The sequence below is a fragment of the Capra hircus genome, chromosome 17, assembly GCF_001704415.2.
Source record: "Capra hircus breed San Clemente chromosome 17, ASM170441v1, whole genome shotgun sequence".
NCBI lineage: Eukaryota > Metazoa > Chordata > Mammalia > Artiodactyla > Bovidae > Capra > Capra hircus.
The window spans coordinates 19,751,154-20,319,682 of NC_030824.1; the positions used below are offsets into that span (position 1 = coordinate 19,751,154).

Sequence of the window (568,529 nt, forward strand, 5' to 3'; positions counted from 1 at the left end):
CCCACACGCCATATCCACTGCAAAGAACTGCAGCCTCTCTGAAGCGCTGGCTCCACTCCTGAAGGAACAGGGCGGTCTTGACAGCACAGCCCTTGAGACCCGTTCAACCAAAACCGCAAGTCGCTAATCGGCACGTGTCTTAAGACTTGAGCTGGGAGGGCTGTTCCCTCTTCTGCCGCATGTTCAAAGCCAAGGATCTGTCTGTTTTCTAACGAGGTGTAGGTGGAATAATTTTTAAAGTATTTATTTATGTGGCTATGCCGCAGCTTAGACGGGGCGCACGGGATCTTCACTGCTGCGCACAGGCATAGTTGCCCCGCAGCACGTGGGATCTTAGTTCCCCGACCAGGGATCAAGCCCCTGCCCACTGTGCCACAAGGTGGATTCTTACCCACCGGACCACCAGCCAAGTCCCAGAACAAAAATGTTTAAGGTATTTAACAGTTCAGAGTTGATGATGGCCGTCTCGGACACTGTCAGCATGGGTGTGAATTTCCGAGACCCTCCTCGTGGGTGAAAATTCAGTACTCCCACCATGGGTGTGATGGTTCAATGTCCGCACACCGACGTTCTTACGGTTGGTATAAATACTCGGCTGCAGAGGAGCCGACTCACTGGAAAAAAAACCCTGATGCTGGGAAAGACAGCAGGCAGGAGGAGAAGGGGACACAAAGGATGAGATGGTTGGATGGCATTCCTGACTCAAGGGACATGAGTTTGCTCTGAGAGATAGTAAAGGACAGAGAAGCCTGGCTTGCTGCAGTCCATGGGGCTGCAAAGAGTCGGACACGACTGAGCAACTGAACAACAACATTCACCTGCAGATGAGTCAGGGGACGTGTCCTTGTCCCCCGCAGGGTTACACTCCCACCGTCCCGTTTTGTGTTGCCCACTCTGGGTTGCGGGTCCGAGATAGAGAAGGAGCCTCTGTAACTCGAGTATAATTTGCTTTTTAATGAGAAGAACGTGTGTAAATGACAGGACGCCACCGCCGTGCGCAGATGGCGGTCACAGAATACCCATCAAATTCATTCTGCCCAAGGAAGGGAGGAAGGGAGGACGCAGGGGGGCTTGGGGGCTGGCAGCCTCCACCCCCCCTTGGTCCTATGGACGATGGGGTCACCGACTGTCGGCCTGCGCACGCCTCTTGAACGGTAAGCAGAGATCGAAAGCACAGCAGCAATAATACTGGGTAAGTCCTTCCTTGCTTAAAACATCTGAATTATTTCATTGAAGGTATCAAAAATATACCCTGTAAACCAATATATCATTTACACCTGCCTTTCCTTCCCGCCACTGCGGCAATGCTGCGTGAACGAAACAGTCCAGTTCCTCGGAGCAGCCGCTCGCCCCAGGCCGCACCTGGCCCTGTCACCTGCCCACCTGGCCTGATTCGGTTTCCCACGGTCTCGTCGGCTGGGGCAGCCCCTGGGGTCCGGGGACAAGAGTGCTGGGGCCTGGACAGGGCCCGTGTCCGTCTGTCCAGAGTGCTAAGCGAGAGGTGGGTTGGGGGCAGACGGGGCTGGGGGTGCGGGGGCTGCGAGCTCAGTTTAGACTTTGGTTCCAAATGCGTTAAGGGGGGAGGCAGTGGCGTGGGAGGTGGGTGGTCGTCCTGCTTTGGGTCCCTGGCCGCCCCGGCTGTACGCGTGTGGCCGCCACACACGCCTGCTGCGCCCCCTGCCCGGCCCGGCCCCTCCCCTCCCGAGCACCAGGTAAACATCCCCTGAGTAAGGTCACTGCGCGGGCCAGCCGGGGCGGGAGTCATAGTTAAGGCTTTAGACAGGCAAGGATGCCGGCTCTGGACGGACGGACGGACGGACGGACGGATGGGCGCACAGGCAGACTCAGGGGCTCCTTCCTCAGTGCGGGGAGTCGGCGGCCGCCCACTCCTCGACCCGCTGCTCCAGCTGCTCGCTGCCCCCTCCCCACTCTGACCGTCACTCGCTGTCGGACAGCGTCTCGTACTGTGAGCAGAGCAGCGGCTTGGGCTCCTCGTCCCAGGCATGATGGGGACCGGCCAGGGGCCCACTGCCCGCGGGGAGCCCGGGCGGGGGTGGGGAGGCCATGACCCCCGCCTGCAGCCGCATGATCAGGGGGTTGTAGGGGAACGGGGTGGACCCTGCCGGAGAGACCGGGAGAGACAACTCGGTGAGCCAGGCAGTCCCTGTGGGCCCCACCCACCTGCCACCCTGGGGCCCTCACCCTCCTGCCTCTGCTGCCCCTTCTATCTCCTGAATGTTCTCAAACTGCCCGCCTGGACTCCCTGCCACCACTCCCATCCCATCCATGCCCAGCAGCCTATCTTCCAGCCCTGCAGGAGCCTCCTAGCTGCTCCTGCCCTTGTCCCCGGGGCCTGTTCTGCAGCCAAGGGATCTCCTGAACCTCCGCCAGGGACCTCCTCGCACTCACAAAGAAATCGGGGGTGGGCAGCTCTCTTGCAACCCCCCTGCAAACCCATGGGACTGGTCCCTGCCCACAAGCTTCTCTCTTCACTTCCAGAATCCTTCATCCTCTCTAACTGCACCCTTGCCCTCCAGCTGGGCCCGTACAGGAAGTGTCCTGACCCTGTGTGAGCCTGAGTTTAGCTGGGCAGGGCCCTGAGGGGTTTTCTCAGAACAGGCCTGGCCACACGCTCTGTGCACAGCAGGTGCTCAAGCAGCTGGCCTGGCCCCCTCGCCCAGCCCAGGCGCCCACCTGCAGACGAGGGCCGGTCCTCCCACACGCGGTTGGTGAGCGGAGTCCGGCGGTTGCAGTCTCCTTCCGAGTGCACCGAGGAGACGGAGGGTGGCCGGTCCCCAGATGCCAGGCCTGGGGCTGGGGACTTGGCTTTTCGGCTGCTGGGTCTGCCGGAGACTTTGGCCTTCCCGCCACCACCTGCAGGGAGACACACGGAAGGGGTCACGTTGGACTGTGAGGACAGGTCTCATGCTGCGGGGACTGGAGGATGGGTGAGGCCCTGACCCCTGCTTCCTGGGCCCCCTGGGGAGGGGGAACAGTAGCTCGGGTCCCTGGGAAGCCAAAGAGGTCAACCAGATGTCCAGACCCAGCCATGCGCCTGGATGTGCAGGGGTTTCTACTAGGGCAGTGGACAGAACTATGTGCAAAGCCCCCTCAGGTTGCCCCGAGGCCCATCTGCCCACTATGGGCTAATACTCCAAGCACAAAGCCTCAGGCCTCTGGCTTGACCCTGACCGCCCTAGGACTGTGCTGGGGCCTGGCGGGCTGCAGGCCCTCTGCAGGGAAGCCGGGGGCCCTGAGGCCAGGCCTGGGCTTGCCTTAAGTCCAAAAACTTCCTGGGGCCACAGTGTCCAGGTTAGAAAAATGGTTCAAGTGCTCTCCTTGTCCAGCCCTTGCTCTGATATGTGGAGTGTTGATTCAGGACCCAGGGCTGAGGGCGAGCTGGCCCGTGTGGTTTCCCTAACTCATCTGAGTTTAGGTCTGGCACACAGACCCTGGTCTCTTCCCCATCAGGCCCGAGGGCCAGCCATGGACACGCATGGTGGCCATCTCAGGCACAGAGCCCGCCGGCCTGGCTGCCCATGAGCCCAGGGGTCCCCTCGATCCACACAGAGAAGGTAAGGTCCTCATTCCAGCCCAATCGCCCCCAAGGAGACACAAGAGGGGCCGGGACGCAGGCATCCAGAGACCTGTGTCCGGCAGGGTTCGAGGAAGGCAGGCCAGGGCTCGGGCAGCGGCATGAGTGGTTTTAGAAAAGCGGCAGCTCCTTCATGCCCAGTGGGCAAGGGCAGACCCGGGGCAACTTGGACACCTAGGGGTGCCCGCCCAGCATGGGGTTAGCCAACTCCAGGACCACATCAAACACGCACAAAAAAGTCAAGTCACAAGCTCCAAAGCTGGGGGTGGGGGGCGGGAGGGGGGGCCTTGGTCAGAGGACCGTGGAGGAGGAGGAGGAGGAGGAGGAGGAGGAGGAGGCGGCGGCGGGAGGATTAATGACACCAGGGTGGGGAAAGACGGGGCGGGCGGGTGGGGCTGGAGGGCCGAGGCGGGAGGAGGCCTGCAGACCTGGCGAGGTGAGTGCGTGTTCGCTCCGTCCGTCAGCAGCGGTTATGGGCATAGCAGCAGCGGGCAGGCTGGCACTGGCATTCAGAGGGTTAAAAGCATTGGCGCTGAGCGGGTGCTCTTCCCACTGATCATATTTACCCATGAGCGCCTTTCTAATAATAGCCTCCAGCCCCATGTTGGTGCTGGCATGCTCCTGCACCGCCTGGCTTCTGCAGGTCATGAGGCCTGGGAGAGAGACACACACACAGAGGGGCCAGGAGGGGGCCAGAGGGGGGTGGAGAGAGAAGCACAGAGGGAGAGAGGGAGGAGAAGAGAGAATACACAGTGAGCACATTTCGGCAAAGCGACGATTCTCGGTTTCCCTGTCTACCCCGCCCGCCCTGGTTTTCCCTATGGGGCAATGGGGCGGGAAGCCTCCCTCTGACTTGGTCACTGGAGACTCTTAGGGATTCCCGGTGCGGGTGAGGGGGAGAGGTGGGCTTTGGGGAAGTTACATGCTCATCACCCCCCACCAAGCCTCACTTCTACTCTGCTCTCTGGGGAATCGGAAGCCCCTTCTGGCTCCCTAACCCCAGCTGGGGCTGTGTCATTATGTTAAATCCAAGTGGTCTTAAAAACAGGGAGTGGGGTGGAGGGCAGGATCAGAGGTCCTCTTATTGAGGGGAAAGGGCTGCAGGGAAACTAAGCCCAGCCTGAGTGCAGTGCTGGGCATGGGGGAGTCCTTCCTTGGTTCCCAGGGTTGCGGAGAGGGACGGGGGGAAGGTGACCAGACAGTCCTCCGCTGCCCCCACCTGGGGGTGCCCAGCCCCCTGCCTGTCCCCCACCGCCCCGCAGCTGGGGCCTAACTCTCCTCCCACGCCTTCTGCCCGCCCAGGGAGCCACGAGGAGAGAGAGGTGCAGAGACGGACGGGGGGGTGGGGAGGGTGGCAGCCATGCAGTTATGGTGCGTGCGAGGGTCAGGGCAGAGCTGGAGACGGTGGCCTGGCCGCGCCCACCCGGCCACCCCGGCCCACAGTGGCCCGATCGACGGTTGCCCCCCATGGGTCCTTCCAGACACCCACTGCGAAGTCAAGCCAGTTACTCCTTTCTTTCTGTTTAACAGGTTTTCTGACCCTCTCGTGTTTCCTAGGGACTGATTTTGCAAACCCCGGGGAATGTGCCTCTTTGGGGCATTTTTGTTGTTGTTAAAACAGACTTCGCTTTCAAAAACCACCGACAAAGCTCTCTGCCTGCCACCAGGCAGACTTTTTCATGAATTTTAAAACTTTTGCTCCGAGCCAACGGTATGATTAGCAAGTCTGGCTGACCCCTGACTCATCTGTAAACTGGACTGCTGACTTCGTGACACGGCAGCTTCTAAAATCACATTTCTAAAGCAACTATCTGCTGTCTACGTTTTCTTTTTCTCTTCTTCTTTTTACTTTCAAACTCATTCACAGCCACAAGACCCCTTGACTTTTTTTAAGCTGGGTCTTGGCCATGTTTCATCAGCACTTCAAATAAAAAAAGCCATGTCCATCAAGAAAAAGCAAATTTTCCAACAGGGGTGATGGATGGGTAGAGGGGCGGTCCACCCATTTATGATCCTACAAACTAAAACACTGGGAAGTGGAAACCTGGTCATGATGGTTCCTCAGTAGGTTAGCATCCTACAATCACAGATGAGCCCGACACCAAGGTCATGGATACGTGGTCTGACTGGTACTTAGTCAGGAAGCTGACCCACCGCCAGTCCTGAAGCAGGAGCTAAAGTAGCAGAGACTGAGGTCTGGGGGAAATTCTTTTGTTTGGATTACATTGCTTTGGAAAAAAAGTTGAATCTAATTTATATACAAGTTTTCACATAAATCTTCGTTGTTGCACGTGAATCTCTACATACACATGCACCTGCGTGTCTCAGCGTCTCAGTCAAGGTTTGAAACATTCTGAAAACATCCATTTCTGACCATCTTGTTGTTTCGACCAGATTGCCTCTTCCCTGTTGCCTAAGGCTCAGCATTTAGAGGCTCTGTGGCCCCCTGATAAAATCCAAGAGTTGTCTTTTGCTCAGCTGTTCCTGGAGCTGTGATGGCCCCAGAGAAGCTATGTGCCCCTGTGTTCCTCCCGAAGATGCTCCCTCTCTGGCAGAGGGTCAGCCCCATCTGCTCTGGGCTCAGTCGTTTCATACCAGACACAAGGCCATTCCCCACCCAGCCCTACAGGGGCAGCAGAAATGCACAGTGTGGCCCCTACTGGAGGCTGGGGGATCCAAGCCCAGGGGCCTCCAATGCATCATAAAAGGCTTAAGTCTCAGCTTAAAAACACGTGTGGATTTTACACTCCTCTCAGAATACATCTACAGTGTTCCCCTGGCCCCCTGGCTAGCATTTTCAAGTAAAACCGATGCTCTGTCTATATAAAATGCCCACCTGGACCACAAGGGCAGGCTGTATGTGAGCACACAGGCTCACTACCCATCCACAGACTTGAGTCTCCATCTGAGACCCCAACAAACAAGCCGGGTAAGTTTCTGGACAGCTGTGTGTGATTCTAACACTGTCCTAAATGCACCAGGAGGCCTTGAAATTGAACTCCATTAGAGACTCATTGCAGGCCTCCCCTCTCCCTCGCCTCCAGCCTTTTATGTGCATCTGTATCCCCACTGCAACGTTTGTTTAGACCAGAGGAGGGGACACGCTCGAACTGAGAAAGGCTGCTTTTCACCATGGCTACAGCCGATGTGGGGCTCAGAGACCTCCATGACCTCATTCCCAAGTCTCCTCCTGGGTCCAGACACCCAGTGTGGCCTCCCCAGGGGGCATAGTGATGGGGGTGGGGTGGGGGGACAGGCACAGGGCTGGTGGCCCCCGGGATGGATGGTTACCTGCTCCGGTGATGGCGGGCATGTTGAAGATCTCTGTCCCCGGTTGGCCGATATCTGGAGGGGAATGATAAGAAGGGTGAGGGCGATGGGCCCATGGATCCCGGAAATCACCTGCCTCGTCCCCCGCACCCCATGTCCCCGCCACCCGCCCCGCTTTCCTGTCTGGTCTAGGCAAGGTGCACCAGCCGGGAGCTTGTGCAAGGCAGCAGGGCTAGTCTCGGTCCACGGGATTCTCCTGGCAACAGTACTAGAGAGGGTTGCCATGCCCTCCTCCAAGTCTTCCCGACCCAGGGATCGAACTCGTGTCTCTTGACATCTACCTGCATTGGCAGGTGCGTTCTTTACCACCAGCACCACCTGGGGCAGCACTTGAGAGTCTGTATTTTTTTTTTAAAAAGGCAGCCTGCCATACACAACGCCTCACTTGGCTGTCTTGAGTCTTGGAAGCTTGACTACCCTGTGTGTGTGCCAAGTTGCTCAGTCGTGTCTGACTCTTTGCAACCCCATGGACTGCAGCCCTTCAGGCTCCTCTGTCCATAGGATTCTCCTACAAATGGACCCTGAGCGCTCGTGTGGAGGTTCTAGCACAGCTAGAGGGGAGCATAGAGCTACTCATACACCCTTGACCAAAGAGGGGAAGGTCATCCTCTTCAACTGAGCACACAGCTCTCGGAGGCACACGCGTGGAGCAGTGAGGGAGGAAGGGGATGCCCGCCAGCCAGCCAGGTCAGCCAAATCAATCCTGGTGATCAATGGGGTAACAGAGGTCACAGCCAGATGGCCCTGACATCTGAGATTTTGCGTTCTGAGTCAGCTCTCGGGGGCTGCTCACCCGCTGGCCAGCGCACGGCACTTGACAAGGTTCTGGACTTAATAGCCTGGGCCAGGGACTGTCTTCAAGGTTGCAATGCCAGCCCCAGAAAAAGAAAAGGCTCTGCAAGGCCCTCGAGCTCTCCCCAGCTAAAGAGCTCTTTGAAGCTGGGGATATGAGGACCCTTCATTCATTGGTTTACCGGCTCAGAGGGTCTCCTGAGCATCTGTTATGGGACAGGCGCTGTGCTATTAGGGGTGGGGAGCTGAGCTAGGACTGACATCCAGGAACCATACAAACGGGAAAATCACAAAAGTGAGGCACACTGTGAATGGGAGACACGCGTGACCCCCATCTCTGGTGCCCAGCGTGAACTGGCCCATTCATGCAAATATTCCCTGAGAGCCCCCTGTGCGCTGGGCACCATTCTGGGCACTGCATTCTGTGCCACCAGGTACCCAGAGCAAAAAGAGAGACCACCTTGGGCTCCTTGAACATGAGGTGACGGGCGAGCAGGAGAGGTGGTCGGCAAGTCCACCTGGCCGTGCTGGTCCCCAATCTCGCCCCCTTGTCATCCTTCTCCCGGGGAGGGGGTGGGCCGCTTACTGTATTCTGGCTCGTTCCGGTTGTGGGTGTTCAGCTTCTTATTGATCTCCTGTTTCTTAGATTTGACCATGGCCGAGTTGCTCTCGGTCAGCTTGCTGAAAAACGCCGGCGGCTGGCTGGTGTTGCCTGGAGACTTGGAGCCCATCCTATTGCAAGGTTCAGACACCACAGGTCAGTTCACTTGGTGCTGAGCTTGCACACCCTTAATGATGGGGCGCTCACCACCTGATATGCCTTAGAAATTCAGAATCATGCTTTTCCCACCCCCGAGCCTGCTTCCTCAGTCTCTCAGGGACCATGTCTTCTGAAATCCCCTATCCTTGGGCTCCAGTATCTCTGGAGAACCCCAGCTGTCCTGGTGGGCCATATCTGTCTGCCTGCCACAGTCAGATGCCCAGAAAAGGGCCCCAAATGGGCTCAGATCACACCTTCCCCTGAGATGAGGGGGCTTTTTTCTCTGCTTCCCTCCCAACCCTGGGCTCTGGCTTGGTCCAGAACATGTAGCTCTTCAAATCTCAGATACTCAAGTGTTGGCAACAGGGGCCCAGCCTGAGCTGAGAGACCCCAGCCCAAGACCCTGGAAGTTGCCATGGAGGTCTCCCAAGTTCCGACCTTGTTTAGTAGGTCTGAGGTCCTCAGTTGCACCCTGAAGCCCTTGTCAAGCCCCCAATTGCACAGCAGTGGACCGAGGCCACAGGTGGGCAAGGGCTGTATTCCTGAGCACCCCAGGAAGGGGAGGGGCCACTGAGAAGATACCTGGGCTCCGCCTGTTCCCCGTCCCGGTACAGCAGTGGGTACATGGTGCCCCGCAGATGCCCAGGCTCCACCATGCCCTCCGGCGGGGACACAGGTTCGATACCATCCTCACCGCTGCCCGGGGCTGACGTCTTGCTTGGCTCTGGAGACCTGGGTGGAGAGAGGGTCCCAGCGGTGGTCAGAGCTCTGAGCTCTCCCTCTTGAAGGGGGCGCACCCCTCCCTCCACTCCCCTGCAAGCCCTGCCTCACTCTAAACCAGCGCTTAGCACACTTTTCCTATAAGGAGCCAAATAGTAAATATTTCAGGAGTGATGGGCCAGTTGTGGTCTTGACTCTATTTTTCTTCATTTAAAAAGAATAATCCTTTAAAAATGTAAAACCGTCTTCAGCTCACGGACTGTGCAAGAACAGGCTATGGCAGGATTTGGCCTGTGGGGGGCACTTTGTTGAACCCCTGCTGCTTCCCCACACCAGGGACCCCACTGCTCCCCCAAAGACATCCTGCCATCTCCTTTCCTCTGTGTGCCACCCGGAGTGGCTCCCTCATCCTAGTGGAGGGCCCTCAGGAGGGTCCTCCTCTCTCCTCTCTGACCGGGGGCCCCTAGGGGTAACCAGGAGTGTGAAGTGCATGTGCGCCTGCTGGGAGGCTACTCTCACATCACACAGCTCTGCTTCGAATCCCAGCTCCGCCACTTACTGGCTGCGTCCCGTGGGCAAGTGAGTTCACTGCTCCATGCCTCAGTTTCTTCATCTGTGAAATGGGGTAACACTGCCTATACTTCCTGAGGCTGTGGTGAGGATCCTGGTTGGCGTGTGTGAAGGGTTTAGCTTGGTGTCTGGAACACCCCAAGTGTGGTGTACGTGTCAGCTAGGGGTCCAGCTGCTCTGTGACCTTGAGCCAACTCCCCGCCCTCCCTGAGCTTCACCCTTCCCGCAGCAGACACCTAACAAAGCTCCTCGGTGGGGACTGGCAAGGGGTACCCTGTCTCCTACCCCTGCTCACCTCTTGCCCCCTTCACTGTGGGGTGAGCCACGGGCCTGGGTCCCGTGGTCTGGGGGTGGGAGGTAGAGGTCGCTGGGCGGGCGGCGAAGGTCCAGGACAGGGCAGCTGGCTCCGGGGAAGGAGTAGAGGGGGGCAGGGAGGGGCGCGCTGAGCTGCTGCGGGTGGTGCCGCGTGTAGTCCTGCGTGATGACCTCCTGCAGGCCAAGGGTCAGGGGAGACATGAAGGGTCAGGTGCCAGCCAGCTGCCAGAACCTTCCAGATGGGGTGAGGGCTGAGCTGAGCTTTGGGGGCAGAACCCTAGGGCGTGGGCCTCGGCTCCCCAGGAGCTTTGAGCCTGTCTGTAGCAGCTCAATGCCCCCAGGTGCATGGGGTGAGGCCAGAAGTCCCCAGCTGGGCCCCGAGATGGGTCAGATTCAACTGGCCAGCGTGTGTGAGGTATGGATCGTGGATGGGCTTATGCACCTGACGCCCCATCGGTGGAGGAGGAGGGGGGACAGCTACTGCACCTGAGTTGGAGACGACTCTGGGACGCCCGGCATGACGTGCCCTTGCCAACCCCCAGATCCCTGGTTCGCCCCCCACCCCTACCCAGGACTCAGTTAACCCATTAGAGGACATGTGGACCCTCCTCCCCTCCCTTTCTCAGGACCTAGTCCTGCCCCAGGTGCAAAGGCAATGACGAGGCGGGGTAGTTACACTGATGTGCTGTGCCAGGGTGACCACCCGCTGGTGACCTTTGACCCCCGGGGTGGTCTGGAGCAGTGGGCTGGATGAGGGCTGGCTCTCGGGCAGCGGCCGCAGGTGTGGGAGGTGTGCCGCCTCGCCGCTGAGCTTCCCAGGGCCTGCGGGCAGAGCAGGGCAGGTCAGGGCGTGGCCAGTGGCCCCCTGGGGCTGCCGTCCTCAGATCCCAGCTCCGCCCTTTGAGCTGAGACACGGGGCCAACTCCACCACCTCTGAGTGCCTCAGCTTCCCCGTCTGTGGGGGCAGGACCCCACCTGGCTGCTTGTGCCGCAGGTCTCCCTCCAGGTGGCTCTTGTCGAGCTCCTCCAGCTGCTTGGGGAGCCCCTTGTCGTGGGTCAGGCTGGGCGAGCTCACGGGGCTCACGGGCTCCACACCGTCGGGGCTGTAGCTGCCGCCGTGATAACCTGCAGCCGGGCGAGGCCCTGAGTCAGGCCAAAGCCAGGGCCAGGGCTGCCCTTCCAAGCCCACCCCTCCACGATGGATGGGTTCCCCCGGGCCAGAGGCGGGGAAGATTTGGGCGGACGGAGAGCGGGAGTGAGCCAGCGTGAGGGCTGCTGGCCAGCCAGGGGTGGGGACATGTCGGGAAAGGACGGTGAGACAGCACTGCAAAGAGAGGTGGACGGAGAAGAAAAGCCGAGAACGAGACACACAGGCAGACAGGTCGGGAGAGATGGAGAGAGACCCAGAGAGAGAGACGGACAGCAACAAGGTGGGCAAGGGGGACGGGAGACAGACCCGGCTGGTGGGGGCCGGGGTGCGGCCGGAGATGGGGCAGGATGGGTTTCGGGAAGGGAGTGTAGAGGCAGCGGACGGGTGGCGAGGGTGTGAGGCCAGTGCGGTGGTGAGTGACACTCAGATCCCAGGGTCGTCCTCCCCACATCCCCCTCTCCAGCACAGAGGAGCCCTGAGCTGGGGCTGGAGGTGGGAGACAGGCACAGAAGATTCCCCTCTTCCCCAGGGAAGCTGGCTGGTGGGTCGGCAAGGGAGACACGGGGCCAGAGCATCCCCAAGACCCCCCTCACAACCTGGGCAGAGGACGCAGGGACCAGGTTCCCAGCTCCTACTGGAAGTGGGAAGGTGCTTCTCTTTCCTCCCCGACTTCCTCCCCACTGTACACCCTGGGGGCAGTGGGGCGGGGTGGGGGAGGCGGCCTCCAAACCACACACAGCAGCAGGCAAAGGCGTGGGCCTGCGCCCCTCTGCAGCCCCGCTCCCCAGACAAAGGTGCAAAGGGGAAGATGGGAGGCGCAGCTGGAATCAAAATCACAGATCCATTCATTAAAGGAAAAAAAAGCGAAAATCCAAAAGAAAAAAGAAAAATCATGATAAAAACGATGTGCAAATGATGAAGTGCTCCCCGCTCCGATCAGAGGGTGGGTAGGCGCAGCTTGAGGAATCATCAGAGCGTGCAATCGACGAAGACGAGTTTCAAAACAAAATACCAAAACCAATGAAAAATGGGGGGAGGGGAAAAATAAAAAGCAGAGATCTGAAAATATCTTTAGGCCACAAGACGGGGTGGGTGGGCGGCGGGGCCGGAAGTCTTACCATCGCGAGGGGAGTCGTTGGCCAGCGAACCTCCTTCTCGCGGCCCTTTATCGTGAGCAATTTGACGCATGATTATCGCGTCTATGAAGGTGGCCGCTGTCAGGGTGGTCTTACCCAGAGAACGGAGTTCCAATTCCTGGATGGAAAAGGGTTTACTTTGAGTCTTTTCCCGGTGCAGGTCCGCAGCTGAGGCGGGGGGCGCCGGCTGGTCTGGGCTGGCGTGGTGGGATGCGAGGCTCTTCGCTGGGGCGCGGGCGATGGCCGCGTGGCTGGAGCCGGGGGGCGCCAGGGGTCGAGGCTCGGAGCCCTTGCCGGGGGAGGAAGCGGGCTCCAGCCCGGCGCGGGCCGGAGGCTTGGCGAGGAACGTGTGGCCAGCGTCCGCGCGGGGCCGCTCAGGCCGGGCAACCCGAGGGGCCTCCTTAGGCAGCAAGACAGGCTCCATGAGTGGGGGGTAAACCCCATCAAGGGTGCCGCCCAGCGGGCAGTGGGTGGCGGGTGGGAATGTGGCAGCTGGGCGGACAGGCGAGGAGGTGGAGGTGGACCTGGGGGAGGAGAGAGGGAGGGTCAGCAGCTGCAGGAGCCACAGCTGTGGCCCTTAAGGCTGAGGCAGGGTCACTCCCTCACTTTGACACCTTGAGGGGTCGCCACTGCCCGGAATAGCTCCCACATTCCCCAGAATAAACCCTCCCAACTGTGGCCTGCGAGACCCCATGCCATAGGGACTCACCTACCCCATCCATCCATCCATCTACCCATCCATCCATCCATCCATCCATCTACCCATCCACCCATCCACCCATCCATCCAACCATCTACCCATCCATCCATCCATCCATCCATCCATCTACCCATCCACCCATCCACCCATCCATCCAACCATCTACCCATCTATCCAACCATCTACCCATCCATCCATCCATCCATCAACCCATCCATCCATTCATCCAGCCACCCATCCATCCATCCATCCATCATCCCATTAACCCTTACTGAGCACCTACTATGTCAGGCACTGTTCTAGACATCAGGGATATGAAGGTGCACAAAACAGACAAAAGTGCCTTATGTTCTAGGCGAGGAGACACACTACACACAGGCTGATATGATAACATGATAAATTAAACTCCTATTATTGTGGCAGTTGCTTGAAGGTAACGATTCTGGGTGGAAAACAAGCAAACAGCAAGGGAGCTCTCAGGCATGAGTGGGGTGGGGTGTCTCCCTGAGGGGCTGGCATATGAGCTGAAGAGGAAGTGAGCGAGCCCCGTGAAGAATCAGAACCCCAAGGGCAAAGGCCCTGAGGGTGGGCCAGGGTGGGAGGTTAGAGGAAAGGGCAGGGTCGCCCAGTTCTTTCACCTCAGCCACCAGGGGCCAACCAGGGCTCCTTGCTGTCTTCTCTGCCCAGAGTGCTCGCCTCACTCCAATTGGGCTGGAGCTGGCTACTCAAGAGTCCCATGCCTCTTTCTTCAGGCAGCCTTCCCTGATTGCTGCCTTGGTCTAAACCATAAGCCCTAAGAGGGCAGGGCTTGCATCACCGTGTCCCCCATACCCAGCACAAGGCAGGAGACCCACTGCAAGCCCACCAGGAGGAAGAAATGCACAAATGCACTCCCTCTGACCTTCACAGGCTAGTGTAATTATCCCCACGCTGCAGACGAGGAAATAGGCTTGGACATGAGCTGGCCCCACTATCTCTCGTTGGTCTCTCTCTCTAGCCCAGTGTTTCCATGAGGAAGTCTTTCACTAACCCTCACCCTCAAGGGTCTTCCTCAGCTGCTACTGGGGAAGGCTTTGATGTTCCTGCTCCAGCTTCTCACCAGCTGTCGCTGGTGGGAGCTCATGTCTGGGCACCCTCCTCTTAAGAGTCAGATGCTCCTGTTCTGTGTAACTGCTGGGAACTGACTCGGAGGACACCAAGATGAGGCTTCTGGTAAATGACATTGTTGTTTTTTTGTAATTGGAATTGTGGTGGGGAGGGCATGATTTATAGCAGCCAAGTGTGGGGAGACTTGCATGAAGGGATGCTTCATTTTGGAAGAAGCAGCTGCCTCCACACAAGTCCCTGGGCAGAGAAGGGCCCTGGGGAAACTCCTGTCCCCAGTCAGGCAGCTCAGCCCACAGGCCTTGGGCAGTGGTAGGAGGTGGGTCACCAGCAGGGACTCAGGCCTGTTGTGACAGGAAGTGGACTCCGGGGACGGGACACATCCGGGCCCTCTGCAGGTTCTCCAGTATCCAGGGAACCTCTGGCCTTGATCCAGACAAGAGGCACCTGATCTCGTCCTCCCTGTGGGGCTCTGCTGAATCCCTGGAGGAGCAGGAGAGCCTCTCTTCACAGCCCTCGCCCTGACTCTTCCTCTCTGCTCCACAGACTCCATTCCTGAACTCCACAACCTACCCAGCTGCTCACCTATCCACCCACCCAACTCCCCATCCACCTACTCATCCATCTATCGACCCAACCCCCATCCACCTACCCAGCTCATCACCTATGCACCTTCCCATCTACCCACCCACCCACCTACCACCTAACCCAACTATACACTCCTCTACTTACCCAACCCATCATCTGCCTATTCACCTATCTACCCTCCATCCACCTATCTAACCATCTAACCATCCAATTAGCCTCCCATCAATTCATCCACCTATACACCTAGCTCTAACCATCAGTCCATTTGTCCACCCACTATCATCTGTCTGTCCACCCACCTATCCATTCATCTAGTCTGCCATCCCTCCATCTACCACTGACCCACCTATGCGCCTACCTACTCACCTGTCATCCATCCACTTATCCATCCACATAAGTGGATATCCACTTATCCATCCACATAAATGGATAATATCCACTTATCCAAATCTATTACAATCCATCCATCTAACCAAATCATCCATCAATTTACCTCCTCACCCAACTCTCTGCCCACCCATTGCTCACCCTCCCGTTTATCCCGGGGCCCATTGGTACCAGTGCACATCCCTCCACCTGTATCCAGTGACCAGCCCCCCACTTCTTGCCCCCCCCACCACCATGGGCCGGTCTCCACCCCTGTGCCAACCTGGCCCACCTCAGGACCGTCGGCGTGCTGGGCTCCACGGAGGTGATGATGCTCTTCATGCCCGTGTTGTGCAGCACGCTGGGCCTCTGCTGGATGGCGTCCTGGGTCCGCGGTGAGATGGGCGAGTGCTGGTGGGCGTGGGAGTGGGAGGCGGGGCGGCTGCTGCTGCTGCCCCCACCTCCACCGCTGCCGCCGGCGCCGCCGCCGCCGCTCTGCTCCGTACCTGGGGGAGGCAAGCAGTGCTATCAGACCCGTGGTGCGGCTGCGAAGACCCCACCCCCGCCCCCGGGGCGCGGGCTGGGGGCTCGGCCGTCCTACCGGGTCTCCAGATGGGTGCGTGCTCTACGGTGGTGGTGGAGGTGAGGATGGACTTCTCCCGCTCGCGCTCGCGCTCACGCTCACGCTCCCTTTCCCGCTCCCTCTCGGTCGAGGACGTGGCGGTGGGTTTTGTCAAGTGAGTGGGGCCTCCTGGAAGCCCAAAGGCCTGCGGCTCAGCCCCAAGGACAGGAAGCTCCCCCCGCACCCCGACTCATGTTCCGGGATGGAACAGAGAGGCCAAGGCATCTGCCCAAGGACGCCCAGCAATGGGGTGGAGGCATCACCTGGGGAGAGCGGGGAGCTGCTGAGCCGGCTACTGAAGTGCTGGGGTGCAGTGGGGAGGTAGGCGAGGCGGTCCATGGCGGTGGCTGGCGTGCCTGGTGTTGGGGGCACCAGCACAGGCAGATGTGGCACTTGAGACAAGTCGATGATGCCTGTAAGAGAGGAGGTGGGGCTGGGGACTGCAGCCACTGGGGAGGAGAGGAGCCAGGCTGCCTGCTCGCTGGACCGCACCACCCGCTGGAGCACCGCACCACCCGCTGGAGCACCACGCACCCTCTGAGAAGCAGCACTGCCCCGTGCTCCCTCCTTGAAGCACACCCTAGGTCTGAATGCCAGCTGCTCACAGCCCCTCCTCCCTTTGCTCCCAAGCCCTGAAGTAGAGGTAGCTTGCAGGTGGCGCCACTGCATACACTGCTGTGCCCCTTTTGCCTGTGACCCTAGGCCATCAGTTGCTTGTATTCAATCCCCACTGTTTGAAATACCTAGTGTGACCAGTTTTAACAACTGGACCCTAACAAGGACTTGGCTGTTCCGAAAGGAACATTCCAGAAGTGTTTCTAGAGAGTGTAATATTCATGTGCAAAGCAACCACAGGCTGGGTGCTCATCAAGGGAACAAGAAGTTCAAACAGCCTTACATTTCCAAGTTGTTTTTTAAAGGACCACATACATCAACAGGACACACAAGCACATGCACAGCCCATGTGCCATCCAGGATGCAGCCACACACAACTCTAAACCACTGGCGGTGTGGTGGTTAAGACGTGGGCTTTCACTGCCATGGACCTGGGTTTGATCCCTGGTCAGGGAACTAAGATCCCACAAGCTGCGAGGTGCAGCCAAAATATATTAGTAAGTTAAAATAAACCACCCGCTGGGTCTGTGTGTGCTCTCAGCAAGGTGACATCACTCGGGACTCTACGGTGACCACTCTCGTCAAGGACAGGTGTACAGGCACGGGCACATACGTGTCCTGTGCTTTCAGGAACCTGGGCAGACCAGGAATAAGGCCGATTCTGGGCAGAGGGTCCTGCCCAGCCGTGTGCCTGGCAGCACCCCGCCCCACCCACCTCGCGGGCCGGTGGCGTAGTTGAGGGCCAGCGAGGACTCTCGGGGCGACAGGCCCCTCAGCATGTCGGCTCGCTGGGCCATGGCGGTGGCCGCGTTGTGGTGCATCTGCTGCGAGGTGATGTAGTCGTTGATGATTGTCTGGCGGTTCTCCAGCGCCGCCGTGTCGGGGTAGCCGCGGATGAGGTATGGTGGGTACAGGTGTGGGTAGGTGGGGTTGGGGGCCAGGTGCCGGGGCAGGTAATAGGCAGCGGCTGCCAGGAGAAGGGGAGTTAAGTTCAGGCCGGCCCACACCTCGGCTGGGAATGCCCCTCTGCCAGTCTTAATGCCCCCACAGCTTCTCCCAAACACTCCCACAAAACAGAATTAAGAGCCTCAAAGTAGAAAAACTCTTGCTCTCCAACATACCCGAGGGTGCCTCTTACTGATAATATTCTTGGGATCAAAATTCACCCAAATACGGGGCCTCCGAAATGTGGATCACAGGGTATCCGAAATGTGGATCACAAAAATACCTAAGGGCTGTGTCCTTTTACACAGATTTTCAGATCATGTCTGTTTGGGGACTGCACACCCTTGAGCCCTCTTTTGATACATTTGCAATTTTCAAGGCGCTGATAAGTCTCACAGGAAAAGAAAACCATTGAAAAAATGTTTAACCCAGCATGACCCTGAGACCCCCCCAAGAGAAATTCTTTCTCACCTCAACTGCTGACATGACTGCATTGTTGGGGCTCTCCCTCTCCCTGCCCTGCATGCCTCAGTTTCCCCTTCTAGTGGAGCTTAGTTGATGCCTGAGGAGCCCTTGGGCTGACACTGATGCTACAGGGTTCCTTGGGTCTGGAACAATCACCTGCATCCAGAGGGATTCCTCGGGGTATGGAGGTGGGGTCGAAGGCCAGTGGGATGTGGCCGCGGTACAGGTCCACGCCGCTCACCCCTCGGAGCAGGTGCTCATAGGGCGAGATGGGGTGGGGGTGGTGCTCAGGCACGCTGCTGTGTGGGGACTTGGCAATCTCCCGGGGCGTGGATGTCAGCTTTCGGTCCTGGGATGCCTTGCTGGACGAGAGACTGCCTGTGGGGATGAGCCAAGTGCGGATGGCATCGGACCTCAGACACGGGTGTCCCACCCCCTGCATGGGGGCTGCTGAAGCTAGTGCTTATGGGAAATCGTTTGAGAGTGGGGTCTCTGGGGTCCCAGAAACCAGGCCTCTTGGTCCAGCCATTTGCCTCTAGTTCATTTTTCCTTTTATTTACTCATTCACTCATTTGCTTCTGCTTTTTATTCTTTTAAAAAGCTCATCCATTCTTCTGTTCCCTTTTCTGCTCATTCATTCAATCAGCCAAAAATAGTTATCATGTGTCTACGATATGCCTAGTACTTTCTAAGAGCTGGGGCTCCCTCACCAAACCAAACAGGAAAACCCTGGCCCCCATGGGGCTGACATTCAATGTAGGAGGCAGATGACCAACTAGTCATCAAAAAAGAATTTCAAAGTAATAAATGTTCTGAAGAAAAATTTAAACTGTGATAGAATGTGACCAGAACAGTGAAGGGGGAGGGTGACCATAACTAACCTCCCTGACAATGTGACATTTGAACAGAGTCCTGAAGGGCAAAAAGAAACCAGTTAGGTAAAGATCTGAAGGGGGGAGGGTGCATTTCAGGCATAGGGAAACTGCACGTGCAAAGGTCCTGAGCAAAGAAAGCTGAGTGTGGTCAAGTAACAGAGATAAAGCTGTGAGATGGAAAGACGGGTAGAGCCGGATCCTGCATGGCCATGGCAGAAAAACGGTGATTTTATTTTTCCCCCTAAGAGCAGTGAGAAGTCAACAGAAAGATTTAAGCAGAACAGTGGCTTTACTCATGTAAGTATTTCAAAAAAGTATTCTGGCTGCCGTTTTGGGAAGCAGATTATAGCAGCACAAGAGAGTAGTCAGGGAAGCCAGGTGGACTGGAGGCGGCAGGGAGATGCAGAGGATTCTGAGGATGGTTTGGAGGCAGAACAAACAGGTTTGGCAGGTGGGCTGGCTGTGGTGGCCCTGAGGATGTTCCTGAGCTAAGGGGTGGACGGCAAGGCAGTTTTCGGAGACTAGAGCCCACGGCGGCCCCGCCCCCGCCCCGCCCTCACCCCACCCCCGCGCCCCGCCCTCGCCCCACCCCACGCCCCGCCCAGCCTCGGGCTCTGGCTCACGCACCCTCCTGCAGGCGCGGGGTGGGCTCCCGTGTGGTCACTGGTGATCCGCGGGGTAGGTGGCCGGCGAAGGGCGCCGCGTGGTCCTCGTAGGTCAGGGGGCTCTGTCGCGGCTTTCCCAGCTCAGGCACGATGACCGGGGCCCCCCGGGTGATGGAGCCCCCCGAGCTGCTGACGGCACCCGTCCGGCTCTTCAGGCTCTCCTCGTAGCAGACACGCTCCAGCGCCCGGGTGTCGGCCATCACGTCCAGCGGGTGCACAGCCGGGAACGTCCGGCCCGGACTGCCAATGATGGAGCGCACGTCGTGCTTTTTGGAGCCGGTGGAGGACGTGCTGGTGTCATACTTGAGCGGGGTGCCCTGGGGGGGACGGGGTTGCGGAGGGAAAGGGGGACGTGACCACCAGTGGCACAACCTCTCTGAGCCTCAGTTTCTCTGCTAGGAAATGGGAGAGACATCTCATGCTCCAGGGGCAGGGGTGAAGGGCTTTGCTAAACCTAAGATGAGCCCACCTGCCCTTGCCCTGCCCACCCCTGGCCCCCAGAGCCACCCTGGGGGCTGCAGAAGGGGGCACAAAGTGCAGAGGTCAGCCCTTCCTGAAGCAAGTGGGGGACCCTCCTTGGCCCTTGGGATTTGCTGGAAAGAAACTTAACAACCCCATGAGGGTAAATGCCTTCTTCCCATCAGTCTGGGACCCTCCTTGACCCACCCAAAGCCAAGCCAGAAAATCCAGCCGTAAAATCCAGTTCCACCACCCTGAGGTTCAAGTCTCAGAGGTCAGGGCTGAGGTTATGTCTGCTCTTGGGCCAGAAAGGGCAACTGAAGGAACAGGGATCATGATGAGACTGTAACCCGGCTGTCTGGGAGAAGACTCCACCCTGTCTAAGCAGGCCTGGGAAACCCAGGGTACAGTGGGCTCTGTGTCTTTGCAAGTAAGACGACTCTGCTTTTATTCACAAATGTTTTACTTACTTTCTTAAGAAGGGGAAATGCCCTCATTTTAGAAAGAATATTCTAGAATCAGACTGGCTTCCCTTTTGGATCTATGATGGACTCTTGCCAGTGGCCCACAACTGCCTGTAGGCTGAGCGCCAAACCTGACCCCTGGCCTTCGACAGCCTTCCCACCGCTCCTGCCTTCTCCCTAGGTGCTTCTGAGCCTTGACTCAACTCTGAGGCCCCCTGGACACCTCCCTACCACCTCTCAGCCATGCAGTCCCCCATGGATCTCATTCTCCTTCCTGTTCACATCTCTGACCCTGTGAAGAGATAGTGGTCCTTAGGTCCTCAAAAGGACCAGCTCCTCACAGAGTCAGAGTTCGTCTTCCCCTTCCAGGCTGGGGCTTCTGGGGGCCCAGTGCCACAGACAGTGGATAGGCGCAGGGGTGGGGTGGGGATGCAACCTGCCGGAGGAGGCCAAGATACAAAGATGCTACAGATGTAAGGACATCTGGATTTGAGATTCACAATGGCCATTTACTTGCTGTGTGACCCCGGACAAGTTGTTTAACCTCTCTGAACCTGTTACCTCACCACTAAAATGAGGACACCTCACAACACTGTTGTGAGGGTTACATAAGTCATGATGCCAAGTTCTCAGGCAGCGAGCGCCTGGCTCACACTTAGGGTGCAATCAAGCTTTATTATACCTAGCTCTGGGCTCTCAGCAAGCTTCTTGACCTCTCTGGGCCTCAGTTTTTCCATCCGAAGAATGGGGGTAATGGGTATGACTTCATGCTCAGATGCTTCAGTCGTGTCTGACTCTTTGCAACCCCATGGACTATAGCCTGCAAGGCTCCTCTGTCCATGGGATTCTCCAGGCAAGAATACTGGAGTGGGCTGCCATGCCCTTCTCCAGGCGATCTTCCCAGTCCAGGGATCAAACCCTTGTTTCCCGTGTTTCCTGCATTGCAGGCAGATTCTTTACCCACTGAGCCACCTGGGAAGCCTGGTTATGACTCTCCTGGGCTGTAAATACAACTGAATGAGGTCATGCGTATAATATAAAGCCCCTGCTATGGACCCTGGAATGGATTTAATGACAACTCAGTAGTGAGCAGCTGTGTGACCTTGGGTGTGGCACTCAACAAGTCCAGGCCTCAGTTCCCCCATTTACAAGGGCCAGAGCCCTGCCTATTGGTATCCTCTGCCCCGACCTTGGCCCCCGTACCTGCGTGATGGAGCCCTCCTTGAGCGGCCGGGGAGCCAGGGGCAGCTCGGGCGTGCGCCGCAGCTCCTCCCGTGGAATCTCGTGGATGGAGCGGCCGGCCTCCTTCACCGTCGCCACCAGGCCCTCGTGGGCTGGCTTCAGCTTCAAGGGACCCAGGGCCTCCAAGGGCCGGGCCTTGTAGGCCTCAGCCAGGTCCCGAGGGGGCGGAGGCGGCGGTGGCGGCGTGCCCTCGCGCTTCAGGAGCTTGGCCTCCCGGCGCTGGTAGTCTTCCTGGGCCTCCACGTAGGACCGTGGGATCCCTGCCAGGGAGGAGGGGGCGCTGACCCGTGTGTACTTGCCTCCCACCTTGCTCATCCTAACCTGGGGGAGATTCTGAAGCCTGACTACCTGGGTTTAAGTCCTCACTTGCTGTGTGACATGACTTGACCTCTCTGAGCCTCAACTTCTTCATATATAGAATGGGAGTATTAACTGAAGCACCTCACCAAGTCATTCACATTCAGTGGGATGATACAGATACAAAGCATGTTAAAAAGTACCTGGCTTGCCACTGACCAGCCAGGAGAATGTGGGTGTCTTCCTTTCGGAGGCTGTTCCATAAGATGATGAACAGAGAGCACTTGGGGTAGCACCCAGCACAGAGCACAGGAGATGCTCAGTAAATGAGAGTGAAGGGTGATGGGCAGTAGTTTGCTTTCAAGTTTGGTTTTCATGCCTTGCTCTGCCTTTCAACCTGCACTCATACCTGTCATGTACACGTGTGTTATACGCCTTCCCTGGGTGCCCACGGCACTCTGGCATGCCTCCCCTCCCCTGCCCATCTTGACTGTAAACCCGAGGGCTTGTTGCAGCTGCCACAAGGGTGCGGTGGCTGGGCACGCTGGGAGCAGAGGGCAGCGTACCTTGCGTGATGGAGCCTCGGATATGGTGCTGCTCTTTGAGGTGGTGGGGGCTGTGTCGCTCGGGCGGGATGGCGCGGCCCATGAGACCTGGAGGGGGCGGGCGACAGCATCGTCCCACGGCTCCCTGACCCGGCCTTGGGCAGTGACTGGCCAGGGTCTACAGCCCCTGCCTCCCTCCAGCGGGTCCCTCCAGCCACCCAGTCCCCGAGCTGATGCTGATGGTGGTGGCGATAGAGGGCCCAGCTGGCAAGTGGCCCGCTTTCTGGGCCCTGTGCCACCTCTGGACGGAGCCTCAGAAACACCCAGCTTTCCTATCTGTAAAGTCGGGATAATATTCCCGCACTCCGCCCAGGGGGGAGCTGATGTAACCCAGCAAGTGGGGAAGCCCCCAGGGCAGGTCCTACGGCCCCTGCTCCACCCCCAGAGTCGGGAGCCGGGCAGGGTACACACCTTCGATGCTGGCTGAGGAGATGGCCCGGCTGACACGGCCCTCCATCATGTCGTAGGTGCGCTTGGGGGCGGCTGTCTCGTGGGGAGGGCCTGAGCTGCTCCTGCCGTCCTCCTTGGAGCACTGGGATACGGACATGCCACCTGGAAACCAGACCACGCTCACGATGCAGGGCAGCCCCGGGAGGCTGTGTGCACCGAGCCCAGGGCCAGCAACCTGGAGGGCCGGAGGGCGACAGCGGCTCAAACGGACCCCCGTCACGAGGGCCCGTCAGCCACGCGGCTGAAGCCGGGCCCAGCTGGGCCTTCCCGCAGGAATCCCCAGCCGGCAGTCCAGCCCAGGGCCTGCTCTGCTGGTTGGTGGGTCTGTACCTTTGACTGTCCACAGGCATGTGAGTGTGCACAGACGAACACTTGTGGGAGCGGACGTGTGACGTGAACGTGCAGAACCATGTGCATGTGAGCAAAGATGCACCAGCTGCGTGTGAACACGCAGGGTTGGCACAACCATCCCTGTGTGTCAATGTGGTCTATGTGTGTGCAACGTGTGACACTGTGTGTGTGTCCCCACTGTGAACAACGTGAGGCCACATGCAAAAAACCATGTGCATCTGTGTCCACGTGGGGAGAGTGTGTGTCTGGTTGGACGTGGGAGGGACAAGGAGGGTCCACAGCACGGGTGGCCTCATCCAGCCAGACTGAGCCCAGAGGGCGGGCACATCAGGCTGGGCACATGGGTGCTCGACTGGCCATGCGTCTGAGCAGCCAGGAGGGGGGCCCCCGAGGAGGCCATGGTTCGGTCTTGCCAATTGGGCTGGGGGATCCTGAGACGGCCTCTCCTTCCAGGGGTGGCGGAGTCTATGGGTATCAGAAGCAAGTCCTGCACGCCCCAGGCTGGCCCCTTAGAATAAAGGGTACCCTGGCTCTCACGGATTTCCATCACGACCCCGAGGGATCCTCAGAGCAGGAGCTCCTCCATGGGGTTACAAACTAGTGGCTGGCGGATAGACGGTATCACTGGTCCTAATTTTTCTCAAAATTGATTGCTGATGTTTAAACACCAGGAGATGTCAGATAAAAATGGAGAGATCAGAAGTCTGGCTGGCGAGCTTGCACTTGTTACAGGGTGACAATCAGCTGCCGGAGAACAGAGGCAGGGGCCCCTGTAGAGATGGCCATCACTCCCAGGGTTGCCATAGTCTCCTCCCCGCCATCTACTGCCTGCCACTGGCATCACTAGTCCCCAGGCCCCAGGAAGCACGAGAGAAATGAAAAGCCTTGACAGACACCCATTCTGCGGATGCTAAGCCTAAGGCCTGCAGGGGCTCAAGAACTGATCTGGAGGCCTGAGCTGAGATGCCACCCAGGGCTCCCCGCTCACAACACCCTGACTGCCTCTCTGTCCGCCCTTCTCAGGGCCCCTGGCCATCCCCCAGGGCACTCAGCCAGGTACTGAGGCTGGCACAGAACGCAACTGACAGCCAGTCCCCAAGGCTGTCTCCACCACTTGGTAGCAGAGAAAGGCAAGTGCCTAAGCCCTACGGTACCACCTCCGCTTCCCAGGACCTGGGGGGCCATGGGGGCTGGGCGCTGGGCCGGTGGAGGCGGATAGTGAAGAAAAAGCACCCGCCCATTGGAGGAGAAGCAATTTGCGGCCCTACGGCTGCCAGCGGCTGAGAGGGGCGCCCATTAGCGGCTTTTATCTCTGCACCCCTGGGTGCCCAAGGCTGCCAGGAAATTGACATCTCAGCCCTTGATTCCCTTAATTCCTTCCAGGCAGGGCTCCCGGGTGGGGAAGCGGAACCCAGGGGGGGCGAATGGAGTGAGGAGCGCTGAAGTGGGGGGCCTAGGGCGTAAGGGGGCGGCGTGTCACTGGTTACTGCCCCTGCCTGCCACCCTTGTGCCATCAATCAGAGAGTGCAGCCTTTGCCAGGGCCAGAGGCCTAGGGGTGTGAGCTTGGGGCTTCTGCTCCCTGGGCCTGTTCCCCCACTCGCAAGGCTGGCTGTAAGTCTGCTTCCTAAACTGTAAAGAACTAAGGAGAGGTGGGAGGCAGCTAAGGCCGATCTTCACCTGCTCTGACTTATATACCTACCTGACTTACATACCTACAGGGACGGGGAGGTCACCACCTCTCTGATTGTGCTTCCTGGTGTCACCCCAGCCCTGCCTCGTGAGGAACCCCCCTCAATGGACCAAAGACTTCCCCTACCCCCGTCCCAGGGATCCTGTTCTCTGAGGGGCCACTGGACACCACTGTACCTCAGCTCCCACACCTGGAAAATGGGAACACACTCCTTCTCCTCGGCTCTCAACCACACACAGCTGACAGGAGGGCAACACACTCCCCCAGACTTGTTTTCTGAAGACATCTGGCTGCCCTTTAACCCCAACCATATTTTCTGGAAACTTTTCTCTTGACCAGCTCCAGAAACACCAAAGACTGGGGTTTGGTGAATAAGCCACAGTGGATACAGACAGGTTTAATGACAAGATTAACAAGGTGACTTTCCATTTGTACCTGGGGAGGGGGGGTTGTCCTGAGAGCCTTCTGAGGGGGCTTCATCTGCTGGACCCCCAGCCCCTGGCATATGGGTGGCCCCTAGTAAACATCAAGTGACCAGATGAACAACCACCTGCAGGTCCCCATTGGTCCTCTTCCTCAGGAGTCCTTGCCGGACATCAAAGAGCCCTGAACGGGACGGCCTGGCCAGCCCCTGCCAGCCCACCAGCTTCTCATAGCCATGGCGGCATCACTCACCCTCGTAGGATAGCACATGGCCCTTCTTGCCCTCATAGATGACATGGCCCTTGGGCAGCCCATCCTCCCGGCTGCGGTCCAGGCGGCTTGGGCTGTCCTCACCGATGATCCTGGTGATGGTTCCCTTGTACAGGACATCGGCCGGCGTGCCCTGGGGGTGTGGAGGCGGGTGATCACCTGCAGGCTCTGGCCAGGGACCGCACCCACCCCCAACTCGCCAGACATGACCAGGACGTGTGCACGTGTGCCTTCCAAATCCACACAGGCACACATGTGTATATCACTGCATACGTGTTCATACACATGCGGCTTCAAAAGAGAAGGCAGAGGGAATTCCCTGGCGGTCCAGCGGTTAGGACTCCATGCTTTCACTGCCGGCACCGAGGTTCAATTCCTGGTTGAGGAACTAAGATACCGCAAGCTGCCGTGTGGCCAAGAGAAAAAAGAAACAAATGGGGGAGGCAGAGCCCTCCAGAACACAACCACACGGAACAAACATCAGCGATATTATTAATCATAAGCTCTGAAACCTGTACAGGTATCGACTCATTTAATCCTGGAAACAGCCCTCAGTCAGGTTCTACTGAGCCTATTTCAGATGAGGAAACCGAGGCACCAAGACACCAGGTAGCTTCGCCCAGGGTCACCTGGCTAAACGAGGGCAGAGCCAGGCTGGGAAGCCAGGCAGCCTGGTCCCGGGCCTGAGCTTCTACTTGTACTATGTGACTTATACTTTCTCAGAGCCTGGATGCTGGGATGTCAGTCCACGTGCCTGTGACCACGTGTCGCTCCCCAAACGAGAATGGGGACTCACATCAGAGCGGGACACCAGAAATCTGAGCTCTGACACAGGGTTTCTCAGTCTTGGCACTGTGACCTGTGGGGCCAGATGCTTCTCTGTGGTGGGGGCCACCCTGGACACTGTAGGACGCTTAGCAGCGCCCCTACCCTGGCACCCTGGGCTCTACCCACTAGATGCCATGTGATTCCCTCAACCTGCCCCTCCAGATGTGACGATCAAAGACGTCCCCAGACACTGCCCAGTGTCCCCTGGAGGTAAAATTGCCCCCATCAGGAACTACGGCCTTAGAGGGAGTGTGCTTCCTATGAGGGGTGTATTCAGCCAGACAGAAGATGGCCCCATGGGGTAGCATCCTGCCTTGGGTGACTTCCAAGAACATGAGTGTGAGGGTCAGAATATCAGTCTGGAGCCAGACTGCTGGATGGCAAACAGCAGCTTTACCAGCGAGTTGCTGTGTGACCTTTGTCAGGTCACTTTGCCTCTCTGAGCCTCAGTCTGTACATCTGCAAAACAGACGCAATCTCTGTCTACGACTCTTGAAGGCACCTGGCACAGACAAGCTGTCCCCAGATCAAGACGTCTCTCTTCTCTTTCTATGAATCCAAGAGCCGATTCAGAGATGTGAGTCTGACCGTGTGCCAAGCCCGGGACTGGTGCCCTTCGAGTCTCCCCATGGGAGCATCTCTGCCAAGAAACATCCTTCTGTGGGGTAAGGGCAACAACTGGCACCCCCTGGGCTTTTATCCCAAATCCTGGTCTTCAAGGAGGAGAAAAACAAAATGCCCTAACAGGTCTCTGGACAGGTCTCCCCAGACGTCTCAAAGCAGACACCCTAGACAGGATCCCCTGGTCACACTTTAGAAGACTTGTGCACAAACAGCATAGAATAAATGGGCTTCAGTTTGGGTGATGGTCCAGTGGTGGGCAGTCACCTCTCTCCTCAAAAGGGCACAGGGCAGAGGAGCCAACTGCATGTCATCAGGAAAGGCCTCCCCAGGGGCAGCTGACATAAGCACACCCATTATAAGTCTACGTGTGCACGAGTTTGTGTGTGTGTTTGTGTACGTGTGAGTCTGTGTGTTTGTGTTGCCTGCACAAATTTCATCACCACCTGGTCAAGAGGCTGTGGGAAACTCTGACCCGCACACATCTGGCAGCTGCCACCCTCTGCCAACAACTATCACAGGGGTGTGAATGACCGACATGGCTCGGGTCACGGCCACCTGGAAAGCAGAGGCCGACGGATGCCCAGGCACTTCAGATGGCGACCTTTAATCCCAAACCACTCTATGAGAATGACTCAGCAGGACTTCCCTGGCTATCTGGTGGTTAAGACTCTGCACTTCACATGCAAGGGGTGCGGGTTCAATCCCTGGTTGGGAAGTTAAGATCCCACATGCCAAAAAAAAGTGATTTAAGAATCCCTACTCTGTATGAGTACTGATAACTGAAGCTCCAATAGTTTGGCCACCTGATGCAAAAAGCCGACTCATTGAAAAAGACACTGATGCTGGGAAAGATTCAAGGCAAAAGGAGAAGAGGGTGACAGGATGAGATGGTTAAATGGCATCACTGATTCAATGAATATGAACTTGGGCAAACTCTGGGAGATAGTGAGGGACAGGGAGGCCTGGTGTGCACGCTGCAGTCCATGGGGTTGCAAAAAGTCAGACAAAATTGAACGACTCAACTCAATATGAGAATGACTCAGCGAGAGACAATTTTACCAAAAGGGTTTCGAAACTGAGTCGGGGGCGTCGGTCCCCTGCCCGGGTGAGAGTGCGGCCTGCCTTTGGCCCTAGGTACCTGGCAGCTGCCTTCATAAGTTGGTGATTTCAAAACCGACAGGTCTTAGAGAAACCTGAAGCATGAGGGGCCCCCTCCGTGGTGGGATCTGAGGCCTCTGGGGTGCAAAGACACCTCACAGAGCCTGCAGCCTCAAGTTTCATCATTCAGACACGTATGGGAGGGAGTGCTCTTCCCCGGGCCCAGAATGCTGTTCCCTGAGGTTCCTAAAGGGGTCACAGCTCTGAGAGGTCTCCCCCAGCTCCCCTGTCTATGTGGCCTCGGCAGCATTGGATGCTCTCAATCGCAGTGTTTGACTCAAAGTCTGAAATCACCGCTCAGTTTTCACCGGTCTGCCTCCCTCCACTACCCTGCCAGCTCCTCGGGGGGCCTCGAGGTTTTTGTTCAGCACATTAAATGCCTGGCTCCCAGGAGAGATGGATGCTCACAGAACAAGCGGGTATCCCCAGGAAGCCACCCCATCCACTGGGGCGGGGGCCGCACAGGGATGCTGGCGGGGAGTGGGTGGGCTGCCCACTGCTTTGTCCACAATCGGGGCCATGTCCAGAATGCTGCCTGCGAGTCCCACCCTGGTCCCGCATGCTGTGGCCCCGGACACCTACGTGGGTGATAGAGCCGCGGTACGTGATGGGGCTCTCGGAGGGGACCCGCGTGCTGGGGGTGCCCTTGGTGATGCTTCCGCCTGGAACCGAGCCCAGAGACGTCCCTGGAAGACATGAGACACAGGGCTTAAGAGCCGGACCCAGGGCCACCCCAACTGTGCTCCTGGTGACCTGCAAGTTCCACCCCCTCCACTCGTGGTGTCTCAATGCAGAGTCCCCCCGCCCCTAAATGGAGAGACAGACACTTGGGAAGAGAAGCTGTCAAACCCCCTGGGAGCTGACACTTCTCAGACAGGGTTTGGATAAGGGGTCTCATTCCTGCCTCGACCCTCCCTGGGATGGAGGAGCAGCCACAGGGATGAGGGCAAGACACCGTGCCTCATGCCCAGCTCCCACGCCCTCACCTCTCAGGACGGATGTCTCCTGGGCCGTAGGCACCCCCAGGCTCTCAGGGGGTCCTGCCTGGCCCCGTGGGGATAGCTGCTCCTGCTTCACTCCGCTGAACGGTGCTGGGGATGGGCGAGAGCGGTGAGCAGAGCCACAGGGCAGGGATTTGGAGGCATGGCCCCCCTCCCCGCCCTACCCAGGGGCTAGGGGTCCTTCCCCCCATGCTCAGGCCAGAGTCCCAAAGGCCAAATTGCCCTCCCTCACCCCTTGACACAAAGGGTGGCAGATGAGCCTCGGCCGTCAAGGTTGGGGGGTCTGGATCCTTACCCAGCTTCTTGGGGTCCATGGCGAGGGGCAGCCCCATGGCGATGGGGCCCACAGGGGCCTTGGCATGCTCTGAGTATGGGACGTGGAGCTGCACCGACATTCCCTGTGGGGGCAGAGGTCATGGGTCCCAGAGGCTTCAACCAGGGCTTCCTGACACCCGCTTTCATGAGAGTGCAAGAGGAGGGGAACCTCGGGACCACACACGGGTCAGAGAGGCCTAGGGCTCAAGTCCCGGCCCCGCTGCTCCTCTGAGTGACTGTGGACAAGTCACTGCCTCTCCTGAGCCTCAGGGCCCTCACCTGTGTGGTGGCCATCATGACCTGGTTTAAAGGAAATGGTGCCCACGAGCATCTGGGCAAAGTGGAAGCCTTGCCCCTGCCCTGCAACCCACGGTGGCAGGTCAGGGAGATGAAGGGGCAGGCAGACCAAGGCTTTGCACATGCTGATGCTGGGTGTCTAGTGAGCGTGCTCTTCCGTTTCACAGGGAGGTGCAGAAAGGTTAAGTAACTTGCCGAAGGCCACACAGTCTGGATGCAGTGCCCCCACTCTTGGATGCCCCATGGGGTGACCTCCCAAGGTCCTGAAGCCTGGGGCAGGCTGCAGCCAGCTTGGACCTAGCCACTTGGGTGCCTGGCCCGCACCCAGACACCATTGATCCCAGCGACCCCTCCCCCAACTGTACAGATGGAAAGGCCAAACCCTTGAAAGAGGAAGGGGCTATTCTCTGGGCACCAGCTGGCACAGGTATTTCTGGGGGGCTGGCCCTCCCACCTCACCTGGGAGATGGCCCCCATTTGCCTCTCGAGGACGCTGGGGTGCTTGGTGGAGGAGATGAGGGGCGGTGGGTTGGAGATGGTGGGTGGCCGTGGCAGGACGGGCCGGGCGCTGTCGTGGAGGCCCAGGGGCAGCGGGTGACCTGCAGGGCACATGTCTGTCCTTCATGGGGCTCCAGAGCAGTCAGAGATACAGCCCCCGGGGCCTCTCCCCACCGTGTCCCTGTCCTGTCCAGGGGAGTGCCTGTCCACACATGCCCGCCTACTGCTCCTCTCCCAACTCTGCCCTGGGGACCTGTCTGCATCCTTGGTTCAGACACCACTATTTCCATCCACCCCACCTCCCTCCACCCACCCCACCTCCGGGTCCTGGACCAGGTCCCTCCACTCTCCCTAGACTCCTTAACTGGCCTCCCCACCCCTCCTTTACCCTCCAATAGTTCATTCCGCTCACAGGAACCAAAAGGGTCTTTTCCAAAGCCTGCTGGCTCACCTGCCCCCCACCCCCCGCCTCCCCTGCCGACCCTTCTGTGGCTCCCCACTGCCTCCAGGGCAAGACGTCAGCCTGTGACACAGCTTTCAGGTTCACCTGACCTTGCGGGTGTGGTCTCCCCAGGCTCACTGGGCACTGCGCTTCCACCATGGCAGTCTGATTCAGTGTCTCAACCTTCGCCGGCTCTTTCCTGCCTCCAGACCTTTGCACATGCTGTTCCCACTGCCTGGCATACCCGTCCCTGTTTTTCTGGCTCTTTTGGCTCATAAGTCCTGCAGGATCAGCTCTGCTGAGGATGACCTTTGCTAATTAAAGTCCTCATCCACCTCTAGCCTTGCCCCTTCTATGGCTGGTAGGGCCGAGCAGGACTGGGAACCTCAAGAAAGATCTAAATCCAGCCTGACTATATTTGTAAGCCAAAGCTGTCTCCTCCCCTACTTACACCTTTCTCTCGACCTGCTCATTCTCCAGCTCTAAGTCACTGGTGGGAGCTGGTGCTCCCACTCCAAACCTGCCTCTCTCATCATCAGCTCAAGCACCTCCCACGGCTCCCTAGTACCAGTGCTTCCGTTGTCATGCTGGAGATTCCTCAAACCTCAGCGGAGCCCCCTTTCCCTTCATTGACCAGCCATCCCTCCCATTAGGACCCGTCAGATTCTAAGACCCTTCTGCATGCAGTTCCAAGCAGTGCCCAGTGGTTGGTGGGTGACTGGTGGTACCCAGTGATTGCCTGCTGGCTGACTCGCGGAGGAGGCCAGGCTGGGGTGAACTACTCACCAGGTGGGGCATAGGAGAAGGCCAGGGGGTCAGGGGCATGCGGAGAGGCCTTGATCACCTCGCGAGGGGGCACGGGGAAGGGCAGGCCTGATGTCCAGCACGAGGGGTCCGCAGGCAGCTTCTGGCCCTCAGCTGCAAAGGCCGGGAAGAACACAGGCTTCTCTGCTGAGGGGTGAGGCAGGGCAGGTAGTCAGCCACGCTCAGCCAGCCCTCAGGCCCCCAGCCCTGGCTGCCCTCCTCAAATGAGCGCCCCTCCCCTTGCCTGCAGCGCCAGCCTCGGCCAGAGGAGGGTCCCAACCAACAGTGATGGGGAGGTGGGGGGCTCCTAGGGTGGAGCTCCCCCAAGTCTGTAGACCAGGCACCACTCTGACTCTAATGTCCTCCTGAGCACGAGTGTGCCTCGGGAGTGGGCTGGGGGCCTCTCTGCGACCCTTGATTTCAGCCCTGGAAAGACACAGGCGCTGGCCCAGCCCCAGGTGAGCGAGGGGCCGGGACAAACCTCCCAACCAGGGGATGGAGGTAGCAGCAAGGGGCCCACCCATCACCTGATTTTGCGTGTACACTTGTACCGGAACGTGGTCACGTCTACCCACTTATTTATCATCTACGGCAGAGCTGAGGAGTTGCGACAGAGACTGGCCCGCAAAGCCTGAAATATTTACTATCTGGCCCTTTCCGGAAGAGGCTTGCTGATCTCTTTAGATGATGAAGGCGGTCGGAACAGTTTGCTGAGACCCGTGTACGTGTGCCCTGGCAGGTGCGGCTAGGAGCCCACATGCTTGGGACGACAGCATGTGCAGGTCAGCCTGTATACTAGCGAGTTCCACATCCGGGCACTGGGCCGGGTGTTTTGAAAGCACGAACTCAACGAGCCTCCTTGCAGACTTGGGAGGAAGAGAGCACCCAGGCCTGGCGCTGTGGAATGGGAGCTGAGTACGGACACGTTGATGGACTTATCTAGGGTTGCCAGCAAACATTTGGCCAAGTCAGGATTTGACCCCTTGACCTCACGGCCGCTGCAGCAGCAGGTAACAGAATAGCTCTCCTATGGGGGCTCCAACTAAGAGCACTGTGTGGACTGACTTGTTTATCCTCCTAACACCCTTCCAGGAACTGATGAGGATTATCCCCATTTTGCAGATGGGAACACAGAGGCTCGGAGAGGCGAAGTCACCAGGTTAAAGGCTCAAAGCCAGCGAGCAGGAGCCCTGAGCCCAGGTAGATGGACTGCAGGCTGTGACCTTAACCTTCGCCTCACACCCTGAGCACCAGAAGAGGAGCAATGATTGACCCTAGATTCTCAGGCCTGAGAACTGCCTGCAGACACAGCCAAAGACCAGGCTGTCTTCACAGTGTTCTCCTGTGGCCTCTCGCTGCTGAAATCAGTCCTAAGCACCAAACCTCTCCCTTGAGACTTGGTATCAGGCTGGAAGACCCATGGGAGCTGAGGGGTGGGGTGGGGGGACCGGGGAGTAAGCAGCTGCTAACAACTTGGGAACGCTGGGCCTGGGATGGGAACAGCAGGCAGGTGTCCTCCCTCGGGCCACCTCCAGATGACAAAGGGGTGAGGTTCTGAAGACCTAGCCGGGTGAGCGGGAGTGTGTTGGCAGCGATGAGAGGTGCCCGCTGTGGGCCCAGCAGGAGGGATGGAGGCTGTGTATGCTGTACACCGCCCCCATCTCTCCTGGGAGAGACAGAGCTCCTGCTGGACCTATGTGCCTGCTGGTGGGGGTAGCCCGCAGGAGAGGGGGTCACACATGCGGGCAGTAACCCAGGTAGGGGTTCTTACACTCAATCTCCTCTAATGGAGCACCTCTCTAGGGCCTGCACTGGGCCCAGAAAAATCCCCAAATACCCTGGATGGCGCTCATCCAGCGACCCGACCCTGTGCGCACCCGGGCTGCTCTCTCCAGCTCAGCCGCAGCTGCGGTGGGAGGGGGCAGGAGGCCTCCGGTGCTGGAAGGGAAACTTGGGCCCTGGCCAGGCTGGGCGGGTGGCCGAGAGCCTGGAGAGACAACCTGTTCCTCCAGCTGGGCCCGGGGAGCCCGAGGGGGTGGGCGGAGCCAGGGGGCAGGGGAGCGGGAGAGACCAGAGAGAGGTCGAGCTGGGTGTCAAGTTCATGCATGTGCCTAAGGGTGCTAGCCGCAGGGCAGGCCACCATACCCGATGGCAGGTGCGCCATCTCTGGTGCTGCCGAGCGATTCCAGGAAACGGCGCGGCCCTCCGCCCGTGCCAACCGGCCAAACGCCAGACTCAGAAACCAGGGGGGAGGTGGCTCACCTTCTCCCGGGACAGGGCCTGTGACCCGTCCCAGCAGGCTCTGCCTGGCCCTGTGCAGTGTCCAGCCACCCAAGCGCAGCCTGACCTGGCTCAGATCTGGTGCTGGCCGAGGCTGTGTGGGCCCCTGACGTTGCCATGCAGCTACCCTGCCCTGGGCTAGTGCCCTGGCCCTCGAATGTCCTTCCAGACCAGACCCCATGTCTCACACTACACTCTTGCCCAGCAAACCGCACCCCACCCATGGGGAGTCCCGGGCCCAGCGTGGGTGACCGGCAGGGTCCCAGGAGGCAGTTGACACCCTGCTTTGAACCCCCTACTTAGGTTCCTCAGCAGGTTCCACTGGCTTTGCCTCTGAAACAAAATTCCAAGGCACCCCCACCTTCCTTCCATCTCCACGGTCACCCATATAGTCCAGACTGCCACCACTGCTGGCCGGGAACAGCACTGTGCCCTCCTCCATCTGCCCACAGCTCCCTGTAGCCCTTTCTTCCCAACAATGGTCAGAGAAAAAGAGATCTTTTCAAAATAGAAATCGGACAGCCTGACCTCTCCTCAGTCCCCAACAAACACATACACCCTGAAAGTCCCTCTTGCAAAGGCTTTCTTTTCCTGCACCCGAGACCAAAGGTCCATAGCACCATAGCCTACAAGGCCCTACACAATCTGGTCCCCATCCCCCATCCTCCCCTCCCCTCTCCCCAGCCACCATGACCTCTTGGGAGCTCCACTGACAGACCAAGCTTGTTCCTACCCCAGGGCCTTTGCACATGCTGTTCCTGGTGCCTGGAATGCCCTTCCCCCAGATCTCCCCACCACTGCCTTATCCTGGTCTCGGAGACCCCTTCCCTGAGCCCCTCGTCACTCACCCCATTTTGTCTCGTTCGTTTCATGAACTACCCTGAGGTCATCTTGCTTCCTTATGCGTTCCCCTGCTTAACATACTCTCATTCACAAGAAGGGTGGCTGCCCGGAGGAGGAAGTTCATCCTGCTCACTGCCAGACCCACACTACCCAGGGGTAGTGCTTGGCAATGGTGGGTGTTCAACACATGTCCTGATCCCCTGGCCACACGCTGGATGGATGCATGCCCGTCCACGTGGGTGGCATCTGAGACTTCCTATGGCAGGTGAAGGTAGCCGCAGGGAGATAGGTGGGGGTGGGCCGATTAGCCAGGAGGTGTCTGGCAGACCCCTGTCACTTGTGACGTGTGGAGCTGGCCTCCTTTAGGGACAGCCCTGCTTTTGTCCTCAGACACACAGCACCGCCCTCAGGGAGGTCCATGGCCAAGGGCCAGCCTGACTCTAGAGACGGCAAGATGCCGTACCAGAAGTTGCTCGAGGTGATGGCGCATATGGCCCTGGCCACCGAGTCTGTCCCTGGCTGTGTTGGACAGTGACAGTGCCTGGGGTCCTGCTGCCCTCGGACCCCTAGAGCAGCCCTCAGGAGCCTGGGCTAGCACAGCATGGGGGGAGCCTTTGGAGGGAGGGGGTCAGCCCCCATTGCTTGCGCTGTGACAGGCTGATCTGGGAGGGGTGTCCCTTAGGGATACAGGCTTGAGACTTCTTGGGGCCGGTGGGGAGTGGGGCAGAGATAGAAGATCCAGAGAACAAGAAACCAGACCCCACCTGTCTCCTGACCTTGAACTTCACGTGGTGACAGTAAAGCACGCCCCGGGCAGTTGCTGCAACACAGCTGCTCGGGGAATCACTCACTGGCTCCCCAGTGAACCCAGTGACCTCGGCCTGGAATAAGGTCAGGGTGAAAGCTGGAGAGGGCAGTGCTTCCTGCCCAGGCCCAGAGTTGTTGCCAGCTGGTGCTGAGCCTCATGGTTCTAGAAGCTCACGTGTGGACTGAATCACATGGAACCAGAAACAGCCATAGACGTGTTTTCGTATACGCACAAAGCTTGTGGAAAATTTGAGAAGTTGCCAATGTTGAGAAACTCTTAAGATTTCACATGAAAAGATGGATTTCTAGCTTCTCTGAAAGAACAACCCACAACCCCAGGCCTGAATTGCCACGTGGTAACTCTTGGCTGAGGCCAACGTGAGCCCACTTCAGAAAGAGCGTAAGTTCTCCATGCTGCAGTCCCTACCACCCCCTACTGCCTCACTCCCACGTGTTTCACTCATTAACTTGGCCTGTCCCACCAGCACAGCCATGGAGCTGGGAACAGCTGCTCGGCATACACAAAAGGCCCCTTATGCCCGCCCATCAGCCCCCTCTCCGACTCCCTCAGCCACTGACAAACACTTACCCTCCTTCTCGGCAGGAGGCACAGGACTCCTGCTTTTGCCTCGAGGGCTGCTGCTGGGCGGCTGGGGGGTGTCACTCTCCGGCTGCAGGTGCTGCGACGGTGGGGGGGCGGGGGGAGCTGGCTTAGAGGGAGCTGCTTCCTCCCGGGGCGACTCATGGACTTTGGTGACCTGCTGGGGGAAAGCCAGGAGGAGAAAGCGTCTTTACAGGCTGTCTGCAGGTCCCAGAGATTAGGGAAAGCCTTCCAGGCCCCCTGCGAGTGACCAGCCTCAAAGCTGAGGCCCAGGAGAGGTAACAACACGCACAAGGGCACACGGCTTGAGGGCCAGGAAGGGAGGGCTTTGTGCAAAGTGTAGGGGGTATGCCCAGCCATCCCGGGTGCCTGGCTGTGGATTGGGAGCCCTCATTATCCTGCCCCTTGCCCCTTCCCCCTTCCCCAAATTTCTCGGGGTCTCAGAGAGATCAGAGCTGACAAATGGGACAGTGCCCGGCTGTGGGGAGCAGGCAGCACAGACTGGCACTCCTTGTGCCCCTCACTCAAAAAGCCCTGGTCAGCTCAGAGTCTTTCAGCCCCCAGCCCCCAGGTGCACGGGAAGGCCAGGCTCATGTCCTGGGAGAGGGCAATGACTATGTGAGTGTGCTAAGTCGCTTCAGTCGTGTCCAACTCTTGGCCACCCTATGGACTGTAGCCCGCCAGGCTCCTCTGTCCATGGGATTTCCCAGGCAAGAATACTGGAGTGGGTTGCCATGCCCTCCTCCAGGGGGATCTTCCCAACCCAGGGATCGAACCCGCATCTCTTACGTCTCCTGCATTGGCAGGCGGGTTCTTTACCACTAGTACCACCAATGACTGAGCCGTTACAATTACGGCACCTCTGAGGATCCTCCTGCTTGGCCTGGAGAATCTTCTGGACAACCCCCCAACCCCTGCAGAGGGTCTCAAGTTAACTGGTGGGGCCCCGCCCTCCGCTTTGAGGTGTTGTGACAGTGGGGGGCTTCCTGCCTAGTCTGGGGGGCTCCGGAGAACACTCGGCAGGCAGAGGTGGCACGGTGAGAGCTGCCAGGCTGGGAAGCCAGAGGGAGGAGACCTGCAGGCCAGGAACTTTGGGGGCCCCCCAGCCCCCCTACTGTTCCTGCCTGTCTCCATGAGGATTTCTATAGGAAACAGGAGGTGGTGGGAAGGGAGGGGCTGCAGGTGCCGGGCCTCCACCTCCCTGGCCTGCGATCAGCCTGATTTATTGTCTCCCCAACAGGAAGTAAAGGTCACAGGGGCTCTGCGGGTCCTGGCTGGGTGGGGGTCCTGGGTCATGGGAGGTGGGCCCGGGACTCACAATAGGGGGGATGGCGGCTGCCCGCTGCTTCAGCTGTTTCAGGTCCAGCGGCTTCTGGGGTGAGGCGTTGGTCCTGGTGTCACTGGTCGGGGTGAGGAGGCTGGGCCGTGGTGACAGGAGCCTGGTGGCAGGGGGGACGGCAGGGGGGATGGGGAAACCAGTGTCAGGTCCATGGGCTCACAGCCTCTCCTGGCTCCTGCCTGGATGATGTGGCTGGGGGTGCCACCAGAGGGAGGCGAACGTCCAGCACCGGGGAGACCTGGGGTCAGGGTGGGGGCTCCTCTCTCCCTCCTCTGCTCCATTCAGGCCCCACAAGGGACCAAGACCCCTCCCACCCCAGCCCAGAGGATCAAACGCTCCCGAGATGGCCCAGGACAAGGGAAGTCCCAGAGAAGCCCACACTCAGGGCCCGTACCACGACTGGCCCTTGGGAAGCTGCTGGGAAACCCAAGAATCAACGTGATTAAGGCTTGGGAGGCTTAAGAGATTCAGGGAGATGACTCATCACCCAAGTATGAGAGGCTCAGGCCCCAGGGTAGGGGCCTGAGGTATGGTGCTGAGTGGGCCCTGCTTACTGGAGACGAGGACTGGAGCACCCTCCCACTCAACCAGAATGCGTGGCTAACCGGAATCTTGGCTAACCAGGCGCAAGCTCTGCGGGCGGGGGGTCAGCGTGTACACCGCCCGCCCTGCAGCCATAAGTGCTGGGCTGGGCCTGCAGGTGGCTTGTCCTTTAAAGCAAGGTCACGTCTATCTGCTGCTGACATGCAGAACAGGGCAGCAACCTGCTAAGGGTGCACGGTGTGTGTGTGTGTTTGTGTGTGTGTGTGTGTGTGTGTGTGTGTGCGCCGTGTCTGCACATGGGTGCACAGAGGCGGGCAGGAAGGGCAGGGGGCTAAAACATGGTGGGATGCCAGGGCTGGGGTCACCCCAGGGAAGAGCTACAGTGTCTCGGGTGCCCGGGGTAGAGGCTGCCCTGGGACGTAGCTCCAGAGCTGCTCACCGGTGTCCCCTCCTTGAAAGGTCTTCAGGGATTTCCAGGACACAACAGCCCTGGCCCGGTGCCATGCCACAAGCCCCGTCTGGTTCACCAGCTGGCACGAGGTCTCAAGGGCAGAAGCTCAGAGCCCCAGCCTCAGAGCCCCTCACCCCTGCACCGGGACTGCCGGGTTCTTGCCCAGCTCTCGAGTCCCACCTGGGACCACCATTCCCTGAAGACACAGCAGGTCTGAGGGAATCAGTGTGCACGCCAGGAGGATTCAGCCAGGAGGGAGAATCACAAGACAGGTCAGCGTAGCCTGAGGGTCCTGTGGGCACAGCCCCTAGTGTGTGCCGTGACCATCCTGGCTGATGCCACGTGCAGACTGTCAGTACAGCCCCTGCCTTCCAGGTGAGATCCGTGATAGCCAGGGTGCAGCTCACGCCACCCAGAGCTGGCTGCCGGATGCCAAGAGCGGATCATGTAGTGTAGGACAGACGCATGACGTGCAGCCGAGGGGGACCCCCGCTCTCTGCGGTGATGGGACCGTGGCCCGTGACAAGCCAGTCCCTCAGGTGCTGACCCCCTGCCCACATCTGCCACATGCTCAGCTAAGCAGAGACAGTCTTGGCGACACCCCTGGGGCTGCCCACGGCATGCAAGTGGCGCCAGGCTCCGAGGTCAGACTGACTTCATGCTCAGCTGGGCTTCACAGTCCTCCTGACCAGCTCACCCTCCCTGCCGTCCTCATCTCTCTCGACCTCTCCGGATCCTGCTCAGGCTCCCAGGACCACCGGAGGCCTCTCCTCTGGTGGCTGCCCATCCTCACTCCCCCGGAGACCCAGGCCCAGCCTCGTTTGGCTCTCTACCCTTGGGCCAAAGCCCCCTGACCAGGTCCAAGAACCGATGCTCTCACTTGTCTGTACCCCTCACCATCGGCTTCAAATGTCACCAGCCCAGCCTTGCTCCCCTCCTCTTGCAACTAATTATCACTCTGCTTAAATCAACTTGTATTTGTAACCTTAAGAGTGAATACACTGTAGCCCTTCTGGAAAATGCTCTGGCATTTCCTCAGGAAGTGCATTAGAGTCAATCCAGGGCCCAGCATTTGCACTGCTGGGCATACCCTCGTGAGAATAGACACACACACACCTACACACCAACCGTTCACAGAAGATCATAGCAGCCACAATCTGCAAAAGCCAAAAGATGGAAGCAACCCTCACGTCCAAAACCAGGTGAAATGGATAAACAAAATGTGGTATGTCCATACAGCGGAATATTACTCAGCCAAAAAGAATGACTCCAGGCTACAACTTGGATGAACCTCAGAAACACGATGCTGAGCGCAAGAAGCCAGTTGCAAAAGGCCACGTACTGCGTGATTCCAATTACATGAAATTCCTCCAAGAGGCAAATCCATAGACACAGAAGATAAGATGAGCGGGTGCCGGGGGTGGGGGATAAGGACTGAAAGCTAATGGCCTGGGGTTTCTTTCTGGGGTAGTTGACAATATCCTGGAATTAAACAGTGCTGATGATTACATAACTCTGTGAATGTACTAAAAAAAAAATCACACTTCAATGGCTGAATTGTATGGCTTGTGAATTATGTCTCAGTAAAGCTGTTATAAGGAAAAGATAAAGAATATACTCCTTGCTGACCACAAAATCAAGGGTTTGATATATTAAGTATATTGTTTCCATGAACAATAAAGTAATAATGCTATACTATTATCTATTGTATAAAATATTTGAAAATGCAAATTTTAAGGTTAAAATATAAACTTTTATATCTGTGTAAATATAATTTTATAGGGACACAAAATATGCTTTTATGATACAAATAAGAAGCCAAGTGTCTGTGTCTCACTCTGATTGTCAGCAAACTAGGGCTTTGCCCTGCCCTGGTTCCCCTGTGGTTCCTTGTCCAGGCAGGGGGCAGGCAGATTGGAGGGGAGCAGGGATCATCCTCAAATGCCCTCAGCAGTCACCAGCTGGGGGTGTGCATGGAGGCCCAGACCCCTCTCTCTTGAGTCCCCCTGACCCCACCCAGGGAGGCAAGAGCTCAGTGGGGGCTGCAGCCATGGGCATAGTACTTCACAGCTGACAAGATGACAGTAGCCTGACCGCTCACTGTAAAGAGGGCAGCATCCAAGAGCAAGGGCCTGGATCCTGATCTTTAACAAGCCTGAGGGGCCTGAGCCTCCCCACCACCCCGAGGGGCGGGAAGATGCCTGGCACTCATGTGGCCCCCAAACTGCCTCATCCCACCTCCACAGCGGCAGGAGCCACCACCTCCAGGAGCTCTCCTCACAGTCTCACCCTCCCTCTGTTCTCTTTCCTTTGTTTTCTTGGAAGACAGGGCATTTATTTTCCTCCTCAGAGACCAGAGCAGGGTAGGGGCTCTCGGAGCCTGGCACTGTGCACGTGACCTGGGCAGGGAGGGGCAGGGGCGGGGGTTGGGGGGAAGCTGGGTGGCGGGGGAAGCCGGCAACTCGGCTGGGAGCAGCTGGGGCCTTGCCCCCCAACCCTGAAGTTCAAGACTCCACCTCCTAGTTCAAATCCCACCACTGGGCAGGTGACTTGACCAACTGTGCCTGACTCGGTTTCCTCACCTGTAAAATGGGTATGAGAACAGTTGCTCCCTACAGTGACTGTCCTGTGGGCAGGATACGGGGAGGCACAGGAAGCCGTGCCAACAACGCCTAGTGCTGAGCGGCCTGGGCGTCTCCTCGTCCCTGCGGGTTTGCTTCCCGCCCCGGAAGACCAGGGCTGGGGAGGGGGCAGGGGCCCAGGGGATGCTGGGTCTGCAACAGCATGTCCCTTCTCTGCTGAGCCCCCTCCCCAGATTCCTCATTATCGCTGGGCTGGGATAATCCCGGCTGCCAGGCTGGGGCTGGGAAGGCAGGATCGTGCAGATTCACAACGGCATGGTCATGCTGGTTTCCCACGCCCCCAAGATAAAACCCCACTCCTCGCTTCAACCCCCGGGGCCCTGTGGGGCCAGGTAGAGCCAGGACTCTGCCCACCTCTGTGACCTCCTCTCGTGCCCTCTCCCCCTTCCCTCACTCGCTCTGCTCTCTGCCACAGGCCTCTTTGCCATCTACCGAACACAAGCTCGTGAGGCCATAGGATCTTTGCAGTGATTTTCCCTCCCTGTCTCATACTCTGTGTTTCCATCATCTTTCAATGTCACCTCCTCAGGCAAGTCACACTCTCTCCATGACCAATCTCTCCCTCATTCACTTATCACACGAGCATTCCCTTTATTCCACTGCTGTTCCAATTCCGTACTAATCGCTCCCAGTGAAATGTAAGCTCCCTGGAGCCAGGACCTCATTTGTTGCTGCTCGCCTTGAGCTCAGGATGGTACCTGGCACACCCTGGTGCCTAGTTAATCATTTACAGAATAGAGAAATAAAGGAGAAATTGCTGTTACATTCTTTTGAAATTCCAGGGGCTCAGCGGAAGCAACTACATTCCAACCTCCTCATGGAGTGAACTTTGGGGGCTCCTGAAGCAGTTCCAAAGGAAGGGAGCAACTCTTTTCATTGAGCATCTTACTGGGGGCTCGGAACTCCATTATTCTCTCAAGCAGCCCGTAAGTGGGGATACCCACACCCATCTTGTGGATGAAAAAACTGAGGTCCAGGGCAAGGCACTTATGAAGGCCCAGCCCTGCCAGAAAGTGCCCAGCACCGTCTCTGGGAAATGGAACAGGCGGAGGCAGGCAAGCTCAAGGCTCTGCAATCAAAGCCACTATCTCTGGCCGCTGGCCAAGAAAACTCCCAGGCGGAGCTGTCTGGCAGAAAGCAATGGAGAGTAAAAAGCAGGATATGATTTTCTCTCCCAAAGCTGTACAGGCATGGGCCAGAACGCAATGCATCTTCTGTCTTGTCCAGGGACGCCCAGTGCACTGCACTGAGACTGCCAGGCGGGAGGCAGGGCTGTGGGCAGGAGGCCAGGACCTGGGGTCGCCCACCGATCTCTCTGGGGTGGTAGAGGGGGGTGGTGCTGGCTGCCAGGGCGCACTCTGACGCATCTCGCCTGCGTCCTCCGGCGCCCGCCTGGCCCCGTGCGGCCGCGGCCGGGGCAGGAGGGAGGGGTGGCGGACTGCCAGCCAGGAAGAGGTCAGGAGGCTGGCCTGAGTCCAGCCTCACCCTGAGGGTGGGGGACTGGCCTCGGTCACAGAGGGCGTGACAAACCAGGTGTCCTGACTCCCAGCCCAGGGTTCCTGCTCCCGAGGGACCAAAGGCTGGACGCTCAGGCAGGAAGAGTGGACAGGAGCCAGACCCAGCTGGGGGATAGAAAGACACGTCCCTGGGTGGGGCTGAGGCTGTTGGGGGGAGAGGCTGAAAGCAGGCTGTGGGGCTTCAGGCCTGGCCCGAGGGGTCCAGGGGGAAGCTGTTGGGACCCAGGCCAACCCTCTGAGGTGTCCAGCCCAGGCAGGCCATGCGTACCCAAAACACAGACTCCAGGAGGCCGCTTATCAGCGTGGCTGTCCCATGAGCTCAACGCTCTTCCCGCTAAGAGCAGAAACCTGTGTTTCCATGACTGTCTCTGTGGCCAGCGGGAGTAGGGTGGGGAGCCGCCCACCCTGACCCCATTACCCAGGCACAAAGAGCGAGACTCTGGCCCAGGGCCTTCCCCGGCAGATCAGGCCGCCGTGAACTCTTGTTTTCCAAGCTGTGCCCACTGGGCAGGAAACTTAGGACCTCCAGGCCCCTAGAAACCTGCTGGCCAGACCTCTGCTTATCCAAGAGCCATACAAGTGGGCTGAGGGTCCTGCCAGGAACCAGAGGTAGCTCACCGAACACATGGGGACCCAGCGAGCTCTGACCAAGTCCGGTTTTCACATGAAACGTTCTAGAATTTGCCATCTCCGCATGCCCCAAGGTGAATCACAGAGCAGAGGAAACGGCTCCCAGTGAACCGGTCGGATTTGAAAGTCAGATTTTCCTCCCTCTCGCGCTGCCCAGAACTTTTCCGAGAGACGTGAGAGGAGCGAAAACAGACTGCACTGTTTTCAGTCAAAATAAAAATGACCGGCCCGCCTCATTAGAAAACAATTCCTTAAGCCGCCCAGATGCAAGAGGGCGTGGATCTCCGCAGCCCTGCCCTTTGCTGCCCACACTGGGCCCTGAGTGGGGCCTGCCGGCTTCCGCTCTGGCCGGGGTCTCGGGGACCCTCAGGGACCCTCAGCAGGCAGAACATGAACCGGCCAGGATCCCGGGCATCTGCCACTTGCCCCCATGTCCACCACCACCAGCCTCACCAGGACATCCCCAAGGTCGCCTCACAAGGCGCACCCCTCTGCCCCTCTGGCCCTCATTAAATCTCCCCCCTCACACAGCAGGCAAGTTTCAGAGCCTGCAACACACCCCAAGTCACAGGCACAAGCTGCAGAGGTCTCACTGTCCTGAGAACAAAGTGCAGCCACCCACCCAGCCCGGAGGCCCCGCAAGGCGGGCTGGTTTGCTGAATCGTGCAGGCTTAGTCCCCACCCCCGGCCTCTGCACTTGCTGGTCCCACCATGTTGAGGGTAAAACTTTGTCTCTCCAAGTCTGTTCAAGTCCTAAGAGCCAAATACCTATGAATGTGAACTTCTTTGGAAATAGGCTCTTTGCAGATGCGATGCAGTTAAGAGGAGGTCCTGAGGGTGGACCCTCATCCAAAGACTGACGTCCTTACAGCAAAAGGGAAATGCGGGCACAGGGACACATGCAGAGAATGTCACGGGACCACAGAGTGACGCGTCTACAAGCTGAGGGTGGCCCGCACCACCGGAGGCTGGAGGCGGCGGGAAGGAGCCTTCGGGGGAGTGGCCCTGCCGATGCCTTGACTCTGGGGTGGCTCTTGGTGGCGGCAGCTCTGGAAGCTAATCCACGCTCCTTGTCACCCTACTCCTCCCCGCCCAGGCTCAGCTCAGAGGCCACTGCTAATGGGGGCCCACCCCATTGATGCTGCCCTGTCCCAACATCGGAATTCCTGCCAGATGGACACTTAGTGGCAGCCCCCTCTCCCTCCGAGGGCAGGCGTGGAATCGGCCTCGTGTGCCGTTGTCTCGGTACACAGGTGATGCTCAGTAAGCGCTTACAGAATGAGACGACAAAGCCAGCGCACTCACCTGTTCTTGTCACCGCCCTCGGGCTCATCCACCTCGTCGGCGCTGCAGGTGGCACTGGAGTCACTGTCCTGGGGGGCGCCTGAGCCCTTGGCCGCGGGGCCTTTGGCCCCAGAGCCGCTGGCCTCCTTCTTCTCCACCTTGAGTGCCCCCTCAGGCGGAGCCTCCACTGCGGCCTCCTGGCCCGCCTTCACCTTGTCAGGCCCCTCTCCGGCAGCCTCCTCCTCGCATTCACTCTTGACAGGCTCCACGGGGTGCGACTCGCCTGGCTCCTCCATCTTGGCCTTGCCCACATCGGCCGCCAGCTCTGGGGCTACAGGGGGCTTCGGCTCTTCCCCCTCCTCGGTTGAGGGGGCGGCTGCGGCCTCTTCCTCCTTCTCCTCCTTGGGGACCACAGGAGGGGGCGTGGCAGGCGACTGGGTTGCTGGTGGGGGTGTGGGCGGGCTGGTGGCTTCGGGGGCCGGGGTGGGCTCGGTGGGGGCCGGGGTGTCCTCGGGCGGCGGGGTGGGCGGCTCGGGAGGTGGTGCATCCGTGCCCGGGGCAGGCGGTGGCTTGGGCCCATTCTGCCCCATGTCCTTGGCGGCCTCGGTGCGGGGTGAGGGGACACTCTCGGTGTCGGAGCTGTTGTTGACGGCGGCTGCGGGGAGAGAGCAAAGATGGGGTGAGCAGTGCCGGGGGGCGCTCAGGCTCGAGACAGGCAGGGCCCTGCCCACGCTCCTCTCACCACCCGATGACCCTGACTGTGTAGCCTGGTTCTGGGTAGGAGTTCAGGGGGCTGCGGTCCCATCCCTGGACACCAAACAGCCCCGAGGCTCCTACACGCCTGGGCAGCCCGCCTGGCCCCTCCCAGACCTCTGTCCTCCTCTGGCTGCCCTCTCCACCTGCTGACCCTGGAGGAACCCAGGACCTGTTAACTTCCGATCCCCGGAGTGGCTGGGTGGGTGGCCAGCACCCTACGGAGCCAGGCTAGGGGCAGCCAGGGGTGCAGGCTTTCGTTCTGGGGTCGCCTTATTCTCATCGGAGCTGCAGCCCTGGCTCTGCCCCTGCTGACACAGTGGCCTCCCGGCCTCGCTTTCCCCATCTATAGAGTGGGGAGAACAGTTCCCACCTCACAGGGGTTGCGGCACACAGGGTGACACCTCCTAACTGTCTGCTGCTGTGTCATGAAGATCGTCCTCATAAAAGCGGCCAGTGAGCCTGGAGGGGCTCAGGGGGAGAGGGTCCACACCAACTACAGCCCCTGGCCGCTGTCCACAGGGCTGGTTTGCAGCAGCTGCACAGTAAGTGCTGATCGAGTGACAATGTGCACAGACGAAGGGAAAGGGGCCCTCAGCTCCAGGCCTGGCTCCTTAGCCTTAACCACGACTCCTCTCCCTTCTTTGGGTTTCAATTTTCCTCACTTTCTACAAAATGGGGACATTTGAAACCTCCCTCCCTCACACTTGCTGTAGGGGAAACGTAAGTGGGTTAAGAGTCACAGGTGGACACACTAGTAAGAAATCAACAGAACAGTCAAGTCGAGTGCACTGATCCACTTGGTGTGAGCCAGGGAACAGCATGGGGAACAGACACTACGCTGAGAAGGGGGAACAGAGGCAGCGGTGGCACCAGCAGTGGCGCTCACAGACAGAGGTGTGCTCCCAGAGGTGGGGCCCTCGTAGACAACCCCCACCCCGGCCTGGCCCTACCCCCACCCCACCCCCAGGCCAGCTGGCCACATTCGTACCTGGGCCACTGCATTCCCCTCTGGGGACCTCGTTCCCAGAGGCGTGTAAGGCTGGAAGGAAGTGAGAGAAGGGTTAGAAGCGAGGTGACATGAGCAGCAGGTGGGGAGGGAGGAGGATTTGGGGCCAGGCAGGCAGGGAGGACCTACAACCTGGTCCCGAAAGCCCGCAGCCCAGAACACTCCTGGGTGTCCTTGGACAAGTCACTGGGCTTCTCTGGTTCCCGGCTCCAGGCTCCTAGGGGTGGGGTGCTGGCCTCAGAGAGGGGCAGGGCTGGAGGGAGAGGCCTTTGGGGCTGCCTGGCCCTGTCTCACCCCTCAGACGCAGAGCCAGGCCAGCAGGGGCTGCCAGTGCCCTACAAAAACACTTCTTTCAGCCTTTACTGCCCCCAGACTCCCACCTCTCCTGTCTCTTGCCTCCCTTCAAGGCCCAGAGCAAAGGCTACTCCTCCCAGAAATGACCATCCCAACAACAGCAACACAGGCTTGCTCTGCTGGTGTTGGGCTCTGGGCAAAGTGCTTCACACTCACAACTCGCTCCCAATAACCTCTAAGTTAGAGACGATCATCACCCCTCTGCTTTGCAGATGAGGAAACAGAGAGGTTGAGTCACTTGTCCCAGGCCACACTGCATGGGGGCAGCAGAGGGTTGACCCCAGCATCCTGCATCCCTCACCATGGGGTTCCTGACCCTATCTTCTGACTTCAGCAATGTCACTCCCTCTTTTCACATTGTCAGACCACAGGACGAAGGGGGCCAGCACTGAGGTCCTCTGGACAAATGGCTTAGCCCCAGAGCCTGTGTTCATCTACAAAATGAGTGGTTTACGCCTGGCTCTCTCCCTTACTCAGCAGCTTATCTCTGTCAGGGATTCTCAGGCATAAGCGTGCCTGAGGGTCGTGAAGACTCAGATGTCTGGGCCTACTCCTAAAACATTTCTCACTCAGTTGGTAAAGGCGGGGCCCAAGAATCAGTACTTCTGACAAGTTTAAATCCTGGTCCCCAAACAGGCCAACTGGCTTCCTTGGATAACTTTCCTGTGTCTCAGAGTCCTTGTCTATTAAATGGGGTGATGACAGCACCTGTTGGGCTGTTGTGATGATTAAAGGGAATAATTCAAGGCTGATGCTCTTATTACAACCACAGTCTTTACTGGAGAAACTACAGGGTCAAATGGATCGTTCCCCCCTCCCCTGGACTCATCTCCAGCCTGGATACAAGGCCCTTGCTGCCTACCCTCTGGAGGGGTCTGTGGTGCTGTTGGGATATTCTAGATGGTTCCACTGGAGAGACCTCAGGCCCTAACCCGGGACCTACCTCTCCTCCCCTATCCTGGTCACAAGGGACAGGTTTACACAGCAAATTCCAGTCGGATTGGCAGATTCCAAGTCTACCAGCTATGTGACACCTTATGTGAGTAATTCTCCTTTCCCTCCCCACATGAGGCCTCGGTTTCCTCATCTGTAAGATGGGGCTGTCACCTGGTGCCTTTGGGCAGAATCTTCTTAACTGCCTCCCGTGATGCGCTCCGGGCCACCAGGTGGTCACAGAAGCCCTGGGTCACCAGCCAAGAATGCCCATCTCCCATCTTTGATAGGGAGTGTGAACCATCAGGGGACAGGGAACTCACTACCTCAAAATTCTCTAACTGGGCAGCATCTGTTCTGCTTTTAATGCTGAGCCAAAGTCTGGCTTCCTTTAACTTTCCCACCAAGCCTGCATCCTGCCCACACACAGCCAGGAAGATATTTAAAGAGGAGAGTGGGTTCCTGCTCCCCAGGTTCCCTTTTCCTGGTTATAGACCCAGGACTCACAATTCAATGACCTGAGGGATTTGGAGCCTTTCATCAGAAACTGGTCAGGCCTCTAGCCAGCCTGGCCTGGAGAGACCCAGCGCTGGTGAGGAGGCCAGACTCAGCACCCCAGGTCACCCCCAAAGTAAGACCACAACAACCAAATGGGCCGATTCTTCATTTTCAACCTGGAAGTAGGATTCGGGCTGGTGAATGCCCTGCAGCCTGGCATAACTTGGATTTATTTGCATGTCTTGCTTATAGAGCCAGGGGTGATTTACACCTTCCTTGCAAATGCTGGCAGAAGTTTGGGAGTTTAAATGCAGGGGCAGGCAGACAGGAGCGACAGGAGGGAAACCTGGGCAGGAGACGGGACGGGAGGAGAGGGTCCCTTCACTAAGAACCTGAGGCCCCGCTGGGGAGTTCTGGCTGGCAGGATGGTAGGAGAAGCAGACACATTTAGTGAAGCAGGGGGTGGGGGCCTTCAGAGGTGTTGTGTGTGGGGGTCGCTCTCAACAGGAAAGACGAGAGGAACTCCAGGGTCGTGCCACCATTCCAACAGTCCCCCAAATGTCTCAGTCCATTCCAGAGGGACTGATGTAGAGCAAGTAAAAGGGAGGGGACTGGGGGCCAAAGGCAGAGTAATCAGTGACCAGGGATGCAAGCCTGCCCTTGGGCAGCCTCGTGTGACTTCCACATCTATAAATGCTATTTGCATAGTGGAGCCGGGTGTTACATGGGGGCCAGGCTCCAAAGCTGAGTGACTATCTTGTGCAGTTGAAATTCTTTTGAGAAGTGGGCAGAACTGAGAGCAATATTTAAATATTAATTCTCACTCTCTCTTTAGCGGCCCTCACCAGGTGGCAGAATTCATCTAAGATCCAGGCCGACGACGCAACTCTGGGGTGCCTGGTGCAACTGCCCCCAGCCTCAGTGCCCCAGGCAGAAAGCTGGGGGCTGTGCAGTTTATCATTCAAATTCGGACACTTGGGAGCAAAATGAAGCATAATTACATTTCTTTTGAATACTTATCAACCAGCGGTATTCGTTCTGCTTACACTGGTCAAGTTGAACAATTTTTTTTCCTAAAATGTGACACCAGATATGCTGGCAAGATAATAGGTGTCACCAGAACTGGATATGTCCTGGATGTGTAGGGTCACCAAGCACAAGACTGAACTCACAGGGGGCAGAAGGATAGAATGAACAAGTGTCCTGCGAGTGCAGAGAGGCTGATTACCATGATTATTGTTGCCACTGTCACCACCATTGTCACCATCACCATCATGATCACCACCACCGTCACCATCACCACCACCGTCACCATCACCATCATCACCACCGTCACCATCACCATCATGATCACCATCATCACCACCGTCACCATCATCACCACCATCACCATCACCATCATGATCACCACCATCACCATCGTCACCATCACCACCACTGTCACCATCACCACCACTGTCACCATCACCACCACCGTCACCATCACCATCATGATCACCATCATCACCACTGTCACCATCACCATCATGACCATCCCCATCACCACCATCACCATCGTCACCATCACCACCACCGTCATGATCACCACCATAACCACCATCATCACCATCACCACCATCGTAATCATCATGATCATCACCATCACCACCACCGTCACCATCACCACCACCACCACCATCACGATCACCACCATAACCACCATCATCACCATCACCACCATCGTAATCATCATGATCATCACCATCACCACCACCGTCACCATCACCACCACCATCACCATCACCACCACCACCACCATCACCACCATCGTAATCATCACGATCACCACCATAACCACCATCATCACCATCACCACCATCGTCACCATCACCACCACCGTCACCATCACCACCACCATCACCGTCACCATCACAATCACCACCATAACTACCACCACTATCACCATCATCACCATGATCATTACCACCACCACCATCATAATCATCACCACCGCCGTCACCATCACCATCATGATCACCACCACCACCACCATCATAACCATCACCACCGTCATCACCACCACCACCATCACCACCATTGTCACCATCACCATCATGATCATCACCACCACCACCATCATCACCATCACCACCATGATCGTCACCATGATGATCGGCCTCTCCCCTTGGGGCAGTCCAGGCCCCTTCTCAGCAGGACCCAGGCATTTCTGGAAGAGGCCAGCTCCCACGGCCCACCCTCACCTTCCGCCTCCTCCGCCATCTCCTCTTCATTTCCGCTCACGCCCGACGCCTCCATCTCCTCGTCCTCCACTACGGGTGGGAAGGCGGCCTCCTCACTGGCAGCGGCCGGGGCTTTCTTCTTCTTCCTCCGTGCATTCCTCTCCTTCTCCTAGGGCACAGGGATAGTGGCAGGTCAGGGCCAGCACCAGGGCCAGGACCTGGGCTGCCAGTCCGGGGGCTCCCGGAGCCAGAAGCCTGCCATAGCTGCCAGGGACAGTGATCCCGGCCACTGTCCCAAGGGCGCTCTTCCCCGCTTGCGCTCCAGCTCCATGGCCAGACATGCCAGTGGCTATTTTTACCCAGAGCTTCATTCTTCCATCGTGTCCCAGGTACACCAGGGTGCAGCGTGGCCTAGGGGCTGCCCCGACATCCTTCCAGAACGGGTGAGGAAGGGCTGCCTCTGCCTGGAGGCCCCCCCCCGGATTGCTCCAGCCCTGCGGGCTGTCCGAGCCAGAGCGACGACCACACCCCCTGGAGGGTACACTGCCAGGCGGCGCAGTCAGTGCACTGGAGAGAATGAATGAATGAGGTGTCCCCGTGTGGCCCACCTGCCCCCAGGCTAGCTTGGGTGGCGTGTCATTTATAGTACGCCAGGGGACAAGAAAGCACAAAGAATGATGTAGACAGGGTCTCTGCCCCTCCACAGGCCAGCTAGTCAGGGAGACAACAATCAACACATCAATTAAAAAGAAGACTCAGAGGTGGAAGCACGGCAGCCCATGGGGACAGACAGGGCGGGGCGAGACTGCAGCGGGGTGGGGCTCAGGAAAGACTTCTCGGAAGAGGTGACATCTGAGCTGAGTCCTGAGAAGAAGCTGGCCAGACAAGGCTCTGGACGAGAGCGGCCCAGGTGGAAGGAACTGCAAGTACGGAGGCCGGAGGTGGAGCCAGCTGGGTGGTTCGAGGAACAGAAAGAAGGCCCTCGGTTGGCAGTCTTTCACTTCCCTCCACCGCCCCCGTCTGGTCCCCAGAAGCCCTGCTCCCCACTCTGGGAGCCAGGGGCCCACCCCCAGCCTTGGCACAACTCTTCCTTGACGGCTCCTGTCTTTGCACCTCACTGTGCCAGGTGCCCCAGGAGGATGTCTCTTTACCCCCAGGCTGAGCCAGGCAGAGGTTCAGAAAGCGTTTGTTGATTGACTTACTGAGTGAATGGGCAGCATCGAGGCCTGAACACACAGTTGGCAGAGTTAGGGCACGTGTGGAAGCAGCGTGTGCTGGGGATCCGAAGTGACCAGGGACTCCCAGGGGGGTGGACTGGCCCCTAAGAGGGGACCCACCCAAATATTGCCAGTGTGATGGGAGGGGTCGCAGCCTGAACCCTTTGGGTTCCCAAGGAAGGAGATGGAACCTAAATGCTCCTAGACGTGTCAACAGCTCCCAGCAAAGCCCCTTACCCTAGGTTCCTCCCAGAATAAATGTCCCTGGTGGCTCAGAGGTTAAAGCATCTGCCTCCAATGCGGGAGACCTGGGTTCGATCCCTGGGTCGGGAAGATCCCCTGGAGAAGGAAATGGTAACCCACTCCAGTATTCCTGCCTGGAGAATCCCATGGACAGAGGACCCCAGCAGGCTACAGTCCATGGGGTTGCAAAGACTTGGACACGACTGAGCCACTTTACTTTCACTTTCACTTTGAACCCTAGAATGGGATCTTACTCAGAAATGAGCTCTTTGCAGATGTAATTAGGTGAAATGAGGTCTTATTAGGTGAGAAGAAGAAGAAGGTTGCTCAGTTGTATCCGACTCTTTGCAACCCCATGGACTATACAGTCCATGGAATTCTCCAGGCCAGAATACTGGAGTGGGTAGCCATTTCTTTCTCCAGGAGATCTTCCCAACCCAGGGATCAAACCCAGGTCTCCTGCATTGCAGCCAGGTTCTTTACCAACTGAACTATTAGGGAAGCCCACCTGCACTATGAGGGAGGACCCTAAATCCAATATGACTGGTGTCCTTAGAAGAAGAGGGAATCTCGAACACAGAGGCACCCAGAGCCACCAGCCGAGGAATGTTCGGGACTGTGGGCCGGCCCCAGAAGCTGGGAGAGCAGGGCGGGGGGCCCTCCCCTGGAGCCTTCGGAAGGAGCAGGACCCTGCCGACACCTTGATTTCAGACTTCTAGCCTCTAGGATTGCAAGATAGCAAGTTTCCGTACCAGTTTGTGGTAAGCTATTACAGGGAAAAGGGCACTAATGCACCTCCCCTCTGCCAGTTCCCCGGCCCCATGCAGCCCAACTCACTCTCGGACAAATGCCCCATCACCTCCAGGTGCCAGCAGGCCCTGCCCAGCCTGGCCGCTTACCATGCAGGGCCTTGAGCAGGCCTCAGGGGTCCCCGAGCCCCAGCCCCTGCCCAGGAGTCAGATCACTTCCTGTCCTGTCTCCTTCCTGAGCAAACGGGGCTCCTTGGAGTACAGCCGCTCAGAGTATAGGGAGGAAGAGGGAAAAGTCCATTTGCCCGTTAGTCACGGTTTCCGTCACCAGCACTCGGCCAGGGCTGCAGCCCCACCCTGCCGAATGTCCACCGGGCCCCTGGGCACGCCCGGCTCCACCGCCATCTGCCCGCCTCCAGGGGCTGGTGCAGCCCAGCCCCAAATCCCGAGCTTCTCTAGGGAGGGTCCCCCAGCTAGAGCTTGCGAGGACACGAGAAAGTTCTGTGGCATGTGGGTTCTGTGGGTGCAGCTGAGGGTTCCCGCTTCTTCCCCAATCTATTTTTAGCAGATGGGGACCCACTCGCGTGTTTGGGGCTGGGTGAGGGAGAGCGATCAGCTGCCCGGGGGGCAGGGTCGGGGATAACACTAGGAGCCTCACAGGGAACAGGGGCTTCCTGTGGGCCAGGTGGGGAGGCACTCCCTGGGGAAACTGAGGTCCCTTGGACCCGCAGCCCAGGCCACGTTGTCCCAAGTGGGGTGAGGATGATGTCAAGACCGGAATCTCCCCAACACCGGGTCTGAGAGGTTGGTGGACTTCGTGTCCCGGCAACCATACCAAATTCTCCTACACGTGGCCCCAAACCCCAGAATTGAGAGTTGTGTATGGAACAGGAGATGCTGGCGATACTAGTGTTAGTGATCACAGCTGATGTTTATTAAGCACCTACTATGCGTCAAGCCTTCCCTACGTACAAATTTCCCGTATCTGGACATCTACTCTGCAAGTCAGAGAATTCTGCTCCCTGCTTTAAACTCTCCAGCCATTCCCGAGAACCCACAATATAAAAACTCAAGTCCTCCCCACTCCATACAGTCTAGTGTGATTTAGATCTAGACCCCACTCAGCTCTCTAACTGGTTTACCTTCCAGGTCTTCTACAAACACTGCCCTTCTTATGCAGATGTGCTCACAATGCCCTGGCCACAGGACCTTTGCACTGGTCATTCATCTGGCTGAACATCCTTCTCTCAGACACCCACAATGCCTGCCTCCATCAGGGTTTCACTCGTACATCACCTCCCCAGAGAGGTCTTCCCTGATTACTCTGTCAAAATGAGCTAATCTCACTCCCCATCAATCACTTTCTATTACTATCCCTCATCATACCATCTTCAGACCACAATCAGAAATTATCTGTGTGTTAATGTTAATTTGTCTCTCCAGCTAGAACTAACTTTTTGAGGGCTGGCACCTTTGTTCTCAGCTGAATTCCCAGCACACCTAGACCAGAGCCTGGTGCAGAATAGGCACTCTGTAACTACTTCTTTAGATGCATGAAACTGATAGACAAAGACACTAGCTCAGAGAGGCAAAGACACCTGCCCAAGATCACACAGCTTATGGGGTCAAGAAGCCCAGACTTCACGGCAGGTCAGGTTCAAGTATTTCCCTGCCTGACCATCTCTCTCTCTTCAGGCCTGTGCAGCTTCAGATGGAAGAGGCAACAGAGGAAAACAAGGCGGGGGATGGGTTGAGACAGACAGAGACGGAGAGACACGGAAGCTGAGCCCCAGGGCCTGGATTCACAGATGGGAGGAAAGGGTAACCTTTGGCCATTAGCAGGGGGAGGGAAAACCTCGGAGAAGTCACCAGTGCCAGATGTTACATAACTCTGGGACGTGCTCCGCCTGCCCACCCGACCCTGCTTCCTGCTGACGTTGTCGGTGGCCACACTCAGGCCAGATCTGGCGCAAGGCAGGAGGGGACACCCCCTGACCCCCTGCTTCCCCCACTGCTTCCTCCGTTGGCAGAGGGTGACATGTCTTCCTGAGCTCCAGACAGGGCCTGGCCGGCAGCCAGAGGTGGCTGCCCCTGCTTCAGGAATCATAAGGACCTGTCTCCCTCCCGGGATTTGGAGGGTGTGGGGCAGCATCTTGTGAGGCCTGCCTGCATTCTCCAGTGACGGGAAACTCACTCCTGCACCCCGGGTGGCCACTGTCAGGATGGATGGACCCAGGGCTGATGGGTCCCCAGATCCCTCAGTGCACTTTCTCCACAGGCTTCGATGTAAGTCCACTCCTTCGCAGTCAGCAGGGAAGGAGAGCCAACTCCACTCTCCCAAACAGCCCTTTCTCATCCGTCTGCTGGCCTCAGAACATGGCCTGCTGGCCCCCACCTTCTGGGCCATTGCTTCCCACCAAGACCACCTCTGCTGAGTTCCGTGGGAGTCCTGGAACACAGGGAGGGGTCCAGAAAGGGAGGCCAGGGGCACCTATAGATGTGAGTTCAAACCCTCTCTGTGGCCTCACCAGGCCGCTCTCCCATCTGACCTCAGCATCTCCACCTGAGGATGGGGTCAATGGTGATGACCTCAGGGGTCTGGGGAGGGGCCCAAGATGGTGCTCAGGGTCCCCCTGCTGCTCACACCCCCTCCTCCTCCTCAGCCCACCAGTGATGCCACCTGTCCTCCAGCAAGTTCAGGGTCAGAGAACAAGGAGGACGACCGTCTCTATCAACTTTGGCTGTGCTTTGCTGGGACCCGCACAATCTACCTCAAGCCCAGCCCCCGCTGGGTGGCCTCTCAGCTCACAAACCTTCGATGGTTCCCACTGTCCATTAAAGAAAGACTCAGCTCCTCAGCCCAGCAGGAAACCCCACCACATGTATATGGATGGCACCTGCCATTTCTTCCCTGGCACACAGTAGGTACTCAGTAAAGCCATGCTGAGTGTGCAGTGGGGGTCCAATACTTATTAAGCACTGATCAAGGACCACGCCTGGCCCTTTACAAGTAGGAAAGCCTCTGCAGCTCATAGCAACCCCATGATGGGGGCCGGTCTTACCTCCTTTAAAGTGAGGCTGAGTGCCACGGGCACCACCAGTCAGGAGGCAGCAGAACTCTGTGTGCCCTTTACCCAGGGCCCCACTCTGTACCATCTGGCTAGACTGCCTCTTTGGATGAGTGAATGAATGAATGAACCAATCGATTAATGAACCAATTCCTCAGGCAATCCAGGAGTGGACATACTCTATACCCAATGAACAACCAAGAGAGATGCGACACCCCACCTCTCAGTGCACTTTTCTCCGCAGCCTTCAGTGTAAGTCCACTCCTTCGCAGTCAGCAGGGAAGGAGTGCATTTACACTGTCCGGTCATCCAAGCCACCAGGCACCAGGTGGCCACGGGCAATTCACTACTGAACCCGCCAACACTGCCGCCGCCACGTGGCTCTCCGCGAGGGACGCTCACAACGTGCCAGGAACACTTCTAAGCACCCCACACCCATTTCACTCAAACCGTTCCCACAGCAGCCCTTTGAGGTGGACATGTACGTGCGCTCAGTCGTGCCTGACTCTTTGTGACCCCATGGACTACAGCCTGCCAGGCTCCTCTGTCCATGGGGATTCTCCAGGCAAGAATACTGGTCCCCATCCAGGGATCGAACTCATGTCTCTTGTGTCTCCTGGCAGGTAGATTCTTTACCAACTACGCCACCTGGGAAGCCCACCTTGAGGTGGGAATTATCCCCATTTCATAAGTGGGGAAACTAAGGCCCAGAGAAGACAAACCACTCACCCAAGGTTGCATAGCTAGAAAGCATCAGAATCTGCATTTGAATCTGGGTGTCTGGGGCAAGTCCCTACCATGACTGTTCCTGCAGATATTATTCAAGAGAGCACCTCAAACACCCCTGAGAAGAAAAGGGGGAGGCAGTGGCTTTAAAATAAAAATGATGCTGGTACTACTACTAGTAGTTAGGGCAGCCTGAGTTCTAGGAGTAAGGGTTGTCATTATCATTTACAGATGAGGAAACTGAGGCTCGTGGGGTGAAGCCGCTACCCAAGGTCACAGGTGTCAATTCATGAAGCCAGGGCTTGATTTCACTTTCTCCCAGAGGACGAGCCACACCACCTATCCAGCTAGTAGCTCTGGTTCCCCAACCCACGCTCTCAAGTTCTGGGGTCTTGGGGGGTGCAGCAGGGCCGTGCCCCAGTGAAACCTGGAAAGTGAGGCCGTGGGCCAGCAGGCTCTGAGAGGAGACTCCTGTAACCCAATAGCCTGAGGAAAGCACGCTGGTGTGTGGGCACTGGGCTGGGCTGAGCAGGGAATGGGAGGGGGAGGGGAGAGGCAGGGAGGACTGACAGGTCAGAGGGAGAAGGGGAGGAAGCAGGAAAAAGACATTTCTGTCCCTGGGGGATGTCAGGGCCAGCCCCTGCCCCTGGTGTGTACAGGTGACCTGCCACCCGCCTCCAGCCACCACCACCACCTTGTGCTACGGGATCTTAGCCAGCGTTGTGTTACAGACCAGGTGCCCCTCAGCCTCAGCCCTCACCATCTTCCTCCCTGCAGAAACCAGAGTCCTGGAAAATCTAGAAGACCAGCAGAGCTCCTTGTGTTCGAGCGAGCCCTGCCTGAAGCTTGAGGAGGAACAGAGGAGCACCGGGAAACAACTGCAGAGGAAGCAGGGGAGGGGCAGGGGGCACAGCCTGACTGGACACAATGGGGACGGGGTGCAGGCAGAGGCCTGACCCAATGAAGCCTGCAGGTGGGCCTCAGCCCTGACCACAGGGCCATGCAATAGCATCCTCCTCCAACCAAGAATACTCAGGGGGCTGGGGAGTGGGTGGGCTAAGTCGTTCAGTCCTGTCAGACTCTTTGTGACCCCATGGACTGTGGCCAGGCTCCCCTGTCCGTGGGATTCTCCAGGCAAGAATACTAGGGTGGGCTGCAATTTCCTCCTCCAGGGGATCTTCGTGACCCAAAGATTGAACCCATGTCTCTTATGTCTCCTGCATTGGCAGGCAGGTCCTTTACCAACTGCACCACCTGGGAAGCTCAGGGGCTGGGGAGTGATGTCCCCAAATTTAGCACAGCACTCCAGGAGCATTCAAAGAGGGAGATTTTGCTCGCTGATCCACCTGCCATGCTGTGTGACCCCGGCAGCCTGCTTGCCCTCTCTGGACCACGGTGGGCTGCATGAGGAGCAATTCAATCCCCACCTCCCAGACAGGCTGCACATATTTCAAACCCAGCAGAAGCCGCCCGATCGTGGGGAACTGGGGGGTGGAGAGCTGTGTGTGCCCCTCCTGTGCCCTCACATCTGCAAGGATCTACGCAGCCCGCCGACCAAGAGATGAGTCTTCAGGTCACATAGCTGTGGGTTCACCCCCAAGTCAGCTGTTTACGAGCCTGGCTGAGTCTCAGTTTCCCCAGATCTGAAATGATGACCGTGCTTGAAATGTCACAAGTGTGCCCAAAAAGGGAAGAGAGAGGAATGGAGGGAGGGAGAGAGAGAGGAGGAAGACAGGGAGGCAGAGAGAGAGAGGGAAAAGAAAAGGGAAAAAAAAAAGAGAGAAGAAAAGATGCCGCCCCCAAATGGCCCTGTAACAGCTTCCCAGTAACAGCTGCGGAGGAAGTGTGCAGACCATTCATAAGAGCAGTGAGGCGAGCCCGCCCCTTCTGTGCTCCTGGGGGAGGGGGAGGTCTGAGCTGCTTCTCCAGTCCCCTGGAGGACAGGGCTCAGCCGGCTGCTCCTCGGGGTGGCCCTGAGACTGTGAGTTCAAATGGGGGTAGGGGGTGATGCTGACTTAGGGTTCATCTGCCCCGGGTCTTCATTCCAATGTGCTGACAGCCCCAAGTCCCTGGTGAGTCAGTGCCCTGACCCACCACGCTCCTTCCTTCCTCCCTGCCCGGAGCTCAAGGCCCTCAGAGGGGTCTGACCGGGGAGTGCTAGTGAGAAGGGGGCGGGGGTGTGGTGGTGGAGCCGGGGAGGTGGGAGGGTGGGCCTGTCCATCGAAGTACCCAGGAGGGATGCTGACGGCATGGAATCAATCCCAGCAGCATTCCAGGGGGACCACTGAGCAAGAAACGGGAGGGGCTGAATCCTGAGCGAGACCTGGTGTTAAGACTCCTCCCTGCCCAGGGCTCTGAGGCTGCAGTGACCACACGGGACCACGGTGTGACCCCAGCAGGGGAGGAGGGGAGAGGAGGTTGGTGGGGGACTCACCATCTTCAGCTTGTGCTGCTGTAGAATCTCATCCAGGTTCTGCCTCTTCTTGTAGTTGAAGTAGAAGTTCTTACACTGGGACACCGTCTTGGAGCCCACCATCCGGGCGATGGCCGACCAGTTCCGGCCGTGTTCCAGGAGACCTGTAGGAGGAGGACGGCACGTGAGGGGTGTCAGGGGGCTGGAAGGGCAGAGAGGGCCTGTGTCTGTGGCATGGAGAGCAGAGCCCCGGGCCAAAAACAGCCCTGATCCCAGGCCTCAGGCTCACTGCACCAGTCCAGGGTTTCTGGAAAGAGACACACACGGGGATTGGGCTGGTGGGGGAGGGTACAAGAAGGAGGGGACTGGGCCCCCTGAGAGAGGCCTGGGCTCCAGGAACTGGAAGGGCAGGTGGGAAAAGCCAGGGTGCACCCCCGTTGAGGTCACCATCAAGGGTTCTGGGGCTGAGGTCAGGGGCACAGATCCCGCCCGGGGCCCCACCTCTCCTCCTCCCCTGCTGGTTGTGACCCGGCACTGACACTCGCTCGCAGCTGCAGACGAGGAGGCCTCGGGAGACAGGGCTGTTTTCCGGACGCACCGGGCCAGGGAAAGGAAGGACCGTGTGAGCAGGGGTGGGAGGGTGGAGTTCGGGTGGGGGCGAATCGGGCCAGGAGCCTCCGTGCCCAGGTTAACCGGGGCAACCCCAAGCTCCCCTAGGACACCTAAAGGCCCACCCTGGACTCGTGCCCCACCAGGTTTGTTCAGGATCTGGGGTGGACTTGCCTCCACAAATCACAGCCACCCTCATCTCCATGAGCTTCTCACACAGACTCACAGACTTCTGATGTGGGGAGAAACCCCTAGGAATTGGCAGGCGCCACCCTAGACTCACCTAGGGCAGAGAAAGCTCCCTCCATGCCCACAGACTCGGGCCAGAGCTGCACCTCCAGCCCCTATTCCATTTTCAACACCGTAAATGCCAGGCTCAGCAGAAATGCAGTCCCTCCCGACGCACCCCCCCACCCGCCTCCAGCCGGCCCTGAGTCTCAGCCCATCTGCCCGCCATGCTCCCAATACATGGGCTCGCCTCACATCAGCCGGTACCTCTATGTTTTTATGTCTCATATCCCCTGGTGAGCAGCACGCCTTGTGTGCCCAGGTCAGCCCAAGCAGGTAGGGCCTGCCCCCCTCCTGACAGCTGCAGGAGGGGCTGAGGGGAGGTTCCAGCCTCCAGGGGCTGCGGGGCAGGACTGGGCCCCCAGAGGGCAGCAGGAACGAAGCCTGAGTCACGTTGCTGGGAACAGAGCGGCCTCTGAGCCCCAGAGCTAGACTCCTAATGACTAGTGAAAGATTTCCCTCCCATAACGAAGTTTGAGGTCGTTTTCCTTGAATCAAATCAAGCTGCAAGCCAGGAGGGCTATATTTTGCAGGGGTGGGAGCCTGAGGGGCTGACATTCTGCCTGTCGGTATTTTCTGTCTTTCATTCATTCATCCATCCATCCCTCCCTCCATCTACCCATTCATCCAAACATGTGCCGGCGGCTTGCTACATACAAGGCTCACACAGAAATAAAACAGCATCAAAAACAACATCAACAAACCACCGTGTCACATGGCCGAGCAACCTGGAGTTTGCAAAGCCCTTCAAAGACTTGGTTCCCTCTTATCCTTGCTGTCGAGGCCACGGCCGTTTTCACATCCCCTGGACGGGAGGGAAACCGATGCTCCGGAGATCAGAGCAACTCGCAAGCTCACGGGGTGGGCCACGGGGCCGAGTGGACATGGGGTCCGAGGCTGTCCGCTCTCCCGCCTATAGGCCCAGTGGGGTGGGGGAGGGGGTGCTGGACTGACAGGCCACCTGCTCCCCTGTGGAGGCCACCAGGCCACGTGGCTCCACGGCCGCTGCTCAGGGTTCCTCAAGGACAGGCACGGGGCGGGGGGTTGGGGGGGGTGGGTTGGCGGGGGGAGTCAGGGTGTGGGATCAAGTGTAACCCAGCCCCCTGACCTTTCCCGCCGCCTGTGCCAGCAGCAGCTGCCACTTCCAGAGAACCTGGCCGAGGACGACGGGGACGCGTTTATTTATATTTCCCCAACCGGGGCCAAGAGAGCCCAGGCAAACACGTTGGGCCGGAACCCCAGGAGGGAGAGGGCGGGTCTCCCATCTGGGCCTGCTGGGGGGGTAGGTATGTGGGGGGTAGGGAGGGGCGGTGGACAAGGACCCAGGGGGTGGCTGGACCCCAGGGAGGTTGACATTTACAAACTGGACACATAAATAAGGAGATGGCATGGAGTTGGCTGAGAGGCTGAGGTTCTAATTAACTCCACTCGTGGCAGCAGCAGGGGCTTGGGGGGCCGGTGGGGGGGTGTCGCCCAGCCCTGCCTGAACGCTGCCTGGGAAGGACCGCTGGACTGAGCCACCCTGAAGCCCTGCCCAGACTTGCTGTGTGTGGTCCCCGCCATTCCCTCTGCTCTCTGGGCCTCAGTTTCTTTAAGTGCTGTGCAAAGAGCTGGGGTGAGTGTCCTAATATTACCGGCCAGGACACCTGGGGTGGGGGTGGATGGGTATGGGCTGTCTTCTGGTTCTGAGAACCCAGACCAAGGGTGCTGGGCACAGGGAGATGCCCTGTAGACCTCACCATGCTTCGGGGACAACCTGAACCTGATGAGGCGTAAAGTCCCCCACCCCTCGACCTGGAGAGAGCACCTCTGAGCACACTGTCCAGGACCCCTCCCGGATCGCCTCAACACAGACCTCCTTCCCAGGGAGCCCCCACCCAACAGCCAGAGAGGCTGGGAAGGGGCCCTAGAAGAAAGTGAGGTGGGACCCCACGGTAGAGAAACCCCGAGTCCCCCCCCCCAGCCTGAGGTCCTTGTCACCCCTGGGGTCCCCGTCACCGTGTCCCAAGAGCCCCCCCAATCCCCAGTCCCCTCCCCGGAGCCACTCACTCACATCCTCTCATCTGCGTCTCCCCCTCGGCCAAGTTTTCCGGAAACATACGGCTTGGAGGATGCTCCAGGGATCGGAGCTGGGAGCAGCGGGCTGGGAGGCGGGAGGCTGGGCGGCCCTGGTGCCGGCTCCGCAAGGCTTCTGGCTGGCGTCTGCTGGCGGCTCAGCTCAGCCTCACATCCTTCTCGTCCAACGGCGGCGCGAGGGAGGAGGGAGGGAGGAGGGGAGGAGGGAGGAGGGAGGGGCCGGGCGGTGGGAGGGGCCGGGCGATGGAGGGCGGCAGGCGGAGGCTGGCTCCGGGGAGGGCGGGGAAGCAGCTCTGTGCTGCGCGCGCCGGCCCGCCGGCCCGCCCGCCCGTGGTGGCCCAGGGCTCCTCCGGCAGCGCTGCCACCCCTGAGCCGTAACCACCCCCCGCCCCCCGCAGCTGCGGGCATGCGAGGTGCCCTTCGCCTGATGGGGGAGGGCGGCGGGAAGTTGTCGGCTGTGTGCTCGGTGCCCCGTGCCAGGCGTCACCAGGGAGCACCGCGTCCGCGCCTCCTCCGGGCACCGACGTGCCCAGCGTGGGCGCTCAGCCCCCGGACCCCTGACGCCGCCACCGGGCAGAAACCAAAGACCCCACCCCCACCTCGACCCCCACCGCCTGTCCGGCAGCCTCGCCGCGGCGCGCGGAGGACTCGGCGATCTTCCTGCTGCCTGACCCAGCGAGACGCGTCAGGGCTGAATGTGACCTCCAGACGGAGGCTCCCGGGAGCGGGCGGGCGGGGGAGCGTGGCAGAAGCCCAGGTTCAGAAGGGGGCGGGCCAACTTGGCACTGGCCTCCCCCTCCCTCTCTCCCCATCCGTGGCGGTGGCGGCGTCAGCAGCGGTAAGAACAGATGAGGGTTCAGAAAAACAGAGCTTCTCCACCCCGGCAAGCAGCCGGGGAGCAAACAGCTTCTTCCGCCGTCATTCCCCTGTGCGCTGGTTCCACCTGTGGTCTGCCCCCCTTCCCGCCTGACTGCTGCCAGGGTGGCCTGGCCCATCGTGGGGGACTCTAGAAGTCTGGATGGGCTGGAAGGGGGCGGTGGGTGGGCAGGGCTAGGTTCGCCTTCTAGGAGAAAGCTTAGAATCTGAGGGGATTCTTCCAAATGCAAGTGAGACCTCCAACCCCTGAGGATGGGAGGGGGAGGGTCTGGAGTCCTTAGGGAGCTCTCTGCTCCCCGAGGGTCTTGGGGCCATGGCTACTTTTTTCTTCCCTCTCTGAGACGCCCAGGTCAGCCTGTGCCCCATAAAAAACACCTGCTACAGATGCCCCAGGCAGCTCCCAGGGAGTTGAAAGTTAACTGAGTTGAACTTTGGAGCAAGATCCAGGTCACAAACGATTTCTTCAACTCCCAGGTCATTGACCTGCTCATCCTTTCTGCCTTCAAGCCTCTCCATCCTGCCCATGAAACCCAAGGAACAACGGTCCACCCCTGTCCCACCGCCTTGCCCCCAGTCTTCGCCGTGAGCCCTGGGTCTCACCCCCAGGGAGGACAACAGAGCCCAACCATGCTGGGGAGCCGGACGTCCCACCTGAGTCCCACGATCCTTTCTCTGCAAGGGAGGCCCAAGGGGGCTTCTAAGGATGCCAATCCAATCGGGTCACTCCTCTGCTTCAGATTTGCCAGTGATGACCCAATGCTCTTGGAATAACACCCAAAGGCCTTGGTGTGGTGCGTGAGGCCCCACAGACTCGCCCTGCCCCCATTGTCCAACCCGATTCCTACCCCTCTCCTTGCTCCAGCCACCCACCAGGACCTTTCCTGCCCAGCCTCTAGGTGTGCCCCAGGACATCCGTACTCACTGTCCCTGCTGCCTGCGTGGCTTTTTCACAGACCTCCTTCTGCCTTCCTTCACTTCTCAGCTTCAAGGGACAGCTCCTCAGAGAAGCCTGCTGTGACCACTCTTTCCAAAGCTCTCCTCCCGGCCACCCTGCCGTTACGGGGTTTTGGTATCTCCAGAGCACTGATCGCTGCTCCCTGAAATTAGCTCCTTGGTTCCGCTGCTCACTGAGGGCAGTGTCTCTGCACCCACAACTGCTAGGTGGGCAGGAGGCACCCGGCAAATGAATAAAGCTCCAGATACCTTAGGCATGTGGGTTTGGGGGCTCACTGGGCATCCCCCAGGCACCTCTGCTACCTTGCTGGGGCCCCCAGCTTCAAAGAGAGTAGTGGGCTGAGCGTTTATCCCCATGGGGGGTCCTGAACCTTCCCCAGAAGAGAAGGGAGGGAGTGCCCCCCTCTCACACCAGGGGCCCGCCCTCACGCACTCTGTGCCCCCAGACAGCAGATTCTGCCAACATCCCCTGTGGTTTGGATTCCCCGACCTCACTTCTAATTTCTAAGGAAGGAGTTTCGTTCTGAAGTGTCGGGGAGACAGAACTAGGAAGTGAAATTGACCAAGACAGGAAGCCAAGCCAGGAGGTCTGAGTCATGGAGCACAGAAAGAGGCGAAGGAGCAGGGGGTGATGGTGAGGGGGGGTTCCCTGTAAGGGGGCTTGGCCTGGCCGCTCTGGCTGCTCTGGCTACCCTCAGCAGGGAGCTTCTCATACACTGTCTGGGGGCCTGAGATGAACTGTTCTCACGGGAGCAGTGTCTAAACCCCCATCAATTCAAGTACACAGGCCCCCAGAAAGACCTTGTCCCTGTCATGACCCTCCCCAAGGTGCTACCCTCTCAGGGTCCCCACTGCAGGCAGCTCTCATCTCTGGGGTCTGCAAACCTGCACCAATTACACCCCCCAACCCCACCATGGGCAAGTTCTGATAACCTGAGGGTGGAGGAATCTTTCCAGCACCCTCGGGCAGTACCACACTGCCATCCGTCTGCGTCCTGGGAATTTCACAGCTGCAGTCCCCCCCCCCCCCAAAACTCGCATCCCTCCCCCCGGGAGACACTTGTTTCCCACCACCCCAGCCAGCCCCAGCCAGCCCTGAAGTTTTCTATTCCCTCTGTGAAGCAGAACAGGCCACTTGCAAGAAGGACGTGTCTACAGCCCTCCCACCAACCACCGCTTTCCAAGAGAAACTCTGGTTTGCAAAACAAGATTTTCTGCCTAAAACACTATCAAAAGAGCGGGGGAAAAGAAAAGAAAGAAAGAAAAACCAGCCGATTTAGTCCTGAGTCATGCCACTTCCTTATTTCGGAAACTCCAAGCCCTGGGCGGGTTTGACTTGGACTCAGCACAGGGTTGGCGACCTTGCTGGAAACCTACTGTGTATCTGAGCTTCCAACACACCTCCCGCCAGTCCCCCAGGGGATTCGGCTAGACAACCTCACACCTGAACTTGGACTTACCTTTCTACTCTTTCCAAAGTAAGCCTCAGTGCCTACATTAGCCTCAGCTTCAGCTATTATATCTGCAAATCTTAGGGACAATGTGATCTCCCAACACATGATCAAAGACATTAAGATGAAAAAAATATCACCTGTGTGCAACCTGGCATCCTACCATTTTGGGAAATTATGCGTTCAATGTCAAGTTTTCCAATAGAGCACAGCCAAGTGGTTAATTCTGGGGCCAAGCAACTCCAGGTTATTTGTTGTACAAGCCCCAGCTCATCACTTGGCCCCTTGGGGCCTCAGTTTTCCCATCTGCAAAGCAGAAGGTGTGTCTGTGTGCATGTGTGAGTGTGTGTGCACACACATGTGTGTCCTCAAATATGGAGAGGCTGCCTTGAGGGTCCCTTGGAGGATTAAGTAAGATCATTCAGGCAAAATTCAGGGACCAGTCAGCACCGGCCACATGCTAACAGGGATTGTCATTACTGTGTAACCTGCTTTGGGCCTCTTTCGCTGAGGAAGCACCAACTTGAATGCCCATGCGTGGATTTTGCTCCTGGAATTTCGAGTGGGCTGGGAGATGCTTGACTTTACTTTCAAGGCTGCTGACAAGCAACAAGAGAAGGGTCAGGAGCTTACCCTGGTATCTGGCTGGGTCCCCCAAGTTCAGGCAGAAACCTCAACTCTCTCCTCCTTCTGAACACCAGAAGAATCCAGGTTTGGGGAACAGTGCACCCAAGATGAAGTTCAGCTCCAGCTGGAGGTGGTGACAGCTCCCCACTGATGCCAGCCCCAGGATGCTGCAGTCTCTCTTCTAATGATCTTCGAGGTCACCCCACCCCGTTCATCAACTGTCCTCAGTCCCCACTCAGCATGCTGGTCCTGTTTCCTGCTGACCCTTGCTTACTCAGAAGTGACCCAGCATCCCGAACCCAGGTGCATCCATCAGCTGCCAACCCTGTGCGCTGACCGTGGTGTCACGCTGCCCACTGTAAGCCCCAGCGAGCATGTGCATGGCTGTCCAGGCCAAGCACACCCACCGTTGCTCTCCCGTGGTCCCTGCAGGAAGGACGGCAGGAGGCTTTGATGACAGACGTGTGGAAGTGGAGGCCTGAGCTCCCAGGCTGGGGACTCGCACCTCCCCTCCCCAAGCCCTGACTCTTCATCCGCAAAAACTAATTAAACCAGCCAGTGTGCACAGCAAGCACTTTGGAGGTACAAAGCAATTAGTGGCTTCTCCCTCACTCCCCATGAAAGGAGGCGAGTCCTGTGGGCAGAGTGGGCCTGGAGTTACTGGGGGAAGAGCTCTGGGGCCCACCTGGGCTCCACCCAGGCTGATGGGCTTGGCTTGGGGCCACCAGGGCCTGGTCTCTGCAGGGCCCTCCCCTGGGCCCAGGCACCTTGCCCTCACCCTCCTCACCAGGCAGGCCACTTGAGGCCAGGGAGGGGCTGGCAGTGCAGAGCTGGGCCAGTGCCTATTTCTGGTCTTGGGAATGGTGTGCCCGAGGCCTTCCCCAACCCCCTCCACAGCTGGCGCCCTGTCCACCCGAGAAGGGGGCTGGGGACCAGGAGGGGGTGCCAGCCGAGCCCAGGGCCTCCCACTTAGCTGGGTCAAGACTGCAAGCCAGGCCAGGCTGACCTTTCCCAGGGGAACCAGAGCTTCACATCCCAGCCCAGTGCCTGCCCAGCATGGCGCTGGGCCCGGGGGCAGGCGGCCAGCTCCCCGGGGCTGCCCTGCACTTGCTGGGTCCCCACCTGGTGTGAGCCCCAGGGCAGGCAGCCCTGACTCCATGTACAAAGGAAGGGCAGATGCTCACCAGCTACCTGGAACCCTGCAGCTCTCCTGTCCCTGGGCCACGGCTCCCCACATTATGGCCTCCCCTGCTCTAGAGCAACCACCGAACTCCTGCCCACAGCTGGTCGGGCCAGCAAGGGTGGGATGGGGCAGCCTCCCAACGGCTTCTCCATCCCTTGCCTCTCTTTCCCTTGCTCTCTGGATTTTTTTGGTTGTTTTTATTTAACTTTTGGCCACACCCTGCAGCAGGTGGGATCTTAGTTCCCTGAGCAGGGATCGAACCTGTACTCCTTGAACTGGAACGTGGAGTCTTAACCACTGGACCATCAGCAAAGTCCTGCTTGCTGGGTTTTAACAGCCTGTTGCTTGACTTCATTGCCCTTGCCCTAGGGCCTTGGCACATGCTATTCCTTTACTGGGATGCGCTCCCCCCACTTCATCATCAGATTAATAGTAGCCAGGCCCATGGACTCATTTATTGAAACCTCACACCAGCCCCATTCTGTAACTAGGGTGTCTGGGTTTGAATTCCAGCTATACCAATTAACAGCTGTGTGACCTTGGGCAGGTCACTTAACTTCTCTGGGTCTCAGTTTTATCATTTTGGATAAAGAAACAAGAAACAGCATCTGCCTCATAAGGGTGGTGGGGATGAAGTGATTTAACACACAGATCACCTTTAGCAGTACCTGCTACAAGGAAGTACTGACAAATACTTAATAGTATTACTTATTATCCTGTGCTTTGGGTGTCAGCCCAGGGCCCTTTCCCAGTGCCATGAAACCACCTCCAAATGTCATCTTATATCACCAACCCCCTTCCCTGCACAGCAGGGAAGGGGCCGAAGCCCCCAGAAGTGCAGGTACTGTTCAGCGTCACCCACAAGGGACAGAGCCAGGACTCAAATGCAGAGTCTGTGTGCTGAACTGCAGGCCTGCCACTTCTGAGAACCTACTGTATACCAAGGACTGCACAAATAAGGCTCAGTGATGGCATCCCCGTCTCATTTTGGAGGACAAGGGAAAACGAGGCTAAGACAGGGATGGGCCAGGTCAGGGTCACAAGGCTAAGGGGCTGGTTATCGTTCCAAATGGTTGACGGCGAACTCAGCGTGTCTAAGTCACCACCCTCCTAAGCGTTTCTGCTTTCTTTTACCAAATCCCTACAAAGGGGCTTCCCTGGTGGCTCAGTGGTAAAGAATCTGCCAATGCAGGAGACGTGAGTTTGATCTCTGATAGCAGAAAATCTCACGTGGTTGCGGAGCAGCTAAGCCCAAGGACTGCAACCGCTGAGCCCTTGTGCCACAACTCCTGAAGCCTGCACACTTAGACCCTGTGTTCCACAGCAAGAGAAGCCACCGCAGTGAGAAGCCTGGGCACCACAGTTAGAGAGTGGCCCCTGCTTGCCGCAACTAGAGAAAAGCCCACGCAGCAAATGAAGACCCAGTACAGCCAGAAATAAAATAATTTTTTTTTAAAAAGTAGTCGTACTGGATTAGTGTCCCCCGCCCCTCGCCAATTTCATGTCCACCCACCTGTAACCTGCGAATGTGACCTTATTTGGAAAAAGTCTTTATAGATGCGATCAAGTTGAGATGAGGTCATGCTGGATTAGGGTGGGTCCTTATAAGAAGAGGAAAATCTGGACAGAGACATGCAGAGGGAAGGCAGCCATGGAAGATGGAGGCAGGGATTGGAATGTCTACAAGCTGAGGAACGCCGACGACTGCCAGCAACAGCAGAGGCTGGAAGAGAAGAGGCAGGATCCTCCCCCAGGGCCCTCGGAGGGAGCCCAGCCCTGCCGACACCTTGACTTCGGACTCATGGCCTCCAGAACTGTGAGAGAACACGTCTCTGTTGTTTTTAAGCCACCTAAGTTTGTGCTTTGTTATGGCAGCCCCAGGAAACTAATACAAGGGGTGAACCTTGAGTTTCCATTGTACAGATGAGGAAACCAAGGCACGGAGAAGTTGACGGGTTTGCCTGATATCACAGAGCTAAAAGATCCTGAGGCTGAGGTCCAGTGTCTCTCTGGGGATGATGGACCGTCTGCAGATTATCCTACAAGGCCTGGCTACTGGAAGTCCCCCAGGATGCTCGGAGCAGGCTCAGTGGTCCCAAGACCTCGGGGACACCTGAATGCTCACTTCCTGGGTCCCCGAGGGAAGGACCAGAGCTGGCTCATCTCTGATACCCTTGCCCTGCACAGGGTAAAGCACTGGGCTGATGTGGGTGACGGGCAGGAGGATGGGTGGATATCACCTGCCTCGGACACAGCGGGGTTTGTGGTATTTTGCTGGGTTTCTGAGAGCTGGGGGCCTTGGAACTGCCCCCTCCCCCACATCCCCACTGGAGTCCTGGGGGCTGCCAGCACCTACCTCTCCGCCCCGACCCCCTCCTGCCGCCTGGAACACGCTGCCTTTAGCAGCCACCCTGAGCGGTAATTGTGCAGATTGCTGTAATTCACAGAGGACGAGCGCACTGGTGCTCGTCACATTAACACAAATGTCACTGAGCAGGGCCTCGGCATGCACCATCCCCCGGTGGGGGGAGCGTGCACCACTGTCTCTGTGGGCTGGGACTCAGGGTGAGATCACTGCCGTCCCTGAGGACCCAACCTTCAGACGGTGGGGTGCACTCCCGGCTCAGCCGATGAGTCATCCCCAGCCGTCCTCCCAGCCCCTGGGTCTGCCCTTCCCAAAGGGAGAGAGAGGGCTGCGCAGCCAACTCCCTGTTCCCGGGCAACAGGGGGGGAGCCAGGGATGGGGTTGCCATGACGACAGAAAACGCAACTCAGGCTGGCAGCCCTGGGATGTGCACGTGGAGCCCCTCACAGCTCTGGTGGTGGTGGAGGGGTCCCCTGGGGCAATATCACTGCCAATGGCTGAGATCTCAGAGTCTGACATGTGGTTTAAAAAAACCATGCGATGCTACACAAATGTTCACAGCAACACTAGGCACAAGAACTCATAGGTGGAAACAACCCAAGCATCCATTAACCAGCGGACAAATGGATAAACAGAATGTGGCATGTCCATACAGAGGACTACAACTCAGTCATAAAAGGGGATGAAGTGCTGACACAGGCTAGGACACGGATGAACCTCGACAGCTGGATGCTGAGAGGAAGAACTCAGATACAAAAGGGCATTCATTGTACAACTCAATTCATGGAAAAGTCCCAAACAGGCAAATCCACAGTGACAGCAAGTGGACTGGTGGACGCTGGAGGTTGGCAGGGCTTGGGGGTGGGGGGGGAGTGGGGAGTGGCTGATAACAGGCATGGGGTTCCCGTATGGGGTGATAAAAAGTTCTAGAGTAATGGTCGCACCATACTGGGAATGTACTTAATGCCACTGAATCGTACACGTTAAGATGGTTAAAACGGTAGATCTGATGTTATGTGTGTTTCACCAAAATTAAAGGCAGGGGAGAAAAATCACTCATTTTTCAAATAAAGTCTTTGTTACGCCACACGGTGAAATCCATACCAGAAACCACAGAATAAACACGGAAGACAGAGGAAAGGATGACATGGCCCCCCTGGGGGGCTGACAGCACCCGCTGTGCCCTGGCAGCTAGAGAGCATGCCCACGGGCCCCCACTAGTGCTCCTCTAAGATGCTGAAAGCAGGCCCTCCCCATGACAGGAAGCATGAGTGCTCCTCCTCCTACCCACGATGCCGAGGGCCAGCTGGGCCCGTCCTCCTGCTCCGCCTCACCTGAGGGCTGGGAGCTTGGAGGAGGGAGGTCCGGAGCCTCCAAGGAGGGGAGGGGTCGGGTCCCAGGTGGAGGGCCTGACCAAGTCTGGTCAGTTTCTCTTTCTTTTAATTTTTACTGGACTAAATAAAGCCCCTTACAGGAGTTTCCTTCGTGGCTCAGTTGGTCAAGAATCCGCCTGCAATGCAGGAGACCCAGGTTACATCCCTGGGTCGGGAAGCTCCCCTGGAGGAGGGCGTGGCAACCCACTCCAGTACCCTTGCCTGGGAAATCCCACGGACAGAGGAGCCTGGTGGGCTACAGTCCACGGGGTCGCAAAGAGCCGGACACGACTGAGCGACAAACCACACCACCACACTGCTGCTTTACAACGCTGTGTCAGTTTCTGCACACCCGTGTTCAGTCGCTTCAGTCGTGTTCGACTCTTTGGGACCCTATGGACTGTAGCCCTCCAGGCTGCTTGGGCCACGGGGTTTCCCAGGCAAGAATACTGGAACGCGCTGCCATGCCCTCCAGGGGATCATCCCGACCCAGGGATTGAACCCGGTCTCCTGAAATGCAGGCCAATTCTTTACCACTGAGCCCCTGGAGAAGCAATCGGGGTTAGATTCTGCTGTACAGCAAAGGGAATCAGCTGTGCGTATACATATATCCCCCCTTTTTTGGATTTCCTTCCCATTTAAGTCTCCACAGAGCACAGAGTAGAGCCTGAGCTATACAATAGGTTCTCATTAGTCATCTATTTTATACATAGTATCAATGGTGGTGTATATATATATCAATCCAAATCTCCCAATTTCATTCCACCACCCTCTTTCCCCACCCCTGGTGTCCATATGCTTGTTCTCTACATCTGAGTCTCTATCTGATCAGCTTCTGAAACACCAGGACCAGACGCTCAGGCCCCTCAGCACCCCTACCTAGGGCCGAGGGCAGGAGCAGGGCACTCAGCCCACAGTCCAAGGTCTCAGCCCCCAGGCCTGGGTGTCCTCACACACGACCGCCCTTGTGCAACTGGGTCCCCCATTAGAAAGGCCGTTTGTTCCCTCCCTGAGCCACGACCTGGAGCTCTGGGCACAAAGAAGCTGCATGTCAGCAGTGGGGCCTCAGAAGGACCTCTGGGACAAGAGCTGGGGGGGCGGCCAGCTCACCAACTCAGGATCCCAGCCATCCCCAGCCTCTGCTCCTCCCTTCCACGGCCACAATATGGCCAAAAACAAGACCACCCTTCAGGGCTGGGGTCAAGATGAATGACAGCAAGCCTGCGAATGGGGCTCAGACACCCCCCCCGCCGACCCCGCCAGCCTCAGCCTTCCTGTTGGTACAACGCTAGTCTGATGGCACCCGAACATCTCCCAGAGATGGGGGCCGGGGGATCAATACCAACACAGCCCCGACAGTGCCTGTTATCTCTGGCTTCTCTGGGCCCATCTGGACACCTCTCCCATCTCACAGATGGGGAAACTGAGGCTCAGAGACAGTCCACTGAGCAGGGGAGGCAAGGGCCCAGCCATTCAGGCTCTAATGAACAATGGGGACATGCTGATGGCTTCCACAGAGAATGTGGGGTCGGCATCGCAGCGCAGGGAGACAGTGCAGCTGATGGGGGAACAGGCTGACACCATGACCCCACAGCAGTGGATGCCAGCAGGCCCTGCCCCTCCCCTCAAGGCGCCTAGGAGCGCTGCTACCACTCTGTCTATAAGGCCATGATGTGCTGGCCCCAGAGGCCACGGACGCTGTCCCCCAACAACATGGTCACACAGACCCATTTTCTGGAGGACAAAACTGAGGCTCTGAAGAGACGAGGCCAGTCTGAGAACACCCAGAAGCGGAGCCTGTCCCCTGCACACCACACCACAGCCCCGATAAGGGCATGTGTCAACCTCCTCCCCACCACACAAGCTGCAGGGCCTGCACACACATCGAGGGCAATCAGAGTGGCCAGAAACCACTCACCTTTCTTGGCTGTCTCCATCTCTTCTTCCGTCCAGCGAGAACTCTCGTTCATCTCCATGGAAGCTGAAAAGGAACACAACAGGTGTGTTGGCAGCAGTCTGCAGAGGGGCGGTTTCTCTGCCTCTGGCAGCTTGGGGCACTTGCTGGGATGGGGGAGTGTATGTGCAATCACCCCATTTCACAGATGGGGAAGCTGAGGCAGTCCAGGGCCTCTGCATACACCTGACAGAGCTTGGTGACTGTGTTAGGGCGGGGAGATGAGGAGGGACATGAGCTTCGGATGGGCAGGGACCTCATCTGAGCGTGGACTCACCAGGGCTGGATGAGTCTCTGTGGTGGGGGCTGCCCAGGTGTTGCAGGGGCTTGAGCAGCAGCTCTGGCTTCTACCCAGCAGGGGCCAGGAGCCCCGACTCCAGCTGGGACAATCCAAAATGCGCCTAGACATGGCCCCCTGTCCCCTGCTGGGGAACCCTGTCCTACAGGGTGATTATTAGACTCTGCTCCGACCTGTAGAGCACATGGAGGCGGCTCGTGTTCTTGAGAAGTAAGGCAGCTGCCTTCAGGGAGCTGGCCAAGGGTCTGCCGTGGCTGTTTCTGAGCCTCTCCTCCGAGATCCCCTACGCGTGAGCCCCGGTCCTTCCCTGAAAGTCACTTAAGACGTCGTGAGAGGGGTGAGCATGAGGGACGTCAGCTTCATGGACTTGGTGCCTGGAACAGCACCAGGCACAGAGTATGCACTCGGTAAAGGCCGCTGACCCCCGGGGGAAAGTTTGGACAGCTTCCCCAGCTCTCTGTTGCCACGGCCAACTTCCCCTTCCCCCACCTACAGGACCCCCAGAGGGAGGCTCTGGAAGCTGGAGCCCGGAATGGGGAGCCCGTCAGAGAGACCAGGCTTGTGTTTTCCACCCCATCACCCAGCCCCAACATTAGCTTGAGGTCCAGAAGAATGACCCTAGAAGTCAGGTGCACCAACACCCTTCTGAAAAGAGCCCTCCTGCCCCGTGCCTCTGGGCACGCTGGCCCCAAGGGGCAGCCGGCAAGAGCTTACAGGAGCCGAATGGGATTTGTGGCCAATGGGCTGGGTTTGAATCCCAACTGACTCCATGACTTTACGGAGGCAATGTTCCTTCTCTCAGGCTCAAATAACCCATCTATGAAATGGGTACAAATGATCTCTCGCAGGGAGAAGGGAGAGGAGCCTGGCATAAACCTCGGGTGTGGACAAGGAGGGCATCTGTGAGACAGAAACCATCCCTTCCATCAACTCCCACCCTAGGAAGACATCCAGGTGGTTGGGGCCTCAGCCTGAGCACTCAGGCCTCGGGTGGGAGTTCCCGCAGACACAAGAGGGCAGGCTACAAACAGCCAAAATGGTATAGACAAGCACACACCGGCTGCCCCCCTGTGGCCAAACTTGGGAATTGCTATGTAATTCTTTTTTCCCTGACCTTAGGTTCAGAGCACCTAGGGGCGGGCATCTGTTGAGCAGGAGAAACTGAGGCCCACAGAGGTGACAAACCCAGATGCCTCCCAGGGCTGGAAGGGATAGCAGCACTCAGGCCCTCTTGAAAAGGGGTGGGTTTTTGGCCATGCTGTGTGGCTTGCGGGATTCTAGATCCCTGACCAGGAATTGAACCCAGGCCGCCGGCAGTGAAAGCCTTGGGAAGACCCGAGGGCAGATCTTCTGATTGAAAAACAAAACCAAACTGGTGCTCTGGATTTGTAGGTGAATTCTCCAGTTCTGGAAGGATCACAGCTGAAGGCCAGAGAACCTGCCCCAGGCATTGTTCTAGGCTCTTCCTACACGCAGTCACTGAAATGCTCAACCCCACAAGTTATAAGCATTACTTACAACCCTGGTGCTGATGAAGCCATCAGGACACAGAGAGGTCAAATAGCAAGTTTGCAACAAATGCTGGGATTCTGAGCCCGCTGGGCCTCAGCGCCCCTTCCCCAGCCCAAGACTCACCCAGCTCAGCGCTCTGCTGTGGGGTGACAGCCTCCTCGCTGTTGGCCTCGTTGGCCATCGAGCGGGTGATGCGGCCTTTGCGTCTCCCCTGGCTGTTGGCAGTTTTTCGGCCTTTGGAGGTTACTGCCTCCTTCTCATCGTTGTCTTCCCCAGAGGTGTCGTCCGTCTTCTCCCTAAAGGCCAGAGAGGGGAGGCAAGGATGGTTTCACCTGGGCCAGGAACCTAAACGGCAGTTTCAAGACACCCACTTTTCTTTAGCAAGATGAGCGCTGGCTGCCAGCGATTTTCTACTAGCCCAAGGGAGTGGAAAAAAGGGGGAAAGCTCGGGGTAATGCGGTAGCAATCTGCAAGGCTCCTTTATTCACCAGATTGAGGGAATGAGGCTGGTAGAGGTCTGCAATGCCATCTTATTTATCAAAAGGGAGGTGAGAGCTGGTAGCTGTCATCTGCTTTATTCTCCAACAGGGATGTGGGCTGGTAGGTAACTGATTGCCTTATTTTATTCATCCAATGTGGGTATGGGCTGGTGGCTATCTGCAAACCCATTTTTCTTAAGTTATTTATTTGGCCGGGGTAGGTAGGTCTTCATTTCTCCAAGGGCTTTTCTCTAGTTGTGGAGAGTGGGGTTCTCAGGCTTCTCATTGCAGTGGCTTCTATTGTTGCAGAGCTCTAGCTCTAGGGCACATGGGCTTTCAGGAGTTGTGGCTCCCGGGCTCCAGGCTCGTAGGCTCAGTAGCTGTAGCACACGGGCTTAGTTACTCCAAGGCATGTGGGATCTTCCCGGACCAGGGATCGAACCTGTGTCTCCTGCATTGGCAGGTGGATTCTTTACCACTGAGCCACCAGGGAAGCCCTGCAAGCCCATTTTATACATCAACTAGAGATGCTCTCTGCTATCCATTTGCAAGCTTACTGGATTAAATGCATAGGGGTGCAGGCTGGTACACCCTTCAGGCCACTTTACTCCCCACAGAGGAGATGTCCCCCTCCCTACAAACAATGCTAACTCTGCCTTCTGTGTTATCACGGGCCACTGGGGCTTGCAGAAAACGCGAGAGGAGAGTACTCCGCCGGCCTGATGCGGGCCGAGTCAGGTGTGTGGGGAGCATGTGACCTCAATAGCTGGGGCTGGGACTCTTCTCAGAAGCCGACTCAGGGGAGTTTACTGCAGGGCCGCTCAGATTTATCACCACCACCTTCCATTCCTCTTCTTGAAGGCCCTCGCAGGAGCGTCTGGGAGACAGGGGGTAATGAAGCCAGATGTTCTCAGAAGCCACATTCCTGAGCTCGCTCCAGGTACCTGGCGCTAAGCTGTGCCCGCCCCCCCCTTCACCCCTTGCTCGGAGTGAATCTCCAGCTGGCGGTGCTCCACCCCTGGCAGGCACGGGAGGCCGTCAGGGGCCCCGAGGCGAGGCTGTGCCTTGATCTGCAAGAACTCACACTGACAGCAATAATTCTAAAGGTGAGGGCTGCCGCCTGCGTGTACCTCGTCCTCTCAGATCTCCCCCCCTCCCGCTCTCAGCATCTCAGGAGACTCAGCGGAGGAAAGGGGAGAAGATGGGGAGGTGGGGCAGGGGGGTGAGGCAAAGAGTTCCAAAGTCATTGCCTGGATTTATTAGCTCAGGAGTAGAGCTCAAATGAGCCATCAGTCTCTAAGGTCTCCAGAGGCTTCAAGAGAAAGGCGGGCAGGCGGAGGAAAGAGAGAGGAACAGGCTTCCGGAAGGGAGGAGGAGGGGGGTGCGTGCTGCCAGGGGACCGGCAAAGGAGAAAGCGCTTCCCTTCTCAGCAGGAGATCTGCTGTAGATAGACAGCAAATGCTCACACGCCTTTACGGAGGGTGGAGGGCGGGTGGCCTGCAGGCTGAGTACCAACCATGGCCCCCCTGCTAGCCTGCCCGCCCGCCTGCCACCTGGGGGTTGTGGCCGGGCCCCCCGCAGGACCGCCGGGCTGGCCTTACTTGATCAGCTCCTCCTTGTCATTCTCCACATCAGGCTTCTCCTCCTCCTTCTCCACCTCCTTCTCCTTCTCCTTCTCATCTTTCTCCTCCTGGCTGCTGCGGGGCATCTGCTGCTGCTGCTGTTGCTGCTGCTGCTGCTGCTGCCAGGCCCCAGGGGAAGGCAGGGGGCGGTGGGGGAGAGAAGGACACAGTCAGGCAGGCAAGGCTCTGCACCTGGACTGAGAGCTGGAGGGGAGGGGGAGTCCGCGGGAGCCCCCTTCTCCAACACCTACACTGTGAGCTGGGCAGAAAGCCCCACAATCTGGGGCACTGGGAGGCAGGAGTCAAAGGGCAAGGTATAGAAAGTGCTCGTGTCAGACCCCTGGCCTCTGGTGACTGCGTGACCTTGGATGAGAGTCTTAAGCTCTCTGTGCTCCGATTCTTCCCTTTGAAAGCATGCCTACCCCTCAGCCAGGCATGGGGAGGCCAAAACGAGAGAATGCTTACAGAGTTGGCATCTGGCACCAGGATTTAAGCATGGTGGGAGCCCCAAGGCAGGAGGGTGGGGCCCTGGTCAGCTTCAGGCAAGAGCAGGGTGAACACAGGGAAAACTGGGTCACAGCCTGAGGCCCCTGCCTGCCTGCCTGCCTGCCTGACTGACCCAGACAAAAGCTCAGGCCAGCTCTCCAGGCCTCAGTCTCCACGTCTGTAAAATGGGTAGACGGAAGGGCTGTCCCCAGGCCCATTTCAGGATGGCTGCTACCATGATGAGGGCCTGCTTTTGCTGCCGTGGGCCTGGTCTTCCTCTCCAGTGAGTCAGCCCTTGAAGGGGAAGACAGCAGGCCTGCTGGACAGGAGAGATCAAAGGGGCTTACAACAAAACCAGCCCCCTTCCTGCAGGTCTGTTCCTTTCATCTCCTTCCCGAGTGAGTGAAGCCGGCACTGGCCAACCTGCCCCAGTCAGCCAGGCTGCTGACCCTGCCCTCACCAAGACAGGGAGGGCAGGCGAGCTCCTCCCCACACTGCCACCCGACTTCCTTTCTGTCCTGCCTGATTTCTTTTAAGCCACACACTGATTCTCTTAGCCATCCCCAAAGTGCTCCTTGCGAGCAGCTGCCAAAGCAGACCATCTTTCCAACCCCAGGAGTCAATGAAATTTAAAAAAACGAAATGCAAAGCCTTTCAATGTGTGCTGACGGGTGTGGTCACACCAACATTTAAACCAAGGAGAAAGAAACCCAAGCAGATGGAGAAGGTGAGGGCATAGGGCAGGGGGCTCCCTTTCTCCCCACCTTTCCTCCATACCAGGAACACATGCTGATCCCCAGCGCAGGCTGCCTTGGCCTGAGACCCCACCTCCCCTAATCCCCCGCCCTTCTCTGTAGTTTTAATTTATGATTCACGATGTGGCTGAGCACAGGGGTCAGCTACAGGCGATCTGCACAGAGCGGGGGTCTGGGTATTCATGGGAACCATCGGCTTTCTGAGACTGCAGCAATGTGAACCCAGGAAGCTCCTGGCTCAGGTCTGCCCCCTTCCCCAAGAACCTTCCTCTGATCTCCAAGAAGAGGGGCAAGGAGGCAGAAAAGCCTCCCTCTGCCCCCTGTTATGTCGCTGTCAGTCCCCAATGGGCGTCCCAATGTCTCTGAACTGTCCCTCACCACCACCCCAAACCCTGAAACACTAAACTTCCAACCTCTGGGGAAGATGGAAGGGGGGGCGGCGGGGACCAGGATCCAGAGCGAGGGGACATGGCATGGCCGACTGGGGAGGGACCCTTGCCCCGTGGGCTGCTTGGCATGCCTGCTGTCTTCACCTGTGAGACCTGCCCGGCTTCTGCACATTCAGGAACCTGACGCCTACGGCCTGGAAGGGCAGGGCCGGGGCTTTCCAACCTCAAGGGGCTTGATGTCTCCTGAAACACCATCGTTGGACTTTGTGCCAAGAATGCCCAACTGGGCTGCAGCTTCACTCCGAAGCTTTATCTGCTGTCCCTCCCAGTGGTTGACTCCAGGAGCACCTGTCATTGTCCCCTGGGTGTAGGTTGGGGGCGGTGTCTTCAGCCCCCACCAGAATCTCACCCTTGGGCCACAAAGCAGGCCACCATCTGACCCCAGCACAGCCAGCAGAGGCAGCTCTCAAATTGCTGACCCAGGCGGCAGCATGCCACAGACCCCAGCCCTGCACTAACACAGCACGACTGACCGGGGCTGCTCCCAGGAAGTCTGCACCTGTGCCCTCCTGCCCAGGGCCCTCCTGACTCAGCCCTCCCCACATCCTCCAAAAGCCCCACTGAGGAAGAGGCCAGCACTTTCCGAGAGCTCACTACCCGCCCCGACGCTGTGCTGTGCAGTCTATTGATCAGTTCCTGGCCCCTCTGAAGTCCTGAGGATAAAGATCATGAAAAACCAACAGTAATGGTGACCTGGGGTTCATCCACTGTGGCCGCTCCTTCCCTGGACCATGCCGCCCTAGCCTACCTCCGTCGGGAAAGGACAGGGACCACTGTTCCCATTCTGCAGAAGAGGCAACTGAGGTTCAGACAGGCAAAGCCTCACCATCTCAGAGGGAAGGAAAAGGGGGCTCTCAGAGGCGGGGAGGAGGCCTGATCCTGTTGTCCCTAAAGCCCCTCTGAGGGTTTCACCTGACTCTACATACTGGTTGGCATCACAGGCTCAGGTAGGGCGTCTATGGGCATCCTTGCCCCTTTCCATCAAGGCTACCTTGTCCCTCTTGCAAGATTCCTCGAGCCCCTGCCTGGGCCTGGGCCAGCCCATAAGGACCCATTCCCCTGTATAACCATCAACATCACAGCATTAATAATAAAAGTAGCTCCCAGTGCCCCGCACCCGGCATGTTTTATGTACTTCCTCATCTCCTTTATCAACCCCCATCACACTCCCATGTTACAGAAGACGACACTGAGGCACAGTGAGGGTGACTGACAAAGCTGGGCAATAGCAGTGGCAGGATTCAAACCCAGAGGCTGAGTTGACCCCGGGCACAACCAAGCCCCTCTCCTGTCATCTCTACCACGCCACCCCGCCCCTGACTGCCCCAATCCTGCCAGTCTTATGGGGAAGCTCTGAAATCCTGATCCGCACCAGAGCCTGGTCATTATTGCTGCTGCCTCCCACCCAGGTGTGCAATCCCAATGCCAGACCCCGTGGCCTCCAACTTGACACTCTTTTCAAGCCCCCCAGGGCAGGGGTGGGTGACTCCCACATCTCATCCTCCGGGAGAAGTGACTTCAGGGTCACTCTGGAGCCAGGGCACAGAGCCCCATGGATGGGCTCCCAGTTTCCTGGGGCCTGAACTCCATCTTCCTCTGAGGAGATGTCCCTGCACCCCAAGCTGAGTGATGCGAGTGGAGGGGATAAAAGAGAGAAATCCCAGGTCAGTCTTGGCCTGAAACCTGGTTTCCACTGGGAGGGACAGTCAGGCACAATAGTAACCAGCTGCCTGGGACATGTAGGAGGTCAGTGGGTTGGCGTCCACTCGCTCTGGGAGACTGATGGAGCCAGAGGGAGGCCCCAACTCCCAGGTCCCCATCAACCAGCTCAGTCCCTGAAAGCCTTCGAGGACAGCAAACATGGTGACAGCTAACTCTGAGACGATTCACACCTATTAGAGCTCCGCTTCCAATCTTAGGCCCATCATTGATCGAAACTGCACTTGCTGGGTTACATGGGCAATTTAGAGCCACTGTTCTCACAGCTGCACACTCAGGTCACCTGGGGAGCTCTGGGAAGTCCCGACGCCCAGGCTCCACCCACACCAGTCATATCAGGACCTCAGGGTGACAGTCTGGCAGCAGCGTGTTTAAATTCCCAGGGTATTCCAATGGGCAGCTAGGTTTGACGATCAGCAAACTTCTTCTGTAAGAGCCAGATGGTAAACACTTTAGGGCCATCGGTCCATCAGTCTCTTTCGCAACTACTGACTCTGCTGTTTATAGTGTGAAAACAGCCAAAATGTAAACAAGTAAGTGTGGCTATGTGCCAATAAAGTTTTATTTACAAAAACAGGTAGGGGGCCAGATTTGGCCTGCGGGCCATAGTTTGACCACCCCCCGTCACTGACAAGCACTGTTCAAACGGAAATGCACATACAAAGCACCTGGGAATATTGGAGAAATGCAGATGCTCACTCAGCATGCCTAGAGCAGGCCTGAGAGTCTGCATTTCTAAGTAGCTCCCGGGGTCCCCCCAATGCTGCTGGTTCCCGGACCACACTCTGAGGAACCAGGCTTCTGGGGTGGGGTAGGGTGGGGGTCCTTGTTTCACAAAGCACACCCAGGACCCTGGCCACTAGCAGCTGGTGATGCCTGTGGACCCGGGAAAAGACCGGAAGCCATACTCCACCATCTCAAACGATTCTGGAGCCCACGGTGAAGTCCACCTTTGCTTTCCAGACACACCATCGGTCATGCTGACAGTGGGCTTCGTGCCCAGTGCTTGGGCGTGAACACCACCTCCCAAACCACAGCACAGCTCTGCGGAAAACCTGACCGGATCTAGGGCTAGCCAGAGCCCTCAGTTCAGATCCCTGAGAGACCCCTGCTTACCGAGCGCTGAGTGCGGGACAAGCAGCCCGTCACTGAGCCTGCGCTATGCTAAAGTCCCAGACCGGAAGCAGTACAGAAAAATTATGAATAAAAACAACAAATGCTGACGAAGCACAACGAACGTGTGACGAGGCCTTCTCTTCGGTTCATACCTGTAGTTAGTAACAGCCTCCCAACAGTCTGTTTTACAGACGAGCACACAAAGACACAGAGAGGTGAAGTAGCTCGCCAAAGGTCACACCGCATTTTCCTAGCAAGATCCCACAGACAGGCGCTCAGCCTCTCACCCTGGACTGGGGGAATCACAGGCTCCTCTCACTCCCACTTAGGCCAAAGTGTGCCTACTCCCCTTGTTTATTCCCTCCACAAATACACTGTGAGCCCCCATGCTGCTAAGTCACTTCAGTCGTGTCCGACTCTGTGAGACCCCATAGACGGCAGCTCACCAGACTCCCCCATCTCTGGGATTCTCCAGGCAAGAACACTAGAGTGGGCTGCCATCTCCTTCTCCAATGCATGAGAGTGAAAAGTGAAAGGGAAGTCGCTCAGTGGTGTCAGACTCTTCGCAACCCCATGGACTGCAGCCTACCAGGCTCCTCCGTCCATGGGATTCTCCAGGCAAGAGTACTGGAGTGGGGTGCCATCGCCTTCTCTGTGAGCCCCCATGGGGAGTACCAAATTATAGAAAATTCCGTCCCCAACATTATGGAGCTAGCACTTCAGTTGACAAAGACTAGGAACTATGACAGGACGCATGGAAGCTGCAATGTTAAGAAAATTTTTAAAGGTCCAGTACCTTGCAGGGGCAACAGCGATTTACCCTGATGAACAGGCAGGAGGGAGGAGGCCTCTGAGCTGAGCCTCCAAAGGCTTTTGGTAAAGAAAGGGGAGAAATGTTTCAGGGAGGGGGCCCGCTTGAGCAAAAGCAGGCTGAGAAAACGCCCACTGTCCTTACCGAACGGTATACTGGACGTGGCGGCAGAGTCTGGCCAGCTTGAACACCCTAGCTCAGAAATATGGAAGGCAGTTACTTCCCTGGTGGTCCAGTGGTTAAGAATTCGCCTTGCAATGCAGGGGACGAGGTTTCAATCCCTGGTTGGAGAACTAAGATCTCACATGCCCTGGAGTAACTAAGAGCCTGCGTGCCTCAAGTACTGAACCCGCAGGACACCATGAAGATCCCGTGTGCTACAAATCAGCCCCGACACAGCGAAATAAAAATAAATAAACAAACATTTTAAAAAGAAGAAAAAGAAAAGGAAATACAGGAGGGGCCCTGACGACAATCACTGAGGCCTTTTTCAGAAAGTGGAGGCGGGGAGGGAATGTCGTGTTCCACCCCATGTTGTGGCTGATGCGGCAGCTCGTCAAGGGAGGAGTGGCTGTCAGTTTGAGGAATGAGAGGAGAGTTCAGCGAAGAGGTGGTAGCGACGTCCAGGGAGGAGTTGGTGAGATTTAGTTCTCAGATGACAGGTCCTCCCAAAATCTGATGAGAATTTCCCAACACCCAGCAACAGTGACTGCAGCACAATCTCACCCATTCATTCAACAAACACTCTGCTGAGCATGAACTATGTGCCAGCGAGCAAATCCGGGAGGGGTCTGCCCTTGAGATATCCTATCTCTTGCAGAGTGAAGGGACATCCCAGGAGTCCAGGGCTTGGTGGGAGGAGTGAGGTCAGGGGTCAAGACCAAGACACAACAGAGTTTTCTGTGGCTGGCAGGCCCTCCCTGACATTCGGCCCCCACCCTTCTAATCCAGCCTACGTGTCTTCCTGAAAATAAAACTCAGGCTGGGGATGCCTTGTTGGCCGGTGAGGAGCATCCTTTACAAGACACACAGCTACAGGTGTGCTGGGTCGGCTTGTACCAGCTCACAAGTGCAGACTTCAGTTTCCAGGAATTTTGCAGGTTAGCTGTCAGAGACAGCCATTCTTAAAACTGGAAACACATAACTTTATAGTGAAAGAAATTATAGTAAAAACAAAGGTAGTAAGTACTCAAAAAATGCACCCCTTTCTCATTACTTGACACCACTGGCTGTGGTCTGTGCTCTTGTACGCAGCTGTGCCTACACGGTGCAGGTAGGATAGGATCGCGTCCCACCAGGTGTCAGGCACGTCCCTTTCCAACTCCACATTCAGCTGGTAGCCTGGAATCAGCGGGGGAGGAGTATTTCCACCATGGCAATCAGTGCGTGCTACAATCAGGGCTTTGCGCCCGGAAAGCTGGTTGTCAGACACTCACCAGCACTCCATCGCACACTGATGCATTCGCATAACCAGAGCAACATCCAACACCCACACCCGTCACGTCTGTTCTGCCCGTGAGGAGACACCTGCTTGAGGCGGCCAAGCCTCTGCTTTAACTGTCAATCAATCTTGTCCAGCCACTTGGGATAAAGTCAGTGGTCCACGCCTCAAGGCCGGGTGATCTAGCTCCTCCCATCCACACACACCCCTCCTGGAAGATGTCACACTGGTTCCTGCCTCCTGCCTCAGGGCCTTTGCACTCAGGGTGCCCTCTGCCTGGGAGACTCCCCCTCCTACTCTGTCTGACCGGTTCCTTCTTATCGCTCAGGTCTGACCCCAAAGGATACCTCCTCTGAGAAACCTTCAGGATCCTCTCCCTCAAAGCTGCCTTCTCTCCTATGTCAGCTGCCTCCTGACACGTCATTTACCTGTGCACCGTCGATCTCCCCCGGGGGGCGTGACAGCTCCGGGGACCTGGTTTGTCTTGTTCACTATCACCCAGAAGGGTGACACTGTGAAGGAAGGACAAAACGGACTGGAGCTTGGCCACTGTCTCCCCTGACACCCTCTCCACGGGGACCCCTCCTGTGGTGACCTGAGCTGGCGCAGGCCCACACGAATGCTGCTCTGCTGGTACCTCTTTCCTGATTCCTGGCAGCCAAGTTTGAAATGCCCGGATGTGAGGTCTGTCAGCCCCCACCTCTCACCCCCCGGGGGGTCAGACTGATCCCTGATCACATTTGCTGTGTCTTCCTGTCTCTTCGGTGCGGCCTGCCTCAGACAGTGCAGAGGGGAAGCCGGGTCTCCCCTGCCTCTGTGTCACGGCTGCTGAGAAGTCAGTGTCTCTCTTCCCCAAACGGCAGCCCAGCTTGCTGGGTCCCTGGGGCCTGGCCACTCCAGCCACTTTCCTGGGAACCGTGTGCCCTGGGCGGGGATGTATCTGGGAGACCGTGGGCCTGGACAAGCTGTCCATAGGACTCTGCCCACAAAACCAGGGACATCTGCTTGCTGGAGCCCTAAACCTGGACATGATCCCGCCCAGCCCAGCCTGCCCCCAGCAGAGCGGAAGTGGCCACCTCCTGCAGGCCTGGGCGGCCGAGGAGAGTCAGACTGACCCCCAAGCTGGAGGCCCATCTGGCCGGGGTGGCGGTCTGGGACCGGCCCCCTCATGCTCACCCAGCGGGCAGGGAACAGCACAGCCCAACCTGGAGGCAATGTGGCCGAGACTGGCGGGCCACACGTCCCCTCTGCACTTCACCAGGCTGAGCCATCCGGTGATATCATCCGCCTGGGGCAGGGCGGGGCGGGCAGCCAGGGTCTGGGAACCAGCACTGACTGCGTGCTGGCCGCCCCCTCCCTCCGGGGACGGCCGCTTGGCTGGCCCTGCCCTGGAATGCCTTCCGGTCACGCTGTCCCCCATGCGAGTTGCCCGCGGCGTGGGAGTCTCTGGAGTGCAGAGCAGAGCAACTGGGAACAAGGTCACCTGTCCCCCAGCAGGGAGCTGGGTAAGGAGGTGGGGGAAGGGAAGGAGGGTGAAGGAAGATGAGGGATACAGGGGAAAGGGCAGGTGTTGGGGAGACAGACACACAGAGAGAGGAGAGATGGGGGAACGGGACTGCAGGCCAGAGAGAGGAGGAAGTGGCGCCCCCACCCCCGACCCCGGACGTGCTCTCTCAGCTCCCAGGAGCAGAAGGCTGGGCGCCCTGTCCCTGTGCCCGTCTACAAGGGAAGAAAAGACAGACCATGTGGCCTCGAGACCACGACCAGCCCCGCTCCCAGCTGCCGAGTGGCCCTGAGGGGTCAAAGTGGGGGGGGGCACACACCCTTGGGGACAGGCCTCCTCCGTGGCATGCTCCCCCATCGCCAGGAGTCCCCCCTGCAGAGTTGGGCCACTGGTCTCAATCTTAGCTCCCCGACAGTTCGCACAGTTAAGTCACGGAGAGACTTCTGACCACAGCATTCCTGGGCTCCAGCACCGCATTTAGCTGGGATAATGCAGCCCCTCCGTCCATGAATCATGAACTATAAACCACAGTGCCGTCACTGGTGCTCCGAGCTGGTCCCTGCCTTGGCCGGTGACTCACCTCGAGGAGAGGACACGGGGGGCCTGGCCACAAGCTCACTAGCCACTCATGGCTAGATCTTGGGGACTGGGGTCCAGGGGGTTAGGGTTCCTTGCCAAAGCTCAGGTCTGTGGGGTTGGCAGGGGATGGGTGTGAAAGGGTTGGAATTCCTGAGCCTCCCTCTGTCAGGATAGGGGAAAGCTTCTGGAAAGTGGATGGCACCCTCTCTCTCTGGTTTTTGTTTGTTTTTGTTTTTGTTTTTTGTTGCGCTGTGCAGCATGTTGGATCCAGTTCCCCAACCAGGGATCAAATCTGGCCTCCTACATTGGAAGCGTGAAGTCGTAACCACTGGACCAGCAGGTAAGTCCCCAGGATGGCACCTTCTCTGACATTCCAAATGGCCAACAGGTGTCCCTGCCTCCAGCCGCTGCAGGGCCAGGGCCACTGCAGTGGATGCCAGGGCAGCCTTGCGTTCTCGGGTCACTGAAGGTCTGAGCTCAGAGACATCTGTTGGTCAATGCTTTTCATGCAGGAATTTTATATCTGCTTTTGTAATCATCCCCGCTTTTGAATGGCAACCACCACCATGACGAACCAGGGGCCCGGCACTGGGTGTGGAGAGGGTGTCTACAGGGGGGGTGTCACCTGAACACATGAGGCGACATCTTGCTGCCCACTCTGTGGTTAAGCATCCAGGCAGGTCAGCACCACCATGGAGCGTAGTTTGCAAATACGCAGACATGCGGGATTTGTCCCCAGGATGGAATGACCAGGTCCCTTCCTAGAAGAAGCTTGCTGCCCCAGCTGCTATGAGTGCATTCAGCCTTTATGGCCTCTGGGCTAAGACCTGGCCCTCTCTGCCCACCTGGGGAACCTGGGAAAGTGTTAGCCCACCAGAGAATCTTCTGTCCATGGCATTCTCCAGGCAAGAATACTGGAGTGGGTGGCCATTCTCTTCTCCAGGGGATCTTCCTGACCCAGGGATCAAACCCGCATCTCCTGCATTGGCAGGTGGATTCTTTACCATGAAACACCAGGGAAGCCGGGTGACCACACAGTGTCATACATCCAGCACCTCAGTGGAGGTGGGCGCCGGGGGTGGACTTTGGAGAAATGGAAGCAGGCGGGCCCGCCCACCTGAGGGACATCTGTGGGCGGACAAATTGAGCGGCCCCTAGTGGCCGTCCTTAGCTATGGCGTGGCCAGAGCCACAGGAAACACACCAGGACCGTAGCCTGTGCCAAGGTTCTGAGCTGCTGGAGTGGGCCAAGTGTTGGTCAGACACAAGGATGGGACAGCCGAGCTGTCACCTGAGCACCTGCTGTGCCTCTGACAGACGGTGACAGCTCCCTAGCCCTCAGTGAATCACCCTCCAGGCTCATTCCCACCTGGCACTTCCGGCTGTACAGAGCAGAGGGTCTCTGCCTGCCTTACCACTCCTCAACCACCCCCCCCACCCCATCTGCTCACAGTATTAACCCATGGGGGTCGACCACCAAGGGCACCCATCCGTCCATCCACATGTAGGCACCCAAACAGATACACCTGCCCACAATCCATGCCAGACTGGGGCACCTCCACCCACCTCCTGAGAGATTTATCAGCAGGATCACAGGTTTTATAAAATCATGGAGAGAGAAAGCAGCTGAGGTTCACTCCAGTAAGTGCATCCTGAATTAAGAAGAGGGGCTGCGGGGCCTGTGTCTGCCTTTTATTTCGCTGTCACGGGGCCAAGAGATGAGTTATGGCCACAAAGTCAACACCTGGGGTGACCCATTTATCCCGTATTTATGAACAGGGCTGGCGGATGGTGGTGAGGACAGTGGATCTGCCTGGCACAGGAGCCCTTCCGGGGTTTGTGTGTAAATCTCTGTCCCTGGCAAGGCCGGGACCACACCACGCCTCCTTGCAGCCCTCACTAATCAGAGGGAGGGAAGAGACCCGAAGGAGGTGGAGGCCTCCTGCCCTGCCTTCTCTCTTTCTGCATCCCTGTTCTACCTTGGGAGCCCCAGCCTGAGATACCAGCTTGGGCAGAGGGTAAAACCTCACCGGACCCCATGACCGCAGCATCACAGCCACAGCTGATCCAGAACAACTCAGATGAAAAGAGGAAGCAAACATTTCTTCTATAGCCATAAAGCACTCCAGGGCCCCCAGTGCCCTGATCCTGGCCTCTGTCGCAAGTCACACACACTCTCTATACCTCCTCCCTGAGCCTTATCACACTCTAGCCCACAGGTCCTGTGGGCTGAGAACAGATTTCAAGAGCAAATATGAGTTGTCTGGCCTAGACAGCATATTGTTGTCATTGTTTCATACGTGATCTGAGACTTAAAAATCAGACAGTTTCATGTAATTCCAGATTTCCAGGTCATCATTATATATTAAAAAAAAAAAAAATCAGATCTGGGCTTCCCTGGTGGTCCAGTGATTAAGAATCCTCCTGCCAATGCAGGGAATATGGGTACGATTCCTGGCTCTGGAAGATTCCACATGCTCGGGGGCACCAACTGTGTGCTGTCTACCACAAGCACTGGGCCCACACACTTTACAGCCTGTGCTCCGCAACGAGAGAAGCCACAGCAAGGATAAGTCCTCGCACTGCAACCAGAGAGCAGCCCCCGCTTACTGCAACTAGAGGAGGCCCAAGGGCAGCAATGAAAAACTATTCATCCCAACCAATAATTAACAAATAAATACCACTTTAAAAAGATAAATTAGATAAAATAAAAAAAAAATCAGATCTGACAATACGGGGCCAAGTACTCAGCTGGAGCTGATGAGGTACAAGCTAGCTAGTTAACCCCAGGCCTCACCATTCCCTATTGTCTCCCATGGATTCTCCATCTCTTCACTCTAAGACCCTGGAAGGTACTCGGACTCCTGCTCCAAAGACTCTCAGGGCACTGTGCACTCTCTCGTGACCTGGTGCTCTTGCACCTGCTGTTCCCTGTGCCCAGTTCACCCTTACCTCTGTCCTCATCTCCAGGGGGCTGATCCTCAACCTCATCTTTGGGGGCCCTTACTCGATGGAACCTCTCAGGCAGACCACTGGCATACTAACGTGGAACCACCCCTGTATGCCTGCTCTAGATGACTGGGCATGGAGCCACCTGCATCAGCACACAAGCGTCCAGTGGACAGATGAGTCAGCAAGCAAGGCATAAACACCACAAAGTGAAAAGCATGGCAGCCAGGACCGGGGCGTCAGGCCCCCCACCTCCCAGGACTCCTCTGGAGATACCCCCTCCCTAAGGTGACGCCAACACACAGCCTTTCTTTGCCTCCCTCCATGCAAACGTGGCTTTCTGCATAAGGTGAGGAGAATGGCCCTGTCTCTCCCCATCTGACTCAGAACACTTTCCCCTCCTGAGCACCCAGCCCAGCCACAAGAAAGGGCTTCATGAGCCCACTCACAAGGTCCCTACAAAGGTAGGGGAGCAGGGGTTCTGCTACACAGGAGATGCTCAAAAAATACCTGACGATGTTTTTAAAATCAATCTAGAGGCCTTATTTCCCCCTTTGTTTAGCCACAGTCCATGCCATGCCCTATTGCCTCTTATGCCAGCATACTTAGGCTCTCTGCCTGGCATTTATTTGAGTTCTTGCCTCTCAGTCTAGAAAAGTTCCTAAAGGCACTTCAATTTCTAACACGCGGCAGCTAGGTCTTTAGAACTGACTCGCTCCAAGCTAATACACCTCAGTTTTACGCATCTGTAAGATGGGCGAGCAGGCTGGCCAATTGCGGCCGTGCTAAACCTAGAAGAAAACCCTATCCTCAAACCAATCGCAGCCACCCTTCAACGACTGGGCCCACAACAACCAATGCTCTGTCTCAATCATTTTGGCCTGATGTTCAGGATGCAGTAAGGGGTTGTCTATTGCCCCCTGCCAACAGACTTGCTTCCCTAATTATACGTGGCTTAGCCAACAGGGGAATGGACTCACAGTCCTAAAGCACAGTTTCCAGAAAGCAAGAAAGGAAACAGGGGATGTGTAGACCAACCCCTCAAAGGCTGTGGGCCTTGATCACAGAGTAGCTGCTTCACAGTGGACACTGGAACCCCAGGGGAGTTGGCTGGACTTGACACCCTCAAGGTCCTGTCCCTGCTGCTCTCGGAAAGGAAAAATGCCAATGTCAGGGAGCACTCACCTACCAGAACCTCTGAGTCTTGCTCTTCTGTCCTGCTAATTCTGACCTTCGTCCCTTTCCCTTGTGTGATCTCCCAGGCCAGAGGCCCCAGAGAAGGATATGCATCAACTAGTTCCAGTCCAGCATGTAGCAGCAGTGTCCAGCGCCTTCTGCAGGGTCCCGCCTACAACCCCCTGCCTGTAGCACAAGTCCACTCTACTATCTCCCTGCCTTAACCCCGACCCCCAACCTCAGTACTCCCAGCATCGGCTCAGGGCTGATTCTCATTAGCCCCAAAGCAAGACTAATCCATCCCCATCCCTCTGTCTCCCCGACACCAAACACTCATGAGCCCCCTTAAAAATGTGCGCCACTGACCCCCTTCATCTTTAACATATTTACTAATTTTTTAAAAAATGAATAGCCTTTTCCTCTAAGTCAGTGGTCAGCAGACTTTTTCTACAAAGGACCAGATGGTGAATATGTCAAGCTTTGCAGTTTGTCATGACTATTCAACTCTGCTGTTGTAACAGAAAAGCTGCCACGGTAATTCCTCAACAGGTGTGTGTAGCCCCGTGTCAATAAAACTTTATTCACAAAACAAGTGGCTGGCCTGACTCACCCAAGAGCCTTAGTTTGCCAAGTCCTGCTCTAACTTAAATCATCTCTCAGTCATATACAGTGATGTTTGAAATACGGCAATTTCAAGTACTGGCTACTCTTTTCCTTCAAAAATACGTTACACCAAAAACTATTAAAAATTTTTAGATGTTAAGTCTGTGAGCCAGTCCAAGTCATCCCGGAAGCCCAGGCCTTGCTCTGGGAATGTGACCTTATTCATCCCAGAGCCTATGGGTCACCAAGTCAGCTCTTCTAGAATTTTCCAGGCTGAAGATGGAAATGGCCATTTCTCCCAGCTCTCTTCCACACTGTTGGGGTACGACATATACCCCCAGAGAGGGTCTCCCAGCTGCCACTGAGAGGACCCAAAATGAGGGACCCACTGCTGAGACATATGTGGAAACATCACCGCGAGCAGCAGTCAGGGCTGCCAGCTGCCAAGCATGCTGGGAGTTGGCCGCAGAGCATGCTGGGAACCCATCCCAACACTGCCCCCTTCTCACCTGGCTTTTGCCTCGGCGCCGGTAGCTCCGCCTCACCAGGCTCTTATAGTTCTCATTCTTCTTGGTCAGGTAGTAATAGAGGACACACTCAGCCACTGTCTGCAGGACAGAGAGAGAGAAAAGACTTCTGAGGAGTGTGCAGTGTGGGCAGTTGGAGCAGGAAGCCTGGGTTCAAATCCCACTTCCTCCACACACTGGCTGGGCGACCCTGGCTATTTTACTGAACTTCTCTGGGCTTTGGTTTCCTCACCTGTGTCATGGGAGTACTTTACCACACACTTCATAGGTTTGTCATGAAGACCGAGTAAGTTAATATACGTACGTGTAAAGGACTTAGGACCACAGAGCACGCACTGCAAATGTGTGACCTCTCCGTATGGTGGGCGCTGCTACTATCAGCAGTCGCGCCGATAAAGCCGTCACCTGCCATCCACTTGGGAACAAGGCTTCCAGCTCCCCAGCTGGGGTCTGGGGTCTCCTTTCTCTCACGCCAGTTTCCTCCCCCCTAATACTTGAGGCCCCGAGTAACCTCTTCCAAGCTTCGTGCATCCAGCCTGACTAATGTCCCCATATGACTCTTCATCTCTTGGGACCTTTCTGTCTTTTCTCTGTCGTGGTCTTTTCCATGTGGACCTGACACCTCTGCTTGCTGAGTAAGTGGCTGTTTCTCTCTGAACTCCACCACCTCCTCCTTGTCCAAATGAGATCAGTAAGAAGGCATTATCCACAGAGAGCAACTGGAGGACAGAATGCGATGATGCCACCACCTGGGCCCACTCCAGGTGACAGCTCGCTTATGCCGGCAGCCATTACTGACATGATGTAAAATGTTTCTGTGATGCTCGGAGCTGGTGCCAAGCCAGGAACTCGCCTCTGAGGGGCAATCCATGAGGGCTGCTGGGTGCAGAGGCGGGCTGGGCCTCAAACCCCTGTGTCCTCATCTACTTCCTGGAACGGACTGTGAACAGAGGTGGCTCCCAGGCTAAACCTGACCACACACACGGCCCGCAAAATAGTTCGGAATAACATTTTATAATCAGATGCCAATATCTGCACACTGGGGGATGTGGGTGTCTGACTTCCCCTTGAACAATTCACGAAGAGTGCCTTCCTGCATTGGATAACCAATGGGCTGGCCCTGTAGGTGGGCACGAGCTGGCCAGTCCACTGGGCTCCCACCCTGCTACTGGCCTCACTCACTGTCAGGACACACCAGTCCCCAGAGGCACAGCAGGAGGCTCCAGCTTAGACCCTTCTAGAAGCTCTATTTGAGTCTTAGCTTGGGCTGCCTCTTAGCCAAAGAACACCATAAAGTTTATTCTCCAGCATAGAGACCTCTGATTTCCTCATTCAAACAGCGCTGCTCAATTACCAACGTCTGAAATCCCTCCTTGAATCTCCGGGGAGCCCCAACCTAGAGTCTCCTGCACTGTCCACACCCCTAGTAAGAAGCTGTCACTACCTCAGGGGAGAGGCTATTTATGGGCTTGCTTCTCTACACTGGTTTTTCAGGCCGGGAGAGATTTCGCTTCCCGACGCTGCCCCATCTCCCTCCTTCTATGGGTATCAGTTCATTAAGGGCAGATGCTGGGAACAACTGTTACCCTTTAAAACACCCGCCTGGATTCTGCTCCAACTGCCCTCCCAAAATTAGGAAGCATGAGGCCTCCACTAGCAGGGTGTTTGCAAAGCTAGGGGTGGGCAGACACCCCCACACTGAGAAACAAGATTCGGGGAAATGCTGCTTTAAACACCCAGACAAGCAGCTCCAGAAAGTAAACCTTTGCAGGAAGCTTGTCTGGCTCCACCCCGATGATGCTAGGGCCCAATGGCAGACTCTGACCTAGGGCCGCGTTCAGCCCAGCCTCGTGGGTGCACAAAAGGGGGCGTTACCATTCCCTAGGACGTTCTGTGTCCACCTGCCAATAGGGAGCTGGAGCAGAGAAGGGCACCACCCCTGTGAAGCTCGAGTGTCAGTTCTCCATCCGGTTTTATCCAAAGGGGATGAGGACTTTGCCAGCCACACGCCTGGCTTGGCATAAGGTGTGTCAGCATAGAGGCCATCAGAGGGACCTAGAAAGGTCATTCCATCCAGTGCCCTGGAAGACCAGCACTCTTGCCCATAAGCCTTAATTAGGATGCCAGGCACAGCACAGCTTCTAGAACCCAGGCCCAATCTGCCAGGATGCTCGCTGCCACGTCGGAGGAGGAGCTGGTGCCCACAACTCTCCTGGGGTTTCCCAGCCTGGAGCTCCGCCCCCGAGGGCCCGGGAGGCTGGGGCGGGGCCTGTGGCTGCTCCCAGGAGGGAGGCAGGAGGAAAGCGCTGTCAGACACAGCAAGGAGAGCAAGGGGCCGGCAGGCAGAGGCCTCGTGGGTGGGGAGGGAGGGTCCTTCACCAGCAGCCCAAGCGGCTACCCGCAGGAGTGGACGCCAGAGGGGAACGGGGAGGGGCGGGCGGCGCTGCACTCCTGGGCAGACTCACCTTCCTCTCCAGGAATGATGCGATCAGGCCGAAGTTCTTGGGGTGCTGCATGAATCTGCGAGGAGAGAAGGGCGGGCCTGAGACCAGGCCGAGGGGGGCTGCCCGGCTGGGCGGCCGCCGAGCTCCCGGGCGCCTGCCATCTCCGCGGGCCCGGCTGGACGGGCGCCGCCCCACTCGGAGCAATTAAGCCCAGGGGGGTGTGGGAAGGGCCGCGGCGGGCGGGACCGAGGGGTAAGAGAGGGCGTTTCTTGGAGTGAGTCACTAGTTTTAGCGCCTTTGAAAATACATTTGTTTGTCCTGCTAAAGGCGGGTTCCAGGAAAAATGAGGACATTACATGCAGCCCTGTGGTGGGGTTCCCCCCCTTTAAAAAATCTGCTTTTGTTTCTATCTCCGGCTGGGCCTGGGAAGCTGGGCCTCGCCCGGCCCACACGGGGCCCCCACGGGCGAGGTGACGGCGCAGAATCTCGAGGCTGCCGGGCCTCCCCGGGAGAGATGGGAGCAGAGGCTCCGAGTGCCCGCGGGGAGGCGAGCAGGAGGCAAGCCAGCCCAGGAGGCGGCAAGAAGGGACCGAAGTTGGAGGGGTGGCGGGGAACTGGCGCCCCACCAACTGGCTTCCTGCGAAGCCGAGAGACAATCACTGGGAAAGAGCTCGGCCAGGCTGAAATGTCAGGGCCACAGGAGCAGGCGGACGGCGGGGGTGGAGATGTGGGTCACGGCTGCTGGGGCCCCGGGGATGCTGGGCGGGGCCTTGGCTGCTCCCCCCGCCCCCCCCCCCCCGCCACGACACACCACCACCCCGCAGCCTCCCTGGGGAGGGAAGAGGCTGCTGGGGAGGCAGGGGCCCCGGGTCCCCCACCCCCACCCCCAGGGAGTCCGGGCCAGGGCTGGCGATCATCCTGCCCAGCCCTCCAGATGGCTGGGCTGGAGGCCAGCCGGCCCCTCCCCGGCTCCCCAACCAGACACTGGAGAATCCGGAACAGCCTCTCTGTCTTCCCAGAGGAAGCCGCGAGTCAGGCAGGCTTCCCGGCCTGCAAGCCCGCCTCAGGCAGCTTGCAGAGCTGGAGGCGGCCTAACGCCCTGATTTTCCAGACAGACAGAATCTTCCCTTTCTCTCCCTGCCCCTGTGACACTTCCTTCCCCACCCCCCCAAAATATCCCTTCCTCGGGGTTTCCCCAAGCAGAGATGGAGCCGTCAGGAGACCAAGAAGCAAACTCAGAGGATTCCCTTAGGTCAACTGTTCACCTCCCTCCAACTTACACCTGTATCCTCTGGGGATGTTTACTGAGAATTTACTCTGACATGGGGCACCTCGACAGCCACACAAGGAAGCACTGAGGCTACACCCATTTTACAGATATGGAAACTGAGGCTCAGGGAGGAGAAGTGGCTGTTCGAAATCACAAGGCCACTAAGTGAGCTCTACAGCACTAACACACAATTTTCAAAGGCCCTGAGTGCTATAACTTCCACTGAAAAGGAGCGATCACCTGGGACCCTGAAAGACACAAGCTGCCAACTTGGGTCTCAGCCCACATCAGCCCAGCCTGGGTCCCCCATTCTTAAGCTACTGTATTAACAGTATACAATCATTAGGTCAGAACAGGAAAACTCCAGAAAGGCCAAAACACAGAAAGCACCTCCAGAAACATCTTTAAAAAAAAAAAAAAAAGCATAAATAAAAATAGGAAACATGTTAGGGGGATTTAAATATCTAATGCAACAGTAATTCTTGGAATCCATGACCATACTATAATTGGTTCTTACAGTGTAAAACATCTAATAGAGAGAACTTGATTCAATGGCAGGGCAAGCACATCTGTGAGCATGAGGACCTAGAAAGGAGCCACTAAGTACCTGGGTTTCCTGTCTCTGAGCAGTAGTCCCTGAACACATGGGGAAATCGCTCCCAAAGCCCTCTTTCCTGTGGAAGACTGCTGAATCTGTGTTAGGTGCTCAAGGGGGCATTATACCATCCCTCTATTTTTATGTATGTTTTAGAATTTCCATAATCAAAAGCCATTTAAAAAACAACAACAAAAACACAATACTTTCCATACGAGAGCCTCTTCAGTCGCTTTTCCTGCATTTCCAAGTCCTGGTGACTGCACTAGCTGACGCACCCCAGCCCTGGGGTGACCCAGAAGCATCCCCATCTCGGGAGCCTAGTTTGGCATTTTGGGGTCACTTGACCCTGCGAAGGGCAGAGAGAGCCCCAGCCCCTATGGCCTGGAACCACAGCGGGTAGCTGGAGAAGTTAAGTTAATGACCCATGCAGGTCATCTTTTTTGAGGAAACTCTCTTGGTGATGAAAGAGGTGGTAGGCGTGGACATCCAGCAGCTAAGCCCCCAACACCCTCCTGGTTGAGCACTAAGGTCTCCACCTGTCCCTCAGTTTCCCACCCTTTTGCTTCAGAGGGTCCTCAGTGCTGTGAAGGTGCAATGTGCTCAGGATGGGCTTCCCTGGGACACACCTTTTGAATCTAGTTGGGGAAAGGAGGGCTTTCTCCATCTGGCCCTTCACTCATCTCCCCAAAACAGTCATTCTGCTCTTCCATTTCAGAAGCCCCAGCTTCACCTCTGAGCATCTAGATCCTGCCTCTGCTTCCCAAAGCGCTCCCTACTCCCTGGTTCCATCTTCCCTCTCCCCCGACAAGCCTCCCAGTTGCAGCTGAGCCCCTGACCTGAAGCTGGGGGATTCTGAATCCTGCCTCCACCCTTTGCAAGCTGTGTGACCTTTGTTAAGTGTCTAAACTTCTCTGAGCCTCTGCTTCCTCCTCTGTGTAATGGGGATGGGTAATGCTGTTATGGGGGATAAGCGGGACAAATGCACAATCCCCAGAAGACATCTGTTTAGCGTCTGTGATGAAGGAGGTGCTCAACCAATAGCCACTTTCCAGATAAAACGAAAACCAAAGCTACCAGCCAGCCACATGCCCCTGCCCCAGCCTTCAGCCCAGCCTCGAAGGTCTTCCTGCCTTGTTCTTCTAATACTCACTGACTCATTTCACATAAAGCTTCCCTGACACCCTACTGGTCCGAATAGTGTCCCCCCAAATATCTTGTCCTCCCAGAACCTCAGAATGTGGCCTTATTTGGCGATGAGATCTTTGTGGATATAATTAGTTAAGATGAGGTCATACTAGAGTAGGTTGGGCCCTGAATCCAATGTGACTGGTGAATTTATAGGAAAAGGAGAAGACACAGAGAGACACACGGGAAACAAGACCACGTGAAGACAGCTGAGACGGAGGGATCCATCTGCAAGCAGAGGGGTGACAGAGATCTCCAGCCACCGCTGGCAACCAGGCTGGAAGGGACCCTCCCTCGGAGCCTCTAGAAGGAACCACCCCGCCCGCACCTTGATCTTAGACTGCCGGCCTCCAGAACTGTGGGAGAATACATTCCAGCTGTTGTGAGCCACACAGTTGGTGGTCACTTGTCGTCACAGCCCTGGGAAGCCAGGGCAAACCTCAACAGGACAGGCTTCCCAGGGTAGGGGAGGGTGGCCTTGGCCAGGGCCCCCCCCACCCCACCAACAGGGGACTCACTTCTCCCGGAAGGTCTCCTTCTCCTGCTCGCTCCACATGTTCATGACCTGGCGGTCTTTGTACACCTTCATGGGGTCATCCATGAGCCCATTCATGTTGATGAACTTGATCCGCTGCTGGTCGGCATCGTACAGCATGGGCGGGATTACGGCCAGCTGACGCATCTGCTTCTCCAGGTTCTGGAAGGAAAATGGAGATGACGGAGGGCACCTCCCTGGTCGGAAAATGCAAGACGACAAGGGGCTGGGGACTGGGCGGGGGAGGGGACGGGGTGCTCCCGCCAGCACAGAGGAACCCAAGTGAATGAGCAGAGGGTAGGGATGCTCCAAGTCAGAATGGGAAAACACAAAACCAGAGAGAAAGCGCATGATGGGTTAAAAAATAAGAACAGGCCCGTGCAGGGGGAAGGGAGAATGTAAAGGCAGCCCCAGACAGGTTTATGGTGGGCAGGGCTGTAAATTCAACAGAGAGCAGCAGTCACCTTATCTGCAGTAAGAGGGGAGTGATGAATCTTCCCTTTAGAAATGCAAGTGCCATAAAACACTGCAAGGAAGATGTGCAACCTGGCTGGCTCAGGGACGGGGCTGCCCACCCCCACCCTGGGTTCAGAGGGCATGTGGGGTGGGGCGAGGGGCTGCCTTGCTCTGGGAGGGCCCAGCGAGGCTGCAGAACCATTTCCTCACCAGCCATCCACCTCCAGCCCCGGATCCCGCTCCTTCAAGTGTGCCCACTGGGGACCAAGCTTGCCCAGCCCTGTGCATGGCAGGAGTCAGGCGGGCTCGCTCCTAATGCATCGGGGCAGCTATTAAGAGGCTCAGAGCCGCCACTCAGCTGGACTCATTTCCCCAAATCTCTGCAGCCAGCCCATTACTGGCGATTAATTACCAATCTCCGGAGGCAGGCGAGGGCCCCAGCCCAGCCAAGGTCAGCCGGTTCAAAGGATCCGCTGCCCAGCCTCCCACATCTAAGCACTCCATTCAGTGCTGGGGATTCCCAACAGAAGCAGGGGAGCGCAATGGGGGCACAGCCCTGACCTTGGCTGAGAGGAGGACTCCCAGGGAGGCCTGAGCCTCCCCAGCACTTGAGCAGCCCTCCAATACCATCACCTTCTTATCTCCCTCGCCTGCACGAGACACATAGTCCTGGCAGATCCAAGCCGGGTTCCTCTTGGCAGGAACCCCCACCCTACTCCATGGTTCCATCCACAGTGGGCTCACATCCTGACTACTGCAAGCTCCCCCAAAATTGCGAGCATCTCTTTTCCTGTCCAGTCCCCTCCTTGCCACCCTCCCAGGGAACCTCAGGTCAGCCTGGACTGGGTGAACAGTTGCTGCCCTGAATTCCCTTTCTGACCATCACCCTTAAACACTGTCCCCTCAACCTCCCCAAGGACCCTGGTGGCTGCACTCTCATGTGGCCAGGAGCTGGGGAAGTGGTCTTCTGGGATGGGGGTGGTGCCGGACACTGAATCAGCTGAGATGCCATGCACCCTGCATCAAGCAGGGAGCCTGCAGGAAAGGGTCACCCTCTTCCTGCTTCCACGTGCCAATGTGGGTTGTGTACTTGGCCACCATCGGCGGGACAGGAGCCGGAGCAAACCCACAGGTGTGGACAAAGGCATTCCGAGTTCTGCTTTCTGCAGACTAGATGGTGTTCAAAACAGGGCCACATCATGTGAGGTTTTAAGACAAAGGCTTGGACTTCGGCTCCCCTAGTAGCTCAGATGGTAAAGAATCTGCATGCAATGCAGGAGACCAGGTTCAATCCCTGGGTCGGGAAGATCCCCTGGAGGAGGGCATGGCAACCCACTCCAGTATTCTTGCCCAGAGAATCTCATGGACAGAGGAGCCTGGCGGGCTACAGTCCATGGGGTCATAAAGAGTCGGACATGACTGAACAACTGACACTTTGGCTTTCACACTTTTCCCTGGCGGTCTAGTGGTTAAGACTCCTCCTTCCAATGCAGGGGGCAGAGGTTCGATCCCTGGTTGGGGATCTAAGATCTGTCATGTTGCCAGGCGCGGACAAGAAAAAAATTATTTTTTTAATTAAAATTTATAAAAATAAAATGAAGGCTCTTTTTTTTTAAATAGCCAGAGAGTCCGAACTACCTGTGTCAAACTTGCATGAACAGCCTGGTGAAAATGCAGAGTTCTGAGTTCTGCCACCCTAGACTGGCTAAATCAGAACCGCTGGGGGTGCAGGCCTGGGAAATCACAATTCAAGCTGGACGTCCCCTCCCCAGGACTCTTAAGTCTGTCCCATATGAGACTCAGTGGCCTAGGCCAGCACCGCCCAATAGAATGTTCTGCAGCGATGCAGGTTTTATGGTCTGCTCTGTGCAGCACGGGCCCACTAACCACACGTGGCTTCTAAGCACTTGCAATGTGTCTGGTGACACCGGAGGAACTGAGTTTTTTATTTTATTTCGTTTCTGGTCATTTCCATTTAAATAGCCACATGCAGCTTGTGAGCGGTGACTGCACTGATCTGGAGTTGTAATACCTCCCAGCTGGACAAAAGCTCTCCCTGGACACAAGGCCCGGGGGAGGAAGAATGTGCTCCCCTCCTTTTGCGAGGCCCCCTCCTTTCCCCTGTGATGTTGAGAACATGGAGGGGGGGATGGGGAACTGACACATGAAATGCTTGTAAGACTTGGGAGGGGACAGGCCTGTACCAGCCCTGCCCCAGGAGCAAATGCCTCCTCCCTCTGCTCCCTGGCCACCTCTGGGCTCCAGTGACCAGAGCCAGGGTCACCTGGCTGATAGGTCACCTGGAAACTCTTGATAGAAGGTCCCCAGCTTGGTGAACAGCTGGTGAGCTGGGAAACCCCCCTCTGACCCTGGTTCTGGACAACTGGGAGGCTGACCTACAAACCGCCACCCTCGGGCTCCTGTGCCCTCTGGCTTCGGGTCGGGTTCAGCCAATGGGAAGCACTGAAAGCAGCCAGAGAGTGGGGGAGGAGCGAGAGGCCAGGCTACTTACTCTGCCATGGTGTCACGACGGGGCCCCGGCTGTGACCCTTCCTGGCCACGTCCTGCCAGGTGGCCCCTCCTGCATGGCCCAGGAAGGCCTCTCTCCCCGCTCAGCCTGCAGGCCCGGGGACAGCCAATGGCTACTCCCCTGGGGCCTCCCCATCCCTCCTCGGTTCCACCCCACATTCAGTATCAAGCCCTTGATCTCAACCATCTGGAATTCTGATGAATTCTGTTTCCTGCCGGACCCTCTCCCTGGACAGGGCACACAGTGGGTGGAGCTGAGGTTGGGGTCAAGGACTTACCTCCTGCTCCGAGAGGCCATCGATGATCTCGGACACCTCGTGCTCGCTGCGGGCGGCCGACATGGAGAGCCCGCTGCCCCGCTGACCCACCCTGCTGGAGATCGAAGGCACACACTCAGGACCGGCCCCTCGCAGCCGGTGCAGCGGCACAGCCCCGAGCCCACAACTTCCCCAGAGGCAGCGTGTGGGCAGCGGGGAGGAGCCAGGCCTCCCACACCCACACGGATGGCCCCAAGCTGAGGGGTCTGGGGGAGGGATGGAGCATCCCCACTCTCACCCAGAAAATGCCAGAACGCTTTTTCTCTCCTAAGATGCCCCTCACAAAAGACCAGCTACACAGATCCATGTACAAAGTCCAGCCCTGCCTCTTCACAGCCTCTGGCTCCATGTCCTCCCATGTAACCTGGGGATAAGGTGGTGCCTGGCTCCCAGGACTGGGAGCAGGCATTCAGTGAGACATGGGATGTGAGCATCCAGTAAAGAGTGAGATCCAGAGACTTCCCTGGCGGTCCAGCGGTTAAGACTCTGAGCTTCCACTGTGGTGGGGGACATGGGTTCGATCCCTGGTCAGGGAACTAAGATCCTACATGACATGTGGTGTGGCCAAAAAACACAAAAAGACCCATGGCAAATAATCAAGGGCTTTAATGGAAAGAGGAGACAACATGCAGGAATAACTTAAAACTAAGAATCATACAATAATAAATTTTCATCTATTTGTTTAAAAAAAGAAAGAGTGAAGTCCATCATCCCTGCTCACAGCCCATTGCCTTATCTGTGTGACAATAGAAACTGCACTCACATGCCACCAAGCACCTTCTGTGTGCTGGGCACTCCGACACAGGATTGCACCCAGTCCTTATGCCCGCCACGTGTGACCAGCATCCTTTCCCTTTGACTTACACCAGGGATCTCACACTCGGGGGCCACGTAAATGAACAAAGCTGGGGTGGGTACCAGCCCATGGCATACCGGAAGGAGAGCTCACTCCATCAAAATGGATTTAAGTTTCTTTCCAAGAAGTGTTAAGGCCAGGCAGGTGCTGAGTGACACACCCGAGGCCTTAACTCGGCCCTTGGGGTGCAATTCGAGACCTGCCGTGGTTTCCTTTTCATGCCAGCCAGGGGTCCTCTGCGGACAGTGCCGCAAGCGGCCCCAGGTCCTGGGAGGCAGGGAAGGAGGCGGTGGCGGGTGGGGGTGGTGTGGAGAGGAGGAGGGTGAGGGGCGCGAGTGGGCCCGGCCCTCAGCTCACCTCTGCATGCGTTCCTGCAGCTCCCGCTGCTTGCGGATCTCAGGGAACTGCTTCTCGTAGTACTCGCGCACCTTGCTCTCCTTGGCCCGCCGCCGGGGATTGTTCTCGATGCGCTCCACCTTCTTCTCCCAGGCCTCCATGAGCTGGTCATAGCGCTGGCAGAACTTCTGTTCCTGGGGAGACGCGGGGGAGCCCTGTGGCAGCTGCTCCTCCTGTATCCGACATTCAGCACCCCAGGGCTCCCTGCTCTGCCGTGCGCACGGGCAGGTGTGCGATCACACACAGGTGCACGGGCAGACACACGATCACGCAGAGACCGGGGCAGACCCAGGCCACTGTCTGCCCTAAGGACCTGGCTGCCTTGCTCCTTGGGGAGTGGGCCACCCCCACCCCCAGCCTTCCTCTAGAAAGGCCTTATAGTATACAGACGCTTCCAGTCACATGTGGCCGTTAAAGCTGAATCATGTAAAACTAAGTCGTATTTAAATTCAGGTCCCTGGTCCCCCTGCCACTGGGGCCAGGGCTACTGTCTGCAGTGGGCATTGTGCACAGACCATTTCCATCACTGTAAGTTGTGTCAGATGGTGCAGCTCTGGGGTGCCCGTCAGACCTGGGGCGGCCCCGTAGAAAGCATTCTCTTTCTGAATAGTTCCTCATCCCCCAGCCTCAGGCCCAGCCATGCTCCCCAGATCCAAGGACTGGGTGTAAAGACTCAAGCTGCTGTCCGTTCATGACAAGGAAGTCCCTCTCTGAGTCTAACCACAGTGCTTCCTGCTGTATACAAGTCCTTCCTTAGAGAAAAGACCCCTGCTCAGCCCAGAATGTAAGCTGCCTGGCTTCCGAGTCTCCAAGGTGACCCAGACCTCAAGCAGGCAGGAAGCGTCCGGCTGCTCTTGAGACCCAATCTCCCCATCTCTAACAGCTGCCGTGGACAGATGGCACGGTCTGGGAGTTTCGCTTAAGTGCCTTCTCGACACTTCAGCATAATCAGAAAGCCTGTCTCTGGTCTTCGTGCCCAGACACCCCATCCCACCCTGAATTTCAGCTTCTGACCAAGGCAGTCTGTGACCCTGGTCCTCAACAAACCCAGCAGCATTGACAGTCCCCAGGGGGCTGTCAGGCCATTTATGAGGAGGAGCAGAACTCGATCCCCAGCTAGCGGGGGCGCCACACATACCGGGCTGCCCCAAGAACCCTTGGGAGGTCAAGTTCTAGCAGCATGCAATGGCCACATGTGTTCGTTTCAACATGTTGCAGACAGCACTCCTGGGGTGGGACCAACATGAAGGACACTCAGCTCATCGTCAGAGCAGGGGACCCCCCCCACCCTCTCAGTGTAAGTGTGTGATCAGTATCCTCCCCCAGCCAGCAGGGCCACCCAGGTGGAAATCCTGGCAGAGTCATTCATTGCTGCCCCATGAGGGGCAGTGGCCACTGCCACGGGCTGTCCTGCGGTGCTCAGGAGGCCTGGGTCTGATGGGTGAGAGCAGGGAAATGTCAGATGGGCTAAAGGTGAGAACGTGCTCACCCAAACACCAGCAGAGAGAAAAAAATGCAGTTACCAATGAAGGTGAGCAAGAAACCCACGGGGCCACCAACCAGCTGCCCAGTGGAGGGGAGGCCAGCAAGATGACCCGGCCCTGCCTGGGGCCCTTGTAGAGCAAAAGGGACAGAACAGCCACGAGGGGTCACCAGTCACACTGCCCAGCCCCAGTCACCACACACAAAGACGCGAGCAGCTCCTGAGGACTATTCAACGTGAGGAAGTTCCCCTTCATATCTGACCACAGTGCCACCTGCTGTCACCTGTGTGCTGGGCGTGCTCTCTGTCCACTGAGGGCTGAGGGCACTGGGCACCGCAGGACAGCCCGTGGCAGTGGCTGCAGCCCCTCCTGGGGCAGCAATGACCCTGCCAGGAGTTTCCACCTGGGTGGCCCTGCTGGCCGGGGGAGGATACGGATCACACACGCACTTCCACACACATATGCTCACACATGCACACACACTGAAGCACATACATCCCCACACATATACACATGCACACACTCATACTGACAAATACGTAACACATATTCTCACTCACAGTACAAACCACACACACTCACTCATAATCTCACACACCCACTCTCTCAAGCACACAGGTACTCACACACTGTCTCACACTTACATTTCAGAGGCTGGAGCACCGCTAAGCTAGCCTGCCGGTGACAGGGGCAAGAATATGCAGAGGAGAAGGAGGATGGCCCCGTGACCACAGTTTGTCACCCTCTGCGAGAATTCTTTGTTCCAGCACCATCACCACCATCATCTTCACCATCACTATCGTCACCATCATAAACAGCAACGTCGGCTTCACCATCACCATCAACATCACCACTGACACTGGCCTAAGGACCACTGCGTCACGTGCCAGGCACAGAGCCGAGTCCTTCCCGTGACCACCATCCCTCCTCTGTCCAGGTGGGAGCTCAGAGCTTGGGCGCCATCAGGCCTGGATCACACAGTCCAGACGGGCGGTCAGGATCCGGACGGTTGTTCTGATAAAGCCCAGCGTGTCTACGTTTCCTTTCGCTGCTCATGCTTTTGGAGGTCGCACCAAAGAGCCACTGCCAAATCCAAGGTTGTCAAGATTCACCACCAGGGCTTTTCTTAATTGCATGGCTTTAGAGGTTTGGGGTTTTTTTTTAAGATTTATTTTATTTGTTTTTGGCTGCGTGGGGTCTTTGTTGCTCCATGCGGGCTTTCTCAAGTTGCAACAAGCAGGGGCTGCTCTCTAGCTGCAGTGCACAGGCTTCTCACTGCAGTGACTTCCTTTGTTGCGGAGCATGGGTTCCAGGAGCAGAGGCCTCAGTAGCGGTGGCACAGGGGCTCAGCTGCTCCAAGGAATGTGGGATCTTCCTGGACCAGGGACTGAACCCGTGTCCTCTGCAATGGCAGCTGAGTTCTTAACCACTGGACCAGCAGGGAAGCCCTGGCTTTCACTCTTGCATTTAAGTCTCTAGCTCATTTCGAGTAAGTGCGTGTGTTAATTCTGTGAGGTGGAGTCCAACTCCATTCCCGCGTGTCTGACCGTCCTGCTGTCTCAGCACCATTTATTGAAGAGACGGTCCTAACTCTCCGAGTGGACTTGGCCTCCTGTCAAAAATCCACCGGCCACAGATGTGAGGGCTTCATTCCAGACTCTCTAGTCTGTTCCACGGTCCTCCGTGTCTGTCCTTAGGCTAGAATCACACTGTGCTGATTTCTGCAGTTCTGCAGGGTTTTTTAAATTTCCTTTTTAACTTTGGCTGTGCTAGGTCTCCATTGCTACCTGTGGCCTTCCTCCAGCTGTGGCGAGCAGTGACTTCTCTTGTTGTGGAGCGTGGGCTCTGGATGCTCAGGATCAATAGTTGCGGCTCGAGGGCTCTAAAGCATGGGCTCAGTAGCTGCCGCACACGGGCTTAGCTGCCCCACGGCATGAGGGATCTTCCCAGACCAGGAATCGAACCTACATCCCCTCTGTTGGAAGGTGAATTCTTAACCACTGGACCACCTCAATATGTTTTAAAATAAGGAAGTGAGTCTTCCAACTTGGTGGTTTTTTTCAAGACTGTTTTGGCTATTTGGGGTCCCTCTGAATTTGAGGGTTGTCTTGCGGCTGACAGTTCCGAGCAACCACGGTAGTCTGGGCTTTGCTCCAAGCATGCTGCTTGCAGCCTCTCGTTCAGCAGCCTGATGAGGTGGGTGTTCCTACAGTCCCCACTGAATGAAACAGGAAACTGAGGCCAGGAGTCCAGTGATTTGCCCCGGTCACCGAGCAGAGCCAGGATTTGAACCAGTCTGCCCTGCCAGGTGTGGCAGGATGCAACTCTACAATTAGGGAGGAAATAAGAGATGGGGTGTCCAGGAGGAACCCCCTAAACTGAGGAAGACAGTCTCAAACCAACAGAGAACACAGAGAGAGGTGCCAGGGAGCTGACTGGAGCCGGCTGGCCAGGGAAGCCGATCTCTATGGTCACCTAGTGACCTGGCACCCTCCATACCCCCAGGGAGCCCAGCCTGCAGCCTCACCTAAAGGCTTTCTTCCGCTGAGCTCAGCGGCTCAGGCGCCATGGAGTCGGAGAAATGTTCTCCCACTGGCTGTCCTGCGTGTTCAGCGATGGGTGAAGGGGACAGGCCGGGGATCTCCCAGCCTGTGTCCTGCGGCCCATCACTCAGGCTGCAAAAGAAGATGCTGGGCCAAGTCAGGACAAAGCCAGATGTGAAGCATAAGGACATCAGAGGTGCCGAGGATACAGAACGTGCTTCATTTAGCCATCTCTTAAAAAAAGAACTGTGGTGCTGGAAAAGACTCTTGAGAAGCCTTTGGACTGTGAGATCAAACCAGTCCATCCTAAAGGAAATCAACCCTGAATATTCATTGGAAGGACCAATATTGAAGCTCCAATACTTTGGCCACCTGATGCAAAGAGCCAACTCATTGGAAAAGACCCTGATGCTGGGAAAGATGGAGAGCAGGAGGAGAAGGGGATGACAGAGGATGAGATGGTTGGATGGCATCACCGACTCCATGGACATGGGTTTGAACAAGCTCTGGGAGATGGTGAAGGACAGGGAAGCCTGGCTTACTGCAGTCCGTGGGATTGCAAAGAGTCGGGACATGACTGAGGGACTAACACAGACACTAGACCCCGGGCCAGATGTCCATGGAAGAGAAGAGAGGGGAAAGGGGAGGTGAGGACGGAGGCCAAGATGGGAGTCCTGTGGCCACAGCCAAGAATCGTCTGGAGCACCAGGAACTGGAAGAGGCAGGAAGGAGCTTCCCCTAGGGCCTCTAAAGGGAGCATGGCCCTGCCCACATCTTCATCTTGAACTTCTGGCCTCCAGCACAGAGAGTATACATGTCTGTTTTCTCAGCCACCTAGTTTGTGGCCATTTGTTACAGCCACCTCAGGAAGTGAATGCACCCACCGTCCAGGCTGGGCTTACCGCTGACTAACCCATTCTGCAGGGCCACCGTCAATCACACCCACTCTCCCCGCCAGGCACTGTGCTTCCTGCAGCGCCACCATGACCCCATTTCACAGATGAGGAAAAGCGAGGCTTGGGGCCAGACAGCTCACCCAGGACCACTCACAGCAGGTATGGTGGACGGGATTTGAACCTGGACATTAGTGACTCAGCCTTACACCCCTCCCCCAACACACACACACACACACACACACACACACACACACACACACACACAATCTGGCTTCCAGGGTCGTGGGGTAAGCTCAGGGAAGGATAGGGCAGGCCCGGTGGGGGTTCCTGTTGGGGTTGGGCACCCCTCTGGGTACAGAGCCTCAGCTTTCTGGGCAGAGCAGGCATGCAGGGCAGCCTGGGCTGCTAGGTCGCAGTCCCAGAAACCTCTGAAAAGTGAGAGCTCCACCGGAGAACTGACTCAGGTGGAGGCGGGAAACACACAGATCTGAAGGGGCACGTCTTGACCAAGCCCCCTCCAGGTCCCGCCTGACAACGATGCACAGGCCTCGGGGCCCGTTATATAAGAACTAGAGCAAGATCATGCCTGATGCCCTTCTGTCAGTTTCTGTGGTTTCCCGAATTCATTTTCACAAAAGCCTCTCTTAAGATGGGCTCAGCTTGGCCACAAAGCCACCCAGAGTTTCTTAGAAGTCTCCAGTTCCTCTTCCCCTATTTTTAAATAAGCCCATTTCCCCTCCATCCCCTCAAAGGACCTCCAAGGAGCCCTGGGAGATTTCTTAAGAACTTACGTCCACCCAACTCCACCCTCAGCAGCCACCAGGATCCTTTTAAAATGTAGATCAGATCTCCTTTCTCCCCAGCGAAAGGACCTCCCCAACCATGCCCTTCACCCCCAGGCAGGACTACTCGGGAAAGCTGTACATCCTGAGGTGTGCTCCTGAATTTCCTTCATCCGAGAGAGAGAGACAGAGAGGCATGACAGGTGAGGGTCTGGGCATCCACACTTACTTTCTAAGCGTTCAATATAAAAACATTCATACTCACACACACACACACATACACACCAAGCGGATGTAAAGCAGTGTGTGCACGTTAAGTCACTTCGGTTGTGTCTGACTCTTTGCGACCCCATGGTCTGTAGCCCACCAGACTTCTCTGTGCATGGGATTCTCCAGGCAGGAATACTGGAGTGGGGAGCCATGCCCTCCTCCAGGGGATCTTCCCGACCCAGGGATCAAACCCGCATCTCCTCCGTCTCCTGCACTGGCAGGCGGGTTCTTTACCACCAGCGCCCCCTGGGAAGCCCAGAGAAATGTTAACCATGAGGAATTCTAGATGGTAGGCATATAGCCGTTCACTGTATCCTGTCAAACTGCCTACATGACTGTCAAGTTTTCTGAATCACTAAAAATCCTTGAAGACTTTGTATTCTTTATTAAGAATAAATTGTCTCACTGTATTTGGAATAAAATCCAAATGTTCCCCTCCAGTACAGAAAGGTTCTCCACCACAGTCTCCTCACCCATGCGCTGTAGTCCAACTTGCCTGTTGCATTCTGTCCCATGTCACCCCATGCTGGGTCCTACCTCAGGGCCTCTGCACTTGCTGCACCTGCTTCTTGACACTCAGACCCCCAGATACTCACACAGGTAGTCCTTTCTGGTCATTCCTCTCTCAGTTCTGAGGTGGTACATCCAGGCTGTCCCCCACCCCACTTCTCTGCCCGGCACTTGTCCCTCCTCTCCTCCACTCAGCATAACACAGCTCAGCACTGCACCAGGCCCACAGCACGTGTTCAGTAAATATTTCTTAATTCAGTGAATAACATAGGATGCCCTGTTTCATGAACCCCCATCTACCCAGTTGGGTGCTTCTGGTCACCATCCAGTCAATTTAGGAGTCTGAGAAGGTCAAGAAAGGAAAGGTTGGGAAGCCCACCGCTTCTTACCCCATGGGTCCCCAGAGTCCAGAGGTGTTGCCGCCCCCCACCGCCCCCAGCCTCTCAGTCCTTCAGCATCTGGGACAGAAGTATCTCCCTTCTCTGAGGGTCCAGCTGACATCTAGGGCCAGAGCAGGGTGGGTTCAGAAGCTGTTCCAAAGGGTCCAGGGCCCTCAAGTGATGCAATCCGAGCTTTTGTGAGATGGTCTAAGAAACAGCAGTTCTCTCTTTCTGGCCCCCAAGCCTGCTACAGAAATTCAGGCCCCAAAGGAAAATCAGTCTGTTAATGTGCTAATACAGAGTTGAAAAAAAAACACCCACCAAGAAACCGCATAGACTTCAGGTACATCAGATCAGGTACAACCTGATCAAACCACTCCTTGATCAAACCACTCCTGAACTCCACTCAGTAGACTCTCAGCTACAGAAATTCTTTGACTGGTTAAGCCCATCTGAGCCAGCTTTTCTTCCTCTCCCAGCTGAAAGAATACTAACGGGTAACACTGCCTCCATCCCTCAGCCCTAACCTCCCCCAGCGAACCAGCGATGTAAACGAGCATCCTAAACCACAGCTAAACGTGTTCTCTGGCGTGTGCTCTCCCTGCTTTGGGACTGCCTCCCAGCTGAGCCTGGAGTGTGCGTGCAGCGGAACGCAGGAGTGGTACTGCTGCAAGGAGGCCTCACTGCTTCTCCGGGTCCTGACTTTCCTGAGCCCAGAACGAGCACAGTGGGCTGGGAAAGGCTCATTTCCCAGGGAATCCCCTGCCATTGCCATCACCCAGCACACAGCCCACCCCCGTCCTCCACCTCTGCCAGCAGACCTCTCTCGGCCCAAAATATCCACAGTGGGTCCTCTGACAAGGGACCAGGTTTCCCAGCTAATGTTATGCTTTCTCCTCTTCCAGGTGGGAAAAGGAGGGGCAGTGTCTCCAGCACCCGCTCACGCCCACAGCCTTGCTTCCTTGAGGCAGCTGAACCCGAGCCCCCGGCTTCACTAAAACAGCTGCTGTCTTTTCCTACTTCTCTTGCTGTCCTTGGCTTTTTTTCATGCCCTGGACACTTAGGAATCAGGCTCAGAACCCAGGGGTCCCAGGGGCCGTGGTCTGAGTGGCGGGGACCATTTCCACTCTCCAGGAAGCCTGGCTCACAGAAGGGAGGGGGCAGCAGAAGAGATTCTAGGGCTGGGGGCCCCAGTGATGACTTACCCATTGTTTCCGGGCGTGATTCCTCCTCTTGAAGTACAAGATTAATTTTTTCCGCATCGCCTGGTTTCTAAGCAAGAAGGAGACAGCCAACGGGGCAGGTCAGAAAGGCAGGGTTTCAGGAATTTCGTCCCTCGCTGAAGTTTGCCCCGTCACTGGCTTCCGGTGAGGGAAGAGACCCCATAATCCCCCGAGGCAAGCCACATACTCCCAATGTGTGTCTTTGCTCTGCCCTATAGGAGGTGCCCTCCACCCACACTCTGGCTGAGCATGGTCTGCAGGAAAAGAGGGCTCCGAAGTAGGGTCAAGGTCCTGTGACTTCCTGCCCTCCCCAGAGCTGCCATCACCCCTACACACACCCAAGCTCCCCTCTCTCATCAGCCACAGAGAAAAAGCCACAGCCTTAGACCAGGAACACAGGCCGGGCAGACTAAGCCCCCGAAAGCTGCAGCCACACAGAGGCAGGATCTTGAGGTCTGGCCTCAGTGACCCCAAGCCACCTCCAACCAAGAAAGACCCTGCTCTGCCCCCCTGGGATGGAGGTGATATGGATAGGCCAGCGACAGGCTGGTGGGGGCCAGCGCAGCAGGAACTCCAGGAAGCACTCGAGGGGTCTTACGCCTCAGGTTGGTGAAGCCAGACCCCTCCCACCATCGGGGTGCTTAACCAAGGAGGCCACACATAGCACCGCGGGCTCAGAGGGGAGTGGGCACTTCCAGGGGGTGGGACGGATGTGGGTGGTTCAGAGAGAAAGAGGGGCAGAGAGAGAGACACCGAGACCGGGAATGAGAGAGAAAAGGAAAGCAGAAGGACAGACAGAGGCCCAGAGAGAAGCAAGGGGAGATAGAGAGAGAAGTGGATAAGATCCCAAATGAGGACAGAGCCCCAGAGGGGAAGGAGCCTGGCAGAGAGACAGACAGCGAGACAGGAGGGGAACAGGCCTCCAGGCAGAGGAGTACAAGATCCAAAGAAAGTGGGGGTGGGGGGATAGGGGGTGGGGGGGTGGGGGGGGACGACGGATACACAACAAGGACCTACTGTAGAGCACAGGGAGCTGTGCTTAATATCCTGTGATAAACCATAAGGGGAAAGAATATTAATATTCCTATATGAAAAACAGACAGCCAGTGGGAATTTGCTGTACGACTCAGGGAGCTCAACGACAACCGAGTGCTCTGTGACAACCTAGAGGGGTGGGACAGGGTGGGAGGTGGAAGGGAGGTTCAAGAGGGAGGGGACATATGTGTACCTATGGCCGATTCATGTTGATGTATGGCAGAAACCAATGAAATATTGTAAAGCCATTATGCTCCAATTAAGAATAAGTAAAGGAATGGAAATGGTATACAGGAGGCAAAATTTTAAAAGGAATATGAAAAGAATGTATGCATTTGTATATATGTACTTGCAGGGCAGCAGAGTTGTACAGCACAACACTGTGAATCAACCATTCTTCAATAATAAAGTAAAAATGAAAGAAAGGGAGATGGAGCCCTAGAAGAAGGCAGAGGGAGAGTCAGAGATGCCGAGCGATGCAGGAAAGGGGGGAAGGCACACCCAAGGGCCCACTGCCCCCAGCCCCCTCCCCACAACCTCCAAGACACAGCAGAGTGCAGCAGCTGGGGTCTGCGGGAGTCACAGACAGGCCCCGGGAGGCCATCAGGCCTGTGAACTTGCTTGATCCCATCTGAGTGTACAGTGGGATCAATTTTTCTGGGGCGGGGTCCCCCAATTTGCTCATAGCCTCAGCTGCACCCAGAACCCTTGCAAAAAACTCTCAAACCGGTGGCTGGGAGCCGTGCATGCACAGGTCTACCAGCACGCCTTACCCCTGTCCGGATGAGTGTCCCCAGACCCTGCAGGGATTTCCAGCATCCTCACTATCAGGTCTCAAGTCTGAGACACGGACAGGCCTGCACGGACCCTCTTCATTTATGGACCCCAGCCAGGCTTTCAGCCCTGTCTCCATCCATCTCCCAGCAAGGAAAGGCCACACTCACTTCCAGGAGGGTCACTGGTAAGACCCTGGGCTCCCTGGATCAATCTGATTTCACCTCCTGTCGTGCAGGCCTCCCACCTCGAGGTCTCACTACTTAACATCAATCTTGCCCTCCCCAGCAGGGTGGGCACTGGGGATCCTCAGCCATACAGGCTGAGACCAGAACCCTTCATTCCACAGCAGGGGATCTCTGAGCAAATCTCAGAAGGTCTCTCAGCCTCAGTTTACTCATCTGAATAATGGGAGCAATGGCACCATGCTTTCATCTCCTCAGTCACTCAGCAAAAGTTCACCAAGCACCTACTATGTGCCAGGCACTGTTCTGGGTCCTGGGGACCCAGGGGTGAGCAACACAAAGCCCTGAGTCCTCTGAGTCTTCACGGAGGCAGGTGACACATAGAGGGACCATGCTGACAATAAGCAATATAATCCTGGGGACCTCCCTGGTGGTCGAATGGTTAAGAATCTGCCTGGCAATGCAGAGGACATGGGTTCGATCCCTGGTCAGGGAACTAAGATCCCACATGCCCTGGAGCAACTAAGCCGGCACCTCACAACTAGAGAGTCTGTGTGTAGCAACCAAGATCCTGCATGCCACAACTAAGACCTGATGCAGCCAAATAAATAAATATTTTAAAAAATGATAACCTTAGATTCAGAAACTTACACAGAGGGATGGGGTAATGACTGGGGGAGGGGAGGGCATAGCTATTTCAGGTTCAGGGTGCAGAAAAATGTCTCAGAGTTGGCCTAGACATTTCAATCACCAGGAGGGCCCAGCTATGGAACGACCCACAGGGAGACGCACTCCAGGCAGAGCACACTGGGTGTGCAAAGGCCCTGAGGTGGGAACAAACTCAAGTGTTTGCAGAACAGACAGAAGAAGATCCTTGTGGCTGCAGAGTGCTGTGGAGGGACAGAGAGGAGGAGAGCACAAGGTGAGCAGGGCCCACTGTGCAAGGCCTCATGGGCTGGAACACAGGAGAGGGTTTGAACCTAAAGGCAGCAGCTGAGAAGGCCAAGAAGCCGTGACAGTCCAGAGCAATAAGCCCGCCAGCTCTGAGGTCTTGGTCTCGAACACCACTCTCCAGTAAAAGGAGCCATTTCTCAGGACTTCTCCGGCAGCCTATTGGTTAAGATTCGGTGCTTCCACTGCAGGGGGCATGGGTTCGATCCCTGGTCGGAGAACTAGGATCCTGAATGCAGGGGGACATGGCCAAAGAAAAAATAGAGCCATTTCTCCCTGGAGGAATGACTGAGTCTGGCACTGGGGCAGGAAATATACAAGACGAGCCCAGAACATCTTTAAACGGAGAAGTGTTAAAAAGAAGGACACACAAAAAAAAGTATGGTGGGAAGGTGTCAAAAGGACACAGGGCCCAACCTAAGAGTTTCTGACGACCACAGCTGGGACAATCTGAGAAGCAAAGTAAATAACACTAGTGCTAGACTATAACCCGACGAATAAAATAAATATCTACACATCTACACAGATGTAAATAAATGACAGAATAAATAAACAAAGGAGAGAGAAGGGACACGTGTTCTTTGTGTGTGTGCATGCATGCTCAGTCAAGCCCAACTCTTTGTGACCCCAGGGACTGACTGTAGCCTGCCAGACTCCTCTGTCCGTGGGATTCCCCAGGCAAGAATACTGGAGTGGGTTGCCATTTCCTTCTCCAGGGGATATTCTTGATGCTGGGATCAGACCCTGTGTCTCCTGCACCACAGGCGGATTCTTTACCACTGAGCCACCTGGGAAGCCTTACAGAGTTTCAACTACTAAACACAGAAGGACGGAGGGAAGTAGAAAATCACTATTAGATACCACGGTGCTAATTGTTACAGGCAAGACCCTTCCATGAATGTTAAACTGGCTGGCAAAACGTTGAGGAAAGATGAGAAATTTGCATAGCTGCAAAGCATTTTCCCCAAATATTTACTAAGCATCGTGGTGGCTTTCACTTGAGTCCACAAAGTCTTTGATATTCGCCCTTTAGGAGGTGCAGCTGGACTTCCCTCCCCTTGACAGTAGGCTGGACAGCAAGTTGCTTCTAAAGCACAGAGTGGGGACTTCTCTGGTGGTCCAGAGTGGTGGTTAAGACATCACCTTCCAATGCAGGGGGCACAAGTTAGATCTCTGGTCAGGGAACTAAGATCCCACATGCCTCCTGGCCAAAAAAACCAAAATGTAAAACAGAAACAATATTGTAACAAAGTCAATAAAGACTTTAAAAATGGCCCACACATCCAAAAAAAAAAAAAAATGCACAGAGTAGGGATGGGAAAGACAACAGCTTGACAGGGAGGCAGCTGATACTTCCCTGAGCAAGGGAGCAAAGTCAACACCACCTATAGTGACATAAAACCCCCAGTCAAGGTGTTGGGTGCCCCTGATGTATCGTGATGGGAAGGGCACCCCCTTACCTCGGGGGAACTCTTCCCCCAAATCCACAAGACCAGCCTCCTCCTGAAAAAATATCAAACACACCCAAATCGTAGGACATTCTGCAGATTCCGAGAGCAGTCCTCTTCAAAAGTGACAAGGTAAGGAAAATCAAGGAAGACTGAGAAATGGTCACAGAGTGGAGGCCAAGGGGTCACGAGGATGAAGTACAGAGAAGGATTCTGGATCAGATCTTGGACCGGAAAACAGGCATCAGTGGGAAAATGGAAAATCCAAAGAAAGTCTGTGCAGTGGTCCCCAATCTTTTGGGCACCATGGACAGGTTCCATGCAAGACAATTTTCCCATGGACTGGGAGATGGTTTGGGGATGAAAAGACACAGGAAGAGGGCCACGTGAAGATCGGGTTGGAGTGAAGCATCTGCAGGCTAAGGATCGCCAAGGATGCTCAACAAACACCAGAAGCTAGAAAACGCACAGAAGGATCTTCCCCATAGCACCTGCAAGAGATCACCCTGCCAATCCCTGGATTTCCAACTGCCAGCCTCCAGAACCACGAGAGAATGAATCACTATAGTTTCCAGGCAGCCTGGTTGTTGTGAAGAGTTCTGGCAGCCTGAGGAAACTCACACAGCCTGGAACAGTCTACCCCAAGCACGGTGCTGTGGCTTCAAGCTGAAGAGGCCTCAGTGAGAACAAAGGCTTGCTCGCAGGGGCAGAGGCCAGGCAAGCAGCCGTCTCCATTCCTCATAGCTACCGGAGGGCATGTGTCCTCCCCAGCTGATCCGGGTTTCCTTCCAGAGCAAGCTGGTATCCATGGCAGGTATCCGTTCGCTGACTGCCAAAGAGGACCAATGTCAAGTCCACAGGTTGCAAACAGGTGCAGTCCACCAAGTAGGGCCAGTTCCTGAGACTGCTGTGTTTGGGCTGTGGAGCTTTCTGAAAACACTGCGTTTGTTGCCATTATTGAAAACCAGAAGCTGCTGCATAAAAAGATGAACAGAGAGCTTCTCTTAAAAAAAAAAAACCAGGCAGCCTGATCACACTCCTTTATGGCCACAGACTGGGAACTGAGGGCTGACTGTCCCCCCGCCACCCTTTTAAAATGTTTATTTATTTGGCTGTGTTGGGTCTCAGTTGTGGCATGTCAACACTTTAATTGGGCTGTGTGGGATCTAGTTCCCTGACCAGGGATCAAAACTCTGTCCCCAGCACTGGAAAATTGGAGTTCTACCCACTGGACCACCAGGGAAGTCCCCTGATTGGCCATTTAAAAGAGTGACAAGCTCACCATTCCCCCTAGTCCCTACACTCCCTAGCACCTCCCACCAGCCCTTCCCTAACTTTGTTCCTGCCCCAGAGGCATGCATCTGGGTTCACAAGCTTCTAGACATCTGGCTTGGGGTGTTCATTTGTGCAATACTCTTCTGGCAAACTTTTTTTTTTTTGAGGGTTTATTTTGTCGCAAGAAGTGTTTAGGTATTGCAGCTGCAAACAGCATACTGAAGACAAATCTTCTCTGCCGAGATTTTGTCTGGCAAAAATAAGAAGCAGAGTCTCTCTCAAAGGGTTCCGGAAGGACCAACAGACCAGCAATGTGATGAGTTCGTTGGTGGAAGCATTTTTAGGGTGCAAAGGATATCTCAGTCTCCTGGAAAAGTCAGGGTTTAAAAAAGCACAACCTGTCAAGAAATACAGGCTTTGTTAGCTGACACTGAACGAGGAGAAGGGGAGCTAGGAAGGAATGAAAAGTCTGTGGACGTTCAAGGAGAGTCTGGCCAAGCCCTGGGGTCTGCAGGATTCTGAAAAAGGAAAGCATGGGACAATCAGGGGAGGTTCCTGAAGGAGATGAGGTTTGAGCACAGGCTTAGGAGAAGCAGTGAATGGGTGGGCAAAGAGAAATGAGGTGGGCACCCTTCCAAGGGAGGAAGGGTGATGGTGAATTTGGAAGGGGTAAGGAGGGGTGTTCAGGAGAACCAGACCCCCCGACTTCAGGGGAAGAGTAAGATGGAGGCAGCCCGTGCAGGGCCCTGAATGCCTTGGGAAAAGCTTGTCAGATTGGGGTGACTGATGGTCTGAAACATGCTCACTGGGGGCCAAGCATACTTTTCCCACACAGTGGGACTTCCAAGGAGACCAACTTACTGACAAGCAAAGTGATGAGACTTGCCCGAGGTCACTGGGCTAGTGAGGGGCAGAGCCTGGACTGCAGACACAGGCAAGGAAAGCAGGGTGGGTATGCAGGCTGGGCTGGTCTAAAGAGTGTGGCTGTGTGGCCCTGGGGAAGTTACTCAACATCTCTGAACCTCCAGCGCAAGACCACAAGGACCAGTTAACAGTAACCTGGGTCCACAGTGCCCGTCCCACCTACATGGCCCTAGGGCATCAGCCAAACCCCAGTAAGGCAGGAAAAGGGGAGAAATCAGTCTGTAAGACAAGAAAATCCGGAAGGAAGAGCCACCAGGAGCCAGCAGGCTTCTGGCCTCGAGGGGAGGAGAGAACAAGGCTCAACACCAGGTGAAGGGGTGGCCACGGCAGAGCACACAGGGGCTGCAACTGTAACCATTGCATCAAACCCACAACCTTTCACCGAATCACTGTAGGCTCCCCGACCCAGAGAATTCAGCCCCCAGCTCTCCCCGTGGGTCCAGCCTGCAGAGGGCAGGGAGCCCCTCCACGGAACACCCACTGATGCTGCACTGGGGTCACCCCCCACCCACCCCTGGCCCCTTCCCCTGCTTCCCAAAGCCTAGGAGGTCCGCAGAGTCACTGCCGAAGACTGGGGCTAAGACCAGACCACAGCCAGTCTCCCGCCCCAGCCAGGACATGGGCGGCCGTCCCCGCGTCTCCAGAGGAGGCAGGTGGCAGAGGACAGCATCGGGGTGGGGTACAGGTGACTTCAACAAGTCCAAAATTGCCAGTGCAGCAGGAAGTCAGGCGTGAAATTAACTTTAACTCAGAGGCCCCAGCGCGCAGACACAGAGAAATTAAAGTGACAGGGCAAGGTCCTTGGGGAAGGGATAACCTTCCACCTGGTGGCGATTACAGAGGCAGGAGGGAGGGAGCCTGGGAGGAGGCCCAGTTGGGGTGAGCTGGTGAAGCTTTGCACTCTGAGAAAGAGAACGCCTCACCCCAGCCCCAGCCTGATCTGTCTTCTTGTCCTTATCAAGCTATCGTTATATCACAGACGTATTTCTTTATGATCCGTCTGCGCCACCAGAATGGCAGACCTCCTCACTCACTGCTCTCTCCTCGGTGTCCAGAACAGTGCCTGGCACAGAGCAAGTGTTCCTAAATATCTGTTGAATGAATGAGTGAATGGATGAGGGAGGGTAGCTCTCTTGGTCTCTGCTGATGAAGTGAGAAAAATCACAGAACACTTCCTACAGGCCTGACACTGAATAACTTCTGGGGTTTCATTCAATCTTCAACCCATCTCACAGATGGGGCAACCGAGGCACCGAGAGTGACTGGCCACTCAAGTCAGATGCTTGTGGTCCTCAACCTGCCCCCTAGACCGTGGGCTTGCAAAAACCCCATCACATCACTTCACGTAAACCTCATTACTAGCCTCCTTTAGCACAGATAATAAAACCCCAAACTCGTTGCCAGCCCTAGGTGATCTGTGTAGCACCTTCTCCTTCACCTACCCCTTCGGGACCTGCCAGGCTTCTCTGTGATCCCACCAGCTCAGTCCAGCCCCAGGGCCTCTGCAACGCCTGTTCCACCTGCCCCTGGTCGGGGAAAGGGTCTACATGCCAGCTGCTGCTTGGTCTCTGAATGTTCCCTCAGCTGTCAGGTCCTGGCCCTGATCCCCTCGGCTAAAGTCACCCCTTACATTCTCTCCCATCACCCTGTTTGCCATTTTCATAGCACTTTTTTTTTGTCTTTGTGTTTTTTTTTGGGGGGGGGGGCCATGCCACCCAGCATACGGGATCTTAGCTCCCCAACCAGGGGTCAAACCCATGCTCTCTGCAGTGGAGTCTTAACCACTGAACCACCAGGGAAGTCCCTTCATAGTATTTTTTAAAGTAAATGACTGCACTGATTTAATCACGATCACACTGGAACTAAAATTACAGAATTGATTATGATTTCAGTGGCAAACTATGGGGAAAAAAATTAAAATTCTAAGAAGAAAGCAATTCAAATAACTTGCTTACAGATACATTTTTCTAACATGAAACAGACCACTTATCACCGAAGAAATCTCAAAATTATTTATCTCTATGTTTTAAACTTAAACATGTTCATCTGTGACTTAGATTTTGGAGTAAATTTCACTAGGCAGTTACCTACTTAGCCAAAATGTACTCTAGTAGAGGAGAACTGTCCTCTGATGAAGATTATAGGATATAAGAATTGGGCACTGGTTTCAGTAAACTCATAGCTTTATTTTACTTATAAGCAGCAGTATCTTATCAGTTAGTACTATTTGTATGGATACCTTTTGCCTTTGTTGTTTGGATTCTATGGCCATTCTTATAACCTGAAATCATCCACGCTATTCAGCTTAAAATATTACTCATTTGTAGTCTAGTGAAAAAAAAAATGTATGCAAGACTTCTAGTGTAATAATATTGCTATCAAAAATGTTTATGTTGAAAGGAAAAATACAACTCGGTATATTAAAGCATAAAGAGCTTAAGACAGCTATGTGACCACAGTACTTTTTATCTGCTGATATTTTCTCATTTACTTAACTTGTTTTCTGTCTCCACTGCTAGATATAGCTTAATGAAAGTATAGGGAACTTTGTCTTGTTCACAGCTAAATCCCCAGGTCCTGGAACAGGGCCTGGCACATAGTGAGTGTAATAAATGTGTATTGAATGATTGAACGTTCCCAGCAGGGTCTGCCCAGCTGAGAACATGCCACGCTCATCCCCTAAACCAGCCATGAGAGGCCCTAAACCAAACTCCATCTAGGGTTCCCCCACCCCCAGCAGTGGCCCCAGGAAGGTCCCGGGAAGCTTTAGAAAGGACTAATATGGCCTGATTGGAAAATAAACTGTGTAGTATTGAGAGGGATTTGGTACCGGAACAGTGAACACACTCTCAAGGCCAAACAAAAGCACAGGCCACATAGGACACGGGAAACCCAGGGATACCCCAATGCTCCCCCAGAAAGGATACCCCATAGCCCCTGGCAGCCACAGGCTAAGTGACAGGCAGCAATAAAGGCAAGGCAGGTGCTCACAAGCCCAAATAAGCCAAGGACCTCAGTGGCAACAAGAGACTTTTCTAGGTTGCTCCATTAGCCACCAGGAGCTGCAAGGTGGGTGGCCGTGTTGGGTCACCAGAGCCTAGATTAGTCATGCGGGTCCAAAAACTACAAGAGGAGGGACCTCCCCAACAACCTGTCCAACACCAGCAGATATTTGAAAACCATCAGGAGGTTTGCATGCCCCCAGGGATGGGGAGCTCAGTGCCGCACATACACCCTGCAATTCCACCCCAAGGAAGTTCGGACAGTCAGACCAAACTGGACTGCCCATTGGACCAGCTAAGCACCGCCCTCCTGAGGTCACACAAAAATGAACCTTGAACCGTTCAAAGACTGTGATCCCAAAGGACCTACCTATAACCTAACATTCCCGGAGTGTTCACAGCCACATGTTCTTCAACAGGCAAGACTCCTCTGACCTTTCAGACTCCTGGATAACGACATGAGGTAATATCCCCTCCTCGGCCAAGGAAGCTATGCTGCTACTAATGCATGCCCAGGAAAAAGCCAACCTCTTTCTGACAGTCACAATTCCTCAGCGCCTGGTGCCCAGCTTGAGCACATAAAGACACTGGCCCCCAGCACCGTCCTGGTGCCCCTGGTCTGCCAGCTCGGCCCACGCCAAGTGTGCATGGCACTTCACTGGTATTTTTCTGCTTCTAGTGTTCATCTGGGAAAGGGCCCCTTCACTGGGCTATATCATACTGGCCATTCCAAAGCGTCTGGGTCTGGGTGAGTGCCCCCAGCTGCTCCCACACTGGGCTGTGTCACAGATGGACCCCCTGTGCGCACCACACACAGTCCTAACTATGCTTACATCAGAGCCCAAACCACAGGGTCTCTGCTTACTCCGTGGCCACCGCACGAGCTCACACTCCTCCTGGTAACAGCTTCCTCCAGCTCAAACAGGAGGAGGACCTGCAGCCCTCCACCTCTGTCTCTCAGAAGCTATGCATGCAGCTTGCCCACCCTCCCCAACCACGGTCTGTCTCCCAAAGCTTCATGGGGCCACTCCCTTGGCCCCTCACCACCTCTGCCTTTCCATCCAAGGCCCAGCCTGGCCCAGAACTCCGGCCCGAATCGCCCCCTTCCATCCCCTCCTCCAGCACCTGGCCCTGGCTGGGAGCCCCGACGGAAACTGAAAACCCGCATCCCACCCCGGGCCACCCACCTCACTGTGCGTCTGCACAGCTGCCCTCAAGTACTCACATTTTGATGTTCTCATGATACTGCCTGGTGTCGGAGGGCTGGTTGTACAATGGCTGCAGGAAAACAGAGAGGGAGGCAGGTCAGAGCCGGGCCAGGACTGTGGGCAGCTGGCGCGGGCTGGGCTGGCCACTGCCCTGTTGCGGCGCCCCAGGCCTTGGCATCAGGGAGCTGTCCACTGGTGTGAGAACCAGCCGCCGGCAGGCATGAAACAGAACATGGGGACCCAGCCCACAGCCCCCGCCAGGAACAGACTGTGACCCTCTGGGCACAGCGATGGGTACTATGGCCCTCTCCCCTGGGGCCACCGTGGCTGCTCTGCGGGACACAGGACAGTTCGGGCATGAGCACCCAAGGCAAGCACACACCTCCCAGGTGAGCTGAGATCAGCAACGGCCTTGAACAGAGAAAACTGCCCAACATGGTGACATACCCTGCCACCACCAGGGACTGGCAGAAGAGAAAACAGTCCAATAGTGCCAAGGGTTGGCGAAAACGTGGGGAGATAGGAAGGCGTGCGTACAGCCGATGGAAACATACACAGGTATCTGTGCCCCCGAGATGTGAAGGGAGGTGTGCCCGAGGACCCTCTCCCCTCCTGCAGGCGCCCTGGAAACAGTCAGGCACTGTGTTGCACCAAGAGATGGGCCCCAGAAGGCATGGAAGGCATCGTTCATAACAGCAACACGTTAGAAGCAAGCCAGGACTTCCTTGGCGGCCAAGTGGTTCAGACTCTGCGCTTCCAATGCAGGGGGCACAGGTTCAATCTCTAGTCAGGGAACTAAGATCCTACACGCTGCACGATACGGCCAAAAATGTTTTAAAAAGAAGCAAGCTGAGTATCCACCTTCAGAAAAAGGAATAAGGAAGTCAGGACTCGTTTACTCCTTGAAGGCTACACAGCAGTGAGAAATGAATGAACTGGGTCCACATACAACAACAACAACAACGTGTGCAAATCAAAAGGAGGAAGTTGCTGCAGTGTCTGCGATGGGGCAAGAGCTGAGCTGGATGCTGTGTGTTCTCTCTCCTGGATGGCAGGGCTGCAGTTAAAGGCTAACCACCCGGGCTCACATCCTGGCTCTGGCATCTTCCAGCTGTATGTCTCTGGGCGAGCGACTTCAGCCCATCTGTGCCCCAGGTTTTCATCCGTAAATGGCGTTAAACTCGGAGAGTTGTTGTCAAGATCCAACGAGATAATGAATGCAAAGCTCTCAGCCACGTCTGGAAGACTGAGAGGCCCAAGAAGTATCAGGGTCCTTGTCACCATCAAGGTGCAGTGACTGTATTCATGGAAGCAATTTTTCCTGCCCATCTTGTATCCATCCACACCCAGTGTTTTTGTTTTTCTGTTTGCCTATTAGTCACCCAGTCGTGTCTGACTCTTTGCAACCCCATGGACTGTCGACTGCCAGGCTCCTCTGTCCACGGAATTTTCCGGGCAAGAATACTGGAGTGAGTTGCCATGCCCTCCTCCAGGGGATCTTCCCGACTCAGGGATCAAACCTGGGTCTCCTGCATTGCAGGCAGATTCTTTACCGACTAAGCCACCAGGGAAGCCCCAGTAGGACAGGTGCAAACTGGGAAAGCAGATGAAGCCTTTCTGCTCTTTCTTCCTCTCTTGTTCGCCTGCTCCCCCTGCCCCTCACCGTCAAGGAACCAAGTGTAGCCTGGCCTGCTGGAGGCAAGAAGCTGGCACGGAAGATAGCAGCACTAGCCAAAAACCCAGAACCATCTTAGCCAAAAGCTAGACCCACCAGCTGATTTTCCAGCTGCCCACAGATGGGAGTGGGCCGAGCCCACATCAAGAGAAATTGCTCAGCTGACTTCTATACTTGTGGGAAATATCAACTTGTTCTTTAAATCTGGGGCCAGTCTGTTACACAGCAGTTACTGACTGATACAATTACCATCCCCATTTTACAGATGAGAAAATCTAGTCTCTGAGAGATGGAAACATTTGCCTCTGGCTGGTAAGAGATGAGCTGATACTTGAATCCCATCTCTCAGCTCCAGCCCTGGAGGGAGGGGTTTGCCCTCTCTCTGCCGGCACGCCTCTCTGTGTATCTCCTTCTGTGTATCTCTGTGCATCTCGCTTTGTGTTGGCCTCTCTTCCTATCCCTCTCACCTCCCTCCCTCTCTCTGTCTCACACACCCACACAGGCAGCCACGGATGACGGTGCTACCAGCCTCAGGTACAGAGGGTGATGGGTCAGGCTGGGCAGGCAAAGACGGAGATGTGGTGTCCGGAAGCCTCGAGGTAGGGCCCTGGGGTGAGGCAGGATGGTATATCAGGCCCTGCCCTTGAACCAACCCCTGAAGAGGGAGCTGAACACACCTCCTGACATCGTCCCAGCTGATGGGGACCACCCCCAAGCATCATGGCACAGGTCCAACCTGTCATTTCCCCAGGGACAGGCCTCCTACCATCTGTGGACAGCCTTGGCTGAGGACAATTCACCATTCCTCAGGCAATTCCAGGCCCCAAGCTCAGCTACTCCCCCCAGGATGGAGACTTTGCCCCATGGCTGGCACAGGCCATCTTCCCCCATGCTGGGTCAGCTGCTCTTCCAGGTGCTTGGCTCTAATCTAGGAGGTTTCCCCACCCCCACTCTGTGTATCTGAACATCAGGGCAGCAGGAGAGACCACAGTCAGACTCAGTGCAGAACTTCCCAACCAGAGAAGGTTAACACGTTACTGCACACGATGATGGCCCGCATCTCAGGACGGCAAGGAGTCCTACAAAGATGCCTGTACTGAATTCCAGGGCATTAAATGCTGTGCTTAATCCTGGGTGACTCTGCATCAGGTCTTTTATGTTCTCCACAAGCTAATAAAACACAAGCTTGGCAGGAGTGGGCACGCCTTACATGCTCACTTCGGGGAGCAGATGGGTCCCAATTTAAGTGATGGCGTTCCCGTTGCTAACTGTCAGACATATGCCTTCAACAATCAGGGCCTCAGCGTCCTCGTCTGGAAAACGGGCATAGAGCAAATAGGAACCACCTTATAGGGCTTTTGAGAAGCCCAGGAAGTGTCAGATTTGGCGACTCAACTGCCGTCTTTTGGTTTTACAGATGGCAGTCTCCACAGTCTAAGGAGGCCAGGAGGGGCTGAAGGACAACATAGAGAGACCCCCAGTGCCAGTGATGGGCTAGGGGTGAGAAGCGGGGGGCGGGGGGGTGGAGGGGGGGGGCCCATTTCTACAAGGTGGGATGGGCCAGAAAAGAGGTGACGGACTTCCGGGAGGGCGGTGGGGTCCCAGCCTGCCTCTGACCTGCCAAACCTGCAGGGGAGGGATCACTTTCACCCTCCGGCCCTGCTCGGTGAGACAAGGACACAGCACTCTGCTGCCCCAGGTGGCCTTCAGCAAGAGACCGGGAAGAAATCAGAGGACACCGTGGGATGTGCTGCTCCTAACCAGAGGGGCTGTCCTCCAAGGAGGCACTTGCTGGGCACCGAAGTAAACAGACCTGGGCGGGAAACACTCTGGCCTCAGGAGGCTGTTCGCTGCCCTGTCACGGGAGTAAGGAAGGATCACAAGGCATCTTTGGCTGGTACACTGCTAACGGGGAGGGGGCAGGGCCAGAAGTGGGGGTTCTCACCCCTCCTCACCACCTGCAGGGGGCTGTACAAGGCCAGGCAACACCTGCTCTGTCCTGGGAGGCATGTCCTTTAATATAGAGGCCATGAGGCCACCTTGGCCTTCACACCCACAGAAGCTTTCTCTGCTACCGCCCAGGTTTCTCCTGTTGCCAGGGCGACACAAGACCAAAGAGGTGGGACTTTTCCTGGTGGTTCGGTGGTTAAGAATCCACCTGCCAGTGCAGGAGACACAGGTTCAATCCCTGGTCCGGGAAGATTCCACAGGCGGAGCAACTAAGCCTGCTTGCCACAACTACTGAGGCCCATGCGCCTAGAGCCAGTGCTCCGCAACGAGAGAAGCCAACGCCGTGAGAAGCCGCGCATCGCAGCTAGAGAAAGGCTGCCCGCAACAACAAATACCCAACGCAGCCAATAATAATAATAAACTTGAATAAAAAAAAAGCTTTAGGCGGGGAAATCCCTGGCCCAGACCCCAGAGGAGTGAGGCGGGGCGGGAGTGCGGGAGCAGCTGGGGTATCCATAGGAAGGCCCACCCCCTCCACGCCTGTATTTCCTCCTCTAGAAATGGGGGCGCAGCTGAGTAAGGAGGGAGAAAGCGCACACAGGCCAGGATGTGCCAGACTGGAAGGCCTGGGACAGAAATGACTAAGACAGAGGAGCTAGGTCTTGGGGAGAAGGACGGGGCTCCTCTCCGAGAAGAACCAGGTGGATGAGGTGCCAGAAATGAAGTGTCAGCTCTGGGCCTCGGTCCTCTGGTGACACCGCATTCTTAAAATAACACCTCTGAACAGGAAGGAAACCAGTGACTCAGAGCAGTATGGAGAGGAGGTGGGGGCTGGGCTGCCCCTTCCTCTGGGCCAGCCCTGGTCCCCAGGGTGCAGGGGTGGAGGGCCGAGCCTGCAGGGCCCTGCTTGGAGCCACTCTCACTATTACCTCTCTTGCCCACGCGCGTTTCTGCAGGGCCCAGGACGCCCCCCAGGTGACCATCTTCCCCAGCTGACTGCTCCCCGGCTGCAGATGGGAGAGACCCCCGGGGAACTGGACTCCCCAGTGGTGCCGCCCAGTGACCTGAGACCTGGGGTTAGCAGCGCCAGCCCCGCTCCCAGCCTGAGACAGGACTCCCGGGTGGCACGAAGCAGCTCTCTGCGAAGAGTGTGCCTCTGAGCTGCCTCTGCTAGAAGGATACCTCTGGCCACTCAGGCCGTGTGGTACCCAAGACAGAGGGCAGACCTGTGAGGAATTGGCTGGTGGCAACCCCCTGGGCTCAGCACACCTCTCCACCTCCTCTCTTGCTGTGTGACCCTGGGCAAGGCACTGCCCTCTCTGAGCCTCACCTGGAAGGTGGATGGTGACATTTCCACAAAGCCTGACTTGGTGCTCTGTCAGCGTGAGTCCCCTCTCCAGCCCCGCCAAAGGCCACCGAGCCAAGAGCCTATGGACTGACTTCAAGAGGACTCCAGGGACAGCCACGCAGCCCCACCAGTCACTCCAGACCTCCGCCTCCTGTGCCACCAGCCTTGAGGGAGCTTCCTCTCTGAGAACCCCAAGCAGAGGACAGTGTCCTCACCCCCAAAGACCCAGGAAAGAATCACTGAGACTGTGAGCCCCACAGACACCCTGCTGCTTTCGGCGGAATTCCTCAGGCCTCTAGACCCAGGGATCTCCCTTTAGGTCCCCACTGCCTACTCAGGAGCCCCTGGGAGTAATTAAGTCAGGAAAGGGGAAAGGAAGGGCCTCAGGTCTAGAAATGGTTGAGGGGCCAAATCTAGTCCTGGAGCTCCCCTGGCAAGAAAGGGGAAACCCAGGTGAGCAGCGGCTGACTGATGGGGATGGAAAATGGTGGAGTGACTCTTGAAAATCATCTGGCAATTAGTTCTTCAAGAGGTTAAACACAGAATAAATATGACCCAGCTGGGTGGATGAGACAGTAAAGAATCTGCCTGCAATGCGGGAGACCTGGGTTCAATCCCTGGGTCAGGAAGATCCCCTGGAGAAGGGAATGGCAACCCACTCCAGTATTCTTGCCTGGACATAGGACAAGAGGAGCCTAGCAGCTACAGTCCGTGGGGTCGCAGAGAGTCCGACACGACTAAGGGACTAACACTTTCACTTTCAGCAGGTCCAGGCTTAGATATCCACCCAAGAGAAAGAGAAACACATATTCACATGCAAATCTGAATGTTCACGTCCACAGCAATTCATTTATAATGCCCCAAAGCAAAATCTACCTAAAGGCCCATCAATGGGTAAATGGATAAACTAAATGCGGTCCATCCGTACAATGGAATACAATTCAGCCATAAAAAGGAATGAAGCAACCAAGACACAAGCTACCACTTAAGAACAGGAAGCTGAGAGAGAGAAGCCAGGCACAAGAGGCCACGTGTTGTCTGATTCCACTGATACGAAATGTTCAGAACAGGCAAATCCATAGAGACAGAAAGCAGATTGGTGGTTGTGGGGAGAGGGGTGGGAGGCCAGCAGGGGGAAGATAAGGAGGTGATAGTTCAGGGAACAGAGTTCTTTCTGAGAGGATGCAATGTTCTCAAGTCAATTGTGGAGACGCTCACACACATCTGCTAACGTACTAAAAACCACTGAATTGTACTCTTTAAATGGGAGAATTGTATGGCACGTGGATTACGTCTCAATAAAGCTACTTAAAAGCTTTTTTAAAAAGAGGCTGCGAGAGACATCTCAGAAAGCATGCCCAACGGGAAGCAAGAGCTCAGGCTGGGAGCTTGTCACCCATTGCAGGAGGAGCGTTGGGCTCTGTCCTTGAGCCATAGGAGCCCTTACCCCTACCCAACTCCCTGTCTGGCTCTGCCCCCTGCGAGGACCTGGGGACAGGAAGAGGCCAGCTGCTCACAGCTCCACAGTGGCCCATCTGCAGCCGGACCCCCAGGCTGGGGAGCAGCTGTCACTGCAGAAAAAATACTCCAGGGATAAAAGTTCCACCCTCTTAGGCAACCACAACACCAAGTGCCTGCCGGGGGCCAGGTGCTGTGCGGGCGAGCCTTTACCACACACGACTTCACTGGTCCCTCATCAAGATCCACAGCGTCCCCATTTCACAGATGAGAAAACCGAGTCCTTTTCCCAAGGCCACGCGGCAAACGCAAGGTGGGGCCAAGTTTAAAATTAGGCTCCGAATGCGTTAAACTTTATTTCCGCCCCCCACCCGGTACACACATGCAGAGACCCTTGCACCATCCAGCAGGCGCATCCCCCATGCTGTGCCCACCATCTCTGCACCCACCCACGCCATGGGACACCCGCGCCCGGGTCCCGGGCAGGCGGGAGCTCTGGCCATCTCTCCCAGGACTCCAAAGCCACCAGCCGGGAGTTTCCGCGCTCCCATGCTTCCTATCCTTGGTGACACAAGAGCATGACAGGTGCCTGAGATAGAAGAGGCCTGGTCTGCTTCCAGTCTCTGCTGCCGACGTGGCATCTTCCCATCAGCAAAATGACACTGACAGTGCTAACAGTAACAACTAACCCTCCACCCTTACTGTCTAAGGGGTGGCATGTTCAGGGCTTGACAAAAGGGTGTATGGCTCATCTTCACTAATGGGTATGTGCGATTATCCATCCCAGTTTACAGACAAGGAAACAGGGCACAGAGAGGTTAAGACACCTGCTCAGGGTCACACAGCTAGGAAGCAACAGACCTGCGAGATGAACCCAGATCACCCGGCCCGGAGCACGGGCTTTCTGCAATCAGCCAGACCGCACGGGTTGGACTCCAACTGGTCAATCTTGCAGCTTGACTGGCCGGGCTTGGGAGCAGAGCCGGAGGACTGACACACCCCCACCTTGCACCCAGCGCGGCCCAGCCCACCTGCCCACTGTTATCTGCCTGTCCCTCTTATCAGAGGGTGGATTTCCTGCCTCCTCCAGAGGACAGAGCAGCTTGGCAACAGACAACTTCCTCCTTTTCTCCACACCCACCTGCCGCCCCGTCCACCTCTCTAGCTACCCCCCGCTTCCCAGAGCACCCCACCCTGTTCCCCAGCTCACCAGCTCCACCTGGGGCCCCAGGCCTTCCAGAATCCGATGTGCAGCCTCGGCCTTCTTCTGCAGAGGGACGGAGAAGAGGAAGAATTAAAAAAAAAAAAAAAAAAGACACCCAAGGCGCACGCACACACACACACAGAGAGAACAGATCATAAATAGAGGCCTCCTCCTGGAACACCATGCAGCTGCCCAGCCCAGCACGCCCATCCAGGCCCCAGGGGTGGGGGTGGGGGGCGGGGAAGGTCCCCCTCGCCAGCCCTCCCTGGGCTGCAGACCAACACAGAGAGGCCTGAGCATCCCCACAGCAGCCCTGGCAAGCCCGCCAAGTTTCGATTCGAACAAACACACCCTGTTCTCCGGTGCCGGCTCCCCCGAAGCCCCCAGCTCAACGCGCCCCCCTCACCCAGGGCCCGGGGTGGGCACAGATCCCCGGCCAGGCCTCGAGATGCCTTCCTCTGCCTTGGAAGCCTGGAAGCCGGCTGAGTGTCTCCAATTACCTCGGAGCTGGTGCCGCCAGTGAGTGGGGAGGAGGAGGGGGAGAGAGGGCGAGATAGAGGCATGGGGAAGATACCCTTTCTAGGATTCTTCTATTTCACAATCATGTGACTATTTCTGAGCTGCCCTGGAGCTCCCCGCCTCCCTCCCCACTCACAACTCAGGACTTATTAGGAAAACAGGAGCGTATGGCAGAAAGGGCTAGGTGACTGCGAATTCAACAGGCTGGACCCTGACCATGAAGGACACGTTGTGTCCGTGCCAGGCCCCCAGTTCTGGGACCACAGGGCCCGCTTGGCTGGGCCAGCTAGGGGATGGGGTGGGCACAGAGCTGGGAAAGGTGGCTTCGGGGGATGTCTCTATCAGATGGAAAGCGGGGTGCCCACAGTGCACACGTGGGAGACCTGAGACCCTCCCGTGACCCAGGACAGGCTGGGTGCTTATCACTCAGCCCAACTCGGAGACCAGCCAGGACTCAGCCATACAGGGGTGACCCAGAGCCCCAGAGGACATGGCTGACAACAGAATTGGAGGCCCAGGTGTCACAGCAGTGGGGAGGCATGCTGAGGGCCAGCCTCACCCCTCCCCCAGCCCCCGTGCCAGGGGGCAGGTATGTAGGTGGACTCAAGCTGGCGCAGAGGACGGCTCTGCCTAGAGCCCTGGGCCCAGCCCACCCAAGAACAAGCCATGATCTCGGCCCCCTTTGTGCAAAGCCAGAACCCTGAGGGCAGCAGCCTCAGAGTGTGGCTGGGGGCCAAAAAATCTTGCGGGGGGTGGGGGGGGCGGTGCAGATGATTATCATTAATGATGGCCATTTTATTGAGAACCTACTATGAGTCAAGCATTGGGTACACGGCATGCATTAGTAGTATTTGAATCACACATAACACGGAGTCAGGGAGATAGAAATATCCCCATTTTACAGATGATGAAACTGAGGCACAGGAAAATAGTATAATAAGTCTTTCTTCTGATCTCCAGGCTCCAAGAAGGGAGAAAGACAAGAGCTGGTCCTATCCAGGGCCTCCCCTAGATTTAGGTCCCGCATCTTCTTTGAGTTGTGGCAGGTACCCGTCTGGCAGTCACCGCAAACCACCCCAGCCCTGCTCACATCACAAAGCCAGAAACTGTCAGCCATGGGGGACCAAAGATGGAAGAATTCCCTAGCTGGACCAGAAGGACTGGGTATAGGGTGGCAAGAGGACAGGGTCGCTTCCACAAACATTTGAGCAGCCACTCTGTATTAAGCACCACGGCATGAAACAAAACGAATAATATTAGCCTCTGTCTGCAATAAACCGAGGCTAGTGGGCAGTTAGTCATGAGCAGTGATGGCAGGTTAGCATGCTCAGGCAGGAAAGGTACGTGAGGTATACGAGGGAGTCATTAAGTGGGTCAGTCACTCTCTCCAGAAAGGTAAAAGGAGGGATACACAGTCGGGGTTTTGAGGAATGAATAGGAGTTTATGTGTACTCATGAGGCTCTGTGGAGATGGGAAACTGCCCATTGAGACAAAGAGGTGACGTCAAACACAGGAAGGGCAGGGCTGGAGAGACTGGGACACTAGAACTGCCACATCACATCCCTGGGCCCGGGTCTCAGATCTGGGACCCATACGGGGGCTCAGGAACCCTGTGTCCTATGAAGCACAGAGGATACCATCTTCTATCACATCCTCCCTGTCTCGGGAACACAAGCACCTGGGGAGGGGCCTTCCTGCAGCCCTGCAGAAGAGAGCAGGGAAGAGACCCTTCCTGGCCTTCCAAAGCCACAGGGAGCCCAGCTGACGAGGCACAGCCCAGGGCAGCCAACTCTTGTCACACAGCCGGTGAGAGCTCCTTTGCTCCCTAACAGGCCTTCCCCCAGGCTCTGTGCTGAAGCCCTGAGTGGCCCTGGGGCCTTTTTAAGACAACTCAATTTCCAAAAGGTCACTTAGGGAAAAAAAGAAAAACTGTCCTGGAGCAGTCCTAAAGATGCCGCAACACTGGAACATGGCACAGCAGGGCGGTCAAGAGCAAGGCCACAGGGGCAGCTGGACTGGGCTCTGATCCACTTGCCAGCTGTGTGGTCCTGGACACGCCCCTTCACTGCCTCCGAGCCTCAGTTTCCTCATCTACGAAACGGGGACAAGAGCAGCACCGCCCCATGCAGCTGTTGAGAGAATTAAATGAACTGACACACATTCCAAGCTAAAATCAGAGCTAAAATCAGGATCTGGCATGTGGGGAGCACTAGGTAAGGGCTAGCTGTTATTACTGCTGTCAACAGTAATGACACGGCCATGGCTCACACCAGGTGACCCCCTACATGTGCCAGGCCTGGATCCCTTGTAAGCCCTGTCCCTTTGGATTCCTGCAGGTACTCATCACAGAAGCTTCTAGCATCAGCCTCATTTACACACAAGGAAGCCGAGGCTGGGGTCTCACAGCTCAAGTAGCCAGTAAAGGATGGGACAGGCAGGCCCTGAACTGGCACCCCACTTCCTCACATTTTCCTGGGGGCGCTTCTTCCACCTCATGCTACACATCACGGCTCCCAGGCTCTCTGGTCCAGTCTGCAGGGGCAGGGCGCTGGGAGCAGTGGGGACGGGGTGCCACTGGGAATCTGCTTGGTGGTTTCCAGCGAGCTAGGGCCGTCAGGGTGGCTTTCGAGAAATACACAGCTGTCCATCAGGGACCCACGTCTGGGAGTCCGCTCTGCTTTAACCCTCAGAAAGTCACTTCAGCCCCACACGTGCTAACTCAAACACATGTGTATCCACACAAAGTCATCCCACTGGAACACACACACGTGCACAGACATACAAATGCATAGGAATCACACGCCCCGCACATGCTGAGCCACACACAGGCACACACCCACACACACAGAGCCCTCAGTAGGTCTACCCACGTAAACAAATAAACACATACATGTGTGGGGTACAAGTGCACACACGTCCCCCGCAAGGTGGCTCCAACACACAATTTGCACATATGAAAACAACACACACACACAGGAACCGCTCCCTCCAGACACCCACACAGAGTCCTAGCTCTTGGGCAGGAGGGCCAGAGCCTCACCCTGACCAGACCCCTGGCCAGCCCCCCGCCCCTTGAAGCCCCCATTCTAGCTCCTCCAGTCTGAGCTCCAAGCCTCACCGTCCTCTTCTGCAGAGAGGAGGCAGCACCAGGAAATACCCACTTACCCACCCAGGAAGTCTGGGACCCCCACACCCCACTCTAGGCTGCACCACCCTCCCCTCCATACCTGGCAAGTGCTACAGCGTTTCAGGGGAGCAGTTACCCCTCCCCCCAGGCTCAGCTTCCTCATCTGTAGCTGCAGCCTAAAGACCCCGTCCAGAACCTTTCCAGGTGCGGGATGGCAGTGACCGAGTGCCAAGGTATAATTCATGGGCCCTCGTTAACTCAAGAGCACAGCACTCCCTACATACACAGGAACCTGGAGGAAGCCTTGGACTCCAGGGCTAGTTAGACAGACACAGAGGCAGAGGCGGGGCTCAGCCTGGGACGCCCGTATCACAACTCGAGTGGGAGGGGAGTCTGAAGCTGGGCATTGGGGTTCCTGGACTTCCAAGATGCTCTACAAAATGCTTCACATTCTTGGTTATTATTACTGATAGAATTATTCATCTTCGTCCAGCTTAGTCCTAACCACACTGTATACACACTTTACTAGAAAGATGCTTAAAATCTAAGACAAAAAAGGACTTGGTTCTTACTCTCTGATTTCCTCCTCATCCCTGAGCAATCGGAGGGCCCTGCCTCCGTGAATTCTGCCTCCCCACCATCTTCGGAAGGGGCTGTCATCCTCTTCACTGGAAATATCCTTCTACCTTTTCCCAGCGGTGCCCATTTGTGCAGACCTAGCTCAAGTCACCTCCAGGAAGTCTGCTTGGATTGCCCACTGCCCTAGACTTCTACAGTGCCAGCACCATGCAAACTGTATAAGGATGTGTAAACATCCTTCGCTAGTGCTGTGTGTATTTGTTGTACCCAAACTCAAAGTGTGAGCCTCTTCCCACACCCGCCAGACCTCCACCTCTGACCCCTACACGTTCCCTTTCAAGATCAAACGAGAGTCCATCCCCTCTGTGAGCCTCCACATGTGCTGCAACCCCCACAGAAGGCACTCCTCAGGTCGACAGCCCACCCACTGGTTCCAAGAAGCCTTTCCCAATCCCGGTCATGCCCCGCCCTGCCCATTCCTGCCCCTTGGGGCCTGCAGCAACCCTGCCTCCTGCTCTGCCATCTGCGTGCACCTGCCCGGCCCCACCCACACAGGCAGCTCCCCCCATGCATGCTGGCGCCTCGTCCATGTGCCCCGAATGGATGATGAACCTGAGTCCAGTCTGCAGAAGAGCCAGGCAGGCTCTGCCCGGCAGGAAGCTGCATTTTCCAGCCGGCGTGGCATTTAAAGATAGACCCTTGTGTCCGCCTCTCAGAGGAACCCGCAGAGAAGGAAGGAGGATTAAAATTTAATCCGATTGATCCCCCAAGGGGCAGTAAGTCCTGACTGCTCCTGCCCACCCGGCCTCCAGCCCTTGAGGCTTGGCCCAGGCAGGGGGACCCCCGCCAACCTCCACTGGGGACACAGGCCAGTCCCACCCAAAACTAGAGACTCTCTGTGCGGAGAGTCTCCCACCTCTCTGGCATCCATTCATCTGTTCAACAGATACTTAAGAAACACCTACTGTGTGCCAGGCACTGGAGATATAGCTGGGGAAAAAAGAATCCTTGCCCTCATGGAGCCTCTATTCACAATAAACAAACAAAATATAAATTATGTCCAGTGGCGACAATTAAAGCCAGGGAGAGGAGGTGCTGATGGGTTTTCAGGATTAAACAGAGAGTCAAAATGGACCTTGGCCAAAAAGGGGACATTTGAGCAAACAGCTGAAGGAGTAAGAGAGAGACAGCCCGACGGGGAAAAAGGAGCTCTAGGCAGGGGACGCAGTAGGTGCAAAGGCCCTGAGAAAGCAGCATACCTGAGTGTTCAAGGAAGTACAAGGGTATGAGGCTGGAGCAAAGGGTGGGGGCTCATGAAAGGAAAGAAAGAGGGACTGCGACAAGGAGGGGCAAATTCTTTAGACCCATGGCATGTCTGGGAGAGGGGGTGGTTTCAATATGTGAACTGTGAACTTCCATATGTTCAAGCTGGTTTTAGAAAAGGCAGAGGAACCAGAGATCAAATTGCTAACATCCACTGGATCATGGAAAAAGCAAGAGAGTTTCAGAAAAACATCTATTTCTGCTTTATTGACTATGCCAAAGCCTTTGACTGTGGATCACAATAAACTGTGGAAAATTCTGAAAGACATCGGAATACCAGACCACCTGACCTGCCTCTTGGGAAACCTATACGCAGGTCAGGAAGCAACAGTTAGAACTGGACATGGAACAACAGACTGGTTCCAAATAGGAAAAGGAGTACGTCAAGGCTGTATATTGTCACCCTGCTTATTTAACTTATATGCAGAGTACATCATGAGAAATGCTGGGCTGGAGGAAGCACAAGCTGGAATCAAGATTGCCGGGAGAAATATCAATCACCTCAGATATGCAGATGACACCACCTTTATGGCAGAAACTGAAGAGGAACTAAAAGGCCTCTTGATGAAAGTGAAAGAGAGTGAAAAAGCTGGCTTAAAGCTCAACATTCAGAAAACGAAGATCATGGCATCTGGTCCCATCACTTCATGGCAAATAGATGGGGAAACGGTGGAAACAGTGTCAGACTTTATTTTGGGGGGCTCCAAAATCACTACAGATGGTGACTGCAGCCATGAAAAAAAGACGCTTACTCCTTGTAAGGAAAGTTATGAACAACCTAGATAGCATACTCAAAAGCAGAGACATTACTTTGCCAACAAAGGTCTGTCTAGTCAAGGCTATGGTTTTTCCAGTGGTCATGTATGTGTGTGAGAGTTGGACTGTGAAGAAGGCTGAGCGCCGAAGAACTGATGCTTTTGAACTGTGGTGTTGGAGAAGACTCTTGACAGTCCCTTGGACTGCAAGGAGATCCATCCAGTCCATTCTGAAGATCAGCCCTGGGTGTTCATTGGAAGGAATGATGCTAAAGCTGAAACTCCAGTACTTTGGCCACCTCATTAGAAGAGCTGACTCATTAGAAGACTCTGATGCTGGGAGAGACTGGGGGCAGGAGGAGAAGGGGACGACAGAGGATGAGATGGCTGGATAGCATCACCGACTCGATGGACGTGAGTCTGAGTGAACTCCGCAGTTGGTGATGGACAGGGAGGCCTGGCGTGCTGCAATTCATAGGGTCGCAAAGAGTTGGACACGACTGAGCAACTGAACTGAACTGATATCTCCTCCCAGAAAGCCACTGGGAGTGGGCAGGAGGCCCGGGTCCCTGCTGCACCTCAGTGCCTGAAACAGTGGCAGGCCCAAGCAGATGCTCAGTTACACAGCTGTTGAATGAGTGCGTAAATGAAGGAGTATGTGGGACGAGTGTGCTGCAGCCAGAGTGCCTGAACTGGCCAGGCAGGCGACTGCTCTCAGAAGCTCCGGATCTAGGGCTGGAGTCCCAGTCTGCCACTCACTACCTGTAAGGCCTTGGGGAAATTACCCAGAGTTTTTCTTTCTTCATCTGAAAACATGGAGTAGGGGGCTGCGGGAAGGCCAGTGTCTTTCACCTACTGTCAGGACCCCATCAGGATGAAATCAGCATAAATGGGCATAAAGTCCCCAGCCTGAGGTGCTGTTGGGGTGAAGAGAGGACAATACCACCTGAGGATCAGGGAGGCCTGGGGTGACAGCTCCAGGAGCTCTGCCTTTGCCCCCTCTGCCACAGGGTCCTGGAGCCAATTCATTCTTGGTTCTGATCCCCAGCCTCAAAACTCACTTGCTGTGCCACCCCAAGTAGGTCACTTTCCCTCTCTGAGCTGTGGTTTTTTATGAGTAAAACAGAGAGAATAATAGTACCTATCTTATACAGGTCTGGAAAGAATACAGTGAAATCATATAAAACGTAAACAATGGCAAGAATAAAAGAACAATGACAATAACAATTAATAGCCCAAGCTTAGCACCTACATGGAGAAGGCAATGGCAACCCACTCCAATACTCTTGCCTGGAGAATCCCAGGGATGGGGGAGCCTGGTAGGCTGCAGTCCATGGGGTCACTAAGAGTCAGGCACGACTGAGCGACTTCACTTTCACTTTTCACTTTCATGCATTGGAGAAGGAAATGGCAACCCACTCCAGTGTTCTTGCCTGGAGAATCCCAGGGACGGGGGAGCCTGGTGGGCTGCCGTCTATGGGGTCCCACAGAGTCGGACACGACTGAAGTGACTTAGCAGCAGCAGCACCTACATGGTGGCAGGCACTGTTCCAAGGATGCTACATAATGAACTTATTTAATCCCCACACCCTGGTACAAGGTAGGTGCTATAATTATCATTATTTCACCGGTGAGGAAGATGGGTTACAGGGGGGCTTAAGAAATATGCCCAAGGTCACAGAGCCAGAAAATGGTAGAGACGGGATCTGAACCTAGGACATCTGGTTAAAGTACACATGGCCCCTTCAGTTCTCCTATCATTATGATCGTTACCGGTGTTGACTGGGTAGGAAGCCACGGTGTGAGAGGTGACCAGCCCTGACAGGCCCTGCACACAGTTCCCAGGCTCCCAGCAAGTTCAGTCTCATCCTGCATCTATTGCAGTTTCAAGAGGTGATGGCAGAGCTAAACCAGTTGATCCAATAGTTTCCTGCCTGGAGCTACAGCCACAGGCACCAACCACATGTTCCCCGGCTCTAGAGTCAGCCATCCAAGCCATGGGACACCATGGACTCTCCAGCGCCTGCCTGAACTCTAAGCACTGATCCAGCAGCCGGGGCAAATCTCACAGCAGAGACAGCTGGGAAGCATGGCCAGGGCCCAAGGACAGGGGCGGGGGGGAGTCATAGGAGTCCATCTGTCACACTTCACTGTGTGACTACAGACAAGGAACAATCCCTCTCTGGGCCTCAGTTTCCTCTCCTGTAAAATCAAGGAGGGGACTCGATATCCACAGGCCCTGAGCACATTTGGAAAGAGTCAACTGCAAATCACTGAAGCTGAGCTCTTAGTGGTTTGACTGAGAAAAATGGGGAGCTCACCACCTCAACAGATAACAGATTCCACTTCAGTGCAGCTCCAGCCTGGGGGTTCAGTCCCCTGGGAGACACTCTACTTTGGGTACCCTGAGCCCCTTCCCCTTCAGACACCCAACAGTTGCCCTCCAAAGATCCCTACGAGGCTCCACAATCTGCTACAGACTCTATGTTCAACCATCCCAACAGCCCTTTCTTTCCAGGGCTCAGTGTAAACAGAGGCCAGTGTCGACAAATAAGGCTCTGGGATCTGACAGCTCACGGGTTCAAATCTCAGGCCCACCACTTCCCAGCTGTGTGACTTTAGACAAGTCACTTAATGTCTCTGGGCCTCAGTTTCTCCCTCTGTTAACTGGAAACAATCACCATACCTACTCTCTGACGACTGCTATGTAAAAAAACTTTGCCCATCACCTGAAAAGAAGGAGCTATTCAACTAATGTTGCTGTTATGACAAATAATGTTACTACTGTCTTTGCGTTACAGGAATTTCTTCTGAGTACCTAAGTGATTACCCATCTCCCTCACTGATCAATTGGCCCCTGAAGCTCTCCTATGACCTAATGCCTACATTTTCATTGCATCCCACAGGCCAGCCATGGTCCAAACCACAGCCACACCAAGACGGGTCTCCAGTGGCCACCCCTTCCCCTCCTACTCACAAACCCAGATCTGTGGGAGGGTGGTCACAGGCATGCCCATTTCACAGATGGGAATACTGAGGCCCCGGGAGAGAGTCAGATCCTTTACAGTGACACCTGCCTCCCACCTGGTGGCCAGCACAGGGCAAGCAGGAGAAGGTGGGGCCGGGGCTATGAAGGACAGGATAGGGCATACCCGGTTCTCGTCGTAGATGATCTGCACCAGGCTGCGATGCTTAGACTCGATGGGCGGTGGGGACACAGGCTTCTCGGGCTCTGGCGGCTTGGCGGCCTCCTCTTCCAGCTGTTGCTGTGGGGAGCGGGGAGAGTGTAGTGGTGAGCACGCCGGCAGGCGGAAGGAGAGGCGGCCCCCCCAACAGCGGGGGTGGCTCCCCGTTCAGCCAGGCTGGTGGCCCCACACAGGAAGTCAGGCTGCTAACCATTTCCTCTGAGTCACCCGCAGGAACTCCAAGCCCTGGAGAGGCCCCAGCTCCCACAGGGAAGGGCCCGACCTGGGCTGGCTCCAGACTCTGCTGCCAGCCTACCTGGGTGTAAGTTCCGCCTTGGTCATTTACCCGCTAGGTGAGTATTAGCAAGCAGTTTAACCCCGCTATGCCTCAGTTTTCTCATCTGTAAAGTGGGACTCATGGCCGTGCCTCCTGGATGGGTTAATTTATGTACAGTCAGACTGGGGGCTCACTGAAGGTGACCCATTATCCACCATCAAACACATGCACCGTCATCCTCAGGAGAGGCTATGGAGACTCTGGAGCCAAACTGTCCATACTGGAACCCTATTTCTACAACAGTAAGTCTCCTACATATGAACCTTTGAGCTGCAAACTTTCAAAGATGCAAGCATGCCCCTGTATGCCAGCTGTTGTAATGTAATTACTATAATTTTCAAGGTCCTGTAAGATTACAAATGGTTATTTTTTGTGTTTGTTTTTCATGTATTATTTGTGTGAAAAGTATTATAAACCTACTATAGTACAGTACTATATACCCGATTGTGTTAGTTAGGTACCTAGGCTAACTGTTGGTTGAGAGTTAGTTGCTCATAGTGAAAGTCACTCAGTCATGTCCAACTCTCTGTGACCCCATGGACTGTAGCCTGCCAGGCTTCTCTGTCCATGAAATTCTCCAGGCAAGAATATTGGAGTGGGTAGCCATGCCCTTCTCCAGGGGACCAAACCCAGGTCTCCGACATTGCAGGCAGATTCTTTACTATCTGAGCCACCAGGGAGGCACAAGAAAACTGGAGTGGGCAGCCTATCCCTACTCCAGAGGATCTTCCCAACCCAGGGATTGAACCAGGGTCTCCTGCACTGCAGGCGGATTCTTTACCAGTGGAGCTACCAGGGAAGCCTGTGTAACTTCGTTGGACTAAGGTATAAACTGGACTTAGGAATGTGCTTTCGGAATGGAACTTGTTCATATGCAGCAGACTTAACTGTATTTACTTGCTGTGTAACCTTGAGAAGTGGCTGAACTCCCCCAAGCCTCACTTTTCTCATCTGGAAAATGGGGATAATAAAAAGTTCTATCCTAGAGAGTTGATATGAGGAGTAAATGAGCGATGCACACAAAGCACTCAGCACCTAGTGAGCAGCTTCTCATCATCATTATTATCATTATCATAAGCCCTGTGGTCTTCATACTGGACCCTCCTCCTCCAAACACCATAAAAGACCTCCCTGCATGCTGTTATCTGCTTTATATCAAAAGGGCAAAGCAAAAACCAGAGAGTTTAAGACACTGGCCCAAGGTCACACAGGGGGCCAATGCCCGGGGAATACAATCTAACAGGGCATCTTGAGGGAGGTGAGAACACTGTTCTTTGCTCATAAGGCTCACACACGCTGCCCATGACCATGAAGCAAACCCTTATGAACTTGAAAATACAGCCAAGAGAGGGGCCATGCAGAAAGAAGCCAGGCTGCTTGAGCCAAGCTGCCTCAGTCCCACAGTGACCCCTAGTGGTGGCTTTCAGAAGGACAACCAGCCCTCAGGAAAACATTGAAATCCCTCCAAAAAGTGTGAAAGAAACTAAGCCAAGAAATGGAAGGCATGCTTAGCCGGGAAGAAGATTCTCACCAATCAGTGAAGGGGACCCTCCCTGAGACACTAAAAATTAAACACAGAGTTACTGTAGGATCTAGAAATTTCATCCCTAGATACAGACCCAAAGAACTGAAAACATGTGCTCAAACAGAAACAGGAACACAAAAGCTCACAGCAGCACTATTCATGAGAGTCAAAAGGTGGAGACAACCTAAATGTTCACCAACTGATGAACAGATAAACAACTGTGGACCATCTATCCATACAGCGGCATACTGGCCACAAAGGGAATGAGGCGCTGGCAGAGGCTGCAACGTGGATGAACCTTGAAGACATGATACCGAGTGAAAGATCCCAGACAAAAGAGGCCACGTGGTGTTTGGTTCATTTACAGGAAATGTCCAGACAAATCCGCAGAGACAGAAAGCAGGTTAATGGCTGGTGGGGCCGGGAGAAAGGGCGTGGCTGCTAGTGTGCACAGGGGTCTTCTTTGGGGGTCATGAGAATGTCTTGGATAGAACGGGTGCTCATACAACACCGTGAACAGACTAAATGCCGCCGAATTGTTCACCTTACAAAGAGTCATTTTATGTTTTGTGAATTTTACTTGAAAAAGAAAAATGCCAAAGTGGAATTTCTTTTTTTTTTAATCTGGCTATCGAGGGCTGCCCTGGGCCACCTGGCTTCCAGCCTTAGTCACAAAGGTGTGCACATGGCCTGTAGCTTCAGCCTCACCCCAGAGCCAGGCCTGGGGGACCTAAAGGCCCAGCACTCCACTGGCCTTGGCAATAACTGCTGACTCCAATCAGGGCCCAGCCTCCCCACATGATGCACTGCCATCCTGGAAACCCACCCACTTCCCGCAGTAGGCCAAGCCTCACTGACTGGTCAGGCTGCTGGACCATTCTCAGGCGCCCCCAGGCGAGTGACAGTCCTGAGGTCTCTTGGAATCAATGCTCCCCTCCCCCTGTATAACTTTCAAAGCCTGTCACACTGCCCTAAACTGGCCTCCAGGAAGCGTCTCTCACTGGCCTTCCTTCCACTGCCTATGGTGGCCAGAATGAGTCCTTAGATCCGTCATGGAGCCCATGCATCCTTACCTGGAGGGAATCAGGTGTGACCCTGCTTCCCCCAGGGTCAAGACAGGTGTTACACTGACTCAATCCACAGTTTTTAAGGAGCAGCTACTCTGTGCCAGTGTTGCTAGGAGCACAGCAGGGAACAGGAGACAAGAACCCTGCTTCTGGACTTCCCTGGTGGTCCAGTGGTTGGGAATCTGCCCGCTAACGCCGGAGACATGGGTTCAATCCCTGCTCCAGGAAGATTTCCCATGCCGTGGAGCAACTAAGCATCAAGCACCACAGCTGCTGAAGCCCACGCGCCCTAGAGCCTGAGCTCTGCAACGAGAGAAGCCGCTGCAATGAGAAACCTGCACACAACCAGAGGGCAGCCTCCCGTCACCGCAACGAGACAAAGCCTGAACACAGCAACAGAGGCCCAGCACAATCGAAAACTAAATTAAATAAATACAAGTTAAAAAAAAAAAAGAACCCTGCTTTTACACTGTAGTCATGAAAAGACCACAATGTCACAAAACAAACTATACATTCGTTCAAACGGTGACACCATTCAGCAGGGTGACGACATTGGCCAACTCCCTATAAAGGCCCAGAAAGTAAATATCTTAGGCTTTGCTGGCCACACAGTCTCTTTTGTGACCACCCAGCTCTGCGGTTGAATCATAAAAGCAGCCACAGACGATGTGTAAACAATTGGATGTGGCTATGTGCCAATAAGGCTTTATTTACAAAAATAAGCATTGAGCCACATCTGGCTGGATTTGCTGACCTCCAGGATAAAGAATGGGTGAGGATGAGGACTCCTATAAAGGTCAGGGGGGGTCTCCTCTGTGGAGGGAACATCTGAGCAGACACCTGAAGATGCCAGAGAGAGAAGCAGAAGAGCCAAGAAAAGGTAAAAATAAAATTATAAAATTAATCTTATTATTCTTTATGTTAACTTTTCCTTGATTTCAATGACAATGCTGATTTCTTTTCATCACGTGACTCTGTCCCTTCCTCACAACCCTATGAGGTAGTGTCATGTCTGTGCCCATTTTACAGATGAGCAAACTGAGGCTCAGAGAGGTGAATGTTCTGAGGCAGAGGTAGGAGGTCCAGCTCATCCAGATTCCAGAGCCAGGGCCAGAATCATGTGAAATTTTCCTTTACATTACAGATGAGAAAAGGGAGGCACAGAGAATCAACTGTCCACCGCACAGCTGTTCTTTCCTGTGCCATCCAGGACAGTAGCCATATTTGGTTATCCAAGTGTACAGCTCATTAAATTCAAATTAAACTAAATTAAATATTCAGTTCCTTAGCTGCACTAGGCACATTTCGAAGGCTCAACAGTCACATATGGGTAGTGGCTACCGTTTTGGACAAGGCAGATCCAGAGCATTTCCATCAGGAAGTTCCAAAAGGCAGCACCACACAAAACAGCTCTCCTGTCCACTAAACATAAAGGGCGTAAAAATGAGTCGGCACACAGGCAGTGCTCATCACACGCGAACAACTGCAACGCCTCCTATGTTATCTTCTCAGCTGAAGCTGCTGCTGGATCGGAAACTGAGGTCCACCATTCCCCCACCCACCCACACCTGCTTCTTCTTCAGTTTGGAGATCTGCTGCTCCACCATGGTGATCTCCCGGTCCACCCGGTCCATGTTCTGGATCAGCTCCTCCTTGGAGAGCCGTGGAGGTACCAGCTCCAGCTCAGGGTCAGCATGCGGGGGGCTGGGAGGAGACACCGGCTCCAGCTTGCCTGTCAGGCTGCGGTCCTGCAGGGGAGAAAGGAATAGGCATGGGATCAGGACAGGAGGCACCCACACCCCCAGTACACTGAACGTTTCCAGCCATGACTTCAGGTACCAACACACCCGGCATCTGTTGTGCCAGCCCCCACGTCCCAGACACAAGGTTGCTCACTGATCCCACCTCCCTGCCTTTGCCCTCACTGGTCCCCTGCCAGATGTCCCCTCCCTGGCCTTCTCCAAAGTTCAGATCCTTTCTTCTATCTTCCTACATGCAAGTTTTCCAAACCTCCCTGCAAGGCCTCCCTCTTCCCTTTTCCCATTACACACCTCTCTCCTACCCTGTTACCCTGTCTGTGTCCTCCCTCCAGATCAAGCTTCTCGAGAACTGGCATCAAAACCCACAACCTCCAAATACCCAAGGCCTGGCCTCAGTTGACCCTCCATGAACACTTATTCACGATTCTCAGTCCAAATGAGCAAGTTATAGAATATCATACACAGTACAAATCTGGTTTTGTAGAAGACATACACAAATGCACAAGAAAACTATAAGGATAGGAAACAGAGATGTCAGAAGTATTTCCTGGGGAAGTGGGGGAAAAGGGGGATATTTTCACTTTCCTTTTTGTAAACTGAGGTATTACTTGCCTTTACAGTGTTACATGAGTTTCTGCGGTACAATGAAGTGAATCAGCTATACATATATATCCCCTCCTTCTTGGACCTCCCTCTCACCTTCACCCCACATCCCATCCCTCTAGGTCATCAAAAAGCACTGAGTTGAGCTCCCTGTACTACACAATAGGTTTCCACTAGTTACCTCTTTTACACATGGTAGTATACATATGCCAATCCTAATCTCCCAATTCATCCCACCCTCCTTCCTACCTCTTCTTTTTATTTACCAGTGTTTTTCTGCTTTTCCTTCACTGAGTGTTACTCTCTGTGTAATGAAGTCATTTTCCAAAATGTGCTAAAGAAAAAAGCAAAAACAAAAAAAAACAAACAAAAAAAAACTTAGGAATTCCCTGGTGGCCCAGTGGTTAGGACTTCACTTTCACTGCTGAGGGCCTGGGTTCAATCCCTGGTCAGGGAAATAAAATCCCACAAGCCACACGATGTGGCCAAAAATAAAAACAAAACAAAAATGTGTTAAGCAAACAAGGGAGTCAGTGGCTCCATTCCACCAGTAAAAGTTTGTTGAACATCCAAGGCTGCTGGAAGCACAATGAGGAGGAAGTAAAATAAAACCCAGTCCTTGCCCCCAGAGCACTCACCTATGTGGCCCTGGGTTCAAATCCCCACCCAGGATCATTGTGACCACAAGCATATCACCTGCCTCCGTTTCCCCATCTGTACAATGGGACCATTCGCACTTTCCGGCTGCTGTGAGGCTTGAATGAGTACCTATGTGCAGAGCACTCAGCTCAGAGGCTGGCGCACTCTGAGGGCTCCACAGGCACTGGCTGGAGCCGTCCTCCCCAAAACCTGGCCCCTGCCCTGAACCATCCTCAAGGCCAAGCCGGCAGCTGTGGCAGAGGAGGCCCCAGGAGTAGCTCCAGGCGGCTGCCTCCCCACCCCCACAGCAGCTGCAGCCAGAGGACAGAGGACACATTATTCGCAGGGACAACTGCAGCCCCAGGGCTGCCAAGCGCTACCCTCCCCCGACCCCCCCAGCTCGAGTTGAGCAGAGGCTGTACCATCTTATGTGTATGTCAGTTGCTCACTCGTGTTTGACTCGTTGCGACCCTATGGACTATAGCCTGCTAGGCTCCTCTGTCCATGGGATTCTCCAGGTAAGCATACTGAAGGGGTTGCCATTCTCTTCTCCAGGGGATATTCCCAACCCAGGAATTGAACCCAGGTCTCCTGCATTGCAGGCGGATTCTTCACCATCTGAGCCACCAGGGAAGCCCTCTGGTGCCATCGTAAGTCCACCCTTTCTGTCCTTGGGTCTCGGTCCTACACACACAGACCCCACTGAAGCCCACAGGGCCCAAGGGTCTGGGGATCACTCTGGCCTTATCATTTCCATCTGAGACGTGGGGGAGAGCAGGTGTCGGGACTCTCGGATCCTCCACACACCCAGAACCCTTGGGGAAAAGGCAGAAGAGGCCCCAAGTCCTTCAACAGGGCCGAATGTGGCCCTGACGTGGCCCTCCACGCTCCTCAGGGACACCTAGGAAACTGAACCAGGCACTCCACTCAGCACGCCCTACCCCTCAACTCTGACTGTGGCTCTCCCAGGGGGCTGCCACTGCATTCCCACAGCACAGACGAGAGGGCAAGGGACTGGCAGGCACAGGTCGGGCATGGCTCTCACCCAGCGGTCAGCACACTTTCTGTAAACAGCCAGGTGTAAAAACACCTCAGTCTTTGCAGATCGGACAGTCTGTGCTCCAGCCACTCACTCATCATTGCAGTGGGAAAGCAGCCAAAGACAAGACACCCAGGAGTGGGCATGGCTGGGTGCCAATAAAACTTTATTTACAAACCCAAGCTCAGGGCCAGGACTGGAGCTTGCTATGCTCTTATAGTTGTCACAGCCCACATGGGAAGTGCAAGTACAGTTTTCCTCATTTTCCAGATGAAACTAAAGATCCAGTGAGGTTCAATGACATGCCTGAGGTCACCAGTCACAAAGTGATAGAGCTTTGGCTTGGAGGGCTCAGGACAGGAGAGACAAGGCCTCAATCAGAACTCTCCAGAAGCAGGCAGAGCACACAACCAGGTGGCAGGGGCTCCTACAGCAGAAACAAGGTCACCACCACACATTCACTCATCCCTCAGAACCACGTGGCTGGGCAGGAAAGCAAGAGCGAGGTCCCTTCCAGGGTCCACGACTCCCTGATATTAGAAGCAAAACTGTGCACGGAATTAAACTTGGCTGGTCTCCCCCAATAGCCTCAATCATTTCTCAGGGTTCTCGAGATGAAAGGTTTTGGTGACGTGGTTCCCAGAGCCCGGTCCTATTACCTGCTGTAGGAAACATCTCTCCTGCCTCGCTCTGATCTCCCACCAGGACCAAGAAGGGACGGAGAGGAGCAAGGTGAGAACGAGGACTGTGGACAGGAGGCTTTCAGGGCCAGGACACCCCGAAACAGCTCATCTAATTTGGGGATAATTCTCAAAATGACATGAGCAGGACTGGTGGTCCAGTGGTAAAGAATCTGCCTTCCAACACTGGGGACTTGGATTCAATCCCTGGTCGGGGAAGTAAGATCCCACATGCCTCAGGGCAACTGAGCCTGCACACCACAACTGCAGAAGCCTACACACTGCGATAAAGAGCACATGCTGCAATGCAGAGCCCAGGCAGCCAAATAAAGAAAGAAAAAAATTTTTAATAAAATGCCATGAGGAAAAAGATTTCCGTCCCCAAAGCTGACAAGGGCAGCAGAGGGGTTGGATGAAGCAGTTGGCAATGACCAGGAACTATTGGAAAAGTTGTTGGAAACTTTTTCTTAAAGTCTTAATGGGGAAAAGCTGTCTTCTTCAATGGTTTCTTCCTCAAGGTGCAGGCTTGGCTTTTATTCTCAGCAAAACTGCAAAGACGGGTCCATCAATTGACAAAGTGTGGTCTCTCCGTATAATAGAATATGATTCAGCCATAAAAACGAGTGATGTACAGACCCATGGTACAACGCAGACGAACCTTAAGAACATGATGCTGAATGAGAGAAGCCAGACGTAAAAGGCCACATATCGGACGATCCCATTGATATGAAGTGGCCAGAACTCGTAAATCCTCAGAGACAGAAAGCCGACGGGTGGTTGCCAGGGGCTGGGGAGGAGGAAGTGGGTGTTGATGGGTCACAGTTTCTTTCTGGGATGATGAAAATTCTCTTGAACTAGACAGAGATGGTGCACGACTCTGTGAATGTACTAAATGCCACTGAATTGCTCTCTTCAACCTGCTTAATTTCATATTATGTGAATAGAAGATGCACACCAGAGGGCAAAGAGTGCTTTCTGCAGTGCTGAGTTTTCCAGGAATGGGACTGGGGGAGCCCGGCTACTGGGCCTCCAGATGGTTCTCCCAATGGCAGCTGGCCTTCATTTCAGTCCAAACCCGCAGGAGGAAAATAACAATCCAATACCCTTACCAGTCGCTAGGTAGCAGTTGGCACCATTTTCCCCGTCAGATGCCCTTGGCGTAAAAATTCAGGCCAACGTGGAACAGAAAAGCTCATTATGTAAAATTACAGACACAGAGGTAAGCAAAAGCCTTGAGGGCTGGAGAGGACCCCCTGGGGCTCCCTCCTCCTCCGTCTCAGACCCAGGAAAGGGCAGGGCCAGGCTCAGGCACCCACAGTCCACTCTGCCAGTCACCATGATGGATTCCAGGATAGGCAGGGGCTTACTCAAAGGCAGGGAGATAAACAGTTCTTGTCTGGAAATGTGGAAACACAGGGAAAGCTCTTTTTGTTGACCTTGAATGTGGGAAGAGGAAGGCCTGGAATCTCAAACTGCCTTCTTGTTAACAAGACCACATGCAAGATGGCAGAGCCAAGAAACGGACAGAGACAGGAACCCAGGGACATGTCACCTGGATCAAGCTGTGCCTGAAGCCAACAATGCTGGTATTTCAGTTATATGAGCCAGGACCCCTGTTTAAGCCAGTTTTGCATGGGTTTTCTGTCCCTTTCAGCCAATGGGGCCCCAACAGACAAAGAGACTTTCAGAAATGGTGCTGTTTGTGATGATTCTAAAGTCCCCAGAACCAAGTCTGGTGAAGTTCAAAGGAAGCCTCTGATGCCACAGGACTCCAGAGGCTTGAGGGCAGGGAAGCATTATAAAACAGAACATTTTTATATGAAAAAGGAACACAGCCGGAGGGGAAGGGAGCAGGGCTGTTAAAAAAAAAAAAAAAATCCCATCAAATTCCTGTCTCACGCATCCAGCTAAATTCCACACAACAGACGCAAAAAACATCTGAACTCCTTCAGAGTTGTGTTTCTCCCCTGGCTTCTTCCCTTGCCCAAAATGCGCTCATACTTTCCAAATGCTCTTAACAGCCTGGAGCAATTACAGGAGTTGGTCCAGCCAGGCCCCAACACAGGGCCCATCACTCCCCCACACCCATGGGGTCCAGGAAGGGAAGAAACAGACAGAGACAGAGAGAGAAACAGAGAGACACACAGATACACATACATATCCAGGCAGAGAGAGACAGAGACACAGAGACAGAAGCAGAGACTGAGAAAGACTCACAGAAGGAGAGGAGGCACCCCGGGGCACTCTAAGAAGGAGAGGGATAAGCAGAAAGACTCACAGAGCGCCTGTCAGGCCCAGAGACCCTCAGAAGGACCCGCAGGCCTGAGGGCTTGGAGCCCAGTTCTGCAGAGCCATCAGGCAGGCAGCAGAGGCCTGATGGGGGCTTACCAGAGACCCGCACCAGCCCATTCTCCAGGCAGAACCAGATGTGAGCACAGGGACATGGGCCACTCGGGGCTCTGGTCCCTCTGGGAGGACATCAAGCCTCCCTGGTTATGGCCCTGTGTCCCCCGCCACACGCACCCTGCTCCCCTACTACCCAAGACCCCCTTCAGGGAACAGTTTTTCCAATAGCAACATCCCTCCCAGGAGGCTGAGGGGTCACGGAATCTAAGAGGAGGATGCCAGCAAGGGATGGCAGGATGGCAGGCTTGAAGGGCCAGAGGGACAGCCCAAGGCGGGGCCAGCATCCTGGGCAGACCTGGGCTGCGTGGGCTTCAGTGCCTACTTCCCACATTCCGGTGACTGCGGGCGAGTGGCTCTCTCAGCCTGGGGTCCCCTATATAAAAGGTGATTATAGGAACTTCCCAAGTGGTCCAGCGGCTAAGACTCGGTGCTCCCAGGGCAGGGGTCGTGAGTCCAATCCCTAGTCAGGGAATTAGATCCCACATACTGAAACTAAAGATCCCACATGCCACAGCTAAGACCCGGCGCAGCCCAATAAACATACATACATTTTAAAAAGATGATCGCAGATCAGTCTTCATCCAACTGAGATGGCACAATGGAATTGACACTCAAATGGACCCGGCCCACAGGCAGAGACTCTGTCCGTGTTAGTTTCTCATCATCATCATGACCAACCCAGGAACCCCATTCCCTGCCAGTCCCCCTATTAAAGAACCTGCCTCGGCCTGAAATCTCACTATTCAATCCCATCCAGTGTCAGGCAGAGAAGGAAGATCCAGCAGGTCAGAGGGGACCACTTCCCTCCCCTGGACTGGCTCCCAGTCCCCACCCACCCCCGCTGAGGCTGCAGTAAGAAGAGCACTGACCTCACTCAGCAGCTGGGCAGCCGTTAATGAGCTAATGTGTGTCCCCAAGGTCACGAAAGACCACGGTGACACCGCTCAGCATGTGCAGAAAGGACATCCGTCATGCAGCCGGCCAAGGACGAGTGTGTCACCTGGCCAGGGTCCCTGCTGCACCCTAGGCAGTGGCAGGGAAATGGCAGCCTCTGAGGCAGCTGGGCGACCCTGGGAGACAGAAGCATCTGAACCACTGGCTGCGATTCCTCCGTTTAGATGGGGACCAAATGAGCTTCTAGGGGTCGGTCCTGAGGTTCATTGGAATGGCAGAAAACCTCTCCCAGCAGCAAACTGTGGGTGCTTTATCTATGCACATTCTCCCCCTCCATCTCAGCTCGACTCTGATTAAAGAAGAGTGAAATGCAAGAGCCCTCCAGGGCACTATGGTCCCCAAGGGCGGGAAACACTCGGGGGCGGAAAACAGGGGTAGGGGAGATGCCCCTCTGCAGCCAAGAAACAGCCCACGGAGCCAAGCTCATCCCTAGACCCTCCTCTCGCTGCCCAGCCTCTGCACACCACCCTGTGCTCAGTCCCTCCTCCCAGCCTGACACACCCACCTGTTCCCTTGAACCCCGCCCACTCTCAGCACACCCAAACCCTCAGAGCAGCTCCCAGCTGGGGGCCAAGCCTTACCTTGGACAGGTCCTCGGAGCCCCCAGGCTGGCCAGCGGCCAGCAGGGGCGAGGGCCGTAGCAGAGGGTCGGGCAGGAGCTCCAGGCGAGGGCGCTTGCTCTCCAGGAACTCCATCTCTGACTTGCCCAGCTCAGGCAGGTACGAGTGGGACTCAGGTCGCAGGTGAAGCTCCTGGGACCTGCCAGCAGGGGCGGGGGGGAGCACATGACATCACATCTGCTGCCCTCCTTGCTGAGCACGGCCATGAGCCACGCCCTCTTCCACCCCGAAAGGAGTGTCCATCTGCTCAAGGGCACACAGCGAGGCAGCACTCAAATACAGATTTGTCTTCCTCCGAGACAGCATTCATCGACAATGTTTATAGCAAGAGAGGGTCCTGGTGACTGCCTGCTCCCTGAGTGTGGTCCCCAGAGCGGAAGCATCAGCCCCTCTTAAGGCTGATTACAAATACACAATCTTCTGAGTCCTACCCTAACCTGCTGAGTCTGACTCTGCATTGAAACAAGATCCTGGGTGATTCATAGGGAAAGTCTGAAAAACACTGTGGGTCTAACACAGATGTTAACACATGTGATGCTATTTGTACATCACTCACCCAGAGGTGATTATCACTAGTCTATCCCAGCACTCTGGCTGTTCAACCTGGCCTTGCCCCTTTCTCAACTCAGCCCAGCAGTCTTATGCAGAGATAGGAGCTCTCCAGCCTAATCACTCGTGACTAATTCTCCTTAACCCTCCTCCCTAGTGGGCCGAGAAGGAAACTGGCCCAGAGAGGACATGATCTTGCCTGAGCACACACAGCAGACGAAGGACTCCTAGCGTCCACCTCCAGCCGCTGCTGCTGACCAGACAGTCCAAATGCTGCCCCTGTTGAAACGCCTTTCAAGTTCATGCTTTTTTTCCCCCAATAAACTCAGAATAAGAATCCAGATGCATTCCCCCCACCCTCAGGCCCTGCCTGATCTGGCCCCTGTTCACCTTGCCTGCTGCGTTCCTGGCCCAGGGCCTTTGCACTAGCTAGGCTGGACCACACACACACACCAGCTCTTTCCACGTTAGCTCTTCTCCTTCCTTACTGCCTGGGGCATCTCCTCCTAATAGCCATCTCCCTGCCCAGAAAAGCTCGAAACCCTCCCATTGGTTTCTGTGAAGTTTACCCTCTGGATCCCCAATCACCTGTTAACCCCAGCCACCCAACCTCCTTGCCTCTCTAGAAAAGTCCAAGGACATTCCCCTCTCCAGGGTTTTACACATACTGTTCCCTTCACCTGAAATGCCTTCACCCTGCTCTCTGAATGGCTGGTCACCTCACTCTCCAAATGGCTCTCTGAATGACTGGCTACTTAGTGCCAAGTGTCTCTCCCCTGAGAGGCCTTTCCCAGTCACTCCAGCCAAATAGCAGCCGTTCCCCGCCCAGTAGGAAACAAGTCGCCTGCCCCATTTTCAAGTCATCCTGTGTGTTTGCTATATCTCCCCTGCTAAGACCATGGGCTCCCTGCAGGCAAGTCTGTCTGTCTAGGTGCCTGTGGGCAGCCACAGCCTATAATAGTTCATCACGTGTTAGAAGCTCAAGACTCTCAAGAGTTTCCTGGTGGCCTAGTGGTTAAGGTGAACCTGCGTGGCCCAGGTTCAGTCCCTGGCTGGGAACCTGAGATCTCATAAGCCAAAGACGCAGCAAAAAAAAAGAAAAGAAAAGCTCAGGACTCTTAGCAATGAGTGCTACTACCGTCTCAGGCATCTTCAGGCTCTCTCAGGGCTCTGGCCTGTCCTGACAGCCTCAGCCCTGGCCCTGCTGGGCCCCCACCTGCAGCATGGTCTGCTCCCTCCCACCTGGATTTCGCAAAGGCAAGGCAGGCCCAGGGGACCTCGTCTGCCAGCTGAAGAATGGACGAAGACTCAGAGAAAAAGGGATGATGACAAAGGTAGGAGGGAGGGGGAAAGGGGCTCCCCGTGTGAAGCCAGCTGCAGGCACATCCCTCTAAACCAGCAACCCAGCCCTGCTCCCCTACTTCTAGGTGGTCATCCCCTCCTGCCTGGGCCACACACCCAGAGACCCCTGCGGGACCATGGCGGGAAGTCCGAGGGGCCACGTGGCTCTTCCCTGCCCATCTCCAGCCCTGCTGACACACCTCCATTTAACACCTCCCATCCTCAGGAGCTCCCCACCAGCACAGGCCTCCACTTCCCCATCTGAGCAATGGATGCGCAAGCCCCTCCTCACCTTTCATTCCCAGGCTGAAATTCAGACAGCAGGGAGGGCCTCCTCCGCTGGGGCTGGATGATGGAGCCGGGCGACAGGTGTGAGGTGTAGTCACGGGGGTGGTGTGGGTATTCGAGCAGCCCAACATCCTGCAGCAGAAGAGAGGCCAATGAGCGCCCACCCCACTGTGGTGCGACCCACACAGAGACCCAGGGCCAGAGCCCCCTGCCCGGTGCTGCTCCTCCACCCAGGGAGCCTCCCACGTCCTCTCTCGGCCCTCAGTCCCTGTCCGGCCAGGAGGCATTCCTGGGGCCAGTGGCCACCAAGAAGTGACCTGTTCAGCTAAAGGGCGCCCCACCCTGTCACAGTCTCCCAGTCCGGCCCTCTTTCCATATGAGACGACCAAGCCCATGTGTTAGCAGAGAAAACCGGAAACAGGCACAACCTGCGTGTCTGTCTCCAGTGCAGGAGACACAGTAAGACACGGGTCAGGGGAAGCGGGTGACACAGCAAACACTGACAGTCTGCAAGGCTCCAATACCAGGTTCCAAAACGAAGCACCGCCGTGGGAGTCTCCCATTTGCAGAGGGAAAACCCACAAACGTGTGTCGCATACACAAGCACAGCTCAAAGTCAAAAGGATAAACTCCAGGCAAAACCCTCCTTCTTCAGTAATGTGCCATCATCACCATTATCATCTGGGGGAAAACAAAACACTAACGAATTAGATGTGCTCCGATTAGCAACTACACGCTGACTGGAGACACACTAAAATGTTAAAAAAAAAAAAAGAAGACTGAAACAAGAAGTCTTTCAAAGGAGAAAACAGGACAGGCTTCCTACTTGTACCAGTCCAAATCGATTACTTCTGTCTGCCGAGAACATTCACGCTGTGGGTGGCAATCAGTTAGTGATGTCTGGCAAGAGTAAGACTTGGGAAAGTGTAGGATGGTAGGTGATTTATTTTCTTCTTGGCGCCTTTCTGAATTCTCCCAATCTTCCGTAAAAATCTAGTCATTCTTTTGCTGTCTGGCTTATTTTTTTTTAAAGCTGTTATTTCTGCAAAAAGAATTAGATGATACCACGTAGGTGTGTTGGAAATGGATGTGTTTCAGACCCTCCAAAACAACAGCATGTAAGAGGCTGGGAGGCTAGGAAGCTGGAGGGGATGAGTAACTACAATCAAGAGGGATCCTGTCAACTTCAGAGGCTGGAAATGTTGAGGGAAGGGCCTTCCTGGGCAGCCCAACGTGGAAGCAAGAAGCTACAAGGCCTCAGGCTAGAGGTAAGTGTCCATCATTCAAACCCTCTGAGCCTCAGTGTCTTCACCAGTAAAACGGATTCCCTGGTGCCCAGTGGTGAGCACACCTCCACTGCAGGAGCAAGGGCTCCCTAGTCCCTGGCCAGGGAACTGAGATCCCTACATGCCACACGGCGTGGCCAAATCAAAGAAGAGAAAACTGAAATGGATGTTTGACCTGGACTGAAGGAGGCCTCTACGCCTCCAACCACAAATCCCCCTTAACACTCCAAGGATTTCCCCCAAGACTGACGGCAGCTTCCAGGAGGCAGAGGAGGGCTCGGCCTCCCCCGAGCTTCCCCACACTCCAGGATGTCCACCAGGTTCTCTCAAAAGGAGAAGTAGAAAGGGCTGGGGGAAGTGGGTGGCAGCCTCTGGGATCCCGCTGGTGAGGCTGCCAGGCACGGATCTGGTGTGCACACGCACGCAGAGGTGTGAGAAGAAATCAGCAAGCGCCAGTCTGCCAGGAGGAAAATTCCCTCTCACACAAAAGCAAAGTGAACAAAGCGGCAGCAAGGCAGACAGTCCAGTCCCTCGGGAGAGGGCCCGGGCAGGATGGCTCGCCTACCGCCGCCAGCTGAGGTGGGGAAATGCACGTGGCGCCTGGGGCCCCTGAGGCAAGGGCATGGGGCTGCCACTGTGTGAGCCTTTCTGGCCTCAGTTTCCCAGTAAGAGTCAAGCAGGATGAGCTCAGAGCACAGTCCCTCCAAGACCATCTTGGGGGCCACCCATACTGATTTCTACCCTAGGGCTCTGAGTCCAGGGACCCCCGAGGGTGCCTTGATCTTTACAGGAAGGAAAGAACTGGGGAGACCCCAAGAGAGGCGGAAAGTGAGGCTCACTGTGATCCTAGGAGCCTGAAGACACCAAGCATGCTGGCTGGAACCCTCCAGACACATCTAGCAACATAAGAACCCTCCATGTGTTTCAAATCATTCCAGCCCCACCCGTTGCCCCCATACATGTATGTGGCCCAAGCGGGCTCCTGAGTCTGTGACCCATGGTCTCGGGGGAAGCACTGAAGATGAGCAGATTCAGATCCTTCTTGAGAGCCTGTTGACACGACCGCAGCATCTGAGCGCATGGCCAGCACGGTCCTGCCGGCCTCGGCCTAAACCCGTCCTCATGCCCGCAAACTGGGTCACGTGCAGAAGGCCATGTATCCGTTTGTGACAAACTGGAAATGAAACAGACCGGTCCTTCCCACAGAGAGCCTGATAAGCACTGATCTGGGGCCAACGAGGCCCAAGGCCAAAGCCAGGCTCGGCCTGTCTCATCAAGTGTCCCTGGCACACGGCCACAGCCACTCCAGTACGTGTTGGCTGAGCTACTTTTCGCGCTGGGACAGCAGCAGCCACGAGTCATTGTGACAGAAACCGCATGGCCCGAAAAGTCTGAAATATTTAGAGAAGGTTTGCCAACCCCTCCTCTGGAGGAAGAGCCTGCCGTGTACCCTGGGGTCCACTCGGAAAAGGATGCTAACGGGCACGCTGTTGTCATGACAGCAGCAGCATCAGTCATCAACACAGTACTGTATCAGTCATGCTAACCTTCCCAGGCGTGGTGCAGAGGCCTCTGCATGTGTCAACTAACTTGATCCTCAGAGGCTTAGAGAAGCTACCCACGATGCAGGAGACCCAGGCTCAATCCCCGAGTCAGGAAGATCCCATGGAGAAGGGAACGCCTACCCACTCCAGTGTTCTTGCCTGGAGAATTCCATGGATAGAGGAGCCTGGAGGGTTATACTCCATAACGGTGCAAAGAGTCAGACACAACTGATTAACACTTTCAGAGGCTTATAATTACCCTCACTCAATGGACGGAGAAACTGAGGCAAGGGGTGGCCAGACCACTAAACTAGAATTTCACAGCTAGGACATCACTGAGGCAGGACATGAATGCAAGGGGTTTAGCATGAGAGCCTGTGCACTTAAACACCTGTCTAACACTAAGAGACAGAGAGGTTAAGCAACTTGTCCAAGGCCACACAGCAGGGAGGAGTGGCACTGGGATTCAGACCCTGTGTCTTTGGGCTTGAATGCATTCATTCAGCTCAAGGCTTGAAGGAACTTAAGAGAGCTCAAGAGGTTCCAGGGGACCTGAGGGAGAGGGCAGAATCGAAGGGGCTTGTAGAAAGCAGACAAGAGAAAAGAGACAAGAAGGTGAGAATGTGTTCAGACCCTCAATCCTGGGAGACCGTCAGACTCCAGGACCCTTGGGGAAAAATGTGGGGTTCTGATACTGTGGGGGAGGAAAGCCAAGAGCACAGAGATGGTGAGAACAGAACACAGAGAGGGTGTGCGGGAGGAGCAGGTGGGACTGAGCAAGCCACGTGCACAGCACCATGGAGAGAGGCTCTGAGCGTGCCTGACGCCAAATCGGAGAAGCGCACTTGAATTAAGCCCTCCACCTGAGCCAGGCATAACACAGCAGGCGGCCTGGAGATGACGTAGATCCGTAGGTCATAGCATAGGCCAGCGGAGGAGGCTGCTCCCAGCCCCCTCTCAGAATCCAGGCCCTCTTCAGTCTCCCGCCAGCCTCCCGGGAGTAAAGAGATAACTGCCGTGTGCAGACACGGCCCTAGGCACCTTGCAAACATCTGCCGGTGACGCTCAGAGCCACAACAGCCATATCACAGATGGGAAAACTGAGCCTGCCCCACGCAGCCCAATGTCACTCAGCAAGTTGGGAGGGACAGGGATTCAAAGGCACATCTGGGCATTCTTGCGCTGCCCCTCATCCTAGCATCCCTGCCTCAACTATTGTACAAGGCGCTGGGACCCTGGGTCCCCATCTGGCCCTTGGACCGGGCATTTGTCTCTCTGTGCCTTTATTCCCCTTTTCCTTCAGCATTTGTCTTTCAAAGACTTGGGGTGGAGGAGGGAATTCTCAGAAACTCTGTACAATGGCCTGGCAGTAAGGGGTTAGGGGCTCAGGGCTGCAGGGGGACCCCCAGATTACAGTCCCAATGCTCACCTCCCACCTGCCAAAGAAAAGCTCTGGACACATGCCTGGGAGAGCAAGACCCCACCACCCGCCCCGGACACCCAGAAATCTTGCTTTTAAAGCCTTCCCAGTAACAAGCAGGGGACCCCAGCTGGGCCGCCCCAGCACCAGGCAGGGTGGTCAGGAAGCGGGGCCCCACTGCGGTCACCACACAGGATAAGGATGCCCCACCTCGTAGCTGTCCAGGGCCCTGCCCACGCACAGCCTCAGCCTCCTGCCCAGAGGAAGTGACCACTAGGTTCTGCCCAGCCACACCCTGCATCACTGGCAGTCCAGCAGAAAAAACAGAAAGTGTCTGAGATCAGGTGGTGACTCCGAATGACTGCAAGAGGGCCAGGCTAAGGCAAAGGAAGGGTGGGATGGCAAGATAGGAGGGCCATGTGGACTGGAGGACTCACCCAGGGGGCAGGGGGGCGGGGAGGGAGGCCCCCTGAGGGGGAGGGGGAGGGGACAGTGGGGAGGGGGCAGGGGAGGAGAAGGGGGAGGGGGAGGGCCCCCCCAGGCAGCTCTAATGACAGTGACAATTTTGCAATTGGACACATGTGCCATAATGATGTTCCACAGATCATCACGTTTCATTCCCAGGAGAAACCAGGCAACAGATGCTCTCATTACCCCATTTTATGGATGAAAAATCAAGGCTCAGAATTGTTACATAACCCATCCTATTTGCTCACCTGCAAAATGTTCCCCCTGGAGCAAGGGCAACTGTATACACAAAGAGCATAAACTAAACGCTCGCCCTAGGGACTTCCTTGATGGTCCAGTGGCTATGACTTCACACTCCCAATGCAGCAAACCTGAGTTCGACCCCCAGTCAAGGAACTGGATCCCACATGCTGCAACTAAGACCCGGCACAACCAAATAAATAAATACTAAAAAAACAAAATAAAGCTTGCCCTGCAAGCACTCAGTGGATGAGAATGCTTATTTTTGCTGTTGTGATCATGACAAAGCTGATGACAATACATAATAATAAATGATCCCCAGGAGCATAGTCCTGGACCCTGGGCACACAGTAGGTGACCAATAAACAGAAGCATCTTTTTCACAGGGGCTCAGAGTCCTTCCCTGGTAGCTCAGTGGTAAAGAATCTACCTGCCAGTGCAAAAGACGCAGGCTCAGTCCCTGGTCCGAGAAGATCCCCTGAAGGAGGACAAGGCAACCCACTCCAGTATTCATGCCTGGAAAATCCCATGGACAGAGGAGCCTGGCAGGCTACAGTCCATGGCGTCGCAAACAGTCAGACACCATTCAGCGACTGAGTATGCGTGCACACAGAGTCCTGAAGCTGAAGCGACACTGCCTCCTCACAGTGATTGAACCTGAGGCCTATTATTTAACCTCCCAGCTTCAATCTCCTCGTCTGCAAAATGGGAGGATAACGTGAGGTGCTCTTTCATCAGGCTGTTTGTGAGAATTCGACCACTCCATTCATAATGTGCCTGTTGATCACAGCCAGCTCTCAAAAGCATCTTGGGGCCCAAATTCTCAAGAGGCCACTGTGTTTGGGACACCCTCAGGCTGGGTCAGTGGGCTCATATGCAAAAACATCTCGCTCACGGAGGATGCAAAAGCCCTCCCACGCCATATCCTCTCAGCGTCTCAGGAGGAGGGACCATGCCACCTGCGCAGAACAGACACAAGCATGTACACACTGGGGCCAGCAGGGCCAGCTTCAACCCCGGCTGTGACTGCAAACCCTCACGGTCCCTCGCTGAGTAGCTAGGGGGTCCAACAGGGGAAGCCCAGGACTCTGAGGGCCCTCTGGCAAGCCCCTGAAGATGCGGCATACAGTAAGTGCCCAATAAGTGCCAACAGAGCAGAACCAAAGCCCATCCTCAGCGCCACAGGCAGCTACAGGTGAAGTCAGGAAAGGGGACCCCCAGTAGGAGGTGGACAGAGTTGGGTGCAGCTCAGAAAAGCTGATTGAGGAGACTTCTATGATGGTACAGTGGTCAGGACTCTAGGCTTCCAGTGCAGGGGGCTTGGGTTAGATCCCTAGTTGGGGAACTAAGATCTCACATGCCACATGGTAAGGCCAAAAATTTTTTAAAAAGCTGACCAAGGTCACACCTGCTCCCTCCCCACCAGGCCACCACCCTCAACATTGGGGCAGCTCTCCCATGAGCAGAACCAACCCCCTGGACCACCACCCCCTCACCTCCCCTGCTCATGTCAGAGATTCAGAGAATGACACGTGCTGGCCTTGTCATCCGGGAGCTCTGAGCATCACTCAGTGAATAGGCTCCAGGCCCTGAGGATTGAGGAGGGGAGGGTCTGCGAACCACAGCCCCTAGGAAGTCACTTCAATCCTAAAGCAGGGGAGCCTGGTTGAGGCTGGGCTGACAGTGTATACAGCAGGAGCTCCACATGCACATGCAAACCCCACAGCAGACCCAGAGGCAGGGATCGCAGCTCAGCCTGGCCCTGGGCTCCACCTTCCCAGCATTAAAGTGGGAGCTAAGAGATTTTCCCAGATGTCCCGGGACCTGGCAAGGCCGCAGATAGCAGTGGTATCTGCCCAGTCACCCCACTTCCCCACGGGAGACAGTGAGCCCTGGCTGGACACCATCAGAGCCACACCAGCGCCGACTCCAGGGAGAAACAGGAACCCAGTGACAAAGGAAAACTCCGAAGGTGGCCCCAGGCGAACATCCGTGCCCCTTACCGCGTGCGGCCGGGCAATCTGAACGGGGTAGGAGATGCCGTGGGGCGGGTAGCGGGGCTCGGCGGCCCGCCACGTCTGCGCCACAGGCTGCGTAGATCCCGACATGGTGGTGGGCGTCCAGAGGGGCTCTTGGGCCCCTGTAATCTCCCTCTCAATGGTCAACAATGATTAAAAGCCAGTCTTCGTCATCTGCTCGCAGACCACCCTGTCCTAGGCACCTGTGAGAACAGAAAAGAAAGCAAGATCAGCCATGGGGCAGCTGCTCCTGGCGGACCCTGGAGGGGCCCCAAGTCCTTCCTGTGGCCACTGTGAGGGAGTGAGGGCAGACAGGGGTCTTCCAAGACCCTCCTCCATGCCACTGGCACGCTCTCTGCCCACTGACAGCAGAGGGAGACGCCAAGTGGTGTTTGAGGCCCCTCCAAACCACAGGCCAGGCCAGCAGCTGCTGTACAAGCCACATGGATGACAGTTGTGCCCTCCCCCACTGCTAAGGTCCTTGCTCAGCAGGCATGGGAACTCCAACTCTACAGGCGCTGCCCTACCTCACTTATGGCCCCCAAGCAATCTCAGCCCACCCAACTGCACCCCAGGGAACCCTGCGGACACTGCTCTCACCACCCCTGTGGCCCCCAAGAACCTTCAGACCACCCAACCTCACCCCCATGGAACCTCAACTCTGCAGACACTGACCCCACCACCCCAACGGCCTGCTAACACCCTCGACCCACCCAACCTCACCCCAAGTCCTCTGCCACTTTGAGTCACCAGGGCAAAGTTCCCCAAAAGCACCTGGGAGCTCAGTCCCACGAGGGAACAGGTCCACACGAGCTTGGGGGGGGGTGGGCGGTGGTGAACAGGGTCAGCTCGGGCAGAACGCAGGTCACAAGGTGACCACGGGCAGAGCTGGGCCTGCCTGGGCCTCCTGGTGACCCTTGGGTGGGCGAGTGTGACACTGGGCTGGGGGACAGGACAAACATGAGGTCGGCCGGGATGTCAGCTGAGAGTGAGGGCACTGGGAACCCAAGGGCCATGCTGCAGAAACAGCCGGGGACACAGCCCCAAGGGGTCCCCAGGTGGCTCCTGGGGGGCGGGCGAAGGATAAAGCAGGGGAGAAAGCACACCTGTGTCCACAACGGAATGAATCTCAAGAGTCCACTGGCTTTCCAGATGGAAAAACTGAGACTCAGAAGAAGAACGGACTGCAGTCAAGAGAGCAAGAGAGCCTCTGGTTAGAAGAGGCCTTTGCCCAAGAATCTCTGGGGGCCCCCCACTCTCCCCAGGACCCTTCTCTCCCTTCTTTGCTGGCCATTGCTGCAGGCAGCCTCTCCAGGATTGTAACTGGTTCCTCCGCCCAGGCCAGGATTGAGAGTCTGCCAGGTCCTGGGCCCCTTCCACACTGGGCCACTCTGAAAGGGGGTGTCCACTCAGAAACACCAGCACCACACACAGGAGGAGGAGGGTGGTTAACAGAACAGAAGGAAAGACCTGGGAGGTTGGGGGCAGCTCTGGTGATGTGGAATCTTCTGCTTGTCCCTGTAGCTAAGAGGACAGTGCCTTCTGAAAGGGGAAGGGAGGGAGACCATGGGTTGTTGCATTTGTATTGTTTAAGAGTCAAATAAATCATACCCAACATCAAAAATAAAAGAAAAAGAGAAAAGCAGTGTCCATCAGGCCCCCACCACGTGCAACACCCCACTCACAAGCCCCTACTCAAAAGCTGAGGAAAATCCAAGATGGCGCAAGCACGCAACACCTGGATGTCCCCAGGTAGGGTTGGGGGTGCACCTCACGTGTACCCCCCAGCTCCCTGAAATTTCATCACAATGTCCCTCATCGCCCTGCCCTCCACTGACAACCATCCTTCTCCAAGGGCATGGACGCCCCGAAACCCTCCTCTGGTGCTCTGCCCACTGAAGATCTGATGTGGAGGGATGTTAAGAGGAAAGATGGAGATCATTGTGGTCAGAAGAGGAACAAACCCCTCTCCCCTCCATCTGGGGGCCCTGACTGCTTCCTGCTCTCCACCCCCCATCACCTGCTACAGTAGACTTGACTTTCCTTTCAGGAACCATCTTCCCTCTCCAGACTCCAGGAGTGATCACATGATCCAGGCCTGGCCAATCAGATTCCTGCTTCCCCTGGACCAGTGATTGGCTCAGGGATTGGCATGTGACCCAATATGAGCCAATGAGAGTCACTGGGTCTTGAGACTTTGAGAAGGAACCAGAAAGAGGCACTCTCCACTGGGGCTGCAAGCTAGGAAGATGAAAGCTTGTGGGTCTTGTGGGGCCCCTGCGTGGCAGAAACCTATTCAAGAACATACCCCTAGAAAGGCAAAAGTGAAGGGTGGGGAGAGAACAGTCGGGTCCTGATGGCAGCCATGCCTGAAGGCAGTTCAAAGCTTACTTCTTCATTCAGGGAAGTCAAGGCTCTCCTATGCGTTTTGCTTTGGCCAGCCCAACCTGGGTTTCTGCCACTTGCCATCAAAAGTTCTGACTCTTCCAGGGCAGGAAGGAGTCTTGGAGCAGGCAACCCTTCCATCGGGTGCTGTCCAGCCTTCCACCACTGCAAAGCCAAAGAATTCAGAGCCAAAGCTGCCACCCCACAACCACTGCAGGAGAAAAGCCCACGTGGACTTCTCCCAGCCATAGAGACAGGATAAACCGTGTAATTCTTATGAACGTGGGAACAAGTCTCACCCAGCAAACAGGAGCTACTATGATTACAACCACTAGTACTGTCCCTGCAGGAGCTGCAGGCCAGTCACAGCGACGTGGAAGGGAGACCAAGCTGCCCCTGACAGTCCACACCAAGAGCAATCTGGCATCTGTCCTGGAGCCCAGAGACAAGAGACTGGCCTCCGGAGAGGGGTCAGTTGTGGCCACCAATGCTGGACCCAGTTCCAGAATTCCTTTTGTCCCAGCTTGTCACAAAGCCCAGCAGACCCTGTGGTCCGATGCAGCAAAGCCAATTCTATCCCAGCCTCTCTCTGGGTTTTAAACCCAGAGAGGCCAGCAAGAGGACGAGGCCAGCGGCTAGGCAGGTAGAACTCGGTTCTGCTTGCCTTTCCTCCAAGAGCACCACGGGCAACTTCCAAATTGCTCTGTGGCTTTGCGTTGCACAAGGTGGTGAGAAGTCTGATGTACCCACAGCTTTTCTGACCTTCTCTGTCTAATGAAATGCTGACTAGGGATGGCAGCCCTGAACAGATGCTCACACTGTGCACTGCACATGGGCTCCAGAAGCCAGGGAAGTGACACCTTTTCAAACCAGCCCTGGAGAATCCCTGGCCACCTCCCCACCCTCCTCAAGCCCAGCCTGGCTGGCTTCCCACTTCATCAACACTCACAGAGTATCCACCCCAAGCTTAGGGACTGACACCCCTGCCACCCACCTGCCACAGGCACTCCACCGGCTCCCTGGTCCAGCATCCTCAGGTGCAGGTTGTCCCCAAAGCCAGGGGACCCTTGGGACCTCACACTCCTTACATTCACCACGAGCTTATTTTAATAAGCTCAATTTCTATCCCTCCCAACCTCAGCCACATTTTTTTGCCAACTTGAAAAATAAATTTTTTTTTTTTAGGAAAATAGGCTGGCAGCTCCTCAAAATGTTAAACATAGAATTACCATATGACCCAGCAATTCCACTCCTAGGCATAGACCCAAAAGAATGGAAAACAAGAGATTCAAACAAATCAATGTACACACACGTATTCACAACACCACTATTCACTATAGTCAAAGGTGGAAACCACCGGAAACCCTTGCTGCACTCTGCCGGCGTGCCAAGACCATCTGTTTGAGTCTCTTCCAGCAGGGTCCGTCAATGGACGAGCGGATAAATCAATGGAACATGGTCTACCCCTATGATGGAGTATGATTCAGCTCTAAATAGGAACGAAACACGGACACTCACCACAACGTGGATGGACCTTGCAAACAGGATGCTGAGCGACAGAAGCCAGACACGAAAGGACAAACACTGGATGATTCCACTGATGTGAAATGTCCAGAACGGTAAATCCACAGAGACAGAAAACAGGTTGGTGGTTGCCAGGGGCAAGGGGTGGGATGGAAGTGGGGAGGGTGCTGATAGATGTAAGGGTTACCAGGCAAGTTTTGAAACTAGATAAAGGTGGTGTTTGCATAACATTGGGGGATTAAGTTTTGACTTCATCAGCAATGTTGGGAGGTACAGAACAAGAAAAAGTATGACATTGCTTCACCAAAGACAAGGGTGAGGGGAGGACTTTCCTGGTGGTCTAGTGGCCAGGACTCCAAGATCCCAATGTGGGGGGCCCAGGTTCAATCATTGGTCAGGAAACTAGATCCCGCATGCAACTAAGAGTTTACATGCCACAACTAAAGATCCCATGTGCTGCAACAAAGTTTGAAGATCCTGCGTGCTGTAACTAAGACCTGGCACAGCCAAATAAATTAACATAAAGACAAGGGGAGGAGAGGATGAGTAAGACCCATGGGGCAACGTAAGGGGTCTCCTGAATCTGGTCTTGGCTGAACAGGGTTCTGAGAACAGGATCCAGATTAGACCAGGAAAGCGAAGCAGTGGCCCCAACATCAGTGCATGTCTGGGGCTTTGGGGTCAGGAGAGATGGTGGGCATCCATTGTTCTCCAGACACTTTGAGGTCCCCACTCAGAGCTCAGCCCCAAGCTACTGAATGAGGCAGGGTCCAGGCCACAGATGGTCTTGGCGCTCCGGCAGGGTGGGGCAGAGAGCAGACAAGCAGTAAATAGTGACCTCTGAGTGCAGGCTGGGAGCTTTGCAAGCCTTGAGGAGGGCAAGAGGGAGCCAGGGAGAACCTCCTGGAGTGTGAACAAGACACAGCCGGGGGAGGGGGAAAGAGACGGAGCTCTAGGCAGAGGCCACCACCTAAGCAAGAGCCCAGAGATGAGAACAGGCACTGTGTGCTTGAGAAATTCCTCGAGTCATTCAAGGCCCATGGGCCATGGAAAGGGTGGATTCTGTTTGAAAGGCAGTGGGGAGCTACAGAAGGTGGTTGATGAAGAGAGGAAAGGGCCGGAGTGTTTGATAAGCAAATGCCATGAAGAGCAAGCGTGGAACCAGGAGGCCAGGGTATGGAGGTGGGGGGGTTATCACAAGATACATGAGATGATGCTGGTGGGATCGGGGCAGCAGGGACAAAGAAGCAGAAGCAGACTGTGTGGAAGTTGGGACGGAGACTGCCGGCCTCAGAAACACCTTGCTCTGGGAGTGAAGAAGGCCATGCGTTCCCCCAGAGATGGGGGCCGTGGTTCCCCTCCTCTGGCAAGACGCCTCGGGGCTCTGATCCTCGATTTCCTCAATGGCAGATGGGAAGCGTGCGTGTTCCTGCTCCATGGACCCAGGAGGACAGCACGCTTGTGAAGTGATGCCTGGTGAACAGAAGGTGCTCAATAAGGCAAACTCAGCCAGGTCAGGGTTCCAGGGAGAAGAGGGGGCGCTCTGGTGAGGTTAAGGGCTTGCTTCACCAGGCAGTGTAGGACACTCCTGAACCCCATGGGATGGGGCCACCACAAGCCCTGCCGGGACTCACACATCCAAACCACAAACCACGGCGGGGGCACCTGCCCTGCCGCCCTGCGGAATCAGCCTGAGGAGGGCTGCAACTGGGGCTCCCATGCACACGGCAGGGACCCCCACCACGCCTGCCCCAGAGGAGACACCTGGCCAGAGCCAGGCAGCCGCCCTGGGAGAGCCCTATAGGCTGTGGCTCTGATTCGGCAGCACCCCCACAATGCTGCCAACCCCACGTTCCACATCCACAGAGAGAACTCATCACTGCCTTGGATTCTGAGTCTGCCTTGCCCCCTGTGGCCTCCTGGGAGCCTAGTACAGCACCGGGCACACAGCAGCTGCCCAATGAATGAACTTCCGGGGAGATGAGGACCAGTAACACGAGGTGAGGACAGAGCCCACCAGACCTGCATCCTCAGTCCCCAACCCTGCTGGGGAGAGGTCTCTTTCTTTGGGTGGGGGGAGGGTACGTTTCCATCTTGCCCCGACATCCCACTTAGGCCCCAGGCAAGACAGCCAGGGAGGCCATACCGAGACACACTCCGTGGACTTTTCGTATCCCAAGCAGCCTGGCTCATAGGAGGGTGGATCACGGCTGCCGGGGCTGGAATGTCTGAGAGCTCAGGGAAGCGGGGGGATTGGTTGTTAAGAGCCCGGAACTGAAGCTGAAATGTGCCTGGGACCCTTCAGACCTAAGCCGTGGAAGATGAAAGGGGAGCTGTCTGCACCGCACGTGCCTGACATTTTCTTGGAGCTAATGGGCACCCACGCTGGAAATTGCAGCGGGTGGAGGAGCCTCAGAATTTAAAATCAGCTGCCAGGCAGGAGCGAGAAGGCCCCCAGCACGAGCACACGAGCACTCGTCAGAACCCTCCACTGTGCTCAGAGCAGCCACCAGTCTCACAGAAGGGACATGTCCTATGACACCCCCATCCCCACCCAGAATGTCTCTGGTCAGAGATACACAGATGATTTGGGAGCCTGTAGGCAGACACCTCATCGGTCTCTTCGATGTCTGACACACAGTTGTTCAGTCGCAAAGCCCTGTCCAACTCTTTGTGACCCATGGACTGTAGCCTGCCAGGCTCCTCTGTCCATGGGGATTCTACAGGCAAGAATACTGGAGTGGGTTGCCCTGCCCTCCTCCAGGGGATCTTCCCAACCCAGGAATCGAACCTGAGTCTCCTGCATTGGCAGGCAGATTTTTTATTACTGAGCCACCAGGGAAGCTCATCTGACACACAGTAGCTGCTCCATAAACGTTTGTTTTAAGTGACAGCTGAATCCCCCACAAGGGGCACAGTGCACACAGTAGGTGTACTGTTTTCCTGGAGCCTCTGTAACAAACTGCCATAAACTGAATGGCTAAAGACAGCGGAAATGGATCTTCTCATTGATCTGGAGACCAGAAGTCCAAAATCAGGGTGTCAACAAGGCCACATTCCCTTCAGAGGCTCCCGGGGAGGACCTTTTCCTGGCTCTTCCAGCTCCTGCTGGCTCCAGGTTTCCTTAGCTTGTGGCCCCACCGCTCCAATCTCTGCCCACCTCCACATGGCCTTTTTTCCTTTGTGACTGTCTTCATTTTGGCCATACCATGCAGCATGCGGGATCTTAGTTCCCCGACAAGGGACTGAACCTGTGCGCCTAACATTGGGAGTGTAGAGTCTTAACCAGGAAAGTCCCTGTCCTCCCCTTCTTATAAGGATTCCACTTACATTGGACTTAAGGCCTAGCCTCTCCAGTGTGACCTCAACTTAACTACATCTACAAAGATCCTCTCTTCCAATAAAGTCACCCTCATAGGTTCCAGGTGGACATGAATTTGAGGACACCACTTAACCCAGTACAATGCATGCTAAATCACCTCAGTCACGTCTGACTCTGTGCAACCCTATGGACTGTAGCCCCCTAGGCTCCTCTGTCCATGGGGATTCTCCAGGCAAGAATATCAGACTGGGTTGCCATGCCCTCCTCCAGGGGATCTTCCAGATCCAGGAATTGAACCCACATCTCTTCTGTCTCCTGCATTGGCAGATGGGTTCTTTACCACTAGCGCCACCTGGAAAGCCCCAACACAATACAGTAAGGTGCTCAATAAATATGTGCTTTGTTCACTGCTGTATCTCCGAGCCTGGCACAAAGTAGGCATTCAGTGGCCCAAGGAGAATGGAGACCTAGAAGCCAGCACTGGGGTGCGGGTGGAGAGATGGGACAGCATTTGAAGATAGAAACAGTTCTGGAATGTGAGGTGAAGATGTTGCAGAAACACCAGCTAGAAGGAAGCTGACTGTTCACACTTTTTATTTCTAGCTTTTGACATACAGTAAAAATCGGGACCAGGCCATCTATTTGAAGGTCGCCTTCAGCAGGGGCTTATGGTGCAGAATGGATGCCCAGGAACCCGACTCTGAACCAAGTCATGAGATGAAGGTGGGAAGCGGTGTGGGTGAGCCTCATCTGGCCTGTCCCATAGGAGCCAGAACAGCCCATGTGGATGGGGGCACAGGCAGAGATCCTGGCCGGTGCCCTGGCCACCCCCTACGTCAACCACGATTTATAGGCACCTCTTGTTGGGCTTCCCTGGTAGCTCAGATAGTAAAGAATCTGCCTGCAATGCAGGAGACCCGGGTTTGATCTCTGGGTTGGGAAGATTTCCTGGAGAAGGGCATGGCTACCCACTCCAGTATTCTTGCCTGGAAAATTCCATGGACAGAGCAGCCTGGTGGGCTACCGTCCATGGGGTCCCAAGGAGGCAGATACGACTGAGCAGTTAACACTTTCACTTTCATTTGTGGGACAAGTACCAGCACACAGCAGCAAGTGACAGACTCAAATTCCCCCACCCACCGTCTCGGAACTGGTGTTCCAGGAGGTGACATGGGAATAACTGTAGGATGGCGGACAGTGTTTGTGCTACGGAGAAAAGCAGAAGTGTGAAGTAGGTAGGCAGGGAATGGGGGCTGGAGTGAAGTTTTAAAGTGGGTGCTCAGGGACAGCATCACCAAAAGGTGTCCTTAAGCAATCACGTGGAGGAGAAGAGAGAGGAAACCGTGTAGATGTCTTGGATGGGTGTTCCAGGCAGAGGGAACAGCAAGTGCAAAGGCCCCGAGGTAGGAACAGCAGGGAGACGCAGATGGTGCGAGTGGAGGTCACACGGGGCTTTCACTCCAAGTGAGATGGGAAGGATGACACCTTGTGCGCTGGGGCGATGTGAAGGGTCTCCTACGCTAAGCCTGCCCCCGCATCTCTGTGCTCAAGGAAACTTCAGCTGTGCCCCCTGTCTACAGCCATGGGCGCAGGCCTCTGTGCACTGGATGCAGGTAAAAGGGCTGGCCCACCCATAATCCTAACACTATTAAAGCCACTATCCAGGACTTCCCTAGTGGTCCAGAGGTTAAAACTCTGTGCTGCCAATGCAAGGGACAGAGGTTCAATCCCTAGACAGAGAACTAAGATCCCACGTGCCAAGTAGTGCAGGAAAAAAAAGAAAAAAACCACCATCCAGGATCCTATAGAAATGGGCCCCTGCTCACCTGGGCAACTCCAGCAGGAAGACCATCCTCCCCATTCCTCACCTGGCAAAGAGGCCACTGGGCTCCCTAAGGAGGAGCCAGGACCCCAACCACAGCATGTCCTTGGCTCTGCCCAAGGGGCAGTGGTCCAGAGTGGCCGAGGGTCACCATTCTCAGAGTCAACTCAATGTGTCGCCCATAGGGGTGCCATCTGCCACCCCCCACCAATCTGGTACCAGGTTAGACAAACCCAAGCCAACGGGAATCTCCACACATTCTGGCCAATCAGGAAATTATTTGGGTATCTACAATGTATAGGCAGTATTCCAAACACTGGAGCTACAGCAGTGAACCAGTCAGACAAAAAGGCCTGCCAATCAGACCTGACATCCAATGACTGGCCGGTCCCAACAGGGAAAGCTCCCAGCCAGGAACTGAAAGGAGATGGTTGGATGGATGGAGGAGGAAGGAGAAATGAGTGGATGGATGGAGGGATGGATAGATGGGATACAGTGGGGACGGATGGATGAAGGTGATGAATGAGATGAGTGATGGATGCATGGAGGGTAAGACAGATGAGGGAGTGAGGGAAGAGGGAGGAAGGAAGGATGGATGGGTGGGGGTGGATGGATGGATGGATGGAGAGGGGATGGATGGATAGATGGGTAGACGGATGGATGGATGAAGGTGATGAATGAGGTGAGGAATGGATGGAGGGTTGGGTGGATGAGGGAGGAAGATGGATGGATAAAGGGGGATGGATGATGGATGGATGGATGGATACGTGCATGGATGGATGGATAGGTGGATGGATGGATGGATGGATACGTGCATGGATGAAGGGATGGATAGATGAAGGGATGGATGGATGAAAGGGGGAAGCATGGATGGATGAAGGGGGATGGATGATGGATGGATAGGTGGATGGATGGATGGATGGATGGATGGATGGATAGGTGGACATATGGATGGATGGATAGGTGGGTGGATGGATGGATAGGTAGATGGCTGGATGCATGGATAGATGCAGGGATGGATGGATGAAAGGGGGGAAGGATGATGGATGAAGGGGGATGGATGATGGATGGATGGATAGGTGGATGGCTGGCTACATGGTTGGATGAAGGGATGGATAGATGAAGGGATGGATGGATGAAGGGGGGAAGGATGGGTGGATGAAGGGGGATGATGGATGGGTAGATGGATGGATGGATAGGTGGATGGATGGATGGATGGATGGATGGATGGATGGATGGATAGGTGGATGGGTGGATAGGTGGATAGATGGATGAAGGGATGGAGAGATGAAGGGATGGATGGATGAAGGGGGATGGATGATGGATGGATGATGGATGGATGGATGGATGAAGGGGGATGGATGGATGGATAGGTGGATGGATGGATGAAGGGATGGATGAAGGGATGGATGGATGAAAGGGGGAAGGATGGATGGATGAAGGGGGATGGATGATGGATGGATGATGGATGGATGGATGGATAGGTAAATGGATGGATGGATAGGTGGATGGATGGGTGGATGGATGGATGGATAGTGGATGGATGGATGGATGGGTGGATGGATGGATGGATAGTGGATGGATGGATAGGTGGATGGATGGATGGATAGGTGGATGGATGGATGCATGGATGGATGGATGAAGGGGGGAAGGATGGATGGATGGATGGATGGATAGATGGAGAGCAGGTGAATGGATGGATGAAGGTGATGAGTAAGGAATGGTGGGTGGATGAGGGAGGAAGGATAGATGCAGGGATGGATGAAAGGGGGGATGGATGAAAGGGGGGATGGATGGACAGATGGATGGATGGACTAATCAACCAATGGATATCAATTTAAGTGTTCCACTTTTCAGAGGTTACTTTTTTAACCAACCCCCAGAGCCAAGCATGTTTTTATTCCACTAATATCCCCCGTCAGGCTTCCTGCTAGCCGCCATGGGGGACACAGATGAGCATCATTATCCCCATGAATGTCCTCCCAAGCCCACACAAGTTCTCCCCAAGCCCCAGGATGCTGGGCTTAGAACCCCAGGGGGAAAGCTGCCTCTGATTCCAATCTCCAGAATCCCAGTGGGATGGACTCAAGGCCCACCCTCCCCTGGGCACCACTTCTCCTCAGCCCACAGCCAGCACCCCTTCCTCCTGGGGAAGGGGAGAAAAGAAAAGCCTGTCGACTGCAGCCTCAGAAACATTTCCCTTGTGGCCAATGGGATTCACAGCCCTGGGTATCACGACACATCATGCCACACTCAGGCACCAAGAAACAGCCAGAAAAACAGCTTCCAGTGGGTCCAGAATGTGGCATACACCCTCAGATCTGTTTTCATTGGGCAGGTTTCCAGGGACCTGCTCCCCTTCTCCCCACCCAGCTGAGCCAGGACCCAGGGACCAGCTCAACACGAAGCGTTACCAAGAGGGAGTTCACAGAAACACCCCTAATTTCTGGCTTCTCTGAAAACTAGGGACTCACACGTTGCAGGCAGGCATGTAAAATGGTGCAGTTTCTGCGAAAAACAGTCTGGCAGCACCTCACGAAGATAAACAGAGAGATACCGTGTGACCCAGCAATTCTCCTCCCAGGCATACAGCCCAAAAAATGAAGGCAGGTGATGAAACAAAACAAACACGAATGTTCAGAGCAGCACTATTCACAACAGCCAAGAAACAGAAACAACCCAAACATCCTTCAGCTGATGAGTGGGTAAGTAGACTGTGATGGATCCATTCACTGGAATAGTATTTAGCCATAAAAATGGACACATAGGGCTTCCCTGATGGCTCGATGGTAGAGAATCCTCCTGCCAATGCAGGAGACTTGGGTTCAGTCCCTGATCCGGGAAGATCCCACATGCTGCGGAGCAACTAAACCCATGTGTCACAACTGCTGAGCCTAAATTCTAGAGCCTGGGAGCTGCAACTACTGAGCCCATGAGCCGCAGCTACTGAAGCCTCGAGCCCCAGAGCCTGTGCTCCACAAGAGAAGCCACGACAGTGAGAAGCCCCAGGGCCACAACTAGAGAGTAGCCCCCACTCGGTGCAACTGGAGAAAAGTATGCGAAGCAATGAAGACCCAGTGCAGCCAAAAAGAAATTAAATTATTTTTAAAAGGGGGAGGCATATAAAAACCATGAAAATATTATGCCAAAAGGAAGAAGCACGTATTGAATGATTCTATTTATGCAAAACGTCCAAAAGAGGCAAATCCACTGAGTCAGATGCAGGCTGGCGCCTACCAGAGGCTGGGGGAGGGGAGGATGGGAAGTGACTGTTAATAGGTATTAGGTTTCCCTTGGGAGAAGGCAATGGCACCCCACTCCAGTACTCTTGCCTGGAAAATCCCATGGACAGAGGAGCCTGGAAGGCTGCAGTCCATGGGGTCGCTAAGAGTCGGACACGACTGAGCAACTTCACTTTCACTTTTCACTTTCCTGAACTGGAGAAGGAAATGGCAACCCACTCCAGTGTTCTTGCCTGGAGAATCCCAGGGACGGGGGAGCCTGGTGGGCTGCTGTCTATGGGGTCGCGCAGAGTCGGACATGACTGAAAGCGACTTAGCAGCAGCAGCAGCAGGTTTCCCTTGGGATGATGAACACATTTTAGGATGAGACAGTGGTGACAGTGTGGCACGCCACAGAATCTATTACACATCCACAGACCATACACTTTAATATGGTTCAAATGGTAAATCTTAAGTGTATTTTTCTGCAACAAAATCATTTAGGGGCATGACCGACTGGAGGTGAGCAGGGGTTGCCCACGTGGGATGGACATCCCTCTCCCGATTGCCATGTCCCCTCGCAGTCTGCTACCTTTGTTTATATCCCCAGCCTGAAACAGGACTAGATGACCTAGAGCACAGTTCCCCTTCTCCTTCGGGCCTGGGTGCATGGATGGGGCCCTTGCCTCCACCATCACTTCCCAGGAACCCTCCCCCAACTCCACCTCCCCAACCTGGGTTCCCAAAAGCCTCTTTCTTCCTGCCACCCCCATGGGCCCCACACCACGCACCTCTGCCATCTGTTTACCCACTGTCTCCCAGACCCCGGAGAGAGCTCACAGCCAGCAGTCTGAGCCCTATCTTGGATCACCTGCATAGCAGGAGCCCCGGAGGCTGTGGGCCGAGTCACAGCCCCTCAGGCACTAAGGCAAAAGGTGGTGCCCTGCAGCAGGTCACCCTCACCCTAGAAACGCACCCTCTCGACCAAGCCACCACCTGCCCACACACTGCTAAGTGTGGAAAGTGGCCAGCTAGGTTCAACTTCCAATTCTGCTACTATGTGGCTGTGTGACCCTGGGCACAGTACAGACCTCTCTGGGCTTTTTTTTTTGGTTGGTTGGTTGGGGTGGGCCCTCGCTGCCGTGCCTGGGCTTTTTCTATTTGCAGCAAGCGGGGGCGCCTCCTCATTGTGGTGCATGGGCTTCTCACTGCGGTGGCTTCCCTTATTGCAGAGCACGGGATCTAGGCACACAGGCTTCAGTAGTTGCAACACTCGGACTCAGTAGTTGTGGCTCGAGGACTCTAGAACTTCGGCTCAGTAGCTGTGGCACATGAGTTTTAGTTGCTCTGGGGCATGTGGAATCTTCCCGGATCAGGGATCAAACCCAGGTCTCCTGCATCGGCAAGCAGATTCTTCTCCGCTGTATCACCAGGGAAATCCCCTCTGAGCTTTATTAACATCCCATCTGTCAAACTCTCTCCCTAGGGCCAGCGGAAAGATGACTCTTTGGAGAAAGATCTATGGAAAGCTCAACACACATAAATGAGTCCCCAGGGGCATCCCTGGTGGTCCAATGGTTAAGAATTCACCTTCTAAGGCAGGGGACGAGAGTTCGATCCCTGGTCAGGGAACTAAGATCCCACATGCCGCGAGGCAACTAATAAGCCCTTTTGCCAGACAATGCTCCGCAATGAAGATGGGGAATGCTGCAACTAAGACCCGAAGCAGTCAAATAAATAAAAACTTAAAAGGTATTTTTAAATAATAATGAGCCCCCCAAATCAGAGCTAAGGCTGTTACCACCCTGCATTGCTCCAAATACTAGGGGGAGGAAGGGAGGCAAGTTAACAGCCATGATGGAGCTGATGTTACCGGCAGAGGTAGTTACCGTGACTGTCTCCGTGATGCAGATAAGCAAACTTAAGCTGGGGAAAGAGAGCCGACCAAATGGTGCAGTGAGGTTGGACGAGACAGGGGAGCCCCACTCCTGATGACGGAGAAAGCAGAGGGCTGACTCCCCGGGGTGAGAGGGGCCTCGCACAGTCTGGAAACGAGGAGGAGGGTGCTGCCCTTCCCCGCGCTGCGACCTTGGCCGCAGGACAGCTCACTCAACACCCTCTAGTTACAGATGAGAAACTGAGGCAGGAAGAGAGTCAGCAGGCTGTAGCCTCATTACCAGACTCCGCCCTCCTGAACTGGATCACTCCGCCCTCGCGGTGCAGGCGTCTGGGGCAGGGGCAGGGGCGGGGGCAGCGGCAGGAATGGGCGGAACTGACTGGTCTGCGCTGAGCCCAGGGGCCAGGCAGGGGAACGGCTCCAGACCCACACTATAACCAGGTCCCAGGACAGAAATGCCTCTGCAACCTGGCTGGGGGACCATGGATGAGATCCCCACCCCCACCCCAAACGCCACATCCTGCATCAAACCTTCCAAGGAAGGGGCTTCCTGCCACTTGAGTGGTTGTGCAGTGCTGTGCTTAGTCGCTCAGTGGTGTTGGACTCTGCCACCCCGTGGACTGTAGCCAACCAGGCTCCTCTGTCCATGGGGATTCTCCAGGCAAGAATACTGGAGTGGGTTGCCATGCTGTCCTGCAGAGGATCTTCCCCACCCAGGAATCAAACCGGGGTCTTCTGCATTGTAGGCAGATTCTTTACCAGCTGAGCTACCAGGGAAGCCAGGATTCTGATTTCCACTGCAGGAGGCACAGGTTCGATTCCTGGTCGGGGAACTAAGAGCTCGTAAGCCGCAATCCCGCAAGTGCAGCCAAAAAAAGAAAAAACCTTCCAGGAAAAACACACCCCTGGCACCCGCCCCATCTCTTACCTCCCTGAAAAAGGATCCCCAGCTACTGGGAGAACTTCCCACCGGCACCCCCTGCCACTCATTCTGCTCGGAGAAGCCCTCCCAGGGTCCTCGGAGCTGTTCCTCACTACTGGCAGTTCGGCCTCATCCACGGGCACCCGCTCACCGGAAGAATCCGATTTCCCACATCAAACACGACTGTCCCCATTCAACAGAACAGGAAATGGAGGCTCAGAGAGGTGAACTCACTTGCCCAAGGTCACACAGCGAGGAAGCAGCCAAGCTTCATTCTGATCCCTTAAACCGCCAGCCCAGTGCCCCGCGCCCCCTTCCAAAGCCAGCAGAAGGGAGGCGGTGCTGGTTGGAGCCGTCAAGGAGGCCCATTTCTGTTTCCAATTTAATTGGTACATTTGTGTCCGCTGGGCTGCAGCCAGCTCGGCCGTCCGGCACTGCTCCCCTGCCAGGGCAAGATCTGCTCAAAATCACTTCCTCCTCGACCCTTTTTCTTTTTTTCCCCTCTTTTAATTTTAAAAGGGAGAGAGAAAGAGGGAAGCCATAGCCCTGACAAAACCTCCTGGCACACCAGGTCTCAGGGTTCCACACGAGAACCCTTGCCGTGCGACGCGCCCTCCCTCCGGGGTATTTTACAAACATTACGCCGGATTTTTCCTGGCTCTTCCTCATTAAGTTCTGGGCGCCCCAGGAGGGACGTGGTTTCCATTAGACCCAGCTCCTCCATCTGGCCTTCCAAACGGTAATTTTCTCTGCAGAGAGAAGGCGGGGGGGGGGGGGGGGGGGGGGGGGGGGCGGGGGCGGCGGGGCGGCGGGGGGGGGGCGGGGGCGGCGGGGGGGCGGGGGGGGCGGGGGGGCGGGGGCGGCGGGTGGGACACACAGAGACGAGGCTGGTGTCTGGGCAATAGGGGATGGGGCCCTGGCACCAGCTGTGTGACCCAGGCAAACCGATTAACCCCCTGCCCTGAGGCTGGGATGGGTATGGGGGGCTATGGAGTAGGTTGTAGGCCCAAGACAGGGGTAGCTATGTGGGGGCTCAGCATCATGCCTGCTGGTGGTGAGATGCCGTGACCCGGTTACTAATTCTGGGAGGACCCTGGCATTGGAAAGGATGAGGGGTTTGTGGTCCTGGGTCCGTCCACTTGGCTTCAGCCTGGATGGGACTGAACCAACAACCTAAGCGAAAACAGGCTGCAGAACACAGCTCTTGACATTCTGCTGAGTGAAATAAGCCAGACACAGAAGGACAAACACTGTAGATTCCACCCAAATGAGAGCCCCAGAGTAGTCAAGAGGAACAGAAAGTATAATAGAGGGATAGGTGCCCGGAGCCGGGGGAGGCAGAAGGGAAGTTCGTGTTTAATGGGCACAGAGTTTCTGTTTTTCAAGATAAAAAATTCTGGTGATGATGGTGATAATGGTTGCACAACTGTGAACGTTCTGAGCTGTATATTTAAAAACAGCTGAGGGACTTCCCTGGAGATTCAGTGGTTAAGACCTGGAGCTTCCAAAGCAAGGGGTGTGGGTTCAGTCCCTGGCTGGGGAACTAAGATTCCCACATGCTGCACAGCATGGCCAAACAAACAAACAAAAATGGCTGAGACGGTAAATTTTTTGTTATGTGTTTAAACTGTACCATAGCTAAAAAAAAAAAAAAAAAAATTTTTTTTTTTTTTTAAACACACACCTCCTCCAGGGAGGCCTCCCTGATTGCTAGCTAAGAGCACCTAGCTGCTCTATGGGGGTTCCCACTGTCAGAGCCACCCCATGAAAAGAGAGTACTGCCAAGAACACTGCCAGGGGTCCTACCACTCAGTGGACCCTCAGACCCAAGGGCTGAGTGGACCACAGTTAAGGGCTGATGGCAGGATCTGATGGCCACACGACCCGACTGGGCCTGCAGACCAGCGCCTCACAGCTCTGGTCCCTCAGCAGTGCCCGGTAAGCTGAGCTCTCCACTGACCAGTCGCTTCTACCCAGATGGCCTGGATGCAGGGAGGGGCTGACTAGAAACTCTATGCCTCTTAAGATGGGTCCCTGTCCAAGGGTGAGGCGGGCAGCCCCTGGGTTCCCACCGACTCCCCGGCACCAACATCTGGCAAACGTGTCCACAGCTGTGCAGCTACCGGAAACGCCTGCTCCCAGCCTCCTCCGCGCACACAAGCCCTCAAGGACAGCTTTCCGAGGAATTTATGGGGTCGCCTCTAATATTTCAGGGCAGATCTCTGGGGGACGTCCTCCACCACATGTGAACAAGGACAAATGTTTCTGCTGCTAAGAATAGCTGCTCTAGGCTGGGAGCCCACCCACTCATCACCCGCCCTTCCATACATCACCTCTTCCCCAACCCCCACCAAACCACCCGTCTGGACTCAGAGGGCCCACCTCCCACAGGCCTGGCTGCGAGACCCCCTACTGCCACCAAGAGGCCCAGGCCGAAGGGCAAATGACCCACTTTGATCCGATCCATTCAACTCTCAAATGTGGATGCTTAAGGGGCCACTGAAATAGCCCGAGGGCGTTCGCTGATGAGTGAGTGTCTGATGATGGAGAAATGACCAGGAATCGAAGGTCCTCCGGCCCTGCAGCCAGGAGTTCCAGATGGCAAACACGCTTTCAGTGCCCAGGAGTGGCAAGAGTGTCCCTGGGATTTGATTATCCCTTTGGGGAGAACGGAGAATCTAAAAAGCTCCAGGTGGAACATCCCTGGTAGTCCAGTGGTTTAAGACGCTGCGCTCCCAATGCAGGGGCCCCAGGTTTGATCCCTGGTCGGGGAACTAGATCCCACATGCTCCAGCTAAAATCCCACACACTGCAACTGAGACCTGGTACAGCCAAAAAAATGAATAAATACAACTAAACATTGAAAGGAAAAAAATTAAACTACTCCAATACAGAGGGTCCCAGGCCAGAAGTTGGGAAGGGAAAAGAGAAAGGGGGCCTGTGGACACCCACCAGCCGCCTGCAGTATCTCAGGCCAGGCTGGAACTGTGACAAGGGAGGACAGGTGGCGCTGTGTGTGCGCATGGGGCACAGGAAGGGGCCGGCCCAGGCCATCACAGCTTCTGATTTCTTCAAGAGAAGAAAGTCTGGAGCTTCTCTAGTGGTCCAATGGTTAAGAAGTCACCTGCCAGTCACTAGACACAGGTTTGATCCCTGGTCCAGCATGATTTCAAATGCCACGGAGCAACTAAGCCCTGTGAGCCACAACTACTGAGCCTGTGCTCCACAGCAAGAGAACCCACAGCAATAAGAACCCCACGCACCACAACTAGAGAGTAGCCCCACTCGCTGCAACTAGAGGAAGCCCTCATGGCAACAAAGACCCAGTGCAGCCAAAAAAAAAAAAAATTAATTTTTAAAAAAGGGAGAGAGAAGAAATTCTGATTTTGAGACATCCCTCAATTTGAAATTTTTATTTAAAAAACACTGGACTAAAAACCCAATGCAATAAATCAGCCTGACATCCAAATATAGCCCATGAGCTACCAGGATATGACCTGTGGCTTCTGACATGTGGTCAGCTGGGAGCCACAAGAGAGGGCCTGGCAAAGTCTGGGGAGCTTGAAAGAGGAGGGGGGCCCAGGGGGCCCCTAATTACAACAGGGAGTGAGAGGGACAGAGGCCACTTACCCACCAGCAACACCATCGCAGCCCCAACAGGACACACACTGAATGTGAGAGGAAGACAGGCTCACCTCCAACCCATGGAGCTGTTTATGGCAAGCTACACGCCAGTGTTCTTGAGGTCCCTCTGGTACCCTCAGTCCTGGCCTTGGGGTAGGCTGACCCCGCCTCTCAGGTCTGGCCAGTCAGCACCAGCTGAGGCAGCACTTGGTGCAGTGATTGGTTTGGGTGGGGCTTTCAACTCTGAGCTGATAAATCTCATTCCCAGGACTTTAGCTGGGATATCAGGAACAACATGCTTACCTTCCACTGGGGCTACTGAGCTGGGATGAGTCTGTGCTACCACGGACTGGACACGAAAAGCACTTTGTCACCTGAGCGCCTGGATCCAACAGTTCCTGAAGCTTACCCCAAGCCTTCTGTGTTAAATATAGGAGGAGCAGAAAAGTCTGCCAATTGCAACCAAGAGACCTATGATAGCAACACCCTAAAACCCAACTTCCAAACATCATGAAATCTCCCGGGAATCAGATTTCCTCCACCCTCTGGTCCCCTCACCTGTACAGGTAGTGAAAGTGAAAAGTGAAAGTGAAAAGTGAAAGTGTTAGTTGCTCAGTTGTGTTGGACTCTTTGCGACCCCATGGACTATAGCCGCCAGGCTCCTCTGTCCATGGGATTATCCAGGCAAGAATATTGGAGTGGGTAGCCATTCCCTTCTCCAGGGGATCTTTCCAACCCAGGGATCAAACCCACGGCCCCACGGCTCCTGCATTGCAGGCAGATTCTTTACCACTGAGCCACCAGGGAAGCTGCTGCATACCGGTTGGGAGAGGTATAAAAACAGCCAGAAGGAGAGAAGAGAACTGAGATGGAGCCTGGGACAGACTCAGTGTAGCAGGGGCCAGGCAGGAGCCTGGAATCCGTTTGCCCTGTTTCTCACCCGACAGAAGTGGTGTCTCCCAGCCCAGCCTGAGCCATCAGTGGTTCTAATGGGGATACAGCAGACAGTGGCTTTGCAGATAAAGGTGCCTCTCCTGGCTGACTCAGATCTGGGTCATTCCCCAACCACAAGCACACCCCACCCACACTGCCCCAGGCAGTAAATACAGCCCCCAGCCTTGGTTTCTGGAGTAACATCACGAGTGCACTTTCTCTCTCTGAACATCTGCTACCCTGAACCAAACATGCTGATAAACAGAGGCCGGCTTAAGGAGGTCCCAGCAGACCTGCGGGGGCCAGAAGGCAGGCATTGTCTGCAGCCAGGAGGCCAAGGGGGCTCTGCCCACCCTTGGGTGCACCCTGGGTCCCAGTCACACCGGGGCCTCAGTTTCCTGGGCTGTAAAACGGGCAGCTGCTGCTGGCTGGGAAGGTAGCCAAGACTTGAACCAGCAGATGGAGATCCTGGCCCCACCCTCCCTCCACTTCTCCCACCATCCCCCCTTCCCTCCTCAGCCTCCATATGACCATTTCACAGACTGAGCACCTGACAGCAAAGAAGCCTGTCTGTCCAAGGCCCCCAGGTAGGCATGGGGCAGCGGAAAGACCAACAAACACAACTTTGGCTTCCAGGTTCTAAGCAGTCACTGTATTAGATCCAAAAGTGAGTGTCTTGCACTCACGATCCCAGCTAGTCCCTAACACGGTGTTTGTTGGCATCAGTTCATTGAATCATCCCAACATCATTGGGGGCAAGACTTGAGGCACAGAGAGGCTAAGTAACTTGCCTGAGATCACACAGCCTGGATGCAAAGCTCTCTCCAGTATTCAACTCTTATCCACTGTGCCATCACCAGAGTACTCCTGTCTTTCTTCCTGGACTAGAGGAGACCCATCCCCCCAACCACGCTCCAGGTCTCACACCCAACATCACTGCTCATGGGTTCAGGCCAAGTTTTGCCAGCTGGAGGCGCCCACGGATCTCTGGAGAAGGGCTACCCATTTTCAAGTCTACCCAGTCAGCCCCCAAAGCTTGCTGCAAAGCCCTGACCCCAGGCCCTGGAAGGAGAAGCCAGGCAACTTCCTGGCCCCCGGCCCAGCCGCCGGCCCTCCTCCTTCCCTCCTCAGGGCCTGGAATCCTCCTTCGCAAAGTCCTGCTGCCTTGTTTCCCATCCCCCACAAACCCAAACATAAGATCCATGAAAGCAGGAGCCACCTCTGCTTTGTCTATCACTGAGTCCCAGCACGTCACACACAGCAGGCAATCTATAAATGCTTGTTAAATCCACAAATTGTCTAAGAGCAGAATTCTAGGCTCTGAGCTGAAGATCAAAGACCACTTTGCAAACACAGAAACTGAGGCCAAGACGGTGTCTACCTAAAGCCAGATTTCAGGATGTTATCTACACTGGGCCAGCGTGTCCCAGAAACTGATCCACAAACACACTGCCCGCTCCACTGTCAAGGTGGCCCAGGACTCTGATCCCTCCCTCCCAGAAGCCACAGTGCCAGCCCATCCATTAGCTATGACTCCAAAGGCTCTCACCACCACCAAGGGACTGTGCGATTTTCCCCAGGTAGCCTGTCCTCTCTGAGCCTTGGTGTCTCCATTCATCAAGGGCACCTGACAAATGAGGCAGCTTCCCAGGGAACAGTGACAATCCGAGTGCTGGTGAGCTGCCAAGCATATGGGGAATGGGCATTCTGGGCTTGGGAAGGGGTCTGGCATGGAACCAGGGGGCCCCTTCCTTAGAGATGGGAGAGGCTAGAAGCAGGCGATGGTCGGGTTCAAGAATTTGTGGATTTACGGACTTGTCAGGGGATCTAGTGGTTAAGAATCCACCTTCCAAAGCAGGGCTTGTGGGTTCGATCCCTGGTTGAGGAACTAAGATCTCACATGCCGAAGAGGAACTATGCCTGTGAGCTGCAACTATTGAGTCCCGCACACTCTGAGGCCCACAAACCACAACTAGGGAGAAGTATGTCCTGCAGCTGAGACTTAACACAGCCAAATAAACAAACATTTAAGTTTTAAAAAAACTTCTCTCCTGAGTCGGGAAGATCCCCTGGAGAAGGAAATGGGGCAACCCACTCCAGTATTCTTGCCTGGAGAATCCCATGGACAGAGGAGCCTGGTGGGCTATAGTCCAGGGGGGTCGCAAAGAATCGGACTGAGCAATCAAGCATTAAAAAAAAAAAAAAAAGATTTGTGTTCTGGGTGAGGGAAGTGGGTTCCAGACTCTTCATATGGGGCTCCTCACACCACTGGGCACTCAACTACCCTAGATGGTTCTGGGCCCTCAGGCTTGGGTGGGAAAAGACATCACACAGACCCCTCCCACAGATTGCTTCCCCCAACCTCCAAAGATTGGTGGCAGGGGCGGGGTTGTCACCGGCTATGTTAGTTTCCTCCGATCCACTGTAAACAAATAATCATGATCCGGGTGGCTTAAAACAATAGAAATTTATTCTCTAACTGTTCTGGAAGTCAGAAGTCGGAGATTTAGGCATCTGCAAGGCCACGCCCTCTGAGGGCTGAAGGGGAGGATCCTTTCTGCACTCTTTCAGCTCCTGGAGGCTCCAGGTGTCCCTTGGCTTGTGGCCACATCCCTTGGGTTTCTGCCCATCTTCACTGTGGCCATCCCTCTGTGTGTCTTCCTCCTCTTTCTGTCTCTCAGAAGGACACCAGTCTCTGAACTTAGGGCTCACCCAGATAACCCAGGATCACCTCATCTCAAGACACATCTTCAAAGCAGGTCACGTTTAGACACAAGCACATGCATTTGGGGGGCTATCCTTCACCCGACTACACTGGCCTCGGGTTTTTTTCTGATCGCCCGTCTACTGAGCGCTCACTCCCCGCTTGGCCCCATGGACAAGGCCCAGCACAATCCCGTGAAGCAGATGAGCAAACTGAGGAGCCACACGCCCAGAGTTTGAATCTGGGCACAAGGGCCTACCTCCCACTTAGAGGAAGCACAAGACTCTCACACCCACGCCTCCAGGAGAAGGCCCACGGGTGATGACTCACCCCCCACCCCCTCGCTGCACAGGCCAAGAAGGGGCGGGGGGGGGCGGCGGGGGGGGGGCGGCAGGGGCGGGGAAGGGAAGGGGGAGGGGAGGACACAAACCTCAGAGTCTCAGTTTGCTCCTGTGTCAAATGGGAGCAAATCCCACCTGCTAAAGGATGAAAGAGGATCCTGAAAGGAGAGCCTCTGCCCCCTGAAAATTACCAACCCCCTTATTCCCAGCCCTGGCCAGGCCCACACAGCTGCCCACCCAGCCTCCCACTCTGCGCAGAAAGGGCCCATTATGACATCACAGGCCTGGAATTATGTTATTAGCCTGGGAAGGAGGCAGGACCCAGGGACAAAGGGCTCATTTGTCATGCAAATCCATGACTGGGGTTGGGGGGTGCGCGGGGACAGCCCCTCCTGCCTTCCAGCTTCAGAGCTATGCTGACAAACCAACTCCCTGCCTTCTAGAAGCATATGGGCATCTCCCATCCTCAGATCTGGTTCCAACGAGGCTCTCAGACTGGGAAGTGGGCCCTTCCCCAGGTTGGAGCCAGATTCCCAGAAAACAGCACCTGCTCTGAGGAAGGTCGCCAACAGAACCCGGGTCCAGAGCCTGTCTTCCCTACAGCTGTGCCACTGTCCTCTGAGACATGAACACCAAAGGGCCTCCTGAGGATGAAATAAGATCATCCGCTTAAAGAGCTGAGCAGCGCCCGGAGGCACGGAAACAGCCGCATAGGAAATGCCACTACCTATTAGTCATGCCTCTCTCTCAGTAAGGTGCCTGCAAGCTGTGTGTCTTTGGGCAAGCTGCTTACCCTCTCTGTGCTTCATCTGGAGAGGCTTGTGGGCAGGACCTGATACACGAAGGTGTGCAGAATGCTCACTCCACAGTGTCAGTCCTCAACACACAAAGCAGATGCTGTCAGCACGCCGCTCCCACAACCTGAACCCCTTGGGGGGAGGAGGGCACTTTCCTTGCTCACCAGCCCCACCTCCTTCACTATCCAGGAGGTGCAGACTTTCTGCGGATGCTTGGCAGGTTCTATCAAGGCATTCTTGAGTAAACATACAATAACTGTTTTTTCCAAAGACTCTAGCTTTCCAAGAATACCCCCCCACCCCAGTGCATTCTCAACCCTTGGGAGCAGTCGTCCTGGGGTGCAAGGAGGTGAGTTTACCATGAATTCCAGCTCGAGGGACCTAGGTCTCCCTAGCCAGAGCCCTTGCAGGTGTGCACATCCATCCACGTGGACCTTGAGGGGACAGACCCAGGTCCACAGTTTGTGGGCAACACCGAATCAGGCACAATAGTTTTCTAAGTGTAAGTCGCTCAGTTGTGTCTGACTCTTTGCAACACCATGGATTATACAGTCCATGGAATTCTCCAGGCCAGAATACTGGAGCGGGTAGCCTATCCCTTCTCCAGTGGATCTTCCCAACCCAGGAATCGAACCAGGGTCTCCTGCATTGCAGGCAGATTCTTTACCAACTGAGCTAACAGGGAAGCCTATAGTGAAGTCGCTAAGTCATGTCCGACTCTTTGTGACCCCGTGGACCGTAGCCCACCAGGCTCCTCCGTCCATGGGATTTCCCAGGCAAGAATACTGGAATGGGTTGCCATTTCCTTCTCCAGGAGATCTTCCCAACCCAGGGGTCGAACCCGGGTCTCCTTAATGCTGACCTACCAGGGAAGTTTTCTAAGATCGCTTACTATGTGCCCAGCGCCAGCGACACAGTGATGACCGAGATGAACAAAATTCCACACGGAGAGGCTGGGGGGACATGGCATACAGTAAATTGCACGTGACGAGAGCCGCAAGCTAACAGAAGTGAAGATGGAGAGGTGGAGGCCTGTCTCAGGAGGTGACATTTGAGCAGAGGCTCAGTGAGGGGAGGGTGTGAAGAGCTCAGAGAAGGGAGAGCACAGCAGGTAGAAAGGTCCCAAGGCGCAACCCTGATTGGAGCTTCTGAGAAACAGCCAAGAGCCTTCTGCAGTTGGAATGTCCCTACGCCCCCACCCAACTCCCTGACCCTCCCGGCTCTGTCCGGCAAAGCCAGAACCCGAGACCCTGAGATGCGATCAATATCCCCTCCCTCGAGACACAAGCCTGCATCACTCCATCATGACTGTCGTCATCACTCCTCTCAGCAGCTCAGACCCCCACCTGTTCCAGCCTGGGATGCTCTGAAACTCTCCCGAATCCGGAGGCACAAAACCTGCCCTGCCTGGACCTCTTGAGATGCCCAAGGGCCCATGCTCACTTACTAACCAGCTGTATGGGGCACAACCTTCTGATGACCTTTCCCAGGAGCCCTGGAGAAATGCCTACCCACAGATCAGCTTTCTCATGCTAAGTGCCAACAAAGGTAACCCAACTCACTCTAGGGTGGGCTGTGTGTGTGTGCGTATGTGTGTGTGTGTGTGTGTGTGTGTGCGTGCGCGCGCGCGCACGCGGTTAGTTGTGTCCAAATCTTTTGTGACCCCATGGACTGTAGCCCGCCAGGCTCCTCTGTCCATGGAATTCCCAGTCAAGACATCCGTGGGTTGTCATTTCCTCCTCCAGGGGATCTTCCCGACCCAGGGATCAAACCCACATCTCCTCCATTGGCAGGCAGGTTCTTTACCACTGGCGCCACTCAGAAAGGGTGAACTAGTTACACCCCAAAGGCTTTCTCACCACTGCTAGAGGCAGGAAGGAGCCTGAGGGAAATCAGTAGCTGCCGCAGGGACCAGCAGGAGGTAAAGGCTGCACCCAGCAGACAGAGCAAGGGGGTCAAAGTGCTTGGAGAGGAGGCCGAGGTCAGGAGCGAGCCCACAGACAGAACTAAGACCCAGCCCCACCCTTGGGGTTGCAAAGAGAGACCTCAGAGGATGTGGCTGAGAGGTGCGAGCTCTGGGTGGGCCCCAGAAGTGAGCAAAGGGGCCCAGAGTTGAGGCTTCCTAGTTTTCACAGGTCATGATCCCAGCCCCTTGTCCGGCTGACAGGTGAGGAGAGAAGGAGGGGACCGAGGCTCAGAGAGGGCAAGCAATCTCCCCAGAGTCACCCAGCGGAAAGAAACTCCACACGCAGGCTCTGGCTTGGGGTTTGAGTCCTAGCTCCAGTCCTTACAAACTGTGTGCCCTTGCGGGGGGCGGAGGGGGGCACACAGCCAAGCCTCAGTTTAACTCCTCTTAGAAGTGGGGATCACGCAGCACCCTCCCTTCCTGCGGCTGATTAGGATATGAAATTAGACAGCACAGGGCAAACTGCAGCCATCCCATCGGAGTGATAAGAGTATCAGTGACAACACCCCTCACCCCCCAACGCGTGCCAGCAGCTTCCTGAACACTTAGCATGGACCAAGGCATCTAATCTTCACGCGAGCCTGACGAGTACCCGACACTACCCGCCTTTCACAAATGAGGGGGTTGAGGGAGCCGGGTTAAGCCACCTGGTGTAATTCACACGGCTACCAAGGGGCACAAGCGGATCAAACCCAGGACAGCCAGTACTCCGAGTCTGTGCTCTCTTTCCTTTTAAGATCACTGTGAAGAGCCGACCCATTAGAAAAGACCCTGATGCTGCGAAAATCGAAGGCAAAGGAGAAGGGGGCAGAGAGGATGAGAGTTAGATAGCATCACCGACTCGATGGACATGAGTTTGAGCAAACTCCCAGAGATAGTGAAGGACAGAAGAGCTTGGTACGCTGCAGACCATGGGGTCACCAAGAGTCAGACACGACTTAGCGACTGAACTAGGTTCATGTGCAGCTGTAATAGCTGGACTGTGTGGGCCCTTCAGCCAGCTTCCTCTAATGGCATCGTCCTTATAATACCTGCAACCTGGAAACTGACACTGATGCAACTAATCTTACTCAGATCTCGGGGCTTTACATGCACTCACTTTGTGTGTGTGTGTGTGTGTGTGTGTGTGTGTGTGTGTGTGTAGATTTATGCACTTTTATCTCAATGTAGATTCCTGTGGCCACCGCTATTGATGCAAGACAGTTCTACCACAAGGGTCTCTTGTGCGACCTCTGGTCTGAACCACCAAACATGACTGTCTTTCTCAGTGGACAGGGGATCGAGTCACTGAGACCTTCAGGGCAGGACAGGGCAGGGACAGCACAGCTCCATGGCTGACCCACGTGACTACCAAGGCCTTATGGGCAGCAAGGAGACATTCATGGGGTCCCCTGCTGCACTGGCCTTTCCTGAGGTCCCCAGGAGAGGCCTGAGGACAATCGGACAGCAGGCAGCTGGCGAGGGCAGCCTGGACACCCAGGGAAGTCCCTGCTGGCTCCTGCTGGCCCCAGAGGAGAAGGCTTGAGCCAGCCACCGGCCCAGCATCCGGTGTCACTTACAAACACAGGACAGTTGCCACCCTCGGCAGGAGAGCCAGCCGTGTGTGCCCAGCCCCCAGGCCACACCAATCGCTGTTGGGGTGCGTGGCCCAGTCTTGGTGGGGGATGGGGCAGAAACAGACATACATGGAGTGTGGGGGGTACCCAGGGACCCAAGCCCAGGTCCAAATGCAGACTGAGCCTGGGGCTGGGGTGGACCCTTCTTAACTCGCTGGGGTTTCACGTCTATAAATGGGAGGGCTCTCAACAGGGAAAAGACAAGCCAATGGAGTCCAAGATGTATTAATAACTAACTTAAATGCAACCTTGTGTCTACACTTACAGACTCTCTCCACATCAGCCCACTCGAGGCCCCTGCAGGTGTGTCTCTGTTTTCCCCAAAGTACTTCTGTGGGCAGCTCTCCCTGGATGGACATGAGAACCGAGGCTCTGGGGGGTTCCATGACCTGCCCAAGATCACCCTGTCCGTGAGAGGTGGGGCAGGAACCATTCATTAGCCCCCTTAAAGCCATTCAACAACTTAGGGATGGAGACAGATGGAATGTCCATTTGCAGATAGGAAACTGAGGCTCAGAGCTGTGAAGTGACTGGTCCAAAGGTCACACAGCTGGGATATGAACCCAGGCAGTCTGGCAACAGAGCAAAGCAGGTACCTCATCCTCACGGCCCCGTCATGGTCCCATTTGACAGGCAAAGAAACTGAGGCTCACAGTGGGAGGCCCAGCATAAAAAGGGACGGAGCCAGGATTCAAACCCAGGTCCGCGGCCACTGAGCCCCACAGTCTGGAAACTCAGCCCTCCCTGGCCTGTGCTCACACGCCCCATGAGATGGCCCACTGCCTCCCAACAGCCCCGGCGCACCCAGACCTCAGGACAAATCGCTCCCTCATCCCCTTCACTTGCAACTGAAGGCTCCTTGTGAGCTCAGGAAGCCCTTCCAACTTTCCAGTGTTTATCCCGGGTCCTCTCTGCCAGGTCCCTGGGCAAGCCTGGGCTGGTGGCGCTGATTTCAAACCAGACACGGGCACCCAGCCAAGCGCCACCGCGGTGGGAGCCGGGCGCCAGGGCGGCCAAGGCACTGCCTGCACCGGGGCCCCCTCCCCTGCTCCGTGGCCACCGAGGCGCCCACCCCTGGGCCAGCACCGATGAATGGATGCCGCATCCCTGGTCTTGCCTGCTTCCCTGCAGGGACGAGGTGCAGGGGCTCCAGAAAGCAGCACCCCCACCCCCCACCCCATGCATCCACTCCAGGGGGCAGCCTGTCCTTCCTTCTGGGGCACCTGCCCATCCAGCACCCATTCTGGGGCTTCAGCCACTCTGATAAGACACTGGGGGCCACTACCTCCTGGCCATTGCCAGCCTCCCCAGACAAACCCATGGAGCCAGAATGCGAAACCATCAGCCCCCATTCGGGGTCTCCATCCCACGTCCAGGCCCTACGATCTGTGGCGCCCAGTCTCTCTGCCCACCCTTCCTCGGCCAGGTGACCGGGCCACGCCGCATCTCCCTGCCCACCACCGAGCCTGGAAACTTCTCTTACCCGAGCACATGACCAGCCTCTCGCTCACCTCAGCTCCAAACACAACTTGAAGTAACTCTCCCACAAAAACAAAAAAAAAAGAAAAGAAAAAGAAAGAAGTAGAAGGTGCCAGCAAGTGGGTCAGCGGAGTCCACACACACAGACTGGGCTGTTGGCTTCCAGAGGACACACGGCATCCAACCTCAAACCCATCCTTCCTCCGGGGCTGACCCAGGAAGAGGGGCGACCCCACCGAGCAGCCACGCTTGCCTTCCCGCGAGACCGCGGGCTCCCACCCCAGCTCGGGGACGGGGTGGGGGGGGCCTGCAGCCGACCCGGCCCCCCAGGCTCCCGGCCCAATGCCTCCCTTAGATGGAGCGAGCAGAGGGCCACCCCTCAGGAACAACCCACGGGGCCACCCGACCCACAGCAGGGTGAAAATACGGTGTTGGGCCACAGGCTCCCTGCTTGCCTCCTGCCACTCCGGGCCTATAAACACAGGGAATTACATAAGTCCACTCCTCTTGTTGGGGAGCCAAAAGTACGCGAGCTTTCTCTCCCAGCCTTGGCAGTAAGTAATAATTCCTCATCGCCATGGTAACCCTGGCGGGCTTCCAGCCGACACTCGGGAGCTGAAACATGGGGAGGCCTTTTTATAGCTCGGTAGAAAAACCTCCTCACTGTTCACCGCTCCCAGGCGAAAGCGAGCTCCCCGCCGGCGTCTCCTCCTCAACCCAGTCTCCCCCGCCGAGCTGGACCATCCACCCAGAGGGCAGCATGGCTGCCCCAACCCGGACCCAGCATGAACCGACGCCTCTACTCCCATCCCTTCTCGGCCCTCCGGTCTCCAGGGTGACATGGCCACTGGGCAGGCTCTGCCTTTAAAATATTTCTGTCCTTGTCATCCCAGGAAAAGCAAACATGACCTCTTCACATTGGCATTCTGAGCCAGGGTCATCACAGCTGACAGGCCCAGAGGGTTAAAAAAGATACAGTCACACACACACACACACACACACACACACACACACACACACACACACACCCCAGACACACTTACACGCACGCATGCACATTGGCCAAAATGGGTGACTTGGTGGTCAGCCAGGGGTCTGGATCTTGGCTGCAGCTAGCTGTGTGACTCAGAGAGAAGTCTGAGCTTCTCCGGGTGTCAATTTCCCCTCTGCAGCCGGGCAGCCTCCGCTCGGCTTCCCCAGTGCCCGGAGCAAGAGCGACGAGGTGTCAGGAGAAGATCCAGAGGGATTTCTAGATTCGCTCCCTTGCCCCCAGCAGCCAGGCCCAATGCTGTTTGCCTGAGATGGCATCCTGAGTGATGCAAAGGGCTCCCTCGGGATACGGATGAAGGAAAAGGCAGCGTAGGCAGGAGGCACAGCAAGGACGAAGGTCTGGAGGCCAGATCGACTTGGGTGCGTCGCAAAAGCAGAGAGGAAACTGATGTGGCCAAGTCCAGTGGGGATCCGGCGACAGAATTAGAAGTCAAGGTCAGGGAGTGGTGGGAGAGGAGTAGGGGAGGGAGAGCATGAGAATTCTGGGCAAATCACCTAACTCGCTGGACTGCAGACACCCCAGAAAGTAATAAGGATGATGAGGGGACTTCCCTGGTGGTCCAATGGCCAAGACTCTGCACTACCAATGCAGGGGCCCCGGGTTCGATCCCTGGCCAAGGAACTAGACCCCACATGCCACAACTGAAAAAAAAAAGATCCTGCCAACTAAGACTGCTGCTGCTAAGTCGCTTCAGTCGTGTCCGACTCTGTGCAACCCCATAGACGGCAGCCCACTAGGCTCCCCCGTCCCTGGGATTCTCCAAGCAAGAATACTGGAGTGGGTTGCCATTCCCTTCTCCAGCCAACTAAGACTAGGCACAAACAAAAAAAATTTTTTAATAATGATCACGGTAGTAATAGTAACTCATCCTGGGTCCCAAGCGCTCTGTAAGCATTTCATCAGTTAACCCATCTGTCCTCAGCACAGCATAACAAAAGGCAGGGGCACCCAATATACAAAGAAGGAAACGGGCCCAAAGAGGTTAACTGGCTTGCCCAAGGTCACACAGCTGGAAAGTGGTTGAACTGAGGTTTGAATGGTGCAAATCTGGCTTGCATCTACCAGAGGAGAGCCATAGAGGGTTTGCAGCAGATCAGATTCGCATGTGACCAAGGTTCATAGCCACTGAACCGGCTGAGGGGCCAGAACAGCCACTAGGAGACCCCCTGAAGAGGCCCACGGGAAGGCCACATGTGTGCTGACTCTCATCAGCTCACCCTTCAGCCTCTCCCAAGAAAACACTCTGGAGGATTATGGAAGCATTCTGAAGATCTGCTTTCTTTTATTGGTGGGGAAACCGAGGCACAGAAAGATGTGAGTGATCGAATGCTGTATTTCTAAACCAAAGATCCCGCCCATCCTCTCTCATCCTGACCATCAGAGGATCTCAAGAGTAAGCCAAACTAGCCCCACCAAACTAGCCCCACCAAATAGGCAGGCGGTGGCGCCCGAAGCAGCCGGGTCAGAAAGCATGGGTTCCTTTTGTTCTTTTCTGTTTGTTTTGGACACAGACCTGCCCCCAGACTTTCTCAGAGGCTGGCCCTGGAATCAGGAGTAACACCCCAAACCCCCACCAGAGGGATTTATGCTTCAGGCAGGTTCAAAGCTGGGCCAGGTCATTCCACGGTCACTTCTTGTTTCTGCCCTACAAGGAGCCAGGGAATGAAATGGTTTGCTGAGTGACTCTGTGAAGATGGGAAATCATCACAGACCAGAAACAGCCCCAGGCAGCCCCCTCGAGATAGAGCCAGCCACCAAAACCAAGCTCTTGTTCAGAATACGTTAGTGTGTGGCCATCTGCTTAGCAAAAGAAGTCCTCCTTCCCCAAGATTCTGATGGCAAGCATCCCTCAGTGTTCTAAAAAACCAAGATTCACCAGCATGTACTTCCAGGAACCTGTCTGTGGGCAAAGCTTTGGACGATGGGAAAGATCGGTGACGTTACAGAATACACGGTGATGGGGGCCACAGAAGCAGGAGGGGTCCCTAGGCCGAGCGGCCCTGGGCAAGATCTCAGCCTCTGCAGACATCAGTCTGCTCAGCTGCGAAATGGGGGCACACCTCCCTGCCTGCTGCCTCTGTTAGGGTCAGCAGAAACTACATCTGTTTTGGGAAGAGCCTCAGGAGACCAGAGGGAACCCACGGTCATGGCTCCCATTCAGCCTCCAGCCCCAAGCGGAAGGGATCCTTGCTCACTCCCTCCCGTCGTGGCTGCTCCCGACCCAGCCAGGCTCTAAGATAAGGTTGGGAGCAGAGTGGGGTCTAGGGGAAGAGAAAGAGAAAAACGAGTCAGAAACATCTGGCTGGGACTTCCCTGGGGGTGCAGTAGATGAGAATCTGCCTGCCAATGATGGGGACACAGGTTCGGTCCCTGGTCTGGGAGGATCCCACGTGCCGAGAAGCAATTAGGCCTGTGCGCCACAACTACTGAAGCCCGTGTACCCTACAGCCCATGCTCTGCAGCAAGAGAAGCCACCGTGATGAGAAGCCCACGCACCGCAACTACGGAGTAGCCCCTGCTTGCCGCAACTAGAGAAAGCTGGCACACAGCAGTGAAGACTCAGCGCAGCCAAAAACAAACGAAACTCAAAAAAAAAAAGAAACATCTGGCTCTTTTCACCTCTTCCTTTCCTTTCCTGAAGCCCAGCACTCCCAGATTTGAGCGAGTGACTACTGATAAACAGAAGGTGGCTTTGCGGATGTCCATCCATACAATGTGACATTCTTCAGCAGGAGAAAGGAATGAAATACTGATTCATGCAACCACGTGGACAAACCTCAAAAACATCATGCCCAGGGCCAGAAGTCAGACACGAAAGGTCACATTTTGTATGATCCCATTTATAGGAAATGTCCAGAGCAGGCAAATGCAAAGAGACAGAAAGCCAACTGGTGGCTGCCAGGATTTGCGAGGAGGAAGGGTGAGAGTGCTTGTTCGGAGGCTCCTTACAGAGGGATGGAGCTGTTTTAGAATTAGACAGAAGTTATCGGTTGTACAACATTGTTTAATACTAAACACCAATGAGTCATGAACCTTTTTTTTTGGCTGCACCACGCGGTATGTAGGATCTTAACTCCTCGACCAAGGATTGAACCGGTGTTCCCTGCAGTGGAAACACAGACTCAACTACTGGACCGCCAGGGAAGTCCCTGAACTGTGCACTTTCAAATGGTAAATTTTACATGATGTGAATTTCGTCTCAATTCAAAATAAATAAAAAGGTGGTTTGGTTGAACAGACTCCATTCCAATCCAGTTTACTGACCTTCTGAAAGCTGTGCCCACCTCTAAGAGTCCCTGACCCCAGGCCTGGAGACACCAGACATTTAGGGAGCCCCAGTGATACGCACCAGGCACGAAGAATACAGCAGGGACAAGAAAAGGTTCCCTGCCCCCTTGGGGGTGACTTGGGAAAAGGTGAGGAAGTCAGCAACAGACAAGATGTGATGACATCAAGGAACGGCAGCAGCTACGGACGGGTGGTTTCTGGGGAGGTGACAGTTCGACAGTGGCCTGGATGGAGTAAGAGAGAGAGAGATGTGGAAACTTCTCAGGGAACAGTGTCCCAAGCCGACCAAACAGCCAGGGCAGAGGCCCTGAGGCTGCTGTCCTTGGTGAGTTCCGGGAGCACCCGGAGCCCGAAAAGCACGGCAGGGGAGGGGGGCCTGGAGGGATCGTGTAGGGCTTCGCAGTCCGCAAACCCATCTCTAAGTGTGATTTAAATACAATTCAGGCAGATGAATGGATAAAGAAGTGGCAGCACATATGTAATGGAATATTACCCAGCCATCAAAAGGAATGAAACAGGGTCATTTGCAGTGATGTGATGCATATGGAGCCTGTCATACAGAATGAAGTCAGAGGAAAAATGAACATCGTACGTTAACGCATATGCATGGAAGTCTAGGAAAATGGCACTGATGAACCTATTTGCAGGGCAGGAACAGAGATGCAGACGTTGCGAACAGACACAGTGAGGCGGGTGCAGGCGAGGGGAGGATGAACTGAGAGGGCGGCACTGACATATATGCATTCCCATGTATAGTAGACGCTGGAGCATTTTACTGAAATCATCCTGTCCCCCCAGGGCTCCCCACCCAGGCTGAGCCAGATGAGAACAGATCCCAAAGAACCCAGACATCATTCCCTGAAAGAGGGATCCATGAGCCACTCATAGGCAGCTGGCAGGAAGGGGGCCTCCCTGAGGGGACCAAATGCACTGTACTTCATCACTTCTTCCAGGCACAAAAGCATCACATTAAACCCGTGGCCGTGCTGGCTAAAGGCAGTGAACTGGTCCCTAGGGCTAGTTTCCTATGTGCTACTTTTATTTTTAAAAGGGGCTGCCCCCACCGGCAACAGCTGTGAACTGGCCTCGGGCAGGGCTAATTGCTACACGTCAAAGTGCAGAGCCAACGTGCAGCCAAGAGCACAGAGCAACTGGCAAGGATCGCTGGGGGAGGGGGACCCACACCCAGGAGCAGAGGATGAAGGTGTCCAGGAAAGCTCTTGGCCACCACCAGCCCCAGATGGCCAGGGCTCAACCCAGGAAGGACAAATTTTACCAGCCCAGGGACACATACCCTCCCAACATGGGGCACTGGGGAGAACAGGCTTCCCACGTGTTCCCTGATGCCTCACAACAACCCAAAAGGATACCGTCATTCTCGTTTTACAGATGGGGAAACCAAGGAACAGAGAGGTGAAGTGACTTGTCCGAGGGCATACAGCTAGGAGTGGCAAAGTCAGTATTTGAATGCCCCGGTCACTAACCACTGGGCTAGATCGTCTCTCAGACCAGGTTGAACTCCTCTGGAGAGTGCTGGGATAAATTCTGCAGCCTCAGGCCTCCACTTGTGGAGATGGCATTTCTGGAGGCCTAAAACGTGACTTCCCAAGTCTTAGGACTTTCTGTGACATTCCATGGACCAGTCTGCCTAGATCATGGAGGGCAAAATATTTTGAAACGAAAGTCACAGCTAAGCACAGAGGCCACAGAAGGATGACGGGCAGCTGTGGCCAACAGGGAAGCTCTTTCTGGCATATACAATGTTTTGTTTTGTTTTTAAATTAGGGCATTGCTTATAAAATCCAGATTTCCAGCTTCTCTAGGAAAAAAATCAGAATATCCAGCAGGTTGGTTAGCCACAATCCCCACCCCTCCCATTTGCCTCATTCCTTTCCTTGACTGCATCTGAGTTGGGGACACTCCTTCCCCTTACCTTGGCCACCTCCACCCAACAGTAAAAGTAGCTGAACAAACAATGAAGGCCTCATTCAGTAAGGAAATGGCAAAGAGCAAGGGGGCCTGTTCTTGGGGCTTCAGGCGACTCTTCCTCCTCCTGGTTTGCTGCGCTGGAGGCATGAACTTGCCTGAGAACAAAGCCCACACAGAAGGAAGCAGAACTGACACAAAGCCAGCTCTCCAAGGTGTGGTTTGAGCCCCTGGATCTAGCCATGCCTGAACTTGCCCTGCCCTGGACACTCTGCCATTAGGAGCGCCCATCGACTCCTCCTTGTGGCCTAAACCAGCCTAAATGTGTCTCTACCACGACTCAGCAGTCCTAACGAATCACCCTCATGTCTCGCCTCCATTGACACTTGTCCAGAGAAGCCTGTCCTGACCCGGAGACAAATTCGAAACTTGTTACCCTCCAGTAATGGTCTGAACTCTGTCCGTGTGACCCTTGATGTCACTTGTTTAACTGACCTTTCCCTCTGGACACTAAGCTCCTCAAAGGCACGAATGATGCCTGACTTTTTCCATCATTCTGACTCTGGAACATTCCATGTGCCCAGTAAATGTAAATTAACCAGCTAGCAAAAGAACAAAAGAAAGAAACCAAGGCCATGAATCTCTGCCTTAAAAGCGAGGGCCTAACCCCTGAGGCCTACTGAACGGCCTCAGATCCTGAGAACTAACCTGGTGCCTCTGACTCTGTTTCAGCCAGGTAGGCCTCCTCAGCATTCCTGGGGCATCATGACCCCAGGGCCTTTGCATAAGCTGATCTCCCTGCCCAGCTGGCTCATCCCTCTTCCTTGCACAGGTCTGGTTCCTTCTCTTGGTCCAGGTTCCAGTTCGACTGTCACCTCCGTGGAGACTACCTGTGATTCCTTGACCTAAGACAAGTAGCCCCCCACCCCCACCGCACCCCACCCCAAAGCTGAATTGCTCCACCCTGTTATTCCACAGCCAGCATTTCCCTGCTTTCTAAGAGCATGTGTGTTTACGACACTGTCCATCTCCCCATCAGCCCACAGGATCCACAAGGCAAGGGCCTGGCATCTTGTTGGCTGAGTATGACAACCCACCCCCTCTCCCAGGAGGCCATGGGGACACCAGGCTGGCTGCAAGGAGGCAGGAAGCAGACCCCCTCATGTCCTGACCAGTCCTGCCCAGCCCAGAGCAGCTGCTGCATGCCTGAGGGCCCTACGTTACACATGGAGCCTGGCCCACCGCCGGTGCAGCTCTGCCAAGAGACTCAGTCTGGCTCCAGGCTCAGGGAGGGCTGCAGGTGGTGCCTGCACAGTCCCCACAATTAACAGCAGGTGCCATGGAGTCAAGCTTCCTGGGTTCAAATCCCAGCTCTGCCAGCTGCCAGCTGTGTGACCTCAGGCACATCACTTAACCTCTCTGTGCCTGCAGCGTCCTTCCACATAAAACAGGGCTGGTAATATTAGCCCTTACCTTATACGGCAGCCTTGGGGAGAACATGAGTGGGTGTATATGACATGATTTAGAACACAGCCTGGCATAAAATATATGGGCAAGAATCATTAGAAACTCTAGGGTTCATAATAATGATAACAGCAAACTCTCACATAGCACCAAGGCAAGCAAAAAAAAATCAGGAAGTGTTAGCTTGAGTAATAAATGTAGCATTTTCTCTATGCCTGTTTGAGGTACTTTACACATGAGTTCCTCCAAAGTATGTTTCTTATTCAACAAAGGTATGTTTGTTCTTCATTCAACGGGCTTGTTCCAGCTCTTCCAGGCAGCCTCCCCAGATTGCTCCAACCCTCAGAAACAACATGGACACACACAATTCCTCATGTGAGTCTGTCCTCAATTCTCCTTTCCATCCCAGGCTACAGAGAGGGACAGGAGAGCCCCCAAACCCCGCCAGACTAAAGTCAGCACATGCATGCTGCATACTAGCCCAAGCTGCAGCTCCTGCTGGACTCTCAGAAATGCAGGCCCCATCAGGCACCCCAGAAAGGGAAGGGTGCTCCTTCTCTGCAGTGTGCAAAGGGGCAATTCCTGGTGGAGGCCTGGGTGTCCCAAGAGCTCAAGGCCCACTGCCCCTGACAGGGTCAGATGTCCAAGACATAGGGCACACCGTGAAAGAACAGGCAGTGACTTTGGCTGGGGGGTCTGGGGTCTCCAGAGACGGCAAGTGAGAACAACAATGCCCCCACAGCCACTTCCATCCTTTCTGTCCACCACATGAGGTGGGCACAGCTGATCTCCTGGCTCCCAAGCACAGCAAGGGACCTGGTGAAGCCAGCCTTTGGGGTGCATGGCCCCTCCACTTCTCAGACAGGAGAGGCACCCCCCTTCACGCCAGGGACCTGGCGTGGCCCCAAACCAGATGGTAAAAGCTGGTTAGAATGCCAGCTCCAGCACCTCACTCAAGGCCCTCTGCCTCACTGAGCCTCAGTTTCCTCATCTGGAAAATGGGCTGGGTCTAGTGATCATTGGCACAGTACCTACCATAGGCAGGACCAGGAGTACCCAAAGAGCCAGCAAACCAAAGCCACAAAAAGAAAGATCTAGAAAGAAGTCATTTTAATTTCTGCAAACGGGCTTGCTTTCTCATTACATGAAACATAATTTTACGTGTCATGTTTCAGAATGGTTTCTGTTTGGATTTACAGCAATTGTGGAAGGCATGACCTGATCTTTCCAGTACTTAAACCTCTTGAGGCCTTGAGCCCCCCTAAATTAGCATCTCCCTCTGAGGGCACATGTCTAGCAGAGACAGCTCTCCAGGTGTGTGTGTCCCACACAAGATGACCTAGAGGCGAAGACAGGAGACCCAGAAAGATGCAGGCTCTGGGGAAGACAGTCTGGGTTCAAATCTCACTGGTTGTGTGACCTCAGGCAGGTCACTTAACCTCTCTATTCCTCAATTTCTTCATCAGCAGAGTAGAGATGACAACAATCTCTACTTCACAGGCAGGGCTGGAAAATTAAATAAATTATAACAGGTAAAGTACAGCATGATTACTACGATAAACCCTGTTCTTGTTATTGCTGTCATTTGCTGCAATTTCAAAAGGTTTAGAAACCTGACTGCAGGAAAAAGACAAATACACCTGGATCCGTGGGGTCTGGGGGGCCCTACCACCACCTAGGCTCACCAGGAGCCCCCAAAAGCAGGGCCTCCCTCCTCCCACCAGCTGAGGGCAGGGAATCCTATCAGATGGAAGGAGACACATGTCAGAGCCGAAGATTAAAAACAAGTACAATTATCGGGCAGGCATCCATCCATAATTATGAATCTGATGTAATTAGGCACCCCACTAATTTCATTACTTATTTATTTACGGGATTGCTTATTTAATTTACAGGCCTCCTTCCCCGAAAAGTCATCTTAGCTCACACTCCTTGGGCAAGGAAGGAGGGGACGCTCTACTCTGTCTCCCCTCCCCCCATTCCTGGGCTTCCTCACCCCAAAATAGCTCCCCAGAAGGTCTCTGTGACTGAAACACAAAGGTTGGCATTCACTCAGCAGTGCTGGGTGCCCACAGACAGTGTGTGACCTGAAAGGCAGAAGGTACAGAATGCCCTTTATACCCTCATCTCCCCGGGCAGAGGAAACCCAGGGGGAAAGAAGGGTGATTCTAGGCACCCCCGCCCAGCCACTGATTTCTGAGGTGACCCTCTGGACCAGCAAGCACATTGGTAAAACAATGGGGCTGGTACTTCCCAGCTTGGAGATGGAGAAACAGCACTCCACTCTCACCAAATGACCTTCCATAAGTCACCTGACCCCTCAGAGGCTCAGTTTCCTCATCTGTCAAATGGGAGTATTTAGGACAACACCCACAGCCAGCTGCTTCTAGTCAGTGCTACCCTGTGGCCTCAGCCAATGCAATAAGGCATGAAAAAGCAAAGTGGCTTAAAGACTTTCTAGCTTCATTCATTAATAGCCAAGAACTGGATACAACCTAAAGGTCTATCAACTCATGAGTGAATAAACAAATGGAATCATATAAGCACACAATGACAAATGAATCTCAAAAACCACACAGTGAAAGAAGCCAAACACCAAAAAGTACACACTTTAAGATAATTTTAGTGCAAAAACCTAGAAGAGTCTATAACCTTATGACAGCAGGTCAGTGGGTGCTGGGAGATGGAGATTTTTGGGGGGTGATAGAAACCCTCCTGATGGTGGTAGTCATATGAATGTTTACATTCTGCCAAAACTCATGGAACTGAACTCTTAAAATAGGTGTATCTTTTTACAGGTTAATTCCATCTCAATAAGGCTGTTTTTCATTTTAACTGTAACAGAAAAATATATACATATATTAACACCACTAACTCCAATCCCCATGCCCAGGGACTATATTCTCATTTCCAGCTCAGGTCTGCTGGTTCCTTTACTGTCCCTCAAGTTTCCCCAAAGGCCCTGATTTATCAGCCCTGGACAAGGCAGATCAGGGTTGAATCCCAGATTTATCCCTTCCTTCCTGAGTCATTTAGGCAAAATCACTTTTGCCTCTCTATCTGTCAGGTTCCCCATCTACCGAAGCAAGGTTATAAATAGCATGATCGTTGGAGAGTTATTGTGGAGTAAAATGCACCAAGGTGAAGTACTTCTGCAGGCCCGCATACAGCAGGGCCCTCGTTACTGCTACTGCAAAATGATGAACAAGCAAGGACCCGGCCCATTGTGGACAGGGCTGGCCAGGATTCTTGTCCCCTAGACACGCACAAGCCCCTAACTGCTAGACAAGACTCCAGGTCCAGGTAGCTGTCCCTACCACTGAAGGCTCAAGACTGCCAAGGTTCCAGCATTTAATGGATGTCCGCTGTCCAGGACAGGACAAGTCTCCTTGACTCCACCCAACTCAATCCTCCCAGGAGAGTGGACACAAAAGGATGAAGGCCGGGGGGGAGGAGCTCGCCCTGAGAGTGGTGTGGTACACCCTGAGAGGTCATGTGGGGGCAGGAGCTAGCTGGTGGAGAGAACCTCCCAGTAGAGAAGGGTGCCTTGGCAGTCAGGCCATCATGAATATACTAACTGGGGCAGGACAGGGTGACCCCGGAGCCCACTCATGTATGTAGGAGAAAGGATGATGGGAAAAGGACGAAGGGGAGGGGGCTTCGGGAACTGAGGTGCAGATGCTGTGCCGGCCTCCCGTGTGCCTGTCTGAGGGCGGCTCCGGCTGCCCTCTGAGTGATGGAGTGGGCAGGCAGCGCCTGGGAGCCCGGGCGGGAGGGGCGTCCCCCGGGCCCGATTAGAGAGCCAGCCGCAGGCAGACACGCTCAACTGTCAGCCTCGTCCTCCCAGCCGCCATCAGAGGCACCATTAATTGCTGTCATTTGAGGGTAGCCTGTGGAGAGAAGGAGGGCGGCTGTGGGAAGGGGAGGGGAAGGAAAAGGGAGGAGGAGCAGGGAGCAATGCGGGATGGACAGAGGAGGGGAAGGGGAAGGAAGGCGGGGGAAGGACAGCTGGCTAGGGCTGAGCACCCTGAACTGGAAGGAGAGAGAACCACCTATGCATTTTCCTCCTCCACCCAACGGAGGGACCAGGGCCCCCCCAGCTAGGGACATGCCCATCAACCCACTGCCCAGGTGGGGCAAACAGAGTCCAGACAGTTGTGATTCTGCCTGTCCCAGTCCCCTGAACCTCCCCCAACCCCCACCACATACAATTGGCCACTTGTCTGCCTGGGAGTTGGTTGGTCCTGATCTTCCCCAGGAGACCCAGAAAGCTCCCCTCCCACCCATCTTCAGCATTCAGCCACACTTGACTCCTCACCCTTCATGTATACACTACCAGGCACCACACTGGGAGAGACTCAAGGCTCAGCCAAACCCCACTTTCCCACCTATACCCCCACACTCAAGCAGTTCCCTACCGCAGGGTCAACACCTGTTACCTAGCTTAGGGGTCCAAATGCCACCTCCTCTAACACATCACCTCTAGTGCCTCAGTTTCCTCATCTGTTGAATGGGCATAAACAAAGTGTTGAAGCAGAGTGCAGCTGCTGTTTCATGATCATTCAGGACTTCCATCCCCCTTGACCCATACACAGCTTCCCTTCTGCCTCTGATTGTGGTTTTTTCCTCAGAAATACCTGTTTCCCTGAACCTGACTCCAGCCCACCAGAACCCCCACCCCAGCCCACCAGAACCCCTATCCCAGCCCCCAATGGTGGGGTGAAGAGGGTCTCAGAAGGCCCCTGAGCTGCCAACTGGGAGCTCCTGGGCATGGGAGGGGAGCCCAGAGCATCCACCCAGCCTCCATGCCCCCTGGGGCCCTCCCTCCCAGCTGGCCCCACCTGTCCCTAGACAGGACTCATCTCTGGGCTGAGGAGCCACTTGGGTCCTGCCAGGGGGGCTCCTGGGAGAACTGGCTTCCTCGGCAGGGGGAGGGACCTCCTCTCTCCCTCCCTGCTGTCTGCCTCCCGCCTCCCTTATACGTGATGGATCGCCCCAGAGGAGGAAGCTAAGTGCTTGCACACAAAAAGCCCTTTTATCGTTCTCGGGTGGGCCACTGGCGTGACAAGCAGATAACTCAGCCACAGGAGGAAGGCTCTCCATTAGGCCTTGGATGGGGACTGATGGAGGACCAAGAGGCAGAGGAGGAGAGGAGGGAAAAACACCCCAGGCAAGGCCACCTGCCTTCCAACTTCAAAGGCATCAAGAAGGCCAGGTAGAAAGCCTGGCTGGGCTGATCACCTCTGTGGGAACCACCACCAGAGTCGCCCATGCTCCCCGTCTCCAAGATGAAACCTACTCCTGCTGTGGGACCAAAGGCCTGGCTCAGGAAGCAGACAACCTCCAAGGCTGTCCTTCCCTCCTGTCTACTGGAGAGCCCCAAAGGCTCAGGAACAAAGGAGTGAGGCCTGACTCAAGAAAACCCCAACCAGGTGACTCATTACAGACTCCTGCAAACCAGGAGGTCCATTCCATATAGCCTCAGGGCCTTTGCACAGGCGGTTCCCTCTGCCTGGGTCACCTTTCCTCTAGAGACCTGTACCCTTCCTCCAAAGACTGCAGGTCTTCAAATGCCACCTTCTCAGGGAGGCCACTCTGACCCTCCTCATTTGAAACTGCAACCCCCAGACCACTTGCACACTCCCCAGACACCCTTCCTGTTGGTTCTTCACCCTAGTCCTTCGCCACTGAAGGACACACAATGTATCTGACTTGTGAACTGTCTGTCTCGCCTAAGGAGGACAAGATGCTTGTCTGTCTTACTCCCAGCTCTAACTCCAGCCCCAGAACAGAGCCTGGCACACAGTAGGTGCTTTAGAAAGAATCGTTCGATGAATGAATGTATTCAGAAGAAGAATAAAATCTCCCAGTAGCAGCCAGGAAGTGCCCAGCAGTGCCCTCAGCAACCCTTGGAGGATACCCATTTGTCAGATGAGGAAACCAAGGCACGAAAGTGTCTCAGCTTCCTGGGACTTGCACCCGGGTCTGCAGGAGGCTTCCCAGGTAGCACTAGTGCTAAAGAATCTGCCCTGCCAATGCAGGAGATCCCTGGCTCAAGAGGATCCCCTGGAGGAGGGCATGGCAACCCACTCCAGTATTCTTGTCTGGAAAATCCCATGGACCGAGGAGCCTGGCGGGCTACAGTCCAGGGGGTTGCAAAGAGTTGGATATGACTTAGCATGCATGCACTGCAGGAGGTCCACCCACTGCAAAACCAGCCCAGAGACTCAGGATGCCAGTCCAGGGCTGGATATCACAGACGAGACAACCAAAACTCACCCTCAATCTGCCTCGCAGTGTTTTAGCCTGAGAGAGACCTTTTCCCTTCTCTCAGCCTCAGTTTGCTCCTCTGCAGAATGGGGCTACATAAGTGACCACACCCCCACTGTCCCTCCCAGAACACTGCCCCAGTCCCAACTGCACCAGCGTGGCCCTGATGGGGGAACAGCAGTGACTAGTACTCAGCAACCTGAGGAGAAGGTAACAGATCTTGACCCCACCATGAACACCGAGGGCCAGAGTGGAGGCTCTTCAGACCCTCCTCCAACCCTCCCTGGAGCCAGGCCTGGCTGACAACCCTCTCCAGTCCTGGAAGAACAGCTTCGTCACTAAGAGGTAAAGAAAGATGCTGGAGGGACTTTCCTGGTGGGCCAGCAGTTAAGACTCCGCACTTCCAACGCAGGGGGTGCGAGTCCAGTCTGCAGTCAAGGAATTAAGATCCCACATCCTGAGCATTTGGCCAAGAAAATATATATTAAAAAAAAGAAAAATGCTGGGGGTGCTAAGTGAGTGCTTCCTGCCTGCTGAGAACTGGTGCCTGGGATAGCCCATGCCCTATGTCCCAAGCCCCAGTGGCTGAACACCAATCCAAATCAGTAGCACAGAGCTGGGAAGGGGCCAAGCTGACATCTGCAAAGGCCCAGTGCCTACTCCCCAGCACCCACACCCACTGACCAGCCCATCCTCACTGGCACGGACTGGGTGGGCACCCCATGTACCCTCCAGGATGTGTCTCTGCTTCTTCCCCAAAATTCCTGACTCTCGGGAAGAGTGGGGGGTTGGGGAAGGAGAGGGAGTGGCATTTCCTCATCATACCCATAGGGGTCTCTGGGGGACATGACTGCCTCTCCCAGACTAGGGACAGTTGGCAGCCCCCTGTCCTGGGAGCCAAGGACAACACACAGGAGACCTGCAGATTCAGCCCCCTCCTCTGCTAGGGCACCTGACTGCTTCAACAAAAATACAAAGCACCAAGATCTTAGCAACGATCTGCTCATCACCATTTCTATGGGGGCATTTGATTCCATCCCCATTCTACAGATGCAGAAACTGAAGTATGAGGTGGCAAGGGGACTTGCCCAAAGTCACAGAGACGGTAAGTGACAGGGCAATATGCACTCAGGCAGTCAGGCTCTGGGGTCCCTGCTCAGGACCACTTGCCTCCCCTGGTTGAAAAAAAAAAAACATAAAATAAAAGATGCCTCCCTCTCTGGCTAGCCAGGCCAGGACCTGAATCCTCTCCTTCAAGCCTATGCTTGGATTTCCCTGGTGGTCCAGTGGTTAGGACTTTGGTGCTTTTCACTGCCGGGGGCCTGGGTTCAATCCCTGGTCAGGGAACTAAGATCCAACAAATTGCACTGCACAGCCAAAGAAAAAACAAGCCTGTGCCCAGCCCACTGACCCACCTCTGGTCTGCTTTCTCTTTCCCCTGACACCCCAAACTTTGCCAGTGCTCCCTATGGCCTCCCTCTAGTCACTCTGGGGGAGAAGCTCTCTGGGGAGACTCCTGCCTTCAGAGGTACCAGGTGGGTGGTGGAGACAGAGAGGGCAGTGGGCACAGACATGCCCAACATGGGCCTCAGTCTGCCCAGTGAAACGGCTGTGAAATGGGTGCGTTGAGGAAGAATCCACCGGGTTCCCTGGGAGGGTCAAAGAATTAGTCTCAGCCAGCTCTCTGCTTTCAGCTGAGCCATGGAACAGGTGATCTATGCATGCTTCCCTTTCCTCATTTATTAAAATGAGGATAACAGTCCGTTTTGCAGCATCACCATGAGGGTGACAAAATGGGGTCACACAAAAAGCCCTAAATGGTGATGGACTTTTGAGCACCTCCTCTGGGCCAGACGCTGTCCCACAGCAGCCCACTGAATCACTGCAGCGACCCTGCGGGGTTTATGGAAGGGGAGATGGAGGTGAGTGACCTGCCCTGGGCGCTCAGCATGAAAGGGGCCGCGACTGGGACCCAGGTCTCCCACTGGGCACAGTGACCACAGTGGCGCACCGGTGTCCAGCCCCGCACCCTCCTCCAACATCCAACGTCCCAATTCAAGAGCCCGCACACTGGCCCTGCCCTCTCTGAGACTGCACATTGGCCCTGCCCTCTCTGAGTCTGTACACAGGCCCCGCCCCCTCTGAGCCTGCACATTGGCCCCGCCCTCTCTGAGTCTGCACACAGCCCCCCCCCACCCCACCCCCCGAGACTGCAGCCCACCATCAGGGCACAGAAGCCATGTGCCCGTGAACCCCAGAGATGAAGAAAATGCATAGTCCCACAGCTGCACTATCGGGGCAGCTCCTTCTCCCAGGCCCTGTCTGAACAGCACTGCATCCGGTTAGAAAATATTCCATCCTGGAGGACCCCACAGCCTTCACAGTGGGCAATGGTGCTGCCCATTCCACACCCCATGAAGCCACACGGAGCACCACCCCCTCAACCCCACCACATCCACCCACCAGTAGAATATGGCAACCCAGCAACTTTCGACCCACCACCCCCAGGAGGTCCCAGCAATACGCTGGAGACAGCAAGTGGAGACAAACAGGAACCTACCAGAAAAAGCCTCCAGCAACTCCAATTCCTCAGAGACTCCCGGGGACCTGCAGGGGAACATGTGGGTCTTGTTAGCAAGGATCCCAGCCTCCACACATGGCCCAGGGCATGACCACATCAAAGTACAGGTAGATGGCAAGGCCCTAGCCTGGGCCTGGGGCCAAGTATTTCTCCATGACAACCCTATGAGGCGGTACTGCTAGCTCATTTGACAGAGAGGGAAACTGAGGTTCAGAAAATCATAGTCTCAAGTCCCAGGATCCACAACTAGGAAGCCATGGAGCTGGGATTCTAATCCAAACTATGTGGTTACAAAGGCAGCCCACACCGCAGCAGTCCCCCCCAGGGACCCTGGGCCTGTGTTGGGGGTCCAACAGTGTTGGACCAACAGTGGTAGATTACAGTGTTGCCATGAACATCCCCCATTAACCTCCCAAGGGACCCCATAAAAAGCCAGTAAGTGACACCTGGGCCTACTACTCTCATTCAAGAATTCCTGAGTCACCCTTCAAAGTCAAAGCCAGCACAATAAAAACAAGCGTCCAGGATATTAAAAGCACACGCACAAATAAATAAGAACCAGTCGACCCAATGGAAAAATGGGCAAAAAGACTTGATAGCACTCTGCAAAAGTGGATATAGAAATGGCCAATGAGCACACGAAAAGATGCTCAATATCATTAGTCAGAAGGAAAGTGCAAACTAAAAACAAGAGACCAGGGACTTCCCTGGTGGTCCAATGGCTAAGTCTCCCCACGCCCAATGCAGGGGGCCCAGGGTTCAACCCCTGGTTGGGGAACTAGGCCCCACATGCCAAAACTAAAAGATCCCGTTTGCTGCAACTAAGACCTGGCACAGCCAAACAAATAAATATTTTAAAAAATAAGAACAAGAGATACCCTACACATCCATCTGGATGGCCAAAATAAGACAGACAATACCATGTGTTGACAAGAATGCAGATCAACTGGAATTCTCAGACATTGCTAGTGGAATGCAAAATGGTGCAACTACTTAGGAAAACAGTTTGGTAGTTTCTTACGAAGTTAAACATACATTTGGGTGACCGTATGACCCAGCAATTTCACTCCTGGGTATTTACCCAAGAAAAATGAAAGCATATGCTCACACACAGAGTTGTACCAATACGTGAATGTTCATAAGAGCTTTATTCACCATCACACACAAAAAAAAACTATAAACAATATATCCATCCATAGACAAAGGGATAAACAAACAGCGGTACATCTATACCATGGACTACTACTCTACAATAAATTCGAACAAACTACAAACACACAACCACGTGGAAGAATGTCAGATACTAAGCTCGCATTAGGATTCCATTTATAGGATTCTGGGAAAGGCAAGACTCCACTTTCACAAGAGATCTGCAGAGGCAGTCACCCTAGAACAAAAAAAATGTTTCCCACAAAAATTAGAACACTGATCACCTATCTCCTTAACAATTATTCATTAATCTGCACCCACGTGTTTATGCATTCTTTACTGTGTTAGCCTCTGCACACACACAAAAAGAACAAGTAAACAAACAGTGGGCTTCCCTGGCGTCTCAGATGGTAAAGAATCTTGCCACCAAGGCAGGAGACCCATGTTCGATCCCTGGGTCAGGAAGATCCCCTGGAGAAGGGAATGGCAACCGATTCATTATTCTAGCTTGGAGAATTCCATGGACAGAGGAGTCTGACGGGCTACAGTCCATCGGGTCGCAAAGAGTCAAAACGACTGAGTAGGCAACACACTTCAAACAAACAGTAACGGGCAGACCACTGGACGAGATCAAAAACCTGGCTCTGGTCCCAGTTCTTCTACTAACGGCTGTGACCTTGGGCAAGCCCTCAGTTTTCTCTGACCTCAGTTTTCCCATCCAGAAGACAGGCCCAATCCCCAAGGCCATCTCCAAGACCCGTCCATTCACAAACATCTCTGCCTTGGCTGCACCTTCAGGGAACCTCCTCTGCATCAGAGGTGAGTGGAGCTGAGGCTACCGGCGCTCACAAGACCACTGCATGTGGGGCTCAGGCTCCAGAACCAAGCTCCCTGGGTTCAAATCTGGGCTCTGCCCCTCCTAGCTGTGTGCACCCTGGGACAAGTAGCTTCAACTCTCTGAGCCTCAATTTCTTCCTCTCTAAAATGGGGACGAGGGAATTTAATTCCCTGGCAGTCCAGTGGTCAGAACTCTGAACTTTCACTGCCGGGGGCCCAGGTCTGATCGCTGATCGAGGAACTGAGATCCTGCTAACCATGCAGTGCAGCCAAAACAAATTCTTTTTTAATTAAAAAATAAAATGGGTAAGACGAAAGATAAAAGCACTGACCTTACAGGGACACGGTGGAGATGAAGTGCTTGAAGAGCCAACGTAGGCTCAGTTCCTGCTGGACATTACGTTACCCCAGTGCAGGGGCTGGCAGCTAAGCTCCAAGACCCAGAAGTCCTAAAAGGGGCCGCAGCCGCCAGTGGCTCAAGGGGGAGGATCCTGCTCCTTCTCTCCTATTCTTTTAAGTTTTTTTTTTTTTTTTTCTTCACTACGATGCCTCCAGGCTAGGTACTTGTCCTGGGCAGCTGCAGAGACAAGGCCCAGCAGGAAGGCTGGAAGTAGGGAGACCAGGTGTGTCTCCATAGCCTTCCCAGCCTGGGGCTCCCAGGAGCCTCCATGGCCAGTCCCCTGCAGCAGGACCTAAGAAGGGCTCAGGCAGGGTCAGGTGGGTGAGCGCTCTCCCCAGGCACCACCTTGGAAGGGCAGCTTGGAGATCAGATCCCACCTGCTTCCCACCTTCTCCCAGCTCCAGCTAGTCCCCAAATGGAATCCTCTGATGGTGTGGGGTCAAGACTGGCCTGGGCCAGCCCCAGGGTCACAAGCCTCAGGAGGACAGATAGAGTTCTTCCAGCAATGCTGGCAGCATGCAGGTCCAGAGAGCAGTTCCCAGCCTGAAGAATCTGGGGACTTTCCAGGAGAAGCCATGCCGAGCCCCAAGAAGGAAGGTGTGCTTGGCCCAAATTGGGGTGGGGAGGAGATGGGTTGGCAACACGAGAAGATGAGGGGTGCAGGCAGAGAACAGCTGGTCCCAGCGCAGAAATCGGAACAGAGTGTGTGTGAATGCTGAAGAGACAGAGCTGATCACGCTGGGCCCTGCGGACTGGGGGCTTTATTCCCCGGGGCAGGGAGACCCTTCGGAGGGTTCTGCATGCAGAAAGGGACCGGTCCCACTGGAATTTGGAGAGTGCGGTTTTCGGGCTCTGGAGCAGAGGATGGGTGGAGATGGAAGTGGGACAAATGGACAGGACGGAGAACATTGTACAAGTGGCGTCCACACGGACGAGGGATGGAAGAGGAGCCCTGGTGGCCGTGCTGGGCTCCCGCAGCTGCCCGGCCTGGAGACGGCTCTGGGTTGGAGAGGGCAGGAGAGCCACATACACTTTCTGTAGCCCTTCTGGGTTCCAGCTGCTTCCCCGTTACCCCATATAATTCCCACAACCATCCTGGGAGATGGGGGTGGCCTCGGTTTTCAGCCCAGGAAGTTGATGCTGAGGGTGGGGGTAACTCACCCAAGGTCATCCCACTAGGAAGGGAAGGAGCCAGGATTCCAGTCCAGATCTGAGCTCTTTAGGCCACGGGAGCCAGGTCACTGGGTGGGGGATGGACAGAGGGGTGTGCAGTGCAGTAAGACCTTCCTTGGGTGTGAACAGGAGGAGCAGGACGGGGGAAATGGCTGCTCCGGCCCCCAGGTTGACCCCAAGCTGCAGGAACTTCCAACCAGAGCCGCACCACACCCACTGGGACCTCCCTGGGCCTGGAAAGGTCCCCCTGCCCCGGGCCTCCTAGGAGGCGGGCAGCTCTGACCCCTGTGCAAGGGAGTGCAGTCAGGGAGCAGACCCCCTCATTCAAGGTCTCAGCCACACCTGTGCTCGCACACTCAGCTGTTCGTGCCCACCTTCAGTCACACACACACACACAGGTATTCATGGGTTCATGCACACATGCTAGGTTGCCTCAGCCATGTCAGACTCTGTGCAACCCTATGGGCTGTAGCCCGCCAGGCTCCTCTGTCCATAGGATTCTCCAGGCAAGAATACTGGAGTGGGTTGTCATGCCCTCCCCCAGGGAATCTTCCCCACCCAGGGATCAAACCTGCTTCTCTTATGTCTTCTGCATTGGCAGGGGGGTTCTTACCACTAGCACCGCCTGGGAATTCCCAAGGCACAACCAAAACTTTAAAAGGAAAAAAAAAGAGAGCAAGATGACATCAAAAAGCAGTGAAGCAGTGACTGAAGTAACAGACATAAACCAGGGTAAGTGAAAGTCGCTCAGTTATGTCCAACTCTTTGCGACCCCATCGACTATACAGTCCATGGAATTCTCAGGCCAAAACACTAGAGTGTGTAGCCTTTCCCTTCTCCAGGGGGTCTTCCCAATCCAGGGAACGAACCAGGGTCTCCTGCACTGCAGGCGAATTCTCTACCAGCTGAGCCACAAGTAAAGCCCAAATCAGGGTAAGCCTGCAGTAAATGACAGGAGTGATGGCAGGTGAGGACGAAAATGCGAAGACAGCGAGGGTGTCCCAGGAGGTGAGGGTATTATCACTATTTCCAGGGTGAGGCCACAGGAGGGGAGTAGCACATTCTGAACGGTCACATCACCAAGTAGAACGGTGTGAGGCAGGGCCAGGGAGACACCTCCAGGTCAATCCCTGAGGGCTCCATGGAGACGGTGTCCTCTTCCCCAAGCCCAGCGTCTCCCTGCACAGGCGTCTCTCCTAAAGTCAGAAGAACCTCAGGGCTCTGGCCTCAATACCAGTTAAGTGCTCGGTAGCTGAGCCTCAGTACCTCCAGGCCTTTCTCCCCAAGCCACCCAGGGGCAAGGCCCTGACTCTGCGGGCCCCCGGAGGCCCTGGCAACACCTGGCCTTTGCCTTCTCCTGTCCCTTGGGCAAGTTGCTGAAAGCGATTGCCCAAGCCAGGGCTCAAAACAAATCCTCTCTCCCAGCCCTGCCTCCTCCGGGCCTCCAGCCATGCGGGCTGCACCTGCGGCAGGGCCCCCCGGGGGCACACTTTCCGGATGTTGAGGGAGCCCTTGCAATGCCTGCAGCCGACAGGCAAGCAGCGACAGGAGGAGTTAAGGCTCCGGTCCCGGTCGGCCACCACCGCACTGGACACCCAAGGCACTTTATTCCCTGTGCCTCGGTCTCTCCCTCTCCCCATGTGTAAACTGAGGGGTGGTAACAGAGTCCCCTCAGAGGGTTGCTGCGATGATTAAGTGACTCAGTACAGCTCAGCCTCTTGGAACGGAGCCCGGCACAGTGTAGACCTCAACAAGCCCTTTCGTGAAATTTATTTGGCTGCACCGGGTCTTAGTTGTGGCATGTGGGTGGGATCTAGTTCCCCAACCAGGGATCAAGCCCGCGTCCCCTGCACTGGAAGGCAGATTCTTAACCACTGGACCACCAGGGAAGTCCCTCAGGTGGGTTATTTATTATCCCCATTTTACAGATGAGTAACCTGAGACTTGGGGAGATTGAGTCCTTTGCCCCAGGCTCATATGGCTGGTGAGAGAAGTCAGAACAGGTGCCCAGGCGGCCTTAATTGCACACACGGGGCTGAGCGCTGTTACTGTTACTGGTACTCTCCTCTGTGGTCTCAGACCCTCAGTCTAAGGGCAGCAGTAACCGGACCCGATCCTCCGGAGCTGCTGCTGCCCATCTCCCTGATGGACAGACTGAGGCTCCAAAAAGGGATTGCACAGCCAGGCTGCCATTCACCTCAGTGGTCCGCCCACTGGGCGGGTCCTCCACGATTCTCCCCCAGTCAGCGCAGAGGCCAGAAGCCAGCGCCCAACCAGAAGCAGGAGCCACAACTAACCACTGTAGTCCCGCCCAGTCTTCACCTCCTCCCTGGGCAGGTTCCCCACCCAGGCTCTGCCCCTCCAACCCAGGACCCTCAGTACCGCCCCTCAGAGAGGAGATGCTCCACCCATAGTCCCTGTCATTTCATCTCAACATCCTCAATGGGCACAGGTCAAGTTCAATCACTCGGCCAATGAGCTTAGGGGCTGGGACAAGGTCCCCAGCCAGGACCCTCGGGGCCTGAACTAGGTCCCTCTCCGAGTCAGCCTTGGAGAAAAGATGCTCCTTCACCAGCTGCTGCTGCTGCTGCTGCTGCTGCTCCTCCTAAGTCGCTTCAGTCGTGTCCGACCCTGTGCAACCCCATAGACGGAAGCCTACCAGGCTCCCCCCCCCCCTCCCCCCCCGTCCCTGGCAGCCCCTGCCTTCCCACCTCAAACTCCTTCAGTAGCACAGATCATGTTCCACAAAAATCACCCAGGGCCTGGGGACCACTGCAATGCCTGCTACTTTGAGGAAAGGGAAGTGGCCCCCACATGAGCCTCCGCGTGGCAGTGTGAACTTGCTAGGCCAAGATGAGCCAGTCACAAAATGTGCCCTAAGGAGGCCCTAAACAGGACCCTGCAGATCCCGACATTGCCCCCAAGGGGCAGGCATAACTTCTGGAAGCTGTCCCTGCAGGCTGAATGTGGGGACTTCAGGTGCAGTGTGACCCAGGCACCCAGGACAGGAGCATGCCAGGGCCCTGAGGCATTAGAGGGTGGCAGGGCGTTGGTGGGGGGGGTACCTAACCCCTCCCAGAACCTCCTGGGCCTGCCGGGCACATCTCTTCACACTAGATGAACAGGGAAGTCTCCCCTGTCCCCTGGGGCCAGGTGTCGCCCTTCCCTGTCACTGCGGTAGTAAGCAGGCCAGACAGCCAGAGCGAGAGGGAGGCAGCTCCTTCCATTTAGAAGCCACTGGGGTATTTTATTTTCCTTCTCAAGTGACAGCTGAGGCTGGCGCTCCTTGAAACTGCAGAGAAGCAGTCACCAAGAGTTCACCCAGGTCTCCGATTCCCTACCAGACCACGGCAGTCAGCGACAGCCGAGGGGCAGGGGGTGGGGCTGTGGGGCAGCCAAGTCAAGACCACGGCCAGCAGGGATGTTGAGTGGACAGGACCTGGGGGAGGACAAAGTGGGGAGGAGGGGCTGTGGCCCAACAGAAGGGGATGCATGGCCCCGCCCAAAGGGGACACAGACCACCTAACCATGGGGGGGCACCGCCCCACTCCACGGGGCTCGAGGGCCATCCAAGGGAGGCACACAGTCAGGAGAAGGAGGAGGAGTAGCCCTGAGCCCTGCCCATGAGTGCCCCAGCCTCCAAATCACCCACCTGGGCTCCCTAGAGGCCTGCACTTATGGCAGGTGAAACAAGCACAGCAGGTCACCACAGCAGTAATAATAGTCCCCTCCTGTAAGTGCGCTCACAGTATGCCAGGTTCTGGGCCACCTATCCTGACCCCATTTCACAGATGGGTAACCTGAGACCCAAAATAGTTCAGCCATCCGCCCGAGCTGGCACAGCCAGTGAGGGGCAGAGAGATGGGCACCCAGGGGACTGCCCTTGGCCACCCCGTCCTCCACCCCCTCCACCCTCAACTTGACCTCGGAATACACTTTTCAGAAACCTCCCGCCCGTCTTCTCACTACAGGGTGTGGGGCCATCTGCGGAGACAGCAGCCAACAGGAGCAATTAGACGCCAGGAAGGAGCCAGGATATCGACCCATTTCTGGAAGGAAGGGGGGATGGGAGGGGGCTCGGGCCACACCCAGTGTTGGCAGCCTGGCTCCCAGCCAAGTCCAGGTCAAGGCAAGGCAGGCAGCACAGACAAGGCCGGGGTGGGGGCCGGGGTGGGGGCCGGGGTGGGGCGGGGTGGGCAGCTTTGCTTCAAGGCCTGCGGAGACCCAAGAGATGCCCTCTGTCTGTTCATCACCAGCACCACCAGTGGGAGACACCTGGAACCCACCGTGGCTTTCTCTGAGTGGGCACCATGCTAAGCCCTCTAGCTTACTAACTGGTTTAATTCTTACAAGATCGTACGCACGAGTTACCATGACTCTCCCCCACTTTACAGATGGGAGCAATGAGGCAGAGAGGCAAGAAAGTGTACCCAGGGTTCCCACAGCTAAGATTTGCATCTGGGTGTCCACTTTAACCACACATCACCTCTGCATGGGAGTCCCCTGAGGGATGGGAGATAAGAGAGAGGGCTTTCTGGGAATGGGGCACCGGGGACTGCATGGGGTGGAAACTTGGAAGTCCCTCAGAGGCCCCATCCTGGACTCTCTGTAAAGATAATTCAGTTTCTACCCTGTAGGAACACAGGGCAAGTGCCCTAAAGTGCGAGCTGCAGGGTTCCCTGGGGAAGAGGCTGCTTGATGGTCAGCCAGAAGGGAAAACCACTTCAGCGTTCCAGGCCTGGCCCCCCAAACCCCGGGCTTCCCTGCCCTGGAGCAGGGTCTGGGCCATTAGTGGCTGCAGGGCAGATGGGGAAGTGGGGGGTCTGGGGGCTTGAGGGCAGCGGGTGGGAGAGCAGGGGGATCATGGAACCATGGATGGATCACCAGAAGCAATTAATTGTCTGGGTCAAGAGATGGTGAAAGAGATTTGTCACCCGGGGGGCCCAGGGAATATTCCGAAGAGTCCAGTGACCCCGGGGGGCAGGGAGGGGTGGTCCCCACTGACCAGGTATGGGGAGGGAGATGAGGACCTCTGGAGCTCTCCATTCCCCCTCCCCCACCCCCATCCCCTCTACACACAGCAGACGGCACACTGGCAAAAGCTCGTGTCTCCACGGGTAACCCCTCCCCTCCCCAACACCAGCCTCTGACCCACCCCGGTGTCCACGACCTGCACACCAGGGAGACCAGCCCATCCTGCACAGAAGGAGATGGCTGGCAAGCGAGTCCACACACAGAGTCCTGGCAGCCCAGGATCCGGCCAGAGACCCGGACCCAACCCCAGCCGCACCAAGTTCGAGCTAGGTGACCAGGCCTGTCGCTTAAACCTCTGAGACTGCTTCCTGTGCTTTTACAGGAGGGAGGAGATAAGCAGGGGAACTAAAGCCAGGCTGGCTCAGGCACAAATGCCAGCTCTACCGTGTTGTTAAGCCTGAGGCCATCACTTGGCTTCTCTGAGCCTTGGTTTCCCCATCTGTAAAATGAGGGGCGGGGGGGGTGGTGATGCCAAGGGTTACTTTGAGTGGAAGTACACAGCCAGCACACAGCAGGGGCTAAGGGCAAACTCACCATCAGGGTTCACCAGCCCACCCCAGGGAGCCAGGCTCAGCCACCCCAGAACCTAGGACACCCAGGCTCAGGCCCCCAGCCTGGTCATGATGACAACACCTGGAACACAGACCCCCCTAACCCAGCCTCTGCAGCAGGACCCAGTGGGAGATGTAGGCTGCCGTGGCCACCATTCCTTGACTGGGCTTGGCCTGTTATAGAGAACAGAACGCCCTGGACACACACAGCCCTCCACCCAGACCCTCCAAGGACAGATGTGGAACGGGTATGGGGCATGGGCCTCCCCCGTGTTGAGTGCCCCCAAGGAGCTCCCAGCTTTCAGCCCTTCATGTCCACACCAAAACCCTCCACGCACACCCTGGGTACACGCGGCCCCTGGGATCCACTGTTTGATGCCAGTAAACACCCCAAACACCTCCCTCACTGCCCCCACTACACAGATGGGAAAACTGAGGCCCGAGCACCCAGCAAAGGGCAGCCTCAAAGCCGGCTCTCTGTGATGTCCCGCAGGTGCTCAGAAGCCCAGGTTGCTGGGGCAGGGCGGCGGGGGCCAACACTGAGTCAGAGTGAGAAACTCGACGGAAACTGAAAACAGCCCTGGAGGCCCCACGAACTCCCCAGAGTGAGTCGCGCTGATTCACAGCCGGGCTCTGTGTTGGAAAGTTCCTGCTTCTGTGGTGGAGTGGGGGTAGGGGGTAGGGCACAGCACAGCCACGGGGCAAGCATTGAACTGCCCCAGGGCCTTTATATCACATCCAGCCCTGCCCCCGACCCGGGGCCCCATCAGGGAAGTGCCCACAGGGATGTTCCTGGCTGGAGGGCAGGCAGGCAAGAAAGACCACAGATTGCAGCTGTGGTGACCTGAGGACCTGGCCTGAGACCTAGCTTCAAATCCAGGTTCCCCTGCTTTCCAGTTGGGTGACCGCGGGTGTGTTGCTCAACATCTCTGAGCCAGTTCCTCGCCAGTGAAATGGAAATTCTCATCTCACAGGACTCAGAGACTCAGTGAAAGTATGCATACAGACTGCTGAGCATACAGTAAGAGCCCAATAAAGACGTATCTTTTTCAGTTCCCAAATGGGTTTTTTTATTGAGGTGAGATTCATACAACATAAAAGTAACCATTATAAAGTGAAAAATTCAGTGGCCTTGATCACATTCACAGTGAGGTGAGGTCACCAACTCTAGTTCCAAGCATTTCCAACACCCAAAAGAGAAAAGAAAACCCCTACTCACTGAGCAGTTTGCCTCCACGCCCCCTCCCTCCCCCCAGCCCCTGGCAACTACTCGTCTGCTCTCGGTCTCTACGGATTAACTATTCTGGACATTTCATAGCAATGGGACCACACCACGTGCAGCCCTTTGCATCTGGCTCTTTTCACTCAGCCTCACGTTTTCAAGGTCCATCCACACTACAACACGGATCAGCACCCATTCCTTTTTTATGGCTGAATAGTATTCCATTGTAGGGATGGACCAACTATTTTTTTGTTTTGGGGGGTTTTTTACATAAATTTATTTATTTTAATTGGAGGTTAATTACTTTACAATATTGTATTGGTGTGGCCATACATCAACATGAATCCGCCACAGGTATACACGTGTTCCCCATCCTGAACCCCCCTCCCTATTTATTTTTTAAAGAAGAAGAATAAATGTGTCCTGAATAATAGAGAAAAGCAATCTGACAATATATATAAAAACACACAGACGTGAACTACTTTAAAACTTGCAATGTTATAAAATAACCATAATGACTGTAGTGATATAGTGTGGAATCTGGCCAGAAGGAAGAACCAGTTGGGTGGAGAGAGGGGACCATAGTAGCCCCAGAGCTAACAGTTCCTCCCTCAGGGCCTTTCCTGCTCAAGCGTCAGGCCTCCCATATCCAGGCTGTGTTGTGCTGTGTGACCCTGGGTCAACTCCTTACCCTCTCTGGGCCGCCACTTCCCCATCTGTAAACAAGGGTACTGGAAAGGACACTCTCAAGAGGGATTTCCCATCAGAAAGGTGAGAGAGACTGTGGAATCCATCAGGCAGGGGGCATGGCACCCAGGGAACTGCCAGGCTTCCCGGTGCTGGCGACAGCTAGGACAAGCAACTGTGGGAGGTTCAGAGTCCCTCTAGAACCAGGGGAGCGGGGGTTGGGGGAGAGGACATACTCTGGGCCACAGAAATACAGACACGGCACGAAAAGGGAACCTAGGTGCTCCTGCCTCCCCTGCCCAGGGCGGAACCAAGATGTGAGTTTCTAAGGCCTGACGCCACGTCCTCACACTTGAGACATTTGGTTCTTATCGACGACCCACTCCAGTATTTTTGCCCGGAGAATCCCAGGTCCATGGGGTCACAAAGAGTCGGACATGACTGAAGTGACTTAGCACGAACGCTTGTGCACTATAGGATGTTCACAGCATCTCTGGCCTCGACCCACTACACCTGCTGCACCTCCCCCGGGTTGGGACAAATGAAATGTCTTCAGACATTGACAAATAATCCTGGGGGCAATGTCACCCCGATGATCCCATCCCTACCATGGTCCCCGCTAAGAGCCTCTATTCCTGGACAGGAAATAGCAGTGAGTGGTATCCACCCCTCCCCTGGGCCGGCCCTCTGGTCTGGTCAGTTCCAGACAGGGTAGAACCCCCTGAAGGGACAAGGACCCTGTGTCCAGGACCCATCCTCCTTCTTCTCCAGGTCAGGCCAGGTCTGGTCTCCCTGCTAAGAAACACACAAGCCATCCACACTGACAGCCATAGGATTCCTTGGCAGGAAGCCCCTGTCATGTCCTGACACTGTTCCAGGCACTGGGGGCTCAGCTGTGGATGAGACAGAAGCAGCCCCTGCTTTCTTGGAAGTGACCTTCTGATGTGGGAAGGCCAACAACACACCAAGGAATGGAATCAACTGAGAAACTTCATTGATCAACAACTACAGTCCTGAGAGAGGGGCTGGGATAGTGGCTTGGGGGGGGGGGGCGGTGCTTGACTGGGCAGCCAGGAGGACTTCCTGAGGGTGACATGTGACCTGAGACCTGATGACAGTCACCATGCTGATCACAGGGAACAGCATTCCTGGTGGGGGAACAGCAAGTAGAGAGGCTGAGTACAGAGACCAGGGTGGGGGAGGTATGTGGCTGGAGACCCATCAATGCAGGGGGGAGAGGGGCAGCTCCCCAACATGCTCAAAGCCTCTAGTTTTATTCTCAGAGGAGGAGGAAAAGTAGGGAGGGAAGAATGTGAGACCAGAAGCTGAAGATTCTCATTCTCCTTTGGAGAGCATGAAGAAAATGGTAGGAACAGGAATAGATGGATTCCAAAGCCAGGAGAAGGCTGGATGGGTGCCCAGGTCAGACAGTGGAGCAGGGAGGGGGACGACAGTACCTGGCCTACTGTTATGAAAGCAGAGAGGGTCTCAACCACAGTGGTCCCATACCCCTCCACTAAGAGCATATTGTTATTTTTGTGTTGTTAGGGGGTCTCCTAGGCAGGGTCCCCACCCTGGAACATCTCAGAAACAGACAGGGATGTTTTTGGCTGTCCTGTGACTGGCACTCAGCCAGTGGGACAGTCCCACGCCGCGAAAGGCACCCTCCCCACACAATTTTCAAATAACCTGGCCGTTAAAAAAAAAAAACAAAACCTGCCAGAACTGATCCAAACACTAGCCTTTTCTTGAACATCACTTTCATGTGTTTCCAGAACCGAAACGCCTCTGATCTCACTTGCCTCGAATCGACACTTACTCACGCTGAGTAGGAGCCAGCAGCAACTTCCTCCCATTTCCTTTTATACTACAATGGGGCATACACTGATTGTTGTTGTTCTGGTTAATTCTGTACAAAGTCAAGACTATATTCAGGAGGAATCTCAGTGCCAAGGAGTAAAGGGGATTTTCCAAGATTATGCTGTAAATATCCTCAGAGGTTGTCAGGATGCTGTGTGGCTCTAGGTATGTCAGCCCACCTTTCTGAGCCTCAGCCATTTGCCTGAAACACAGGGAAAGTGATGATGTGATCCTCGCTAGCTCACGACATGGAGAGGACCCAACGAATGAAGGCGGCGAGTGCCTGCTGCTACTCGACACAGAAGAAGCACACGGCCCGGGTTCACCACGTGCACTGGAGGCGGATGGGGCAAAAGCCCCCCAGCACAGGCCCCGGGTGGGCAGGGGGTGGAGGAGAAAATCCCGTACTCCCCGAATGGGCCAGGTGGCGCCTCGCCAGCCCGGCTTTCATCTCCAGGAGATAAGCCGCCTGCTCAAGTTCACGTTCAAGATCAAATGAACCCACTTAATCACCTTAGGGATCTCCACTGAGCCGGCTCCTCAGGGACTCGGGGAGGAGGGCAGCTGAGTACCCTCCAGCAAAGACCCCCACTCGCACAGCCAGGCACAGAGAGAACACTGTTGCAACCGGTCCACACCTCACTCACACCCCCAACCCCACCCCCACAATGCCTACTGCAGCGATCCCCAAAGGCAGATGTGTGCACTCTGGCCTTGTGAGTCTGTGCACACATCATCTGCTCACCATCACAAAGCACCTTGTGTGCCCTGTGACCCGGCAAGTGTTAGTGTTAGTTGCTCCGTCGTGTCCAACTCTTTACAACAGCGTGGACTGCAGCCCGCCAGGCTCCTCTGTCCGTGGGACTTCCGAGGCAAGAATATTGGAGCAGGCTGTTGCCATTTCCTCCTCCAGGGGATCTTCCCAACCCAGGGATGAAACCCGCGTCTCTTATGTCTCCTGCAGTGGCAGGCGGATTCTTTACCACAAGCGCCACCTGGGAAGCCCACAAAGGTGACAGGGTTCCCCACAGAATCAGCGGCAACCTTTAGGACAACACTTTCTGCGTTTCACAGATGGGGGGAGACTGAGACAGGGATGGGCCTTAAGTCACCACCATATCCTGATGCCAAATCAGGAGCGGGTGAGCAGAGTGTCCAGCTAACGCCTTGGTAGAGGGGCAGCAGCCAGGGTGCACTTGCCTGACATAATCCCAGCCACATCTTAGAGCTTGGGACAGCTCCTGGCACCCAGCAGGTCCCCTCAGTAAGAGCATCCAAATAAACAAAATCTACACACTGGACACAGACTCCAAGGAAAACTCCCTCGCAGGACCTCTCTGCTCTCCTAAGAGCCCTCATGTACCACAGGCATCCTGGGGGGTGTTTATGCCCTCCCCCGCAGAGGACACTGGGCAACCTCTGCCATCATTTCTGGTTATCACGATGGGTGGAGGGTACCAAGGGTAAAGACCAGGGATGATGCTAAGCATCTGACAGTGCCCAGGACAGCCCCCAAATAGAAGCATCCACCCCGAACATCAGCAATGTCCAGTCGAGAAATCTTGCGGCACTACGTTCACTCAAGTATTAACTGAGCACCTCCAGCATGAACAAAAGCCTGCAAGGAGACGAGGTCACAGAGGCAAGGTTTCGTGTTTAGTGTCACACAGCGACTGCAGGGCAGAGGCAGGTCTCACGTCCAACTGACTCCAAGCGCCATCCCAGAGCCACCAGACACCCGCCCTATTCCTGAAAATTCTGACCCACCAGGTCTAGAGAAGGGCTGCAGAATCTAGACAGTTCCCCGTTCCCTCTCCCCATGATCACGTTCAGGCAGCAAAGGTCAGAACTGGTCCTTTCTATCCAAACCCACAGACACTAAGATGCCAACAGTCTCTATGGGGGATGGGAATGTGGTTCCATTTTTTTTTTAATATGCAGGCTTTTTTGGTTTCTTTATTTTCCAATTTATAGAGATCACATCTGTTCTGCTTCTGAAAACCAAGAAAGAGACTTCTCTGGTCCAGTGGTTAGGACTCCATGCTTCCACTGGAGGGGCCGCGGGTTCAATCCCTGGTCAGGGAACTAAGATTTGGCATGCCACTCGGCACCACCAAAAAATAAAGAAACCAAGGAAGTCTTTTTTGTAAGGTAGCTGTCAAACCATGTCTTACCCAAGGCCTTGGCTGTGGGGAGATCTTACACCCCAACGCAGAGGGCCAGCCAGGGCAGCCCTCTTACAGAGCCTGCCAGCATCATCTAGGAGAGCCACAAGCTGGCGGTCTCACTCCCAGGAATACGCAGAGGAGGACAGCGCATGAGCACCTGGAGGCACTTGGAGAAGCTCCAAACACTGCAACCCACCCTAGCGGCATGTAGGGAATACACCGATCACGTGTCCTGTATCACCATGACAAGATGCTATCTCTACAGAAGTTAAAATTCATCAACGAGATCTAACTGCATCAAAACATCACAAATCACACACGTTTTAAATGGATCACCAACAAGGACCTACTGTATAGCACATGGAACTCTGCTCGGTGTTATGTGGTAACCTGGAAGGGAGGGGGGTTGGGGGAGAATGGATACATGTATATGTACGGCTGAGTCCCTTTGCTGGTCACCTGAAACTCTCACAACATTGTTTGTTAATTGGCTATACCCCGGTACAAAATTTAAAACAATTTTTTTTTTTGTTTAAAGCCACAAAATCCTAATTTTTAATTTTTTTTGACTGTGCTCTGCGGTTCGTGGGATCTTAGTTCCCTGACCAGGGATTGAACTGGCCCTCAGCAGTGAGAATGCAGAGTCTTAACTGCTGGACCACCAGGGAATTTTTTTAAATAATAGTAATAGGTACACAGGCTTCCCTGGTGGCCCAGTGATAAAGAATCTGTCTGCAATGCAGGAACCGTTGGGAGACTTCGGTTTGATTCCTGGATTGGGAAGATTCCCTCGAGGAGGGCATAGCAACCCACTCCAGCATTCTTGCCTGGAAAATCCCATGCACAGAGGAGCCTGGCGGGCTACAGACCATAGGGTCACAAAGAGTCGGACGTGACTGAAGCGACTTAGCATACAGTAGGTACACAGTCTTGTGTATTACATTTTTAATTCTCAGAACAATTCTAGAAAACACATACTACTTCAGTCCCTATTTTACATAAGGGGCAACTGAGGCACAGGGTGACGCCTCGCAGCTGGTGAGAGGCCACGGAGGGGGTGGGAACCCACGCCATCAGAATCCCTGCTCGGAACCACTTCGGTCTGCTTGCCTGTCTCGGCGTGGAGAGGAAATTACTGGGCTGAGTTATATAAAAGCTGTCGATATTCGACCACTTTTGACCTACAAAACTGGCAGAGTCCCACAGCTCGTTCCGATAGCAAACTGCAGAGCGGCACACACAGAAAGACTTGGCCACGTGCATCTTCCCTGCCTAGAGATGAGACAGGGCTCCTAGGTCCTTCGGGAAACCAGGCAGAGGCCCCTGCACCTGTGACAACATTTTTAGAAGGGCACACGTCCAGTGCAGAAGTGGTAGTCTCCGGGGGAGGGGACTCAGGTGACCAGAAAGTCATCTGCAATTTTTTTTTTTTTTTTTTGGAAATAAAAGGCAACCACCTGGGATTTCCCTGGTGGCCCAGTAGCTAAAACTCCATCCTCCCAAGGCCCGGGTTCGATCCCTGATCAGGGTACTAAACACCACATGCTGCAACTAAGACCCAGCACAGCCAAATAAAATTTTTTTTTTTTTTTAAAGGTGGCCACCTTAGCTGGTGGCCTGGAGCCCAGCCTCCTGGACCAAGGCTGACTAGAACATTCCTAACCTCTCCCCTCTCCCCATGGCACCCTTCCTGCCCCTGGATCCCACATAGCCCATCCACAAGCAGCCGGGTCCCCAGGACCTGGTCTCCAGTGCCTCCGCCCCAGGTTGGAGAAGCTCTCCCCACCTAAGGATCCAGTTTCATTTAATTGCAGGCTTCAGGTTTCTGGACGCCGGCCTAGAGGCCTTTGGGGCTGAAGGCATGGGTCATTTTCTTCCTTTTTCCAATAAAGCCAAGAAGGAAGCGGTGTGTGGCATTGCCCGTCTCCTCTGAGAAGGTTCAGCACCTGCCCCTTGGGAGACCCCACCCAGGAGAATCATCTGTGGCTCAGCACAGTGCGGGGACAGGCTGGGGACACAGAGTTCTCTCTGGCCCTTCATCTGAGCCAGGTACCCCCACTGGATTGGAAAGAATGAAAAGAAAGAAAGAACGAACACACAAACATCCCTACCTCGCACCATTCCTTTCCTGCTCCAAAACCGCTGGTCATGCCGCTGGTTCTAGACCTTTTTTCTCCCCCAATTTTTAAATATTTATTTATTTGGTTGCATCGGGACTTAGTTGCAGCACATGACCTTCTCTCTAGTTGCAGTGCACGGGGTTCTCTAGTTGTGGCGCTCAAGCTTAGCTGCCCTGAGACACATGGGATCTTAGTTCCCTGACCAGGGATCAAACCCGCGCCTGCTGCATCAATAGGCGGACTCTTGACCACTGAACCACCAGACTTCTTTTCTTCTTTGCATTTTATTTTTTCCTCCAGCACAGCCTTTTTATGGTTTGCAGCTTCCTGTCTTCACTCTATGTCCCTTAGTCTGATTCCAAGGTTACTAGTGGACACAAGCGACCTAAGTGACCGGGCTGCCCCTGGCTGCTGAGGTTCTCGGGGAATATGCAGGCTCTGTTTGAGCTTCCTCTTGCTGCAGTAACAAATGCTCACAAACGCAGTGACCTAAAACAGCACAAATTCATTGTCTCATAGTTCTGGAGGTCAGAAGTCCAAAATGGATCTAACAGGGAGAAAATCAGGGTGTTAGCAGGGCTATGCCCCTGCTGGGGGTTCTCTGTGAGAATGCACTCCCTGTATTTTCAGACTCTAGAGGCTGCAATGGCACCCCACTCCAGTACTCTTGCCTGGAAAATCCCATGGGCAAAGGAGCCTGGGAGGCTACAGTCCATGGGGTCGCTAAGAGTCGGACTCGATGGAGCAACTTCACTTTCACTTTTCACTTTCATGCACTGGAGAAGGAAATGGCAACCCACTCCAGTGTTCTTGCCTGGAGAATCCCAGGGAAGGGGGAGCCTGGTGGGCTGCTGTCTCTGGGGTCGCACAGAGTTGGACACGACTGAAGTGACTTAGCAGCAGCAGCAGCAGCAGAGGCTGCCTGTATTCCTAGGCTCTCTGCCCCATCCTTGATCCTCAAAACCAGGAACACAGCATTTTCAAATCTCCTGCCTCCTCCGTATAAGGACACCTGTGATTACCCTGAGCCCACCAGGACGATCCAGAATAACTTCCCCCATCTCAAGGTCAAAGGATGATTGACATCCTTAATTTCATCTGCAACCTTAATTCCCCATTGCCATGAGGATGAGATGGTTGGCCAGCATCACCAACTCCATGGACATGAGTTTGAGCAAACTCTAGGAGACAGCGAAGGACAGGGAAGCCTGGCGTGCTACAGTCCATGGGGTGGCAAAGAGTTGACACGACTTAGCGACTGAACAACAATGTAACCCAGAACAATCACAGGTTGTGGGATTTACGGTTGTGCAGGTCTTTAAAGGAGACCATCATCTGCCTTACCACCGGCTCCAAAACATCTCTGGGGCTCGAGGGAACCACTCCAAAGGCCCACTCTATAAACCCTGAGCTCTAGGAGGCAACTGTTGAGTCCACGTGACTCAGTCTCTCCACACCTACACAGCGAGAGAAGGCATACCCCTTTATGTCACCTGGATGGTGAATACATATCGCAAGGGTGCTCAATCTAGCCTTTGATGAAAGCGTGAATCAAACAGAGCCCTATGGTTTATCACTAGAGACTTCTCTAAGACAACAAATAACTCACCCATCAATTTCCTCAGGCAACTTTTGCGGGTTTGAGGGGGACCAGTCATAAATCAACCTACTGTACATCTCCCACTCCGGCAAGATCCATAACAAGGAAGACGTCCAGTTAAACCTTCTTCTTCACGTCCCTGCATTCTAGGTCAAGAACACCAGTGGCACTAACAAAGCATCTAACCTCTGGGAAAACAGAAAGCTTTGCAAGGTACAACTGACCCGTAGCATGATACTTAAACATGGAAAACTGCCCCAAGGACCAAGCCCTCACTGCATAGCTGGTATCAGCCAGAGACAGGGGTGGGTGGTGAGGAGGGACTGGGGAAACACAGGCCACCCAACGTACCCAGCAGCACGACCAACTGGGGGGTCCTTGGAGTGAGTCAGCACCCTTTCCCCACTGCTCCTAATGACCAGAGCTCACTGACCCCACCCTGGAGCCGGGTCTCCAGGGACCTGGCAGGGCAGACAGAAACCATGACCCAGCATAGTGACATTAACATAGAAGCCATCCCGTGAAAGATGACACAGTGACATAGTCTCCTTGCTTCAAAACCTTTGTGCATCTCTTTCCTGCCAGATAAACCTGGGAGGACGATGCCAAGGCCCAGAGAGGTTGTACAAGAATTACACAGCAACCCAAGATGGGTCTCAAGCAGTCAAGATGGGTCTCAAATGCCCATGCTCATGCCCATGGTCCACCTCCCAGTCCAGGACACTCCAGGCAGCTCCACCCCATCTTCCCCTTCCTCCCTGCCTTTAAAAAGGGCCCATCTTCCCTCTCCAGCCTCCATCAATGCCATCCTCCCACTTATCTGCCCTCCTCCCACTTATCTCCCCTCCAAGGAAAAAACTACCCCCACTATGTCAAACCACCCACCAAGCCTTCCACACCTCCCTGGCTGCCATCCAAACACCCAGGAGACACTCTTTATGGCTCAGGGAGCTCAGAGGCCTCCCAGACACATAGCCAGGGGCTCAGGGGCACAGAGAGGACAGGGAGGGCCCACAGGTCACACAGCAAACCTGCAGAGCAACGCCTGGGGTGCACACATGCTTCCACCTTGGCATTTCCACCAGGAGAAGCTCAGTTCCAGGAGGCGCTCAGGGGCAGCAGCCAGAGCCCAGGTGCCATGAGCAGCTTCCTGCTTGCTGCTGTGGCTGCTATTTATAGTCTCGATAGTGGGGTCAGCTTCCTGCAAGGCAGAGCCCAGGAGCCTGCGGGGAGCCTGAGAGGGTGACCTCAAGGGGGATGGGCCAGGCTAGGCCAAGGCACCCAGGGCCAGCCCCCAGGGTCCACAATCCAGGGTCGGGGGGGGCAGGAAGACAGAAAGAAAGTCCAGATGTTCCTCGCAACAACCACACACCAAGGAGGGGCTTACAGGCTGTGCGCCCTGAACCAATGACATCACCTCTCTGTGCCTTGACTTCCCCATCATTAAACAGGGAAATTAACAGCTCTGACCACAACTGTGATTGTGGTCATTGTGAGGCTCTCGTTATCGTGAGGCTTAAATGAGCTAATATGAAACAGCATGCAGTGAGCTTGCCCAGAAAGCCTCCGTCAACTCAGACTCCACCTCCAACCCCTGAGCCCTGCAGAGACCAAACAAGGAATTCAAGGAGGGAGATGGCATGCACATCACCTGTCCAGGGAAGGTCACCATCACTGAGGACACCCTAGGTGCCCTAATCTACCCTACCCCTCTGGGAGGCAGGGAGGACATTTACTTCCATTTTTTGGATGCGGAAACTGAGTCTCAGAGCAAAAGAAGAATCCAGCCCAAGAAAGAGAGAAGGGGACCTCCCGTCCCTGGGTTTCATGGAGTTACTTGGGATCTTCTCTCTCACTGAACAGCAGACAGGCTTCTAGGCCTTGGGAATGCTCCCCTCACACCTCCCCCATCCCCACCCCTAAGCACAGGACTCCCTTTCCTGGGATGGGGTCCGGGGTGTACAGAGCCAGGAAGGAGCTGTCCCAGGTCACAAGAACATCCAGAGGCCACCCACCCACCCAAAGGAACACTGGCTTAAAGTCCCCCAAGCACCTGGAGTCATCTAGCTATGATGTTTCACCTCTCCTCCAAAAAACAGCAAAGGGAACATCCACACAGCAAACTGAAAATACCAACAGCACCAAATACCAACTGAACTAAGTCCTTCTCTGAGCTCTCAGTGCCCCTGCATGTGTCACCTCACTTAACCTTTCCAACAGCCTCAAGAGACCAGTGGTCTGATTGTGCCCATTTCATGGATGGGGAAAACTGAGGCCTGGAGTAGCCAGGATCTTATTATCCCAAACCTCGGCCTCTCCAGAGCAACCAGCTCTGCTCTCCAGAGGACCATCCTAACCACCCACAAGAGAGACTGGGAGGAAGTAGCTGAGGGCCAGGGACCTGGCGGAGGCCGGGGTTGGGGGGGGGGGGTGTGGTGTCCTGTGGTGAGTTGGAAGGGGGTCTCAGGTGAGGGCAAAGGTATCAGATGCAGGGACAGACAGACAACTTTGGGTCCCAAAACATCCTGCAGTGGATTGCCAGGTCAGGCCATGCCTAGCCAGCACATTTATTGAGCACCTACTGTGTGTCCAGAGGTGTTCTAGAACCAGGATGCAGCACTGAATGGGGACCAAAGTCCTTGCCTTCTGGAATATGCATTCTAGCAGGGGTGACAGACAACAGCACTTTGAACAGATGAAACCACAGTTCATCAAAAGGAGACACGTGCTAAGAAACTAAAGGAGGAGAGGAGAGAGCTTGAGGTGGAGAGGGTGCAATTTTAAATAAGATGCCCAGAGAAGGACCCACAGTAAAGGTGATAGCTGAGCGAAGATGGCAAAGGAATGATGCCAGCCACACAGACACATGGAGGAAGAGTGTTGTAGGCAGAGCATGTGCAAAGGCACTGAGGCAGGAGCACGTCAGTGAATTTCAGCAAGGAGGCCAGTGTGGCTGGTTCCAGATCAGCGGAACAGATCGGAAATTGAATGGGGAGAAGGGAGCAGACTGTGCAGGGACCTATAGGCAAGATAAAGAGTGGACTTTTGGAACGTCCCCAATGGCCCAGTGGCTAAAGCTTCCAAAGCAGGGGGCAAGGTTCAATCCCTGGTGGAGAAACTAAGATCTCACATACTTAGTGGTGCAGCCAAAACATTAAATAAATAAATAAGAGTTGGCTTTTACGCTGCCTGAGATGGGAGGGCTCTGATCACAGGAGGGTCAGGTCTAAAACAAAATCCCCTGGCTGCCATGTGAGGAACATGATCAGGCTGACTGGTGCGGAGGCTACTGCAACAGTCCCAGCAAGTGATGGGATGATGGGAGTTCTGTTAGTTTCCTGGAGCTGCTCTACCAAATGACCGCAAACTAGGTGGCCTAAAACAATACAAATTTATTCTCTCCCAGTTATGGAAGTCAGAAGTCTGAAATCAGGGTGTCGGGTAGGTTGTTTACTTCCTCTCGGCAGGGAGTCTATTCCACAGATCTAACCAGCAATCCTCAACATTCTTTAGCTTGCAGATGGATCACTCCACCTTCACACGGCTTTCTCTTCTTTTAAGGACACCAGTCCAATTATTCCATGTAAGATCACCCTATTCTAACATGACCTCATCTTAACTAATTACCTCTGCAATGACCCTATTTCAAAATAAGGCCTCCCTCTGAGGTTCAGGGAAGCACATGAATTTGGTGGGGGGGCAGGGGTCAGGGGTGGGGGCGTGGGGGGGTGTGCTGAGTAGGCAGCAGAGGTGGGCCAAAGTGAAAATGGTTACAAATACCCAAGAGGGGGACTTCCCTGGTGATCCAGTGGTTAAGATGCTACGCTTCCAACTCAGGAGACATGGGTTCAATCCTTGGTCAGAGAACTAAGATCCCAAATGCCTCAAGGCGTGGCCAAAAGATAAACCATAAAATAAAACATGAGGATGGGAGACCACATTGGTGGGTATATGCAGCGGGGAAAAGTGGGTGCCTCTCAATCTCTCCCCGCAATTTCATCCTCTCCTGGTTTAACTGGTCACAAGAGTTACCACCACACTTAATTGCCACCAGAACCCCACCCTGCCAACCAAGCTGAGCCCCCAGGACCCTGGAGGACCCCTGATCCCACTGGGCTCTGCAGCATCTTCCAGGGCCTGCTCCACTCCTGGCCCAGTGGCCTGGCAGACAAGCCCCGCCAAGCCCCGGGGCAGCACGTCCCCGGCCCCCCACCTCGGCCTGGCAGGCTTGCCTCGTTAGCCTAATGAGCAGGGCCCCGGTGCCAGGCGGTTGCCATGGCCACGGAGACAGCACCGCAGCGCTGGGCGATGCTCCCAGAGGGTCTGTGGCAGGCACCAGAGTTCAGCATGAGGACAAGCAGGGGCCCTCGAGGCACCCCTCTCCTCATGCGGTCCCCGCCATGTGCACCTTTGGGCCTGGCCTCAGGGACTTCTGACTGCCAGCATCTCCCAGAGAGGAACCCCCAGGCCACAAAGAAAAATTCACTCCCCTGCCACTCATCCCTCCAGACCTGCCTGGCTAGAAGTGCCCCACCACTCCAACATAGCACACAGTTAATTGCAGGGGTGGCCAGCCAAGGGGAGGTCAGAGGTCAGCGGGCAGCTGGGGAGACAGGCCTCCAAGGCAGTGAGAAGGGCCTGGATTTCAGGCAAGCCGTGCTGGGAAGCCCTGCGGGCTCACGGGGCTCTGAGTAAGGTCAGGGCACTGCCCCAGTGTCCCCACCCCACAGCTGCTTACACAGGACAGACTGTGGGGGCAGGACAAATGGAGGCTTCTGCAGGCACTGGGCGGGCGAGAGGGTGACCCCCAGGTCTCTGGCTTGGCCCCACACTCTGGGAGCAAGCTCAGGCTGGGAGTCTGGGGGCAAAGGGGGACGGGAGATCCATTTTGGGACAGAGTAGTTCTGAAGCCCCTTTAGGACACCTGTGAGCAATGTAAAGGAGCCTGCTGGATCAGCCTTCCTGGCCCCAGGGTGGGCTCCATGGGTTTATGAGCTGCAGACAGGAAAGTGAGGGGCAAGGATAGGGCCTGCTGGACTAACTCAAGCCTCCAATGGCCCCTTAGCTCCCTGTGCCTCACCACACCCTCTGAGGTCGTGAGCATTCATCACCCCATTTTTCCTGGTGAATAAACTAAGGCACTTCATACAGAGGCTCTGTTACTTGTCCTAGGTTGCATCGCATAGCCAGACACTGGACTCTGCCCCGTGGCTCATTTGAGCTCCCATTCACAAGCCCTAAAACCCAAACACAAAGTCACCGAAAATTAAGCCAAGCCCAGGAGACAGGAGGCAGAGAGTCAGCCCTGGGAAATATACCCACACGTGCACTCCGGTGGGCAGCTGGCTGTGATCTCATCTGATTCTACCCGTGGCTTAATTTTTTCCCCCCACTTCCTTTCCAGCTCAGAGAAATATCCCAGGGTCAACAGAAGGAAGCAGAAATATCCAAAAGCATCAGCAGAGCGCCAAGGTTGGAACAAGAGCCCAGAGGCCCCTAAGTGTCGACACACCCTCAGCATTGCCACGGCAACAATTTCAAAATCCCTGGGCCCTGGCTACAGAACAGACGGAAATGACACTCCATCGGGGAGTGCTAAGTGTCACCTATCCAATTCCAGGGCCTTCCTTCAGGCCAAGTGGTTCACAAGGGCCCCAGGGCCTCCGATAGGGATATTTCACCTTTCAGGTTACTGACTGTCATCTTCCTGAGTCCAACCCAAGGCGTAAGTGTGTGCTAAGTTGCTTCAGTCGTGTCTGATTCTGTGTAACCCTATGGCCCATAGCCCACCAGGCTCCTCTATCTACGGGATTCTCCAGACAAGAACACTGGAGTGGGTTGCCATACCCTCCTCCAAGGGATCTTCCCGACCCAAGGATCGAACCCAGCTTTCCTGTGTCTCTAGCATTGACAGGCTAATTCTTTACCACTAGAGTCACCTGGGAAGCCAAAGCCCCAACCCAAGATGGACACCCAATGACCCAGGTTCTTGCCCAGGGTATGACCTTTGTTAAGACACTCCATGGGGCCAGGCCTTGGCTTCCTCCCCTAGAATCATCCATTAGGAAATCACCCTACCCACCCCACACCCACCCCCACAGGCACTCAGGAGGAACAAACATGGAAACACCTTGCAAGTGTTTTCCCTTTTCTTTGCTCCTGTCTGCTCCAGCTCACCCTTCAAGAACTGAGACAACTTTTAGGAATGCATATGATAAGATAAAATTCAGAGAGCAAGCCCAAGAAGAAAAATCAGGGATGAACCAATCTGAAATCAGGATGAAGTCCAAAACACAAACCAGATTAGACTGCTGAAGGCAGGCAGCAAAATTTGGCTCTGAGCTTCCTAGAGGCCAAAGCAAAGAGGGAAACAAGATGGGTTCTAAGTGACTTTGCAAAAAGTGTGAAAACTATGTAGCACCAGGTGTTACAGCAATTCTTCAGCCCTGGACAGAAGAGATTATAGCCTCAAACATCATCTAAGAACCCAAAAATCCATGCCAAAGGTCAGTTGCCTTAACCATCCCCATTTTCCTATTGCATTCTACAAGAGCATCAGCATAACTCAGCAAGAACAGCGAGCCAGGCAAGAATAAGGGTTGTTTGTTGTTTTTGTTTTGTTTTAATATTTATTTGGCTGTGTCAGGTTTTTGTTGCGACACGTGGGATCTTTTGTTGCAGTGCACGGATTCTCTAGCTGTGGCGCGGGCTCAGTAGTTGCGGCATGTGGGCTTAGTTGCACCACGGCATGCAGGATCTTAGTTCCCTGACCAGGGATCGAACTCACATCCCCAGCATTCTAAGGCAGGATTCTTAACCACTGGACCACCAGAGAAGTCTCTAGAACAAGAGGTTTTAGGGCCCACTTGGTGTGACCCTTAAACTCACAACCCTCTTAAGGGCCTCAGTTTCTCTGACATGACCCTGGAAGATTATGCTGAAGTTAAAAAGAACATGGCAGCTCTCTATCAGGGGTCGGCAAATGCAAAGGGGAAGAGGACCAATATTCCATCTTTTGTCAGCCTTCCGGCCTCTGTAATAACTCCTCAATTTTGCAGCTGTACCCTGAAAACGAAGAATTTGATGGTTTTGAAGAGTCCCTTGGACTGCAAGGAGATCCAACCAGTCCATTCTAAAGGATATCAGTCCTGGGTGTTCTTTGGAAGGAATGATGCTAAAGCTGAAACTCCAGTACTTTGGCCACCTCATGCAAAGAGTTGACTCATTGGAAAAGACTCTGATGCTGGGAGGGATTGCGGGCAGGAGGAGAAAGGGACGACAGAGGATGAGATGGCTGGATGGCATCACCGACTCGATGGACCTGGGTTTGGGTGAACTCCGGGAGTTGGTGATGGACAGGGAGGCCTGGCGTGCTGCGATTCATGGGGTCGCAAAGAGTCGGACACGACTGAGCAACTGAACTGAGCTGACTGATCCTGAAAACAACCACAGACTATACACGAATGAATGAGCGTGTGTTAGTCGCTCAGTCATGTCCAACTCTTTGCAACCCCATAGACTATAGCCTGCCAGGCTCCTCTATCTATGGGATTCTCCAGGCAAGATACTGGAGTGGGTATCCATTCCCTACTCCAGGAGAATCTTCCCTACCCAGGGATCGAACTCTGGCCTCCCACATTGTAGGCAGATTCTTTTCCACCTGAGCCACCAGGAATAGCTGCATTCCGATAAAACTTGACAGCGGATGCTGAAATTTGAATTTCACTTACTTTCACAAGTCACAAAATATTCTTTTTTTTTTTTTTCCAACCATCAAAAAAATGTAAAAACCATTCTCAGCTTGGGCATATAAAAACAGGAGGTGGGCTGGATTTGGCCCACAGGCTGTAGTTTGTGAACCCCGGCTCTCTATATATTTCAGAATAAATCAAGATGTATTATAATTTAAAGGAGGAAAGTACGACATAAATATGGTGTGATACCATGTGTGTGCTTGTTTTTAAAGGGAACACACACATCTCTGTCCCTGTGAGGCGGACATATGGCCGGAGTATCTCTGGGAGGAAACCGTACCCGTGTGGATCTGCCTCGGGGGACACAAACAGAAGGCCAAGAACAGGAAGGAGACTTCCCTCAACACCTCCTGGGTTCTGTTTTACTTTTTTTTAACAGGCCCATGCTTTTTCTTTTATTAAAATAAATTTTTATAAAGCCCAAAGCAAGTGGCAGGGTTGGAGTACTAAGTCGTGTCTAACTCTTTTGCGACCCCATAGACTGTAGCCCACCAGGCTCCTCGGTCCATGGGATTCTCCAGGCAAGAATACTGCAGTGGGTTGCCATGACCTTCTGCAGAGGATATTCCCGACCCAGGGATCAAGCCTGTGTCTCCTGCATTGGCAGGCGAATTCTTTACCGCTTTAGCCACCAGGGAAGCCCTAGGAGTGTATCATTTTGGGGGTTTTCTGTTTTTTTCAAATGACAAATAAAGAGCAATGCTGTCTCCTCTCCCAAAGTTAATCTAGTTGTTATCAACATGGAAAGACATCCATAATGTGTTAATTCATAGCAGTAAAAAAGTACAGACCACGACAGCCCCTGTGGGAAGCAGGCCTGCTCAACGTATCTGCAGGTGTGGACAGTCAAGGCAGGAGTTGGGCCATCATCTCTACAAACCTGAGATTCTTCTGAGCCTGAACCTCAACTCAGCACCCAGTGGGAGCTGCCCACACTTTGCACAGACCTGGGGCTACCTCCCCTGCTGCAGAAAGGACAGTTAGGGGAGGACGTAGGGGACACTTGAGCCAGCTCCCCAGGCTCAGGGATGGTGACCTGGTAGGACCAGAAAGGGTGATAACATCCAGCCAGTGGTCTGAATTCTGGCATTTGGCCCTGAGTCAAGAAAGAAGGGGAACTTCTCCGGCGGTCCAGTGGTTAAAATTCTGTGCTTCCAACGCAAGGGGCCCAGGTTCGATCCCTGGTTGGAGAACTAAGATCCCACAAGCTACAAGACAAAAATAAAAACAGAGAAGGCAAGGCTCTACCGTCAGAGCTGCCCATGAGGAACAAAGCCCACTAGTCATATTTTGTGTGTGCGTGCTCAGTCGTTCAGTCATGTCTCTACACACCCTCCGGACTATAGCCCACCAGGCCACTCTGTCTATGGGATTTTTCAGTCAAGAATACTGGAGTGGGTTGCCATTTCCTTCTCCAGGGTATCTTCCCAACCCAGGGATCAAACCCGCATCTCCTGAATTGGCAGGCAGATTCTTTACTGCTGAGCCATGGGGAAAATCACATTTTAAATGTTATTAAAATCAAGTAACAAATAACAGTCTGATCCTGGGTTGCATTAGCCTCCCTTGAGGTGCTCAGTGCCACCTGTGGAGAGCGGTTAAGGGCAGGTCTGGAACAATCGCACCATCACAGAAAGGTCTCCTGGACAGAGCTGCCACAGAGGCTGGAAGGGCAGGAGGGGGTGGGGACGTGAGGGAAGTGGGCAAGGGGGAGTGGACGGAGGGCTGTGGAGTCCAGGCCAGCACTCGGGAGAGCCTCAGGCTTTGTTGGGAAACAGGATCACAGAATGCAGAATGTTCCTCCAAGATGACAAGGCTCCAGTGGCTCCAGGCAGAGAAAAAACACACGAAAGAAGGGAAAAAATCAGCTGCTGAGAGTCAGGCCCTGCTCCCATATGCTGAATCTTGTTTCATCATCCAGTCTCAGGCCTTCTGATCAGGGCAGCCGTCAGACACAGCCACATGTGGCTTTTTAAATGTAAGTTAATTAACATGAAATAAAATTACCAGTTCAGTCGGCACTAGCCACATTTCAAGCGCTCAAAAGCCACACATACCTAGTGGTTGCGCATGTATATGCGTGCACTTGGCCGTTCAGTTGCGTTCCACTCTTGGTGACCCCATGGGCTGTAGCCCAGCAGACTCCTCTGTTCATGGGATTCTCCAGGCAAGAATATTGGAGTGGGGTGCCATTCCCTTCTCCAGGGGATCTTCTCAACCCAGGGATCAAACCCGGGTCTCCTGCATTGCAGGCGGATTCTTTACCGTCTGAGCCACCAGGGAAGCCCACCTTGTGGTTAGGGGACAGCAAAGGTCCAGAATGCTCCCCACCATTACCAGGAGTGCCAGGACAATGCAGCCCTAGATGGTCTTCCCAGGGGTGTTATTTTGCACACCCCACTCCCCCATTTAAGGATAAGAAAACTGAGGCCGAAAGGCTTTTAATGGAGGGGAGCAGGATTTGAGCCAGGTCTGATTCAAAGGAGCCCTTTCGAGAACCACCCCCCAGCCCCAGGGGTAAGGGGAAGCTCAGCCCTCCCCCAGGAGGCTCCCTGTGTCCTCCCCATCAGTCTTCCCCCCACTTTCCAGGCTGCCTGAGCCTTCCAACTTCAGTTTCCAGCAGACACTAGGGAATTAAAAGCAGAACAGAAAACCTTGGCCTTCAAGGGCCCAGGTCTCCTGGGCAGATCTGGGAATCACCAACCAGTCGGACAGGAGAGGAGCCTGCCGCCTCCAGAAAGCAACAAGCCCAGGCACAGGGTTCAGGTGAAGAGATTATTCCATAACATCCTTCCCAGCAGCCTTTTAGAAAGAATAGCTTGCATCCAACCAGCCCGTCAGCGAGGACCTAGGTTGAACAAAAATTCTACAGGGGGAAGCCTCCCCTCTCCAACGGTGGAAACAGTGGGGCAGGGCAAAATAACAACAACTCCTGTGATATATTATGACATCCATTGAGTCTTCATAACAATAAAACCAGAAGTAGAATCATCATCATCCCTATTTTAGAGATGAGCAAACTGAGGCCCAGAGAAGTTAAATAACCCATCCAGAATCACACAACTTGAAACTGCAGAGCTGAACATTAAACCCAAAGCTCTAGCTTTCTGCCCTTTTATCCTCTCCCCCTACCCCACGGCCCTAGTGGGTAATATGCCCATTGTACAGACCATGGCACCCTGCCTCTCCAGGGGGCAGGAATCAGTCCCAGGGCACTCTGCTTGCACATGGCTAAGCCAGGGCAGCAACTCACTGGAACTTTGCAATGATCAGTGGTGCGAATCTCAGACAAAACACTCCCAGACAGTCCTCTGCTGTTGGTTTAGGATGATTCTTTACGGATCTATGAACCAAAAGTTCCCAAGTTCCTTCTCCCTGGGCGTGGTGGTGGGGAAGTGCCCAGGCAGAAAAGCCTCACTTTAGACTAAAAGAAAGACAGTGATGATGATTTTGATCATCATAAGAAAGGCGCACCACCATGTGACCTTGGGGCTGGCCTGGCACCTCTGACCTGCACCCTCATCTGTAAAACCGGAAAAAGCTGTCATCCGCCGCAGGACTTCCCAAGGTCTCCAGCTACAAAGAACCCCAGGGCTGCCCACCAGCGAGCAGGAGCTCTTCTGATGCAGTTTTCTGGAGTCCCATAATACGCCATGCTAAATAATTCAAAACCATGTTTTCATTTCAAAATAAACACAGCCCTGTCGCCAGAGCGAATGCCAAATTTGCATGAATGTTTAAGATGAAATGAGACTTCAAAGGAACTTCAGACCTGCTTCTGGCACTGTCCCCCCTCCCCGAATCCTGGGGAGAACAAGTTCTCAGTCTCCAGCCCCGCAGGGCAAAGATCTGTAGGTGCTGCTCAAATAAGAAACATCATTTCTTTCTTCCTGTCTTCTGTCTGCAGCTCCACTGAGCAGGTCTGCAGTATGTTCATTCTTGCTGCACCAAGGCGACCACGAGTAATCCCAGGTCTTAACTCAGCTCCACACCCAAACTGTGTGACCTTGGGCAAGTCACCTAACCTCTCTGGGCTTCATTTCGCCATCCATAAAATGGGATGATATGAGCCCTGACCTCACAGCGCAATAACATGTACACAGATTCTTGATGAAGGTGGACCTGGCACATAGTAAGCACTTTATATATGTTGGCTGTTATTGGATTATTGCATCATATTTAGTATTTTTCAGCTCCTAAACCAAAACTTCACTTGACAGGTTGTAAAGTCCCTTCCCCACCTCCAAGGATCCTCCAGAAATGCCAGATTATCTTTCCTAAGCATCACTTCCTTGGAGGACTCTGCATACCCACTCATGAAACAAGCCTTTTAAGACTCCCCTGGCCCGACCCTGGGCAGCCTGGCCCTCCCCAAGCAGGCAACCCAGGCTCTCATCCCCTCCTGGCCCCCTTCCCTGGGCACCCAGGGCAGGAATGACCAGTTCCTCCAAGCTGGGTCCCTGGCAGGGAGTCTGGTCTTGAAGGTATCACCTGGGGAGGCTGCTGTTGGCATTAGAGAGATGAAGAGGAAATAGAGGAGGAGGGAAAAACACACACAAATAAAAGCTCTCAGCCCCCTATTGTCAGAGGCAGCATTTGATGTGGGGGATTTATGGTTCAGAGAGCTGTTGGGAGGATGGGGTGAGAGCTCCAGGTCTCTTGCTGGAGCATCTCTGCTTCTTACAGAAGGGAGACCCCTCCAGCTGCGTTATGCCTAGCAGCACTTCCCCCCACCCCTCCACCCTGCAAAAAAAAAAAAAAAAAAAAAATCTCAGAGTGAACCAACTTTTCCACCCACTGCTGGGTTGGGAGCACAGCACAAGGTACCCCGCCATCACCTCTAGTCAGAGGGGATCAAGGCCAGGCAGCCTCCATCCAGCCTGAATGGCAAGATGCTGGGGGCCAGGACGCCTGGGGCCTCTTTCCAACGCCAGCGAGCGGGCCAGTGTGAGCCTGGCCAATCCCCCCAACCCCCATGCCCGGAGAACAATCAAGCCTTCCCAGCTCGGGCCTTTCATGCAGCTAAATTCGTGTTTGCAGAGCCCTCAGAAATCTTTAGGAGGTGGTATGAGTATTATTAATTGGGGGGAAAAAAGAACGGATTATGCCAAATAAATCCTTCCCACGTAGCCAAACCCTCGCTGAAGGAAGGAGGGAGAGTGCGCGCTGCCCCACGAGGGGGTCTCCATCCCTCACCGGGGCCTGACAGCCACATTACCATTTACATGGCTTTATCAATAGTATTGATCCCAGAGCAAGCGTAAATAGCTCGGTGGGAAGAGGCAGGGGCTGGGGCCCGCTGGGTACCCGCCCCCACGTCTGGGCACCGCAGACTCCCCGGGCACCCGGCGGCGGCGGTGGTAAATTTCCAAGCAAAGACAAGGCAGCGGCGCGAGGAAGCCAGACAGCGCCTGGGACGCCCTGGCAGCCGCCGCCACCGCCGCCTCCTATTCCCAGCTCACCGCCGGCGTCCGGCCCCAGCGCGAATCCCACAGCCGGACCCAGTCTGCGCATCTGTTCAGTGGGCTGAAGGCACCACCTGCCCTTCTCTGTCCTCACGCGGAAAAGTCAAGGGGTTGCAAAGAAGGCCCCCTCCCTTCACCACATCTTCTGGCAAAATGCATGGCCGCCCCTTCTCATCAAATTTCCAGGCCATTGGAATAAAGACCAAGTTTTAGAACTCAGGAATAATAATAACAGTAACTGGTGATACATATACAAGCACCTTCTACGTATTCCCACCCTTGGTTCTCATAACAACCCTCTAAACTCGGTATTATTGTTATCATCCCACTTTGCAGCTGAGAAGCCTGAGGCACAGGGAGGTTGAGTAATTTGTCCAGAGTCACACTGCCAGTAGTGGCAAAAGTGTGTTTCCCACCAAAGGCAATACGTTGCACGAGCCGGCTGTGAGTAGTTCAGCTCCCCGGGTTCAAGGTCTCTTACTTTCTCAGAGGGCTTTCCCCCTACACCTCAATCCAAAAAAAAAAAAGACCACCCACCACGAGGTACATAACAATGCCCAGGGACGTACTCCGAGCTCACTGCAGGCCCGGAGAACCCCTTCTATCAAAGCAACCGCGGGGACCCAGATCTGGTTTAAAAAGGGCAAAGTCAAGGCCACGGATAACACAATCCCCAACAAGCCCAGAACTCCCTCATCCAGCCAGCCCGCAGGGCTCCTCTCCCCATCCCTCCTCCCTGCCTCCCTCACACATCCTTCCTCCAAATCTGCAAAAGGGAAAAAAAAAAAATCATAATAAAACCAGTTCTCACCAACAGGGGGGGAGGAGGAGGGGGAGGAAGCAAGGAGGCTGAGCCGACAGCACAGATCCGCCTCCGCTGCCTGCACCAGACCCTCAGAGAGCCGGAGCGCGCGACAGGCGGCTGGAGGGCCCTCGCTTCCAAAAAAATAAACCTACAATGTAAAAATAACGCCGGGCGCCCCACGCTAATTGGGCCCGGGCGACAGCAGCTCACAGGTACAGCGTGTCTCGCCCGCCCGCCCGCACGCCTAGACCTCTCTCACTCCCTCGGGCTTTTTCCTGCAAGCGTCCGGGGTGGGGAAGGAGCGCCCCACAGGTCTCCCCCCACTCCCCGCCAAGTCTCCGGGGGTGTTCCCCCAGCACTAGGACCGGGGGCCTCCGGGTCCAATCCAAGTGGGATCAGTTCTGAATTCCAACTTCCCAAACTAGTGGCATCCCAAGTATCCGCACAGCCCGGGGGAGGGACCAGGAGGCGGCCCCATGAGGCGTCACCAGCCGCGGGAGGCAGGCCCAGACACCAGGAACACCGGCCCACGGGGAAGGGGGGAGCAAGGGGCGCCTCTCCTCGGGGACCCCGACCCAGAGCCCTCCGACCCCTCGCCGAGGAGCGACCACGCCAGCAGCCCCCGCCCCCCGTGGCGGGAACCCCTCCCAGGCGCCTTCCAGAGCAGCCAGGCCGGGGAGCCGAGGGTGCCATCTCCAGGGGCACCCCCGAGCCGCACTGCCCACTGGAAAATAAGGCGCAGTGTCACCCCCCAAGTCCAGGGCTGCTTGGAGAGGACGGAGGCGCATGGCGGCCATGCCCCCAGGGTTGTGGCACACGGTGGGGGGCTGTCCTGCGCAGTTCCAGGACACCCCCCCGCCCGCCCTCCCCCCACGCCTCTTCCCTCCTTCCCGTCCCCTCGCAGGGGAGCTGGAGTTCCCCTAAGTTCCCCGGCACCCCCACGCACGCGGGCCGCAGTGTCTATGGGGCGCCTCGCTCCCCAGCAGGCCACCCCCCGAGAGCGCCAACTCGGGAGTGCAGGGGCCCCGCCAACTCCGCCGCGTGCGCCGACCGATCTTCCCCGATTTCCCCGGAAGCGCGCCCCGCGCCTCACCCCGGCCCTCCGCGGGGACCCCCCGCCCCAACTCACCTCGCGGAGGTGGCGGCGGCGGCGCCCGGGCTCGGGGAGCGCTCGGGCCGCCCGGACGCTCAGGCAAGTGGCGGTGCAGATCGGGCTGGGGGCGCGCAGCAGGCCCGGCCTCCAGCCGGGGCGCGATCCTCCCGCCGCCGCCTCCTAGGGCGCTAGCCCCCAGTCCCCGGGCCGCAACTTGGCGCGCATTGCGGGGGCGCAGGGCGCGGGCGCACGGCTCGGGCGGGGCGCGGGCGGACACGGGGCTCCGATGCGGCCCGGCCTGCCCGCGGCTCCGCTCCCCGGCGGCGGCGGCGGTGGCGGCGGTGGCGGCGGCGGCGGCGGGAGGGGGAGGAGGGGGCGGGGCGGGAGCCCGGGAGGCGGTGGCTCGGCCTCCCGGCTCCTGGCTCCCCGCCCGCACCGACGCGCCCCGGCCCGGCCCCCTCGGGCTCCTTAAAGGGCCCACGTTGCCTCCCCCGGGCCTGCGCGCACCCACTCGCGCGTGCACACGCTGCCACACAGACACACACACGCTTGGGCGCGACGCCGAGTTTCTTTTTAGCAGCTCCCTGAAGGAGGAAGGAGGGGGAAAGCGCCTCCCCATCCCGCCCCCTCCTCCTCCAGTGGGCCGTGCGCCCTCCTCTTCCCCAGCCCCAGATACTTCACTCGAAGTATAATCGCTTTTCAGCTATTAAATTATCAGTCTAACTCTGGAGTGACCAGTGGATGGGGAGGGGGCATACGAGGAGGGCCACACACAGGACCTTTAAGGGACCCACACAGATGCGAGGGGACACAAGCGGTGGAGTTCGCTCTGGGTGTCTCGCACACAGTAGAGCGCAAGACTCTCGCCAGTGGACCTTCACACACTGGGCCTCAGAAAGGAGAGCTAACCCAGGGGGGCACGAGGGCAAATTCGCAACCACCGCTCACCCCAGCCCCGCAGACGTGAGCGCAGCCTGGGACATAGACTCCTAAGACATAAGGTCACCCGCAGATAAACAAACCCCGACACAGGCAGGAGTTCACCCACGCGGGCGGACACACACACACACACACACACACACACATGCACTAGAATGTCCGTTTCTAGAGGGCGAGAATTTCTATCTGTTCCCTGGTCTTTCCCAGGTAGGGACGCAATGTGTTGCAAGAACTCCCAGTTCGGGACTTTCAGGGACACAAACGCAGATACACGATGCTGCAAGTGTGTGGTGGGCACGAGCGGGCAGGGTCACGGACGAGCACACACGTGGACACTCGCCCGCGCACACGCAAGCGCTCACGGCTCCAACAGGAACCCCACTGGCAGCCGTGACAACCCGTGTGTCCTCATTTACCCCCCTCCTCATGCCCCTCCCAGGCTGCTTTCTCAAAGCCGGGGAGATCTTTTTAAACAGCAGAGGGCACCGGGAGCCCCAGACCGGGACCCTCCCTCCTCCTCTGCTTTCCCCTAAGATGTAAGAGAGTTTGAATTTTTTTTTTTTTTTCGGTTCAACTTTCCTTTTTTGGAGCGACGTCTCAGCAGATTCAGTTCTGCCATCTGCCAACATCTGAGAACCCCCAGGGGGAGTGGGGAATGGCTGCGGTGGGGAGGCGGCCATGCGGTTTCCAGGGGCAGGGCGGGCCTCCGCCTCCAGCGTGCCTGCAGGGGTTCTCAGCCTCCCTAGTAGCAACGTGCCCCTCTTGGCCCCCTCAGGCTGCGCCGGCTCTTTTTTTTTTTTTTTTTTTCTGGGGAGGGTGGGGCTGGGAGCACCTGAGACTGACAAAATCTGGAAAAAGGGAAGTGTCTGTGGAGGGGCTGAGGGATGGAACAGAAGTAGGGGGTCTCAGGTCAATGAATGTCCTCTCCCTTCCCACCCTGGCCCCACCAGCTCCAGAGGCACCCAGCCAGACCACGAGAATCCACAGGCCAAGAGCCAGACCTAGGGAAGGAAGGACTAGCCCTTCCGATGGGGCCTGGAGGAGGGGATGGAGGGGAGGAACTGAGGTAGGGGGGTCCCACCCCACCAGGCAGACTCGGAAACCCCCACCCCCACCCACACATCACCTGGGGACACTCTCTGGGATTTGCATTTCAATGAGATTTGGTTCTGGGATTTGGCACCCAGGGGTGGGGAGGAGGGTATTGGGGGTAAATTCAGGGGTTCCTTCTGCCAGCTTCTGCCTCCCAAGTGTTGCCACTGGGCTTTGACTGAATCTGGGGGAATAAGAGGGTCAGGCAGGCAAGGGGACTGTCAGCTTTGTAATGTTCCGAGGTGGGGGGTATCACTTGGAAACCCCTCAAAGAGTCAAGCAGAGACTCAACCATCCTCTACCCCCTGGACCTACCAAGTTACAGATGGAAACGCCCAGACCCCTAGAAGGGGCAGCATTTTTCTGCACAGGACCTGGCTACTTTCTTGCCCACTCCTGTCTCTTATGATTATTAATCCCATCCTCACGTACAACAGGGAGCAACACAACTGCTTGTTCTCAGAGTTCACGAATTCCCCCCAGAAATCCTCAGATGGGGGGTCGGAGTCTCCTGAGATGGGTCCCACGATACAGATAGGGAAACTGAGGCCCTGAGAGATGAAGAACCTAACTAGCTGGACTCACTCAGCTAGCGATTCCAGATGGGTGCTCTGAACCCAGGCTCTGGAGAGATGAGCTGGAAGATCTCTGCATCCACCCCCCCACAGATTTCCTCCCTGCCCTGATTGCTACTCTGCGTTCTGTATGTTTCACCACTGGACTTTGAGGAGCAGCCCCAGGGATCCACTTGTAACTAACAAGAATAGCAGCTTTAAAAAACCACCAAACACTCCCGCCCCATCTCTCTGGAGGGTCCCTACACCCCGTCGGAATGAGGATTAACTAAGAGCTTCCCAAACAGTTCATTAAGCCTTCGTGAGGGAAAGATTTTCCATATACCCATTTCACGGGTTGGAGGACTGAGACTGAGCTAGAGGAGTCACCGGAGGACAGTGTAAGGACATCCACTAAGTGACCCGGGCCAGATTAGAACAGGTGAAGGAATGTTATATGCATCGAGGGAGCTCTGGCCCCAAAGGAACCAAATTCTGCCTTAGGCTTGGATCCCGCTGTTCCCTTCCCAATCTTTCAACGTTTCCCTCCTAAATACCTGGCAAACTATTCAGCTCACCCCAGCCTCAGGACCTTCACACTTGCTTTTCCCTCTGCCTGACACAGGAATCTAACTTCAAGTTCCAGGTTAATACCCTCTCCCTAGAGAGGCCCTCACTGATCCTCAATCTAAAACTCCCGAGGCACTCACTAACCTACCCCCCTATTCCTTTTCCTTATCCTGTTTTCACCACCAAAAGTATCCTGGACATGTCACGTATATATTGTCTTATCATCAGTGTTTGCTCCATGAGAGCAAAGACCTCATCTGTCTTCTCACTGCAATACCCCCGGCACATAATAGGCACTAAGTTAAAGTGTACTGAGAATGAAGGAACAAATGGATAAGTGAATACAACCCAGAGGAAAATGGCTGGGTGTCAGACATGGCCCTGGAGAATCTAGAAGGAATTGGGCATGGCTGGCCTGTTCTCTAATGCTCACTCCTCTGGGATGTTTCAGAGTTGAATCTTTACTTCCCTCTGTCTATCTCATCCTCTAGGTGGGGGGTGGATGGGGGGTTGGTTAGGGGGCCTCCCTGAACAGCACCCAGGGCCTGACACCTAAAGATATCCCATTCAGGGTCACTGAGTCCGTATGGGCAACTGCAGTGTCAGATCAAACTTCCAGCCACTCCAAGTGGGTCTGCCCTGAAAATATGCCCCCCTAGGCAAGCCTGGGGAAACCAGGCATTTAGAGGGTCAGATTGAAGGCTGCAGGGCATGGGGCCTTGAGCCGCCTTTTTTTTTTTTTCTTTAAGTTTCTATTGCTTTTATTTTATTTTATTTTTGGCCGCACCTTAATAATGTCAGACTTTATTTTGGGGGGCTCCAAAATCACTGCAGATGGTGATTGCAGCCATGAAATTAAAAGACGCTTACTCCTTGGAAGGAAAGTTATGACCAACCTAGACAGCATACTCAAAAGCAGAGACATTACTTTGCCAACAAATGTCCATCTAGTCAAGGCTATGGTTTTTCCAGTAGTCATGTATGGATGTGAGAGTTGGACTGTGAAGAAAGCTGAGCACCGAAGAATTGATGCTTTTGAACTGTGGTGTTGGAGAAGACTCTTGAGAGTCCCATGAACTGCAAGGAGATCCAACCAGTCCATTCTAAAGGAGATCAGTCATGGGTGTTCTTTGGAAAGAATGATGCTAAAGCTGAAACTCCAGTACTTTGGCCACCTCATGCAAAGAGTTGACTCATTGGAAAAGACTCTGATGCTGGGAGGGATTGGGGGCAGGAGGAAAAGGGGACAACAGAGGATGAGATGGCTGGATGGCATCACCGACTCGATGGACGTGAGTCTGAGTGAACTCCGGGAGCTGGTGATGGACAGGGAGGCCTGGCATGCTGCAAGTCATGGGGTCGAAAAGAGTTGGACACAACTGAGTGACTGAACTGAACTGAACTGCAGCTTGCAAGATCTTATTTCCCTGACCAGGGACTGAACCCTTGCCCCCAGCAATAAAAGTACTGGGTCCTAATCACTGGACCACCAGGGAATTCCCAGCCCTAAGCCTCCTTGACTCCAGTGGTCCCAAAAGCTCCCCAGGCTGGCCATCTGAGTACCCACAAAGGAAACCTCTCATTCTCTGGATCTCTGTCAGCGACAACTCAAAAATGCCTAGATGAGCATCACAGGGGCAAGCCTCCTGTACACATCAGAACAGTGTACACATAGGAGATCTTACACTTCTTTTCATACTTTTGTTGTGCCTTAAAATGTAGTAGTCTTGCCTGGAAAATTCCATGGACAAGGGAGCCTAGCGGGCTACAGTCCATGGCATTGAAAAGAGTAGGACACAACTGAGCAATTAACACACACACAAAATGGGGAGGGTGGGAATTCTCCAGTGGTCCAGCGGTTGGGGCTCGGTACATTCACTGCTGTGGTTGTCCTGGGTTCGATCCCTGGTCAGGGAACTAACATCCCACAAGCTGCACAGCGCAGCCAAAAAATAATAATAATAATAATGATGAATAAATAAATAAAAGCGAGAGGGCAAACGTAAAAGCCCGCAGGGCCTGGCAAGACCAGCGGGCCTGTGACTGGAGGAGAGGTGAGTAATGGGGTGGGTGGGGCCTGCAGGCACACCCCCACGCCTGTCCTGAGGCACTCAGAGTCACTCTGGTTAAAGCATAAGCGCAGCCAAGCCAAATACCAAATGCCAGGGTGGGCCACAGTCGGCAGAGGCCAGCTTGTTTGTGACCCCGGCAAAACCTGAACTCCCCAGGTCGGTTTTCTACTCAGTGACCCGTGCTTCCCACCCCAAGTTGAGGGGCCAAGTAGGGGCAGGCAACAGAAGCTTCCTAAGGTAACAGGAGACCCTCTTCCATAGTGTGGGTTGTTGTTGAGTCACTAAGTCCGACTCTTTGTGACCCCATGGATTGTAGCCCGCCAGGCTCCTCTGTCCTCCACTATCTCTGGAGTTTGCTCAAACTCGTGTCCATTGAGTCAGTGATGCTATCTAACCATCTCATCCTCTGCCGCCCCCTTCTCTTTTTGCCTTCGATCTTTCCCAAGAGCAGAGTCTTTCCCAGTGAGCCGGTGTGGGTAGAAGGAGGGAAAGCCTGGTTTCAATGCATGCATCCCAGCTTTGGTCATTCAGGATGTATTTTATTTTGTTTTAAATATGTATTTATTTATTTGACTACAGTGGAACTTGGTTGCAGCTTGCAGGATCTTAGTTCCCTGACCAGGGATCAAACTCAGGCCCCCTGCATTGGGAGCTCGGAGTCTTAACCAGTGGTCCACCAGGGAAGTCCCTCAATGTGTATTTTAGTAAGTGCTTCCTATATGCCAGGCACTGTGAGAGGGAAGAGCAAAGGAGATCAAGCTGAACCCTCAGGAACTGTCATCAGGCAGGGAGTCGACATTCAAAATACAAAGTTATGTCACCGCCTGTGTGCTAAGAGCCCTTTAAAGGGAAGGAAAAATGCCCTGGTGCTCATAGGAAAGTTAAATTTCAGGACACAGAGGATTTTGGAAGGGAGCAGATTTCCCCAAATCCCCATCCTCTCCTGCACAGGGGAGTCCAGAGTTCCTCTCCAATCTCACCTGACAAAAATATCACTGAGAATGTCACCCAGGGCCCCCAGCCACCCTCCCCCGCCTTCGCTGCAAGAAACTGCCATGTCACCCCCAGCTTCCTCTGATGTCTGCGCTTTTATTTATGACACTGTGTGCATTTCAGAAAGAAGGAAGCAGGGAATGAGATCAAGCCCCTGTCTGATAGGCCTGATTACCTCTGAAGATAAACAACTCCCTTTCTCCCAGGGCTGCATTTCTGGGGTGTTTGCAGCCCATCTGCTTGCCTCTTTGCTCTCAGGAGCCAGTGGGGTAAGAACAGAGATATCCAAGGAGGATGAAGGTCCCCCCAGCCTTGCTCATGGCGGCCCCAGGGCGAGCTGCCTGAGTGGACGTCAGTGGGGCAGGCCGTGCAGAGCCTGGGCATTCTTCCAATGGAACAGTCGGCAGCCGTGGATGAGCACAGAACAGGCTGTACGTTCTGAAGGGGGCAGAACTCCAAGATACATTGTTTAGCACAAAAGCAGGTGCAGACCTGGGCGTGCAGTGGGGTCCCTTTTGTGCACAGAAGAGCAAGGGGAATCAACTCTGCAGCCACCAGCTCATCTGTGCTTGGCTACTTCCAGAAGGGTATTTATAAATTCAGGAGTACCTACTGTGTGCTGAGCACCATATTACATGTTAGCCAGGCTCAGGGAATTCGGCAAAGTGACCCAGACAGCAAAGTCCCTGCCCTCCTGAAGCTGACATTCTGAAGGTGCAGATCCATAAGGAAAACTGAATAAATGTATCATATGCTTTATTGACAGGTAAGTAAGTGAGTGCTCTGCGAAAAAGTAAATCGGGAAAGGAAGACTCCGTAGATGTGAGGGAGGGAACCATGCCTGCAGTATCTGGGTAAAAGCAGGAGTGCAGAGGCCCTAGGGTGGGAATGTGCCCGCAATATTTAAGGAACCAGAGTGAGACCAGTAGAAAAATGAACGAGTGAGCAGTGAGGATGCGGGGATGTCCTAGGAGCTTGGCGTGGTTAACAGGACACATGAGAGACTGATACCAGGAGTTGCCTCTGGATGGAGGAGGGGTGCCTAGGAATTGAGGTTCAGAGGCAGGGGGTGGGATGGGAGTGGGGGGCAATTTGCTTTGACCACATCCCCTGTGGACTGTTTAAAGTTGCATAATGAAAGTTCTTTCTTTTCTTTTTTTTTTTTTTCCCTTTTTTTTTTTCCAGTTTGGACATCTGGTTTTGGACATCCCCGCGTGCGCTTCTGGATTTTTTTTCTTGAGATTCAAGGAGGTCTCCTTTCCGGCATCTTTGCACCACATTTGCTGTTTTTCAGCCTCCCAGAGAATGTTAGGAATTAGCCCCTGGGTGGCCTGACCTCCTGGTTGGGCCTGGGAAGCCAAGCAAAAGCCCCAGCCTTCCCAGGGTGGCGGCGGCACGGATGTCCGGACAGTATAAAAATCCACATTGCAGTGGTTACCACACGTGGTTCTCAGAGCAGCCCTGGCCTGAACAGCCCCACATATGGGCCCAGAGCACAGGCCCCTGGTCGAGGCGAGATCAGAACCCAGAGGCCTGTCCACAGCTGGTGAGGCTCACCGTCTTGTGTGTCCCTCCTATGTCCCCTCTGGCTTTAACTCAACAAAATCAATAATAATTCTCATTTTAAAAATATCAATGTGATGGGTCCAACTGACTGAGAAAGGCCCTCCAGGCCTCTCAGCACCCTCAGGAGGGCCCAGCACGGAAGGCCCAGCACTGTTTGTGCTAAGGGTACAGAGTTCTACAATCCCAAGGGAGGGTCCAAGCTAGAGAAAGTTGGGATGGAAAGGATCCACGGTTTTGAATCAGGCAGTTCTGGGTTCACCTTCCAACTCTGACACCTCATTAAGTCACTCAACAAACTTTTAATAGACTGGGCCCAGGATCCAGCTCACATGGAGCTTCCTGGCAGGGCAGTGTTCATCCTTCCCTCCTCCTGGCATGCCTTCTGGATGGCATAAGCCAACAAGTATGCTTTCCAGGGGCTTCGAAGGCAATGCTAGTGGTAAAGAACCCAACTGCCAATGCAGAAGGTGGAAGAGAGGTGGGTTCAATCCCTGGGTCCAGAAGATCCTCTGGAGGAGTGTGTAGCAACCTACCCCAGTATTTCTGCCTGGAGAATCCCATGGACAGAGAAGCTTGGTGGGCCACAGTCCACAGGGTCGCAAAGAATTGAACACAACTGAAGCAGCTTGACATGCACACACGCACATGCTTCTCAGACTCCCTTGCAGTGAAGGTTCTGTGTGGATCCTGGTTCCAGCAATCCATAGGTAGCGTTAGAATTCAGAACAGAGTTCACAGGGTACAGAGAGGGTCTGGCCACTGAGCTGGGTGCACTGTAGCAGGGGGGCAGGTTCTGGAACTGGAATCTAGGGGCAGCACCTCACTCAGAGGGTGGCTTCCTGCCTGGGACAGGGGACAGAGCTCCCTGGCAGCCCAGCTCTGGAGCGTGTCTCTGAGTGTCCTGTCTGGAAGCTCTGAAGGGCATAGGCAACTCACTACCCTGACTGGTATTAATATCCTTAAAACCCTTCTGTGCAAGATTTAGGGACTCAGAAAACAAATAAGCAAAGGAAGAAGGAATACAGTAAGTCCCCTACATACGAACGTTCAGGTTTTGAACCTTCAAAGATGTGAATGTGTGTGCCAGCTGTTGCACTGCCGTACTTTTCACGGTCCTGTGCTGGGAGATTAAAAGTGCTAGACCTCCCTGGTGGTCCAGAGGTGAAGAGTCTGCCTGCCAGTGCACGGGACAGCGGTTCAATCCCTGGTCTGGGAAAATCCCAAATGCTGTGGAGCAACCAAACCCCAATGACATAACTACTGATTCTCGCCACAAAGAAGAGTAGCCGCCGCTTATCGAAACTAAAGAAAGCCCACACACAGTAACAAAAGCCCGGCACAGCCAAAAATAAATACATAAATAATTTAAAATATATTTTTTCTTTTTAAAAAAATTTATTTAATTGTAATTGGAGGATAATGGTTTTCCAATATTGTGTTGATTTCTGCCCTACATCAACATGAATCAGCCATAGGTATACATATGTCCCCTCTTCAACTTTCTTCCCACCTCCCACCCCATCCCACCCCTCTGTTTTCTTTATTTTTTGTGTTTGTTTTTTATGTACCTATTCTTTGTGTGAAAAGTATTAGAAACTTATTACAGTACATTGTCTACAACCGATTGTGTTAGTTGGGTGCCTAGGCTAACTTTGTCGGACTTAAGAACGTGCTCTTGGAACAGTAATCTTGAGCGAGTGACTCAACCTGCTTCCTAATCTGTAAAATGGGGAACAGTAACAGACCCTCCCTCCCAGGATGACTGTGAGAATTAAATTAATGTGCATAGATCAGGCAGTGTCTGGTTCATAGTGATATAAGCATCAACGGTTCACGGTATTTCACTGAGCCTCCCAAGGGCCTGGTAAGATTGGGACTGCTACCATTCCCATTATACAGATGAGAAAACTAAGGCACAGATGAGGAAACTAAGGCTCAGAGAGGTAAATCACCAGCCCAAAGTCATCAGTGGGAAGCAATTCACATTTAAGCCCATCTCCATCTGATTCTGGAGCCTTCCCTGTACCATCCCACAAGACCCAGTTGGCTGCTTGCTTTGACTGTCATTTTCACTACTCACAGGAGACGTTCATACCAGTGATGAAATGGGGGTGCAGGATTGACATCCCCATACCCAAAAATATGGCTGCTCACTGTCTGCACCATGGTCCGCTGTTCATTAGAACATTACCCAGAATCTGGTTTGTAGGAATCACTGTCATTGCACCTGCCACGCCAGAGCAATCCATTTTGCTAGACAATGTTGAAGAGGCAAGAAAAACAAGAGAGACAGCAGCAGGGGAGGGGAAGAGCCTGGGAAGACCATCCTGGTGAGTCTCTCCGTCTTGAACTCTGCTCCACCACTCTGACCTTCTCAAATACACCCATGATGCTGCCTCGGGACCTTTGCACTGACGGTTCCCTTTACTTGGAATGCTTTTCCCCAGACGGCCGTGACTTGTTGCCTCATTTTTACATGTCTGATAAAATGTTATCTTCCTTGTGTGTGCTAAGTCACTTCAGTCATGTCTGACTTTTTGCAACCCTGTGGGCTGTAGCCTGCCTCTGTCCTTGGGATTCTCCAGGCAAGAATACTGGAGTGAGGTGCCATTCCCTTCTCCAGGGGACCTTCCCGACCCAGGGATCTTGCATTGCAGGGGGATTGTTTACCATCTGAGCCACCAGAAAAGCCTTCCTTTTAAAACAAGCCCCTCTCCAAAGCTCCCAATCCTCCTTTCCTGCTTAAGTTTCCTCCTAGTGTTTATCATTTAGAGACCTGAGACATACTTCCTGATTTCACAGGGACTATCTTCTGGTGAGCAGGATCAGACAAAGAAACAAATCCATATATGATGGCATGTTCTGCCGGTGTGGGAGACATGGGTTCGATCCCTGGACTGGGAGGATCCCACATGCCGCAGATCAACTACTCCAGAGCCTGATAGCAGCAACTACTAAGCCCGCAAGCCCTACAGCCCATGCCCAAGAGAAGCCGCCGCAACCTGAGAAGGCCGCACACCACAACTAGAGAGTGGCCCCAGTTCGCCACAACTGGAGCAAAGCCCACACAGCAACAGAGACCCAACCCAAGCACGAAGATCCAACACAGCCCAAAATGAATAAATAAGATTATGAAAATACATATGTCACGGCATGTTGTAATGCCAGCTAGTACTGAAGGAAGAAGAAGCAGAAGGTGACAGAGGGAGGTCAGGGAAGTCCTCTGTTTTTAATGTTTAGTTATTATTTATTTAATTAAATACATTTTAACATTTAATTTAATAAATTAAGTATTTGTTTAATATTTATTTTTACATATTAAAAAGATGTATTTGGCTGCATTGGGTCTTAATTGCGGCATGTGGGATCTTCGCTCTTCATTGCAACATGTGGTTCTTTCGTTGTGGCATGCGGAATCTCTTAGTTTCAGGATGCAGGATCTTGAGTTGTGGTGTACAAACTCTTAGTTGTGGCATATGGGGTCTAGTTCTCTGACCAGGGGTTGACCATGGGCCCCTGCATTGGGAGTGTGAAATAGCCACTGGACCATCAGGGAAGTAAGTCCTTGGGAAGGCCCCTATGAGTGAAGGGAGAGAGTCAGCCACAAGGATATCCCTGGAAAAGGCATTTCAGGCAGGGAATACAGCAAGTGCAAAGGTCCTGAGGTAGACTAGATGAGCCTGGCAAATCTGAATGGCCTGGCAAATCTGAATGGCCACACAAGGAGTCCAGACTTCCCCCTGTAAGCACTGGGGAGACCCAGGAGGGTTTTCAGTGGGACTGTGGTCAGGTCTGGGTCAGGTTTCAGAACAGCTCTCCCTTTGAGCAGCACGAGGTGGGAGGCCTTGCAGTGAGAAATGATGTGTCAGGTCAGGGGCAGCGAAGTGGGGAGGAGGAAACAGATGTCGGGGAGGTTCAGCGGGCAGGATGTAAACCACCCATCCCCCCACCCCCAGCATCCCAGCGCAGAGAGGAGACCTGCAAGGCTGGGTGCGGAGACAAGTCTGGGCCAGGTGAAGGGAGTGGAGCCCGTTTGTACCTGTAAAACAGTTTGCTTTGGCAGCCGCATGGAGAAAAAATTTCAATTTATGCTCCCTGCAGTTCCTTTGAAGTTATTTATGGAACGGCTTACACCAAGGCTACAAGGCCCATCTTGTTCTCAAGGCCATCAGTGTCTAAGTCAAGCTGGTGAAGGGTGTGCAATGTAGGTGGATCAGGCCTCTTATTCCATCTCATGATCCTTCTTAGCTTCTGCATGCCTTAGTTTCTTTCTCTGTGAAATGGGTATCATACAAGCCGTTTCCTGTTGGAGTGAAAAGCCCTTTCCTCTTGGGACTGAAAATTAAATGAGATGCTGATGTAAAAGCTTTTAGTATAGTGTTGGAACCACAGAAATGTCAAGCATTATTATCGGTTATCAGGAACGGGAGAGGTGGGTGTGAGCTGGAGGAATCAGGATTGACTTCCTATCAGAGGCATGACTACTGCTGGGACTGGTTAATAATGGCTAGAGCTGGTTGCAAGTTCATGCTTGAACTTCCTGAATCCTTGCAAAGATCCTTGGAGGTAAATGCAATTATCAGCTACTTGGTATAAATCTCCTTGTCGCTGCTATAATGAATTGCCACCAACTTAGGGGCTTGAAACAACATAAACTTATTACTTTATCCTTCTGGACATCAGAAGTCCAAAAATGAGTCTTACAGAGGTGTCTGCAAGGTTGGAGACTTTGAGAAGAAGCGATTTCCCTGCCTTTAGCAGCTTTTAGAAATTGGTGATCCTGCATCACTCCAACCTCTGCTTCACCATCACATCTGCTTCACTGACCCTCACCCTCCCACCTCTCTCTTACAGGAATCCTTGTGATTACACGAGGCTACCTGGATAATCCAAGAGGATCTCTCCCTCTCAGCGTCCTTAACTGAATCACAGCTGAAGTCCCTTTGTCATGTAAAGTCACATATTCACAGGTTCCACAGATTAGGATGTGGACATCCTCGAGGAGGTCATTATTCTGCCTATTAATTCCATCTTATGCACAAGAAAACAAAGGTGCGATCATCAACCCAAGATCACACAGCCTAAGAGTAGAGCTGGCCTTGAACCAGGTCTGTCAGACAGCAGAGCCGACAGTCATCACCCTTTCAGGATACTTCAGTCTGCTTGCTGTGTTTACTATTTGAACCTGCACTTGGGTGCTTCAGACACTCTGCTTCACCAATTAGCCAGCAAATATTAACTGAGCACCTATTTTGTTTCGGGTACTGATGATAAAGCAGTAACCGAGACAGGAGAACATTCCTGTCTGTAAGAAGCTGACCGTCATTCAGTTATATCCGTTACAATCCAAGTAACAAATCCCAGGCTTCCCATGTGGCTCAGTGGTAAAGAATCTGTCTGCCAGTGCAAGGAGATTCAGGAGACCTGGGTTCGATCCCTGGGTTGGGAAGATCCCCTGAAGGAGGAAATGGCAACGTCCTGCAGTGTTCTTGCCTGCAGAATCCCACGGACAGAGAAGCCTGGTGGGCTACAATCCACAGGGTTGCAGAGTCAGACGTGGCTGAGCACACATGCATTATCACTAATTAACAAATCCTAGCACAAATTATCTTGAACAACGAGATCATTTGCTATTTCACAGTGCAAGAAATCAGGAAGAGGACGTAGTTCTGAGTTTGATTCATTAAGTGCCATTGTTATGGACCCCCAGTTTCTTTCCATGTTTTTTGTTTCTCATCCTCAACTTTGTTCTCATCTCAGATTCCTTCATGATCACAAAACGGCTGTCACTGCTCCAGCTAATACATCCAGACACAATAGCCAGTGCATGGAGAACAAGAAACCTTTCCCCAAAGCCCACTGCAGCGTTTAGTTCATGTATCATTGGCTATAACTGGGTCCCATGCCCATGATTTAACCAATTTCTGGCAAGGGAAATGGGATCAGATAATTGTCTGAGACCAATTTGGATTTTCTTCAGAGCTGGGGATGGGTTACACTTTCCTATGTCACATGGCAAGGCATGTGTCTTTAAATAAAATCAGGACTCTCACAGCAACAAAGGGATAATTACTTAGGCAACCAGTGGCCTGGGTTCAAATCTTGGCTTTGCCGCGTTCTCTCTGAGCAACTCTCTGAGCCTCAATTTTCTCATCTGTAAAATGGATAACCTAGTTTATAGGATTGTTAGGACAATAAAATGACTCAATGCCTGTAAAGCCCAGCTACTATTACTTTCCCTTCAACCTACTTCTCAGGGTGGGGCCCAGAACATCAATTCTTATTCCATTGCCCTGACTGCAGATGTTTTTTCTAGTTTCTCCCCAAATTAAAATGAAAAGAAAAGCTGCTTAAGACGACTGCATTTCAAGACCGCATCCTAGAAGCTGGTGGGGAAAGGACCCATGTGAATCCTCTTCCCAGAACCCACGATAACTTGAGAGGTACTCACTAAGATCAGGGAGCTGGCTAAGTGTTTGGCACACGAGTCTTCTCTCAACCTCATCAGCCACCACTGACAGGTGAAGCCCAGAGACACAGAGTAACATGGCTCAGGTTACCAAGAGCAGAAACAGAAAACCAGGATCCGAACCCAGGTCCGACAGGCCCTGAGATCCAGCCTGCAGACAGTCAGTGTGCCCCATGCAGAGTTTTAAACACCTTATTGGCCAGCGTTGGGTCACATGCCTGTTCCTGAACCATCCCAGACAAAGCGGATTGGCTCACTCTCACACCAGTCAGATCCTTCTCTGGAGCTGGAGGTGGGGCTCAGCTGTCCCTGGGGTCTTACAGCTGGTGGAGAAGCCACATAAAATCAGGGTTCCTCCTGCTGGGTAAGAACCAGCAGTATTGCCTCCACTAGTCTTTCCAGAAGGGTGACATCTGTACTGCCCGATGGCAGTGTGGTGACTTTAGGTGATGAAATTTTTAACAGATTTTAGGTGAACCATTTTAATAGTTACCAGTTTTTACAGGAATTATTACCTTTTTGTTTGTGGCAAGTGATTCTGAGTTTTCTTTTGTGATAGGTATATAGTTGCCTTTTAAAAACAAGTTTAGGAAAAAATAAATAAATAAATAGAAACAAGTTTAGGGACTTCCCTGGTGGTCCAGTGGTTAAGAGTCCACCTTGCAATGCAGGGGACACGGGTTCAATCCCTGGTCAGGGCACTGAGATCCTAAATGCAGAGCAAATAAGCCCAAAAAGCCACAACTACTGAGCCAGTACACCACAGCTAGACAGTCCGTGTGCCTCTATGTAAGATCTCGCATGACTTGACAAAAATCTGATGCAATCAAATAAATAATTTTTTAAATCATTATCTAGGGAATTCCCTGGCAGTCCAGTGGTTGGGACTCAGTGCTTTCACTGTTGAGGACCCAGGTTTGATCTCTGGTTGGGAAACTAAGATCCTGCAAGCCAAGCAACCAAATAAATAAGTTTATATCCCACCATTCTGACCTTTGAGATAATTACACATAAGTTAAAAATAAATAAACAAAAAACAAAGTTTAACCAAGTTTTCATACACTTGGGTGGGAGTATCAAATGGTTCAAACACTTTGAAAACTCTATCTACTATATCTAAACACACACCCGTTTATGAACCCAACACTTTCTAGCCCAGGTATATACCTTTTGGGCTTCCCAGGTGGTGCAATGGTAAAGAGTCTGCCTGATTTGGCAGGCAGACACAGGAGACACAGGTTCCATCTCTGGGTCAAGTTGGGAAGATCCCCTGGAGAAGCAAATGGCAATCCACTCCAGTATTCTTGCCTGGGAAATACCATGGACAGAGGAGCCTGGCAGGCTACAGTCCATGGGGTCACAAAGAGTCAGACACGACTGAGTGACTGAGCTCGCGTGCATACATTTGGAAAAGTGTCTGTGGGTTCGTAAAAAACACATGCACAAAGATGTTTATACAAGGTTTATTAATTACATCCCGGAATAAAAACTCTCCCCAATACCCACCAACCTAGAATGGATACATAAATAGTGGTGTATTTACCCCATGGTAGGCAACACCACAATTACACAAAACAATATGGATGAAACCAAACACAAAGAAGTCAAAACTGTAAGATTCTATTGATTTAAACTTCCAACTGAAGCAAAATTAATCTGTAGTTTAAAAGCCAGGACGGGGTAGTGGTCGCCCTTGGGACTGAAAAGAAGTCTGGGCAGCGGGAGTCATGTGGGGGTTTAGGAAGGTGGTTTTCCTTGAAATAAGTGCCGGTTTACACCAATATGTTCATTTTATGAAAATTCTTTAGGCTGTACATTTAAGACCCGTGACTATGGGACTTTCCTGGTGGTCCAGTGGTTAAGACTCGCACTTCCTATGCAGGTAGATCCCAGGTCAGGGAATTAGGGGGGGGAGGAAGTGAAACAAAAGAAACAAACGAAAAACCCCATGCCTTTTCTGTATGTCCAACATACTTTGATAAAAAGTTTTAGAAAGGTAAAGCACTTTAAAGAAAAATATTGGCTAGACAATAGAGTCAGTGGTACACTGGCTTATGAATATGTGAAGATTTTCAGGAATGACTGAAGTCTTAGAAGCTGTCTTATTCTGTCGTTACTGTCATGCCTATTTTTGGTGGTTGGAGTCGAATGAACAGCAAACACCTGTTGTTGATAATGCAGACTAAGAAAAGAGGCTTAGGAGAACAGACGGTGCATAGAGTGTGCTATTTGCTTAGAGATTATTTCATTTAGCGTTCAATGGAAGTAAAGCTGTCTTCACTTGCTGGGATGACCTCTTGACATCCCTTTTCTTTGGAATAGCCTTGGGAAGACCCAACCCAGTCTCAGCAAACATGAGGCGAGCCTACTATCCCTGCACGTTCTGCTCCCAGGACAGGCATTGCTAATCGATCCTCGAGCCCTAGTCCATTGATTCCAGGTAAAGCCTTTAATTCCTTGGAACACAATGTCAAAGGGAGTTGCTTGCAAACAATTGCAGCTGGCACTTGAATGACATTTACTTGGCATTCCAGATCTAAAGCTCTGCCCTGTCTTAATCAGGAAGACATTAAGTCACAGGTCCCACCTCTGACCACAGCACACCCAGGAGACTCACCAAGCCCAGCAGAGTGTGCAGAGGAGGAGAGGTTGACAGCTTCTGCCTGAGACTGTAGCCACACTGTGTGTTTTCTGGACACCATCTGTCAGCTCTCAGTCCTACTTGCCCAGCCTGCAGCTGCCTGTTTGTAACCCCACCTCCGCCTCTCCTGCGCAGCCCTCACTTCTAGACAGAAGGACCTCGCATGTATTCACCTGCATGACCCAAATACAAACAGATCCCCCCAAATCACCATCTAGTTTTCATGAGCCAGAGTACTATCAGTTAGTTAACTCTTATTTTCTGTATTAATGAAGGCATGGAGCACAGGGAGATAATAGCAGATTCATTTTGACCTTGGGATGACAGTTAGGACTTTCCTGCCATGCACAATATTTGCATAATTAATCATAATTTGATTAGGCTGTGTTTTTGCTTGACAGGCATCCATTTCTTCTCTTCCCAATAATAGCATCTCCTTTAGGGAAACTTTCTTTCCCTGCTACTAAATAAAATAATCTCTAATGTGATTTGGATAGAGGATGTGGCCGAACTTGGGCAGACTCATGGTGATTGTTTCAGGAATGGGTATAAGAATTGATTGGGCCAATCAGAGCTGGCCCAGTAACTGGAGCTTTCAGGCAAGAAGCATTTCCCTGCTGCTCAGGTTGCCAAGGTGATAAGAGGTAACTGTACAGCTATTGGCACAATCTTTTCTCCATTTGAAGAGCTCCAACCTTAAAATGAAACCAATACAAAGGAAAGCAAACCCAACATATGACAGGATACAGAGTCTCAATTTAAGCACCTGGATCCAGCCATACCTGAAAGTATTTCTGCTTAAGGCTATTTGAATTGGATTTCTTTTCCTTGCAGTCAAAACACTCTTGACTAGTACAGGTTTAAGTAAATAAATAAATATTCAAATAAGTCTGAGTAGCTTATAAATAGACAAACAACCATTAAGGGAAATGTCCTAAAAACATGTGGGAAAGGAATAGCATTGTCAGATAAAGCAGATGCAAAAGAAACAAGGCAGACAATCAAGGGCTTGACACCTATTCCCACTGTAAAGATAATGAAACCACTATTCAACAGATCCTTTAGGAGGGTGGGGTCCTAAGGGGCCATCTGTTCTTCCAGGGTGGTCTCCCCATGAAAACAGGAAACTGATATCAGTCAACACAAGGTAGCTTAGTGAACCTGTGTTAGCTTCTCGTGATTATCATATTTTCTTCTAAATAGTCACGAGCCATCTGTGTAAAGCTCTGTTCCAGAATTCTGCTAAGAACTCTGGCTGTCAGACATACCCCATCTGGGGATTCCAGACTCCATGTTATTTTCCCCTTTTAGAAAATCCAGGTCTTTGCCCATCTTCAGGCTCTTCTCTTGTGTCTTTTTTTTTTTTTTTTACTGTCTCCCAGCCAACCACGAATTCAACTCTCTCTGTAGAACTTGTCTTTCTCCCGTGGTATTTGAAAGAACATTTGTCCTCCGTGGTGAAGGCAGAGCTGCAACAGGGATGCGTGATTCAGTGTTCTTACTGCTGCCTGAACACACGACCCCCTCGCCCCACAGAAGGGATCCATCTTTTAACATCTCAGTATTTCCCCTCAATTTCTGACATTCTTCATCTTGCAAAATTCACCTGAATACCTTGTTACTTGTTAAAAGTAACACATACATATGATAAAACAAGTTTCAACAGGTCCAAAGATCTCCTGCCCTGGACTTCTGGCCCACTGACTTCCCCTCCCCTAGGACAGCCACAGTTATCTGCTTTTCCTTCCAGAGATATTATGTACACTTCCAAAGATATATGTTTGTGTGTATGTATGAATTTGTATACATCCTCTTCCTGACATCATTTGTATGTGTGGTAAAGTATTCATAACATAAATTTATCACCCATGACATTTCGCATATTCAGTTATCACCGCTATCTAGTTCTAGGCCAATTTCATCTCTCCAAACAAAACCGGTGCCCGTGAAGCAGTCACTCTCCATTTCTCCCCTCCCCCAGTCCCTGGTAACCACCAATCTGCTTCCTATCTCTGTGTGCTGTGCTGCATTGCTTCAGTGGTGCCCAACTCTTTGCAACTCCACGGACTGTAGCCCACCAGGCTCCTCTGTCTGTGGGATTTCCCAGGCAAGAATACTGGAGTGGGTTGCCATGCTTTCCCCCAGGGGATCTTCCCCACTCCGAGATAGATTTACCTATTCTGGATATTTCCTATCAGGATGTGGCCTTTTATGACTGGCTTCTCTTTTTTTATGACTGGCTTCTTTCAATTAGCATGGTATTTTTGCGGTTCATCCATGCTGTAGCCTTGCCAGTACGTCATTCCTTTTTATGGCTGAAAAATATTCCACCTGTACGGATAAAACCACAATTTGTTGGCCCTTTCATCTATCGATGGACATTTGGGATGTTTTCTCTTTTGGCCCTTGTGAACAGTACTGCTGTGAACATTCATGTTATATGGATTTATTTGAATCCCTGGTTTGGGTTCTTTCTGGACATGCACCCAGAACTGGAATTGCTGAGTCATAGAGTCATTCTGTGTTTAACATTTCAAACTGCCATACTATTTTTCACAGTGGCTGCACCATTTTACATTCTCACTGGCAATGCATGAGGGTTCCACTTCCTCCACAGCCTCACCGACATTTCTTTTCTGTTTCTTTTTTTTTCTTTGCAGTACTCATCCTGATGGATGTGAAGTGGTGTCTCATTGTGGTTTTAATGTACATTTCCTTGATGAGCAATCATACTCTCCTTTTTTTTTTTTTAACACAAACATAGACTTCTATACACACCATTTTGCTTCTTGAATATTCACTGAATGCTCTATAATTGGAGCTTATTCTGTATCAGTTTCACATCACCTCCATGCTCTTCCCAGAGCTGTGTAGTAACCCATACTGTCCAGATAAATCCTGCCTGCCTGATCAGCCAGTCCCCTACAGAAAGGCCTAAGAATGTATCAGTCTTTCCATTCCATGTAATGTTGTAACAAACACCTGCCCAGTGCACGTCTTTGTGAACATTCCCCTGATTTTCTTTTTTGTAATGTTTATTTTCTTTATTTATTTATTCAACTCCACCAGGTCTTAGTTGCAGCATGCAGGATCTTTTAGCTGTGGTATGTGGGATCTAGTTCCCTGACCAGGGATTGAACACCAGGCCCCTGCTTAGCCACTGGACCACCAGGGAAGTCCCTGCCTCTGATTTTCTTAATTTTCTTCCCTGAAGTCAAGGGCACCTCCCTCGCTGTTAATTTCTGTCTCCAAGAGGCCTTCATCTTGGTCTCCCACAATCGACAATGAGGAAACCAACAAAAATGAATGCTATTTCTGAACCTCACTCTATTCCAGGCACTTACATTTCCATCCATTACTCCATTGACTTTCCCACTGATTCTTTGACATGACTTTTTCCCCACCCATTTGTCAGGTGGGAAATAGATGTGCTGGGCTTCCCAGGTGGCACAGTTGGTAAAGAACTCACCTGCCAATGCAGGAGATGCAAGAGACGTGGGTTCGATCCCTGGGTCAGGAAGATCCCCTGGAGAAGGAAATGGCAACCCACTCCAGTATTCTTGCCTGGAGACTCCCATGGAGAGAGGAGGCTGGCAGGCTACAGTCCACTGGGTCGCAGAGTCAGACATGACCGAGCACGCTCGCAGCAGCAGTAGCAGACTGATGTGTATGAGGGTCACTGGTCCTATCTTTCACAGGGTCAGTGGAGGTAACGGAGTCCAGATCCTGATCTGTCTGACTCCCAGGCCATCCCCATCATCTCCAGGCAGCTCTCTTGCTTGGGACATCTGGAATAGGGTGACCAATCATGCCAGTTTGCCCGGGACAGAGGGGCTTCCCAGGACGTGGGAGCTTTCGTGCTAAAACCCAGAAAGTCCCAGACAAACCACTGTGGTCTGGAAAGTCGTCGAGCTTGTGTTGGGGACACATAGCCATGAGTCATCTATGCCTCTCGTCCTTCCTCTGTTGGCTTGGGGCCCAAGAGTCATAACCCAGGGCCTTTGGTGGGACTTGAACCCACAACCTTAAGTCCTCATTTCCCTCCCTCTCCGCCTCACACACACACTCAGGCCTCGGCAGCCTCTCCCACATGTTTCCCCTTTCACACAGTTCCAGTGAGACATGAGGGCCACAACCCACCACAAGGCAAGCCAAAAGCCTGTCCATCAAGGGAGAGAAAGCAAATTCCTGGTCTCACTGCCAAGGTGACTGAGTCAAGGAAAGTGGAGACAAACCCAGCCTCCTGTCTCCTTGGGTCTCTGCGTTTTCCACAGTTTCCTTGAGTTCCTATCACACATCTTGGGCTGAAAGGAGGCTTTCGGGGCCGGGGAGTTTAAAGACACCTGTCTGAGCATTGGTGCCCCACCCAAAGTGCCAAGTAAATAACAGGTCCGTGGCACAGCTGGCCGGCGATGGCTTGGTGACACCCATAATCATTCAGAACCGTTCACTCAGAGGAAACCCGGGGCCCGGCTTGGCCTCTCCTCACACTCCTGATCTGCCGGCCCCATAATTAGCTTATTACCAGCCACCTCATGTTAATAACCTCTCCTTTTATGACTGCAAGAGGAATTAAAGAGAACTAATAGACCGAGGCCAGTAATCCATTTGTAACCTTGCATTTTTTTTTCCCGGTGCCGGCTGAAGAGAGAAGTCAAGGGAACTTCCACCCCCACCTCCTCGAGATTCCTGTGCTTTCTGGACAGCTTTTTGTAATGCAGGGTGGTGAGCAATGTCGACAGGACTTCCCCTTTCAGTGGGTGCATCTCAAGTTCAGTTGGCCCCCACCCTTCCGGGCTGGATGAATCCAAGGGCAGTGAGTGGGGCAAAGGAAGCCCCAGGTAGTCCCCCAAAGGATGACAAGGATGGGGAGAAGGTGCTCGGTATCCCCTTGGCCCGGCCATAGAGGCCAGCTGAGGTCAAGTGTGGTCCATCTGGCGGTTTGATGATGCTGTTGTTTGCTCACCCAATAGCCGTTCTCCCTGGATTTGCTGTTTTATTTCCCCCTTTGGCCTCCTGTCACCTCTCCTTAGGGATAAGAGACTGTTTTATTATTTATTTATTTATTTTTAGCTGCACTGGCTCTTCAGTGTTGCAACACAGACTCTAGTTGCGGTGAGCAGAGACTGATTTTGTTGGAGTGCATGGGCTTCTCATTGCTGTGGCTTCTCTTGTTGCGGAGCACAGGCTCTAGGCATGCAGGCTTCAATAGCTGCAGGGCTTCGTTGCCCCGTGGCATCTGAAATCCTCCTGGACCAGGGATCGAACCTGTGTCCCCTGCATTGGCAGACAGATTCCTAATCACTGGACCTCCAGGGAAGTCTCAGACTTGCTCTCGATGAGAGAGGCTGCCTCCCCAGTAGAGGCCGAACATTCCAGCTCCTTCCTGCCCTGGTACAGAGAACCCTGTTAGTGTCCTGTCCTGATCCCCAGGAGGCCTTTCACAAAATCTGTGCCTTCTTTTCCAGGTTCTGTGAACTTGACCTCTGATGGCCCACACCTGGGACCTTCCTCTGAAGGCTGACTTAGTGCTACCGGAGCCTGCTCGCCTCCTAGTCTGGAGCAAACAACTCCTGGCACTGTCGTCTGCCTCTACTGGCTGGGGCAAGGGAAGAAAGTCCAGCTCTCTGCCTCCAGGCGGGGTAAACTCTGCTGCTCCTGGTGCTCTGAGATGCCTGGTTTGGAGCCATTCCTTAATCTAAGCATCAGGATTCCCTGGAGGGCTTGTGAAAACCCTCCATGTGGAGATTGCTGGGCCCCACCCCCAGATGTGTGATTCAGTGGGTATGGACTGGGGCCGAGAAGCGCATTTCTGTTAAGTTCCCCTAGAGCTGATGCTGGAGGCTGAGGACCACACTTTGGGAACCACTAGTCTGTCATATCAAAATTAGCCTCATGGGTTTCAGCCTGGCTAGATATTAGAGTCATCATTTTAGAACTGTAGATGCCTGGGACTTCCTGGTGGTCCAGTGGTTAAGAATCCACCTTCCAATACAGAGGACACAGGTTCAATCCCTGGGTGGGGAACTAAAATCCCACATGCTGTGGGGCAACTAAGCTCTTGTGCCTCAACTATGGAGCCTGGTGCTTTGGAGCCCATCAGGCACAACTAGAGAGAAGCCCAAGCACTGCAACGGAAAGATCCCAAGTGTCACAACTAAGACCCCACGTGCGTACGTGCTAAGTAGCTTCAGTTGTGTCTGACTCCGTGCAACCCTGTGGACTGTAGCCCTCCAGGCTCCTCTGTCCATGGGATTCACTATGCAAGAATAATGGAGTGGGCTGCCATGCCCTCCTCCAGGGGCTCTTCCCAACCCAGATGTTGAACCTGCATCTCTTACTGTCTCCTGCATTAGCAGGTGGGTTCTTTACCACTAGCACCAACTGGGAAGCCCCTAAGACCACCATCCCTCCCAAGCAGACAAATAAATAAATAAATATCTTTTTTTTTTTTTTTTAAGGAAAGAACTGCAGATGCCTGTTCCTCATCACCCAGAATTTTGGTTCTGTTGATTTATTCGCAGAACCCAGGGACATCCAGGTAGGTAAAGACATTCCCCCAGGAGATTCAAAATAAATCACCAGGTGAGATCCACAGCCTCTGCCTGAAACCACCTCAAATTACGATGTGTGGGATTCTTATGTCATATCCCCGAGACATTTATTCAGAGAGAACGCCAAGAAATTTAATCCGATCTCGCCATTATAAAGTTTGCATTCATAGGTGTTGGATGTCACTATAAACAAACCTTTTAAAGGTCATTTTAAAAAGTAATATAGGAAGCGTTCCTTGCTGGAGCTCATCAATAATATACACCACAAAGCAAATGAAACAAGCAGTGTCCTAATTTATGCAAAAGGGTATTTGTGGCCTGGGATAGCATTTCCAGTGGCCGCATCACATGCAGATTCAAAAAATGCCGTGTCTGAAAAGTTCTAGACGTATGGGGAGCAGATGGGCTTGGCCAAACTCTATTTGATGATTCAAAACACAATGTCAAGGGTACACGTGGAGGGCTCAAAGAACATTATTTCATGAATGTAAGCCCGGAACAAAAAGACATATTTCTTAATGTATTATATTAGTTATTTAACATGTGACCTTAAATAAATGTAGTTAGGCATGGTTATTACTCTATTACTAATATAAACGTGCAAATAAACATTTGACTATTCAATTTGTACCCCAAAACTTTTATACTTAGCAAAAGCATTGGGAGAGAAACCCTCCTATTGTATAAAAGGGAGTCACCTTACATCGTTTGGAGATGCATATATATATATATATATATATATATATATATATATATATATGTATTTTTCTGTTTTTCCAGCATAAGGGTAAACAAGACAGATGAGGTCAGGTCTCTGCCTCTAGGAAACTGACTAGAGGGAGAAAGACAGCAAACAAACAAATACAATATCCTGATGAGTACCATGATGAAAACTAAAGTAGGGATTTCCCTGGTGATCCATAGGTTAATGCTTCGCCTTCCATTACAGAGGGTGCAGGTTCGATCCCTGATCAGAGAGCTTGCAGCCAAAAAACCTAACCACAAAACAAGCAATATTGTTAACAAATTCAATAATGACTTTAAAAATGGTCCACATCCAAAAAAAAAAAATCTTGAAGGAAAAAGCAGAAGTAGTACAGAAGGAAAGGAGTGCTGGGGAGAGCTGCTGCTCCATTTGAACAGAGATGGAGATAAAGAGAGGAACTGAGTCTCGTGAATACCTTAGGGAAGAGAATACCTGGTATTGGAAACTGTAAGTGCAAAGGCCCTAAGGCAGGTACACACTTGCACAGTCAGGGAATAGCTGGGAAGCAGCGGGAGGAGGGGGGCGGTGCAGATCTTGCAGGGCCTGAAGAGGGGTGTATCTTACTCAGTCTGATGGATCAGGAGTGCCTGGTTCCTGCGGCGCAGAGCAGAAGGTAACCTCTCATCATTCTAGATCTGGGACCTCTGTCCACAACTGGACCCAGCATTTTCAGGGCCTCTGGGATGAAAGTGTTCATGTTTCTTGCTTCTCCATTTACCTCCTACTTTTCTCCTTCCCCTCCAAACACTCAAGGGCAGGGAGGTACCACAACAAATCCCAAAGGTTAAGCATGGGCTGTGCCATCCCACCTCCGACTGTACAAAGCAACTCAGTTGTGGGAACAGTCAGCACCTCTTGGATGCAAGGCACTGACCTCAGCTGGCGCCACACACAGCCAGGCACCCCACAACACCTGCTTCTGAGGCTGCAGCTAGGAGCCCGCACAATCACCCTTTGTTTTTTTATGGCCTTGGAGAGTTTACTTTGCTTTCCTGCCAGGCCTTTGTCATCCCTTGGGGAGTCAAGAAGACAGAACTGATGGTAACAACTTGGTAGCCTAAGAAAATAAGCAGGAGACAGAGAAACCCCAAATCTCCGGAACCCAGCAATGCCGGTTTCCATCCCTGTCTGCCAACTCAGAGGTGCACGAATCCAGGCACACTTCCTGGACTTTTCACACCTTCCATGTGTCCTACTGTGTGCTCCAGCCACGGGGGGCTGATGGGGACAGGGCCAGCTTCCTGAGTGAGCAGCTGTACAGCCACGCAGGGAGCCACACTCAGAAGGGTCCCAAGCTTGGTTTAATACTCTGTAGTCACCACCTTGAAATTCTCAAGCATTTTTGAACAAGGAATCCTGTGTTTTCATTTTGCACCAGGACTCAGCAAATGATGTGGCTGGTCTGGACCAGGACCCCATTTGAGATGTACGTACAGGGTCCCTGGCAGTCAGTGGGGATCTGAGATGTAGCCTCAACTCAAGGTTTCAAATGCTGTGGCCTGTGGATCCCCGCAGTGACTCTTCAACCCCAGTGTTGTATGGAAGAATCTACATAGATGTCAGAGCTGCTCTAGGCAGACATCTGTGAGGCGATGTCTGGTTTTGATTCAAAACTGAGAGTCACTCATTGACTTGCCACACAAGCAAACTTGGAAGCCCTCCTGATATAAACCTCCACCCATGTAAACCTGCCATCCACGTCTCCTGCTGGAAACAGGAGCCCCTGGTTCAGGAGCTGTGAACCCAAAAGAGGGGAAAGGCCTGCGGTCCAGCAAAGCCTGCATCTTCCATAGTGCAAGGACTTCCCCACCCTGCTCTCTCCTATCCTGACTGGGGTCAGAGGCCATCGTTTGCCTGGTACCGGGGATCCAGGAGGGCATCCTGCCTGCTTTGGCCACTAGACCTAAAATTCCATCAGAACCAGTCCTTTTTCCCTGGGTGAAATACCTTTCCCCTGGCTCAAATACCTTGAGCTGTTTTGCATTTCTCATTGCAATTTTTACAAGGATTTATTTACAAGGTTGTCTCCTCTCCAAGCCAGAGCTTTGGAGGGAAAAGTCCATGTCCTAATCATTCATTCTTCAAGAAACCTGTCCCAGAGCACCCCCAGTGGTGAGATGTTCACAGGTACGAGGGCTCTAGAACAGTCTTTGGATCCAGAACACTAGGCGAAGGGCCTCCCCTGCTTGGGGGCCGCATAGTAGCTGATGAATGAATGAATGCACTAGTTAAAATTACGACATATCAGGCTTCCCTGGTGGCTCAGTGGTAAAGAATCCACCTGCCAATGCAGAACACACGGTCGATCCCTGATCTGGGAAAATTCCACATGCTGTGGGCCACTACAGCCCGTGTGTCAGTACTACTGAGCCTATGCTCCAGAGCCCAGGAGCTGCAACCACTGAAGTCAGGCACCCTGGAGCCTGCGCTCCGCGACAAGAGAAGTCACTGCAATAAGAAACCTGCGCCCCCTCCAGTTAGAGAGTAACCCTTGCTCACCACAACTAGGGAAAGCCCTCACAGCAATGAAGACCCAGCACAAAATAAATAAATAAGATTGTTTTTAAAAATTGTGGCATGTTTGTATGTCACCTATCAGGTTCCAGGGACTGTTTTCATCAATTTGTATGTATTTTCTCATTTAACTGTCATAACAGCCCTGCATTTTGTGCTATTCTTGCCCCCATTTTACAGAGGAGGAGACTGAGGCACTCAGAAGAGACTCTTCCATTTACAGGGCTTACAATATACATACACATACACTTGTGCACACATGTACGTGCACCTCTGCAAGCCAGAAACTAGTCAATTCGCAGGCAGGCAGGGTTCAGAGCCAAATTAGCAAAATATATTGAGATGGTATTTATTTTCTTTCTAATTCTCGAGTTCTAATGACTGTTTATTCTCATAAACATCTAATGTGTGTACTCAGCCTACCAGCCAGAGTGCAGCACCAAGTGGCTCGAATGTTTGTTCTCTGGTGGGGTATCATGCCCCTCCCTGCTTTTTGTATAAAACAAGACTCCTCAGGGCCTGCATATCTTACTAGCATCTCACAGCTGGGACATGCAATCCTCTGTAGTATCAGAGGCCTTGCCAGGCCAGCAGAAGCAGGCTGGAGGGGAGTGAGGGTTCCCTGCAAAGATGGCCACCAGCAACTCGTCCGTTCTCTGCAGGTGCCTGAAGCTCCTCCCACCAGGAGGCAGAGTCTCCTGAAAATGGGTGGGCTCTGTGAATGCTTTGACTAATAGAAAGCGGCAGAAGTGATTCCACTCCAAGTCTGGAGAGACCTGCTGATTTCTGCTTTCCCTCTCTTGGGACCCAGCTGTGGCCATGGTAAAGAAATTCAGGCCATGTTCCAGAAGAACAAGAGATCACGTGGACAGACTGAAGCCTGAGGAAATGGGAGACTACAAATGGAGAGAGGGACCCTGCCAGCTCCAGCCCTTCCAGCCAGTGGCAGACATTACGGGTCAAACCACGTGGATTACTCAGCTCCAGACAGTATCCCAGCCCGCACAAAATGAGGCAGACCATGCAGCTAAGTCCTGAAGGTCAGCCTTGCCAGCAGCCCGTCCCCACGCACTCCCTCTTCTCCGTGCCCTGGGAGCCTGTCTGCTTGTCTTCCCAACAGGTGTTAAAATAACGACCTTTGGGCTAAAAAGGAAACCATGTGCAGGGGTGATAAGAGAGTCTAGCTGCCTGAACCGGAAAGAGAGAGGGAGGAGGAAAAGAGAAGCGAGGCAGCCTGGGGAGGTGGGGAATTGGCAAATTTCAGGGAGGGCTGTCAATGAACTGGGGGGCACAGAACTTCCTTCCTCTTCCCCTCAGAATTCAGCCTTGTCTTTTTTTCAGGAACAAGATTTGCAGGAAAACCAGGGTCTGAGACTGATAGATAGCCCTTTCTCCTGTCTCAGGGGTTTTGCAGTTACAATTCCCTCTGCCCGGAATGTAATCCCCCCACCCTCACCCTTATTTGGAAATAGGATCACTGTAGATGAAATTAGTTAAGTTAGGATGAGTCAGATCAGAGTAAGATGAGCCTTAAATCCAACATGACTGGTATCCTTATAAGAGAGAAGAGGCTCTAATGAAGACAGAGGCACCGGGGGAAACAATGTGACGATGGAGGCTGACTTTAGAAGGGTGCAGCCGCAACCCAAGGAACTGCGAAGATCGCTGGCAACCTCCAGGGAAGGAGCTAGAAGAGGAGAGGGGTCGGGGCCGGGGGTGGGGCGGGGGAGAGCTGTCCTTCATTAGAATCTGCGTAGGGACTGGGACTTCGCTGATGGTCCAGTGGCTAAAACTCTGCACTCCCAATGCAGGAGCCCAGGTTCTATCCCTGGTCAGAAAACTAGGTCCTACATGCTGCAGCTGAGATTGCACGCCGTAACTAAAGATCCCGCATGCTACATCAGAGATCGAAGGTTCTTCTTGCCCCAACTAAGACCTGGTGCAGCCAAATAAATAAATATGGGAAAAAAAAAGAATCTGCACACGGACATGACCCTGCTGACACTTTGATTTCACACTTCTAGGCGCTAGAATTGTGAGAGAACGCGATTCTGTTAAGCCACCCAGTTTGTGGTCCGTACTTGTTACAGAGGCCCTAAGAAACTAATATACTCCAGCTGTGCCTTGCCCTAGTACCCCAGGATTCCAGCAAGTGCAGTTGACTCTGCCTTGAAAATGCACCCACATTGGCCCCTTCTCCCCATCATCATCTAGTCTTGCCTGGACTATTGCAATAGCCTCCTCCCCAGTCTCCCCACAGTTACTCTGCGCCTTCTCCTCTAAAGCAACCAGAGGGGTCTTTTAAACCCTGTATCAGATCTGCCACCATTCCTTAAAGGTTCCCAATCCCAAGACTTCCCTGGAGGTCTAGTGGTTAGGACTCGCTGCTTCTACTGCAGGGGGCATGAGTTCCACACCTGACTGGGGAATGAAGATGTCGAGGTGTGGCCAAAAAAAGGAAAAAAGATTTTGAAAAAAGTTCTCCACCTTGCTCACAATACAATCCCAGTTCCTCTCCATGGCTGCATCAGGACCCCAGGATCTGGCCTCTTCAGTCCCCATGATCTTCTCTCCCTCCACCCACTTTGATCCAGCTCATTGTCCTTCTCACCGTTCCTCAAACACACCAGAAATGGCCCCACCTCAGTGCCTTTGCACATTCTATTCCCTCTGCCTGAATCCCTCTTCCCCACACATTCCCGTGACTCTGGCTCTCTCTTGTTTACATCTTACTCAAATGTCATCTTCCTCTTAGAGGCTTTCCCTGACCACCCTCAATAAAACCGCTAAGCCCCTCCCCTCCCCCCCGCACCCCCGCCCCTGCCCCATCTGCCTCCACCCGCTCTGGGAAGCAGATCTTCACCCAATCTGGGAAGCAGATCTCTTCCTGTGATGTCACAGCCCTACTCTTCCTGCAGGCACTCTTTGAGGCCACCGTTCTGTTTCTGGGACCTGATCCTGCAGAGAGGCTGGCACGAGGCATGTAAGCTTGGACAGACAAAAACGTGCTCAGCCCAGGCTGCTGACAGCAGCGAAAGCCTGAAAACAAGGCTGGTGTCAATCCACAGGGGACCTGGTATATCAGTTACGAGATGGCCAGACGATGACACACCATGCGGCTGTTATGAAGGCTGAGGCTGCCCCAGAGCCAGGGCACAGAGCAGCCTCCTAGATCTGCATTCACGCATCACTTCTGTTTTGTATTTTTTAACTGTGGGATGATGTACACGTAATAAAGGGTATCAGGTGGGTTAGCCTTTGGTGGACAGCTCAAGGGATTTTTTATAAAGAGATCCTTAAAAAAAGAAATACACTATTTTTGGCTTCCCTGGTGGTCCTGTGGTTAAGAATCTGCCTGCCAATGCAGGGGACATGGGCTTGATCCCCAAGTCAGAGAAGCTCCACTTGCGGGACAGCTAAGCCCGTGCGCCACAACTACTGAAGCCCAAACCCCCTAGAGCCCATATTCAGCAACAAGAGAAGCTCCCAAAATGCGACTAAAGAGTAGACCCCGCTCGTCGCAACTAGAGAAAGCCCACGTGCGGCAACAAAGACCAGGTGCAGTCAAAAATAAATAAATAATTTAAAAACATTTTTGATAAATACTATATAGAATGATTTTAGGTTTACAGAGAAGCTGTAAAGATAGCACAGACTTCCCAAACATCCCACACCCAGTGTTCCCCCAACCCCATTCTCTTTTTTTTTTTTTTTCACTACGTAGTTTATTTATTTATTTATGGCTCTGCTGAGTCTTCGCTGCTGCTTGGGGGCTTTCCCTACTTTTGGCGAGCAGGGTCGACTTCCTAGTTGCAGTGCTCAAGCTTCTCATTGCAGTGGTTTCTCTTGTTGCCGAGCACAGGCTTGACAGTGCAGGCTCTGTAGTTGTGGCTAACGTGCGCTTATTGCTCCGAGGCATGTGGGATCTTCCTGGATCAGGGATCAAAACTGTGTCTCCTGCCTTGGCAGGCAGATTCTTTACCACTGAGCCACCAGGGAACCACCCTCTCCAGCGCCATTCTTAACATCTTCCATCCATACAGCGCATTTCCCACAGTGAAGAAATCTATCAGTTCAGTTCAGTTCAGTTCAGTTGCTCAGTCGTGTCCGACTCTTTGCAACCCCATGAATCACAGCACCCCAGGCCTCCCTGTTCATCACCAACTCCCCGAGTTCACTCAGAGTCGTGTCCATTGAGTCAGTGATGCCATCCAGCCATCTCATCCTCGGTCGTCCCCTTCTCCTCTTGCCCCCAATCCCTCCCAGCATCAGAGTCTTTTCCAATGAGTCAACTCTTTGCATGAGGTGGCCAAAGTACTGGAGTTTCAGCTTTAGCATCATTCCTTCCAAAGAAATCCCAGGGTTGATCTCCTTCACATCTATATTGATACATTATTATTAACTAAAGTCCGTCCTTTGTTCAGGTTCTGTCACTGTTTCCTAATGGCCCTCTTCTCTCCAGGGTCCCGTTCAGCACAGCATGTTGCATTTAATCCTCACTTCTCCTTAGAGCCCTTCTCGACTGTGATGGATTCCCAGGCTGTCCTTGTGTTTGATGAGCTGGGTGGTTTGCAGAAACCTCAGTCAGGGATTTTGCACGATGCTCCTCCACTGGGATTGGTCTGATGTTTTTCTCAGGCTTCCGCTGGGGAAATTGAGAAAATTTTTAAGCTCTGTTGTTCAAGGCAGAAAACTAGGTGGGTAAAGAAGAGCAAGGGAGGCCCCTCCCACTGGTCCATTAGGAGTAATTTCACGTTTTTATTTGTGTATTTCTCTGTGTGCATCCTTTGGTCACCTCTGGAAGGACATACAGAACTTGGTCCCTGCAGAGACTTCAGGGGCAGAGAAGTGGATACCCCCAAATTAGATGGGACAGAGATATCCTTTACACTGTGTCATTTGAAAAAAAGGTAACCGTATGTATATGTGATTGAAAAAACCCAGAGAGATAAGTGGAACAAAAGAGAACACCCTCCCTGGGCCTCCACCTCTTCTCAGCAACCCTGAGAAGCTTGGCAGGAGTCCAGGAGGAAGGTGAGATGGAGAAAGAGGTTGTTCAAGCGGCTGGCTGGGGCTTCAAAGGACTTCAAAGGAACTGCCCTGCCCGAAAAGGCGCCCCTGAGGCCAGGGTCATTCACCTCTGGGGAGGGAAAGAAATGTCAGCCCCGGAGGCCATCTCAGAACATCTCCAGGGAGCAGAGTGTGTCTGCCAGTTCACCTGAGCAAGCAGCTTCTCCTTCTGAGCCTCAGCCTGTTCAAGGGCTCCTGATCTCTAAGGCTGGTGGTAGGGTGGATGTAAGCATGAACATCAAGAGCTTGACTCACAGCTGAACTTAGGATCCGAGTTCTTCACACTGAAAATAAAGTCAAGGTCCCCTCCCTTTGCTGACAAAGATCCGTATAGTCAAAGCTGTGGTTTTTCCAGTAGTCATGTATGAATGTGAGACTTGAACCATAAAGAAGGCTGAGAGTCGCAGAATTGATGCTTTCGAATTGTGATGCTGGAGAAGACTCTTGAGAGACCTTTGGACAGCAAGGAGAACAAATCATTCGATCCTAAAGAAAATCAACCCTGACTATTCACTGGAAGGACTGATGCTAAAGCTGAGCCTCCAATACTTTGGCCACCTGATGCAAAGAACTGACTCATTAGAAAAGACCCTGTTGCTGGGAAAGATTGAGGGCAGGAAGAGAAAGGGATGATGGAGGATGAGCTGGTTGGATGGCATCACTGACTCGATGGACATGAGTTTGAGCAAGCTCTGGGATTTGGTGAAGAAGAGGGAAGCCTGGCATGCTGCAGTTCATGGAGTCACAAAGAGTTGGACATGACTGAGCAACTGGACAGCAACAACCCCTCCCAGTGGCCCACAGGGTCCTGTCTGAGTCGCCCTTGCCCAGCTGTGAGACCCCATCTGCTTCCTCCTCCTCCAGTGGCAAGAGTGAGAAGGCTGGGAGGTGTGGTCATGGCAGGAGTGGGGTGCAGACCCTGCAGAACTAGGGCATTGAGAAGACTTGGGATTTCACTCAAAGTGAGAAGGGACCCGCTGAGACTTGGGAGCACAGGAGTGCCAGGACCAGGCTCCCTCTGGCTGCTGGAAGGAGACCTGGAGGGCCAGGTGGCTGCCCAGAGAGCAGGGAGGAGGCTACTGCAAAAGTCCAGGCAGGAGCTGAAGGCGACTCAGAACAGGGCAGAGTCCGGGGGGGAAGCAGCTGGTAAAGCAAGGCTCGGACTCCAATCACATGTGGGTTCCAATGGGAGCAGGAGCTCGTCTGGTGCGCAACCATCACCTGTGGATCCATCAGTCTGGGGCGAGCCCTAGAGTTTGGGACTTCCTGCCCCCTTACCCACAAAGTTCCAGGTCCCAGGGACTCTGTCCCACACTCCCCTGGGTTGTTTTTAAGGGTCTGGGTCCTGATGACCCGGCAGAGCATCCTTCAGTCCCTCTGCCATAGGCAAGTGAGCACACTGCCCACGGGCACCTCTCTCCTTGAGCACCCACCCTTTCCAGAACCACCGTGCAGAGAGCAAGTGCTCTGGTTGCTACACCTGTTTTCATCTGGACACAAGTGCTCAGAGCAGACCTCTTCGTCCTTGGTGTAAGCCAGAAGCATCCCAAATGTCCACCAGTGGGCAGATGGACCAACAGGTCAGGACATGTCCATATACTGGGGAATGCCTTGCAGCAGTGAAAAGGAAAATGAGACACAAATCCCTACAGCAACACATGAGAATCCCAAGTGCATTCTATTGAGCAAAAGAAGCCAAGATGCAGAAAAGCACAGGCTGTACAATTTCACTGTGTGAAGTTCAAGAATGAGCAGTCAGCCTAGAGGGACTGAAGGCATAAGCATGGTTTCCTGCAGTGGTGTGGCGGGGGGACACAGGTAAACAGAAGGTGATTAGCAGGGGGGCAAGAGGGTAGCAGCCAGTTATTACTGAGGTATAACTCACATTTTATGAAATTCAGCCTTTTTTAAAAAAACATTTATTTATTTGGCTGTGCCAGGCCTTAGCTGCATCATGAGAACCCTTAGTGGTGACATGTGGGCTCTAGTTCCTTGACCGGGGATTGAACCTGGGACCCCTGCCTTGGGAACCAGGAGCCTCAGCCACTGGACCACCAGGAAAGTCCCAGAAGTTCTGTCTTTTAATGTACATTTCAGAGGCATTTAGTACATTCACAAGGTTATACAGCCATCACCCCCTATCTATTTCCAGAACATTTTCTACACCCCTAAAAGAAACCACGTACTCATCAGATCTCCCACTTGTCCTCCTGCCCTAAATCCCCAAGCACCCACTTAGCTACATTCTCTCTCCATGGGTTGGCCTATCCTGGACGTTTCACATAAATGGAATCGTACAGTCTCTGACATGTTGCATCTGGCTTCTCTCACGTAGCATCACGTTTTCAAGGTCCATCCATGAGGCAGTCTGTATCAGCGCTTCTTTTCCTTTTTAGGGTTGAATAACATTCCATTGTCTGTCTCTTTACCGATGGATGGTGTCCTTAAAAATAATACTGCTACGTGCAAGTGTTTGTCTGGATACACGTTTCTGTTTTGCTTGGGTGAGTACCTGGGAGTGGATTGCTGCCGAGCCATGTGGTGCTTTTCTGCTTAACTTTTGAGGAACTGCCAAACAGTTTTCCAGAATTCCTGCCAGAACTTTGACATGAACTAATAAGCATCTGGAACAATCTGGAAGCTTCTATTCACCTCTTTTCCTCTTTAAAAAAAGGTATAATAAATGATCTGTGATGGTCTAGTGTTCTAGGAGTGGAGTGATGGATGCTATCAACATGTGCCTGAAGAAGGGTTTGGGTGGCTTGGGAGAGGAGTAGTTTGGGAGGGGATGCTGAGCCCGTGGGGTTCTGGAATCAAGATGCCTGCTTTGGAACCTCCCCATCACTTACTTACCATGGCCTTTGAAGTGATGCCAGCTTAGCATTGCTTCAGAACCAGAAAAAAGAGCAGGGAGAGAAACGAAAGTGCCACCCTGAGCTCAGGACCCCGGAGCCGCCCTGCTCTGCCCCCACCCACTGTACCCTGGGATCACATGCCTGTAGACAGTTTAGGGCCATGATCTGGACTGGTTTCTGCCTCCAGCGTTCAAATCCCAGCTCTCCCACTTCTTTGTGTGACTCCAGGCAAAGTACAGAACCTCTTTGATCTCAGTTTCCCTCTGCCTGAAGCAGAAAGAATAACAGAACTTGCCTTGAAAGGGTTAACACGAGTCCTTCTTGCATTCCAGACCCGAGTGTGTGTCTGGGTGTGACCCTGGGAGTGTGTGCCACCCTGCAGCTGTTGGCGAGGGTGCATGCGAGTGTGGACATGCCCTATCACTTGCCTTCTCTGTTGGGCAGACTGGTTGGCTGCCCGGAGGAGGTGTCATTGGCCAGTTTTCCTGCGGTTCTCAGGAACCTGTTTCATTGGAGCCAGGCTCCTCCAGGGGTCAGGGAGATGAGCAGTTTCTATCCTGGAGCTAATCATTTAATGGACATTTATTTAACCAGACCCAGCAGGGCTGTCGTTTCTCCACACTGTCCCACGCAGGAGCTACTGGCCAAGATACTTGGCATCTGGCGTGTGAGCCTCAGGCCTCCTGGCCTGCACCCTGAAACCCCTTCTGGAGGGGCTGGTGGTCTCATGGCCTCTTCCCTACTTGGACCCCACATTGCTGATTCACCTTTTTGTGTGGATCCCAGTCCTGCTGGGGCCTCCCTCAAAGAGACCCCACACCCCAAACACCTGTGACATTAACAAGACAAACTGTTCCTGAAAGTTGGGGTCAGGGCTGGTGGCAGGGGAAAAGAAGAGGTCTATTCTGGAGCAGTTTCTATTTGTCTGTTTGTTTCTCCTCCTGCCTCCTCTCAGAATCAACCAGAATCCCTCCTTCCTCCAGCCGTGCAGTTCCAAGAGCAACATATCCTGTTTCTGGAACCTTCTTTGAGCTAGAACTCCCACCCAGTGGCTTCCCTTAATGATCCTTCTAAGCAAAGGGAGGTCAGCTGAGGGTCCAGCCTGGGGTGGAGGCAGGCTCGAGAGGAAAAAACACCTGGGCTGGAAGGTACTGTCCTCAGAACAAAAGAGGTTGGTTGAATGAATAAGCGATTGCCTTCAACAAGGCTGCAGGGAGGTATTGATGGCGACACTCTTCAAATAGAGAAACCGAAGCTCAAGGTCAGACAGCTCACAAACAGAGGCGCCGGGACTGAAACCCGCGTCCGCCTACTCTCTCCTCACCCAGAGTTCCTCGGAAAACAGGGTGAAAGTCTGTAGGAGGCCCTGCCTGCCCTCCTTTTGCCCCCTCGGGAGAAACAGCCAGCCAGCAGGGAAGGCGCCAGGCAGCTGGCCTTCCCCGGGAGGCGCAGAGCCTGCAGAGTCTGACTTGTGACGGCAGAATTAATCTGCCCTTGGGCTGCGCTGGCTCTGGTCCCAGCCTGGTGGTGACTGTCACTCTAGATAGAAGAGGGCGCCTCTTGCCATGGCAACGGGAACGTCACTGGGGATGTATTTGCACAAAAGGGGGTGTCAGGAAACACCCACGTGCTGGCAGCAGGAACATGGTGCCGTGGCCTCTGTCCCCTGCCCGAGGACAGCTGCTGGGAGGTGGCCGGGCCTCTCTGAGCAGCCACAGCCTCCCCCAGCCCTCGTGTCTGCCCTCTGAAGAACTGGGCTGTTTTCTATTCTTTCCCAAAGTGGAGAAGGCAGGAGAGATGCCGCATCTGCTTTGTGCCTAGTGAAGTGCTGGAGTTTTCACATTGCCTGAATAAACAAGGCAGTGCTCGTAATTTAGTCGCTCAGCCGTGTCCGACTCCTGCGAACTCAGGACTGGCCTGTCAGGCACCCCTCTTTCCTTGGGATTTCCCAGGCAAGAATACTGGAGTGGGTTGCTGTTTCCTTCTCCAGGGTCACTGAGTCTCTGAGCCTTAATATTCTCATCTATAAAATGGGAATAATGATAGTTTCCAGAACAGTCACTCATTTTCTTTCTTTCTTTTTCTTTTTTTAATGCTGGGGCCAAGGCTGGGGCTGGGACTGGCACTCATCTTCTTTTAAGACTATGATTCAGTGATTGTAGTATATTCACATGGTTGTGCAACCATCACGCGTGCTTAATCACTCAGTTGTGTCAGACTCTTTTGAGACCCCACAGACTGTAGCCTGCCAGGCTCCCCTATCCGTGGGATTTTCCAGACAAGGAAACTGGACTGACGTGCCTTTTTCCACTCCAGGGGATCTTCCTGACCCAGGGATTGAAACTGAGTCTCCTCCGCCTCCTGCATTGGCAGGCAGATTCGTTACCACTGAGCCACCTGGGAAGCTCCCTTAGCAAACATCACCGCTATCTAACTCCAGAACATTTTTCATCAGCCCGAAGGGAAAGCCCCAACCTTTAGTAGCCATTCCCATTCCCTGCCCCGAGGCTATAGCAACTAGCAGTCTGGTTCCTATCTTTATGGATTTGCTGATTCTGGACCTTTCACATAAGTGGCATCCTATGATACATAACTTTTTGTTTTTGACTTCTCTCACTTAGCATGTTTTCAAGGTTCATTCACATTGTGCCAGGTATCAGAACGTCATTCTTTTTTACAGCTGAAAAATACTCTAATCTACTGACAGACCACAATTTGTTTGGCCATTCATTCGTTGGTGGACCTTTGGGTTGTCTCCTTCTTTTGGGTGTTGTAAACAATGATGCTATGAACACTCATATACAAGGTCCTGCGTGGATGTCTGTTTTCATTTCCCTTAGTATCTACTTAGGAATGAAATGACCAGATCGTGTAATAGATATATGCTAAACTTTTTAAGAATTGCCAAACTGTTTTCGAAAGTGGTTGTACCATTTTGCATCCTCACCAGCAATAGGTTTTGTTTTTTCCTCATCCTCAACAGCGCTTGTTAGCTGTCTTTTTATCACTGAAGATGCTTTTGAAGATGCTGAAAGTAACAAAAGAGCCCATGCATTACTCCTAAGAGTCAAATGATGAAAGCAACCCAAGAGGCTGTCAACAAATGAACGGGTACACAAAATGTGGTATATACATACAGGAATACTATTCAACCTTAAAAAAAAAAAATTCCCTCTCCCATTCTGGATACCGTATGCCACATAGGCTAAGAATGCCCCTGGAGGTTGTTGGTGCTGTCCTTGCAAACAGGAGCTTAGCATGACTAGCTCACAGAGATGGTAAGGCACAGAAATAATCAAATCAGTGTTTTTTTAATAACATACCCACCTGGCATGACCACTGGCACAACTTCTGATGGCATGGAATCCAAGCAAATAAAGTGCCCTAATGTTTTTTTTCTCCCCAGTTGTACAAAAAAAAGAAAAGAAAAAGATGGAGATTCTGGCACTAGCTACAATATGGATGAATCTTGAGGACATTATGCTAAATGAAATCAGCCAGTCACAAAAGGGCAGATACTGTATAATTCCATTTACATGAGGCACCTAGAGTAATTAAATTTATAGAGACATAAGGAGAATGGTGGTTGCCAGGGTCTTGAATGGGGAATGGGGAGTTAGCGTTTAATGGGAATAGAGTGTGTGAATGTACACAATGTCACTGAACAGTACTCTTAAAATGTTAAAATCATGAATTTTATGTTATATATATTTTACCATAAATTTATTTTTTTTAATGCAGCATCCTTTGTGTTTTGTCCATGGGTGAACTGCTTTTGATTTCAAGTCATCCAGTCTACCTTTAGCCTTTAGCCCACTTTCCTTCCTGCTTTTGGATATCATTGTATGAGCAGGTGATGTCTGGAGCTGTGGCAGTCACCTTGTCACCATGAGGAGACAACTAAGACAATTTCAGAGATGTCAACTCTACGTTATGATATTGAGGAACTATTGAAGCTGCCTGGGCATTGCCTGCTTCCTGATGTCTTCTTAGATAAACAATGAATGACTTCAAGATTTAAGTCACTCTTTGCCCAGGTTGCTGTTACTTATAGCCAAGTGTATTCCTAGCGGATTCAACACACACATTCTTCTATGGATTCAGGGTTTGAGTCAAATGACGGAGTTCATCCCAACCTGGGCTTGTATCCCAGCTCCAATTGGTCAGCTACGGGATCATAGGGAAACTGCTCCACCTCTCTGGGCCCCCAGTTTGTCAACTGGAGACAGTAGTGCTGTGTCCTTCGGAAGGTAGATGGCATGAAGTTAGTGCACAACAGTATGTCAACATGTGCCTGATACACAGGAGGGGATTATTCAGCTGTTCCCTGAGAAGCAGGATGGTCCTTGTACCGTGGGAACAAAATATAACGGCAGTGCAGGACTGTCTGGGCAGAGATGGCTGTCCCCAGCCTCAGTCTTGCGGCTGTGGCTTTTTTTTTTTTCCTGGCTGCCTGAACTGCGGAAGCTGCAGAGGCCTTGGGCTGCTGGCTGGGGAAAAGCACATCGATCCAGTGCTGACTGGGGGTTTTACTTTCCCTTCTCCCTTAACAAAAGCGCTGAGCATTTACTTAGAGCAGGCTCATAAATTCCCCAGCCATTGCACAGCCTTCCAACTGGAAAGAGTCAAGCGTTCCTCTTTGCTGAGTTCAAGGTTGGCCTCCCCCTGTTGTTCTGGCACTCGGGATCCTGTGGAATGAACTGAGTCGTTGCAAGGAAGTGGTGGCTGGAAGGAGCAGCACTGCCCCTCCCAGGAGGGACCAGGGAATCTAGAGACTGCAGATTACCCAACAGGGTCCCCATTACCCCAGGAGGAGCTGGAGAGCAAGCAGTTAAGATAAACTTCCAAGTGGTCATGAAGCAAGTGTGGTGTGTTCCCACACCCCTTAAGGGAGGAGGTGGTGGCAGCTTTGACCTCATTAGCAAGGCTGAGCTCATCTTTCAACTGTCCAGAAACTGCTTAACAATCTTACACTCATTCCCCAGCTGCCTTGCCTGAAGCTGTTCCCATGTTTGGGTCCCCCTCCTCCCCAGTTCTTATGTTGAAATTAACCCCTATGTGATGATATTAGGAGGTGGGACCTTTAGGAGGTAATGAGGTCATGGAGGTGGAGCCCCCACGTATGGGATTAGTGCCCTTAATGAAGAGGCCCCAGAGAGCTCCCTTCACCATGTGAGAACACAGGCAAGACCAGGGACCGAGGAAACACACAGAATCTGCCAGCACCTTGATCCCAAGATCCAGAACTGAGATATTAATGTTTGTTCAACCTGTCCCATTGATGGTATTTTCTCGTAGCAGCCTGAGCTGATAAGATAGGCCCAAAGAGATTTGAGGGATTCCTTGGTGGCTCAGATAGTAAAGAATCTACCTGCAGTTCAGGAGACACAGGAGACCCAGGTTCCATCCCTGGGTCAGGAAGACCCCCTGGAGGAGGAAATGGCAACTCACTTCAGTATCCTTGCCTGGAGAATTCCGTGGACAGAGAAGCCTGGTGGGCCTGCAGTGGACCTGCCCCAGGTCGGTGCCTGTAAAGTGGCAAAGCACTCTGGCAGTGAGCATTGTGGGCCCCCCGCTTTGTTCATCCCAGTCTCGCTCAGTCTCCCCCACCTTCCCTCCCCCAGCTTTTCTTTGACAGGCCTCTCTCTCGAGGGCTTCTTAGACTAGCTGCTGTTCCTACTTCCCTGCTCAAGAGAGTGATTCTGAAAAATGTTCCCATCCTCAGGAATGCAGACTCACTGCTTCTTGTTTAAAAAATAGTGGCAAATCCTAATGCAATATGAGTAAAACCTAGGCTATAAGAAACCCTGGGGAGGCCACAAAGAATGGGGAGGTGTGGCTGAACTGGGAGGCAGCAGGGACCTTTGGGGTCGGAGAGGGAAGAGCTCTGGACCCTCTGCTCCAGCCATGCAGGCTTCCTTATGGGACCTTGAACATGCCTGGTTGGGTCCTGCCTCAGGGACTTTGCACCTGCAGTTCTCTCACCTGGAACATTCTTCCTCAGATTTGGCACATGGATGCATGCTTTCACTTCAGTCATGTCTGACTGTTTGTGACCCTATGGACTGAAGCCTGCCAGGCTCCTCTGTCCATAGGATTCTCCAGGCAAGAATATTGGAGTGAGTTGCCATGCCCTCCTCCAGGGCACCTTCCCTCCCCAGGGACTGGACCCAAGTCTCCTGCGGCTCCTGCATTGCAGGTGTATTAGTTATTGCTAAGCCACTGAGGAAGCCCAGATCTTGGATTGGGTCAAAGATCACCTAAAATAGCGGTTCCCAATGGCCTTTCTAGAGTAGCCACACTCCTTCTCCCTCATTCTCTTCCTCATCATCTCCTGCGCACTTTTCTCTTCCCATTGCCCAGAGTTTGGACTCTCTTTGGTTGTTCATGGTCTGTCTCCTCTACTGCTGTACCCCCGTTGCTAGGATGATAGCATGGAAGAATAGGAGGACCAAATGGATGGATGGATGAGTGAATGGATGACTAATGGAGGCTGGTTGGGTGGGGGGTTAATTGTGGCAACACGCACAGCGATGTCTTGAAACTACAGGGTGCTCTCTCCCCGCTGCAGCCCCTAGCGCCAGCCTCGGCCTCACTCAAGGCTTGGGAACGCTTGCTGATGGCCCTGCCCCTGGGGTTCCATTCTCCTGCCAGCACCATTGCTGTGCAACAGGAGAGCTTTGAAGCTGCCATTCCCTGCTGGGTCTGCAGGTGGGAGCTGCCTGACATTTCTGCAGGGGCAGCAGGCTGGGGGCAGGGGAGGGTCTGTAAGGCAGCCAAGCTCTTGGTTTCCTGCTGGAAAACTCTGCAGGAAAGCAGATATATATATATTTTTCTCTCCAGAATGCCAAGATCGGTCTCTCTCCAAGGCACCAGGCACCATGCACAGTGAGCCTCAGGGCTGCTCCTGGAAGTGATCAGACTCCTCACAGGGCAGATCGGGAGAAGAGAAGCCTGTGGGCTGGTGGGCTCTGCTGAGAACTGCACGGAGAGCAACCTTCAGAACCTGAGGGATGAGACAGAAGTTTCTGAGCAGCCAAAAGGAAATGGTGGGAAAGACCCAGCCAGCCCTGGAGGTGGGGTATGGCAGGAGAAGGTTTAGGCCCTTAGGAACAGGTTGCATTTTTCAGAAATGGCTACTGGAATATCCCCCATCCCATGTGGTCTTCTTCCCATAGGGCCCTGACACTCCTCCCGACTAAGGGGGTGACTTATATGACCTTCTTCTTGAATCTGGGCATGTTTGTGACTCGTAACCTACAGAAAGTGGTAGAAGGAACGCTGTGTGGTATCCAAGGCCGGATCACAGAGGGTGGTGCAAGTACGTTCGTGTCACAGCCCAGAGATGCCATGTAAATGGTGTGACTTCTGGGGCTGCCATGTTGTGAGGAAACCCAAGTAGGCATGAAAAGAGGCTGTGTGTACCTGTCCTGACCCATGGTCCAAGCAAGGTCCCAGTCAGCCAGCTCCAACCACTAAATAAGTTGGCTCTGCTATGCCCTGCACGAATTCCTGACCCACAGAAATTGTGAGTATGAGAGGACAACTATGGGAATTCCCTGGTGGTCCAGTGGTTAGGACTCCGTGCTTTCACTGCTGGGGGCACGGGTTTGATCCCTGGTTGGGGAACTAAGATCTCACAAGCCACATGGCACAGCCAAAAATAATAATATTAAATAATAATAAGATGACTGTTGGATGCCTTAGAGTTTGGGGCAGAGGTTTGTCATTCAGAACTAGTACACTTCTACCCTGGCATGGGGGCTTTGCCTCAGCATTCTTACTGGTCTCCCCACCTCCACTCTGCCCCACCCAGCCACCTATCACCTAGGCACCAGGTCAGGCCCTTCCCCTGTTTAGAACTAACCTTGTTGTACAGAGGAATGGACAAAGAAAATGTACACATATACAGTGGAATATTAGCCATAAAAAGGCAGAGACAGGGATGGACCTAAAGACAGTCATGCAGAGTGGAGTAAGTCAGAAAGAGAAAAACAAATATCTTATATTAGCGCATATATGTGGCATCTAGAAAAATGATATAGAAGATCTTATTTGCAAAGAAGAAATAGACACAGACACAGAGAACAAATGTATGAACACCAGGGGGAGAAGGAGGTTGGGGTGAACTGGGAGATTGGGATTGACATATATACACCACTATGTATAAAATAGATAACCAATGGGAACCTGCTGTGTAGAACAGGGAACTCTACTCAACGCTCTGTGATGACCTAAATGGAAAGGAAATCCAAAAAAGAAGATATATATATACATAGGTCTGACTGATTCACTTTGCTGATGGTGACTGCAGCCATGAAATGAAAAGACGCTTGCTCCTTGGAAGAAAAGCTATGGCAAACCTAGGCAGCATACTAAAAAGCAGAGACATCACTTTGCTGACAAAGATCAATACAGTCAAAGCTATCATTTTTCTAGTAGTCATGTACAGATGTGAGAGTTGGACCGTGAAGAAGGCTGAGCACCAAAGAATTGATGCTTTAGAACTATGGTGTTGGAGAAGACTCTTGAGAGTCTCTTGGATTGCAAAGAGATCAAACCAGTCCATCCTAAAGGAAATCAGTCCTGAATATTCATTGGAAGGACTGATGTTGAAGCTGAGGCTCCAATCCTCTGGCCACCGGATGTGAAGAGCTGACTCATTGGGAAAGACCCTGATGCTGGGAAAGGTTGAGCGCAAGAGGAGAAGACAACTGAGGATGAGCTGGTTGGATGGCATTACTGACTCAATGGACAGGAGTTTGATCAAACTCTGGGAGCCAGTGAAGGACCGGAAAGCCTGGTGTGCTACAGTCCATGGGGTCCCAAAGAGTCGGACACGACTTAGTGACTGAACAAAAGCAAAGAAACTAACACGACATTGTAAAGCAACAACACTCCAAAAAAAAATAATTAAAAAAAAGAGAAACTATAAATGGCACACTTTAAAATGGTTAAAAATTTCACACACACAAAAAAAGACTCCTCAGTGTGATTTCGAGATTATCCCTTTCTCTGAAGGTAAAGAATGTACCCGTCTTTCATCAGATTTTGTCACCTGGCTCTTTGCAGGTCTCCCACAAAACCTGAGGAAGAAATTAAATCTTAGAGAGATTTCAAGAAGCCACTTTGCCTGCTCAAGTTCAAATGGTTGGAGTAAACTTACGCCTTCTAGAACGTGGGGCAAAAGTTCCCATGTTTTCCCATCCATACGGTCATTGCAATCACAGCCACGACAGCAATAACAGGGATAGAGGGCTTGCTCCATGCCAGTCACTGTCCTAAGCATGTCTCACGTATCACCTCATCTGGATTTGCTCATCGTCCAAGCTGGTATGATTCTTTTAACTTTTAAAAATGAATTAATTAGTTTTGCTGCGTCAGGTCTTCACTGCAGGATCTCCACTGCAGTCCTCAGGCCCTCTAGTTGTAGTATGCCGGCTTAGTTCCCAGGAAGCATGTGAGATCTTAGTTCCCCAGCCAAGGCTGGAACCCACATCCCCTGCATTGGAAGGCAGATTTTTAATCACTGGACCACCAGGGATGTCCCCAAGCCAGTATGATTCTCGCGCAAGTTCTTACCCAGGTGGCTGGGCACAAGAGTGTGTAATAGTCAGGACAGGACAGGTTATGCTGTAGTAACAAACAGCCCTGCAAGGTCAATGACTTGACACACAAAGGTTGACTGTCCCTTGTACTAAACATCCATGGTGGGTCACCTGTGGACTCTGCTCCATATTGTCCTTACACCAGGACTCAGCTTGTTGAATGGTGTGTTAGAAGGGAAGAGAGCTCTGGAAGGTCTCATGCTGATGAATGAATGTGCAGCTTGGAATCATCACTTCCACTCACACTCATTGGTTGAAAAGAGTCACATGCCACCGCCCCCCTGCCCCCCCCCCCCCCACCAAGGGCCAGGAAGCAACCAGGAAAAGGAATATATGAGCAGCTTGTGCTGCCCTGGAGTCTCCAGAGAGCAGTGACTGGTTCCTGGGTCCAGCATCCCCGAGGGTCCCACCCAAGCCTCCCTCCCCTCCAGGGTCTATCTCCCCCTGAACCTAGTGATGGAGGGGCACTCACCCTCACAGAATCCACCTGCAGAGGGCTGAATAACCGCCATTTCTCCCCCCAAAAATGTTGTCCTGGGACTTCCTTGGTGGTCCAGTGGCTAAGACTCAGAGGTCCCAAGGCAGAGGGTTTGGGTTCAATCCCTGGTCAGGGAACTAGATCTCACATGTCACAACTAAGATCTGGCAAGGGCAAATAGATCTTTTTTTAAGTTATCCTACATTACCTTACATAGTGTAAGGTACATATACTTTAGCATATGCTGTCTTACAAGGCAGTTAGCTGCCTTGACACATTCTGTGGGCTTACATAATAGACATTTATTTCCTCATGGTCCTGGAGGCTGGAGTCAAAGGTCAAGGTGTTGGCAGGGCGAGTGTCTCCTGCGGACTCTCTCCTAGGCATGCAGACAGCCGCCTTCTTGCAGTGTCCCCACACAGTCTGCTCTCTGTGCTTGAGTGCGTGCATGCCTCTTGGTCTCTCTTTGTATCCTAATCTCTTCTTATATGGCACCAGTCTTTTTGGATGAGCTTTAATGACCCCATTTTAGCTTAATTGACTCTTTAAAGACCTTATTTCTGAATACTGATGTTCTGGGCATCACGGCTTCAACATATGAGTTTTGAGGGGTCAGTTCAGTTCAGTCTCTCAGTCGTGTCCAACTCTTTACACCCCCATAGACCGCAGAACGCCAGGCTTTCCTGTCCATCACCAACTCCCAGAGTTTACTCAAACTCATGTCCATTGAGTTGGTGACGCCATTCAGCCATCTCACCCTCTGTCATCCCCTTTTCCTTCCACCTTCAGTCTTTCCCAGCTTCAGGGTCTTTTCCAGTGAGTCAGTTCTTGGCATCATGTGGCCAAAGTACTGGAGTTTCAGCTTCAGCATCAATCCTTCCAATGAATATTCAGGACTGATTTCCTTTAGGATTGACTGGTTGGATCTCCTTGCAGTCCAAGGGACTCTCAAGAGTCTTCTCCAACACCACAGTTCAAAAGCATCAATTCTTCAGGGCTCAGCTTTCTTTATAGTTCAACTCTCACATCCATACCGGACTACTGGAAAAACCATAGCTTTGACTAGACAGACCTTTGCTGGCAAAGTAATATCTCTGCTTTTTAATATGCTGTCTAGGTTTGCCATAGCTTTTCTTCCAAGAAGCAAGCATCTTTTAATTTCATGGCTGCAGTCACCAACTGCAGTGATTTTGGAGCCCAAGAAAATAAAGTCTGTCACTGTCTCCATTGTTTCCCCATCTATGTGCCATGACGTGATGGGACCAGATGACATGATCTTAGTTTTCTGAATGTTGAGTTTTAAGCCAGCCTTTACACTCTTCTCTTTCACTTTCATCAAGAGGCTCTTTATTTCTTCACTTTCTGCCATAAGGGTGGTGTCGACTGCATATCTGAGGTTATTGATATTTCTCCCAACAGTCTTGATTCCAGCTTGTGCTTTATCCAGCCTGACATTTCACATGATATACTCTGCATATAAGTTAAATAAGCAGGGTGACAATATACAGACTTGATGTACTCCTTTCCTGATTTGGAACCAGTCTGTTGTTCCATGCCCAGTTCTAGCTGTTGCTTCTTGACCTGAGTACAGATTTCTCAGGAGGCAGGTCGGTGGTCTGGTATTAGTCATTCCCTAACATGTGACAAAAGGGACTTTGCAAATGTGATTAAGTTAAGGATTTTGAGATGAAGAGATTATCTTGTATTATCCTGGTGGGTCCAATGGCACGGAAATGGTCCCTGTAAAAGGAGGGTCAGAGTCAGAGAAGGAAGCATCAGGATGGCAGCAGAGGTTGGAGTGACGTAGTCACAATCAAGTAACACAGGTGCTGCTAGAAGATGGAAAAGGCAAGGAAGTAAATCCCCCCTCAACCCCACCCATAAGCCTCCAGAGGGAATCAGGCCTGCCAACACCTTGGTGGCAGCTCCATGAAATCCGTTCAGAGCTTCTGCCCTCCAGAACTGTCAGATAGTACATTTGTGTTGCTTCAAGTCACTAAATCTCTGGTAATTTGTTACAGCAGCACCAGGAAACTGATACGGCTTTAAACCCCGATCTTTGTTGAAACTGCCCCCAGAGGTACTGTACCCTCAGGCAGAGGGGCCCAAAGGCCCAGGGCCACCACCTTGGATGATGGGGGACTGGCCCACAAGAGTGAATGCTGAATACAAAGGACAAGTGACCACAACTGCCCGATAACTTTCTCTCTAGCCTGGGGACAAAATACCTACACTCTCAGGCACCCCCTAACCTCCCTGACCTCCTCTCTGGCCACACCTAGCTGCTCTTTTCAGCCTCACACGGCCCTTCCCATCTCCCAGCCTTTGCCCGGGCTATTTCCTCTTCTTGGTGTCCCTGTGTGCCTGACTCACGGTCAGGCTCCCGTGAACATCCCCCACCCCCAAGGCTAACAGCCTGTCCTTCCTGACCGCGCCTGGCCCAGCTGAATTAATCTCATTTGATTCACTCCCTAGACGTTTAGCAAGTGTCTCTTCCATTCTCACCAGGCAGTGAACAGGACGGACACAGCTGTGACCTCAGAGCAGATGGTACCAAGAGCGCCTCCCTGCCCCATCCCCCACGGTGGCACACAGCTTCCCCTTTATTATTAATATCTGGTATTAGTGAGACACATTTGTTACAGTGAATCACTCAACATGGATGTTATTTTTTTTAAGTTTTTTTTTTATGTGGACCATTTTTTAAAGTCTTTATTGAATTTCTTACAATATTGTTTCTGTTTTATGTTTTGATTTATTGGCTGGGAGACATGTGGGATCTTAGCTCCCCCACCAGGGATCGAACCCACACCCCTTGCATTGGACGGCGAAGTCTTAATTACCAGACCACCAGGGAAGTTCCAGATACATCATTTTCAACTATAGTTCACAGTGTACAGTAGGGCTCACTCTTGGTGTTGTACAGTCTATGGATTTTGATAAATGTTTTAATAATAGGTATCTACCATTATGGGGCTTCCCTGATAGTGCAGTGGTAAAGAATCTGCCTGCAATGCAGGAGATGTAGGTTCAATCCCTGTGTTAGAAAGATCCCCTTGAGTAGGAAATGGCAACCCCCTCCAGTATTCTTGCCTGGAGAATCCCACTGACAGAGGAGCCTGGCAGGCTACAGTGCATAGGGTTGCAGAGTCGACACGACCGAGTCGATGGAGCACACACATCTGCCATTACGGCATCATACAGAATTATTTCACTGCTAAACTACCCCCTGCTCCACCTATTCATCTGTCCTTTCCCCCAACCCCTAACAACCAATGATCTTTTTACTGTTTCCCCATAATTTTACTTTTCCTAGAATGTCATAGAGTTTGAAACATACAGAAGGTAGCCTTTTCGGATTAGCTTCTTTCACTTAGTAATATACATTTAAGGTTCTTCCATGTCTCTTCATGGCTTGATAGCTCACTTCTCTTAAGTGCTGAATAAAATGCTATGGTCTGGATGGACCACCGTTTATTTATCCATTCACCTACTGAAGGGCATCATGGCTACTTCCATTTGGGGCGATTATGAGCAAAGCTGCTATAAAATCCATCTGCAGGTTTTTGTGTGGACAGAAGTTATTAACTTCTTTGGTAAATACAGAGAAGCATGATGGCTGGATCATATGGTAAGAATGCGTTCAGTTTTATAAAAAAACCACCAAACTGCCTTCCAAAGTGACTGTACCATTTTGCATTTCAGCAATGAATGAGAGTTCTGGGTTTTTACATTTTTTCTTTCATGGTTGAAAAAAGTTGAAACAAAAGTAACATTGGGAATTCCCTGGTAGTCCCTCCACGCTCTCATTGCTGAAGGCTCGGCTTCAATCCCCTGGTCGGGAAACTAAGATCCCACAAGCCACATTGTGCAGACCAAAAAAAAAAAAAAAAAAGAGTAGTATTTCGTGACACATGAAAATGTCATGAAATCTAAATTTCAAGGCTCATAAATAAAGTTTTATTAGAGCACAGCCATGTTCATTCATCGAGGTAGTATCTATGGTTTCTTTCAAACTACAAGAGTAGAGTAGAAGGCTGCTATATTTAAAATGGACAACAGTAAGACCCTACTGTATAGCACAGGGGATCTGCTCAGGGTTAGGTGGCAGCCTGAATGGGAGGGGAGTTCAGGAGAGAATGGATACATGTGTATGTACGATTGAGTCCCTTTGCTGTCCACCTTAAACTATCACAACATTGTTAATCAGCTATGAAAAATGAAAGTCGTTCAGTTGTGGACGACTCTTTGTGACCCCGTGGACTGTAGCCCACCAGGGTCCTCTGTCCATGGAATTGTCAGGCAAGAATACTCCAGATAAGAATTCCCTGGAGAAGGGATCTTCCTGACTCGGGGATCGAACCTGAGTCTCTTGCATTATAGGCAGATTTTTTACCATTTGAGCCACAGTTCCAAAACAAAATTAAAAGTTTTTTTAAAAGTAGAGTAGAATTGTTGAGACGGTAAGCCCCACAAAGCCAAAAATATTGCTGCTTGACCCTTTACAGAAAAGGCTTACCCACCTCTGTCTGACTTGGTCAGGATTTTGAGATTCATGTATGTTGTTGCTTGAGTCAATACTTCATTCCTTTTTATTGCTGAATAGGATTCCATTGTGTAGGTACACAATTTATCTGGTCACCAGTCAAGGGATGTTATGTGTCTCTAGTTTTGAGCTCTTATGGATAAAGCAGCTATGCACATTTGTGTATGAGAACAGACGGGACACAAATCTTCATTTCTCTTGGGTAAATGTCTATGAATGGAATGGCTGGGCCATGAGAGCAGGATGCTACTTCTAACCAATGTGCATTCTATTTCATTTAACCCAAAGAAGGGTTCCTTCTTTGCCCTTTGTCCCCTGCCCTCTGCCAAACTAGACCATGAAGCATTCATTGCGCAGAGGAAGAAGAGAGTAGAAAAACATAAAAAAGGCCATTTAGTTTCAGAAGCCAAAGCTTTTGAAGCCTGGGCTTTTGAGCTGCAAAGTCAGAGCTATGGAAATATCAAGTTGATGCCCCAAACAATAGACTGGAGGGGCAAGTGGAATGTAAAAGCCAGACTCTGAGCCTAGGAGGAGATGATGGCTCCTGGGGCTGGGAGAGAGAAGACGGTAGATGGACATACACCACTAGCTGCTCATCAAATCTGTCCTCGTCTCCTTTAAGCAGCAAGATGGCCTTCCCAGCATCCCTTGCAGCAAGCAGTGGCCATGTGACTGAGCTCTTGCAGGCTGACTGTCCAAACCTCCTCTGTATGATTCTACTTTACTTTTAAAAAATATTTATTTCTTAAAAAAAAAAAAAAATATATATATATATATATATTTCTTTGGCTGCACCAGGTCTTAGTTGCAGCACATAAGATCTTTTAAGTTGCAACATGCAGGTTCTTTAGTAGTGGCTTAGTAACTCAAGCTGGAATCAAGATTGCTGGGAGAAATATCAATAACCTCAGATATGCAGATGACACCACCCTTATGGCAGAAAGTGAAGAGGAGCTAAAAAGCCTCTTGATGAAAGTGAAAGGGGAGAGCGAAAAACTTGGCCTAAAGCTCAACATTCAGAAAACGAAGATCATGGCATCTGGTCCATCACTTCATGGCAAATAGATGGGGGAACAGTAGAAACAGTGTCAGACTTTATTTTGGGGGGCTCCAAAATCACTGCAGATGGTGACTGCAGCCATGAAATTAAAAGACGCTTACTCCTTGGAAGGAAAGTTATGACCAACCTAGATAGCATACTCAAAAGCAGAGACATTACTTTACCAACAAAGGTCTGTCTAGTCAAGGCTATGGTTTTTCCAGTGGTCATGTATGGATGTGAGAGTTGGACTGTGAAGAAAGCTGAGCGCCAAAGAATTGATGCTTTTAAACTGTGGTGTTGGAGAAGACTCTTGAGAGTCCCTGGACTGCAAGGAGATCCAACCAGTCCATTCTAAAGGAGATCAGCCCCGGGATTTCTTTGGAAGGAATGATGCTAAAGCTGAAACTCCAGTACTTTGGCCACCTCATGCGAAGAGTTGACTCATTGGAAAAGACTCTGATGCTGGGAGGGATTGGGGGCAGGAGGAGAAGGGGGCAACAAAGGATGAGATGGCTGGATGGCATCACTGACTCGATGGACGTGAGTCTGGGTGAACTCCGGGAGTTGGTGATGGACAGGGAGGCCTGGCGTGCTGTGATTCATGGGGTCGCAAAGAGTTGGACACGACTGAGCGACTGAACTGAACTGAACTGAAAGCACCTATGGTGTGAGCCATGCACAGATAAGGCATACCATAGGGAATTGGGGAGGGGAGAGTAATTTCCCCAGCAGAGACCCAGAGGGCCAGGCTGTTGGAAGTCCCCAGAGTGGTTGCTGGTCCTTGGCTGGGGACCCGACAGGGGTTTCCTCCCCTCACCAAGGCTGTGTGCCTTACAAAAGCCCCACCCTCCGGAGGCTGAGGGGCTGTGTGGGTGGCCCAGCAGCCTCCAGGCTTTTCCAAAGATTTACAGGAGAAAACTTTCCCTCCCAGTTGCTCAGAACTGTTAAACTCCCAGCCATTCACTAATTACTGTGCCCTTGAGCAAAAATGTTAATCTAAAAAACGTAAAAATTATAATGGCTTACTTGACATAATTGGAACAAACAAGATGAGCAGGGAGGCAGCAAACAACAGTGCTCCCCGCACCAGCCCCCTGGCGGCCTGGGGGGAGGGGGGCAGGGCCCTCCTGGCAGGAGGTGGGGGGCAGGGCCCTCCTGGCAGGAGGTGGGGGGCAGACCACCAGAGTGGGCCAGCCACTGGGAAGGAAGACCCGAGTTGGAGCCCTGGTGGGAGGAGGAGATGTACGGGTCCCCCGTGCCCCTCACCTTGCCATATGGCTGGGCTCATCTTTCTTTTTAAAAATATTTATTTATTTGACTACTTTGAGCCTTAGTTGAAGCACACAGGATCTTCTTTGCCGCTCAGGGGCTTCAGAGTGTGTGGACTCAGTAGTTGCGGCAGCGGCTTAGTTGCCCGAGGCTTGTGGGATGTTCCTAGACCAGGGCTCGAACCCGGGCCCCCTGCACTGGAAGGCAGATTCTCAGCCACTGGACCACCAGGGAAATCCCTGTGAGCTCACCTTTCTGCCGTGGGTTTCTGGCCCGTGTTGGGAGTGGAGCAGTCAGCATGGATGTGCATCCCACTTTCCACTGTGTGTCTTGGGAACAGTGATTCCTCTCTCCTCCCTTCTCCTGTTTGCCCCTTTCCTTATCCATGCAATGGGACTGATAAGAATGTCCACCTCCGAGAGTTCTCCACGGGACAGGTTTGTGAACGCTGAGCACAGAGCATCAAACACAGCAAGAACTGGGCACACAATCATCACAGCTGTGGATGAAGGGAGCTTCCCAGGCTTGTCTGAGTGGGGAGAGGAGGAGGTGTGAGCCTCTGGCTTTTCATTCCTCTCCTCCTGCAGGGGACTTGACTTTAGCTATAAGGGCCTCATCTGGGGAACACTCATCTTCCTGCCTGCCTGCCTGCCTTGCTGAATATCCAGTAAGGAGGATTCCAGCAATTCTAGAATCAGCAAAGAGGAGACGCTCAGAGTGCCCTTAGTGAAGGAACAGCCCGGTCCTTCTTATCTGAGCAGATAAGATGATGAGTGGGGTGAAAACACCAGGACCCCTGCACCCACACCAGTGAAGTGAAGTGAAAATTGCTCAGTTGTGTCTGACCATTTGCGACCACATGGAATGTAGCCCGCCAGGCTCCCCTCTGGCTGTGGAATTCTCCAGGCCAGAATATTGGAGTGGGTAGCTGTTCCCTTCTTCAAGGGATCTTCCCAATCCAGGGATTGAACCCTGGTTTCCCACATTGCAGAGCCCATGCTATACCACCAGAACTTGTGCATGGACACCCAGAGCCCACGCAGGGCTAACATTTAGCCCCAGGCTCTCTCTGGATAGTTGAAACTATCCAGAGATGCTTTGGACTGCAGGTAACAGGAAAATCTAACTCAAAAATGGCTTAAAGCATGATTCGGCAAACTGCTGCTCATGTGCTGGATCCCTGCTTTTGTTAATAAATCTTTATTGGAACAAAGCCATACGTATTTATGGATCGCCTCTGGCAGCTTTCACTCTCCAGCAGCAGAGTAGACTAGTTGCTACAGAGACCGTCTGGTCTGTAATGCCTAAAGTGTTTACTATCTAATCCTTCATGGAAAAGTGTTGCCAGCCTGTGGCTTAAACAAAAAGGAGACTAATTACATCATTTGATGAATGCTTACAATGAAAGAGGTGCATTATTTATCTATGACTGGACAACAGGTCATCGCCAAATTTAGAGGCTTAAAGCAATAATAATCATTTACTAGCTCAGTTTCTGTGAGTCATGAATTCGAGAGTGGCTCTGCTGATTGTTTTGAACTCAAGGCGTCTCAGAAGTTACAAGTGGAGGTGTTGGAGGTTCATGCCAGATTGTAAAAATGCCATCTTTGTATTTGTGTCTGGTACCTCAGGTATCTCCCTTCTTCTTTTTTTTTTGGCCCATGCCTAGTGGCATGTGGGATCTTAGTTCCCTGATCAAGGATTGAACTTGCTCCTCTGCATTGTAAGCACAGAATCATAACCACTGGACTGCCAGGGAAGTCCCCCTCCGTTCATCTTGTTGTGTTTTTTCCAGCACGACAGCCTCAGAAAAGCTGGATTTCTTACATTGCAGTTCATGGTTGGATGTCCGAAACATGTCCTAAAAGAGAGCCAGGTGGAGGTCATTTCACCTTCCTGTGAAACCACCATTCAGAGCCATCACAAAGGTTCAAGGAGAGAGACCCACCTCTACAGTGCCTCAATATGGCCACTGTGAATCCAGGATCCTTCCATTTTTCTGTTCTACCAGTCTTGCTCTGCTCTCAGCTAATAGCCTCATGGTCACAAAATGGCTGCTGAAGATCCAGCATTTTAAGCAAACACAGCAACATCCATCAGAAGAGGAAACGATCTTGATCCCGTATCTCTCTTTTGTCCCCAATATTTTTATTGAATTGTAAGATACAAAAGAGTGCGTAGATCATAAGAACACAGAGCAATAAATTTCCAGAAGTGTGCACATCTGTGTGGACATCACCCAGACAGACAACATGACTAGAAACACTCAGAAGCCTCTTTACTCTCCCTCAGCCACCATTTTCCTCAAAGATGATTGCTTTCCTGACCCCTATCACTTCAGCCTACTCTTGGCTATTTTTGCCTTTTATATGAATGGAGTTACAACTACAGATGCTTGTGTGTTTAGCTTTTTTCACCTGATATCACATTTATGGGTTTCTTTCACACTACTGAGTGCAGTGGCAAGCAGTTCTTTTTCATTGTTGTGTAACATTTCATTGTGAGAACTCCCCCTCCCCCCAATTTGTTTTAACATTCTCCTGTTGAGAGACGTCTGGGTTGCTGGAGTAATTATGAAATGAGCTACTGTTAGTATATTCTCAGGTCTCCCTTTGAAAACTGGACTGCGTTGGCTGTAAAACAAGGAAGAGAATTGCGGGGGTATAGGGTAGGTAAAGGCGATGGCACCCCACTCCAGTACTCTTGCCTGGAAAATCCCATGGGCGGAGGAGCCTGGTGGGCTGCAGTCCATGGGGTCGCTGGGAGTCGGACACGACTGAGCAACTTCACTTTCCCTTCTCACTTTCATGCATTGGAGAAGGAAATGGCAGCCCACTCCAGTGTTCTTCCCTGGAGAATCCCAGGGACGGGGGAGCCTGGTGGGCTGCCGTCTCTGGGATCGCACAGAGTTGGACATGACTGAAGCGACTTAACAGCAGCAGCAGCAGCAGGGTAGGTGAGTGTTAGTCACTCAGTTGTGTTCGACTCTTTGTGACTCCATGGACTATAGCGAATCAGGCTTCTGTGTCCATGGGATTTTCCAGGCAAGAATACTGGAGTGGGTAGCCATTCCCTCCTTCAAGGGATCTTCCTGATCCAGGGATCAAACCCAGGTCTCCTGCATTGCAGGCGGGTTCTTTACCATCTGAGCCACCAGATGAAGCTCCAATACTTTGGCCACCTGATGCAAAGAGTCGACTCATCGGAAAAGACCCTGATGCTGGGAAAGACTGAGGGCAGGAGGAGAAAGGGGTGACAGGGGATGAGATAGATGTTTGAATAGCATCACCAGCTCAATGGACACGAGTTTGAGCAAACTCTGGCAGATAGTAAAGGACAGGGATGCCTGGTGTGCTGCAGTCCATGAACTCGCAAAGAGTAGGACGTGATTTAGTGACTGATCAACAGAGTAGGTGAAGTCCAGCTTTAGTAGAAGCTTCCAGACTGTTTCCAAAGTGGCCGACAACATCCCAGGCCCCCGGTTCAGGAGCCCCAGCACCCCACAGTGAGTGACCCATTATGTCTAGTCTCCTCCCCCAACATCGATCAGCCCTCCCCCACCCTTTTCTTTCCTGCCTTCCAGGGTCCAGGGCTATCAGCTCCAAGGTGTGCTATAAACGCAAGACCTGGTCACCACCAGGGACAACAGGGGCTATAAAGGACACCTCAGTAAAGAACTTTCCAATCTAAAGGTTTCAAATGGGACTTTTTTTTTGTTAAGGACAACGACTACTTATTTTAAAGTGTTTAGAAAAAACAAGTCCAAAGGGAAGAAAATAAAAGCTTCCTCTCATCTCATTGTCATGCAATAATCTCCATGTACATTTTAATGTATTTCTTGCCAGTCTTTTTTCTATGCATTTTCTGGACTTCTGTGATGGCTCAGTGGTAAAGAACGCCCCCTGCTAATGAAGGAGACCTGATTTGATCCCTGGGTTGGAAAGATCCCCTAGAGAAGGAAATGGCAACCCACTCCAGCATTCTTCCCTGGAAAATCCTATGGACAGAGGAACCTGATGGGCTACAATCCACAGGGTCACACAATAGTTGGACATGACTGAACAAGTAAACAACTCAACATATGGACATAGGATTGTAGCTAACTTTCTTTTTTTTTTTTTTTTTTTTTGGCTGCACCAAGTGGCATGCAGGATCTTAGTTCCCTGACCAGGAACTGAACCCCTGACTCCTGAAGTGGAAGTGCTGAATCCTAACCACTGGACCTCCAGGTAAGCAAGCCCCTGTAGCTAAGTTCCATAGCACACTTACTATATGCCAATCACTGTTTTTAAAGCATTTAATATATATTAATTCATTTAACTTTCATAACAATTCACTTAAATGGTATTATTAATCCCTACTTTCCAGATGAGGCAAATAAGGCCCAGAGAGGTGAAGTGACTTGCCCAAGGTCACACAGCCTTGCATCAGCACAGCAAAGACCCAAATTCAGCTTTCTCACCCCTGTTTTGCCTTCAGCCACTGCAGCATCCTTCTCCTGGCCTTGTTCTTATTCACCTGGAGTCAGAGGGCGCAGAGTGGACGCTGATCGTGGATTTAAGAGTTCTGATCCTGGGAGACCCTGTCCTCCCATCCCTCTGTGGTCAGGTCACGAAAGGCACCTCCTGTCCTCTGTTCACATGTCTGACTTTGTGGGGTCCAGCCCTAGGACAGTGGTCACAGAGAGCCAGCTTGACCTTCCTGTTTCCTTGGCTCCAGAGCCTCAGCAGAAGGCAGACGTGTTAGGCATTTACCTGTCCATGGCCCAGTGCCTTTGTCTCTGCTTCTGAAGATAAAAATCTACTGGCCTCTGAGTGGATTTCTGGAGAATACCAACACATAATTCACGCTACCCAGGGCTGTGCCCTCCCCAGTGCATGCTAGGTCCCTGATGCCTACGTGGCACTTCCCAGGTGCCCCAGGGGAATTCTGGCACCTGGCAGCTCTGACTCACGGTGGGCAGGAGAGTCAGCTTCTCCAAGACCAGTGGCAGCGGGAGCTCTGCCCAGCCCAGCACTCAGGTCCCCCCACTCACCATGTCATGCTCTTTAGCAAGGTCAGCCTCCCTGGACATCAGTTTTCTCATCTGGAAAGTGGGTATGATGATACCATCTTTTATCACAATGAAGCTGACATCAGTGTTTGCAGCAAAGTGACATTATGCACCATGAAGCAGAAACTGTTGCCACTTAAACTGTGACAAGCCACGAGTTGTCAGAAGTGTTTTGATTTCAGCGATGAGGGAAAACAGGCTTCTGAGTGACAGGCTCGCATCAGTTGACTTCACAGGGCTTGGCACTGGTGCTGCCATGCTATCGTTGCAACCTCTCTTCTCTTTCATTTTGTGGCAAGGGGTGAAAAGCAGTGCTAATTTCACCAAGGGGAATCAACCTCTGGACCTGCCCTCCTGAGCCTCACGGTGGACTCCCAGAGGCCCCTCCACAGGCTGGAAACCTGGCATTTTGTCCTCTACCTGCAGGTGCCCAGGGGAACTGCCACTTGGTGACATCATGGGGTCTCTCTGTTATGATAAAGGGCACACAGGCAGCAAGGGCTCCTCACTGGAGAGGGGGTTCTCATGTAGATGGCCTTTCAGGGCAGGGAGAGACAACCAACCGGTAGATGAACAGGAAACACTCCATCATAATGTCAGGGAGACAAGAGGATCAGAGGAAAATAGAGCAGCATGAGGGGTCAGTGAACAATGGGGAAGGCCCAGGCTATTTAGATAAGGAGGTCAGGGAAGGCTGTTGACATGAGTGGTGAAAAGTGAGAAGGAGTCAGCCAGGCAGACTTCTGGGGGAAAGGCATCAGACAGGGATGGGAGGTGGGGCCACAGCAAGTGCAAAGGCCCGGAGGCAGGAACAGATCCATGTCTGAAGAGAAGGCAGGCCGTTGAGGATGGAGCAGAGCCAATGGAAGGGAAAAGAACAGGTCATGAGATGAGGAAAGGCAGGGACCCTGAAGGTCATGTGGCATGTGTGGATATTCTTCTGGGAACAATGGGAGCCTCTAAGGGTTAAAGCGGAGGGATGGCAAGGTCTGGGTGATATTTGGAAAGGTCACACTGGCATCTGTGAACCTTAGAGTACAGGGCAGTACTGACTTCATAGGAGCATCCTGGAGGTTGCAGGAAAGAATCCGTACAAAAAGTGCATCCACCAAACTTGGCATACACTAAGTGCTCAATTCATGGTAGTCAATGTAGCTATTGCTGATATTTTATTATTATATTTAAAATTTCTGTATTCCAAAGCTGTTCATCAAGGAAAGTGGCAGTATTTTTTAAATACTTGTTTGTTTGTTTGTTTATTTATTTTGGCTGTGCTGGACCTTTGCTGCTGCCTGTGGGTTTTCCCCAGATGCGACGAGCAGGGGCTGCTCTTCGTTGTGGTGTGCAGCCTTCTCATTGCAGCGGCTTCTCTTGTGCAGCACGGGCTCTAGGCGCGGGCTTCAGAAGTTGCAGCACGTGGGCTCAAAGTTGCCCCGTGGCACATGGGAATCTTCCAAGATCAGCTATTGAACCATGTCCCCCACATTGTCAGGCAGACTCTTAACTACTGGACCACAAGGGAAGCCCTGTTGTTATTTTATTATTATCAAGATTTCACTTCCTTATGCCAACAGACTTCAGTTCTGACATCCATCCAGTCCCTGAAAGCTCAGAATCTGTCTGAGATGATCAATTCTGCCAAGTTAGGGAGCCCTGTCCTCAAGCCCAAAGAAGGTTCTAGGACCTAAGGGGAAGGAGGGTAAGCAGGGACTACCCACCTCTGATGTCCCTTCTTGTACCTTTGAATGCTTCCCAGTCCAGAATTTGACTTCCCAGGTGGCTCAGTGGTAAAGAATCTGCCTGCCAATGCAGGAGACACAAGAGACACGGGTTTGATTCCTGAGTCAGGAAGACCTCCTGGAGAAGGAAATGGCAACTCACTCTGGTATTCTTGCCTGGAAAATTCCACAGACAGATGAGCCTGGCGGGTTACAGTCCATGGGGTCATAAAGAGTCAGACACGACTGAGTGCACGTACACACACACACACACACACACACACACACACACACACACACAGAATCCAGAATGGGCTGAGTCAACCCTCCAATTCACTCCCCACCTTCTCTCACCTCTCCAGAAAAGCCACCACTTGTGTGCTCTGAACATGCTTGCTGACTGGAAAGTCTCCCTGGCCTCGGCTATTGTTCCCTGCCCAGAATTCTCTGTGGATCTTGGCTGAAGACGTCACCTACCTAATATCTGAGTTAATATTCCATGAGTTTCCCCAAGTTAGAGATGATCAGAATTTGCAGGAAATTTTGAGATGGCTAAGCTCAGGGTTGGTGAATACACAGTATTTCTCTGTACCGCATCTGAGCAGACATCACTAATAGATCTCAGCTCTCTCTCTCTCTCTCTCTTTCCCACTAAGCTTGAGCATCACCTCTTCATCCTGGACCTTCAGGGGACCACGCCTGATTACTAAGAATCAGCACAGGATGAAAGCTCCTTGCTTCTCTTAGTCTAGCACAAAGCCCTCACTGTGTACTAAGAAAACGGAGGCCCATTTAAGAAAAAGAACTGAAATTCAGGCCCCCTGACTCTCAGCCTATAGTCTCACTTATAAAGGGCGAGCAGACTGCTGTCATTTATGTCTCTCCCAGAGGACCTAAATATAGCAGATATTTGTTGACAAATCACAGGAATTAGATAAATGAAAGCCAAAGAAAGAAGAGTTTCAGCTGCAGTGGATGAAAACTAGGTTGGATATGAGGAAGACCTTCACGACATCAGGGGTTGCTAGATATTTAGAAAAGTTGCTACGGGAAAAGTTTAGAGTATCTTTCCTTGCAGGACTTTAAAAATAGTGCTGAAAAAAAATGCTCTAATTACATACCCATCTGCCTTGGAGACTCCCACAGAATTTTGAGGGTTTTGTTCATTCATCATTGAAAAGTGTTTGCTGAGCACCAACTGTATGCTAAGCCTAAGTCAGTTGTCGAATTAAAAAGCAAAAAGAACAGCAAGAATCTGTGTCTCAGTACCCATAACGGATCTCGGGCTGTGTGTGCCAAGGAAAGCCTGGGGGCTATTAGTAGATATGGCTCCTTCCATGGCAGGTTTATTTGTTAGCTACAGCTGCATAACAAAGTGCCCTAAAACTTACTGGCTTAAATCAGCAATACATACTTACAGTCTCACACAGTTTCCGTGCATCAGGAATTTGAGATCAGCTTATTTGGTGGTTCTGCGTTGGAATCTCTCAGGAGGCTGTAACCACATGGTGCGGCAACATGTTCTACTTCTTGCCCTGAGTGCTGGTACCTGGGTGCTAGCTTCATAAATATACTTTCTACTTTCTACTATTCCTTACCAGGCTCTATTTTGGGAGGAGAAAGTTCATGGGCTTCGGTGCTCATCATGCATTAAGTATTTATTTCTTGGGCACCCACTGTGCACCAGACCTGATGCTAAACTATTAGGGATACAGGGAGAGCAAGACAGACATGACCTCTGTCCTCAAGGGATTCATGGACAAGTGGGAGAGACAGATATTAAGCCAATAAAGACATGTGTGGCTGCAGTTTGATTATATCTGAACCAAATCAATGAGGGAGTTTTGGGAAGCATGGTACATGCTGGTACCATGGAGACCTGTGTGAATGGATCAAGAAGAAATCCTAGTAGCCAATGCTTCTTGCTCCTTGCCCTCCCGTATATATAAAGGCATTTTTCTTCTTTTCTTAATTCCCTCACTCAATCCTTTTAGCAATGCTATAAGGTAGATGCTTTTTCTGTGCCCACTTAACAGATAGTAAAAACGAGGTGCAGAAAGCTTCAGCAACTTGCCTAAGGTTATCCAGTTCAAGTGGCAGAGCTAGGATTCAAACCCAGGTGGTCTGACTCCAAAAGCCCTTGAACCTGACACTAGTCTGCACCTAGAGGAACTTCAAGGTCTTTAAGTTGAGACCTGAAAAATGAACAGGGTCAGCAGCAGCTGTTACCAGGAAAGCAGGGAACAGCATTTTCACCAGAGGGACTAGCATGTGCTAAATTTCAAGCTGGAAAACAGTAGGGGGTGTCAGAGGGGCTGAAGGCTGGAGAACAGTGACGATGGCAGAATGGCTGAAAAGGGTCCTCGTGGAGCCCCAGGGCCAAGTATAGAATTTCAGAGCTGCTCTAGGTCCCAGTGTGTCTCTCACCCTCTGCTGGGTGTAATGGGATCTCCCTGGTTGCTGCAAGGATGAAATGCAATCACATGCGGTTGCTCCTCAACTGCATTAAATCTTTTCTTTGCCCCTGCAGTTCAAGCTCAAAGAAATAGCCTCCAAGACACAGAGCCGTGAAACACAGAGTTGTAACACTGCTGATATAAGAGGTCTGGCACTTCCCGCTTCACGGAAGACCCATCAGTGCGCACATGGCCCTCCTGCTGTGCGGCATTCAGCACTTCCATGCTTCCATGGTCTCCGGGGACCGACACAGCCCTGCAAGCATCTGGGCGCCCACACCAGCTGCCTGCCTGGGGAGGGAGCAGCAATTTCACGTTCACACTCTGAACAACACAACCCCTAATTAGACACGGAGGCACTGCAAGCCAGCGGAGGTTGTGGGATATGGTTCCTGTTTAGTGAAAGTGTCATTTCATCTTTCTCTCGCTGCTTTTGAAACTTGCTGCTGATAGCAGAGATCGGAAAAAAGAGAACACCCACAGAAACACATGCCCCGGGGGCTGAGGCGCGCTGGGCGGGCGTGCGAAGCAGCAAGTACACCACACACATGCAGGCCGTGTGCTCACGTGGCTGGGCTCCCAGCACAGACGCCATGCTCTGCTCCCTGGTGTCATGGTAGAGAGTGGCACTCGGATCCTGAGTTCAAATCCTGGATCAGCTGCTTGTTAGTTGAGTGTCCTCAAGCAAAGAACCTGACCTCTCTCAGCCTCTTATTCATCAACTGTAACCCATAGCTGATAATTTATAATCTCACTTGCCCTCTTCCTCCTGGCTCTGCGTCTGCAGGGGCTGAGTGTGCAACACAGGAGCTGTGCCAACAGACATGCCCCTCCCCCACCCCACCCCCCAAGCCCCATCTCGGTACCAATGGGACGCATCAGAACAGATTGGAGGGTGGGGGAAGGGAGAAGGAACTGGGGTTCCTTGTGCCCCTCGGTCCCTCCCTACAGGGCTGAGGTTTGGCAGTGGTTTGTCCCCCTACTGAAGGTCACAGCTCCTGGTGGGCAGTACTTTCTGAGAGCTGCCTGTAATTGTCTCCTATTACTGTCCTAACAACCCCAGATATTCATTGGAAGGACTGATGCTGAAGCTGAAGCTCCAATACTTTGGCCACCAGATGCTAAGGTCTGACTCATTAGAAAAGACCCTGATGCTGGGAACTACTGAGGGCAGAATGGGGCAACAGAAGATGAGATGGTTGGGTGGCATCACTGACTCAGTGGACATGAGTTTGAGCAAGCTCTGGTAGACAGTATAGGACAGAGAAGCATGGTGTGCTGCATTCCATGGGGTCGCAAAGAGTCAGGCACAACTTAGCAACTGAACAACAACTGTGCTAACAAATGAGCACACAGTGGCTTAAAACAGCACAAACTTCTATTATTATTATTTTAATTTATTTGGCTGTGGTGGCTCTTGGTTGTAACATTAGGAATCTTTAGCTGCAGCGTGTGAGACCTTTTCTTTTACCTTTTTTAGTTGCAGCAGGTGAGATCTAGTTCCTAGACCAGGAATTGAACTCTGGCCCCTGTAAGTCCTCAAACTGACTTTTTTAAAGTCTGGAGGTCAGAAGTCTGACACAGGTCTCACTGGGCCAAAATCAAGGTGTTGTCAGGGCTGTGTTCCTTCAGGAAGCCCAGGAGGAGTATCCTTTCCTTACCTTTTCCAGTTTCTGTGTGTGTGTATTACTTGGTCAGTCGTGTCCAACTCTTCGCGACCCCATGGACGATAGCCCACCAGGCTCCTCCGTCCATGGGATTCTCCAGGCAAGAATACTGGAGTGGGTTGCCATTTCCTTCTCCAGGGGATCTTCCCCACACAGGGATCGAACCCAGGTGTCCCGCATTCCAGGCAGATTCTTTACCCTCTGGGCCACCAGGGGAGCCCAGCGTTCAGCTTCTAGAAGTCACCAACCCCTAGGGCTTCCCTGGTGCCTCAGATGGTAAATAATCCGCCTGCGGTACAGGAGACTGCCTGTAGCACACGAGATTCAGGTTCATTTCCTGGGTCGGAAAGTTCCACCCGTGGATTCAGGTTCCCCTCCTCCATCCTCAAATCTCCCTGAGCCCCTGCCTCCTGCTCCCACTTTTAAGGACCCTTGTGATGACCATGAGCCCGCTGGATAATCCACGGTACTCTTCCCATCTCAAGGTAAGCCGATTAGCAACCTTAATTTCACCAGCAACTTTCACTCCCCTTGGTCCTGTAACCCAGCACATGCACAATTGCCAGGAATCCCGTTGCGGATGTCTCTGCAGGCCATTGTTCCATCTCCCATGCTACCCTCTCTGGCTCCAGGCACTGCTCTGGTCCCTGACCCTTCAATCTGGGAACAGGAAATGGTCCCCATGATAGCAGCCTCGGGGTGGCTTCCATTAGCCTGCCCACCCCACCGTCTGCATCCCTTCACTTCACGTCCCCATTGACCCCTATTCCAGCTGTCTCCTGCAGGCACCCGATGAGTGTCTTTCGAAGTTTCCTGAGGATGAAATGGGCCATCGTGTGTACCTGTGACACCCTCAGCCTGGTGTCTGGTGCATGAGAAGCGCTCATCACATGTTCATCTTCATGATCATTATATTATTTTGTAAATTTCCCTTGATGCAGACCTTTGAAGGTGGGAACGATATATTTTTATCTCATTTTCCCTAGTCCGGCTGTTCTCAATGACTAGGTGATCAATTACTCATTTAACAAACATGTATTGAGCACTGGCTGGACTCCAGGGAGACAGAGGTGAGAAAATTTAACCCTGGAAAGCTTCTGGTCTAGTGAGGGAGCCGGCAGCTATGGCTGTCATCAGACAAACAGATGATGACATGTTGTTGTTGCTGTTGGACACTAAGTTGTGTCCAACTCTTTGTGACCCCATGGAGTGCAGCACGCCAGGCTCCTCTGTCCTCCACTATCTCCCAGTGTTTGCTCAAATTCATGTTTAAGTTGAGTCAGTGATGCCATCTAACCATCTCATCCTCTGCCACTCACTTCTCCTTTTGCCTTCACTCCTTCCCAGCATCAGGGTCTTTTGCAATGAGTTGGTCTTTGCATTAGGTGGCCAAAGTATTGGAGCTTCAGCATCAGTCCTTCCAATGAATATTCAGGGTTGATTTCCTTTAGTATTGACTGACTTGATCTCTTTGCAGTGCAAAGGACTCTCAAGAGTCCTTTCCAGCACCATAGTTCGAAAGCAACAATTCTTTGGCTCTCAGCCTTCTTTATGGTCCAACTCTCATAACCATGCATGACTACTGGAAAAACCAGAGCTTTGACTAGATGGATTTTTGTTGGCAAAGTGACATGACACCAAAACTGGGATATGGGTAGTGGAGGTCAGTATACAGTAGAAAAAGGAGATAAAGTATCCTGAAAACATAGCCATGTGCAGACCAATGGGTTCCTGAACAGATCTACTTAAAACTCAGCTTCCTTCCATTTTACATTTACACAGATCTTTTACACAGCCTCATTTTAAGTATGCTGGTTACCTTTCAATTGCCCCCTCAGACAGTCCCTGCTCTGTGCATCCAGAGGCTGACTCTGTGGACTATATTTCCTAGGATCCCCTGAACTCTGGTTTCCTCCTGGGTTCAGCCAATGGGAAGCACCCAAGGGGAGACCTGAGGCCGGAGAAGAGAGCGGTTGGGATATTTCCCTTACCCCCTTCCTGCCTCACAATGATTGGAACCGGGCCCATGTTCTTTTGCTGAAAGTCACTCCTGTCGGATTAGCCCCTCTCCTCCAGCAATAGGTCTCTCTGGGTTCTAGTAGCTACTCCTTCTCCACCCCTTCCAGCCTAAGGGTACTGGGGCTGTTGCTGCTAAGTCACTTCAGTCGTGTCTGACTCTGTGTGACCCCAGAGACGGCAGCCCACCAGGCTCCCCCGTCCCTGGGATTCTCCAGGCAAGAACACTGGAGTGGGCTGCCATTTCCTTCTCCAATGCATGAAAGTGAAAAGGGAAAGTGAAGTCGCTCAGTTGTGCTCGACTCTTAGTGACCCCATGGACTGCAGCCCACCAGGCTCCTCCGTCCATGAGGTTTTCCAGGCAAGAGTACTGAAGTGGGTTCTAAGGGTACTAACAGCTCCTTATTTTCGCTAGCCCTAGGCTTCTCAATGGCAACACACTCCAGTATCCTTGCCTAGAAAATCTCATGGACACAGGAATCTGGTGGGCTGCAGTCCATGGGGTCGCAAAGAGTCGGGCACGACTGAGTGACTCTTATTCACTTACTTACTTAGGCGTTGCACCATTTCTTCTTGATTTCTCTACACAGACCCTGCCTCCACCTTTGTAGAGTGTCCCTTCATTAATTCTCTCTCTTATTGCATTTGAGTGCTGGGATTCAGACAGATACACTATACAACGATATTTGTGACATTGCAGGTTTGAAGTGCCTGTCACAACATTTGAACACACATTAAAATAAAGATCACTTATTAAAGGAAAAAGTACAGTGGTGTTCTGCTTAAAATCATCTCATATAATATCACTGGTATTCATGACACTTGGAACATCGTCATGGAATAAGCCCTATTACAGGAGCGATACAAACCGTGTTTAGCTTAACATGGGAACCAAATTATCACATATCTTTAGGGAGTGGAGTGCAGCCTGCCAAGGTCAGACTGTACTAGGAATATGGACTGGGGGAAAGAGCATCGAGGAAGAGGAACTCAGAGTAAGTACTCATTCAGTCGCTCAGTTGTGTCTGACTCTCCGGAGGCTCAGATGATAAAGACTCTGCCTGCAGTCCACAGGGTCGCAAAGAGTCGGACATGATTGAGTGACCAACACTTTGCTTTCATTTTGTGACCCCTTAGACTGTAGCCTGCCAGGCTCCTCTGTCCATGGCATTTCCCAGGTAAGAGTATTGGAGTGGCTTGCCATTTCCTTCTCCAGAGTATCTTCCCGACTCAGGGATCAAACCCACATCTCCTGTTTGGCAGGCAGATTCTTTACCGCTGAGCCACCAGGAAGAACTTGTGGGTACCATCTAAAATGGTAGAGTCTGGTATTTCAAATGGGAAATTTGCCATTTTTATAAATAATTACTTGTATGACACCATGTCTATTGTTCAGTGCTGTGACATAATACACATTTCTTCACCTGATAAGCTATTTTAAATCACAGTTCCTATTATCTATGTTCGCTTGATTCATTTGGAAAAGTCCTGAAGTAAAGAAACCAGTTTCCTTTTTGTTACCCAATATTTCTCAAGCTTCTCTGAGAAGAAAAAGCTTTAATAGTTCAATAACACCTTTTGATTTTCCTCTTTAGATAATTAGCAAATGTAGCAAAAGCTGAGACACTGACCATGGTGGGTTCAAAAATTGTTCCCTTACTGACCAGTGCTATGACCCTGGGCAAGTTCCTGGGCAGGGACAGATAATTATCTGCTCAATATCCACACTCCCCTTCTTCTTTAGCCTCAACAGCTCGATTTCTAGCTGGACAATATTTCCTAGCCTCTCTTGTGGTTAGGTTTGGCTGTGTGGCTAAAGCTGGCCAGTGAGATGAAGGCAGAAGTGTCTCATGGAACTGCTAAGAGAGCTCCTTAAAGGAGGAAGGCTCAGCTGAAGGATGATCTCTTTCCTTCTTCCAGCCACCTAGAGTGCAGATGTGATGGTTGGAGCACGAGGAGCCATCTTGGGCTATGAGGTAACTTGGAGAATGAAAGTCACACACTAAGATGTGGAGGAGCCCAGGGCCTGATGCATAATAAGTACTGAATAAACGGGAGCTGTGTTTTGTCATTAATATTGCCAGAACCCAGGTTTCCCCCCAGTGTATTCTGCAGAACACAAGATGTTCCCCCCAAACTGATACAACTGGGATAGGTCGTAGAATGTTTATTTGACTATTAAAAGCCCTAATAAGTCCTGCACTTTCTCTTTGTTTAACCCTGCACTTTCCAGACTGATTTTGGACTAAACAACGCCCCCATCATGTCTTCAAAGGAAGGATAAAATGAACCAAGTAACAAGAAAGTCAAGTAAACTCTCTCTTATGTACAGATTAAGAAACTGGTTCAGAAAGCTTAGGCAACTTATCCAAGGACGCACAGCCAGCAAGTAGCAGAACTGACTCCAGATAAACTGCCTTGATTTTCTCATCAGAAGATTATAGTGAGATCTGGAGAATAAGGCCAACATTTTAGGGAATTCCAGGTGGGAGATGGTGTCAGTGGCCATTTTTCTGTGGGTCTTGGGCTCAGCAAGCCAGGGTTCCAGGCTGTCTGGTTGTCTAAGGATTGATCTTAACCAGGAGGTCAAGGTGTCTCCACCCTCTCTGGGTCACCGGGATCAACCTGTCAACCACTCTGGAGTAAGAACAAGGCATGAAATGCGCCCATCCTCTTGGCTCGGGCCACCTCCCCCATCTGCTGGTGAAATCATCTTATTAGAATCCTGGGATGAGCAAATGAGGTCATTCTGGCAGGTCTGAGCCAGTCATGCCTGCGCCCACGCAGCCCTGCAGCTGCCCATTCCACCCTGCAGCTCCCACTCGGACCAGAGGATCCATTCTGACAGCCTTGGGGTTTTAGAACGCTGGAATCAGCCCCACTAATGAGGCTCTCTGGGGCTTTGCTCAAACTCCCCTTTTCCTCTCTCATCCCAGACTTATGATGGGAAATAGCAGCGCCACGAGGGCAGAATAACCAACTCCATCCTGATTTGCTAGGACTGTCCCAGGGGTAGCCCAAGAGTCCTGCATCTCAGGAACCTCTCAGTTTGGAGCCAGTGGGGGCAACTGGTGACCGTCCTCCCATGGGGGGTGGGATGGGAGGCTTTCTTTCTTTTCTGTTCCCATGAGGACAAACCCTGTCCACCTGCTTTGTTCCCTTGCGACTTGCTGCGATGGCAGTGCAGGAGAGTGTGTGTCTTCCTGCGTGTGTGTCTGTGTAAGCACCCCACCTCAGTCTTGTCTCCTGTAGAATGGGGATAAGGATGCTACACTCCTGGCAGAGCTGCCAAGAGGCTTAAAGGAGGTAAGGCCCATAAGAGACTCAGCAAAGATTGTAAGCACCCATAGGAGGCAGCGCTTTATAGACAATAATAACACTTGGGGCCCTTGCTGAGGAGGCAGAGTGAGTCTTGGGGGAAATTTCTGCAAATGGAGAAGACCACAAGCCAGAGCTGGATGTGGGTCACATGCCCATGGAGTGTGGGGCCCCTGCTGGGCATGTGCTTGGTTCATTCTGAGAGCTACATAGTGGGCAGTATTATTGTCTCATTTTATAGATGAGGAAACTGAGGCTGTGAGAGCAGTGAAGAGTGGCTCCCTCTCCTCCTCTCAGCTGCAACTCTCCCTTCCTGAGGCCCTGGGAAGGGAAGAGACCAAGTCATCTGTTCCCTGGCCCAATGTCCATCCAACATCCCAGAGGTCCCCATGCTGGGGGAGCAGGACCATCCTGATTCTGCTGGGGGCTGTCCCCCAGCTCTTTTGATGGCCCCAGGCCTGCAGTGCCCTCCCAGACTCTGCTACCCCCATCCGTGACTCAGCTTTGTGGGGCAGGAGCCTCAGTTTCTCCCTCTGTAAAGTGGAGATGATGGAACCCTGAAGGCTGTTGAAGAGAACTTTCCTCAACTCACTGAGAGCCAATACTGAACAACCCAAGCCCTGGGCACATTGGGGTTCACACAAGGGGCCAGTATGAGGATTCTGATCACTGGGGACCCCACCTCCTCCCCCAGCAGGGTGGGGTGTTTCTGATACGCTGCCCAACAGCCTTCATCCCACCATACCCATTCTGGGTTATAACTATCAGCTTAGGCTTATTTGCTGGCCTCACCCACAGGTCGGTGACATAAGACAGGGTGGAGCTCTGCCTGCCTCTTGCCTTGTAGGGTCCCAGCACTGGCACCTCCAAGCCCCGGCATGCAAGCTGAATCCAGACACTGTCTCCTGGGGCCCCATCCTCCCTCTGCACTTCAGAGGGACAAAGCCACACTTGAACAGCCCGCCTAGATCAGCCTTTTTTGAAGTGTGGCCTAAGGATCCCGGGGGCTCTGAGACCCTTTGTTGGAATTCACAAGATCCTCCTTTCCAGCCCTTTGTCTTGAGCTGCCCTTGCTCACTGCCTTCCACCGAGAAGACCAGTGTCAACCGGTGCGTGAGGAGCAAATCCAAGGGTCCAGACCCCAGACATTGAAGAGATTTGCACAAACCGAAAACAAAGCCACTCTTGTCACAGACTTTTCCCTTTTGACTTGAGACAAAATAATTTTTTCGTCATAAAAATATGTTATTGACATTCACATGTAATAACTGTATTCTCTTTCTTTTTAAGTAAATTAATAAATGCAGGCTCTTCTGTCCATGGGACTCTCCAGGCAAGAATACTGGAGTGGGTTGCATTTCCTCCTCCAGGGAAGCTTCCTGACCCAGGGATCGAACCTTCGACTCCTGCGTCTCCTGAATTGACAGGCAGATTCTTTACCACTGAGTCACCTGGGAAGCCCGGCTTTAAAATCTGACCAGTCTCCATCTCTAATATGATAAATACTGAAAAATAGAACTTTATAAAAAAAAAAAATAGAACTTTATAAATGAAGCCTCTTTGGTTTGAGTCCCTGATAGTTTTTAGGTGTCTCAGGGCCTAGAGGGAAAAGGCAATGGCAACCCACTCCAGCACTCTTGCCTGGAAAATCTCATGGACGGAGGAGCCTGGTAGGCTGCAGTCCATGGGGTCGCTAGGAGTTGGACACGACTGAGCGACTTCACTTTCACTTTTCACTTTCATGCATTGGAGAAGGAAATGGCAACCCACTCCAGTATTCTTGCCTGGAGAGTCCCAGGGATGGGGGAGCCTGGTGGGCTGCCGTCTATGGGGTCGCACAGAGTCAGACACGACTGAAGTGACTTAGCAGCAGCAGCAGCAGGGCCCAGAAACCAAAAAGTTTGAGAACTGCTCTCTTAAGCAACGACCTTACTTTGGGACTTTCCTGGTGGTCCAGTGGTTAAGAATCTGCCTTCCAAAGCAGAGGATTCAGGTTCAACACGTGGTCAGGAAATAGATCCCACATGCCACAGGGCAACTAAACCTGTGCGCCGCAACTACTGAGCCTGTGCACTCTGGAGTTCACGCACCACAATCGAGACCCAATGCAGCCGAACTAATAAATATGTTGGGTTTGTTTTTAATGGTCTTACTTTGCCCCTTGAATCAAAACGGAACAGTTACATAGCACTTTCTATGTGCTGAGCATCTGTCTAGACATTTTGCATAGATATTTTTATAGAGGTGTGCATGTAGGTATCAATTTAGTAGCACAACAATTCCCTGAGGTGAGTTGTAGTTTTTCCATTTTACAGATGGGGAAACTCAGGCTCAAAGAAGGGAAGTCCCCTGTCGGAGGTGAGGGGTCGGGGGAAGGGTGGACTGGACTTGAACCCCAGGAGGCTGGATACTTAACCTCTGGAGAAGCCACACACCACTTCACCCCTGCCAGCAGGAGCACCCAAGCTAGCCCAGAAGAGGCTGAGAATTGGGGTCAAACCCTCTGAAATTCTCAAAGTTGGGCCCCACTCAGGAAATCCCCCAGGTTTCACTGGCTGGATTTCCCAGAGTCTAAAGTAGAACAGGGCTCCACCCCAAACCCAGACCTGTTCAGATCACGTGTGTGCTCAGTTGCTAAGTCATGTCCAACTCTTTGTAACCCCCACTATAGACTGCCAGTGGGATTACCTGTCCATGGGATTTTCTAGGCAAGAATACTGGAATGGGTTGCCATTTCCTTCTCCAGGGGAGCTTCTTGACCCAGGGACTGAACCCTCATCTCCTGCATTGGCAGGTGGATTCTTTACCGCTGAACCACCAGCAAAGACCTTGTCCAGATTACCTTACCTGTTCCAAAAAGGCCTGGCCATCACTTCCTCACTCTCTCCTGCTACATGGGTCTTTTTGCTGCCCCCTGGGCACACCAAACAGCTTCCAGCCTCAGGGCTTTTGCACCTGCTGTTCCTTTAAGCAGGCATGCCTTTCCTTCACCAGGGAGGCCCTTGATCTCATTCTGGCCTAATGGGTCTGCCTTCTCTGGCTTCTGTATGGAATAGCAGCACACTCTCCTCCCTCATCCTTATCCATCCCCTTTCCCTGCTATATATTTCCTTAGTAACACTTATCACCATGTGACATTATATTACATATGCCCTGGTTTAGGATTTAGCGTCTGTCTTCACTGTGAGAATCAAAGCATAGTATAAAGAACCAGGCATTGTAACAGGTCCCAGTGCTATTGAATGTGTGATGAATGAGCTGAGGATTGGAACAGAAAAGTCAGGCCAGGTTTAAGGGACAGCCACCCTGTCTGTCCCCTCCCCCCACAACACCCTAGGCTGGGCTATGCTGATGCCAAACGCTTGCTAGATTTTTTAATTTTTCGAAAGAAGCTGAACATCCAGATTTTTATGTAGCATCTCTAATTTTTTTTAATATACACTAGCAACTTATTCAAATTACCAAAATGAAAAAACAGCTTGGTAAGCCAGACCTTATGTAGATAAATGCAGTCAAGTTTGGCAAAGCGGGCTCACCTCCCATTGTAAGGGGAAGTGATATTTGAGCAGGGTGGGGAGACCAAAGAGGGGAAATTTGGGCACAGGTCAAGCAGGGGCTGAGGAAGAGGAATCCAGGCCCAGTGGGGGTAAAGGTGGGTGGGGGGACTTTGAGCTGTGCCCACCCCCTGCACAGGCTCACATCCCTCAACCTCCCCTTCGGAAGTACCCCGGGTCCCGGCTGGCTGCAAGCCATGCACTTGAAGCATATGTGTGGAGTGTTTTGAGAAAGGAACACACAATACACAGCAAATAAGGCTGCTTCTCCGTCTGGCCCGGACGCGTCCCTACACCCCGCCAGATGGTCCCCCATCCGCCTCCCCAGCTGAGGCCGGGGCTTAGTGAGGCTTGGTAGCGACTCCTCTCCATCTTGCAAGGGGCGGCTGGGAACCTCTCTCCCTGGGGCGGCTGGGAAGATTTTTCTTGGCCCGCAGACAGGAAGGCTGATTCAGCTGGGAATCTTCTGGATTTATAACCCCCACCGCTTCATCCCCTGGTGACCCGGAGCCCCAGTGTGCTGGCGTTTATTGCTAATTGTTTTCAGACAGATGGCATGGCCCAGGGTCTAATTCCCCAAGGGTTAGGGGGCGGGGATGCTGGAGGAGGAGGCCATGCCCTTGACCGCTGCTTACATTCTTGAGGAAAATGTTCAGGGTTGAGGAGGGGGGCGGGGCAGTGGGCAGTGACCATGGTGAGGGCTTATGAAAAGGAGGCCCATTAAGGCTTTGGAAAGAGAACAAGGGAGGAGGAGGAGATTTTGCAAGGCTAGAGTCAACCCTAGAGTTCAAAGGGCTGATAAAGCTGGCTGGAGAGTGCCCCCTTCTCCAGAAAGTCCTCCTGGATTGAAGTCTGTGTGGCAAGGAAAATCCCTCTTTTAAGGATTGGATTTAAGGATGGAAGGAAGTAAAGGACTTATTGGGAGGGTGGAAGACCCACCCACAACCTAATAAGCAGTCCTTACTTTTTAATATGATCGCAACATAATTCAAGGGCTTATAGAGTCGTCCTCATTTCATTGGATCTCATGAATGACGGCCGTGAATGAAGATGCCAAATTAGAATGAGAAAAAGAAGGTAGTCTTTGAGAGGGTAAATGACTAGCTTGAGGTCACACAGTCAGCCCACAAGGATTCACTAGGGACTTCTCTGGTGATCTGATGGTTAAGACTCTGTGCTTCCAATGCAGGGAGTGTGGGTACGATCCCTGGTCAGGGAACTAAGATCCCACTGTGTGGCACTGTCAGATTAAAAAAAAAAAAAAAGATGCGCTGAGCACCCACTGTGCTGGGGATACAGCACACAGCAGAGGGCAAGCCAACCAACTCCCTGCATTCTCAGTTTCTAGGTTTGTGAGAACAGACAGATATTAACTCACAAAAAGTAAGTTCTGAAATAATAAGGACTGGAAAGAGATAAAACAGGGAGATGGAGGAGTCTGGGAGCTTAGGGGAAGGTTAGGGAGGGCTTCATGGAGGAGGCAACTGTTGAGTTGAGCCTTGAAGATGGAGCAGAACCCAGATGTGCCCAATCTCAGGGAGGAGCATTTCAGGCAGAAGGAACAGTAAGTGCAAAGGCCCTGAGGTGAGAATGAGTTTTTTGTGTGCAAGAAACTGAATAAATAGCCAGTGTGACTGCATCAGTTTAAGAGTTATGGGAGGTGAAGCGTGGGACCTGGTGGGTTTTATATAAGAGCTGCGGCTATAAAGCCTGTATACCAACATCACTGGACACCAAATGCACCCACAACTGAGTGAAACTGATGAGCCAGAGATTATAACCCTATGTTCCAGGTGTTGAAACCAGGGCCCTCTCTGAGAGGGCAAATGACTGTCCCAAGGTGACCAGCTAATCTGCAACAGAAGTTGAGATTTGAGTAGGCCTCCTTATTCCTTCACCAAGTCTCAAGGCAGAGAGAGTAAGCCTGGACTCCACAGAAGGTTCTGTAGAATTTCTGAAATGTGTGTTAATTTTCTGTGTGTGACAATTAGATTGAACAATGGACAGGAATCTCTTGAGCCAGTGGGTGACCAATAATAGAAAACACAACACTCCCTGGTACAAACAGAGAAGAAAATTTGTTGGGTCATGTAACTGAAAAGTTTCAGGGGAAAGTGGCCCTCAGGAATGGCTGGATCCAGGGATTCAAAGATCCCAGGAGTCATTCTTTCTTTATCTCTCTGTCCTGTTTGCTTTGGCAGGCTCTCCCCAAAAGATGGCAGAAGCACTATCAGGAGCACTTAGGGTGCTCAGCAGCTCAGCATACTCCACACAGACAAAGCTTCTGTACGCCTGTCATTTCAGCAAAAGTTGCAGGGCTGGCTCCCATTGGTTCATTTCAGGTCAGAGGGCCATCCGTGAGCCAATCACTATAATCAAGGGAATGCACTTTGCTGATTGGCCAGACTTGGGATGTGGAACCCCTCCTTCTTCTCATGGGCTGAAATTGGGAGAGAGATGGTCCCCAAAGGAAAACGGAAGTGCAAAAGCCAGACTGAAAAGGAAAAGATGCCAGGGAGGCCAAAGTAAAGCATGCCCACTGCAGAGTTGGAGGGTGGCTCCATCTGCGTGCCTCCCACGGCCATGTCAATGCCAAGAGACTCTGCAAAGCAGAAAGACAATGTACTAGCAGCCCACACAGCCCCTGCCAGGTGGTCGCCCCTCCACCCAGAAGGCTGGCAGGAGGGGTGGGTTGTAGAAGCCTCCCAGAGTGACTGTTCACAGGCTGTGGCTTCCTTTGATCACTGACATCTGGGCTTGCTGTGGGAACTCCTCTCTTTATTCAGTAAATATTCACTCCCCACCTCCTTGGTGCCAGTCTCTGCACTCAGCCCCAGATATATAACCCTGAATGAAACAGAAAAAGAAATCCTTCTTTCTGTGCCCCAGATATACCGAGTGAGGGCCTGCCTCAGGACCTCTGCATGTGCCCTTCTTTCTTCCTTGCCAACTACTTCCAGCTTGACCTCACTCCTACTCATCCATTAGGTCCTAGTTAAACATCTCTGGTCTGAGAAGCCTCCTCTATGCCCCTGGATGAAGTCATTCCCCCTCCCCACTTATGCTCTCCCCATCTCTCCCTGGAAACTCCCTTGGCCCTCATCCCATCCAAAGGGAGAAGCAGAAATGTGCAGTGGTTAGGGCACAGTCTAGAACCAGGCTGAGGTGTAAAGTGAAAGTGTTAGTCACTCAGTCGTGTCTGACTCTTTGAGATCCCATGGACTGTAGCCCTCCAGGCTCCTCTGTCCATGGAATTCTCCAGGCAAAAATACTGGAGTGGGCAGCCATTCCCTTCACCAGGGAATCTTCCCCACCCAGGGATTGAACCTGGGTCTTCCGCATTGCAGGCAGATTCCTCACAGTCTGAGCCACCAGGGAAGCTGAAATCAGGCTGCCTGAGTGCAAATCTCAGCCTCTCAGTGAAGAGCAGTATGACCTTGACCAAGTCATTTAACTCTCAGCCTCCTTTTTAAAATGAGAATAATAATCATCCCACCCATGGAGGATTATATGGGATATTATATGCCAGGAGCCTGGAACAGTGCCTGACATATTGTATGTGACCAATAATTGCTGTTGTCATTATGCAGAATTACTTGTCGACTGAGGATCTTCACTGCCAGGCTGAGGGGGTGGGGGTGGGGTGCAGGGAAGGGCTTGCCTTGGGCGTGGCCACACCTGGTTTGCAGGTGTACCTGGCGCTCCGCCGGAGGTCTGGACTGGAAAACTCAATAATCACATACAGACTGGATGGATGTTTGATCTCTGAGACCTGTGGACACTCCATCCTTCACCCCTATGGCTCCCCTCTCCCCTCCCCCAGCCCCTACCACCAGGGCTCATCTGCCCCCACTCCCTCTCCTCCCAGACTCCTCTAACCACCCAAGTGCAATTAAGCCAAACTTTTGATTTAAGATATTTATAAAGGCACTACGAATGCCCTCTAATATCAGCTTATATATTTTTAATCTGCCGTTAAAGTGATTTAAAACGGAGCTCGACAGACGGGCGTGATGAAAATTAAAAGTCTCCATCACCTCGCGTCTGGCTGCGGCGCTCCTGCCGACAAGGACGCAGGGGCACCTCCATCCCGCTCAGTTCTTGGGAACCGCAGCCTCGCCCGGCTCCTTCTCCAGGGCTGGGGCCGCAAGGGCTCCTGCGTAATTAAGTCAGGAGCGCCAGAGGCTGGGGTCTGGGGAGGGAGCCACGCGGTCGCGCTGCGCACGCGGCCTAATGAACGGTGACATCTGCTCATCTGTTTAATTAACGAGCCCCTAGCGCTGTGGCAGGACACAAGAACCACGTCCTTTGTGCCTGCAGTGGGTGGGGGTGGGGGGAAGCTGGTGGAGAGACGACTGCAAATTTGCAGGAAGATTCCACTCCCCCTCACACACCCCGCCTCCTTTTAGAATCCAGAGAACGGAACCGGCGCCTATCTTTCCTTTTCTGCAAGGCGATTTCCTGGGACTCATTTTCTGCGTCTTCTGGTGGGTGGACCAGCCTCCCAGCCCATTCTTCTCCCTCCTCCCCACCCAGCCCCTTCCCAGGAAAGTCTGAAATAAATGAAGGCAGCGAGCACATGGGTCCGCGGCTTCCTCCAGGCCCACCGTGAAAAAGCGTGAATCAGCAGCGAATTAAATCTCCCCATCATCAACTCACTCATCCACAAATGCCTCTTGTCTACCCTCCACCCACTGACAATGTGCTGCCCCCTAAGGAGACACCAGCCCCGAGGGCGGGCAAGGGATGGACTCCGACCTCTTGAGGTACAGGACCGGACCATCAGGTGGGGCCCCTGGAGAACACAGCCCCAGTTGCAGGAACATTTGGTGGCGGTTGTTGGGGGTCGACACAGATGGATCTGCTGTCATAACTCCCCATGAAATCTGCCCCCAAGATGGACAGTTCTGACCACACCCAGGAAGATCCTCATCGAAGTTTCTCCCCTCAACTCCATGGAAATTGGGGTCCGGAGTTCAGGTGGGAGAGATGGATTTGGATGCATGCAAGTCCCTTTGAGACATCTGAGTGGCAGTACTGAATACATACGTGGATAGCTCACTCGGAAGAAAGCTTGGAGATATAAATGTGGGAGTCACTGACACGCGTGGTTAGGAGACAGAGTGGAGCTTCCCAGGTGGCTCAGTGGTAAAGAATCCACCCGCCCAGCAGGAGACGTGGGTTCAGTCCCTGAGCAGAGGATTCCCTGGCAAAGGGAATGCCATGGACAGAGGAGTTGGTGGGCCACAGTCCGTGGGGTTACAAAAAGAGTCGGACATGACTTTGTGATTAAAACAACAGCAACATGGAGCCAGAGTAGTGGGGGAGGGTGGAACTGGGGAGGGTGGAACTATAGAGTGGGGAAGGCATGGGTTTCTGACAGTCTTGGGGACCACTCCCAGAGGTGGGGAAGGAGCCTGGGTGATGGACGGACCCCTAAGATGCTCCGCCACGGATCTCTGTCCTTTCTGCAGTTGAAGTCCATGTGTAATCCTCTCCCCCTTGACTGTGGGCAGGTCCTGAGGTTTGCTTCTCCCCAGCAGAATAATTCTTAAGATCTGCCGTCTGGAGGGCACTTAAAAGCCAATAGAAAGAATCTGGCTGGGCAGAAGCAGTTCAAATCCCAAGAGGAAGAAAAGAAAATGGATTTGAGCGATGGAGGGGAGTGCCAGCCACACCCTAGGCTGAGGGATGGTCAGCACCAGACACGCGTGGGAATCCCCCTGTGAGGCCTTCCTCCTTCCCAGGCAGCCTCCTGTCGTCCAGGATGGTGGGCCTGGGGCTGGCGGGCAGCGAGCCGAGGAGGCCCCCACGCCACACTCCACGGCTCAGCCGAGAATTCTGCCCTCACAGCTGGGCTGACCTCCTGCCGGCGGGCCTTCCTCTAAACAAGGGCCCAGTGTGTTTCCCTAGGCGAGGATTTGGCTGGGGTTCACCCGGGAGCCTGGTTCAGACAGGAGCCCTTTGAAGGCAAGATGAATTGGGCTCAATGTCTCCATCCCGCTGAGGGCGGGGGTGGGGGGCAGGGGCCCGGCCAGAGCAGCTTCCAGAAGGCCTCTTGTCCGGGGATGAGAAGAGGCTTAGCGTCCATGCCCATGGCCGAGTCCTGCGGCTGCATCCTCACCCCACGACACAGCCACCACAGCAGCAATTCCCACAGCCTTTGCCAGGGTGAGCCCTGGGCAGGACAGAGATGGCCCTGGACAAACACGTCTGACTGTACTACTTGTGCACTTATTTTAAGGTACACTGGGTAAAATACAGCTGGCTCATCCAATCACCGCTTTCTTGGGTTTTGTTGCTTCGTGCAAGGTGACATCTACTGACATTTTAAAAGGGGCATGAGACTTCCCTGGTGGCTTGGTGGTTAAGAATCCACCTTGTGATGCATGGGACTCTGGTTCAATCCTTGGTCTGGAAACTAAGATCCCACATGCCCACTGAGCAACTAAACCTGGACACCACAGCTAAGACCCAATGCAGCCAAATAAATAAATTTTTGAAGTGGAGGGGCGCTGATCACTGGCAATGACCCGAATGTCCACAATGGATAAGTGAATTGTGGTACATCCATACAATGGAACGCTGTACAGCAATGCAAAGTAATGCCATCCTGGTCCGTATACCATGTATCCACAATATATGTAGAGGCCTGGGGATGGATTCTGGCATTTTTGTATTGCTTTGTTTGGCCATGCCACACAGCTTGTGGATCTCAGCTCCCTAACCAGGGGTTGAACCCAGGCCCTTGCCACTGAAAGCACTGAGTCCTAGCCACTGGATTGATTACCAGGAAAGTCCCCTGGATGCTGTTCTTAAAGAAGGAAGACTCTGAGCCTGAATGTTGCTTGGGACAGGGGCCAACACACAAATTGCTCTAATGTTCCACCCCTCTGCTGGCACCCAGTCTATCTCTACATCAAGGGGATTGTCCCCAAGAATGTCCCCGATCACTCCTAACCCGCCCATTGTCTGACTCTTACTCAGATGAATGCATTTCTCTCTTGGCTTGCTTTGGCCCTGCCTCTGGCCTCTTCAAACCACTCCCCTCCTCCCTGACAGCACGAATTAATCTTCCCAAAGTGCTGCTCTGATTGAGGCTCTCCCCCTGCTCAACCACCTTCAATGGCTCCCTATTACCAGGAGTTCAGAAATTCCTTAGCCTGGAGTTTCACGTTCCCAGGATCATCTGAACTAGCTTCTGTCCTACATCAGTCACCATCCACAGCAACTAATTTTAAGCCCTTTCCTGAATGTACCCCACAAATCCTCACCTCTTGGTCTATTCCCTCCACCTCAAATGCCCTTTTCCACATCCCTGACTGTCAAATCTTGCCTTCTTTTTAACTTGAAGCTTAAATAACACTTCCTCCTTTCTGGTCAGAGACAAATACATCCTTCCTCATTGTTTCACTCCATCCTGCATGTCCTAATCCATATTTCCTTGGCCCATTGTCAGTCAAGTTCCACTCTCAGGGAATCAAGATTTTAAAACAATCACTCGATGATAGCAATGCTTAATCCAAAGGAATGCTATTCTGCTAGTGAAACTTTAAGCACCTGTGACTACAGAAGATGACATAGTATTGGTCCAGGGGGCCCTCCCTGTAAAGCATGTAGACCAAAGGCCACAAACACCAACAGGGTTGAGGAGAGATGCTGTGAGCTAATGTTAGCAGGGAGGGCATCATGGAGAGCTGATCTGGAGACTGAAAGTGGATAGGACTCAGGGAGGCAGCAAGGTTCTGAGTAAAGAATTTGGACTTAGATAGGCTTAGACTCAAATTCTTTTTCTGCCTCTTTGTAGGCCAAGAGCCTCTTTCTTATCCTAGAAACCTCAACTCAAAATGGCTTCAGTGAAAAACAAAGGGTATTGAACTTTTATAATGACAAAATCCAAGAGTAGCATCAGCTTCAGGTATGGCTGGATCCAGGGGCTCAAGCGCTGATCTCAGGATGCTAGCTCTTTCTGTCTCAGGGTCATTTTTGTCTATGCTGGTTTTATTCTCAGGCAGGCCTTGCCCTCAAGATGGAAAAGGCATCCCAGCAGGCTCAGCTGAACATTCATGATGGTTACTCCCCACCCCCCACCCCCAACTCTTTCTTACCAACTGTTCTAGGATTACCTCTGAGTGGACCAAATTGGGTCACGATGATCCTTGTACCAATCACTGAGCCCACGGGTTTGAAAATTTTTGATTGGCCAGGCTATAGTCACAGGCCCTGAACTAATGGGAGGAGTCAGACTAACCCAAATTATGATGATCTGAGGTGAGGGAGGGGTCATTTTCAAGGAAATTTGAGACTGTGATCAAGAGAGGCATCCAAAGCAACGGATGTTCCCTAAAACTGCTGGACAGCTGTGGGAACTTGGGCAGTCCCTCCGAGGGCTTTCTGATCCTTGGAGCCTGACAGTTAAAAAATGGGACTCTTAGAGGCCAACCCCAAAGCGGAGTTGTAGGTGGTTGATTTGCTGATATTAGAAAGCCGCAGGCACTCACTGGGTACCTGATGAAAGTCCACAGAATCAGAAGCTGGGAAGAATCTGGGCTGGAAGTAGAGAAGGAAAGGGTGAGAGTGGCAGTGTATATTCCGAGACAGTCACAAGTTCATCCATCTTGCAAGCTGCTTTCACGGTATGAAGTTGTGCCATTGACAGATGGGGTCCATGTCCCTCCTCTTGGCCGGAGTTTTGGCTATGTTGGAAGTGACACTATGTGGCTTCTTTTTGGTTGCACTGGGTCTTCATTGTGGTGCATGGGCTGCTCATTGCTGCACTCAGGCTTTCTCTAGTTGTGGTGAGTGGGGTTCTCATTGCAGTGACTTCTCTTGTTGCAGCTCTTGGCCTGTAGAGTGAAGGCTCAGTAATTGTGGTGCATGGACTTAGTTGCTCTGTGGTATATGGGATCTTAGTTCCTGGACCAGGGATTGAACCTGTGTCCCCTGACTTGCAAGGCAGATTCTTAACCCCTGGACCACCAGGGAAGCACCACTATGTGACTCCTGAAGCTAAGTTGTAGAAGATGACACAGCATCTTCCTGGCCCTCCTGGGACATTTCCTGGAGTTGCCATGTTGTGAGGAAGCCCAACCTGCCCAAGGAGGCCACAGAGCCCCCTGAGGTCCTGGCTGACAATCAGCATCTATTGTATGAGTTGCAAGATGTGTGAGTGAGCAAACGTCAAGATGACCCCAGCCTCAGGGACCATGTGATTGCAACGGAATAAGAGACCCTGCCTGGGATCACCTAGCTGAGCTTACTGGATGCCAGAACTGTGGCATAATGAAGTTATTGCTTTTGTTTTATGGACTAAGTTTGAGGTGGTCTATTACCATAGCAACAGATACTAGGAAGAGTGGGCTCGTGGGGAGATTGTGAGCAGAGGCTTTCATGGGGAGTTTTACTGGTCTGATCACACAACAGAATGTCTCTCCAAAGCTCACTCACTCCCATGCCTGGGTTAATGCTGGTCTGTTCAAGAGAAAAAACAGAGAGGCTACGCTTGCGACCCTTGAGTCCCCTGAGCTACACACAGCCCTCTGCCCTACTGGCAGAAGCTGGCCCAGCCACACCCCTGGGCACATGCTATGAATTTCCCAGGACAAAGTGGTGGCCTCACATGCTTTGGGGACAAACTCTACTTTGCAGCATTGGTCCTTCCAGAAGCTCTGGCCTAGCTGGCTCTCACTGACTCGTGAATGGCACTCGTCACCTTCTGAAAGTGGAGGGAGTGGGAGTGGGGGGTGGGAGGGAAGGAAGGGAGTGAAGAGGCAAATTAAACCCTTGAAGGTGAACTTGCTAGATGTTTGCATAACCCAGGAGATGGGTTATGCAAACGGAGAATTTCCTTTTGCTGAGATTGGAAGAGGCAATCGGTCCCCATTTATCAGCCCCATTCTGGTCTCAGCCCCTTCATTCAGGCCCTGTGGCATTTCCTGGTTCTCATTCTGTCCCACTGTCCTGGGTAGGTCACCTCTGATTAAAGAAGGGTGCATTCATGCGTGTGTGCTCACTTTTGTCGCACTCTTTGTGATCCCACGGACTGCAGCCCGCCAGGCTCTTCTGTCCGTGCGACTCTCCAGGCAAGAATACTGGAGCGGGTTGCCATGCCCTTCTCTAGGGGACCTTCCCAACCCAGGGATCCAACCCCTCATCTCCTGTGTCTCCTGCATTGCAGGTGGGTTCTTTACCACTGCGCCACCTGAGAAGCCCCCCTGAAGGAAGAGAGATGATGTTAAATGTGAATGGTACCCAGGTGGTGTCTACCCAGATCAGGAGATAATCCAGCTAATCGGATTGTTTGAAGCTTACAAGGAAACACTCCACTCTAGACCTCAAACTCCCAGGCAGCTGCCATCCCCCCTTCCCAGGGCATCCCCCTGCAGCTCTGCCCCCATCCCCCGTAGCACCCATGGGAATGGACCCTGCCCTCTTCACACCGGGACTGCCATTTGCTTAATTCTTTAACATTAACCACATGCCTTCTCTGTCAGAAAACTCACTGACTTCAGAAGGACAGTTTAGATCACCCCGTAATTGGAAAAGCCGATATCACATGTTGTAAACAGAAGGTGACTGTGAAAATAAAGGCAACGGACATGAAGGCGTTCACCAAAAGCTGGCTTCCAGCCTGCCGCCTGACCTGACACAAAGGTTTGTTCGAGATGGAAACTTTTCTCCTGCTTTGTTGTAAAGGTAGCTGAGGCAGCCTGAGCGAGCTGTCCAAGGCATATCAGCACCCCGCGGAGACTTTCTCCTTGAAGTTGGCAGAAGAATGGAAAGGAAAAAGAGACTGACTTTCTTGCCATTGAGGGTTATTTAATGCTGTGTCTGCATCCTTCCCAGGTCCTCCCAACTGTTGGGGAGACACGGCAGACTGTGAGGATGGTGAACGCTGGAGCAGAGCTTGCCGTGGGCTTGAGGCAACTCCAGGATCTTCACTGCACTCTCTCATTTAATCCTATGAGGTAGAAGTAGGTGCCATTATCATCTTCACATGGTACCCAGAGAGGTTAAGTAACTTACCAAAGGTCACACAGCCAATGAGTAGTGAAGCAGGGATTTGAACCCTGATCTCCCCACCTAACTGCCTGGATGGCACAGGTCTACACTCACTGGGTCCCAGGATAACTGCCTGAAGTCTCCATTCTGGGTTGAATAGTGTCCTATCCACCCACCTACCCCACCCCCTTCCAGAATTTGTGTCCACCTCTGAAGATGGACGCAAGTCTGAGTGAACTCCAGGGATTGGTGATGGACAGGGAGGCCTGGTGTGCTGTGATTCATGGGGTCGCAAAGAGTCGGACATGACTGAGCGACTGAACTGAACTGAACTGAAGGTGACCTTATTTGGAAATAGGTTCTGTGCAGATCAAATTGAATTAAGAATTGAGGCAAGATGAGGCCATACTGCAGATGACTGAATAAAGACGATGTGGTTATATACATACAGTGGAATATTACTCAGCCATAAAAAGGAATGAAATAATGCCATTTGCGGCAATGCGGATGGACCTAGAGATTATTTTACAAAGTGAAGTAAGTCAGAAGGAGAAAGACAACTATCATACGCTGTCACTTAGAGGTGCAATCTAAAATATGACACAAATGAACAAAGCAGAGACAGACTCCCAGACAGAAAACAAAGGGGAAAAGGGGTGGGGAGAAGTAAGTTAGGAGTTAGGAATTAACAGTTACAAACTGCTACTATATACAAAATAGATAAGCAAGATCCTACTGTATAGTACAGAGAACTTTGTTCAGTATCCTGTAATAAACCATAATGGAAAGGAATATATGCGGTACGTGCATGCTCAGTCATGTCCGACTCCTTGCGACCCTATGGACTGTAGCCTGCCGGGCTCCTCTGTCCATGGGATTCTCCAGGCAAGAATACTGGAGTGGGTTGCCACTTCCTACTCCAGGGGATCTTTCTGACCCAGGGATAGAACCAGGGTCTCCTGCAAATCCTGCCTTGGCAGGCAAATTCTTTTACCACTGAACCATGTGGGAAGCCCAAGGAATATAAAAGTATGTGTATATATATATTTTGTTGTTGTTCAGTCTCTTAAATCATGTCTGACTCTTTGCAACCCCATGGACTGCAGCATGCCAGGCTTCCCTGTCCTTCACCATCTCCAAGAGTTTGCTCAAACTCACGTCCATTGAGTCGGTGATGCCATCCAACCATCTCACCCTCTTTCGTCCCTTTCTCTTCCTGCCTTCAATCTTTCCCAGCATCAGGGTCATTTCCAATGAGTCTGCTCTTCGCATTGGGTGGTCAAAGTATTGGAGCTTCAGCATCAGTCCTTATATATAAACACTGAATCACTTTGCTGTACATCAGAAACTAACACAACATTGTAAATCATCTGTACTTTAAAGAAAATGATGAGGTCACATTGAATTAGAGTGATCCAATGACTGGTGTCCTTATAAGAAGATGGAAATTTGGACACAGTGATACACAGAGGGAAGACTGCCATGTGACCATGGAGACAGCGATGGTGTGGCCACACACCAAGGGATACCAGGGAAGCCTGCAGCCGCTAGGAGCTGGAGGCAGTGTGGAAGAGTCTCCCCAGAGCCTTCAGGGAGCACAACCCTGCTGACACATTGACTTCAGGGTTTCAGCCTCCAGAACTGTTAAGAGATTAAGTTTCTGTTTTTTAAGACACCCAGTTTGTGGTCATTGTTACGGCAGCCTCAGGAAATGAACACAGTCACCTCGGCCCATGTCTGGGGGGAAATGTTCTCAAGAGGCTGAGAGGCTCGTGGGAAAGGGGTCTGGAGTTCACTGCAGGAGGTCTCTTGTTTGCTGGAAAGGCTGAATTCTCACCTTGCCTTGCCTGCTTGGACACCTGATGGGGCAGTCTGACTTTCCCTGGTTCTCTGCTTCTCTTGCTGTGTCGCTTTGGGCAAGTAACTTAGCTTCTCTGAGCCTCCAATGCCCATCATGGATTTAAGGAGAAATAAACCCTCAGGAGGCAGCTCTTATGTCTCAGTAGATTTAGGCTTCAGGAGTTGTCACCATCTGGAGTTTCCTTGCCTATTGGTTTGCCTGCTTGTGTTTGTCTAAACCAGTGTGGCCCAACAGAGCTTTCCATATTGAGCCCTTGAAATGTGGCTGCTGTGACCAAGGAACAGACTTTTAAATTTAATTAAATGTAAATGTGAACAGCCACAGGTATTAGATTCCTCTTGCTGCTGTAACCAACGACCACAGACTTAGTGACTTCAAACGACATAGATTTATTACCCTATAGTTCTGGAGGGCCGAGGTCGGCACTGGGCCTCACTGGTCTGCAATCAAGGTGTTGGCAGGACTGTGTTCCGTCCTGGAGACTTTGGGTGAGGTGTGGGGGGAGCAGAATTTGTCTTCTTGATTTTCCAGCTTCTAGAGGCTCAAGGACCCATATCACTTGGACATCTGCTTCCATTGCTGCATCGTCCCCAATTCTGATCCTCCTGTCTCTCCTTCCTGAGGACTCTTGTGATTACACTGGGCCTCCCCAGATAATCTGGGATAATCTCCCTTTTTCGAGATCCTTTACTCAATCATATCTGCGAAGTCCCTTTGTCATGTCCTGTCACATATTCACAGGCTCCGGGATTAGGACGTGAACTTTGGGGGCCACTGTTCTGCCCCCAACACACACACCTCACATGGCTCATGGTTACTATCCTGGACAGCGCAGGTCAGGACCTTCTAACACTGAAGTGTGCTCTGAGCCAGGCACACGTGCTTGCTAAGTTGCTTCAGTCATATCTGACTGTGCAACCCCATGGACTGTAGCCCACCAGGCTCTTCTGTGCATGGAATTCTCCAGGCGAGAATACTGGAGTGGGTTGTCATGCCCTCCTCCAGAGGACCTTCCTGACCCAGGGATCGAACTTGCATCTCTTATGTCTCCTGCATTGGCAGGCAGGTTCTTTACCACAAACGCCACCCAGGAAGCCAGGCACAGAGTAGGTGCCCAATTAACGTGTTCAGCTGATGAAATTTTAATATTGCCTCTCCAACATGTGTTGAAAGATGTGCTGGGTTTTAACTCCAAGTCCTAGCTAAACTTGGCAAAATGGAGACAGAGTGTGGTGCTTCTAACAGCTCAGGCAAGGCCTCTGGACATGGTTCTTTTCCCAGCTCTACCATGTGACCTTAAGCAAACCTTTGTGCATCTCAGTACTGATGCCCTCATCTGTACAATGAAGGGTAAGGAGGGAAACGAGCCATGAGAAACAGCTACCAGCAGCCTCAGAGAAAAGAAAACTGAAGGATTTCCCCTGCGATCCAGTGGTTAAGACTCCACGCTTCCAACGCAGGAGGCCCGGGTTCCATCCCTGGTTGGGTAACTAAGATCCCAGATGCCGCATGGTGCAGCCAAAAAAAGAAAACGGAAAATTGAGGCAAAGAGAAGCCAGGGAGCAGACCTAAAAGCAAGGTGGTGAGGAAGGGGAGGAATCTGTCCCAAAGACCAGAATGCACTTCAGAAAGAGGGTGTGAGAAACCTGCAGGGAAGCTTTCTGTGCTATCTGGGAGAGTGAAGATGGTAGCCTGGACCAAGGATAGAATCAGGGATTGACCTCTTAAATGCTGTGATATCTGCCTGGATAGTGCCCCTAAACTTTTTCTGATTGTTGAACTCCTACTCATCCATCAAGACCCAATTCAAATGTCCCTTTTTAAAGGAAACTGTCCATGACTCTCTGAACTCACCTCTGATCCAACAAAAAGGGCCCAGGATCTCTGGACCTCCCACAGAAGCTGTATTGTCCTATCACATGACCTACCGAAAGTCACATGGGCTGGTAAGTGACAGATCTGGAATGTGACCGCAGGTGATCTGGCTTCAATGTCTGTGCTCTCACATACACATCCCTAAATGCGCACATACACATACAGGAGCAAACTTCGGGAGATAGTGAAGGACAGGGAAGCCTGGCGCGCTGCAGTCCAAGGGGTCGCAAAGGTCGGACGGGTGAGTGATTGAACAACAGTAAGAAAAGCTATGATCAACCTAGACAGCATATTCAAAAGCAGAGACATTACTCTGCCGACTAAGGTCCATCTAGTCAAGGCTATGGTTTTTCCAGTAGTCATGCATGGATGTGAGAGTTGGACTGTGAAGAAGGCTGAGGGCTGAAGAATTGATGCTTTTGAACTATGGTGTTGGAGAAGACTCTTGAGAGTCGCTTGGACTGCAAGGAGATCCAACCAGTCCATTCTGAAGGAGATCAGCCCTGGGATTTCTTTGGAAGGAATGATGCTGAAGCTGAAACTCCAGTACTTTGGCCATGTCAAGCGAAGAGTTGACTCATTGGAAAAGACTCTGATGCTGGGAGGGATTGGGGGCAGGAGGAGAAGGGGACGACTGAGGATGAGATGGCTGGATGGCATCACTGACTCGATGGATGTGAGTCTGAGTGAACTCCGGGAGTTGGTGATGGACAGGGAGGCCTGGCGTGCTGTGATTCATGGGGTCGCAAATAGTCGGACATGACTGAGCGACTGAACTAAACTGAATTGAATAACAAATACATGCACATGCTCACACAACCCACACACACACATGCACACATCTATAAATCTATTCACATACACAGCACACAGATATACACAATCCTATTCTTTTGCACATGTGTGACCACTGAATGCATGTGTGCACATATATGCACACATGCATATACATGCAGACAGACCAGACACACTGCCCCTCGCTCAAGCTTGTTCCCCCGCACACACACAAACCACATGCTGGCCCATACACCAGCCCACAGGTGTGTACACACAGACGCACAGGAAGTCCCCCTGCCCACAAACCCCTCCACAGGGGCCTAGACCTAAGAATAAAGTCTACAGGAAGCCCGGCATGCTGCAGTTCATGGGGTCACACAGAGTTGGACACAACTGAGCGACTGAACAACAACTCACCAGTGGGACAGCACATGTAGGCATACCCAAATACACATGTGTATCTTCACACAGCTAAAAATGCATGTGTATCATGAATATAATCAGGCTTCCCTGGTGGCTCAGACAGTAAAGAACCTGCCTGCCAATTCAGGAGACCTGGGTCCAATCCCTGAGTTGGGAAGATCCTCTGGAGAAGGAAATGGCAACTCACTCCAGTATTGCTGCCTGGAGAATCCCATGGACAGAGGAACCTGGTGGGCTACAGTCCCTGGGGTCGCAAAGAGTTGGACGCGGCAGAGCGGCTAACACACACACACACACATGAATTCAATCACAAACAGAAAAATGTCTAACAAATATGTGAACTGGAGCATTCAACATTTCATCTTGCCTGCATGCACCCCTGACGTGTATATGCATACTCAGGCACACATACATGCTCCTGCTCTCCGGCCTCAGGCCCCCTCCTGCCCACCCTGGGCTCCATCTCTGCTTTACGTAAGGCCTGGAGGCAGGTATCAGTGCCCTCTGGTCTGAGATGACTGTCGGAAGGAACAGTCAGCTGCCTGGCCTCACCTGTCAGGCTGGGAGGTAGCGGGCAGCACAGTGCAGGTGCTAGGAGGAGGGATGGGTCCAGCCCCAGCCCCGTCCTCAGAGCCCACCTGCCGGATCCTTGTCCCCCTGATCACACTCTTCCTGACCCCTACACAGTCCAGTCCATGCAGAGTCAGGGGGCCAGAGGCAGACCCAACACACTCCAGGAGGCCCAGATGAGAAATCTGGGAGGAGACAGGTCCACCCTGGAGCAACCCCCGCCCCCCGCCACCACTGGCAATTCTGAGCAGAGAGGAAGAGGATGTACCACATGGACTGGTGGGAGGAGGGGAGAGGGCGCCTGCCGAGACAGCCTCCTATGTGTCCAGATGGCCAGCCATCTGCAGTCCCCTCCTCCTCTGGGGTGGCCGGGCCTGGTGCCGGGGCAAGCCACCTTGGAGCTGGTGGAGCACGTTGGAGCCAAGTGTCGCCTGCCAAGCCGGGGAATGTTCCTTTGAGGGAGGCGTCCGAATGCCCACCAGCCAGGCATGGGCAGGCCTGCTGTGCCCGGCTGCTGTGGCCCAGCCTCTCACCCCACGGTGTAGGCACTTCTGTTCTGGAAGATTCTAAGGTTTCAGAATCCAGCCGCTTCATCCAATCACTCATTCATTCATTCCCTGAATACCAAATGCCTACTAAACGCTGGCTCTGGAGGTACAATGGCAAACAAAGCAAGTATCTGCTGAGTACCTATCCTTCTTCCTCTCTGCTCAGCAGGGCCAGTGGGGTCTCCAGGGTGGAGTGGGGGGTCTCTGTCTCCTCTCAGACTTCTAGGTCTCATCTGGGCTCCCTGGAGCATGTTGGATCTGGACCATGCATGTTCATCACTCAGTGGTGTCTCCCTCTGGCCCCAAGATCCAGGCACTTTCCTAGGAATCGGGGATACAGTTGTGAACAAAACAAATACATATCAGACATCTACTCTGTGTCAGTCATAAAGCTGATGACAACAGTGAGTGAACTATTGAGCACCTACCATATGCCGGGCACTGGGGAGACAGCGGTCACCTCATAGGGGACAGGTTTCTGCCCTAACTGAGCTTGCAATCTCTGGGGCAGAAAGGACAGACGAGCTATAGTGAAAAACAAGGGGTGAGGGAAGAACAGTGATATTCTCATCCATTTGATCATTTTATCTTTTTTTAAAAAAATATTTTATATATTTGGCTGCACCAGGTCTTAGCTGTGGCATGTGGGATCTAGTTCCCTGAGCAGGGATCAAACCCAAGGTCCCTACATTGGGAACATGGAGTCATAGCCACTGGACCATCAGGGAAGTCCCTATCCATATGGTCATTTTAGACGGACAGTCAGGGAAGGCTTCTCTGAGGAGGTGACATGGAACAAAGACCTGGATGATGGGAGGAGCCAGCCCTCAGACTCCCTGGGGAAGAATGTCGTGGGCCAAGGGAATAGTCAGGGGGAAGTCCGGCAGCAGGAACAGGCTCTGTGTGCCCAAGACAGCTGTGGGGAACCAGGGGCCTTGTGCCAGAGCAGATGAGCCTGGGGAGAGGAAAGGGTGGGAGATGAGGGGTAGGTGGAACCATGGTGGGGTTCTGGGGAAAGCAGAGCCTGGGAAGAGACCCCAGGGCTTGCAGGGTTGGAGGCAGAGTGGGCCTGTGAGGTGACAAGGACATTCTATGTAGGAAGTTCTCCCCGGGGCCAATCTCCACATGGGCTGTATGTGCATGGGTCCCAGTGAGTCTGGGAAATGAGCGCCAGGATGATTCCCATTTCACAGACAGGAAGGTGGAGGCACAGGAGAAAACTGCAAGTCTGGGGCCCGTATCTCATTGGGTGCTCCCAATCCTTCCAGAGCAGACAAAAAGGAGGTGCTCCGAGCCCATGTGGGCCCTACCCTGCCACCCGCAGAGGCTCCAGGCTGGCCCAGCTCCCAGTCAGCACTGCCCCAAGCATGAGCTCTGAAAACCACGTCCCCAGCCAACCCCTCTGCTGGCGCCTGAAGCTGTCAGCCCCGATTCCCCGTGGGCTTAGCCACCCCGCACAAGTGACATTTATTTATTCCTTCGCACAGGAGTGTGGTGAGAATTAATTATTTAGCGCCGAGGAAGCACTTTGAACATGAAAAGTGCTGAGGATGACCGTGACATTACAGAGAATAATGTTCCCCTCCTCACGCCCGCCTGCAGCGCTGCGTGGCTGAGCTGTCACCTTCCAGGGTCCCCGGACCCCCGCCCATGATGGGGAGGGGAGCAGAAACACCCCCTGAATCCCCACACCTCCCCATGGGGAAAAAAAATGATCTGAGCTCAGAATGTCTTTTCTATTCAAGTAGGAGTGTAGAGAGGGAAGGAAAAAGAGGAGGAGGGGAGTTGCGGGGTGGGAGGGAGGGAAGCAGGGGGAGGGGAGAAGAGGAGGAAGGAAAGAAGGAAAAACAGGAGACAGGAAGGAGAGAAGAAAGTTTCCAACGGCTCCAGGCTCCGCACCTCATGAGTTAGGAAGGTGGGACAGAAATGAGTCACGACAATACAGTTCCGGTTTATAAGGCACTTTCTCTGTGTTATTTTCATAATGTCTGCAAAACAGGGTGGTTTCTCAGAGCAGAACAAGGGTTGCAGCCCCATTTTACAGATGAGGAGACTGAGCCTCAGAGATGAGCAGCAGGCGTCCAGATTCCACAGCCTGGCAGCAGTGCAGGAGCAAAAACTGTTGAAAGAAATGCCGGGTTTGGGGGGTGGAGGCGCCCCTGGGGCCTCTACCCCGAGAGTTCTCATCTCTGGCAGGACAAGCCCCAGCTCCAGGATCCCCTGGGCTCCCTTGAATCTGAGCCTCTCCCCTCTACTGCCCTGAGGGTCTGTGTCCCCCATCCCCTAGGTGGGAGGGAGATCTTGTTAGAGTGGGGAGTGAGGTGGTGGGGCGCACAGAACAGCCCTTCAGGGAAGCTGAAGTTTGATTTGATTTCATATTTACCCTCAAAGAAATCCCATCAGGCAGAAGAGTCAGCTGGAGACCGGAGTTTCTATAATTGCCAAGTGAGACTGTCTTTGTTCCTACCTTCAGAGGAAAAAAAAGCTTGCAGGCCACACTTGACTCCTCTCCTCCAGGCCAGAACCGAGACATTCCCGTGGAGGCAGAGAACTCGGGATTTCTGGGCTGTCTGCACACTTCTTTCTAGGGGTCCCAGCTGTGCCTTTATTCATCTCCACTCACCACAGCGGCCAGAACCATGCCTGCTATTCAGCTCAGTTCAGTCGCTCAGTCGTGTCCGACTCTTTGCAACCCCATGGACTGCAGCACTCAGGCCCCTCTGTCCATCACCAACTCCGGGAGCTTGCCCAAACTCATGTCCATCGAGTCGGTGATGCCATCCAGCCATCTCATCCTCTGTCATCCCCTTCTCCTCCTGCCCTCAATCTTTCCCAGCATCAGGGTATTTTCCAACGAGTCAGCTCTTTACATCAGGTGACCAAAGTATTGGAGTTTCAGCTTCAACGTTAGTCCTCCCAATGAATACTCAGGACTGATTTCCTTTAGGATTGACTGGTTTGATCTCCTTGCAATCCAAAGGACTCTCAAGAGTCTTCTCCAACACCACAGTTCACAAGCCTCAATTCTTTGGCGCTAAGCTTTCTTTATGCATTTAGTAGGAGCTCAGTAAATGTCTGCCTGTGTGTCCTGGGTATTATCTGAGGACCATGTTCAGGGAAATAGAGCAGGACAGGGAGGAGGTGGGGTTGGGGAAAAGCAGAGGCCTTGCTGGGACAGGTGACTTAGCCTCTTTGTGCCTCAGTTTTCCCATATTTAAAATAGAAGCAAAAATGCTAGACCAACATCACAGACCAGTGAGGATTCGGGGACTGGTTCCCTAAGTGTTTGAGACACCACTTGGGGTTTCCCTGGCAGTCCAGTGCTTAAGACTCTGGGCTTCCACTGCAGGGGGCACAGGTTCAATCCCTGGTTGAGGAAATAACATCTCGAAACCCTCGAAATATGGCCAAAAAATAAAAATGAAGCTAAAAAAAAAAAAGACAGCGCTTGGCACGCAGCAAGTATTCAGAGCTACTAGGAGGGACTGATCCAAGCAGAGCCCCTGGCAGCCATGTGGTCCTCACAGCTAGATTAGAAACCTCCATTCCAACCTCCTGGACAGATAAATGGCGTAGGAAAGGGGGTGAGGCTCCTGGTGGGAAAGGGCTGGCCTCAGCCCGTCCCACCTCCCGCTCCTATTACCCTACCCCCACCCTCCTCAGACCGAAGGAGGCTCTTTATGCTAATCAGGCCTCAGGGGTGGCCCTCACGTTTCCCTGCGTGGCCGCCTGCATGGGTTATAACTGAGTGCTGTGTGCTTTGAACCAGAAGACACTCCGGCTGTAAATCAGGAGGCTGCCCATGGGCACGGAGGCCCCGCAGCCACCTGGCGGCCCTCCGTCAGGGAGGTGGGTGGAAGCCCCGCGGGCTCCTTGGACAGCTGGGAACCTGCTGGAGCCTGCTGCCATGGCAACACGCTGGCTGCCCTCTCTCTGCGTGGGCCCCATCCTGCCTCTCCTGGCACTGAGTGAGCTGGGGCTCAGCTGGTTACCTCTCTCTCCTCCTCCCCCAGGGGTCACCCAGGGGTCCCCAGGCTCCCCGCCCACTCGCTTCCCCAGCCGGGTAAAGCCACCTCTAAGACATCCCTCTCTTAATAACTAACACCAGCTGACAAGTATTGAGTACTTAGTCCTTTACAAGAATTAATCACTTACTTCTCATGATAACCCGTTCAATACACAAAAAGACTAAGGCCCACAGAGGCTTCCCAGGTGGTGCAAGTGGTGAAGAACCTGCTTGCCAATGCAGGAAACGTAAGTGACACGGGTGCGATCCCTGCATTGGGAAGATCCCTGGAGGAGGAAATGGCAACCCCACTCCAGTATTCTTGCCTGGAGAATCCCATGGACAGAGGAGCCTGGTGGCATACAGTCCATGGGGTCACAAGAGTCAGACACGACTGAGGTGACTTAGCACACAGGAGGTTCAAAGAGGGCAAAATGGCTGCCCAAATCCAGTCATCACATCCCATTATGATGAAGTATAGTCTAAGATGAGCCAGTCAGCTCTTTTTGTGTTTCTCTTTTTAAAGAGCAAGTCAAGCCCTCCCACCCCCAGAAAGCCTCTATTGAAGTCCCCCTCCATATTTCATTGGCTAGCAAAGTGCAAAGCCAGGGCTTGAGCCTGGGATTTTGGCCCCAGAGTTTGATTGCATAGCATAATGCAATGGCTAAGGCCCAGACTCTGCAGACTTCCCTCAAGGGCCAGTGGTTAAGACTCCATGCTCCCAATGCAGGGGGCAGGTTCAGTCTTTGGTTGGGGAACTAAGATCCTACATGCCATGCAGCATGGCCAAAAGATTTTTTTTAAAGAAAGATGTCGACTCTGGAATGAGACAAGCTGTGTGATCCTGGGCAAGTTACTGAACCTCTCTGGGCCTCAGTTTCTCTTTCTGCAAAATGGGATAACAGTATCTGCTTGGGAGAGTCCTTGGAAGGATGAGATCAGTTAATACGTGCAAAGCACTTAGAGCAGCAACGGGTACAGGGTGTGTGCTGGAGCTTACCTAGGCTTCCCCCAGAAACAGATGCTAAGATGAGGATTTGGGTTCAGGTCCTCCAATGGAGGCCCAAAGGGGAACAGGACAGAGTGAGAAGGATGCTAAGCTGAGGTTATCACTGAGGCACCATCCCAACCCTGATCTGCAGAGGGCTCTGGAGCGTGAGTTACACCTGTTTGCCCTGCCTCCCGGTCAGGGGATGGGACCCTCACACTGTCAGAGGTTGCCTAAGGGCTGCCCCAGGGGGGATGACAGCTCCCAGACAGTTCAGACTTTCTGGGCCCTGGGCCAAAGAACTTCCAGTCGTCCAAGAGCTGTGTGCAGAAGCGAGGCAAGAGCTCGATAGTCAGGAGGAAAACACGCAGAATCGCAGAATCGCAGAATCACAGAATTGCGGAATTGAGGAGAGACCAGGACTTGTGGATGGAACCTGCCTCCTGTCTTAGCTACTGTTATTTATCTTCCTAGGATCTCACTGCAAACCTGTCTGACCAGTGGAGCTGTCCTCGTTTTTACAGGTACAAGGCCACTTGGTTTGGCCACGGACACACAGATTTGGGGCAGGGAGCCAAAACTCTAGAATTTCAATTCTGTACAGGTTTCACTGCACCCTGTGGCCTGGGCATGGGCCACTGCCTGTGGAACCTACAGAAGAGGATGCTGCAGGAGGAAAGTCAGCAAGCAGCTCAAAAGCCTGGGGCACCTGGAAGAGGCTGTACTAGTTGGAATGTCTTAGGCACCAAATAACAGAAAAATCTCAATTCGAACAGCTTTAATAATGAAGACAATCTCTACTTTTCATGATAAGAAATCCTGAGGTTAAGGAGCTCCTAAGTTGGTTGATTCAGCTCAGTGGTAGCATCAGCACACAGCTCTTTTCCTCTCGTCTCTTTTTTGCCATCCTCAATATAGATCACGCCATTCAAGGTCCCAAAATGGCTGCCCAGACCCCAGTCATCACATCTCAATAGGATAAAGGGCAGTCCAAGATGAGCCAGTGAGCTCTTTTTTGTGTTTCTCTTTTATAAGACCAAGTCAAGTTCCCCCCATAAAGCCCCTCCTAAAGTCCCCCTCGCATATCTCATTGGCTAGAGTTGGGTTACATGACCCAACCCAACAAAGGGACATAAGAATCATGATTGGCTTAGACAAGGAGTCTATAAATTATGGCCCATTGGCAAAATCTGGCCCAAGCCTGCTTCTATAATAAAAGTGTATTGGTGCACAACCATGCCCAATATTTTTAACATATGGCCACTTTTATGCTACAAAGAGTTTAAAAAAAAAATTGTAGGTTGGGTCATGTAACCCAGCTGTAACTAATGAGATATGGGAGAGGGACTTGAGTAGGAGCTTTATGGGGAGACTTGACTTGCTCTTATTTCATGCAAAGATGGGCCCAATAAAGGACAGAAATGGTATGGACCTAACAGAAGCAGAAGATATTAAGAAGAGGTGGCAAGAATACACATAAAAACTATATAGAAGAGATCTTAATGACCCAGATAACCATGATGGTGTGATCACTTAAGCCAGACATCCTGGAATGCGAAATCAAATGGGCCTTAGGAATCATCACGGTGAACAAAGCTAGTGGAGGTGATGGAATTTCAGTTGAGCTATTTCAAATCCTAAAAGATGATGCTGTGAAAGTGCTGCACTGAATATGCCAGCAAATTTGGAAAACTCAGCAGTGGCCACAGGACTGGAAAAGATCTGTTTTCATCCCAATCCCAAAGAAAGGCAATGCCGAAGAATGTTCAAACTATCGCACAATTGCACTCATCTCACATGCTAGCAGAGTAATGCTCAAAATTCTCCAAGTGAGGCTTCAACAGTATGTGAACCAAGAACTCCCAGATGTTCAAGCTGGATTTAGAAAAGGCAGAGGAACCAGAGATCAAATTGCCGACATCCATTGAATCACTGAAGAAGCAAGAGAGTTCCAGAAAAACATCTACTTCTGCTTTATTGACTACGCCAAAGCCTTTGACTGTGTGAATCACAATAAACTGTGGAAAATTCTTCAAGAGATGGAAATACCAGACCACCTGACCTGCCTCCTGAGAAATCTGTATGCAGGTCAAGAAGCAACAGTTAGAACTGGACATGGAACAACAGACTGGTTCCAAATTGGGAAAGGAGTACGTCAAGGCTGTTTATTGTCACCCTGCTTATTTAACTTAAATGCAGAGCACATCATACAAAACGCCAGGATGGATGAAGCACGAGTGGGAATAAAGATTGCCAGGAAAAATATCAATAACCTCAGATATGCAGATAACACCACACTTTGGCAGAAAATGAAGAGGAACTAAAGAGCCTCTTGATGAAAGTGAAAGAGGAGAGTGAAAAACTCAACATTCAAAAAATGAAGATCATGGCATCCGGTCATCACTTTATGGCCAATAGATGGGGAAACAATGGAAACAGTGACAGACTTTATTTTCTTGGGATCCAAAATCACTGGAGATGGTGACTGCAGACATGAAATTAAAAGACGTTTGCTCCTTGGAAGAAAAGCTATGACCAACCTAGACAGCATATTAAAAAGCAGAGACATTACTATGCTGACAAAGGTCTGTCTAGTTAAAACTGTGGTTTTTCCAGTAGTCATGTATGGATGTGAGAGTGGACCATAAAGAAACCTGAGTGCCAAAGAACTGATGCTTTTGAACTGTGGTGTTGGAGAAGACTCCAACCAGTCAATCCTAAAGGAAATCAATCCTGAATATTCATTTGAAGGACTGATGCTGAAGCTGAAACTCCAATACTTTGGCCATCTGATGTGAAGAACTGACTCATTGGAAAAGACTCTGATGCTGGGAAAGATCAGAAGGCGGGAGGAGAAGGGGATGACAGAGAACGGGATGGTTGGATGGCATCGACAGCTTGATGGACATGTGTTTGAGCAAGATCCCGCAGTTGGTGATGAACAAGGAAGCCTGGCATGCTGCAGTCCATGGGGTCACAAAGAGTTGCCCACGACTGAGTGGCTGAACTGAATTGATGCTACAAAGGTAGATAGTAGCAGTAGAAACAGTCCGGCCCACAGAGCCCAAAAGAATTGTTATTTTACTCTACAGAAAACCAGTTTCTTGACCTCTGGTTAAACTAATTGGGATTCATCCCACGCTGGACTGAGTCATTGTCTCCGAGGGATGAATATGGAACAAAATGATGCTCCATGAGTGACAGAGGACGGTGTCTGGGCTGGCAGTTAAGTCATTCTCTAGGTCTTTGCTACTCAAAGCATTGTCCACAGACCAGCAGCAGCAGCAGCCTCACATGGGAGCAGAGCCTGGACGCTCCTCCCATCCTTCACCCCAGACCAACCGAAACGGGACCTACACTTAACCAAATTCCCAGGGGGTCTGCGTACATGTAAAACGCCTTAGCCCTGGAGACAGGTGAAGGGACAGGTTGGGGGGGGGGGGACAGGGGGGGCTGGGTATGGGAACTGCACCAGATTGAACTAAAGCAGCCTGAGTTCAAGTGCAGACTGTGATCTTGACCAGCTGTGAGGTGGTGGGCAGGTCTTGCCACCCTTTAGGATCTTAGCACCCATACCTGCTAAAATGCCACCAGTTGGCATCCTGGGCTGCCATAACAGAGTTCCCCAAACTCTCGGCTTAGAATAACTGTTCTGGAGAGCCTGAGTCGGACATCAAGGTCTCAGCAGGGCTGCACCCTCTCCAAAGGCTCCCGTGGAGGTTCCTGCCTGGCTTCTTCCAGCTTCCTGCAGCCCAGCGTTCCTCGGCTGTGACTCTATCCCTCCCATCTCTGCCTCCGTCTTCCCATGACTTTCTCCCTCTGTATCTCTCCTCTTTTTAAGGACACTAATCATATTGGATTAGGACCTTGAATCTGCTCAGTCGTGTCCAACTCTTTGCGACCCCATGGACTGTAGCCCACTAGGCTCCTCTGTCCGTGGGATTCGCCAGGCAAGAACACTGAAGAGTGGGCTGCCATTTCCTCCCCCAGGGCGTCTTCCCCACCCACGGGTCGAACCCGCGCCTCTCGCATCTCCCACACTGGCATGCAGAGGGAAGCCGGGACTCTGAACAACCCCGCGTCAATTTCAAACTGTTTATTTATTTGGCTGTGCTGAGTCTTAGTTGCGGCACACGGGATCTTCAATCTTCCTTACGTCATGCAGGATCTTTAGTTGCAACGTGTGGGATCTAGTTCCCTGACCAGGGATGGAACCCTGGCTGGCCCCCTGCATTGGGAGTGTGGAATCCTAAGCACTGGGCCACTAGGGAAGTCCTCCTGAATGATCCCATCTCAACTTGATTACATTTGTAAAAACTTTATTTCCAAGTCAGATGACACTCACAGGCTCTGGGCATTAGAACTTCAACTCATGTTTATGGGGGACACAACTGGACACGGGGGTGGCACGGCTTGCATATGACACACAGGTGAACGGGACACATGTGCTTACGTCTAGGGGGAGGACAGGGCCGAAGGAGGGACAGCTGGCCAGCTTGCTGGAAGCTTCCTGGAGGTCGCTGGTCCAAGGTGGCCTCAAGGAGACCATCTTTACTCCCTCAACTGCTGATGGGCTGAGATGTTTCGGGGACCTCCTGAGTCTGTAGAAACCAGGCTTGAAAATTCTCAGCAGTTTCCCGGATGAGAATGAGGCAAGTGAGGCAGCCATGTGCAAGTTTCGCGAAAGCATTCCTTTGTTCTCAGGGGTGGTCAAGAAGGGCACACCGCTTTCAACTTGGCACCAAGTGCCTCCTTCACCTCACCCCATCCAGCGCGGGTCCTCAGTTCCGCTCCTCTGTTCTCAACTGTGGTTGGGAAACCAGTGGGCTCTGCCCCAACGTCTACTGTGTGAGCAGATAAAAGTCTATTTAACTTCACAGATAAATTGAAAACATCGAAAAGTGTACCCTGAGCACCTAACTGGTATTTGAAAACCACACATGGTAAGTGAATGAGGAATTAAATTCCCAAATCCACATTCCTCACCATGACTCACAAGGCCCAGCATGGTCTGGGCCTCATTCCTTTACTGGCCTCATTCCTACCATTTCCTCCCCAAACCTTTGGGTTCCAACTACACTTATCTCCAAGCTCTTTCCAAAACATGCCAAACCCCCTTCAACCTCAGGGCCTTTGCATTCGCTGTGCCCTCGGCCAGGATGCTTTTCTCCAGATGCCCATGTCTGATTCTCTCTCTCTCTTTTTAATAACAGGAATGCCTGCTTTTTAATTTAATTTTTATTTTTGGCCACACCCTGTGGTATGCAAGGTCCTAGTTCCCTGATCAGGGATCGAACCCAGGCCCCCAGCATTGGGAGTACAAAGTCTTAGCCACTGGACCACCAGGGAAGCCACCTGGCTCTCTTATTTTATTCAGATTTCTGTGCAAATGCCGCTTCCTTGGACAGGAATTCCCCGCCACTCAATGTTCACCGCCCCCTCCTGCACCTCCATCACCCTTCCCCCACCCAGCCGATACCCAGTCATAGTCTATCCCATCAGACTACTTTATTGTCTTGATAGAACGCACAACTGGCGTGTGGAATTCTCATAGGCATTTATTTATCCATTGGCCACATCCTCAGTGCCTAGAACAGTAGCAGCACATAGTGGGTGCTCAGGAAAAATTTGCTACTTGACTGAATGAACCCCTTTTCCACCCGAATCCAGTCCACCTCTCAGGGAACACTCAGGCAAACCCCAGGCCGCTGCACTCAAGGCCTGACAAGCCTCACCCTGCAGTGGAATTTTCCAGATGAAGCTGTTCCTTTTGTTTGTCAACCAGGCGTTTAATCTCAACCCATCACTGGGCAGGAAGGAACCTGCTTTGCTAAAGGACAAAAGCTGTCAGTATCATAAGAGGGCCTTCCCAAGAGGAAAGCACCGCTCACCACCCCCACCGCTGATAAGCATCCAGTGACCCCCTCGTCTTTTCCACCCACAGACCTGACCACAGGCTGAGCACCCCTGTGCCCGCTCCCCGGCCCACAGACTGCTGGAAGGCCCTTCACTGGGTCAAGAGGTCTTTAAAACTTCCTGTATAACAGCCCTTTAAAATTAGCATTACTCACCTTCTTTTTCTTTCCACCCACTCCATGTTAAAAATTTACACATGTAATCTACATGTACTGACAATGAAAAATGTCTAGAACACAGTGAGAAGCAGTAAAAAGGGAGTGACTTTCACGCCATTGAGGGTTATTTAATGCTGTGTCTGCATCCCTCCCAGGTCCTCCCAACAGCTGGGGAGACACGGTAGACTGTGAGGATGGTGAACGCTGGAGCAGAGCTTGCCGTGGGCTTGAGGCAACTCCAGGATCTTCACTGCACTCTCTCATTTAATCCTCAACAACCCTATGAGGTAGAAGTAGGTGCTGTTATCATCCTCACGTGGGACCCAGAGAGGTTAAGTAACGTACCAAAGGTCACACAGCCAGTGAGTAATGAAGCAGGGATTTGAACCCTGAGCTCCTCAGCTCATGGCCTGGGTAGCACAGGTTTATACACACCAGGTCCCAGGATAATTGCCTGGAGTCTCCATTCTGGGTTGAATAGTATCCTATCCATCACCCCCACCACACACATGAAATTCATGTCCACTTGTGAAGGTGACTTTATTTGGAAATAGGATCTGTGCAGATCGAGTTGAATTAAGATGAGGACAGGCGGCAGATATCACACACATACTACAGATGAATAAATAAAGAAGATGTATTGTGTCTGTGTGTATACACACACAAAGGACTATTACTCAGCCATTAAAAAGAGTGAAATAATGCCATTTGCAGCAACATGGATGGACCTAGAGTTTGTTATACTGGGTGAAGTAAGTCAAGAGAAATATCATATGACACCTCTTATATGCAGAATATAAAAAGAAATGATACAAATTAACTTATTTACAAAACAGACTCACAGACTTAGAGAAGGAACTCATGTTTACCAGGGGGAAATTTAGGTGGGAAGGGATAGTTAAGGAGTCTAGTCCTCTAGGGCTGTTATATTCTTACCCCCATTTTACAGATGGAGAAAGTGAGGTTCAGAGAGGGACACAGCTAGTCAATGGTAGGATCAACATGTATACATTGTTGTATTTCAAATGGATAACCAACAAGGACCTACTATTTAGCAAAGGGAACTCTGCTCACTGTTATGTGGCAGCCTGGATGGAAGGGGAGTTTGGGGGAGAATGGATACATGTATATGTATGGCTGAGTCCCTTTGCTGTCCACCTGAAACTATCACAACACTGTTAATTGGCTATACTCCAATATTACACGAAAAGTTAAAAAAAATTATATATGTAATCCACATGTGCTGACAATGAAAAAAATGCCAATATTTCTAAAGTTTGGTGCAAAGCAGATCATCACTCTCCAGATTCCAACCCCCAAGGCAAAGATGAAAACCACATTCAAAGGTAATGGGTGCCCTTGGGAAGGCCTGGATTCTTTTATTTAACATGTTCTTGTATGGAGCCCCTAGCAAATCTTCTAGGGTTGTTATATTCTTACTCCCATTTTACAGATGGAGAAAGTGAGGCTCAGAGAGGGACTCAGCTAGCCAATGGTGGGGCAGCAGTGAACTCAGACGATCTGTCTGGCTTTGATCCTCACTTTGACCTCTTCATCATACCACCTCTCAGCAGAAAAGTTATTGGTTTGGTTTTTAACTTTTTTCCCCCTTTTCTGTTCCACGTTGTTCTTTGACTTGCTTTTCTCATGTAATACTTCCATGTCTGGAACATCAATCCATGGCAGACACACAGAGGTCACCTCATCTTTTTTAATGTCTCTGTTGTATCCCAAGCTCCCAATACACAGCACAGGACTATTAATATTGTTTGGTTCAAAATGGTCCATTTGTAATCATCTTAAATTCTCAGTGCATAATTTATTCAAATGTGAACTATAGTAAATATGTGATACAGTGAACACTTCAAGGGAAAATCAATAAGATCTATACTTATTGGGCAGGAGAAGGTCTGAGTTTCCTGTCACCCACAGACTCTAGGCTAAGTCTGAGAGATGATGTTGGTAGAGAAAGTAAATGCTCCATGATCCAGAATATTCCTAGCCCCAAAGAAGGATAAAACATGGTTCATAAGGATGAAACATCCCTTTTGCTGATCAGCTACATGTCTAAGGGCTCCAGAAGATCAAGCCTTCAAAGTGTGGTGACTCATTTGCTGAACAACAATGCCTGGTAATTCACAAAGCAACCCTCATCACATCACAGTTTGTCTGCATCTCCAAAGAAAAGTCCTACTCAGAGTCTCCCCTGAGCAGATCAAGAGAAACCAATCCTCTTTCCACTTCAGACACTGGATGCTTTCAGGGGACTAGCCTAAAGAGTGGGCTTCCCTGATGGCTCAGCAGGTAAAGAATCGTCCTGCAATGCAGGAGACACAGGAGACTTCAGTTCGATCCCTGGGTCAGGAAGATCCCCTGGAGAAGGAAATGGCAACCCACTCCAGTGTTCTTCCTGAGAAATTCCATGGACAGAGGAGCCTGGCAGGCTACAGTCCATGGGGTTCCAAGAGTCGGACAAGACTTAGCAACTAAACCACCACCCTCACAGAGAGGGAGAGTGAAGGGCATAAGCTGTCATAAAGTCAAAACGAAACTGCCAATAACACGGGTTCTCTGTCTCCCAAGAGTGACTCACCCAGTGAAAACCAGAGTACTTATTGTTCCAAGTGTCAAAATCTGCAGAACTGCCTCCAGGATTTGGGTCTCATCCAGCTTCAATGAACCAAACATTCCAGCATCTTCCTCCAGTACCTGTGAACGCTGCATTGTCTTCTCCCTGTGGCTTTTGTTTTTGAAAGCTCATAAAGAGGAACCCAGGAAGTCAGGAAACAGCAGGGTGACCATTTCCTTCCCCAGGACAGCCTTCAGCCAGTTTCTACATGCCTCTTGCCAGGGACAAAACTGGCACCTAGACTGCCCCGGAGGACGCAGAAAACCAGGACCTGGCTGGGGGCTGAAATGTACTCCATTGAAGAATCCTCTGGCCTCAGCACTGGAAGGACCAGCCAGCGGCAGTGAGAGTTTATCATCATTTGGAGGGAGGTAACTTCAAACAGGGGAGAAATGCTTTTGGAGTAATTCTATTAGCACTGGATTCTGGAATGCCTTTTCTATTCTAAGTAATATTCTCTGCAGCCCTGTGCCCTCCATAGAGGAGGAGGAAATTGGCCGGTTTGTAGATGGGGAAAAGGCTGAGCATTTCTATCTCCTGGTTTTATTTATATGAGGGAATTCACAAGATAATCTCAGAACACTATGGTTTGCCTTGTGGGGTTGGCTTTTTCTCCATTGTCCTACTGAATATATTTTTGGTGCATATGTTAGTCCGTAATGAGTTATATAAAAACCAGGATAATGTGACCTATGTCAGTTTTCAGCCTTGATGGGGACTGGAACAAGAAACAGAGGGATAATAGTTAACACCTATAAAGAACTTTGTGGGACTTCCCTGGTGGTCCAGAGGCTAAGACTCTGTACTCCCAGGGTTCAGTCCTTGGTCAGGGAACTAGATCCTGCATGCCACAAATAAGAGTTCACATGCTGCAAATAAACATCCTGTGTGCCCCAAATAAGGCTTAGTGCAGCCAAATAACTTTTTATTTTTTAAAGAGTTTTGTATGGGCTGGACACTATCCAAGCACTTTGCATGAATCAACATTTAACTCAGATAATGACCCAACAAGAGAGGTACTTATATGATTATCCTTTCACAGATAAGGAATCTGGGGTACAAAGAGGTTAAGTAACTTGCTCAATATCAAATAACTAGAAAATGGTCAATCTGGAATTTGAACCCAGACCTGCCTTGATGATTTGTGCTCTTAACTCTATGGAGCATTATGTGATTGTATCAGGTCTAAAGATACTTAAAATAAATGGACTCTCTGTGACAGACACCATGATTGACCCATCAACCATTCCAGCCTTTTCTCCATCCCCGTATCAACCACCAGGTCCAGAAAGACTATTTGTTTTCCCAGGATTCTTTAAAGTTCTGGCCAATGAGATGGAGGCAGAGGCCAACTGTAATAACTGTGGGAATGGCTTTGCTTTCCCTAATAAAAAGAGCAAAGGAAGAAGATGCCCCTGTGCCCTTTATTCCTGCCTTGGAAGTGGATGTGATGCCTGGAATCATGGCAACCACTTTGTGAGCTGAGGGTCAGGTCAAGAGAAGCACAGTGACCTGGAATAGCCTGAGCTTTGGAACTGACTTCCCTACCCTTAGGAAATCTTTTTTTATGGGAAAATTAAACCCTGTTTGTTTACATCACTGAGCTAGGTTTTCTTTACTTGCAGCCAAAAATCACATCTAATATTCTTTTCTCCCTTTCTGTCTCTCTCTTAATCCTGCTTGAAAGTAACTACTTTTTAAAAGCCAGCATCTTAGAAAGAGGGACAGTGAGGAGCTTCTTCCAGAGGATATCTGACATAGAATTAAACTCTCCTGCAGACATGCCATTTACTGAGCATGCACTGTATTGCATGTGTATCATAGGCTCCCAGTTATTTTCCCCCAACACTCTTACAGCCTAGGAGGGAGGCCATATTCACCTCCATTCTACAGACAAGGACACTGAGGTGCTGGGCCTTAAGAACTTGCCCAGTGGGTAGGCAACAGATTCACCCAGGCCAGTCAAACCTCAAGCCCAGGGTCTCCCTGATCTCAGCAGAGGTCACTCCATCCCTTAAGAGTTTCTCCAGCTCATCAGACTCCAGGCCTCTGTTCCCTCCTGTCCCCTCGGGGCTAGTACCTCACCCTCAGTGCCTCAGCGTTCTCATCTGTAAAGTGGGGATGATAGTAGGACTCACTGACAGGGTTGTTGTGCCAGTTCAGTGGAATAATCCACTTGGCATGGAGCCTAGCACCTGGGGAACTCTCAACAGGCAGAGTTATTATTACCATCACTATTATTAAATACCTAGAGTCCTGTCCACAAGAGCAATTTCCCAGAGCAGCAATGAATGGAAAGGAGAAGCTGAGAGAAACTGGGGCCTGATGTCTGTTGAGCTTGACGTGATTTCATGCTCCCCCAGCCTGGGCGCACGTGCACCCTTGGGTGACATCTTGGAAGGCTTTTTGTGCAGAGCTGCCTGAGGAAGAAGGCTTCTGCCAAACACCCTGTCTGGAAAGGAGCACACAGTCAAGGAAGCCTGTCTCCTGCCAGGGGCTCAGGGACTCAGGGGCTGGCTGTTAGCATCACTGGCAGGGCTGGCCAGTGCACAGGGCTTGGAATTCACCCTTTGACTCAAGGCCAGGGTGGCTGCCAGCTGCAGCAAGAGGGAGGGCGAGGAGGAGGCAGGGAGATAGGGAGAAAGAGAGAGGAGACATCTCCTTGCTGAGCCCCAGGCCACAGCAAATGGAGTCAGCCTCCAGCAGGGGAGGGGAGAGGGCTCTGCTTAATTAATTAATCCTTTAATGACAACGTATTCACTGCCAAGCATTTGGATACACAAGCTTCATTGAAACCTCATCACATCCCTCTGATGGAAGTACTATTATCATCTTTATCTTGAAGGTGAGGAAAACGAGGCACAGAAAGGTTAAGCAGCTTGCCCTAGGTCACATAGCTAATAACTGGAGGAGCCAGGATTCTAGCCCAAGTGCCCAGACCCCTGAACCAGTGCTGCTAAGCAATAAAGAAGTAATAAGACCTTTCATTCTAATAGGGCTGGGAGAGGAGAAATAGACTATAAACAAATCAATAAATGATGAAATAACTCTGGATGGTGACAGTAATTGATTAAATCACCCATATCTGATGAATCTGGTGGCGGGGCGGAGGGAGCATGTGGAAGGCTTCTAAGATGAAATGGAGTCTGGGGTCCTCCTCGAAGGAAGGGTGAGATTTTCACTGGGAACTAACTGGGAACTTGGGCATGAAAGGCATGACAAATAGTGGGCTGGGCATGTTCAAAGGCTAAGAGAAAAGAAAGTAGACTGGGAGAAAACTGTGGAGCCAGAACTTGGTATGGGCAAAAAAGCAGACATACAATTGGTGCTCCATAAATGGTCACTGTGGGCTTCCCAGGTGGCTCCGTGGTAAAGAATCCACCTGCCAACGCAGAAAAGGAGAGTTTGATCCTCAGGTCAGTAAGATCCCCTGGAGAAGGAAATACCCACTTCAGTATTCTTGCCTGGGAAATCCCACGGACAGAGGAGCCTGGTGGACTACAGTCCACGGGGTCTCAAAAGAGTTGGACACAACTTAGCGACTAAACAACAAATGGTCATTGGAAAGAGTATCTTGGAGGTTAAACCATGGGAGGCTTTAGAGAACCAGAGGAATTGTTTCTAAGTCCTCTTTTTTGTTCCAGCATCTGCATCCTCAGTAGTAGTATAGAGTCACACCCAGGCTCAGTCCCAGAGCCCGAGTCCTGATTGGTCCAAGATGTTCATGCCCCTAGCCAGAGATTGGGCTGCTCGTGGTCACGTGACACAATCTGGCCAATGGCAGGCAAGTTTCTAGGAAGGCTTTTTTTTTTTTCCCCTCACCCTCAAAACACGAAACCTCATCCAAGATGGCCCTTGTATTAGTGATCTGTTGCTCGCAGCAGAATGCCCCTAAACTTAGCAGCTTTAAACAACAATTAAATATTATCTCAGTTTCTGTGGGTCAAAAATCTGGAAGTGACTGGAGGTGATTCTGGTCCAGGGTCTCTCAGGAAGTTGCAGTCAAGACATCAATGGTGGTTGCCATCCTCAGAGGGATTTCTGTTAAATCTCTTCAGGTGAAGGTGAAGAAGGGTGTCAGAGGTCAGCTCATCCAGTCCCAACCTGCAGACACCCAGTCCTTGACTTTTCCCAACACACCGATCCCAGTTTAAACATCACCTCCTCCAAGAAGCCTTCTGAGATCAACTTTTAGAAAGCAGCTCCTCCCTGCCCATGCCAGAGAGTTTCAGTCTTATCCCCTCTGCCAAACTGCCTGACACTCTGCTTTTAACTTACCTTTGTCCCTTCTTGGTTATTTTCCTTTTTGGATCTCTCTACCTTTTTGGATTCTCTACTAGAAGTCTATCTTGTCCTTTGCTAGATCTCGTAGAGTTTAACATGGGACCTGCTATGTATTAGGTGCTCAGTTAAATATATGTTTATGATTTATGTCAAATGAAGAAGTGAGTGGATATTTCACAGCTGTGGAAGTGATCTGGGATATCAGAAAATCCTGAAGAACCAAGAAAGAGGCTGAACCAAGAAACATGCACTTTTTCCGTTCAACTGCCTGTATCTAGGTTGCCCTCATGCTCACATGCAAAGCCCCCAGATTCAGCCCTCTTTGGTCTGCTTCCCAAATTGACTTCTCCACCCCTATACCACCTCCTCCATCTTGTTGCTACCAGATCTGTGAGGCCACCTGAATAACAAAAATGACATGGAATTTGGAGTCAGACAGACCTTGTCTACATTTGAAACCTTCCAGCTGTCTGAACTTGAGTGGCTCACTTCTCATTTTGAGCCCCAGTTTACTCATCTGTAAAATGGGCACTGCCTGCTGTCTCCATGAACACGAGTGTGAGGTTGCTTCCAACACAGAAGGGCATTGGGCTTGCCTGGAATAAAACTCTCCTCTCCACAGCCCACAGCATCTCAAACTCTCTCCAGTCTGACCCAGCAGTCGCCCCTCCTCTTGCAGCTGCTCCCCAGAGAGTGTGAAAGCTTAACTGGCCAATATTTTCCCCAGCTCAGCACAAAGTGCAATCATTGCAGGGCAGCCAGGAAGGGCTGTTAGCTTGATTGGGTCCTTTTTTCATCTCCATGTCAGCTAGTAGGCAGCTTAGCTCACACAGGGCGCCTGCTTCTTTTATTACCCAGCCCTGGAGTGGGGTGGGTGGAGCCCTTAACATATAGCAAGAATGTGGCACCATTGCATACCACCCTAGACACCAGACTCTCGAGACACCTCATCTCCCTGTTAAAAAACTAGAAATGGCTCCTCATTCCTACCCAGAAATCAAGTCCAATCCCACCCCTCCACCAGTGCTGGTTTCCTAACCCCTGCTTCCTCCTTTCTATGTGGGCAGAAAAATTTTTTTTCAAAATCCTCCAGGTTTAGGAGATGATTACTTTAAAACTAAGCTTAGGAGAATGATTACTTTAAAACACATGGGTAACTACTTCTGCCTCCTATGGGAGGGGGTACAAAGTATTTGATTCCTGTACTATCCCCCGGAGAAGGCGATGGCACCCCACTCCAGTACTCTTGCCTGGAAAATCCCATGGACGGAGGAGCCTGGTAGGCTGCAGTCCATGGGGTTGCTTTTCACTGTCATCCATTGGAGAAGGAAATGGCAACCCACTCCAGTGTTCTTGTCTGGAGAATCCCAGGGATGGGGGGAGCCTGGTGGACTGCCATCTCTGGGGTCATACAGAGTCGGGCACGACTAAAGTGACTTAGCAGCAGCAGCAGCAGCACCATCCCCTCTTAATAATAATATAACAAATGCTTATAGAGCAATCGCTATATGCTAGGCACGGCTCAGAGTGTTTTCCGTAAATTCACTCAATTAATCCTCTGAGCAACCCTAACTTCATTATCCATATTCCCCTTCTACAAACCAGGTTATGGAGTCGCCTAAGGCCACAGCCTAAGGTTACACAGCCGCTGAACAGAGGGTTTGGAACTTGAGTTTAGATATTCTGGTGCCATTAACCTACTCACTAAAGGAAGGGAAAGTAGATATGGCAAAGGCCAAAGCTCGCTTGTCTGTGACTGTGAGGCTGGGGTATGGGGAAAGTGTGGATGGCCATTTCCTTCCTAGGACAAAATGATGAAGGTTTGGAGCTTGACCTTGGTAGGAGGCTGCAGAGGAATGTTTAGATAATAGAGTTTCCTGGGGATTCAGAGAAGGAAAGGACTTGAAAACAGAAAAGCAGAGTGTCTTAAGAGAAAATGGAGTCTGAACAGCACAGTGCTGCCAGACCTCTCCCTGGCTCTCCAAACCTTAGCAAAGTCTGCTGCAACCAGAAATGATCCAGGTTGGGGGATGGGGAGAGGGAATCACGATAATGTCATGGTCAGGGCATTTGCATAGCCAGAGACATACATCCAACTCTCAGATTTCTAGTTTCAAGCAACTGAAAAGTCTAGGGTGGATTTCAGGCATGGCTGGATTCAGGGGTGCTAATAATGTCATCACTTGTCTCTCCTTCCCGGGGCTTCTTTTCTCTATCTAGGCTGATTTCTTTCTCAGACAGGTTCAGTTACACCCCACCAGCATGACAGCTCAATGGAAACAGAGATCTTTTCCCAAGTGGTTTCAACAAAAGTCCCAGGGAGAGTTCTCATTGGCCTAGCCTGAATCACATGGCTGGGACACATGACCATCCCTGAGCCAATGGCTGTGGTGATGGGACAGAGTTTGACTCATTCAAACCACATGTGTGGGTAATAATGGAGGGGTGGTTCCTCAGTGAGACATGAGAGGGAGAAATTTTCTTCCAAACGAAGAGGACCTAGACAGGAGGCCCTCAGACATCCACTGTGGGCCCATGAGGTGAAGAGGAGGGGGAAGAGAAAAGCGGTAGGACAGCATCCACTAGTGAGAGTAGGGGGTTAAGAGAGAAGCCTCAAGTGATCAAAACTCAGTCCCGGCTGTCTGCTCCCTCCTGAAATTGCATAGAAATCATGCCCCGGGTACAGTAAGTGTTAGTTGTTCAGTCGTGCCCAATTCTTTGCGATCCTATGGCCTGCAGCCCACCAGGCTCCTGCGTCCATGAGATTTTCCAGGCAAGGATACTGGAGTGGGTTGCCATTTCCTTCTCCAGGAGATCTTTCCAACCCAGGGATCGAACCTGGGTCTTCTGCACTGCAGGCAGATTCTTCACTAACTGAGCTATAAGGGAAGCCCCAGGCTGCCTGTAGAATGAGCAATAAGAGAAATGATTCAAAAATCAAGAACAAGACTTCCCTGATGGTACAGTGGAGCAACTAGAATCCGCCTGCCAATGCAGGAGACACGGGTTTGACCCCTGGTCCGGGAAGATTCCACATGCCGTGGAGCAACTAAACCCATGAGCCACGACTACTGAGGTCCAAGCACCTAGAGCCCATGCTCCACAAAAGAAAACAATGCAGCGAGGCCCACAGAAGGAAGCGCAGATGTTCACTCAATGGACAGTCTCTTCTGCTCCTGGCTGCCAGTCCAAATGCCACCTCTTTCAAGCAGTGTTTTGCGATTGCATAGCACTGATGCCCTCTTGGCCTCTCCTCTTGCCTACGCACTGACTTCTTGGAAGTTCAGATCAGTGCCTTTGGAGTCCCTAGTTTATCTGGCATGTGGCCCTATAAACAGTGGGTATTGTAGAGATTTTGAGATTGATGATGATGAAAATGATAATGATGATGGGCAAAAATGTCGTTTGAGACCTCCCAGGCCTCCTTAATTCTTCTTCCAATTTAATTTCACAGTTTAACTTGATTCCAGAAATCTTTTCAAATCCACGTTTGCAAGGAAGTAGGTGTAAACAAACACATAAAACCAAGCATCTGCTATACCCAGCGCTCTCTGTACCCAGCATTCTCCCAGGCCAGCCTTTTTGCCAGTCTCAAGTGGTGTCTTTGCCTTTAATGATGAGGCGTTCATGCAAACAGAGTTTCATGGCCTGCAAGATTACTTGGAGTGGTACACAAAGATGAACACTTTTTATTGTCCTAGTTATGTATTCATTTTAATTAGGAATTGCATTTGGCTACATATAACTGAAAATCCAAATCAGAGAAGCTTACTCAAATAAGGAACTTCTTTCTCATTGTTAAGAAACAGCTCCACCTTGCCATTAAAACTCCAGCCCCTTTCTAAGCCTTTTATCCTAATGCTCACCTTATGGTCACAAGATGGCTGCTCTACCTCCAGCATTGCATCTAAATTCCAGGCAGGAAGAAAGGAAAGAACAAAGAGCGAAGGATCAGTTTTAGTTCCTTCTGTTCCCCACCCTGACCCCTCACTTTTTAAAGAACTTTGACAGAAGTCCCACCTAATCACATCTAATTTAAATCTCACTTAGCTAAGTGTGGGTCATGAACATCACCATTAATGAGCAACTCCTACTTGCAAAGGAAGCTGGGAAAGGTGGAGTTTACACTGGATACAGTGTTGTCCCAAACACAACTAGGGTTTTAATAGGAAATAAGAAAAGCAGAGACATTACTTTGCCAACAAAGGTCCGTTTAGTCAAGGCTATGGTTTTTCCAGTGGTCATGTATGATGTGAGAGTTGGACTGTGAAGAAAGCTGAGAGCCGAAGAATTGATGCTTTTGAACTGTGGTGTTGGAGAAGACTCTTGAGAGTCCCATGGACTGCAAGGAGATCCAACCAGTCCATTCTGAAGGAGATCAGCCCTGGGATTTCTTTGGAAGGAATGATGTTAAAGCTGAAACTCCAGTACTTTGGCCACCTCATGCAAAGAGTTGACTCACTGGAAAAGACTCTGATGCTGGGAGATTGGAGGCAGGAGGAGAAGGGGACGACAGAGGATGAAATGGCTGGATGGCATCACCGACTCGATGGATGTGGGTTTGACTAAACTCGGGGAGTTGGTGATGGACAGGGAGATTGGCATGCTGCAGTTCATAGGGTTGCAAAGAGTCAGACACGACTGAGCGACTGAACTGAACTGAACTGAAGAACAGATATTGTGAAAGCATCTGTAGCATGGACCACACACACCAAACCTATTCGCAGGAATTATTACTTAGAACAGCAGTTCTCACATTTGAACATGTGTCAAAAATTCCCTGGAGGGCTTGTGAAAACACAGGTAGCTGGGCCCACCCCCAGAGTGTCTTGACTCAGTAGATCTAAGGTAGGGCCCAAGCATTTGCCTTTCTAACGAACTCCCAGGTGATTCTAGGCTGCTGGTCTGACACCACACTTCGAGAATTGCTGACGGCAAGGCAAAGTCAGTACTCAGATAAAAATACATAAATTGTTTTTAAAGGGAATAGTAAATGAGAACATAATGGTTTGGCTATTTTATCAGTTATGATCTGAATAGAAAACAGAGGGGGCACACTCAGATGGAAAATTGAGAAACAAAGTGACTATTTTTAAAAGTCTGGGCAGGGAGTGGTTACCCACCACCCAATAGCAATATGGGGAGTTGTCACTGTATATGAAAGGGACAAGGTGAGAGCCTTACTAGAACCTGAAGCCAGGAGCTATCACAGAGAACCACTCAATAGGACCCTTATCCTTTTTCACTGACCCATGTGGCATGTGGGATCTTAGTTCCTCAAACAGAAATGGAGCCCGTACCCCTGCAATGGAAGGTGGTGTCTTAACCGCTGGATGGCCAGATAAGTCCCAGGAGCCTTATGCTTTATTGAAGGGACACAGCCAACCTGAGGCAAGGCAGAGAAGAGAGCTGGGGAATAAACACTCTGGCTTCCTCTTCCACCAGCCTCTAGCTGCCAGCTGATGCCTCCCATTGGCTGGATCTAGCCGGATACTAGAGGGCTGGGAGCTCAAGAGAATGGAGCCCACATGGGTCAGCCTATGTAGGCAGAATGGAAAAGGGGTGGAGAGTAGACCTGCAGAGGAAAACGGAAGATGTCCAGCACAGACGGTGAAAATATCTTGACATCATGATATACAGGAGCAACTGAGTTTGGCAAACCACAGTTTAAAGTAAGCAGTTCACCCAGCGCATTCATTCATTCAGTTCTTCATTGAGCACCTGCTGTGAACCAGGCAATATACCAAGTGCCAGGGGTTTAGGACTAAATTAACCATGACTCCCGCCCGGAGAGGCTGCTATGTGCTAGGGTCAAAGCACTGTAGTGGAGGGTGGGTGGAGTCCTTTTCCCCCCGCCTCTCTGCTGCCACAGCCCACCCAGCCAGACTCACTGTGCCTGCCCCTGATCTCATTCACTTGTCACCCGCAAGAATTCCGGTGTGATTTAGGCTTTCATTAAAGTTTAACTACAGGGGAAAGCCTGCAAAAAAAATCACCTGGTCCATCACAAATCACAATGTTATTATGTGCTGAAATAGGGGCCGTGGGAATATACTGAGCTGGGGGTGGGGTGGAATTTGGTTGGGATAAGGGGCAAAATGGATTTAAACCACTGGGTACCCACACACCTCCCATGGCAACACCCTGTAAACTTTTATGCATATAGATTTATATCCGGCAAATTGTTGATTATGATTTTTTCCCCCAGCCCTCAGCGGCCCCTCTGCTGTCACATCAACCTTACACAGAATGTGTCTCCACGCTCAGTAGCCAATAACAAAAATGATGAAGAATCTGATGCAGACGCGGATAATTGCTCTGGCTTCCTCCCGTGAATTTAAATAGCTTTCTTGAATTACTGCTTTTGACATGATCAATAAAATTGAGCTATTGCTGTATCAGGCCTTTCAGCAAATACACAGAAGCCGTGCTCCTAGGGCTGGTGGTTCAGGGACTCCAGCTGTCCCGGTGGCTGGGGCCGTGGTCTTAGGGACAGTTGATGGAGTGAGGACAGGGATGAGCTGGACCGGCCAGCAGCCAAAACAAGAAAAGCTGATCAGCTTCAGCATTCTGCCTTCCAGTTGACCTCAGTTTTCTTATACTCCTTCCCCCACCAGCCATGTGACCTTGGGCATTTGCTATGTCATGCTTTGAGCCTCATTTTTCTCATCCACATAATGGGAATTTTAATGGTACTTGCCTCATGGGTTGCTGTGGGGATTAAGTAGGGAGACGCAGAAAGTTCAATCCAGTGCAGGGCCCTTGGGGACTCTACTGGGTTAACAGTGTCCTCCCCAAAGTCATGTTCACCCAGAACTTATGAGTGTGATCTTATTTGGAAATAAGGTCTTTGCCAATGGAGTCAAGTTAAGGTGAAGTCATGTTGGATTAAGGTGGACCCAGAATCCAACAACTGGTGTGAAGACACAAGGATCCAGAGAAAACTCAGCCAGCGAGGCAGCTGCAAGCCAGGGAATGCCAAGGGTTGTCAGCAGCTGCCACAAACTAGAAAAAAGGCAAGGAAGGACCCTCCCCTAGAGCCTCCAGAGGGAGCGCAAACCTATTATCACCTTGACTTTGGACTCCTGGCCTCCAGAACTGTTGTTTTTGTTCAGTCACTCAGTTGTGTCCAACTCGTTGCGATCCCATGGACTGCAGAATGCCAGGCTTCCCTGTCCTTCACTTTTTTCCAGAGTGTGCTCAGACTCATGTCCATTGAGTCAGTGATGCCATCCAACCATCCCATCCTCTCTTGGCCCCTTCTCCTCCTGCATCAGCATCTTTCCCAGCATCAGGGTCTTTTCCAGTGAGTTGGTTCTTTGCATCAGGTAGCCAAAGTATTGGAGCTTCATCTTCAGCATCAGTCTTTCCAATGAATATTCAGGGTTGATTTCCTTTAGGCTTGACTGGTTTGATGTCCTTGGTATCCAAGGGACCGTCAAGAGTCTTCTACGTTTCTGTTGTGTTAAACCACCTACTTTGTGGTGTAATGAGTCACGCCAGACTGAGGAAACTAGTACAGGGACAGTTTGGCAGGTGGAAGTCTGTGATTTCTGCTGGCTGATACAGGATTCGCACAGGAGGGCAGGTGGGTCAGGGGACGCAAGGGGCTAAGGAAACTCTCTAGCAGCCATCCTGAGATGGGCTGGGACCTGGGACCTTTTTCTGTAATGTTTGCCCCTGGACACACCTCTCCTCCAGCAATAAAATACAAAGTAACTATAAGGGAGTAAAAATAACTGCACGAATCCCTGGCAGTTGGGACAAATTCTGGACAAAAGATACAAAAAGACCAAAAAACTTAACTGCCATTTCTGAAGAGAAGGGAGGATAAACAGGGTACTGTGCGTGCTTCCTGCACTCAACCCCACTAGAAGGTTGAGCAAACCATCTAAACCTGACTCTGACTTGACCCCTGGACACACCCCTATTCTCCCTCCTTTATAAGGAACCAGCTTCCTCTCCTATCTTGGGGGTTGAGCAAGCAAGGGAATCTGTTTCTTGTTCTGGCTCCCTGCTGTGCAGTGGGGAGCCCCAGTAAAGCCTTGCCTGAATTTCTTGTCTGGCCTCTAGTCAATTTCTATTGATTGGAGAAGGCTAAGAATCTAAGAGTCAGACTTAACCTCCAGCTGTCCAGGCCTCCCAGGAGGGTAAGATCAGGGTCAAGGATGTGCTTTAGTGGGTCAAGGCTGAAGGCTACATGAGGGCCAGTCCTAGGGTGAGTTGAATGGTCGGCTTGGGGGTAGAATTCGTGATTAGAGAAAGCCCTGGAAAGGTACCCAGGCCTCTAGACTCAACAGCCAACTGCAGAATGGAAAAACAAGTAGCTTCTTAGAGGCGTGCTCTCTGCTCCGAACCCCACTGGAATTTATCCTTTGGTCTGTTTTTAATTGAATATAATTGATTTATAGTGCTGTGTTTATTTTAAATTTTTGGCCACACCCTGTAGCACTTGGCATCTTAGTTCCCCGTCCAGGGATCAAACTTTCACCCCCTGCATTGGAAGGTGGAATCTTAACCACTGGACCACCAGGGAAGTCCCTCCACACCTACGTCTGTTTCTATCATGGCAGAAGCAGGACACCAGGACGTAGATTAGCCAAGTCCTCCAGAGGAATGTTGACATCCCAGAATAGGAGATGATGTCAGGGGATCCCCTGGGGTAGTGGGGATCAACCCCAAAACTGCCTTCTCACCCAGCCACCCATGACTCAGAGGCTCTCCCCAAAGTGCCAGCTACGTCCAGAACAACAGCCACCAAAAGGTCCTATCCCGGTTCCCTGCACCCTCGACTCTCAGAAACCCCATTCTCACAGAAAATGAGCATTTTCCCAAGACAGCCCAAAGCAGAAGGGAAGAAGCAAAGCGATGGGGGAAAATGGCCATCAGCATTCATGCTATGGTTTTGCCCATTTCCACTGGATAAAATCCACACTGAAAGAACCCCAGGGAAGCTGGGATGATGTGGGCTGAATTTCAGAGATGATAGTTTTGGAGTTTCCAGCCAGTGGTTTGACAAAGACAGCAGGAGGAGAATGAACCCTGACAAGTCAAAACATGCTCTCATGGCCTAGCGGCCCCCAGATAAGGGCAGATGCTTCTTAAATCTTGCTTAGCCCAGGTTTTACGGCAATATACAGAGGTTCTGGGCGCCTGGGGGCTGGATAACAACCCCCCAGAGTAGGTAACCACGTCCTTGTCCCAACTCTGCACACGTGCACAAGGCAATCACTTGGCTTGCATTCCCTTGGAAGTCTCTGATTGCATAAATGTTATTGCAAATCTGGTCTCTGACCTGCAGAGATACCAGCCGAGCCATGCACAGGGCCCAGAGAGCGTTCAGAAGAACGCCAGTTTGAATTTCTGAAGCCAAACCAAACACTGGGCCCAAAAACGTTTTCTTATTATCTCATTCCCTGACTATGGAACAATCACCCCATTGAAAAGCCATGAGCCCGCCCAAGTTTTAAATTAAACCTTGTGAGTTTTCCCTTTGAGAGCAGATAAAATCCTTCCAGCTTATGTTTTGAGGAAAGAATTTGGTTTGTGTGTCTGGGTGTGTGTGTGTGTGTGTGTGTGTGTGTGTGTGTGTACGCATGCGCGCATGTGTGTATATTTCCCCTAAAACTCATTTTCTTTTGTTGGATTCCTTAAAGCCCTGTTTAAATATTTTACTTGGGGAAATAATTACGTTTGATGAATGTTGAAATACCCTTCCAGGAGCAAGTCCTTCAGGCTGCCTAGATTCCAGAACGAAGCTCTTTTTGAAAGAAGAGGCGAGGCCCCTTTCCGAGAAGTAAGCCCCCCAGCGTGGCTTTGAAGAGCTTTGCTGACATTGTTACAAGAGGTATTTATTCTCCACCCATCTATTTATTCCTTGGATGTCAACCACAGACTCTGAAAATCCACTGTGTATAAAAGCTCAAGTTGCAATGATGGAGTGCAGAGAGAGAGGGTTTTATTCCTTGGCTGCTGTTAGAAGAGGCCCAAACCCTGATGCTGGCTCCACCCTGAACAGCTGGGCGAATGCTGGCCAATTTCTTCTCCTCTCCGCATCTTAGATGCCTCGCCCGCAAAGGAAGGCTAATCCTAGGAGCTCCTGTTGCAGAACTTTCATTCGCAAATGGCTGCTGATACGCTATCATTTAGTCATTCAACAAACATTTGCCGAGCACCTACTATGTGCCAGATTCTGTTCTAGCCACCAGGGAGACAGCAGGGGAACAAGACAGACAGTATCCCTGCCTTCATGGAGCTGATGTTCTAGAAGGTGGGAGAACTTCTCCATTTCAGACTCTGGGACTCGTTTCTGATTTAGTTTTAGAAGTTACACAGGGCTTTGGGGAGTACCTGGTACTTAGGTCAATACTTCTCTTTTTCTCTATTGTCATGAAATGGATGGTAAACTACCATTCCCAGGAGAGAAGGACCCGGGGATAGTGTGTGCAGGAGGAGGGGTGTCAGCGACTCTGGGTCTGGAGGTTGCAGCCACTGTGGTGATCTTGGGGTCCCCATGAAGAATCCTCAGCCCAGCTGAGACAAAGCCGACCACACCACCCTGACAACAGTGAGCAGAAGCCAGGATCCCCCACCCCATGCAGCCTGACTTCTGCAGCCAGTGATGAAAATCTAGCTTTAAATTCAAGGGCACAACCTAGCAACGTGGTGGGGAACCCAGCCTGCTGACAGAATGGGGTATTTCAAGCATAACCCGAATGCTTGGCTTCTCTTAAAACATCAGAAATTTAGTCACATCGGGGCAAATTCCTGCCTGGCTGTTCTGAGCTGAGGCCTCTGCCCTCCAGGTCACTCCTGACCCTCCTTTATGTAGCCACACAGCCTCTGATGACACCTCCGTTTTCAATCCCATCTCTATATAGAGTGGGCAGGAGTTTTGATGAGGTTATAGGTGGCTTTTTCTCTTTTTCATGTGACTGCGCTGGGTCTTAGTTGTGGCACGTGGAAATGGTCTGTTGTGGCATGCAGGGTCTAGTTCCCTGACCAGGGATGGAACCGTCCCCCTACACTGGGAGCGTGGAGTCTTAGCCACTAGACCACCAGGGAAGTTCCTATAGGTGGCATTTTAAGTGATAAGAAGCTTTCTCCACCCTGGTTGGTGCAGGCATGGAATGGGGTGGAGCAAACCCAGGACTGGGAACCAGATAATCAGTGGTTCAAAATCCTGCCTCTGCCATTCATTGACTGTGTGATCTTGGGAAATTCAGTTTTTTCATCTTGCAAATGGGAAGCTGTGTCCCACTAGACTATTGCAAGGAATGAATTAGAAGGTCATGAATTAGAAGGAATGAATTAGAAGGTCATGAATTAGAAGGAATGAATTAGAAGACAAAAAGGTCTTCTATGCACCAGGTAGAGTCAGGGGTGAGGGGCACAGAGGACTAGGCAAGACATTGAAACCCCAAATCTATAGAGATCAGACAGGTAATGCATATGAGTAAAACAGCTCAGATGTGGGGCAATAGGGATTGGTGGGGAGCGGGCTGAAGTGAACAAATGAGCACCTGCCTTGTTTAAAAGCCACTTCCAGCCAGTTGTCATTGTGGCAGAATGTAGAGCCCAAGGTCACCAAATCTTCTGATTTTTTTTTTTTAAACAAAGGCCCAAAATCTAGAGTTTTAATGTGAAATCGCTTAACTTTAAAATACCAGTGGGACTTCCCTGGTGGTCCAGTGGCTAAGATTCCAGGCTGCCAAGGAAGGGGGCCCGGGTTCAATCCCTGGTCAGGAAACTAGATCTCACATGCCACAAATAAGAGTTAGCATGTTGCAACTAAAAAAACAAACAAACAAACAAAAAACCTCACATGTTGCAACTAAGACCCAGCACAGCCAAGTACATACATATATATGTATGTATTTAATGATGCTAATTTGTTAAAACTGATCAACTAAACAAGGGCAACTAAACCCATTTGTGGACCGCCCATGGGATATATATGGGTTAGAAACACAGGATTTCTGCTTTCATTGACTTTGCAGCCTGGGGAGTGCAGGGTGGGGAAGCTGGCTACATGGAAATAATTTCACAATTCTGGATTTACCATTTGTGATAATTCTCTAAAGGGGAAGCACTGAGAGCTGGGAGAATGTATTCTGGGGAGAAAGGGGAAGCATCTTGAAGAAGTCATGGTTCAGCTGCGACCTGAAGGCTGAGCTTGTGGAGTGATGGGGGGTGGGCAGGAGGCAGGGGAAGGGCAGGCCCAATGGAGAGAACAGCATCGGCAAAAGTCAGCATCGGACGTTAACCTGCCCGTCCAGGAAACTGAAAGGCGCCCAGCACAATACAGCTCCCTTGCTAACACAAGGGGTGCTTGTTACATCTCTCACCCTAGTGGGAAAAAAGAGGTAAGCCTTCTAGAGAATTCTGTGCCAAGCTCAGGAATCACCAACCTGAATGCCAGTGAGTGGAGGGTCAGGCTACCCTAGAGACCCTCTCCCCATGGATTGGCTGGAAATCTGAACTGCGGGAGCCTCCTTTGGGCCTCTCTGGGCCTGATCTTATCCCCCCAGGTCTTAGATCCCAGGAGCCCTGCCCCAGCCCTCTTGTTTCTGCAAGAGGGAGCCTGGACACACTTCAGATTCCTTTGCAATTATGCACTGTTTGGGGCATCTGGGGCGAGGCCTGGCACATTCCAGAACAAATGAAGTTAGCGGGTGGTGGGGTGGGGAGTTGGTACAACTTCAACAGGGATTAGGGGACCACAAGCAGAGGAAGCAGATGGAGACCACTGACCTGGGTCTCATTCTTCTCTGCTGGGTCTGGATCCAGTTTTGAACTTCACTTTTTTTCTTGCTCTGGCCTCAACCTGTTCCAGCTCGACATGGGGTCTTGGAGAGGTGCTATGTGTCAGCAGGAATTTCTTCAGGGTCAGGCTCAAGGTCATACTGATTTGCATGTGAGCACCTGCTTTGGGCCGAACACGACTGAAGCGACTTAACATGCATGCACCTGCTCCAGGCCAGGACTGGGTTTACTTACAGTGGAAAAAAAGTTAGTCCCGCCTGACTCTTTGTGACCCCATGGACTGTAGCCCACCACGCTCCTCTGTCCATGGGCTTCTCCAGGCAAGAATACTGGAGTGGGTTGCCATGCCCTCCTCCAGAGGATCTTCTCAACCCAGGGATCGAACCCAGGTCTCCCACATTGCAGGCAGATTCATTACCATCTGAACCACTAGGGAAGACAGCAAAGGCTTCACCACACTTGGGGGCAGGGCCATTTTGGAGGCAAAGTTGAAGGGACTCTCAGTGCCCCTAAATCCCTTACAACTGTCACATAGAAGCCCAGAACCTCTTCTTCCCACAAATACTACACTGAGAATGTGAACAGCCAGAGCTGGGCGTAAAATCAGTGCTCAATAAATGCGCACCCAAAGAATGTTAGCAGCCAGGGCTGGGCATACAGTCAGTGCTCAATAAATGCACACCCAGTGCTCAATAAATGACCTGAAAAGGGACAGAACGCGTCTGCTTTCTGTGACCACACTCCACAGCATGGGCAACATGCACACTCTCAGCCCATCTCTCTTCAACGACCACTGGGAAGGGAAAATATTAATATGTTCCACCCTAATCAAATCTGGATAATTTCACTAGAAACCTTTCCATAATTTCATCAGCGTTAAAGGATTACAATAGCAACAAATTAAACCAACAGGCATGAATTTAGTTGCTCAAGAGGAAAATGTAGCTTGATTTAGAAACGGATGTTACAGTTTATTAACCAATCTAAATTAATTCGATTTTGAGCCCCTGTTAAATATACATTAGGATGTATCACCCAGTAGCATAGCTGGCAGGGGGAGAGAAGGGCAAGGAAGGAAAAGAAGCAAGGCCAACATGAGCTTGGTGCCTGCGCACAAAGTGGCGTGTTGCTTCTGCAGTTTTGGGCTGGATGTTCAAACCTGGAGACCAGCTGGGACCCCCAGCAGCAAGAATCACAAACTCAATTCAAGCCAGCTTAAGCCAGAAAGGGGATTTATTATCTCAATATCTGAAAATTTCAGGGCTTGTGAAGCTTCAGGTACAGCTGAATCCAGGTGCTCAGGGTCAGTAGGAACTGATCTTTCTGTTTCTTAGTCTGGTTTCTTCTCTGGAGACTCTACTCTCCATCAAGACAACCATCAGCAGCTCCAGATTTTTGTTCTACTGGCTTAGCCACCTTGCAGAGAGTTCACCCCACCACCCAGGTCCCAGATAAAGCTCTCAGTGGCCTGGCCAAGGAAATGAACCATTCTGATGGGCTAGATTTGGGCCCCTCACTCATCCTTGAGCTAGAGAGGAGAAGAGGATAGTCAGATCCATGTGGGGCAGGTGGATGAAGAGCAGATGAGGGGCAGTTCCCCAAAGAGAAGGAACAGAGGGGCAGTTACTAGTTTTGAAGATGGAGAAAAGGGCAGTGGTACTTCTAGAATGCAGGCCTCCTCCAGAAACTGAAAGAGGCAAGGAACAAATTCTCTCCAGAGCCTCCAGGAGGAACCAGCCCTGCCGACACCATGATAGTAGTCAGTAAGGCTCATTTCATAGAGAAATTTTTAAATTTTTATTTATTTATTTTTGCCTGCACTGGATCTCATTGCTGCGCACAGGCTTTCTCTAGTTGTGGCAAGTGGGGGGGACTACTCTCTCGTTGCAGTGCATGGGCTTCTCATTGCAGTGGCTTCTCTTGTAGACCACAGGCTCTGGGGTGTGCCGGCTTCGGTAGTTGTGGTACACAGGCTCAGTAGTTGCAGTTCCCAGGCTTTAGAAAGCCCAGGCTCAAAAGTTGTGGCACTCAGGCTTAGTTGCTCTGCAGCATGTGAGATTTTCTGGGATCAGGCCCCCTGCATTGGCAGGCAGATTCTTAACCTTTGGACCACCAGGGAAGTGTAAGACTCATTTTGGACTTCTGACCACCAGAAGGGTAAGAGAATAAATATAGACTTTATTAAGTCACTAAGTTTTGGTTACTAGTCACAGCAGTGAGAAGAAACTAATACATTTGTGTAAGAATATGCACGCCCCTTGGGCATGAGACGTCAAACCCACTACGAACGAGAGGAGACTTCAAGCACGATAGAGAGAAAATACTTCAGGTTGCAACAATTTCAGACTTACTAGGGTCCGGAATGCAAACTTTGCTTCAATGGCTACCTTAATATATAAGCCGTCAAGGACATCCCAGGCTGGGACTTCCCAGTGGCTAAGACTCCAGACGCTCACAATGCCCAGGGTTTGATCCCTGATCAGGGAACTAGTTCCTCCATCCTGCATGCTGCAACTAAAATACCCCCACGTGCCACAACTAAGACCTGGCACAACCAAATAAACCAAACAAACAAACAAACAAAATCCCAGGGTGCATGCAGGCTGCTTTTTGTTTGTTTTATTGGAGTGCGGTTGATTTGCAATGTCACGTCAGTTTCAGGTGTACAGCAAAGTGAATCAGTTACACATATACATATGGCCACTCGTTTTTAGCTTCTCTTCCCATCTAGGCCGTTACAAAGCCTCGAGTAGTGTTCCCTGTACTACACAATAGGCCCTTATTAGTTATCTAACTTATATATAGTAGTGTGTATATGCCAATCTCAATCTCCCAATTTATCCCTCCTCCCCCACCCACCCCCTGGCAACCATAAGTTTGTTTTTTACATCTGTAACTCTATTTCTGTTTTGTAGATAAGTTCATTGGCACCCTTTTTTTAGATCCCCCATATAAGTGATATCACATGATATGTCTTTCTCTGTCTGACTTACTATGCAGGCCATTTTTAACCATGCCTTCACAGATCAGGGCACCCACTAGCAGCCACGGCACTGTCACGGCTTTGACCGTCATCACCTGGGGTCTCCTACTGCAGGGCACATGACTGACTGATTGACAGCCCACTGCTGTGCTGTGAACCCACCCTGTGCCCCGAACCATGGATGTGCCAGCCAATGACCCACCATGGGAGGGAAATGAAGGTAGGCCCATCCCGGTAAGATGTGGATACCTCCGATGGTGACCCTGGCTCCAGTGTTTCCCATCAGCCTGCACAAAAAACTTCCCCAGAACTGTGCTGAGGCCTGAGACCACTCTTGCCTGGCCCTTCTTACTTGCCTCACTCCTACACAGAGGCCAGACCCACATCTCAGCCTGAAGCCTCTCCCATCTCCTCTTTTCCTCTTGGAGCTGTTTTTCCCAGTCACCATCTTGCACATCAAATCTCACCCTTGACATCCTTGTTTTCTTTTTTTTTGGCTTGCCATGGCATGTGGCTGGGAGGATCTTAGTTCCCCAAGCAGGGATGGAACCCACACCCTCAGCTGAAATCCCAGAGTCCTAACCATTGGACTTTCAGAGAATTCTCTTGGCATCTTCTTAAAGACCCAAACTGACCCAGCACTGTGAGCATTAGAAAGAGAGCCCCTGGTGGATGAATTATAAAAACCAGATGCTTCTTACAAGAAAAGCAGCTGAGCAAGCAAGCCAGACACAGACTGAGAGCACCCCAGTCACCTCTCCAATGGGCACCTTTGTGCAGCGCACAACATGTACACTGCGCCTGGCAGGCTGCTGCAGACTGCTTGGGTGTAAGGGGATTTTGGAGGGAACACTAACACAGGCAGTCCAGGAAGCTCCCATCTAACTACTCAAGGGGGCAGGAGAAGCCCAGGTACCCCCCCTACACACACACACAGGACCAAACACTTATCCCTGCCCACCCCCTGGGCTGTGCCCACTATGGGCATTCAGTAGCTGAGTGCAGACACTGTTCTCAGCAAGGACCACTTTTCGTGGCCTACACTGGGTTTTTGAGAACTCTGAATTGCTACATGGCACCCTTTACAATGGAGAAGGGAATGGCAACCCACTCTAGTGTTCTTGCCTGGAGAATCTCATGGACAGAGGAGCCTGGTAGGCTATAGCCCACAGGGTCGCAAAGAGTCAGACACGACTGAAACGACTTAGCACGCACGCACGCACGCACACACACACCTTTTACAAAGGAGAATTTAGCTTTAGCTTCCCTTGAAAACTCAGCTGACCTGGTACACAGAGTCCATGGGCAGTGTCCCTTCACAGTGACCGAGTGTCCCAGCCGGCCACAGTCCTCCCCACACCCCGGTGGGGGAGGGCTTGCCAGTCTGGTGATCCCACTGACTGGCTGTGTGACCTTGGCCCAGCCAATGCCCCTTTCTGAGTCCCGCTAGCCTGTTCTTGCAACCAAGGAGGAAGGACAGGCTCTTCTCGTCTTCAAGGGCCCTCCAGCTCCACACACTGACATTGCTGGGGAAGATGGAGAGGGAGATAAAGAGAGAATAGTTCTGCCTAATTGCCTCATTAAGCCCTCCTTGTTGGAAAGCCAGAAGTGGAGCAAGTGTCCTCTGTTTCATTGCTTGCCTGCATCCTCCCCAGCTGAATGATGCAGCTGAACGCTGAGGGGCGGGGGAGAAGCCCCAACACCGAGGAGGGTCCTTGGGAAGGGGCAGGACCTAGGCAACCTCAGGCACCATGAGATTCCCATCCCTCTCAGGGTTCTATTTGCCTGCACGGAACAGAATCCTCTCCCCAAAGACTGCTTTTTTTTGGCCGTGACTCGAGGCTTGATCCCCAGTCGAGGATTGAACCCGGGGCCCCGGCAGTGTAAGCACCAACTACTAACCACTGGATCGCCAGGGAACTCCTGCCCCAACAGCCACTTAAGCAGCGTGGGATTTATATTTCTTTAGTGTACCAGTGATGGTAACAAATGCTACTGTGGAACATGACCTACACAGGTGCCCAGGGCTGTTCTCAGCATGTTGTGAGATTAAATCACAGTAAAACATGTCCCAGGATGAACAGCATCTCCTCTAAATTCACATCCACCTGGAACCCGTGAATGTGACCTCATTTGGAAATAGGGAGTTTGCAGATGTAATCAAGTTCAGATGACGTCATACCAATTGGGATGGGCCCTGAGCCAATGACCGGTGTCCTCATAAGAAGAGAGAGTGCTGATCACAGAAACACAGAGGGAAGACCGTCATGTGTTGACAGTGGCAGAGATTCAAATAATGCCTCAACAAGCCAAGGAATGTCAAGGATGGCCGGCCACCCCCAGAAGGTGGGAAGGAGCATGGAACAGATTCTCCCCCACTGATGCCAGAGGAACCCAGCCTTGCCGACACCTTGATTTCAGATTTCTAGCCTCTACAACTGTAAGTGACTGGATTTCAGTTGTTTTAAGCCACTAAGTCCATGGCACCTTGATGTGGCACCCCAGAAATGACTACATTCCAAGCAGTGGGCTCTGTCCTCATCCCTATTACAGATGGGAAACTGAGGCAAAGAGAGGGTAAGTAGTGCGAAGGTGCACAGTCTGTGAGTAGTAGAGTCAGGGTTCTGTTTGTTTTTGGCTGTGCTGAATCTTGGTTGCAGCATGCAGGATTTTTGATCTTGGTTGCAGCATGCAGGATCTTTAGTTGCAGCATATGAACTCTTAGTTGCAGCGTGTGGGATCTAGTTCCCTGACCAGGGGTTGAACCCAGGGCCCCCACACTGGAAGTGCAGAGTCTTAGCCACTGGACCACCAGGGAAGTCCCTGAGTCAGGCTCCATCTTAAAGAATTTCTGCCAGAGAGAGAGGCGTGTGCGCAAGCAGACAGGCATCAGTGTGTACAGATGCGGTCAGGAGCCTCTACAGGGTCACCTGTGCGTGCAACAGTCTGCCCACGGTGCTGAGACACAGGATGACCGGAGTCCACAGCAAGCGTGTGTGAAGCGATGATGAACGAGCCGTGGGACCCGAGCCGCCACTGCATGAGCACATGATCGCATTACCAGCCCAGCTGGAAGAAGTGTGGCCAGACTGACGGATGAGATGTTGCTGACTGGGTCAGATGAGATTTAGCAAGTCAGAGCCTTTGCTGATGTGATAATCCCCAAGCGACTGTGCATGGAAGGAACGCTTGGGCTGGCCATCAGCATGGACCCTCAGGGGCAGGGCTCACACAGAGAATGGGACCTCCTCGAAGACCAGGGGCTTCCCTCTGAGCCCACCTCCCCTTAGCCTGTCCAAGCCTTTGTTTCTTCCTCTGTGAAATGGGGCCATGCATACACATAAGGTGGATGGCCTCACAGACATTATGTTGAGTGGAAGAGGCTAAACACAAAAAAAGCATCTTCTGGATGAGGCCATCTTAAAACATTTTTATTTATTTATTTATTTTTGACTGCACTGGGTCTTCATTGCTGCATGTAGGCTTTTTCCAGTTTCAGCAACTGGAAGCTATTTTCTAGTTGTGGTGCCTGGGCTTCTCACTGTGGCAGCTTCGCTTGTTAGGGAGCGTGGGCCCTAGGGTTCGCGGGCTCCGTAGTTGTGGTACTCGGGCTTAGTTGCTTCTGCGGCACGTGGGATCTTTCCAGACCAGGGATCAAACCCCTGTCCTCTGCATTGGCAGGTGGATTCTTAACCACTGGACCACCAGGGGAGTCCATGGATGATGCCTTTAGTATTAAATTCTGCAATGAAACTCATCTATGGGGAGAAAGTCAGAATAATGTTTCACTCATCAGGGTGGGTGCCACTGATACCGCAAGGACATGAAGGAGCCTTCTGGGGGCTGGAAATGGTCTTTATCTTGAGCTGGATGGCAGTTACTTGGGTATATAATAAACACAGAGGAAATTCATCAAGCTGCCCCATCAGGTTAGTTCCTTTTACATACATGTAAATACACAGGTATGTGCATTTTGTTGGAAGGAAGGAAGGCTGTTAATTTTCGGTCACTAATGTTCTATGTGTTACATCCTATAAAATGGATTGACAACCTTTAATTCCCACTTTACAATGAGGCAATGCCTCCAAGGATGTGCAGTTGGAATCCGGCAGATGGGCTCCAAGCCTGTGACCTTTTGTCCCTACTCCAGGGTTTCCTCCAAGTACCACATATTTTTACACAATTTTGTTATTATTCAGTCGCTAAGTCACGTCTGACTTTTTGCAACCCCATGGTCTGTGGCAGTCTAGGTTCTCCTGTCCTCCACTGTCACCCGGAATTTGCTCAAACTCATGTCCGTTGAGCCAGTGATGTCATCCAACCATCTCATCCTCTGTTTCCCCCTTCTCCTCCTGCCCTCAATGTTTCCCAGCATCAGGGTCTTTTCCAGTGTGTCGGCTCCTCCCACCAGGTGGCCAAAGTATTGGAGCTTCAGTTTCAGCATCAGTCCTTCCAATGAATATTCAGGACTGATTTCCTTTAGGATGGACTGGCTTGATCTCCTTGAGTCCAAGGGACTCTCAAGAGTTTTCTCCAGCACCACAATTCAAAACCATTGATTCTTTGGCACTGAGCCTTCTTTATGGTCCAACCCTCACATTCATACAGGACTACTGGAAAAACCATAGGGATTTCACACTATGAATCCTTCCAAATACTGCCCTAATCCTCACCAAGAGCTGTGTGGAGTTGCTATGATGAAGCTTCATGGCCATGGCCCCCAAATCCTCCCCTGAACTCCAGGAGAAAAGAAGGCGATTAGAGGGCAACGAGTCAGGACCCTTCTTTAAAGGAGGGCTCCCCACCCTGTCAGCACTGCAGCAGAGAGTGTTCTAGTTGTCCTCCCAAATCCAGTGGCCCCTTCTTCCTTAATAATAGAAACTCTGAATTTTAGCTGGGTGCACAGCTGGCAGGAGTAAAGACAACCCTCTCCAGCCTCCCTTGCAGCTAGGTGTGCTGGAACAACTCAGTCCTGAAACAGAGTCCCCCTGAAACAGAGTCCCCCTGAAACAGAGTTCCCTTACTGAGTTTATGATTAATATCACTATCCCAAACTTTATTCCCTTTCTTGTCCCCTCTGACCTCAGTCTTATGCTCTAATTGAACACCCAAAGTCAGATGCTAAAATTGCAGTTGTTAATATCATTAATGTACTAAAAACTGCTCTTATCTTAGAGATCTCATCATTAATGTACAAACTCGGGTTTTTTCTCCAGGGCAAGATGAGCTTACAAACCCCCAAGCCATGGATCACTTGGCCAGAAAATCATAAAGTAGAGACATTCTGACTCCTGAAACTGTGATTAAGAAATGTCACAAGATGATGATTAATCTCAGCCTCTTTCGTTCTTCCCCTTAAAAAAAAAAAACACCCCTAACTCAAAGACCAAGGTGGAGTGGATCTGAGGCTTGTCTTCCACTCCCTCGCTTGGTGCTCTCTGATAACCTTTACATTGCTGCAAACAGCCACTGTCAGAGTCTGGCTTCCTACACTGCAGGTACACGAGCCTTTTGCTCCATTTCGGTACTGGCTACCAAGATGTAACTGGAAGTGATATCTTTGATGTCTGGGGAGGATCCTTAAAGGATAAATGGTTATCTTCTGGATTTTTCCTTTCCGCTGGCTGGAATTCAGATGTGACGGCTGGAGCTGCAGCAGCCCTTGTAGTCCATGAGATGCAAGCCACGACTCCCCCTAATTTTGTTTTCTTCCGATAAGTAAACTTCAGTCTTGTCTAAGAGTTCTTTGTCAAATGGTTCTCTAACTCATAATGACAATAAAGTGTCCAAGCAGTCACAGGGTTCCAAGGTTTTGGGGATAGCCTCCAAGTAGCCCTGTTTTGGTTGAAAGGAAATGATTTTGTTTTTTAAGGGTATTCCTGAGGTCATAGCACTGATCACAGAGGTGGCACTTGGAATGACAGAAGGTCCCCACCATGCTTATATATGAACTCATATGTACAGGCAATGTGATTAAAATTTTTCTAACACAACAAATGTTTTCCACCTTGGGGAAAAATAGTTCAAATAGCAAACTAGACTCCAGCAGCTATTATATCATCCCTATTCCAAATTCACTTTCTCAATATCTTATAAATTGCAAACTATTTCCAACATAGGGTAATGTTATTAACAGTAACAGATTGTATAGCCCCAACCACTCAAGATAAACAGATATTAACATTTTGCCAAATTTGCTTCAGATCTCTCTCTTTACAGAATTAAAAGGTTGCAGATCCAGCTAAAACCCTGCTCCTCCCACAAGTGCACAGAGCATCCTCTCCTCCTACACCGCCCCCACCTGGTGACCGCCACCAGCCTCCAAACCCAGAGTTGGCAGATAACACTCCTGTGTGTCTTGATACTTCTCCTACACATAACGTCTCCATAAACCACAGGCTGTGGTAAAAACCACTTTCTTACTCCAACTAGTTAAAGTCTTTTGCTCATACATAGTTGAAGCCATCATTTTATGACAATTTATGTAAGACTACTGGGCCCAGTGGGAGGATATAGGTCTTTGGGGAAATTTTATTCCACAAATATTACCCAAAGACATATGTGCTATTTTATTTTTCTCTAGTCCATGTTACAATAAATGTGTAAGTTATTCAAATGAAAAGAAACAGCTGAACTGTATACCAGCTAAAAATATCTTGTGCGCCACCAACAGCACACGATCAACTGGGAACACAGTCTAACCAGTCCCACGAGAGCTAACTTCTGTGATCCCCGTCTCCTCTGAAGGTCAGCCAAACTAGAACGTTCCAGACAATTCTGATCGTACCCTGTGACAATAAAAATAAAATTTGAGCACCAACCTCCGTGGTAACGAATATTTCTTAACTTGTAATTTATGCATCTTGTATTACTAGGCCGTTTTCTTACCACTTACCTGGGTTACTAGAATTATCCTCCATCTGCCGCTTCTCTGCAGGGAGGTGTTTAAGCCCCTTGTCCATTCCGTGAGGGTTACTTCAGTTAATTCCTGTTACCTTCATCTTAAAGTCGCTAGCCCAGGCTTATTCATGCTGCAGTTGTGACCAGTGTGGAGGGCACCCCTCCAACCCCAGGTGCTTGGGGAAAAAAATAAGCATTTATCAAATGCTTACTGTGTTCCAAGCCTGTTCTAAGCTGCTTTCCTCAGACTAATTTCTTTAAGCCTCACAACAGCCCAAGAGGTGGTATTATTGTTATCCTCATTTACAATTGAAGCTCAGAGAGGTTGAGAAAAGATCAAGGTCACAGAGCTGTCCAAGGGCTGGTGGGCTGTAGTCCATAGGGTAGCAGAGAGTCAGACACGACTGAGGGACTGAGCATGCACTGTTTTCTAAAGCATCTTGGGAAGGGATATGACGTGAGACCAGCCAACATTTGGTCTGAGAGAGGGACCACCCATAACAAATCAAACTTAAATACTATAAAGAATCTTTACTTGTAAATTATGTTCTAAAGTGAACCAATAAGAGACTTCTCCAGTGGTCCATGGTTAAGAATCCACCTTCCAATGCACGGGACATGGGTCTGATCCCTTGTCCAGAAGGATCCCACATGCTACAGGGCAACTAAGCCCATGCACCACAATTACAGAAGTCTCTGTGCCCTAGAGCTGGTGCTCCACAATGAGAAGCCCACTCACCTCAACTGGAGAGTAACCCCTTGCTTGCGGAAACTAGAGAAAGACTGAGTGCAGCAACAAAGACCCAGTGCATCCAAAAATAATAAATAGATAAAGTTTTGAAAAATAAAGTGAACCAGTGAATATTAATAAAAAACGAATATAATCAAAGTTACCCTGAAACCACCCATAAGATAAGCACTAGAGCATGCCATGGGAAGTATAGCACAGTAAGTGGTTCCTCTGTTGTGGTGTGGGCCATTGCCTGCCTTCTCTACCCTAGAGAGCTACAGTCTTTATTTGCTGAGCTTTCAGGCAGCTGGCTTCCTCCCAGGGTCAGCCAATGGGATGCATTGGGTTGGAACTGGAGGGCCAAAGGAAGGATGCATCCGGAGTGTTTCTCCCCATCTTTCTTATTTGGTGTTTTCTGGCTTTGCAGCTTCTGGGATCTTAGTTCCCAAACAGGAATTGAACCCCTGCCCTTGCAATGGAAGCATGGTACCCTAACCACTGGACTGCCGGGGAATTCCTTCCTTTGGTGGTTTTCTCCAGCAGCAGCTACATCTCTATTGTGTCTCTAGCTCTTTCCAGATGGCCCTGCCAAGACTCTAGTCCCACTGGATGACCCAGGCTCCTAATGTGGGTATCACCATCTCCTCCATCTCTCTAGTTTAGCAATGGCAGTGGCTTCCTGTTGTTACTGACTACTGGGCTTCTCAGCTTTTCCATCACCTGTATGACCAAAACCTTGCATTAAACTCCTTTGGTTAAAATGCCTAGAATGGTTTCTGCTTTCCTGATTGGACCCTGGCAGATACACACTGAACAATGTCTGAGGGCCAGTCATATAAAAAATATGTACCTTTGGATGGCATGCCAAGTATAAACAAGTGGAGCAACTGGAACTCCCAGATATGACAGATGGCAGTGAAAATTGGAACAGTTACTTTGCCAAACTGTCAGTAGCTACTAGAGCAAGCCCACACCTAGTCTATGATTCAGCAATCCCCATTCCAGACATGCACCCAAGAAAAATGAGAACAAATCACCATCAAAGACATAAACAAAAACATCCACAGGGGCTTTCTCTGAAATTGCCCCACACTGAAAACAACCCAATGTCCATCAGCATTAAAATGAAAAATAAATTTTAATCTATCCACACAACTGAAAACTGCACAGAAATTGTAAAAGATCAAAGAGTCGGTTTACATGTCAACATGAGTGACTGTCATTGCCAACGGAAAGCAGAAGCCGGACACTGTGGCTTTAAGAGCTCATACTCTGTCATTTCACTGCAGTGACATTAGGGAACAGGGGCAAGTTATCTATGGTGATGCGGGTCCCAGTAAGGCTGACCTCTGGAGGGGAGGGGTGGCTCTGTTGAGCAAACTCTGGGTGATTGAAATCTTCCACATCTTGATGAGGATGCTAATGACATTGGTGTAAAGATGTAAAACCCATCCAACTACACACTTACGATCTGCACACCCTCCTGTGTATTATTCTTCTAGTCAAGGCTATGGTTTTTCTGGCAGTCATGTATGGATGTGAGAGTCGGACCATAAAGAAAGCTGAGTGCCAAAGAATTGATGTTTTTGAACTGTGGTGCTGGAGAAGACTTTTGCGAGTCCTTTGGACTGCAAGGAGATCCAACCAGTCCATCCTAAAGGAAATCAGTCCTGAATATTCATTGGAAGGACTGATGCTGAAGCTGAAACTCCAATACTTTGGCCACCTGATGCGAAGAATTGACTCATTAGAAAAGACCCTGATGCTGGGAAAGATTGAAGGCAGGAGGAGAAGGGAACGACAGAGGATGAGATGGTTAGATGGCATCACCCACTCAATGGATGTGAGTTTGGGTGGACTCCGGGAGTTGGTGATGGACAGGGAAGCCTGGCGTGCAAAGAGTCGGACACAACTGAGCAACTGAACTGAACTGAACTGAAAGTGTTTAAAAATTCTTCAGTTTGAACATGAAGTTCTCTTTTAGCATAACAATATAGCCAATGAGTGACATAGTCGGGTTGGAGGTGGATACAAAAGTTGGTCTCTCCCCCTGCATCTCCACAAGCAGAGATGTGAACAAATGCTTACACACCCACATTCACAGCAGCAGTAGTCACAACAGCCAAAAGGTGAAAACAACCCAAGGGTCCTCCAGTAGACGAACAGAATATTGTTTGGCCATAAAAAGTAATGAAGCTGCTGTGAACCTAAAAAATAAAGTCTATTTAAAATATATATATAGAGAGAGAGTGTATGTGAGGCGGGAGGAAAGGAATAAAGTACAGATATATGCTATGGCATAGACGGACCTCGAAAATATGATGCTGAGGCAAAAGGACAAATATTTAATAATTCCAACGTATGAATTTTGTGGAGGAAGCAAACATACAGTTGATAGCATATAAGCTCTCAGTGCTCAGTGGCGTCTGAATCTTTGTGACTCCATCAACACTAGCCTGCCAGGCTCCTCTGTCTGTGGGATTTCTCAGGCAAGAATACTGTAATGGGTTGCCATTTCCTTCTCCAGGGGATCTTCCTGACCTAGGAATTGAACCCACCTCACCTGGATCGAATCCAAGCAGATTCTTTATCACTGAGCCACCTGGGAATCTCAGCTTGGTTTTTTTTACTACAATGAAAAATAAAGCAAAAAGAAAAAAAAAAAAACCCACACTGTATAATAAAACACACCCATGCACAAACCCTGACCTGTCTGGCTGAAGACAGGAATGACCTTGGTGCAATTTACGCTCCAGAGCCCAGAGCCCTGTGTGCAAGCAGGCTGAGACCACACGCTTATTTTCCCTGTGCTCCATCCTGCCTCCCTTTGCCACCTTACCCCTCTATATATCACTCCTGTATTTGTAATTACTAGGTGATCTAGGAAGGCCTTGCATGAGCCCATCGGCATCGGAAACTGAGGAGGAGGAGTTGAAATCTCTTGTTTCAGAGAAAAGGGAACAGAGGACCAGAGAAGAGCCTTGACTTGGCCAAGATTCCTTAGGAGCAGGAGACTACACAGGGCTCAGACCCACAGCTCTTAGCATCCTGACTCTCCATGACCTTCTTTACTTGCGGCAGGTTCTGCATGGTCATTTAGGTATAAAGCTGGTGCAACATCAGCCTGTCCCCAGAGGGCCAGAAGTCCTTCAAAAGCCTGTAGAAAATCTGGTTTGAGAGCTAATGGCCAGGAACGGCCAAGATCGACAGGCTCCTGCTCCCCAGGACCTGCCCTGGGGCCCCGCTTGACAGAAGTGAACCTTGTCTTATTAAATCCCCAGTCGGCACGTTTGCCCTGGACTCTGACCTCAGGAGCATGGCCCCTTGACCTCACCCAGGGGTTACCAGCTGAAGCCGGGGTCACAGAGCACAAGCAGGGGAACCGTGAGGGCAGCAAAGGACCCAGGACCTGCGGTGGGAAGTCTCACTTCTGGGTGGCAGAGAGCAAGAAATTGTCGCCGTTGTTTAGGTGCTAAGTTGTGTCTGACTCATTGTGACCCCATGGACTGCAGCCCACCAGACTCCTCTGTACATGGGATTTGTAGCTCAGATGGTAAAGAATCTGCCTGCAATGCAGGGGACCCAGGTTCGATCCCTGGGTCGAGAAGATCCCCTGGAGAAGGGAATGGCAACCCACTCCAGTATTCTTGCCCAGAGAATTCCATGCACAGAGGAGCCTGGCGAGGTACAGTCCACAGGGTCACAAAGAGTCAGACAGAACTGAACAACTACTATTACTAGGCAAGATTACTGGAGTAGGTTGCCATTTCCTCCTCCAGGGGATCTTCCTGACCCAGGGATCGAACCCACATCTCTTTCATCTCATTGGCAGCTGGGTTCTTTACCCCTGAGCCACCAGAGAGCAAGCGAGGGGGCGGTTCTCAAAGACACACACAAGTCCAGGTTGAAATCTCCACTTTCTGCGCCAAGACAGTCACTATATACAAACACAAACTACTGTGTCCCCCGACAGCACTAACTGAGTGCTGAAAGGACTGACAGGACAGTGCACTAAAATAATTAAGGCTTTTGCATGTGAAAGGAGAGGCAGGGGAAGAAGGGAGCAGATCTTATTTGATTTTAATAAATAGCACAGGACTTCCCTGGTAGCTCAGATGGTAAAGAATCTACCTGTAATGCAGGAGACCAGGGTTCCATTCCTGGGTCAGGAAGATCCCCTGGAGAAGGGAATGGGCTGGAGAATTCCATGGACAGAGGAGCCTGGCAGGCTACAGTCCGTCGGGTCACAAAGAGTTGGACACAACTGAGTGACTAACACACACACAGTAAGTAGCAGGAGAAAAGTTGGATAAAGAGAAAGCATGCCGGGTTTTTGTTTTTGTTTTTTAAACAGAGAGGAGGCTAGCCACTCCTGGTTAGAGCTGTGAAGTGATTTATGGCCAGACCCGAGCTTCTTAGCCATGGGGGAAACAGACCTTGCCGGACAAGAATTTGAGAAAGATTGGGAGGCTTTATTTGACCAAGGGCAGCCCTAAGGTGGCTAGTGGAATCCGGGTCTCCTTCCATCGTAGTCAAGTCAACTGCAAAGGTTGCAAAGATGTTCCAAATACAGTCCGCCATAACCTACTAGTGTTGAGAGAAGAAGGCTTGGGGACAAGGGAAGACCACATGTTAAGCAACTACTATGTCTATGTTGGGTGATTTATCAGGTTGCCTTTTATTGCCTGTGGTTGTATGTTCAGTAAATCTTTAGTGAACACCTACTATAAGCTGCAGAGCAATCACACGAGCTCAGTGCAGAACACAATTAACATCAACTTACCTGGGTACTAAAGCTAGGGCAGGCTTCAGCAGCACATGAACCAAGAACTTCCAGATGTACAAGCTGGGTTTTGAACAGGCAGAGGAACCAGAGATCAAATTGCCAACATTCACTGGATCATGGAGAAATCAAGGCAGCTCCAGAAAAACATCTACTTCTGCTTCATTGACTATGCCAAACCCCTTGACTGTGTAGATCACAACAAACTATGGAAAATTCTTAAAGAGATGGGAATACCAGACCATCTTACCTGTCTCTTGAGAAACTTATATGCAGGTCAAGAAGCAACAGCTAGAACTGGACATGGAACAACTGATTGGTTCCAAATTGGGAAAGGATTTCAAGTAGGCCTATGAAATCACCCTGCCCATTTAACTTATATGTAGAATACATCATGTGAAGTATCACTGGAATCACATGCTGGAATCAAGATTTCCAGGAGAAATATCAACAATCTCAGATATGCAGATGATGCCACTTCAATGGCAGAAAGTGAAGAGGAACTAAAGTGCCTCTTGATGAGGGTAAAAGAAGAGTGAAAATGCTAGCTTAAAATTCAACATTAAAAAAACTAAAATCACAGCATCCGGTCCCATCATTTCATGCCAAACAGAAATGGGGAAAATTGGAAGCAGTGACAGATTTTATTTTCTTGAGCTCCAAAATCACTGTGGACAGTGACTGCAGCCATGAAATGAAAAGGCACTTGCTCCTTGGAAGGAAAGCTATGACAAACCGAGACAGCATATTAAAAAGCAGAGACATTACTTTGCTGACAAAGGTCCCTATAATCAAAGCTATGGTTTTTCCAGTAGTCATGTATGGATATGAGCATTAGATCATAAAAAACGCTGAGCGCCAAACAACTGATGCTTTCAAATTGTGCTGGAAAAGACTCGAGAGTCCCTTGGACTGCAAGGAGATCAAACCAGTCAATCCTATAGGAAATCAACCCTGGATATTCATTGGAAGGACTGCTGCTAAAGCTGAAGCTCCAATACTTGGGCCACTTGTTGCGAAGGGCCAACTCATTGGAAATGACCCTGATGCTGGGAAAGACTGAAGGCAAAAGAAGAACAGGGGTGGCAGAGGAGAGAGAGAGCATCACCCACTCAATGGACATGAAATTGAGCAAACTCTGGGAGACAGTGGAGGACAGAGGAGCCTGACGTGCTGGAGTCCATGAGGTCACAAAGAGTCTGACACGACTTAGAGACTGTACAACCACCACAAGGGTGGCCAGGACCAGCTGCTCTAGGCTAGCTCACCCGGCAGGCTCTGGAGGTGTCACCAGGACAGGCTCTTGCCTCTGCAGATTGCCTAACGGAGTGGCTCAGAGGCTCAGCCCTCGTCTCCTCCCTCTGGGACCAGCATCCTCTCCTCACGGGGATGAAAGATGGGCAAAATCGCATGCAAAATCAGGCAAGGATAAGCTAGGACCTGGCACTAGGTTAAAGCCAAAATCAAGCGGCAGAAAAGCAAAAATGGGCTTTCCTGATAGCTCAGTTGGTAAAGAATCCGCCTGCAATGCAGGAGACCCGGGTTTGATTCCTGGATTGGGAAGATCCTCTAGAGAAGGGATAGGCTCCAGGCTCCAGTATTCTTGGTCTTTTCTTGTGGTTCAGCTGGTAAAGAATCCGCCTGCAAGGAAGGAGATGTGGGTTTGACCCCTGGGTTGGGAAGATCCCCTGGAGAAAGGAAAGGCTACCCACTCCAGTATTATGGCCTGGAGAAGTCCATGGACTGTATAGTCTCAAAGAGTTGACACGATTGAGTGACTTTCACTTTCAGCCCCTATAGTGGGAGGGGCCAGGTGAGTGGGAGGAGCTGGAGAGGCATGCCGACAAGGAGGGCAAGGAATGGGAGCCAAAATCATAATATAGGGCGCTTGCACATCCTCTCTGCCAGACTCTGTGCCGTTTGCTTGAGGAGGCCATTGTTTATTAGACACTGAATGTGGGCCACTTATTCATACATTCCACAAATATTTACTGAGTGCCTGCCAGCCAGCACTGTGGAACCAGCACGGTGGAGTGTTGGAGAAACACTTGTCAACAAAAACTGATAAGTCACTGCCCTGGTGGACTTCACAGGGTGTGTAGGGGGAGGAGGTCAGGAAACAATGCACCTGGGACCTGACCGTTGGCTGTGATTAGCATCCTAAACAAGAGGCGCTCGTGCTAGGACCGCCTCTATAATAAGGGACCTGACCCAGCCTTGGGGGCTGAGGGAAGGCTCTCCCAAGAAAAAGACGATGGCGCGGAAACTTGAGAGATGTGTCGTAATGCCCTTGTGAAGATGGAAGGGAAAAAACATCCTGGGCTGGGCTCTCAGCAGGTGCAGAGGTCTTGCAAGGAGAACTTTGCCTGCGGAGGCAAAGAAGCGTGGGGAGGCCAGTGGGGGACGCAGGAGGGCAGATGACTTGCTATGAACACCAGTCCCCAGGGCATGGCGGCTGCTGGGCCCTGGGGCACAGCACTCTAAGCCGAACAGCTCTAAGGGCTGGTGACGATGTCCAAGGACATTAAACAGAGCATGTGCTGCCTCTAAAATAGAAAAGACAACAGCAGAATCCAAGTTAATAACTGTCGACTTGGATCGTGACAGGACTTATCATTCTGTTAACAATAGCAACAAGTCAAATACAACTCGAAAGAGCTCTGAGAGGTTTCTGCTTTTAAAGCACAGTATTGGTCGGACTGGTGCTTCCGGATATACTTTACCCCTTCCGCCAGGCTCCTCTGTTCATGGAATTCTCCAGGCAAGAATACTGGAGTGGGTGGCCCTTCCCTTCTCCAGGGGATCTTCCCGACCCAGGGATCGAACCCAGGTCTCCGGCATTGCATCGTTACCATCTGAGCCACCAGGGAAGCCCCTCCTTCCTACTGCATATAACTAAAGAACACAGTGCTGGCTTATACTTGCTTAGTCTTTTCAGGTGCACGTCCTGTTTCAAGTGCTCTCTGAAGACCCATTATATTCATTTCATGAACATCCCCCATGTACTAAGTCAGATGTTGGTAAGTGTTAAGGACAAAAATTAAAGAAGGGCAGGGAAACTAGGAGGTGGTTTTGTTTTGTTTTGTTTTTTTGACCACACCACCTGTGAATCTTAGTTCCGCAACCAGGGATAGAACCACCTTCTGCAGTGGCAGCTCACAGTCTTAACCACTGAACCACCAGAGAAGTCCCTGAGAGGTACGATTTTAAATAGAGTAGCAGAGGCCTTGCCACCAAGAAGGGGTCGGTTCACCTGAAAGAGGAAGAGGGCACAGCCAGTGCAAAGGCCCGAGGCTGGCAAATTTCAGGAACTGGTAGGAAGCCAGTGTGACTGATGCCGAGTCAGTGAAGGGGTCAGTATTGGGAAATGATGGCAGAAAGGGCATGGGAGGTGTGCTGAGAAACCCGAGCTGGTGTATTGCATTAAGAATATGCAGACTAGGGAACTTGCCTGGTGGTCCAGTGGCTAAGACTCCACGCTCCCAATGCAAGGGGGCCCGGGGTTCGATCCGTGGTCAGGGAATGTGATCCCACGTGCCGCAACTAAAGATCCTGAGCCACAATAAGGATCAAAGATGGCGCATGGTGCAACTAAGACCTGGCACAGCCAAACAAATAAATACTGGGGGGTGGGGGGAGAGGGCGGGGAGTGAATGTGCGGGTTGGGAACACCCTGGCAGTCCAGTGGTTAAGACTATGTTTTCACTGCATGGGTTCGCGTTCAATCCCTAGTCAGGGAACTAAGATCCCAGGGTCAGAGACAGGTGGCCCTCTCAGCACCTAAGCTCCCATTTGGGTTAAGTGAAACCCACAGGATTGTTCTGATGGAAGATTCAGTTTCAATACACCCCCACAGAGGAAGCAGAATCACAAGAATTCTTCCACACATCCCAGAAACAAGGGGGCTCAATGTGTGAGAGAGAGCAGGGTGGGCCTCTGTCCCAGATCACCAGGCAAAGAGACAGAGAATAGGCTAACCAGCACCGATTACTTACACTGTGGTTGGAAGATGCTCTGAGAAACATCAAAATGGGAACTGGTGGTGGGCAGCCTAAATTCAAGCCCTTATCTAAATGTCCAGGCTCTGGGTGTGAGTAGGGTTGTGTGTCTGTTACATCGCTTCAGTCATGTCCAGTTCTTTGCAACCCTATGGACCATTGCCCACCAGACTCCTCTGTCCATGAGATTCTCCAGGCAAGAGTGCCATGAGGAGGGTTGCCATGCCTTCCTCCAGGGGATCTTCCCGACCCAGGGATGCAACCCACATCCCTTATGTCTCCTGCATTGGCAGGCGGGTTCTTTACCACTAGAACCACCTGGGAAGCCCATGAGCAGGGTTATCATACCATAAATTTTCTGGGCAACAGCTCAGAAAAAAAAAAAAAAGTTGTTTTTCTCATCGCAGGAGGTGAGAGCATGTGGAGCTTTGAGGCTACATTGAGAACTTTGATTTTTACTCTGAGGGAGGTGGGAGCCATGGAAGGCTTTAGAGCAGAGGAGTGGGGTTTGTTTGTTTGTTTTTACTTTATTTATTTTTGGCTGCACTGGGTCCTCTTTGCTGCTCAAGGGCTTCCTCTAGTTGCACTGACTGGGGGCTATACTCTCTAGTTACGGTGCACAGGCTTCTCATTGTGGTGGCTTCTCTTGTGCAACACGGGCTCTAGGCATGCTGGCTTCAGCAGTTGCAGCTCATGAGCTCAGTAGCTGTGGCTCACGGGCTTAGTTGTCTTGTGGCATGCAGGATCTTCCCAGACCAGGGACAGAACCCATGTCCCCTGCATTGGCAAGTGAATTCTTAACCACTGGACCACCAGGGAAGCCCAGGAGTAGGCTTTAAGAGAATCCCTCTGGCTGCCATGTGAGGAATAGGTTCAGGGGTGGGGCCAGGGTGGCAGCCAGGATTCCAGGCAAGTGGCCACAGCAAAAGCCCAGGTTGGGACCTGGGTAGGAGCAGTGGTGGTGAGGAAACGCAATCAGACTCTGGATCTACTGGGACCAGAGAAACAACCGGATTTCATAATGAATTGGAGACTGAGAATGACAGGCTCAGGTTGGCACTCAGCAAAAAACAGGGGTCGGAATGACTCCGAGGATGTTAGCCCAACAACCGGAAGATGAAGTTAGCATCCAGGGAGATGAGGAGACAGCAGCAGGAGTGCGTCTGAGGTCGATTTTAAACACCATCAGCTTGAGCTGCCCGCGAGGCATCTGCAGCCAGCCAGGTTTTCCTCTAAGGACACAGCGGCAGAAAATGTAATGCACTGTCTGGTTGAAGCTTCTAAAAAATCTTTGCTCGTCAGATTTGTCCTCCTCTGGGGATAAAACAAACCGACCAGATCTTTCTCTGCCGTCTCTCCCGAGTGCAGCGAGCCTCCAACTGGGTCGGCCTGCATCGGCGGGGAAGCTGGTGCCATAAATCACCGAGCGATGATACCAGGGCCTTCACAGGATGTCTGCTGGTATGAAGCTCAGACAATAGAAGGGAATTCGCCTGAGCTCACGCAGCAGCAGGCACATTAGATTTACCACAAATTATTACAAAGTAACAGGAAATCACAGTGATCTCAGCTGAGCTGCTGAAAGAACAAGCAGACGGTGGAGGGACCCTCGCAGTCCCCGCATCCTTCAACTCATCACCCTACTGTGTGTGTGCACGTGTTTGTATATGTGTGTGTGTGTACCCCAGGGTAAGCCATCAACAGACTCAGCATGAATGAGAAATATGAAGGTTTTCTTGAGAACATCAGAGGATTTCTTTGCTTAGAGACTTTAAAGCTGTGTGTCCTTGAGCAAGTTGCCTGACCTCTCTGAGCCTCGGTTTCCTCATCTGAAAAATGTAGATGATAACTGGACCTACTTCGAAACACAGCTGGGAAGGATATGTGAGCCATTCATCCCTAAACCATTTGTTGTCTTTCTGGTTCTCCCCCACAGCAAACAGTAAGATTGCATTTCCCCGCCCCTTGAATTTAGGTGAAGTCATGTGACATGCTTCCACCTATGAAATATGAGTAGATTGAAAGTATTGCTTTAAGAGCCCATGCCCAGTACACCATGATTCACTGCATTCATGTCCCTTCAAATACTCTGTTTACCAAGAGACAGCTGCTCAAGAATATATATATATATATATATATATATATATATATATGTCCCTTTTCAGTCTTTTCCATTATAGGTTATTACCATATATTGAGTATACTCTGTGCTATACAGTAGGTCTTTGCTGGTTTTCTATTTTATATACAGCAGTATGTATCTGTTAATCCCAAACTCCTAATTTACCCCTCCTCCCTTCCGCTTTGGTAGCCATGAATGTGTTTTCTATGTCTGTGAGTTTATTTCTGTTTTGTAAATAAGTTTATATGTATCATTTTTTAGATTCCACATACGTGTGGGTGTGCTCAGTCCCTCAGTCGTGTCTGACTCTGCGACCCTCTGGACTGTAACCTGCCAGTCTCCTCTGTCCACAGGATTCTCCAGGCAAGCATACTGGAGTGGGCTGCTGTGCCCTCCTCCAGGGGATCTTCCCGACTCAGGAATCAAACCTGCATCTCCTGCGTCTCCTGCATTGCAGGCAGATTCTTTACCCACTGAGCCACCTGGGAAGCCCTTTCCACACATAAGGGATATCATATATTTGTCTTTCTCTGCCTGATTTATTTCACTCAGTGTAATAATTTCCTCTTCTTATAAGGACAGCAGTCCTGTGGGATTAGGGACACACTAATGACCTCATTTTGACTTAATTACCTTTTCAAAGACCCTGAGATACAGTCACATCCTGAGATATTGACAGGGTTTCAACGTATGGATTTTGGAGGAGACACAATTCAGCTCATGGTGGTTGGTTGCCCTACCTAACAGCCCACAAGGAACTGAAACCCTGCCAACAACTATGTAAGCATATAAGCCAATTGTCCCCAACCTTTTTGGTACCAGGGACAGGTTTTGTGGAAGATAATTTTGTCCATGGTCAGTGGGGTGGGGACGGTTTGGGGATGATTCAAGTCTTTATATTGGTTGTGCACTTTTTTATTATTATTACATCAGCTCTATCTCAGATCATCACACATTAGATCCCTGAGGTTGGAGACCCCTAATACAAGTTATCCTTCCCCAATTGGGCCTCCAGATGAGACTTTGTCCAGCCAACACGGGACTGCAGCCTTGCAGAAGAACCCAACTAAGCCATGTCCAAGCTCCTGACCCATAGAAACTGTGAGATAAGCAGTGTGGGTCATTTTAAGCTGCTCACTTTGTGGTGATTTGAAACGCAGCAGTATGCAATGAAAACACTGAGTCATATCAGCACCCTTGTCCAATGCTGTTGCTTTCTGCTGATGCCCAGCACAAAAGCCTCTATTCCCATATTCTCAAGATGTTCTTCTGGAAGGGCTTCAAGTACTTATTCTTCAGGTTCCTCTTCTGTTTAACCTGATAACTCCCCACTGGGCTCCTAATCCTTCGCTGAAGGGATGGAATTTTGTTTTTATCAAAGTGCTTTCGTATGCTTTGTTAATCAATCCGTTTTTGCTTGTTGGGCTTTCATCATCTCTCCAGTCACACAAGATAGCTGTTGCCTCCTAAATGTAGCTGGGAAGGTGAAGGTCAGAGAGGTGATATAATCAGGACAATAGACTCCATCCTCTGAGTACCTTTCACATCACTAATCCAGAGTGTTCTGCAGTAACCCTGTTGGAGCACAAAGATGCTCTTTGAAAAAGGGATTTCATGGACAACCGAATATTCTCAGCACTGCTTAAAGATGCACTTCGGGCATATTAAAGGCACTGATAAGTCCAGCATAGGAAGAAACCACTTCAATGCCTTTAGACGAATGCTGCTGTCATGCACATGGTGACCTTGCAGGGTAGGTAAAATTATGCCTACTTTACATATAAGAACACTGAGGCTTATTCTAGTGCCTTTCCCAAGGTCCCTCAGTTAATATAATCAGGCTGGGAGTCAGACCCAGGCTGGGTACACCAAAGCCTGGTCCCATATGACTTCTTAAACCATGCAACAAATTGAATAAGGCTTTGGTGGATCTTAAGGGGGTGGTAAAATTCAAGAATTTGCTGAAACAGGGACTTTCCTGGCAGTCCAGTGGTTAAGACTTTGCCTTCCAAAGCAGGGGGCACAGGTTTGATCCTTAGTTGGGGAACTAAGATCCCTCATGTCACTCTCTGCCAAAAAATTTACTGGAACAAGGGCAGGGACTGACTTGGGGGCCAAGTGGATGTTTTGTCGGCTGAAAATGTCCTCTGGCTGAAATTCCAACCATCTCCTCTTTAAGAACCACAAATTCATCTATAATTTTAAATTTTTTATTTTCTTTAAAATGAAATGAAATGAAGGAACTCGTCTGGACTCTGGTGCCTGTTAGACTAACATGTGCTTTTTCCTCCGGAGGTTTTGCTGGGAATAGTCATACCATTATTAGTAATGGCTCATAGCTATTGAGCCCTCGTACGTGCGTGGGGTGCATGCTGTGCTAAGCACGGGACAGTAGTGTCTTACTTAATCCCGACAAGAACCCTGTGAAGTGAGGGGTATTCATATTTCATTTTGCAGATGAGGAAATACTGGGCTAGAAACAAGAGGCAAATGGCCTTCAGACACAGCGGGAGGGACATCCGTGAGATTTTACAGAGAGCTGCCAAGAGTATGAGAGATCATGAACTCTGCCAATATTATAATAACATTGACTACCGGGCCTTGGTTAGCAACAACAGCTGTTTTTACCACGTGCCTGGTCCTGTTTGCAAGGCTTTGTCTAGCTGCAGTTGTTGAGTTCCCATGACAATCCAAGAAGTGTTATTATCCTCCCCATTTTCCAGATGATGAAACTAAGGCACAGAAAAGTGGAGTGCCATGTCTAAGGTTCTGCGGCTAAGAAGTACAGAGCTGGGACGCCAGCCCAGAGCCCTGTGCCCTTAGCCTTGCCCTCCACTGCCTCTCTGGGCCTTATTTCCTTTTTTTCCCTTGTTGGCCCATTTTGTAGAGGCAGAAACTGAGGCTCTGCAAGGTGATGCAGGTTGCACATGACCACACAACTATTGGAAGCAGACCTGATACCTATCACACCCAGAGCCAGTGTTCTAACCACCAGGCACCCCATCACTTCCCTGCAGCACCTGATGCCAGGCCTGAGGTTCATGGGTTTCACCTTCCCAGTGCCACATCCAGCTTGGTTGGACAGGTCCTGATGAACCCCACCTTGTCTAGGCCCATTCCCACTATCTGCTTAAATAATGCTAACCCAAAAGACCACAGGCAGACGATGGCTTGGTGCTCTCCACATCTGCTGCTTGCTCAGCATTCTTGCTAAACTAAAAAAAAAAATCCTTAAGAATGCCAGAAGCAGAGCTGTTACTCGCTTAAAATGAAAAGAAAAAACTGATAATGTCAGGAATCTTTCTTGCAAGCCAATGCAAATCAAACCAGCTTCAGCAAAAGGGGAATGCATTGGTTCAAGTAACTAAGATTCCATGAATAGTTTCAGCTTCAGGCATAGCTGGATCCAGGGGCTTAGATAATGTCATCAGCAATGAGTATCTGTCTGTCTGTCTATATGGTGGCTTCATTCACAGATGCCACATGGTGGCAAAATGGCTGCAGGAGTCTTACGCCGCATTCCCCACGTTGGGGTCTAACAGGAAAGACAGTCTGCCTTCACAGGCAAGTCTCCACGATCTGCTCTAATTGGGCATTCTGGACCAATCAGAGGCCAGAGGAATGCAATAAGCTGGTTGGCTTAAACCAGGCTCCTCCTCCCTGGAGTTGGAGGTGCACCATCTTTGGACTGTGGGTGGAAGGCTGGCTCCCTGAAGACAAATATGGCTCCTGCCAGAAGGAGGAGGAACAGGTGCTGTGAATACAGACACAGGTTTTCACTAGACTAAGAAATGAATCAGACCCTGTGTGCTGGCATCTTCTGTTTGCCTGCCTCACTCTCCTCCTTCCTGCCCCGGGCTCTTCGCCTGGAGGCTGACCCACACCACCCACAGCCCGCTGCTCTCCGCAGTATGGATAGACTTGGCCGATTTGGAACCCCAGCAGGACTCTGGAGGAGACCGAGGTCAGGGGCTCCCCAGGGCCGGCTGTTTGCTTCCACTGAAGGACACCACGCCTCTGCAGGCAGGAGATGTTACATCCTCTCTCCTGCTGGTTTCTGGAATTTTCCCTCCCTCCTCCCTTCCAGCCCCCGGTGATAACAGCTCCTCCATGTCTAGCCCAGGATTTCCCCTAGGTCTGCCCACGCCTTTGCAAATAGCCCCTTTATCCAACTCTCCTGGAATTACCCTTCTGTGACTGTGCCTACATTTCCTGACCTGACTCCAAGAGAGATGCCGAGAAGAAATCCAATCCCGGCTGGGACACCTGGCTTCTCCCATGATCCTCCTGCACAGGCCCTGCCCCCAGGGACCCCATCCCCACCCAACTTTACCCCAAATCTGAAAAGCCAGTGAGTTGGGGAAGACCGAAAAGTTCTGGAGGCTGATGGTGAACCAGTGTGAATGCAACTTAATGCCACTGAGCTGTACGCTTAAATATGGGGAAAATGGTAAATTTTATGTTCTGTTTTACCATAATTCGTTTAAATGCTTGGGGAGGGGTAAAAAAAAAAGCCAGTACACACAGAGCCTTCTCCACCTAGTGGCCCATTTCTGAACACCCCCCCCCCCCCCCCCCCCCGAGTTTGGGTGCTGGAGAATTCCTACTCCGAGGCACTTGATGAGGGAGGCGGTCTCTTCGGAATCAATGCCGTATTGATTCTTGTTTTGTGGAGAGAACAAGGCACAGGCTGATTTCCTTCCAGTGGATCTGAACTTCAGATGCCCCCAGGCCTCGGGTACAAAATGATGCAAACCGTTTCCGCAGCCAAGTGGGAGGCGTCCCAGCGGCTGGGTCGTGGCAGTCCGGGGGCGGCGGGCAGGGAGAAAGGCGTTTGGCAACCGCGACTTGGGAAGGAGCCATGGTGACAAGGTCTCAGCAGACGCCCAAGTTCCCCTTCCCAGCGCAGGAACTGAGTCACCCTGCCCGCGCCCTCCAGCAGCTGCTCTTCCTCCTGTGGGCTGGGAATGCCCTGTTTCTGAGGACACACGCCCATGGTCAGCAAATCAATGATAGTCTTTCCGCTGGAAGAGACGGGGACCCAAAGCACAGGGCAGCCCAGACCTGAGATGTCCCTGATAAGTGAGCCCGGAGACCAGTGGCTGCCTTCACCCAGCTGGCATTCCAGAGCAGCTGGGGAAAGTCAGTGAGCCACATGTACAATTAAAAACTCCCTGTAGCCACGTTAAAGAGGAAAAAGAAACGAAATTGTATAACACAGGGAGCTCTGCTGAGCAGGATCCACCCGCAGTGCAGGAGACACAGGAGACTTCCGCTCGATCCCTGGGTCAGGAAGATCTCCTGGAGAAAGGAATGGCAACTCATGCCAATAGTCTTGCCTGGAGAATCCCATAGACTGAAGAGCCTGGCAGGCTGTAGTCCAAAGGGTCCCAAAGATTTGGGCATGACTACAAAAAAGATCTTCACAACCCAGATAATCATGATGGTGTGATCACTCACCTTGAGCCAGACATCCTGGAATGTGAAGTCAAGTGAGCCTAGAAAGCATCACTATGAACAAAGCTAGTGGAGGTGATGGAATTCCAGTTGAGCTATTTCAAATCCTGAAAGGTGATGCTGTGAAAGTGCTGCACTCAATATGCCAGCAAATTTGGAAAACTCAGCAGTGGCCACAGAACTGGAAAAGGTCAGTTTTCATTCCAGTACCAAAGAAAGTCAATGCCAAAGAATGCTCAAACTACCATACAATTGCACTCATCTCGCATGCTAGTAAAGTTATGCTCGAAATTCTCCAAGCCAGGCTTTAGCAATACATGAACCGTGAACTTTCAGATGTTCAAGCTGGCTTTAGAAAAGGCAGAGGAACCAGAGATCAAATAGCCAACATCTGCTGGATCGTGGAAAAAGCAAGAGAGTTCCAGAAAAACATCTATTTCTGCTTTATTGACTATGCCAAAGCCTTTGACTGTGTGGATCACAATAAACTGTGGACAATTCTGAAAGAGATGGGAATACCAGACCACCTGACCTGCCTCTTGAGAAACCTATATGCAGGTCAGGAAGCAACAGTTAGAACTGGACATGGAACAACAGACTGGTTCCAAATAGGAAAAGGAGTACGTCAAGGCTGTATATTGTCACCCTGCTTATTTAACTTCTATGCAGAGTACATCACGAGAAATGCTGGGCTGGAAGAAGCACAAGCTGGAATCAAGATTGCCGGGAGAAATATCAATAACCTCAGATATGCAGATGACACCACCCTTATGGCAGAAAGTGAAAAGGAACTAAAAAGCCTCTTGATGAAAGAGGAGAGTGAAAAAGTTGGCTTAAAGCTCAACATTCAGAAAATGAAGATCATGGCATCTGGTCCCATCACTTCATGGGAAATAGATGGGGAAACAGTGGAAACAGTGTCAGACTATTTTTTGGGGCTCCAAAATCACTGCAGATGTTGAGTGCAGCCATGAAATTAAAAGACACTTACTCCTTGGAAGGAAAGTTATGACCAACTTAGACAGCATATTCAGAAGCAGAGACATTACTTTGCCAACAAAGGTCCATCTAGTCAAGGCTATGGTTTTTCCTGTGGTCATGTATGGATGTGAAAGTTGAACTGTGAAGAAAGCTGAGCACTGAAGAATTGATGCTTTTTAACTGTGGTGCTGGAGAAGACTCTTGTGAGTCCCGTGGACTGCAAGGAAATCCAACCAGTCCATCCTAAAGGAGACCAATCCTGGGTGTTCATTGGAAAGGCTGATGCTAAGGCTGAACTTCAATACTTTGGCCACCTCATGCAAAGAGTTGACTCATTGGAAAAGACTCTGATGCTGGGAGGGATTGGGGGCAGGAGGAGAAGGGGACAACAGAGGATGAGATGGCTGGATGGCATCACCGACTCAATGCACATGAGTTTGGGTGAACTCTGGGAGTTGGTGATGGACAGGGAGGCCTGGCATGCTGCGATTCATGGAGTCACAAAGAGTCGGACATGACTGAGCAACTGAACTGAACAGCTATGAAGAAATTTAATTATTTCATAATAAATAAGAAGCCTGGAGAGCATCAGTTTCAGCATGATTTTGGTTCTACAATCAAGAACCTAGGAGCTTGCTAACTTTCTGCCCTACTATCCTCAATAGGTCAGCCAAGTTAGCCTCATAGTCATAAAATGGTTGCTGCAGCTCCAGGCAACACTCCCTCACACAACAGTGAACCAAGCAGGAAAGAAGGATGAGACAGCAAGAGGAGCTTTTTTCTCATGTGCTTCTCTCTTCTTAAGGGGAAGAATCTGTCCCCAGCAGAGTTGCCGTAACATCTCATTGGCTAGAGTTGATTCTCATGGCCACTTAAGATCAACAAGAAATAGATTTCCTTAGTTAAAGCGTCTGCCTGGAATGCGGAAGACCCGGGTTCAATCCCTGGGTCGGGAAGAGCCCCTGGAGAAGGAAATGGCAACCCACTCCAGTACACTTGCCTGGAGAATCCCATGGAGGGAAGATCCTGGTAGGCTACAGTCCATGGGGTCGCAAAGAGTCGGACATGACTGAGCGACTTCACTTTCACTTTCGCTTTAGACCTATCTGATTGGTCTCCCAGGAGAGGGTCGTTCATCTCACAGATAAAATCCAGGCTCTGTTGAGAAAGTAAAACGGAACAGTTGCTGGCACCAGGACCCACCTGGCTCACAGATTACTGTTTAACTGAACTGGCTGCCATTTTAGGAATGTTTAGGTCGCTGGCCTGAGAGAATTCATCCAAGGTGACAGGGCAGAAACTGAGGGATGATCCAGGTGGCGCGGCTGGAAGCAAGGGGTGAGTTATAAGAGCCCACTCATGAGGTTTTCTTAATGAGGGTCCAGAGACCCCTCTCTCCATGCCCCACTGAGACATCTGGAGTGGAACTGGGAGCTGGGCTGGGTGGCAGCTCAAATCCTCCTTGGCACAGATCTCATCCCAGCCAGCTGCTGGCACTCAGCCAGTCCCCTCTTTCTCTCTTGCAAAGCTCTTTGTTTTTTCACTTCCGTATAGGAAACATCTCAGTAATTCCAGAGTGCAGCTCTGAAGAGGAAGGTCAACATACGACAGGACTCATCAACCCCTCCCAGGTGAGGGGAGCCCAGCTGGGTTTGTGTACAAGAGTCTGTCCACATCTGCAGTTGTGTGTGCACAGGGGAAGTGGGTGTGTGTTTGCAGGGGGCGTAGACTACGCTTGACAGGTATGTGCTGCTACCTTCCTTCATTCGGCCAGGATTGACTAACAACCCACTACGAGCACGGTGCATCTCAGAGTTTCCAAGAAAATAGCAGAACAAGATTCGCCCCAACTAGCAGGCTTACCTTCTCCAAAAAAAAAAGAGATACAATATATAAGAAAACAAATGGGGTCATTTTAGATAACACTTCTCCATGCTGGGATGCAACAAGAGCCTGACAAAGTCTTGGATTCTTCTGCCTAAAAGGCCAGAGCAGTCCTCTCTGGGCAGCTGACATCTGAGCCAAAAACTAGGTAAGAAGGAGCCAGCTGTGCTAAAAGCTTGGGGAGGCTGGTTCCAGGTGGAAAGTACATATAACACAAAAGCCCCAAAGTGGGAAATTAACCAAAGGGAAAAAAAGGAAAGCCCGTGAGTTTAGGGAGCAGTGTGTGTGCCCCTCTGAGGCTCTGTGTATGATTGGAGAGTCTGGATATTAAAAGTCAGATCAGGCCAGGAGGACTCTGTGGGCTTTCTTAGTGGAAATTCACTCTTTCTGGAAACCCTGGAGGCAGGTGGAGCAGTTAAGAAGCTGTCTTTGACTGTGGTTGCTGCATCAAGTATCAGAACCACAATTTTCTCCTGGGTTTTGGGGGTGGAGGGGGGAGAACTTGTTCCTGGCTAGAATTCCTTTTCCAGCCTGCCTTGTGGACATAAGTGGTGAGCAGAAGTTGTTAGGACAGGCTTCTCAGAAAACTTTTTTTTTTTTAAGTCAGGTTTATTGAAGCATAATTTATATACTGTATTCAGTAGCATTCCACCAATTTTCAGGAATTGTGTGCAGCTGTTAAACTGTTGGCCTTGTGAAAGCTGCAGTGTGGGAGTATTTACACCATGGAAATGGGCAAGCACTATACATCAGGGCTTCCAGCTACCCGCCCTACTTCCCCTACACTCCAAAAAATTTGACTTAAAGATGCAATTAATACATTTTAGCCTTTTTATGAACAGTTCAGTAAATTTTGGCAAATGCAGAGAGTTTGTATATCCACCACGATCAAAATACAGAATGCGTATCATCACCCTCCAAATTCTCTTGTTCCCTTGTAGTTGATCCTTTTCCCACTACCTAGTCCATGCCAACCACTGATCTGTCCCCTGTTCTTCTAGTGTTGCCTTTCCCAGAATGTCCTGTAAATGGAATTACGTATCTTCTTTCATTTAGCAAAATGAACTTGAGATGTACCCATATTGCCATATGAATCAGTGTCTTGTTCTTATTTAACACCAAGTAGTATTTCATTTGGAGAAGGCAATGGCACCCCACTCCAGTACTCTTGCCTGGAAAATCCCATGGGCGGAGGAGCCTGGTGGGCTGCAATCCATGGGGTTGCAAAGAGTCGGACACGACTGAGCGACTTCACTTTCACTTTTCACTTTCATGCATTGGAGAAGGCAATGGCAACCCACTCCAGTGTTCTTGCCTGGAGAATCCCAGGGATGGGGGAGCCTGGTGGGCTGCCGTCTCTGGGATCGCACAGAGTCGGACACGACTGAAGCGACTTAGCAGCAGCAGCAGTATTTCATTGTATGGATACATTATAGCTTATTTATCTGTTCACCTATTGAATCTGCCCTTTCCCCTTTCACCTCCTTCCTGTCTTCATATAGATATAATGACTGGAGCTACAGCAGCCATTTTGTCACCATGAGACAAACAAAGACAATGATAAGAATGGAAGTATAAAAGGTAGGAGAAGCCTGAAGACAGCAGCATTCAACTGTCTTCCAGCTGAGCCCCACCTGCCTCCAGACTTTTTTTTTCTTAAATAATTTATTTTTATTTATTTATGTATTTTTCTGGTTGCACTGGGTCTTCAGTGTTGCTCTTGGGCTTCCTCTAGTTGCAATGAGCAGAGGCTACTCTTTGTCACAATGCATGGGCTTCTCACTGGGTGGCTTCTCTTGTTTTGGAGCACGGGCTCTAGCACACACAGGCTTCAGTAGCTGCAGGGCACTAGTTCAGTAGTTGTGGCTCATGGGGGCTAGAGCATGGGCTCAGTAGTTGTGGTACACAGGCTTAGTTGCTCCAAAGATGTGGAATCTTCCTGGACCAGGGATTGAACTTGTGTCCCTGAACTGGCAGGCAGATTCTTATCCACTGTACTATCAGGGAAGTCCCCAGACTTCCTATGGTAAAAGAAGTTCTTTTATCTAATCAGCTCTTAAATGATTTTCTACTACTCACAGCCAAATCTAACTCAAACACCAAGCAAAGTCTAAACTTCTTTCCTACTTCACCTCATGAATTTCTCCAGGAAAAGGGAGGGATGTTGGAGGGATATACACTTTAAATAGAAGAGAAGACCATTACATGAGACAGATTCAAGAGTCAGAGTACAAAGGACCCTCCAAGCCAGTTGGCCATTCCTTCTCGCTCCTTCCAAACTGGGATTCTCCCAGAATTCAGAGAATGTATTAGTTTCGAAGACTGGGTAACAAATCATCACAAGTTTATGAGCTCACAACATCTAGTGGTTACCTCACTGTTTCTGTGGGGCAGGAATGCAAGCCCAGGCTAGCTTGATCCCCTGCTCAGGGTCTCACCAGGCTGGAAGCCAGGTGTCAGCAGGGTTGCTGAGACTCTGGTTCCTCTTGCAAGCCCCTCCAGTTGGCAGAATTCACTAGGATTGAAAGCCTCACTTTCTTGCTGGTGGTGAGCTGGGGCTGGCTCTTGGCTCTCAGAGACCCTGCAGTTTAATTCTTCAAAGCCAGCAGGGAGGGGTTCATCTCACTACTATCTGCTACTATAAGATGGATTTTTATATAACATAACTATGGGAGTGACTATGTGTGTATGTGTGCTAAGTTGCTTCTGTCATGTCAGACTCTTTGCAACACCATGGACTGTAGCCTGCCAGGCTCCTCTGTCCATGGGATTCTCCAGGCAAGAATACTGGAGTGGGTTGCCATGCCCTCCTCCAGGGGATCTTCTTGACCCAACGACTGAACCCAAGTCTCCTGTGTCTCCTGCACTGCAGGCGGATTCCTTGCCACTAAGCCACCAGAGAAGCCCCAGGTGTGACTATACCTTTCTTTTTTTTTTTCATCTATAACATAACCTGATCAAGACAATGTCCATCTCATCACATTCTCATCCCAGCAGTGGGAATCACATGAGGCGTTCATGAGGGATGATCTTGGGCCTATCTTAGAATTCTGCCTACCTCGGAAGACAAAGCTTTTGACAGAGGCCTGGCCTGATACAGATGCCAAACCTCAAGTCCCAGCAGGGTGCAGAGACGACTCACCCGCCCCCTCCCCTTCCAACACAGGGTGGTGTCTACAGTCTCACTGGGAATTCACTGGCCAATTTCGAGCAAGAGATTGCTAACTCTTCACCCTGCATGACCCAGACACTCTTGAGTAATCCAGGAGAGGTTAAGGAAAGCAGGGAGAAGCCAGGAGAAAGCCAGGGTGAAGAGAGCCTCAAGAGAGGTAGGGAAAGCAGCCAGCAGGAACCACCCATCGAACCAGAGGGCAAAGGACCAGAGAAAAGTCATGTTAGGAGTTAGAATTAGATACAGTTGCATGCAATAGAAAATCTATTTATTGAGCAGGGTGGGAATCTGCAGGAATTCCTAGTGGCTGCAGCCTGTATAAATATTAATAGAAAACAAAACCAGCTGCCCACAGAAGGTTACCACCATTTTGTAGATTAAGAAACAGACACTCAGAGAGATTAAGTAACTTGCCCAGCGTCACACAGCAATGAAGTGGCAGAATTTGGGATTTGAACCCATTTGATTTGGCTGATTATTATTATTATTTTTTAAGTCAGCCAGTAAGTCCTAATTAATAGATCATGCAACCCTTGACCCACTCTGAGTCAAACAAGGGGTGAGCTGGCCCTCATTGAGCCCCTTTGTTCTCAACAAAAAGGCCAAAGTCCCAACTTTCCTCTGACAGGAACCCTTGGCAAACAAAGATGGCCGGCTCCCACGCCAGCAAGAAAAACCTCCAGAGGGGTCAGGAATCATGAGACCAGAAACGGAAGAAGCCACACTTCTTTCTCCCACACCATCAACAGACCAAGGCAGATTTGCCGACAAGTTCAATCTCCTTTGAAGTCTGAGTCATGAGATGAAGATTCCATTCTAAAGCCCCAATAAAGCCAAACCATTGAGACTGCTGAAGCTTGAGCACACCAACCCTCCAGGACCCTGGGGTTGGTTTGACAGTAACTAAGGATGGATCAGAGCTGGCCTGTGACTCAAGAATGATCCCACCCCGAGGAAGTCACAAGGCGGTGGCAATCAGCTCCTGAGAAAACAGGACCAGAGAGGTTAGGCCACCTACCTGAGATCACACAGCTCATGAGACAGAAAACTGGAAATAAAACCCAAGTCCCCCAGTGCCCCCCAGTGCTCTTTCCTCTTACTTTAGAACTAGGTGAGAATTTTCCCTCTGTTGTAATGAAAGATTGCTATTTTTAGCTATGTTAATTCCCATTTCTAACAGGAGTAGTATCTGAATTTCCTTCACCTCCCTAACCTGATTCTCAGTTCAGGATGTTCCTGTGGGGCTCCACCCCCTCAAGGGGAGGAGCCTTGACCCACACCTGGCTAATCAGAGCATTGCTTGCCAGGTGGTTGGTTCAGAGATGGGGATGTGACCCAAACTGATCTAATCAGAATAATGACTTGTGCAGAAGTTACCAAGAAGAAAGCGTTCCATCTTTTCTGCTAGACTTGAAGCCAAGGCAGATGTGAGTTTAAGCAACATAGACTGATTATCTTATGGTTCTGGAGCTCAGACGTCTGAAATGAGTCTCACCAGGCTAAAATCAAGGTGTCTGCTGGGCTGCGTTCTTTCTGGCAGTTCTAGGAGAGAATCCATGGCTTGCCTTTTCCAGCCCTTCTAGAGGCTGCTCACATTCTGCGCCTCACAGCCCCTTCCAGAAATGGCATCACTTCTATCTGATCACTACTTCCATAGAGTCACATCTCCTCTCTGTGATAGATTCTCTTTCCTCTCTTTCACTGATAAGGACCCTTCTGATCATTCATGTGATATTCAGAGATAATCTGCCCATCTCAAGATCCTAAACTGAATCACATTTGCCAAGTTTATTTTACCATGTAAAGTAACAGTCACAGGTTCCCTGAAATTAGGGCATGGACATCTTTGGCAGGGGTGGGGAGGAGTCCATTACTCAGCCTACCACAGAAATCAAAACCTTGAGTTCTGAGCTGGAAAGAAAGTAAATCCTGGTGAAGGTTTCTAGCCCCTGAGTCAAGCTATACCTGAACCTCTCAGTTACATGATGACTGTTGCCTTTCCTTTGCCTTAAATGCCTTTCCTTTGTGCTTAACCAAGCTTGAGGTTTTTGCTTTGTTTTATCACTTGCAAACAGAGCCTGACTAATCCAATTCTCAACCCATAAGAATGTCACAATGAGTAATTACCAGTTCCCGTGTCTCTCTCACGTGAGGCCGAGATTCTTTGAGAGCAGAAACAATACCTTATTTAACTTTGCATCCTCAGACCTCGCAACAGTGCCTAGCACGGAAGAAGTCCTGAACAAGCGTTTGTTGATTGAATAACAATTTACTGATTGAACGACTGAATAAACACCCTCCCACATGCCCTCCCTCAGCAGCCATCGCTAAAACACGAGGATGGAGAGAAGCCTCAGCAGAATTTTCCAGGGGTGAATTGCAGGCCAGTCATTTCCTCTCTGAGGGTGGCAGCTTCCTCAGAGAGAGGCCCTGGGAGTGACCCAGACAGAAGGCTTGGAGAAGGCCTGACCTTTGTGGGCAGCCAGCAGCCCTGCCATCCTGAGGCAGCAGTTCCAAATTAATCCCAGGATGGCAGCTGCAGTCCTCCACCGACAAATCTATCTGAGTCATTTCTGGTCAGGAAGCGCCTCGCTCTTAAATGAGAATCACAGCAGGTCCCTTTGGGCAGCCGGAAAAGACAGACTCCTCATTTTCCAGGGCTGCAGGGCCGGCCTGGTAAGGAGGGTTTTCATGAAAGGAAGAGAGAAGATGAGAGAATAAAAACATACCTGGCTCTGTCCTCAGAACTGAACTATCTTTTTTTTTTTTTTTAACTGTTTTTAAACAATTCATTTGGCTGCAACGGGTCTTAGTTGTGGCACTCAGGATATAGTTCTCTTACCAAGGATTGAACCCTGGGCCCCCTACATTGGGAGCACAGAGTCCTAACCACTGAGCCTCTAGGGAAGTCCCTGAGCTATCATTTTAATCAACAAAGCCCCTGCCATTTTTGTTCCCCCCACATACTTCTGAGAAATGAGATCTGAGGGAGTGATCCTTCCCTCTCCTGCACCCCATCCCAGACACATCTGCCTGTTCCTTTCGCATCTCACTTTAGAGGGTATGGTTTATCCCTCTAAAGGAATTAGGGTGAACTCTTTATGGTGCGCTCCAAAGGGCAGGGCTCAGCCTTTGCCGCTTCTGCACTGGGCCCCATACTTAGTTCATTGCGCACTGAAGTGTAGCAATAATGCAAGTCTTTGCACATGCTGTTCCTGGGACGCTGTTCCTGGGACACTCTTCCCCACATGGGTTATGCCTTTGACTGGCTAATGTCTTCCATGGATGCTTGAAGTCTGAGAAGATACATCACATTTGTTTATTTAATCAATTGGGATTGATGCAAATAATTAATGACACTTAGGGCTTCCCTGGTTACTCAGTGGTAAAGTCCAATCCCGCAGACTTGGTTCGATCCCTGGGGAGAAAAGAATGGCAACCCACTTCAGTATTCTTGCCTGGAAATCCCATGGACAGAGCAGCCTGGTGGGCTAGAGCCTATGGTGTCACAAAAGAGTGAGATGCACCTTAGCAACTGAACAGCACTTAGGATGTACCAGACTCTCTGTTATAGACGTGCATAGCTTACCTAATCTTCACCACAAGTCTAAGGGACGAGAAAACGGGCACAGTTGGTGACTGGCAGACAGACAGAGCTGTCCACAGGGGCTGACTATTCAACCCCTGAGCTGTACCAAGCTGGAGACTTGTGGTCCTCGGGGCAGATCCCCTGAACCCAAGGCTTTTGGCCAAGCCCTCTGCTGTGTCCGCCCCCAGCCCCCATCAGATCCTGTGCTCCACGAGGACAAGTACCGCCACATTCACTTCTGACCCCCAGCACCGTCACTGGATGGATGCGTGAGTACATGAGTGACTGAGTATGCAGTCAAGCTACGTGACCCTGGGCACTTAACCTTTGCATGCCTCAGTTTCGCCTTCGTGAAATGGGAAGGATAATAGCACCCACCTTGACAAGGATGGACCTGAGTATCTCCCCTTAAGGGGGGCTCTCAGAAGGAATTCAAACAAGAGATTGGGGGTTGGTCTCAATACATCTTCAAGTCTGTGATTGAGGTCACACCACCCCATAGAGGCCCAGGGGAGATGTTGTAAATATTTAACAGGTTTGTCAGCCTGGGCACCTACCATCAGAATGAAACCAGTCATAAACTGCACTCAGGACAGTGGACTGGCATGGATCCAGGTAAGTAGGCCCCCAGCCAGCTCTGACAGGTGGGTCCTTCGGCCTCCGACTAGCCCACACTTGCACTGGGGCAAGCCAAGGGTATCTTATAGGAGCGGGAACAGTGCCCAGCATGAGTGAGTCTCGGGGGCCTTTTGCAGATTCCAGGGGTGGCAGCCAAGCCTGGAAAAAAACCGGAAGGGGGACCACTCCACTCTCCACCAAGGCTGTCCTCCCCACGCCCAGGGGAAGCTCTGAGACCTGTCTGACCCTGATCCCCGCTGAGATCTGGCTTCTCCCCTTGGCTCAGGCAGTGGAGTGTAAGTGGCAAGGGGAGCCCTGTTGGACAGTGTCATGGATGGCTTGGGATTTTAGACATCCAAGCTGAGGACTTACCTGGTGGCCAGTGTGTTCAATGCAGGGGGTGCAGGTTCAACCCCTGGTCAGGGAGCTAAGCTCCCACATGTGGTGGGCACAGCCAAAGAAAAGTCCAGGCTGCGGGAATTCACCAAGCCAGGAGTTCCCCAGAGAACTGGGCTCAGAGAGAACTTACGGACCCCACGTGTTTCTCTGATTCTGCTTGCCAAGTATAAGATCACAGGATAAGTATAAGGACAAGGATAAGTATAAGTATAAGGACAAGTATAAGCTCACAGGATAACTCCTGGCAGCCCCCTGATCCTAAAGAAGCCAGATCTGGATCTCGTCAAATGAGAGCCAGGAGTTCTCAAGCAGGCCAGAATGTTGTGGACATCCTCTGACAGAGGAGCAACCTACTTTTGGGGTCAGGAATCACATCTGCAAGCTGGCCCTAGTGGGCAGCCAATTTCCACTTACATGCCCCCAGGGATGGGGAGCTCACTCCTTTCTGTGTTCCTGATTCATGATTATGAATTGAGTTCGCCTCTGCAGAGAGAACTCCAGCAACCACTTGTCTTCCCTGCATTGTTTACACAGATGCCAGTATATCTCTGTACTTTCATCACATTCGCCACACATCTTTGCTCAACCCCACAGTCATTAAAATCAGTCTGAAATTGCCAGAAACCCCCAGGCCCTGGGCCTCCTGGGGCACTCCTTGTTCGTGGAGCTTATGTTCTAGAATGAGGAAGCAGACACTCCAAAATAATCAAAGAAATAAATCTATAATTACAAACTGTGATACGTTCCATAGAGAGAAGTGGCAGGCAAAGGAGACAGGGGTTACAGGGATATTTCCTGGCTTTGAAAAATGAGATTTTTTTTTTTTTTTTAGATTTTTTTGATGTGGACCATTCTTAAAGTCTTTATTGAAGCTGTTACAATATTGCTTCTGTTTTATGTTTTGCTCTTTTGGCTGTGAGACACATGGGATCTTAGCTCCCTAGTTAGGGATCAAACCCACACCCCCTGCATTGGAAGACGAAGTCTTAACCACTGGACCACCAGGGAGGTCCCTGGATCCACTTAGACGTAAGCTGTCACATGCCTATGTTCTTCACACTGTTTTCTCTTTTCTTTCTTCTCCATTTTTCAGTTTTCTTTTCAGGTTCAGTTGTAGTGTGGTTAGTCTTTCTTCAAGTCACTTCCCTAGATGGAGACCTGGAAGTTATATTCTCTGACTCCTCAACTATTCTCATTTTGCTGCAAAAGATGGAAAGTACTAAAATCACTGTGGATGGTGACTGCAGCCATGAAATTAAAAGATGCTTGCTCTTTGGAAAGAAAGCTATGACAAACTTAGACAGCATACTAAAAAGCAGAGTCATCACTTTGCCAACAAAGGTTCATATAGTCAAAACTATGGTTTTTCCAGTAACCATGTACAGATAGGAGCATTGGATCATAAAGAAGGGTGAGCGCCAAAGAACTGATGCTTTTGAGCTGTGGTGTTGGAGAAGACTCTTGAGAGTCCTTGGACTGCATGGAGATCAAACCAATCAATCCTAAAGAAAATTAACCCTGAATATTCATTGGAAGGTCTTACAGTAACGCTGAAGCTCCAATACTTTGGCCACTTGTTGGGAAGAGCCAACTCATTGGAAATGACCCTGATGCTGGGAAAGATTGAAGGCAAGAGGAGAAGGGGACGACAGAGGATGAGATGGTTAGACAGCATCACCGACTCAATGGACATGAATTGGAGCCAACTCTGACAGATAGTGGAGGGCAGAGAAGCCTGGTGTGCTGCAGTCCATGGGGTCATAAAGAGTCGGACATGATTTAGTGACTGAATAACAACAAATTTTGAAAACTGGATAGAAGATTCTTGAGTTTGCATCCCTTCTGTCTCTTCTCTGTAGATACTGTTCCACTGTCCTCTTTCCATAGCTTAGATGAAAATCTAATTCTAGGCTTTTGTTTTCCTTCATGAATATCTTCTGCTTTCCCCTTGACACTTGCAAGATATTTAAGAATTTTACCAGATTATGCCCACATAGGACTCTTGTCTCATCAGACCAGTCTGGAACTCAGTGAGCCCTTTTTTGACAAAAAATTATTAATTGTTAACTTCTTTTGGCAATGTCCCACAGCATGCGGGATCTTAATTCCCTGACCAGGGATCAAAACTTCGTCACCTGCAGTGGAAGCACAGAGTCTCAGAAGACTCTTGAGAGCCCCTTGGACTGCAAGGAGATCAAATCAGTCAGTCATAAAGGAAATCACCCTTGAATATTTATTGGAAGGGCTGTTGCTGAAGCTGAAGCTCCAATACTTTGGCCATCTGGTAAGAAAAGCCAAGTCATTGGAAAAGATGATGCTAGGAAAGATTGAAGGCAAAAGGAGAAGCAGGTAGCAGAGAATGAGATGGTTAGACAGCATCACTGGCTCAGTGGACATGAATCTGAGCAAACGCCGAGAGATAGTGGAGGACTAGACCTCCATGGAAGTCCCAGGAATGAGGATTTTTGTCCCAAAAAATAAAGAAAAGTGGGAAGGAGAGAGGGAGGAAGAGGGAAGGAGGGGAAAGGAAAAAAAAATAAGGAAAGGAGAAAGAAGAGATATTCAGTCCCCATAAATATAATCTAATCCAGGAATCAACCAGCTAGAGCTGTGAGCCAAATCCAGCCTGTTTTTGTGTGTCCTGAGAACTAAGAATGATGTTTTTACATTTTTAAAGGGTCGTAAAAAAAATCAACCGAAACAAGAAACAAAGAACGCGTAACAGACCTCGTGGCACACAATGCCTAAAACATTTTCTGTTTGGCCCCTCACAGAAAAAGGCTGCCGCCTCTGAGTCCCACCGGTTTCCGCTCCTGTAAAACGTTCCCAGCCTGGACCAGCTGGGAAAGGCAGACTGAAGGGACAGACCAGACAGCAGAGAATTTTCCATTTCTGCCCACGAGGCCAAGCACGATCCATCATAAACCTTTCACAGCCAAGGCCCAGAAGGTTAAGTGATTTCTGCTCCAGCTCAGTGAGGCGAGGTCAGGGGCCGCGGGAAAATGGATGTCCTCACACACCAAAGAGAAAGGAGTGGTCAGGCAGCCTCTGCCATCACCCATTCCTCATCAGCTTTTTAGAAAGCGAGGAAATTAATTTTCCCTGTTCTGCACATGGGGAGGTAGCATTTCTGTTTTAGGAAACAAAGGAAGACAAAAGGCCTAGTTATGAGTCAGGACTCTTCCTTCCAAGTGATACAATCCCAGTTCAGAAAGACTGAAGCAACAAAGAGAATTTATTCGACCATGTTACTGAGAAGTCCAGGAGTTGCGGAAGCTTCAGGCGTAGCTGGATCTAGGGGCTCAAAATGGCACCATCTGTATTCATTCTCTCCATTTCTTCTGGGTTGGTTTTGTTCTCAGGAAGGCTCTCCCCTCATGAGGCAAGATAACACCACCACATTCCTTCCCTTCCACTTGCCATCCCCAGCCAAAAGAGGGTCTGTCTTTGATGTTCCAGAATCGAATCTCACCGGACTCTATCTGGATCATGTGAACCCTCCCAACCAATGACTGTGGTTGAGGGATGGGATGATCTGATGGCCAAGTTTGGTCATGTGCTCCTTTGGGAGTAGCGAAAGGGATCAGCCAGCCCCACCTGAACCACAGCCAAGAGAGTCGAGAAGAGAATTATTTCCCCCAACAAGACTGAGGGCCATTATCAGAAGGAGACACAGGTGCTGAACCTTCAAAACCAACTCCTGTCCCTACAGAAGCCAACTGATCTTTTTTTCTTTTTTTTAAGCCGCACCACACGGATTGAGGGATCTTAGTTCCAGGACCAGGGATTGAACCTGGGCCTTTGGCAGTGAAAGCAGTGAGTTCTAACCACTAGACTGCCAGGGGATTTTCCAGACTGATATTCTCAGGCCCCTTTGCTTAGTTTTGCCACCACCCAGCCATATGATAGTTGAAACATATCCTGGAGGTAAAGTCAGTCTCTCAAGGAGACAAACCTGGTTCATGCGGGAGACAGGATTCTAATCTTAATCTGAGCCTGACTCATAACACCTACTGCCCACATGGACCATCATGCATCTCCAGTCCTGCCCTTAAAAAGCCTGAGAAGCCTGCACATAGTTGGTGTGCAATAAATGCACATCACATCCAACCATTGCTGACTGACTGCCTCCCTCTAGACCATGAGATACCTGAGGGCAGAGACCATGTCTGCTTGTTCACCGCAGCATCCCACCACCTGTACATAGTAGGTGGTCCACAGACACTTGGCAAATCTATGCATACAGCCTTAGCATTTAGCACATAGTAGGTGTTCCATAAGTAGTTGGTGAATAAATGAATGAATCTCAATAGAAATCAAGCTGCCTGGCAGTTCAAACATTTCCAGATCATTAATAGATGATCAGTGAACTAAATGGATGGGAATGGGCAAATTTAATTCAGGTGACCGTTATATCTACTACTGTGAGCAAGAACCCTTTAGAAGAAATGGAGTGACCCTCATAGTCAACAAAAGAGTCCAAAATGCAGTACTTAGGTGCAATCTCAGAAATGACAGAATGATCTCGGTTTGTTTCCAAGGCAAACCATTCAATGTCACAATAATCCAAATCTATTCCCCAACCACAGATGCCAAAGAAGCTGAAGTTGACCAGTTATATGAAGACCTACAACACATTCTAGAACTAACAGCCAAAAAAGATGTCCTTTTTATCATGGGGATTGGAATGCAAAAGTAGGAAGTCGAAATACCTGGAATAACGTGCAAGTTTGGCGTTGGAGTGCAAAATGAAGCAGGTAAAAGCTAACAGAATTTTGCCAAGAAAACATGCCGGTCATAGCAAACATCCTTCTCCAACAACACAAGAGACGACTCTACACATGGACATTGTCAGATGGTCAATTCCAAAATCAGATTGATTGTATTCTTGGCAGCCAAAGATGGAGAAGCTCTAGACGGTCAACAAAAACAAGACCTGGAGCTGACTGTGACTCAGATCATGAGCTCCTTATTGCAAAATTCAGGCTTAAATTAAAGAAAGTAGGGAAAACCATTAAGCCATTCAGGTATGACCTAAATCAAATCCCTTATGATTATACAATGGAGATGATAAATAAATTTAAGGGATTAGATCTGGTAGACAGAGTGCCTTAAGAACCAGGTCCAGAGGTTCATGACGTTGTACAGGAGGCAGTGACCAAAACTAACCCAAAGAAAGAGAAATGCAAGAAAGTGAAGTGTTTGTCTGAGGAGGCTTTATAAATAGTTGGGGAAAGAAGAGAAGTGAAAGGCAAGGGAGAAAGGGAAAAATATACCCAACTGAATGCAGAGTTCCAGAGAATAGCAGAGAGATAAGAAGGCCTTCTTAAATGAACAATGCAAAGATATAAAAGAAAACAATAGAATGGGAAAGACTAGAGATCTCTTCAAGAAAATTGGAGATAGCAAGGGAAGGTTTCATGCTAGGATAGGCACCAAAAAGGACAGAAATGGTAAGGACCTAACAGAAGCAGAAAAGATAAAGAAGAGGTGGCAGGAATACACAGAACTACACAAGAAAGGTCTTACTGACCCGGATGACCACAATAGTGTGGTCACTCACCTAGAGCCAGATGTCCTGGAGTATGAAGTCGAGTGGGTGAAATCTTACTATGAATAAAGCTAGTGGAGGTGACAAATTCCAGCTGAGCTATTTAAAATCCTAAAAGATGATGCTATTAAAGTACTGCACTCAATGTCAGCAACTTTGGAAAACTCAGTTCAGTTCAGTTGCTCAGTCGTGTCTAACTGTCTTAACTGTGACGCCATGTACTACAGCACGTCAGGCCTCCCTGTCTATTACCACCTCCTGGAGCTTACTCAAACTCATGTCCATTGAGTAGGTGATGCCATACAACCATCTCATTAGTGGCCACAGAATTGGAAAAGGTCAATTTTCATTCCAATCCCAAAGAAAGGCAAGGCCAAAGAATGTCCAAATTACCCTACAGTTGCTCTCATTTCACATGCTAGCAAGGTTATGCTCAAAACCCTTCAATCTAGGCTTCAGCAGTATATGAACCAAGAACTTCCAGATGTACAAGCTAGATTTAGAAAAGGCAGAGGAACGAGAAATCAAATTGACAACATTCATTGGATCATGGAGAAACCAAAGAAATTTCAGAAAAACAGCTACTTCTGTATCATTGCCTAAGCAGAAGCCTTTGACTCTGTGGATCACAACAAACTGGAAAATTCTTAAAGAGATGGGAATACCAGACCTCCTTACCTGCCTCCTGAGAAATCTGTATGCAGGTCAAGAAGCAACAGTTAGAACTGAACATGGAACAACGGACTGGTTCCAAATTGGGAAAGGAATACATCAAGGCTGTATATTGCCACCCTGCTTATTTGACTTACATGCAGAGTACATCATGCAAAATGAAGGGCTGGACAAGACACAAGCTGGAATCAAGATTGCAGGAGAAATATCAACAAAAACCTCAGATATGAAGATGATACCACTCTAATTCCAGAAAGCAAGCGAAAGTCGCTCAGTCATGTCTTACCCTTTGTGACCCCATGGGCTATATAGTCCATGGAATTCTCCAGACCAGAATACTGGAGTGGGTAGCCTTTCCCTTCTCCAGGGGATCTTCCTACCCAGAATCGAACCCAGGTCTCCCATATTGCAGGCGGATACTTTAAATCTTAATGAGGGTGAAAGAGAAGAGTGAAAAAGTTGGTTTAAAACAACATTAAAAAACTAAAATCACGGTATCTGGTCTCATCACATCATGAGAAATAGAAGGGAAAACGTGGAAGCAGTGACAGATTTTATTTTCTCCGGCTCCAAAATCACTGCAGATGGTGGCTGCAGCCATGATATTAAAATGCTTGTTCCTTGAAAGGAAAGCTATGTCAAACCTAGACAGGTATTTAAAAGCAGAGAAATCACTTTGCCAACAAAAGTCCATATATAGTCAAAGTTATGGTTTGTCCAGCAGTCAGTTATGGGTGTGAGAGTTGGACCATAAGGAAGGCTGAGCGCCAAAGAACTGATGCTTTCAAACTGTGGTGTTGAAGAAGACTTAAGAATCCCTTGGACTGCAAGGAGATCAAACCAGTCAATTCTAAAGGAAATCAACCCTGAATAGTCATTGGAAGGACAGATGCTGAAGGGCAAGCTCCAATACTTTGGCCACCTGATGCAAAGAGCTGACTCACTGAAAAAGACCCTGATTCTGGGAAAGATTGAAGGCAGGAGGGGAAGGGGATGAAAGAGGATGAGATGGCTGGATGGCATCACCAACTCAATGGACATGGATTTGAGCAGACTCTGGGAGATCATGGTAGACAGAGGAGCCTGGCATGCTGCATGTACTCCATGGGATTGCAGAGTCGGACACAACTTAGCAAGTGAACAACAACATCAACGGAGAGATGCAAGGACTTCCCTGATGGTCCAGTGGCTGAGACTGCACTCCCAACGCAGGACGCCTGGGTTCAATCCCTGGTCAGGGGACTAGATCCTGCATGCCACAATTAAGAGTTGGCATATCGCAACTAAAGATTTCAAATGCCGCAAGTAAGAAAATTCCTCCTGCCATTGCAAAGATGGAAGATCCTGCATGCCAAACCTAAGACCTCGTGCACCCAAAATCACTAATTATTTTTAAAAAGATAGATACAGATAAGGAGATGAAGGAGAGGTGGGCAGGATGAATGAACGACAGAGTCTTTTCTAGAATCTGGAACGCTCAGAGCAGAATCCATAGATCTTGTCTTAGACAATGAGAATGTCAAGGTTAGGTGGAGAGCGTAACCAAGTTTTGATAGGGACGCTGAGTCCTTTGTGAGGCAGGAGAGGAGGTGGTGGGGCTGGTAGGAGGAAGCCAGGTCAGCCAAGACCCAGCCAACCGGCTGTGCCAAGGACACTGTGCCCCAGGCAGGGCCAGCGCCCCACCCCATTGCCCCTGACCTTGCCTCATCCCACAATAGAGCGTCCATTGTAAGTGGATAATTGGGTTCCGGTATCCCCTCCCCAGGCTGGGGGTGGAAGTGAAGGGAAATGCAATCTGTTTTCTATTTGTCACAGCCGCCAAGATGCCACTCCCTCCTCTATGCCCACCCTCGCCCCGCTGTGCGACAGCCGCTGTGACATTGCTTGGCCGGGGCTGAGTGTGGGATAGAGCCACCGCCTGGGCCGGCTACCCCAGAGAAACAGGACAGAAACCTAAAAGCAGCCTAACAGGCCTCCTGGCCTTGGTTTGGATCCTTACCTATGGGGAGCTTAAAATATTGCCCTAACTGGAGTCTCTCCATCCAAAGGAGGGAGCTCACATCTCCTTTTCTTTGTGGCTGTGTGACCTTGAGCCAGCCACCTAACTTCTCTGTGCCTCGGTTTCCTCAACTGTAAAATGCAGGTGATGGTGATAATACTAGGAAAGACTGTAAGTTGTCTTGAATGTGTTCATCCTTCAGGGTGCTGGGCGCGTAATGTTTGGTAGCTGCTGGTAGTCATTGGATTTACTCTTTAGGAAATTGAAGCCTCCCTGTTTCAATTTAGTTTGGTTAGTTGAACATCTCTGACCCAAACCACTCTGAGGTGAGGGAGTAAAGGGCGAATAGCTCACAAAGGGTCCTCTGTGTGAGCCCCAGGGTCACGTCCTTGCTCCACACACTTATATCCAGATTTAAGTGGGTGGATTGCATTGTATGTGAGTTACGTCTCAATAAAATTGCTATTAAAAATAATAATAAGGGGGACTTCCTTGGTGGTACAGTGGATAAGAATCCACTGCCAATGTAGGAGACACGGGTTCGATACCTGGTCCGGGAAGAGTCCACATGCCGAGGAGCAACTAAGCCCGTGCGCCACAACCACTGAGCCCACAAGCCGCAACTGGCTGTAGCCCACGTGCTACAACAGCTGAAGCCCACGTGCTCCAGGTTCTGTGCTCTGCAACTAGAGAAGCCAGCACAACGAGAAGTCCGTGCACCACAACTAGAGAGTAGCCCTCGAGCAGCAGCCAAGACCCTGTGCAGCCCATAAAGAAAGAAATAACAACGAGGGACTTCCCCAGTGCTCCAGTGGCTAAGACTCTGTGCCTCCACTGCAGGGGACATGGGTTCAATTCCCGCCTAGGGAACTAAGATCTCACGTGCCACATGGTCAAAAATGAAAATATTAATCATAATAATGAGAAAAATGTCACTAGTGTCAGAGTTGAGAAATTCTGCCCTACACCCTTACTAAGATTCACCCTGTGTGGGCCTGGAATTGCTACCTATTCGTTTTCACTGCTGTATAATACTCCACAGTGTGAATACACCACGGTGTCCTTCTTCCTGCCAGTGAATATTTAGGTCGGTTTCAGGTTTTGCCACAGTGAACAGAGCTGCCGTGCGCCCTCCTGTACCCATTGCTCAGGGTGCACACGCGAGAGTTTCATTTTGGCATGGACATAAGAGAAAAATGACTAAGTCACAAGGAACAGGAGCGTATACCAGAAAATGCCAGTCATTTGATCGTTTCTCACTCATGCCAGGCAGGGTTCCCTGGTGGCTCAGTGGTAAAGAATCTGTCTGCCCCCTTGCATTGTCGGTGAGAATGCAAATTGACACAGCAGCTATGGAGAACAGTATGGAGATTCTTTAAAAAACAAAACACTAGAAATAAAACTACCATATGACCCAGCAATCCCACTGCTGGGCATACCCCCTAAGGAAACCATAGTTGAAAAAGATACATGTGCCCCAATGTTTGCAACGTTACTTACAATAGCTAGGACATGGGCTAAATAGTCCATTTTCGAGACAGGGACACTGAGGCTCAGAGAGGTGAATGAACTGGCCTGGCCCAGGACGAGCAGATCAGACATAAGCTGTCAGCCACACTTTCTACAGTGAACTCCCCTGCACGCCTGAGTGACAGGCTTCCCCAAGCTCCATGCTTCCAGCAGCGTGGCGGGGGGGAGTGGAGGACTTGCACAGAAGCCACTTTGAATAATTCACCAGCCGCTTCCAGCTCAGCCTGGGTGCAGAGATGACAGCAGGAGGCAACTTGTTTAGAAAACAGCCCACTGCTTCTGAGACATACATATGGAGGAGCCTGCAAGAGGCTTCCCAGGCTGGGGCCTGCTGAACCTTCTAGATGGTGCTGACAAACCCACACCACACATCACAGCCCTCTCCTCAGGCACCCGGAATCCACACAACAATCTCAACGCAAATGTTCACCATAGCATTATTCACAGTAGTCAAAAGTTTGAGCAACCCAGGTGTCCATATGTAGATGAATAAACAGAATATGGTCCCTTCATACAATGGAATTTCATTCAGCCGTAGAAAGGAATGAAACCCTGACACCGGCTACAATGTAAATGAACCTTGAAAACATGATGCTGAGTGAGAGAAACCAGACACAAAAGATCACATATCTGCGATCACATATCGCATGATGCCACAACCCCCATGCCTCTCTCCTCTCTTGTGTCTTAACTCCAGACAGCGCTTGCACACCAAGCAGAATAGGAGGGTGCAGTGGTGATGCCTGTGGGGTCTGCTAACCTCATTCCAAATCCCGCTTTTACCACGACTTGCTGTGTGACCAGGGGACAGTGACTTGACATCTCTGAGCCCGTCTCCAATAAAATGGGGACATTGATGCAGCAGGTGGCATCATTGGTGTACATCCCAAATCCAAGTCTGCAAGAAGGAACCCATTTTACTTCTTTCTGATCAACATAGATTCAACTCCAAGCCCATATCCTCCCAAGATGGTAAAATAGATAGATAGATAGATATAGATATATTCTCAGTCTCAAGACTGGAGTTCCTCCATGCTGGCTCAGGTCAGAGACCAAATCTGAGCGTCCATCTGGCCACTGGCTCCCACTGAGAACCCAGGAGATCCAGGACATGCAGCCTCTTCTGGTGGGAAATTCTTCAGCATCCCTGTGGTGGGGATGGGGGGAGCGAGCTTGTCTGCACTAGGACCTCTCCACTCAGGGCGCCCTCTTCCTGGTACACAATGCAGCTTCTAGATTCTGACACCTCCCAAGAGCACCGGCACCAAATGAAGTCAGCAGGCCGGCCTCCCTGCCGCCAACTCCAGCCTATGCAAATTTCCCGCCACCGCTCGCTCTCCCTCCAGAACCAGGAGCAACTTTTCAGCCAGTTCCAGGATGACTCCTGTCCTCCAGGAAGAGAACTTCCGCTGGGATCTGGCTGCTGAGCCAGATACAGCCCCTCTTGCTCCCCTTTGAGGGTGAGCAGGAATGGTTTGTGTGGCTTGCACACCACTTGCTTAACAGGAAGTTGCCTGCCTCCACTTTTTTCTCTCTCCCCATTCCTGAGAGCTGGCACGTGGATCTGGTTTTGATTCTGCTTCAATCACGCTTTGAGGGAGCATCCATATCCCTTGTTGTTGTTCAGTCACTCAGTCACGTTTGCCTCTTGTGATCCCATGGACTGCAGCACGCCAGGCTTCCTGTCCTTCACCATCTCCCGGAGTTGCCCAAATTCATGTCCATTGAGTTGGTGATGCCATCCAACCATCTTATCCCCTGTCATCCCCTTCTCCTCCCCTGTCATCCCCTTCTCCTCCTGCCCTCAGTCTTTCCCAGGATCAGGGTCTTTTCCAGTGAGTTGGCTCTTCACCATCAGGTGGCCAAAGTATTAGAGCATCAGTCCTTCCAATGAATATTCAGGGTTGATTTCCTTTAGAATTGACGGGTTTGATCTCCTTGGCATCCAAGGGATTCTTGAGAGTCTTCTCCAGCACCATAGTCTGAAAGCATCAATTCTTTGGTGCTCACCCTTCTTTATGGTCCAACTCTCACATCTGTACATGACTACTGGAGAAACCATAGTTTTGACTATGTGGACTTTGTTAGCAAAGTGATGTCTCTGCTTTTTAATATACTTTCTAGGTTTGTCATAGGTTTTCTCCCAAGGAGTAAATGTCTTTTAATTTCATGGGGGCCGTCACCATCCGCAGAAGAGAACTGAAGGATCTGGGACCCCAATGGCTGCAGAGCTGAGCCCCTAGCCCTCCTGGCATACCCCCCACCCTCAGACCTCTTATATCAAAGATATAAAAACTTCAGTTTTGATTTAATCGATGTGGGTTTTTTGAGGGGAATGGGGCCCATGTTACAGAGTCTGAGCTTATATCCTAATACACGAAGTTTTCACAAAAGTCTTGTGATGATTAATTTTACATGTCAATTTGACTGGACCATGGACTGTGCAGATATTTGGTTAAACGTTATTCTGGGTGAGTCCATGAGGATATTTCCAGTGGAAATTGACATTTGAGTCAGTAGACTGAGTAAAGCAGATTGCCCTCCTCAATGTGGGTTCAGTTCAGTCAGTTCAGTCGCTCAGTCGTGTCCGACTCTTTGCGACCCCACGGACTGCAGCATGCCAGGCTTCCCTGTCCTTCACCAGTTCCCGGAGTTGCTCAAACTCATGTCCATTGAGTCGGTGATGCCTTTCAACCATCTCATCCTCGGTCGTCCTCCCCTTCTTCTCAATGTGGGTGGGCCTTGTTAAATCAGTTGAAGGCTTGAGTAGAAAAAAAAGATGTGGAAGGGAGAATTCACCTTCTCTGCCTTATTGTCTTCAAGCTGGGACACTGATCTCCTGTCTTGGGACTCAGACTTGAGCTGGAACTCAAACCATCAGCTCTCCTGGGTGTCCTGCTTGCAGATGGCAGATTGTGAGACTTCTCGGCCTCCATTACCATGTGAACGAATTCTTTATAATAAATCTCCTTGGACTTCCTTGGCGGTCCAGTGGTTAAGACTATGATCCCAATGCAGGGGGCATGGGTTTGATCCCTAATCAGGGAACTAAAATCCTACAAGCCTCACAGCACAGCCAGATTAAAAAAAAAGAACTCTTTGTAAGTAGATAAATAGAGATGATAAGGATAGAAATATACTATATCCTATTAGTCTCTGTCTCTAGAGAGCCCAGATTAATACAAAGCAAGTAGACTATCTTCCAGAAACTTCTACCCTCTGCATGGGGCGGGGGGGGGGCGGGGGGGCGGGGACATAAATTAAGAAAATACAAAGGGCTGAAGTCTGTCTTGGAATCCAATGAAAGAAAATTACAGGGTGAATAAATATGAATGAATAGCTCCATAAAGAGTCCTGCTTATTGTTAACAATATCGTATATTTGAAAGTTGCTAAGACAGTAGATCTTAAAAGTTCTCACAAGACAGAAAAAGTTGTAACTATGTGAGTTGATGGATGTTAACTAATTTACTGTGGGGAACATTTCACAATGTCTGTGTGTGTGTGTGTGTGTGTGTGTGTGTGTGTGTTTGCTTCATCATTCAGTCGTGTCCAACTCTTTGCAACCCCGTGGACTGTAGCCTGCCAGGCTCCTCTGTCCATGGAGTTCTCCAGGCAAGAATACTGGAGTGGGTAGCCATTCCCTTCTCTGGGGGATTTTCCCAATCCAGGGATTGAAGCCAGGTCTCCTGCATTGCAGGCAGATTCTTTCCCATCTAAGCTGCCAGGGAAGCCCTTCACAATGTGTACATGTATCAAATCATCATGTCATGTGCCTCAAACAAATACAGTGTTGCATGTCTATTATATTTCAGTGAAACTTGGGGAGAGGAGTTAAACTTTCAAATAAAGAATCCTGTCACAGTAATGCCTACTGTGGGGTTGGGGTTGGGGGTTGCTCGAAAGATGAAAGCAATCATGCCTCCACGCAGGGCAATTGGCTCATGAGGCCTGGCCCTCAGCTAGTACCCAGTAAGTGGCCATGACCCCTGGGGCACCAAGCACGTAGGATCCTGCCTTTGACGTTTTCCAGGGCATGTGATGTCCAGTACATCATTTCACAATTGCAACGAGTAATCATTGAACACTTGCTGTGGGCCAGGCACTGTGGTAGATTCTGGGGCTACAGTGGGGGTGGGTAAGAAATGCCTAGCCCCAGTTCTCTCTAAGCTATATTTGGGGCCCTTGAGAGATGCCAGCCTTAGGGGTTCTTAAATGTCAGGCTGCCCAGCTTTAATGTTCAGCACCAGACATGGAAGTTCACAGCAGATGGAGTGACATGGCAGAAATGGGGGGCGGGGGGGAGGGTGACGAAGCTGGCCAGGAAAAGCATAATGGATTAGACTCAGATAATTAGCATCTCCAGAAGGGAGAAGAAAATTCCTGACTTCTATGATAGCTCAGCAGAACAGCTCTCTCTAATAAATACTAACCCTTCTGGCTTTCCGGCTAATGGTCACATAGCAAGGTCTCTCTTCTCCACTCCCACCGCCCCACCAGGAGTTAAGCATGGCCGCATGACTTGCCTGGACCAAATCAGTATGAGTGGAAATGAAGTAAGTTGCTCATGGGAAGAATCTTTAAGAACCACTGCACGACTTCCCTGCTAATGCAGGGGACATGGGTTCAATCCGTGGGCCGGGAGGATCTCATAAGCCCCGGAGCAACTAAGCCCATGTACCACAACAAAGAGTAGGCCCCACTCTCCACAACTGGAGAAAGCCCAGGCAGAGCAACGAAGATCGAGCACAGCCAAAAACAAATAAATACATTTGAAAAAGCAAACACACCAGTGCACAGTTTCCCCCATGCCCAATGACGGTCATGTTGCAGATGGCATGTTCCATTAATCTGAGTCCCACAGTGAGGAGGTGTGGCAAAGAGTCACCAGCCAACCCACCATAGCCATGGAGCATCAGTGAGATACAAACTGGTTGTTTTAAGCCATGAGGTTTGGAGGGGGTTGTTTGTTACTGCAGCATAACTCAGGTGATGCTGACCCATCCATCTCCATTTCACAGATGGGGAAACAAAGGCTGGAAGAGGTCATGGAAGTTACCCAAAGTCAAACTTGGGGGCACAGCCGAGATTCAAAGCCAGGCCTGCCCATCACTGTGACCTTTCCAGAGGTGGGGTGTCTCCGCTCTCAACAGATCCGGTCAAATCCCTCACTTCTAACCCCTTCAATTAAAGCCAATTTCAAGGTCTTCTATTTTCTAAATAAACAGCCCTGATCATGTTCGTTAAAGGCCCTGTCTGCTCAGGCTGCTCATTTTATCAGAAGCCGCCAACAAGATAAATGGCCCTGTAACTTATTGTTCTGCTGCAAAGCACCTCACAGCCAGTGGCAGCACAGATGCCAGGAATAAATCACATCTGATCTTCTGAGAGTCAGGCCTAGCTCCCGCAAGGGATGTTGGAGACAGGGGAGTGGCCTGGAGCAGCTGCAGACTCTGGGGGACTTCAGCAAGGACCATAGAGCTGCTGGGAGGTCCTCATCTGGACCCCAGAGGTCTGGGGTGAGCATCATTCTTTTTTTTAATCTTCCCAACATCTATTTCCCCTTCTTAAAGTTTAACAGCAGCACTTTTTCTTTAGAGAAAATTCTCTCTCCTCCACTCTCAGTCCATATGGGTCAGGTGGGGTCACTGCTCCCCTCCAGCTACAGAAAGGGAACATGAGATCTAGCCTTGGTTGCTCACAACCCACGTCCTTTGCTGCCATGAGTGGTTCACAGTGAGGATATACCCTGGGGTGATGGGACTTGATTTTCAGACTTTTGTTGAAATCCTCAGAAAAAGAGAAGTTCCCTTTTAGCAGACATTGTTCACAGAAGGAATATCTTTTTCACTGAGCTGTCTCTAGCTGCTACCACTATCCCATGTGTGTAGTCGATGCTCAATAAACATGGGTTGAGTGGGTGAGTAAGCAAGCTGGAGTCAACATGGCAGGGTTCTTGTCTGGACTCAGCCACATCAACTCTGTAACATCTAAACGCTCTCTTCACCTCTTTGGGCCACACTTACCAATAGTTGGTTGTATTGGTTAGCTATTGCCACCAATATGCTGCATAACAAATAACCCCTAAATTCTGTGTCTTAAAACAACAATCATGCTTTATCATTCACACATCTGTCAGTTGCATCTTGGTGGGGGGGTTACCTGATCCAGAGTGGGGTTTGACTGGTTAGCTCTGCTCCACCAGAATTTCATTCTTTGGAATTAGCAGACTAATCCAGGGTGTTTGTCACACACCATGGCGAAGGTGCAGAAAAGCACAAAGCCTCTCAAGGGACAGGAGGAGCCCAGCATCACTTCCATTTCATGTTTTGGCCAAAGCAAGCCCCACAAGTTGAAGTTCAGGGTCAACTCTATGGCAAAGAGTGCAGATGCAGGGAGAGGTGAAAACTGGAGCCCGCGTGTGCATTCTCCCACACAGGTGTGACCGCTCTTGTTTACCTGTTTCCTTGTTCAAAGTCAGCTGCTCTACTGGAATATAACTTTCCCCAACGCGTGACTCTTAACCTGCTCTGCTCCGGGTGGTGGTGGTAGCTCCAGCCCCCTAGAACAGAGCCTGGGGCTGTGTCAGTGTTCAGCCAACTTTTGTTGAAAAGCTGAGAGGCTGTCCTCCTCTCCCTACACTGTCACAAAGACTAAACCAGGTCAGAAACACAAGCAACACTCTGGGATTCAGAGAAGCCCTCCCAGGGACTTTCCTGGTGGTCTAGTGCTTACGAATCTGCCTTCCAATGCAGGGGACATGGGTTCGATCCCTGGTCGGAGAGCTAAGACCCCACATGCCCCAGGGCAACTAAGACCATATGCCGTTGACTACTGAGCCTGTGTGCCGCAGCTAGAGAGCCCAGGCACTGCAACAAAGACACAGCGCAGCCAAAAAAGAAGGAGCCGTCCCAGAGTGGTGATCCTCGCTCCACCTGCATGTTGGATCTCCTCAGGGAGCAGGGGTAACTGTCCCATCTCTGTCCCCCTGTAAACAACAGAGTCAGGGGTCCAATTATGCGTGGGGGTGTCACACCCACCCTTGGTTAGTCTGTGTCTCTCAGTCTGCCCTGGTAGTCCTGGAGAGGCCCCTCCCCCTTAGATTGGGAAGTTCAGGTTCAACTCTGCGCTGAGAACACAGATCTCTGGGGTGAGAAGGAAGTGGCCCAAACGGCCCCAGGAGAGACAGCCCGCTGTGGCCACGTGCTTGGCCCAGAGCCCCGAGGCCACAGTGCCACCCTGTGTGGTTTCCCTCCAGCCCTCCCTCCTGTCTGCTGGAAACAGCAAAGTCAAGGACCCTCTGCCCACTCCGGGTCTGCCCTCTCCTAGGGGAGCTGCCTGCCCCTCGTGTCCATCTGGCCCTCAGCACCTCCATCCCACCAGGCGGACTGGGCTCCCCCAAGCCAGGCACACGGGCAGCGTCTCCAGTCTGCCCCCACGCTGCACACTTCAGCACAAAACCCTTCTCCAGGCCCAGCCCGAAAGAACCAAATGTTCCTCTATTATGCAAGCTCATTTCTCTCTTCCTGCCGGGCCCAAATTGCAATCTGCGCCAGGGGAAGAGAGGGAGACGGAGGCCTGAATTGGGGAGCTGAACAGCTCTGGCAGGAAACCTCTCCCCCACCAGTACCCTGCCCAAGGCCCCAACCCCTCACCCTGTAGCAACACTGGCCTCCTCGGCCCCCCAGGTCCGAGCCCAACACCCCAGCAGAGGCGAGCTGTGTCAGCGCCTGTCACCCAGAATTAATGCAGCTGTTCCTGGGGTCTGCCCAGGACAGATAACCCCTGGTTGTGTTCAGAAAGGGCAGAAAATCATCGCTTTGTTTATTTTTGACAGCTCTGGGTCTTCGTTGCTGTGCTCGGCTTTCTCTAGTTGCGCCAAGTAGAGGCTACTCTCTAGTTGAGGTGAGGGGGTCTTCTCATCACAGTAGCTTCTCTGTTGCAGAGCATGGGCTCCAGAGCACATGGGCTCAATAGCTGTGGCACACGAGCTCAGTTTCCCTAAGGCACGTGAAATCTTCCCGGACCAGGGATCGAACCCAGGGATCGAATCTTGGCAGGCAGATTCTTAACCACTTGACCACCAGGGAAGTCCCAGAAAAGCATCACTACAAGCCGTCCACCAGGGCAGGGTCAAAAGCAGGATCTAGGGCAAGAACTTTGCATAAAACAACATGTGGGTGTTATTTGCTCTGTGTCAGGCTCTTCTCTAAATACCTTCTCATGTAATCTCGCTCTCTGAATAGAAGCTCATATTACCCCAGTTTTGCAGAGGAGGAAACTGAGGCTCAGAAGGAGTGATTCGGCTGAGAACGCACAGTTAGGAAGCAGCGGAGCTGGGATCCAAACCAGAGAGTCAGGCCCCAGGATAAAGCTTGTCCAATCAACTGCTGCTCTGTGAATATGTGGATCTCTGTTCCCAAAGGGTTTGCCCACCAGGCTAAAAGTCACGCCACTTGTGGGACTTCCCTGGTGGGCCAGTGGCTGAGACTCCATGCTGCCAATGCAGGGAGTGAGGGGTTTGATCCCTGGTCAGGGAACTAAGGTCGCACATGCCATGAAATGCGGCCCCCAAAAAATAAATAAATAAATTTAAAAGTCACACTACTTGTGATCCAGCCATCCCACTTCTGGGTATATAGCTGACTTTGAATGACATGGGTTTGAAATACACAAGTCCACTTATACGCCTGTTTTTTTTTTCAATAAATGTATCATGTATACTGGGCTTTCCAGGTGGTGCTAGTGGTAAAGATCCCACCTCCCAATGCAGGAGACAAAAGAGATGCGGGTTCGATCCCTGGGTCGGGAAGATCTCCTTGAGGAGGGCATGGCACCCCACTCCAGTATTCCTGCCTGGAGAATCCCATGGACAGAGGAGCCTGGTAGGCTACAGTCCATAGGGTCGCAAACAGTCGGACACGATGGAAGCGAGTTACACGCACGCACCATGTATACCACTAGGTTATTCGGTCTGAGGTTGATTGAATCCATGGATAGAGGTTTGAATCTTAGATACAGAGGACTGACTGCAAAGTTATACTAAGATTTAAGATTGGGAGTGGGGGTCCACTCCTATCACCCCCACTTTGTTCAACGGTCAACTGTATACCCAAAACGATTGAAAGCAGGGTTTTGAAAGATAACTACACACCCATGGTCCTGGCAGCATTATTCACAATTGCCAAAAGGTGGAAGCAATCCAAAGCTCCATCAGTGGATGAGTGGATAAACAAAATGTGATCTATCCATACAATGGAATATTATTCAGCCTTAAAAGGGGGAGGAAATCCTGTCACTCTAGAGCATGGATAAAACTTGAGGACATTATCCTAAGTGAAATAATATAAGCCAATCCCCCAAAGATAATTCCACTCCTACGAGGCCCTGGGGGAGTCAGGTTCACAGAGACAGAAAGTAAAAGAGTGGTTGCCAGGGCCTGAAGGAGGAGGCAGGGGAGGCAGGGTTGACTGGGTACAGAGTTCCAGTTTTGCGAGATGAGCAGGTTCCTGCTTGCCCTCCTGCCCCTGTGCCCTCACCATGGGTCACGCCTGGGCTAGCCTTCTGGAGGAGGCACATGTGAAACAGAGCTCACCCAACAATCCCAGCTGAGGCTCCCCAAGATCAGCCAATAGCCATTGGCCCCTAGACGTGTATCTGAGCCCAGCTGAGCCAGAAGAACCACGTCTACCCCAGCCAAGTCTAGCCCCAGCCTGTGATCTGCACTCATGAGCCACATAAATTCTTATTGATGAAGGTCATCCATACTTGGGGCAATTTGTTATGCATTATTCTGCCAATAGGTGACTGATACAAACTCACATAAAAGGCCTCTAGCCCTTCGTCACTTATTCAGCTGCTTCAGCACATAAGTACTAAGCCCCTATTCTGTATCCAGTGACAGAGCAGCTGGCAAGGTCCTCTTGGAGACCACAGTTGAGAGAGGGGAGACAGACTATGATCCAAGTACTTCATTGTTGCTCAGCTTGTCGTGTCTGACTCTTTGCAACGCCACGGACTGCAGCATGCCAGGCTTCCCTGTCCCTCACTGTCTCCTGGAGTTTGCTGAACTTGAGTTTTCCTTTCTTGAGTTCTTTTCCTTTCTTGAGTCATTCATCTTCTCCCTGGAAGTGAAACTCTTGCCCATTGAGGCAGTGATGCCATCCAGTCATCTCCTTCTCTGTCACCCCCATCTCCTCCTGCCCTCAGTCTTTCCCAGCATCAGGGTCTTTTCCAATGAGTTGGCTCTTCACATCAGGTGGCCAACGTGCTTACAGTGGTAAAATTAAGTGCTGTAAAGGGCCTAAGTATAGGGACTGTGGGAGAAGCGCATGAGAAGGGCACATATCTCAGGCTTGGGCAGTCAGGGAAGGCTTCCTGGAAAAGGAGTTGTTGAAATGGAGGCCTGAAGAAGTAGGAGATGGCCACGTGAGGGTTATGTGAAGGCAAGAGCAGAGAAGAGTGTCCCAGTGGAAGGAACAAGAGTAAAGGCCTGGGTTGGTTGCAGAGACAGAGCCTGGCTGCTTGGGAGAAAGGCAGGAATGCTGAGAAGTTGTGCTGGAGCCATTTCTGAGCAGGGACTTTATCCTGAGGGCCTGGGGCAGGGCGGTGGTGGCTGGGGTAGTGGGTGAGGATTTCAGCCATATTGCTGCGTGATCAGAAGTGCACTTGAGAAAGATCACTCAGGCAGGGGTGTAGAAGGGACGTTCACATGCAATTAAGCCCGGCCGTGAAGGCTGCCTGGAGAGTCAGAGGTCCCTGTGCCAAAATGTGGTGCAGACGGTGCCCGGATCATCAGGAGTTGTCAGCGGTCAGCTGTTTTAGCTGCCCATTGCCTGGGCTGGCTCCCTCTGAGGTAAACGTGATGCAGAAACTGAGGTTGTCCCCAAGGATGATGCACAGTCAGAGAAGAGGCCTTCTGCCAAATGTCCACCCTCTCCCCACCCAATCAGCAAGCCACCACCAGCTGCAGAAGATGTCCTGTCCAATCGGGAGCCAGGACACCCCCACAGGCCACCTCCGGTGCGTCCTTGGGGAGTGAATTGGCTGATTCTGGGCAGAGACAGAGCAGCCAGAAGCCTCCCGCCAACCCCATCCCAACATGGCCACCTGGCCCCGCCACGGGCACCCCTTCCCCAGCTGGCCTCCCCCCTGTACCGGCAAGATCCCACATCCGTCAAACACCACCATCCGCTGGCATCCATCATCATCGGAGAAAAGAAATAAAGACGTTACCCTCTCGTGGTCCCAGGATTAATGTCCCTGCTGTGAAAACAAACGTCGCGTCTTCCCGCCAACATTTATTTTTGATAAATGCTGTGACTTTGCCTTGACATTTCGGAAGCAGCGGGAGACCATTACCCGGTGACAATGTTCTATTCCACTGACATTATCTCTTAATTATAATATGCAAGTAATGCTGAAAAAAATGGCCCATAAATAGCTCGTTTGGAGTTGCTGCATTCTCCTGTCGGGGGAAACGCTGAAGGATTTCATTCAGCTCTTGCAAATGAGGAGAGACAAATGGATATGGGGGCTCTGTGTGTGTCCTGCCTCGTCAATGACAAAGCTCCCAGGGTGGCGGGAGGTGGCAGGGAGGTGACGATTTCAGGGCATCAGCTGGGCTTTCGCCTCCCCCCACTGCCCCCTCCCATCCATCTCCATCCCCCCAAATCAGAGGGCGCTTCACCCCATCACAATTAATAAGCCTTCAACTCTAGTCCTGCAAAACGATTTGCTATGTCACATAAAGGAGACAGGCAGTGCTTTTTTTTTTCCCCCTCAGGAAATTAATTCCGTTCAGGGGCAGGGAGGTCGAGGAAGAGCTTCTGGAGGAAATCCCATTTTGCAACTCCTCTGGGTCCTCAAGAGCGGAAGAAACATCTGCCAAAGTTCAGAGTGAACAGGGTTCTGAGGGGGAGGGGTTGCTTGGGGACAGGGCAAGCAGAGGCTTTGAGATGGCTCGGGAAAGCAATCTGGACACCCTTTTGAAACTAGTGGACAGTGGAGAGGGGTCAACCAAAAGTCAGAGTCATAACATTAACATTTATGCGAACCTGACACTTTGGGAGCAAGAGGGGCCAACTGAATTCACGCTTTGAAAGCCTCAGTGCTCGAAACCCAAACCGGTGAATACTCAAAGTCTAAACCAGTGGCTCTCAATCAGAAGTGATTTAGCTCCCCCGCTCTGGGTGGGGGGTCATTTGGCACAGTCTGGAAACCAAGGGCTGGACACTACTGGCGTCTAGCGAGTAGAGACCAAGGATGCTGCCAAATGTCCTCCAATGACCAGAATGGCCCCCACTACACGGAATCATCCAGCCCAAAGGTCAACAGATATGCTTGTGAGAGGGGAAGGGGTTGGTGAATTTGTTGGAGAAGACAAAAGGCCTTGATGTGGTTGAGAAGAATCTAGAAATACTGCATAGCTGCCCACTTTGCGAAGAAGATATACAGATATGTAGCTTAAGCATCCAGGGGTAGCCAGCGAAAGGCTGGATTACAGCCTACAGTGAAAGACTATCTGGGGACTTCCCTAGCGGTCCAGCGGTTAAGACTCGCTGCACAGCTTTTGCCAGCTCACTCAACCTCTGTCTGAGCCTCGGTTTCTTCATCTGCAATCTAGGGTGAATTCCTCCTTGTAGGAAGAATTTGTAGGAACAGATGAGCGTAAGATAGAGCAAGTAAATGAAAAGGCACTTGGTGGTTGCTCCCTGGCGGTCCAGTGGTTGGGACTCTGCCCTTCCACTGCAGGGGGCACACTTTGGATCCCTGGCTGGGGAACTAAAATCCTGCTTGCTTCATGGCACACCCCCAAAAAGCCTATCCTGGAGTAGAACCACAAAAACCAACCCGTCTCAGGTTTTCCCATCTGCCCTTTGAGAACATTACTATGTTTCCTCTTTATTTTACAGACCAGGAAGTAGAGCTCCCGGGTGTGCTGCCCAGTCACAATAGCAGTTAGGGAGATGAAGGGGTCAGGGAAGAGGGTGGCCTGGGTTCAGAACCTGGCCTCATCCTTTGCCAGCTGGTCATGTTACATGAGCAACTCGACCTCTCAGGGCCTTTGTTTCCACGTCTATAAAATGGGCTCATAAACCTGCCCCATGAGGTTGCCCCAGGAATGAGCTGGATAGCCCTTGCTGTGTGCTGTGCTTAGTCGCTGTCGTGTCCAACTCTCTGTGACCCCGTGGACTATAGCCCATCAGGCTCCTTTGTCCATGGGGATTTTCCAGGCAAGAATACTGGCGTAGGTTGCCATGCCCTTCTCCAGGGAATCTTCCCAATCCAGGAATTGCACCCAGCTCTCCCGCATTGCAGGTGGATTCTTCTCCATCTAAGCCACCAGGCAAGGATACTGGAGTGGGTAGCCTATCCCTTCACCAGAGGATCTTCCCGACCCAAGGTCTCCTGCCTTGCAGGCTGATTCTTTACCAGCTGAGTTACCAGGGAAGCCCAAGATAGCCCTTAGATGTAAGGAAATAGAATCCAAGTCCAGTGGCTTAAGAGATTTTAATCAAAGGAAGTATGGACAGAGACGTGGGCAATGCTGGGCAAGGGCAGTGAGGTACCCAGGGGTGGGCACCAGTGGGAAACCGCTGCCAGAATAATAGGGGAAGGGGCTGGGGAAGAAATTTTATGCCTGGAGGCAGGGGACTGACCAAGCCAGGCTCTGGGAATAAGGACGTGGACATCAGTGGCCAGGGGAGGCGAGGGGCACAGTCTTCATTGTTACCATCCCCCATCTTCATTTGGTTTGCTTCCTGCGATTCCACGCTGCTTCTCAAGAGAAAACCTGGAGCGTCAAGGGGTCACTTGCAAGGTGGCAGCAGAATGGAAATGAGGGACTGCCAGGCTGCGGGTCCACGCACCACTGACGGGCTCCTCAGAATGTGTTCCGGAGTTCTGGACAGCCCTCGGCCAGCTTCAAGAAGTCTGTTCCAGGAGTTCAGGTTCAGTGCAAGGTTGCCGGCTCAGATGCCACCAGGGCACGTCAGCATTTATCGAGCGTGGCTGACCTGGGCAGTGACGCGGAGAATGTGTGTCCCTGCTCAGAGCAGCCACCACCCCAGGGGAGGGGGTGGAGACAGCTGCTAGGCAGGCATGCGGGCTCAGTGTGGCCAGATGCTCAGATTTTTGCGAAAGTAGCTGAAACACAGATTTTTCCATGAAATCCCTTGATTTTTCAATATTGGCCACTAATTCAGGTTTTTCTTCCGCCTTCAAACACTGTGTAAGCCAAAGTCAACAAGTCTATAGGCCACTGGTTTGCACCCTCTGGTCTGGTCCACAGCCATTTCTCTCCTTTGGGAGATGATGTCATGCCCGCCTGGAGTTATCCTAGAGTTCACCCTGCTCAGGGTCACAGCCAGAGACACCGCCATGGCGGCTCCTGGCCAACGGGCTCCAGGGGATGTGCACCTGAAGCTTGAGGACCCTTCACCTGCCCCTGACTCCTCCCTTTGCCCCCAGATCATTTCCACAGACACCCTAGGCCAGCTGGCCACGTAGCTAAATCAGGTCCCTGAGCCTCGGCGGCCCCATCTGTATAATGGGCCTCTGTGGAGGCTTGTGAGTGTGGAGAGGGAGTCCAGATGGAGCACTGGGCAAGGCCCATCACAGTGGTTCTCAGTCATCAGGGCAAAAATCATCGAAACCAAAAAGGACAATAAAAGATGGCCTTGGCTGGATTCTCCTTGGCTGGGTTCTTAGAGAAGGGGGCCCAAGACTGTCTTGTCTGTGTTTTCCTCTCATTCCCAAGAATATCATGAGAGGTTAGGATAGGCACTGGGGTCAGAAGCCGTGGGTTTGGATACCACCTGCCCTATTACCTCGCTGGGCAGCTTTTGCCTGCTTACTCAACCTCTCTGAGTCTTGGTTTCCTCACTTGTAATCTGGGGTGAACTTCTCCTTGTAGGAGAAATTTGTAGGGACTGAAAGCATAAGATAAGGCAAGCACTGTGCTGTGCTTAGTCACTCAGTTGTGTCCAACTCTGTGCAGTCCCATGGACTGTAGCCGGTCAGGCTCCTCTGTCCATAGGGATTCTCCAGGCAAGAATACTGGAGTGGGTTGTCATGCCCTTCTCCAGGGGATCTTCCCAACACAGGGATCGAACCCAGGTCTCCTGCATTGCAGGCAGACTCTTTACCACTGAGCCAACAGGGAAGAAAGACAAATACTAAGCACATGAAAAGGCACTTGATGGGAATCCCCTGGTGGTCCAGTTGTTGGGACTCTGCCCTTCTGTTACAGGGGGCCCAGGTTCAATCCCTGGTTAAGGAACTAGGAATGTGGTTAAAAAAAAAAAAATTAGTGTCCTTTCAGAAACTCCCCACACCCTCTTTTCACCCACTTCCTGGTTTAGGTGTCAAAGGGGGCGGAGCTTGAACAGAAAGCTTTTACACCTTCAGGTTTTCTAAGATGTGCGGTGCCTTCCTCCCAACCTGGGGCAGGTGTGTCTTGTATGAGCTCTGTGTCTCCTGCTCCCCAGGGAAAGTCAATACTGACCTCTGCCCAAGGCCTGGCTGTTACTAACGTCACCGTGGGCAGGCTGGGGTGGCCTGGCCTGAAACATTCATGATTGCCACAACCTGCCTGCTACCTCCTCCAAACAGAGAGTTTACCTGCCACCAATGGTATCTTCCCCCAGCCCCTGTTTACCTGCCACCAATGGTATCTGCAGGCTTGCTTTTGGTCCACCATGGGCCCAGATAAAAACAAATGATTCCATTTAACTCACGCACCCAGTTGAGAGAGGAAAGAGCCACCAGGTCACTAGAATGGAAGTTTGGTGGGTCGAGGATTTTGGTCTGTTTTCCTTACTGCTCTATCCCCAGGGCCTGGCAAGGTGTAGGTCCTCAGTCAATATTTGTTGAATGACCTAAGAGGAATCTATCTTTCATGGAGCCCTCATTCTGTACCAGATACTGTGAAGTCCCCTCAAGGCTTTGTTTCATTCAATCCTCACTACATTCCCCAGGAGGTGGTTTGTATCAGCCAGGATGGTTTACGTTATGCTGCAGTAACAATCCCCTAGATCCCAGTGAAATAACAAGGCTTAAAATAACAAAGGTTTATTTCTTGCTCATGTTATAGAAGTCAACATGGGGCCATATTTTATGGAGTTTTCATTCTGAAACCCGAGCTGATGGAGCACCAAAAATCTCAGACATTGCCTGTCACCAGAGAGTATACAACCTCAGAGAGGTTAAGTGACCTCTTTGAGAAAACAGGGAGATTCTCATCCCTGCAATTAAATGCTGCAGCCCAAGAAGTGATATAAGTGATACTCTACCCTCATTTCATTGGCCAGAGTGATCCCAACCAACCACGTGAGGGTCAGGAAATATCTTCCACCCAAATGCCCAGAAGGTCAAAGTTAACAAGATCTGGTGTACAGACCACTAATGGCTACCACAGTCGTATTTTTGTTATCTCCGTTTTTATAGATGAGGCTATCAAGGCTCAGAGAAGTTAGGTGACTTACTTGCCTGAGATCACAAAGCTAAGAAATAGCAGATCTGGGATTTACACTCAGTTCTATCTAACTCTGGAAACTAGTATCTCAGCCATTACCACTTATAAACCCTGAAGTATGACCTGTTCAACCATAAATTGGTACATAAGACAAACAAATTCTGGGAGTTCCCTGGTGGCCTACTGGTTAGGATTCCAGGCTTTCACTGCCATGGGCCTGGGTTCAATCCCTGATTGAGGAACTAAGATCCTACAAGCTACTTGGTGTGGCCAAAAATAAAAGCTAAGAAACAAACATGTTCAGGGAATTAGGCTGATTTAGGACATCTTTCTGAGGGGCTTCCCTGGTGGTTCACATAGTAAAGAATCCACCTGTAATGCAGGCGACCAGGTTTGATCCCTGAGTCAGGAAAATCCCTTGGAGAAGGAAATGGCAGCCCACTCCAGTATTCTTGCCTGGAGAATCCCATGGACAGAGGATCCTGGTGGGCTATAGTCCATGGGGTCGCAAAGAGTTGGACACGACTGAGTGATTTATCGAGTACACACAGGACACCTCACTACATACCTCCAGAAAGGGGCATATCACCACAGTCACTTATACTTAAATTACACAAATAACAAGCAAAGGCAAATACTGAGCAAAAATAAATAGACCAAGTCCTATTCAAGACATGTTTGCTTCGGCCCACACAGTATTTTATTTAATTGGAAATGTTGCCAATAATTAAAAACCAGGAGATTTCACTTTTTAAAAAATTCTCTTGAAACTTAAAAAAAAAAACAACAACATCACTGAAAGACCTGGCAACCAGAGCCTGCATTCCCATCAGATCAGGCAGTCATCAGCGTGACTGAAGACAAAGCCAGGCTCTCAGATGACAGAGAGGCTGCCTGGACTGGAGTCTGCAAGGCAGGGTGTCAAATAACCCAGAACCCCAGACACAAAATGACGTTCTCTTTAACTACAGGTGTAACAGCCTCACTCTCACACTTTAACATAATTTCATCAAAGTCTTAGCAATAACGGTGTCATCTGTGTACCTTTAAAAAGTGTTGAGAAGGTGTCACTTTGGGAACGCATATAACCACTAGCTCTCTTGTTAAGTTTTGGGCAGATAAAACCTTCTCCCACTAGCTACCCTACCACTCAGAGACCAAACACCAGGCCTTCTAGGCATATTGACATTGCTGCCTGGTTCTGTGGGCATTTGAACTTGCCCCTGGTGGCTCAGACAGTTAAGAATCTGCCTGCGATGCAGGAGATCCGGGGTCAGTCCCTAGGTCGGGAAAATCCCCTGGAGAAGGGAACAGCTATCCACTCCAGTAGCCTTGCTTTGAGAATTCCATGGACAGAGGAGTCTGACAGACTACAGTCCACAGGGTCCCAAAGAGTCAGACACAGCTGAATGACTGACACTTCCACCGATCTCCACATAACATTTAAAGAAGCTACTTTTACACAGTAGAGATCCATCCATGATTCACCTGGGAGAACGCCCATGCCATGTGTGAGAGCAACACCTCCTGGGGATGTATGGTTTCACAGCTCACCTCTACTAGACCTTATGGATACTTAGGTAAACTGCATCCGGAATGTTTGATCCAAGAGTACTTTGTGACGCGTTTGAAAGTCTTTCCAGGACTTCCCTGGAGGACTAGTGGTTAAGATGTGCTTCTCCTGCAGGGGGCAAGGGTTCAATCTCTGATCAGGGCGCTAAGATCCTGTATGGCGTATAGCGCAGCCAAAGAAATAAAGAAAAGTCCTCTGTGTGACCATCATGAGGACCTATGAAATCAATGCAACAGGAATTAGAGTGTCTTTTGGAGGGAGGAGGGCAGGGGCACCAAGGGGTCAAAGGGACTTGCCTGCAGAATACAGCATGTTGGGGCCTCTTTTGCAAACAGCTCTGGCTTCCAAACCCCACTGGCTGCCTAATCTCTAGATCTGATATCATGGAAGAAACCATGTCCTTCCCCCAAACAGTTGCAGCTGCCACAGCCAGAGACCACAGGGGCTGGGTCACCACCCTGTGACCAGACACTCTTAGTGTCTTCTCTGGGAGTTCCTGTCCCCTAAAATGGAAGAAATTCCAGCAGCCCAGGGAAAAGCAGATGGGGCGGGCCATGGGCACAGATGGAAGATCCCAGAGACCAGAACAACGTTCCACAGTTCTGAGAGCCTGCCACAAACCAGGCCACCACAAGGATGCCTTCCACACCACATTATTCCAGCCCATCTGCTGAGATGTCTTCCCCAGGGGAGCGGAAGTCCCATTTCATCATGGAAGTTGAGGGGGTGGATGAGAGTCAGTGTGCAGAAATGTGCATCGTGACTGATGTTGCTCAAACATCTGTCACTTAAAGTTAAAAACAAACATCTCCATCTCCAAGGACCCCCTTCATCTTCAGCTGAGGACCTCTGGATGTTACCAAGTTTGCTGCGGCTCAGGCCTCATGGCAAAAGTGCCTGTGAGATCTGGGAACATTCACGACTCCAGACTCCAAGACACGGCCACTTGGCCTTCACCCTCTGGGGAGGCATGCCAGGCCTGGAACCCTCAGAAGCTGGCACCCGAGCCCTGGGAGAGAACAGTCTGAGAAACAGCCCCCACCGAAGCAGTGGCCCTTAGCCCTCCCTCTGGCAAAAGTCCTGGGCGGCTTCCTCCAGTCTCCTCTGCCCTCCCTTTGCAGTCTTGTTGTGGGTGTGAGAGAGCCAAGCACTATTTTTAGCAATGTTTATTCTTACTCTTCTCCTTCCCTCCCATTCTCGACCTCTCTGGAACGAACCTAGATGCATCCCCGCTAAGGGCTTTTCTGGCATCGCAGAGCACGTGTTGGTGTGCGGGACCTCTTTCTGGATGCAGCCGGGATTGAGTTGGGAGTAACAAACTTTTCAATCTCAGATGCTCCAGAATCAGGACCCGTCTGTATATTTGCTTGAAAATGACGTTCCTCAAAGCTGGTTTCCCCAGCATGATTTCCAGAAAGGATACAAGACAGCAGAAGTCTCTGGACTTCCCTGATGGTCCAATGGTTAAGACTACACAATTCCAATGTAGGGAACCCAGGTCCAATCCCTGCTCAGGGAAGTTCCACATGTCACACAGGTGCGACCGAAAAAATAAATAAAATAAAAATAAAGATGCACATACCTTTAAAAGGGGCTTCCCTGGTGGCTCAGATGGTAAATAATCTGCCCACAATGTTGGACACCTGGAGTCAATCACTGGGTCAGGAAGATCCTCTGGAGAAGGGAACGGCTACCCACTTCAGTATTCTTGCCTGGAGGATTCCATAGACAGAGGAGCCTGGCAGGCTACAGTCCATGGGGTCACAAAGAGTTGGACCCAACTGAGCGACTAACACTTTCAGTTTACTTTCATACCTATAAAGGTGGGGTGTAGGGGGGGCAGTATTTTCCTGGTGGTCCAGTGATTAAGACTGTGATCTTCCAATGCAGGGTTCCCAGGTTTGATCCCTGCTCAGAGAACTAAGATGCATGCCACATGGTACCGCCAAATATATATATATATATATTTTTTTTTTTTAATTAAAAAAGAGAGATTAGGAGTCTCTGACAAACAACAGTTGTGAGTCCTGGTTAACTTGGCCACAAGGAGATGCGCTGGGTGACAGACGAGCACGCGTGCCCCGGACCCAGCTGCTGAGCCTAAAATCTGAACTCTGACACTTAGCAGCCATAAGACCTTGGGTGTTTACCTGTCCTCTCTGCACCTGTCTCCTCATCTGTAAAATGATGGTGATGATAAGAACATTCACCTGGGTTATGAGGAAAATGAGACGCCCTCATATGAAGAGTTTAAAGCAGTGCATGGCACATAGGAAGCATTCAGTTAATGTTGGCAGCAACCTGTTTTAGGAGAGGAAACCAGTCCACCAGAGCCCAGCTCTGGGCCAAGAGTCCCCAGCATCTGCGACTTGGATGAGGCTGAGGCCCATCTCTGGGTGGGGGCAGGGCGCAGTGTCAGCCACAAGGCCTGGAGCCACCAGGAGCCACTCTCCAGACCAGGTTGAAGGCACTGTCCTGGGAGCCGGCCACCCAGATTGAAAGAATCATAGTTATTACCCGTCAGCCAATCCGGCCCTCTGCGGACATTGCTAATTAATAACTTTACAGACCCTGTAACTTCACACGAGAATACTGCAGAGCATTTTATATGTGTAGAAACTCTTAATATGTACAATGGAGAAACACAAGGAGCACAGGTTATGCAGCGCTGATCTGTCGATCTTTCTTCTATTTTTTTTTTTCCCCGCTCTTGAATGAAAACAAAAAAGAAATAGACGTGGCTCAGGCCCCCAGGTTTTTGAATACATAACCAGGAGCTGCCCTTCAGAGGGCGGGCCCACGGCGCCCCCTGGTGGCCAAGGTATGCACTTCCAGCATCTGGCGCGGCCCTGGGCGGGCTCTGAGTCTTGAACACAAGGTGGGGATGGGAGAGAGAAGGCAGGGGTGCAGAGCGAGGCAGCTGGGCGTGCTCTGCACACTGCCCTCCCTCAGTCACATCTCTTACGTTCACCACTCCCCCGTCATTCGTTCATTTATTCCACAAAGCCTTTGCGCACCGACTTTCCTGCCAGGCACTGTGCTAGGCTCCAGGGATACAGCTGGTACCCCCTACAGACCCAGTAAATGCCCTCAGGAGCTTAGAGTCTAAGGAGGGAGGCAGAGCGTGATCAAATGCTTACACACAGAAAAAGAATCAAACTGCAAAGGGCAAGGCCTTGAGGGTGAAAAGCCAAAGGCAGACGGCCTCCCCTCAAGGGATCACCCAGGAAGCAGAAAAGACGGAGAAGAAAGGAATGTGGTTCAGTTTCCCCACTGGTAAATCCGGCCTGATTCTCCTGCCCCGGCCATTCCACGAGAGCTCTGAGGGTTCCATGGCAAGGGCAGGGCGACAAGGGAGGTTTTATAAACTGTAGCGTGCTTCCTGCCACCTGTCTCTTCACCCACCTGTGCCCCCACCGTAATTCCCCGCACAGCCAATCAGCGATCACCTTGCTGCCCAGCTTAAAACGCTCCAATGACTCCCACTATACTTAAAATCCAAACTCCAGGGCCCTGCCGGATTTAGCCCATGCCCAGTTCTACAACCTCCTCTGCCTCTGTGTTGAGTACACTCCTGCCACGCCCAGCTCATTTCCTGTCTGCACGCTGCTACCTCAGGACCTTTGCACATGCAGTTCTTGGTTCTTAAAGGGCTCTTTTCCTGATCCCTTCAGATCCTTTGGGAAACAGCATAAATGGCCCTTCTCAGAGCACATCGAAGTAGCACCCTTCTAATCTAAGTAGCACTCCTGCCCCCCCGCCCCCCACCACACACACACACCAAACTCTTCCTCTCTTCATGTCACCTGTTTCACTTCTTCCCCGGTACCTATCACTGTCTCGTGTTATCTTACTCACTTGTTCATTGTCCCCCCCACTGGAATATAAACCCACAAGGGCAGGGACCCCTCCTGCTTTGTCCACCACTACACACACACACACACACACACACACACACACACACAAATTGTGTGGTTGCCCTGGGTCTTCCTTGCTGGCTTTCTCTAGTCGCAGGCGAGCAGGGGCTTCTCTCTGCAGAGCACAGGCTCTAGAATGCAGGAACTCAGTAGTTGTGGTGCTTGTGCTTAGTTGCCCCACAGCAGGTGGAATCTTCCCTGACCAGGTATCAAACCTGTGTCCCCTGCATTGGCAGGTGGATTCTTATCTGTTTACCACTAGGGAAGCCCCCAACCACTGTGTTTCTGAGGCAGAGAACACCGGTACTCTCACAGATCCAAACAGATCCCTTTTGACTGTTTCGGTGTTTCCTCTGGTTTCTGGGTACTTTCCCCCCAAAGCCCAGTGCCTGCTGGTCTTCCTTGAAAAACTACCCTCTCTGGCTGCTGGACCCCAGTTTGCCCTTCTGGGACACCCCTTGGCCAGGAGTCTCTGTGTCAGCATCTCCAACCAAGACAACTCCCAATGTGTGTTCTCAAGCATCTGACACACAGTTGGCGCCCAGAAAATATTAGCTGAATGAATGTGTGCCTCTACACAGCCCTTTGAGAGAGACTCCCTCTCAGTGCCCCACCCAGTGCTCTGCACACAGTAGGTATCTAATAAATGCTTGCTGGAGGCTCAGTATCTGAGATCTTTCACAATAGTCCTGGACCCTGTATGTTCACATATTCATTTCTATTCCACCTTCATGAGGCTTCTCAGGAATTCATAGAGCAACAATCTTCACTCCCAAGGGCAGGAAACTCAAGGTTCAGAGAGGTTACAGAGTTCTCCAAGGCTGCCCAGCAACTGGCACAACAGGACTCATGTGCAGGTGACCTGCCTCCAAGATCAGAGCCCTTTCCTTTTCATGTTAAGGAAGCATGAATATCCCATGAATCTAGTTTTATTGGAGTCTCACTCTTGCTCAGAGGAACCTTGGAGGTCAAGACCCCTTTGAAAATCTGAAGAATATTAAGGAAACGCTTCCCAGAAAATATGCAGATTGTCTAGTCAAAGCTATGGTTTTTCCAGTAGTCTTGTATGGATGTGAGAGTTGGACCATAAAGAAGGCTGAGTGCTAATGGACTGATGCTTTTGAACTGTGGTGTTGGAGAAGACTCTCAAGAGTCCCTTGGACTGCAAGGAGATCCAAACAGTCAATCCTAAAGGAAATCAGTCCTGAATAGTCATTGGGAGGACTGATGCTGAAGCTGAAACTCCAATACTTTGACCACCTGATGCAAAGAACTGACTCACTGGAAAAGACCCTGATGCTGGGAAAGATTGAAAGCAGGAGGAGAAGGGGCCAACAGAGGACGAGATGGTTGTATGGCATCACCGACTCCATGGACATGAGTTTGAGCAAGCTGCAGGAGCTGGTGACGGACATGGAAGACTGGCGTGCTGCAGACTATGGGGTCACAAAGAGTCGGACATGACTGAGCGACTGAAACTGAGGCATAAAATGAAATTTCTGGAGGCTGCAAGTTCCTGAAGCCAGACTGTGACCCCCGCGTTTCCCCACTTTCAATTTAAGGAATTTAAGAGGTGATCTCAGCACCTCTGAGAATGAGGACCTCTGAGAATAAGAACCCAGACCTCCTAACAACCTGTGTGCGCAGCTCGCCCTCCAGTGGCCAAACCTGTAATTGCCCAGAAGCCCAGCATTGCAGCCTGAAAAGGGGAAGGATTTTCCCATCAGCCGGCCAGAAGGGGATTGACCCTCCAGGTGGGGAAAAACCGAATAAGGATTTAAACAAAAGATGAGCGTGGTGATAGTTTACATTTCAGGAGGACCTCTCAGGGCCCTGGTGGAGGAAGGGACCGCACAGGACAAGCGTGGGAGCCAGATGGACCAGGCTGCCAGAGCCTCCTCCAGGCGAGAGACCCAAGGGATACCAATTAGGACAGCCCTGGAACTGGAGGGTTGAACCCAGGGTCCCCAGCCCTGAACCCACCAATCGGGTCCGCCCACTTTTTTGAGCTCCGTACTTTGCCAAGCAGGTATTCTTCTTCTTCTTTAATACTAGGAAAACCACCCTAATAGCTTCATTCTCAGTGTGTAGCAAACACTCCATAAATATTGGTTGAAAGAGTGACCATCTGAATGAGCAAAGGAATACATGGGAATGTGAGTAACCATCTTGGTTAAAACTGGTTTCTGGTGAGGCGGCAGGGCTTACATTACAGACTCTCGGGGTTTAGGGACTCCAGTAACTGGGGTTAGGGCTTCCAGTATTCTAGAACATTCTAGTATCTTCTAAGGTACAGACACAGCAACCCAGGAATCCCAAGCAGGGACTTGTGGGGTGGAGGTTGGGGGGAGCTGAGTGAGCAGAAAAGATCAAGCAGGCTTCCTGGAAGAGGGGGCATGGCTGGAATTGAGTGATGATGGCCAGGACTGAGCCAGACGCTTATTCCTCAGGCAGAGTGGTGAGAGGAGGAAGGGGAGGGCACCATGAGGCACAGTACAGAGTTCTGGAATTAGGCAGGTCTGGTGGTACCTGGATGAACACCTTTAAGCTTTAACAGTCAAGTATTTTAAAATATTTTTTCCTTTTTGATTGTGGTACTGTTGATGTACAATATTATGTAAGCTTTAGGTGTACAACATAGTGGTTCACAATTTTTAAAGATTATATTCCATTTATAGTTATCAAATATTGGCTATATTATCAAATATTGGCTATATGTACAGTATATCATTGCAGCTAGTTTTTTTAATACATAATAGTTTGTACCTCTTAGTTCCCTAACCCTATCACGTCCCTCCCCCACTTCCCTTTCCCCACTGGTAACCACTGGCTTGTTCTCCACATCTAAGAGTCTGTTTCTTTTTTGTTATATTCACTAGTTTGCTTTATTTTTTAGATTCCACACAGTTATGTCTTTGTTGGTGGCTCAGAAAGTGAAGAATCGGTCTGCAATGCAGGGGACCCAGGTTCGATCCCTGGGTCAGAAGCTCCCCTGGAGAAGGGAATGGCAACCCAACTGCAGTACTCTTGCCTGGAGAATTCCACAGACAGGAGCCTGGTGGGCTAAGGTCCATGGGCTCGCAAAGGGTTGGACACAACTAAGCTACTAACAACAACAACAGCAAGAAAAATTTAACTTGCCTGTTGGACCCACAAATTCAGATAAAACTGTTTTTAAAAAAAATTTTTTTAAAGAAAATTTAAGTCAAAAAAGTGGATCAAATTGAAGAAAAATATTGTTAGCCAAGTCACATCGTAGGCAGGGTTGCAGTGTAAAGTGAGAGGGTAGGAATAAAGCCTGAGTCAAAGGTACTCCAAGAACTCTCAAGGCCCTGGCCGTGTTAAAGCCTGATGCGTGTCTCTTAAGGTGGCCTCGAAGCCCATCCTTCCCCTGTGAGGCCAGAGGGCAATTCCTCTCAACCCTCAATGAAGTCAGTGGCTGGGTTTAAGGACCAAGCTTGTACCAAAAAAACAAATTAGCTTGAACTTTACCAAGATATTCAGAAGCAAGATGTTTCTACATAATGACATAATGATATGCCTGGAGGCTTAATTCACCTCTTCCATCCTGTGATCACTTGGGGAGACACACACACACAGCAGAATGGTTTGTGGAGACTGTCTCTTTTTTCCTTCATGAGCAGGCAGGGCTGAATGCAAAAGTTGCAAGTGTCTGTGATGAGGCTTGGACACGGGGAAGTCAGCAGTCTTCTCAGTGGTCCTCAAACTCAAGCTGAGGAACACTTGTCACCTGTGAGTCTCCCCAAAAGCAGGCAGCAAGCTCTCTTCCCTGGGCCCCCTCACAAGCCCCACTCTGAAGCAGGCAGGTGCAGCCCTTCTCGGCCATTCAGCCCCCACCAGAGGGATACTCTCAAATACTGGTTTCGAGAACTGATCTAAAAGACTGTGTAATCCTTTTGCAAGTCGGTGGTTTCCACTTTGTAGCCTTCTATGAATGTGAAGAAAGGTCAGATGGAGGTGTCAGTTGATAGATCAGTAAAAATACTTTTTTGACGCTAGATCACCACCCGATGTTTGCCCATTACTCAGCAGTCTAAAAATTGAGTGAAGGGCCTCCTGTATAGCATGAGGAACTCTGCTCTATACTCTTAATGATCTACATGGAAAAATAATTTGGAAAGAAAGTGCATGTATGCGTGTGTATAACTGAATCACTTTGCTGTACACCTGAAACTAACAACATTGCTAACCAACTATGCTCCAATCTCAAATAAAAATACCCTCATCTTTTAAAACTAAAAAAAAAATTTTAAATAAAAGAAATGAGTGACTCCGCAATCAGAATATTCCTTCGACTTCCAGCTATTTATTCATGTAAACAAGGCTTCTCTGCACTTATGCAAAACAAGACTAGGATTGATGTCAAAATCGGTCCCATTCTGGCAGTCACAGTCATTCACGGATACATAATTTAGCTGAGAGAGAAGAGGAAACCACCATCTCATTAGCAAATGTACTTCCATGCAAATAAAAAACACACAAAAATGGGATACCACTACAAGTGATAACAATTTTTTAAAGTACCAAGGTATACCTGGATGGTGGGAATGTAGAATGGGGCGGCTACTGTGAACAAGGTTACACACACACTTATGTTATGTGTTAACATATGGCCTAGCATTCTCACTCCCATGTATTTTCCTTAAGAGAAATGAAAATCGGGGATTCCTGGGTGAGCCAGTAGTTAGGACTCTGTGCTTCCACTGCCGTGGGCCCCGGTTCAATCCCTGGTTGGGGAACTAAGATCCCAAGAGCAAAAAAAAAAAAAAAAAGAAGGAAAAGAAAAAATATATGTTCATACAAAAACCTGTATATTCATGTTTGTAGCGGCTTTCTAAAAACTGGACATGTGAAATGTCCTTCAACTCACACATGGTTGGAAACCAGTGGTATGAACCTATCAGGGAATTCTACTCAAAAATCAAAAGGTGGGTCAAAAGGCGGGGTGGGGATAATGGTTCACATGGATGCTATTCTTTCTTAAGAGAACTGAATTCATGCAGAATTCATATAAAATGTTAAATATACCCAAGTTGGAATTCTTGAAACAGTGGAGAGGCAGGCCTGCAGCCCAGTCTCTGAGAGACACTCATGGCAGCAACCAGAAATGAGATGCTAGCTAAAAAGAGCCTGGGGCTTCCCAGCTGGCGCTAGTGGCAAAGAACCCGCCTGCCAGAGCAGGGGATGCAAGAAATGCAGGTTCGATCCCTGGGTTGGGAAGATCTCCTGGAGGAGGAAATGGCAAGCCACTCCAGTATTCTTGCCTGGGAAGCCCCATGGACCAGAGGAGCCTGGCAGGCCACAGTCCATAAGATCTCAGAGAGTCAGACACAACTGAAGTGACTTAGCACTCAAGAAGAGCCTAGAACTTCCCATGGAACCACAGCCCACTCCCAACCCAGGCTCCCACAAACAGGCTGTTACAGACTCAGGCGATCACTTTTAAAAAAGGTTTATTACTTCCATTGTGAATTATTTTTAAAAGATGATATTCAGTTTTTCTTCCAGTAGAAAAGAGACAGAGGCTTGTCCCAGAGACCAGGAGTCCCAGACGGGCGGGTCTCCTGACCAGACACCCAGGCTGACGTCCCGGACGGAGCCTCTCTACCCCTGCTCTGGCACCTGGGAGCTGCAGACCTTGGTGGGGGGCAGCTCAGGGCACAGCCTCCCGCCACCCCTGCCAGGAAGTGACCGGCTCAGTATACAGGATGATGTCAGTTTAGGCTGGAGGGAAGGGACCCGGACACCCAAACCCATGATCCTGCAGGGGGTTTAGGATGCATCTCTGTTTCTGAGGCCCAGATGGGTGTCCAGTGGCTACAGCTCTGGTCGGGGCTGGATTGCTGAACCATAAAACCTTGCCCACCAGGTTCGGGCACAAGAAGTCAGCACTCCTAGGCTGGATCTGGGGACAGTGGCGGCCTCTCAGGGTAAACGCCCTGTCCTGCCTGGATGAGCCACCAGGAAGGGGCTGCAGTGTTTCAAGACAGATGGAGCGGGCCGCTGGGGAGAAGTGACGTGAGTCATTAAGAGCCTGGGCTAGGGGACCCCGTGCCCATAGCACCTATGGTCAGGCCTGTGGATTACTTGGAGAGACGTTTCCAGAAGAGTCCTTGTTGACCAGTCTTTACCCCAAGTCTCTCAGCAGCGGCTCCATCCCTGAGTGTCTGCACACACCTGTGGACACGTGCCAGGGGCATGCGTGTGTATGTGTGTGTGTGTGCGCGTGGAATGTGCAGGAGGTGGGGGGCTCAGACTTTGGGACTGGTGGGCTGTCCACTGAGCGAGTCCTGAAGAAGCGGTGTGTAGGGGCTGGGAAGCTGGGCTGGCTGAGCAGCCAGACTGGGCTGGCTGATGGCATCTTTGGAACCCTGTGGAGAAAAGGCAGGGGGCGCTGCATCACTAAGGCTGGCCACCAAGCCCCGCCCACACCCCACCCCGCCCCTGCACATCCTCCACCAGCATGGAAACCCCCTGGGAGTCCCCATCAGCAGCCCCCACCAATCAAGCCTGAGATGAGAAAAGACTGGAGTGACCTACAGACTCCTGGGCCACAACTGTAAGGGTCTCCCCATCTCATGAAACACCATCCCACCCTGCTCTCACCCCATTTTAGAGATGGAGAAACTGAAGTCCAAAGGGACTCGCCTAATCCAGAGAGAAGGGCAGAACAAGATGTTCAGGGCTTATATAAGCAATACTGTCGACACAGGAAAATTGGAAACCGCCTAAACGTCCACTGATATCATAATGCATCGAAAACAGAGAGTCGCAAGGTGGTAGTCAACCTACACAGCTGTCCCAAACAGAAAATCGAGAAGGGGAAAACCAGCTGCAGAGTGATTAATACAGCATGTCCTCCAGAGATAATGTTTCAAACACTGATCTGTTGCTCATGGATACAGATTTAGAGGGGGGAAACAGGCACGCACCAAATTCCTAGAAATGACTGTCTCGGGATAGGGGGTGGGGCAAAGGGCATACATTGGAAAGGAGAACTGGGACAAGATGTGAACAACTGCTGTTGCTGAGCCTGGGTGAGAGGGAGCTCGGGGTAGTTCATCTAGCTTTACTTTTTTTTTTTTTAATTTCACAATTTAAGGAAATTTCATGAAATTAAAGAGACATGGATGGACCTAGAGTTGGTTATACAGAGTGAAGTCAGAGAGAGAAAAACAAATATCGTATATGAACGCATGTATGTAGAATCTAGAAAAAAAATGGAACAGATGAACGTTTTTGCAGGGCAAGAATGGAGAAGCAGATGTAGGGAGCAGACATGCGGACCCAGGGGAAGGGGAGGGCGGGCCGAGCTGAGAGATCAGGACTGACATGTGGGCACTGCCATGTGTAAAACAGATAGCCAGTGGGAAGCTGCTGTATAACACAGAGAGCTCAGTTCCGGGCTCTGTGCTGACCTAGACGGGTGAGATGGGGGTGTGGGAGGGAGGCTCAAGAGGGAGAGGATAGATGCATGCATATAGATGAGTCACTTGGTTGTACAGCAGATACTGGCACAACATTGAAAAGCAATCATACTCCAACAAAAAATATTTTTTAAGGTAAGCTGTGATAATAAAAACTGGGGGTAACTTTTCATCCCCTTAAGCCTTCTATCTTCATTCCCCTTGAAGAATGGAGAGAGATGCCTTCTTGCCCAGCAGCTGTGGCTGGAAAACCCCCAAAACCCCTGCCAGCTTGGACCTTGCTCACAAAGCCCAGAGGTCTGCCTCACTGCAGGGTGGGGAAAAATCAAACCCCACTCTTGGCAGGACCAAGGGGAAGGTGAAACTCCTGGCTCCTCTCCTGTGGGACTGATTTCAGGCTACCCAGACTGAGCCACATTCCAGCCAGGAGCAGTGGGGCGGTGTCAGAGCGAGACCAGTGACCCCTGCTGACCCACACTCCCACATACAGGCAGCATGCGACAGTCGGGGTGGTGGGTGGGGGGCAAAGAACTATGACTGGAGACAGCCTCACTCAACAGTTCTAATGAGGTGGATGAAACTGGAGCCTATTATACAGAGTGAAGTAAGTCAGAAAGAAAAACACCAATACAGTATATTAACATATATATATGGAATTTAGAAAGATGGTAACAATGACCCTATATGCGAGACAGCAAAAGAGACACAGATGTAAAGAACAGACTGTTGGACTCTGTGGGAGAAGGCGAGGGTGGGATGATTTGAAAGAACAGCATTGAAACATGTATATTACCATATGTGAAACAGATCGCCAGTCCAGGTTCAATGCATGAGGCAGGGTGCTCGGGGCTGGTGCACTGGGATGACCCTCAGGGATGAGATGGGGAGGGAGGTGGGAGGGAGGGTCAGGATGGGGAACACATGCACACCTATGGCTGATTCATGCGAATGTATGGCAAAACCCACCACAATACTGTAAAGTAATTAGCCTCCAATTAAATTTTTTTTAAAGTGAAAGGGAAACTGCTTTTCCAAGAAAGACACATGTAACAAACCCTCAAGGAACCAGAACCTGAGACAGAGTCCTCCTCCTCCTCCTGTTCCCTAACACTGTCCTTTAACTGAGTAATGAGGACTTGGAAATAATGAGACTCATGAGAAGGTAAGAAAGATAGATCCAGGAACATGCTCTGCAGGGCTGCCTGGTACAGTTGTCCAGGTTGATCACTGCACAAAGGCACTCAGCCAAGGGGGCTATACCTGGGTTGTATTCTGTGTTCTAAACCTTCAGTCCTAAAGCAGGCCATGTCTGCACAGAGGGGCTGTCTTTTTCTTACTCACATAAAGACATCTTTCTGGGCTAGCAGCTCAAGGTCACCCCATGCCCAAGTGCAAGGCAAGGTGTGGGATCTCCCCCAGGTGTTCAAAACAGGTTAGAGGTTTCCCTGAAGGGATTCGAGGTCTTCTGGACCACTGGCAACTTCTCAGGTGCCTGCCTGGCCCCGTAAAACAGCACAAACAGGACACTGCCTTCCCCAAGCACACATGATTGGGGATAGGGGTCTCATCTGGGCTGGGTCTCATCTGGGCTTAGCCTTCCAGAAGGCAGGCAATAGAACCTCTTTAATCAAAAACTTCTCTGGGACTTCCTTGTGGTCCATAAGACCACGCTGCCAATGTACGGGGTGCAGGTTTGATTCCTGATCAGGGAACTAAGATCCCACATGCTGTGTGGTATGGCCAAAAGATTAAAAAAAAACAAAAGCCTTCCCTGATAACTTGAAGCTTGAATTCTGTTGGTAAAGTCAAGAGGAAATTCCAATGTTTGGTGTGGGGTTTTGTTTGGGAGGGGGCAGGGAGCAGTGGGCAGGATATCCTGGCTGTGTCCAGGGAGGCATAGCCACAGGGCTGAGACCTCACAATCACCAGCTCTATCCGTGCTAAAAGCCAATAACCCACTTCTAGGAAGACCTCACCCTTACACCCCCAGAACACCAAACAAGTTTCTGCAGAAGGGAATTTTGGCTGGAAGGGGGAGGGGTATCCAAGGGGCCAAACTGTACCTAAGAAGGCGTCCCAGAGGAATTCTGGGAGAGAGGAAGGAAAGCGGGGTACCCATCTCTGGCTAGGATGTCCTGCTCCCAAGCTCAGGAGGACACCCCCTTAATACTCAGCCCTGCCGTGGTCGGGCTCTCTTATCTCCAGATCGGCAGGAGGAGCCCCCCAGAGTCTGGCTGAGGACACAGCTGTCCCTCCCTTCTGCTTCTCGCAGGGACTGGCAGCGCCTGCCAGCAAACACACCCACGCCCAGCACTTGGCGTGTTCCGTTTTCTCTCCTCCTCCAACCCTGGCAGTCGAAGCAAACTGGAGCAGCCAACTGGCCCCAAAGAGAAGGGCTGTCGACTCGTCCTCAGGCTTTAGCTCTCAAGAAAGCTATTTAAACCCAAGCAGGCACAGCCCCAGAAGCTGGCGAGGGCGGCACATTTTTCAGAAACCAAAATAACAGCTATGATCAGAGGCACAACCATAGTGCGACTGACTCACTGCTGCCCAAACCCCAACAGTAGGGCTCAGAGCTCTGCCTGTCACCTCCCCTGGCTGGACTTGGCTCTCCTAAGACCTCAGACCTAGAGGAACACAGCCCAGAGGGAGGTAAACCCACAAGGCACCAGCCTATTTCTCCTGCAGGTAGGTTGTCAGATACAGGGAGGGCAGCTCATTAAATGTGAATTTCAGGTAACCAACAAACAGGTTTTCAGTATAAGCATGTCCCGACAATTGCATGGGACACACTTAGGCAAAAATCATTCACTGTCTACCTTAAATTCACATTTAACTGAGCATCTCTTTGCTGCTGTTATTTCTTGGGAGTTTTATGGGTTTGTTTTTGCTCAATCTGGCAATCCTACTGAGTTCTGGATATATAGTGGATGCCCACGTGATACCTAAATTGTTTCTTTCTTGGTCATCCCAGATTCACTTAATTCAGGAATCTGTATCAGGGACTTCCCTGGCAGTCCAGTGGCTAAGACTCCACGCTTCCAATGCAGAGGACGTGGGTTCGATTTCTGGTTGGGGAACTAAGATCCTGCACTCCGCAGGGCGCAGCCAAAAATAAATAAATAGACCAATCTATTCATAATCCCCTTGGTGCGTGTGTGCTCAATCGTGTCCAACTCTGCGACCCCATGGACGGTAGCCGGCTAGGCTCCTCCGTCCATGGGATTCCCCAGGCAAGAATGCTGGGGCAGGATGCCATTTCCTTCTTCAGGGGATCTTGCCAACCCAGGGATCAAACCCACGTCTCCTGCACTGGCAGGAGGATTCTTTACCACTGAGTCACCAGGGAATTAAAATAACACATTCCGGGGGCCCGTCCATGATTCTATTTCAGGAGGTTTAGAAGAATGTCCTCAGATCTTCATTTTTAGCAGACTTCCCCAGAAGAGTCAATTGGACCGGAAGTCTGAGATGCAGCTGACCTAAACCTCAATCTTGCCTTTTTAAGACAACCTTGAAAATAAGACACCAGCCCACTAGTCGCCCTCCATCCCCTACCACACCTGGGATCACTCAGAATGTAAGAAGACAGCAAGTATACAAGTACATATTTTCAATCTGTGGACAGGTGAAGTGCAGGCTGAAGAGATGTATAAGATCCAAAGAGTTTCAAGGTGCCAGAATTCTACTCACTACGGGAGGAGGTGGGGGATGGGGCGGGGCATTACCTGGTACCCACCTACAGTCTTGCTTCTTGCAGTACAGTCCCCTTGGGAGCTGATGTCATCAGGAATTCAGAATAGGCCTGAACGGCCTCCTTATCCTTTGAGCCCTTTTTAAAACTAATCCAAAATAAATAGCATTTCTCCTAGAAGATAACCAAGCTAATTTATAGTTGCCGTTGCAGCTGAACACACATGGTTTTTATAGGTTTCTTCAATTTGCAGGGTTCTTCAAAAAGCAGAGGGTGGGGTACAGAACACTCACGTCCAACCACCGTTAATGATTGCAGTTGGGAGATTTGGGAAGTGATAGTGCCCTTCACCGAAGACAGATACACCAGCATCTTCAGGAAACACATTTGGTCAGATGGGCAAACTAAAAAGGGTCTTTCGGCCTGAAAATTAAGGCCAAGTTGAGGAGGGGCGATGGGCCATGGTGTGCAAGGTGGCTCGGCCTAGTCTCAGAGAGGTGAGCAAGTGGCATGTGAAGAACATGCTGTCCTGACTGAGCTAGCAGATGGCGTTTTAAATAGACCAGAAACAGAGGTGTTTCTGTTTAAAATAATTTTTTTTTCAAGAATGACTTGAACAAAAAAAAAGTCTTTGAAGAGAATTAAAATATGTTGAGTTTAACGACGTGCCATTCTTTTTTTTTTTTTTTCCAGGGGAAATATATAAAAACACAAAAGGCCTAACCCTTGCTAAACCAAAAAATACACGTGTTTGTCATTCAGCTGTGTCCAGCTCTTTGCGACGTCATAGACTGTAGCCTGCCAGGCTCCTCTGTCCAAAATACACAATGGGATAAATTTCATTGATTGGGCCCTCAGTATAACCTGTGGGGAGGGAGCCTCACCATCATTAATAGAAACGATGAATAATCGTATGGGACTTGGGAGACAAGGATTGGGGGGGGTGAAGCAGGGAAGTGTTCACATCCTGCATCCTCAGTCTCCTCCCCCTTCCCCTTCTGATGGACCATTAGAGAGAGACAGAGGGGACAGAGGGTGGGGGCTGTCTGGCCCCGTCCCTCACCAGCTGCTTCCCCTGGACCTGCCCACGTCACCCCCACCCCCATCCCCGCCTGTGTGGCTGTGTATGTCTTCACTCCTAGAAACCCACGGTGATGCTGGGCCTGGGGAGTCATCCACAGACTGAGGGCTAGGGCCTCTGGTCCCCTCTGTCCTCCAGCATAATTCATTCCAAACACCATCGCGAGTTCCCTTCTGCTCTGGCTGGGGCAGTGACGGAGGACAGGGTCCCCAATGTTCATCGGGGGCTCAAGACACCAGAGGCCCTGGTACCCTCACACCAGTGCAAACCTTTTCCCCCAAAGGATGGGGAATTTGGAAGAGAAATGGTGACAAAGGTCTGAAAGCCCTGGTTAAGAGCCTGGAAAGGTTTATCATTGCCCCAGCTACCAACAAGCAAGCAAGCATGCAATCTGTCTCTGAGAAAAAGGCAAAAGAGCAAAGGCTGTTTGCCAAAGCTAAAGCAAGAAAGCGGGTGTTGCAGGTGGCCCAAGGGGGCAGCAGGGAAGCTGGCCAACCCCCCTCCAAGGCCCAGGCCTAGGGCTCCAGGAAAACTTGGAGTGGGGGGGCCCAAAGTGGGGGTTTCTGGTTCATGGATTCAATATGGCCTTGCAAGACTCTGCCACTGAGTGGTGTCCGCTGTCTACCAGCTAGCTACTCACCCAAGTCTTCTGCCCCAGGGGCCCTTGTCACCATGTGATGGCAGTAACCTGCCTAAAGCCCCCTGGTCTCCAGACCTCACATCCTATTCAGGTCTGTACCTCCCAAACTGTGCAGTGTCCCCTCAAAATAAGCTGTGAACGTGTCAGTCAATGCCATGAACGAATTACTGAATGATGCCAAATCAAGAAGGGGTTTTCCTTGGGACTTCCATGGCAGTCCAGAGGTTAGCACTATGTGCGTCCACTGCAGGGGGCAGAAGTTCAATCCCTGGTCGGGGAACTAAGAGCTTGCATGCCCAGCTGCAAGGCAGGGGGAAAAAGGACCAAGGAAGGAAAAAAAAAGAAAGGGGGCATTCGTTGTCCCCTGATCTTCTTCCTGACTTTGAATGGCAGATGCCCCAGGACTGGTTCTTCAGGGCTCCTGTGCCTGAATACTTGCTCCCATTCTGGTCCAAGCCAGTATCCTAGCTCACCTGAGCCTCCTCACTGGTCCCCCTGCTTCTGCTCTCTCATTGGAAGGCCTATTAATAGTTGCCACATGTCAACCGACCCAGTCACTCCTCTCCTTAAACCCATTATTGACCAGAGACATATCAACATGTTTTTAGAGAGTGAATTAACACGTTAAAAAAAAAAAAACAACAACACATTAATACAATTAACAACGCCATGCGAAGTTGTTAGAGCTTAAAATTGATCAAGGGCTCATTATACACCTTATGATTGTCATTACCATCCACGGTTTGCTTCATTAAGGTTTTTGTTCCAATCCTGTTTACATTATAAACGTTAAAATTTTCCCAAAAATGACACATTGTGAAATTTTGAGTGAAGAATAATTTTTTGGTGAATTTCAGGCAGATACTTTCTCTGACTGTCTGCGCAACATATATACTAGTGTCTCAGAAGACGACAGTTCTTCAGAACATAGTTCTAATTCAGACAATGTGAATATTAGACCAACAAAGAGACAAAAAACCTTAGTGATTGACTTTGATGCAGAAAGTGAAAACGGAACTCACGATGCTAGAGAATGCTCCTTTGTTTCTACAGAGGAGCAGGTTGAAGACAACGTTTCATGAAAACGAGAAGACTGTACGGGTGTGTCGGGGTGACTACGGGATGCAATGACATGCACACAGTGAAATAACAGAATGAATTTTTGGCTGGCCAAAATAAAAATCGCCAGCTACAGGCATTTACTTCTGCAAAAATTCCCCAGTCAATAATGAGTTAAAAGCTTCCAGTCATCCCTTGGAATCAGTTCCAAGCCGTTCACCCCGAGTTACAGGGCCAGGCATGACCTACCTCTGCCTCTGATATACCACCTCCCCTGCCGCCCCTATGTCCACTCCCCTGCAGCCAATTTAGTGCAGCAGGATCCTGCAATACAGCCCCACCCATTGCTGCCTCAGGGCCTTTGCACTGGCCATCCCTCCACCTGCAGCAGTCTTTCCATGACTCTGTGCTGAGCACTCACATCTAAGCCTAAATTCAACCTCTTCAGAGAAACGTCTTCTGACATTATCGCTATCATTGTCCCCAACCTCCCTGGATACTGTGCCGCCCAGTCTAGCAGCCAAATGTGGCTGTGGAGGCTTTGAAATGGGGTGAGTCCCAGTCAAGATCTGCTGTAAGTGTCAAATACACACCGATTCCAAAGACTTCACTCAAAAACATAATGCAAAAGTACTTAATGTTTTTATATTGATTGCAGATTGAAATGGTAATCTTTTGGATATATCCAGGTTAAATAAAAGATATGATTGAAATTAATTCCCTTTTACCTAATGTGGCTATTAGACATTTAAATTTAAAATCACATGTGTGGCTCATATGGTATCTGTCCTGGACAGTGCTGCCCTGAGCTCAGCACATTCTCTATCATCTTTATCATTGGTGAAATCACCTCTTCTGTTTAGTTACTTGACTCCCACCTGTCTTTCCAACTAGAATGCTGGTCCCCACACATCCATCAGCAGGAACTGTCTTGTTCACTGTTGTATGCACTGTACCTGCCAGAACCTGGCAGCCAGCAGCTGCTGGCTGGCTGAACAAACCATTCGAGTCCCAGGTCTCATGATCCAAAACCACTGCAGTCCCTCCAAAGTTGGGCCCCCAAGCCTCCCAGGACAGGCAGAGAAGTGGTAACAGAAGATGCAGGAGAGGCAAGGATGCAGTGATGGATGGCTCCCCAGCCCAAGTAGAGACCTAGGACTGCTCCTCGAAGTGGGTGCAGGCTGAGGGTGCAGGCTGTGTCCATGCACACAGCAGGAAGGGATAGTTGGGGGATCTGATTTGAGCCCCTCCTTCCCCCAAGCAGGCAAGCAAGGGACCACTCAGCCCAGGCCATGCTCTGACCACTACTTACTTGGCTCCGGATTTGGTAGATGATGGGGATGAGCAGTAGGACGCAGCCCAGGGCAAGGAGCACATACTGGGCATAGTTCAGCACTTTGGGCATCAACACCAGCTGGGTATAGAACGTCTCAAGGGTCTCACCCTCCATTGCCCCACTCTGGGGAAGAAGGACAAACAGATGGAGTAGGGCCACATACTATGAGCCGAAGGTGCAGATGCCACTCCACCCCTGCCCCATCCCAAAGCATTAGGCCAGCCTCTATGTCCTCCAGGGCCACACATCGGGACTACATTTCCCAGACTCCCTTGCAGCTAGACAGGCCCACGTGACTTCTTCTGGCCAATGGGATGTGGGCACAAGGATGTTACAATTTCCACACCTGGCTCCCATGTGATTCTCTCCATCTCTTTGCCAATTTACTGAACGGAAATGGATTCTGAGGATCTCCGAAAGGTCAGGACCAAACGATGGAAGAAGCCCTGATGTCCCCAAATGTCTGCATGGAGCAGAGCTCCACCTCCCCGCTCCACCAGACTGTGATGTGAGCAGGAAGTGAATGTGACATTTGGAGGCTGTCTGTTCCGGCTGTTAGCTCACCATGAATTAAAATGAACTAAGCCAGAAGGAATCTTGAAAACCTGGGAGAAAAGGAAGTTCAATAAAAAGCTGACACACTGAAAACGAACTTCCCTTCATCTTTGGAGAAGTGGTCACATGCATTAGCAATATTATTTTATACTCTGACCAGGGACTTTATAATTTCAGGCAGCTTCATCTACTTCATCTCAGGTGAGCCTTTCAGTCCAGTGGCATAATTGACATGAGGTGCTTGGAGAGGGTGAAATTTCTAATAGACTATTCTGCATCACAGAGTCCAGCTACCCAGCCCCGCCGCCCCACCACACACAGCCTCTTGCCTCAAATGCCCACATCAGCTCCTCACTGAGGCATCAGACACCATGACCACAGGTACCTGATACCCAGGGAGAGGGAGGCAGCCTTACCTCTTCGAACCACATTAGCGGCAGGACCACTGGCTGGATGTTCCCAGTTTGTCTGGAAATAAGGGAGATCAAGCACGTGAGAAGTTTTGTCGGGGTGCCTCAGGTCAGACAGCTCTGGACCTGTGATTCTACAATGACTAGATCGGCGTGGTCTTGAGGAATGGGTATCTCCTGACAGGAAGCAACCTGACAATCCGACAATATCTTTTTAAATGAAAACTTCATGTCTTCTATGCGGTGGGTGCTGCCAGGGACCTAGCTGATGTCCATTTCTTCCTCTTTGAAACAGAATGCCAGTTTTATTCAGGATGGCAATGTACCCAGCTAACAAACAACGCAGTTTATGCTGACCTCCTGCTTTCCTTCAGGGAGTCTGGAACCAGGCAGAAAGCGCTAATGTGACCAGCCCCCAGTAAACATCCCCTGGGAAGAGTTTCTACTGGGCATCCCTGGTAGGGGACACTTCACACATATCACAACTCATCACTGGGAGGAGGAAGCATGTCCTGCGTGACTCCCCTAAGAGAGGGCTCTAGAAGCCTCTGTCTGGTTCCCCAAGACTTCACCCTGTGAGCCTGTCCCCTTTGCTGGTTATGTTTTGAATATTTTCTATATAATAAATCACAGCTGAGTCTTCACAGTGAATCATCGAACCTGAGAGGGGTCCTGGGAACCCCCGACACAGTCAGTTACCAACAAACTGTGTGACCTCGGGCATGCTCCTTACCCTCTCTGTGCTTCCTCTGAAAAATGGGGATTATAATGAATTCCTCACAGGGCTCTAGTGAGGACTGAATGTGGATATATGAAAAATACCCAGCGTATAGAAAGTGTCAGTGTTTATTACTGTTGTCCTTCCAGGTGGGTGGTTCCATGGTAAAGAATCTGCCTGCCAGTACAGGAGACTTAGGAGACACAGGTTTAACCCTTGGGTTGAGAAGATCCCCTGGAAGAGGAAATGGCAATACATTCCAGTACTCTTGCCTGGAAAACTGCATGGACAGAGGAACCTGGAGGATTACAGTCCAGTGTCCTAAAGAGTCAGACATGACCTAGCGACTGAGCATGCAGCTGTTAAATGCCAGGAAACAATAGAACAAACAAATATTCCGTAACTTCACATTCCTGAGTCTGCTTAAAGAAGGCACAGCTGGAGGGGAGATGGAACCCACTTGGGGGATAGGCACAAAAGGCCCAAATCCTCAATCACAATTCTCAAAGATCACTTATTAAGTAGAGTGCTGGGCAGTGAAATGAATTTACACAGTATCACCTACAGAGGAGACAGACATGGAAAACATTCTAGAAATACAAGGGGGGGGGTTCCCCTTCACTTTGGCCTCTTTAATCTGAGTTTGTAAGAACTGATGTCAATTAAATGCACAGAGCATGCAACCCTCGTGCCTCTATCTTGTGACCAAACAGCACAGAAGTTCCTCAGAGAAGTCACAACTAGATGGCTTTCTAGACTTTTCCCACACTGGTTCCTCAACAGCCCTCAGGAATGTTGATAAACACCATCTTTGAGACCACCACCCCAGCCCACAGCAGCTCTGAACAGCTGGGGACACAGAGTCCCAGAGAGATCAAAGTAGCAGTGTGTGGCCACCAACAGGCAGAACCCAGCCACCCAGAGAGATGGCTGGCTTGGGCAACATTTGCCAAGAATCAGAATGAACTCCCAACAGGTGAAACTGAGAAAGCGTATGTTAAAATCCAGATTCTGAAACCTGCATTTGCAAATGCATTGGACGTGGCCACACTGAGCCCGAGGCCCCTGGTGCTCGACAGAGGCTGGCCCTTGGCCGGTCCCCACCCAGCCTGTCCGGCTCCTCTATCCTAGTCACCTGCCCGCCCTGACCATGAAGTTAGCAGACCAGGCATCGAGTGATGGGGGGCCCTCCGGAACTCCAGCCTGAGCAGCAGACGCCTAAGGGCTGTTCCACCAGCCACAAACACTTCAGGAACAAACTCTCTGAGCAGACTCAAAAGGTAAAGGTGGAAAGCTTGGACTTCCCTGGCGGTCCAGTGGTTAAGAATCCACCAGCCAAAGCAGGGGACACAGGTTCAATCCCTGGTCGGGAACATTCCACTTGCTGTTGAGCAACTAAGCCAGCACCACAACTACTGAGCCTGCCTGAACTCTACAACAAGCTAAGCAACTGCAATGAGAAGCCTGTGCACCGCAACAAGACAGAACGAAGACCTAGCAAAGCCAAAAAATTAAAAACTAATAAACTGAATTAAAAAAAAAAAAAGCCAGCAGAGGAGTGCAGATGAGTTATACGAATGATCCCCAGTGCACTCAGACAAAATGTTATTTTTTCCAGCTGAGAGACATCTCACAAAGCCAAACAGATGCTCACATTCCTGCAGCCCAGGAATCTTTCTGAAGGATTTTTTTTTTAATGGAACTATTTCAAACACACTAAGTACAGACCTTGACAAAACAACCAGTCAGCATGCTCCCTCACCCAGCTCTATCCTGAATAAGTGAGTGAAAGTTGCTCAGTTGTGTCCAACTCTTTGCCATCCCATGGACTGTAGCCCGTCAGGCTCTCTGACCATGGAATTCTCCAGGCCAGAATACTGGAGTGAGTTGCCATTCCTACTCCAGGAGATCTTCCCAACCCAGGGATCGAACCCAGGTCTCCGGCATTGTAGACAAGACTCATTCCCATCTGAGCTACCAGCTCTATTTTATAGTGATGTTATAGCAAGAGTTGGCGAGGATGCAGAGATGCTGGCACCCTCCCACACTGCTGGTGGGGGAGTGGGAAATAGTGCGGCCGCCCTGGAAAACAGTCTGACAGTTCCTCAAACGGTTAAACATAGAGCTGCCAGAGGACCCAGCAATTCTGCTGTAAGATATCTACCCAAGAGAAATGAAAACAGACATCCACATGCTCAGGCATAAATATTCAGAGCAGGACTTCCCTGGTGGTCCAGCGGTTAAGAATCTGCCTGCCAATGCTGGGGACCCAGGTTCCATCCGTGGTCCAGGAAGACTTCATGTGCCAAGGGGCAACTAAGCCGGTACACCCCAACTACGGAGCCTGTGCGTCTAGAGCCTGTCCTCCACAACAAGAGAAGCCACCGCAACGAGAAGTCCCTGCTACGCAACTAGAGCGTAGCCCCTGCCCGCTGCAGCTAGAGAAAGCCTGAGCACAGTAACAAAGACGTAGCACAGCCGAAAACAATAGATGGAAACTTTTTTAAAGATTCAGAGCAGCATTATTCATAATGGCCAAAAGGTAGAAACAGCCCAAATGTCCATCAGTTGATGAATAAAAACATGGTCTTGCCAGGCAATGGCATATTATTCAGCAATAAAATGGACTGAAGTGCTGACACCTGCTACAACATGGATCAACCCTGAGAACACCAGGTCAAGTGAAAGAAGCCAGTCACATGTGATACAACTCGGTTCACACAAGATGGCCAAAGTGGGCAAATCCACAGAAATGGGAAGTGAATTAAGGGCTGCCTGAGGCTGAGGGAAATGGGGAGTGACAGCTAACGGTGCGGGGTTTTTTTTGCGGGTTGATGGAAATGTTTCAAAATTGACTGTGGCGATGTTGCCCAACTCTGTGAATATCCTACTATACTGTACATTCTTAAAGGGTGAGTTTTGTACTGTGTGAATTAAATCTTGATGAAGCTGCTACTGGAAAAACAAAAACACAGAAAAAGAAAACCTGCACTTAAAAAATTTCCCCTGTCCACCATATGACCCAGCAAGCCCGCTCTTGGGCATGTACCCAGAGAAAACCATAATTCAAAAAGATACACGCACCCCAGGGCTCACTGCAGCCAAGACACAGAAGCAACCCAAATGCTCATGAACAGAAGAATGGATAAAGAAGATGTGGGGTGTGTGTGTGTGTATATATATGGAATATATATATATATATATATATAGTGGAACATTACTTGGTCATAAAAAGGAACAAAGTTATGCCATTTACAGAGACATGGATGGGCCTAGAGACAGTCACACAGAATGAAATAAGTCAGAAAGAGAAACACAAATGTTGTATATTAACACATATACATGGAATCTAAAAAGATGGTACAGATGAATCTATCTGAAAAGCAGAAAGAGAGACACAGACGTTAGAGAACAAAAGCATGGATTCCAAGACGGGAAGGGAGCTGGGATGGGCTGGGAGACTGGGACGGACATGCATACTATGGATACTATGTGTGAACTAGATAACTAGTGAGAACCTGCTTTACAGTGCAGGGAACTCTACTCAGTGCTCCATGGTGATCTGAACAGGAAGGAAACCCAAGGAAGCGGGGATGAATGCACACATATAGCTGATTCACTTGGCTGCACAGCAGAAACAAAACAACACTGTAAGGCAACTACACTCCAATTTAAAAAATAATTTAAAAACACCCTTCCTCCCCCCAGGTGAATGGCCTCACTAGAGAATGCTATTGGCCAAGTTTCCATTTTCAAACACTCGGTTTGGGCACGATTTAATTTTTGCTACTCTGTCAAGGGAGAAACAGCTTAGACAGAACATTCTGGCTAATGGGGGACAAACGTCAACAGAGAAAAGGGTAGGGGTGTCAGGATGTGGTCTGGACTCAGCTCAGAGCTAAGATTCCCCTCAGGAGTTCAAGGGGCAGGGACCAAATCCCACATCCCTCCCCAGACTTTGAGTTCCCCAGAAAAAGGCCAGAGTCTCCCTGAGTCCCCGATCTCTCAACTACAAGGCAGCCCCAGCTCCCAGACCCCACTCACCCGATGCCTTTCACAGACTTAAGGAAGAGGCTCAGCTGCAGTTTCACAGAGCAGTTCATGGGGATTCCAGTGACCTGCGGCAACAAGCACAGTGAGGGGCTAGCCCTTCCTGGACCCCCGGGAATCCCGTCCAATCCCCTCTCCCTGGTCCCATTCAAGAAGGTGAAGTGCCCATCTGCTGGGGTCTCCTCTACCCACTCTAACCCCTGATGGGTAAAAACATATTCTCCAAATGTCTCTTATGTCCACAATGTTGAGGGATCCCCTCCAGAGAACCAGACTCTCTCTGGATGGGAAAAAATAATCCTTTCCATCTTTCCACTCATACAATGCATTCCTGAGTACAGAAGGATATTTCTCAGCCATTGCCCCTCCCTCCAGCCTCCAAATAAAATAAAATAGATACGCATGTTGATAAAGTCTCTATCTTCTCCAATCACCCATCCCTCTCCATTCCCTCCTGCCAGCATCTAAAAGAGAAAGTCTGAATCAGGAAGCATGCCTGGTCCCTATTGTTCACTCCCTTAGTCGTGTCCGACTCTCTGTGACCCCGTGGACTATAGCCCACCAGGGTCCTCTGTCCATGGGATTTTCCAGGCAAGAATACTGGAGTGGGTTGCCATTTCCTTCTCCGGGGGAATCTTCCCAACCCAGGGATCAAACCCACTTCTCCTGCATTGACAGGAGGATTCTTTATCACTGAGCCACCGGGGAAACTTGCCTGGTCCCCAGTGCCTCTGAAATAGAGTTTCATGAAATCTCCATTTCAACAGAGCTCATGCCAAGGGCAGGCGATGATATTTCACAGAGAGTTTAGTGATATGTTTTCTTTGTGTTTAATTTTATGTTAACCTTCTTAGAGAAAATTTTTTTCCTTTTTTTTTTTTTTGGCTCCACTGCACAGCTTGCAGAATCTTAGCTCCCTGACCACAGATCGAACCCCAGGTCACCTCAGCAAAAGGGCGGAGCCCTAATCACTGGACTGCCAGTGAACTCTCCATTTGGAGAGAATTTTTTTTGGCTGCCCCATGCAGGCTGTGGGTCTTAGTTCTCTGACCAGGGATCAAACCTGTGCCCCCTGTATTAGAAGCGCAGAGTCTTAACCACTGGACTGTCAGGGAAGTCTTGGAGAAATTTTTAATTTCCAATTTGAAAGCTTCCTTTGCACAGGATTCTTTTTTTAATGAGATCTTGTTTTATCAGTAGTAAGTCAATAATGGGAGAAGTGACAGACATCTAGGACCAAAAAACAGGAAGGTGGTTCCAGAATGGTGTCAGGAAATGAGACTGGAGGGACTTTCCTGGTGGTCCAGTGGTTAAGAATCTGCCTTGCAAATAAAAAAAAAATTGTCGCTTGCAATGCAGGCGACACGGCTTTGATCCCTCGAGGGGGAACTAAGATCCTACATGCCTCGGGGCAACTGAACCCTCGTGCCACAGCTACTGAGCTTGTGCAACAACTAGAGAATCTGTGGACCATGAAGGATTCTACACTGTGCACCTAAGACCCAACGCAGCCAAATAAAAGTTTTTTAAAGAAAGGAAATGAGAATGGAAAGGAACCTAGGTTTGAGGACAGACTGCTGCTTCTCAGCTGAGACTCTTTCTCATCTGAAAGGTGGAGACAGCTCTGCCCACCTCGTAGGGTTTCTGCAAGGGCAAAGTCAGGGATGCAAGACAGCCACACTCAGGGCCATAAACGCTGTGTCGTTATCACGGACACCAGCGGAAACAGGCATTATCTTCCAGCATAGCCCGGCATCCTGAGGTCTTCTGGGGCCCCAGGGCACAGAGGAACTGGCCAAAGGCCACGCTGCCATGACTGGGGAGAGTCTGAACTTGAGAACCTGGCAGGATGTGAGTGAGATCCCCCGTGTGTGAAAAAGCGTTCATCCAGTGGGCCTGAGGCTGCCCTCCTGGCACGGTGGCCCCTGTCTGGCCGCTGGGATCCTGGATTTCAGGGGGCTCCCACCTCTCCCTGACAGATAAGAGGGGCTCCCTGGGCCTAGAGGGTTTGCCAAACAGTTTAGTTTATGCTGACACCTGCTTTCCTTCCTGGAGTCTGGAGTCCGTGCCAGGCAGAGGGTGCCCGCAGTAAACATCCTGGGCGCTGAATCCTGACTGGGCGTCCCTGGTTGAGGACACCTCACACGGGAAGCGAAGTGTGCCCTGTGTGATCTCCCAGGAGAAGGCTCTGGAAGCCTGTGTCTGGTTCCTGCAGGCTTCACCCCACGTGCCTTCCCCCTTTACTGACTGTGCTTTCTGTCCTTCACTGTGACAAATCACAGAAGTGAGTGTGAGTACCTGCTGGGTCCTGGGAATCCTTCTAGCAAATCCTCCAATTTGAGGGTGATCCTGTAGACCCCGACACATCCTGCTCTCCAGACTCTACATGCTAGGGTCTCTACTCGGACCACTTCCTTCCCCAGGAAATATGTCTTCTTCCCTCCCTGGTTGTCCCTCCAGCTGCTGTCTGGCCACCTCTTCTTGAGCAAAGCCCTGCCTCTCCCCCCCATCCCAACCCCACAGAACAGATACTTGCCCCATGAACCCACATCTGTCAGGGGTTTCCCTCCCCCAGTTTCAGAAGCAGAAAAGCAGGCAACAGAGAAGTCGCTGCCAGGAGGCATTGTTTTCAAAGCTAATGAAATCAGAAATCAGCAGATCCACCCCCATGTTCATCCTCCCCAAATCAACAACAAATCCAAGGCTACTTCCTCTCCCTGTCTGCCTCCGGCCTGCAATGAGAACTAGGAGAAGCCTACTTCTGCATCTGCTGATGCACTGCTGCAAAACAACTCTTTGCATCTCTCCAGCCTCCCAGACTTAACTTTCTTTCTTAATGAGGGGGGAGAAAAAGGAAGTCTACACGTTAAAATGAAAGTCACCAGTGAGAACAGAGAAAAGTCAGCAGAGTGAAAGAAAGGAATAGAGAGAGAGAAGCAGTGAAATGAATGAACTAAAAAAGAAAGTGGAAAACCATTTGTTAGCTTTCTCATAAAAGCCTTTGTTTTTTCTTTCGGCCATACCGCATGGCACGTGGGATCTTAGTTCCCTGACCAGGGATCAAACCTGCATTGGGAATGCAGAGCCTTAACCAAAGGACCACCAGGGAGGACCCTAATAAAAACCTTTTAAAAACTGGTTAAAAGTTTAGGACAATATGGAAAAGCCTTAACATGTCTAACAATAAAGACTGAATTTAATCTAGAACATGTAATAGAATCATATTAATTATGATCAACTTAATTCATTAATACTCACTTCATCAACTGTATGTTAATACAGGACAGATGGTAGTGGGCATTAAAAGACCTGTTTGTATAGTCAATATTTTAAATTAAGTAACTGTAAGTGTAGTATAGGTTTAAAACTTGTGAATCCCTGTATTATACACCGGGGCTTCCCAGGAGACTCAGTGGTAAAGAATCTACCTGCCAATGCAGAAGACCCAGGTTTGATCGCCGGGTCAGGAAGATCCCCTGGAGGAGGAAATGGGAACCCACTCCAGTGTTCTCGCCTGGGAAATCGCATGGACAGAGGAGCCTGGCAGGCTGCAGTCCACGGGGCCGCACAGAGTCAGACACGACTGAAGCAGCTGAGCACAAGCACATATTGTCACTTGTCACTTGAATAATATGGTCTATTAATTATACTTCAATTTTTTAAAAGGCTACATACTCAAGGGTTCCAACTATATGACATTCTGGAAAAGGCAGAACTATAGAGATAACAAAAGATCAGCTGCTGCCAAGGGTTTGATGGCGGTGAATGTACAAGGTAGTCACGGGATAAATGGATAGAACACACAGGATTCTGAAGGCAGTGAAACCATTCTTAGGAGACTGAATGGTGGATACAGGTCATCATGCATTTGTCAAAACCCATAAACCTGAACAACACAGAGTGAAGTGTAATGTAAGCTACTGACTTTAGTTAATAGTAACATTCATTCATCAACTGTAATAGACTTCTGCCAAGGGAAAACGAGGTCTAGGAACTCTGTATTTTCTGCTCAATTTATCTGTAAGCCTAAAACTAATCTAAAAGACAAAACAAAAACAAAGTAGGGACTTCCCTGGAGATTCAGTGGTTAAGACTCCATACCTCCACTGAAGGGGGCAAGGGTTTGATCCCTGGTCAAGGGAACTAAGATCCCACGTGGTATGGTCAAACAAACGAACAAAAAAAACCAAAGTATACTAATTTTTTTTAAAAACAGACATACACAAAGGATACTCAGGTTTAAAGAAAAAATGTTTTGAAATAATAAAAAATATTTTAATTAAAAAAGAAGACCTATGTTTGCAGTCAGCCTTATCCCTTACTTACTCACAACCACTAGGATCTCAGTAAATCAAACCCATGTTTACTGAGATACAAGTACTTCTGTGCTAACCACTAGAATTCAAGCAATTAACAAGACAGAACAGCTCTTTCCCTGATGGAGCCAAGAACCCCACTTACTAGCTGGAGCACTTAACCTCTTTGGGCTGCAGTTTACCCATCTGTAAAATGGGAATGGCAATGCCCACCTCCCTGATTATTGTGAAAATTAAATGAGTTGGTGCATGTGGATGAATAGGATTATGTCCAGAGAATAATGAGCATTCTAGAAATATGAATGTGAAGTGTGTGCAGTCATGGCTGACTTCACTAACCCAGTTTTATTTTATTTTATTAATTTGGCCAAGCCGCATAAGTTTCAGGATCTTTATTCCCCAAACAGGGATTGAAGACACGCCCTCAGCAGCGAAGGCATGGAGTCCTAACCACTGGACAGCCAGGGAATTTCCAGTCTGGATTTTTAGTGAAAAAAGAGAAAGAGCTAGAAGGCAGAGTGCTAGGGGCTGTGGGTTGAGTCAGTGGCTAAGAAAACCTGAGTAGTACCAAGGAAAACAACATGAAAAAGCATCAAGAAGAAGAGCTTCCAAAAAGGCCTATGGGGGGAGACCATGAATGTCCACTCCAGAAACAGAGACCCAGAGAATTTTTTTAATTAACGATAAAGCCATCAAGTCCAAATGGGCAAATCTGCAGTGAATGGAGGCCCCAAGAGAAGAAGCAATAGGGTAAAGACATGCCCAAGGGAGGGTCACACGTGTAGGTCTGATATCCTCCTGGTCCCTGTTTGTAGACAAAACATTACATAGGACAAATTCCCCAGAACCCAGTTTATCTGCAAGACGTTCCAGGTTCTTGTCGGTACCTAAAGATCTTTATGGTATGTTGGCACAGCCAGAGGGCTGCCTCTGGCTAATTTACAGGTTGATAATTCCTAATTAATTTACTGTGTTATGATCTTTTTATAGAGACAATTCCCTTATAAAGAGATAATAAAGTCCTTGCACTATGGAGTCGGGGCAAACTTTGATGACTTGATAGCCTAGAAGCTATCAATGCCAAAGAAACCCAGGCTTCCCATCCCCCCCACCCTGGAACAGCCTGGTACCTGGCAGGGAGAAGAGAAAGTTGAGTGTGCCCCAAACAGAAATTCCCTACCCCCACCCCCACCCACAGGCTGACAGGCAGGGGCTCACCGGGTGGATGTCCAAGAACAAGGAATGTTCTTTTGGGTTAGGATGGAGGCCAGTCACTGCCTCTGCCAGGACTGGGTCAGCATTGTAGAAGTGAGGATGGGAGAGAAACAAGGGTGCATCTGGAAAGCAAAGGGGCAGAGAGGGGGTGTCAGACAAAGGCAGCACGTTTGCACTTCCAGAGACCTGCTCATGTCATGCCCTGAGCTGGGTGAAGGGAGGCACAGGTGATGAAAACACAGCCACTGCCCGCAGTGCACCCACCTCGTGATGATGACAAGATGCAAACAGCAATAACTAGACAGAACTCATTCAGCGTGTAATTACTTACCAAGCACCCAGGAGGCACCAGGAACTGGAACCCACCCAGCAAGGGACAAGCTCGGTGCCATAAGAATGGTAAAGGGGGAGAAATCAAAGCAAGGAGAAGACGCTGGCTCAAAGATGCCGGCAGAGAAGGTCAGGGGATGGCATTCCCGGTGAAGGGATGGCAGAGGCGAATGCAAGGAGGTGAGAAAATGCACAGTGCGTATGGAGCAGACAGTGCCTGGAGGGAATGATGGAAACTGAAGACTTGAACTTGGGTGAGAGGAAGGGCCTCTGGATTGCCAAGCCAAGCAACCCGGACTGTCTTCTGCAGGCAATGCAATGATCAGAGTTGTTCGGGCGTGCACACCTCAGGTCTCCCTAAGGTCCACGGGAGGGGAGAAGACACACCTGCTTCGTTCCTTCTCTCCCAGCAGCTGGTCTGTAGGATAAACGCCAGCGTGTGAAAACAGACACTGACTCGGGTCCCTCCGAGGGAGGAATTCACACCCAGATACCCGAAGCTGAACCTCTCCACCAACCAACCAAGCGAGGCAAACACCAGGGCATCCTCATGCGCTCAGGACAACAAACAACAAGCCTGATGGACAATGAGTTAAGGAGGAGAAGAATAAGCCTCTCTCAGAACCTGGCAAAGGTCAAGAATGGGCAAACCACAGAGACAGAGCAGAGACTGGCGGTGACAGGGGCCGGGGAGAGGAAAGACGGGGAGTGAGCGCTAAGGGGTACAGGGCCTCCTCTGGGGTTGATGAGAACGCTCTGGAGCTAGACTGCAGTGGAGGCTGCGCGACATTTTGAATGTCCTAAATGTCACCGACTCGTAAACTTTGAAATGGTTAACTGGATATTACAGCAACTTCACTGTGATGCGGAAAAAAGAAAGAACAAAACTCACAGGGTCTCCTCCCCTAAAACCAGCAGCCCATCAACTGCCAGCCAGGTGACCCACATTCCTGTTTATGTGCGTCTGGCAACCTCAAATGTCTAGATTCTTTCTGCTTTTCTTAGCAAAGCCAAGCACCGGTTTAAAATAAAAGCTGGGATTTCACTGCTGTCTGACTTCATTTTTCCCAGAGTCCTTTTCCATCCATTCCCTTCAAGTTTCTCAACATTAACTTATTATTCCCAGTATTTCTCTGATGTGTTGCCATATCCGGATACCCCTTGCACTGTTACATAATGTGCTGCTTTGAAGCAGCTGCTATTGCTTTATTTCAACAGCTCTATTTTAAAGATGCTTGCTATCTGAAGCATAACTGGTAAACACTTGCCAGAATTAGAAAATAAATACAGGAATAAATACAATGTGAACAAATGAATGCTGTAGATTCTATCCAGAGACTGTTACCTACACGAAAAAAAGAGGCTGGCACCCTAAAACTTGCTCTTTCTCTGTCAAAAAGGACAGATGAGTGTTAGAAAGGCACTCAAGCCCTCTGAGCACCAACACTTTCTCCTGGAGATAATCAGGAGGACAAAAAGAATGGAAAACAGAAGCCCTATCTCACCCTATCTGCACGCGTGCACACACTCAGTTGTGTCCGACTCTTTGTGATCCCATGGACTGTAGCCCACCAGGCTCCTCTGTCCATGAGATTTTCCAGGCAAGAATACTGGAGCAGGTTGCCATTTCCTTCTCCAGGGATCTTCCCGAGCCAAGGACCGAACCCTCCCCTCTTGCATCTCCTGCATTGGCAGGTGGGTTCTTTACCAGCTGAGCCACCCCAGAAGACCCCCTCATACCATGTAAGTCAATTTTATTTAAAGTTGCCTCCTTGGACATTTGGGGTCTTGGGCACCACCAAGGACAAGGTTTCACAATTTGAAAAACCTTGTTTCCCATTCTCCCATCTCTACTGTAAGAGGAAATCAACAGAGCAAACACACGAGGAACCCCTCCTCCGCCCTGTAAGGGAAGCAGTCACTGAGCCAGGCGGTAGAAGATGATGAACCTCAAACAAGCTCCATCATGCCTGCAAGGCTGGGGGGAGACTGAGATGGGCTAGACCAATTTGCCATCACCTGCTCTTGCTTCAGCTTGCTTGGTTTTTTAATAGCATGTATGCATGTACATGTTTTTTCTACTTTATTTCCAAACAGATTGAGAGAGACAACACCCAGGTAATAAGTGGTAATTAATTTATAGCTTTATGACACATCTAACCAGAGCTAATTGCCCAGGATCACCATGGATTACAATTAAGGGGCTCCAGTGAGCAAGTCTCAGGACCTTACACAGCACGGAGGTTGGAGGAGAGATAGTTCTCTGAGTTCAAGAGCTCCTCAAGACCCAGAAAGGGAAATGAGTGGGTATTTCTTATCTTCAGATAAAATACCACAGAAATACACACACAAGTGCACCCAAAGACATGTATGAGAACGTTCCTAGCAATACTAGGGTAATGATCTATGAGCAGAACCTTATTGGATGCCCATGAACAGTAAAAGAGGTAAGGAAATGGAAGTGCAGTCCCACTGAAATACTATACAGCAATGAAAAGAGCACTCACAACAATGGGGACGGCCTACACCGATTCGAAAATGGGTGAAAGAAGCCAGAAATAGAGAAAAAGAAATAGATGCTTTATGACTCCATTTACATAAAAACCAAAGGCAGGCAAAGCCACGGTGCTGGAAGTGAGGCCAGCGACTGAGAGGATCATTCCTGCTCTCCTCCTCCATCCCTCTGCGGACTTTCAAAGTGCATGCGTCAGCTGGGTACCTTTCTTGTATATATGTCTATTTCAATGTAAAGGAAAAAATTGCATTTACATAATGCATACATAATTCCCTTGCACTTCTGAAGTTCTTTTTGGCACATGTGCTAAGATGAAGCAGTGTAATTTTTAAGCCTAGCCCTTGGCAGTGGACGGATATGTTGTTTCTGCCTGCCCAGTAGGCACCATCTCCTGGAACCTACGCTTCAATTAAGCCCCTCCCCTACTTTCAGTCTCTTGCCATGTGGGTGCTGGCTCCACTCACTGGAACCAGGGGCTGAGCATGTGATACAGCCTACCCAATCGGCATAGCCCACCCTTGGCCACTGATTGGGTCACAGCCAGTCATGTGATATAAGCCAGCCCAATCAGAGCAAACTCTGGGACTTTTGCTGGAATACAGAGGACCCAGTGGCCCCCTTTCCGCTGGGAGGAGGTGAGCCTGGACCCTGGAGCCAAAAGCCTCCCTGGCGATGAAACCAATCCAGAGGAAAATCGAGCTGGCCCATGGCAAAAGGCAGCTTCGGACCACAGCCGAGCTCTGGAGCCATGCCTAATACAAAGATAAACCAAGAAGTGCCCTTTTCGGCCTAATCAGGCTGGTATAGCGTCTGCCACTTGCTATGGCAACTGTGTAGCACACAGCCTACCAGGTCTCTGCACTGTCAGCTCACCTACAAGCAGAAATTCCCACAGACACCAGTGAAGAAAGGAGCAAACAGAGGAAAAGGGCAGGAGGGCCAGAAAAGGCCATGCCAGAGATGGGCGCTTCCAGGTCCCAGCTGCAAACATGTTGCCCATGAAGTACCTCATTCTGCCTGAACTTGGGGAAACCACCCACCCTGCTGACAGTCCCACCCCCCAACCCTCCTGCAAACAACCCCTCCCGAATCCCCATCGCCAGCTGACAACGTGGCTCTAATCAAACAGGCCCCAAAAGACAAGACCTAGAAAGATGAGGAATGGCTTCTTATCCTACCAGCCTTGTGAGCTCAGTCACACCCCAGCCTTGAGCCTCAATTTCCTAAGTAGGATACACCCATACATCCATATGTTTACCCACTGCAGGAGTCCCCACTACATACCGAGAACAGTTCTAGAAGCTGAGGACACAGACCTGCCTGCAGTGTTTACAGTCCAGTGGAGACACTTCCAGTGATTTCCGGGGGTGATGAGCACCAGGAAGACAATAAAGGGTGAAAAGACATAGAGTATTTGGGAGGTGGGGTGGGGAGAGCAACTTTAGAGTGGGAAATCAGAGCGGGCCTGCTGGAGGAGGTGGCATTGGAACAGACCAGGAGGGGTGAAGGAAAGACCCATAGAGATCTACAGCAGCCTGGGGAACAACTGATACAAAAGCCCTGAGGCAGGACCAAACTAGATCTACCTTAGAAAGAGGGCAAAGGCAGCGGGGCTAAAGAATAGGTAAGGGGAAAGTACGGGAAGAAGTCACATTAGAGAGACCAGCAGAGGCCACATCCCAACAACACTGGGGCCCCCGTAAGGACTTCACTCTACATGCATGGCGCAGGGGTCAGACATTTAAAGCAAATGGTTGGGTGCCAATCAGAGTCTCGGAAAGGCCCCCTGGGCGGCTGGCTGGAACCACGTCCAATAGAACTTTCTATGATAATGAAAATGTTCTCTTTCTGCACTGTTCATCCCATGGGACAGTCATTCGACTCAGCACATGTGGGTGGGGACCATCTGAAATATGGCCAGTGCAATAAGGCACTGCTTTTTTAATTTGGGGCTTCCCTGGTGGCTCAGAGGTTAAAGCGTCTGCCGTCAACGTGGGAGACCTGGGTTCGATCCCTGGGTCGGGAAGATCCCCTGGAGAAGGAAATGGCAACCCACTCCAGTATTCTTGCCTGGAGAATCCCATGGACGGAGGAGCCTGGTAGGCTACAGTCCACAGGGTCGCAAAGAGTTGGACACGACTGAGCGACTTCACCTTCACCTTTTTAATTTGATTTCAATCAAACCAATTTCAATTTATTGATTTCTTTTTTTTTTTTCCTGGCCATGTCATGTTGTATGCAAGATCTTAGTTCCCCAACCAGGGATCGAATCCACACCCCTTGGAGTGGAAGCCTTAACCACCGGACCACCAGGGAAGACACCGATTTCAATTTAAATAGCCACATGAGGGGAACACACTGGGAAGTCTGAGAAATGGGTGGCACAGAGGGTAGCCGCAATGCAAGAGGAAGGCCAACTGAAGGGCCCTGGCCATGAGGCAGCAGGAAGAGAAGAAGGACTCAGGAATTAACTTGAAGGCCGGGCTTGCCAGTGACCTGGATGAGGGTCAGGAGAGGCAAATTGCGCTGACATCTAAGTCTCCACAGTAAGCACGTGAGGCGGGGTGCCTTGAGGACTGGCACACAACCAGGAAACACTGACGATGCTAGAGGACAATGTGGCAGCGCCAGGGACCACACCCAAGCCCGTAACTGCACGCCACGGAACAAGATTTTTTTTTTAATTAATTAATTTATTTTTTGTAGTTTTTTGGCCGTGCCATGTGACAGGCACGCTGGATCTTAGTTTCCTAATCAAGGATCGAACCTGAGCCCCCCTGCAGCGGAAAGCACAGAGCCTTAAGCACTGGACAGCCAGGGAAATCCCACGCTGAACAAGATTTCATGGAACTCAGGCCGTTGCCAGCTTCCTTTCCTCCCCAGATGAGGGGAAAGGTCCTTCCTACGACGCCTCATTATTAAGCTACCTATCATGGCTGGGGAGGCAGAATGATGCCCTTCCCAAAGATGTCTGCTTCCTAACCCCTGGGACCTGTGGATCACAAAGGTTACAAAGGGAATTAGGCTACAGGAGGGATGAGGGCTGCTAATCAGCTTAAAATAGGAGTGTGGCCTAGATTGTCCAGGTGGGCCAGATATAGTCTCCAGGGCCCTAAAACTAGAAAAGCAAAGCACAAAAGCATCAGAAAAAGAGATGTGACCACAGGAGTGGGATCAGAGAGCTGTGATGTTGCTGGTTTTGAAAACGAAGGAAGGGAACCCTGAGCGAGGAATTCTAGGGGTCTCTGGAAGCTGGAACCAGTGACAGAGTTTCTTTTCTGGGGCTCCAAGTCACTACGGATGGTGACTGCAGCCTTGAAATTAAAAGATGCTTGCCCCTTGGAAGGAAAGCTATGAAAAACCTAGACAAGGTATTAAAAAGCAGAGACATCAGTTCGCCAACAAAGGTCCATCTAGTCAAAGCTATGGTTTTTCCAGTAGTCATGTACGGATGGACCATCTGTACATGAGAGTTGGACCATAAAGGCGGCTGAGTGCCAAAGAATTGATGCTTTGAAACTGTGATGCTGGAGAAGACTTTTGAGAGTCCCTTAGAATGCAAGGAGATCAAATTATTCAATAATGAAGGAAATCAGTCCTGAATAGTCATTGGAAGGACTGATGCTGAAGCTCCAATACTTTGGCCACCTGATGTAAAGAGCTGACTCACTGGAAAACACCCTGATGCTAGGAAAGATTGAGGGCAGGAGGAGAAGGGGGTGGCAGAGGATAAGACAGTTAGATACCATCACCGACTCAATGGACATGAATTGAAGAAAACTCCAGGAGACAGTGAAGGACAGGGGAGCCTGGGGTGCTGCAGTCCACGAGGTTGCAAAGAGTCGGACACGACTGAGTGACTGAACAACAAAAACTAGAAGCTGGAAAAGGCGAGGAAACAGAGCCACCGCTTCCACCTCCAGACAGGAACGCAGCCTGCTGACACCTGGCCCTTAGCATGGGGAGGCCTGTGTCGGACTTCTGAACCACTGGAGTGCTTAAGATCATAAACCTGTGCTATTCCAGGCCACCAAGTTTGTGGGAATTTATTACGACAGCAACAGATACACATGGCATTTTTTTTTTTTTCTTCTTGCCGCCCTCATTATCTCTGGACTAATGGAATTATCGAGGGTACAGAGGCCAGGAATTAAAGAGGCAGATAAAGCCCTCATCCCGGGCCACACCCTCCCGCCCTCCCGTCAGGGATGACACATACTGAACCTGCAGGTGCTGACGTTTTGGATTCCGGACTCCCGGCAGGGGCAGAAGCCCTCGTTGGGCGGGTAGACGGACCCGTTGGCAAATAAGGTGTTGGGAGCCACGAAGCGAAAGGTGGGGATGCCTCCAAACACCCCCTGCTCCTTGTAGACGAGCTTCATGGACCTGCAGGGACAGATGATGTAGGTGACATCCCAGAAGGCAGTGACCAGAACTGGGTGGCCTGAGTAAACTCATTCCCCACAGGCATGGCCACCCCCCCGTGTCCCAGTTTGCCCCATCTCTCCCTGGCAAATTACAACCACCTCCTTATGCGTCTCCCTGCCTCCACCACCTACACCAATCCATTCTCCACAAGCTTTAAAACAAGGACAAAAAATATCACAACCCCACGTAAGACTGTAACCGCTTCCAGTCTGATCTAGAATAAAATTCAACGTCATCACCATGGCCACAAGCTTCTATAGAATTCAGCCCCTGCTAACTGGAGAAGACTCTTGAGAGTCCCTTGGACTGCAAGGAGATCAAACCAGTCAATCCTAAAGGAAATCCACCCTGAATATTCACTGGAAGGACTGATGCTGAAGCTGAAGCTCCAATACTTCAGCCACCTGATGCAAACAGCTGACTCACTGGAAAAGACCCTGATGCTAAGAAAGAGACTGAAAGCAAAAGGAGAAGCGGGCAGCAGAGGATGAGATGGTTAGACAGCATCATTGATTCAATGGACATCAATGTGAACAAACTCTGGGAGATAGTGGAGGACAGAGGAATCTGGCATGCTGCAGTCCATGGGGTCGCAGAGTCGGACACGACGTTAGCGACTGAACAATAACCCAACAACACCATGTACTGCACCGCATGGGCCTCCTGGCCATTCCTCCAACATGCTCCCTCCTGCCCCAGGGCCTTTGTACCTGCTGCTCCCAGTGCCTGGAACGTTCCTCTCTCTTATTCCCACATCAGACTTCAGTTCTTCACTCAGGTCCCGTTTCGGCTGTCACCTCCGCAGGGAGCAGCACCATAACCCACCCCCATTCACCCTCTTTCTGTTCACCCTGCCTTATTTCTCAAAGGTGCCTCTAAACGTGAACATGGCCTGTGGATCAGAACCCCACCTGTCCTATCCACAGGGTCCACTCCGCATACATGGCCTTAGAGCCCTTGGAATGGGGCCAGTCCAAGTTGGGATGTGGCTGTGTCGAATACACTCCAGATTCCTATGGCTTGATACCCCCGAGCAATGGAAAACAGCTCTTCAGTATTTCTCTCTTTTTTTTTTTATAAATTGTGGCACACTGCACAGTATGTGGAACTTCCCTGGCCAAGGACAGAACCCGTGACTCCTGTAGTAGAAGTGTGGAGTCTCAACCACTGGACCCCCAGGCAAGCCCACCTTTAGTATTTTACATTTGTTTACCCACTGTGACATGATACCATTTTGGATCTCCTGGGTCCAATAAAACATCATTAAAATGACTTTAACTGATTTTTCTTTAATGCAGCCACTAGAAAATTTAAAATTGTGGATGGGACTTGTATTATATTTTTATTGGAGAGTATCACCCTAGACAATAGTATCAAGTCAGTGCTAAATTTTCTCATTATGGTGGTGTGATGTGGTTACATAAGGAAATGCCCTTGTTTTTAGAAAACACCTACTGAAGTATTTAGGTGTCCAACATACTCTCAAGGGGTCCAGAAAAAATATACAGAAAGAAGAGAGGGAGGGAAGGAGAGAGAGAGGGAGAGAGAGAAGTGAGGAGGATAAAGCTGATGGGGCAAAAGAAACAATCAGGAAACTGGAGAAGGGAATGTAGAGAAACAGCTTCCCTCGTGGCTCTGCCTGCCAAGAATCCGCCTGCCAAGAATCCGCCTGCCAAGCAGGAAATGCAGGAGACAATCTCTGGGTCGGGAAGATCCCCTAGAGAAGGAAATGGCAACCCACTCCAGTACTCTTGCCTGGAGAATCCCATGGACAGAGGAGCCTGGCAGGCTACAGTCCACGGGGTCAGAAAAGAATCGAACGTGACTTAGTGACGTTTTAAACAACAACAAATGCAGAGGAAACTGCACTTTCTGGGAATGCTTCTCTAAGTTGAAATTTCTAATTTCAGGAAGTGAACACACACAGAACAAAAACACCTCCACTCTCTGACCCTCCCCTGCGGGTCCATGGGCCTGAGTCCCCTGCCAGGACACAACCCCCAGGGACCAAGGACCCGGCCATGCTGTCCCTGCTGGATCCCCAGCGCCTCGTGCAGACAGGGCTGTGTCAAGATCTGCTAGGGTGGCAGGTGGGTCTCCTGAGTTCACATCAGTAAAATCCCAAGCAAAGGATTTTTCCAGAGTGGCCTCAACCGAGGAGCCGCCCAGAGAAAGGCTCTAGGAGCCGCTGTCTCTTCTCGCCCCTCTGCTGGGGCCACTGGAATGGTTAAGCCCCAGGCTGACTTCCGAGGCTGTACTCTGGAAAGCGGAGGGGCTGCGAGAGGCATCCGGGCCTCTCAGCACCCAACTGGAAACAGGGCAGCTGGCACAGGGAGCCCTTCGTTGCCTTATTCCACGGCCCCTTGCCATCTTGCCCATTTCCTGTCCATCACCACCACCAAGCCTCAACAACCGCCAGCAGCCTCCCTGAGCCTTGCAAAAGCACCAGCAGTTGGAGTTTGGCTCTTCATGGAGCAGCCAAAGAGAATTCAAGCTAGTGCCAGGGGCGAGTGGACATGCAGCCAGGCACTTTCCAAGCACACACCACAAGCCACTTGGTTCGGCTCTGAGCATCCACAAAGCAGAAGGAGGCCTGGAATGTCACACATCAGGGCGATTACCGGCAGGCCTCAGGGCTATAGAATTCCAGCGAGGATTCGGGGGTCATAAATGGTGCCCACATCTGCCCAGAAGTTCCGTTAATCATGTTGCACTGATCGGAATGCCAGAAGTTGACCTGTGGGGAAGCATTTAAACATGGCCTCTTAGTCAAGCAAGGACTCATAAAGACTTGGACACTGCCCAGGTGACTTAGAGCTCCAACTTCACACACCGTGTGAAGTCACCACCCAGTTGAGAGAAGCCAGTCCTCCTGGATAGACGTCCTGGTGCAAGAAGATCAGGCTGTGTAGACAGCCAGCCAGAGGGACTGTCGATGGCAACTCCCCATTCCCTGACTGTGTATCCCTGAATGTACAACTTTGCTGGGGACTCAGTAACTTCATCTGTAAAACGGACCTGTCACTCACACCTCCAAGGAGCACAGTGAGCGCGAGAGACAGACATCATCGCCTCTCAGACAGGAAGTGGGGCAGGCACGTCGTCAAAGCAGATCAAGTGAGAAGGTAGTCCCGTAAGTAAAATATTTAAAATCATAATGGTAGCTACCAGGAAATTGCAAAACAGCAGTTGCTTCTGGAGAGTGACACTTGGACAGAAAAAAACAGACTTCTCACTTTTTACCCATCTGTCCTAGTAGAAGGTTTCTAAGCGTATGTTCATGTGTGTGTGTGTATGTGTGTATACATATATGTACATCATATTGGGCCTCCCTGGTGGCTCAGTGGTAAGGAATCCACCTGCCAATGCAGGAGACACGGGTTTGATCCCTGGGTCGGGAAGATCCTCTGGAAAAGGAATTGACAACCCACTCAGGTATTCTTGCCTGGGAAATTCAATGGACAGAGGAGCCTGGTGGGTACAGTCCATGGGGTCACAAAAGAATTGGACATGACTTAGAGACTAAACAACAACAACATACACACACACACACACACACACATACACATTTTGGCCATACCACGCTGTATATTCCCCGACCAGGGACTGAACCCGGGCCCCCTGTCGTTCGTAGAAGCACAGAGTCCTAACCACTGGACCACCAGGGAAGTCCCTGTACATTTTTATTTTGAGAAAGCAAGCCCAAGAGAATTTCAACAGTGTCCATTCAGAATGGTTATTACTGGTTGCGATGGTAATCCTGTCAGTCCGGGCCCTGATGGGGGATAATCTGTCCCCAGCCCTCCAGTCTCTGTAACCATCACCCTGATGAGTATTTGGAAGGTGTGGGTACCATCACTACATAATCATTTTCATGAGAAATGCCGAAAGGCCGCTTAGGTGAAAAAAGCAAGTTGCAAAACAATGCACATAGTATGATTTCATTCTGCTCCTAGAAGAAAGAAAAAAAAAAAAATCGCACCTCAAATGGATAAAAAAAATACACAGGAAGAATATACCCAATACTGATAACGGTGGGTTTCCTCTGTAGTTCGGATGGGAATGGGGCTGGGTGTGTGAAGACGTACAAAGTGCACTTTATATCTGTCTCTATTATTTTATTTTTTAATGTGAATGTCTTCTGTGTTTCTAGCGCAATTTTTTTTTTTTTGCAATTTTTTTTTAAATTCAACCATCTTTCAGTGCAATGGATGGCTGTATCTTCAGTGGAATGTTTTTGAAGCATTCTTGTAAGTGAAGCACCAAAGCTAAATAAATCATATGCTCCACCCACCCACTGGAAACCAAGAACTAGTTTTCCTTTTGTTTCATTTTGGCCATGCCTTGGGGCATATGGACAGAACTTCCCCCAGGAGGGATCGAACCCACCCCCGCTGCAGTGGAAGGGCAGAGTCGTAACCACCAGGCTGCCAGGAACATCCCACCTGAGGCTTCGCTTGCTTGCTCAATCATGTCTGACTCTTTGCAACCTCATGGACTACAGCACACTAGGCTCCTTTGTCCATGGGATTTTTCAAACAAGAAAGAGTATTGGAGAGGGTTTCCACTTCCTCCTCCAGGGATCTCCTGCTTGGCAGGCGCACTGTTTACCACTAAGCCACCTAGAAAGTCCTAGTTGAGCCTTAAACACAGATAAGGTCCGGGACTCAAGAGCATCTCCCCTACAGATGCAATCCCCTCCTCTGTTTGTTTCTTTAACTGAAGGATAGCTGATTTATAATGTTGTGTTAGTTTCAGGTGTACAGCAAAGGGATTCCATTTTACATACACATGTATCTATTCTTTTTCAGATTCTTTTCCCATTTAGGATATTAAGGAATATTGAGCAGCACTCCCTGTGCCACACAGGAGATCCTCGTTGGCTGTCTGTTTTAAATATAGCAGTGTGTACATGTCAATCCCCAACTCCTGTTTTAAAAGGAAGAAGGTGCTCTGGGCGGCGGATCCCGGCCCTTGCCACCGCCACCCGGTCCCTGCACAGGATGGTTGTCGCCTTTGGCCCTCACCTTGCTGACCCCATTCCACTTGTCCACGAGGTGGATCCTGCTGAAGTCTTTGACCCCTGTGAACACGGTGAAGAGGCCGGAATCGGAGTTGTTGAGCTGCAGACAACAGCAGAGAATGACATCGTTAAGCCCCAGGATGGAGATAAAGGACATGGGGAGTCAATACTCAGGCCCACCCACAGGCTGCTCCCCCTTCACCCAGAGAACAAGGGCTTCATTCTCTTGTTCACCGCTGCAAGTCCACCACTGGGGGAGTCGAGAAGAGGAGGACTTGAGGGCTTTCTAGGAGGAACACTCCTCTGAAGACCACGTCCATCCTAGAAAACGTCCCATTTTCCCTTCCTGGCTCCAGGAGAGTCTGGTTCTCCTCTCAGGTGAACGGTAGGGTCACCCCATCCCATTCCCCAAGTTACAAGAAAGCATGGCCACGTGACCTCTTCGATCAGTGAAAACAATCAATGAGAAAGGAGAGAAATGATAATGTCACTTCCGGGTGGGAGCTTTAAGGGCTGGTCATGCACACGTCACTGTGCTTTCCATCATTGCTATCGAGACCGGAGAGGCATGTATCCAGCAGAAGCCTCCCTCAGCCTGGGTCCCTGAGTGACCACAAAGAGCAGAGGAGCCCTGGTCACCCACACTAGACCTGGCATACAAGTAAGGAATAAACCTTTGCTGTTCCAAGCCATGGAGATCTGGGGGCTGCTTAACCTGCCTATCCTGAAACATACAGGCAAACAGGACTTGATGTTTATCAAGTTCTTTCCAGACAGAAAGTCCAGGCTTTAGCACCCTGAAGGAATTTCTTAGAAAAAGATTTCTAATTCAAAGCAAAACTGTACAAAACACACACAAAAAAACGAGTGACCACTGGGTAAAATTTAGAAAGCACCCTTTTACCTCTGAGGACGCTGTATAATGTAAGGTACAGCACCCATGAGAAACTCAATAGGGGTTGTTTACCGGCCGAATAGCTACATTGATTACTGACTGGGTAAGCCAACAGGGCCTAAGTTCAAAGCCTATTCTAGCTTCCTAATATCAGTGTGCCCTGTCATTTGTCCATTCAGAGCTTCAAGAGCCCAAACTCAAAAACACACAAAAAAACAAAAAACCCAAACTTCAGCCAGTATAAAGAGACAGTAACAGAGACCACTACAAAGAGACACTGGGAATATTAAAAGACCTAATGTGTAAAGCCTGTTGAGGACAGTGCCTAAGAAATAGTAATATCTCCAAATGCTAGCCTTTATTTTTATTATTGCTGTTATTATTATTAATAAATGCTCGCCCAAAAGAATCTATTATAATAATTATAACAAAATGTATCAGAGACTTCTAGTTACTACCCAGAGCCCATTCTCCCCTTTCTCCTTCATATCAAAACCTAAATCTTACTCAGGGCATCAACACACTAGCTATAAGTTAACATTTTCCAGCTTCCCTTGCAGCTAAGCATGGCCACAGGTCTAGTTCTGGCTAATGGAAAGCAAGTGGAAATTGCTTTGGGAGGAAATCTCCCTCCCAAAGAGGGAAACAGCCAGGACATGCTGCTTTGTCCTCAACTCCCCCGACTGCCCCTAAATCCCCTACCACTTCTTCCTTCCTGCTGCTACCTGGAAAGTGAGTGTGACAGCTGGTGCCCCAGCAGCCTCTTGGACCATGCAGTAATCTTGAGTACGGAAACCACACTCTAAGGTGGGGAGAGCAGAGAAGTAGAATTCTAGACCCCTAAAGAGTGGGAAGCCACCACACCAACACTGCTGGGCTATTGCTTTGGGATTTCCACTATACCGAGTCAAAGATAGTTTATAAGCACGTGACTCAATTTGTAATAATTTTCATTTGTTTACCAGTTTACAATTTGCTTGGACAAGAATCATGTCACTTAAATTACCTTAAACTTGTCAACTTACCCACACACCCAGAACCTGTCATCCTGCTCAAAAATCTACTGAGCAGCTATCACATGCCTGTAACTGAATCATGATTTCTCCCTCCTACTACCCCCAACACCGGATCAGCAGAGCCCCAAAAGGAAACTCAGGCTGGCGCAACTCAGAGGGCTATTTACAATCTGTGATTGAGGGAGCCAAGGTCAGGGATCAGAGGTCAGGGATCTGACTCTACATCAGACCATGACTCAGGATCCCAATCACTGACACCACTAGGTTGGATCAAGATTAAGAAAAAGCAGGCAACTCAGAGCAAAGCAATAATTGACATTTTTGACCTGCCTCCCCAGCAGCCATTCCCCTTTCTTCCAGCACCAACCTCCAACCATCTAAGCTCAGCCCCAGTCACATCATTTGAGCCTGGATCAAGCTGTACCTAAATCTCTCTCCCTACAGTTTTCAGTTATATGAACCAATAAATCAATAAATAGAATTTAACTGAAACTGACTTTGGCTTAAGCCAGTTTAAGTTAGGTTTTCTGTCACTGACCACCCACAGCTCCTGGGGCCTCTGCCAGCTCCAAAAGCAAGCTGGTAACTGGTTTCCAGGCTGTGTCAGTGGAGGACAAGACAGAGGCCCCAAACTTCTCGCTGGGCCACACTTACCTCAGCAAATAAGCCGAACTTGCCCTTGAAGGGGAGCAAGTTTGGGAAGTACTGATTGATGAGGTGGATTAAGGGGTCATCATAGCCCCACATGATCTCGCCAACAGTGCGGTTCATGAAGGCACGCTGGCCAAGCGTGCTGAACACGAAGGTCATCATCAGCTTCAAGAATCCAGGCCTGTTCTCCATCATCATCGACGCACTCTGCAGAGTCAGGGGACACGACAGGTTAGAGGCTAGACACAGCTTGTCTGCCCTCCCTGGACCTCAAGCCAAACTTCAAGGCACAGCCATCCCGGGACATGGTCAGGCCTAGAAGGATCCCTGCAGTGGACATCTGGGGTATCTGGGGCATCCGGAACCATGCCCTGATCCTTCAATAACAGGACCACCTGTGCTCTCGGGTTTAGGCCGAGTTAACTCCACCCCCAGCCCCAGAGGCAGTCATGTGCCTTAGTCCTGGTTAATCAGAAACCTTCCTCTCTCTGGCTACAGTGATTGGTTTGGGAATATGTATGCAGCCCCATCAGAACCAACAAGCCACAAGGAGCAAATCAGCTGGGGTTGTGGGGTAGAGAGGGACGGTGGCTCTGGCTGCCCTTGAACATGGCGTGTGCAAGGCTGCAGCCACCCTGAGGGGTGGATCTGCCAGAACATGGAACCGACACAGATCTGGGCAACCTCGTTTGCACTCTGGATCAAACCATATCTGAAACCAGGCCAACTCCTGACCTTTCAGTAACATGAGCCCATAAACGCCCTTTTTAGTTATGCCAATTTAGAGTACCTTTCACTGTCACCTTATAAGCAAAGAATCTTGATGCAGACTACTCTACTTCCTTAGCATCTCCCTTCCAAACTCCAAGAGCCCCAAGCACCAGTTCTACCTAGTATCTGGGTGCTTAGAATATGGGTGAATTTATTTTCGAATTTTTGTTTTCCTCTGGAGATACCATCTTGGCACTTGGTTTACTTTTTAAAGGCACCTCATCTAATATCTGGGCTTCCCTGGTAGCTCAGCTGGTAAGGAAACCGCCTGCAATGCAGGAGACCTTGGTTCAATTCCTGGGTTGGGAAGTTCCCCTGGAGAAGGAATAGGCTAGTCACTCCAGTATACTTGAGCTTCCCTGGTGGCTCAGATGGTAAAGAATCCACCTGCAATGCAGAAGACCTGGGTTCGATCCCCGGGTCAGGAAGATCCCCTGCAGGAGGGCATGGCAACCCACTCCAGTATTCTTGCCTGGAGAATCCCCAAGGACAGAGGAGCCTGGTGGGCTACAGTCCATGGGGTCACAAATAGTCAGACACGACTGAACAATAAGCACAAGCACATCAAGTATCTAATCTCTACCTGTAGAAAGGGGAACACACACACACAGAAGTCGCTCAGCCGTGTCCGACTCTTTGCGACCCCATGGATTGTAGCCCACCAGGCTCCTCGGTCCATGGGATTTTCCAGGCATGAATACTGGAGTGGGTTGCCGTTTCCTTCTCCAGGGGATCTTCCTGACCCAGGGATCGAACCCGGGTCTCCCGCATTGTAGGCAGACACTGTACTGTCTGAGCAAGGGAACCAGCATTTTCTTAAACATAAAGGTCTGATTCTGTAAGAATTCACAAGGGTCTCCTTAACATTATGATTTTTAGGGTAATAAATAGATGGGTTTTATTTATTTTGTATAAGTACTGCCATTGTGTTTCTCTAAGTGAGTATTTCTTCTTTTTCTTTCCTTTTTGGCTGTGTCAGGTCTTAGTTGCGGCATGCAGAATCTTTTGTTGTGGCGTGTAGGCTTGGTTACCACACGGCATGTGGGATCTTAGTTCCCCGGCCAGAGATCAAACCTGTAGTCCCTACATTGCAAGGTGGATTCTTAACTACTGGACCACCAGGGAAGTCTCTTAGATGGTTTTTAAAAATCGTGAAAGGATATAAAGTAAAGTCCCTCTCTAACCTATGACCCTTCCTAATCTCCTCCCCCAAGACAACCCACTGCTCTGGGTTCTTGAGTATTCCTGCAGGAAGCATCAACACCAGAAGTCAGCAAGCTGTGGTCCATGGGCCAAAGCCAGCCCATGGCCTGCTTTTTACAGTCCAGGAGCTAAGATGTTCTGCATGTTTTCATGGTTGAAAGAAAAACAGAAGACCGTATGAAAAACATGAAAATTATATGAAACTCACATTTCAGTATATCCACGAAATAGGTCTCTTGGCATATAGCCACACCCACTCATTTATGTTTTTGTCTTGGGCTTCTTTTGCATTTTAAAAATTTTTATTTATTTATTTGGCTGCTTCAAGACTTAGCTAAGGCATGCAGGATCTTTAGCTATGGCATATAGGATCTAGTTCCCTGAGCAGGGGTCGAACCCAGGCCCCCTGTATTGGGAGCTCGGAGCCTTAGCCATTGGACCACCAGGGAAGCCCCTGCTTTTGCTTTATAATGGCAGACTTGAACAGCTGCAACAGAGAATGTCTAGCCCTCAAAGCCTAAAACATTATCTGGCCCTTTATAGAAAAAGCCCAGCTGGTCTAGGCATGTAAAAGCACGTGTGTAAGTGGGTGTGCGCATGCATGCAAGTATTTCTCCTTCAGAAACAATAAGTAGGGGCACTTTGCTTGTGTTCGATTTTCCCTAGTTAGACATAACTAAGAGACTGCTCCACGACACCCTCTGCAGCCCTGCCTCCTTTTGCTGGATGTACACTAGTCCACTGTCTGTCTGCAGTAGATATCACAACATAACTCCACATGATGATCAGTAGATGTTTGCTCTGAAAACGTTGCTGAAATAAACATCCTTGAGAACAAACATCTTTGCCCACATGTGTTATTCTATCAAGAAGACACATTCCTACCTATGAAACTTCTGAGGTCAAAGGCACAGGCAATTCACACCAAAAATCACTTCAATTTAAGTTGAAAATTACCTTCCAACAGTTCATACTAGTTCCGTTCCTAACGACAGTGTCTGTTCCCACAAACGCTCCTAAGCCCTGGGCATTAATCACACAGTCTTTGCCAACCTAACTGGTGGAGGAAAGTGACTTCAGTGCCTAAACATGCACCTATGACTCTGAGGGAGGCAGCAGCAAGGCTTCAGGCTGCATTTATCTGAGCTTTCATCCTGTCCACCCTACACACTTCCCAGGTGCATTCACATCTGATCCTGAGCCCAGCCTGGGGCCAGCCCCGGAGCACACATCTGCTGATCCTCAGCTGGGTGGACAGAGGATTGAATGAGAGGCTGAGTACCACAGAGTGGCAGCCTCATAGACCAAACTAGTTTCAAAACCCTAATCTGCTACCTGCTAGTTGAGTGACTTTAGGTAAGTCACCTAACCTCTCTGTTCTTCAGTTTTCCTCTTCTACAAATGGAGAAAATAATAGTACCTAATGATCGTGGGACTGCTGACAAGTAAACAAGGTGGTATGTGTGAAGCCTGGCATACAAGTTCTAACACGTAGTGTCAGCAAGATGCTCACATAGCAGACCTGAGACAGTTCTCTCTAGAAAGGCCTGGGCCTTGGCTGGCATCTGAGATCTTGGTGTTAGGAGGGCTCCCACCGCTCCCTAACTGATAAGAGGGGCTCACTGTGTCTGTACTGTACCACCTGCTTTCCTGGAACGCGGATCCGTGCCAGGCAGAGGGTGTCTCCGTGACGAGCCCCCAGTAAACACCCCCTGGGCGCCGAGTCTCTGTAGTGGGCATTCCTGGTAGAGGAGACCTACCTGTGTGTGGTCATAAGTCACCGCTCAAGGAACGAAGCATGACTCCCCTGGGAGGTGGCTCTGGAAGCCTGCATCTGGTCACCACCCCACGTGCCCTTTCCCTCTGCTGATTCTCTTCTGCCTCCTTCCACTCTACCAACCTATAGCCAAGAGCACAACCATATATGCCGGGTCTTGCAAGCCCTACAAGTGAGTCAGCGAACCTGGGGGTGGTCTTGGGGACCCCGGCACACACGGCGGGCAGGCAGTAAACCCAGCTACTTCTGTGACTCTTACCTGCAGAGAATGGACGTTCTGCCCACAACCTCCCTCCAAACACCACAGACAAGCACACCGCGCCCCCATTCAGCTTCCCACCAAGTACTCCCTTTTGGAGATTCTAGATTTGCCTTTGTTGTTGCACCCGATTAGGGGTTGAACCCGCCTACCCCTGCAGTGGAAGTCTTAACCGCTGGACTACCAGGGAAGTCCCTAGATTTGCAGATTGAAAAGGGAAAGGCCATGACTTTGACCAATGCCCCCAACCAGAGACCAAGATGCACCCAGGAAGCCCGCCGAGTCAACCCAGGAGCCACAGATTGAGCCCTCAAGGGACCGCCCAGTGCAGGGGGCAGGCAGAGAGACGGACCAGGGGTATCTCACCAAGACCAGGATGTTGGGCATGACGATGTAGTCGCTCTCCTGGCCGCCGGACTTATCCGGCTGGAACTGGTAGCTGCGGTATTCCAGGAAGGACACCGTGTCATTGTTGTTGAAGGTGATGTTGCTCTTGTGCCTGAACTCCCTGTGGGGGAGGAAGCCGGTGGGTCAGCTGCCAGGAGCCCGGGGGGCCCTCAGCTGTCTGTGTGCCCAGCTTGACTGCCTCCTACATGTCTGTTCCACCACCCACCCACTGTGGCATGTGCTTAGTCGCCTCTTTGTGACCCCAAGGACTGTATGTAGCCTGCCAGGATCCTCTTAAAGTGAAAGTGTTAGTCACTCAGTTGTGTCCGACTCTTCGGGACCCCATGGACTGGGGCCTGCCAGGCTCCTCTGTCCATGGGATCTTCCAGGCAAGAATACTGGATTGGGTTGCCATTTCCTTCTCCAGGGCATCTTCCTGACCCAGGGATCAAAGCCGGGTCTCCTGCATCTCCTGCATCAACAGGCGGATTCTTTACCACTGAGCCCCCTGGGAAGCCCACCTACTGCAGGGCAGGCACAGAAGCCTCTTGTCACCAAATCCCATACGCTCCCTCCCCCTGAGCAAGCTGCCACCATCCCCCTGTCCCTCATCACCCTCCCCCTGGGCATCCTAGCTTTTCTGAGGGAGGCAGTGAGGACGGTGGGTAGGAATATGCACTCTGAAGACAGAAGGCAGGGGGCCTGAATCCTGTCTCCATCTCTTACTACTCAAGCCTGTTTTCCCACGTTTAAAATGGGAGTAACGGGACTTCCCTGGCAGTCGGTGGTTAAGACTGCATGCTTCCACTGCAGGGGGCATGGGTTCAGTCCCTTGATGTGGAACTAAGATCCTGCGTACCACGAGGTACGGCCAAGGAAAAAAAATAAAATGGGAGTAATAAGCAGACTTACGTCATTAGGTCCCTACTTGTGAGAATTGAATGAACTAATGTGGCTCAGAAGTTAAAGTGTCTGCCTGCAATGTGGGAGACCTGGGTTCGATCCCTGGGTCGGGAAGATCCCCTGGAGAAGGAAATGGCAACCCACTCCAGTATTCTTGCCTGGAGAATCCCATGGACGGAAGAGCCTGGTGGGCTACCGTCCACAGGGTCGCAAAGAGTCGGACATGACTGAGGGACTTAACTTTCACTTTCACTTTCAATGCATGTCAAGCAATTAAAACGATTGCCTAATGTATAGAGAAAAGCATTTTATCAGCTTCAGTTTTTATTGCTGTTATGCTGTCTTTATTCCATCATGCTCTGCAATCCATTTTCTGCAGAGCATCCAGAAGAATCTTTGAAAAGGGGAAATCAGATCACGTCATCCTCTCCCCCAAACCCTCCTTTGCATACAGGATAAAACTGAGCTCCTTCTGTGGCCTCCAGGGTCCTCACCATCCGGCCCCATCCAATTCTCAGGTTTCCTCTCTCCCCCTCACTCTCCCCTCTCTCCTAACACGCCAGCCACACATGCCTTCTCCCCTCCTGGACTACCAGGCTATTCCCGCCTCAGGCCCTTTGCACTCACTGCTCCCTCTGTCCAGGACTCACTTCCCCCAGATCCTTACACTGCAGTGCCCGCTTCTCACCATCTGGGTCTAAGGGAATTGTCCCCCTTTGTCAAGGTCCTCCCTGACCCTTCAGTTAGACCAGCCCCCGCCAAGCCCTGCCTCCAGCACTCTCCATGGCTTGACCTGCTTTGTTTGCACCACGCTTCTCCTGCCAGGTTTCCCCTCATTTGTCCACTTGTTTATTCTCTCCCGATGGGAATGTCAGCTCTGTGAGGCAGGGGCTTTTGTCTGCCTTTAACAGTGAACTGGCACAGTGCCTGGCATACAGGAGATGTTCAGTACTCAATAAATGCTTATGGAATGAAGAGGTAAGTAAGAACTTTGGCAAACCAGGCTCAGCTTCGACACAGAAGCCTTGCGTGGATGAGCTAAGCCAGGATTGCAGTTTCCTGAGGGCAGAATGGGCAGCACCAGAAATCAGGTCTTGTCTTCCAGGGAGCCCCTTCCCCAATGTCCCTGTGGCATCTGTGGTGCAGGTTGGCACCTGACAGCTCTTCTGGAGCCTTGTGGCAGAGCCTCTCTTGGAAAACTGCTCCAGCCAACCCCACGGAGCCCAGTAGCCACTGGAGAGCTTCACCCTCCCAAAGAAAATGATCAAATGAAGAAGCTGTGATAGCTGTGGTCATAAATAGAGACAGCAGGACCCTGTGGGGCCCTCCCAGGTAAAAATCCTTTTCCATGTCCCCAATTTTCTTGTAGGGAATAAGCTTCATTCAGCCTCTCTGACCTTTCCTGAGTTCCAGGGGGCAGGTTCAAACACTTGTTTATCAGGGGAGGGAGGGGATGCAGAAGCAAAGGAGGGGCAGTCAGGAAACAATAGTGCAGCCTTGGGGCAGGGTCCTGGCTCCTCCTCAAGGGACACACAGAACAGTATCTCTGAGTTCTTCTGTAGGAACTAAGGACCTCACCAAGGTGGAAGATGGTATCCTCTGGCCGAGCAAAAGATTCCTAGAACACCTCCCTGTTAACTGCACCACCAACCAATCAGAACAAAGTTTTGCACACAGTGGAAGAAGATAAAGGCCCTGACCTTTTCTCCAAATGATTCTCCCTTTAAAAACTTTCATGGTTGAGCAGAATCTTTAGAGTTGGTTTTTGGACATGAATCCGCCTTCTCCCCACATTGCTGGCCTCTTGAATAAAGCAACCTTTCCTTTCCAACCAGCACTTGCCTTTTTCTTTTTCTAACTTTTTGGCCACACCTCGAAGCATGTGGGATCTTAGTTCCTTGACCAGGGATCCAACCTGCGCCCCCTATAGTGGAAGTGCTCATTCTTAGCTGTTGGACTGCCAGGGAATCCAACACTTGCCTTTTTAGTGGCAAGCAGCCAAACTCAGGAAACGATAATGTGTTAATAACTAACACTTACTGATCACTTACTGCATGCCAGGCACTATGCTGGGCTCCCCATTATCTCATCCAATCCTCATAACCACTCCACCATGGATACAGTCATCCCCATTTTACAGAAGGGGACACTGCAGGACAGGAAAGTAAAGGCCCCTGCCCACAGTCAGAGACCTGCTGAGTGGCAAAGCCAGGCAGTCACTCCCAAGTCTCAAGCACTGGAGCACTGGATTGGAGCAAGCAGATTGGCCCTGAATGAGCCCTTCTACAAGGGGCCTCGGTTTCGTCATCTGTTAAATGGGGTGATGACCTGAGTCCCAGCCCAACCTCCTCCATCCTCACCTGTACACATAAGGCCCGCGCTCCTGCACCTGTGGCTTCTGGCCTTGGATGATCTCCTCAGGGTTGACGATGTTGAAAAAGTAGACAGAGAGGTAGAAGGGGACAGGGATTTCCTTCCACATGTTGAAAGACAGGCTGTTGGGGTCGATGCGCACATTCTGTGGGGGACGAGACAGACAAGCTCATGAGGAAGAGGGCCAGGGCCCCTACCCACCCACCTGCCCTACCACAAGGCTCCAAAATGGCTGCTTGGTGCCAGCCTGCATCACAGACTCCACAGGGTCTTTGAGGAAGGGACTGCTTGGAGATGTTCTAGGGGCAGGAGGAGGTGGGAAAGCTGTTGACACCTGCTGCTCCAGAGTTGACATATGACGTAATTAATGTTAATAGTTGATATTATTTGTATGCATTATTTTTAAATGTGTTCTAATAACAACAGCCTGATCAAGAGACTGGGAGGTGGCCACTGCTCAACCACAGCTCAAATTCATCATTCATTCATTCACTCATTCATTTAACACACATTTTTAAAAACTGAAGTATAGTTGATTTACAATGTTTCAGGTGTACAGCAAAACATGCAATTTTACATATATATATATATATTCTTTTTCAGCTTCTTTTCCACTATAGGTTATTATAAGATATTGAATATAGTTCCTTGTGCTATATAGTAGGTCCCTGTTGTTTATCTATTGTATATATGCTGCTGCTGCTAAGTAGCTTCAGTCGTGTCCAACTCTGTGAGACCCCAGAGACGGCAGCCCACCAGGCTCCCCCATCCCTGGGATTCTCCAGGCAAGAACACTGGAGTGGGTTGCCATTTCCTTCTCCAATGCATGAAAGTGAAAAGTGAAAGTGAAGTCACTCAATTGTGTCTGACTCTAGCCACCCCATGGACTGCAGCCCACCAGGCTCCTCCGTCCATGGGATTTTACAGGCAAGAGTACTGGAGTGGGGGTGCCATTGCCTTCTCCAATTGTATATATAGTCATGTGTATCTGTTAATTCCTAATTTATCCCTCCCCTCTTCCCCTTTGGTAACCCTAAGTTTGTTCTCCATGTCAATACACATTTACTGAACACCTATGGCATGCCAGGCCCTCTTCTAACAGCTGGGGTTAGAAAAGTGAACAAGACAGACCCAGATCTCTAACTTCATGGGGCTTTTATTCCAGTAGAGGAAAGACAGGTCATCAACAATTAGGGTCAAATACATGGTGTATGAAAAGTGAAAACACAGCAGGGACTGGGAGGAGGACTGCAACTTTAAACAGAGGAGCCAGGCAGGTGAAGAGTAAGGAAAAACAAAGCACCAAAAACTAAACCAAAATTAAAAACTAAAGGCACTGGAGGGAACACGTGGATTTAGTGGTGGTGAGTAATTTCATGCATAAGACACAGCCCACGCAAAGGCCCTGGGGCTGGGAGAACTGAGACGGAGCAGTGGGGAACAGCAAGGAGGCCAGTGTGGTAGGGAGCAGAGCCTGTGAGTGGGAGGGCAGGAGATGAGAGCAAGAGCAATTTTCGATGAAAAGCCAGAAATACAGAAATTTATGTGCTGTACTCTTGTGCTAAGTCGCTTCAGTCATGCCTGACTCTTTGTGACCCTATGAACTGTAGCCTGCCAGGCTCCTCTGTCCATGGGATTCTCCAGGCAAGAATACTGGAGTGGGTTGTCATTTCTTCCTCCAGGGGATCTTCCCTGACCCAGGGGTCGAGCCCGTGTCTCCTGTGTCTGCTGCACTGGCAGGCTGGTTCGTTATCACTAGCGCCATGTGAACTAGAAATCTCCAGGTTTATAAAGCTTGGCAAAAACCCCTTGCCACCTAATCCCGCTCCCAACCTGACCAGCCCATCAGGTAGTTGCTCCATGTTGCAAAAGTGTCTGGAACAGCTTGTGTTACCTTCACTTTTTCTTTGAATGTGGCCTCCCAGGACAAGGACAGCCACTCCCACTGTCTCCAGACAGACTGTCCCAGAACCAGTGGGCAGGAGCTCTGGAGAAGGAAGAAGACTGAAGCTGGCCAGTCAGGCCCAGCCCCAGGTCCCTAACTGGTAGATTTTGGGAAGAAGAGGGTTTGGAGAGAGTCAGACCTGAGGGCAAGTTGGCCAGCCCTGAACCTCAGTTCTCCCATCTGTGCAATGGGGCCAGTGACTCTGTAGCCTCAGCTGTGCTTCATTTGATCTACATGGCACTTCAATGAAGAAAAGTTGAACTCATTGTCAAGCACAACCAAAAAAATGATTTAACATAAAATCTGGATTTCAAAGTTCTCTTGAAAATATCAGATCAGAGACTCGCCTTCGGGTGTAACAATCCTTTATTGACGAACACATCTGCCTACCAGCTACAAGAGTCACAGGAAACATTTTTTTAAGATTTTTAAAATTTATTTCTTTATCTTTGGCTGCACTGAGTCTTCACTGCTGCGTGCAGACTTTCTCTAGCTGCAGTGAGCAGGGGCTACTTTCTAGTTGCAATGCTCAGATTTCAGTAGTTGCAGCATGCAGGCCCAGTATTTGTGGTGCACAGGCTCAGTTGCCCCACAGCATGTGGAATCTTCCCAGACCAGGGATCGAACCCACATCCCCTGCATTGCCAGGTATTCTTAACCACTGAACCACCAGGGAAATCCAGGATCATTTTTATAACCTGAGCATCCAGTACATGCAAATAAAGGTGACTGGAAAATGTGGTTTGTACAAAGCAACACAAATGAGTATTTCCTTGCTGAAGAGGGTATGGAGAAAAGGGAACCCTCCCACACTGTTGGTGGAAATGTAAACTGGCGCAGTCACCATGGAGAACAGTACTGAAATTCCTCAAAAAACTAAAAATAAAATTACCATATGATCCTGCAATCCCACTCCCAGGCATATATCTGGACAAAACTCATTCGAAAAGATACATGCACCCCCAATGTTCTTTGCAGCACTGTTCACAATAGCTAAGACATGGAAGTAACCTAAGTGTCTACTCACAGATGAATGGAAAAAGAAGTTATGGCATATATACAATGGAATATTCTCACCATAGAAAAGATGAAATAATGCCATTTGTGGCAACATGGATCAAACTAGAGATTGTCACACTAAGTGAAGTAAGTCAGACAAAGAAAGACAAATATCCTATGGTATCACATGAGGAATCTTAAAATATGATACAAATGAACTCATTTGTAAGACAGAAATAGACTCACAGACACAGAAAACAAGCTTATAGGTGCCAGGGAGGAAGGGTGGGGGCACGTATATATCAGGAGGTTGGGATTAACACAGAGACACTACTATATACAAATTGCTGTGCTGTACACCTGAAACTAACATAACATTATAAATCAACTTTACACCAATATAAAATTTAAAAACAAACAAACAAGCACTTCCCAGGGACTGCCTGTGTATCAGGTGCTGTTTTAGGCTCTTCACATCATTGTCACCTCCCTAACCAACACTATGACTCCTCGAACCAAGAGGGTCATGGCCCTCACCTTAAACAAGGGCAGCAGCTGCAACTCCCTTCTGGGCCCCGAGGTCCCTGGGGCTCAGGTTTTTCCAGCTCCTCCCAAATTCTGTGAGCTGCCAGAAATCCGGATGTTTCTATGGCATCTCCCGATTGTTTCAAGAGCAACACGGTATTACTCAAAATCAACACACCCAGGAGGCAGATGGCGCGTCTTCAGGCCACGGCTGGACCCCAGGAGACCCCTTTGCCACACTTGCCAGAGCACCTCGCCCAGACTATCTCCCAGAGAGGGGGACCTCTCCGTGTCACAGGCCTGGACACTGAGGCCCAGCGAGGCTGTATGGCTCCTCTCCAGCCCCACCACCTGCCCCCTCAGCACGGGCTTGGTGAATGAGGTGAATGCTTGCCCCGTCACGTCTGACTCTTTGCAACCCCATGGACTCGGGCCCGCCAGGCTCCTCTGTCCATGCGATTTCCCAAGCAAGAGTACTGGAGTGGGTTGCCATTTCCTCCTCTAGGGGATCTTCCCGAGCCAGAGATCGAGCCTGCATCTCCCATGTCTCCTGCACTGCAGGCAGATTCTTTACCACTTGAGCTACTGAGGAAGCCAAGAAAGTGGAATTCAGACCTCAGCCGGGAAGTTGTTGGTGGGTTTAGGGGTCGGATGGAACCGAAACCCTCAAATTTTAATACGAAGGAACAAAGACAGGCCCACAGGCGGAGGTGGTTTGTCGTGCCCTCTCTCCATCCCCTCGGAGATGAGAAAGATGAGCGGTCAGAAGAAAACACATCAACCCAGTTTCCTTCTTTTTATGTGTTTGTGATAAAACACATAAGCTCTAACCTCGTAGCAAACATTTAAATATACAATGCAGTGGGTTTTCTATTTTTTGCTGTGCTTGTGAGACCTTACTTCCCCAACCAGGGACCAAACCTGGGTCCTCGGCAGTGAGAGCAGATTCCTAACCACTGGACCGCCGGGGAGTTCCCTACCATGCAGCACTGCTAACTCTAGGCATTATACAGATCTTTTATTCATCCTGACTAACAATAATATCATATAACATTGGAAATATAATTGTAAAAGACCCTGATGCTACGAAAGATTGAAGGCAGGAGCAGAAGGGGATGACAGAGGATGAGATGGTCGGATGGCATCACCGACTCGACGGACAGGAGTTTGAGCAAACTGCGGGAGATAGTGAAGGACAGGGAAGCCTGGTGTGCTGCAGTCCGTGGTGTTGCAAAGAGACAGACACAATTTAGCAACTGAACAACAACAACCATAAATAAAAAGGAAGGAAGGAAACTTTCAGAGGTGATGGACATGTTTACAATGCAGATTGTGGTGATGGCTTCACCTCTCTCTAAACTTATCTGGCTGTATACGTGCTGAGTCGCTCAGTCATGTACGATTCTTTGCAACCCCATGGACCATAGCCCACCAGGCTCTTCTGTTCATGGGATTTCCCAGGCAAGAATACTGGAGTAGGTTGCCATTTCCTTCTCCAGGGCATCTTCCTGACCCAGGGATCGAACACCATGTCTTGTGTCTCCTGCACTGCAGGCGGATTCTTTACCTGCTGAGCCATTGGGGAAGTTGTATAATTATATACATACAACTAATTTATTATGTCAATCATACAGCAGTAAAGTGGCTTAAATTTCAAAAAAAAAAAACAAAACAGTTTCCAGTTCCTGCCTCCCTCCCGCAGCCCTGTTTTTTAGCAAAGGTATGGTGACCCAGAGAAGCCTGCAGAAGTCTTTGAAATTTCGGAATTCTGCTGTGCTTTCCTAATCTCCTGGTCTTCCCACCCAATTCAGGGCTAAATCAAGGTCAAATCAATGAAAATCACCAGATGAAGGCTTACGTTTCTCTCTCCAACAGAAGGGACTGTGGGGTTCTGGGGCTCCACTCTGTTTGTGGGTACTCGCTCACAGGGAATCTCCCATTAGCCAGCTTTGCCTTCTGGATACGTTATTAATCTTTTCTGTGCCTCAGTTTCCTCATCCATAAAATGGGTGTAATGATAGCATCCATCTCGTAGGTCTGGTGTGAGGTTTAAGTGCCTTTGTAAATTGCTTAGAACAGTGGCAAGTAGAGCCTAGGGACCCAGCAGGTCAACCATGCAGTCACCTGGCACAGAGTGACCAGCCCTTCCCCCTCCCCTACTGCTGCCCCACCTCTGGTGGGGGTTGGACTTTGCACCGCTTACAATCAGAGGGATAACTTTCTTACGGTCACACTGGACCAGAAGCATTAGGACCAGGCAGCTGATTAGATAACAGTGCGCAGGCCAAGCTCACGGCCTTTTGCCCAACATAGCTGATTCTATCCCTGCCCCCCACCCCCCCCCCGAAGGTCAAAGATCACAGCCCACACACAAAGACCAAGAAAGAAAGCCAAGGTGATCCCTTTCTGGATGCAGCTCCGTCTTATCCAACCAGATTCTCTAAGCTCATTCTGGACAGGCAAGAGGGCTGCCTGGAAGAGAGGGCATGTGAAAGAGTTGGGCTTTGTCACGAAAAAAAAGACGAGGAGGGTGTTACTGACAGGGGACACAGCCTGTGTAAAAGCTAGGTATCTTCTAAGAACGTGACCTACCTGAAAGTCCACCAATCTCAAATGTTTTTAAAACAATTCAAATGTTCACGATGGATAAATCAACTGCTGTGTATCTATACAAGGGAATAAAGAGATAAAAAGGAGAGCTGATGCTTTCAAATTATGGTGCTACAGAAGACTCTTGAGAGACTCTTTGCAACCCTATGGACTGTAGCCCTCCAGGCGCCTCTGTCCATGGGATTCTCCAGGCAAGAATACTGGCATGGGTTGCTATACCCTCCTCCAGGGGATCCTCTCCATCCAGGGATTGAACCTGCGTCTCCTGCTTGGCAGGCAGGTTCTTTACCACCAGAGTGACCTTTGAAGCCCCGTAAAGAGAATCATACAAGTCTTCAAATGTATCCATAATTCTCTATTTCTTGAAAACAAGCAGAGATACAAGAGACCATATACGTCTCCTTTTACTTAGCAAAATATTTTTGAGGTCCTAATCATTAATTATTTTAAAACGTAGTTTGCTGACTCTGTTGTTGTTTTAATGTGTTTGCGCCAGGTCTCAGTTGCAGCATGGGTGATCTTTTAGTTGCAGCGTACAAACTCTTAGTTGTGGCACATAGGATCTAGCGCCCTGACCAGGGATCAAACCCAGGCCCCCTGCAATGAGAGCAAGGTATCTTGGCCACCAGACCAACGAGGAAGTCCCAGTTGTTGACTTTTATCAAATGTACATACCTCACCTGTCTGGCAACAGGAAATGGGACATTTTCATCACGCCTTGCTTAAAAGGATGTGTATGAGCCTTTCTGTGCTCCTGGCAGCATTATCTATAAGAGCCAAAAGGTGGATGAGACCCAAGTGTCCACTGACAGATGAATGGATGAATGTAATGTGGTGTAGCCAAGGTTATTCAGCCTTAAAAAAAAAAAAAAAGAAATTCTCATATGTGCTACATCATGAGGGAAGTCTTAAAGCATTCCTATAGGAAAAAAAAAACACGTATTATATGATTCCATTTGTGTGAAGTGTCTAGAACAAGCAAGGGAGTTCCCTGGCAGGCTAGAGGTTAAGATTGCGGGCTTTCAGTGCTGTGGCCTAGGTTCAATTCCAGGTCGGGAAACTGAGATCCCATAAGCTGTGCAAGATGGTTTAAAAAAAAAAAAGGCAAATCTATAGGGACAGATCTGTAGGAGAAGATTCTTGAGAGTCCCTTGGAATGCAACGAGATCAAACCAGTCCATCCTAAAGGAAATCAAGCCTGAATATTCATTGGAAGGACTGATGCTGAAGCTAAAACTCCAATACTTTGACCACCTGATGTGAAGAACTGACTCACTGGAAAAGACCCTGATGTTGGGAAAGATTGAAGGCAGGAGGAGAAGGGGACAACAGAGGATGAGATGGCTGGATGCCATTACTGACTTCACGGACATGAGTTTGAGCAAGCTCTGGGAGTTGGTGAAGAACAGGGGAGCCTGGCATGCTGCAGTCCACGGAGTCGCAAAGAGTCGGACACGACTGAGCGACTGAACTGAACTGATAGGCACGGAAAACAGTTTGGGAGTTGCCAGGGGAGCATGGGGAGTGACTACTTAACAGCTACAGGGTTCCACTTTGGGGTGATGAAAATATTCTGGAACTAGACATGTGTGTAATGGTTGTACAACATTGTGAATGTCCTAAATGTCACTCAATTGTATGGTTTTTAATGGTTTAAATGGTGAATTTTTTATTAAGTGAAACTTGAAAAAAGAAAGTGAAAGTGAAAATTGCTCAGTCGTGTCCAACTCTTTGGGATCCCATGGACTACTCCAGGCCAGAATACTGGAGTGGGTAGCCTTTCCCTTCTCCAGGGGATTTTCCCAACCCTGGGATCGAACCCAGGTCTCCCATGCTGCAGGAGGATTCTTTACCAGCTGAGCCACAAGGGAAGTCCAAGAATACTGGGTGGGTAGCTTAGCCCTTCTCCAGGGGGTCTTCCCAACCCAGGAATTGAACCAGGGTCTCCTGCATTGCAGGCAGATTCTTTACCAACTGCAAAATGAGGGAAGCCTTGACACAACTTTAAAAAAAGAAAAAAAAAGACTAACTGCAAATTAAAACAAGATCACTTCCCAAAAGATGGACCCAAAGTAAGTCACCTGAGAAAAACAAGCCCAGGAAAAGGTGTGGGAGTCAGAGATGCCAGAGAATGTGAGCACACCGACTCCCCTCCCCATGACCCTACAGTGCCCTGCTTGGCACACTGGCTTTCAGACACTGCTGACGCCACCCAGGATCACTACCTGCACACCTGGGGCGATGGAAACAAGCTTCAGGAAAGAACACCTGCCTTTCCAGCACGATGATACTTACACTCCCAAAGGATTATCTGCTACTCGGATATCCTCTCCTCGTCCATTCTGTTCTTACAGTGCTGGTCCCCACCCACCCCAGTCATCTCGCATCCCAAGACAGGATTGAGTGCAGCCCGGAGCTGGACAACTATGCCCTACAGGTTTCCACACACATGCAAGATGCCTGAAAAACAATCATCGAGGGACTTCCCTGGTGGTCCAGGGGTTAAAATTCCATGCTTCTAATGTATGGGTTCAACTCCTGGTTGGGGAACTAAGATCCCACATGCTTCGTGGCAGACAGAAACTTGAGTGAAAAAAAGACAAGCTGCAGAAAGATAACAGTCACTACGGCCTGTTCGTGGAATCACTGACTCAATGGATATGAGTTTGAGCAAACCCTGGGAGATGGTGAAGGACAGGGGAGCCTGGAGTACTGCAGTCCATGGGGTCGCAAAGAGTCAGACACGACTGAGGGACTGAACAGCAACTGCCTAATCACATGAATTTTTCACACACAAAATAACACGAAACATTTTATTTAAGTTGCCAGCACAGTGTTGGCCTAGAAGCCAATTGGCCTGGCCCCTGTGGCCTCTCCAGATCCGACATCCTGCCGTGTCCCTGGCACTCAGCCCAGCCATGCTGGCCTCCTTGGCATCCCTTGTACGAGAAGGCACAGCCCTGCCCCAGGACCTTTGTATAGGCTGTTCTCTCTGCCCTCAATGTCTCTCATGAGGTAGCAACATAGCCAAATCTCTCACCCTTCTTAATCTTTGCTCACATGCCTCCTCTCAGGAAGACACACCCTATCTACCCCCAAATCCCCAAACCCCTTAACCGGCTCTATATTTTCCAGAGTCATTGTTACCTTCCGGCATACTTATAATTAATTATGTCTACTGTTCTTCATCTGTCTCTCCTGCTAGATCATAAAGCCACCAGGACCAGATCCTCAGTTGCTTTATTCACTGATGGATCGCCCAGGCTTGGAACAGAGGTTGGCACCCAGCAGGCACTCAGCAATATGAGCTCAGGAACAAACAGAATCAGAGTAGAAATGTCTAGGGAGCAACTATCTGCCTTCTCCTTTGTGTATGTTTTAAAAAGCTTGTACTTGAGGTTCTACAAGGTAGGGGTTGGGAGCGGGGGTGGCACACTACAAGGTTTGCAGTATCTTAGTTCCCTGATCAGGGATTGAACCCAGGCCCTCAGCAGTGGAAGTGCAGTCTCAACCACTGGACCACTAGAGAAATCTCAATTAAGTAAATCTTAAATATTATAATGCTAAAGGAAATCAACCCTGAATATTCACTGGAAGGACTTATGCTGAAGCTAAAGCTCCAATACTTGGGCACCTGATACGAAGAACAGACTCATTGGAAAAGACCCTGATGCTGGGAAAGACTGAGGGCAGGAGGAGAAGGGGATGACAGAGGACGAGATGGTTGGATGGCATCACCGACTCGATGGACGTGAGTTTGAGCAAACTCTGGGAGATGGTGAAAGACAGGAAAGCCCACTGTGCTGCAGTCCATGGGGTTGCAAAGAGTCAGACACAACTGAGTGACTGACCAACAACAAACATTATAATTTTAATTAAAATGCAATCTGCAACCTCTCTGGCCAGGCTGCAGCCTTGAAACTGGGGTGAATGGATGCTGAGAATCAGATCAGCAGTGGTCCACCTCCAACAGCTCCCATTTCCTTTCTGGGTGGGGCAGTAAAGACCCTGCCCAGAGGGGGTGCAGAGCAGATCTCCTGAGGCCCAGGGGCAGGGAAGCGGGATCCCAGACCAGTCTTCTGCTTCACAGAGAGGCCCACAGAAGGCAGGGGAAAGGCTCAGGCTTCACATAACTGTCCCTCCAAGGAACTCAGGCCAGCCATGCAGGCCTCCAGCACAAGCCTGGGATGAACTTGGAGTAGAGAAGCAGGCAGAGGCTGAGAGGGGCCCCACAACTTCAGGGGCCTCTGTCCTCACCCTTAGGAGTAAGCAGCCTGATCACAGGATCTCTGTTCACAGACGCCAGGAAAGCATCTCTCAAGGGGTCACTGGGGCCAGGAAGTCTGCAACCCCAGTTAAACCACCCACCAGGAAACCTCCCCTTGCCCATCTCCGGAGCGGTAAGGCTCCTTGGGCTGTTGTAACAAAGCCACACTCTGGATGACGTAAAACATCTATCCTCTCTCAATTCTAGAGGCCGGAAGTCCGGAATTGAGGTGAGAGCTCCTACTGAAGGTTCCAGGGGAGGAGACTAACTTGTTCCTCCAGCCCCTGGTGGTCTCAGGCATTCCTTGGCTTGTAGCCACCTCCCTCCACTCTCTGCCTCCATCATCGCATCCCCCTCCTCTCTGTGTGTCCTCTTCCTATAAAGACATTCTTGTTGGACTTAGGGTCCATCTGATCCATACTTTCATCACATCTGCAAAGACCCTATTTCCAAATAAGATCACATTCGCCAGTAACGGGGGTTAGGACTTGGACATACTTTTTTTTTGGCGGGGGGGGGGGGCAGGGGGAGACCCTGCTGAGCCCAATCCAGGGAGAAAAAGCCAGGGCAAAGCTGAGTGATCAGGGTGTTGCTTGAACCACAAGTGCCTACTGCCTCCCATTGCACTCTTCCCTGCTCTCAGGATGACTCTGACTGCCAGTTCCAAAACTCCACTCTCCAGGTGCCACCTCCTCCAAGAAGCCTTCAGGGAACTACCTAAGATGAGCCTCCTCTGATCTAATTAAGACCTGGGTCATTCCATGGACAGTCACCCCATCTCGTGCTAGATGCTATGTTCTGAATTTAAAGATAGATGAACAAGGGACTTCCTTGGTGGACCAATGGCTAAGAATTCTCCTTGCTCGCAAGACAGAGGATGCCGGTTCGATCCCTGGTCAGGGAACTAAGATCCCACATGCCGAGGGGCTTAGTTAAGCCCTTAGTGCCACAACTGCTGAAGCCTGTGCACCACAACTAGAGTCTGTGCATTGCAACAAAAGATCCCACATGATGCAAGGAAGATCCTGCATGCTGCAACTAAGACCCAACACAGCCATAAATAAGTAAATATTTTTTAAAAATAGAGATAAATGAATAAGATGGGGTCCCTGAGAAGCTGGGGAGGGCAGGGAAGCCAGAGAATCCTACCCACCATCTGTAGAGCACTGGTCCGGTAACAAAACACTTCTGCCTACCTTGCCTCATTATATTCTCAAAGGCCCATTGAACAGACACAGACACAGGCCTGAGGGCCAAATATCACCTGAGGTCACAGGTGCAGGAAGAGCCTGAGCCCCTGGTTTCGCATCAACATGCAGGCCCGTGTCCTCACGTCTCTCTCCCACTGGGCTTGGAGCATACAGGACAGGAGTTTCACAAATTAATCATTAATTTGATCTGCCCAATGAATTGCAAAATGCAGTCCTGCCCCGACTGATAACAGGAAACACACCTCTAATAACCAGATGAACCAAGACTCTGATTCACCTGTATGAGGCCGGGTTCTGGGATGAGACCAGACTCTTCCCGCTCCAGTCAGTCACTCTCTACCTCCTGGATCTGAGGATCCAGAGACACCCCCCAGCCCCATGGGGCCCATTTTGTTGTCGTTGTTGTTCAGTTGTAGGGTCGTATCCTACTCTTTGCGACCCCATGGACCACGGCACTCCAATCTCCCAGAGTTTGCTCAAACTCATGTCCATTGAGGCAGTGATGCCATCTAACCATCTCGTCCTCTGTCACCTCCTTCTCCTCCTGCCCTCAATCTTTCCCAGCATCAGGGTCTTTTCCAGTGAGCTGGCTCAACTCAGGGAAGATTGTAGTGTGGACTGATTCAGTCTGGATTTGGGATGCCATACCCTTGACTAAAGTTCTGACTTCCTTTGATTTAAAGGCAAGAAGAATTAAAGAGTAAACAAACAAGCAGACAAACAAACAGGAAACCCAAGCACATTGCTGAGACAGCAGAATCAGTCGCTTAAGCTAAGAACCCAAGCACATTGCTAAGACAGCAGAATCAGTCGCTTAAGCTAAGAAGTTGAGTCATGCTTGACTCCTCCATTTCTCTCCCACCCAAAACCCATCCATCAGGAAGTCTTGGCTGCTCTTGCTCTAAGACACACCCAAAATCCATCCACTTTTTTCCAACACCACCCTGGCCGCTAGCATCATTTGCTTGGACCAATGCAGTCATCTCTTCACTGGTTTTCTCATGTTTGCCTTTGTCCCTAGGCTGTTCCCTACAGATCAGAGCTACTGGTTTAAAAGGTACATCTGATCTTGGCATCTTCCTGGCCAAACACCTCCCACAGCTCCCTAGTTATCTAGGGATTAAATCCCAGTCTTTAACAGTGACCTACAAAGTCTCACACCCTTTGGCTCCCTGCAGCTACACTAATCGTAGCTCCCTTTACAGTCCACCTCCCTCACTCTGATCCAGCCACATTGGCCTCACTGTTCCTGAGCCCACCAGGCAAGACTCTGCCATAGGGCCTTTGCACTGACCGTTTGCTCCTCCAAGGGCAATCTTCCCACCAAGGTCCACATAGGTGATCCCTTCATTTCTCAAGTCTAAAGTCACCTTCTCAATGAGGCCTTCCATCAACAATATTTGCTGGTTTCTCACTGCACGTCAGGCTCTTTTCTAGGTCCTGGGGACTATAGCAGTGAACAAAATGGACAAAGAGACTATCCTTTCTAAAGCAGTCCTTCCCCCATCACATTCCATCCATCACCTGTTTTGTCTGCCCAGCATTATCAACATCAGCAATTCCTATGTATTTGTTGATAAGTCCCCCTTCCTACAGCCTGGAATGCAGTCATGATAGACTGAGCCACAGCAGCCACCTTGGGTCATGAGGCAGCCTTGAGACTGGCAGCCACACACAAAGGATGGTAGAGAAGAAAGATAGGAAGCACAATCCCCGTGACTTCATGGAGTCACCCCATCAGCCCTGGTCAGTGAGTCCTCAGAGGAAGGTCCATTAGACTCACAAAGAGATCCTATACCATATACCAAAAGGGCTAACAAGAAAAAGACTGACAAATGTCAGCAAGAATGTGGAGCCACCAGAATGCACACTGGTGAAAGTGCAGTCAGTACAGAAAATGATGTGGCCGTGTCTCCTAGAGCTAAATAACACAAATGTCCACAAATGAACGACAAATGGCATGTTCATACAATGGGACATCACCCAAGCAAAGAAAAGGAATGGACACAGACGACCTAAACGAGCACAGTGATGACCAGCAGAAACTCGACGCCCATTGATGTGATGCTCCAGGGAATGGGCAAAGCTAATCTCTGGTGCTAGAGGCGGGGGTTGCAGCACCTTGGGATGAGAGCTGACATGCAGGGATTCAGGAGAGCCTTCCACAGGTGAGCATGCCAAACACACATCCATATAATTCATCGACCTCTACACCTAAGGTTGTACACTTTCCTGCACTGATGCTAAATTTAGAAATTTTTTTTTTTTTCCCCAGCCTCACCACTCAGCTTGCAGGATCTTAGTTTCAGGACCAGGGATCAAACCCATGTACCCTGCAGTGGAAGTACAGAGCCCTAACCACTGGACTGCCAGGCAATTTAGATTTTTTTTTAATGAAAAAAAAAATTAAAGCAAAAAAATTTTTAATATAAAGGGTGAGGGCTTTTGAGCTGTTTAGCACTCCCTCAAGAGGCACCCAGCCCACATAGGCTTAACAGGGAGACTGTATCCCGTCAAATCTGACCTCTGAAGCTATCAGCCTGCCTCTGGGAGACCAGCAAGGAGACCACTGGGGACCCAGGAGGAAGGGTGGGGTGGGGGTGGAGTTGGGGTCTGGAGGCCCTTCCTACAAGCAAGGGGACACAGCTCTATGTTTGCAGCCAGCCACTCCCCATCTCCTAACTTCCTGCCCTTCTCCATCTACCAGAACTTTCTGTGCCCTGGTTTCCTCATCTGTAAATAGGGTTTGGAAACAGGGAGGACCAACCTCAACTGGGGAGTCATATTGACATAATGAGATGAGCACAGCACTGAGCCTCTGTGCCCTTCCTGCCCAAACCCAGAACCACAATAGCATCACTAGAGAAACATCAGACAAATCCCCATGGAAAGGCATCCAACCATACCCCTAACTAGTGCTCTTCAAAATCATCCAGGTCACCAAAGCCAACAATGTCCTGAGAAACAGGCACAGCCAAGAGGAGCCTAAGGAAACACAACGACTAAGGGTGACATGGTGTCTGGACGGGATCCTAGGAGAGAAAAAAGGAGATGAAGGACTTCTCTGGAGGTCCAGTGGTTGAAGACTCTACGTTTCCACTGCATGGGGCGCAGGTTCGATCCTTGGCCAGGAAACTAAGATCCCGCATGCCTCGAGGTGCAGCCAAAAACAATTGTTTTAAAGGGAAAAGATAAAGGAGATGAAATAGGAACTAAGGAAACCCCAACAAAGTGCTGACATCAGTTAATACTAATGGATCACCACTAATGGACCACACTAATTAAAGATGTTAACAATAGGAGAAGCCAATTGTGGGAAACGAGGGCACCCTCCGTACTGTCTTCTCCATTTTTCTGTAAATCTAAACTTGTTTTAAAAATAGGAAGCTATCGAGACACACAGGGCTCCATGAGGGTCACATCAGTGCCTGGCTGAGTTATATCAGAGCTGAGAAGCAAAGGAAAAAATGAGAGCCCCAGTAATGCTCCAGAACATTAAATTCGTTGAGAAAATATTGAAATGCTTAAAAGCAGATATACTAAAACAATATTGGGACTTCCCTGGTGGCCCACCGGTTAAGAAACCACCTTCCAATGCAAGGGAGCCCTGATCAGGGGACGAAGATCTTGCATGCCATGGGGAGACTAAGCCTATGTGCACTGCAACTAGAGAAAGCCCACACACCACAGCGAAGACCCAGCACAAAAAAATTAATAAAAAACAAAATAGCATTCAGTCAGTTCAGTTCAGTTCAGTTGCTCAGTCATGTCCGACTCTTTGCGACCCCATGAATTGCAGCACGCTAGGCCTCCCTGTCCATCACCAACTCCCGGAGTTCACTCAGATTCACATCCAAGTCAGTGATGCCATCCAGCCATCTCATCCTCGGTCGTCCCCTTCTCCTCCTGCCCCCAATCTCTCCCAGCATCAGAGTCTTTTTCAATGAGTCAACTCTTCACATGAGGTGGCCAAAGTACTGGAGTTTCAGCCTTAGCATCATTCTTTCCAAAGAAATCCCAGGGCTGATCTCCTTCAGAATGGACTGGTTGGATCTCCTTGCAGTCCAAGGAACTCTCAAGAGTCTTCTCCAACATCACAGTTCAAAAGCAGCAATTCTTCGGCGCTCAGCTTTCTTCACAGTCCAACTCTCACATCCATACATGACCACAGGAAAAACCATAGCCTTGACTAGACGGACCTTTGTTGGCAAAGTAATGTCTCTGCTTTTCAATATGCTATCTAGGTTGGTCATAACTTTTCTTCCAAGGAGTAAGTGTCTTTTAATTTCATGGCTGCAGTCACGATCTGCAGTGATTTTGGAGCCCAAAAAATAAAGTCTGACACTGTTTCCACTGTTTCCCCATCTATTTCCCATGAAGTGATGGGACCAGATGCCATGATCTTCGTTTTCTGAATGTTGAGCTTTAAGCCAACTTTTTCACTCTCCTCTTTCACTTTCATCAAGAGGCTTTTTAGTTCCTCTTCACTTTCTGCCATAACTTATTTAACATTAAGTTTAAATATTTTATTTAAACCCAAACCAGAATTTATTATAAATTTACCCCTGGCTTTTCTTTTTTTTTTACTTCCCTAGCTTAAATGGAAGCAAATTCATTGCATTCGATTTCTATTGCCATGTAACAAATTATCAAACATGTACTGGCTTAAAATGTCACACATTTACTATCTGACAGCTTTGGAGGTCAGAAATCCACAATGGGTCCCAGGTGGCACTAGTGGTAAAAACCTGCCTGCCAGTGTGGGAGACCTAAGAGACATGGGTTCGATCCCTGGGTTGGGAAGATCCCCTGGAGAAGGGAATGGCAACCCACTTCAGTATTCTTGCCTGGAGAATTCCTATGGACAGAGGAGCCTGGAGGGCTATAGTCTATGGGGTCCCACAGAGTCGAACAGAACTGAAGCAACTTAACATGCACACACCATACCAGAGCTAACATCAAGGCGTCTGCAGGGCTGGCTCCTCCTGGAGGCTTTCTGGGAGAAACCAGTCGCCTGGCTTTTCCAGTTCCTAGAATCCACCTGCATTCCTTGGCCCCCTTATCACTCCAACCTTGGCTTCCATCATCGCATCCTTTCTGACTCCCCTGCCTCCCTCTTACAAGGACCCTTATGATGATGTTAGTCCCATCCAGATCATTCCGGACACTCTTCCCATCCTGAACTCCTTAATGTAATCACATCTACAAAGCCCCTTTTGCCACATAGGGGTAACACATCCACAGGTCCCAGGATTAGAACTTCTTTGAGGGGCCATCATCCTGCTTCCCACATCCATTCAGAGATGCGAGGCTTCCTCCCACACAGCCCCATCCACACCCAGGAGCACCCCACTGCCAGGGCAGGGTAACGTTTGTTCCCCATGTGCCCCTTCCTTTCCAGAGCATCCTTGTCTGCAGCCACCAAGCAGGGACCCTGCCAGAACAAGGTTGACCAGCTCCCGCCGCGGGAGGCCCACTGTCCTCCTAAAGTGCAGCCCCACACCCAGGATGCTCAGTCCACCCCTCCTTGTGGAACCTCCACCCTTTATCTGCAATCTGAACTTCCCTCCCTGGTGGCTCAGTGGTAAAGAATCCACCTGCCAATGCAGGAGACACAGATTCAATCCCTGATCTGGGAGAGTCCCACGTGCTGCAGGACATCTAAGCCCGCGCACTACAACTACTGAGCCTGCGCTCCAGAGCCTGAAAGCTGAAACTACTGAACCCATGTGCCGCAACTACTGAAGCCCAAGTGCCCTAGAACCTGTACTCCACAACAAGAGAAGTCACCGCAGTGAGAGTGGTCCCCACTCACCACAAGCGGAGAAAAGCCCTGCGGCAACGAAGACTCAGCATAGCCAAAAATAGATAAATAAAAAAAATTTTTTTTAAAGAAACATGGGGGAGAACACAGTCTGGGTGGGTCTTCTTACATATGCTGCAGTGGGGCAGGGTCGGGGGCGCCTTTGTCCTCAAAACTCAGGTCTGCAAGAAGCCCCTTTGGGGCCTCAGACAGGCCCCTTCCTCCTCCCAAATTCTAAGACCAAAACACAGCCTGGCCTGACAATGACACAGGGTGTCCATCGGAACAGGAACTGCGATGCGGCCCAAGGAGCTCCACCAGCTCCACTGTCAGCCAGAAAGCTGAGAGCCTGAAAGGCCAGCCTCCCCTCTCCCCAGGGCAGCATCAGAAATGCGGTGGGGGGGTATCTCCTAAAGCAACCCTGCAAAAGCCAACAGGTTCCCACAGGGCAGATGGGGGAGCAAAGGTCAGAGGACAGACAGACTCGGGGTTCTAAGGGTCTCAGGAAGCTTCCTGGCTGGGCAGGGACCAAGTGACCACTGAGGCACACTCCCTCAGCCCTGCAAAAGGGACCCAAAGGTGGGGGCCCAGGGCATTTCTGAACAACTTAACAAGCTCATCATTTTGAAAGCGCCTCACTATACCTCGGAATTCCTTTTGACGGGATAACAGCCCCGTGGCAGCTTCAGAGGCGGAGGTCCTTTGCTTTACATCATTGTTGTTTACCATGGGCCTGTTTGAGCAGTGGTTCTCAAAGTGTGGTCCCTGGACCAGCAGCATCACCTGACAGAAATGCTGATTCTCAGGTCCTTCTCAAACCTGCCGGGTCCTTCTCAAACCTGCCGACTCAGCATCTCTGGGGGAGGGACTCAGACATCTGTGTTTTAACAAGCCCTCCTGGGGCTCCTGCCACATGAGACGGTTAGAGAACCACAGTGTCAGAGACTAAGATGAACTGATGTCAGATACTTGCTTCAGAATAACTCAGGAAAGGGGAAATGAAGTGGGTGGCGGTACAGATGAAACCGGAAGGCAGGGACTCAATGTCTATTAAAGCAGGCGAAGGGCACGTGGCAATCTTGCTGTGCTCTTTTTTTAAATGCACATTTGAAATTTTCATAACATGTTCTTTTAAACCAGTTAAAATTTGCAACCCCTACCATACCCCCAGAGAAACAGATCTATCTTCCTGAAGCCAACTCCATAAACTGTCAGCTTTGGCCACTGGATGAGTTTGGGATCACGTATTTCAAAATACTTGAACTTGTTGACAACATCTTAAAAATGGCAGGTACGTTCCAGATTTCCAGCTTCTTCCAAAAAACATGAAGGTGTACTGGCTCTGGGTCTGCATCCCCACGTAGCCTAGCATGCTGAACTAAGCAGCAGCTGCTCCTGGCACAGGACTTGCAATCCGGATCACCAGAGGCTCCACGGCTCCCTAACACCTCACACCAGGCTGCTTTATTCACTGGCATTGTCCGCATGGCCCTTCCAGGGATCTGAGTTTGTAAGCCCTGACCTACAATAACACAGGATGAAAATATGGTACTCATTCATTCATTCCAACCCTGCCCAAGCATCTAATATGCTCACAACTGGTCCTCAAGTGCCATGGGGAAGCAAAGTTCATCAGACAGAGCTGAGTAGGGATTAGAAAAATGACAGGTTATCCACAAATGACTCAGACACACAATAGGAAGAGCTCAGCTCATTAAGCATGTTTACTAGCAGTGGGATATCATTTAACACTGGCAGGACTGGGACTTTCCTGGCGGCCCAGCAGTTAGGACTCCACATTTCCACTGCAGGGAGTACAGGTTCGATCACTGGTTGGGGAACTAAGAACCCGGATGCCATGTGACGTGGCCAAAGAAACAAAACATTGGCAGGACTGTCAATAGGCTGGGATACTGCTGGGGCATTAGCTACTAAAGCAAACTCTGGTGTGAGTGATGATACACTCTGGTATACACTCTGGGATACTATTGGGGAATTAGCTACTAAAGCAAAAGTCCACACCCAATACCCCAGTAATCCCATTCCTGGGTATTTGCTAAGAGAAAAGAAAATCCACGTCCACACAAATGCTCCCAGCAGTTTTACTCCTGGTAGCCCCAAACTAAAAACAACCCAGCTATTAACCAGCACATCACTGTATATTCACACAATGGTATATTTACACAGCATTTTTGGGGGCTCCAAAATCACTGCAGATGGTGACTGCAGCCATGACATTAAAAGATGCTTACTCCTTGGAAGAAAAGTTATGACCAACCTAGATAGCATATTCAAAAGCAAACACATTACTTTGCCAACAAAGGTCTGTCTAGTCAAGGCTATGGTTTTTCCAGTGGTCATGTATGGACGTGAGAGTTGGACTGTGAAGAAAGCTGAGTGCCGAAGAATTGATGCTTTTGAACTGTGATGTTGGAGAAGACTCTTGAGAGTCCCTTGGACTGCAAGGAGATCCAACCAGTCCATGCTAAAGGAGATCAGCCCTGGGTGTTCTTTGGAAAGAATGATGCTAAAGCTGAAACTCCAGTACTTTGGCCACCTCATGCGAAGAGTTGACTCATTGGAAAAGACTCTGACGATAGGAGGGATTGGGGACAGGAGGAAAAGGGGATGAGATGGCTGGACGGCATCACTGACTCGATGGACGTGAATCTGAGTGAACTCCGGGAGTTGGTGATGGACAGGGAGGCCTGGCGTGCTGCAATTCATGGGGTCGCAAAGAGTCGGACACAACTGAGCATCTGAACTGAACTGAACTGAACTGAGGAACAACAGCCACATGCAATGTGGGTCTATCTCACAAGCCTAACGTTGAGCAAAGAAGCCAAACCATATCAGTACCCAGTATGTGATTCCATTTTGATAAAATACAAAACCAGGTAAAACTAAGCCATGCTGGAAGAAGTCAGGGTAGCAGTCACCCTTGGGGCTGGGTGGCAAGGGAGTGGGGAGCACCAGGGGATTCTAAGATGCTGCTGGTTACTTGAGGATGTTCAGTTGTGAAAGTTCTGCCTGTCTGATATGATGATGCCAGCATTTACTGGGTACCAGGCTCAAAGGTCACCTTTATCCCCTTCTTCCACAAAACAAACCCTGACTTGCTTCCAGTATTGGGCACAAAGCCTTAAATCTCAGAGAAGATGGGCCCCGACTGTAGTCCAGGCCCATGAGCCTGTCTAGCTTCTGGTAGCTTCTGAGGAAAAAAAAAAATCCTCTGCGATAAGAGGAAGAACTGAACAGAGCTCTCTCGTTGTACCATCCCTCCTTCTGGCTTTGAATGATGTGTGTGACAGTGTGATGTCTGGCACTATGGCAGCCATCATGAGATTATGAGGGCAAGGCTCAGAAAGTCACATAGACACTGACCCAGTGCCCTGAAATAACTGAACTGCTGAATAAATCTGGAAACATCCACCACCTCCAGTCTCTCCTGAAGCACAATAATAAAGCTCCCTATTATACCAGCCACTTGGAAGCAGGTTTTCTGTTGCTTGCAGCCCAGAGGATTCCATCTAAAGCAATGCTTTCATGTAAATCTGACAGTCCATGAGGTAGGTACCATTATCTGCTCTGTTTTGTTGATGAGAAAACTGAGGCACCCAGAGATTAAACCACTTACTTGCCCAAGGGCACAAACCCAGTAGTGACAGAGGGTCCTCAACTCGAGTCTGCACCCAGAGCCTGGGCCCTAACATTCTACTGCCTTGGTAAAGGCTTACCGTAGGTGTGGATGGGAAAGGATCACAGGGAAGGGAGAAAACTGCTGAAACACACACAGTTCCGATTCTAGGACCCCAGGCGAATCAGGCACAGTCTCATCCTCCACCAACTACACCACCACGATGGGAACTCCAGGCAGTGCAACTGACCCTGCTCTTTAAGACAAGCACAGTCTCCCCCAGGACTGACTTCAGCCCTACTTTCTCCATATAAATCAGGCAGAGGGTAGCCCTTCCTTCAAACACCCTAGAAAGTCCAAGTGAAGTCGCTCAGTCATGTCCAACTGTTCGCAACCCCATGGACTGTAGCCTACCAGGCTCCTCCATCCATGGGATTCTCCAGGCAAGAATACTGGAGTGGGCTGCCATTTCCTTCTCCAGAGGATCTTCTCGACCCAGGGATTGAACCTGGGTCTCCCACATTGCAGGCAGACACTTTAACCTCTGAGCCACCAGGGAAGCCTTCAAACACCCTAATTTCACCCCAATAAGAAAGTGGGCAATTTCTCAAGCATGAAACAGCTCAGCAAACTACAGCCCGTGGGCCATACTTGGCCTGGTGCCTGTTTCTGGGCATCCTGGGAGCTAACAATGGTTTTACATTTTTATTTTATTTTTTAACTTTCTATTTTATATTGGAATATAGCCGATTAACAATGTTGTGATAATTTCAGGTGGACAGCCGAAGGACTCAGTCATAAGTGTACGTGTATCCATTCTTCCCCAAACTCTCCTCCCATCCATACATTCTTAAATGTTTGAAGAAAAAAAAAAAAAAGTATACTTATTGGCAACACATGAAATTTACATGAAATTCACGAGTTGGTGTCCTCAAACAAAGCTGTTGTGACATTTAGACAGCCCCCGCTCAGGATGTCTCAAGGATGTCCATAGAGAGGACCATGTGGAGGTGAGAGGCTGAGACAGAACCTGTTTGGCCTCTAAAGCTGAAAAATATTTACTATTTGTCCTCTACCACCAATGTGGCAACCCCTGTCCCCTCCCCCTCAGTCCCCATGGAGACGCGAGTACCTCCCCTTCCTCCTCGGCGGCAGCGCCAAGTGACCAAGGACATGAACTGCTCTGAAGAAGGCACCCGGGTGTAGACAGGCCACACGACGGTGGCTAAATGAGGCTTCCTCCACTCACCTTGGCCCGGGTTCAAGAACACATGGGGAAACTTGCCAAGGTCTCGTAAGATGGCGCAATGGTGCTGTAAGCCTGGAAGAATCAGAGGCTCAGGGCTGCCACCTTCAAAGGCTTCATCTTTTGCAACCAGCTGGGCATGCTGTAATCACCCGGGGGCCCGGTCTACCACCTACTGAACCCGATCCATGCCACTGGGATGAGGTTGGGGGGCAAGAAGGGGACAGGTACCAACCCTCCCTCAGGTTAAACTCTATCATGACTTTAAAATTGTGCTCCGATACACATTAACATCGAATGTACCATCTTCACCATTTTTAAGTCTACACCTCAGCAGCATGAAGTATATTCACATCATTGTGTAACCATCACCATCACTCATCTCCAAAACTTCTCATCTTCCCCAACTGAAACTGTACTCCCATCAGCCCCTGGTACCCTTCTATCCTTTGTCTCTATGAGTTTGCCTCCCATGGGGACCTCCTGTAAGTAGAATCAATCATACAATATGTCTCTTTTCGTGACTGGCTTATTTCACTCAGCACAATATCCTCAAAGTTCATCCATATTGTAGCCTGTGTCAGAATTTCCTTCCTTTCTGAGGCTGAATCCCATTCCAAAATATGGATGAACCATTCTGTTTATTCCTCCATCTATGGAGGGACACGTGGGTTGTTTTCAGCTTTTGGCTATTGTGAATAATCCTGCAATGAAGAAGGGTGTGCACCTATCTCTTCAAGTCCCTGCTTTCAATTATTTTGAATGTGTATCCCACAGGTAAAATTGCTGCATCCGATGGCAATTCTATGTTTTCATTTTCTGAATGAGGCACTGACTGCCAGACTTACCCCACAGCAGCTGCACCATTTTCCAATCCCTCCAACACAGCAGAAGGGTTCCAACCTCTCCACACCCTGGCCAATCACTGTCATTTTTTTTTTTAATAGCAGCCCTTCCATCAGGCATGAGGTGATCACTCACTTTGGTTAGGATTTGTATTTCCCCAATGATGAGGAATGCAGGGCGCTTCCTCCTGTGCCTGTTGGATATCTGTATATCTTCCTTGGAGAAATCTCTAAGTCCTTGGCCTATTTTCTAATTGGATTGTTTTTTGGTGTGATTGAGTTGTCCTACCAAGACTTTAAGACCAGATTTATGCCCCATACTTTCCATCTCCTTTTATATATATACTTACTTATTTATTTGGCTATACCAGCTCTTAGCTGTGGCACACGGGATCTTTTTTTTAGTTGTGGCATGCAGACTGTTAGCTGGGGCTTCCCAAGGGGCTCAGTGGTAAAGAATCTGCCTGCCAATGCAGGAGACACAGGAGACGTGGTTTGATCCCTAGGACGGGAAGATACACTGCAGCAGGAAATGGCAACCCACTCCAGTATCCTGCCTGGAAAATCCTATGGACAGAGGAGCCTGGCGGGCTACAGTCAATGGGGTGGCAGAGTCAGGCATGGCTGAGCAACTGTGCACGTACACACAAAGACTCTTAGTTGCAGCATGTGGGATCTAGTTCCCTAACCAGGGATCAACCCCAGGCCCGCTGCATGGGGGGCACGGAATCTGAGCCGCTGGACCACCAGCGAAGTCCCTCCACCTGCTTTTGACCGCCCTCCTGGATATTTCCATCTGGGAAAACAGCTCCACCATCCACGGGGTCCCTCAGATAGAAACTGAAGAGCTTGACTTCTCTTCTGCCCCCATACCGCAAGTCTCATCTGTCAGCACATGTGGCTGACTCTCCCTGCAAAAGGGATCTGGACTCTGTTCGCTCCTTCCAATCACACTGTCTCCTCGCCGAGCCCCCCGGCCCTCCCCACTACCTCACCCCCCCACCCCACCCCCGCTTTCTATTCACAGCACCAGAGGGCTCTGTTACACGCATCAGATCGTGGGCTCCCCTGCTCAGGAACACTGGCATCTCAAGGAACTGAAAACGATATCTAAAGTCCTCCCCAGGTCCCACAAGCCCTCAGCCCGCCTCTCATCTCTCACCACCCTCTCCCTGTCCCTGCTCCCCGAGCCCACGGCTTCCTCTTCCTCCAGTGCAGTAAGCAACCTCCCACATCCAGCCCTTTGCACTTGCTGTGCCCTCGGTCCACCCTGCTGTTCCTACGCCCAACTCCTCATCACCTCAACCAGCCCCTCCTCAGGGAGGCCCTCCCAACCACCCACCCAAAGGAGAAGGACCTGGCCTGGGGTGTCCACGACTGCAGCTCCCCTGCCCCACACAATGCCCGGTTCACGGTACCTGCTCAGAAAACACGCACTGAAGCCTGCTCGAGTCCAAGACCACGAAGAGGATTCAAAACACACCCTCCCCACACTCACCCTCCTTCCCCCGGGTTGAAAGGACATCAAAAGGCTCAGCTGGACTCTGCCCCAGCCCCCGGCCTTTCTCCCTCCCCCGCCAAGGACACAGGTGGCCGGGACTGCTGACAGCTCTGCCCCACTTATCTGGGCTCCCAGGCCACACATCACAGCTGCCGGAGCCCAAGGGAACATGGAGGTCAGTGATGTCATCCTCTTGCAAGACAAGACAGGGAGGACCAGGATGCCCCCAGGGACAGGCTCCAGCTCCAGCCCCAGCCCAGGCCCGTGGCCGCAGCCACCTCGGCTCCCACTTCCCCAGGCGACGCTATTCCATGTGCCCTGACACACACCCTTCTTTCCCATCCCTAGCACCACCACCCCCATCATCACCCCCATCCCCACCACTCCCATCAGCCCCACCCCCTCTACCACCCCCACCATCCCCTTGGCTCTCTGTAAGGGTGGGGAACACTCAAAAGCACTTTGCTCCCTGGATCCCTCAGAGAGCTCCATGCCGTGGACACTAACATCATCTCATCTGACATTGAGGAAACTCAGGAAGATGAGATCACTGCCCAAGCATGGCCAGTTTTCTGAATCCTCACCCTCCCTATATATATACTGTCACATATACTATCAATAGAATGATAATTATAGTCATAAATTATATTTTAAAATTATTTTCACTATTCCCTCACTTAAGCAGGCAAAAAGCACAAGTGCTGTCAGAGATACGGAAACCGAGATTTACAATGCACCTAAGGCCATAAGTAGCACCAGAACCCTGAGGGGCTCTCGACTGCCCAGCTTCCCGCTACAGCCAACACTTCCATCACCCAGGACCCTGGACGGCCTCCATGAACTAAGTCTGAATTTATTCCAAAAGAGGGCTGATGATTAACAGCTGGGCTTCCCTGGTGGCTCAGCGGTCAAAGAATTCACCTGCCAGTGTAGGAGACACAGGCTTGATCCCTGGGTCGGGATCCCCTATATATGGCAACCTGCTCCTGTCTTCTTGCCTGGGAAAATCTCATGGACAGAGGGGCCTGGAGGGCTACAGTCCATGGGGTCACAAACAGTCAGACAGGACTGAGCACACACACATGCACACGTAATGAACAGCTACAAGGCCAACCTGATGCAGCCACCTCACAGCTCACAACCGCAGCCAACAGCACTTACTCACTTCCCATTTATCGACCCACTTATCCCTCACAGCTACAACCCATGAGGCCAAGGCTATGATTATCCGCATTTTACAGAGACGGAAATTGAGGCCTGGAAGGGCCAAGTCACTTCCCCACGGCCATGGAAGTAGGAAACATCAACCTGGCAAGAAAGAGGCCTACCGAGGAACAGACCTCATCCAACAGGGACAGTCCCTGGCCAATGGCTGCCGCGTAGAATTTCCAAACTGTCACCATTGCCTAGAAACCTAGATTTGTATCTATCATCGGCCCATCTTTAAACTTTGGTGGCCAGTTTCATTTTTTTAATAGCAGCATGGACCACACAAAACATCTCTCCAACCTGGTCTGAATTCTGGGAGAGGCTGGGCTGCAACCTTGGGACAAAAGTGAGGAGCTCAAGCACTGGTCCAAGTTCTGTCTACACCAGCTGTGTAACTTCCGGCAGGTGCCTCAACCTCTCTGAGCCTCCATGACTCCAGGGGGAAAATAAACATTACCGCAACTCAGAAGAGGTTATGAGGATCCAATGAGCCTATACCATAGGCAGCCTGGTGCCTAGCACACAGGAAGTTCTGCCCCAAAACCTGTGAACGTGGAGACTTCCCTGGTGGTCCAGTGGTTAAGACTCCAAACTCCCAATGCAGGGGGCCCAAGTTCAATCCCTGGTTAGTGAATTAGACCCATATGCCGCAACCAAAGATCCTGCATGCTGCAACTAAGAGATTCTGCATTCCACAACAAAGACCTGGCACAGCCAAATTAATTGTTTTTTCATTGTGAACACGACTTTATTTGGAGACAAGGTCTTCTTTTTTTTGGCTGCACGCACCACGCTGTATGTGGGATCTAGCTCCCTAATCTGGAACAGAACCTGTGCCCTCACATTGAGAACACACAGTCTTACCCACCGGGCCACTAGGGAAACCCCAGAAAAAGATGTCTTTGCAGATGTAATTAAGGATCTCAAAATGAGATCATTCTCGATTACATGGGTGGACCTTAAATCCAATGATAAGTGTCCACAGTAGCAAAGACACAGAGGCAGACGCCATGGGAGATAAAAGCAGAGACTAGGGGGATGAGGACACAAGCCAAGGAGTGCCTGGAGTCACCAAAAGACACAAGGCTCCTTAGTGAGAGTATGGCCAACACCTCAACTTCAGACTTATGGTCTCCAGAACTGAGAGAGAAGACATCTCTATTCTAAACCACCCATCTGTATGGGTCTTCTCCATGGGTCCAGCGGTTAAGACTCCACCTTCCAATGCAGGGGGTGTAGGTTCAATCCCTAGTCAGGGAACTAAGACCCCACATGCCTCGAGGTGTGGTCAAAAAGTAAAATAAAAGACATCTGTGATCATGTGTTACAGAAGTCCCAGGAAACACACTTGCCCTGAGAAAGTTCCAGAAGACACCATGGCTGTCACCAGCAGGAAGGTTTCTTCAGAATGGATCCCAACCTGTGTCTTCCTTTGTCAGGTCCCAAGGAACGAGGCCTTTGGGCCTCAGCTTCAGCAGTAAATAGAGAAACAGCCCCACCCTTTGCAGCGCTCCGTATACAAAGCCCACAGCTTTGTACACACACAGACAGGCCCTCAGACCAGGAACAGGAGGGTGTCCGGGCTAGAACAAAGGTCTCCAAGATAACCCCTTGGTGCCAAACCCAAAGTGGAGAAAGGCACGCGGGGTCCTGGTGGGTGGGCCTGAGACGGGAAGACATCCCGCTCCCGGTGAACACAAACATTGTTTGTCAGGAAGGAACTATTAACACAAGTTGCCTTTGGAGCCAGGACCCGCTGTGGGGCAAGAGAGCTATGACTTTTCATGTACTGCCTTTTCTTTCTTTTTTTTTGCAATTGCAGTTGTGACTCTTTTTCTGTATGCTTGCTTTCTTTTTTTTTTTTTTAAGAAACTTTAATCTTTATTTATCCTGTCTTAGGCCAGGCTATGCATGGCATGTGGGATCCTAGTTCCCCAATCAGGGATGGAACCTGCGAACCCTGTAACTGGGAGCTCAGTGTCATAACCAATGGGCCACCAGGGAAGTTCCCACTTTCAATTTTTTTCACTGTGCCCCTATTTTATTTTCCTTATTTCTGGTGCCAGCGGGGGCTGTCTCGGGACATCCCATCCAGCTGTCTTAAGCGGCATGTCTTAAGCTGTCATGCCACATCAGAGGCCACTCTACCTGTATTTTAGTTTGTGGGAACTCAGAAAATGGGCTGCCAGTTGCAGAAGAGGACATTGACTTTCAGAAGAAAATCAAGTTCCTAGGGAACCCAAGAGCCAGGGCCTGGATTTGAACCTGGAGTTCTGCCGGTCCGAAGGTCGGACAAACACTTGGTTCTGGGTCAAACAGTATCCTCAAGAAGTCATGCCCAGCTGGAACCTCAGAAGGCAACACTGGAAAACTGTCTCTGGAGATGTGAACAAGTTACGGATCTCCAGATGAAGTCCTCCTGGACTGAGGGTGGGTCCTAAGTTCAGTGACAGATAAGAAAAGGCAGGGAGGGGACTTCCCTGGCAGTTCAGCAGTTAAGACTTCTACTGCAGGGGGCGTGGCTGTGACTCCTGGCAGGGGAACTAAGATCCTGCATGTGCGCAGTGTGGCCAAATAAAAAAAGTGTGGCCAAAAGTTAAATGAAATAAGAGACAAGGACACAGAGGCTTACAGAGGGGACGGCCACGTGAAGACAAAGCCCTCGGAAATTAAGATACACATGTCAATTACACAGCAAGGTGACCACAGGCACACCCTTAGCAGGAGGGGACCCCTACGCTGACCGCAGACAATAGCCCAGGGTACGTGGGGTCAGCCACAATCCCTCCGCATCCTGAATAAGCCTGAACTCTCCCACTGAGCCTCTGCAGCTGAACAGATGCCCCTCGCATCCTCTGTCCTCTCCCTGCAGCTGACCTCGGTCACTGGGGACAAAAGATTTCTAATTAAACCAAGTCTAAATCCTGAGGTCTATCCCCAGTTTACTGTGTGCCCCCCTATGGGCCCCCCCAAACTCTGAGCCTCGACCCTGTCCTCCCATTGGCTTACAAATGGAAGAAGGATCGAACACAACTCAGAAAGGCAAAACAAAACAACACCCATGGCAACCGCTGGCATTCTAGAAGGCCAGATGGTATCAGGCGCTGGAGGAGATGTGGGAGGGCATGGCAAGAACCCTTCTGGAAGGCACATCTGATGACTCTGGCTCCCGCGCCTCCCCCTTCCCATGCGTGCCCTACGACCTGGCTGCCCCAGGCCCTGCACATTCCAAGGAAATATGTGAGAACTTTACGATGGGAAGTTCCAGGATGTTTGCTGCTTGGGGAGGTAGGAGTGGAAGGAACCAGACACCCGTCATAAAAAGAATAAATAAAATGAGAGGAATATAAACTCGGAAATCCAGGCATTAGAAGAAGCCATGGGGCAGACAAGAATACGTGGATAGATTTCCAAATGATGAAGGGACAAGTGTAGGGCTAAGAGCAGGAGTCGGGTACCAAGAAAGAGGTCTGCTCTCTTCCCAGGCTCTGGCAGCCCGTGTGCTAGGCATAGGACCTGCCTGGCCATGCCCAGCTCAAAGCACTTGCCACCTATTAGCCCATTCGATCTTCATTTCAACCCTTTAGGAAGGTGTGGTTTGTACCATTTTATGGGAGTCTAACCAAACCCAGAGACTTGGGAAACCTGCCCCAGGTCACGCACAAGCAAAAGGCAGAGCCAGGATGGGCTGCCACACCTACCTGGCTCAAAACTGAGCTCGGGACCACTGTTCTGAGCAGACCCCTGGCACCGCCTGTGGCACAAGGACACACATGTCCTATTTAAAGACATACCCCCCAGGGGATGGGGGCAGGGGCGGGGGAGTGGTGAGACATGAGAAGGAGGAGGAGAAGAAGAAATATAAGGAGACAAAGGGACTTCCCCGGTGGTCCAGTGGTTTAAGAATCTGCCCTGCAATGCAGGGAACATGGGTTCAACCCCTGATCTGGGAAGATTCCACATGACTTGGGGCAACTAAGCCTATGCACCACAAGTTCTGAGCCCGAGCTCTAGAACCCAGGAGCTGCAACTGCTAAAGCCTGAGAGCCTAGAGTCTGTGCTTCACAATGAGAGAAGCCACCACAATGAGAAGGCCAAGCACTAGAGAAGGCCCAACATGCAGCAACGAAGACCCAACACAGCCAAAAATAAAATAACTTTTTTTAAAGGAGACAATATTTTAAAAGGGAAAGTAAACAGACATGTGTACACACAAATCCCCAGCAGCACCATTCACAGTGACCAAACGGTGGAAATAACCAAAGTGCCCCTCACCGATAGATGGATAAAACAGAATGTGTTTCCTCCACACACAGTGAAATACAATTCAGTCATAAAAAGGAGTAAAGCGCTGACACAGGCTACAACCTGAAGAACCTTGGAAACATAATGCCAAGGGAAACAAGCCTGGCACAAAGGGCCACACAGTGTCGGCCTTCATTTATAGGGAATGTCCAGAACGGATACATCCTTAGAGCCAGAAAGCAGACTAGTAACTGCCAGGGGACAGGGGAGTTGGAAGGAAGAAAGGATGGTGATAGAAACATTCTAGAAGCAGACAGAGGTGATGGTTATACAGCACCGTGAATGTGCTAACTGCCACTGAATGGATCCCTTTAAATGATTAATTTTATGTTATGTGAATTTCACCTCTATAAGTCATTAAATTAAAAGCCTGTGATGAAACTGAACACTGATTGGATCACCTCGGAAGTCTGGCACTTCCGGGAACCAGCAGGGTTGCCGCTTCTCGCAGACCCTAGAGGAAATCAGGCTTGTGCACTCTGAGGGCGAGGGCCAAGAGTGTTCATAACCTGGAGGTGGAGATGCTCACAGGATGGAGAAACCAGGACAGCCTCATGGAATATTTTACAGATATGAAGATGGGGTGTAGTTTATTGCAACAACATGGATGGGTCTCACAAACATAATGGGAAGCAAGAACAAGACAGAAAAAAAAAAATACAGAGTATGTGTCTTATTCCATCAGGGCTGGGCTGCTGTAACAAAACATCACCAAGTGGGTGGCTTATACACAACAGACGTTCATTTCATAAGGCGGCAGGCTGGAAGTCTGGGGTCAGGGTGCTAGCGTGGTCCAATGAGTGTGCTCTTCTGGCGTGCAGACTTCTCGCTGTGTTCTCACATGGTGGAAGGGGTGAGGCAGCTCTCTAAGGTCTCTTTTATGAGGGCACTAATCCTATTCAGGAAGGCTCCATCCACTCTCATAACCAAATCACTTCCCAAAAGCCTGACCTCCCAACGCTATCACCGAGGATATTAGGTTTCCAACATATGAATTGGCGGGGGGCGGGGGGTGGGGTGGCCAGGAAACGCAATCATTCAGGCCATAATGAATGCTGCCCCATATCCATGTCTCTCTCACAAGTCATCAATCCAAAAGTTAAGTCCAAAGTCTCATCTAACTATATAAATAAAAAATGAGTGAGGAGGGTGTGGGAGGGAGGTCTAAGAGGGAGGGGATGTATGTATACGTATAGCTGATTCACCTTATTGTACAGCAGAAACTAACACATATTGTAAAGGAATTATACTCCAATAAAAAAATAAAAATAAATTTAAAAAATAAAAAAAGAACAGGCGAGACTCCAGCTGTGAACCTGTGAAATCAAATATGTTATGTGCTTCCAAAATGCAGTGGTGAGACGGGTATAGGACAGGCACTCCCATTCCAAAGGGAGAAAGAGAAAAAAAAAAAAAAAGGGAACAGGTGCAAGGTGACCCCCAAACCTAATGGGGCAATCAACATATACTCCAAGGTTCAAGAAGAACCCGTCCTTGGGCTGATGTCCTGTCTTCCAGACCCACTGGGGCTGTGGCTGGGCCCCCACAGCTCTGAGGGGGTAGCTGCAGGCCTAAGGCTCTCCAGGTGATACTTGCCCCCTGGTGGCTCCACCTACCTGGGTTTGTGGTGGGGGCAGCCCGGGCCCCATGGCTCCACTGAGCAGAGGTCATCTGAAACGTGGGCAATGACCTCACTTTTGAGGAGGAAGCCCTGGTGATCTCTGAATGGCCTTCTGGTCCTTCCTCCCTCGTTTTAAACAGTTACTTTCCCAGTCAAATAGCTCCCTAGTCCTACCCTGGAAAATCTAAGAATCCCGACCTCCCACCTCACGCCTTCCCATCTTCTCCTTCAGTCCAATCTGGCTATTTTCCTGCTCAGGTAGGAGACTGTCTTGTTGACACACACACTAATCTTATCAAATTGTCATTAGCCACACCCTTGGTCTTCTCTTCCCAACAGGCAGTTTCTTTGTTTTTGTTTTCCAATACAGATAGGTTGAGAATTTTCCAAATTTTTAAAGATCAGATTCCCTTTTGAGTATCAATTCTATCTTTAAGTCCTGTCCCTCTGCTGGCATTTGATCGTAAGCCTTCCAGAGCTACCGTGCTCAGAACCAGCTGCGGCCAGGTAGCCGCTTTCATCACCCACTGATTCTACCAAGAACGTTGCAACACAATCACAGCTCAGCCAGGTTCTCTGCCATTTCACAACACTGCCTTTCCCCCAGTTTGCAAGTTCCTCTTTTTCACCTGAGATATCATCAGAATGGCCTCACCAACATTCTGCTCACAACCTCTTAGGTTTCTCTAACAAACCAGAGGCTTTCTCAACAACTCTCCTCTCTATCTGAACCCCCACTAGAATCACTTTATTCTTTTTTTAAAAAAAATATATTTTCTTGGCCACACCACACAGCATGAGGGTGACATGGGGGAGCTTAGTTCTCCAATCAGGGATTGAACCCATGCCCTCTGCATTGAAAGCATAAGGTCATAACCACTGGACCACCAGGGAAGTCCTTAGAATTGCTTTTAATGATCTCTTCATGGCAGTAATAGGCTTTTCCAGTAAGCACCTGAAGACTCTTCCAGCCTCTATTCATTACCCAGATCCAAAGCACTTCTGCGTTTTTAAGTATATTACTGCAGAGCCCCTCCTGGAACCAATTTCTGTCTTAGTCCATTTGGGTGGTTCTCACAAAATGCCATAGACCAGATGGCTTACAAAAACAGAAGGCTGGAAGTCTGAGATCTTGGTTGGGTAAGAACCCTCTTCTGGGCTAGAGACTCTTACTGCGTCCTCACATTATGGAAGAGGCAAGGGAGCTCTCTGTGAGGTGGTGGGGGGGGTGGTGTTTTTTCTAAAGGGCACTAATCCTATTCACAAGGGCTCCACCTTCATAAGCTAATCACCTCCCAAAGGCCTCACCTCCTAACTTCATCACTTTGGACATTAGGATTTCAAAGTATGAATTTTGAGAGAATACAGGAAGTCAGATCATAGCAGTAAGATCCCACTCATGTAAAGTTCACAATCAGACAAAACTAATGCCAGTGTTTAGGGATGTAGACATCGTAACACGATAAAAAGCCAAGCAAGCTGGAAACAAGCACAGGTTCTTCTGCAGGGGCTTCTGGAGGGCAGCTGAGGTTCTGCTTTTTTATCTGGGGATGATCACACTGATGCTTATCTTAGATATTTATTTAACATGTGTGTCTTAGACACTTACTTTCAAGTATGTAATATTTCACAATAAAAAGAAATCAAAGGGGACTTCCCTGGTGGCCCAGTGGTTAAGAATCCGCCTTCCAATGCAGGGGACTCAGGTTCAATCCCAGGTCGGGGAACTAAGATCCCACGTGCTTTCGGGCAACTAAGCCCATGCACTGCAACTACTGAACCTGCGCTCTAGAGTCTGTGCGCCGCAACAAGAGAAACACAGCAAAGACAAAATTCAAAGTTGAAAATCCAAAGCAGGAGGCTGCAGCGGGTGGAATCCGGGGACCCTGGGAACAGGCAGTCGAAGGAAGTCCCGAGGCCTAGTTGGTCTTTCAAAGCTGCCAAGGGATTCCGGTGGCAGCAGGCTCTCAGCCGAGTAAAGCCCGAGTGACCTTCATCCGCCAGCCAAGAGGCCAGATGGGGTCAGGGGGACCTGGCATAAGAACTTCTGTAAGGCTCAGAGGGACACGCGGGGAAGACAAGAAGGCCCTCACCTGCCGTCTAATCTCCACCAGACAGCCTCTGGCACCCCAGAGGTGCAATGCCTTCCCAGGCCAGAGGATGAGGCGGCAACCCAGCCCACAGGCCATCAAGCTTCCATGGTCCTGGGAGATGAGGAGGGCTGGAGGGGAGTGGGCAGGCTGGCTGAGGGCGGCTGGAAGGATCACACACCTGGGCATGAGGGCAAGGAATCAGAGCTAAGAAAATTAGGAAGCAGATGGAGGAACAGCTGAAAGAGCCGAGGCCGGATGGAATCAGGGGCTTCTTCCAGTCCAAGGGGAGGTTCAAACTCACCCGGGGGGGCCCAGGCCGGCTGCAGGAGGGGGCTGGCTGCCAAGCTGGGGGTGAGAGAGGGGAGTCCCAACATCCATCCCGACTCTACTCCCATCTGACTCAAACAAGGAGACTTTTGTGTAGGAATCTGTCAGAAGAAAACGCGCACTCACGCGGAAACAGACAAATCCAAATTGAAGGGCATCCTGCCAAAATACTGGCCTGTCCCTTTATAAACGCTAATGTTGTGAAGGGTTCAGTAAAAAGAACAGGGCTGGAGGGAGAGTCTGGGTTAAAGGAGGAGAAAGAAACAAGGCAGCCAGACACAGGACATGATTCAAACAATAAAGACAAAAAATTGTTGTAACAGGGCTCATGGGACAGTAAGGGACTCTGAATGTCATCTGAGCATGAGATCAAAGAAGCAAGCCATCACAAGCCTTTCTGCGTGTGACGGTGACTGGTGGTTACAGAAAAAAATATTCCTGTCCTTAAGACACGCACGCGGCAGTGCTCCAGAGTGAGATGTCATCACGTTCGCAAGCAACTCTCAGATGGTTTGGCCACGAGAGACAGAGAACACAAATGCCACAAATTGCAGCATCAGTGGAGCTTGAGAGAAGGCTTACAGAAATTCATTGCACTGTGTTCACAACTTTCCCAAAACAAAATTTTTCAAACTGAAACATCAGGGTGGGAAAAGAACACTACTGCTCATGGGAATGGCTGGTACAACCGTGGGATGTTCAATCATCTAGATACCCACTGAGAGCTACCCAGGTGCCTGGGGAAAATTCAGAGAAGAGATGGCGTCAGAAAAGCAAGATGCTGGAAAGAGGGCATAGTGCAGTCCCATTCTGGTAAAGTGACCAACTAACTAATCCTACAATGGGTGTGTGTATAAGGTTAATATGATGACAAGAGAAAAAACTCAGGTGACACTTGCCAAGCTGTTATTCTAAGTCAGGGGTCCCCAACCTCCAAGATCTAATGCCAGATGATCTGAGGTGGAGCTGATGTAAGAAAAACAGAAAGAAAGTGCACAATAAACGTAATGCATCAAATCATCTCAAAACCATTCCCCTTACACCTGGGACCCTGGAAACAATGTCTTCCACGAAACCAGTCCCTGGTGCCAAAAAGGCTGGGACCACTGTTCTAAGGACTTTACATGTGCCCACCCCCTCATCTTCATAAGAGCCCTGTATAGGAGATACTTTCATTAATTCCATTTTACAGAGGAGGAAATAAGGCACAGAGAGGTTAAGTCACTTGTCCAAAGACATACAGCTAAGAAAGGGCAGAACCAGGATTTGAACCCAGGCTGCCTGGCTCCAAAGTCTACGCTCTTGGGTCCACCTAGCTCCTGGATGCCAAAACTCTGGCCAGACCCTAGAGAGAATCCTGGGGGTTTGAGAAGCCATGCCTGACCTTGATGGTGACATATCAACACTGCCTTCCACCTCCCCCTGTTCCAGTCTGTCCCATGCTTCTCATCCAGGTGGAAGGGTCTCATGCGGGCACATAGGGCACTCTCTGTGCACAAGGGGATGCTCCCAGAGACCCTTGGGGCCTGGCTGTCCAGGAGGGTCACTCCCACACCGACCTCCTCACTGTCCTAGGTGAAGAAGGGTATGTCCTAGGGTTTGGGACAAGGATCAACAAGGTTGTCAGGAGTTCATCCGGGGGACTGTCGATGACAGGTGTGCTGGTTCACTGCAGAATGTACCTGCTGGCTACAATGATTCCTGGTCAACTCCTCTGCATATGTACCTGTTCTGTACAAGTTCTGATGAAGGTGAGAAACTTGGCTTATCTCTCTTCCACACCACCCCCTCCAGTGCACACCAAGGGCGGCTCCCACCCGGGAAAGACAAAGCCTGCACTTTGGCACACCCCAGCCCTGACACTTCTCCCAGGTTACAACAAACACCTCCTCCCAATCCTGCTTCCAGGAGGTGGGTGGGCGGGCGGGCAGACAGGGACCCTGGGAACTTTCTACCTGAAAAACATTAGCTCATGACTTGCTTTCACAACTGCTTGGCTTCTCCCAAGCCCTGCTCCCCCAGCCCATCTGACCTTCGCCCACTTTCCCTGCCCACTTGGCAACAGTCTTCCCTGACAGTGTTAGTTGCTCAGTCATGTCCAACTCTTTGCGACCCCATGGACTGCGGCCCACCAGGCTTCTCTGTCCATGAGATTTTCCAGGCAAGGATACCGGAGTGGGTTGCCATTTCCTTCTCCAGGGGATCTTCCCAACCCAGGGATTGAACCCAGGTTTCCTGCACTGCAGGCAGATACTCACTGCTAATTTGCTCTCTGGCCTTACTTAAATCCTTGCTCCCTCTGCGTTTTTGTTTTCTGAAAGAATAAAAGATGGAACTGAGTGCCAGATCTAACAATCTGAGTTTATGAAACATTCCATTACAGAAACAATTAGCTGATCAGTTACCACCCTCTCAAGCAGTTCAAGGTAGTGACAAAGAAAATAATCTCTAACACTACAATAGGCAGAGGCAGTGAGAGGCAGTGAGATGAAGTGAGAAAGCTATTCTGGAGAAAAGCATACATCAATCATTTCTGCTGCCTGTCATCCTTTCCTCCTTCTCCTAACAGTCCTTCCCACCCTTTCCCTTTAGGGCACCACCCACCCCACCTCAGTCTCCCTGCTTTAGGGGGAAAAAAGACCTCCCTCTCCAACTCCAAGGATGGGCATCTAATCCAAGCTTGACCAATCAGGGCAGTCCCTTCCTTTCTCAAGCTACAGCGATTAGCTCAGGGATAAGCGTATGAGACAAGCCCTGACAATCAGAGCCCATGAGCCTTCATACTACAACTTTACCCAGCCACTGGGAAAATTCTCTACCTCTGAAGGTCCCTCCATAAAGTTCCCTTTGGAGACCCATGGGGAAATTAAAAGCAACCAGTTTCTCCCCCACGTGGCGCAGGTGCCCATCTGAGCCCTAGGTTTAAAAATGAATGTTTATCTCTTGGATTGCATTCAGGCTGGACCCCTTACAGGACCCACGGGAGAAACAACAGGGCCACAGGAAGCTCCCTCCCCACCCTCTCTCTGCACCCTCTAGGCCAATACTAACCCAGTTGACTCGTGGTTTATTGAGTGCAGGTAAATGATTTTGCCTGGTTGAGACGACATGAGATCCTATACGTACAGAGGAAGTACGTATCACCAGCAAACTGGACCTGGATCTCCCAACTCCAGCCTCACGCCATTTCTGCCCATGAGGACAAGAAACGTAAACAATTCCACTTTAATGATGAACCAGGGCCTCAATGCAGTGGGAGGGAAATAACACCCCTCCCCCAATCCAAGCCACCCAGCTGAAGCCAAGGTGCCAGCAGGAGGACCCTTCTCCCTCTGAGAGGCAGAGTGAGGTGGCTCCAGGCCAGCCTCCACACCTCCCTGGGTCCCTGGGCCAAGCCAGGTGCTGTTTCTTTACCTACCACCCCCAGACAGCCCCAATGACAACTTTCATAAACTGGTGTCCCTTTGAACTGGGGCAGAGGAGGAATCAATCAGAAGACACCAACGCTCAGCCAGGAAAACCACCCAGTCACTGGAGTCAGAGAGATATCTCTGGAACACAGGCAGGACTTGTTGAGATTCAGGTCCTGAATCCATGAATACACCACAAAGACCAGGCTCCCAGGTCTTCTCTGGTGCGGGAGATAGGAGGGGAAGAAGGGGAAGAGCCAGCATTGAAGCCAAAGAGTCTGCCTTCCAAATCCATGAATTTGAAGATCCCGATTAGACTCCTCTCACTGCCTCGGCCTGAGGTCCCTTCCCAGCCAGGTCTCTGCCCTAGACCAGGGTTCCCAACCTCGGGATACAATCATGAGCAAGACAGACAAGGCCCCTGCCTCGGGGAACCTCAACCAAGTGAACAGTATTATTCCAGAATGGTGACAGCTTAGAAGATAATAACATGGAATGCTTATAACACAGATAGGGTAGGTTCATAGGGTGGGGACGGGGGGAGGAAAAGGGTAATTGTCAAGAGTATCATTTGAGCTTAAATAAGAAAAGAATCCAGCATAAAAGGCAGGAGGAAAAAGGCTTCTGGGGAGAAGGAACAGTCTGTGCAAAGGCTCTGAGGCAGGAAAGAACACCTGTGCACGGGAGAAAAAGAAAAGCTCATAAGGCGAATTCTTTGGTTGTCCAGTGGTTAGGACTCCATGCTTTCACTGCCTCGGACCAGGTTTGATCCCTGGTCGGGGAACTAAGATCCTGTAAGCTGCGTGGCATAACCAAAAATAAAAAACAACAAGAAGAAAAGTCTGTGAGGCTACAACAGAGTAAAGTGCAGGGAGTGGAGGCAGGAAAGGGGCTCACAGGCTGTGAGGAGCAGATGGGTTTCACACCACACCCAAGAAGGTTTTCATCCGTATTGTGAAATGATGCAATTTACATTATTTTTAAGAGCATAGGGGGACTTCCCTGGTGGTCCAATGGATAAGAATCCACCTGCCAGTGCAGGGATCATGGGTTCAATCCCTGGTCTGGGAAGATTCCACACACCGCATGGCAACTAAGCCTGTGGGCCACAACTACTGAAGCCCGTGAGCCCTAGAGCCGGAGCCCCACAACAAGAGAAGCCACCTCAATGAGAAGCCAGTACACCGCAACTAGAGAGTAGCCCCCACTCCCTGCAACTGGAAACAACCCTTGCAACGAGGACCCAGTACAAGCATAAATAAATACACTACATACATATATAAGTGCAGCTGGGCTTCCCTGGTGGTCTAGTGGTTAAGACAACATGCTTCCACTTCCGGGAATGTAGATTCAATCCCTAGTCAAGGAAGTTCTGCAGGCTGTGAGGTACAGCCAAAGAAAGAAAGAAATATCAAAAATAATCCCAAATAAGAAGAAAAACAATAAAGAACATTCTACTGTGGCAGGGAAAATGGACACGAGTGGCGTGAGCGGGAGTAGACGGCCCGGAGAGGGAGCTCCTGCAGTGGGTGAGAGGTGGGACCACTTCATGTCGAGTGCAGCCACACAGGGGGAGGGGAGCCCCCCCATGTCACCATAGAGGGTGACAACTTGCCACTGGTCACGTACCTCCCTGTGAAACCACTCTCGTCTTCTAAACATCTGTAACCATTTGAGAACCTACCATTATGTGCTAGGCATCGTTCCAAGTGCGTGGGACACAGCAATGAACAAAAACCAAGGTCCCTGCCCTCATGGGCCTGACACTCTCACAGAGAGAAACACACAATGAGCAATAAACAGGATGCAAAGGTGAATTCTGCAGTATCTCAGTGGATGATGGGGCAACAGAAGAAAAACAGCAGGGTAAGGAAGGTTCGGAGCACCGGGGAAAGGGAAGAAAACTTGCAACATTCAACAAGAGAAGGACTTCCCTGGTGGCCCCATGGCTAAGAACCCACACTTGCACTACAAGGAGCACAGGTTCAATCCCGGGTAGGGGAAGTAAGGTCCCGCATGCTGCATAGTGAGACCAAAAAAATAAAAGAGAAAGATCCATGAGAAAGCGAGATCCGAACAAAGGCCTAAAGGAGGCAGGAGAGAGAATCACGCACACGTCACATCAGGGAAAGAGCTGTGGGCGAGGGAAGAACTCAATAAGGCCGATGTGCCAGTTAGTCTGAGGACCAGCCAGCAGGGCCAGGTGCAAGGTCAAGCTGAAGGGGAGGACAGAAAGGGGTGAGGTTCGGATGGTAGAGGCCTTAAGGGCCAACATAAAGTCTCACCTTGGCTCGGAGGGGATGGTGTGGGCCCACTGTCGGGCTTTATTTAAGCAGAAGAGGGTGATGCTCTGATTGCAGATTTCATGGGATCGCTTCGGCTGCTGTGCTGAAAAACCTAGCCAGGGAGCAAAGGTGGGCACAGGGAGATGAGCAAGAATCCAGGCTGGTGCCCTGGACCAGCGTGGTGGCCCTGGGTGTGGAGAGAAGCTGGACTCTGGGTTTATTTTTACTTTTGTGTTTTTCGGGTTATTTAGTATCTTATGTTTATCTGTTTATTTATTTAGCTGCTCCACATCTTAACTAGGGCACAGGGGATATTTGATCTTCATTGCAGCATGAGGGACCTTTTTTTTCCTGTTATGTCATGCGAAATCTCTTAATTGCAGCATGCGGGATCTTTAGTCCTGGAATGAGAACTTTAAAAGTTGCACCCTGTGGGATCTAGCTCCCTGACCAGGGATCAAACCTCGGCCCCCTGCATCGACAACGTGGAGTCTCAGCCACTGGACCACCAGGGAGGTCTCTCTGCTAATATTTTGAAGATGAGGCCAAAAACAAAAGGTCCAACGTGGGAAGTGAGAGAGTCAAGGCTGACTCCAAGGCTTTCGGCCGGGGGAGCTGGCAGATGAGAAGCGATGGCCTGAGATGGGAACGTGGCAGGAGGAATGAAGTTCTGGGGCAGGGGCAGTGATGGGAAGTCAAGCGCTGGCTAGAGTAAGCGTGACTTGCCTCTAACACCCAGGTTGAGATACAGAGCTGGCCACTGGATGCTCAAGGCTGGAGTTCAAGGGGAAAGGCCTGGGCCTAGGATATCAATTTAGGAGGGGCCCAGACAAAGATGGCATTAGACGTGTGAGATCGTGTGACCTCAGCCAGGAAAGGCTTTAGTGCAGGGACGTGCCAATGGCCAGTGGTCAGGGAGATAAGGAGACACCAGCATCTGAGTTCAAGAGCAGCCCAAGAGACCACACAACAAAGTGTCTCAAGAGTCCTTCTAGCAGCTTCCAGAAAAGGTGGAAGGAACTTCACCCCAAATGCCAGGAAGCAAGCACAGGTCGGGCCACTCCTATTCCTTCCTCCTACCCAGCACGAAGCAATAAATCGGGGCACAGGAGGAAATGATGGGGTGGAGGTGGGGGAAGGAAGCCAGACAATGAAGCCAGCTGCGCCCAGGGTCACCAGGGGCCTGGACCTCTGGGTTCAGGGAGGTTCTGAGCTTCAAATTTGGGTCCCAGGCACCCCTGGACAGGCTGTAACTCGCCAGCTCCAGGGCCCCAGAGAGCCCCAAAACCAAGAATGAGCTTTTCGGTGTTGTTTTTTGTTTCTCTTTGCATTTCAGCTCCCATGGCCCCTCCAAGGGCCAGTGGAGGCCAAGGTCACATCTGAACCAGCAGGCAGGAGATGGGGCACATTAAAGAACTTCTCCTTTTGTCTTTTTTTTGGCTGAGTCCTACCTACAGTTGAATTCTTTGCACTCTAAATGTGTTTATGGGAATGAAGCTGCTGGATCTCTATGGCACAGAAGGGGGGTGGGGGGAGGGGGAGTAGGTGCTCTTGTAACCAAATTCTCTACTTCTAAGATGATGAGCAGAGAAGTCAGCCTTGTGGCTGAAACCTGCCTTGGGGGGCCTCTCTGCTGCTGACCAAGCGCATAGGATCATGCTTCCAGGCACCAAGATCCACAGTCACTGACAGAGCAGACATGCCTGGGCCCAAGTTCCAGCAGAATAAAACTGCCCAAGAGAAAATGAAAATCTTCAACGAGCAAGTCCTTGACATCCACTCACTTCTGTCCCATTTGCTACATGTTGAAGTCATAACAGGATGATTCCAGGTAGCCAAGCTTGTCTAAATTCTAGCTAATCACATGGGTCAGACAGAAGGCCTGTCAAGTATGAGTCATCCTAGGAAGGCTTGGGGAACATGTCATGAAATGGGAAAAGCCAGACGCACTGAACCCGGGTCTCCCGCACTGCAGGCAGACTCTTTACCATCTGAGCCTCCAGGGAAGCCCTCCTGAAGATCCTTTGGAGAAGGAAATGGCAATCCACTCCAGTATCCTTCCCTGGAAAATGCCATAGACGAGGAGCCTGGCAGGTTACAGTCCATGGGGTCGCAAGAGTCAGACACGACTATGTGACTTCACTTTTTCTTTCTTTCTTTCTTTAGGTGCACTGAACACAGCCTCAGGCCAGGCCTCCAGAAGGCCAGACCGCAACAGGACACATGGCCACGCGTGTGCATACACATCCCAACACACTCAGAACACGTGTTACCATGTGTGTCCACATGTGTAACTATACGCCCAGCATGTGTCGACACACATGTGAACCCACGCATATACACATGGATAACAATAATACGTGTGAACCCATGTGTGCCAAGAACCAAGTCTGGGCACATGTCAATGTATGTGTACACACGTGTTCATGTACATACACGCATACGCTATCACAAAGACACTGTACCCCATGCCAACACACAACATGAATGTGTGCATGCTTCAGCACATGGTCACACACAAGTGTGCACGGGTGCATGCCAATACATGTTTGTGCGTCACACATGTACCACCGGCATGCATATACATACAGCAACATGTATATCCAGCACACTCTCAAACACACACACTGGTGAAGCAAATCCATGAGGATACAAAGAGGGAAACAAAAATAACCGACACTCAGGCAAACTAAAAATAGCCCATGTTTTTCAGCCCTGGCTCTGGAGTAAGTGGAAGCCGCCCTCTCACACACCAGAGGGGTAGGAAGCCCCAGGCAGGAAAGAGGAAGAAAAACACCACAAAATTGGAACACACCTGCAACCCCACTGCCCCCTGAGAAGGGAGTGCGTCCCCTGTGATCTGCGGCCACGGGTCAAGTCTACAGCCTTATCCTCCATGGCCAGAGGCAGCCAGATGCAGTCAGCCCTCAACACTTTGACACCCTCCGAGACACGACCCCTGGGGCTTTCTGGAGCCCCAGACAGGGGACAGGGAACAGAGCTGGCCAAGCAGACCCTTCAGGACAGCGGGGACACCCTGAGAATTGCTGGGACCACAGGCCAGCTTCCCTTGGCATCGGTGATTCTAGAGCCCACCCAGGCCTATCGGACAGCCATGGAGGGAAGGCATCGGGAGGCACCTGCACTCACAGTTTGAGGGAGGTGATGATCAGGAGAAAAGCCTGGGAAGGACCCTACCGCCCCACTGTCTGTGCAGGAAAAGGACAAGGAACAGCGGACCCAAGCAGAGACCAGGGGAAGGGTTTGCCCTGCCTCCAAACACCAAGCTGAGCTCTCAGGGATACAGAGTGGGGAAGAGAGGGTCCACAGGCAGCAGCCCACCCAGCTAGAGCTACAGCTACCCACCAGAGCACTACAGCGGTGTGACCTGGGGCAAGTGTCTTTTCGGCTCTGTGCTTCCATTTCCCTCAATAAAAAAGGAGGCAACGGAAGCTATTTAGATACTAAATGAAGTGAGTGACTGCAGGTAAAACACCTAGAACAGTATCTGGTGCTTAATTGGTGTCTACCGACAGTTCTCTCTCCCAACCCCCACCTCTGAACTGATGCACAAAAGAAATCTGCCAGAGAGCGAAAAGTAACTGGTGGCTTCCAGGCGGTTCCATGGTAAAGAACTCACCTGTCAATGCAGAAGATGTGGGTTCAATCCCTGGGTCAAGAAGATCCCCTGGAGGAGGAAACGGCAACCGGCTCCAGCATTCTTGCTGGAAAATTCCTATGGACAGAGGAGCCTGGTGGGCTACAGGCCATGGGGCCACCAAGAGTCACACACAGCTGAGCATTTACGCCTTGGTGAGAAGCAACTGGGGCAGAGCATGGTTCCTTGGGTGGCCCCTGCAGAGGGAGAGGGGGTAAAAATAAGGAGGCTGAGGGTTGGGGTGGGGAAAGGCCAAGGAAAGGGCCCAACCTCAAAGCACTCAGGGTCTGTTCATCCCACCATCCCATTGTGAACCCAAGCACTGATCTGGTCCTGGGGACACTGCAGAGCGAGTGACAGGACAGCCCCCACTCCTGCCCACGAGGGAGAAAGAAAACGCACAGACCAACAGGTAACATAAGTTGGGGGTGGCTTTAGGGACGTGAGAGGCGAGCTGTGCACGCCTGAGGGGTGAGCCTTCAGGGCGGTGGGGAAAGCAAGCCAGAGTTTGGTGGAACCAGGCTCAGTGGGCTCAAGGACGCTGAAGACTGGACACTGTGGCAGGTGAGCAGGGGGTCAAGGCAGGGGGTGCAGTGAAGGAGGTAACAGGAGCTGGATCATGGCAGGGAGTTCAGGTCACCAAACTGACCTTGGTATTCACTCAGAGTGAAATGGGGATACCTCAAAGGGCTGTAAACAGAGAGGGCACGTGATCAGGTTGTCTATGGAGACCAGAGATGAGACTACGGCATCGGTCCAAGTGGTGAATGGAGGAGGCCAGAATGGTAAAGATATTGAGAAGGTGTCAGAATGCAAATATGTTTTGAAGGTAATCCTAATAGATTTTGCTGATGGAGCAGATACAAGGATACCACAAAATGCATCCAGGATAACCCAAGGTTTGTGCCTCTGTACTTGGAGGGAACAAATGGAGGTGTCATTTATCGAGCAGGGGACACAGGTGAGGGAAGAATTTGGTAGCTGGAAAAATGAGTGGATAAAGCACCCAAGGCTGATTCCAACTATAAAACTTTAAAGATGGCAGAGAAGGAGCTTCCCTGGTGGTCCAGTGGCTTACAGTCTGGGTTCCCAATGCAGGGGGCCCGGGTTCGATCCCTGGTCGGAGAACTAGATCCCACATGCCACAACGAAAGATCTCACATGCTTCAACTAAGAGCCGGCACAGCCAAAATAAATAAAAAAATTTTTTTTTAAAAGAGAGAGAGAGAGACTCGGTTTCCCACTTCCCCCACCCCTGGCCGTGAAGAAGGCTACCAGGTCCATCTCTACACATGGTGGCCCAGCAGATAAGCCCCTTCCCCTTGGCCCAGCAGGACCTCCCCTGGTGGACCAGAGACAGCCAGTAATTTGGGAATACATGCCCAGAGATGTAGCCCAGGGTTCCCAATCCATGCAAACAGAGGGCCACGCATGCCAGGCTCCATTCGAGGCTATGGATACAAGCATGACCGTCCTCCTGGGATTTGCCTCAGGACATTTTCACACACACACACACACACCAGCAAATACTCTCTTAAGCTTTTGTTTCCCTAACTGTAGACGATGACAATGAGAGGTGTGTCCCAGAATTCTCCCAGGACTAATTGAGATGATTGACATTTACAAAGATGCCTGGCACAAAGTCATCCTTGATTACACTCCTAAATGCGTTCAGTCTGAACACCTCTCATCCAACCCTCCCCACTGGCGGGGAGAAAGGAGAAGAAATGAGTCTCATTCTCCCTCAAGGCCTCTCCCAGGGAGCTCCATCCACAGGTCCTCTCGGCTGTGAGCCTCCCACACTCTGTACTGAACTCATTTGGCCATTCTTTGGGGGAAAGCTATGGATTCATAACTAACCTTTAACTAAACACAGAATACATGAATATATTCTCCTTGTTTAAAAAGAAAAAGTCAGGGGGTTCCCAGTGCAGGGAGCCCAGATTCAATCCCCGGTCAGGGAACTAGTTTCCACAAGCCACAACTAAGAGTTTGCATGCCGAAACTAAAAAAGACTCCGCACGCTGCAACTAAAAAAAAAAAAAAAAGATCCTGCAGGCCAAAATTAAGACCTGGCCCAGACAAATTGATTAATTATTTAAAAAAGAAGTATGAACTTCATAGATAAAGCATGCTTCCCCCCACCACACCCCCAACTCCCTGAGTAACCACTTTTGTCAGTCTGGTGCACCCTTCCACATCTTTTTCTGTGCTTTTACATGCACTGATAGAAATCTAGTGAAAATACAGAGTTTCGTGGAGTGCGTTTGGTTTTTTTTTAACATAAAGAACCTTATAGCTTTTTTTCCGTTAGTCACGTGTTCGTCCGCTTTGCTTTTCTGTGCCCAAATATATAAAGATTTAGTTCTTTCTCTCTAATCTCTGCCCTGAAATCCACTGGATAAAAGACTTCTGCATTCCTTCCTATTCTCCTATTGAAGTGTAGACCCAGATTTGTGGTCAGGATTCCTGACCATTACTGCCATGAGCTGTGTGAACCCTGACATGTCTCTGGGCTTTGTATGCCTCAGTTTCCTTATCTGTAGGAGGGAAAAACACCACAACAGCTTACAAGAGTGTGATAACCTTCAAATGAGAAAACGGGTACATCCAGGGCGGTGCGACACACATGTCATCACCTTTGTACTTCATCATCTTGACAGGAAGCAAACTAGATCTGATTCCTGCCTCAGAGCTGAAGACACAATCCCTGGCTCAGAGGTGAAGTAACTGGCCTGAGGTCCCCAGCAAGCAAAGGGCACTGCCAGGGCTGCAAACCCTGAGCTCTGGAAACTGACACCAGTTTCAAAATGGGTGCAACCCCATCAGCAACCTGAGAAACGTAAATTACACGCATCAGATTAACCCGCCAAAATTATTCAAGATGCTAATAAATTGGTCGTCACCAATAATGGCAGAGATGTGGGGGAGTGAGTAGTTTCATACTCTGGATGGAATTATAAATGCTCTTGATCTTCAGAGGGGTCATTAGGCTGTGACCAAATTCAAAACGGACAGACCTTCTGGTCTAGAGGCTTCCCTTCTAGAAATGCACCCAGTGGAAGTGGTTATCCACGTACACAGAAAGGCATGTATGAGAAAATTATCAGTCAATGGAGAAACAGGTAAGTAAGTGTACAGTATTCAAAGAAATACTATGCAACAGTGAAAATGTGACAGATATGGAAAATTTTTCAAATGATATCTGTGAATTGAAAAGCAAACTGCAGGCTGTTTAGACATAGTATAGTTCAATACATGTAAGTATATATTATGTCTATATGTCTATGTCTAAATACACATCCATGATGTGTATCTCTATAAAAGTCTTCTTACGAAGATAATCTTGGACGATGGTGGTACTATCGAGACGGGGAATAAATGAGCGGGGGGAGAGGCCCTGTTTTCCCTCAACTTGAATTTTTTTTTTACAAACAAGAATGCATGTCCTGGGGTTTCCCTGGTGGCTCAGTGATAAAGACTCCACCTGCTAATGGCAGAGACACAATTTCGACCCCTGTTCCAGGAAGATCCCACATGCTGCAGAGCCACTAAGCCCGTGTACCACAGCTACTGAGCCTGTGCTCCAGGGTCCAGGAACCGCAACTACTGAACCCCCATGCCACAACCACTGAAGCCCGAGTGCCCTAGAGCCCCTGCTCCGCAACAAGAGAAGCCACCACAATGAGAAGCCTGTGCCCCGAAAAGAGGAGCCCCTGCTCGCCGCAACTAGAAAGGAGCCCGCACAGCAGTGAAGAGCCAGCACAGCCACAAAACAAATAAATAAAATTATATTTTAAAAAAGAAAAGAAACAGTTTCTCGGTTAAAAAAGAATGCATGTCTTTTATATACATGGACTTCTTTCATTAACCCCAAAGCATAAAACAGTAGAAATCAAAGCACAAGTCCTCCCATTCAAGTTGTATATGGACACGTGCAGCCAAAGCAAACACCAACAGGCCATCCTTTCCTCTCCTAACGTACTACTCACTCAGTCTCCTGAACACAGGCACTCTTCTGACGGAAGGCTCTTGGCCGGAGCATGGCCTGAGCTGTCCAAGAAGCTGGCACAGGCTGGGCTCGCCTCCGTGTCTTCACACCACTCAGCCACAGACCAATCACCTTTGGGATATTTGTGGTAGATGCTGGGTGACTCTCCCTCAAGTTTAAGCCTGGAAATCTTAGCTCCGGGACAACTGAGGACAGTGGCGCTTTCCTCTCTGGAAGCCCAGAGGAGGAATGAGAAATTAGGTAGGGCATGCATGTGCGCATGTACACTCACACACACACACACACACACACCCTTCTGACTTGCCATAAAAAGAAAACACCTGCATTAAGTCCAAGAAGGACTGGGTTGACAAGATTCTTCATCAACTATAAATTCCACTCATCCCCATCCCGCCGCCCCCAAGGCAAGAGGCTATTTGCACAGGATAACGACAGGGTTCACCATGCGTACAGCACACGAGAGACCATCCCTCCATGATGCACATCCCTCCATGACACAGCACAGAAACTACAAAATCGGCAAGGCATTTACAGCCGGCTTTCACTGAGATTAAGCTCTCACAGCTACATTTTTTTTTTTTCTTACAGCTACTTTGAAAAGCAAAGCAAAAACACCCATTGGCCACCATGGGATAAAAAGACGCAGTTCTGTTGCTCTGAGGTCTCCCCACAAAACCTTTTCCCGCCACTTCACAGGCAAAATTAAAAAACCATTAAGAGGAACTAGGAACTCAGTTCACCATTGGCCAGGACCTCCCTGCAATCAGATTACAGGACTTAATGGGACAAGATTTGAGAACAAAACAAAGGACATGGTGTGGCCAGTATGACTCAGACAACCACTTGCCCAGAGATTTCAAGAAAAACCATTTTTAAAGCCAAAAAAATGGCAGCCGGGTCTACGCAGATACAGCCTTCATTCATTCATTCATCTCTCAAGCATCTTGCATTGGGCATGGGGCATGGACATGAAATGTGACCCAGTCCTTAAAGCAGGGGGAAAGAGCAATCAATTAGCAAGTGACAAGAGCCACATCTTTATCCCAGCTCTGCATCTCGGTTGTATCTGGGAGGCACCAAGGTAAGCCTCAGTTTCCCCTCTGAGCCCTGGAGGTGCTGTAGCCTTGGCCTCAAAGCTCTGAATGCTTTTAGCTCGAATGTGATACTTGGGAATCTGCCTGTCCTTCAGTAACTCCAGGCTCATTCAAACAGGCTGCCCAGACACCCAGGGCAGAGTTTGCTGGTCTGAAGGCCAGCTGACAGCCTTAATTTGTCTCCCTGGTTGAAAGGGCAGTAGTGTATAAGGTTAGGATCAGAGGAAAACTCTCAGGCTGTGGGCTCCTGAAGGACCCTGTTTATGCAGCCTTGGGCTTATTCCTGCCCATGCGTAGATCTGGGGAGTAAAGCAGCTTATCACTGCCAATCTGCATCAGGAAGGCAGCCGCAGGGGAGGAGAGGGCAACCCATTCTGCCTTTAAGACGGGGTCTGCATGGGGAGGTTTTGGAAGCAGGAACAAGTGGCGGCCTGGGCACCCATGTGAGCCTCACATGCACATGCTTGGAGGGTTCCTGTCCGCCTGCGCTCAGGGGAAGCAAGCAAAGTGCAGTGCCAGTTCTACCAGACACCGTCAGAGGCTGCTGTACGGTAGGCAAGCATGGAGTCTGCCCCTCGGCTTCTCCTGGCGGCATCAGAAACACGAGCACACTCCACGCCCGCCTTGGACCCCTCACCTTCAGGTGAGGTCAGGCTCCCAGGTGGTCTCTCCTTCAGGCTTCCCCAACCCCAGCCCAGTGCCTTCAGCAGAAGGCCCTGGGGGCCCTCCTTGGCCCCCAAACTCAGCCTGCGTCCTGAGTCGGGGAGGTTCCTGGGAAAGATGGCCAACTGGCTTGCCACATGCCCTCTGGTCTCTCCGGTGCTCAGGGGCCCGGGCCCAGGGCACGCGGATCCCGGCACCGGGTTGCCAGCCAGCCGGCTGCGCGCCTGGCCTTTCCGGGCGCCCAACGCCCTCCAGCCTCGGACGGTATCCCGCGCACGGGTCCCAGGCCAAGCCCCTCACCCACCTTGAGGACCTGCTGCTTGATGATTGAGGGCACCATCACGATCATGATAATGCCCAGCACGGCGAAGAGGAGCCCGATGAAACCCAGCGCCGCGGTCACCCGGCGCGCTCTAGAGAGGTTGCCCATGTCTGCGCGCCCCGGCGCCCGCGCGGTGCTCGCGGGGTTCCGCGCCTGTGGAGGGACCGAGACGGGGACGGAGGTGATAGAGGCAGCGACTCCGAGGACGAGGCTCGCAGCGCACGGAGGAGCGGCCCGGCAGGTGGCCAGCGGTTTTATGCGCCATCACTGGGGCGGACCGCCCCCCGGGACGCCCTGGGCACCGGGATTCGGGCCGGCGCGGGCGAGCATGGGCGAAGGGGCGGGGCCTAAGTTAGCAAGGGGCGTGTTCGAGGCGGGGCGCGGATCAGACGGTCCGACTGGGGCGGGGCCACCGCCGGGAACCCGGCGCCCTAGCTTCCGTTTCTGGCAGAGGGAGCCCCGGGGCCCTCGTGGCCCGCGTGCAAAGTTGGACCTGGCTCGCCTCCACCTCCTAACCCTTCCCCGCTTCCTCACTCCCACCTGCTCCCCGCTCATCCCTTACCAGGAGCAACTCCATCTTCTCCCTCCTCCGCATCTCTCTCCCCCTCCTCCCGCTGTCTCCCTCCCCCTCCTACTCTCATTTCACCCCTCCTCCCCTCCCACTTCCTCTGTCCTGACCGTCTTCATTGTTGGTATTTAGTAGAAATTTCCCAACTCTTGCAGGAACTCCAGAGTTTCCCCCCCGACCCCGCACCCACCTCTGCGTCCTCAGCTGGCCCCATGCTCCCACTCCCCACCCCACCCCAACCCCACACACACGTGCACACACATTCTATTCCAGCCTCTTTCTGCCTGGAACAAGCCTAGCAGACTCCTGCCTCTGGACTTCATACTCCCCACGACTTGGAATTCTCTCCGCCCCCCACCCGCACCCAGGTATCTGCCCGGCTTCTTCCTTCAGGACTGCTGGGGCCATCTTATCGGAAAGGCCTTCGCAGCCACCCTGTGTGAAACAGAATAGCGTCAGCTCTCCCCTCACCCTTATCAAGGGGCGCCACCAGGCATGTGCCACGTTCATTTGTTCTTGCATTGCAACCATCGCCAAGCCCTAAAATGCTACGGGGCAGAAGCTTTGTCTCTCTGCCCCCGCCCTCCCCTTCTCAGTAGCTTGAACGCTGCCTGGCTAGGAATGTCTGCTCACAAGGAACATTTTAGAATGAAGCAGTGAGGAGCCTTCTGGGAGCCAGGTTCTGTGCTAAGAGCCTTGCCCACACCGACTCCATTTTGCAGATAAGGAAACAGGCACAGCGGGTTAGGTCAACAAATCCAAGTGTCTGCTTTCTAATGAACAGGAAGACAGAGGATGGGCAAGTGAGGAAATGAATGATGGATTACTGACACCCCCCCAAAATAGTAAAACATGGGCATGTGCCCCCCTGCAGTCCTCCATAAGGCCCCCCGACCCTGCACTGAGTCCTGGATCCCTGATGTCAGTCAGTCCCCTCATTGTCTAGTTGGGGTCACGCAGGGATCCCCAACACATGAGTAAGGCAGCCCAGTCCCTGAGGGCTCAGAATGAAATTCTTCTTCAACCCTGGCAGGAAGCAGCCTTCTTCCACGCCCATCCTTAAGCAACAGCTTGGCCTGAGTCAGTATGTATCAAGCAGCTGCTGTGACTGCCTTGCCTACCACTGTCTTCTCCCCAACATTGTCCAGGTTACCAGGACCAGAGACCTAACCCCCGACCTAGATCAGGGTGGCTGGGGCAGAGGTGACTGGATCAGGTGGCTATAGTGTCAGATGGGGACAGGCTCCAAGAAGTCCTTACTCCGGGGTTTCCTACGCTAGGGTCCTGGGAAAAGTGGCTTGGCCCTTTCTGCACCTCAGTTCCTTCACCTATCAAATGAAAATAAGAAGAGCCTCTCTCTAGGGTTTCCTTGGCAGTCCAGTGGTTAAGACTGCATGTTCCAGTGCAGGGGGGTGTGAGTTCGATCCCTGGTGGGGGAACTAAGATCCTATATGCCTCCCGACCAAAACATAAAACAGAAACAATATTGTAACAAATCCAATAAAGACTTTAAAAATGGTCCATATCAAAAGAATACTAAATACATAAAGAAAAATAAAAGCCTGTCTTCAAGGGCTGTTGTGAGGATTAAATGAGTGGGAAGATGTAACAGGACATAGAACAGTGCCCCGGGATGAAAGCACCATAAAGCTAACTATTCTTGTTATTGCTGCCCTGAGGTCTGAGCTGTCCTGGCTTCTGCCCACCTTTTTGCCTGCATCTCCCAACCTCACCAGCTTGTTCTCTGTACCCTAGGCTCCTGGCCCTTCTTTCTGTTCCTTAAACAGCTTGTTCCAGACACAGGGCGTTTGCATATGCTATTCCCTCTGCCTGCCCTTGCCCAGGTGTGACTCTTTCTCCTCCAGGTTTCACTTCAAACCTCACTCCTTAAAGAGACCTTCACTGTCGAATCTGTCCAAAATGAAAGTCCCAACCCACCAGTCACTCTTTTTTTTAAATTAATTTTTATTGAAGTATAGCTGCTTTACAATGTTGTGCTGGTTTCTACTGAACAGCACTGTCAATCAGCCGTACATATACGTATATCCCTTCTTTTCTGGATTTCCTTCCCATGTAGGTTTACCATCACTCTATCAACTCACCCCATTTTATCTGAAATTGTCTTCTTCATTTATTTGTTTGCCTCTTTCTCTCTCCAGCTCCCAAGAGAGACAAACTGGCCTGTTTTTGCTCATGGATGTATCCCCGGCACCTGGAACAATGACTGACATCTCGTACATACTCATTAAAGGCTTTAAATAATTACTTCTTTAATTAATCGACCAATTCATTAATTAGTTAATATACTTGCCTTGAATTCTTTAAGGCCTTCAGCGCCCATCGGCTCTGGGGATTGCCTTATGTTTGCTGATTTTTGGAATTCTTGGAAATTAACTAATTAAGTACAATCTGGGATCTGTCCTCATCCTGACACCACCCTCTTCTTTGATACCCAGCTTCCCTCAGCAAGGACTGACTCGCCTTGACCATCTCACCCTATCTAACTTTCAAATCTTCAAGGTCCAAATGTACGTGACGCTTACCCAAGAGAGCCCCCAAGGCCGCAGCAAGAGTGTTTTCATGTCACGCCACACTGTCACTTGACAAGAGAAAGACAGAGATGAAAGGATATCTGAGACACGTGACCAGCCATGACCTTGCTAGGGGGTAGTCACATCCGATGGGGGGAGGTGGGCAGTGACCTAAGAAGTTGGAGAAAAGATGTTCCATCATGTTTCAGGGAAAAGCTTTGCCAGGACAAGGCAAGACAAAGATGCAAGAGAAAAAGAAAGATAAAAGACAGTACAATATTATCAATCCTGAATATTCACTGGAAGGACTGATGCTGAAGCTGAAGCTCCAGTGCTTTGGCCACCTGATACAAAGAGCCGACTCACTGGAAAAGACCTGGATGCTGGGAAAGATTGAAGGCAGGAGAAGAGGGTGACAGAGGAGGAGATGGTTGGATGGCAACATCAACTCGATGGAGATGAGTTTAAGCAAGCTCTGGGAGATGGTGAAGGACAGGGAAGCCTGGTGTGCTGAAGTCCATGGGGTTGCAAAGAGTTGGACATGACAGCAACTGAAAAACAGCAACAAAAGATAATCAACGTCAATTTTGGAGACATCCTGTAAACACCAAGTCAGACGATGTTCCTCCTTAGCTCAAAATCCCCTCATGAGGAAAAGACAGTTGGTGAGGGTGTCGACAAAGACATGGAGAAATTGAGACTCTCATACACTGCCTGTGGGATTGTGAAATGGCCCAGCCACTGTGGAGAAGAGTCTGGAAATAGCTCCTCAAAAGACTAAGTACAGGACTTCCCTAGTGGTTAAGAATCTGCCTGCCAATGCAGGGGACCAGGGTTTATTCCCTGGTCCAGGTGGATTCCACATACCTCAGGGCAACTAAGCCCATGGACCACAACTACTGAGCCTATGCCCTAGAGCCCAGGAACTGCAACTACTGAAATCCATGTGCCCTAGAGCCTGTGCTCCGCAACAAGAGAAACCACCACAATAAGCCTGTGCACCACAACTAGAGAGTAGCCCCCATTCGCTGCAATGAGAGGAACTTTGAGTGCAGCAATGAAGACTTAGCACTGCCAAAACATAAATTAATTAGTTTTCTAATAAAAAACTAAACACAGAATTACCATAAGTCCCCATTGTTCCTCTGCTGGGGATACACAAGAGAAATGAAAACTGTGTCCACACAAAAATTTGCACACATCAGCACTATTCACAATAGCTGAAAAATGGAAACAACCCAAATATCCCCCAGCTGATGCATAAATAAATAAAATATGAAATACCCCACAATGAAATACTAGCATTAAATAATGAAGTGCTGATACAGGCAGCAACATGGAATGAGTTTGGAAACATTACCCCAAGTGAAAGTGGCAGTTACTAAAGACCATGTACTTTGTGATTCCATTTCAGTGAAATGCCCAGGGTAGGCAAATCCATAGAGACAGAAAGCAGATTGGTGTTTGCCTACGCTTGCAGGGGAGGGGAGGTAGGGGCAGAAAAAAACCAGGAGTGACTACTAAGGATTCTTTTCGGGGTAATAGAACATTCTAGAATTGATTGTGGGGCTGGTGTACAGCTGTGTGAATACTAAATTCATTGAAGTGTACACTTTCAATGAGTGAGTTGGAACTATAGCATCATTGAAGTATATGTCAATAAAGCTGTTACAAAGCAAACAACAACAGAACTTTCCTACATTTCCCACCTCACTCAGAGTAAATGTCAAAGTCCTTATCACAGCCCACAAGCTTACCCTCATCTCCCTGACCTCGCTTTCCCCTCTCCCTCAGCACAGACAAATAAATAAATAAATAAACCTACCTCTGCACCTGGGCTTCCCAGGTGGCGCTAAGGGTAAAGAACCTGCTTCCCAATGCAGGAGACTAAGAGACTCATGTTCGATCCTTGGGTGGGGAAGATCCCCTAGAGGAGGGCATGGCGGCCCACTCCAGTATTCTTGCCTGGAGAATCCCATGGACAGAGGAACCTGGCCAGCTACAGTCCATGGGGTCACAAAGAGTCTGACAGGACTGAAGCAGCTTAGCACACACGCACACACCTCTGCAGCCAGATTGCATAGCTGGTTGGCTTTGGGCAAGTCACTTAACCTCTCTGTGCCCTGGCTTCTTCCTTATTTAGGCAGTACAGATCATCTCAACAGTGCCCACTGCCTGGTGTGAGTGGGCATCCTGGTCACATGCTTAACACAGTGCCAGCAATACAGGGAATCAACACTCCGTGCAGGCTGTCACATGTTGTCTGCTCCACCCCAGCCCAGGTAGAATCATTAGCCCCCAGAGCAAAGCATGAGAAGTGTTTCTGGGAAGCTGAATGACTTGATTCAGAGAATCATAGCCAGTGAGTGGCAGAGCCGGGATGGAACAAAGTTGCTTGGCTCCAGAGCCTAGATGTGAATTACTACTCTCTTAGCTGAAGAAAGAGTGGAGAGAGGGAAAAGAGGAAGTAGCTGGGTAGATGGTGGGAAGAGTGAGAGAAAGCACAGAGAAGAAAGAAAAAGCCAACCAGGAAGCAAAAGCTATCACTTTAGGCCACATCTGGAGCCTATGTCACTGCAGCACGTGGGATCTTCTTTGCAGGATGGGGACTCTCAGTGGCAGCACATGGGATCTAGCTGCCTGACCAGAGGTCGAGCCCCCGGGGGCATCCTTCATTGGGAGTGTGGAGTCTTAGCCACTGGACCATTAGGGCAGTCTATCACTCAGCTGATGAATACCTACTGTGAACACCTATTATGTGTCGGTCACTCTGTTAGTGACTAGGGACCCAGCAATGAACATGACAAAGCTCCCTGGCCTTGTGGATCTTCTGTTCCAGGAGACAAGCAAGATCAGTAAACGGTAAGCATAATCACTGGCAATTATATGACATGCCAGGGCTGCACTAGTCAATATGATCACCATTGACCATGCGTGGTGACAGGGCACTCAAAATCATGCTTGCCCCAAGTGAGAGTTGCTATGTCCTTCATACACGCCAGGTTTCAAAGACTTACTGTGAAAGAAAGATCACAAAATATCTCAATATTTTTACAGTGATTACACAGTGAAATGATAACATTGAGATATGTTGGGCTAGATAAAAATATATTATAAAAATGAATTTTGCCTGTTTCTTTTTCCTTTTTAAAATGCAGCTACTGGAATTCCCTAGCAGTCCAGTAGTCAGGACTCTGAGCTCACACTGCTGAGGCCCAGGTTTGATCCTTGGTCAAGGAACGAAGATCTCCCAGGCTGCACAGCATGGACAATATATATATACACACATATATATGCAGCTACTAAAATTTTTTAAAATTTCTTTTCTGTTGTACTGAACTGTATTAGTGCATGATACGTGCTTTAGAAGGAAAAATACAGGATAAGTGCTCCCAGTGGGGAGGGTTGCAATTTAAAGGGAAGTGGTTGGGGGAGGACCTCTGTGAGATGACATTTGAGCAAAGACTTAAAGGGAGTGCAGGAACAAGCCATGTAGATATCTGGGGAAATGTTTTTTCAGGCCCTGGCAACAGTCAGTGCAAAGGTCCTGAGAAAGAAGTGTGTCTGGATAGATTTTCCTTAAGGTGCTGATTTCTCATGTTGTTGCAAATGACTTCTTAGGAGCTGTTTCTCTTCAGTAGGTGAAAATGACCCTTGCATTTTGTTTTTTACAATCAAAAAACACTTATTTAGAATTTAGGAAAGTAGATTATTATTGTATTTATCAATACAATAGGGCTGCAGGAATAGCAAACTGAAAAAACAAAGGAGGAAAGACCCAGTTTAATTAAGTAACGGTGGCAGAGGGTAGTGGGGGACAAGTCATTAAATGAATAACAAAACAGTTGAGCTTCATGGAAGAATTCCCTTTTTCTAGGGCCCACGCTCTTGTGATTCCTGCTCTCTGTGTCTAATGAACACATCTGCTGTGTTTTGTTTTGATTTTTGCGGCCGCACTACCCCCACCAGGGATCAAACCCGTGCCCCCTGCCATGGAAACTCAGATCCTTAACCACTGGACTGCTAGGGAAGTCCCACACCTGCTGTGTTTAAACCAGCAGGAGATACAGTGATCGTGTTTACAGACTCCCCATGCAACAGTGCGCTCTTCAGAAGTAGTAGACGCCTGGTTGGCTTGACATCCTATGAGAGGATCCACAACATGGTTCCTGCTGGTGGCACGGTTACCAACCACAATAACCCAGGCTCAGGCACTCCCACCTTCCCCTTTTGCACTTCAAAGTGTTTCTTGCCCAAGCTGATGCTGGTGTCACCCTGGGTATTCACATCCTTCACTGACACCATTTTGGAAACACACAGACTCATGCAATTGTATGAATATTAATATTAGTGGAGGTCTCCAAACCACTGCCCCCCACATCCCCTAGGAGACTCAGTCAAGCCCCACTTCCTGCAGAATCACCCACCACCTTGGGCATCTCCAGACACCTTCCTTCTCAAAGAGCTGGCAGTTGAACTTCACCTTTGCCCCTGCCTCTCAGCACTTGAGGCATGCCTCCCTGGCAAGAGCTAAGCCTCCAACACAAAACCACCTTCCAGATCAAAGGTATAAGTGTGTGGGAGGGCTCAGCCAGATGCCAGGGGCTAATAACTCTGCTCTGTTTCTGCCAGATTGCAAGAGAAGAGCCTTTGTCTGCTCCCACAGCCCACAACAGTTGGAGATGTGAGGATGGTTCCAGTCCTAGGACCCAGAAGGCTCCTCTGAGGTCACCTGGCCCTGCGGGACTGGCCCAGAGAAGGGATCTACACCCATCCATTAATTTACATAGCAAATATTCAGCGAGCACCCACTCTGTGCCAGGCCTACTGTGTACAAAGGGCTGGAACAGAACAATGAACAAGACAGTCCCCACTCTGGCCTGGCCTTCCTTTTTAGTAGGAGAGATTTTAAAACAAAACAAAACATGCCTAAGCAAGTAAACAAGGATGTTGATGATGCGAAAGTGCCAATGAGAGAAACAAATGAGGTAATACCACAGAGAATGAGGGGGTGGAGGGGTGAGACCAAAAGGGTGAGACAGACCAGGGAGGACATTCTGGCAAAATAGCCAGTAAATGCAAAGACCCTGTGCAAGGAGATGTCCCATCTGTGCAAGGATCAGATAAGCAGAGATGGCGTCATGAAGGGCTGGCCCCTCAGCACAACCACCCAGTTTATATCTCTTGTCCTAACATCATTACTGATAGCAGCCCCCTCTTACTCTCAAAGTTTGTGCAATAAATTTAGTTATCATGTTTTCCTTAGGCCGTGGTAAAAAATTCCAATTTTTAGCCACATAGGTCTCATAACAGAAGAGTAACCTGACCTGATTAAGGTTTTAAAATATCTTTCAGGAATTCCTTGGTGGTCCAGTGGTTAGGACTTGGCACTTTCACTGCTGAGGGTGTGGATTTGCTCCCTGGTCAGGTAACTAAGAGCCTGCAAGCCACACAATGCAGCCTATAATATATATATATATATATATATATATATATATATATATATTTCAATGACTGCTAATTTTGAAGAGGTGATAACAGCATTATGGGTTTTGGTTTTTGTTTTTGTTTTTTGGCCACACTACACAGCATGCAGAAGATTAGTTCCCGGACCAAGGATCAAACCCATGTCTCCTGCATTGAAAGGGTGGAGTCTTAATCTCTGGACTTCCAGGGAAATACCTGTTCATACTTCTTAGATGTACATACTGCAAGATGTAGGGGGGAAAGGCCATCATGATTAAGCCTAGCTTCAAAATACTTTACTAAAAGAATGAATGAAGCAACCTTAACAAAAAAACTTGATAATAATTGAATCTGAGAAACAGGTACATGGGAGTTCATGGTATGATTTTCTCTACTTTTGTGTGTGTTCCTACTATAGAGAGAATGTTTGCATCCCGTTTCCCCCTCCCCACCCATAAGTTCAAATATTAGATCCTAACATCCAGCGTGATGGTATTTGGAGATGGGTCCTCTGGGAGGTGATGAAGTCATGAAGGTGGAGCTCTTTTGAATGAAATTCATGCTCTTATAAAGGAAACCCCAGAAAGCTCCCTCACCCTTTCAGCCACATGAGAATCAGGAAGCCTGTGACCATCTATGAACCAAGAAGTGGGTTCTCACCAGCCACAGAATCTGCCAGCCCCTTGGTCTTGCACTTCCAGCCTCCTGAACTGTGAGAAATACATGTCTGCTGTTTAGAAGTCACCTAGTCTGTAGTATTCTGCTACAGCAGACTGAACAGACAAAGACAATTTCCTTTTTAAAAAATAGTAATAATAGCAATACATCTCCCCGATTGCTACTTGAAAGTCAAGAGTAAAGACGGGCACAGTGCTGGCCTGGGGGGATCCAATGGTGGGCAAAGCAGCCACGGCACCAGTCTTCTTGGAGCTCTCGGTCCTGGAGACTGATGACAGATAAATAATCACAGAGGCCTAGAATTAGAAATTGCACAACAAAGGAAAAAGAGTTCTTGCAGAATTGAGAGTGGGAGGTCCTATGCCAGGATATTATCCTCGCCCTCAAAACCACCTTCTGCTTCTCCACCCTAATGTCTTCCTTAAGAAGATGACCCACAGGAACCAGGTCAGCAAGCTCCCTTGTCTTCTGTTTTTTTAGCTGGTTCTAGCCAATGGGAATTAGGAGACCCCAAGAAGGTGAGTGATGAAAAATGAGATGTTCTCCAGCCTCCTCCAGCTATATTTCCATAGATTAAAGATACCCCTGGGACTTCTAGGGTGATCCAGTGGTTAAGACTCCACACTTCCAATGCAGGGGATGTGGGTTCAATCCCTGGTTAGGGAACTAATCCCACGTGCCACATGGTGTGACCAAAAATAAATAAATAAATATAAGAAAAATAAAAGGTTTGAATTTAACAGACAGCTTGTTATCCATGCTAATACAAATAAATACTTTTAAAAAGTTATACTGCTAATCCCCTTCTTACTCCTCTTATTGTGAATCTATTTTCTCTCCCCCAGAATCTGGGTTGACACTGTGACCCAGATTGGTTTCAATCACAGGTTGAACTGTGGCAGAAGTGACCCTGTGTCGCCTCCAAGAGTGGGCCTTAAGCCATCAGAAGCTTTTGCCTTCACCTCCTAAAACATTCCTTTAAAAAAAAATTGTTTTTATTTGTTTGTGCCAGGTCTTACTAGTGGCTTGTGGGATCTTCAGTTGTGGCATGCAGGATCTAGTTCCCCAGGGATTGAACCCAGGCCCCCTGTGTTAGGAGTGTGGAATCTTAACTGCAGACTACCAGGGAAGTTCCTAAAACACTCCTTCTTGAACTCAGCCACCATGCTGTAAGGAAGCCCAAGCCTTGTGAGTGAGGACCTCGCCTTCAGACAACAGCCCAGCTGAACTCCCAGCTAGCAACTAGCATTTGTGGACCTGTCAGGCATCTCAGCATTCCAGAACTATTCAACCCAGAAGATAATCAATTCTAAGTTTTTGTGGCTTCAAAGTCACTACATTTTGGAGTGGTTTTTTTTTTTTTTTAGCAGCAACAGATAACAGAAACACTCAGGTTGGTAGTGATCCTTTCCAGGCAAGACAGACCCTCTCCTTCCAGTTTCTAAAATCATTCCCTCCCCTCCAATCTTCAGCCCGAGGAGGGAGAACATCTTCATGACCTCTTGTTTTCCTAATAGCTTTAAAACAGTCCTTGTATTAAAGCCTCTTCAAAATCTTCTATTTGAGGTGCACTGTTCTCTTCCTTCTTGGAACCTGACAGATACAGGAACTGATACGGTGGTGAAAAAGGAATTAGTTGGGAAAGAAGAGACTCCTAGAGACAATGTTCTGAGGGCAAAAGCCTGGAAGTAAGAAAGCATAGTTATAAAAAACAGCAAGTCTGTATCCAGAGAGTCCAGGTTCAAATCTTGGCTCAACTTGACACTTACTCCTCTGGACTTCAATTGCCCTATCTGTAAAATGGGGCTAATAATACCTATTTTGGAGAGTTGTGGTGTGAATCAGAGAAGGCAATGGCACTCCACCCCAGTACTCTTGCCTGGAAAATCGCATGGACGGAGGGCCTTGGTAGGCTGCAGTCCTTGGGGTTGCTAAAAGTCGGACACAACTGAGGGACTTCACTTTCACTTTTCACTTTCGTGCATTGGAGAAGGAAATGGCAACCCACTCCAGTGTTCTTGCCTGGAGAATCCCAGGGACGGAGGAGCCTGGTGGGCTGCCATCTATGGGGTCGCACAGAGTCAGACATGACTGAAGCGACTCAGCAGCAGGTGTGAGTCAAATAAGCTCACATATCTGAAGATTAAGATTTCACATGCTGCACAGTACAAAACAAAACTAAGCAGAGGAGAGGCCCTCCTTGTCCACTAGATGTCAGTTTAGAAAGCCTTCCCTGGCTGGTCCAGATGGGGTCAGGTAGCTCCATCATTCATTCCACAAACCATGGAATGGGTTTGCATTGGGCCCTGCTGTGAAGACAAGCGAGGTCTTTGCCTTCGTGATGCTTTCATAGCAGTGGAAGAGACAGACATAAGCAATCAGGCAGGGTGAAGTCAGAGTGTCATGAAAAGAAGATAAGAAGATGTCGACAGGAGAGTTACTTGAGATGGGTCAGCCAGCGGAGGTCTGTCTGTGAAGGTGTCATTGGAGCCAGACTTTAATGGAGACCTGTGAAAAGTGTTTAGAGCAGTGAGCACAGCACATAACAAGGTCCTGGGGTGAGCACAGCCTGAACACAACAGATGATCCACACAAGAGGCTAGGAAGCTTGCATCTCAGGGAGTGGCAGGGGGAAAAGTGGGGCACCTGGGCCAGGGCCAGAGCTTCAGGGCCTTGTGAGCCCTGGGGAGGGGTCTGGGCTTTATCCCTGGGATTTAAGCAGGAAGTAACTTGATCCTATTTGCTTTGAAACAGGTCCACTCTGTGACCTCTGTAATATACCCTCCCTGAAGCAGATTTCTTTCCCTGAGAGCATTTTTCTCAGGTGGCATTATAGACTCATTGATGTGAAAATAATACTTTTGTCACCACAGGTCTGGGACCTGTGTGAGGTTGTGTCCCCCTCGCCTCCATTGGAAATTCTCGGCAAACACAGTTAAAAAGCCCTGTGAGTGAGTGTCCAGTGGTCCCCCTTGGTACCACCACATCTTGCCTAAAGGATTTTCTGCAGCTGGCTGCAATGTGCAGAATAGTGTCGCCATCCATTGGTTGCCAAACAATATTTTTGGAACTTGCTTGTACCTAGGTTTCAGCCACCTCTGGCACACACATCTCAGCCTGGTGCCCAGAAACAATGTCCCCCTTAGGAAAGAAACTGGCAACTTTGCTGTTCTGAAGTTGAATGGAATTTTTTAAAAGGGCAAAGGACTTTTCTATTCTAAAGGAGTCTTTGTACCAACATTGGCCTCAACAACATTCCTGCCTGGCCATCCTCTTTTTTCCTTTTTCAAACAATTTTATTTATTTATCTATATTTGGCTGTGCTGGGTCTTCGCTGCAGCACGGGCTTTTCTCTAGTTGCAGTGAGCAGGGGCTATTCTCTAGTTGTGCTGCACAGGCTTCTCATTGCAATGGCTTCTCTTATTGCGGAGCATGGGTTCTAGGGTGTGTGGGCTCAGAAGTTGCCATTCCTGGGCTCTAGAACTCAAGCTCAATAGCTAGGCTTAGTTGTTCCACATCATGCGGAATCTTCCTGGACCAGGGATCAAACCCATGTCTCCTGCACTGATGGGCAGATTCTTTACCACTGAGCCACCAGGAAAGCCCTAGCCATCTTCTTGCTCTGAGGCTGTGGGATATGGCCCCAGGCCTCAGCAGGCCCCAGGCAAAGGAGGTGGGTATTGGAAAGGAAGGGGGCATGACAGGAGCTGAAGTTTTCTGGGCAAGACAGAAAACGTTGCTCTGGCAGAAAAAAAAATAGCAAAACAGACGGAGACTTACTGCAGATGGAGCCGTTTAGTTAGGCTGAAGCACAAACACTTGGCTTTCACTGAAAAAAACCAGTGTACAGCTGACCACACACAGTGAGAGGTTAAGTGGTTCTCTTGAGTTAGGAAGAGAAGCCTGAAAAACTCCACTCAGATTTCAGCAAACCAGAGCTCATACACTTTGGGCCTAAGAACAAAAGCCCTAAGAAATTGAGACAGAAACTTGGACTGTGGAGCTTTTGTGTGCTTTTAGCTACTTCCCTGAAAACCTCTGCCATAATCATGCCACCTTCACAATCCACATTTCAGATGCTTGAACAAAGTTCACTCCCACCCCAGGGCCTTTGCACCTGCTGTGTCCTTTACCTGGAATCCTTCCTGCAGGGATGTTCACATGGTTGGCTCCTCTTCATCCAGTTGTCTGCTCAGATGTCACCTTCCCAGGGAAGCCCCAGTCTCCCGCACTCTCAAACCACTCTATTTTCTCTCTTGAACATTATCTGAAATTATTACTTTTGTGTTTGTCTTCACCCACTGGAATGCAGCTCTATGGCAGCAAGGCCCTCCCTCAAGCTCTTCTCTACCCAGAACCATCCTGACACACAGAATGCCCTCAGTAGACTTTCACTGAATAAAGAAATCAATAAAGCTGTTGATTACGGCTGCTGGCTCCTTGCCAAAAGATTTCACATCTGTAGCAATTGCAATGCTTTCAGTTGAAAGTACTAGAAAGCACCAACCCACTGTGTTTAATAATAAAGACATTTATTACTTCCACATCTCAGGAAGTCTTGAGATGGTGCAGCTTCAGGGTTCTCAGTTTCAGGGGTCGAGTATGGACACCACCGAGAACTCAGATTCTTTCTGTCTCCCTGCTGTAGTATCTTCTGCAATGTAAGATAGTGGTTATTAACCTGGAAGTCCCCCAGCAACCACCCCTTTGTCTTATTGTCCAGACACTGTGGACACTGTGTCTACTGCTCAGTCAATCATAACCTGGCTATCCTTTAGAATCCTGGGGTGCTCTAAAGTCAGAGGTAATGCTCCATCCTTGAAGATTCTGGCAGTCTGGGGTCCAGCACTGGCATTAGTATTTTTAACTTCCCTTATCCCTGGGTCGGGAAGATCCCCTGGAGAAGGGCATGGCAACCCACTCCAGTATTCTTACCTGGAGAATCCCCATGGACAGAGGAGCCTGGCAGGTTACAGTCCATGGGGTTGCAAAGAGTCCAGCACAACTGAGCAACAAAGCACAGCACAGAACAGTGAGCCCTGCATGCAACCAGGGCTCGGAGCCATTCATCTCTGGCTGTGGTTCTCCATTCTCAGAAATGGGAACAACAGAGAAATGCAAACTTTGGGTCCTTACCTCAGACCTGCTGAATCAGACCCTCTGGGGTGAGGCCCGGTGATCTGTGTCTTCCCAAGTCCTCCAGGGGATCAGAACCTCTGGGCAATGCAAGAAGGGAGGGAAACAAGCTCCCAGGAGAGCAAATGCTTTGAGTCCAGCCTGAGTCAGAAAGGAGGGGCTCCCGCATCCACTGGTCCTCTAGATGCTCCTCCTTGAGAGAGGCCCATGGTCTCCCATCCCATCCTTTCCTTGAGGCAGCTAAGACATGGAGCAGCTTCAGGTGTCCCCAGCTCTCTGTGGTCTTGATTTTGGATTTCCACTGTGTTCTGAATTGAAGTTAGTGCAATCAGCTGGGGATTCCATGGGTGAAGGGCATGTGCCCTTCCAGCTCCTCCCTCCCCAGACCTGCCCCACGGGTAAGGGAGACAGGCTCTCAGGCAGAAAGTTTATTTCAGCAAGATGTTTACTGATCCCAATATATTGGAATCAAGTTCCTGAAACCCTACCCTAAGGAACTCATTCAGAGAGGAGCAAGACACCAGCGTCACTCCAGGCTTTGTTATTTCTGTAACAGTATTTGAGTCATTTTACTCTTTGTTCTGTTTTCCCTCCTTCCCCCCCTCAAATAATCATTAAGATTTCTCTTGTTTTGATATTTCTCGAATCCCTTCATGTCTCTCCATATGTTGTGTGTGAAATTGTGTGCCCTGAAAAAGGTTATGTTCAAGTCTCAACCCCCAGGACCTGTGAGTGTGACCTTATTTGGAAACAGGGTCTTTGCGGGTGGGATCAAGTGAAGATGAGGTCATCCAGGATTTGGGTGGGCCCTAAATCCAATGACTGGTGTTCATACAAGAGAGGGGGACTTCCCTGGTGGCCCATTGGCTTAAGACTCCATGCTCCCAATGCAGAGTGCCTGGGTTCAGTCCCTGGTCAGTGAACTAAGATCCCATATGCCACAACTAAGACCTGGTACAGCAAAATATATTCATTCAGTTCAGTTCAGTCTCTCAGTCATGTCCGACTATTTGCGACCCCATGAATTGCAGCACGCCAGGCCTCCCTGTCCATCACCAACTCCCAGAGTTCACTCAAACTCATGTCCATTGAGTCGATGATGCCATCCAGCCATCTCATCCTCTGTCGTCCCCTTCTCCTCCTGCTCCCAATCCCTCCCAGCATCAGGGTCCTTTCAAATGAGTCAGCTCTTCGCATAAGGTGGCCAAAGTACTGGAGTTTCAGCTTCAGCATCAGTCCTTCCAATGAACACCCAGGATTGATCTCCTTTAGGATGGACTGGTTGGATCTCCTTGCAGTCCAAGGGACTCTCAAGAGTCTTCTCCAACACCACAGTTCAAAAGCATCAATTCTTCAGTGCTCAGCTTTCTTCACAGTCCAACTCTCACATCCATACATGACCACTGGAAAAACCATAGCCTTGACTAGATGGACCTTTGTTGGCAAAGTAATGTCTCTGCTTTTTAATATGCTATCTAGGTTGGTCATAACTTTCCTTCAAAGGAGTAAGCATCCTTTAATTTCATGGCTGCAATCACCATCTGCAGTGATTTGGAGCCAAAAAAATTAAAGTCTGACACTGTTTCCACTGTTTGTCCATCTATTTCCCATGAAGTGATGGGACCAGATGCCATGATCTTCGTTTTCTGAATGTTGAGCTTTAGGCCAACTTTTTCACTCTCCTCTTTCACTTTCATCAAGAGGCTTTTTAGTTCCTCTTCACTTTCTGTCATAAGGGTGGTGTCATCTGCATATCTGAGGTTATTGATATTTCTCCCAGCAATCTTGATTCCAGCTTGTGCTTCATTCAGCCCAGCATTTCTCATGATGTACTGCATAGAAGTTAAATAAGCAGGGTGACAATATACAGCCTTGACGTACTCCTTTTCCTATTTGGAACCAGTCTGTTGTTCCATATCCAGTTCTAACTGTTGCTTCTTGACCTGCATATAGGTTTCTCAAGAGATAGGTCAGGTGGTCTCGTATTCCCATCTCTTAAATAAATAAAAAATAAATTTTTTTAAATAAAATAAATTAAAAAAAGAAGAGTTACCTGATGGGGCTGGGGGCAGGGGAGGGGTTGAAAGTACTGCCCCCTGTTACCCAGGGTGCCAAATTCAGTAGGTTTTAATGAGGTTATAATTTTGCATTTCTAGCAAGTTCCTGGGAGACACTGATGCTGTTACTTCGAGGACCACACTTTGAGCATCACTGAAACACCATCATGCTGCCTGGATGACCGACTCATCCCCCAACTGGCCTAAACTGTCTCTTCCGCCTTCCACCCGCAGGCAGACAGCTTCTTAAAACTCACCTCAGAAACAGTCATTTTCTAATTTAAAACCCCGAGGAGTTCTCAGGGCCTTCAGGACAAAGTCCAAACACCTTCAAAAGCCACTTTCACTACCTGGTCTCAGCTGTGAGAGCTCATCCCAGACACAGGAAGAAATAGATAAAGAATCAATTTTCTTTGAATTTATCAAATAATTTTGAATAGATATAGTATTGCTCTCCTAGGCCTGTTGTAACAAAATATTTGCCACAAAAGGGGCTGCTTAAAATACAGAGATGTATTCTTGGACAATTCTGGAGGCTAAAATCTAGAATCAAAGCGTTAAGCTGGGCCTCACTCCCTGTGAAGGCTCTTAGGGGAGGATCCTTCCTTTCCTCTTCCAGCTTCTGGTGGTTGCTGGCTTCCTTGGTGTTCCTTGAATTGTAGACACATCTCATCACGTAGCTGTCTTCTCCCTTTGTGTCTTCAGAGGCCTTGAGCAAAACATGCAGCTAAGCTGTACCAGAGTGCTGACCCACAGACTTGATAAAAGGTGTCTGTTGCCTCTCCCATAAGGACATCAGTCACCTTGGATTAGAGGCCCACTCTATTCCAGCATGACCTTATCTTCACTAATCTGCAATGACTTTATTTCCAAATAAGGTCACATTCTGGGACTTCCCTGGTGGTCCAGTGGTTAGGACTCTGTGTTTCCAGTGCAGGGGATGTGGCTTCAATCCCTGGTCTGGCAGGTAAGAGCTTATCTGCCTCACAGTTAGTTCAGTTCAGTTCAGTAGCTCAGTCATGTTGGACTCTTTGTGACCCCATGGACTGCAGCATGCCAGGCTTCCCTGCCCATCACCAACTCCTGGAGCTTGCTCAAACTGATGTCCATTGAGTCGGTGATGCCATCCAACCATCTCATCCTCTGTTGGCCCCTTCTCCTCCTGCCTTCAATCTTTCCCAGCATCAGGGTCCTCTCCATTGAGTCAGTTCTTTGCATAGGTGGCCAAAGTATTGGAGCTCCAGCTTCAGCATCAGTCCTACCAATGAACATTCAAGACTGATTTCCTTTAGGATGTACTGGTTTGATCTCCTTGCCATCCAAGGAACTCTCAAGAGTCTTCTCCAACACCACAGTTCAAAAACATCAAGCATCAATTCTTTGGCGCTCAGCCTTCTTTATGGTCCAACTCTCACATCCATACATGACTACTGGAAAAACTGTAGCTTTGACTAGATAAACCTTTGTTGGCAAAGTAATGTCTCTGCTTTTTAATATGCTGTCCAAGCTGGTCATAGCTTTCCTTCCAAGGAGGAAATGTCATTTAATTTCATGTGCGCAGTCACCATCTGCAGTGATTTTGGAGCCCTGATGTCTGTCACTGTTTCCATTGTTACCCCATCTATTTCCCATGAAGTGATGGGACCAGATGCCATGATCTTCGTTTTTTGAATGTTGAGTTTTAAGGCAGTTTTTTCACTCTCCTCTTTCACTTTCATTAATAGGCTCTTTAGTTCCTCCTTTAGTTTCTGCCATAACGGTGGTGCCATCTGCATATCTGAGGTTATTGATATTTCTCCCTGCAATCTTGATTCCAGTTTGTGCTTCATCCAGCCCGGCATTTCACATGATGTACTCTGCATATAAGTTAAATAAGCAAGGTAACAATATATAGCCTTAACGTACTCCTTTCTCAATTTGGAACCAGTTCGTTGTTCCATGTCCAGTTCTAACTGTTGTTTTTTGACTTGCATACAGGTTTCTCAGGGGGCAGGTAAGGTGGTTTGGTATTCCCATCTCCTGAAGAATTTCCCACAGTGTTTTGTGATCCATACAGTCAAAGGCTTTAGCATAGTCAATGAAGCAGATGTTTTCCTGAAATTCTCTTGCTTTTTCTATGATCCAACAGATGTTGGCAATTTGATCTATGGTTCCTCTGCCTCTTCTAAATCCAGCTTGGACATCTGGAAGTTCTTAGTTCATGCACTGTTGAAGTATGGCTTGGAGAATTTTCAGCATTACTTTGTACAGTGCTGCCTCCAAATAAATAAACAAATAAGGTCACATTCTAAGGTGCTTGAGGTTAGGGATCCACATGGCTTCTTGGAGCACACACTTCAATGCATAACAGATGTTGATCATAACAATAGCTGACACTTAGGGACCCTGGACTGTGCCAGGTGCTATTCTGAATGCTTTACATCTTAGCTAACTGAATCATCACACTGACCTTCTGATGTCAGAACCCATAGTATTCCTACTTTCCAGATGAGGAAACTGAGGCACAGAACAGTGAGGTGTCCTGTCCAAGGTCACACAACCAAGAAGTGACCAAGCCCAGATTGGAAGCCAAGTCTTCAGATTTTTAGAGCCTGAATGCTACAAGATTCAAGGTAAACAGAAAGGCCTACCTGATGAATTCAGTCCCCTCCCTTGCCTGTCCCCCAGCTACTTGTTCCACTCTTACAAATTCTGAGGGACTTCCCTGGTGGTACAGTGGATAGGAATCTGCCTGCCAATTCAAGGGACACCAGTTCAATCCCTAGTCGAAAGATTCCATATGCTGTGGAGCAACTAATCCCGTGAGCCACAACCAATAAAGCCCACAGGCTCTAGAGCCTGTGCTCCATAACAAGAGAAGCCACCACAATGGGAAGCCGGCACACTGCAGTGATGAGTAGTCCCCGCTGGCCACAGCTAGAGAAATCTCGCTTGCAGCAACAAAGACCCAGTGCAACCAATAAATAAATTTTTTTTTAATTCTGAAGAATTTGGTATTTATTATTTTTAAAACACATCAAGGTGGCCAGCGTGAGATTATTATAAAGCTGTTAGAGGACTTCCTTTGAGATCCAGTGGTTAAGACTCTGGGCTTTCACTTCAGGGGGCCCAAGTTCAATACGTGATCAGGGAAGTGCCACATGCCACAAGGTACAGCCAAAGAGAAAAAAAAAAAAAAACAGGTGTTAAACTTGCTTTACCCACTTTACTGTTAAACCATGGGGTTATTTTGAATCACTTCTTTGCCCATAATTTTTTTCAGAGTTTAAAACCTCCAAAAGCTTCACTCCAAACTCCAACAGCAGAGGTCTACCCAGCAGCTATTCCCCATCCCTTCCTCCCCGTCTCACAGAATCCTGACAGTATTTAACCAGCAGAGTTTGCTAACCCCTCCCCAGGCCTAGGATTTGGCATCTTTATGATATTATAGGTAACCATTATAATGCTAAGGTAAAAGCAATGGAATTTTTTTAAATTTTTCATTTTATATTGGATATAATTGATAAACAATGTTGTGTTAGTTTCAGGGGTACAGCAAAGTTGTTCAGTTGGATGTATATATGTGTCTATCCTTTTTCACATTCTTTTCCCATTTAGGTTATTACAGAATATTGAGCAGAGTTTCCTATGCTATATAGTAGATCCTAGTTGGTTATTTATTTTAAATATAATAGTGTGTATATGTCAATCCCAAACTCCCAATTTATCCCTCCCTGTTAAAAACAATGGAAGTTTTAAAACACACACACACAGTTTGCATCTCTATATATTTGTGCACATTTGCACAGTGAGAGCAAATTTTTTTTAATTTTTAAATAAATAAAATAATCAACTTTTTTTTCTTTTTTCTCTTTTTCTGGGCATACCATATGGCATTCAGGGTCTTAGTTCCCTGACCAGGGACCGAATCTGTGCCCCCAGTAGTGGAAGCACAGAGTCTTAACCACTGGACCACCAGGGAAGTCCCTTAACTTCCTCTTTTAAAAAACAATTTTATTCATAAAATTCAGTCTTTTAAGGTGTATAATTCTGTGACTTTTAGTATATTCATAGTGTTGTACAATGATTACCACCATTTAATTGCAGAACATCTTCATCTCCTCAAAAAGAAACCCCAGCATACCATTTTAAAGTCATTCCCTGCTCCCCCTCCTCCATCCTCTGACAACCACCACTCTACTTTCGTTCTCTGTGGATTTGCTTATTCTGCACAGTTCATATAAATGCATCCAGTTAACTCTTAAAAGAATATAAACAGACTTTGTATGGGCCAAATGATGAGACTGTGCTATGAACCATGAATTATGGTTCATTCAATTCTGTGCCCCGACATTCAACTGAGAAAAACCAGTACCTGAGTCCTTGTGGTGATATTCAGATACTAAATTAACCCCCACTGGTGCAGCCTCATTTCTGGCTTCTTGTTATGCAAAGTAACAAGTCTCTTTAAAAATTGTTTTGTTTATTTATTGGCTGTGCTGGGTCTTAGCCATAGTATGTGGGATCTTGTCCCCTGACTAGAGATCGAACCTAGGCCTCCTGGGAACACGGAGTCTTAGCCAGTGGACCACCGGGCAAGTCCCTCAAGTCAATTTTGATTGGATTTATTCTTATTTGCCACCCAGAGCCCTCAAAGCGATACAGTCCTGCAACCCACACCCCTACAGCTACTACTCCTTCCAACCACGAGCCTCTGTATGCACTATTCCCTCTGCCTGGAAACACTCTCCAAACAGCTGTGGCTTTCCCATTCTTTTTATTTCAGCCTGTGTTTAAAAGTCACCAGAAAGTCTTATTTTAGAGGTTTGTTGGAGGCCCTGCCTACGTCTTGCTGGATGGGCACATAGGCATTCACACAGATACATGCCTTGTAGAGGAAAGAGTTCTGCTCCAGAGGAGGCAGAAGGAGTACAATTCTGGCAGGGGGAAAAAAAAAAAGCAACTATACTCCAATAAAAATTAATTTAAAAAAAAGATTCTCGTGGGACAATCATCAGTGCCACCTAGGCTGAATACCCAACTGTGAGCTGGATCCAAAGTATACACTTTTTTCATTTTGAAAAACTTCCCCAAGCCAGTCTCCAAAAAGTATCACCATTTATACTTCCACTAACAATATATGTAGTGTTTTCTCTGTATCCTCAACACTTATCATCAAACTCTTTATTTTCACATACTGAATACACAAAAGATTACTAATTGCTTTGCTCTGCACTTCTTTTCATTATAAATGAGGCTGAACATTTTTTCATATAGTTATCTGCTATTTTTGAACTTCATTTTGACCTCCCGTGATTATTTCTTCTACTGGCTTGTTTGTTAATGCTCACTTTTTGTATATGAAGGACATATGCAATTCTTTGCCTGACACAGGAATTCTGAGTATATTTTCCAAGTTGGCTTTGCTTTTGATATTTTGCAAAAGACGAAATTCTCATGATCAGATTTATTTCTATGAATTCTTAGTTTTGGGTTATATTCAGATAAGCCTTCCAGGACTTCCCTGGTTGTCCAGTGGTAAAGAATCTGCCTGCAATGCAAGGGACACAGGTTCAACCCCTGCACCAAGAAGATCCCATACACCAAGAAGCAGCTAGGCCCATGCATCACAAATGCTGAACATACATGTTGCAACTACTGAAGCCCAAGAACCCAAGAGCTAGTGCTTTGTAACAATAGAAGACACCACAATGAGAAGCCTGCACACCAAAACAAGAGAGTAGCTCCCACTCACTGTGACTAGAGAAAGCCTGTATCCAGCAACAAAGACCCAGCACAGCCAGAGAGAAAGAAAGAAAAAAATGTTTGAAAAGACAGTCTGCTAAAGAAAAGAAAAGGCTCCCAAACCAAGAATTTTTTAAAAATCTACATTCTCTTCCAGTGTTTAGTAGGTGTTTCTATTTTTAAATCTTTGCTCTGTAAAGCAAATTTCCCCTCACTATTCTCCATTTCCCACTTTTCCTGGCAATTCTTATGCATTCATTTTTTTATATACTTCAGCATCATTTTCTCAAATTCCCCCATAATTTTCTGTTGGTTATATAATTGGGATTGCATCAATTTCTGGCTAAATCTAAGGAACTGACATTGTTCCAAAATTGATTCGTTTTCTCTAAGAACAAAGATCATCTAGCTATTCATCCAAGGTTTCTTTTATATGCGACAGTAGAATTTTAACATCTTTTATATTTATATCCTCCACATATCTTGAGAAGTTTGCCACTAAATATTTCATCATTATGGTTGCTATTGTAAATTGGATCTTTTCTTCCATGATAAGTATAATTGTATATTTATAGCCAAGTCCAAAGATTGATTCTGCAGGTTCGAGTCAAAACTCCAAGAATTCTGCACTGTTAATCCAAGATGGAGTCCAACGTGATGCTCCCTGACGGAGCCTGAGAAACTTTTTATTCAACACTATGAATCTCAGTTTGGGGAATAATTTTAGTGTGGAGCAGCAGATTCGTTTTCTTCTTATGCCACATTTCACATCCTTTGTAATTTCTGAAAAATAAGAACTGAAATGAAAGTTTCGCCCAGCACAGAACTGAAGAACTGACAAGAGGAACTGTTTTCTTACTTAAATGAAATGAAACACAGCCTCAGATTCTCATATAACAGCAACCCAGACTCTGCTCAGAGTAGATGCTTTCTCCTTTAAGAAATCACCTTCCAAGACAAGCCCAAACTTCCATCAGTCGAGTGAAAGGAGGCTCCAGAAGCTTGTGAGAAAGCACTCTTTCCCAGCATGTGGCCCATGTTCATTCAGGATGTAGGGTCTTTACAAATCACCCACTCCAACTGTCCTGTGTTACAAATCAGAATTATGAGGTTCGGAGAAACCTGTCCCAGAGAAGCCAGTGTCTACTTCACAGTTCACTTTGCATAAATACAAACTCTGCACAATTTCTATAGAGACATTACATCCCAAAGCCTCAAAGAAAATCTCTGGAAAGCTACACAATAAACTGGTAACAGAGATTATCTCTAGGGAGGGCAATCAGAGCACAGCAAGAATTTTTTTCCCCCAAACCCTTTCATGTTGTGGTGACTTTAAAACATATTTGCAAATTCTTGGACATTTCTTCATGAAAAGATGGGAGAGGTTGTGAAAAGACAACCTATAGAATGGGAGAGAAAATATTTGCAAATCCTACATCTAGTAAAGGGTTAATATCCAGAATATAGACTTTTAACTCCACATCCCCAAAATCAAATAACCCAATTTAAAAGTGGACAAAGGACTTGAATAGAAATTTCTGAAAAGATGATATACAAATAGCCAACCAGTATACGAAAAGATTCTCAGCATCACTGACTGTCAGAGAAATGGAAATTGAAACCACAGTGAGATACCACCTCACATCCATTAGGATGGCTACTATATTAAAACACACACACACAGAAAATAACAAGTGTTGGGAAGGATGTGAAAAAATTGGGAATTGTTGGTGGGAATGTAAAATGGTACAGCCATTATGGAAAACAGTATGGTACTTTCTCAAAAAATTAAAATAGAACTACCATGCATGCTAAGTCACTTCAGTGGTATCCAACTCTTTGGGACCCTATGAACTATAGCCCGCCAGGCTCCTCTGTCCATGGGATTCTCCAGGCAAGAATACTGGAGTGGTTTGTTGCTATGCTCTCCTCCAGGGGATCTTCCTGACTCAAGGATCGAAATTGTGTCTCTTATGTCTAGTGCATTGGCAGGCAGGTTCTTTACCAGTAGGGCCACCTGGGAAGCCCAGAACTACCATGTGATCCAGGAATTCCACTTCTGAGAATATACCCAAAAGAATTCAGAGCAGAATCTCAAAGAGGTATTTGTACATCCATGTTCATAGCAGCCAAGAGATAGAAGCAGCCCGTGTCCATTGACAGACAGATAAACAAAATGTATACACATAAAATGGAATATCATTCAGCCTTAAAAATTAGGAAGGAAATCCTATCAACATGGATGAAATTTCACGATATTATGCTAAGTGAAATAAGAGAGTTACAAAAAAAAGACACATACTGTAAGATTCCACTTACATGAAGTCTCGAGAGTAGTCAGACTCTTAAGGACAGAAAGTAGAATGCTGGTTACCAAAGGCTGGGTGGAAGTGGGTGGGGAGTTATTATTTAATGACTTTTAGTTTTATAAGATGCAAATGTTCTGCGCTTCTGTCATAATGATGTGCATACAGTTAACAGCACTGAGCACCTTACTTTAAAAGTACATTCTATGTTATGTGTTTTTCTTAACCACATTGTGGGGGTAGGGGGAGGCAAAAAACAGAATAAAAATGTAGAAACTGATTATCTTCCCCTTGAATGTGGACAGCTGCCTCGCAGCTCTGCCACTCCCCTCCTGGGGTCAAAGCTGGTGCACTGGCAACCTGTCCACATTAAAGCCCAAGGCAAGAAGGAAAGAGAGGGTGGAGGACAACCAGTTCTTTCTTTAATAACGTGATCTTGAAGTTGTACCTTCTAGCTGTACTTGATTCTAATGCATAGAATGTGGTAGAAGTCATGCATCGTTCACCTGGCTCTCAACAGTGGCTGGCTCTTGGAAGCCAGCCTCTGTAGTGGGAGGAACCCTCAACCACATGCAGCTGACCCATGCAGTGTTCTGGTAACAGCTGCCACAGAGGTCTCAGCCAAAACCAGCTTCCAATGTCAGACGAGTGAGTAAGGAAGCTTCCCTGATTCCTCTAGCCATCTTCCACCCCAAGCACGAGAGATCCCTGTAGTAACCACCCTGCTGAGCCCAAAAACCATGTGATATCATTATAAACAATCATAAATATTTTCCAACACTAAGTTCAGAATGGCTTACAAAGCAGCAATAGATAATCAAAGCCATACTGTTGCTCTAATTTTGGGGCAGGGGGCAGGGACGGGTTGCTGCCCTGGATCTTTCCTGTGGTGCACAGGCTTCTCCAGTTGTGGTGCATGGGCTTAGTTGCCCATGGCATGTGGGATCTTAGTTCCCCGACCAGAGATCAAACCCATGTCCCCTGAATTGCAAGGCAGATTCTTAACCACTAGACCCCCACTGTGCTCAGTCGTGTCCAATTCTTTGTGAACCCATGGGCTGTAGCCCACTAAACTTCTGTGGAGTTGCCATTTCCTCCTCCAGGGAATCTTCCTGATGCAGGGATTGAACCCATGCCTCTTTTGCCTCCTGCATTGGCAGACAGATTCTTTACCACTGTGCCACTTGGGAATAGGTAGGCTTTTAACTTGAAAAAGATAATCAAAGCCTTATTGCTCTTTTTAAAAAGTCTAAGGATTTTCATAAGCTAAAAGGATTCTAGATCACAGTTTTTTGCCCGTGTATCCTAAAGAACTACTACAGAGTTTTTTCCGAATTGTGGAATATTTTAAACATTCAAGAAAGGACAGAGAATAATGTGCTCCATGCTAAGTTGCTTCAGTCATGTCTGACTCTTTGTGACCCAACGGACTGTAACCCACCAGGCTCCTCTGTCCGTAGGATTTTTTTCAGGCAAGAATACTAGAGTGGGTTGCCATTTCCTTCTCTAGAGGCTCTTCGGGACCCAGGGATAGAACCCACATCTCTTGCCTCCTGCATTGGCAAGTGGGTTCTTTTACCACTAGCGCCACCTGGGAAGCTCAAACCTTAATAGTACAACATGTTTGCTCTGCTTGTTTTTTGAAAGTACATTAAAAAAAATTTTAATTGTAATTTTAAAATACACATAACATAAAATGAACCATCTAACCACTTATAAGTGTACACGGCAGTGGTGGAGAGTACTGCGGTACAAAACCCCTTACCATGGCCCCTGGTGGCTGTTGAAGTTTGGGCTAACTTTGGAGAGAACTGGACTCTCCATTTAGGTTGTAAAGCTTTTCACTAGCGCCCTCTTCCACCCCAATGCTCCAACCCCTTGTGCATCTGGGAGAAACCTATATATTGGGGTAATCACAGATGGTTCATTTTCCAGATAACATTTTAAAATCTTCCCAGGGAAGTCCTTGGCTATCTGGTGGTTAGAACTCAGTGCTTTCACTACAAGGCCAGGTTCCATCCTTGTTTGGGGAACTAAGATTCCGCAAGCCACTTGGCCGGTCCAAAGAAAAGAAAAAAAAAAACCTTCCCAAGCGAGACCCTCTATGACTATTTTCTATTTTTCCACCTGTTTCCTAAACACTTTTCCATGTATACACATGCACGCGCACACACATATAGGGCAATTGTCCTCCAATACTTGCATTTTGTTATATACTTCTCAATATTGTACAATTATAATCTTGATAATTATTAGTTACTCAAGAACAGTTGCTTTATGAGTATTGTTCAACTGTCATCACCAATAGAATGATACTCAAATGTGTTCTTTCTATAAAACTTTATAAGTAATTTAAAAAGACCCCCAAACTGTGCAACATTTAAAGATAATGATGGTACACCCATGTCCATAGCAGCATTATTCCATAGCCAAAAATGGAAAGAATCACAATGTCTATCAACAAGAAAAATGGATAAACAAAATGTGATATATACATACATTAGGATATTGCTTAGCCATGAAAAGGAAGAGGATTTTGACACAGGCTGCAATGTAGATGAATCTGGAGTGCATTATGTTCAGTGAGATTAGCCAGTCATAAAAAGACAAATACTATACAAGTCTGGTTATATGAGGTCCCGCTGCTGCTGCTGCTGCTGCTGCTGCTGCTGCTGCTAAGTCACTCAGTCATGTCCAACTCTATGTGACCCCACAGACAGCAGCCCAACAGGCTCCTCTGTCCCTGGGATTCTCCAGGCAAGAATACTGGAGTGGGTTGCCATTTTCTTCTCCAATATGAGGTCCTAGAGAGGTCACTTGCTATCTATTTTACATATGGTAATGTATATGTTTCCATGCTATTTTCTCAGTTGGTCCCACTCTCTCCTTCCCTAGCTGGATCCACAAGTGTGTTCTCTATATCTACGTCCCATTTGCTGCCCTGCAAGTAGGTTTATCAGTACCCTCTTTCTAGGTTCCATATGTATCCGTTAACATACAATATTTGTCTTTCTCTTTCTGACTTACTTCACTTTGCATAATAGGCTCTAGGTTCATCCACCTCATTGGGGTCTTTTTTTTTTTTGACCAACCAGCATGTGGGATCCCAGTTCCCCAATCAGGGATCAAACCTATACCCCCTCCTGCATTGGAAGCACAGAGTCTTAACCACTGGACCACCAGGGAAGTCCCTATACAGTTTAAGAATCAACAGTCCTAAAAACCAACAACAGTCCTGTGTGTATGTCTCTGCAGATTTGCATTCCAAGAGCAAGTCAGTCAACCACTCAAGAGAATAAGAACCAGGTGATAGCCCCTTATCTGTCCAGTTAGATGAACAAGCTGTATGTGAAATGGAGTCTCTTATGAAAAACATCATACTTTCTTTTAAGTGACAGCCAGGCCCTTTTATAGTTTCATAGCTCTGGGTGTTCCATATCCAATTTTGCCTTTCCCCCTGCATCCACCATAGCTAATAATTAGCAGCACACAGTTCAAAACCAGTGACGGGTGAGGCAATCAATATAAACAGTAGACACTGTCCTGAAGGACAAAGTCCCCAACTAAGATACAAATGACTTGGAAAAATGTTTGTCATATTGAAAGCACTTTTGTCACTGGAATAATGAATGAAGTCCTAATGGTGTTAGCAGAAACTTAAAATAATTTCCAAATTAAAAATATTATATCATTATTCACCTAGTGGACAAGCAAAGATCAAAGGTTGAGAAGCCCCAGTTCTGGCCAGGCTGTGGGTGTTGATTCTTGTTGGCAGAGTGTAAATTTGAGTAACCTCTTTGAAGGGAGACTTAGGAAAGTCTAAATGTAAAATGCATGTGCCCTTTTACCTACAAGTTCCCTTGAGAAGTGTAGCTATCAGACATACACGCACACATGGGCAAAGATCTATGTGTAAGAACAGTCTTACAGTGAATTCCCTGGCAGTCCGGTGGGTAGGACTCTGCACTCTCACTGCCGAGGGCCTGGGTTCAATTCCTAATCAAGGAACTAAGATCCCACAAACCACAAGTTGAGGACCAAAAAAAAAAAAAAATTTATGAAAAGAAAACCTTAATGAAAGAATAGTTTTATAATCTTGTCACACTGATTATAGTAGCAAAATATTGGAAGCAACAAGAATATCTAATAGTAGAAGAATGCTTAGCTAAATGATGGTCCATCTACACCAGCACCATTCCACGGGATTTTCTGCCATGATGGGAGCATGTCCACTAGTCACATGTCTCTACTAAACTTTTTTTTTTTTAATTTTGGCCAGGCCACAAGGCTTGCAGAGAGATCTTATTGATCTTATTGGCCAGGGATTGAACCCAGGCCACAGCAGTGAAAGGGTCAAATCTTAATCACCAGATCACCAGGGAATTCCCCCCATCCCAAACTCTTAATATGTGGCTTGTGCAATAGATGAACACATTTATTTGATTTTAACTAATTTAAATGTAAATAGCCATATGTGGTTAGCTTCTTGGAACTGAGCTACAAACTTCTAACAACTTGGCTTTGACTTTCATTTATCCACACTAATGAGTTATGCCCGAGACTTCCCTGAAGCTGTTCTTTCTCCGACACGCGTGACGTGGCTGACTATTCCTGAAGCCCAGAGCTTGCTGCAATGGCTCCGCCACCCAGCCCAGCAAGCAGATAAAACGCTTCTTCTTGGAACTGGACCCGGATTCAGACATTTTAGGTCCTTAGCACTGACAGCCAAGGTCAGAGCAATAAAACAGAAAAAGCCTCAGTCTTCATGGTGCTTCCATGGGGATCTGAGAGTACAGTGGTTAAGAGTGGGCAATTCCACTCCTGGGTCTAAATCCGAAAAAACCAAAGACACTAATTCAAAAAGATACACACACCCCAATGTTCATAGCAGCTTTACAATGGCCAAAATATGGAAGCAACCTAAGTGCCCAGTGCCCATCAAATGATGATGTCGTATACTATATATATATACAATGGAATACTCTTCAGCCATAAGAACAATGAAATAATGCCATTTGCAATTACATGGATGAACTTGGAGGGCATTATGCTAAGTGAAATAAGTCAGACAAAGACCAACACTGTATGTTATCACTTATATGTGGAATCTAAAAAAATATAACAAACTAATGAATAAAACCAAAAAGAGGCAGATTCACAGATACAGAGAACAAATTAGTGGTTACCAGTAGGGAGGGAAGGGAGGAAGAATGGATATGGATGGTAAGAGTGAGAGGTACAAACTATTGGGGATAAGACAGGCTCAAGGATTTATTGTATAACACAGGGAATATAGCCAATATTTCATAATTATAAATGGGAAGTAACCTTTAAAAATTGCATAAACATTTAAAAATACCAAAAAAGTCAGTATAAATATGTAACAGGAAAAAAAAAAAAAAAGAGCATGGAACTGGAGCCAGACTGTCTGGTGCCCTCCCTTTAGCTCCTATGCCTCAGTTTCTGCATCAATAAAATCTGGAACACATTTCTTATCTTCCAATTTGCCTTTGTCGCAGAATCACTAAGAAGTTTCAGACTGAGGGACTTTCTTGATGGTTCAGCAGTTAAGACATCCTTTTCCAATGCAGGGTGTGCAGGTTCAATCCTTGGTTGGGAAACTAAGATTCCTCACAACTCATGGCCAAAAACAACAACAAAATGAAATAAAACAGAAGCAGTAGTGTAACAAATCAATAGACTTTAAAAATGGTCCATATCATAAAAAGCTTTTAAAGAAAATTTCAGATTGAAGTGAGCCCACTGCATGGTGAGGACTGAGTTATCAGTATCCTAACAGGTAGGGGATCTTACCAGACATTGAACTGGTGCCTTGGCAGTGAGAGAGTGGATTCCTAACCACTGGACCACCAAGGAATTTCCTTTCTCTTAATCTAGAATTTCTTCACTTAATCTAGAACAACCCTATGCTTTTTTTCCAAGGACAGACTTTGATGAACCAGACCAGCTGACTTAATAAATGTCTCCCAATCTGAATTTGTCTGTTTCCTCATGCATGTGCACCATTCTGAAAAATATATAATAGAACACATTTACTGTCCTCAAATTTGCACATCTCCACCTCTCATCTTATCATTTCACCTAGTACCTCTTCCATGTCTTCTTGTTCCAGCCAAAGCCTTAATCTCTTCTTTCCATCCATCCAGTCCCTCCCAATAAGGAGGAGGGGGCAGGGAGTGTGTAAACCAGTGTGGAGGGATCAGCATTTCCTTTAAAGCCTGAATGAAAAGTCTGTTTTGCATTGTATACGACCCTCTAGGAAGTCCACTTACCAGTTTCCCTTCATTTTTGGGGGTTTCTGAGGAATACTTATACCTTTCACAAGTCTGTGCTGATAGTCACTTGTTTCTCAGCCAGCCTCCTGCCCCAGGAAATTCTGCCAGTGACCTCTTGCAATCCTATACGTGCCTTCTTTGAGAAACTACTTAATCTCTCTGTGCTGTCCCAGGAACCCAGCTCTTTCTTCACAGCCAAGGATAAAGATTTTAAGTCAGAGATAGGGTAATGGTGGAATATTAGGAAAAGGGAACAGCTGGAATGAAACAAAGTGGAAAATGTCAGAGAGCATATGGAAAAAACGAAAGTGACCAGCAGTTAACAGAAGCAGGCAGATCATTTTAAGGGGTCAGACCTGATGAGATGCTGTAAGAAACGGAGTCTACATTGAATAATAGCTATGTTAGATGCTGTAGTCATTCCAGCTGAAATCGAAAGAGATGGCTTCAGGACTGGCAGAAAAAGGATAAAGTAAAACGAATTAGGGGAACAGTAAGTTAACTTTTACTGATGAGTAAGCAACCTTCTGAGAAACAGAGAAGTATTAAAAGCACAAATTGCCTGGCCATCCACAACCGCTTGAGGGCGTTGCAAGCTAAATGACTAAACCAAAAATCTATCCCCGTAGCTTCCTCTTCCCGCAGATCGGCACTACACACTAAGGACGGTATCAGTTTAAAAAGCACTTGCCAGTCAATACACATACCTCTGTGAGAACCATATTTATAATAATGCGACGAGGATTTTGTTGTGCTTTCAGACAAAAAAGGAATACTAAAAAATATGAGCTACTCATTTTTTTTCTGGTTTATTCAACATTCACATGATCACATCTATGTAACTGAATCCTTACATAGTATTAACTATGTGTGAAACCAAACTTTGGGGTACTTTCGGATTTAGCAATCATTCAACTTTCAGAAACTGAACAAGTCTAACATTTCTGTTCTCTAACAAGAGTAGATCCCTTGATATTAGAAATTCTTCTCATTCATCACCTTATCATTATTGTTCCCGACAAGCTTATATTTGTTGGAGAGTCCTGTAAATATTCACTAGGGATTGTGTTGCTCTCGTGGTCTTTGAGAAAATTACATGAAAAGTGTATTTATCCTTTATACAGAACGAAAGGATGTAAGAGCTCTATCAAACTATAAAAGATATAAAGTGAAAAAGCATGGTGCAAGAAACTAAACCAGCAATTAATTAGTAGTTGCTTGTTGTACATGCACGGGGAAACTCTGAAAGTATATACTAGGGCAGGTGGAGAACTGGGAGGAAAAAATGGAAGATCTTGCACTATATACTGTTTATATATCTGTAACACATGCAAGTATCATTTACTCAAAAAAGTAGGAAAATATGACAGTACTTATAAAACTGTTGACTGATTTTTAAATTATCACCAAGAACTTCATTAAATAGAAATCTTGTTTTTATACTATCCAAGTATTAACATATGAAAAATACATGTATGAGGATATACTTCACCAGCATCTTAACAGCAAAAACCTAGAAACATATGTTGGTGGACAGGTTAAGTAAATCATAGGCCATCTATACTATTGAATACTGGAATATTAAATAGAATGACAGCAACATTGATATGCTGTCACAGAAAGATGTCCACAATTGCCTAGTCAAAAAGAAAAAAAAAGCTGAGAAACACTACATGAATGGTCCTATTTGTATTTGTACGTATGTATACATATATATGCATACATGCATTTACTATACAGGAGTCCAAAATGCCACCAAACTAATTTTAGTTGTCCGTAGCAGACTTCCCTGACAGTCCAGTGGTTACGATTCTCTGCTTCCACATCAGGGGGCGAAGTTTCAACCTCTAGTTGAGAAACTTAAGATTCCCACATGCTGGAGTGGTCCAAAAAATGTTAACTGGTAAGATGTAGTTAACTAGTCAAGAATCCGACTGCCAACACAGGAGACACCGATCCCCTGGAGTAGGAAATGACAACCCACGCCAGTGTTCTTGCCTGGAAAGTTGCATGACAACAGACTGGCAGGCTTTAGTCCATGGTTTGCAAAGTCCGACACGACTGAGCAACTGAGTACACACACACACTTAGGGACTGACGTGGGCTACCTTTGACTTTGTAAAACACCTGTGTAAACATTTTAACTGTAAACAGTAAGAGGCAAATATACTAATTTTTCCCCCCTGAATAAGCTTATATGGAACTTTCACTTTCTACATCAATTTTAATGTTTGTATTAACCTGTACTTGTTTTTCAAAACTTTTCAAGTATTTACATTTGTGATTAACAATTTCCTTCATTAAACTTGACAGGAAGGAGCCACGTGTTCTTAAATGACTTCTCCAGTAAGCATCCCCACCCTGAAACACCCACACAGCTTTATTAGACATATGCTTTACTGCTCCAGAGCGAAGACCCTTCCAACTGCAGTGCACACGTGTCCTGGTGAAATGACCCAGCCCCACCTTCTCGAGTGCTAACTAGCCATTGACACACTCACAGTTGAAGACAAAGAACTCATCATTTGATAACACTGATGGAATTGTGCAAAACCTGCCCTACAGAACGGCCATTTTCAAGATGCTATTGAAGTTTTTCCCCTAGTTATGACCACTCATTTCCAATGAGTAACACAACTATACAATAACTATTCACAATGACTAAATGTGGTTACAGGTCTATTCACATATTGACCAGATTCACAATGACTAGATGTGTGAAGTACCGATATCCTTGTCATCTTGTTTCTTGACCTATGTATTCATTTTTATGGGTGAATCATGAAAATCCAATGAGATACACAGGCATTCATGACAAGTGAAAAACCGCAAGTAACGAATTTGCCTAAGATTTACAAATTTACCAAACGGCATTTTTTGTCCCCCATACCTAGGCCTTACTTAGCTATCTCAGTGACACATATTTTTCTCTGCACAGATGCTATATGTGGATACCCTAAATATGGGAGTGGAAGGGAGAAATTGGAGTCAATTTGTTCTTTGGAGTAAACAACCTATTTAAAACTCCTTCAGTGTGTGATTTCACCAGTGCCTACCCACCAGCTCCTTCCAACTTTCAAAAACCTTGGCTCTCATTATCACTTAAAAAGCATACCAATAGCACCTGATTTTGAAGGTGGCAATGGCAACCCACTCCAGTACTCTTGCCTGGAAAATCCCATGGACAAAGGAACCTGGTAGGCTGCAGTCCATGGGGTTGTGAAGTCAGGCACAACTGAGTGACTTCACTTTCACTTTTCACTTTCATGCACCAGAGAAGGAAATGGCAACCCACTCCAGTGTTCTTGCCTGGAGAATCCCAGGGATGGGGGAGACTGATGGGCTGCCGTCTCTGGGATCGCAGAGTCGGACACGACTGAAGTGACTTAGCAGCAGCAGCAGCACCTGATTTGATAAATGTCACTACTGTAGAACACCAAGAGCCAACTGCTTCACCCACAATTAAGCTATATAAAAATTCTTCATATAGTCATATAAAATTAAGGAATCTTGACAACTTTACTACAGCATAAATGACAATAGCTTCAATTACTAAATCCCAAACTTTCTACATTAAGTCTAATGAGACTATGTCACATCTTTTAAAAAAATCTGGTCAAATGATTATCTATGCACCTCAAGGTGACCTTGCAACTATGTACTGAAGGTGGTTTTTCTGTAGGCTCTCTTCCACCATCCCCACCCCTTTTAATAACCACCTCCCTGCTGGCATTCCAGAAACTTTCCCACTCTTAAGCACAACTCCCAAATGCAGTGCTTTTAAAAATCAGTAGCTTATAAGTAAAACTACATATGAGTGTACATTAGAATTCTAACTACAAACTCCAAATTTTCTATTTATACTCATTCACTACAGTTCTAATTAAGGCCACCTTTTCTTGACATTTCTTACCTCCAGGTTACTACTAACACATCTGCTGGAACAAAAACCTTTAACTTTTACCCACCCTTAACTAAATAAATAAATTACACTATTTGGGAATGCAACAACTTTATTGAGAGAAAAGTGCAATGTAATGTATCGAAAGCTTAAAAGGGAGAACTTAAAACACCTCCCCTCAAGCGCAGGACCAGGTGCAGGGTGGACTCCTTCTGGATGTTGTAGTCAGACAGGGTGCGCCCATCTTCCAGCTGTTTCCCGGCAAAGATCAGCCTCTGCTGGTCTGGGGGGATGCCCTCTTTGTCTTGGATCTTGGCCTTGACGTTCTCGATGGTGTCACTGGGCTCCACCTCCAGGGTGATGGTCTTGCCCGTCAAGGTCTTCACGAAGATCTGCATCCCACCTCTGAGGCGGAGGACCAGGTGCAGAGTGGACTCCTTCTGGATGTTGTAGTCAGACAGGGTGCGCCCATCCTCCAGCTGTTTCCCGGCAAAGATCAGCCTCTGCTGGTCTGGGGGGATGCCCTCTTTGTCTTGGATCTTGGCCTTGACGTTCTCGATGGTGTCACTGGGCTCCACCTCCAGGGTGATGGTCTTGCCCGTCAAGGTCTTCACGAAGATCTGCATCCCACCTCTGAGGCGGAGGACCAGGTGCAGAGTGGACTCCTTCTGGATGTTGTAGTCAGACAGGGTGCGCCCATCCTCCAGCTGTTTCCCGGCAAAGATCAGCCTCTGCTGGTCTGGGGGGATGCCCTCTTTGTCTTGGATCTTGGCCTTGACGTTCTCGATGGTGTCACTGGGCTCCACCTCCAGGGTGATGGTCTTGCCCGTCAAGGTCTTCACGAAGATCTGCATCCCACCTCTGAGGCGGAGGACCAGGTGCAGAGTGGACTCCTTCTGGATGTTGTAGTCAGACAGGGTGCGCCCATCCTCCAGCTGTTTCCCGGCAAAGATCAGCCTCTGCTGGTCTGGGGGGATGCCCTCTTTGTCTTGGATCTTGGCCTTGACGTTCTCGATGGTGTCACTGGGCTCCACCTCCAGGGTGATGGTCTTGCCCGTCAAGGTCTTCACGAAGATCTGCATCCCACCTCTGAGGCGGAGGACCAGGTGCAGAGTGGACTCCTTCTGGATGTTGTAGTCAGACAGGGTGCGCCCATCCTCCAGCTGTTTCCCGGCAAAGATCAGCCTCTGCTGGTCTGGGGGGATGCCCTCTTTGTCTTGGATCTTGGCCTTGACGTTCTCGATGGTGTCACTGGGCTCCACCTCCAGGGTGATGGTCTTGCCCGTCAAGGTCTTCACGAAGATCTGCATCCCACCTCTGAGGCGGAGGACCAGGTGCAGAGTGGACTCCTTCTGGATGTTGTAGTCAGACAGGGTGCGCCCATCCTCCAGCTGTTTCCCGGCAAAGATCAGCCTCTGCTGGTCTGGGGGGATGCCCTCTTTGTCTTGGATCTTGGCCTTGACGTTCTCGATGGTGTCACTGGGCTCCACCTCCAGGGTGATGGTCTTGCCCGTCAAGGTCTTCACGAAGATCTGCATCCCACCTCTGAGGCGGAGGACCAGGTGCAGAGTGGACTCCTTCTGGATGTTGTAGTCAGACAGGGTGCGCCCATCCTCCAGCTGTTTCCCGGCAAAGATCAGCCTCTGCTGGTCTGGGGGGATGCCCTCTTTGTCTTGGATCTTGGCCTTGACGTTCTCGATGGTGTCACTGGGCTCCACCTCCAGGGTGATGGTCTTGCCCGTCAAGGTCTTCACGAAGATCTGCATCCCACCTCTGAGGCGGAGGACCAGGTGCAGAGTGGACTCCTTCTGGATGTTGTAGTCAGACAGGGTGCGCCCATCCTCCAGCTGTTTCCCGGCAAAGATCAGCCTCTGCTGGTCTGGGGGGATGCCCTCTTTGTCTTGGATCTTGGCCTTGACGTTCTCGATGGTGTCACTGGGCTCCACCTCCAGGGTGATGGTCTTGCCCGTCAAGGTCTTCACGAAGATCTGCATCCCACCTCTGAGGCGGAGGACCAGGTGCAGAGTGGACTCTTTCTGGATGTTGTAGTCAGACAGGGTGCGCCCATCTTCCAGCTGTTTCCCGGCAAAGATCAACCTCTGCTGGTCTGGGGGGATGCCTTCTTTTTCTTGGATCTTCACCTTGACATTCTCGATGGTGTCACTGGGCTCCACCTCCAGAGTGATGGTTTTACCAGTGAGGGTCTTTACAAAGATCTGCATTGTCTGTTGGAACAAAAAAATAACACAAAAAAGAGCCCCACCATTTAGCAGTTAATTCACGGCTCAACCAACAACTTATGTTAAAAACTTCACTATTTACCAGCCAAACAACTAACTTGCCCAACAACTCACAAGCTTGACAAGCTCAAAAACAGAGTTTCAGGTGCTTAAGAGAGAAAAGCAGGGAAGCCTGACCCAAGTCAATTCACGGCCCTCACTTATCCTCCCCCCTCACTGGATGTCTGTCCTTTGTCAACATTGCAGCGTCCACCCCAGGCCCAAACCCTGTGTGCCAAACGAGTAAACACCTCCCCACATACGTGCCGGGAGATGGCCCCACCCTAGATTATGAGCCCACAGAAGGGCTGACGTCTCCCAACTGCAGGGGCCAGCGCGTCCCCTCCCCCATCACGGGCGTAGGACGGCTCAGTGGCGTCTGCAATTAATAGCCAGCCCCCGAAAGACAAGAAAGCTTGTCGTGCTGTAGCCCACAGGCTTGCAGAGTCGGAAACGACTGAGCGAATTAACACCACCACCGCGACGGGAAATCGAGTAGTCGCACCTGTCAAACCGTGACCTAATATTCGACTCCTCCACACACTACCCAACCCTCGTCCCACAGAAAGCTGGACCCCGCCGCCATGGAGACTTCATGAGCCTCTCGCGTTCACTTGACACTCACAGTCCCCTCCCTGCCCCCTATCCTCGCGTCCCACCTCAGAACCAGCTTCAGAGCCTGCCTTCTCCCACTGAGGGATCGGGAACGGCCGCCATTTTGCCGCGTTCCTACCCCTCAGGGCCACCCTGCTGCTCGCGCGCCCGGGGGAACTGTAGGCCCCGGATGCCCCTAGGCCCGCGGTGGCCGGTGAACCACCCGCGTCCCCAGCGGCTACACGGCCGCAAGACCCCAAGGACCCCTCCTCACCAATTGGTGTTGGTGCCAACAGCGAACAGAGAGGGACGAAGACTGAACTCCCGGTCCGGACGGAACTGCCTGCGCCACACCCGGGACTTCCTTATATAGTCATGGGCAGCCCCGCCCCGGTGGATTCTTCCGCAAAAACGCCGGGAAGGGACTACTTTTCGCAGGCCTCCCACCCTCTAAAGAGAAAAGCAGTCCCCCAGAATCGACTCATTCTCCTCCTAAGATGCTATCTTATGAAGACTGGGGCTTTGGAACCAAGTCTTCTGGGGAGCGGGCGGCCGTCCTGAGCGGCCGAGCGGAGGGATCAGCGCGTTCGCTGAACAGTAGACAACGGAAGCAACCGGCCCTCGACTTGTCCGGAAGGAGGTGGGGAGCGGCAAGCGCGAAAACCCGGCACGGATTTATCTGGGTATCCGGAATGGTTTGTCCAGCCAACCGGGCCCGTTGCCCCCTCCTCTCAGCCCAGACGGCCCCCGCTGTTCGCTACACGCGCCCTAGGCGGACTGTGGTCCGGTCTGGCACCTCAAGCCGAGCCAGGGTCCGGGTCCCCAGGTGCGCACGCCTCCCTGCCCCTCCCCCCACATCGCTAATAAAGAGGGGTCTTTATTCTGGATCTACTTTAGACAACGACACTATTTCCCTAACCCCCTTATCTTCAGCCCGTCGCGAGGCCTCCCCGGGGGTCCAGCCCCCAACTTGTGGCGGCCGAGCCCGTCCTCCACCGGGCGGGCACCAGGACAAGGTGAATGACTCGGCAAATATCAAGGCTACGGTCTAGAGCCCGCCTCAGATAGGTTGTCAGAACCCTCAGGAATTACTCCGAACAGGAATGAAAAATGTTTCCAAGGGAGAAATCCCTATGGCAGGTGTACACTGAATTTTGAAAAGAAAAGCACAAATTCCACACAGCTGTGTAAAACTTTGAGCTGGACCTGGAAGCTAATAGAACTTTCCAGATTGTTCTTCCTGGTTTGTGCTTCATTTGTAAACAGGGAGGCGTCAGGATTTGAATTCTGTTGATGTTTACTTGAGCTCAGAAATCAAACCTGTTTAAGCCCAAGACTTTAAAAAGATATTAATTGAATCTAAGTTCTGTTTATTCCTGGGGGTGAAATTAATATCCCAAGCATAAAACTTAATTCTATAGGCAAATTTCATTTGGGTAAAAGAAAGATTACCAGTTAGATCTTTTTTATTTTTTAAGACAATGTATTTTGTGATTGATCTCTATGTCATTTCTGCAGCAGATTTTTAAACGTATTTAAACCATATGAATATGATGAGACCTTAAAACACTTTAACATGTTTACATGAAATTTACAGTGAAAAATCTTCCTCGTGTCTGCAATTTCCCAGCTACTGTTCTTTCTGGACTCTTCTAGAATATTACCTATTTCTGTAAATGAGAGGAGGGTGTTTTTAAGTTTTTACCACTAACGCCTTCAAAAATATATGTATATAGAAAAAGAGGCAACCAACTAAGAAATATTCTGCCGTTAAGAAAAGACTACATTCCTGCTTGAGATTATGAACATTACATAATTTAAAGATTATACATAAAATGTGAATAAAAACAAAACGTATATATTTTCTTTGGTAACCCATATATAGGTAGTTATGAAAAAGATCCAGCGGTTTTCTAAACAGCCTTTAACCTCTGTCAATTTTTAACATTTTTCAGAATGAGTTTATTACTGGGAAGTTAAAGTTTAAAATGTCACTTTTCATGTTAGTAGAGCCGAGGTGATAGGGACTAAGAGACAAAGCTGGTGATTAAATAGTTAATCCCCTAGGGGATTATAAGAGAAAAGAGTAAGGGAGATCCTTGTAAATTAAGGGGTCTTTCACTCAAGAAAGCAGCTTTGCTTAACCACAAAAGCAAGCAGGCTTGCTCAGCAATAAAACCATACAACAGAAGCTTCAGGCAGGCCCCCAAACCGATGAAACAATGGTAGAATGAGACCCACATCCTGCCCACTGAGCTCAGTAACTTATTGATTCCTAGGACATGCTCCTCTGGGCACATTAAAAAATATAAAGAAAGGGTGACATTATACTGAAACCTGACATGTTTTACCATTTTTAGTATACGTTACCACCTTTTTGCTCATCTCTATCATGCCGTGACTATCCTGACTCGACCATGTAGGGATAAGAAAACTACACTGCCCAATAGGGAGGAGGTACTGATGATGGCAGCTTTACGTCTACTTGAGAATGAGGAAGATGGTCTTCTCCCCCTCCCCAATTTTCTTTTGATTATAAAACTGTAGCCCACTAAGTACCTGGCCCGCAGCACCGTCTCACCCAGCCACTTGTAAGCCTTACAATTACCTTAGTCTAATAAATCACTTTTTATTTATCACTTTGCCTCTCATCAAATTTTTTCTGTACTGAAACTTACAGAACTGGAGCTCCTTAGAGCCCCTTCTCCCTGCAAACCAGATTTCTGTGGTTTCACAATGACTTCTAATACAGATTTCTGTGAAAGTTATTTCTAAATTTTTGGAAAGGGGATTTAAAGGAACAGAACAGTGAGGCTCTAGGTTTTTGTTTTTGTTCCCCCCACCCCCCGGCTCCCTAAATTTCAGAAAGAAATTTACAGAGGAACAAAAAGGTGAGGTTCTTTCTCAGATGACCAGGACTGGCTTCAAACCACACCCTGTTTGCTTTGGGCTGTTCCTTTGCTGGAAGCCTTGTGATTCATGCTGTTTAAAGCCTGAGTCACAAGCTTTGTGACATAGTGTTTTTCAGAATCCAAAAGGTACAGAGAAAAACAGGCCTGATTTCAGAGACATGGGAGGAAAGAAGGATATAGAGGAGAGAGAAGAGGGGCTCAAAGGAGAGGGAGGGGTGGGGAAGGGGGAATGGGCCAGGGGTTATCTCCAGAGAAAACTATATTCTTATGAACTGAAAACACTGATGTTGTCTCTACCAGAAGAGTTCTCTGCAATACCCTTTCAGTCTAATTTAAGTCTAATTGTGGGTTTGGTTGAAGCAAATAGAAATAAAAGTTTGGCCGAGGTCTAGCCCTGAGGTAAGAGGGAGGGGAGAGAAAAATGACCTCTCCAAAGACAGGTGGCTGCTATTTCTCTGGAGTGGTAGTTTTCAACCACGAGAGATTTGGCCCCTGGGTGGACATTTGACTATGTCTAGGGACCTTTTTTTTTTTTTTTGGCCCAACACTAGGCTTGTAGCATCTCAGTTCCCCAACCAGGGATTGAAGTCAGGCCACAGCAGTGAAAGCATAAGTTCTAACCACTGAACTTCCAGGGAATTTCCAGGAGCCATTTTTGGTGGTCACACTATGGTATTGGGGTTGAGGGGTGCCACTGATATCTAGTGAGGAAGGCCAGGGATGCTGCTAAACAATCTGCAGTGAACATTCCCCCACAGTACAGAATTAACTTAGCCCCCAATGTCAGTAATCCACTGTGTTGACAAACCTTGCTTTACAGAGGATTATTGTTGTTGTTACAACTGCTTTTCTATTTGCTGAGAAGGGCTCCCAAGATTTAAATGTCCCACTTGGATTCAGTAATCTAAGTCACGCTCCTAAAATCCCCTGACCTAGAATGCAATGTGCTAGAACATGCCAGAAGCAGGATGAGTCACTGGATCCATTTTCAGTTTCTTCCACCCACTTATCCGTCCTTTGCAGACACCCCAGAAAGGATTGCTTCAGAGCTGGCACCAATGGAAGAGTGACAGGCCCAGCAACAAGGCAGAATTGGCAGGCAGGCACGAGCATGTGATGAGCTGAGCTCACAAAGGGCCTGGGTGTTGGGCTGCAGGAGACTGGACTGGTGCCTGTTTGTCTGCCTGCCTTTCCTCCTTCCCCCAACAGATTCAGTTCGCTTTGAAGGTCACAGCATTGTATGGGACTTAACTCAGCATCATGAGAACGTCCACAAAATGACCAACAAACATTTTCCTCCCAAGAGAGAGGGTGATATCGGAGAGCTAGATGGGAAAGTTTTGCCTTACAGTGTCATCAGTTATATAACCATAAAAGGAAGTCAAGGAAACCTACTGTTTGGGGGAAGAAAAAGAGAAGCCCTAGAGACTCTGCTCCCTTCCCTGCGTACATGTGTGTATTTGATTGTCCAGCTTCAAAACAACCCATTTCATAAACCACCAGTGAGAAAATCATACTGAAGTTCCAGTCCCAAATTTTGCCTAGTATAGGAATGTTAAGCAGTTAGTTAACTTATTGGGTCTTTGCTTTGTTTTGTGTTTTAATTTGTTGTTTCTGGATTGTGGCAAAATACACACAAAATATATCCTCTTTAAGTGTAAAAGTCAGTAGTGTTAAGTATATTGTAGGGGAGGAAAAATTATTTTCCTTTTACCCTTCTAAGTTCTTAGCCAAAACACCTGCAATGAAAGATTTAGCAAGAGCTATTAAAGACAGTTAATATTAACAGTTTATTAACATGCACACCTCGTGTATGTTAGTGAGATACTCCAGAGGGAAAATGTGTCACTCAGAGAGGAGACTTTAGAATTTAGGCTTATATACCATTTTAACAGGCTTCCCAGGTGTCTCAGTTGGTAAAGAATCTGCCAGCAGTGCTGGAGACCGGAGTTTGATCCCTGGGTCAGGAGGATCACCTGGAGAAGGCAATGACAACCCATTCCAGTATCCTTGCCTGGAGAAGTCCATGCAAGAGGAGCCTGACAGGCTACAGTCCATGGGGTCCCAAAGCAACTAACACACACACATCATCTTAATATAGATAGGTCTCTTCAGTCAGTTCAGTTCAGTCGCTCAGTCGTGTCAGACTCTTTGCGACCCCATGAATCACAGCACACCAGGCCTCCCTGTCCATCACCAACTCCCGGAGTTCACTCAGATTCACGTCCATCGAGTCAGTGATGCCATCCAGCCATCTCATCTTGTGTCGTCCCCTTCTCCTCCTGCCCCCAATCCCTCCCAGCATCAGGGTCTTTTCCAATGAGTCAACTCTTCACATGAAGTAGCCAAAGTACTGGAGTTTCAGCTTTAGCATCATTCCTTCCAAAGAAATCCCAGGGCTGATCTCCTTCAGAATGGACTGGTTGAAAGGTCTCATAAGGGAGAGTAAATGATTTTTACTGGGAGAACAGAAGGATAGATAGAGATATGACACTGAACTTTGTGACGAAGAAGTTCAGTGTCATTTTAGTCTCCCCTGTGTCAAAAGCCAACCTTCTCTGATTAGTTAAACTCTTGGGAAGAGGATCTTGGACCCCTGAGCTCCTTTTGAAGGATCTGTGTTTGGCCAGATAAGGGGAGTTCAGTGAAAACCTAGTTTTGCTGTTTTTCAAGTGCCAATAGCTCAAAATAATATCAAAGGAACATATTTTTGGGTGGTATATTCTTCTACCTTTCAATTTTCAGTTCACATGCAACCATCACCACCATCTGTCTCCACTCTTCATCTTGCAAGACTGAAACTCTGTGCTCATTAAACACTAACGCTAATCCTTCACACCCAATCCTTGGCGACCATCATTCCTTCTGTCTCTATGAATGTGACTGTTTTTTTGTTTGTTTTTTACTCCTGGAAGAGTGTATGCAGGGATGTTAGTTCCCTGACCAAAGATGAAACCCCTGCCCCCTGCAGTGGAAGGGTGGAGTCTTACCCAGAGGACCGTAAGGGCAGTCCCATGAATGTGACTACTTTTGGTACCTCATACAAAGGGCTTTGATTTTTTAAAATTGTGAAACCAGATCTAATGATTGGAAAACATTTTTTCCCCCAAAGATTCAAGACATCTTTTCTAGAAAGCTCCATTTCCCAGGACAAGCCTTGTTCTTTCTTCCTTATGGTGTTTTTTTCTTTATCATTGTGCCATTAGAAATATTTAATCATAAGATACACAGTAAAACAGAAGCATATGATTCATTTTGTGTGAGGTCTGATAACTTTAAAAATAATCTCAACTTTTTTTTTCTCTTAAAACCTTGTTGACATTTAGGGAGAAATAACTTTCATGGAATTTCCTTACAAAGAGAAGCTGTCACCAGTATTTGACTCCCTAACTGGTGAGTCATTTCATGAATTTCAGTTTCATCTCAAAACATGAGGGCTGTGCAGAGTCAGATCCCTCCAGCTCTAAGCTGAGCTGTTTTTATGATTTAAAATATGAGGTCAGATCAAATGAGAGAAAGGATTTGATGGCTGACAAAGAACTGCCAGCCCCACAGAGTGCAACAGGATCCCTTCTTTTAATAAAACAGCTTTTATTTTTAATGATAAAATACATACAGTGTACAAATATAGTTTGAAAAGGTTTGTGCACCACAGCCATTCATGCATTCATTTGTGGCCTGTTGGGGAGGAAGCGGGAAGCAAAATGCTGCCTCCTCGAACTGCTGGTTTCCTTTTGAGTGGCTGCCTTTGAAAAATGGTCGTTACTGAGAGCAGAAAAAAGAGCAAGGGCCAGCACAGTTGCTCAGACCTTTGAAGGACTTCCAAGCTTGCCGTCTCACGTCCTGGAATGAGTCACCAGGCCTCCAAGCTTCTAACTGCAGTCAAATGCCAGGAAGCAGAGGGTAAACTCCCTAAATGATTGTTCTCACTTTTGCTGTGGTTTCAGTCATCACGTCAGGTTTTGCCTTGACATGTTTCTTGTAACTGTTTCCTTTTGCCTCTTCTAACAGCAAAGGTCCATCTAGTCAAGGCTATGGTTTTTCCAATGGTGATGTAT

At 51.1% G+C, this 568,529-nt stretch overlaps 3 protein-coding genes, 2 long non-coding RNA genes and 2 other non-coding genes across 24 annotated transcripts; 4 read left to right on the forward strand and 3 right to left on the reverse strand.

Moving 5' to 3' along the window:
- Nucleotides 935–237,152, reverse strand: NCOR2 (nuclear receptor corepressor 2). Of its 16 annotated transcripts, none has more exons than XM_018061386.1 (49): nt 236,904–237,152; nt 202,929–202,975; nt 157,802–158,019; nt 150,845–150,972; nt 148,624–148,801; nt 141,530–141,709; nt 137,000–137,113; nt 127,550–127,606; nt 119,926–119,978; nt 109,089–109,155; nt 100,980–101,152; nt 99,728–99,818; nt 96,448–96,626; nt 92,898–92,952; nt 90,415–90,513; nt 76,298–76,437; nt 74,341–74,513; nt 72,372–72,434; nt 58,673–58,815; nt 50,257–50,404; nt 46,214–46,264; nt 44,491–45,124; nt 37,382–37,502; nt 36,052–36,223; nt 31,515–31,679; nt 30,248–30,387; nt 29,472–29,574; nt 29,162–29,266; nt 28,758–28,861; nt 25,548–25,698; nt 22,792–22,932; nt 22,342–22,428; nt 21,440–21,738; nt 19,276–19,630; nt 17,930–18,151; nt 17,079–17,330; nt 16,012–16,161; nt 15,728–15,877; nt 15,419–15,632; nt 12,351–12,892; nt 11,058–11,207; nt 10,759–10,904; nt 10,063–10,256; nt 9,060–9,209; nt 8,304–8,449; nt 6,887–6,940; nt 4,024–4,248; nt 2,695–2,874; nt 935–2,119 (listed from the first exon to the last, which is right to left on the reverse strand). In XM_018061386.1, the coding sequence occupies exons 3-49, from the start codon at nt 157,904–157,906 to the stop codon at nt 1,938–1,940; spliced, it is 7,731 nt and encodes a 2,576-aa protein (XP_017916875.1). In that variant the 5' UTR covers nt 157,907–158,019; nt 202,929–202,975; nt 236,904–237,152; the 3' UTR covers nt 935–1,937. The 16 variants fall into 16 exon arrangements, with proteins under 16 accessions (XP_017916875.1, XP_017916873.1, XP_017916872.1 ...); XM_018061384.1 differs by having other exon boundaries at nt 76,298–76,434; nt 99,728–99,821; XM_018061383.1 differs by having other exon boundaries at nt 36,052–36,220; nt 99,728–99,821.
- On the forward strand, nt 85,481–90,266 carry LOC106503029. The gene is made up of 3 exons (XR_001296711.2): nt 85,481–85,518; nt 88,252–88,475; nt 89,389–90,266. It is a non-coding gene; the product is annotated as an uncharacterized LOC106503029 (long non-coding RNA).
- TRNAG-CCC lies at nt 175,610–175,683 on the forward strand. Its single transcript has one exon. It is a non-coding gene; the product is annotated as a tRNA-Gly (tRNA).
- TRNAG-ACC lies at nt 187,969–188,041 on the forward strand. Its single transcript has one exon. It is a non-coding gene; the product is annotated as a tRNA-Gly (tRNA).
- SCARB1 (scavenger receptor class B member 1) lies at nt 430,840–524,362 on the reverse strand. 3 transcript variants are annotated; one of them, XM_018061401.1, is made up of 13 exons: nt 524,006–524,361; nt 474,423–474,580; nt 471,139–471,280; nt 466,766–466,969; nt 464,205–464,300; nt 461,799–461,914; nt 458,969–459,135; nt 451,908–452,026; nt 446,368–446,441; nt 441,612–441,663; nt 440,617–440,763; nt 436,570–436,698; nt 430,840–431,774 (listed from the first exon to the last, which is right to left on the reverse strand). In XM_018061401.1, exons 1-12 carry the CDS (start codon nt 524,129–524,131, stop codon nt 436,570–436,572), a joined length of 1,530 nt encoding a protein of 509 aa, XP_017916890.1. In that variant the 5' UTR covers nt 524,132–524,361; the 3' UTR covers nt 430,840–431,774. The 3 variants fall into 3 exon arrangements, with proteins under 3 accessions (XP_017916890.1, XP_017916892.1, XP_017916891.1); XM_018061402.1 differs by having other exon boundaries at nt 431,684–431,774; nt 436,559–436,698; nt 524,006–524,362; XM_018061403.1 differs by lacking the exon at nt 436,570–436,698 and having other exon boundaries at nt 524,006–524,360.
- On the forward strand, nt 524,878–526,865 carry LOC108637885. The gene is made up of 2 exons (XR_001919396.1): nt 524,878–524,959; nt 526,751–526,865. It is a non-coding gene; the product is annotated as an uncharacterized LOC108637885 (long non-coding RNA).
- On the reverse strand, nt 558,781–562,145 carry UBC (ubiquitin C). Its single transcript, XM_005691342.3, has 2 exons — nt 561,834–562,145; nt 558,781–560,911 (listed from the first exon to the last, which is right to left on the reverse strand). The coding sequence occupies exon 2, from the start codon at nt 560,906–560,908 to the stop codon at nt 558,836–558,838; it is 2,073 nt and encodes a 690-aa protein (XP_005691399.2). The 5' UTR covers nt 560,909–560,911; nt 561,834–562,145; the 3' UTR covers nt 558,781–558,835.

Coding starts and splice junctions, on each gene's coding strand:
- NCOR2 (XM_018061381.1), bottom strand. CDS start 157,906: ATGTCGGGATCTACGCAGCCTGTGGCGCAGACGTGGCGGGCCGCCGAG. Junction 72,435..74,340: donor ACAGCAGAGCGCTGAGCTGG/GTGAGTCTTGGG, acceptor GTTCCTTTTCAG/CTTCCATGGAGATGAACGAG. Junction 6,941..8,303: donor CCGGAACGAGCCAGAATACA/GTAAGCGGCCCA, acceptor ATTCCCCTCCAG/ATATCGGCCAACCGGGGACA.
- SCARB1 (XM_018061401.1), bottom strand. CDS start 524,131: ATGGGCAACCTCTCTAGAGCGCGCCGGGTGACCGCGGCGCTGGGTTTC. Junction 466,970..471,138: donor TGCCCAACATCCTGGTCTTG/GTGAGATACCCC, acceptor CTGACTCTGCAG/AGTGCGTCGATGATGATGGA. Junction 436,699..440,616: donor TCTACCAAATCCGGAGCCAA/GTAAGTAGTGGT, acceptor GTTATCTTCTAG/GAGAAATGCTATTTATTTTG.
- UBC (XM_005691342.3), bottom strand. CDS start 560,908: ATGCAGATCTTTGTAAAGACCCTCACTGGTAAAACCATCACTCTGGAG.